The 488,669-nt window shown below is 38.9% G+C and overlaps 116 protein-coding genes across 116 annotated transcripts; 66 read left to right on the top strand and 50 right to left on the bottom strand.

Moving 5' to 3' along the window:
• Window positions 1-1,620: 1,620 nt before the first annotated feature.
• On the top strand, window positions 1,621-2,731 carry GCK72_005005 (uncharacterized protein; the record flags this gene model as incomplete). The annotated part of the gene is made up of 3 exons (XM_003116848.2): window positions 1,621-1,703; window positions 1,787-1,871; window positions 1,982-2,731. 3 exons carry the CDS (start codon window positions 1,621-1,623, stop codon window positions 2,729-2,731), a joined length of 918 nt encoding a protein of 305 aa, XP_003116896.1.
• Window positions 2,732-9,515: 6,784 nt separating this feature from the next.
• Window positions 9,516-11,720, top strand: GCK72_005004 (uncharacterized protein; the record flags this gene model as incomplete). The annotated part of the gene is made up of 10 exons (XM_053724984.1): window positions 9,516-9,660; window positions 9,853-9,988; window positions 10,039-10,109; window positions 10,158-10,244; window positions 10,300-10,568; window positions 10,616-10,969; window positions 11,018-11,264; window positions 11,315-11,403; window positions 11,449-11,560; window positions 11,608-11,720. The coding sequence occupies 10 exons, from the start codon at window positions 9,516-9,518 to the stop codon at window positions 11,718-11,720; spliced, it is 1,623 nt and encodes a 540-aa protein (XP_053589178.1).
• A 132-nt stretch (window positions 11,721-11,852) lies between these two features.
• GCK72_005003 (uncharacterized protein) lies at window positions 11,853-13,097 on the top strand (the record flags this gene model as incomplete). Its single annotated transcript, XM_053724983.1, has 4 exons — window positions 11,853-11,945; window positions 12,397-12,635; window positions 12,744-12,890; window positions 12,965-13,097. The coding sequence occupies 4 exons, from the start codon at window positions 11,853-11,855 to the stop codon at window positions 13,095-13,097; spliced, it is 612 nt and encodes a 203-aa protein (XP_053589177.1).
• Window positions 12,258-14,635, bottom strand: GCK72_005002 (uncharacterized protein; the record flags this gene model as incomplete). The annotated part of the gene is made up of 8 exons (XM_003117200.2): window positions 12,258-12,351; window positions 12,409-13,093; window positions 13,143-13,281; window positions 13,333-13,480; window positions 13,532-13,834; window positions 13,880-14,118; window positions 14,165-14,355; window positions 14,476-14,635. 8 exons carry the CDS (start codon window positions 14,633-14,635, stop codon window positions 12,258-12,260), a joined length of 1,959 nt encoding a protein of 652 aa, XP_003117248.1.
• Window positions 14,636-26,878: 12,243 nt separating this feature from the next.
• GCK72_005001 (uncharacterized protein) lies at window positions 26,879-29,769 on the bottom strand (the record flags this gene model as incomplete). Its single annotated transcript, XM_053724982.1, has 7 exons — window positions 26,879-27,068; window positions 27,113-27,525; window positions 27,570-28,088; window positions 28,135-28,610; window positions 28,662-28,824; window positions 28,871-29,365; window positions 29,725-29,769. 7 exons carry the CDS (start codon window positions 29,767-29,769, stop codon window positions 26,879-26,881), a joined length of 2,301 nt encoding a protein of 766 aa, XP_053589176.1.
• Window positions 29,770-34,616: 4,847 nt separating this feature from the next.
• On the bottom strand, window positions 34,617-35,411 carry GCK72_005000 (uncharacterized protein; the record flags this gene model as incomplete). Its single annotated transcript, XM_053724981.1, has 3 exons — window positions 34,617-34,803; window positions 34,852-34,916; window positions 35,328-35,411. 3 exons carry the CDS (start codon window positions 35,409-35,411, stop codon window positions 34,617-34,619), a joined length of 336 nt encoding a protein of 111 aa, XP_053589175.1.
• GCK72_004999 (uncharacterized protein) lies at window positions 35,312-37,108 on the top strand (the record flags this gene model as incomplete). The annotated part of the gene is made up of 5 exons (XM_003117252.2): window positions 35,312-35,635; window positions 35,683-35,959; window positions 36,008-36,126; window positions 36,497-37,031; window positions 37,089-37,108. The coding sequence occupies 5 exons, from the start codon at window positions 35,312-35,314 to the stop codon at window positions 37,106-37,108; spliced, it is 1,275 nt and encodes a 424-aa protein (XP_003117300.1).
• A 242-nt stretch (window positions 37,109-37,350) lies between these two features.
• Window positions 37,351-38,667, bottom strand: GCK72_004998 (uncharacterized protein; the record flags this gene model as incomplete). The annotated part of the gene is made up of 4 exons (XM_053724980.1): window positions 37,351-37,707; window positions 37,756-37,985; window positions 38,031-38,478; window positions 38,527-38,667. The coding sequence occupies 4 exons, from the start codon at window positions 38,665-38,667 to the stop codon at window positions 37,351-37,353; spliced, it is 1,176 nt and encodes a 391-aa protein (XP_053589174.1).
• A 441-nt stretch (window positions 38,668-39,108) lies between these two features.
• Window positions 39,109-41,051, top strand: GCK72_004997 (uncharacterized protein; the record flags this gene model as incomplete). The annotated part of the gene is made up of 5 exons (XM_003116837.2): window positions 39,109-39,207; window positions 39,260-39,569; window positions 39,637-40,269; window positions 40,316-40,887; window positions 40,944-41,051. The coding sequence occupies 5 exons, from the start codon at window positions 39,109-39,111 to the stop codon at window positions 41,049-41,051; spliced, it is 1,722 nt and encodes a 573-aa protein (XP_003116885.1).
• A 1,256-nt stretch (window positions 41,052-42,307) lies between these two features.
• GCK72_004996 (uncharacterized protein) lies at window positions 42,308-43,005 on the top strand (the record flags this gene model as incomplete). The annotated part of the gene is made up of 2 exons (XM_053724979.1): window positions 42,308-42,460; window positions 42,910-43,005. The coding sequence occupies 2 exons, from the start codon at window positions 42,308-42,310 to the stop codon at window positions 43,003-43,005; spliced, it is 249 nt and encodes an 82-aa protein (XP_053589173.1).
• Window positions 43,006-46,203: 3,198 nt separating this feature from the next.
• GCK72_004995 (uncharacterized protein) lies at window positions 46,204-46,518 on the bottom strand (the record flags this gene model as incomplete). The annotated part of the gene is made up of 1 exon (XM_053724978.1): window positions 46,204-46,518. The coding sequence occupies one exon, from the start codon at window positions 46,516-46,518 to the stop codon at window positions 46,204-46,206; it is 315 nt and encodes a 104-aa protein (XP_053589172.1).
• A 9,452-nt stretch (window positions 46,519-55,970) lies between these two features.
• GCK72_004994 (uncharacterized protein) lies at window positions 55,971-59,212 on the top strand (the record flags this gene model as incomplete). The annotated part of the gene is made up of 11 exons (XM_053724977.1): window positions 55,971-56,169; window positions 56,314-56,393; window positions 56,503-56,610; window positions 57,242-57,361; window positions 57,609-57,702; window positions 57,967-58,109; window positions 58,158-58,284; window positions 58,334-58,437; window positions 58,495-58,634; window positions 58,682-58,886; window positions 59,051-59,212. The coding sequence occupies 11 exons, from the start codon at window positions 55,971-55,973 to the stop codon at window positions 59,210-59,212; spliced, it is 1,482 nt and encodes a 493-aa protein (XP_053589171.1).
• Window positions 59,213-59,826: 614 nt separating this feature from the next.
• Window positions 59,827-61,502, top strand: GCK72_004993 (uncharacterized protein; the record flags this gene model as incomplete). The annotated part of the gene is made up of 4 exons (XM_003117078.2): window positions 59,827-59,927; window positions 60,450-60,918; window positions 60,970-61,097; window positions 61,331-61,502. 4 exons carry the CDS (start codon window positions 59,827-59,829, stop codon window positions 61,500-61,502), a joined length of 870 nt encoding a protein of 289 aa, XP_003117126.2.
• A 12,034-nt stretch (window positions 61,503-73,536) lies between these two features.
• Window positions 73,537-73,842, top strand: GCK72_004992 (uncharacterized protein; the record flags this gene model as incomplete). Its single annotated transcript, XM_003117171.2, has 2 exons — window positions 73,537-73,595; window positions 73,668-73,842. 2 exons carry the CDS (start codon window positions 73,537-73,539, stop codon window positions 73,840-73,842), a joined length of 234 nt encoding a protein of 77 aa, XP_003117219.1.
• A 4,337-nt stretch (window positions 73,843-78,179) lies between these two features.
• GCK72_004991 (uncharacterized protein) lies at window positions 78,180-82,604 on the top strand (the record flags this gene model as incomplete). Its single annotated transcript, XM_003117208.2, has 11 exons — window positions 78,180-78,228; window positions 78,281-78,369; window positions 78,435-78,548; window positions 78,597-78,777; window positions 78,843-79,162; window positions 79,209-79,295; window positions 79,427-80,748; window positions 80,796-80,922; window positions 81,348-81,769; window positions 81,819-82,279; window positions 82,327-82,604. 11 exons carry the CDS (start codon window positions 78,180-78,182, stop codon window positions 82,602-82,604), a joined length of 3,450 nt encoding a protein of 1,149 aa, XP_003117256.2.
• Window positions 82,605-82,986: 382 nt separating this feature from the next.
• Window positions 82,987-87,509, bottom strand: GCK72_004990 (uncharacterized protein; the record flags this gene model as incomplete). The annotated part of the gene is made up of 13 exons (XM_053724976.1): window positions 82,987-83,263; window positions 83,310-83,459; window positions 83,960-84,534; window positions 84,583-84,737; window positions 84,782-84,935; window positions 85,913-86,155; window positions 86,203-86,263; window positions 86,308-86,468; window positions 86,516-86,821; window positions 86,869-86,961; window positions 87,007-87,093; window positions 87,144-87,339; window positions 87,388-87,509. 13 exons carry the CDS (start codon window positions 87,507-87,509, stop codon window positions 82,987-82,989), a joined length of 2,580 nt encoding a protein of 859 aa, XP_053589170.1.
• Window positions 87,510-87,694: 185 nt separating this feature from the next.
• GCK72_004989 (uncharacterized protein) lies at window positions 87,695-88,363 on the bottom strand (the record flags this gene model as incomplete). The annotated part of the gene is made up of 3 exons (XM_003117063.2): window positions 87,695-88,004; window positions 88,052-88,260; window positions 88,310-88,363. The coding sequence occupies 3 exons, from the start codon at window positions 88,361-88,363 to the stop codon at window positions 87,695-87,697; spliced, it is 573 nt and encodes a 190-aa protein (XP_003117111.2).
• Window positions 88,364-91,714: 3,351 nt separating this feature from the next.
• GCK72_004988 (uncharacterized protein) lies at window positions 91,715-94,642 on the top strand (the record flags this gene model as incomplete). The annotated part of the gene is made up of 4 exons (XM_003117081.2): window positions 91,715-91,896; window positions 92,935-93,115; window positions 93,963-94,252; window positions 94,450-94,642. 4 exons carry the CDS (start codon window positions 91,715-91,717, stop codon window positions 94,640-94,642), a joined length of 846 nt encoding a protein of 281 aa, XP_003117129.1.
• Window positions 94,643-95,399: 757 nt separating this feature from the next.
• On the top strand, window positions 95,400-96,583 carry GCK72_004987 (uncharacterized protein; the record flags this gene model as incomplete). Its single annotated transcript, XM_053724975.1, has 5 exons — window positions 95,400-95,416; window positions 95,468-95,520; window positions 95,632-95,711; window positions 95,844-96,223; window positions 96,328-96,583. 5 exons carry the CDS (start codon window positions 95,400-95,402, stop codon window positions 96,581-96,583), a joined length of 786 nt encoding a protein of 261 aa, XP_053589169.1.
• Window positions 96,584-96,931: 348 nt separating this feature from the next.
• Window positions 96,932-97,728, top strand: GCK72_004986 (uncharacterized protein; the record flags this gene model as incomplete). The annotated part of the gene is made up of 3 exons (XM_003116936.2): window positions 96,932-97,220; window positions 97,409-97,539; window positions 97,594-97,728. The coding sequence occupies 3 exons, from the start codon at window positions 96,932-96,934 to the stop codon at window positions 97,726-97,728; spliced, it is 555 nt and encodes a 184-aa protein (XP_003116984.2).
• Window positions 97,729-97,915: 187 nt separating this feature from the next.
• Window positions 97,916-99,271, bottom strand: GCK72_004985 (uncharacterized protein; the record flags this gene model as incomplete). The annotated part of the gene is made up of 4 exons (XM_003117084.2): window positions 97,916-98,128; window positions 98,180-98,792; window positions 98,838-99,063; window positions 99,151-99,271. 4 exons carry the CDS (start codon window positions 99,269-99,271, stop codon window positions 97,916-97,918), a joined length of 1,173 nt encoding a protein of 390 aa, XP_003117132.2.
• A 7,152-nt stretch (window positions 99,272-106,423) lies between these two features.
• On the bottom strand, window positions 106,424-106,636 carry GCK72_004984 (uncharacterized protein; the record flags this gene model as incomplete). Its single annotated transcript, XM_053724974.1, has 1 exon — window positions 106,424-106,636. One exon carries the CDS (start codon window positions 106,634-106,636, stop codon window positions 106,424-106,426), a length of 213 nt encoding a protein of 70 aa, XP_053589168.1.
• On the top strand, window positions 106,458-107,008 carry GCK72_004983 (uncharacterized protein; the record flags this gene model as incomplete). The annotated part of the gene is made up of 2 exons (XM_003116799.2): window positions 106,458-106,660; window positions 106,714-107,008. 2 exons carry the CDS (start codon window positions 106,458-106,460, stop codon window positions 107,006-107,008), a joined length of 498 nt encoding a protein of 165 aa, XP_003116847.2.
• Window positions 107,009-107,542: 534 nt separating this feature from the next.
• GCK72_004982 (uncharacterized protein) lies at window positions 107,543-108,896 on the bottom strand (the record flags this gene model as incomplete). Its single annotated transcript, XM_003117178.2, has 5 exons — window positions 107,543-107,675; window positions 107,726-108,033; window positions 108,079-108,209; window positions 108,269-108,451; window positions 108,671-108,896. The coding sequence occupies 5 exons, from the start codon at window positions 108,894-108,896 to the stop codon at window positions 107,543-107,545; spliced, it is 981 nt and encodes a 326-aa protein (XP_003117226.2).
• Window positions 108,897-109,016: 120 nt separating this feature from the next.
• Window positions 109,017-109,822, bottom strand: GCK72_004981 (uncharacterized protein; the record flags this gene model as incomplete). Its single annotated transcript, XM_003117306.2, has 6 exons — window positions 109,017-109,168; window positions 109,213-109,287; window positions 109,332-109,422; window positions 109,467-109,625; window positions 109,672-109,731; window positions 109,784-109,822. 6 exons carry the CDS (start codon window positions 109,820-109,822, stop codon window positions 109,017-109,019), a joined length of 576 nt encoding a protein of 191 aa, XP_003117354.2.
• Window positions 109,823-111,197: 1,375 nt separating this feature from the next.
• GCK72_004980 (uncharacterized protein) lies at window positions 111,198-115,864 on the top strand (the record flags this gene model as incomplete). Its single annotated transcript, XM_053724973.1, has 8 exons — window positions 111,198-111,389; window positions 111,439-111,777; window positions 111,824-112,918; window positions 113,002-113,094; window positions 113,166-113,327; window positions 113,375-114,691; window positions 114,739-115,667; window positions 115,717-115,864. 8 exons carry the CDS (start codon window positions 111,198-111,200, stop codon window positions 115,862-115,864), a joined length of 4,275 nt encoding a protein of 1,424 aa, XP_053589167.1.
• Window positions 115,865-116,369: 505 nt separating this feature from the next.
• Window positions 116,370-118,541, top strand: GCK72_004979 (uncharacterized protein; the record flags this gene model as incomplete). Its single annotated transcript, XM_053724972.1, has 5 exons — window positions 116,370-116,427; window positions 116,676-116,731; window positions 116,777-117,814; window positions 117,868-118,336; window positions 118,387-118,541. The coding sequence occupies 5 exons, from the start codon at window positions 116,370-116,372 to the stop codon at window positions 118,539-118,541; spliced, it is 1,776 nt and encodes a 591-aa protein (XP_053589166.1).
• Window positions 116,831-120,350, bottom strand: GCK72_004977 (uncharacterized protein; the record flags this gene model as incomplete). Its single annotated transcript, XM_053724971.1, has 4 exons — window positions 116,831-117,114; window positions 117,400-117,758; window positions 118,398-118,614; window positions 120,065-120,350. 4 exons carry the CDS (start codon window positions 120,348-120,350, stop codon window positions 116,831-116,833), a joined length of 1,146 nt encoding a protein of 381 aa, XP_053589165.1.
• On the top strand, window positions 118,769-119,374 carry GCK72_004978 (uncharacterized protein; the record flags this gene model as incomplete). Its single annotated transcript, XM_003117373.2, has 2 exons — window positions 118,769-119,158; window positions 119,204-119,374. The coding sequence occupies 2 exons, from the start codon at window positions 118,769-118,771 to the stop codon at window positions 119,372-119,374; spliced, it is 561 nt and encodes a 186-aa protein (XP_003117421.1).
• On the top strand, window positions 119,861-121,689 carry GCK72_004976 (uncharacterized protein; the record flags this gene model as incomplete). Its single annotated transcript, XM_003116701.2, has 6 exons — window positions 119,861-120,159; window positions 120,209-120,311; window positions 120,363-120,586; window positions 120,634-121,149; window positions 121,198-121,476; window positions 121,521-121,689. The coding sequence occupies 6 exons, from the start codon at window positions 119,861-119,863 to the stop codon at window positions 121,687-121,689; spliced, it is 1,590 nt and encodes a 529-aa protein (XP_003116749.2).
• A 485-nt stretch (window positions 121,690-122,174) lies between these two features.
• On the bottom strand, window positions 122,175-122,660 carry GCK72_004975 (uncharacterized protein; the record flags this gene model as incomplete). The annotated part of the gene is made up of 2 exons (XM_003116712.2): window positions 122,175-122,395; window positions 122,543-122,660. The coding sequence occupies 2 exons, from the start codon at window positions 122,658-122,660 to the stop codon at window positions 122,175-122,177; spliced, it is 339 nt and encodes a 112-aa protein (XP_003116760.2).
• Window positions 122,661-122,907: 247 nt separating this feature from the next.
• Window positions 122,908-125,208, bottom strand: GCK72_004974 (uncharacterized protein; the record flags this gene model as incomplete). Its single annotated transcript, XM_003117196.2, has 5 exons — window positions 122,908-123,087; window positions 123,133-123,369; window positions 123,605-123,804; window positions 124,490-125,010; window positions 125,057-125,208. The coding sequence occupies 5 exons, from the start codon at window positions 125,206-125,208 to the stop codon at window positions 122,908-122,910; spliced, it is 1,290 nt and encodes a 429-aa protein (XP_003117244.2).
• A 1,506-nt stretch (window positions 125,209-126,714) lies between these two features.
• Window positions 126,715-127,336, bottom strand: GCK72_004973 (uncharacterized protein; the record flags this gene model as incomplete). The annotated part of the gene is made up of 3 exons (XM_003117255.2): window positions 126,715-126,856; window positions 126,963-127,111; window positions 127,193-127,336. The coding sequence occupies 3 exons, from the start codon at window positions 127,334-127,336 to the stop codon at window positions 126,715-126,717; spliced, it is 435 nt and encodes a 144-aa protein (XP_003117303.2).
• A 279-nt stretch (window positions 127,337-127,615) lies between these two features.
• Window positions 127,616-128,359, bottom strand: GCK72_004972 (uncharacterized protein; the record flags this gene model as incomplete). Its single annotated transcript, XM_003117162.2, has 3 exons — window positions 127,616-127,772; window positions 127,934-128,145; window positions 128,243-128,359. 3 exons carry the CDS (start codon window positions 128,357-128,359, stop codon window positions 127,616-127,618), a joined length of 486 nt encoding a protein of 161 aa, XP_003117210.1.
• Window positions 128,360-131,533: 3,174 nt separating this feature from the next.
• Window positions 131,534-133,471, top strand: GCK72_004971 (uncharacterized protein; the record flags this gene model as incomplete). Its single annotated transcript, XM_053724970.1, has 6 exons — window positions 131,534-131,642; window positions 131,689-132,007; window positions 132,490-132,661; window positions 132,740-132,955; window positions 133,006-133,115; window positions 133,165-133,471. The coding sequence occupies 6 exons, from the start codon at window positions 131,534-131,536 to the stop codon at window positions 133,469-133,471; spliced, it is 1,233 nt and encodes a 410-aa protein (XP_053589164.1).
• Window positions 133,472-133,547: 76 nt separating this feature from the next.
• GCK72_004970 (uncharacterized protein) lies at window positions 133,548-134,899 on the bottom strand (the record flags this gene model as incomplete). Its single annotated transcript, XM_003117305.2, has 5 exons — window positions 133,548-133,839; window positions 133,886-134,166; window positions 134,216-134,525; window positions 134,574-134,780; window positions 134,826-134,899. The coding sequence occupies 5 exons, from the start codon at window positions 134,897-134,899 to the stop codon at window positions 133,548-133,550; spliced, it is 1,164 nt and encodes a 387-aa protein (XP_003117353.2).
• Window positions 134,900-135,472: 573 nt separating this feature from the next.
• Window positions 135,473-149,357, bottom strand: GCK72_004968 (uncharacterized protein; the record flags this gene model as incomplete). The annotated part of the gene is made up of 19 exons (XM_053724968.1): window positions 135,473-135,553; window positions 135,601-135,759; window positions 135,809-135,944; window positions 135,997-136,130; window positions 136,696-136,779; window positions 138,599-138,925; window positions 139,115-139,234; window positions 139,970-140,107; window positions 140,195-140,268; window positions 140,320-140,419; window positions 140,722-140,838; window positions 141,473-141,644; window positions 144,749-144,939; window positions 145,281-145,370; window positions 145,424-145,561; window positions 146,060-146,149; window positions 146,203-146,280; window positions 147,472-147,587; window positions 148,988-149,357. The coding sequence occupies 19 exons, from the start codon at window positions 149,355-149,357 to the stop codon at window positions 135,473-135,475; spliced, it is 2,715 nt and encodes a 904-aa protein (XP_053589162.1).
• Window positions 143,358-144,672, top strand: GCK72_004969 (uncharacterized protein; the record flags this gene model as incomplete). Its single annotated transcript, XM_053724969.1, has 7 exons — window positions 143,358-143,433; window positions 143,485-143,595; window positions 143,823-143,917; window positions 143,967-144,131; window positions 144,210-144,325; window positions 144,369-144,483; window positions 144,532-144,672. 7 exons carry the CDS (start codon window positions 143,358-143,360, stop codon window positions 144,670-144,672), a joined length of 819 nt encoding a protein of 272 aa, XP_053589163.1.
• A 3,346-nt stretch (window positions 149,358-152,703) lies between the features above and the next one.
• GCK72_004967 (uncharacterized protein) lies at window positions 152,704-153,093 on the bottom strand (the record flags this gene model as incomplete). The annotated part of the gene is made up of 1 exon (XM_053724967.1): window positions 152,704-153,093. The coding sequence occupies one exon, from the start codon at window positions 153,091-153,093 to the stop codon at window positions 152,704-152,706; it is 390 nt and encodes a 129-aa protein (XP_053589161.1).
• A 4,281-nt stretch (window positions 153,094-157,374) lies between these two features.
• Window positions 157,375-158,422, bottom strand: GCK72_004966 (uncharacterized protein; the record flags this gene model as incomplete). The annotated part of the gene is made up of 2 exons (XM_003116699.2): window positions 157,375-157,409; window positions 158,158-158,422. 2 exons carry the CDS (start codon window positions 158,420-158,422, stop codon window positions 157,375-157,377), a joined length of 300 nt encoding a protein of 99 aa, XP_003116747.2.
• Window positions 158,423-158,715: 293 nt separating this feature from the next.
• GCK72_004965 (uncharacterized protein) lies at window positions 158,716-159,611 on the top strand (the record flags this gene model as incomplete). Its single annotated transcript, XM_053724966.1, has 3 exons — window positions 158,716-158,830; window positions 159,318-159,416; window positions 159,472-159,611. The coding sequence occupies 3 exons, from the start codon at window positions 158,716-158,718 to the stop codon at window positions 159,609-159,611; spliced, it is 354 nt and encodes a 117-aa protein (XP_053589160.1).
• GCK72_004964 (uncharacterized protein) lies at window positions 159,374-160,968 on the bottom strand (the record flags this gene model as incomplete). Its single annotated transcript, XM_003117028.2, has 4 exons — window positions 159,374-159,485; window positions 159,534-159,607; window positions 160,665-160,781; window positions 160,882-160,968. 4 exons carry the CDS (start codon window positions 160,966-160,968, stop codon window positions 159,374-159,376), a joined length of 390 nt encoding a protein of 129 aa, XP_003117076.2.
• A 7,139-nt stretch (window positions 160,969-168,107) lies between these two features.
• Window positions 168,108-169,768, top strand: GCK72_004963 (uncharacterized protein; the record flags this gene model as incomplete). Its single annotated transcript, XM_053724965.1, has 7 exons — window positions 168,108-168,126; window positions 168,178-168,278; window positions 168,353-168,470; window positions 168,515-168,620; window positions 168,671-168,762; window positions 168,817-169,531; window positions 169,576-169,768. The coding sequence occupies 7 exons, from the start codon at window positions 168,108-168,110 to the stop codon at window positions 169,766-169,768; spliced, it is 1,344 nt and encodes a 447-aa protein (XP_053589159.1).
• A 3,098-nt stretch (window positions 169,769-172,866) lies between these two features.
• Window positions 172,867-174,452, top strand: GCK72_004962 (uncharacterized protein; the record flags this gene model as incomplete). Its single annotated transcript, XM_003117438.2, has 4 exons — window positions 172,867-173,065; window positions 173,259-173,544; window positions 173,654-173,780; window positions 173,826-174,452. The coding sequence occupies 4 exons, from the start codon at window positions 172,867-172,869 to the stop codon at window positions 174,450-174,452; spliced, it is 1,239 nt and encodes a 412-aa protein (XP_003117486.2).
• A 1,086-nt stretch (window positions 174,453-175,538) lies between these two features.
• On the top strand, window positions 175,539-176,528 carry GCK72_004961 (uncharacterized protein; the record flags this gene model as incomplete). Its single annotated transcript, XM_003117080.2, has 3 exons — window positions 175,539-175,632; window positions 175,684-175,991; window positions 176,037-176,528. 3 exons carry the CDS (start codon window positions 175,539-175,541, stop codon window positions 176,526-176,528), a joined length of 894 nt encoding a protein of 297 aa, XP_003117128.2.
• A 333-nt stretch (window positions 176,529-176,861) lies between these two features.
• GCK72_004960 (uncharacterized protein) lies at window positions 176,862-179,824 on the top strand (the record flags this gene model as incomplete). Its single annotated transcript, XM_003116955.2, has 7 exons — window positions 176,862-176,945; window positions 176,990-177,127; window positions 178,199-178,521; window positions 178,579-178,965; window positions 179,011-179,443; window positions 179,494-179,570; window positions 179,620-179,824. The coding sequence occupies 7 exons, from the start codon at window positions 176,862-176,864 to the stop codon at window positions 179,822-179,824; spliced, it is 1,647 nt and encodes a 548-aa protein (XP_003117003.2).
• Window positions 179,825-180,156: 332 nt separating this feature from the next.
• On the top strand, window positions 180,157-182,931 carry GCK72_004959 (uncharacterized protein; the record flags this gene model as incomplete). Its single annotated transcript, XM_003116977.2, has 9 exons — window positions 180,157-180,208; window positions 180,439-180,530; window positions 180,579-180,686; window positions 180,732-180,829; window positions 180,882-181,256; window positions 181,306-181,375; window positions 181,753-182,301; window positions 182,350-182,710; window positions 182,762-182,931. 9 exons carry the CDS (start codon window positions 180,157-180,159, stop codon window positions 182,929-182,931), a joined length of 1,875 nt encoding a protein of 624 aa, XP_003117025.2.
• Window positions 182,932-183,255: 324 nt separating this feature from the next.
• On the top strand, window positions 183,256-186,011 carry GCK72_004958 (uncharacterized protein; the record flags this gene model as incomplete). Its single annotated transcript, XM_003116998.2, has 4 exons — window positions 183,256-183,262; window positions 183,313-183,408; window positions 183,491-185,687; window positions 185,741-186,011. 4 exons carry the CDS (start codon window positions 183,256-183,258, stop codon window positions 186,009-186,011), a joined length of 2,571 nt encoding a protein of 856 aa, XP_003117046.2.
• Window positions 186,012-186,730: 719 nt separating this feature from the next.
• GCK72_004957 (uncharacterized protein) lies at window positions 186,731-189,530 on the top strand (the record flags this gene model as incomplete). The annotated part of the gene is made up of 4 exons (XM_003116703.2): window positions 186,731-186,737; window positions 186,788-186,901; window positions 186,980-189,197; window positions 189,251-189,530. The coding sequence occupies 4 exons, from the start codon at window positions 186,731-186,733 to the stop codon at window positions 189,528-189,530; spliced, it is 2,619 nt and encodes an 872-aa protein (XP_003116751.2).
• A 138-nt stretch (window positions 189,531-189,668) lies between these two features.
• GCK72_004956 (uncharacterized protein) lies at window positions 189,669-191,314 on the bottom strand (the record flags this gene model as incomplete). The annotated part of the gene is made up of 4 exons (XM_003116927.2): window positions 189,669-189,893; window positions 189,938-190,123; window positions 190,171-191,118; window positions 191,171-191,314. The coding sequence occupies 4 exons, from the start codon at window positions 191,312-191,314 to the stop codon at window positions 189,669-189,671; spliced, it is 1,503 nt and encodes a 500-aa protein (XP_003116975.2).
• Window positions 191,315-191,621: 307 nt separating this feature from the next.
• GCK72_004955 (uncharacterized protein) lies at window positions 191,622-192,516 on the top strand (the record flags this gene model as incomplete). The annotated part of the gene is made up of 3 exons (XM_003117482.2): window positions 191,622-191,720; window positions 191,821-191,914; window positions 191,993-192,516. 3 exons carry the CDS (start codon window positions 191,622-191,624, stop codon window positions 192,514-192,516), a joined length of 717 nt encoding a protein of 238 aa, XP_003117530.1.
• Window positions 192,517-192,748: 232 nt separating this feature from the next.
• On the bottom strand, window positions 192,749-196,997 carry GCK72_004954 (uncharacterized protein; the record flags this gene model as incomplete). Its single annotated transcript, XM_053724964.1, has 5 exons — window positions 192,749-193,213; window positions 193,260-193,397; window positions 193,446-193,920; window positions 194,473-194,705; window positions 196,878-196,997. 5 exons carry the CDS (start codon window positions 196,995-196,997, stop codon window positions 192,749-192,751), a joined length of 1,431 nt encoding a protein of 476 aa, XP_053589158.1.
• Window positions 196,998-199,723: 2,726 nt separating this feature from the next.
• Window positions 199,724-200,917, bottom strand: GCK72_004953 (uncharacterized protein; the record flags this gene model as incomplete). The annotated part of the gene is made up of 4 exons (XM_053724963.1): window positions 199,724-199,927; window positions 200,413-200,541; window positions 200,595-200,705; window positions 200,801-200,917. 4 exons carry the CDS (start codon window positions 200,915-200,917, stop codon window positions 199,724-199,726), a joined length of 561 nt encoding a protein of 186 aa, XP_053589157.1.
• A 1,219-nt stretch (window positions 200,918-202,136) lies between these two features.
• GCK72_004952 (uncharacterized protein) lies at window positions 202,137-204,394 on the top strand (the record flags this gene model as incomplete). The annotated part of the gene is made up of 9 exons (XM_053724962.1): window positions 202,137-202,183; window positions 202,236-202,267; window positions 202,318-202,428; window positions 202,478-202,575; window positions 202,626-202,697; window positions 202,740-202,928; window positions 203,042-203,173; window positions 203,463-204,262; window positions 204,307-204,394. 9 exons carry the CDS (start codon window positions 202,137-202,139, stop codon window positions 204,392-204,394), a joined length of 1,569 nt encoding a protein of 522 aa, XP_053589156.1.
• Window positions 204,395-208,143: 3,749 nt separating this feature from the next.
• Window positions 208,144-212,166, top strand: GCK72_004951 (uncharacterized protein; the record flags this gene model as incomplete). Its single annotated transcript, XM_003117197.2, has 8 exons — window positions 208,144-208,814; window positions 208,869-210,002; window positions 210,081-210,288; window positions 210,342-210,664; window positions 210,714-210,904; window positions 210,952-211,709; window positions 211,760-211,950; window positions 212,004-212,166. 8 exons carry the CDS (start codon window positions 208,144-208,146, stop codon window positions 212,164-212,166), a joined length of 3,639 nt encoding a protein of 1,212 aa, XP_003117245.2.
• Window positions 212,167-212,942: 776 nt separating this feature from the next.
• On the top strand, window positions 212,943-214,119 carry GCK72_004950 (uncharacterized protein; the record flags this gene model as incomplete). The annotated part of the gene is made up of 2 exons (XM_053724961.1): window positions 212,943-213,029; window positions 213,619-214,119. 2 exons carry the CDS (start codon window positions 212,943-212,945, stop codon window positions 214,117-214,119), a joined length of 588 nt encoding a protein of 195 aa, XP_053589155.1.
• On the bottom strand, window positions 213,091-217,456 carry GCK72_004949 (uncharacterized protein; the record flags this gene model as incomplete). The annotated part of the gene is made up of 14 exons (XM_053724960.1): window positions 213,091-213,205; window positions 213,311-213,532; window positions 213,581-214,188; window positions 214,358-214,542; window positions 214,595-215,420; window positions 215,490-215,779; window positions 215,851-215,922; window positions 215,968-216,051; window positions 216,142-216,411; window positions 216,480-216,575; window positions 216,708-216,842; window positions 216,946-217,062; window positions 217,155-217,277; window positions 217,324-217,456. 14 exons carry the CDS (start codon window positions 217,454-217,456, stop codon window positions 213,091-213,093), a joined length of 3,276 nt encoding a protein of 1,091 aa, XP_053589154.1.
• Window positions 217,142-217,463, top strand: GCK72_004948 (uncharacterized protein; the record flags this gene model as incomplete). Its single annotated transcript, XM_053724959.1, has 2 exons — window positions 217,142-217,253; window positions 217,315-217,463. The coding sequence occupies 2 exons, from the start codon at window positions 217,142-217,144 to the stop codon at window positions 217,461-217,463; spliced, it is 261 nt and encodes an 86-aa protein (XP_053589153.1).
• A 7,046-nt stretch (window positions 217,464-224,509) lies between these two features.
• Window positions 224,510-229,629, top strand: GCK72_004947 (uncharacterized protein; the record flags this gene model as incomplete). Its single annotated transcript, XM_053724958.1, has 10 exons — window positions 224,510-224,573; window positions 225,278-225,352; window positions 225,894-225,973; window positions 226,136-226,246; window positions 226,317-226,415; window positions 226,501-226,736; window positions 227,282-227,549; window positions 227,605-227,890; window positions 228,462-229,204; window positions 229,570-229,629. The coding sequence occupies 10 exons, from the start codon at window positions 224,510-224,512 to the stop codon at window positions 229,627-229,629; spliced, it is 2,022 nt and encodes a 673-aa protein (XP_053589152.1).
• Window positions 229,630-235,180: 5,551 nt separating this feature from the next.
• On the bottom strand, window positions 235,181-236,306 carry GCK72_004946 (uncharacterized protein; the record flags this gene model as incomplete). Its single annotated transcript, XM_003116917.2, has 4 exons — window positions 235,181-235,337; window positions 235,386-236,008; window positions 236,064-236,252; window positions 236,301-236,306. 4 exons carry the CDS (start codon window positions 236,304-236,306, stop codon window positions 235,181-235,183), a joined length of 975 nt encoding a protein of 324 aa, XP_003116965.2.
• Window positions 236,307-236,488: 182 nt separating this feature from the next.
• Window positions 236,489-237,568, top strand: GCK72_004945 (uncharacterized protein; the record flags this gene model as incomplete). Its single annotated transcript, XM_003116767.2, has 4 exons — window positions 236,489-236,563; window positions 236,611-236,837; window positions 236,892-237,048; window positions 237,095-237,568. The coding sequence occupies 4 exons, from the start codon at window positions 236,489-236,491 to the stop codon at window positions 237,566-237,568; spliced, it is 933 nt and encodes a 310-aa protein (XP_003116815.2).
• Window positions 237,569-237,962: 394 nt separating this feature from the next.
• On the top strand, window positions 237,963-238,523 carry GCK72_004944 (uncharacterized protein; the record flags this gene model as incomplete). Its single annotated transcript, XM_053724957.1, has 2 exons — window positions 237,963-238,073; window positions 238,209-238,523. The coding sequence occupies 2 exons, from the start codon at window positions 237,963-237,965 to the stop codon at window positions 238,521-238,523; spliced, it is 426 nt and encodes a 141-aa protein (XP_053589151.1).
• On the bottom strand, window positions 238,075-243,900 carry GCK72_004943 (uncharacterized protein; the record flags this gene model as incomplete). The annotated part of the gene is made up of 5 exons (XM_003116776.2): window positions 238,075-238,165; window positions 238,219-238,496; window positions 238,551-238,694; window positions 238,997-239,163; window positions 243,798-243,900. The coding sequence occupies 5 exons, from the start codon at window positions 243,898-243,900 to the stop codon at window positions 238,075-238,077; spliced, it is 783 nt and encodes a 260-aa protein (XP_003116824.2).
• A 9,295-nt stretch (window positions 243,901-253,195) lies between these two features.
• GCK72_004942 (uncharacterized protein) lies at window positions 253,196-253,927 on the top strand (the record flags this gene model as incomplete). Its single annotated transcript, XM_003116861.2, has 3 exons — window positions 253,196-253,324; window positions 253,492-253,644; window positions 253,724-253,927. The coding sequence occupies 3 exons, from the start codon at window positions 253,196-253,198 to the stop codon at window positions 253,925-253,927; spliced, it is 486 nt and encodes a 161-aa protein (XP_003116909.1).
• Window positions 253,928-254,750: 823 nt separating this feature from the next.
• On the top strand, window positions 254,751-255,616 carry GCK72_004941 (uncharacterized protein; the record flags this gene model as incomplete). The annotated part of the gene is made up of 4 exons (XM_053724956.1): window positions 254,751-254,846; window positions 254,895-255,141; window positions 255,290-255,432; window positions 255,479-255,616. 4 exons carry the CDS (start codon window positions 254,751-254,753, stop codon window positions 255,614-255,616), a joined length of 624 nt encoding a protein of 207 aa, XP_053589150.1.
• A 290-nt stretch (window positions 255,617-255,906) lies between these two features.
• On the bottom strand, window positions 255,907-257,635 carry GCK72_004940 (uncharacterized protein; the record flags this gene model as incomplete). The annotated part of the gene is made up of 6 exons (XM_053724955.1): window positions 255,907-256,111; window positions 256,222-256,311; window positions 256,417-256,783; window positions 256,835-257,310; window positions 257,360-257,558; window positions 257,608-257,635. 6 exons carry the CDS (start codon window positions 257,633-257,635, stop codon window positions 255,907-255,909), a joined length of 1,365 nt encoding a protein of 454 aa, XP_053589149.1.
• Window positions 257,636-257,972: 337 nt separating this feature from the next.
• Window positions 257,973-258,218, bottom strand: GCK72_004939 (uncharacterized protein; the record flags this gene model as incomplete). Its single annotated transcript, XM_003117150.2, has 1 exon — window positions 257,973-258,218. The coding sequence occupies one exon, from the start codon at window positions 258,216-258,218 to the stop codon at window positions 257,973-257,975; it is 246 nt and encodes an 81-aa protein (XP_003117198.2).
• Window positions 258,219-258,760: 542 nt separating this feature from the next.
• On the bottom strand, window positions 258,761-259,725 carry GCK72_004938 (uncharacterized protein; the record flags this gene model as incomplete). The annotated part of the gene is made up of 2 exons (XM_003117479.2): window positions 258,761-259,486; window positions 259,588-259,725. 2 exons carry the CDS (start codon window positions 259,723-259,725, stop codon window positions 258,761-258,763), a joined length of 864 nt encoding a protein of 287 aa, XP_003117527.2.
• A 930-nt stretch (window positions 259,726-260,655) lies between these two features.
• Window positions 260,656-263,301, top strand: GCK72_004937 (uncharacterized protein; the record flags this gene model as incomplete). Its single annotated transcript, XM_003117148.2, has 8 exons — window positions 260,656-260,844; window positions 260,892-261,074; window positions 261,124-261,462; window positions 261,510-261,676; window positions 261,826-262,053; window positions 262,103-262,729; window positions 262,783-263,077; window positions 263,122-263,301. 8 exons carry the CDS (start codon window positions 260,656-260,658, stop codon window positions 263,299-263,301), a joined length of 2,208 nt encoding a protein of 735 aa, XP_003117196.2.
• A 1,684-nt stretch (window positions 263,302-264,985) lies between these two features.
• GCK72_004936 (uncharacterized protein) lies at window positions 264,986-268,013 on the top strand (the record flags this gene model as incomplete). Its single annotated transcript, XM_053724954.1, has 7 exons — window positions 264,986-265,174; window positions 265,222-265,404; window positions 265,455-265,583; window positions 266,983-267,177; window positions 267,225-267,447; window positions 267,644-267,818; window positions 267,866-268,013. 7 exons carry the CDS (start codon window positions 264,986-264,988, stop codon window positions 268,011-268,013), a joined length of 1,242 nt encoding a protein of 413 aa, XP_053589148.1.
• Window positions 268,014-268,817: 804 nt separating this feature from the next.
• GCK72_004935 (uncharacterized protein) lies at window positions 268,818-271,176 on the top strand (the record flags this gene model as incomplete). The annotated part of the gene is made up of 8 exons (XM_053724953.1): window positions 268,818-268,847; window positions 268,903-268,954; window positions 269,002-269,275; window positions 269,999-270,085; window positions 270,129-270,395; window positions 270,441-270,555; window positions 270,607-270,948; window positions 270,994-271,176. 8 exons carry the CDS (start codon window positions 268,818-268,820, stop codon window positions 271,174-271,176), a joined length of 1,350 nt encoding a protein of 449 aa, XP_053589147.1.
• Window positions 271,177-279,768: 8,592 nt separating this feature from the next.
• Window positions 279,769-284,522, bottom strand: GCK72_004934 (uncharacterized protein; the record flags this gene model as incomplete). Its single annotated transcript, XM_053724952.1, has 7 exons — window positions 279,769-279,951; window positions 279,997-280,338; window positions 280,390-280,504; window positions 280,562-280,828; window positions 280,872-280,958; window positions 284,019-284,073; window positions 284,393-284,522. The coding sequence occupies 7 exons, from the start codon at window positions 284,520-284,522 to the stop codon at window positions 279,769-279,771; spliced, it is 1,179 nt and encodes a 392-aa protein (XP_053589146.1).
• Window positions 283,554-285,464, top strand: GCK72_004933 (uncharacterized protein; the record flags this gene model as incomplete). Its single annotated transcript, XM_053724951.1, has 6 exons — window positions 283,554-283,776; window positions 284,329-284,555; window positions 284,611-284,780; window positions 284,837-285,060; window positions 285,149-285,267; window positions 285,321-285,464. 6 exons carry the CDS (start codon window positions 283,554-283,556, stop codon window positions 285,462-285,464), a joined length of 1,107 nt encoding a protein of 368 aa, XP_053589145.1.
• Window positions 285,465-286,213: 749 nt separating this feature from the next.
• Window positions 286,214-289,766, top strand: GCK72_004932 (uncharacterized protein; the record flags this gene model as incomplete). The annotated part of the gene is made up of 10 exons (XM_053724950.1): window positions 286,214-286,294; window positions 286,347-286,398; window positions 286,446-286,719; window positions 287,446-287,532; window positions 287,576-287,842; window positions 287,888-288,002; window positions 288,054-288,395; window positions 288,445-288,673; window positions 288,935-289,614; window positions 289,659-289,766. The coding sequence occupies 10 exons, from the start codon at window positions 286,214-286,216 to the stop codon at window positions 289,764-289,766; spliced, it is 2,235 nt and encodes a 744-aa protein (XP_053589144.1).
• Window positions 289,767-290,779: 1,013 nt separating this feature from the next.
• On the top strand, window positions 290,780-291,453 carry GCK72_004931 (uncharacterized protein; the record flags this gene model as incomplete). Its single annotated transcript, XM_003116876.2, has 3 exons — window positions 290,780-290,890; window positions 290,942-291,124; window positions 291,205-291,453. The coding sequence occupies 3 exons, from the start codon at window positions 290,780-290,782 to the stop codon at window positions 291,451-291,453; spliced, it is 543 nt and encodes a 180-aa protein (XP_003116924.1).
• Window positions 291,454-292,364: 911 nt separating this feature from the next.
• Window positions 292,365-293,431, bottom strand: GCK72_004930 (uncharacterized protein; the record flags this gene model as incomplete). The annotated part of the gene is made up of 3 exons (XM_003116785.2): window positions 292,365-292,785; window positions 292,834-293,111; window positions 293,156-293,431. 3 exons carry the CDS (start codon window positions 293,429-293,431, stop codon window positions 292,365-292,367), a joined length of 975 nt encoding a protein of 324 aa, XP_003116833.2.
• A 577-nt stretch (window positions 293,432-294,008) lies between these two features.
• GCK72_004929 (uncharacterized protein) lies at window positions 294,009-294,652 on the top strand (the record flags this gene model as incomplete). Its single annotated transcript, XM_053724949.1, has 2 exons — window positions 294,009-294,085; window positions 294,235-294,652. 2 exons carry the CDS (start codon window positions 294,009-294,011, stop codon window positions 294,650-294,652), a joined length of 495 nt encoding a protein of 164 aa, XP_053589143.1.
• A 925-nt stretch (window positions 294,653-295,577) lies between these two features.
• GCK72_004928 (uncharacterized protein) lies at window positions 295,578-296,747 on the bottom strand (the record flags this gene model as incomplete). Its single annotated transcript, XM_053724948.1, has 3 exons — window positions 295,578-295,998; window positions 296,047-296,324; window positions 296,583-296,747. The coding sequence occupies 3 exons, from the start codon at window positions 296,745-296,747 to the stop codon at window positions 295,578-295,580; spliced, it is 864 nt and encodes a 287-aa protein (XP_053589142.1).
• Window positions 296,748-297,245: 498 nt separating this feature from the next.
• Window positions 297,246-299,183, top strand: GCK72_004927 (uncharacterized protein; the record flags this gene model as incomplete). The annotated part of the gene is made up of 5 exons (XM_003116911.2): window positions 297,246-297,322; window positions 297,370-297,552; window positions 297,600-297,927; window positions 297,980-298,257; window positions 298,766-299,183. The coding sequence occupies 5 exons, from the start codon at window positions 297,246-297,248 to the stop codon at window positions 299,181-299,183; spliced, it is 1,284 nt and encodes a 427-aa protein (XP_003116959.2).
• A 233-nt stretch (window positions 299,184-299,416) lies between these two features.
• GCK72_004926 (uncharacterized protein) lies at window positions 299,417-301,487 on the bottom strand (the record flags this gene model as incomplete). The annotated part of the gene is made up of 4 exons (XM_003117372.2): window positions 299,417-299,584; window positions 300,081-300,746; window positions 301,163-301,367; window positions 301,417-301,487. 4 exons carry the CDS (start codon window positions 301,485-301,487, stop codon window positions 299,417-299,419), a joined length of 1,110 nt encoding a protein of 369 aa, XP_003117420.2.
• An 8,515-nt stretch (window positions 301,488-310,002) lies between these two features.
• On the top strand, window positions 310,003-311,880 carry GCK72_004925 (uncharacterized protein; the record flags this gene model as incomplete). The annotated part of the gene is made up of 8 exons (XM_003116938.2): window positions 310,003-310,073; window positions 310,123-310,458; window positions 310,506-310,637; window positions 310,685-310,883; window positions 310,928-311,092; window positions 311,148-311,283; window positions 311,331-311,593; window positions 311,638-311,880. 8 exons carry the CDS (start codon window positions 310,003-310,005, stop codon window positions 311,878-311,880), a joined length of 1,545 nt encoding a protein of 514 aa, XP_003116986.2.
• A 637-nt stretch (window positions 311,881-312,517) lies between these two features.
• Window positions 312,518-313,954, top strand: GCK72_004924 (uncharacterized protein; the record flags this gene model as incomplete). The annotated part of the gene is made up of 4 exons (XM_053724947.1): window positions 312,518-312,594; window positions 312,639-313,149; window positions 313,195-313,442; window positions 313,522-313,954. 4 exons carry the CDS (start codon window positions 312,518-312,520, stop codon window positions 313,952-313,954), a joined length of 1,269 nt encoding a protein of 422 aa, XP_053589141.1.
• A 4,588-nt stretch (window positions 313,955-318,542) lies between these two features.
• On the top strand, window positions 318,543-319,972 carry GCK72_004923 (uncharacterized protein; the record flags this gene model as incomplete). Its single annotated transcript, XM_003117111.2, has 3 exons — window positions 318,543-318,619; window positions 318,671-319,498; window positions 319,549-319,972. The coding sequence occupies 3 exons, from the start codon at window positions 318,543-318,545 to the stop codon at window positions 319,970-319,972; spliced, it is 1,329 nt and encodes a 442-aa protein (XP_003117159.2).
• Window positions 319,973-322,308: 2,336 nt separating this feature from the next.
• GCK72_004922 (uncharacterized protein) lies at window positions 322,309-324,089 on the top strand (the record flags this gene model as incomplete). The annotated part of the gene is made up of 3 exons (XM_003117402.2): window positions 322,309-322,602; window positions 322,683-323,617; window positions 323,672-324,089. 3 exons carry the CDS (start codon window positions 322,309-322,311, stop codon window positions 324,087-324,089), a joined length of 1,647 nt encoding a protein of 548 aa, XP_003117450.2.
• A 4,853-nt stretch (window positions 324,090-328,942) lies between these two features.
• Window positions 328,943-329,951, top strand: GCK72_004921 (uncharacterized protein; the record flags this gene model as incomplete). The annotated part of the gene is made up of 4 exons (XM_003117400.2): window positions 328,943-329,102; window positions 329,155-329,308; window positions 329,352-329,647; window positions 329,806-329,951. The coding sequence occupies 4 exons, from the start codon at window positions 328,943-328,945 to the stop codon at window positions 329,949-329,951; spliced, it is 756 nt and encodes a 251-aa protein (XP_003117448.1).
• A 114-nt stretch (window positions 329,952-330,065) lies between these two features.
• Window positions 330,066-331,604, bottom strand: GCK72_004920 (uncharacterized protein; the record flags this gene model as incomplete). Its single annotated transcript, XM_003117160.2, has 6 exons — window positions 330,066-330,265; window positions 330,310-330,766; window positions 330,814-330,936; window positions 330,989-331,285; window positions 331,334-331,499; window positions 331,555-331,604. 6 exons carry the CDS (start codon window positions 331,602-331,604, stop codon window positions 330,066-330,068), a joined length of 1,293 nt encoding a protein of 430 aa, XP_003117208.1.
• Window positions 331,605-332,114: 510 nt separating this feature from the next.
• GCK72_004919 (uncharacterized protein) lies at window positions 332,115-332,882 on the top strand (the record flags this gene model as incomplete). The annotated part of the gene is made up of 3 exons (XM_003117292.1): window positions 332,115-332,263; window positions 332,448-332,604; window positions 332,760-332,882. 3 exons carry the CDS (start codon window positions 332,115-332,117, stop codon window positions 332,880-332,882), a joined length of 429 nt encoding a protein of 142 aa, XP_003117340.1.
• A 366-nt stretch (window positions 332,883-333,248) lies between these two features.
• On the top strand, window positions 333,249-335,930 carry GCK72_004918 (uncharacterized protein; the record flags this gene model as incomplete). Its single annotated transcript, XM_003117384.2, has 6 exons — window positions 333,249-333,341; window positions 333,386-333,714; window positions 333,764-334,750; window positions 334,797-335,356; window positions 335,639-335,736; window positions 335,784-335,930. The coding sequence occupies 6 exons, from the start codon at window positions 333,249-333,251 to the stop codon at window positions 335,928-335,930; spliced, it is 2,214 nt and encodes a 737-aa protein (XP_003117432.1).
• A 270-nt stretch (window positions 335,931-336,200) lies between these two features.
• On the top strand, window positions 336,201-337,514 carry GCK72_004917 (uncharacterized protein; the record flags this gene model as incomplete). Its single annotated transcript, XM_003116787.2, has 2 exons — window positions 336,201-336,575; window positions 337,314-337,514. The coding sequence occupies 2 exons, from the start codon at window positions 336,201-336,203 to the stop codon at window positions 337,512-337,514; spliced, it is 576 nt and encodes a 191-aa protein (XP_003116835.2).
• Window positions 337,515-337,903: 389 nt separating this feature from the next.
• On the top strand, window positions 337,904-338,576 carry GCK72_004916 (uncharacterized protein; the record flags this gene model as incomplete). The annotated part of the gene is made up of 3 exons (XM_003117409.2): window positions 337,904-337,963; window positions 338,159-338,389; window positions 338,439-338,576. The coding sequence occupies 3 exons, from the start codon at window positions 337,904-337,906 to the stop codon at window positions 338,574-338,576; spliced, it is 429 nt and encodes a 142-aa protein (XP_003117457.2).
• A 93-nt stretch (window positions 338,577-338,669) lies between these two features.
• GCK72_004915 (uncharacterized protein) lies at window positions 338,670-340,097 on the bottom strand (the record flags this gene model as incomplete). The annotated part of the gene is made up of 7 exons (XM_053724946.1): window positions 338,670-338,711; window positions 338,761-338,847; window positions 338,981-339,218; window positions 339,264-339,527; window positions 339,630-339,771; window positions 339,848-339,936; window positions 339,985-340,097. 7 exons carry the CDS (start codon window positions 340,095-340,097, stop codon window positions 338,670-338,672), a joined length of 975 nt encoding a protein of 324 aa, XP_053589140.1.
• A 3,410-nt stretch (window positions 340,098-343,507) lies between these two features.
• On the top strand, window positions 343,508-346,114 carry GCK72_004914 (uncharacterized protein; the record flags this gene model as incomplete). The annotated part of the gene is made up of 8 exons (XM_053724945.1): window positions 343,508-343,609; window positions 344,405-344,578; window positions 344,629-344,724; window positions 344,772-344,891; window positions 345,474-345,644; window positions 345,694-345,779; window positions 345,828-345,967; window positions 346,014-346,114. 8 exons carry the CDS (start codon window positions 343,508-343,510, stop codon window positions 346,112-346,114), a joined length of 990 nt encoding a protein of 329 aa, XP_053589139.1.
• An 85-nt stretch (window positions 346,115-346,199) lies between these two features.
• On the bottom strand, window positions 346,200-347,315 carry GCK72_004913 (uncharacterized protein; the record flags this gene model as incomplete). Its single annotated transcript, XM_053724944.1, has 3 exons — window positions 346,200-346,412; window positions 347,003-347,182; window positions 347,229-347,315. The coding sequence occupies 3 exons, from the start codon at window positions 347,313-347,315 to the stop codon at window positions 346,200-346,202; spliced, it is 480 nt and encodes a 159-aa protein (XP_053589138.1).
• A 1,283-nt stretch (window positions 347,316-348,598) lies between these two features.
• On the top strand, window positions 348,599-349,808 carry GCK72_004912 (uncharacterized protein; the record flags this gene model as incomplete). The annotated part of the gene is made up of 5 exons (XM_053724943.1): window positions 348,599-348,680; window positions 348,758-348,914; window positions 349,015-349,078; window positions 349,546-349,603; window positions 349,708-349,808. The coding sequence occupies 5 exons, from the start codon at window positions 348,599-348,601 to the stop codon at window positions 349,806-349,808; spliced, it is 462 nt and encodes a 153-aa protein (XP_053589137.1).
• A 2,634-nt stretch (window positions 349,809-352,442) lies between these two features.
• On the top strand, window positions 352,443-353,354 carry GCK72_004911 (uncharacterized protein; the record flags this gene model as incomplete). Its single annotated transcript, XM_003117086.2, has 3 exons — window positions 352,443-352,529; window positions 352,579-352,767; window positions 353,142-353,354. 3 exons carry the CDS (start codon window positions 352,443-352,445, stop codon window positions 353,352-353,354), a joined length of 489 nt encoding a protein of 162 aa, XP_003117134.2.
• A 75-nt stretch (window positions 353,355-353,429) lies between these two features.
• GCK72_004910 (uncharacterized protein) lies at window positions 353,430-356,154 on the bottom strand (the record flags this gene model as incomplete). The annotated part of the gene is made up of 5 exons (XM_053724942.1): window positions 353,430-353,676; window positions 353,723-353,943; window positions 354,151-354,250; window positions 355,084-355,271; window positions 355,726-356,154. The coding sequence occupies 5 exons, from the start codon at window positions 356,152-356,154 to the stop codon at window positions 353,430-353,432; spliced, it is 1,185 nt and encodes a 394-aa protein (XP_053589136.1).
• On the top strand, window positions 354,965-356,502 carry GCK72_004909 (uncharacterized protein; the record flags this gene model as incomplete). The annotated part of the gene is made up of 5 exons (XM_003116737.2): window positions 354,965-355,022; window positions 355,068-355,510; window positions 355,560-355,766; window positions 356,023-356,256; window positions 356,305-356,502. 5 exons carry the CDS (start codon window positions 354,965-354,967, stop codon window positions 356,500-356,502), a joined length of 1,140 nt encoding a protein of 379 aa, XP_003116785.2.
• Window positions 356,503-356,997: 495 nt separating this feature from the next.
• Window positions 356,998-358,314, bottom strand: GCK72_004908 (uncharacterized protein; the record flags this gene model as incomplete). The annotated part of the gene is made up of 4 exons (XM_003116961.2): window positions 356,998-357,252; window positions 357,302-357,442; window positions 358,021-358,136; window positions 358,242-358,314. The coding sequence occupies 4 exons, from the start codon at window positions 358,312-358,314 to the stop codon at window positions 356,998-357,000; spliced, it is 585 nt and encodes a 194-aa protein (XP_003117009.2).
• A 20,578-nt stretch (window positions 358,315-378,892) lies between these two features.
• GCK72_004907 (uncharacterized protein) lies at window positions 378,893-381,499 on the top strand (the record flags this gene model as incomplete). Its single annotated transcript, XM_053724941.1, has 3 exons — window positions 378,893-379,140; window positions 381,192-381,302; window positions 381,406-381,499. The coding sequence occupies 3 exons, from the start codon at window positions 378,893-378,895 to the stop codon at window positions 381,497-381,499; spliced, it is 453 nt and encodes a 150-aa protein (XP_053589135.1).
• Window positions 381,500-383,805: 2,306 nt separating this feature from the next.
• On the bottom strand, window positions 383,806-385,302 carry GCK72_004906 (uncharacterized protein; the record flags this gene model as incomplete). Its single annotated transcript, XM_003116750.2, has 3 exons — window positions 383,806-383,935; window positions 384,021-384,629; window positions 385,013-385,302. 3 exons carry the CDS (start codon window positions 385,300-385,302, stop codon window positions 383,806-383,808), a joined length of 1,029 nt encoding a protein of 342 aa, XP_003116798.2.
• Window positions 385,303-386,648: 1,346 nt separating this feature from the next.
• On the bottom strand, window positions 386,649-387,713 carry GCK72_004905 (uncharacterized protein; the record flags this gene model as incomplete). The annotated part of the gene is made up of 3 exons (XM_003117128.2): window positions 386,649-386,778; window positions 386,900-387,508; window positions 387,595-387,713. The coding sequence occupies 3 exons, from the start codon at window positions 387,711-387,713 to the stop codon at window positions 386,649-386,651; spliced, it is 858 nt and encodes a 285-aa protein (XP_003117176.2).
• Window positions 387,714-388,672: 959 nt separating this feature from the next.
• On the bottom strand, window positions 388,673-391,391 carry GCK72_004904 (uncharacterized protein; the record flags this gene model as incomplete). The annotated part of the gene is made up of 3 exons (XM_053724940.1): window positions 388,673-389,285; window positions 390,444-391,058; window positions 391,183-391,391. 3 exons carry the CDS (start codon window positions 391,389-391,391, stop codon window positions 388,673-388,675), a joined length of 1,437 nt encoding a protein of 478 aa, XP_053589134.1.
• Window positions 391,392-393,432: 2,041 nt separating this feature from the next.
• GCK72_004903 (uncharacterized protein) lies at window positions 393,433-394,924 on the bottom strand (the record flags this gene model as incomplete). The annotated part of the gene is made up of 5 exons (XM_003117231.2): window positions 393,433-393,633; window positions 393,680-394,319; window positions 394,368-394,451; window positions 394,512-394,667; window positions 394,716-394,924. 5 exons carry the CDS (start codon window positions 394,922-394,924, stop codon window positions 393,433-393,435), a joined length of 1,290 nt encoding a protein of 429 aa, XP_003117279.2.
• Window positions 394,925-395,931: 1,007 nt separating this feature from the next.
• On the bottom strand, window positions 395,932-397,842 carry GCK72_004902 (uncharacterized protein; the record flags this gene model as incomplete). The annotated part of the gene is made up of 6 exons (XM_003116951.2): window positions 395,932-396,216; window positions 396,767-396,830; window positions 396,888-397,030; window positions 397,084-397,287; window positions 397,438-397,529; window positions 397,719-397,842. The coding sequence occupies 6 exons, from the start codon at window positions 397,840-397,842 to the stop codon at window positions 395,932-395,934; spliced, it is 912 nt and encodes a 303-aa protein (XP_003116999.2).
• Window positions 397,843-400,239: 2,397 nt separating this feature from the next.
• Window positions 400,240-405,138, bottom strand: GCK72_004901 (uncharacterized protein; the record flags this gene model as incomplete). Its single annotated transcript, XM_003117051.2, has 11 exons — window positions 400,240-400,344; window positions 400,389-400,687; window positions 401,057-401,303; window positions 402,379-402,642; window positions 402,688-402,853; window positions 402,902-402,980; window positions 403,029-403,168; window positions 403,218-403,360; window positions 403,912-404,008; window positions 404,321-404,409; window positions 405,121-405,138. The coding sequence occupies 11 exons, from the start codon at window positions 405,136-405,138 to the stop codon at window positions 400,240-400,242; spliced, it is 1,647 nt and encodes a 548-aa protein (XP_003117099.2).
• Window positions 405,139-407,519: 2,381 nt separating this feature from the next.
• GCK72_004900 (uncharacterized protein) lies at window positions 407,520-408,438 on the bottom strand (the record flags this gene model as incomplete). Its single annotated transcript, XM_053724939.1, has 6 exons — window positions 407,520-407,600; window positions 407,643-407,706; window positions 407,755-407,860; window positions 407,903-407,962; window positions 408,010-408,229; window positions 408,274-408,438. The coding sequence occupies 6 exons, from the start codon at window positions 408,436-408,438 to the stop codon at window positions 407,520-407,522; spliced, it is 696 nt and encodes a 231-aa protein (XP_053589133.1).
• An 880-nt stretch (window positions 408,439-409,318) lies between these two features.
• GCK72_004899 (uncharacterized protein) lies at window positions 409,319-410,234 on the top strand (the record flags this gene model as incomplete). Its single annotated transcript, XM_003117026.2, has 6 exons — window positions 409,319-409,483; window positions 409,528-409,747; window positions 409,792-409,851; window positions 409,894-409,999; window positions 410,048-410,111; window positions 410,154-410,234. 6 exons carry the CDS (start codon window positions 409,319-409,321, stop codon window positions 410,232-410,234), a joined length of 696 nt encoding a protein of 231 aa, XP_003117074.2.
• Window positions 410,235-410,909: 675 nt separating this feature from the next.
• GCK72_004898 (uncharacterized protein) lies at window positions 410,910-412,587 on the bottom strand (the record flags this gene model as incomplete). Its single annotated transcript, XM_003116830.2, has 4 exons — window positions 410,910-411,142; window positions 411,631-411,780; window positions 411,828-412,023; window positions 412,531-412,587. 4 exons carry the CDS (start codon window positions 412,585-412,587, stop codon window positions 410,910-410,912), a joined length of 636 nt encoding a protein of 211 aa, XP_003116878.1.
• Window positions 412,588-430,660: 18,073 nt separating this feature from the next.
• On the top strand, window positions 430,661-433,301 carry GCK72_004897 (uncharacterized protein; the record flags this gene model as incomplete). The annotated part of the gene is made up of 4 exons (XM_003116864.2): window positions 430,661-430,750; window positions 431,436-431,568; window positions 432,077-432,269; window positions 433,187-433,301. The coding sequence occupies 4 exons, from the start codon at window positions 430,661-430,663 to the stop codon at window positions 433,299-433,301; spliced, it is 531 nt and encodes a 176-aa protein (XP_003116912.2).
• A 3,346-nt stretch (window positions 433,302-436,647) lies between these two features.
• GCK72_004896 (uncharacterized protein) lies at window positions 436,648-444,596 on the top strand (the record flags this gene model as incomplete). Its single annotated transcript, XM_053724938.1, has 8 exons — window positions 436,648-436,747; window positions 436,885-437,216; window positions 437,743-439,347; window positions 439,402-440,027; window positions 440,480-441,077; window positions 441,125-443,311; window positions 443,364-444,080; window positions 444,153-444,596. 8 exons carry the CDS (start codon window positions 436,648-436,650, stop codon window positions 444,594-444,596), a joined length of 6,609 nt encoding a protein of 2,202 aa, XP_053589132.1.
• A 451-nt stretch (window positions 444,597-445,047) lies between these two features.
• GCK72_004895 (uncharacterized protein) lies at window positions 445,048-445,688 on the top strand (the record flags this gene model as incomplete). Its single annotated transcript, XM_003117330.2, has 4 exons — window positions 445,048-445,134; window positions 445,182-445,311; window positions 445,379-445,577; window positions 445,625-445,688. 4 exons carry the CDS (start codon window positions 445,048-445,050, stop codon window positions 445,686-445,688), a joined length of 480 nt encoding a protein of 159 aa, XP_003117378.1.
• Window positions 445,689-445,757: 69 nt separating this feature from the next.
• On the bottom strand, window positions 445,758-447,459 carry GCK72_004894 (uncharacterized protein; the record flags this gene model as incomplete). The annotated part of the gene is made up of 4 exons (XM_053724937.1): window positions 445,758-445,893; window positions 445,997-446,862; window positions 447,067-447,346; window positions 447,428-447,459. 4 exons carry the CDS (start codon window positions 447,457-447,459, stop codon window positions 445,758-445,760), a joined length of 1,314 nt encoding a protein of 437 aa, XP_053589131.1.
• Window positions 447,460-448,105: 646 nt separating this feature from the next.
• GCK72_004893 (uncharacterized protein) lies at window positions 448,106-452,762 on the top strand (the record flags this gene model as incomplete). Its single annotated transcript, XM_003116841.2, has 7 exons — window positions 448,106-448,231; window positions 448,576-448,703; window positions 448,749-448,852; window positions 449,288-449,726; window positions 450,369-450,444; window positions 450,492-450,580; window positions 451,700-452,762. The coding sequence occupies 7 exons, from the start codon at window positions 448,106-448,108 to the stop codon at window positions 452,760-452,762; spliced, it is 2,025 nt and encodes a 674-aa protein (XP_003116889.2).
• A 662-nt stretch (window positions 452,763-453,424) lies between these two features.
• GCK72_004892 (uncharacterized protein) lies at window positions 453,425-460,167 on the top strand (the record flags this gene model as incomplete). The annotated part of the gene is made up of 16 exons (XM_003117201.2): window positions 453,425-453,499; window positions 453,772-453,957; window positions 454,362-454,579; window positions 454,628-454,814; window positions 454,861-454,994; window positions 455,054-455,394; window positions 455,974-456,073; window positions 456,120-456,408; window positions 456,457-456,638; window positions 457,164-457,495; window positions 458,268-458,533; window positions 459,139-459,342; window positions 459,395-459,493; window positions 459,541-459,791; window positions 459,902-459,974; window positions 460,027-460,167. The coding sequence occupies 16 exons, from the start codon at window positions 453,425-453,427 to the stop codon at window positions 460,165-460,167; spliced, it is 3,078 nt and encodes a 1,025-aa protein (XP_003117249.2).
• Window positions 460,168-460,543: 376 nt separating this feature from the next.
• Window positions 460,544-471,069, bottom strand: GCK72_004891 (uncharacterized protein; the record flags this gene model as incomplete). Its single annotated transcript, XM_053724936.1, has 17 exons — window positions 460,544-460,652; window positions 460,705-460,821; window positions 461,573-461,744; window positions 462,162-462,593; window positions 463,370-463,617; window positions 463,664-463,933; window positions 464,081-464,171; window positions 464,859-465,029; window positions 465,115-465,210; window positions 466,215-466,370; window positions 467,254-467,515; window positions 467,561-467,683; window positions 468,234-468,337; window positions 469,042-469,440; window positions 469,731-470,207; window positions 470,821-470,952; window positions 471,045-471,069. The coding sequence occupies 17 exons, from the start codon at window positions 471,067-471,069 to the stop codon at window positions 460,544-460,546; spliced, it is 3,384 nt and encodes a 1,127-aa protein (XP_053589130.1).
• A 5,377-nt stretch (window positions 471,070-476,446) lies between these two features.
• Window positions 476,447-487,727, bottom strand: GCK72_004890 (uncharacterized protein; the record flags this gene model as incomplete). The annotated part of the gene is made up of 11 exons (XM_053724935.1): window positions 476,447-476,736; window positions 479,114-479,215; window positions 480,685-480,864; window positions 481,131-481,671; window positions 482,403-482,656; window positions 482,724-482,882; window positions 483,105-483,201; window positions 483,952-484,442; window positions 485,415-485,593; window positions 485,742-485,827; window positions 487,572-487,727. The coding sequence occupies 11 exons, from the start codon at window positions 487,725-487,727 to the stop codon at window positions 476,447-476,449; spliced, it is 2,535 nt and encodes an 844-aa protein (XP_053589129.1).
• Between the last annotated feature and the right edge of the window lie 942 nt (window positions 487,728-488,669).

Genomic DNA, 488,669 nt, shown 5'->3' with positions numbered 1-488,669 from the left:
TTGTTGGCAATCAGGCAAAAAACAATATTGGTTTGTTTTGATTACGGACTAATTGAAAAGGGTTTTGGCAATGGGTTTCGAAAAAAGTTCTGAAATGTCCGGGAGAAACTATTTCAGCGATTGTGTGTGGTGAGGATTTTGCAAAAGTGAAGTGTCTGGCTGTTAAACTAGTATCCAGCTGATAATTTTAAACTCCGCGTAGTCCTTGAGGATAGAGTTTAGTGCAGCAGGTATCTGTAAACGTGAATGATTGAAAAGTTCAGAATTGTGTGAACATTTTTATTAATTTGAGATTCTACAAATATTTTCAGTTCTGGTGTGTAATGGGTCGGGATGGTGGAGTTTCAACTGTACTTCTTCTTCCTTATCATCTTCTTCCATTGAGGGTTCATAATAGAAGGTACGTGTCTTCTCTTGGCTTCTTTTCAAGTTTTTCTGGACTTTTTTTCGGAACTGAAGGAGTTCCAGAAGTTTTATTCTCAACTGGCTCTGGTCTTGGTGTCGATTGCAAATGAGAACTTCCAGTCGATTATGAATTTGGTTGGATCCACATTTAATCCATTTTTCTTCCTGTTCGAAAACGGTTCTGGAAGAACAGGAATCACATACCGTATTTTATTATTAGTGTTCAAATTGAATTGCTTCTTGATGAAATGGAATGTTTGACACCCTTTACAATAATAATACAATTTCTCCGCGTTTTAATTTATTTCTACACGTGCATGTAAGCCGTGTATTCTTTCAACTCCATGATAGCGTTTTACATTTGATAAATACGTGCCAAATTTTTGAATTTTTTAAAATCAGTTTCTGTCTTTCCTGCGGTTCTGATATTCCCAAATAATCAAAAAAAACCGTTCAAACAAAATAAAAACAAGAGAGCTCATTGTTTAACATATTACTCACTGATACCTCTCGTAGGCGGCAGTTCAAATTTGTACAAGTTTCCGTTTACTTTGGCGTGGTTTTCCTTCATTCAACTTTTCCCACCAACATTTACTATTGACCTCGATTGGTGTTTGATCAATCTCATTTCTTTCAGATTTACAGATTACTACACCAAGTACAATGACATGGAAAAGACGATACTGATCTGTACTGAAAGTCACTAAATCTTGTTTTATGACAGGAAATGCTGTAAAGTGTCGAGAATCAATCTGAAAAAAAGAATTCGTGTCGAATCACCTTCAAATTTGCATTTCGAATTCTAATTCTTCACAGCTTAAACATCGTCAAGGCGTCAAAAAGAGGAAAGCCAAAAAAAGAAAGATGGAGATGTCTATCTTATCCACATAGACAGATACCATCGTTGTTTCACAGGTTCATCGAAAATCATCGTCAGCCTTCTGCGTATCGGCACTGCCAACCCACTCAAAAAAACCAAAACGGCGAAAGAGGGCAGGCGGTTGGATAGAGATATTGGGTAAAGCCGAGAGACATTCCATAGACGCAGACCGTGTTTTTGTTACGCTGAACTGCATAACGCACGGCGCCGACGCCGTTTTTTCAGTAGTGACCTGTTGCGAAGAAGCGGCTCGTTAGACAGTTTAAAGTGGGGTATATAAGCGCCGCCTCGCACCTCAAATGGCATCGTTTCATTCAGATTCGAACACAACAATCATGTACCAGCAAAAAGACGAGAAGACGTTGATGATCGAGGCTGAGGGCCTTCGCAAGATTGCCTTCTTCGGTATCTGCATCAGGTAAACTTTTTGAAATATTATATTCTAAAGTTGCATTTATGTTTCTGAAACTTTTTGTGGAATTCTGAAACGTATTGTTTCAGTACCGTCGCCACATTGACTGCCATCGTCGCCATTCCATCGCTGTACAACTACATGCAAACCGTCCAATCCACCCTCCAAACTGAGGTGAGTACCTATTATAGTCACACAATACTTAGTATCACTGTTATCACATTATAATGCTATCCTGTTTTATTACTGTATTCACACAAGTGAATTAACACTTCTATTTCTAGGTCGACTTCTGCGTCCACCGTACCAACGGACTCTTCGAGCAATACGAGCGCATCAAGGGAGTTAAGAAACTCGTGAAACGTCAAGCCGGATACGGAGCCGCACCAGAGTACTCTACCGATGCTGCTGTCTCTGCCCCATCTGCCGAAGCCGGAGGTCAATGCTGCTCATGCGGATCTGGACCAGCTGGACCACCAGGAAGCCCAGGAGAGGACGGACACGACGGAAACGACGGACAACCAGGACCAGACGGACAACCAGGATCTGACGCCCCAGCTGAGGCTATCCCAACTGCTGATGACTTCTGCTTCGACTGCCCAGCCGGACCACCAGGAGCACCAGGAAACGCCGGACCAAAGGGAGCCCCAGGAAACGCTGGAGCCAACGGAAACGACGGACAACCAGGACAACCAGGAGCCCCAGGAAACGACGGACCACAAGGACCACCAGGACAAGACGGAGCTGCTGGACAACCAGGACAAGACGGACAGCCAGGAGTTGTCGAGGAGGTCGCCGTCCCACCAGGCCCACCAGGACCAGCTGGAGCCCCAGGAGCCCCAGGAACCGACGGACAGCCAGGAGCCGCTGGACAACCAGGACAAGACGGACCACAAGGACCAGCTGGAGACGCCGGAACCGATGGAGCTCCAGGACAGCCAGGAGCCGCCGGAGAGCAAGGAGAGGCTGGACAACCAGGAGAGGGAGGCGGTTGCGATCACTGCCCACCACCAAGAACCGCTCCAGGATATTAATTTGTCTAGATATTATCCATCATATATCTTGTTGTTTGTATGTATGCCTTCAAATGAATTTCTTGTCTTTAATCTCAAATTTTTTCATTGCAAAAATTCTAGAATCTAGAATCGTTGTTCGATTTTAAGCGATTTATTTTTTATTTTCGCTGGCTGCGAACGGTGGAAAAAACGTTACGCAATGTTGAAGAACGGGTTCTTGTTCACTTGCAAAACGCTTCCGCAATCATCGTGTTCACACTTTTTTGGAGTCGATTAAACCGAAGGATGTGGGCATCCTGATGGATATATCCATGAGATTTATATGCGCAGAAGCTATATCATCAAACACCGAAATGGATTGAGTGAGACATTGTTATACATATGTTAAGGATCTCATTTATGAAGTGGAGCTTCTGGGAGTTCCCATACTTTAGTTTCATCGGATGGCTCGTAAAAGTTTTAAAAAATTGAAAAGTAAAGAAAAAAGTAAAAACCAACACTTTCCTAAATTATAGGCTTTCAAGACTTCGAACGAAAGTTGATGGGTTTGAGTACTTTTCAAGGAAAGTGACACCTGGATGTATACACTTTTACTTTTTCTTACTTTTCGAAGTTTTATTTTTGGATCTGAAGGATTTCGTAAGGAATCTTGTGGCTTGTGACTTGGACTCCAGACATCCGGTAGTTGAGACAGGAATATCAATGCGAAGTGTTCAGAGACTCGATATGGAAGAAAAAATGATTTGTTGAAAACGTTGATCATACTCTTTCTTGACGAGGATTCTGCAGACAAAGACATCTGGACACACTGACAAGCAGACAGACAGACATATTTTGTGTGACAGGAAGATCATGAGTGACTAGCTAAAGCTCTGACACTCGTCAATCGGAATATCTGGAATAAATCGACTTCAGACTACTACAACTTGTAAAATTTCGAACTTTGATGTTTAATCTCTAACATTTCAAATTCAAAACCAACTACATTCACCCATTCAAAAACACATTCCACTTTTGTTCTTTTACACTTTGAATTACTCAATCATTGATGACTAATTCGGTTTTAGGTTTATGAATTTATTCACTTTCATCACTTTTCCACTTTAAATCTATTCGAAAACGTTCTCATCCCAATGAACTTCTCCTCACCTTTCCCCCATAAATCAACTCGTTTCATTCACTTCACAACCTAGCCAACACTTTCTCCCTACATGAAATCTTGTTCTTCTTTACCTCCAATTCATTTTTCTTCTGTTTGTCTCTCCTCGATTTTTCAAAAGACACATTACACCTGTACTTTCCAAAGACACTTCCTTATTGTCCTTGTGTATTGTATCTTGTCACTTCTAATCTCAAAATGAACAGATATTTTTACAATCATGCGTACCTAGGCTTCAGACAGAATGGCAACAGTTTTTGGGTGATTAGAGGAGAGGGTAATTTGTTGTCTGCAGATTCGACGAGGGGTGATTTGTAAATTGAAACAGGAGAACGGGATGTTCATTTTACAATCAAGATCAATGATGTTCAAGTTGATCTGAATGGATTTTACATGGAGAGAAGGGAAGACATTCGGACAAACAGACAATCGAACAGATCCGCAACATGCACCAGATAAGATGAGAATATTTATAATTTCATCTTTTAACTCTGGGCTTTTCTGTGAGATTTTATTTTCTTTCATCACTTGTCTATACCACCTGAAAGCTCATGAAAATCCATTTGTACTTATTTGATATATTCTGAAATTTTACGACTCTATTCCCTGAAGCCTTATACCAACTTTACCCATATTAAATCGCCAATAAAAAACCACTCTCCATCTTCCTATTATTCCCCTTTTTTATAACTCTCATAACCTCAAAAAAATTGGAGTCTCTGACTGACTCAAGACTTATTTCAATTGACTCTCTATTCCCTCCTTTTTTCATTTTCTCCGAAAGACCACTTGTGTTGAATTATGCACATATCAAATCACAAATGCAAACACATGGAAAAAAGTGAGTAGGTGAGAATGAAGGAGAGGATTTTCTCACTCTTTTAGTTTTTAATAGACAAAAGGGCATCTTTTTCTAATGGTTTTTGATTTTTTATTCAGTGGTTATCTAAAGTTTTGAACGCCGCTAATTATTGTTGTTCATTGTGGAAATTTCAAGAAATTTTTGGTTTGAGCGAAAGAAAATTCTGTGAGTCTGTCGATTTACGCGCTTCCATCTTGTTGAACTACTGATCCATCTGAATCCTTGTTTGCCTGATTTTAGCTCATGTTTAGGTTTTACACAGATTTCCATTCAGTTGTGTGTCTATCGACCCGGACGTCCTACCAGCAATAGTCTCAAGTTTTCTTGACTTTAACACAATACAGGCTGTGTTCTAATTTTCCATCTGTTCTTACGTCTCTCTGTATTCCTGTTTGTCCAGATGTTCACTACCCATTTCTTCAGTTTTAACCTATTTTATGTTTTCTAAATATCTGTTCACTATACTATCGGTCTTTAAACATGGTTAGGGCGGACCCTGACTGAAGTGGGTTAGGTCTGCTCATTAATTGTTTCCGTAGATCCACTCTTTCGGTCACTTTTTTCCAGATATATCCATACTTGAACCCTCTCCTTCCAGAACTATTCTGGGAGCCCACTATTCCACTATTCCGGAAATAAGCCCCGCCCACTTGGGAGTAAAAGAGCCATCCGCCTCTTCTTGTCTCCTCCGCCTTCTCCCAAAAACGGAGGGTGCTCCCAGTCTTCTTTCCCTTTTTCTGCTCTTTTTGTGCTCTTCTCTTTCTCTTTTCTCTCAAAGCATTTGCCGCACTTTTCTCACTTCTTTTTTCGAATGGAACACGAAGGAAACGTGTGACTTTATTTAGAACTCCCTACTTGAAGAAGGGGAAGAATAGATATATTGAGAGGAAGGGAGTGAAGAGCCTATCTTTGTTTTTTGTTTTCATAGTGGAAATGGAGAAGAAAAGGAATGAGAAAATAAAGGGGAAGGATGGGTATAATAGTAGTAATATTCTCTTGGATAGGGTATTCCATCTTTCAGGTTTCGTTAGTATAGGAAGGTTCCAGAAATGAGAAAAATAAGAAATGGGGAGAACTTTTAAGTCTGAAATAACTAAAAAGTAGTGGATTTGAGAAGAGAGTCAGCCAAAAAATCGGAAGGATGGTTTCTTGAAATTCGTCACTTTTTACTGGATACAAAATCTACAGTTTCCAATTTCACACCAGTTTAACATTTCAATTGTTGGTCTCCAAATTTCCATTTTTCATGTTTTTTAATTGAAAATAATACTAGATGAAAATGTTCTTTTTCTTTTTCCAATTTTACACATATTTTAAATTTTGAGTCATCCAGACAAAAATGATGTCACACTATGCATATATTTCGGAGACTTTATGACATTCATCCTTTCTCAGTAATAAAAATTGTTCGTTGTGAAGACAACCATCTCCGAAACAGTATAAAAATGTTTATGAGATGTGCACGGCTTTCATAACTTCGCTCTACAGAATTTTCGAAAAACTTCGTTAGAATTAAAGAGACGCAGTGAAAGAGTTCGGTAGAGCAAAGTTGTGAAAATCTCACAGACTTACTATTAGATTTTTTGCCATGGAACCCTTTTCTCACTTTTTTGAGCAAATTTTAAAGCTTATCATGTTTTCCTCCCTGCTCGCTTCTCGTCTTTACGTCATTCTCCCCATCACTTCTTTCCTGTTGTCCCATCCTTCCAAAAAAAAAAACAACAGACACTTCACCAGAAAAAAAAACTCGAAAAGTCTATCCACGTCACACATTTGTTCCTTTTTTGCAAAGCCTCCCCATCTAACTTCCCGTCCAAAATCTTCTCTCTGCCAGCTCTGCAAAATAGGAATCTAAAATCTCAAAGTCTCGTCGGTTTGGAAATTTCAAACTCATTAAAATCCTTCTTTCTTCTCTTTCTTCTTTCTTTTATTTTCCAAATTTGCCTTTCGGAATTTCTCGAAATATTGGGAGCCATCGTATCTAATTAGGAGCAGCTCTCTCTCTAGTGGGAGGAGAGATCTCAAGTGCCTTTCTTTCGCCACTTTCTTCCCTTTTCCGTTGTCTTTTTTTAGTTTGGAAATCCGCTTTTTTTATGAAACTTCATAGAACTCTGGGAGGTCTAGGTAAAGATTGTGCTCATTACCAAGTTCCAAACCTATTTTGATCCACCTGAAAACAAATTCCAAAATCTCTCTAATTAGTCGTTTCCGTCTCTCTCTTTCTCTTTTCCATTTCTCGGTTTCGTTTTCTTTTTCTCCATCCATCCATCTCGTCTTCTCTTCTTGATTTCAACTGATAACAATTTGATAATCGCCTCCGCTTCCATTTTCGGGGGTGACTTTTATTGATTCAATTGAAATGTATATACTTTTTTCCAATCGCACCCCTCAATTAACTCGTCACTCTTCACACTTTTTCAGGATCGGTTCCACTTTCTTTCTTTCAAATGACATGAGCCACTATGCTCCACCACATCATCATCCTGTCCGTCGTTTTCGTCCTCTCGCAAGGTCAGTTTCTTCTGCAAAAAAACAAGAAAAAGAAATTGGAAGAAAAAATAAAACCAAAAAGGCATATTTATATCTCATCGAAAAATCTCTCTCTCTGGCTTTTTGAGAAAAAAAGAGAGTGAGAAAAAAGGAGAGAGAGAGAGTACATCTAGATGCCTTCAGGGCAATGTTTTAGTCCACGGGCATACACGGGACTACTCACTGATTTGATTGCGTGTGCAGATATATTTGGGGAGGAGGGAGGGATAGAAAATGTGTAGAAGGAGGAGGAGGAAATTCATGTAGTAGTGTGTTTTAGGATGTTCATGGTTATGTATTCTGGAGGGTCTAGATGTTAGCGAATCATAGTTTTTACAACTTCGCTCCACCGAAATGCCCTTTGAAAATGTCTCTTTTTTTCTGAGTCTCTCAATTTCGCACACAATTTTCTTCGGTTTCGGTACAGCGCAGTTGTAAGAAGTGTGTCGTGCTAATAGTTCTGAGAACTCTACGGTGTACTGACGATGCTGTGTCAAAATGAGATCAGGACGTTTCGTAACCACCAAATCTGAATCTTCACCGACACCCCAGACTCCTATTCCTCCTACTCCTTCCCATCCAATTCAAATTGAATTCCTCTGTTCTCTCCTCTTTTCGAGCCAACCATAATAAGCCCAATCACACTGGACTATAAAATGAAATCGTCGCGAGTACACTCCCCCTCCTATAGATCAAAATTAAGTACCATTAATCCTTTGCTCCTTTCTGTGTCTTTCCTAAATACCTCGATAGTACGATAAGAATCTGCTCGAATATAAATGTCAAGGACCATGTTAAGCAAGATTTGTGGCTTTTTGGAGAAGGAGGGACATTTGAAGGGGCTGGGGTGTTGTTGGCGCTTTCTAGATCGCCCTCTAGCTGCTCCCATTCCCGGATATATTCGAACACCTCCTCCCTAATAGTTTCGGACATGCTCCTTCTTTTCTGTTCTTCTTCTTCCGAAAATCCACCCCAACACATCCATGACATTCAAAAATCGCATTATCCGCCTTCTATGTGGTCGACTTTTTCTTTCTCTTTGGCGGCTCTCTTCTCACGGAACAATCGGCTCTCTCTCTCGCCTTCGTCCACCCAATTTTTGTGCCCGTTGCCTCTGTCTTTTCTCTCCTTATTCTTCGTCACGACTCATCAATTTGGCGGTTCGTGGCGGCGTCGATTGGCAACGAATTGGAGGGAAGATGAAGAAGGGGAGAAGAATTCTCTCGAGGGACAAATTAATTGGTGGCTTCTGAGATGGTGATATTTATGGTGGGTGGATAACCGCGAGAAAAGATTTTTCAGCAGCTCAAAACAAAATGAATATCCAATTATAATAGTACGAGGGAGGGAGAAGAAGCATAGAGATTGGGATTTCCGGAAAAAATGGGTTTGAAGATGGGAGATGTCGAAAAGGATTAGAGAAGGTGTCCGGTAGAAAGTGGGGAATGGGGACGGAAGGGAGAAAAAATTCTGGGGAAATTAAAAGGTCAGGAATGTTGGAAAAGTGAAATCTTGGTCTTCAAAAAGGAGCGAATGGAGATGGGAAGGACAAAGCAACATGCGGGCATATGGATAGACAGACATCCAGACCGACCAACAGTCTTTTATCAATAAAAGTAGATGGATATATCCACATACTCAGTTTCCAGTAGTTATGACTGTTTTTAGTTTAATTTTCTGGATTACAAAAAACAAATGTTTCAATTTTTATGAATGTCTATAAGAAAACAAATGTTTTCTGAGCTTTCGAAGTTAAATTTTAGTACAGAATCTTCAAACCTTTTTGACAAGTTTCTATTTCCGATTCCCCGATTTCCCGAATCTGAATTCCAAATATTCCAACTTTCTCTTATTTCCGGACTGTGAATTTTTGAAATCTTCTTCATTCGAAAATCTGAAAATCTTAGTCTACAGACAACTTGATCTTCAAAATTTGGACATCTCGGATTGAAGACATACGGTCAGACAGACTTTTGAACAGACACCACCTGACTACTAAATAATTCTAACCTCCAAAAACCCCCGATAATAACAAAATATACGACTACAATCTATTGTTTACTCTTATCTCTTTTCTTCACTATTTTCTGAACTCAAAAAACACCGAATTTTCATTTCGAATAAGGGATTGCGTGACCACCGTCTTGTTCTCCACTACTAGACCACCCTCCAACATTTTTTCGAAGATATTCAAGAGGGTAACGATGATGTTGTCTCTCTTTCGGGAAAAGAGACTCTCCCAGAGGGATTCAATGTCATTGGAACATTTAGATACATATGCAAAGTTAGTAGAAGACGTTGGGGGAGGAGGCATGTATATGTGTATAGACGGAAGTGGCTCAATTAGAGAATATTTCGGACGAATCGAACTTCTTCTAAGCAACTTGAGGTGGATTTGTACTTTGTTTGGTTCTAATTTTTCATGGTCGAAGTAGAAAAGTGACCAGCCCAAAAAAACGAGAAAGAATAATTGGATCCACTTTAGAAGAGTATCCCAAGAGAGATGACAGCTCGCTTTTTTATGGGAAACAAAAGGGTCTCCAAACAGAAAAAAAGAGGAAAGGAAATGAAAAAACGGCTCATTTTCAGGGTCGAGATGTCGGCTGCCATGGACTGGAGTATGGCTAGAAAATGGGAATGAGTTGAACATCACACACAATTCGATTGGAAATTTGGGAAATTGCGTGCAGAAAAGCAGGGATTTGTATCTTTTGACTAGTGATACGTGAGTTGTCAAACTGGTTTGGTTGAGAAATTATGTACCTTCACTTCCAGATCTCGTGGACCATGCTACCGATGCTTGATCACATTTCCAGTTCATGAGAATGTGCTGCATTATAAGACCAGTAAGAAGCTCATTAAATATCAATCAGACATGAATGATTAATTTTCAGCCCAATGTATATTCGACACTGCAATGAATCTGGAGAGGTGCTCCCAATTAATGAGTGCGGATACTTCTATGCACACACTTTTTAGGAGTAAGAAACTATATTTTATATCTTTTTCAAATCCATTTGAACTCTATTATTTCAGAAGAAGCAATCCCAGTCCCTTGCCCTATCGAAGCCCCGATGAATTTCACCTATCAAACCAACCAAGGAATCTGTAATAGTCGCACATCTCACCTCCACCGATGTGCTCAGTACGACCGACTTGCTCTCCACTACCAAGCTTGTCCAGAGATCCCAAATCGAGAATCTGCAATATGGCAAATGGAATGCATTGGGTCATGGCAGTCGTTTGGTTTGCATTATTTTGCAGCTAGAGTTGGTTACAGTGCCGGCGAGCAGTATAGATGTTTTGTAAGTGAAATAGAGAGAGATATTCGATACTAAAATGATATATTCAGATTCATGACAAATCAGGAAGTAGTGGTCGAATCGGGGAGTCTGCTGACGCAGGCTGTCAGGAACTAACCCATATTGGGGCGGCAGCAACAACTCTTCATTATCGACAGGATTCTCCTGTCCACTCTGCTTGTGAATTCCCTGAAAACATGTATGGTGAAAAGGCCCGTAACTGGGAGTCAATGCTACTTGGAACCTATCACCGTATGTATCACGGAGCATGGATTTCATCAATAAAAGGAAGAAATGACACCGTGTGGACTTGTCTTCAACAATTCCCCACTGACAGCAATGAGCACTTTACCTATAGAACTTATGTGACAAAAGGGTGCAAAGTGGGGTATCAGTGTGTTAGAGTGAGTATTTCAGTTTTTATTTAGATCATCGAAGATTCTATATTTCAGCTACACATGCGGAAGCCCCACATCGTACACGTCGAGTACGGAGAGATCAGCCCATCAGAGTCGTTCGCTGACTGCTCCGAATTTTCAGTCGAAACCCGTGACACCCTCATCTTACATGGTTCGAAAGAAGCGTGTCCGATTGGAGGGAAGCATTATTCCAGCTTGTGTCCTGGGCCGATTCTTCAAGTTGGTTGCTCTTCGAAATACTCTATGAATTTGGTCAGAGACTGCTCGTATCCTGAAGGAGGTAACAGAACTTGTAAAAATACAGTAGTACTATAAAATAAATGGTCTCAGATGAGTTAACATGTGTTGCCAATTTCAAACACGAAGACAATGACTTCATTATTGCCAGAGATAGTTTGTCGAGGCAGTTATTTTGCATGGTAACCTTTCTACTCTATTATGATTCACACTCCGTAAAATTTCAGACATATGTATCGGACCGTATTAATCTTCTCCGTGTTTACGACCGCGTCTCCTGTGAAGAAGTCTCTGTAAACAGTGCTACCCCATACCTTTCTCTCAATTTCTCGTCTTCTGGTAAGTGTGTCTTACTAAAAGTCTTACAAGCCCTCTTTCACTTTCAGATAGTTGCTCCCCGTCGCTTCTCACCGGTTTTCTGTATTCTGCCACCAGTGACGTGGCATCTCCACATCATCTCATGCTTCTCATTCTGACTTTTATCTGGAATTTTCTATGAATCTCTCTCTCTCTCCACCAACCATCTCCGGGTTCAATTCTCGTCATCCGTTTCTGCTTCCTTTCATTTTCATGCTTCTTAATCTATCGGGTCTGCTTGAATTAGTCAATAAGTCAAATAAATTTATTCACAATGAATGACACCCGCACCGCAGGCGATTTTACAGATTTGGTCTCTTGTGACGAGATGAAAGAAGCACCGTTGGAAACTGTTGAAAGGCACAATGTGGGATGGGATAGACGGGAGAATTGGGATAGGAAAGAAAAAGGCAATGAGGGGAAGAAATCACAGAAATTATTATGTTACAGGACTCTCTTTTTTGGGGGAAAACATGAATACCCGTGAGTTAAGGAAACAATTGGGATGGGAAATGATATATTTGGTACAGGGAAAAAGAGAAAGAAAATGAAAAATACGCGTCGTCGAATCAGCACTGTATTGTGTCATTTGGGTTACCCATAACGATGAAATGAGATTATTTGACATGATGAAAATGTGACCAGAATTGAAGGGGTGGGAAAATGAAGAAGTGGAGATTCAGATGTACTCGCTGCTACTGTAATAGCGATCTGAACGGGTGCCATGGTATCTGGCCAACGTGTCATGGGGTTCAGGTGATGGAGCATTGGATCTGAAAAATATATATGTCGATGGTTGATATTGAATTTCAATTCAGAATTTGTCTCACCTTCTGCGTCTCTCCTCCCTCTCTCTTCTCCTCTTCTCACTCTTGCTCTTCGAAGACGATGAAGAAGATCCCGTACAGCACATTGACATCGGACACACCCAGCATCTCACCAACGGAATGATGATCTTGGTGATCAACAAATACAGAATACACAACACTCCGAGGTACACAACGATATCCGTGGCGATCATGACTCCATCCCCAATCGAACTGATCCCTTTGATCCAGTGAGCTGGATTCAAGAATTTCATCATTCCATTGAAGTTGATCTGATTGCAAGTCGGGCATGTTCCAATCATCTCGTGCCATTTTCCCTCGACCAAATCGATTTCCAGAGGACTCTCAAAGTACTCGATGACGTGGCAGATACTGTCGATATCAGCCATTGAATCTGCACGGAGACAGATTGTTCTGGCTCCTTGGCCAACGATAGCTGGCAGTGGAATGATCATGGAACGGTTTGCAGCGTGGAGATCACTGACGTAAGCAGTAAAAGTGTGAATTGTGTCCGAACCAAATCCAGTTGACATCTTCACAGAACCATCGATTTTTCCAGATGCTTCATAGACTGTCAAGTTGAAAAGTCTATTAGATTTCGAATCAACAATGATGGATCCAGAGAAATCGCGGATACGAGAAGCGTTGTGGAAGAATACCAGATTTTGACTCTCCACTTCATCGTCCACTGAAAAATAGAAATTATTAGAGTGAGTCAACATAGTAGTAGAATTTACAATGAATAGATATCTGAAGATTAGTTCCCTCGGCATGAGTTACCACTGCTTGACGAGAGGAGCTGTCGAAAATCCGAGCGGATTGAATCCATGGCTTGCTGACTTCTAGTGGGCGGCTCAAGTTGAAATGGTTTGGCATCTGAAGAAAGTGGTTTCTTAATAAATATTGCGCCTTTTTTAAACAACTCACATAATTATTAGCCGCTAGAATTGATCGATAAGTTTGTTCCTTACAATTCTTCACCTTGGCCTTGTGGATATCATCCATTTTGACGACTCCGTTGTTAACATGGAAGTGACCCGACTCGTCCATACGATACCATCCAAGGCGGTCGAAGCTGAAATTTTAAAGTTTTTCTAATTTTGATTTGAGTTGACTAGGAACTCACTTATTATCAGTAATCTCGTTCAACGGTTGCATTCTCAACTCCTCGGTCTCTCCTCCGTTACTCGTTCTCGAGAAATACATTCCGGTTTCCAGTTGGTGGGATGCTCTTCCTCCAGCAGTCACTGCTAGAGAAATTCTTCTTTTTGAGTCCAAGTGTCTATCTTGAGTTCCTCCATCCAATTGGGATCGAATAGTGGTTTTATCCTTCTCCACCCAGTAACCATTTACAAAATCATAAGCTGCGTAGACAAATGTTGCGTAGGTCGTGGGCTGTTCGAGTTTGACAGCCAGGAATGTCATGTTTCTAAAATGTGTTTTCTCATTATAAATTTCAAAAACTAGAACTTACTTGTATGGCTTGAATCTCACATCACAACAGAGCTTCGGACTATCGTCTTCACTGCACCCAATTGGAGTTTGATTTGGGAAGAAAGTACGGTAACACGACGTGGTTTCATCAGACTTTTCAGATTCTGGACAAGCAGTGAATTGATGAGATTCTGCTGTGCAGGTGGAGGCAGTGGCGTCGCATTCGCAAATGCAGCTGGCATGAACTTCAGGGATTCCGAAAGTGTAGCGTTGGGTGATCTGATATTGGCTTATTGAAAAATTAAGCGATTCTGAAGAGACTTACCGGATGATGGTGTTCCAATTTCTCCAATCGGATGGTATGCAAGAGAGATGTCTGATTTCCAGCATCATCATCTACTCCGTTAATTGAACTTGAAGCGAGCCGTGTATCCTCGTACAATCGGAAACAGACGGCCGTGTGCAATCCGATGGAGAACTGCATCTGCATTCCACGAGCGATCGATGACATGGCATCTGAAAAAAGAGGAAGGAAATGAGGGATGTATGTTTATGGTTGAGTGATAAAATAGATTAGTCATCATGACTTGGTGACAGGCATGACCAATTAAACTTGCCATATATAGAAATACTTACTTTGAGATGTCTGCGCCCGTACTATTGGAGTTTTTGAGCAGTGTGGTGGCTCTGCTCGGAAGAGGCCATCGAATTTCTCTTCCAGTGGGAATCCAGATGATATGACGATTAATAAAGGGAGTAGAATGAAGTGGGGAGACCACTCAAATGGCGGTCTCATCTTTCTGGAAAAAGAGTAAATTGATTGAAAGGAAAGTATGATATGGGGGTCAATAGCGAATTAAAGGTAATCGAAGGAGAACAAAAGTTCCACGAAGCATTTCTGAATTTGATAAGAAAAAGGAATGGATAAGTACGAACACAGTAAGAGAGAGCGTACGGAATGATCGAATTAGCGATGATACATGAGAGGGAATGATTGATTAGACTGTCGAAATAGCCGAGAAAGTAGAAGAGGGAAAGGCGGGTGTCTGGGAACATGAACAATTGTGAAAATGATGATGAGAGGGAGGAGAAATAGGCGGAAATGGGGGTGATAACCGTTACGAAATGATTGTGAAAAGCCCAATTCTAGAAGAGTCATTGTGAGTCATCGGGGGCTAGAATTAGGGGGTTGAGAGGAAAAAAATGGTAGGAATCTGAAATCGATTTGGCACGTTAATGGTGGATTCTTGGAGCTAATTTAGACCAGGAGATTTCAGGTGCCATGGCTCATGCATCTACTAGAAATCTTATCTTTTGCAAACGCGCTTTACTGAAACTATCTTCGTCAATAAAGAATTGATCTACCACCAAAAATCTAGCCACAGGGCGCGTTTGCCAAGATGATAAGAATTTAACAAAATCAACAACTCTCCCAATTTCCTTTACCTTCCAAAATTTCGGAAAGATGAACTCAAGATTAATCGCCCCGCATACCACCCGCTGGGTGTCAGTAGTTCAATCAGATAACGATAAAAATCTGGCGCCAAAAGCAACCACACCCAACACACATCCGGGACCAGATAAGTAATATGAGAAAAAAGGGAATATCACAGAAAGAAGTTAGATGATATGAGGTAATCGGCAGAAGAATAGGTGAGTACTTAGATGATAATACGGCGTGACAAGTAGGAGGAGTCGTCGGGTTGACGAGTGATGGATCAGAGGAATGAGAAAAAAGGAGAGGAATGGAACAAGCTGACCGATATATTCTGGAGACAATTGATCTTCGTCACCTTCGGCTTCTTCTACAAGATGAAGGGAGAAGATTTCTTATTTCAACGGGAACTGGGAGAACCTGTTGAGGTGTCAAGTTTAACATGTGTGCGCTACTCGATTTATCACCTCCTCTCATGGATTGTGACACCTCGGACTGGAGAATAAGTGACCGTAGTTTGTTTCGTTTTAAAACTGGGACAGATGGGAGCGATGATCCCACCTGGAATACTCTTTGCTGAGTCACCAAAACAAAAACAAAACAATGCGCATGGCTGACTGCACCGATAAACACTCCGTACTGATAGGTTCACTGAAGCGGCCACTAAATAGAAGAGCAATTAACACGATAATTATGTCATAAAGATATGGAGAAGGTTCCGAGAACTTCTGCTGATGACCGTCGAAGATTACGAGTGGAATGGGTGGTTGGCACCAGACTGATATGAAGGAGAGGTGAGTGATAAAATGAAACGGATGGTTGGGGGAGTGTGATATGTGAGAGTGGAGAAATTCTGAAAATAAAAAGCGAGGGGCGGAGCAATGAGAATCTTTCTGGAAAAGGGGCGGGGCTTAGGTGGTGTTTGATTGTTGGAAAATTTTGAAATGATCATGATCATGAGCGTGTGAATTATTATTGTTTGGTACAGCTTCTGAGAAAAAGGGGCGGAGCTTCAGGGATGACGTGGAAGGGAGAAATTCATTTTTGGAGTAAAAGGGTGCGTTTCACAGGACACGTAGTGCTGACTCCGAAAATTACTGGGCCACCTTAGGCGCGTGAGATTCAGAACTTCTAGCTGCACGTACCCTAAACTGAAGGGGTCCGATCTTTTTTAACAAGAATAGCTTACTGTTAAAAAACTGAAAATAAAACAAGAAAAGGCGTTCACAGCCTTTGCTACGGTTTATTCAACCAACTGAAATGAATCGAACCGACCGGGAACCATTCTGAAAAATGGGCGGAGCTTAATTGTTTATTATTAGAAAATTTCGATTTGATAAGTCATACAAACCAACTGACCAAACAGCAAAAACATCAAGCTACAAAAATCCACGTGTCAGATTTCATATGTTAATTTCAAAACGTCCAACATATCCTCCACCTTTTTATTCATTTCATCTCCACCCAGTTATCCTTGAACCGCTAAACTTCTTTTTTTCAAATCCAACATTTCTTCATCATCTCTTTACTACCGATACAAAAAAAGCACGAACCAAGTTGTATTTCTTTTTCTCCCACTCTTCTTCCCCCCATTTCATCCGAACCTAATCAGGTCACCATACTATGAGAGGTGTCAATTAGTTGACAGATGGCCGGGAGGATGTTTCGGGAGCCAAGATTGATTGTTTCGTATGCGAGATGAGAGAGACTGGGTTTGGCGCCTAGGAGATGAATAAAAATGAAGGCGTGGGTTGCGGGAGAGAGTAGAAATACAAACATTCCGTGAGAAAAAGAAAACAGTTTGTCTTCGTGGCGACAGGGGACGGGAAATTACACCTAATCGACACCTTTTGTCTTTTGTCTCGACACTTTACCTACACGAACAGCTATTGTCCGTTCGAAGGGACAAGGGAGAAAATTGGAAAGAAAAAATGAATAGAGTGAATAAATGCTATGATAATTTTTGAGTGGCAAGACAGGAAGAAAAAGAAAAATCGGACAGTCTTAGAAGTTAGAAAAGAAATCGTGGTAATGATTAGCTATTGGGAGGTTATATTTAGTTTAAGGACCGGGCTCCATGTAATATCCCACTTCACACTTTCCTCCGATTTTCCTAATTCTGAGTAAGGTTATTGCTCATAAGCGTGCTTATTCTCAAGTGTTTTGTCGAGAATTTCCTGTGGGTTTGCTTGCTATTATGATCGAAACACTAATTGTAACTTCAAACAATGCCGAGTGAAGTGTCAAGTGGTACAGGCTTTTGAGTCATTTCGAAATTCCAATGGAGAGCCCACCTACGTGTTCGGTACCAAGTAGAGGAGGGATTCTATTTTTATAACAGTGGGACCGGAAGCTAGTAAAAACAATTGAAAACCTACGATTAGTCATAATTTGATAAATGTGATATACTGTAAGTTCCACGTCATCCTTTTTCGAAAAGTAGAAATTGAAACATAAACAAATACTACAAATGCATGATTTTGAATTGATCATTTTGTATGATTTGGTTTTGGGATTCAATCAGGAAGAATTTTTAAATTAACGGATAGGGAAGAGGGAACCAAGGAACAGTACCGGTCAAAAGGTTGTAAACTTTGGCCGTTTTCAGTAGAAATTGTGCAGAACAAAGGTAGAGCTTCATTTTTTTAGTTGACGACTTTTTTGTACGGACACTCCCTAGAGAGTTACATATCGCCGAAGTAATTTCTCCCAGAAATCGTCCCATTTCAGTGCAAAATAGGTAATTTTTGAGCTGTCCCCTTAAAATGACCATAACATGATTCCTTAAAAATCTACTTGATGGGACAATCAGTATTACCATGACACACTCTCAAAGTTGGATATTTCCAACTGAAAACGGCCAAAGTTTACAGAAATGATTGAACCATGAGCCAAACTAAGACAGATAGAACAGAGACATGACACAAGAAAATGTCTGCCCAAAGCTTCAGCGCCAGAAAAACGTTATTCCAAAATCTGCATAACGGATACCTATTACTCATGTCTGGAGGCAAATACCAATTTCTCCTTTCTCCAATAAATTTGAATAAGTCAACAAAAGAGCAGAAAGCATTCAAAGGGATTAGCAACGAAGTGTCAAGTATGAAACCACTTTCCGGGAAACTGTAGAGACCCCCGAACCGCGTCTATTTGTCATGCTCACAAGTAAATTAAGTGTACCGCGCATGTAAATACGACGGAAAAGAATAATAGAGGAATTGCGTCAATTTTGAAATGAATTGAGATAGAAGTAGAGATAGATGAAATTGAATGGTAAGCGGATTTGATTTGGGAGGAGAGGTGGAGGGATACACATTTTCGAAACTTTTTGAGAGATGCAAACTGTACATAAAATCTTGAAAAGATCACGGATCACTTAACATTTTCATATCGAATCTTCACAGAATCTTGTTGTTTGATTTAGCTTCCTCCTCACTACCTGCTAACATCATTCAACCCCCATTCTGAATCTCGGATAAAAAACGGAGGTGATGATGATACTGTTGAGAGGAATAGAGGGATTACGCAACAGGATTCATTGGGTATGAAGAGAGAAGCGAGAGGGAGAGATGATGATGATGCGCGAAAAAAGAGAGAAAGATGACATGAGAAGAAGGATGGGACCACAATTACCCGCCCAAGTTTTGTTTCTTTTTCTTCTTTTGTGGCATTGGAAAAGAAGAAGAAGGAAATGAGTTAGAGAGATGGGGCAACGACAAGCTGTTTCTTATGCCAGATGTTTTTTTAGCTAAGAAAAATTTGCAGTTGTGTAATTTCAAGCCTAGATGCGGAAATTCATGTTCCAAAGTTGTATCCTACAGCAAGTCACCAAAAATTTTGAAAATTTTGTATGAAATGAATCGAGTTGACCTGTGATAGTGCACAATTGAGCCAAGTTTTACTTGACCCGACCCCTAAAACAAACTTTTGAAATTCTCATGAACCAAATACAGCTGGAGTGATGTCTAGGCTCGGATCGGTCGAACCTGACTGCATGAACTTTTAAAATTTTTTCGAAAATCTACGTCCAAATCGGAGAAAACCAAAGTATAGATTCAGAGAGATCTTTGTGAATCAAGCCTTCAAAATCTCTTTTTCTTTCAAATTTCAATCTATATCAAAGCTATGACAAACCTCACCACCCACACCTCCCAAAATCCCACACCTCCCAAAACCTCACCACTTACCTCCCAAAATCTAGGTCGAAATTCCATTATCAAAATAGAAAAAAGTTTTATGCCTCTCTTTTCTCGTTCCTCCAAAAAATGAACCTGTGTGGCTTTAACCACTTTACGATCGTTTCATTGTTTTCTTTTCCTCAAAAAAAGAGACGGGCACTGTATCGGAGGACTATTACGAAATGAAGGAAAGAGACCTCCCGAGGAAATGTTTGGAAACATTATGAGAAGAAAAAGTTGGAGAAAAGAGAAAGAGGAGCAGAATCAGATGAATTTGGGATGAATTTCTGTGTGGCAAGCTTTTTGGTCCGGGTCTTGTCAAAATAATAGAAGAGAGATGAGGAGAGAGAAAGGATAGTTAAATTGATTATACTGGAAAAACGAGGAGAAGCAAAAAAAGAAGAGAGAGAGAAAACAAAAACCAGAAGCAATTTGTGAGGATTAGGAGGCGTTAAAAGTGGTTGGGTCAACAGAGGTCGGCTTTATCAATTGGTGTTTTTAAATTTCAAAAGTAAATTACTTTCAAAAAAAAACTTGATTCAGGATTTTGGATTCCAAAAAATGAGGTCTGTCTATCTGTCTGTTTGTTCGGAGTTCCAGAATTCAACATACAGGACTGTGCTAAAAATAAGAACTTTGACCGTTTTCAGTTGAAATTGTTTAACTTTGAGAGTGTGTCGTGGTAATTCTGATTGTCACACCTAGTAGGTTTTTAATGAGTCATACAAATTAAAAGTAGAGCTTCATTTTTGAAGTTGACGATTTTTTGTACGGACACTCCCTAAAGAGTTATGGGTATTTTAAGACGACAGCTCAAAAATCGCACTGTTTTGCACTGAAATTGGTCGATTTAAAGGAGAAATTACTTTGTCGATACGTGATTTGCTAGGGAGTGCTCGTAAAAAAGAATTGTCAATTACAAAAGCCCTGCTTTTGATCTGTAGGACCCATAAAAATCTACTTGATGGGACCATTATTATTACCATGACACACTCTCAAAGTTGGACAATTTCAACTGAAAACGGCCAAAGTTCACAATCTTTTGACCGGTACTGTATGTCTATCTGTCTGTTTATCCGGATTTCCAATAATTTAAGGTACATCAAGATCATTTTTTTTGTTTGTTTGTTTGTCCTGATATCCATATAATTTATAGCTTTTTAAAATGAAAGATTTTGACGAAGGTTCCATACCTCGGATTTCTAGATGTTCATTAGGTAAATACTCAAACTTTTCTCAAAAATCAACGGGCTTGGATTAGTTTTCCGGAAACTGGGATCCTAGACCGCCAAACCAAACACCACTGTTTTGACAATTCTATTGATGTGATGAGTGACAGAAAAAGTGAGTAAAAATAAGGAAAAATGTGAGACGAAAGAGGTGATATGGAAGGGGGAAACAGAACAAGTTTCGAAAACTATTCGGAAGAAAAGGAGACAGGAAGAAGGGAGTGATAGACAAGAGAAAATATTGTTTTGGAATTTTCGGAACGAGATCTCATAGCTCTGAACCAAGTTTCCAAAAAATAACTGTTTGGATAGCGGAACAGAAGCGGAACTACTTTAAAACACGGTTCCATTATTCTCTAGGCGGTAAACTTTTTTGATTAAAAAGTAGAATGACCAAGGTATGAGTAATCTATCTAGGTGTCAAGTTCAGAAGACCCCTTTTTTTCGAAAAGCTACAAAGTAAACCTAGACCCCTGAAGGAAAAATAAGCGAAAAAAATAAAAGAGAAAAGAAAGTGATGAGTAGAAGGAGATGGAGAGAGGGAGGAGAGTGAACAAACAAGAAAAAGAGGTAAACTGTAAGAAAAAAATAAAGAGAAAATGGAGGAGATGGGTAGACATTTGGGAACAAGAGTAGCATCTTTTTTTGAAAAATCAATTGAGGTTAGGGGAGTGACCTCGAGAAATTATTGTGGTGGTGGTCTAATTATTTGTTGAAATTTCTTTCTTTTGCGGTTTGTTGAAGTGATTTTTGTGAATTTTTAAACACTTCTCGAGTGATTTACAGAAAATGTAATTCGGAATGCCGTCCAAATCTAAAAATCTTCTATTTTTCTAGAAATATCTTGGATAGAAGTCTCTGAAACCTAATCCCTTAAATTTACTTTTACTCCTTCTGATTTTCAGACAGACAAACGTGTGTCTTCTTGATAAAAATTTTGCTCACAAAAAACTTCCAAATCAGTGTTGTGATACCTCACAAAAAGCAACAAAAAAAACATTCGAAACGGTTCTTCTTCTCAAAAAGTTTCATAATCACCACTTTTCTTCTCCTCTTTCCATTCAAAAACTGTCAAAACCAGAATAGAAAAGGAACAGTTCAAAAGAGACCGAGAGAATGAGTCAGTCAAAAAAATAGAAGGTGTCCAGTTACATTAGGAAATGTAAATATGATACCGAACGGTCCAGAGAAAAAGGAAAAGTTGGAAATGACTAGAAGCGGAAGCCCAGTGGAGACAACCTCTATAAATGGTGAATTAATTAGAAAAGGGGAAACCGACAGAAAAAGAAGGTCGAGAAAAGAAGAAGAATGCGAGAATAAATAGGATAGGCCTATTGTTGCTTTACGTGTACAACAGGACAACCGAAACAAAATTGAATTGAATGCCCCGGGAAGAGTAGACTGACTGTTTCTGATGACAAAAAGATTGGAAGTTTGGGAATAGTGCTTTGGAAAATCAGATGCTGTTGACCTTTACAGCATAACTTTTTGTTGGTTGGTGGGTTGTTCAGGGGTCATGGTAATAGAATGGGCCACAGGTTTTAGTTCTAGAGATTCTGAGATCGTGGATTCTGAAAATCTCATTCCCGGACGATTTGGAATTGAGAAAATTAGGAAGTTTTTTTCAGAATCGCTGCAAGATAGAACGGTGAGAGGCAAAACTTATATAAATTGAATCAACCCGGAACGTGACCGTCCGTTTTGAACTGGTGCAAATCATAGCCGTACTTAAGTAAATCAAAATACATACTAAACTTTAACGGTTTTGAATTGTGGAGTTTCAAAATGTCTCAGTTTTGAAAGGACCCGATTGAAATTTGTAAAAAATAATAAGTCATCTGAAAAAAACGCTTTCCATCAAGTTCCGGAAATGGTGTTTAGAAATCTCAAAAATAACACAGTAAAAGAAACCGATAAGCAATCGTAATAATTTTTCATAAATGCGGAACACAAGTCTTCCTAAAAAAGAACACATCCGAACAAAAAAACGAAACAATAGTGAAATGGATATCCATATTTTTGGAAACGATCTAATAATAATGTCAAGATCTCAAGAACATGATTCTCTTCTCCCCCAATTGCTTGCTCCACACTATTTGCATAAAAATGTTGTTGAAACAACAGTGCCCTTCTTCTCGCAAAAGACACACTCACACTAAAACAATTGGTGATGATGATGCATATGATCTGGTCTCTTGAGTACTTTTCAAACAAGAGGAGTCATGCCGTTTAGAAACAGGACTGGTGGCTCAGAAGAAGCCATTGCGCAATAGGCAGATGATGATCCTTTAAGAATCGAATTAGTTGGAGAGAATCATTTGAAAAGGAAGGCGCGAAAAGAATTAGAACAAACAATTTGATTGCTAAACTGCCAAAACTGCATAAGCTTCTGGCCGCGGAGAGTATCGGAATCAGTGATTGAGATGACATTAAAATGAAAAATGAAGGAAATCAGGAGAAGATACTTCAATAGGGAAAGATTGAATCGCAAGATAACAGTAAATTGCGGAAGACTTTCGGAGGGGAAGAGAGAGAGAAAAGGACGGATAGCTGATTCAGGAGAATTCGAATAGGCGGGATCACTTTTGTTGATGATGGTAGTGATGATGACGAAGCCGTTTTGAACTAATATGAGGAAGGCGGGAAGAGAGATACTTATGAATGAAATCAAGAAGATGAGGTTATGTAATCTGGAAATGTTTTGAGATTATTAGCTAATAGTTGTCGTGGGAGAATCGGTAGGAGGTTTGGGAGGGAAGAAAGCCTAGACTTCTCGGAGGGACACAGATTAGCGTAGGGATCAGAGAGGTGGACTGTAAGTCATGATAGCTGGCCTACAGTACTACTATACAGCGGTATCGTTGGAATGAAAACAGTTCATTTCAGTTACTGACTTTTTGACTTGTTAAGTCTTATGATCTTGAGTAGCTGGGCTAACTATGGATAAATTTCGAAATATACCCAAACCGTTCATGTTTCTGATACCAAACCATTAATGATAGAAAGCTGGCGTCGTGAGGATTCTGAATCGGTTTTTGACTTCCATCTATGAGCAAGTGGAACGAAGATACAGGGCATTTAGTCTAGCAGTTTCCAAGTTGACTAATCCCGACAGCTCTTTTTCAAAATGTTTCATTCAGAATAGGTATTTCTGAAAATTTAGGTTTTAGCCTTTTTTTTAACAGATTCAGAATCTCTTATAAACTTTTCGTTTTTTGAAAACTTCCTACTGTAGAATCTAACTTCCTAGACTTTTCTGAAACGTTCTTAAACGAGTGGTTCTAATTTGACCATGTTTCTATTTGAAACCATAACCTTGTTTTTCAAATGATGAGTTTTCGAAACAACATTAGAGATGAGCAATGTTTACTTTTCTCGGAAGACAAGACTGTTTTTGTTTATTTTTTCCAGACTTGTCAAAAATCGGGCCGGCCCGGGCCGGGCCTCGGGCCGGGCCGGGCCGGGCCGGCCCGGGCCGGGCCGGGCCGAGATTTTTCTTGAGTTCGGCCCGGGCGGGCCGGGCCGGGCCGGGCCGGGCCGAAATTTTTCTTGATTTCAAAAAATGGGAACCCGTTTTTACCAAATTTTATTTAAAATTTTTCGGAAAATAAGAGTAAAAATGCTTAAATTATCATACATATTCACATTTTTCCTAAAATTTCCAAAAAAAAATCAAAAACTCAAAATGTTTCAAAAGAGCCGGGCCGGGCCGGGCCGAGATTTTTCCTGAGTTTGGCCCGGCGGGCCGGGCCGGGCCGGGCCGGGCCAAAATTTTTCCTGATTTCGGCCCGGCCCGGCCCGGCCCGGCCCGTGACAAGTCTGATTTTTTCTGCTCGGCCGTTCTTATTTACCTAAATCACCTAATTTCTCCAAACCACAATAACCTAAATAATTCCAGCTTTTCCACTTTCTCCGTCTACACATAGTTACCTAGATGCCGCACAGTAGATAACAACGCATCGGAAGTGACACCCAAAGGCGGCAACATTTCAAAAGGAAACTGTCCGAACAATTATGTCGGAAAAGTTTAAAAGTGCGGGATAATTGGAGGAAAAACATATGAAGAAAGAGATAGAAAACTCCCGTCCAGCAAAACATGGAATCGATGTAAATGTCCCCTTGGGAGATGAAGAGATGGCTCTTGTTTTGCAATGAAATTCTTTGGTTACTGATGAGACAAGACACCAAAGAAGGACAATGGACACCACCAAGTGATAAACAGATATGGTGATGCATCATTCATCTACCGGTAGAGGGAAGACAAGCAGGCGTGGTTGGGAAGACTCCCGATGGATACTCCATCATTCATTGTCAATTGATATGATAATTATTTCGAAACATCCTTTCTTCGGCGGCACGGTGCCAGGTACTACGGTAGCCATACTTGTAGAAACTATTAAAATAGAAAAAGAAGAAGAAGACGTCAATCAAAGAGAACACAGTTCTTCTTCTCCTCTCGGTCCTGTCAACGTTTTTTTCTCGAGGAGGCGCGCATCTATCCGTCAAACTGATCGAATCTACTGATAAAGTGTTTAGGCTTGGCGCACACAGCAGGAGGTGAACAGGTGGGGAAACGAATTCAGGAAATGAATTATTGGTTTAGGTTTGGGATGGGTGCGGATGGTTTGGGTTACTGTAGGAGGTTGGATTTTGGGGATCTGTGTATCTGTAGATCCAGATGTCCACATAAGATTTCATGTAAACAATATCGAAAGTGGAAAGTGACTTTCTACCCGAAATTCATTATGGGTTGAAAGTGAATTGATGAGGCTTTACACGGATTAGTCAAGCTGTCGAAGGGGTCGGATGGGGGCATGAAGACGTTGATGACGGTGGAAAAGAAGAGAACGGGTTCTTCAAAACGGCATGACGATGATAAACCACCGAGAAGAAGAAGAAATTGAGAAGATATTCTGAATTTGAGAGATTAGGAGGAGAAGGGGGGGGGGGGTGCTGATTAGCGTTGAATTCTGTGAAGATTTACGAGGACGCTGGCATTTTTGACGATCCGTTGTTATTTGGAAGGTGGTTGGGCAATGAAGAAAGACCAAGGCGGTGATAAAAACAGATTTATCAGTGAATATTCAAACTGACAGATGGAAACAAATGGCCATGGGAAACTGGAATCAAAAAAGAAAATATAGGGAGGGATTACGGTGGTTGAGGGATGGTCCATTGGAAGTATTTGTCAGAAGCAGTCATGACTGGAAAGCTAAAGTCATAGGTTTTGAATACGTTTCCAGATTTTCAGAAAAAATATGGCAATCTCTGGAAAACAGATCTGACGTAGTGGAGTTCTAGCGTGTGGACATCCGGACATACTCAGAGACATACAGAGTTTCCACACTGATAAGATAGTTATAAATGAAGGTATTCTGAAAACCAATTGCAGTTTCAAATTATAACATTCTCCAACAAACATTTCTGATGATCCTTAAATTGAGAGCCTCTCGACAAAATTATTTCCTTTTCTAAGATTATCAGTGCCTCCAATAGTCCACCTCACCTATTTTTAGCTCATCCCCTCTACAGAACTTTCCGTTTCTACTTCAAAACTAGGACGAAGACTTTCTTCGTGCACTTCTCCTCTGGTATCTATGTCAAAACCTTGCCCCGGTCTCAGTTTTGAAAATGAAAATGACAAATTGAAAAAGCATCAATTTTGTCTCTCTTTCCCTTCCGTTCAATCACTCTCCTAGACCACCGGCGAAGAAACAAAACCGGCCCTGACGACCCATAAGTTGGGTAATCGACAAATGAAGGGATAAGAAGGTGTGAGAATTGAGAATCCCCGTTGGCATCATGTCTCCCTCAATTAGCTCGTTATCTTTGATTGGTCTCTCTATCTCATCTGAATTCCCACCACACACGTAGAAGACGTAATTATCAAGATCACGACAAAAAGGGAAAGAATATGTTTTCGACACCGGCGAGATATGATAAACAATATGTACAACAGTTTTGAAATACATAATTTTGACAAGACAACCTTGAAATTATCTTCTTCTTCTTCCCAGGGTCATCCATCTCACACATTTCTCTCCGGTCGTTTGTAAACATTCACGCAGAAATACTGATAAAAACGGATATGATATTCTTCTCCTTCCAAAGAAAACGCACATCGTAAATCTGTAGGTAGGTGTCATATAATAGGCATGTGAGAAAGAAGATACAAATATTTATTACTTTGAAACAGTTCAATTCAGTTGTAAGGTGACAGGGTGTACCAGTGCAATTGTGATTTGGTGACACGTCATTGCAGAAAAACGGGGTGAGGATTCCAGAAACTTCTTGACAGAGGATGCCGGGGTGTTGTCCGTTAGCCAGAGGTATACGAAACCACCGCCACCTGCACCAGCAGCCCAGCCCACTTCAATCAGATTTTGTCTGGAAAAAAGATTTCCGTTCTTCCCATCGACTGTTTCACCTACTCTTTCAACTGTTCCAACATACTCGCCACTATCGGCGGCTCACATCTTGTCATGAAATTCTTTGTTTTATCATATTGCTCCAACAACTCAACTGCAACACCTCCTGTTTCAATCCTACTGGAAAACTCTTCCACTGCTTCCGTCATTTCCCCTAACCTCCGTTTCGTTTCGATACAAGTGAAAAAGTTTCGAATTACTTCTTGCAGGAGATTTTTAGCCAGACGGGTCTTCCCAGTATAGACAAGAAGGAGACGGGTTTCCAGAAGTTCTATGACTCTAGGTGACAGTGGAATCGGCGTGTACCGTATTCCATTTCCTTTCTGATAGTAACACTTTTTGAGTCCACCGTACATTGCTCCAAATTGATCTTGCCACCCTCCACCAGTAGTCATAATCTGCTCGACTCGGAGTACCTGCAAAAAAAAGTGAGAATCCTTCCAGAACTATATTGACCTACCGTATGCACAATTTGATCTTCAATCCCGAAATTCTCCTCGGATACTTTTCCAAGTGCACAAATCGCTTTCAGAATAGTACACGCCATGATGGAAGATGTTCCCAGACCAGAGCCATGAGGTAGATCAGATCTAGTTTCTATCCTCAATCCGATACATTGCAGAGTTTGGAATAGCGAAGAGAGCGAACGGAAACCAAGAGACACGATACAAGCACACACGAGTGCTCCAGTTTCAGATGGTTTGTTGTGCATGTAGAGGAGTTCTTCGTCGGTTTGAATGTAGATTGAAGTTCCGTCTTGACAGAGTTGGATGTTCGGAGAATTGGTTTTGACGACATGGCAACTGATGGGGTTCTTTCCATCCAACTGGATAGCCATATTGACAACTGCAGCATTCTCCATACCAAAGAATATTGGCGGAGTATCAAGCCAGCCACCGAAGAAATCGATTCGCACTGGAGCCGTCACGGTAGCAGAGGATTGACTGGGGTCATCCGATTTTAATAATATTGGAGTTCTCTGTAAATATTGAATCTGTTTTAATTTCTGCTGGTTTTATGATTACCGTATCACACAATTCATCAACCATTTCGTGAATACACTTCTGTGCAGCTGTCTCTAAATGTCTTGCTGCCCGAATCATCCGACTTGGATCATCAATCCAATTGTTCAATATCTCATCGAAGATTTCCAGTAAATAAGTTTTCTTTTCATTCCCTTCCATCAGCTTTTCAAATTTTGGATTCTTGGCTGGACCATTCCTCAAGCCACCTTTACCATCAGAAGCCAGTGAGAGAGCAAGAGAAGCAGTGAAAATCATCTCAAGGAATTTTTCTGACGACTCAGTTTGAATCTGGTCTCGAAGAGAGTATAGAGTTCTTGAAATGAAAGATTCAGAATCCAAACTGAGAATACTTCGAAGAACTCGTTCCACATCGGGGTTTGTGGGCAGAGACTTATAGAGATGGGTTGAAAGTTGATTGTAGTTTCTTTCAGTGACTGGGAAATCTTTGTATTTGAAGTTTGTGATGTCAAGTATTTCTGGAATTAAGTAACTATAAAATATCGTACTAACAACAACGATAAACTAACCAACTCTCCCCTTGTATTCACTCAGTTTTCTATAAATTTGCTTCCTTGCATTTGATCTATCCTTCTCATTTTCAGACACTTTTATATGAAATCCTAGTTTGTTCCTAATGAATTGGTCACGAGATGTACACGTTGCTAACATAAAATCGAAGAAGAGAGACAACTGAAAATAGTGTATGACAAGTATTGGAATAAGATCAAATACTCACTTTCAACGGTGTCACATTAGAATCCACACCGAGATATGTGGAAGCAGCTACCGGATATTCAGAGTAAAGAGAGAGGAATGACGTGGCAACTGTTAGTGGGAGATAGATGAATCCAAGAATCAGAAAGTCATCGTCTTTCTCAGAGATTTCATCTTTCTTTTTGTTATCAGATTCCGCGAGATCTCCATGAAACTCCATTCCAACTAACTGTTTCTTCTCATCTATTTTATACCATCCATGGTCTTTCAGATCCGATTTATTTGCTCGATAAGTGAACCCAGTTATGTCATTCTGTTGAAGATCAAACTCTTCAGGTTGCCTCCGAAGATCCCAAGAAGCGTCCGTTCCAATTATCCATACACCTTTCTGTTTTGCTTTCTCCGCAACTTGCCACGCATTTTTGACAGATTTTGTTAAATATGTGTCAAAAACATATCCATTCCCTCCGTTTATTGTCGCATTGTTTTCAGAGTTCAGAATTGCTCTTGGATCACTCTGAAATTCAGGGAATGTCTTTAAAATTACAGTAATCTAGCGCGATTTTCCGAAATGGAAGAGAAATTGCGCGGCCGTGTAGTCCTCTCGAAGAAGCGGGAAGATTTTTCTACTCTTCATTAGTCACATTTCTTTCTCCATTTTTCTCTATTTTCTTCCGAAATTGTTATGTTTTTTTGTTAAATCTTGTATTCTGGTTACTTTCATTCACTTTTTATCTATGCCTAAACTTCAATTCTCTTTCCTCTACGCTCCAAGAGAATAAGTTTTTCTGTTTCATCACTTCGAAAAAGGGGTTTATATTACAGCTTTTATTCAAAAAATAGCTTTAACGTCGTGTAAGTAGGTCGTTTGTTAACCTGAATTGTACACTCGTACGTAACAAAAAAACTAGAATGTAACATGATATGAGAGAAATTCGGGGAGATCCATAGAGAGAAATGATACAGATGCAGAAAATGATAGAAATGATACAGGTGCGTTAGTCTAACTCAACAAAAACAAACAAGAAAGAATTAAACAATTATTTATTATACTCGAATTCTTCGTCGTCCTCGACTTGATCTTCGAGCATCTCTTGTGGATGTGAACATCCTTGTGCCCGCGGCACATCCTTGATATACCTCTGCAGTCCGACCAGCGACCTCCACCTTCCTCTAGTTTGAATCTCCTCCATTGAGTGTCCGCTCGCCCTCATGTGATTTGCTCCTCCTCTTCTGAAGCAGTGATGCGTCGCTCCTGGTTTCCCTATCGCTTTCAGCATCTTCGTCGATAGAGCAGAAATCGATTGAGCTGACAGTTTGTCCGACCCGTCGAGATTCGAGAACACGTACGGGCACTTTCCCTTCGTCCGGAGTCTCCATCTACACATCAAAATGTCGGTGTCGCTTCCTGGTGCGTAGTTAAAGAAGGAATGTCTTCCTAACCCCATCTGATCGTTTTTAGCCCTTTCAACGAACACTTCCATCATTCCATCCTTCTGCTTTACTCCGCTCCACTTAATTTCAGCCGCTTCCGATGCCCTCAGCATCACGTTGAAGGATAAAACCGCCAAGAGAGCGTCCCGATCTTTCGCCGGACTGTCCTCTTTCATCGCCAACTCTACTATCTTCGAAACGTCTTCAACCGTCACTTCGACCGTCTTCTTTCTTGACTGGATTTCCTCTCTTCTCTTTGACCTGATGAGATCTGACACGAAGGACGATCCAATGGTGGACAAACTCTCGTTTGCTGTCTGATAAGCGGCTGAAATCCTTGTCAATGCACTACTTCCGATTCTCTTCGCTTTATCGACAAGATACAGCAGCAGAGACGACTCGTCCACTGGAAGATTCCTCTGCGCAATCCACAGATTCCTCTTCTCGTTCTCTTCCTTGTAGGCTTTGGCGGTCGACATCGCTTTCGAATCGAATGGCACAGCTTTCAGAGTTTCTATGTGTGGTAAAAACTCGCTCCCCACTTTCATCTGGAGCTCCTCGATGAACGATCTCTTGACTCCTTCTGAAAATACACGTTAGTTATATCATTTCCTCGTTCTTTGTCTCTCTTTCACTGGGTGGGTGGGCTGGGACACTCGTTAAACAACGTAGAATGACTTTCATATTCAAATTTCACGCCCGTCGAACGTGAGCGTTGCGGGACCCTAACGACCGCAAAAGGCGTGCGCCTTTAAACATCGCGCCTCCTTTTTCTCCGTTCTTCAACGAAAAACATAATATTCTCTTTCCTCTACGCTCCAAGAGAATAAGTTTTTCTGTTTCATCACTTCGAAAAAGGGGTTTATATTACAGCTTTTATTCAAAAAATAGCTTTAACGTCGTGTAAGTAGGTAGAAACAATGCAAAGCCTGGGGCCTATTGTGAGAAATCTAAAAATGCCAAAATGAACTCGGATCTACAGAATTTGGAATCTGTAGCCTCGCAGTACTTCGACCCTTCTCCCGGTATAAAGATGTTGTCGTTTTTCTCATAAATTATATAATCCCTTACGTATCTAACAAATCTGCCTGAGCTATCAACGAGGGCTTGGTAAGACGGATGACTTTTCCACAGTGGTGCCACTAAAACGCCTTTCAACCCTCTACTTTTCGCGATTTTCAACAACTGTGGTATCATTACAGGAGGGGGTACCCACCAAGCAAGTCCCATCCTTTCGGCTCTCGGAATGTGCTCGAATACGTTGACGCCGGACGATCCAAACTCAGGATATCTGGAAAAGAAACGTTCCGTTTTCTTGTTCTGTGCATCTGCGAACCAATCCACTTTAATTTCGCCCCACAATCTTTGTGCCTGTTTGAAAACTCTATCCGCTATTCCCCAGTCATCAAAATCAAAGTTTCTACTCGCTTCATCGGCTTCTACATTCTGTTCTCTTGGAATCCACAGAAAAGAACACCCGCCGATGCTTTCAAAATTCTTCCACACTCTCTCCGCTAAAGCATGCAACTCTGGTTTCATCGAGCCTCTTCTCAACACACTGACCGCCGCCTGACTATCTACCAACACTTGTATGCTTCCTCTCACGTGTCCTATCAACCTCGCCGACGCTACATCTACCGCCGTCAACTCTCTCCACGCACTCGAATGTTCCTCGAAGTTACTATCGCCTATTTCTGACATTTTCCACAGCACGCAACCTTTCTTATCCTTAAGTAAGCCTCCAACTCCACGAGCCGACGCATCGGTGAACAGTAAAAAGTCGAAAAAGGGCTCGATTTCCAACAAACTTCTCTTCAGTAACTCTTCACCGTGAACTTTCCAAAACTCGATCTCCCTTATCTCACCTGGAGACTTCTCCTTTCTCGTGTTCTTTGACTCCATCTTCTTTTGACTCTCCCCAACAGTTTGCATCAACCATCTCGCTCGGCCAACTCCGACGTCACCTGCAACGAGTTCAAATGATGCCAGGCATCCCAAAAACTTCATTCGGTCCAGGACCGACGGAGCCACGCTCCTCCTCAGCTCATCAAGAACACTCTGCCACGTGACCATTCTTTTCTCAGTCCCACGGACTTCTCTCGCGACCAGGTCGCATTCATAGCCAAGCCATGTAAACTTCGCGTCTGGCACCCAGAACGACTTCTCCTCGGCAACACACACGCCGGCTTCTGCAAGATCTCCTCTCACTCTTCTCGAGGCTCTCGCGACTTCGTACTCCGTCTCGCCCACAATCAGGCCATCATCCAAATACAAAAACATTTTTATACCCTCCGCTCTCCATTTCCTTACCAGAACTTTGAAAATTTTTGTAAACAGCCATGGGGCTGTTGCTAAACCAAAAGGTAAACCTTTGAAGGAAAAATATGGAGCAGCGGGAGGATTCGAAAGGGAGAAACTCAAGAGATCTCGTGAATCTCTATGAATCTTGATATGATGATAGCCCGATTTGAAGTCGAAAGTCGCCGCGAAATTGGCATTTTCTAAAAACGGCCACGCTGTTTTCATATTTTCTAACTTGAACCGAGGAGGAACGAGACCCTTGTTCAATTCACTAAGATCCAGAATCATTCTCTTTTTCTTACCTTGTTCAACTACGTGCAAGGGTGAGACTACCCTCGGAAGTCCATCCGACCGATCGAGCACACCTTCCTTCTCCAGCCTCTCAATTTCTGCAAACAAAAACTCTTTGTGCCGTAACACGGACGGTCTTAGGCCTTGCGGCTCCGGCAACGTAATTCTGGAATCTAATTGAATTTTATAACCGTCTTCTATGACACTCAGCACCCACTCCGAGGAACATATGTTCTCCCAGAACTCAATCGCTTCTGACAAACGTTCTGGAAAAATCATACCTCCTTTGCTCACAATCTGTGGCATAATGTCCAAACTGTGAGCACTTGAAGCACTTGACGCTTCTCTTGACGTCCCTTGAGTTCCCGTATCCTTGGCCTCCGTTTTGACGAGCACTTCCATGGCCTCTGTAAGCGCTCTCGGATCGAAACCACTGATGTCGTCCTGGATATGGCTCTAGTCTTCTCCTCTTACTTTCCATATGGAGACCACCATCCCTGTTCGAACCTCCTGCCATATTCGACAACAACAGAAGCGACGTCATGTCGGACTGATTTGTCAAGCCCTCCGACGTCCCTCCTGTTATCGCCTTCAACGCATCCAATTTCTCCTTGGTCTGGAGCAGACTTGGATCCGAATCCAATAACAGCAATTCTCCATTTCTCGCCTTCAACAGATCCAGAACCTCCTTAACCGCTTCATCCAACTCTCCGAGCGCCACCGCTTTCGTCAGGATATTTCTCAGCTTGACATTGAAATTGATATTCTTCTGAATCCCTTTCGAGTTGACTTTCGGCGGCTTTTCCTCTTCCACATCCTTCTCCTTCTTTTTCCTGTCGACTCCAACGTCTCGAATCAAATCTGCCACCTTCCCAAGAATGGTCTCTCCAAATTTTTCGAGGACTTCGTTGCTCACACCTCCCAACACTTCCGCCATAATTACGAATTTACGAGTCCTGAACTAACAATTAGAAGAAAAACACGCTCAAAAAGCAATAATTTAATTTACAATCCGTTTTCGACACGAATTTCGAACAAAAAACTCAAAAAATCTTGTAAAACAACAAAAACGACCTCGTTAAACAACGTAGAATGACTTTCATATTCAAATTTCACGCCCGTCGAACGTGAGCGTTGCGGGACCCTAACGACCGCAAAAGGCGTGCGCCTTTAAACATCGCGCCTCCTTTTTCTCCGTTCTTCAACGAAAAACATAATATTCTCACTCACCACCAGTACAATGAGCACATTGACGTTTTGCAACACAGCGTCTGTCAGCACTGTGTAATTCTTTCGATAGCATAGGCATTCCGCAGTTCTAATCAATGCATTCAGAGCACTTCCGCCAGATCCCACGTCTTCTGAAGCATCATTTACTACTAGAATCTCACCGCATCCCGGAAATGAAATGTTTTGAAAGTGATGAATGTCTAAAAATCTGTATGATAACTCATATTTCTCTTGTTAAATCGTTTTAACCTTTCTCAATGGAATTCGCATTAATATCATAGCTCAAAGAAAATGTAACAATATCCCAACGCATCGATATTGCTATAGAGTAATAGTGTAAAGAGCCAGAGAATGTGTTGTCTGGGTGGCACTCGTGTATTCCACGTTTTTGCTGTGAACAGAGACGCAGAGGCTGCATACATTTTCGATGGCAGTACGATAACAACAAACTGGTTTAGTGAAACAAAACAAAAATGATTTTAAATGCACGAATTATTAATAAATGTGTATTTTCAATCGAAGTAGTCATCGAGATCGACTCCGGGCTCCAAGAATGTCTCTGAAATTCCTTCGAGATCTGTCTTGTTCAAGATGAGATTCTCCAGTGTTTCCTCCATTTCCGTTTCACCGATGAGAAGAGCACCGACGATCACATTGTTGACGACGACACATCGAACGAGTTTGTCTTCTTCGGTGTCTCTACAGAAAAGAATAATCAGTAAAATTGTTTCTCTTCTCTTTTTCTACCTCAAAACCACTTTCCAATTGTCTGCCCTTTGTCTTTCCGGTTTGTAATCTCCGAGAAATACAACCTGAAAATTCCTGTATTTTTTCCTTGTTACTCTATTTCTTTCTATCGATTTATGTCCATTCTACCTAATGCAGCAGGTGTCAACCGGCTGCCTTTTTTAAACGACCGCGTTTTTTCCAAAGGCTGTCGTTGCGAGACCCTGCCGCGTAGCGTGTGCGTTGCGTCCCGAAAAAATTCGAATCGTATGCGTTCCACTGCTCCGTTATTCGGGCACACTCAATCTCCGTAGAAGATTCATCAGTTTTCTTCTCATTTCCATACATAAGATTACCGCACTCTATTTTCCTTCTGTTCATTTTAATTTTTTTTGTCCTTTTTCTGAATAGTTTATGAAAATAGGCTGTTTCATCAATTAAATTTTCACTAATCTCATAATAATACTATTAATATTTCAGAATGGAAGAGGAACAACTTCTTGATTACGAAGAGGAGCAGGAGGAGATTCAGGAGAAGCAAGAGGTTGGCGGAGGCGATGCCAAGAAAACCAAGGGAACATATGCCTCAATCCATTCGTCTGGATTCCGTGACTTCCTTCTGAAGCCGGAAATTCTCCGTGCTATCGGAGATTGCGGTTTTGAGCATCCATCGGAAGTGCAACATGAGTGCATTCCTCAAGCCATTCTCGGCATGGACGTCGTTTGTCAAGCGAAGTCCGGAATGGGTAAGACCGCAGTCTTCGTTATCACCACTCTTCAGCAGCTCGAGCCAGTTGACGGCGAGGTAATTATAGCAACGGAGTAAAAAACAATCTAAACGTCTAATTTCAGGTGTCGGTTGTTTGCATGTGCCACACTCGCGAATTGGCCTTCCAAATCTCCAAGGAATACGAGCGGTTCAGCAAGTATCTCCCAGGAGTGAAGGTTGCCGTCTTCTTCGGAGGAATGGCTATCAAGAAAGACGAGGAGCGTCTTGCTAACGACTGTCCACATATCGTCGTTGGAACTCCAGGAAGAATGTTGGCTTTGGCTCGCTCCGGAAAGCTGAAGCTTGACAAAGTCAAGTATTTCGTTCTTGACGAATGCGACAAGATGATCGGAGATGCTGGTAAGAATCAGTGTTCAATGAATTGAAATATTTCTATTTTTGTTTCAGATATGCGCCGTGACGTTCAAGAAATCGTCAAGATGACTCCACAACAAAAGCAAGTGATGATGTTCTCCGCCACACTGCCGAAGGAGCTTCGCGCTGTTTGCAAGCGATTCATGCAAGACGTACGCTTTATCTCTGATCCGGAATCTACGGAATCACCACCCACCCCATCTTTTGAAACCAAAAACCTGTATCAAACCAAAATGCTAGTCATGAGTGTTCCGTGAAGCGGAAGAGATGGCCGGAACTTGGTTGGTCAAGAGTTTCGAAGTCCGCAGCATTATTTTCTCGGATTTCAGATTTCATCTTGTTCGGCCTCTCGCCATGCAGAAGCCGTCGTCCTCTGGGGAGGCTGCTGGCATGTCTCAGCGATGCTGAAGCGAGTAGGGGGAAAGATATGCCGAGAACACACGTGACATGTACTGCAAAACTCGTTTCAGCCCCCGATCTACTCTTCACCACGAGTTCGACATCCTAATAAATTATTTTCAGCCAATGGAAGTCTATGTCGACGATGAAGCTAAGCTCACTCTCCACGGACTTCAACAACACTACGTCAAGCTGAAGGAAGCAGAGAAGAATCGAAAGCTGCTGAATCTTCTCGATGCTCTCGAGTTCAATCAAGTCGTCATCTTCGTCAAGGCCGTGAAGCGTTGTGAGGCCCTTCATCAACTTCTCACAGAACAGAACTTCCCATCGATTGCTATTCATCGTCAAATGGCTCAAGAAGAGCGTCTGTCTCGATACCAATCATTCAAGGACTTCCAAAAGAGAATCCTTGTTGCGACTGACTTATTCGGACGTGGAATGGATATTGAGCGTGTGAACATCGTCTTCAACTACGATATGCCAGAGGATTCTGACTCATACCTTCACAGAGTCGCTCGTGCTGGACGTTTCGGAACCAAGGGTTTGGCCATCACATTCGTCTCGGACGAGAACGACGCCAAGACTCTTAACAGCGTTCAAGATCGCTTCGACATCAGCATCACAGAGCTCCCAGAGAAAATCGATGTATCTACTTACAGTAAGTTAATAATTTTAAAGTTTCTCCATACATGTGCTAATTCTACTTATTTTTCAGTCGAGGGAAGAACCAACTGATTCGTCACTCCATTTCTCCAATCAATGCATTCGAATCAACACGCTCCCCTATTGTTTTATCCGGCATCTATCCGAGCGATGTCGTTAAATGCTTATTGTTCCACTTTATTTATCGACCTCGGTTTCTTGTGGTCTCATTTACCAATTTTCGTTACCGTTAACAGTTTCCACCTACACAATATTTCTCAACTGTATTATTTATTTTTTTCATGTGTTCGGAAATAAAATTTGCCCATCATTTACTAGCTTACCTTCAATCCGAAAAACGTGGTGCAGTGTGAGAAAAGCTCGAAGTACATGTTCTGCATTCGGGCTTCTTCTGCACCTGCAACCATCGCTCGACCACATACTTCTCCTAATTGACGTGCTTGGGTCCAAAGTTGTCTCTGATTCCAAAGAGTAGAAGACACTTCTGATAGAGTTAAAGTAGAGACATCGCCACAAGCATACACGTCAGAAATAGATGTCTCACAAGCATCATTCACAGAAATTCCACCGTTTGCAGTTGTTTTCAAAGATTCGTCTTTTCTCCAAACTTCGGAATTTGGTGTAACTCCTCCAGCCCAGATAACGAGATCCGGCTTCAAAAAGCTTTTTGTCTGAAATATCCGAAATAAGTCTACAGTGTCACATTTCTGACCATTTACCCCATTATTTCTGTCCAGATATTCAATATTTAATTCTCCAGAAGTCTCGATATTCCCTATGGCACAATTCCTCAAAATCTTCACTGTTCGATTGGTGGATTTCTGTGAAATCTGACCGAAATCAATGGTTGAACACCAGTCAGGACCGAGTGCAGGTCCGGAAGGACCAGGATGAGATACAGATGACGTTGAATATCGAAGATGCTTCTGAACTCCGTCATGCTTCTTTCCTGAAATTTCTATTCTAAAAAAGCCCGCTTTTCACTGCAACACACCATCCGATCGTCCATTTAGCAGACGCTTTTCAATGAATTTCTCAACATCTTCCGGAAAGAACGAAGCACAAATCCACGAATCTCTCACTAGCCACGTCAACTCCACATTCTTCAGTTCGTAAATCAGCTCAGTTGCGATTCCACCATTTCCGACAATGAGAACATTTCTAGCGCTTCCCAACTGATGCTTCAATTGCTCTGCACTTTGTGTGTCCCTCAGAAACAGAAATCTGGGATCGGCGCGTAACTCGTTCTGAAGCTTTGGTCTAGAACCGGTCGCAATGCATAGTTTGTCATATTTCAGCTTTTCATGATTCTGAAGTTGAATATCCTTTTTCTGAGCATCCCAATTTATCACTGTGTCATTTATAAATTTGAATCTTTGATCAGGGAAAATCTCGGAGGAATCTGCCTCGCTTACATCGAACTTTTCACCGTATTGTCCTACCTAAACACTCAGTTTCATTACACACACGCAACAATTGACTGAACTCACTTTTCGATAATTCTCAACTGACTTGACAAAACTCGATGACGAAATGAGAACAACTTCGAGTTCAGGAGCTCTTTCGAGTTTTAGCATTTCATTTGCACATGAAACTCCGGCGATTCCGCCGCCAATTACTACGTATTTCATCTAAATAACCTTTTATTGGAATATAGAACCCGATTTGATATTGTTTTCTCCTATTTCGTCACAAATTTCTTGCGAAGTTCTGCGAAACGCTCATACCACTAAAAACCATGAAAAGAGAAATACGCGCGCCACTCTTGCGAAAAGCTCATGCCCACCCTGCAGTTTTTGAATAAGTCCCGCCCACTTCCGAATTTTATTTTTTCGACTTGTTGTTTTGTTGATAAACAATCGATTTTTTGCCGATTTTTGTCAATTTTTCGTAAAGATGGAAGTCGTATTAACAACTTGAGATGATAGTATTGGTTTTCATCGGAATTTAGTCTTTTTTCCTATCTCTCACCTTCGTTTCGTCATTTTAAAAGTGTCTCCTCCTACTTTTGTGCGCATCAATACTACCTTTATCTTATCTCCGTTGTCAATCAACCATTTTTTCTTCAGAATATGAATTCTGCTGATAGAATGGACACCTCAGAGGTTGAAGTACCCAACGATCGTGAAATCGAAAAAATCACCGAACAAGACCTACAAGAAGAAGATGCGGTAAGTTGATTTTTAATATTTTGGCACAACCCTCTTTAATTTGTATTTTCAGGCTCCAAGAGACGACCAACCTGAGACCAGCGCCGCTAGAGCCACAAGACATGTAGAAGACGAGGAAGCCGCCGATCATGTCGAACTTGCCGATTTAGAAGTCGAGGCCACCGACACTGTACCTAGAACTCCACGAAGAACGGGCCGTTCTAAGAAGTTGTCGTCTACCTCAACCGCGGCTGTAGCGGAAGCTTCCGCAACTCCTGGAAAACGAGGAAGAAAACGTAAGGGAAGCGAGTCGGCTAACACCACCGCTAACACTACGGTTAACTCCACTTTTAACGAGCCAAAAACTCCAGGACGTAAGCAAGGTTTGTGGCTTTCTAGATGTTTTGTTTTACTGCTATTAACTTTTTAATTCTCATCACTTTCTTTCAGCTAAACTGACACAACCTCTCCTAACCTGGCAGCAATTTGCGCCTTCCATTATTGGTGATCGTGTGTTATCATGTGGAGAAGGAGAAGCTCTCGGACATCCAGGTCGGACCACAACGAAAAAGCCACGGAAGGTTGACATCTTTGAGGAGAATGGATTAAAACCAATTCAAGTTGTTGCTGGAGGAGTACACTCTTCTGTATTAACATCTGATGGCCAAGTTTTCATGTGTGGAATCAACGAGAAAGGAACCGTTCCTGCAGAAGGTGTTGAACACGAGGGAAGCACTGACGAGTTCGCCAAAGTTCCATTCTCAGAAGAGATTGGTAGAGAGGGAAAAATCATTATGCTTGCTGCCGGTGCCTCGTTCACTGCTGCTCTCACCGACGAAGGATCGGTAATTGCTTGGGGTAATCTCCGTAACTCCAATGGAAATGTAGATGTTCATCCACTTCTTCACAAAATGCAAGAAAAGCCGGTTGTGATTGTCCACCAAGCTAAAAGGAAGATCGTGAAAATCGCTGCTGGTGAGAATCATCTTGTGATGCTCGACGAGAAAGGTTGTCTTCTGACTTTCGGAGACGGAGAAATGGGTCAACTCGGACGTAGTAGCCGTACCAAGACTATCCGATCAAGTGAGTAATTTTCCGGATAAATTATTATTCAGTTAGTTTGTTTCAGAGTACATGTGTGACGAGTCTGGAGATCATCTTGTTGTTCCATTGAGATTTAAGAACAAAGGAAAGTTCTACGACGTTGTCGCCAAGAACGTTTTCGCCAGTGGATTCTGGACAATTATTCATGGAGAGGACGGAAAATACTACTCATTCGGACTCAACAACTACGCTCAACTTGGAATCAAAGTCGACGAGGCTGATGTTGGACAAGATGGTCAAGATAACCGCGAACTTCGTGTGTTCCTTCCAACCGAAGCACCAGCTTTCGGAGCTGAAGAAACTTTCGTGAACATTGAAGGAGTTCAACATGTTGTTCTTCTCGATAGCCAAGGAAACGTTTTTGCGATGGGAAAAAACACCGACAACGCTCTTGGAATCGGAAACTGGACTGGAAAAGACGATCAACAACATTGGCTCTATGACACCTTGCAAAAACTTGATTTCGACTCGAAGATCGTTGGAGTTTCAGCCAAATTGGCTACTTCAATTGCCTGGTCTGAAGACGGAACCGCATATGCATGGGGATTCGATACAACTGGACAGTTGGGTCTCGGATTGAAGGATGATGATGAGAAGGTAATTTTGGAATGAAAGAAAGTTGTGATATTTTGAAAACGTAAATATTATTTCAGATGGTTTCGAAGCCTGAAGAGATAAGCTCTGCACATCTCGACGATCACTCCATCATCGGAGCTTCAATTTCCGATCAGCACACTCTGATTCTCGCCAAGAAGAATTAAAACATTTTCGTTATTTATTCTCATTATTTTATATCACTTTCTTTCTCTCTGTAGCATTACATTTTTGTTTTCTTTTCAACCCCCTCCCGTTTTTACTTCTCCCCCATCCGGTAGGTTTTTGACCAGTTCCATTTTTTCACTGTTTTTATCATTTCGTTTTTTTGTCAAGTAGTATCAATCTTGTCATCTGGGGACACCCCAATTCTGAGCTCTATTTAGAGCTTCTGTGAATTCTGAAGGATCTGTGACGACGGTAACGTCGAAACAGATTCGCCCCGTATCTCTGGATTTAGCCACACTACTCTATGTTTTCTCTGACCACCACCATTATCGAAATTCAACTGTTTATTCAGATTTTCTAGCGAAATTCTTGGTTTTGTAGTCTGAATTATGTTGATCATGTGAACTCACTGTTTTATAATCCGTTTCTCCGCGGTTTCGGCGAAACGTTTCCTAGAAGGATGAATGAATCAATGAGTCTCTGACAAAAATAAAATATTGTGCACTTCAAGAAACAGAAGACGTTTCATTTTTCAATTTTTTTTTGCTCCACACACCCCCTCACTATTTACCCACTTATGTTGTTTCCTTCTCTCATTATAGATACAAGTCGATTTGAATGCAAATAGCTTTTTGTGTAAGCCACCTCCAATTTCCCTTTTTCTATATTTTTTGGTGTTTTGAGCTTCATCCTTCCCATCATTTTCTTTTTTATTCTGAAGATAGATTCAGGACGAGTACAAAGCGAAGACAAGGACGTCGCGCCATTTTGAAAGCGCGTCTAATTGGGTGCCGGAAGAGACCGCCCTTCTAGGATCATGCTCTGTGGCGGAGCAAGCTGATGTGGTCATGAAATCTGCTAGGAGGCCTTCAGTGGGTTCTAGATGCAGATTTCAGTGGACTTTCACGAGAGCAAATCGAAGAAAAATGAGATAATCTGCCGATATAATCCAATTTTCTGAAAAGTTCGACGGTTCTGACATAATTTTATTTCTCTCCAAAATTGTTTTTGCTGAAACTCATTCCCCCCATTTTTCTGCTGATGACGATGTCGTTGACGTCTTCTAGAATTCTCATTAAGTTCTTCTGCTCCGATTTTCAGCGGAAATTGAAATCTGGGTCATTCCTTTTGTTTGCACGTTTGTGTTGTTTGTGTGCGTGATTCCTCTATCCTTTTCCTTAATTCCATCAACTTTTTGTCACAAATTCATTTCGTCGTGCGCGCCAGTTAGATTCATTTCAACCGATTCATTTCAATGTCATCAAAATCACTTCCCAACTACGAGCGAAAGACTTCAGAAGACGTCAGTGGAGAAGGCGACGTGAAGAAAGAAGCCGTCGAGACGCCGATTCAAACTATCAGCTCATCCCACGTATCATTTCAAATCAATACGGATCCGGCGCCATCGGTTTGTTTTTGCATCTCTTGCTTTTACCTGAGACTAGACACCTTCTTCACCTCATAACACTAACACATGTTTCGTCTCTCTGTGTATTGTGGTTTTATACTAAACTTTGTTCCCTTACAACTCCCCGTTATTTCAAGTTCTAAAATGTTTGTAACCCAATATTCTTAGTTTCCGTTTTACGAGATAGTTTTTGGATGTTGAAGTTTGCCCTCTTGATGTGACTACGTACGAGAATTGTTGTTCCAGCTCGAACTATATATAACAAACTCTTCATTTTTTTCACATTATCTCCATCATAAACGTATCAAAAACTCTCATAAAAGTTGCATTTCATGAAAGCTCATTCCCTGACTTTCACTAGATGTTCCTCCTGAATCCTGATCTTTGCTTTCCGATTCCTCCACCCATTTTTCTCTCTGTGTCATGTTATTCTCTCTCTCTTTTTCCAGATGGATTACCTCTCCATCCACGAGGATGACACTTCAATGTCTTCCTCTGAGCGAACCATCGAACGCGGATTTTCGAGATATGGCAGGAAAAGGTGAGAAGGAGATGGGGCGGTGTAGAATGAAGAGTACGGTAGTTAGGAAAGATTCTGAAAGTTGAGGACTGAAGTCGTGGAGATTCTGAATCTATTTCGGGTTTCTTCTGATTCGCATAAGTGAAACAAGTTTCAGAGTAGGAGCATTTTCAATTTTTCTCCAGATTTTTGTGATGACGGAAACTACAGGTACCTCACTGAATAGCTCATAACCCAGATGCGACGTCGAAACTGAAAACAGATTCAGAATCCTCACGTATTCAGCTTTCCAACCGTATAAACTTTGTATGAGTTTTCTTTTTCGTAGCTAGTAAAGATTCCTTGTCATCACGTTTCCGTCATGACTGAAAAATCATGTACTTCACTACAAGCTAGGTTACTCGGTATATATGTACTTGTGTTATTCTGAAACTGAAACGATTTTCGAAATTCTCTTTTTCTCTGCTTCTCACATGTACTAATATCTTCTGATCGTTCTGAAATACCGTAAATACTGTATTATAACGGTACCCCATCTATACTCAGAATTCATGAATATGATTATCCCGCTGTTTTTCTGGGTTCTGAAACACCGTCATTAGTAAAGTCTTGATCAGGAAATAGAACGTCCAAAAAAGTTTTTGCATTTATTTCTAATGAATTTCTGAAACCATAAAACTTCTCTCGGAGGCAGTTGAAAAAATATAACGGCATGCCGTTATAATACAGTATTTTTTACAGTAATTGAACTGTTTATTCTGGATAAAGTTTGGGATTCCTGTCAGCTTCAATCAGTATGATAGAATTTTCATTTTTCATTGTTCAACTTACCATCTTCCACAAACCATATATGGGTCTCGTAGCGACATTTATAGTTGTTTGAAACCTTACACCAGCTGCATTTCTGGTCAATTATACCCGAGACTAACTTCATTAACTTTCCGTTCTCCACTCCGTTTTCTTCACCGGCTCCAACTCGGTATATTCTGAAACTCCTGGCACTTATGGCCCTCTCTCTGATACATTTACTTCCTTTTCTCTCTCATATTTTCTTCTAAATTCTTCCTCCAATAATAAATGTGTTTCTTTGTTTCCTTCCGTTCTCCTTCTTCTCTTTCAACTGATCCATTCTACCCCAAAAAGAATAGAAGAAATAACACACAAACATACTCGAAACACATCTAAAAAAGGAAGAAGAAACGAGAGCAGATAATCTCTTTTTCTCTTTTCATTTTGACACACGAGAACTAGAAGAAGCAGAAGAAGAAGAAGTCTCTGTGACACCCGAGACATTGTCAAAAGTTGGAATTAAAGTGGGACCAGAGAGAGAGAAAAAAGAAGATCGAGCAGCAACCAGTCGACGCCTTTCCGCACCTTTCCTCTTTTGTTTAATTAAACTGAAACACTTTTTCTGCAGAGGATGAGTGAGGAGGGGCATCGAAAAAGGGACACAAGTTGCCACTTTGCATCAACTTCTACTTTTTTCACGTATCACTGAATTGCACTTTTTCTTGAAATTTGTGTGGGGAGAATGTTCTTTAAAAGTTAACATATATTAGTCGATAGGTCTCATTTTGAAAGATTAATTTTTTGGGGGCCCATCAAAGTGTTCAGTCTAAAAGTTATATAGGATTTTAGGATGGTTTTCTATGCTTTCTTTGATTTACAATCGCGGTTTTTTAACTGTTTCCCCATTAGATCTTTCTGAAATTTCAAAATTCACTGCTAGCCAACATACCGAGAACTTATTTTTGATAACCTGTGCCCATGAGGGATTTGAAAATAAGAAAATAAGTTATTACAAACGTGAATTATGTCATACGGTTTCATCTGATTGAAACTTCGAAAAATATCGGTTTTTCGGCTTTTTGATGCAATATTTGCAAAATTTAATATCATAAAACCCGTTCAAACTCTCTTGATTGTTCTTCAGTAATTACAAAATTACTAATTTCTTCCTTCTTGTTGTGTGACCACCCCAAAAACAGATCCATTTATCATCTACCAACTCTCAAATGCTAGATTTTAGTACCGATAGGGTTTTTTGAAATTTGTCATTCAGACACTCTTATTTTTGGGAAAGATTTAGTGGTTACTGGTGACAGATGCTGTCGTCACTGGAGTCGTGGTTATGTTCTTTTGAAAATCAAAACTGGGCGAAATCCTTTATGAATTTAGTTTGAGAATTCAGAGAGTTTTACAGTTTTACAAGTGTTATTCTAGAATACATAATTTCCGGTTTATAATGAATATAAGTACCTTGCTACTGTGATTTAGGCCACCTTGTTTTCAGAAATGCATAAAGTAGAGAGATGCTTTTTATTCTCAATTTCCTGTCCAATTACACTCTTTAACTTTGTCTAGACAACTACGGGGTTATTAAAAATTAAATTTTACATATCGCGTTCACAGTTCCAGGAAAGTTTTAAATCAAAAACAACTTGCATTTTCCAGATCGTCAGTGCGAATGCTGTTGGACGAGGTCAATATGACAGATCGAAAAACTGTGAGTATTTTTGAGTTTTGATTAGGCTATCATTGGAAATGCGCAGTGATTAAATTGTCAATTTAATATTTGTTAATTACTGTACCGTTTTCTCTCAATAAGACAATTGTCTACTTTAAGATATTGCCCGAGTATTATAAAAAGTTCCGTAAACTAAAAATAGATGAAACCATCAGCTTCATTTTTGTAATTTGTTATTATCTTTGGTCAGTTTCTCTCAAGACAATTGATACATGAGAACAGTCCACGGAAATTTAAAACAAATTCCAAAACTAAAAAATTCTGTGACAATATATTCTTCTATACTAAATAAAATCAAACAAATGGTGCAGCTGTCCAGAGCCAATTGAATTGAGAGACAACTGGTTGTTTCCAGAAGTTTCAAAATATTCACCTTGAATAATGAGTCTAGTAGGCGTGGCTTCACGAAATTAACTACAATGACTAAATTTAATTTTTGCAATATCTCATGTTTGATCAATTTCCTCTCAGTTTCTTTTATCTTCCTAGATTGATTGGTGTGATGACAATCAATTGTGTTGCTCCAACACACAAAGAGAGCCAGGAAGTTGTATCATCAAATGATGTGTAACATCACAAAAACACCAATCAACGACAAGTGGTTTCTTTATTTCTTTTCTCTTCCCTATATCATAAAATACTCTTGAATCGTGTCCTATTCTACTGCTAACTTCTGAAAACACGACGAGCAAAACTCTAAGGCGAAAAAGAAGAGAAGAATGGTGAATCTGCAACGGAAGGAGGTAAGACGAGGTGATAAATCAGATCGAAATGGGTCCCGACTTTTGTTTTTCCGGTTGGGAGGAATGGATCTTCAGTGACTTCTTCTTCTTCTTTTTCATATTTCGTCCTAGAGGACGTCTTCTTCTTCTTACTCTGGATTTTGAAAAATGATCCGTAGCATTTCGATTCTGATACATTTCTTCCATGAAAAAGCGACGTCTTCTTCTTCTTCTTCTCCGTCGTTTTATGCGTTTCTTTTGTTAGATGAGAGGCAACCTTTTGACACATTCGAATAGAGAAGATGATGTTGGAAAACGAGGAGACGTCAGTGTGTGTTGTGGAAGTAAAAGTTACGTTTCGTGTGCTTCCATTTTCAAAATTGGTTTCTTCATTTTCTGATTTGTTTCCTTTCTTTTCCTATTTTTATAGATGGGTGGGTGGCTTCTTTGAGTTTTCATTCAGTTTCTTGAATTTAATAATATAAGCCTTCAGTAAAATTCTGCTCGTTTTCTGTCTGATTCCTTTTTCAGTCGTTTTTCTAGTTAATAAAATATCGAGTCTTGATCTACAACTCCTAGAAATACAGTATGGACAACCGGACATGATAGATACACAGACAGACTGTACACAGACTTTTCAGATCTAACATGCAGACGTCTGGACATCCGGATAAAACGTCAGACAGAAAGACAGACAGACAGTCAGAGAGTCAAAAAAGTATACGATGTAGGCACTTGATTATACGGCTGCGTAATCTTGGAAAAATGATTTATCCTTTTCCAAAATACTCCAAAACCAAATCAAGAAATAAACGGAAAACCAATAAGAGTAACGAGCCGAATTCCATCATTACTAAACCAACAATAGTGCCCACAAGTACCCTCTGAACTTTTCCCCTTTCTAGACTATTTCCCAAACTAAGTCCTTTATTTAAATGATGTTTTGCTTTCCTGAGACCATGGGACACCCATTTTCGAAAAGCGCATTTTCATCTTTGATTCCATCTTTTCTATTCCAAAACTACTTCAATTCTCCCTCTCTTTCAATTCCTTTTCTTATTTGGTACCACCTCTTGAAACTCTTCTTTTTCTATTATAATGAAGAATCTGTCCATTTTTTCGAGCCCCCTTCATTTACCAACTCATCGTGATGCTCTGCTTGTGAAATAGAGTCTGAAAAAGTTATGGATCCGGCTCTACTCGCCTTTTTCAAGCCTTGCGAGATGGCAAGTCCGCAGAGGAGAGACGTAAGTTTTCAGATAATTTGGTTGTTTTCATTTGGGAATTTGTGTGAATTTTGGGATTGTGAAGGATTAATAATGTCGTTCTGAATGGGTTACCAGACCAAAGTTTTCATCAGCAAATCGTTTAAAAACTTGTGAATAGATTTGCTTGTTTATTGGGTTGTAACTATCACTGAAATCAAGAAAATGATATTAAATTAATTATTGAAAAACTGAAATGTTCCTAAATTAAGACCTACAGGTTTCATTGATTGATCTTTATTGTTCCGAACTTGTTCAATTTCTATTTTTCAATTCTCAAAACAGAGACATCCATTTCCTCTTGGTTTGCAATACTTCCAACTCCAGAAAAGTCGAGTTAACCTTTATTTTCCAATCCACTTCTCCTCTTCCTCTACCACTCAATTACAACCTTTCGGGAATCCCAATCCAATTGCCTAAAACTTCGGATTGCTTCACTATTATACTTCCTACTTCTGTTACTCCAAAAGTATCCTGAATCGATTTTCAAAATGTTCCAGATATTTCATATTTTCTTCTTCTACTTTTCCTACTTCTGAATCTCAAAATCATCGTATTTCCTTTTCTTTTTCAAACACCTTCTAATCGTTTTCCTTCCCATTCTTTCTTCTTCTTCTGAGCTCATATACCAATCATTTTCTTTTCGTTTCTTTCTCTTTTTTCAACCCAACATCGTTTTTCTTCTTCTTCTTTCTCTCTTTGTTCATTGTCTCATGTAGTTCCTTAAGAGTATTCCGCGAATTCCAAGAGAATTCACTGCATTTCCTTTTTTCCAAACGGTTTTGAGGTTCTTCTTTCATATTTCATCAGAGAAATATTATTTGGACCATCCGAGGTGGCTTTTCAAATCCAAATCATCTAATGAAATCGGTTCTGAATCAAAATACATGGTTCTGGGTAAATTGCATCTCATTGGTTAGTTTCAATACAATAATTCACCAAATTTGCATTGATATATAGTTTCGGTTTGACCAGTTTTATTAGGATTCTAATAGTCAGTCAGAACAAAAATTAATTGAAAATTTATTGTTACAACTTCTTTTTTTATAAACTAGAAACCTTTTGTGGTTGAAAAACTCAAATTAAAAAGTAACTGTTCTGGCAAATTCTATACTAGACGTGAACCAGAATATTTGTTCAGATTCACCGACTTTCCATAATTTCGAAGTGATCCCTTGATAACTTCAAACTTCCCAAAACTTTAGTTTATTTCACATCCAGATTCGATGTGTTTTTTTTCAAAACCTCATCATCCAAAGCTCCTAATCTTCAATTTTCCGAACACTACTCTCCTTTTCCATTATTTCCAGAGCCTAATCACTTCTCTCTGTCTTCCTTCACTCTTCTAATCTTTGCTCAACGCACTTTAGTCCTTTCCTACTCAACTTCCTTTCTAGAAGAGAGAGTACGCTCAATTTCATCTCATAAAAAAGAGATTACTGTAGATTTATGAGCTTCTTCTTCCCGTTTTCCGTTTTCTCATCATGTCACCCAAGGTAACGGGGGGCCTCATGCCACCTCGCTTCCCCATTTTTTCTCATTTTGACCCAATTTTTCATCTAAAAAAGCCACGAAAACATGGAAATAAGAAAATAACTTTTTTCAGGTCATGCCTACGTTTTTTTAGTTTTCTCTTTCCTGGTTACCTTTTTTCTTCTTCCTTGGCCAATTTTCTACTCTCTCCTTCTTCTTGAGATCTTAATATGTTATTTCCTATTGGTTTTTTGTCGTTATATGAATAGTTTTCTGTGCTTTACTCGCTCATTCAGTGTTGCAGTTTTTCTAGAGAAATGGCGGGAGATATTCACCCAAAAAAGGTGCTTCTGAAATCGAAGGTAAGTCAAAATGGGAGGGAATAACAAGGGGCAGGTGCTCTGATTGGGTTTTTTTCTTCTTTGGGAGGCTGAAAATCTGAAATGCAGTAAAATTATTTAGAGTTGTTATTTTTCAGTTATTTAATTAGTCATTTCCTGATTATTTCTGAATTTCAAGAACCGAACTGTCTTAAAAGTTGAAAACCAAATATTCTGTAAATCGTGATTTCAAGTATCAAATGACCTATATTTGGTCGTGAGACATTCTAAGACTAAGCATTTCTAAACTGGGCTGATTTGAAACCAGAATTTTTACAACCGGGTAAAGATTAGTTGTTAGAAACACCTATTCTCATTTTCTCAACTTTTTCTGGTTCCGGAATTCCCGGTTCCAATCTTTTTCAGTTTCGAAATGTCTTGGTTTTGGGATATCCCATCGTCGGATTTCTTGGCTTTATAATTTTCGGAAGACTGAATACTGTGAATCCAGATGTTCCCATTTTAGCAGGATAGTTTTTTTGAATTTGTGTTAATGTCTGTCTCTGTTGATATGCATCTCCAAAATCCTAAAACTTCCTGGCTTCATTCTCAATTCTATTTGTGTTACTCATCTTCATTTCATCTAAATCTGTTTTTCTAAATACCAGATCCCCCTGCACTTTGAACCCTTCCTGCTTTCTCTCTCTCCTCTCTTTCATCTCCAAATCGAGACGAAATGATACCACTCGAAAGTTACCAAAGTTCTTCCTACAACTCCTAGGGGCTATCCGATACATGACATGTTCTTGTGTCACTGAGAGATGCTCCTGAAACATGATCCCTCTCCATCTCCTCTCATTCCTTCCAAACTGCACTTTCTTTATCTGTAACCGAAGACTTCTTTTCCCCCTTCTACTCTAACTGGCCTTCTTCTTATTCCTTCTCCTTCTTCTATTCCTTCTGCATCTGCTCTCCACGAAGAACGATCCCATTAGACGACACCATTCATGTCATAAAACGGATTCGGGACGTCCCTTTTCGTTCGCTCGCTCCTCCTCCTCCTAACACAAAAAGAACCCATTTTTGGGTGGTGTTAATGGGGGGAAGAGAAACGAATTTCTATTCGAATCTCGACTCTCCCGGGGTCCCTCCCCTCCTGGTTCTTTCTTTTTTTGGGAAAGAAGAGGAGCAACACGACCACGGGAATTAGTATTTTTGCTCTTTTGTGCACAATTTTTTTTCGGTGTGTGTGCCCTCTCACGAAGAAGAAGCAGAAAAAAGAAGGAAGCTCCTGAAGTGGTAGTGGTGGTAGGAGAAGGACGCTATCATTTCTAAACTCCGGGGGCACTCTCTTCGAGAAAACATGCGCGCTTCGATTTATCGGAGGGCTCGAGAGAATTCGAATGAGACGTCATTGGTGAGTCTTTATTACTGAACAGGGATTGTCTTTAAATTTTAAAGTTGGAGAGAAAATTTTGGAATTGAGTACGGTATAAGAACGAAATCCTGAGTTTGAGTTCCCATGTTTCCAACTGATTCCCACAAATATCTAATTACAAAATATTATGCTCCAAGGAGTTTAGTCCTTGAGTAAAGTATCGGGAAAGTTGAAACATTATTCGAAATTCGATTTTTGACTAATTGAGTATAGTCTTCTTGAATGTTTCTTCTCAAATTGAGACAGTCTTATACATGGTCCAATTGAACCAGCTTCTCAATGAGCATTGATAAGAGACATCTGAGCAAACAGGCACACATCTGGACCATAGTCGTACGGAATGGCATATTTCGATTTCCGGAATCCGGAATGCCGAAAAAACCCGGAATTCCGGTTAACTATGATCTGGATTGACATACATTCAGACTGATATACGCGGAGAATTGAAGACGCTTGTCAAAGTCTCACACTTTTCGTCTTCTGTCCACCTGTAGCTCTGTCCGTTTCTCTGTTTGTCCGGATATCGGCAACCAAGATATCCCAGGCACCTTGTCATTTTTCACTATTCCCAAGAATTTTTTGGGGCAACTTTTTACTAGACCAATTGAAATTGAAACCACGCAGATATATCAGCCGTAATTTGCCTGGCTCGTTGTTTTTAAAACAATAAATTACGAACACCAACCCATTTCCATCATTTTCTCCTATCTGTTTCACTCTCTTCCTAATTTAAATGTTTTTTCCAATCCATTTTGGAACACATCTGTGAGTCTGTCCCCCTCTCTTTCCTATTCTTACGCATTCCATGGTTTGAAGATGAAATCTGATTCTTTGGGTGTTCCTCTCAGTGAGGGAGCATCATCTCTCTATCTTCTTTTCCCTCAATTCCGAGTATACCTGAGACTAAACACCATTTCACTTTTTAATTGCCATCATTTTATTTCATTCTTCGAATTCAGAAGAAAAAGAGGAAAAATCAAAATGCGACTCCACACCACTTTCTACTATTTCCTCTCATTCTTAACTGAAACTTGATATTTCTTCGCTTCCCAGAAGCCTGTGTGACCCTTTGTCTTTATTCCTTTTTTCGAAGTCTTTCAACTTTTCCCTAATTTGTTCAGAGGAATGAGATCAGCCACGCCCCTAACTAGTACTAGTAAACTTTCGTAAACGGATTGATTCCAGAGATAAAATTTTAATTTTCTTAATTAGTTGCAACCAGTCTTGAACAAGAAGACATCCGGACATCCAGATCGACAGGCAGACAAAACTGTGTGGAATGTGATCAATTGGAAGTGGTCTCCTGTCAATCATTCTTCACTTCTATTTTCCTGTCTGACTGTTTGTCTGCTTGAATGTCCAAATGTCCGGATGTCCGGTCCTCTTTCACTGATATCATTCCAAGTTTGACTTACGACTGCCAAAAAATCAGGGCTCCAGATTGCTCCTTCGGTCGGTCACCATTCTTTTTGTTTAGTTTTTTTTAATGTCCGTTCGTCCGGATATCCAACCCAAGACACCCGAACCAGTTAACTTTTTCTCACTGATACCATCCCAACTTGACTCATGATTTCATTCCACTCCTGTCTGTCACTCAATCCATGTGTCTGTCAATCTGTTTGTCCGGATATCCGCACCCCATCACTCCAACTGGTCACTACTGCTCTTCCTATCACTCCCTTTATCTTTTTCTGCGGCTGAGCCAGTCCGTTTTGTAAATTTCTTCCACACACCAAGTGTAATGCTGTCAAAATACCTTTCATCTATCTCTTCTCTTTCTCACCTTCATCATCCACTTTTCTCATCTCGAATGATTGGACCAAAGTGGTGTCGACCCCCCTCATCCCATTTGCATTTTCATGTACACACTTCATGTGATGATGAACTTGTCATCGTTTAGAGAAGAGGACATGATTTATGGATTTATAAGAAAGCAGGATCTTTTTCTTTTTTTGGTATTCAAGTATGTAGATTTCGAGAAACGTGGGGGGGATTGTCACTGAAGCTGGCGTGCCTCCGATGTCTTCTGAAGTTGATCACTCATTCCAATCATCTGATTTCTTGAATTTCCTTCCGGTTATCAATGTTTACTTGACCTAATAACAGCTGCTCCCGCAACTGAGCAACTGACTGATTTAATTTTCGATTTTTTGGGTTTTCGATTGGCTCACGGATAATTTGATTCGGTTGTACTTGAATAATGAGATCTGGTTTGGTTTAGTGACCTTTTGGAGATTGAGTCGGCAAGTGAATTGGTTACGAAGGGAGGGATTAGATTGATTCTGGAAGTTTCTGAGGTTGTATGGGCAAAGAGAATCGTTAGATAAACTGAAAATGTGTCTTTGCTGAAAATTGTATATTTTGAAGATATGTAAATTTGGTGTTTTTGAGTGTCACAGCTTAATTAATGAAGTGAATCGCGTCAGAGGCGCGCCAGGATTAAACACTGTTATGATAAAAACCATCAGGTTTTAAAAAAATCAGACAGTATGCAACCCAGTTTCAATTATATTTTTGACCGCCCCCGTTCCAGTTTATGCCGTCACCAATCCCACATCCAAAATTACAAAAAATCGGCACAAAACCAGATTTTGTCTTTTCTCAAACAATCATCCGTCCCAAAACCCCATTCCAACAGCACAAAGCGTTTTTGTCCCCTTTGTCCTTCTTCTCCTGCTCTTCCATCCATTTTCTTTCGTTTTGTTTTATGATAGCTTTACGATGTGCTTCCTCCTCATCTCATCTCGGGTCCGGAGCATTTTTTGAAAAAGTATTTATTTATTGTGAAGAGAGAGAGAAAGGAAAATAGGCGTCAAGTAGAAACTCTGACACATAAATATCTATTCGATATCCTACTTGAGGCGTTCTTTTTTCTCTTTCGAGTAGTGGATGAGCCTTCATCTCAAAACATGTCAAATAGGCCTGCATCTTTTACTCTCCTGGACGAGAGGTCCCCCCTCTTTTAAACAAATTGAATCAGGATGGAGAAAAAAGGCAAAGCTTTTTTCATATCGGATCCCTGAATCGCTCCTTTCTTTTTACTCCGTTTTCCGATTACCCGATCTACAATCTTTCGCTTTTTCTCTTTCCCCAAGCTCCGCCCACTTTTGGAGGCTTTCAGCTACCAACTAGACGAAAAAAGCTTAATCAAAAACGTATTGGAGAACAAAGAAAGCTTGAAATAGAAAATGAAATAAAATAAAATAAACGACTTGAAAAAATAGGAGAAGAGGGGGGTCGGACGAGAAGAAGGAAAGTTTAGCTCATTTTGTGCATTTTTTTGTGTTTCTTGTTCTTCTTTTTCTCTTGAAAAAAGAGGAGAAGAAGAAGAAGACGTAGTAGCTCATCAACTAAATAACACGGGCAAACTTCTTCGAGGAAAAGAGTACGAAGCTGAGAAACGACGTCGTCTTCTTTAAAGTCATTCGTTTTACCTAATAGAAATGAGTGGAGAAACCAGAAGAAGACGTGACGTCTTCTCTAACTAACTCTTCATGTTTTCAACTATAACTACCCACGGGAAGAAGAAAAAGAAGAAGAAGCAATTCATTCTTCGTCCTGACTAAACCCGGATTACTTTATGCAACATCATTACTCGGTAGCCCCCGTTTTTCTCTGTGTCCGATAGAGAATGCTCTCGTTCTTCTCCTCCGATGTTTTCCTTTTTTCTTCTTCCTTTTTCTTTTTTAAAGTTTAACCGAACAAATCCACCATTTGTCTTTTTTTGGGCGGTTTAGTCCTTCGGTGGATGACCAGTAGTTTTTGAGGAGAAGTGCACGGGAAGGAGGGATGCTCTAACCTAGTGAATAGTAAATTACCCGGAAATGTTCCGGTTGAATTGCATCTCTTTACTACACATAGTTTGATCGTTTTCTCTGGAAAAGAAGACGTGAAAATATGGATTTATGTTTTTGTTGAGTCATAATTAGAGAGTGATTTGGGAGGACGAAACACGGTTTTTGTTTTAAAATTGATTCCTTCCATGAATCATGGAGAAGTTAGAGCTATTAAAAGCATAATTCTGAATCTACCCTCTGATTTTGCTCCGAATCAAAATGATCCGAAGGCAAATTTTAATAATTTCTTAACTCAAATTTCTAGCGGAATCTCCATAACAAGATTCTGTTTTAACTAGCCATTTTCGATGTGTTTTTCATGATAGAGAAAATCCGAAATCAGATTCTGAATCCTCATGTTTCTAGATTTCAGATAGAGCAGAGGTGTCAGATTTTTCCAAGACGTCAGTTTAAATGTGAGCTTTTCAATAGTATGTTTTGAATTCGTCATCAATTTTTTAAACAATTTATTTCTCAGCAGAGCACATTTGAATCTGATGATCTTATTTTTCTTCTTCGCGCCGCGAACTTTAAAATTCTGAATCCTGAATGCCGGACTCAATCTTTTGAACTTTTGATTCCAATCTCGGGAATCTAAAACTTATTGATTTTGAGGTTGTATTACAGATTTCACTCTGACTCTCTAATACACTTCTAGAGTTGTCACAAGTTCCAGAATTCCAGACATTTTCTTCCGACCGACAGAAAAAAACACAGAAACAATGCCCTTTTGTTTTTTTTCTGTATTTTTTCTTTAAAGTTTTCCCAATGGACTCTTAAATTTCTTCTCTCTTTTTTCCTCTCCAAGGGGATAATCTCTATTGCGAACGGATACAGAGAGAAGAGGTCCCTCCCATCACGTCTTTCTCGACCCCATCCATCTCAAAATGTATGCTTATTGGCGACTTCCTGCATACATATATCAAAAAATGTCCTCTCCTCACTTCTCTACTTTTTCCTTTTTTCTCTTTTTTCTGTGCAAGTTTTGTTTTCCAAGTTTTTCCAATGGAAGGTGATGGTGTCCTGTCATTTTCAGACGGATTTTTGAATTTATTCTGCAGTTTTTTGTTAGATTGGTCAAAGATGGGTTTTCTGAGCCGATAGGAATCTAAAATTGTGTCAGTTGTCCCCTGAACCCGGAATCTATGATTCCTTCTTTTCGTTTCACTGGAGTCAGAGTCGGGGTTCATTTCCGTTTCACACCTAAAAAATGTGAAAACATTTTGAGAAACTTTTTTGAATCTCAGAAATCTCCAAAGTTATGTAGAAGGGTTTTTATGTTGTTGCAAGCTGGTAAAGTAATTGAGAAAATCTTTTTTTTAATAGTGGTGGGCGATCTCTCAAGTGTTGATTTTCTAGGTTATCAATTTCCAATTCATATAATATAATTAATTATCTTTCAGTCCTGGATGGACACAGAACATCGGGTGATATTAAACGTTGGTGGCATCCGACACGAAACCTACAGTCACGTCCTCAAGAAGATCCCAGCCACAAGATTATCGAGGCTGACTCCGAATTTGGCGAATTATGACCCCGTACTCAACGAATACTTCTTCGACAGACATCCAGGAGTCTTCTCGATGATTTTGAATTATTATCGAACTGGTGAGTGATTTGATTATTTGAAATTCTTCGAGAACATCTGTGAAAGAAGTCAGAACTTTGTTGAAAAAGTTGAGTGGTATAACTTTCTCTGGCCTAGAAAACCAACTTCATATTTTTGAAAACATCTCCATTTTCTTCTTCCAGGTAAACTCCATTATCCAACCAACGTATGTGGTCCTCTATTCGAAGAAGAACTCGAGTTTTGGGGTCTCGACGCTAATCAAGTGAGTCGTCGTATTCTTTGTTTTCTGTTTTCTGAAAAACAGAAATGCTGTTATTATTTTTCGAAAAAGATGATGACTTACTTTCTGAAAAACAATGACATAATTGCAGGTGGAACCATGTTGTTGGATGACGTATACACAGCACAGGGATACACAAGATACGCTAGCAGTTATAGAGTCATTGGATTTAGATGGGGATCCTCCGACACAGGAAGAGGTGAGAGTTTTTTTTTGTAAGATGTTGGGCGAGACTCGAAAAATGGTGTTTTATATTACTTTTAGAGCAAAAATTGGATTTCTAGGTCATCACAAAAAATATTGGAACATATTTAGAGGTGGCCTAAAAAGTCTTTTCGAATAGTTGGACCCCAAAAAAGACCACTCGCGAAAAGTTACCAAAACAGTTTTCATTATGACCTAGAAATCGTACAGGTGCGAATGTTAGGTCAGCATAAAACCAATAATTTTGGTGGCCTAACTTTTTCGTCCTGGTTTTTTTAGCCATCACGAAACGTCAAAGCTTTTCCAGACAGGATCGTATGGCTAGTCGTTAATGTACCGCGAGCCGGTCTGGAATGGCTTTTTTGGCGATTTTGGCGTTTTTCCGTACTTTTCCCGGCCTGCGGTACATTAACGTCTAGCCACTCTGCCCGTAGTAGGTCACGGACAAAGAACTCGCCGAGATCTACATTTTGGTATATTTTTCAGCTCATAATATTGAGTTTGAAGCGAATTACGAGCCGGCCCGTGTCAGCCCGTCTCGGACCGTTTTGGTCCGCTTTTCAAATATGAAGAAAAGTGGAAAATCTCTATAACGTTCCAAGACCTTACACTCTAAACCTTTTCAGATAGCAAAAAAGTTCGGATGGGAAGATGACTATTTCACAGGCAACATGTCACAATGGCAACGATTGAAACCCCGAGTGTGGGCACTTTTCGATGAGCCATGGAGTTCGAAATACGCAAGGGTTAGTCTCATTTCTATGTGTTCTTTCACCTAAGCCCCGCCCCCTCCCAAATGTTGCACGTCAAATTCAAACGAAATCTAAACTGCATGTGTGTACCTGAATACCTAACCATTGTCTTTAGTTTTGCCTCCCCTTTAGTTTTTGTTTCAAACAAAAAAAGATTCTTCCAAAAAACTTCTCCTTCTATTCTTTTTTCGGTTCATTGTTTGATATGAACCTGAATCGACGGTGTCTCTAATTCATTCAGGTGATTTCATTCCTCTCCGTAGCTTTCATTCTTGCCTCCACTTGCTCATTCATTCTCAAGACGGATCCATCGTTTCAAATACCCGATATTGATGGTGAGTGTTTATTTTTGAGTTTGGAAAATACGAGTTTTTTTTAACTTGGAGATCCGGATTCACAGAAAACTGATTAGACAGATCCACTGAATCAGACACTGTTAAAATGATTGAATTGTGAAAAAAGCGTTCTGTTAATAACTTTTTAGCATTAGAGAAAAGTTTCCTGCCACAGAATTCAGACGTGAATAATTTTCAGCGAAACTAGCTCTTCAATTTCTGACCAACTTGAAATGACCAACTTACCAAATATCCCATTTTCAGTATTCTATTCTCTACGAGTCGTCGATGAAGGTGGTTTCAAAAACTATCACAAAACAATAGGAACCGATAAGCCAGTGACATCTCCACACCCGAATTTCTTCTATGTGGACCTCATCTGCAATATCTGGTTCACCATTGAATTGGTGAGTTTTCAAGTTTCCAAAAGTCAAAAACATTCGATTTGTTTCCAGTTGATCAGAAGTCTGTTCTGTCCATCATTCCATAAATTCGTGAGATCTCCACTCACTATCATTGATGTGATCTCAACGGGAGCATTCTTCTTCGAATCTCTCCTCCATGCCATTCTTATTCAGACTGGTAAGTTGATTCTCTGAGTTTTCAAAAAACTTTTTTTTCTTTTTTTCAGGCTCCTTGGTCACATTGGATTTCCTTTCCATGATCTGCGTGCTCAGGTTATTCAAACTGACACAACATTTCTCTGGACTGAAAATTCTGATCCAGACTTTCAAGGTACGTTCTACCCTGAATTTAATATAAAAAATAAATATTTCAAACAATGTTTTCCAGGCGTCTGCACAAGAATTGTTCTTGCTTGTGTTTTTCGTCGTCCTGGCAATTGTTATTTTCGCTGCATTAGTATATTATGCAGAGAGAAGTCAATTGAACAAGGATAACCAGTTCACAAGTATACCTTTGGGACTTTGGTGGTATGATTTTATTTCCGGATTCTAAAACACTTTTCCCTGTATTCCAGGAGTCTCGTCACAATTTCTACTGTAGGTTTCGGCGACATGGTGCCCAAAACCTACCTGGGAATGCTCGTCGGATCCCTTTGTGCTCTGATGGGTGTGCTCACTATTGCTCTCCCAGTTCCAGTTATTGTATCCAACTTTTCCAATTTATACTCACATTCACAGGCCAGAGCTAAGCTGCCGAAGAAGAGAAGGAGAGTGTTACAGGTGAGTTTTTCGAAAAGAAGCTTGTTTTGATGTGCGGAGAATTTGGATGCAAATGATGAACAGGTACAGGGTGAACGAACCGAACAACAAAAGCATCGGGTCCAATAGAGCGCATTTACTCTATCACCTACAGTAACCTACAGTAACCTATTAAAATTTTAAAGGCGCACGAAGTGAAACCAGCCCTTCTGGGAGTAAAACAACATCATGGAAAACATCGAAAGAAGAGCTCCTCGGCGACGTTCAATCAACCACCTGCAAATTTCAAAAATGCAAACGGTGGACCACCAATGCACGACAATTCTGCATCCAAGTTGATGGCATAAAACTGAAATTTTCTCTCTTTCTCTCTTTTCTACCCTTATCTTGTCATAATTTTCCGGGTCTTCATCCATTTGTTTCTACTCATTTTCATTCTTTCTCTTCTCCATCTCCCTCCTCATTTTATTTGTTTTTTCGCATCGATAAAGAAAAACATTCAAAAATAATATTATCAAGCTTTCAAACATTTTCGTTTTTTAAATGTGTGTCATTTAGTTTACCGAGTTGGAAAAACTGAAAATAGTTGTCCACGTTTTCTCCTGTAGGGTGTCTTTGCATGCTTCATCGGGCTGAAATTCTCTAAAATTTTGTATTTTCTTTTTTTAATATCACTAACATTTTTTGAGAGAAGAGAATTATTTTCGTATTTGCTTTTTATATGGGAGTCCTTTTGTCTAAAATATCGTTTGTTGGAAGAGATTCTCTCTTTTCCTCGAACTGTCCAAGTGGGAAAGCCCGTCCGGTTGTTCAAGTGTGCTCTAATGACAAGTTAGAGACTTTTCCATTTTTCCAGGTGATATCAGTCGTCAACATCATCTTCGTCATCATTTCGATTGTCTGTTTCTGTCTGAAAACTCATCCATCGTTTCGGATTCCTGACATTGATATTTCAACGAATATGGGAAATTACACAGGATTCGTTGGAGGAGGTGGAGGACATGGAAGTATGAAAGGAGGCATTCAGATGAATCCGATTTATGTGGGAAAGATGGCAACAAGGTTAGTTGGATTAGTTTCCGAAAGAAAGAACACTAGAAAAGCATATCTCTAGAAATAATTACAGTATCGTGCAGTAAGATATGCATTTTTTCTTTTTTCAGTTGGAAATGACCAATTTTGAGAGGGCCTTACGGTATCACTGGTTGTCCCACAAAGTAAATTATGTATAAACCATACAAAATAAAGGAAGACCTTCATTTTTGTTGTTGATAACTTTTTAAAAAAAAGCAAAATAGAGTGATTTTTGAGCTGTCCCCTTAAAATGACCATAACTCTCTAGGGAGTGCTCGTACAAAAAAGTTGTCAACTACACAAATGAAGCTCTACCTTTGTTCTGCATGTTTTATACATAATTTACTTTGTGGGGCAATCAGTGATACCGTAAGATCCTCTCAGTCATTCTCAATTGAAACAGGGCAAGTTAAAAATACATAATTCTGGAAATACACGATTCTGAGAAACACATGTTTTCAAAAACAAGAGACGTACTCTCAAATCCAACAAAAATTTCCCGAATTCCAGAGCCCATCCCTCGTTTTTCTACGTGGAACTTCTCTCCAACATCTGGTTCTCTGGAGAGTTCCTAACCCGAATGATTTTCTGTCCCAACGTGGCAATATTCCTGAAGACTCCAGTCAACATCATCGACTTCATAGCTACAGTATCCTTCTATATCGATTGGGCGCTCGATAAAGCCCTCTCTGGATCTAATAGAGATTCAGTTGAATTTTTCTCAATTATTCGAATTCTTCGTCTATTCAAATTAACTCAACATTCCACTGGACTCAAAATTCTGATTCAAACATTCAAAGCGTCTGCTCAGGAACTATTCCTTCTTGTATTCTTTGTAGTTCTCGGTATTGTGATATTCGCTGCACTGGTTTATTATGCTGAAAGAGTTGAGCACAACGAGGGAAATCAATTCTCGTCGATACCCGTCGGGTTGTGGTGGGCTGTGATTACGATTTGTACGATTGGGTTTGGGGATTTGGTGAGTCAAGTCAAGTGAAGACATTAATGTGGTTTAAAATATATTTTTCAGGTCCCCCAAACATCCCTTGGCCGTCTTGTCGGTTCAGTCTGTGCTCTGATGGGTGTGCTCACTATTGCTCTACCCGTTCCAGTTATTGTATCCAACTTTGCAATGTTTTATTCTCATGCGCAGGCGAGGTGAGCTATTTTTCTTCGAAATTCCTTCTTCTTATTCCAGATCACTTATATTTTTGTTCAATATTTTTGATTTGTTGACAAAAAAAAACACTATAAATATCTAATTGAATATATTGTTCCTTGGTCTAACTGGAATTCAATTCAATTATATATCAGTCGGGTATCAATAATATTTTCTTTTTTCTGCGATCATTTTGTATTGTGACTCCACTCCAATTAATCGAAAAATTCAGATCAAAACTACCGAAAAAACGACGACGAGTACTACAACCTCATGAAATCAAGCCAGTTGTTGGGAGGAGTACAACTGCAGTTATGATAAGTGCATTGACTCAAAGAGGACCTGTTGGAGGAGGACATGGTGGAGGATCGAATCCGTCGGATGGTGAGCATGGTGATCTCTGAACAATAAAATTGTTCTTTATTCTTGAGAAAGCAAAATACTGAAAAATACAAAAAAAATAAGACTAAAAGACGATTTGGAAATAATAGATACATTTTTCAAGTTTTGAATTTGCTTCTCGCTTTTGTCAACGGATGTTTAGACTTTTTTCGGTTTTGGATGCTTTTGTGCAAAAGGGACTAGACTTTTTTCTACTTTGCAGGTCGAAAAATTTCTTTCTGTTTCTTGTAACAAGTACAGTAACGTGCAGAAAGATATACAATTTGGCATTTTTTTAGTTGAAAATTACCAACTTTGAGAGAGTGTTACGATATAAGACAGGCCGAATTTGAAAATTTCAACTTTTGAAGGAGAAGTAGCGGTTATCTCCATAAAGATGTGAAATTATCACAGATTTTCTTAGCATATCAGAATTTATAGGAAAAATGGAGATAATCGCTAAATTTCCACATGTATTTGCTAAATTTCCACATTTTCGAGAAACCCTGAGTTTCGCGGGAATCAGATAATAAAATCAGGTTAATGCTGAAACTCTAAAACCAGTCATCCTCAAAATAAAAAACAATGTTTACAAAATCAGTTTATTCACGTGAAAAAAATTCAATCACAAAATCACAGATTGGATGCGGGGAGGAAATCTGGGGAAATATAAAAAACACAAAAATTGAAACGTGAACAAAACAAAACCGTGTTGGCTAGACGGAAGTATATTCAGAGGTCGACAAGAGTATTTCTGTGAAAAGCTCTCTGATTCCCAGCGTCTTTCTACTTGGTCTTCTCTAAATTTCCCCACATCCATTTCGTGAAACCAGAATGTGGATCCACATTTTATAGTTCACGCCTATAACTTTTCTAGTTTTTCTCAATTTCCCCATTCTGGATGCGAGCATCCAGAATGGGAATCCACGATTAGTTCACGGTTTTGTTTTGTACACGTTTCAATTTTTGTTTTTTTTAAATTTCCCCAGATTTCCTCCTCGCATCCTATCTGTGATTTTGTGATTGAATTTTTTTCACGTGAATAAACTGATTTTGTAAACATTGTTTTTTATTTTGAGGATGACTGGTTTTAGAGTTTCAGCAATAACCTGATTTTATTGTCTGATTCCCGCAAAACTCTTGGTCTCTTTAAAATCTTCAAAGCATGTGGAAATTCAGCAATAATTCTCATATTTATTGAATTTCAGTCACCACCTTGAAATGGTTGGGAATCCACAGATTAATTGAAAAAAATGGGAGTTCTTGTTTAAAAGATAAAATTTTCAAATTCGCCTTGTCTTATATCACTAATTGTCTCACAAAGTAAATTATGTATAAACCATACAGAACAAATGTAAAGCTTCATTTTTGTAGTTAACAACTTTTTTGTACGGACACCCCTTAGAGAGTTATTATCATTTTAAGGGGACAGCTCAAAAATCACATTATTTTGCACTGAAATGGGTCTATTTGAGAGAGAAATTACTTTGTCGATGTGTTACTCTCTAGGGAGTGTTCTTACAAAAAAGTTGTCAACTACAAAAATAAAGCTCAACCTTCGTTCTGTATGGTTTATACATAATTTATTTTCAAGGAACAATCAGTGATACCGTGATTTTCAGTCAGGATATTTCAAAATTGATTAGGAAATTCTAGAAGTGACATGGTACAAAAATAAAGTCTAAAAATAGCCAGTTCATTTGAAAATATGTTTTTTTTTAATTTTCAACTTCTCGCATTTCAGGAAATCCCCTCTCAGCCTTCTCCACCACTCCTCATCTTGTCTGTCCCTCGGATGGAACTGACAAACCCCGTAAAATCAGTCAAAATAAAAATGGAGGAACCGCCCCACCAGTACCACAAAATAACATTTCCAAAGCCAGCAAACTGATCTGAATCTTTTCTTTTTTTCCCGATTTTCACTGCTTTCCCGGTTTTCTGAAAACCCTTCTGTCCCTGCCATCCATCCTTTTCCTGTATATCGTTCCTTTTCTGTCATATCCGATTATTTTTGGATTTCTTTGCTTTTTCATATATATGAATTTTAATTTATTTTCAATGGTATTTTGGATTCAGAGAAGAGAAAGTTAGTACCATTATTTTGGCAGCCTAACTTTATTTGTAAGTTAAATTATTTTTTATTTTCCGAGAACAGATATTGTAAAGCCTTTCACGAAAAACAAAAAGTTATTATTTGCGGTTTTAGCTTTCAAATGGGTACGAGTTGGACACATTTTCAGATGGTGCATTTTCTGCCCTCCAAGCGGAAGTGCAATTAAACTTTTTACTTTACTCATCGTCATTAAAATGAGGAAATTGTAGGAGAGTTAAAAATTTAATTTGATCTTCCAAGAATTTAATTTCAAAGTTTAATGGAAAATGGAAATGCCCTTTTTCCGGGTTAGAAATTTTCCAGGTTTCCAAAATTTCCAAAATTTAAACGACAAGGTCCGTCTATTTTCCGCATTTCCAGATGTCCGCGGATCCGTTTTCTCGACCTCCAACATTCTTTAAACTCTTGAGCTCTTCTCCAAACCTTCCAGAATAATTTGTAACTTTTGTTCTAATTTAATCCTATTTGTGCCATTTGTTCAACGTCAGACATCTGCAAACTCTTTCAAAAAAAGAAGTTGTTTATTGAAAACGGAAGTAATGTTTATAAGAAGTAGCGAGCATTCGTAGCCGTCTGCAATTTCATTAATTAGCTGACACACAACCTATTCATCGAAATTCTTCGTTCATCTCACTTTTGTGTTTCAATGTAGCAGAAGAAGATTCTGAAGAAGACGTCGGCGTGGGCGAGAATTCACAACATGTGTGGGAACATTTTCAGAACAGAGAGGAAAAAACAGTTGATTGGTTTCGTAAATTTGTGAATCTCAAGTAGCCGGGATGGTTCGAGAGACGACTCCTAGAGTGTTATGAGCACTGGACATCTTTCGTAGTTTTACTATATACTTTTGAAGATATTTTTGGTTTTCAAGAACCATCTCGGGTGCCTTAGCCGCGAAAGTGTTCGTGATTTTGACAGCGTTTCACGAGATAACTACTTTGTCCCATCTTGCACGCCGTTCATCTAGTTTATAGAGTCCCGAACGGCTGAGACCGAAATTGAGAGAAGCTCATTTGGTATAAAATGAGATTCTCTAACGTCGGATTGTTAGGATTGACCGTAAATAATTATATCGGTCTCTGACGAAGTTTTTCCGTCACATTAAAGAGTCATAAAGAAAATATTTGGACTGCCACTGTCCAGATGTCTGCAATTTTAATCAGAGTTTCTGTTCTTTGTCTTTGATGTATCTATCCGAATGTCCATTTTTAACGGAATCTTTTTTTCAATCCAAATCAGATGCACGTTAGACCGTTCCATTATTGGTTTTACAGAATTTTGGTTAGCTGATGTTCGATTGGTGTTGAACCGGCTCAGTTATGTATACCTATATCCATAACTTTTTGGCAGTCTACTCTGGGGAATACTGTAACAAAAATCGGCTCTATTCCAGTTTAGATGTCCTTTAAAAACTTGAACGTCACTAAAAACACTAAAACGTCCTTTAAAACTCTTAGGCGTCCCTCAAAACATTTAAACGTCCTTTGTGGTCCCAACAGTTCTCAGAAATGTTTAAACGTCCCATAATATGTTTAGACGTCCCTTGAAATTGCAAAATATGGTTGTAAATATATAGACGTCCCAAAAAATATTTAGGCGTCTCTTGAAAACTTTCAGTGACTTTTAGTTTTAGAGGGACGTCAATATATTTTATGGGTCGCTAAAACGGTTTTTGTCCCAAAACAGGCAAATTCCATCTAACGGTTTCTAATCATGTTAGTATGATTGTTGTCGGTCAGTCCTGCTCCCGTCTTCTCTCCATCTAGAAATATATGTGTCCGAATGTCCGTAATCTAGATTTCAAAACTCACGTGTTCCACTTCACCCCCGCAATGTTACCCGAAAATCTACGTCATCTGATTCTGCAATTCTTTCGAGTGTATATCGTGCCACGATATTCTCGTGAAAGGTGTCTCATGTTGTTTTCTATTTCCACGATTTCCCGAAAATCTCGTGTATCCTGACGTCTTCTGAATACTTGAAACCCCCTTGATTCTGAAGTGGAATCTCAAAGTTTATATATAAAACTTCAAGAATCAGAGACTTCTTATTCTGATTAAACTTTTCCATGACACAGATGACACCATCCGTTTTCCCCTTGTCATTTCTTTTCTTTCTTCTCATTTTTTTTCTTTTTTTCCGGGGCCGCCCGGAGCCGGAAACGTCATCTGACCTCATGGAGACCACGCCCCTTTTTTTCGCTTCTCATCACATTTTAACGCCTTCTGCAAATGTTTTTTTTATTCTTGTTTCTGTGTTTTTTTTTGAATTTCGGAGAGTAGTCATTCCCCTTCTGCAAAAAGAGTTTTGAAGAGAAAAGAAGATAAACTCGATTTAATTATCTGTTTTTCAACGGTGAAGAAGCCACACTCCGATTTTCTGAAAGGTTTCATGAACGTGTTTCTCACCAGATGAGCTGGAAAAACCGAATAATAGATAACAGAAATGAGTGTAAGTTTTGGAAGAGCTAGTTTTCTGGAAATGTGGTGTTCGGTTTTTTGGTTTTTGCAAATTTTTGTGATTGATTATCGCTGACGTGAAGGACTGAAAGGATTCGAAATTGTACAATTTTGTGCATTTTTATTTTTGTTTGGTGTTTAGTGCTGGGGCTGTGTGAATAGGAAATTTTGGGCACTTTGGGAAAGCGATTTGAGAAACCTGATGATTTTAGCCGAGAAAAACACAGTTTCAAGAAAAAGCACACGATTTCAGAAAAACATACAATCCCAAACTCACTAGGGAAGGCCATGGAGTCAGTTCGGAGTTATGGGACGTGACATATTTCATTGGAAAACTGAGAAAACGCTGATTTCAAATATATATCCAGTTTTGGCCCTCAAGGCCTGGTTTTCGAGAAAAATAAGGTCAAAATTTAAAAAAAAATTAATTTTTTCTCTTTTTTTGCAATTTTCGGGTGTTTAAAAAGTAATAATTCTTTATTTTTGTAAAGTTGAACCTTGCTTTTCTCATATCAGGTTTCGAGGGCGAAAATTGAATATATGTTTGGAATAAGTGTTTTCTCAACTTTCCATTGATACGTCCCATATCTCCAAACTGGCTCCATAGCCTTCCCTAGTCAATCCGGTTACAAAGAACATAGTCTAATTGTGAACAACACTTCCCATTTTAATCAGATTTCAATTCACCTTCTGAAACTATCACCGTGTGTGTTCATTACTCCTCCACTACACACTTCTGTATCTGTAATTTCAGATTCCTCTCCTCTCCTCTCTCATTCTTTCCTGTTTCGTCCCAGAATTAGAATTTCAAATGTCATTTGCTCTCCCAGTCATTACGTGTCAATGATCCCGTCTACGTGTGTGATGCTTCATTCCTTGTTTCCAGATTCCTTTTGTTTCTTTTCTCTCCGCCCCAATTCATTTTCTTCGTTTTCCCCGCCTTGTTCTTTTTCTGCTTTCTCCGATTAACCCTCCGGGTTGACACTCTTCGATTCCAATTAGCATCCTCTTTTTCTGCTTTTTCTGTGCTCTTCTGACTCCATTAATCTGTCCATTTACCCCCTTTTCTGCTTTCTGCTCCTTTTCACACCACACTCTCAAAATGTTTTATCGAATTATCGAGAGTAGTGGGTAGTACGAATTCTGATTGATCAGATTATCTAATGAATGAAATCAATGCCTCGTGTCTGTTTGTCCAGATGTCCTACCAGCCCAGAATGTGTTTCCCTCACTATACTTTCTACTACAAGTTCTATAAGTCAGTCGCCCCCCCCCCCCACAATAATTCTTCTTTATACTTTCAAAGATCTAAAATTTATAAATAACTTTTTCTTTATTTTTCTTCATCCGCTTCCGGTCTATTGCAATTGTTGCGTTTTTTAAAAAGGATGTTGTCATGTCTCGAAAGTAGTAAAAAGTCAACTTTGAGTAGGTGTTAAAGTAGGTGTTCCTACTAAACGATCTGGCGAATGGATGACGAGTTTTCGATATTGGAAATACATTTTTGAGGCAGTTGGTGAGAAGCATCTGGCTACCAATTGAACTGAATCGCCGAGCGAGTTTCAGCGTAGTTTTTATGGATAACTAAAAGTATTTTCTTTCAGCTCGAGCATTTCTAGACACTTCTGAGCAATGGCTCTAGAACGTATCATTTTTAACTCGGACGGTTTTTGTCCGATCCAGAAGTAATTCTGAACTGTCTGGTCTCATTTTCGAAACTCCCGGTTTCAGATGTTCTGACAAGAGAAATCTTTGAAGACGCTGATTTCAAACTATCTATAAAATTGGACGTAGGTACTTTCGACCACGGAAAGTCCATTTCTGCAGTCAAAACCTGCTATATGTCTCTGCGAGCCAAGTTATGAGCTCTCAAACTTTTCAAATGGTCAAGTTTTTTCGTATGAAATTCCGGATAGTATACGCAAGATATTCTTGCTCCGTTGTGAGCCTGATTCAGGTTACCGCCGGTTCATAAAATTTTAAATCCGTGTTACTGTAACCAATCCTTAGCAAAAACTAGGAAATTTCACTGTCCTGTCTACACTGGCTCTTTTAATTGTTTTGCACCTCTGCACTTCACTACTCCAGTCAGAATTCAAATTCCATTCACGACAGAAAGACTTCAGACAAAACATACCATTTTCAATTTTCCTCTGCAGTCTATCCGTTCCTTTCTCTACAAAATGAATTAGAATTTTAAAGGATCTAGTGCTCCTTAAAATTCCAAGGGATCCCCTATTTTTAGACCTCGGTCTCTTGCTCTGTCCATTCAATTCCATAAATAATCAAAGAAATATGTATTCAGAATCTGGTGGGCGACCGATATGACTACTTTTATTGGTGTTTGACACATTTATTCATATTGAATCTCCAGGATAATCGTCATCATATTTATTTTGGGGAACCAGTCGGAGCCAGTCAATCGGCAGAGGGAGAGACAGAGGTTTATGCTCGAAATCTGGTTCTGATCAGGATGGAAATGATTTTGATCCTTCTTTGAGGAAACATCTGACATTTTGTGGTTTCTGATTTACTGGAGTGAGTTTAGTCATGGATTATCCAGTGCGATATATTTGAAAGCTCATGGGAAAAGTGATTTTGACTAGACATGTGGACATCTGGACAGACAGTACTTCTAACTGTTTGACCAACTTTTTAGTTAACATTAGTCAGCATAATCGACCAATAAAAACGTAATTGAATCTGGATAAACTCAATTTTTATCTGAAAGTTCATCTCAGAAATCACAGTTAATCGAGTTCCCGGGGGAAGAAGAAAACCAAGAAGTCCCTCTCCGTTCAAAAACCAAAATCACGACGCCTCTTAGAATCCTTGAAGGTTTAAACGAGGGGTTAAAGACTAAACGTTAATTGCCCTCATCCAATAATTGGCTCACTTTCAAGTACAGATGACGTCTTCAGAGTGCTGCTTCTCGTGCCTTCTCTTTTCGTACTTCCTCCCTTTTTGTTTTGTTTACACTCTATTATTTTTTGTTAATTTTTTTGTCTGAAGCAGCATGAAGTAATGGAATTGTACTCACAACAATCCCGAATTTTCGTGCTGAATGTACTCGAAAATTTGGAAATTAGAATAGACGTTTTTGTTGTTCAGCAAGGGATTTTACGTAAGTGGAGTTCTAAGATTCAGGTGTATTGGGAGGTATTTTTTAAAGTGAAAAATATTTAAAGAAAAATATATAAATTTTTTAATTAGCTGAACTTTTTGAGAAGGCTTCGTAAAATTTGAAGAAAAATCTGAAAATCAGTAACTTCTTGATACTTCTGAGCTCCATGTTTCCAGATTTCCATGACTGTTTTAAGATTCAACGCCTAAATTTTTGTTAGACCTAACTCTGGTCGACCCCTGGGACACCCGCAAACCTTGAGCTGTGGATTTTAGATCATTATGACGGAGAGGATTCTGAACCGAACCCACATTTTGTACTCATCTGGCAACTATTCACATCCGCCTTTTAAATTCAATTTAGTGCGTTTTTCATCCTCACAATGTTTATGTTTTTATTATATTTAGTGATGTTTCAAAACGTTCGAAATGTGTCATCGAGAGTTTCTGGCTTCCTAGATTTTTTTTTGAAAAATTTTGGTAGTTTTATTTTAAATCGTCGAGTCCAGTCATCATCTAGATACTGAAACTTTTCGATGTAAAACCGTGAAAATCTAGCTCCAATGGGTCACATCATAACTGTCTTCGGAGGGATTATACTGACAACTGTCAACTTCAAAAACCGAGATCTCACTAAATACTAGAGTTGATCATTTTTGACTTTTTGATCCCGATCCCCTGTCCCTCTTTTCTTATTTTTACCCTTTGTGTCTTGTTGCACAAGAACCCAATGAAAAACCGACGGAAGACATTTCCAATTGACTGATTTTTATTAAAAATGCACCCCTCTTTATTTGATTATTGGTTCCTTATGTGTCTCTTTTCAGTTTTCTTCCTTCCTTTCGTTTCGTTTTTTTTTCAGTAGACAAGAGGGTAATGATGATTGAAAGCAATAAATGAGGTGTCTTCATGAAGGAAATAATGAAAACTTTTAGATATAATGAAAGCTCATTTCTAGCCTTTTCTCCTTCTTTGCTTTTGCTCTTATTGTTTTTCTTGAATCCAGGCGACGGATAGAGCACATAATGGAAATGAAAAAACGTCACACATTTGGGAAAACACACACACAGACACATTCAAACACTTTCTTGGAGCACATGGAGCACCCCCGGGAGAGAAAAATGAGCAGAAGAAGGGAAAAAGTGTATTTGTAGTTTGTTTTGAATTAATGGAAACGATATGGAGACGTCTAGAGATTCTGGATTCACGTTTTGTTAGAGAACTCTATGGAAATCTGTACAGAGAGACACACAGACAGAACTGAGACTGTGTCATTTGGTTTCGAGACAGTCCGGTCAAGGTTTCGAGTTCTCCTAGTTTTCAAATGTCTGGATTCTGGATGTCCCCAATATTAAAATTCTGACTTTCTTCATACATCGTTTCACACTTTCATCTATTTCTGATTCTTGACCAATTGCACTCCCTCCGTCCACCGGAACCACACTTCATTTGAAATAAGGTCAAAAAGTTCGTCAACTCCCAAAAACTGCTCTAGTTTGTTCTGTAGATCAAAATGTAGATACCGGAAATTCTGCTGCAAAAAAAGGGGTCCAAACAGCGGATTAGATAGGGTTGGATGGGTTATGAAATCATTCAAGGTATTTTGCATAAACGATCGGATATATTTATGCAGTTTTCTGTGTGATATCCTCGTTTTTTCTTTAACTCCAGAAATATTTTTAAATCTCAGCCTCAAAATTTATTGTGGAACGTGTCATTTTGATGTTGTTAGATCACTCCACATGACAATATAATCCTGTTCTTCCGGGTATCCATTCTTCTTTAAAACTCTGAAAATATTCTTTGCTCTCTTTTTGTCTTTTCTCCGAAAAAAATCATGCTTGAAGCTTAACTCATCATTTGAAGGATTAGACTATATTCGATTTTCGATGAGATTACTCATGTTTCTTCTTTTCTTCCATATGTAGAACGTCAGTGTCTTTCTTATCTTTAATATGTTGTTATGCAAAAATGAGTGAATAAGAGAAAAAGATTTAATGGCATTATGATTAATATAGAGAAAAAGAAAACAAAAGATGGGGGAATAAGGGGAAACAGAGGAATGATGATGAAGAGATGAATGTACTTACTTAGGGTGTCTAGATGTGTCATATTGGGACAATATGCATGCAGAGGGGAGAGGTACTGGAAATCCTCGACCGTCTTCTGAAAGATTCTGAAAGTTATCACACCTTCCCTTGAAAATAGACCAGAACACAGTTTGAATTTCAGCTTTTCGCTTATCCAACCCATTTAACTATTGGCCTGCAAGAAATTTGAGATTTTCAAAAGCTGATCCGAGACATTTTGGAGCTGACAATCTTGTGATCTTGTGATGTCTTCGTATCTAGATGAGCATTGGAACTTGAAATTTTATTGGTTTTTCAGTTCCGAAATGTCCCGGTTACGAATCGTCCTTTAAATCTCTGTCTTTACTTTTTTTTCAAACCGTCACATTTGAATATTTTGAGCCAACAAGCCATTTTACATTCACTATTTTAAGAAATTGTAATCCTCTTAACCCTCAAAAATCCTCTACACTTATCTACGTTTCCAATCTGCTCTAATCCAGGATCCAAGACTCAATCGTTTCAAATCCAGAAATCCAAAAAAGGGAAGTAGTCGTCACCCGAATAATCAAATCTCGAAGAATAAGGAAATTGACCAATTGGTCTGTGCTGTGCCCAGAAATAAATTTCTAACTTTTCTCATTGACAACACCTGCAAAAGTTGTGTTTCGTTGTCGCAATTCGTTCTCTCGAAATGTCGAAGGCGGGCGGGCGGGTGGAATTGAGACGTCATCACAAAAAGAAATGAACAGTTAACATTTAACATCAATTGCTTGCTTCTGGGTATAAATAAAAATAGAAAAGAAGGAATTGGATTATTAGAGATTAGTGTCGGGAACATTTGTTTTTTTTTTTTGAGTTTTGCTTGCTATCAGTGTTCTTGTTTTAAGAACTCATTGGGATTTTGTGTAGTTTGGCTTTAAATTGGGTTTAAAATTAAATTGACAATGGTGTACCTAGAAAATTGAGTTTAAGAAAAACGGCGAGACGAACAAAGTCTTGTCGCAAGCCGAACGAGTTTTCGATTGGACCAGCTTGACCGGCTCAATCTTCTTCGAGCGCAAAATCAAAATTCACATTTTCAGCCAATCCTTTTTTGCTTGAGCTTTCAGCCAGTTTCCAGTTTTTTTTTTCATTTCCCCCAAGCCATCAGTTTCTTTATGTATTCTCGACATCCAGAACCATCCCCAATGATCTATTTTTTCCTCTGTTTCAATTCTTCCAGGCCATTTTTAAAGTTTGATCCAACTCCAATCGTCTCGTCTGAAATATAATAGATGAACACTATCCTTCTCTCCTCACAAAGCAATTATCTCTCCACCATACTCTTCTGGGAGCATCGAGTCATCAGTCGCAACGTCATCTAACGAAAAAGTAGTTGTTATCTATGTCAAAGATCGAGTATACTCTTCTCTTGCTCTGCCGCCTCTCCATTATGTCAAAAATGGGCGGAGCTTGATATTGGAGAAAAAGACTCTCGAAGGCGTGGCGTTAAGGAGACGCCCACCTGGGTGGAATGGGAATTCGGATGAAGAAAGAGAGAGCTCATTCGAGAAATGCTGCTATAGCAATTTTTGAAGAATTTTTCCTTTTGATAAATATTTTTGGCCATGTTCCAGGTACTTGACCTGAGCTTAAGGACATGTAGTATTTATTGGTAGCAATGTGCACTTGCGCTCCATTGTGTACCACAGTAACCCATGGCTTTCCCACAAACGTGGCAAAACCAACCTATCCTATTCTATATCCCATGTTGATTATAATTACAATGTTGCCCTTGAGCCCAATGTTTCCCTATTTTTATTATGTGCATGCGAAACGAAGCCCCTCATTTTTCCTTTGACGACGTCTTCTACTTCTGAATCCACAACGACGATTTTTTCGCTTCTATTCGATACTGGAATCTCCTAGGGGATACATGTCTCATGTCTCATGTCTTATATGATTTTTGAGTTTGGAAAAAAGAAGAGAAAGAAAAAATTATCATCAATGCTTAATCAGTTGGAAATTCTTGTGATATCTACCCCTTGGGGCGTAAGGACACGGCTCTTCAAGTTCATAGTTTGTGACTTCTGAAAGTCTTTCTCCCCCTCACTATAATCTCCGTTCCCCCCTCTCCTCTGAAAAATGGGCGGAGCCTCCTCCATTTCCCGTCGACTGCTTATGACAGTTTAGTCATCTCTTTTCTTTGGCCTGCTTCCTTTTTCTATTCTCCGATTCTTTTATTATTTTAATTTAGCCAATCATTTCAGGTAATCCCACACAACTTGTGTCCCCGCCAGCCAGATCCAAAATGAGCTGCATCTCGATGCTCTTCGTTATGGTCGTCGCTTGTCTTGCTCTTTCAAATGCGTAAGTTTTTTTTTCTGAAGTGTGCCCTATTGAGACTCTAGTTTTCCCGTTCCAACTCTATTTTCTTTCCAGAATGTATGTCAATCCTGACTACTATTATGTCGAGCAACTACCAACAATGAAGAAATCGGGACAGCTGAGAGCCTTGGCCGGCTCCCGAAACTGTTTCTTCTCGCCAGTCAACTGTATCATCACACATGACATTAACTCGTACCGTCGACTTGCTAAAGGATCCAGTTATGCGTAATTTGGTTATTGAACAATCACTTTGACTCGTGTACCTTCATTCCATCCCTTTTCATTCATTCCTTTTTGCCCTGAGACATCTTAACCACAATTTCTAAAAGAAACATCAACTTCTCTTCCCTCTCCCCAAACCACCACGTTCATTGCCAATTTTCCGTTTATTCATTGTTTCTAATTTAACTTTTTTCCCTCTTCCCAATTCTTCTTCGCCTCTCCTTTTTTGTGTGTCGCATAGCCAATTCGATGATGATGACAATAAATGATACGACTTGTTTTTATAATATACAATCTAGAAAAGCTGGAATGAAATCGGAGGGATTCAGAAGTTAACGAAGTGACGGAACAGTTGTACAAGGGGTTCTGAAAATACTCGAGTTCTTTGTTCGTTTCCATTTTTTTCATGGATGGCAGAAATGTTCGCGGGAAAAACTTGGATATGTTTTAAATATAGAACAAAATATCTATATATAACTCATAAAAATTCTAGAAAACAGTGTAAGTTTCTAGAATAAACACCTCATATCGTTCGAAATTTGATGACGTGGTGATTCCAAGCATGTTTGAAAATTTTGCTTTGTACCGAAATGAATCAAGTTACCGTAAATACTGTATTATAACGGCACCTGTAATAGAATGAAAACTGTATTATAACGGCACCCCATCTATACTCAGAATTCATGAATATGATCATCCCGGTGTCTTTTTTTGGTTCTGATTAGAAGCAGCGTGATTAGTAACTTCTTGATCAGCCGATAGAACTCCCAAAAAAAGTTTTTCCGGTAAATTTTAATAAGTTTCTGAAACCACAAAATTTCTCTGGGAGCCGTTTGAAAAATATAACGGCATGCCGTTATAATACAGTATTTACGGTATATGGTAGTGAGTTCCCTTTATTGGTATGGTCATACCTTCTCACAATCAGTCGAGAATTGTAATTGAGTCCATTGTGATATAGAGAAAGTTCTGAACGGTATCATCAGTGTATGTTTTGTCTGGGATCTCAAACTTTGGTTATTGATTCAGAGAGATCTACATTGCACACTCCTTTGATTTAATACCTTAAAAACCACTAGGATCGTTTTATAATCGAGTGCGTTTGGATATATGAAAAACTCTTAAACTCTATTTTCTCTAGTTTTTTAGAAACTCCGTTGATCTAGCCACTTTACTATGCTCTACGAAGCGACAAAATCTGAAAATCTTCTTAACCCTGAAAATCGTTTATATATATATATATATACGTTTATCTACGTTCCGTCTTCTATCCGTTTGATTCTCAGATCCTGAGAAGCAGAGTTGCGCGGAAGTGATTTTTTCTATAACGGAAGTCGGAAGTAAAATTTCTAATCCGGAAGTCGGAAGTCGGAAGTCGGAAGCAAAATTTTGAAAACGGAAGTCGGAAGCCGGAAGTCGGAAGTGAAAAAACGCCCGGAAGTCGGAAGTTGGAAGTCGGAAGTCGGAAGTCGGAAGTCGGAAGTCGGAAGTAGATTATTTCGCAAGGATTCAAAAACTCCTAGAAAAAGTTCATAAAATTCGCCAAAATCAGTGAAAAATTAGTTTTTGGCTGAAGAAAAGCTCATTTTCTGTCTTTTTAGACCATTTTTCCTTCTATTTCTGCGAAATATACTTTTCCGAAATCCCACAATTATGGAATGACGGAAGTCGGAAGTAAACATCCGAAAACGGAAGTCGGAAGTCGGAAGTAAAATTTTCAAAACGGAAGTAGGAAGCCGGAAGTCGGTAGTGAAAAACAGCCCGGAAGTCGGAAGTCGGAAGTCGGAATTCCGCGCAACTCTGCTGAGAAGTTTTAAATCTCAACTTCTTACTTTCAGACGCGCAGAAGGTTTAACCGAAGCCTATGCATTGAGGCTATTCTAACACAAATTTATCATTTGCCATCTGCATAATGATTGCGGGGGAAGTTGTATCTCCATTTTCTTGTCACTATAACTTTTCATCAACCTTTACGCATGATGATACCACGAAGGGAAGTGATTACCAGACGGAGGAAAAAACAACGCACAAAAAGAGCCATCATGAGTCAATGTCTATCTACCCACACAGAAACACGAAACAAAAAAAAACAACAAAAAAAGAGAGAAAATAAGTTTTTTCAGATATCGGGGGATTCTAGCATATGACTTTCCGACTGAAACTATTCTCTGTTCATGCATCACTAAAATGTGTTTGGTGTGTGCTTCCATTTGAACTCTTGAATGTCTAAAGAGGGGGAGGTTGTGCAGGACGCTCCTCTCCCGGAAATTCAGAAATTTCTAGTACTTCCGATTCTGGTGGCAATTAGAATGATGTGAAAGAATCTATAAAGATTCACTTTATGACGTAGTGTTCCAAGGGAAACATCACACAAATCTAAATATCAAAGTAGGTTTCGAGGCTCCTGAGAATTCAAGGGAATCACATATTTACGCTTGAAGAGATTTCACTTCTTCGGATAGTTCAACTATGTATAGATTCATGGAAATAAAGGGGAAAAGAAGGAAATGGCGAATAGAAATATCACATGAATTTTTAATATTGAAGAGAAGCAAATAGAAGAAAGAGGGTCCGAAAAAAGAAGAGTCAGATTCGAATTGAATGGTAATGAGAAAGGAAATGTTGTGTTGTTTCAAAGTGGCGGGGGTCAAATAAAACATGGAAAGGTAAATGGAATTGTGTATTTTGGTCAGGAGATACATTTATTAGATCAAGTCTCACTGTACGGTCAGAACTGAAAGTTTCCGAACCCAAGAGTTCGCTATGCAATCAAAGTGATATTGGTATCCAATTGTAATGTTGGTTCATGAACAGCTGGTCAGGTTTGAAGGTGTAACTAATCTTTCGAAACGACCTGACAGCAGAAAACAGTTTACTGTAGCTTACAGTTATATATTGTGAATCGGTAAAGCTCAAAACTTCGGTGTTGATGATTTGATTTTCAACTGTGAGGATCGATTAGATGCGACTTTAAATCAAACCTGTAGCGCTTCCCGATAATATAAAACGGTTGAAACATGCAAGCCAAAGAATACAGTATTTAGTTGATCCTGACAGTAACTGCAGACGCAATCAGGCGAGCTGAAAAAGCTAAATTAACAAAACATGAATTTTAAAGAATGAACAAATCACTCAAAAAAAGAAGAAAAACTTCTAGAGATCAACAATACTGGGAATTACGATAATAAACTGCTGATTTAGATTCCATCTCAAGGACATGACTTTGATGTTTTCATTCTCCGAAATAAGCCCCAGCTTCGAAAAAAAACTCCGAAAAAAGCGGAACTTTTTTTCGGAAAAAAAAGAAAAATTCACATCTCCTCCTCACCTCGGCGACGAAACCTAACAACCAAAAAGTTCTCCTCCGGTCCACTTCTATTTTTCCACATTTCACCCTTCCGATTAATTCGTCATCCGTCTTTTTTGTCTCTTTTCCTCCCACTTAACCGACTATACGACGAATAGGCATTGCCGATTCGTCGAGATCTTCTTCCACTCATTTTTCATTCTCTCTTCATTTCTTCGTTCTCCCATCTTCTTCTTATTCTGGAGAAGAAACAAGTCTCTTTTCTTGACCAACACCTTTTTTTCTCTTTCCCCTCTCCATGTATTGACCGTTTATGCCCAGTTTTCTCCCCGATCGTCTTGTTCTCTCTTTCGATAACATATTATCTCAAATAATATTGTTTCGGACGACAATTCGGCATCGAGGTCGTTTGTTTTCAACAGTCGAACAACTTCCACGTGGCTCGTTTTTTAGCGTTAATGATCAACAATTATTTCGCCGAAAAAACTTTGTTTTCCTATCTTTACTGTATTAACAATTTTGAAAACGTTTTGTTTGTAACTGCTAGAATTAACTTTTTCACGAAATGTTTTGATCGAGTGATAGCATTTTCACAGTTTCAATAGATTTCAAGATTTAAATCACCTGAATATCACAATAGAACCATTTTTGTCCACTTAAGAAGGTGACGTGGCAAAGTTCTTGCAAATTTCTTGCGCGTCACTTCTCGCGCATTGTGTGCAAACACTCCGAAGGGTCCTCTGTCTGCAAGTTTGCGTGCCTAGGTTCCAACAGATTTTCTATTTGTTTTCCAGGATCCGTTTTCCATTTTTTTTCTATCTTCACAGAAAATTTTTCCATTTTTCTCTTTGCACCCGACAAAAATCGGTTCTTTTGTGTACATTCGGTAGCTTTTCACCTTTTCCAAACCCCTCGTTTAATTGATTTTCCTCTGGATTACCCATAAAAGTCCGTTGAGTGACGTCACTCTTTTCAAGGACTGGTACACGTGTAGCTCTTGGGTAATTCGTTGTTTTTCAGGGTCCTCTGAACCTAAAATGTGGAGGTATCCACTGTTATTTGTGTCTTTATGTTGGCTGGCGACAGGTATAATTAGTCAATTTTTGTTTGTCTGAAGTTTAATTTATTCTAATTTTAGCACAACAACAAAACGGAGTGGACGATCAGGAGAAGAAGCTTTCGAGTTTTGATGCTTGTAAAGCTGATATTCACAAACATTGTAGTAGAGTAAGTTTTTTTATTTAGAAAATTCCGCATTAAAATAAGAAAAACTGAATTTTACTTATTTTCAGCCCGATGTAGACCTAACGAGCGACATGTCAATTTTGGAATGTCTTCAAGACGCCGGACTATCTGAAACTGCTACTCTTTCCGAACAGTGTGAACAACTTGTGTGGGATTTTAAAGTAAGATAATTCTTTAATTCTCCGTTTTACACCTTCCAACTTTTCTAGATCAAAATCACTCAAGACGAACGATTTGTGAAGGCTGCCAAACAATATTGCGAGGAAGAACTCAAGGGCAACGCAGCTATGCAAACGTGTACAACACTGACACAACCTGGATTCGCATTGAGTTGTTTAATCGAGTTCACAAAGAATGTGACGGAATCTAGCAAGTGTCACGCTTTCTTGGGTAAGATTTTCATTTTTGAAAAGTTTCTTTTATCTTGAAAATTGTTATATTGGTCTATTTTTCAGCCCGTACCGAACGACTAGCCTTCTCCGACTTCCGTCTCGTTGGTCCATTCGTTACTAAATGTCGTGCAGTACTCGACCAATTCAAGTGTAACGTTCTCACCCCTGACCCAGCTCATAAAGGAGTTCGAGTGGCTCACACCCAGGGAATGGCCTTGGAATGTATTCTGGATAAAGTGGTGAAAAATGCGAAGACTCAAGCAGATGCGTTGGCTATACTTGGAGACGAATGTAAACATGAAGTGTTGAGGCTTGCTGAGATGCAGGCTGACGATTTCCATTTGGATCGACCACTTTTCTTCGCTTGTAGACAGGACAGAGAGGTGTGTTTTGAGAATTTATCTTGAATCTGAACGTCTGAATTTTCAGAGATACTGTAAAGATGTTCCATCTGGTCAAGGAAAAGTGTTCGAGTGTCTCATGCAAAACAGAAATGACAAGTTCATGGATACAGAGGTAAATTTTTATTAGATGTTACATCAGTTTCAGTGCTATTAAACAATACAAACAACTTTTTTTCAACACACACCACTGTTTGCATAGCTGCTACATTGCATTCCTAAATATGGTAATTCTCTTTTTTTCAGTGTGGAAATCTGCTTGCCGAGAGAGCGTATCTCATGGGAAGAGACTACCGAATGGCTCATCCACTTACCAAAGCTTGTCAACCGGAATTGACAAGATACAAGTGTGAACCACAAAATCAAATTGAAGCGGCCGCCCATTTCCATCTTGCTTGGATTCTTCTCTGTCTGGAAAATGGAGCAAATCAACCGGAGCACAAAGAACTCCAGCCATCGAAAGAGTGTGCTCATGAAATGATTACTCATCGTCAAATGATGATGCAGCACTTCCGAATGGCACCCGAACTTGTTCTCAATTGTGCACAGGAAATTGATAAATGGTGTAGTCCACGTGGAGATATTGAGGCCGAGGGAAGAACTCTTCATTGTTTGATGGAGCATGCTGAATCTAGAAATGAAACATTGAAACTTGGAGCACAATGTCTTCAAGCTGTTCAACAAGTTGTAAAAGTTGCGGATATTGGAAGAAACTACAAGGTTGACAAAGTTCTCTATGGGTCCTGCAGAGCTCTTATTGATGGACCATGTGCTCAAGACGCCGTTTCTGAAACTGCCACACTGACCTGTCTTATGAAAAATGTGGATAGTCCGGATATGATTCCAGAATGCGAAAAACGTCTTCTTGAAGTTCAATACTTCATGGCTAGAGATTGGACTCTAGACCCACAACTTTATGAGGCTTGTCATCAAGAAGCAGTCAGTAGATGCTCTGCTGTTGACAACTGGCACCAACAACATAACACTGACAACACTGTTGACCCTGGACCGCAAGTTCTTGCTTGTCTTTACAGAAGTGCCTATGATGAACAGAATCCACTCTCCCAAAAGTGCGGAACTCAAGTTCGTCAACTTCTTCATGTCCGTGCAATTCGTGTCAACTTGATCCCTGAAATCGAGGATGCTTGTCGTGATGCTCTTTCGGAGTTCTGTTCCCACAATGTGAAGCCATCTGAGGAGATGATGTGTCTTCAACAGAACTTCGAGACTGACAGCTTCAAGAGAAAGTACGGACAATGCTTCACTCAGCTCACCAAATTCACAGAAATGGAGGCTAAAGACACGAAATTGAATAGAGCATTGAGTAAGGCTTGTAAACCAGTTATCTCTACTCACTGCGCTCAATTCGCTTTGGAGGATATTGATCATGGAGATGTTTTGGAGTGTCTTGTGAATAACAAAGATGCTAAGGAGATGACTACCAAATGTAGATCATATGTCAACCATTTCGAGCTCATCTCTTTGAGAGACTATCACTTCAGTTACAAATTCCAAAAGGCATGCGCCGCTGATATTGAACAGAATTGCAGAGATCATAACAACGATAAGTGAGTTCCCTAAGCGGAGAAATTATTTCCAACACTAAAGTTTTCAGGGGAGAAATCATTCGATGTCTCTCGGAAGTTCGATTCGAGCACAAGGTACTTGGATCACCAAAAGATTTGACCGACGACTGCAAGAAACAACTCAAAGTGGCTTATCTTCAACAAGAACAGGTAGAAGTAAGTTTTGTTCGGTGTTGTTCCTGTCTTTTGCATGAGAAGTCGGTTATTTTTCTGGAATGATTAGAAAGAAGAGAGTTGGTGTTTTTAAAGTTTAAAGTTTTGACGGGAAAAGTGCACGAAAGTTTTCACTGGGTTTATTCAAAATACTTCAATCCAACTCTCTTCTTGAAAAGAACCACTTCGAAAATCACACTAGCAATTTGTCCCACGTTTGGTTGTGTTGTTGTCTATCCCATCACTGTGTCTTGTCTATCAACCCATCTGTTTTAGAATGCTTCGCTTGTTTTATGAATGTTTCAGAGTTTATTTATTTTACTGGCTAAAAAGGTGTTTCACTCAAAGTGAGATAGCTTTTTAGCCAGTACTATTGACTACCCCAACTGCCCTCATCCCTTACCCTTACTAACCTCTCCTATTTTCAGTTCGACGATAAGGAACATATGGCTGATGCTGATCCAAAACTCTCTCAAAAATGCTCTCGTGAAATCCAAATCTTCAAATGTAACACCGCTGAAACCTTCGAAGACACTGTCGAATGTCTCCGTTTGAACTTTGAACAGCTTGGACCTGACTGCAAATCGATGATCTTCTACAGAGAGAAAATTGAGGCTGTTGATAACTCGATGGATGATGAATTGCAGAAGAAGTGTAGATATGATATTGGAAAGTTCTGTGGAAATAGTGACTCTGAGAATGTTTTGGAATGTTTGACCAACACAAAGATTGTGAGACTTCTCCAAAGAGAATGTAAGGCTGTTGTCAAGGAGAGAATGCAAGAATCTGCGAGAGATGTTAGACTGAGACCACAACTTTTGACATCTTGCAGAAAGGAAGCCGAGCAATAGTGAGTATTCCGATCATCAAAGAAAAAATAAATAACTATTTGTTTTCAGCTGCCCAGAAGACATGAAGAAGATCAACATGCCTCAATACTCTCAAACTGTTCTTGATGGAGTCGTGGTTTCATGTCTTCGTGAGAAGTTCCGTCAATCTATCTCCGACCAAAATCACATTGAATTCTCTCCACGATGTTCCGCTGAAGTCTCCAGAGCTATCGTTGAGGCTGAATTTGATCCACAACTTGATCCACCACTCTACAATGCTTGCAAGTCAACCATCAATTCGCATTGTTCTGCCACAATTTTAGAATCTGGAGGACATTTCGATAATGTTATGGAGTGTTTGAAGGCTGACTTCAACAAGGGACTCATCAAGGATAACGCATGCTCTGGACAAGTTGCTCGACGACTTCAAGAATCACTTGTTGATATTCATTTGGATCCTGTTTTACACGAAGCATGTGCCATGGATATTCAGAGAAATTGCAGAGATGTGCCACCAGGTCATAGTAGAAGTGAGTTTTCATTTGACTGGTTTTGAATAAATATTGAAATCTTTTAGTCGTAATGTGCTTGATGGACTTCGCCGACAAACAACAACTATCCAAGGAGTGCAACACAAAACTCAACGATAGAAACAAGTTGTGGATGAAGGCTCACTCAGAGTTCCAGATGGCTCTACCTGACTCGTGGCATGCCTTTGCCACGTTGGTCATGGAGCATCCGGAGAGAAATTCCATTTTGGGATACTTTGCTGGAATTGTTGTATTTATTCTTTTACTTGGTTGCTGTTGCGGAAGAGTATCGAAGAAACAGTATATTGAAATGAAGAATCGTTAAGTTTTTAAATCAGTTTTTTTGTAGATTTTTCTAAATATTTATGTATTGCGAAACTGTGAGTCATGTATCATAATTAATTATCTCTACGTGCATACTTTTTGGTTGTGTTAATTCAGCTATTTCTCTTCTTGTCACATTTAATGGTATAACTTATTCCCTGTCTCTCTCCCTCAATCCAGTCGTATTTTGATCCATAATTTGGTTGTGTTTCTATATTCTTCAAATGTTTTTATTGAAACTTCGGGTGTTTTTGTTTCTCTTGTTCCTTCCCGTTCATTTTTCGCTTTGTTCTTTTCCTTTTTTCTCACTTTCCTCATAGAAATCTCTAACCGACTATATATCGGATAGAAGGTTTCAATAAAGATTTCATTGTTTTTACAATTTATTTTCTCTTCAACTCATTTACAATTTCATGAATCTCCCGCCCCTTAGTCTCTGGTAGATAACGGAATAGGATGAGCATACTGATGAAAGATGGAATAGAATATAGAATGACAAAAGCATAACTTCCAATCAAAGAATACAATGGGAGTACTGTAAACGTAGTGATCACAACCATTATAGTATTGATAGCATAAGCAACTGATTGAGCAACACTTCGATGCTTTTGGGGCACTAACTCTGAGGAAATGAACCAAGAAATTGGGCCGACACCGGTTCTGAAACTCGTTTTTGAAGAAATCAAGATAAGAGAAATCAACTAACCCATAAGTGTATCCATAGACGATGAGAGCTCCAAGACATCCATATTTCATTGGATCTATCAGAATACGAATTTTTGCGAAAAATACAAAGGCGAGAAGAGCCAAGTTGTTCAGAAAAGTGAAGAGAAGAAGCAGTTTTCGACGACCAACTCTGGAATAGAATAGATAATAGACTTACAGTACCGCTCAAAAGTATATTATGTTTTGCATTTTTCAGTGAAAAAAATCCCAACTTTTAGAGCGTGTCATAGTAAAACTAACTGTCTCACAAAACAACTTTTTATAGGGTCGAACAGACCAAGAATAGAACTCCATTTTCGTAGTTGACAACTTTTCTGTACGGACACTTCCTAGAGAGTTATGGTCATTTTAAGACGACAGGTCCAAAATGGCACTATTTTATACTGAAATTGATCGATTTGAGGGAGAAATTATTTTGTTATAACTTACTAGGAAGTGCCAATACAAAAACGTTGTCAACTACAAAAATGGATTTCTAGTCTTGGTCTGTTCCAAGCCATAAAAAGTTATTTTGTGGGACAGTTAGTTTTACTATGACACACTCTTAAAGTTAGGCATTTTCAACTGAAAAAGGCAAAACATAATACACTTTTGAGCGGTACTGTACAACAATTTCAAGTTTAAAATTACCTTTCAATAATAATTCCGCCGGTAATGGTACCTGATACATATGCCAGACTCATTGCAGTTGTACTCCACTCAGCGATTTCTGATTCTACGTTTGCATTCTCAAGGAAAAATGTGGAAGACAGTAGTAATGCCCATAGTCCAACAGTGTTTGTTAGTGCAGAAACGCTGAGAATTAGAGCCATTCGAAGATGTGATTCCGTGAATAGTTCTTTCATTTTTTGAAGTCCTGTAGTAGTTGAATTATCTGAATCTGAGTCCATTTCACATTCTGCCTCTTTTCGAATATCTTCTAAAACTTGTTTCGCATCTGAATCCATTCCATGATAATATTTCACTGAATCGATTGCCTTTGATTCGTTTTCCTTCGATATCAATAAGAATTTTGGTGTTTCCGGAAGGATGAATAGTGCTAAAGTGAACAGAAAACAAAATGGAACGACGAAGAAACAGAGCCAGAAAATATGAGATCCCAGGATATAATCTTGACCAAGAAAACTTCCGACCATTGTCATTGAGGAGTACGAGACTTCACTCAAGAATGAGAAACTCCCTCGGAGATGGGTGGGAGAGCATTCCTAGAAAAATATAAGTTCTAGATATTTGAATTCTGAATACCTAGATACCTGTAGGAGCAGAATACAAGATTGATAAGTTACAGCCATGCATATCGAAGTGATGAATCTAGAAGCAATCAGAAGCTCAGGGCAGTACCAAATAATAGAGAGACATTGTAAAATGGAAGCGATAAATGCGGTAGAGTTTCCGATTAAGAAACCAACTGAAATTATTTTTTTTAGAAATTTAAAGCTTTTCACCACTCACCTTTTCTTCCGAAACGATCATTGAAAATCGGGCTGAACCAAACTCCAATGAAGTATCCGACAAACCAGCAATTCAGGAAAATGTTCCATATGAGGTCATATTTATGTTCACTCATGAATACATGACGACGAGATAGGGAAGTGTTTAGAAAGGTCTGAAAACTTATAAATATAAAAACGAAAAAATAGAAACTACTGTACCTTGAACTCATCCACTGAAGTGTTAATATAAGTAGTTGAAAATCCATAATTGAAGTTTGCAGCGAAAGAAATCAACACAAATATTCCTAGCTGCCTGAGAGTTGTCATTTTAAAAAATCAAGTGCACACTGCACATGTGAAACTTTGCCCCTTTCGTCAGTAGCATCCACTTCTTATCACTTTGTAGGCAATAAGTCAGATGGCTACAAATTAAAGTGTATGTTTGTTTATCAATTCCATTAAAATCAAAAAGCAAAGTTGTCAAAAAGACGTATTTATTTTTGAAAGAGTTTTTGAAAATAGTTCTCCTACAAGTCTAGATATGTTGCATCCTTCTCAGCACTATCCTTTGAATGATTCTCTTTAGGACGGCACTTTTGCAAATAAGTGTAAAAATCGAGTCGATGTGAATCACAGCATTTATTGAAAACCTGAATTCGAAAGAGTCACCGACGTACTGTACCGTGCAAAAAGATACGAACTTTGACCGTTTTCAGTTGAAATTGTTCAACTTTGAGAGTGTGTCATGAAAATTCTGGTTGTCACACCTAGTAGGTTTTTAATGAATCTTAGAAATCAAAAGTAGAGCTTCATTTTTGAAGTTGACAACATTTTTGTACGGTCACTCCATAGAGAGTTATGGTCATTTTAAGGGGACAACTCAAAATTCGCACTATTTTGCCTTGAAATTGGCGATTTGAGGGAGAAATTACTTTGTTGATATGTAACTTGCTAGGGAGTGTCCATACAAAAAAGTCGTACAAAAATTAAGCTCTACTTTCAATCCTTATGATTCATGAAAACCTACTACGTGCCACAATCAGAATTACCATGACACACTCTCAAAGTTAGAAGATTTCAACTGAAAACTGGCAAAGTTCGTATATATTTTTTATTTTTCGGTACTGTATATCTCCCTGTTTGTCCTCACCTCCAATGGACAATCCTCTAGTCCTTGACAACCGGGAACCTTAGTTGTCAAATCCAACAGTTGATGATTCTCCTCAGTGATCTCTTCCGGTTTGTACAAAAACTTCACAAACGGTTTCCCATTTATCTCCCAAAGTTCAATTACTATCATTACACTGTAGTTTGGTTCCTCTTTCGGTAAAATCGACTGAAGGTACTTGAGGACACTGAACGCATCCAAGACACCACCTATTAGCCAGTCTTGCTGAAAATAAATGGGCACGGGTTAGTTGAATTTTTTCAAATAATTACAGTAGAGTATGCGTTGAATTTTCTTGTCGTGGTGTTGCTCAAATGAGATTCCCAGGCTTTTCTGAAATACGAGAACTCTTTGATTACTAAATGATCCAGACGAACGTCAAATCATTTAACAACTTGTTGATAATAAGTCCGAAACGAATTTGTATCAATTCAGAATCACCGACACCATTATTGAAGTCTCGTACTTCAAGATATCCTGCTGCTATCTCCTTATAGTGTTGCAAAACGTTATCCGGCAAAGGCACATTATTTCTGTACTGAAAATATCGAGTCTTGAAAATCGGAAACTCTGGAAGTTTCCTACCATGTTAATGTACATATCAGAATCTGTGACATTGAATGTTTCAAAGATTTTCGGTTTTTGATCGAGACACTTCAATGCTTCTATTTCACTATTTAAATGTTTGTTAAGTAGACCGGGACATCTTTTCTTGATGATCTTCCTCTTTGCTTTACATTTGGAAATACCTCCCGTCAGAAGGAAATCATTATCCTTTCTGCTCACAACCCCCACTGTTTTGTATTTTTGCTCAGGGGTTTGGAACATTGCAGAGCCAATAGTCGAGGCGGTACTCAAAACACGACTCATTTGACGAGAAAACCATCTCATCTGCAACTTTTTTATCAGAATTTCAATCTTTCGAATACAAAATATACCTCGTGATTGACCAATGACTTGTTCAAAAACCCACTATCCACATATCTCTTTTTCAAGAATAGACCGACCAGATGACTGTGATTGAAGCCACGCTGGAAACAAAGATTATCAAAAGAACTCTCCGTAGAACCCCTTACATCTGTCAATTCCCCTCCACCCCTCGGGAAATACATTTTATATTCCTTCGGAAGTCTCCCTGGAGCTCGTGCACCGTGTCGGAAAAGCTGAAAATCAGTGAAATTAAAATAAGGATCAAAGAAATCTGGAGACTCACGACTTGTACGAAAATTAGTTGTTTCTTTTGTTGTGAGCCTTCTGTAGAACTTGTTGATGGAGCAACGGTAGTCTTGGTGACGCCAATCAGCGCCTGAGCAGTTGGTTTTTGGTATTCCTCCGAAGACGAGGGAAGTGTCAAGTATAGAATAAGAGCAATAGTGGCAATGGAGACAATGGAAGCCACACCGATGATTCTAAAGATTTTCAGATTTTAGTACCTTTGCATAGTTCCTCAAACTCACATCACTTTCTTCATACTGAACCATCCATCATCTTTTCCAGCCATGCTGTTCACCTGTGATTCCGTCTCGACATCCGTATCCACTTTCTGAGTTGTTGTGATATCAGTTTTGATGGAACTCATAATTTTCAAGTTATGAAATTGTTAGAGTTATCAATAATAGAAGTTTATCTAACAGGGAATATGAGGGAATGAAATAAGTTTCCAGGCGAACAATTCTGAAAAAATGGAACACGTGGAAGAAAAAGGATTGATCTGTCTGTGTGTCCGTTTATCCGAAAACATTTAAAATCCATATACATAAAAATTTATTCTGGAATCTCATTTGATTGTTGAATAGGAACATGGACAATTGTGAAGTGTCCTGCCAAAAGTGCAGTCTTCAGTTGATCATGCTCACACTCTTCGTCATCAATAACAAAAGTCGGGTCGTTTCGTTCTTGCTCGTCAAGTATTGATTTATTCCACCAATTTGCCTCATTGACACCTTCAAACACAATATAGACATTCTTTTTGTGCCTCGATCCAATTCGAAGATCGTCCAGAATTTCACGGGTTCTCCAGATAGCTTTTGGCTTGTGATTGGTTGGTTTGATTGCGTAGATCACAGCGGAGAATCTGGAAAAATTCGAATTATAGTCACTTATTTATTGCCTTTCACATACCGATCAGCTGGAACGTTGTATTCTTTCACAATATTTTTACAAGACAGTTGAAATGTGAACTTGGTTTTGGATTTGACGATTGTGTAGTTTGGCTCCACGTTATACTTCGGTGGTCGTGTGGATTTCCATTTCACAAGGATATCGACGTCTTCCTGATTATCAAATTCGTATTGAACAAACTGTTTTTCGGGAGTCATTTTAAGTGAAACCTGAAAGAGAATTCATTGGAAATGAGTTACTTTCAGAAATATCACTTACAAAATCATAAGGCTTGAAGTCCAGCTTCGTCAATTCAACTTTTCGTGCGGACATCTTACTCCAACTTACAATAAAATAATCGCCTCTCCAAAATAACAATAAAAATTCATCTACCTTCCACGTGTCATTATTCGTACGTGTCACTATGTTTGCTCTATTTCTTTCTAGTTTTTTCACCCACAGTGACCTTTCCACAGGTTTCTACGTACGTTATTTAAATTTTAAAAAATAATAAAAGATGATAATTCGATGATAGGCGGAAAACTAACGAAAAAACCTGTTGGAATTCTTATGAAAATGTGTTGAAATACAATCGGACACAATTATTAATCATTTATTGAGAGCTTCTCATTTTCAGCGAAATACACGTTTCGAATAAGACAGTTTCTGTTGCTCGAGATGACTTTTGACCTTCAGATGTCGTTCCACTCATCAGATCCTTCTCTTCAACGATTACAAGTAATTAGCTTTATAAACTTTATGATAACAATTTTAACGAATCAATACTTACAGTAACTGGACCAAGAACCGATTTCTTCCACCAATCGGCGTGATTTATTCCTTTCCAAATTACAAAAACTGTCTTCTTATGGGTCTTTCTTAACAAAAGATTCTTCTGAATCTCTTTGTTATCCCACACTCTCGTTGCATCCACTCCTGTTGATTTTATGGCAGATATAGTTGCGGATAACCTGAAAATATTCTATTTCGTTTTTGAAAACCACAGTGAAGTTCAGACAAACTTGTCTGCTGGAGCATTTTTCTCTTTTTCGATTCCATTGCATATTATTTGAAAAGCCGTTTTGGTTCTGGATTTTAGAGAAAGAAACCTGGAAAAGTTCAAGCAAATTTCAGCGACACAGCTCCCGACAACTTAACGCATCATAAGGGTTGAAATTCAGTTTTGTTAATTCAATCGTTTCTTTTGCCATTATTCAAATCGCCAATTCCAGAATAACTTTGAAATCGAATCGTGGAGCAACTTCGAAAACCTACAAATCCGTTTCCAAAATCTGTTTACGAGACATCTGACCAACTGCATTTTTACGTTAGTGGTCAAAATTCAAGCCTGGTTTTACCATTTTGTAGTATTTAGTATTTTCTTCAAGATTGGGCTTGAAAATCTGCAAAGTTTGACCTCTGACGTGAAGTTTCAGTAAGTCAGATGTCTCGTAAGCAGGTTTCGAAAATGGATTTACAGGTTTTCGAAAATGCTCTTTCGATCTCTATGGTTCGATTTTTGACGGTTCGCTTGTGAGATAGTGAGAGGGTGCAGAGAACCGGGTGTTTGACTTCTTTGCTACTTCTCTACTAGATGAACTATAATGGCAATACCGACGTATCTCGGAGATCATGTGAAATATCAAATATTTTTAAAGTAAGAAAATGCTAATTTTGATTTCAACTTTGATTCCGATGTAATCTCACAATGACCGACATCATTTTGAACTTTCCAGGATCCCCCAGTTCAACTGAAAATGAACTATGACCAGTTCTGCGAAACTCGATAACGGTACGCCATGTGCTTTGGTCAGCCACATAAAACACCTGAAACTGAATACCTGGAAACCTCATTTCCCATAAAACCATCCATTCCATAACCTCGTTAAATTTGGTCATTTCTCTCTTTTCCATTATTACAGTCCTACTTTGACCTCCAATTAGTTCGCCTTTTCTTCCTCTTTCGAACTTTTTTCTTTTTTTTTCTTTGTGAAAAAATGTCACATTTCAAAAACCTTACCCTACACTGGTGCTAATAACTTATTATTATTCCGGTACTGGAAAAAAAACTGACCATGATGAGATGTGTGTGTGTGTGTGTGTGTGGGAGGAGGGTGTCTTTTGTGTGAAGAAGAGAAAAGTGAAAACTGTCATTTATACTCTTTTGACTATTCGATTGCATTGATGCGTGGACTAGACACCTCAAACCATTTCATGAAATATAAAAATTGCAAAGAAGGAGAGAAAAGTTCGATGTAGAACTTATGAGAGTAGGTCAAACATCAGACCTTCCCTGTTCGGATATCCTAGATGTCAATAGATCTGTCAGTCCAGATGTCCCATGGACGAAGATGAAGAGATCAATTCTTCTCTCAGAAGTTTTCTGCCATTCCCCGTCTGACCTGATACCTGATTTATCAAAATATCAGTGAAACGAGAAAATTCCTCCAACGTAAACAAAAAGTTACGAAACAAAATTGAACATTTTTTGTTACCTTGCTGTTTGATTTTTTACAAAAAATTGGGGAGAGACAATTCTAAAATAATTGGAGGTCACAGTGTACGGAAATGATGGGATAGAAAATAAGAAAAAAAAAAGAAGAGAGATGATGTAAAGAGGAACACTTTGTGTCGATGGTCAGATGAATAGAGAAAAGAGAGAGACATCTGGATGAACAGATTTACAGACAGAGAGACAGAGATACCTATTATAAATTCACGACACTGCGCCGCATGGCTTTAAAGGCGCATCTAATTTGTTCAAAATGGTCTCGAAGCGAAAAACATTATTTGCATTTATTTTTAGACCTGCAAAGCTCGAAAATACGGTATTTGATCTATTTCAACTACGAGACCGTTCCGCGAAATTTCTGAAAAATTAGATGCGCCTTTAAACCCATGCGGCGTAGTGTTGTGAATTTATAATACATCATAGATATAGATCTGGTCTGACATGTACCTACACGGCTACGTTTTACCTAGAGTGTACCTTGAGTTGGCCTTGGGTGTATCTTGAGTATCAATTAGCGCTCCAGAGAACCATGATAAAATAATGGCATGATAGGACAAACCAACACACAGATAGACATAGTCTTCTTTGAAGTCTAATCACATTAGTCAAGGGGATGCCAAACCGATTGGTCAAGAAGAAGCAGTAACCTTCATCGAAACGAAAAATTCCTCTGACCTACCCGTATCTTTTGTTTCAGCCACCTCCCTCCCTTCTAGACAATGGTCATCTTTTTCCGTCGGACACACCAAAATTAGAGGGGGTATCATTTCGTGTCCTTCTGGGCACCCCGCACGAGAAACACAAACTTTCACTTTGCTTGTTTTAACACAACAATAGAGAGAAACAGTATCTCCGGTAATATGTCGAAGCAATACTCAATTTCAGTGATGAAAAAATTTCGAGGTAACTTCATGTCATTCATACCCCCCCCCCCCCCGTCCCACAACAATATCTATTGTCCTTTCGGACCCCGCCCACTCCTTCTCGAGTCCATCGAGGCCTCGTGTAGGCTACGCAATGGGCGGAGTCTCTTTAAAGAGACTGGGAGGAAGGACACCACTACATAACGCCCGAAACCGTCTCTTGTCTCTGTCTATCAGTTGGGAAGAGACAAAAACTCTTCGTCGCCTATATCTTCTAGAATTATCTCAATTCGCTGCTTCAGAGGAACAATGCATCTGGTCAAGGCTTCTCTTCTCCTAATTGTACTCATTTTCGAGTCGACAAATGCCAAATTCCACCCTCATTTCTATAATTTCTTACTTGGAAAGTTCGGAAAACCAATTGCTGAAGATTTGCTGCGGCCTGATCTTGGAACTAAAGGATCCTTCGGTGGCGGTAATCCAAACGCAACGTGAGTATTTTTGTTAAATCCCATGAATCTAAAAATATTTCTGAGAAGAGTTTCCCAGGTAAACTTGACTCTAACTTCCTTCAATAGCAAGTGATATAGTTCAAACTTCGTGACAATAATTCTCAATGCTTTACAACATTCTCAGAAAATTTCATGACCATCAGCTCAAATGAGAGAAAGTTATAGCGTAGGAAACTCTTCGAAGTCTAATAGTCTGGTCGATGCATGGTCGGAGAGATTTCTGAAATTCACACCAAGACGTTTAGAAATTTTCATTGAAACATCCAAAGTTCAACTTACTCAACTTACTCAACTTCCGATATACCACCTCATTTTCTTAACCTTCTACTCTACAGAATAATCATGTTCCTCCCCTCCAAATCAAGGCTACAGAACGCCACATTCACTTCCTTCTAGCCTCTCCTCCAAATCGGTACTAAACTTCATAGACCCCCCAAATCTATGAGATCTAGAAACTTGTAGCACTCCCGAATCGTCCAGCTTTGTTTTGATCAGAGATCTAGACATGTTAGCTAAGAACTAGTGACTGACCGAATGATCAGAACAAAACATGACCTGGATGTTCTAATCACCAATGATTATGATCTACAACTGACATCATCTGCATGCTAATATTTTCAATTTAATTGAAAACAAAAGAACAAAAAAGGAATGGGTGATCTTTTTAGGGGATGACGTTTCCTTTTTTAGAATTTTGAGAGTAGACGGTTGTCACTTGACCTCTACAAGTGTAGCCTCCACTTGTACATTTTGTTCTGTATGGATGACTATACCCCCGGGGGAAGTCTTCAATTAGTTGTGGTCAGTCGTTTTCACTTAAATGTGGTTTGTGTCTGTTCCCTCCGAATCCCCATCACAGTATCCTTCAAATCCATTGACTTGACTTCTCAGATGACGTCACAAATCCCGATTTCTGATCGGATCGTTCCTAACCTGATCTTCAACAAACACCCCCCTATATCCTCCCATTCAATGAAAAGATTCGACAAGTTCTATTTCAATAGAAAGATGTTTCAGGGGTCTTCCGATTGTGGTGATCCACGGGTTGGCTGGTTACGCTGGATTATCGAAGAAGAGTTTGCTGAATAAGTACTACTCTTATGGGCAACCAAAGGGAACGGTATTCGCGACGACTTATGCTAGAGGAAAGCTTATGGACTCGTTGCAACATGGCATGCAATGTGATTATGTGTTGAAGGTAGGTAGGCATCAGGGATTGGAAAGCTCAACACCAAGCAGCTTATATACGGTCGTCATTAGATTTTTGACAAAAGAACACGGTAGTCATAAGGTTTACGCTTTTGCCCGCCGTTCAAAAGGTTGCGAGTTCAAACCCCACTCCACCCAAAAATCTTTTGCCTTTCTGATTTCTTCGATTTCTTCGTCTACGAATTAGGGTTTGAACTTAAGGAGACTCCATGAAGGTAAATGACGACAATACCTATTAAAAACGTCATTGAATCCTAACACAAACACGGCACTAAACTAAACTGACCATTAGTCTTTGCAATGATTTCACAGCACCTTCGGGGATGTATATCCTATCAGACCAATAGACTGATTCTCTTTGCAAGACATGGATCATTGTGTAGTGAAACTATTATCATCGTCGACGTCTTCGTTATCATTAAAGTCTCCAAAACCGTTATCATCTCAACATACTTCTTCTTCTTCTTCTCCCTTTCTTACCGCCCCGCGCCGTTCTGACGCCGTTTCTGTGCGCCTACACCCATGTAGTGAATGTGTAGTTTGTGATGGTCACACACAGAATACTGGTGGAGTAGCCATAACTTGGTAGAAATAGAGAACAAAAGGGAAAAATGATGGTCGGTGATCTTTCAAGACGGATTGATAAGAAGGATGTCAAGAGGGAGGTGATGACGTCGAGACACGGGCGCATGGAGAGGAGAAGGACGTGACCCGAAAAATGAATAAAGAAGGAGAAGTTGTTTACATAACACACCCATCGAAATCCGGGAGAATTGGGGGATTCCCAAATGTTCAAGGGATTCAAGTCCGACTTATTAAACTCAAAATTATTCCAGGTCCGAACTTTGATCCTCGCTGTTCATGAGTACACTCAGAAGCCAGTCAACATCATCGCGTGCTCCATGGGATCCCCAATTACCAGAAAAGCAATCCTTGGAGGACACTGTGTTGATAGTGGAGTCAACCTTGGACGCCCAATTAATCATCTCATTCATAACTATGTCTCGGTTGCTGGGGCCAATCACGGAGCTATCATGTGTGCCCGTCAACCATTTGTCAATGGAATTTGCAGTTTGACTCATGGTCTCGATTGCCGATCGAAGTTCTTGCAAGAAATTAACTCACAGTAAGTTCAATAAAAAAGGTTTAAAAAAGGAAAACGCAGGGTGGAATTGAACCAACAACCTTTTGCACGAGAGACAAAAACTTTAACCATGAGACCACCGTGTTCTTTTTATGAACTTGTCTTCGTGGCAATATATATAAGCTCAACGTTTTCAGAACCTTAAAAATATATCTCAAGAACAATTGTCTTTATTTTAGACCATTCCAATACGGAAAAAACATGTTCGCCATCTATTCCGTAGCTGATGAAGTCGTTGGACTCCGAAACACTTGCGGAGAAATGTCTTCGCCATTGGAAGGAGCCACTCCAATCGTCAAAACACGTCTTCTCCACGGTGCAGTCATCGGCGGAACCACTGAGGATCAATGGAGATCCCTCCAAACTCCATAAATCACATTTGTATCATTTTGTACCTTTCATTCTCAATTGTACCCATCGCTCTTTTATTCTTCTCTTTGACATCAATTTTCCTGTTCTGATCTCGGTTATTTTCCAATTCCCAAAACTCTGTCCCTCCCTGTTGATTCGAATTCGTTGCTTTCATGTGAAACTATGTGTGTATATTGTTAAAACAAGTTAATAAAATAAGTACAATTTCTGTTTTTTGATTTCTAGAAACACGGAAAAATAGTTTGTTCTGATTTCTTGATAATTACCAAAACACATGAAACGACGGCATTGTTCAATTGACCAATTTGGCCTTACGACCAGTCATATTGAGATCGGAGACAATTACTCGACGCGGAGATCAATCTAGACACATATCGCGACGAAATCACATCTTTTGACATTTTTCCACTAGGAAATCGCTTCAGAATCAGTTTAGAAAACCCCAGAAGACGTCAAGGATTTTCTGAGAGATACGGTAAGCGACATTCTGCAGGCATCAGACCTCACGCGCAAACACATACACTTTCACAACGCGTTGGTCCGTCCCAAATTTCCGGTTTTCGAGGGTCTCTTGCGTTTTTTCCGGGTAAACACTCTCACCAATTGTATAATTGTAAAATTTCCCTATTGAAGTATGCAGAAATATTGATTTACTCATAATCTCACAATTCCTACTCTCCAAACCGATATCCTCTTTCTCTTCCCGCTTTAATTTATTTCCAATCATTTCGTTTGCAGGTAATCGAAAAACACAATCATGACTGGATTAAACTCGTAAGTTACCATAGTTTTTGTTTCAAGTAATCAACATTAATTTGTTTTCAGAATCACTTCAGCACCGGAAGTCGTCAGTTGGGCCGAGGCGGTCGAGCAAGATAGTGAGTTCACTTTTTCCTTTATTGAAACAGAATAAAACGTGATATTTTCGTTTTCTTTCTGCTGAATGCTATTACTCGTTTAATATTTAAATTTCAAAATGCCATTTACAGACGCTCCACACATACAAGAGGATGCCGATGGAACTCGTACCGAAACTGCCATCACCGAGGTCGATGGAGTGAGATACAAGGTTTGTTATTCTGATAGCATAAACGAATCGTTCAATGTTTCACTATTCTCCACATCAAAAACACTAATTTCATTCTAAAAGATAGCAATAATACGAAATTCTATTCAAATCATTTCAAACTAATATTTTCAGATTGTAACAAAGTTCAAGGTGATCAACAAACGTGTACCACACGTTGTTGCCGCTCGCAAACAATGGGTGAAGTTCGGAAGTTGCAAAGGAGAGCCACCAGGTCCACAAGTCGCCACGACCTACGTCGCTGAAGAAGTTGAAATGCAATTCACTAGAAACCGTGCCGGAGAACAAATTCTTGATGTCCAAGAAGACAAGCAGACTGCAAAGACTACCAGCCGTGAGCATTGTCGTCATTGCAAAGGAAATGACCATTGGAGTACACATTGCCCATATAAGGTCATGTATCAATTGGATGAAGAGAACGATGCCAACCAAGATGCTGATAGCAGTCGGAACCCATTGGGACGTCAAGATGGACGCCAAATCGACAGAAATCGGTATGCTACCACAGAAACATTTTCTAGACGTCTTCTAGACTGTTTCATGTTTTTGAATGCAAAACTCTAGTTTTAAATTTCTCTTAATGTTTCACTCTTTTCAGCAGTGATGAGAATACATGCCGTGTCACAAACCTTCCGCAAGAGATGAACGAAGACGAGCTCCGCGACGTCTTCGGAAGAATTGGACGTGTCATACGAATCTTCATCGCCCGCGACAAGATCACCGGTCTCCCCAAAGGATTTGCTTTCGTCACCTTCGAATCTAGAGACGACGCCGCTCGTGCCATCGCTGAGCTCAACGACATCCGAATGTATCACATGGTCCTCAAGGTCGAATGGACTCGTCCAAGCACCTAATCATTTTATTCTCTGGAAGTTTATTTGTTTTCTTGACTTATTTATGTTCTTCGTACTTGGGCCTCTCTCCTATTGTTCCTTTCCCGCTGTTTTTTCCTCTTTCTAATGGTGTAGAATGAGTTTTGCAAATTTTAAAGCATCTGGTTCTGTAATGCAATTCTCGAGCTGACTGGAGTTTGATATTCACAAAAAGTTGTTGGTGTTTCTCTTTTCTTTTCCCCTTTCAGTCTAAATAATGAATCTATCCGTTTTTCGCATTTCAAACGAGAATGATACATGTTCGAAACGGTTCTGTCCAATTAGTATTCATGTTTAATCTCACGAGCACTTTCATATGAGAAAGTTCAGATGGGTTTTCTGAAAATCCTTCGGAAGCAGCGAGCGAGAGAACGCGAAATGCGTATTCTGATTCTCGGATTAGATAATGCCGGCAAGACGACTTTGATGAAGAAGTTTCTCGATGAACCGACAGATACAATTGAGCCAACACTTGGATTTGATATTAAAACAGTGCAATTCAAAGGATTTCAATTGAATTTATGGGATGTCGGCGGACAGAAAAGTCTTCGATCGTATTGGAAAAATTATTTCGAGTCGACGGACGCGCTGATTTGGGTTGTTGATTCATCGGATAGAGGTAAGAGAGGAGAAGATCACGCGGGATAAATGATAAGTACAATTTATTCGAATCGCCTCACATGAAAAAAAAGAAAAGAATAATAAGCCTATTTTAAAAATTGCTGACTCGACTACAGAAGCATTTTTCTAAACATTCCAAAGAAACAAATACGGAATTTCCCTCAATATAATTTAAATTTTCTCCAGAACGACTAAACCAATGCTCCGAAGAGCTCAAAAAACTACTCCAAGAGGAACGACTATCCGGTGCATCTCTTCTCGTTCTCGCTAATAAAAGTGACCTGCATGGAGCGATTGATGTGAATTCGATTGCTCAGGTAAATATTTCAATAATCACCTTTTGCCTTGAAAACTGAAATTCCTAATTCCAGGTGCTCGATCTCCACTCAATCAAATCACATCACTGGAAAATTTTCAGTTGTTGTGCACTTTCCGGCGAACGATTGATTCAAGCGATGACGTGGCTTTGTGATGATGTTGGAAGTCGGATATTCATTCTTGATTGATATTTTTATAGCTTTTACTATTGCTTGCTTCAGATCTCTTTCTAACTTCCCGGCTTATTTAAAATGTACATAAAAATTGGAAAAAAGCTTCATTTTTCATCGAAAAACAAACTTAAAAATAAATAAATTAAAAAATTGATTTCGAGAATTGCACTCGGAGATTCCGGTTGACATGGTAAGTGTTTTTCTAGCAAACTGATTGTTCTTTCTTCGATGGGATCATCAATCGGACCACAATCATGTAAGTCATGAAAATGGCGACGAAAATGGTGGAAGCAGCGATGACAGTGGCGATAGAGACAGCGAAGTAGCTGATACAGAAGCCTTGTCCGAAGGAGTCGTATCCGATTTCGCTGGAAGCGACGAGAGCTTGAGCAGAGGAACGGAGAGAGGCTGGGAGCTGAAAGAAAAGAGATGACTAAAGAGTGAAAAGAATAATGAGATAACTTACATCTCCTTCCAAAACTTCCAAAGTGGTCAACTCGGCGCGAACATCCAAAACATTCTCCATAGCCTCAGCGGATCTCTTCTTCAAAACTCTGAAGAACTGGGCGGTCTGGTTGGCTTGCTTGACGGCTCCGAATCCTTGAGGCTCAGAACAAGTTGGACGAGCACACTCCTCATTTGGCTCCTTGACAGTGATGGAGATTTGACATTGGTAGAAGAGCTGAGAGCGATCAGCATATTTGTAGACGTGAGCCTCTTGTCCGGCCATCAAATCAGTTGGATACTCCAAGTTATTCAACAAGAATTTGTCGAGAGCACAACCGTTCTCGTCAAGAATTTGGACGGTATCACCGTTTCCATCATCGACTGTGCAAGAGTGAACAACAGCGCAGAAGGTGTCAACAGTCTCGGAATCACAGGTCCATTTGTGATAGACTTGTTGTCCGATGGTGGCGAATTGAACTGGTTCTCCGGTTGGTCCTCCGTTGAGAATCTCGTATTTGCAGATTGGCATTGGGACAACTTGAGTTTGGAAGGCGGTGGTGAGGTCGGAAACTTCGATTTGAGTGGAGACGGTCTTGTCGGCTTCCATGTAGAAGCATTGGATACGGTAGGCGCTGAAAGATATTTGGTGGGAAAACTGGACGAACAAACAGACTTACCGATCGACTTTGGTGACGAATTGTGGATGGAAGGAGACGACGACAGTGGTGGTGACAAAGACTCCTTTTGGATTCAATGATCTGGTACGTGCCACGTTGCAAGTGTCGAATGGAAGCTCGATTCCGGCAACTTGCCGTCCTCCCTCGTCATTTCTGCACTCTTGTTGATCGAAGAGTCCCTTCACGTAGACGTGTCCTTCGAATGCGTTACGGGTGTTGAAGTTTACTGAAGAAGTTTAAGTTATCGATGTTCTGGTCGTATATCAGAAGTATAGTGGACATCTGGACAAACATGTATTGAGATAGACTATACCTGTGATAGATGTTGGTCCACATTCGATCTCTGGCTCTCCTTCTACATTATTATCGACTGGAATTGCAGACACCGAAGCTGCCAGTAAACACAGTCCGAGACCCAATGTAAACCTTTGCATTCTGGAAACGATATGAATAAAATGCCTTGAATTTATCGAGAAAAAAATTGAGAAGCTGAAGGAATATTGTGGTGTCTCTTTTTTGAAAAACGCTCTTTTATATGACGGAAGGCGGTTATCGGTGGCTGATCATCTGTAGGCATCATTGAAAAAGGAGGCGGCAAGTCGAAACGATATGCCGAACTTTTGAGAGGGAGAGAGAGAGATGGCACCGCCCACTTTTCAGTTGGGAAGGTGAGTTTGATGGAAGAGGTGGATTCGTTAGGTGGGTTTGAGGTGAGCAGTGAAGCAAGGTAACAAGGGATTGAATAAGTCCTTGAAGTTACTTTTTAGAAGGTTCCAGACATGAATCTCCTGTAAACCTGATATGTCTAGAAAGCTGAAGACGTGAGGATTCTGAATCGGTTTACAAAATTTTTCTAGCTTCAAAATGAACCGAGATACTAGGTTTCTCAGTTTCAACGGCCGAATGAATAGTTCTTAGAAGGCAAACCCTGTATCTCGGTTTATTTTGATCATGGCGTAAATTTAAAAACAGATTCAGAATCCTCACGTCTTCAGCTACCAATCCATATGGATGATCTTTCAGGAAATTTGTGGCTATGCTTTGAACAAGCTGGCAATCATGTCTTGTTGCTAATGAAAATCAATTTCAGAGGAAGTCTAGCGATGCGAAAGTTCTGAAATTTAGCAAAAAAAAACCTAAAACCGTTTTGTTCAGAACTCTTAAAAGAATCTCAAACCTTAGAAACTTTGGGACTAACAGAAAGCACTCTCGATGCTCTATAAAGTTTTTCAAGTTAAACTTGAACCCATTCGAAAAGAAAAAACTACTAAAGTAGTATCACCAGACGAGATCAAAAGCATTCCACGGACCTCCTAAATACAACGAATCGAAACCAGAAAAAGTGTAAGAATGCCACCCGAAACCACGTCTCCAAGCACACAACAACCTTATTCTTCCATTACACATACTTGTCCTAATCAATCCGTCATTTTATTGGGACAACATTGGACGCCCAGCGACTCAATTTGCCTTTGTATCACCCACACTGATATACAGATATAGACTTGTCCCGAGAAGAAGTGAAAACGGATGGATTTCGGCATAATTAGGCTATTATCAAAACGACAAGACATGAAGGAGAAGATAGAAGGGTTTATTAGCTTTGTGATGATAATGATGATGTTGATGAAAGGGGCTAGGTAGCCACTTTTATTTTTCAGTGATTTATTTATGGATTCATCAAAGGGTTAGTCAGAAATATAAATTATGAATCTTTGAAGTTAAAAAATAGACTGAAAACAAACCACCAACTAAACTTCTCCTAGCAATTTCCGAACTTTCTTCGTGTTACTCGTCAAAAGAAACAGTAATTAGGACATAACTGTCTGGGAACAGTGGCTAGGTGACAAAGTGGACAACTTCTGGTAGTTTTGGTTGATGGATTTCCCAGACTGTGAGTATGATTCATGTTTGTCTATAATGATTCTGTTATTCATTTACAGTTGTCCATATACAGTACCACTCAATAGGATATGAACTTTAGTCGTTTCAGTTGAAAATGCAAAACTTTGAGAGTGTGTCATGGTAAAACTAACTGTTCCACAAAATAAGTTTTTATGGGATCAAATAGAACAAGAGTAGAGCTTCATTTTTGTAGTTCACAACTTTTTTGTACGGACACTCCCGAGCAAGTAACATATCGATAAAGTTATTTATCCCTCAAATCGTTCCATATATCTCAACTGTCGTATTTTATAACTGGAATACTCAATGGATGTCCACTTTTAACTCGTGAATCCAAATTTCCATTGCTAAATTTCTAGCTTGACTGATGCCCTTCAAAAGCGCCCAAGGGGCACCAGACTATCTACCCAACAGATACATTCCAAGATTCGAAACTTCTGACTCATCTTCACTATTTCATTTAAAAAAATGTTAAAAATGTCATAATTCTCTCTCTCACACAGAAAAACTGTCTGAAATCTAAAGGTCGGATCTCTTTACGTCATCACACCTCCTTCTCCTCCATCATCTTCTCCGGTAATCGTCCTTGGACAAAAATTAAAAATGCATAATATTTTGATAAAAATTTTGAAGAACCGGATTTCGGACCGCTCGGAAAAAGAGGAATAGAAACGTGTAATGGTCAGTCAACATATGCAAATGAAGAGAAAGGCGGGAGAAGGAATAAACGAGTCTTTTTTAAGAAAATAAAAAATGAATGTGAAAAAAGAGAGAGGGAATGGTCACTAAATTAGAATATGAAAAGGGGGATAGTCCTTATGACATATAATGAGAGAAGTTACTAGTTATTATATGAAGAAATGGAGGAAGGCCCACTCGAAAGTTTTGTTAAGTGTTGTGAAAAGAGAGAGAGGATAGTTGTTAGTTAATAAGATGAATATTCAGAAGAAGTAGAAGATGTTAGTCATCAGTTTCTGCTGTTTTGAGACTAAGAAATGGTAGAAGTTGATCTGTGATCCGATAGAAAAACGGGAATCAGATATTAATTATTGTTGGATTGGTTATCTTTCGAAATGGATGGAGAGGAGAAAGGGGGACAGGGTGAAAGATGGATTTGTGAAGGGGTTTCCTGGGGATTCCGGAGTATGAATAGATAAAAACGGAGTTTTGGAAAAAGAAGTTACAGTACCGGTCAAAACTATACGGACTTTGTCCGTTTTCAGTTGAAATTGTTCATCTTTGAGAGTGTGTCATGGTAATACTGATTGTCACAGTCACTAGGTTTTTAATGAATCATACAGATTAAAAGTAGAGCTCCATTTTTTTAGTTGACAACTTTTTGTACGAGCACTTCTTATTAAATTACATATCGACAAAGTAATTTCTCCCTCAAATCGATCTGTCGTCTCAAATTGACCACAACTCTCTAGGGAGAGCTTGTTCAAAACGTTTGACAATTACAAAAATGGAGCTCTACTTTTCATCTGTATGATTCATTAAAAACCTAGTGACTGTGACAATCAGTATTACCATGACACACTCTCAAAGATGAACAATTTCAACTGAAAACGGACAAAGTCCATATCTTTTTAACTGCTATTTACTGTAGATGATAAAAGCTGAAATTTTGTGATTTTGTGTTTAGTGGTACTGTAACTGGGATATTTCAAAGATGGTCTTGCAGAGAAGTATATTCATTCTTTTACAGTTCGTCCACAATTTAACGCTTCTGAGGGTTTCTGGTTTGTGTCTTTCCAGATTTTCAGAACATCTGATTCATTTATTCGTTTTTTTTTGTTTTCCAAATGTCATAATGGGCATTTCACACCTGTCTGGAATTGTATTTTGAAGCAATGAAAACTTGGTAAACGTAATGATTGGAAATGGAAGACAGAAGACGTTTCAAGGATACAAAGATTCTGAAGACAAATAGAACATTTTTCAAAAATGGGTGAAAGTTGCATTTTAAAATTTGAGAAAAGTGCTGATTCACTAGAAAGCAGATGTCGCGAAGATTCTGAACTTTTAATTTAATTCCGCTCAACATAAATGAATCAACTCACCCGTCGTTTTATCTGAAACTGTTCAGTCCTGGATGAAGTCTTAATAGAGATTCATGACATGCTTACAGTAAAATTCAACTTATTTTCCGATTTCAGTGTGTATCGAATTCTGATTTTTTTCTATTTTTCACAGTCTCGTTCCAATATTTAATTCAGTTTATCAAAAATTAGCTTTTTTTAATACTGGCATATGTTTTTCGAAAATTATTTACCTAATTCCAAAATGTTCCTGATATTGCTTCTGATCCTTAAATAGAAGTTTTTCGAAAAAAAAAAACCCGTGAAATATCCTGCTACCCTCTCCTCCAAAATTCTGGTTACCTGGTGTACGTGACCTCTCCTCCTAATAAACGGCCCATCTCATACCTCATATCCAATTCGATTGAATTGCCAACTCCTCGCCAATTACCGTGAGTCTTTTTTCAACTCTTATCACGCCCTCTCCTACTACTAACCCAATTTTCTACAAATAATTCTACTTCCAATTGGCTATTGTACGTGCAAAACAATAGAGCACAACTCTCTTTCTTTCCGCATCAGTTTGCTCTCAAATAGCCTGTACGTGAGGTCGTGCAATAGTTGAACCGTCTCTTTTTCTGTGATGTGTACTCACAAACACGTACTCGCAAATAAATGTTGCAGTTTTCTCCAGTGATAATAGTCATTCTTTGGCGTCCTTTTATCAGCTGGGCGGGTTGGAATACTCACTTTTGATGTCATTTGGGAAGGGGAGAAGCGGAACAGAATTGTGATTCAGGTGTTGGCTGGGTTAATTTGAGAAGAGAAAAGCACGTAGGGCTGGAATTGACTTTTTGACTTTTCTGTCGAAGAAAAAGTTGGAATTTCAGAAGAGTTTGACTGCGCTTTAAGCTCTCATTAGCAGTGTTGTTTAATTGGAAAATTGAAGACGTGGTTCTGAATCTATTTTTTATTGTTGATTATTTTCAAAAATAAACGATCTCATGAGTTTTTGTCTGCAGAGGAGAGAACGAAAACAGATTCAGAATCCTCACGTCTTCAGCTTTATAGTGGTAAAGTCTCTATATGGAAGCTTCATTAGTCAATTTACATGTTGGCTATTTCCTCATTACTACCTGCCAGGTCTACTCCATTCAAATTCGCACACGTACAAAGATTGCCATAGCGAAAAACTTTAATTTCATACATGGTATGTCAGGTGGTCCAGATGCCCAGAATTCCACCTGAGTCATCTGAAAATGTTCACCTGAATCCAAACGTAGTTCTGAAGTCTGTGTGCCCGGATTCTCCCTTCATGTCTGCCATCAATCTCGACACCCCACTCTTGTCTTCCCAAAAACGTTCTCCCTCCTTTTTCCCAGTATCCGAAAAAGTATAATTCACTTCACTGCTCTTTGGCTCCCTCCCCCTTCATCAGATTTCATATGGCTCTCGGTACATCACGCGCCCCCTCCAAACACGCCAATTATAATATCCTTCTTTTCTATTCTAAAATCTGACAACGCACGAATTCTCTTTAGAGATCAAGTTCAGTCAAACCGAATCTTAATCTTTTTTAATGTCCTCATTTCGTTTCCCTCTTTTTTCCAACCACATGTCCTCGTGTCGTCATTGTGTACGTGGATAAAATTGAGATATCCGTGTTTCTTCCTTCCGGAAAACGTGTGGTTCACGGGAGCACAAGAGCACAAAGAGTGCAGTTGTTCCCCCACATTTAACAACAGATGAAAAAACACACAGAAACAATGATGATACGGGAGAGAGGAGGAGGAAGGGTGCCAAAAATAAAAGAGATTCGAATTTCACAAGTGCATAGTACACACGGTGTATGTTTTATTAGCTTCCGCCCTCTCAGTCTCACCTCCGAACCGATCTGCTATTGTCACGTATTCTCGATCCACGCGTCTTCTTGATTTCAAAAATGACGATCAGGGAGGTCAAGTTTACGTAAGGAGGTGTAAGATGAACAAGATAGAAGACGAGAGGAGGAGGAAGTTGTAGTTCTTTGAGGCGAAATGGGCGAAAAGAAGGCATGTTTTTCATTTTCCGAAAATGTATGCATTTGAATCAGAAAGGCTATAATCTATAATTGTGTGGTTGGAGCCATTCTATTCTGGGAGCGAGAGCAGATGGTGGAGAAGTGAATTATGGCTTTTTTGAGAGTGGTAGCTTAGGAACAGGTGGGCATGAATCTAGGTTTCGGGCAGAGGGCCTCGGTGCTAGATTCAATCTTAACTCCATTTGCCCAGTATCCAAAAAACAATAATTCACTTCACTGCTCTTTGGCTCCCTCCTCCTTCATCAGATTTCATATGGCTCTCGGCACGCGCCCTCCTCCAAACACCCCAATTATAATCTCCTTCTCTTTTATTCTGAAATCTCAAAATGCACGATTTCTCTTTAGATCAAGTGAACAAAAAGTTTTCCAAGTTTTTAATCTCATTAGTCTTCCAAATGGAATTAGAAAACAACTTGAATAGGAATTTACCTGGAAGTAACCAGAATAGTTTGAAAGCTGAAGTCATGAGAGTTCTGAATCTGTTTTCAAATTTTCGGCCAGACCAAAATGGACCGAAACACGGGAATTTTTCGTTGGTATATCACAGAAACTCGTAAATGTTAAGTAAAACTCAATTTTTAAAATTTTTGTGTTTTGTTGTTTTGTATTTGAAAGTTATGTTTACCGGCTTATTCAGTTCTCTAGGAGATTCAGGCACATGGTTACATCCTAAACTAGCTCCTAGTGAAGTCTCCAAATAAAAACTAGTTAAAGATCTACATAGTTTTCAAAAGGAACAAATTTCAATAGAAAGTTGGAAACGTTTGAATACAGAATCTGTTTCAAAATTTTGCCTGCAAGCCAAGCTACACGGCTTCTAACATGACATGTTAAAATGGATTTATAGCAGAAATGCGATTTACGTTGATTCCATTTCAAGAATGCACAAAACTTCGAAAGAATTCCTTCGGCGCTACCTAGAGACCGTACACCTTAGCATACCATCCCAAAAAGTGCTCGATGACTCAAATCTGACCATACCATGGTATCTATCTCACTCTCTATCTCTCCTCTATTCCCAAATGCATTGTATTCAATTCAAAAACCTTGCTTCTTCCTCTCTATTTCTCTCTATGTACATAGTCAAAACTACCGCGGGGGCTTCTCCTCTTCTCGCACCCGCGCGCGCGAGGCCAGCAGTTAGTGCACATGCATGCATCGTCTCGTTCGGCACGTAGTCGCCATTTCTTGCCTCTTTAAGCCACGCCCACCCAAAAGAGAAAGCCATCCGCCTCCCTTCTAACAATAGTTCACCCCATATATTTTTTGGAGGTTGAGATGGAGAGGTCTCCTATTTCCTTCTTTTCATTTCTTACCCGAGGCGTATTCCTTAATGAAAAAGGGAAGGGGGCTCCGAGGACCAATTGGTTTTCCGTTAGAAATACAACTAGGCTTTGCATTTCCTTCTAGCTCTGTGTCTCACACTTGTTATCCTTATGCTACAAAATAAGTACATATGCAAATCCCTTCTCATCCTCACGCCTTTTTCTTCTTCTTCTCAGCTCTCCCCAAATTTCCGTTTTGTCTTCTTGACTGCACTCCTCTCCCTTCCACCCAATTGCCCTTTTTCTTACAACCCATTACTTCTTCTTCTCAATCCCACTTTTTTCCAGAATGTCGTTGAGCAAAACGCCCTGCCAATCCATGTTCCGTTTCGTGTTCTCTCGAAACGCCAGCACTTCGAGTGTCCCCACACCGGCAAGAATCCAATTGAAGAAGCCAACAGCTGAGGCTGGACACTTCCAATACTCGCGTAACTGGTCCCGTGATCCACGATTTGTGAAGGTTGCCATTCAGAAGGGAGACACTCCTTATCAGTAAGTTCACTGAGAATCAAGTCATATCCATTTCACTATAAAACTTCTTCCAGATTCCTCGTTCGCCGTCTTGGCCACGCCTACGAAGTGTACCCACTCTTCGTTCTCACCGGTGCTTGGTTCGTCCTCTTCTGCGCCGCCTCATATTGGAGTTTCGGAAAAGCTGAAATCTGGCTTGACAGAAGTCACTCGACAGCTCCATGGGATTGGGAGAGACTTCGTGACAACTACTGGAAGATGCCAACTGTAGCATTCGATCTCGATGGACGTACCCGCAAACGTTGTGAAATTATGGAACAACTTCAGGATGAGATGTTGGAGGCTGCCAAGAAGAGAGGAACAAGATAAGAAAAGGACATAGCGTCTAGATATTTGGGTACTTCGAATGATTGTGTGTGTATAATAAAATATTGATGGATTTGAATGCTTGTTTTGATTTATTCGAAGATTTCCGGAGCCTCTTGCGAGACTCCTTCTCAAAAAATTAGTCCAGACGGGGAGTTCTGAATAACCGATTGTTATTCTTTCTACCGGTTGGCTGGGGTCAGCCTTCCAGCGAGTAACCGAATGTTACCATTCTTCCTACTCTTTCAGGTAACCTCCGTGTGTGTCGAGATAGGCCTCCGTCCGCCGGTGAGGTTACGAAGCTGATAAGCCTAATCCGACTTTATCAAAAGGAAGCGGCCGACATCTCACGGGTTCCGCGCGCGGCTATACTTTGTTCGCGACGAGTGGGCGGAGCATAGGAAATCAGGAATAATTAGGAAAGTTAGAACTTTTTTCGTGATAAAATTGGTTAAATTTTAAAAAATTTGCGAAAGTAAACGACAAATTATTCACAGAAACTTCTTTTATCCATGAAAAAATTCAGAAAATATCTCTTCAGCATGGTGCACTCGATGGATTTGAGTTGACCAAAACCTTGGAAAGGTTGAGATCCGGAATGACACGATTGAATTTGACATGAGCGAATGGAGTCATTTCGTGACGACAACGAAGGAATGGGCGGATCCATCTGAAGTTTAACAACTATGTAAATCTGCTCTATTGATAATTTCGACTCACGTGGCACTATCCTCAAACTTGTCACTGCAACGAACACGAATCTCATTGAAACCTTTCATCTCTTGCAGAATACTCTGGAAAATCGCCTGTGCTGCATTCTTGGTGTCACAATAAATTGGACCAATTTCACAGTTTCCTGAAGATTCTTCGAAGGAAACTAGACCGATTCCGATGACTTTTCCGGATTTATCATAGGCGACTCTTCCGATTCCATTCTTGAATTTGGCAAGAAGAAGCTGTTGGCGTTGGTATGGAAAGATGGAATTATCATACTTGACGACATCTTCAGATGGGACATCGTTGAACTTCTGGAATCAGAAGGATCTGAAAATAGAGTAGATCAAAACCTATACCTTCACGACAACATCATCAAATTCCAGCTCCGGAATAAAGACCTCATCGGCCTTGTAGTTCGAGACGTAATAGGTCGAACCGCGCACTTTTGTGTGCAAAACTTTACGCCAGACGGCCGCATTTTTCGAGTCTTCAAATCTAAAATTAGTAACGGAAAAAGGGAGAGCTTGGGGGTAAGGGAAATCCTACCGACACATCCACCAGAATTCATATTGACAGCGTCGAGATCTGAAGCCATTTCAGACATTAAATGGGGAAGAAGATGGTAGGTGTTGTCGGGTTGATATGAGAGACCGAACGAAAGGAAATCTGGAGTTGAGGAGTTGAGAGACTTGTAGAGAATCGATTGGGTGCCAGAGAGGACTGTGGAGTCTGGAAACAAGAATGATTGTAAGGGTGGGGATCAGAAAATAGTAATGAAAAATAAATCTTTTCCCCGAAAAGATTAATTTCGAAGTGAAAAATATAATTTTCCGGCAAAAAGCAGCTATGACTTTTTAAAATGCACACAGGCAATTCTAGAGGATATTTTATGATTTCGGAGTACTGTAAGATTACGGTAGCCACGTTTCAAATGGATTTCACGTTTACCTTTGTGACACAACAAATACAAATGATAATCTTCCTTCATCGTCTCCTTGAGCAACTTGATCTCATTGAATCCACCAACCAACTTTTGATATTTCTCGATTTGTTCATTCGATGGATTTTTAATGATTTTGACATCTTTTGGCAAGATTTTCTCAATGGAATAACGACGGATGGATACTCCAAAAAGTTGGGAGACGGATATACGGGCGTTGTGGATTGTGTTCATTTTTGGGGGTCTCCTAGGAGTAAGATCAAATGAAGTAATGAATTCAAAGTTTCAATTTTTATTCAAATCAAGAATTCCAACAAAGAACACGTGGCTCTACGTGTCATATCACCACGTCACTTATTCAGATTCACGTATTCTTTTCCTGAATAATCCGGCAAAGGTGAAGGAGAAAGCGGTGGCGAAAATATGAAGAGGAAGGAAAACGATATGGATAAGAAGATCAATTGAGATATTGTGGAAGTCCAGTTGCACCGCTTCGTCACATTTTTCTGAAAGCGGGTTATGAGATTCTTATTCAGATAAGAACTCTCACCATTGATATAAGTTTCTAAATCTTCTCCAGATGTCATGGTGTCAGTTACATTCGTGCCAATTCCTAGTTGGCGACCTAGAAAGTAGGATATCTGTCTGTATATCTGTATATCCACTTACAGGCAAACACTGTCATTTTTGCAAACCATATCTCTACAATATGACCAAACATGTAACCAACTATGAAGAAAGCACAGGCCACCACAGATATCTGAATTAAAAAAAAACGTGTTTCGTTTGTCAGCTCATACCTACATTCACCCCAATCACATATCTAAATGTGGTATGTGTCTGATAAATAATATCCACTATGATCAGAGAAACTTCAAAGCAAAGAAATGTTGCCAGGACACATGTCAAAGCGAAATGTGTGTTCGTTTCGTTTTCATTTACATGCTGCAGTTGATGTTTTAGCTGAAATAGTTTTAAGAACTAGGAAAATCTAGGACACCATACTCACCATACACGTTTTTGCAAACAAGTGTACAGCACAGATTAACAGGAGAATGATGGGAAGGTTCTAAACTTCATAATTGAGAAAATTACTTTTTTTTAAAGTATAAAATACTTACTCTAACATGGAACGGAACATTATTTTGTATCACCTGCATGGAGAAAAACTGTGTATGCGATGATGTGCTGACTCAACAAGACTCTTACATAGAATTTTTCCTTCTTTTGTTGTACTATATGATGTTTTTGTATATTCTTTTCTCTGTTGTTGCGACATATGAGAATGATAACTATAGGAGAATTTGATTACTGAAGGAACTAAAGAAGTTTAAGGAGGGAAACGTGGAATTTTTAGGTCAGGAAACTGTATTTCTGTAATAAAGTGTATCAGACGAAGTTTTATAAATAATTTTTCCATTTTTCAGAGGAAAATTATTCATTTTTCTTGTCTTTTTAATTTTTTGCAATAAAATTCATTTTATTCACTGTCTTTGTAGCTCGTAAATACTTTCAAGGTACTGTAAGCGTGGCGAGACCCACATCAACCGGAGTGCCGCGAAATAAATGTTTTCCATGTTTTAAAGTGGGTTTTCCAAAAAAGTAATTCATTGTTTGCCCAATTTTTTAAAAGAATTTTCTGATTTCGTCCTATTCAAACACATTTTTCAACACTTTGAAGCATTTTCAATCGAGTTTCGAGTTGTGAACTTTTTTTCTGACGTAATCGCATGTTTTTCCGCTAATTTTTCCTTAAAATGCACTGTTTCTCATCACTTCTGGCCCGAAAGTTGACTTTTCTCTTCACACCTCTGTGTCCGCAACTCGCCGTGCAGTGTACACAGCGCATTGCGGACAAATTTTGGCGACATTTGGAATTTGAGCGCGCATTCGAAAGAGGTTGTGTTAAATAAGGTTTTTATCAGAGAACTGTCAATTCATGATTTTTGCCATGAAATGAATATCATTATTTTGATTTTTCCGATCAAAACAACATCTTTAGAACTTGATGTTGGTAATAGTTGTTTCATCGCAAAGAAACATGATATACACGCCTGTTCTGTCGCGGTACCAATAATTTCTGGCGACACAACTTTGAAACGCTGGTTTTTATCAATTTAGATGTTAAATAGTCTTCTTCGGTTGATCTGCTACACCAGTATATAAAAAGAATAAAATATTCATCGGTTTCTTTCTTGCCCTTCCTCCCTTTGTTCTTTTTTCTTCCTTTTTCTTTATCTTTTTCCTGCTTTTCCCGAGTTAGTGCAACTGAGCCGCCGTCCCCGTCTCTTTTCTCTGTTTGCGCTTCTTTTTTGACGCATTGCGAAATCGTGTCGAAAAATGGACAAAAGTTCCATGTGACCCCAATTACTAAGGGAAAATCGATTTGTTCTCGCGAAACATTTCCCGACGGAAGTTGTTGAAATCTCTTGTTCAGATCTTTCATCGTTGTCGCTCCACTAATCCTCGCAAACTTCTCGCTTTTCGCCGTTGTGTGTAACCTGCGAATATAAAATTGTTTCAATTTTCAGAAAAATGTCGAATTGGGACTACATCGACGAAGTCGACATTATTCCGAAGCTCCCCCCCAATTTCGACGAACTACGCGAATCCAAAAAATGGCAAGAACGAAAAGAGGCGTTGGAGGCACTGCTCAAAGTGCTCACCGATAACGAGCGTCTTTCCACAAAAGTCTCATATGCAGAATTGATCGGAAATGTGCAGACGGTTGGTATCAAATTTACACATATATATGAAACCATTTCCTTTATTTCAGGTCCTCGCCAAAGATGCGAACATCAACTGTCAAGCACTCGCTGCAAGGTGCATTGGAAAGTTCGCTACCGGCCTTCGCAGCAAGTTCTCCGCATTCGCCACCCCGCTATTGCCAGTGATTTTCGATAAGATGAAGGAAAAGAAGCCGATACTTCGGGAGCCACTTGTCGACTGCGCAATGGAGGTGGGAAGAACGATGGTATCGTTGGAAGCAGGACAGGAAGACATCCTGGCGGCTTTGGCAAAACCGAACCCACAAATCAAGCAACAGACAGCGCTTTTCGTGGCGAAGCAGTTGGATTTGTTGGTTCCGGCAAAGCAACCGAAAGGATTCATCAAGGTATTCTATAAACTTGTGTGAAACATAGTAAAACAAAACAATTCAGGCCGTCGTTCCGATTCTTGGCAAACTCACCGGAGACGCCGATCAAGATGTGAGAGAAGCATCATTGCAAGGACTCGGAGCCATACAGCGAATTATTGGAGACAAGAACATCAAGTCACTGCTCGGCGATTTGTCATCAGATGAAGGAAAAATGAAGAAAATTGGAGAGTACGCTGAAAAATCCGCCGCTGCCTTCGCCGAGGAACAGGCTAAGAATGCGCCAGCTCCTAGCAGCTCCGCTCCTGCTGCATCTGCACCAGCAGCGTCTTCCGGATCATCAGGTTCCCCTTCATCAGCCCCCCCATCAGCCGAACCAGCTGTCGAAGCGGATCCATGGGATTTTCTAGACGCATTCGACGTTCTTTCAAAAATGCCGGATGGTTTTGATACCAATCTCGAGAGCAAAAAGTGGCAGGAGAGAAAGGAAGCTCTCGAAGGACTCCTCCAACTACTCACAGCAAACCCGAAGTTGGATCCCAAAGCCAATTATGGCGCATTGATTGAGCGACTCCAAAAGGTGCTGGAAAAGGATGCCAACATCAATGTCGCAGCTCTAGCATCCAACTGCATTACTGGAATAGCAAACGGGCTCCGAACGAAATTCCAAGCATTCGCTATTTCAGTGGCTCCAATCATTTTTGAAAAGTTCAAAGAGAAGAAACCAATACTTCGTGATCCACTCGTCGCTTGTATTGATGCTGTCGTTGCCACCTCGAATCTCGAAGCACTCGGAGAAATCGTGCTGGCGGCACTCGGAAAGCCAAATCCTAGCATCAAAACGCAAACGGATCTCTTCTTGCAACGAACCTTCATGAAACTGAACTCCCAGACGATGCCAAAGAAGACTCTTAAAACACTGGTACCACTTCTCATAAAGCATTCGGGAGACTCCGATTCAGAAGTGAGAGATGCATCATATGCAGCTATGGGAGCGATGATGAGAGCTATCGGAGAGAAGCCGTCGCTTCAACTGCTGGCAGATATTGTCACCGACAATTTGAAAATGGGAAAAATCAAGGAGTACCATCAGAAGGCGTTGGCTGAAGCCGGACCAGCCGAGATTGCAGCAATGGTTCAGTCAATTCATAAAGCAGATGTAAGGCATTGTTAAAGTGATTTTTGCGTGTTGTATCTCAAGCTTTCTGTTGTGTACTGTTTGTGTAGTGTCGTCATTTTCAGGCTCCACCAACTACTTCTGCTCCACCGAAAAAAGCTGCTCCACCAAAACGGCAAGTTTCGGAAGAAGAGACGACCGAGCAAGAGGAGGAAGAGGTACATTTGATGTTGTAATACTATTCTGAATAAATCCACAGTTTTGCTAATGTAATCTCGGTAATTTTCAGCCGCTTAAGCTTCCTACGGGCGAGAAGAAAAAGGAAGAGAAAAAGAAAGCTCCAACAAAGGAGAATGCCGAAAACGAACCACCAGTAGCTCCGAAATCCGAACTGCTTCTTAACGACAATGGCGAGAAAGCACAGAGGATAAAGGAGGAGAAACAGTTGAAGGTAGATTAGCTTGTGACAGAACCAGCAACTTATTTTTTCGCTTTCAGTTGGTCAAATGGAATTTCCAAGCTCCAACAGAAGAGCACATCACTCAGCTTCAAACTCTCCTCGGCAATCAAGCAAAAGTCTCGCTCATGAGTCAGCTATTCCACAAGGACTTCAAACAACATCTTGCCGCTTTGGATACTTTGGTGCGCCTCGTTGATACCTCCCCTCGGTCACTTCTCGCGAACAGTGACCTTCTGTTCAAATGGTGCACTCTTCGATTCTTTGAAACGAATCCTGCTGCTCTGATCAAAGTGCTGGAATTATGCAAGGTTCTGGTGGAGCTGATTCGTGACACGGAGACACCAATGTCACAGGAGGAACTGACGTCGTTCGTTCCATATTTGTTACTGAAAACTGGTGAACCAAAGGAGAATATGCGAACAGCAGTCAGAGATATCATCAATGTTCTCTCGGATATTGTTGGTCCACTCAAGATGACTCCGATGCTTCTAGATGCTCTGAAATCAAAGAATGCTCGTCAACGCTCAGAATGTCTCCTCGTAATCGAGTCGTACATTGCAAGCACTGGAATCAGCCCGCTCAAAGCTCTCACTGTGGAAAAGATTGTCGCACCGTTTGTTGGAGACAAGGATGTCAATGTTCGAAATGCAGCGATCAACGTGCTAGTGGCATGTTTCAGATTCGAAGGAGATCAAATGTGGAAGGCTGCCGGTAGAATGGCAGATAAGGACAGGTCGTTGGTAGAAGAGAGAATTAAACGATCTGGAGCAAAACCTGGATCGGGTGTCGCCACATCACCACCGAATGGAGGACCGAAAATTGTTGTTCCACAGCAACAAGGATCCGTTGTCCGAAGACCTGCTTCTCGCTCGAGAACGCGGGAACCTGAGCCAGAAAATGACTACAACGAGACCATCCAAAGCACGACGTTCTCTGCCGGAATGAAGTCCGGTTCGCGATATGCTCTCCGTGATGACGTTGTCTCTACGGCATTCAACCGTTTGGCAGAAAATACGAATGTTGTCACACCACCACAACCACCGAGTGTATGGCCGGGAAATTCTTTCCAGATGAAAAGAACGAATTCGTCTTCGTCTATCTCTTCAATCGACACTTCTGATCAAATCCAACGAAGCATCAACAATATTTCGAGCAGTTTGGCTGATGTTGCCCAAGATGCCATGTATCAGGTCACATACGTTCTCAATCAGCCCGAACAACGGCATTTGGTGGATCGAAAAGCAGATTTGGTGTTCCGTGCTTCTGCAGCCCAGCTCGATATGATCATTGAAGACTTCAGTGCCGGAAAGGATGTCACAGGGACGATGGAAGCTTGCTCCCAAATGCTTTTCATTGTAAGTTGTCAACCCTTGAAATTTGTTCATTCAATTTTGTTTTTCAGCTTATGGGCGGAGTCGAAGCAGAACATGGATTGGAGCCTTTGAGTGCGTCCCCTGAAACAGTGAAGGCTATCATCTCATCGGTTCTTCGTTGCATCATCCAAATCGGAAGTACGGATGTTGGATACGCGATGGCTCGCTCATTAAATCGTCTGGCGATGCGTCTTGTGTATCGAGTCGAACTATCCAATCTGCTGTGTGGACTGATTCTGGCAACCATTGAATCTATTCAACAGGACAACGGCATCACAGAGCTCATTTCAAAGTTGTCGTCAAAGTGGTGTGAAGAGCTGGAGAAAAGGAGAGCCCAGTTGAGGGCCTCGGACATCGTGGACGCCTTCAATAAATTCTATGTTTGTGCTCTTGCTGAGAAGAATATGGATATCAATGATGTGAATGTACTAGTGATGGACAACTACTTGGAGCGTGTCATTCTTCAACAAGGAGACGTCGTTCTCGACGCGGCACGTCGCCTCTCTACGCCTCATAATCACCTGACTCGAATGATCAATAAGATACTGCAGACGATGAAAGAGAGAAATATTGCTCCGATTATGCCGGGCACTCTTGAAACTCGTGCACCAGAAGAAGACGATTCAGTTGTTGTGAGAACTGGAGTCCAAGTATGTGTCAACAACATTCTCCGAGACTTGAAGAATACGTCCTCTTACATCGAACAGCTCAACAAGCACGTGCAATCAAGTGATAAATGCAGGAACGAGTATTCAGTGCTGGTTAACACGCACACAATGGGAGAAGCTATTGAGGAGCTCGTTTCCGAGCAGACTATCTACGGAGCGCCCATCTTCAACAATCCCAATGTTGTCAACTCAATGACAGTGTCGTGGAAAGTCAATGATCTTCTTGGAAAGAAGGTCGAAGAAACGCCGACAACGCCACCAAATGCCAGCAGAATGGATACAACTTTTGTGTTAGTTTTGATTAAACTCGTTTTTAGTTCTCATCGATATACTTTTCAGCGGAACCCCACTCTCTCGTGGAGAAGGAAGCAACACCATCACTCGTACCCGTGGAAACATGATTCGTCCGAAGCAACGCCCGACGATGAGTCGCGAGCAGCATGATGAGCTGAGAAGTCGCTTACAACAAGCCAAGTTCGGAAAATAATTCCGTTTCCTTTTCGTTTTAAAAAGTATTGCATAATTCGAAAATAACGAGTCAAATTCCCCCAGTCCCACACACACCCACTATTACTGGTAATCCTAGTTTTTCGTCACTGTCCCATGCTTTTGATTCCTTTTCCTATTTGCCTTCCTGTGAATATACTTCACCATTTCAAGTGTACTTCACTCAACCATCCGCCTTATTTATGTTTCCATTCCCCTTATTCTTTTTATAGCACTTGTTTTAAATATCACCGGTTTCGTGATAAAATGAAACTTTTAATCTGTTTAGACTGTGTTCTTTTGTTTTACTTGTTAGTTTCACTGGCCATTTTTTTGGCCACATGGTGTAATCTGGCGTGAATGTGTATTTTCGAAGATGATGTGTACACTGCGTACAAAACACGCAAACTGACGACAAGTGACTGGCACTTCTCGCTTTACTTTTTCAGAACTCTTTTCTCAAATGTTTTCCAAATTCATTTAAATTATTGTGTATTTTCAGCAAAATGCCAACTGTGGGAATCAAGAAGGTCATCCTTGACAAGCACTTCAATCGGGTTTACAGTGAGTTAACGAAAATAGTCCCGAAAATATAATTCCGGAGAACATCAATTCTCCATGAGAAAATACGTGTCCAAGGGCGATGAATAGTTGCCAAAGGGTGTTATTAGCTCTCTAATATAATCATTCGTTCTAAAGATTGTTTGTTTTCCAATAACAGCCACTTTTAGGAATATTCAATTGGCATGGCGTGAAAAAATAATTCACAGATCAATTTCTATGATTTCTGATTCTAAACGTGTAATTTTCAGCCGAGAAGGAGTTCGACGAACTTTGCTTCGAGTACGGACTCGAGTTGGATGAAATCGTAAGTTGATCCAATAATAATCTTCCCTAGTTTTCTTATTTTCAGACTTCTGAGAAAGCCGCTGTTGAAAAGGAGCGTGGAACCGGCGCGGCGACGGATTTAAACGACCAGGAAGTCTACAAGATTGATATTCCAGCGAATCGTTATGATTTGTTGAGTGTGGAGGGACTGGCTCGTGCCATTCGCATTTTCAAGCAAGAAATCCCATCTCCCCACTACAAGTTTGCCGAGACGCCAAAGTCCGGTCTTCAGAAGATCATCGTAAAGAAAGAGACCGCGCAAGTCCGACCATTTGTCGTGGGAGCCGTGCTTCGCGATATCTCGTTCGACGCCGACAGTTACGCATCGTTCATCGATCTTCAAGACAAACTCCACCAGAACATCTGCAGAAAGCGTACTCTCGTCGCTATCGGAACCCACGATTTGGACACTGTCCAAGGACCCTTCGAATATCGTGCCGAAGCACCAAAAGACATCAAATTCAAGCCATTAAACCAAACAAAGGAGTACACGGCTGAAGAATTGATGACTTTGTATTCAAGTGATAGTCATTTGAAAGCATATCTTCCGATTATTCAAAATCATCCGGTCTATCCCGTGATTTATGATAAGAATGGAGTCGTTTGTTCGATGCCACCAATCATCAACGGAGAGCATTCGAAAATCACTTTGAAGACGAAGAACGTCTTCATTGAGGCAACAGCAACAGACAAGCAAAAGGCTTTTGTTGTCCTCGACACAATTGTTACTCTTTTCTCGCAGTATTGTTCCAAGCCATTCACGGTTGAACAAGTCGAGGTTGTTTATGAAGAGACTGGAGTCAAGGAGCTCTACCCACTGCTCTCCTATCGTGAGATGACTGTGACCACTCCGGAAATCAATACGAAGATTGGAATCAACTTGAAGGACGAAGAAATGGCAACTCTTCTCAACAAGATGTCGTTGAAAGCGGAGGTTGTGGCGAAAGAGACCTTGAAAGTAGTTGTTCCACCGACTCGCCATGATATTCTTCATGCTTGTGATGTTGCTGAAGATGTCGGAGTTGCCTATGGATATAATAACTTGATCACAAGACTACCAGAGGTTTGTTGTTTGATTTTAATGTGCTTTACTGTTTTTAAACATTAAATTTTCAGTCCAACACCGTCGCTGTCGCCTTCCCAATCAACAAGCTTTGTGATAATCTTCGTATTGAAATCGCCGCCGCCGGATGGACAGAAGCATTGAATTTTGCCCTCTGCAGTCGTGATGACATCTCTGTGAAACTTCGTCAGCCGGATGCTCTCGCCCAAGCTGTTCATATCGGAAACCCCAAAACCCTCGAGTTCCAAGTTGCTCGCACATCTCTTCTCCCTGGTCTTCTGAAGACGTTGGCATCGAACCGCGATATGCCACTCCCATTGAAACTTTTCGAGCTTCAAGACATCATCGTGAAGGATTCAAGCACAGATGTCGGAGCACGTAATGAAAGAAGATTGGCTGCGGTTTACTACAATAAAGCAGCTGGATTTGAGATTATTCAAGGATTCCTGGATCGAATGATGCGGATGTTGAATGTTAATCCAGCTAAAGATGGAACTGGATATTATATTGAGGCGGATGAAAGTAAGATTCTGAATAATCAGGTTATTTAGATTAATCTCTTCTAATTTCAGACCCAACTTACTTCCCGGGACGTTGTGCGAAGATCATCGGACCGAAAGGAGTTCTTCTCGGACATATCGGTGCTCTCCACCCAGAAGTCATCACCTCGTTTGGACTCACTTTGCCTTGCGGAGCTGTCGAATTCAATGTTGAGCCATTCCTCTGATTTTGCCCCGCTTTTCTCTCATATATCAGCTTTTTGTTACAGCTTTTTCCGGTTTTGTTATCAGTCAGATTTTCTGAATATTTATAAAATGTTACCCATTTTCTAATAAAACCTATTTTGTCGTTTTTCTTTCAATATTTGTTCTAAGCTTCTCGGTTTTTATCCGTATCTTTTCCTGTCTCCCTTTGTTAATTTCTTACTTTTTAATTAGTTCCTCTAACTTTTAGATGTTGAGTGATTGCCTGTTGATCATCGCAATCGCCTTTGGTACCGCCCTTGCTGGAGAAGGAATCACATGGCTCCTCGTATACAGATCGGATCAATACAAACGACTCAAGGCTGATATGGACAAAAAGACAAAGAAATTGGAGAAAAAGAAGCAAGAAGTCGGAGATACAAACGACAAAAGTATCAAGAAGAAATTGGAGAGAGAAGAGGAAAAGTTGAAGGCAACGAACCGGGATATGAGCATGTTCAAGATGAAATCAATGTTCGCTATCGGTCTCGCCTTCACTGCTCTCCTCTCAACATTCAACTCGATTTTCGAGGGACGGGTTGTCGCCAAACTTCCATTCTACCCAATCGGATTCATCCAAGGATTGTCTCATAGAAACTTGGTAAGAATGGAGATCTTTAATCTTTATCGATAATTTAAATTTCAGATTGGTGATGACATGACCGACTGCTCATTCATCTTCCTCTACATCTTGTGCACCATGACAGTTCGTCAGAATCTTCAGAAGATTCTTGGATTCGCCCCTTCTCGTGCAATGGCTCGTCAACAATCGTCACCATGGGCTCCACCAACTTCTCAAATGAATTATCTTCGTTAATTAGATCATATAGTTCCCACTGTTTCCCTACTTCTGTTGTATAGTAATAATAGAGAATCTACATTGAAAATCACATCCTTTCTATCATTTTGTGCTTTCTTCTTATCATTTTCAACGATTTCTTCTTAATTCAAATTCCCAAAAACCTCAAATTCAAATATGTGTGCTCCAATTTTCCCCAAATCCAACCAAAATTTCCTTCTAAAAGTTAAGTCTATTCAGCTTTTTGTGATAATGAAATTCTATTTATTTTATTACTATCATCTCTTTTTCCGAATCCGAGTTTTATTCTCGTGCTTTATTCTGAAAATTTTCATTTTAAAATTGTTCTCACAAAAGAAACTTTGCTTTTCTGGAATTTCTAAAATTTCGAAAGTGTTAACATGGTTTATCTTCCTCACATAGCATATTGAGCTCATCTTTCGCATTACTTTTTAATCATTCATATATGGTATAATTGTTCTCAAATTCTAGACCGATTTCAGAATGAGCGACGAGGAAAAGCGCCCAGACAGCCCGAGTACATCTTCGGATGACAAAAAGAGCCGCAAACGACCAGCGACACCACCACAAGCTATCCCCATCCCAGGAGTTCAAATACCTGGCTCCGCCCCAACTCTTCCTCCATGGGTCGCCGGTGGCTCACCAGCCAAGTTTGTGACTCATGATGAGTTGATGAAGATGACTAACGAGTTGGAGAATATGGAGTTGGTTCACGAGATTGCCATCGATCCGAATTTCCAGATACCTGATAAGCCGACAAATGCGATTCAACAATGCATGCGGTATGCTGTTCTAATCGGAATTCATATAATAATTGCTCTAATTTTCCAGAGAAACGATGCATAGAGCTTACTACAACCAACTGAGACGTGATCTTGCAAAAGATCCACCAGAGCTCGAGTATTGCTTCGGATTTCTGATGGAACTCAAAAATGTTGGTTTGAATTGAATGGAATATTTCGAAATCCGGCATTCCCATTTCCAGATGATTCTCGAAGACATTCTAACTGCTCAACACACTCGTCTCAAAGCTGAAATCAACTCAATGCTCGATGAGCCCACACTTCGTGGGAAACTTGATCAAGGACAGTTAGATGTGAAGAAAGTGATGAACTATATCATTGAGTTGTGTTCGAGACTTTGTTCTCCAGTCAGAGATGTGAAGGTTGCCGAGTTGAGAACAAGAACAGAGATTATTGATATATTTCAGTAAGCATCTGAAAATGGTTGGCATATATTCATTTCATCCTTTTCAGAGGTACAATGGATCTGCTCGAGCTCATGAAAAACGATCTGACAAATTATCAAATCTCACAAAATCGTGCGGCAATTGAGGAGTATTCGGCGAAACATGAATATGAGATGTTCCAAAAATCTCTTGTTGAAAATCCAAATGGTTGTTATTTCACTAGAGAGTGGCTGAAAGCTGCGTATGATGAGTTGTTTGGAAAAGAGGAAGATGAGGAGAGCAGCTCGACGAAAAGAGAAAAAAGAGCCGATGAGCCAGTAGATGAAAAATGTTTGGTGGATACTACGAGCAGAGGATATGTGAAGTTAGTGGAGGTAGACGAGTATGCCGGATTCCCAGAAACGCTGAAAATTGATCGTCTAAAAATCGAGTTGCTCGCCGAGAAGTTCCTCCAGATTGTTGTATGCGCATCGGCAGTGTTCGTCACTTGCAACATGGCGGGTCGACAGATTTCGGAAAGTGCAGAGTTCAAGAAGACACTCAAAGATCATCTGGTGGCGATCACCAATAATACAGACGAAGAGTAAGCATGAATTTTCACTGTAATGACTTACAAATCTCGTTCTTTCAGAAGAATAAAATCGGATCTCGAGAAAATGGGCGAGCAATGTGTGAAGGAGGCGACCGAGACTTCAGAGAAGTTGGGTTTGGAGTGGAATGCAGATAACTCAGCGTCCATTCGCTCTCAAATCAATTCTCTCATCAATCTCGACAACCCTATTCGCAAGTTGGTTCATTCAAGAGTTGCCACGTTCGTCGAGGAGATGCTCAGAAGCCCGACATCAGTCCCACATCGTCTCCTACCCGGACTCTCCGTAATTCAGTCAGAGCTTTGTGCTTTCACGTCGAAGTGAGTCAACGTAAAAGAATCATTTTGAACATTTAAATTTTCAGATTTCTTCGGCTCTGCGTTCATAACCGCAAAACGTTCTACGCAATGTACTCAAGTCTCATTTTGGAGTTCCAAGGACATGCCCCGTCGACACACGCCATCTACCGCCCAGATAGTCCCTCCTCGATGCCAGGAACTTCTGCACAACCTGGACCAAGCAGCTCATCATGATTTTTTAAATTCAGAATGCTTTTATTTTTGTCTGTAAATTACACATTTCTTTCGTTCTCTTGCTTTTCGCACCTGTGACATAATTTGCTTATTTCTTGTTTAACTTTCTTTCATTCCTTTCATTATGTACAATTTTATTTTAACTTATTTCAGTCATATATTTACATGAATCGGTGTGCAGCTTCATTCTTTTCAGCAGACTTGACAACTCTTCTGGCAGAAATCTGTTCGCTCTTCCAATGTATAATACGTGGAATGGCAGAAACCGTTTCGAGCCCATATTGGACAGCTTCAATTCAAATAATTTATTTAAAACTAATTTCAGAAACACTTTCTAATTAATTTCCTATTCTGATTGTACCTGTGAAACGAGTCACGACAACGGGCGGTCTGTGGAAGCCGTACGAATTGAGGGCAAAAATTGCAAGTTCTCGCACATTGCCTCATCATTATCTGAAATTAATTGAGATACGATAATTTTGGACCTAAAATCTCACAGTTTTGTATTCTTCTCGTGTGCACAATGGCACCAGTTTGGAGCATCTTTTCGAAATATCGTAGCAGTTTATGGGTTTAGCGGGTGTAGTGAGGGAATGGGTAGAAGTTGAAGAGGTGAGAATAGAAGGCGTTGAGGTAGAAGACGTTGAGGTAGAAGACGAACGAGAAGAAGACGTCGTCGTAGAGTTTTCGGAAACCAACACATCCTCTGAAAGAGTGGAGAAACTTTGGGGGAACCGGATGAATCTTTTCACATTCAGCCGGTAAATGCCCCTAGCTGCCACGAAATTTTTTTAAACAACCCGAGTTCAGTTCCTTACTGTCTCAATTCTTTTTTGTTTTTCTTCAAACTAACCCGTATTCTCTCCGGATCCTTCTTCAACCTGTTCGAACTGTTGGGGGTCTTTCAGGAATTGCTCCTCTTGAAAGTTTGGATCAAGAGCAGAATGCACCAGAATCGGTAACAAAAGCATCAGAGAAACCAGAAAATTCATTATTAGAGAAAAAGCAAGGAATCCAATATAACAACATGGATTGGAGAGACAAAATAGCTTATATAGGGGGCATTTAGTCTTGTTTGTTTGATTTTTGGAGACGAAAAAACTGTACAAAAAAGAGGTGACCGACTAAAAAATGGATAGGATAAACAATGCTTGTTTTCGAATTGAAATGGGATGGTGATGGTACGAATTATACTAGGTCAGGTGGATTTTAGAAAACTCAATTCAATTCGAAATATGTATCATAAACAGCTTTTAAAAGTCTCTTATAAGTCCTCGCCGTGTCTCCGAATCCAACTTTCAATCCGTTACTCAAATAGGAAATTGTGATCTCGTTATGGAAATCTGTTCGAATATTCTGACCTCCGTAACCACTGTGACCGTACATTTTCACTGTTTTCTGAAATATTCTAATGGTTTTTTTCATAGTCAGTTCTTTTTTTACCCCGTTATGCTCAAACTCTTTCAGCATGAATCCTTGTCCTCTTGGTACTTTTGCTCCACTGATATAGTCTTCACTAATTTCATAATTTTCAGAGAACATTTGTCTCATTGTTTCCTTCGAAACAATCTTTCCTAATCTCAGCAATTCGAAAATTTGAGCCAGTGAACGGGCGGTTCCAATTCCAAGAACAGCTGTCTGTTCGATTCGATGAAGATCTGGATTGTTGAGTGTCATGGCCTAGAAACACGAGATATATGGAAGAGAAGTTCCTAGTCCGTGACCACGTTGAGTCCCAGGCTACCTATGCGAACACGCTCTAACGAGAAACTACGTGGAAAATGAAATATTTTCACGTATCCTAAAATTTTCTGTAAGAAAATAGATTCTAATGTTCACCGCCACGTATTGCGGACCATGTCTTTTTCAGAGCGCGTTTGCATAGGTAGCCTGGGACTCAACGTGCGTGACCTACCCCCACAAACTGAACAAATGGAGTAGAGGCTGCAGATTTTGATAGAGTTCCGTTGAAAATTCTATCCTTCATAAAACGGATAACATCATAATCACTTGGCGAGTAGGCGATTTCTTCTAGAACATTCCAGAAACTTGGGTTTTCGATTCTGGAGACTCGATGTTGTTCACTTAAAGGGAGACCAAGGTAGAACTCGATTTCTGGAAAACAATGTTGATTGCTGCGATTAAAAATGAGTATATCTTGAAAGCTAGAGTAGTTGTGAAAAATTAGTCAATTAGTGAAATGATCTGAGTGAGATTTTGAGTATTTTGTTAGTTAGGATTTTTTAAATAGCTGTGTCGGGTGATGAGTTATAAAAAACTCAGTTAACCATTTCTTATTACATCTTGCCATAACTTTCTAAGATACAACCACCAACATACAGTACCGGCCAAAAATTTATCATATTTTGCATTTTTCAGTTGAAAATGCCCAACTTTGAGAGTGTGTCATAGCAAAACTAACTGTTCCACAAAATATCTTTTTCTGGGATCAAACAGACCAAGAGTAGAACTCCGTTTTTGTAGTTGACAACTTTTTTGTACGGACACTCCCTAGTAAGTTATAACATATCGACAAAGTAATTTCCCCTCAAATCGACCCATTTCAGTGCAAAGTGTGATTTTTGAGCTATCCACTTAAAATGACTATAACTCTCTAGGGAGTGTCCGTACTGAAAAGTTGTCAACTACAAAAATTAAGTTCTATTCTTGGTCTGCTTGATCCCATAAAAAGTTGTTTTGTGGGACAGTTAGTTTTACAATGATACACTCTCAAAGTTGGGCATTTTCAACTGAAAAAGGCAAACTATGATATCTTTTTGGTCGGTACTGTAATACTCACCATGTTTCTGTGAAATCTCTTCTCTAAAATATTGACCAACAGTCCTTTTTTTAACATCCACCCTTCTCACAATCGCATCAACCAACCATCCATGAGTGACTGCATGATATCCAATTTCAGTTCCAGGCGGCCAATTTGGTTTTTGTTCCGCCAGAATCCGATCAATTTCTTCTGGATTTTTCGCTGATTGTAATGAAACCGGATGATCGAGATAAGCTAAACCAGCCTTATGAGTTATCAACCATCGAATCGTTACATTTTGTTTTCCATGCTTTCCAAACTCAGGCCAGTATTTCGTAACTAAATCATCATACTGTAGTCTGTTCTCATCGACAAGTTTTGCAATCACAATTGCTCCAATCGCCTTTGTGCACGAGAATGCAATCGAAAGTGTATTTTTCGTCCATTTTCTTTGTGATTCTCTATCTGAATATCCTCCCCAAATATCCACAACTTTCTGGCCTTTGTGGTAGACAACGAACCCTGCTCCAGATCTTTCCCAGTTTTGTTCCAGGTTCTTCCTGAAAAATCTGTCAGTCCGGACGTCCAATCAGACCTGTTACTCACCGAAAAACATCTTCCACGTTTCTCCACTTCTCTGCAACTTCTCCATCCACGTGCACTTTTTCTGCTCCATTTTTTCCGGTAAACTTATAGAAAACCACTATAAATCCAGCCAGAAATGCGACATAATGTGAGAGTGACAGGCCTCCGAGCATTCTGAAAATTTTGAATTATGAGAAACCTCAATTCAGAACAATGAGAAAACAAACTCGAGACAAAAGTAAACATCAGAAATCGAATAATTCAAATGAACAGACTACACTCTACCCAACAATTACTGATAAAGAAAAAGAAGTAGGACAGTGGAATATTCTATACGAATTCTCTCTTATACATAAATTTGTCTCTTCTCGAATCTCCGAGTATACTCCAGACACGAGGCTCCGCCCCTCTAATGACTCTCTCTCTCGAAAAGAGGGTGGTTATCTATTTTATAATCTGTTCATTGGTTTCTCATTGGGCTCAAAAGATTGAAAGAACAAGAATAGAGAAAAGGGCAGGTGGAGTACATGTGAGTGGTGGACTTGGGTTGTGAGGTGAGTGCTCTTTCTTATTAGAACTGTCTGTTTTAAAACTGATACAAGAACGAAAAAGGTTAACAATTAGTTCATTTTTTCGAAAGAAACGAAAACATCAAAACACACAAACAAGGTTACTCATTGGTTGTCACAATTAGATCAATTTTCGTGTCAGTGTTGGTGGAAATCGGTAGCAAATCAGAGTAGAAATCCAACAAGAATTTGTCTATCAATTAAACTTTTTGATTCCACAACTATATTCAATCCTTTCCAATTTTGTCTTCTCAATATCACTTTTCTCTTTTTCAAAGATCTTCTATTTCGATTCCAAGTGCTCAACTTCCATTTTAACTTTGCCCAACTTTTGAACACTTGTGAACTCGGTGTGGTCCCTGCCTGGAATCAGGTGAAAATATCCAATTTTAATCTTTCGTTTCCCACTGGTATTCGCTTTTCCGAAAGTGAACTCAATTAAACAGAACCTCATCAAACTCACATGAACCAATATGATTCTAATAACAATTTCGTTGGTTTTTCTTTTTCAGATAAGATTGTGACTGAAACTTAGAGAAATTTTTGTGACTTTCGGCTTTGTCCGTTTCACCAATTGTTGCGCTTAATCAGATGATTTATAGCTTTACGAAGATTTTCACAATTCTCGAAATTCCATCATTTTAACATATCAACTGATGAGTCTGGCAGCTTTTATAAGGGAATCGAATTTATTTTCTTCACAGAACGAATATACTTTGTAATAACGATCTGTATTCGTTACTGTGTCCTCAAACCAATCTGATTACTGTAACTTTCCCAGAATGAACGCCGACTAGGGATATAAAAATTAATTCGATTAAAACGACTAATTTTTAGTGTTCATTTTGGATAAAATTCAAATAAGGAGGCTAATCGAGGGGCAAAAAGAGAAAATCTTACAAGAAACGGGAGTAAGAATCGGGAAAATCATAGGGGATGGATGGTGAGAAAGGAGAGATGACAAAACCCGGGAATTCAAAAAGAAACATTCTTTGAAACACAATAATTTCAAAGAAAAGGAATAGAAGGGTCTAGAAAGGTACATAGAAGAGAAAAAACAACTAATCGGTTTCAAAACACATTCTTTTTAACAATTTCTTTGTAATTTATTTATTTTGCGTGCTCATCGTCCTCATACGTGGCTCCGAAGATGGTGACTCCGGCGACGAGTGCAGTGACTGTGAAGAATTGAGCCATGATACGGTATTGCATCATCTTTTGAGCTCCAACTTTGTCTCCAAGGAATGATGATCTGGAATTAAAAGATTTTCAGCATATTTCACACCGGTATGGAACCTAATTCAGACGAAAATATGAATTTTCTTAATTTTCTGATTATTTTTCTAAAAATCACTCACTTGAACATTCCCAAAAGAGCTGCCGTCGTGAGACCCATTCCAATGATGACTCCTGGATTACTGGAAGCATTCGACATGACTCCTGTCTTCTTTGCACCGCCCACATTCATTCCACTGTTATATCCGATGTCGACTGGAATTGCTGGGATCTGAAAATTATTGAGAAATTAATTAAAATGCGATAATATTGATTTTTGCACTAAGAATTCAAAGAATTCATAAAAACTCACTCCACTATATTTCTCCTTATTGTCCGATGTTCTTGCGAGTTGTTCTGGTGTCAAATGCTCCTTTTTCCATTCGTATGATCCCTTCTTCGGCTCTTCGTGATGAGCTCCGGCGGCATTCATGAGAACGGTACGGAAAATGCCCATTTTTTGAATGGAATTCGAGTTTTCTAGAAAAATTGATTGGTAAAGAGACAATAGAGAAAAGAACTGTAGAAAAAAGGGAAAATAGAGCAATGAAAATACAAGAAAAGTCATGAATGTTCGGACCGATTGAACGGATACGTGAAAAAAGTATTCAATAATGAATTAAAAGCAATATTTTTATACAAAAACCTGAAAATTTACAAAAAAAGAGTTTAGAGAACCGTAAAAAGCGAGTTGTTATAAGAGAAATAGGGAAAACTTTCCCTTTCAATCGAAAAATTACATTTTATGAACAACGACTCCAGCATCACGATCACGAGCGATTTTGTGAGCCATCGCTCTTTCGGCAATGTAAAATGTGGAGAAAGCGAAGAGTGAAGCGGTGACGATGAAGACGACACGCATTCTGTCATGCATTCGGTTCATTGTGCCGTGACTGAAAACAGAAAGGTTTTGACAATGTTTTGAACAAGAAATTAACTTCAAACAGCATAAATTCTCAGAAATACCTATTAAAAACTTGCAAGAATTACTTATTCGGAACTTTTTCATGTTAAACGCGTTATTTTGAATTTTTCAGATTTATGAATAACTCACTGAACATATGGTGGAATATCGTCGGCCGATGGGTACAATTTGGTGATAACCAAAAATTTCTTCTGCCATTTTGTCGGCACTTGTCCGGTTTCCGAATCGGCGGCTCCGGTGAATCGAGAGTCTTGAACGTTTTGCTTGAAATCGTCTTTCGTTGCGTATGTGACACGATTCTGATCCACCTCCGTGTTTTGTTGTTGTTGAATTATTTCGGCCTGGAAAATTGAAAAACATTATTTGAAGCAAAAGAAGATTTCCTGAAACCTTTTGCTTTTTGAAATGAAACAAAAATCTTTTGAAATGAAAACTCACTTTCTTCTGTGCCATTTTAGCCTCCAATGGATCGAATCGACGAATAGCCATAGAAACTGCCGGAGTCATTCGCGACGTCGCTTGCTGTCCACCACATCGAATCACTGATGAAAGCATTCTGAAATTAAACTATTGGATACTTGAACTGATGCAAAAGAAACCAAAATAACCGAAAATGTGAAAGAGAAAAAGGAGGACCGCCCGTTTTTGAGGCGCAGAAAAGTAGAGAAATTCGATGAAAAAGTGTAGAGGCGCAGCGGAAGACTATAGAAGAGACGGAGATAGAGAAGCAAAGTGCACTTTATTTTATTTTTTTCACTAATTTTCGTGTAAGTATACATAGAAAAGTTATAGAAAGGCTGAAAATATAGCCAAAAAAATTAAATTGAAAATATCTGAGAAAAACAATCGTGCTCTATTGACAAACTTTTTCGGAGGAAGTTTAAAATTTGGTTGTAACACGTTTCAAATAAGTTTTTCAGAATTTTTCTGATTGGAAAATGGTGAGAAGTAATTCACAGACGTTTGAATTATTTTTACCAACCTAATATGCAAACCAAAAGACAATGAAATAAAAACTCACCAAAGAATCAAAACTGATTGAAAATACCGATATAACTAGAATCGGGACCATGATAATGAAGACAGTTCATCTGAATTATCATCATTTTTTGTATGCTTTAAAGATACGTTTAGGCGGGATTTAACATGACAAAATTCACGTCTTTTCGGCCTAAAAATGTCTGCCAAAAGTCACGTAGACCCCCGTCTGGCGGTTTCTAGTGCACTAAAATGATGACAAATATACGTACACCGACCATTCTTTGAACTCGATCCGTTCTCAAGATCAAAATCTTTCTCTTCTCATCTGTTGGAGGAGAAGGAAGTTATTAGAACAAGGGGTCTGAATTTTTCAAAAGAGGAAAAGTGGGCTCGAATTGTAGAAAGTTAGGGAAAAGTGGAGAAGAGTAAATAGGAAATATATGAAATTTTAATATAAAAAAACAGGAAATTCGAATTTTCATAAAATCTGAATAGCGACGGGACAAAGCAAATAAGAGCATAGAAAAACGTATTGTTTGAATAAAATATATCGAAGTTTTCAAGAGAAATGAATAAAAAGCAGAAGACGTGGGGATTCTGATTCCACTTAAATGTATTTTGAATTAGAAAAAATTACAAATTTATAGCTTTAAATTAGCTTAAATTATCCTGTTACTCATCAAATTAATTTTCGTAAGTAAAAGCACTTGCAGAAGCACTTGCAAAAACACAACTTTAAAAAAATTCATCATGGATCTCGGCTTATTTTATGTGTTCTGCAGAGAATTCTGCAAATGTTAAACACAGATTCTAAATCTTCATGTTTTTTCCTTTCCAAACGTATAACTGATCCTTTCGAACCAGTTCAATAAGATATTTTATTTTCGGTACAAAACTTGAATCGCTTTTTAGTTTTCTTTCGCACAGTACCGTGAAGTTTGTGAGCTTTTTTCACTAAAATTGACGTCACTTGTAAAAATTTATTGTTTGCTGCCCAGTTATGGATCTTCATTTCTGCATTTAAAATTGTTTTGTACAATACCGTACAAAAAAGATGTGAGGATGTAAAGTTCCCGAAAAGAAAATAGACTGGTTGCATAAAGCCTACAAAAAAGTAATCAACTGCAAATGTGATTTGCTTGGAGTTTTCAATATTATCCACAAAAATTAAAACAATGGGATAACTTTTGGAGTCGATACACAAATGATCATTTTCAATCGAAAAACATGCGTAGAACATACATCGAACATTGATTCTCCAGCACACAAAATAAAAAACCAAACAAGTTTTCTCGATTTCTCTCTTCTATCTTCTCCATCCCCTTTCTTTCTTTCTTATCATCCGAAACTTTCACTAGTATCCATTCTCTTCTTTTTCTTTTTCTTTTTCTCTCTATTCCTCCAACTACACTACAACTTGACTCTAATACAATTATAGTCTTATGTTGACACTTGTTGAGTGTACTTTAGCTCCTTCTCTGAGTTGTACTCTTCTCTTTTCATGTTGCAACTTTGTTGTCTATTACTGGTGGGTGGACTAAGAAACTAACAAGTCGGAAGTTAGGCCAAGAGTCTTTTTGATAAAAATAAAGGGGAATCGGCTTTTGTAGGGATATAATTTGATGGTAATATTATGTTATGCATTGTTGGCCTAAATGCTAATTAGCGAGTACAAAACCAACGGTGTATCTGTTCTTTTTGTTCATTAGGTCAATTCTTCTCATTGTTCACTTTATCATATCTATATGCCTTCTAATATATTTGGTTTATATTCATTTATATTCTCAAAGTTGTTAGTATCGACTTCTTTGGTGTATGGTGACACAGGTATTGGTCGAATCAGTTATCTTCTGACGTTAAAATTTTTTTAAACGGAAAGGGTGAACTTCAAAATTGTTGAATTGCGTCTCGGAACGCATATTTTGTTCCAGAACTGTATGTGTTGTATAAAACAAAATGAAATCTCCATTTCTGAAATAGACAACTTTTTAGCACGATCTCACCCGAGCCAGTTATTGTCATGATCTTAGGTAAAATCATGAATCAATTTTAACAAAAGTCAAATTTTTGGCTCTTTTGTTATCATTTTCAATATGCCTTTCTTGTATATTTATTGTTATGCTAATACTAGCCAGTATATGTAGTCACCAGGGTTATTCTTATTCTTATTCAATAAACTGCATAGGGGTCTTCTTCGTCTTCGTATTCGCTATTCGTAAGGAAAATTCAACAGTTATTTTCTAATGAATAGGGCTTGGCAGTATTCTATAATATAGTCCCTATATACTTTTCCTGAAAGTTTGTACTAATAGAGATCTAGATTTGAATCCCGTTAAAATGTTTTTCTGAACTCGCTGAATGGTAATATATTTCAGATCTTCGCTGTCTTTCTGAAAATATTTTCTTTGCAATTAATCTCCGATGGTATATTTTATTGTCGCTTATTTTCCCTCTCGAATTTTATGATTTTTCTTGCAAAACTGTATAAAACGTTCTCCAGAAACACCACCATCTCCTCTCCTTCGATTCGTTTACTTTCCCACGTTCTCACCTCGTCTTATGACCTACTAAGAATGTTGTCCTTTACCCTCTTATCGTGACGTTTTCCACGACGTAGCCCATCTATAAAATGTCTGTCTGTGTCCAAAGTCCAAACTATTGTTCATTTCCTTCTCACTTTCTTTCGTTTTTGTGACTTGTTTCAGTCTTTTACCATTTTTTAAAGTTAAAATTATTTTCAGAAAAAAAATGTGTGTACGAAAGGAAATGTTGGCGTTTATAACACGGGTTGCTAGCTGGAATTTAAAGACTATCAGATCGAAAAATGACGCTTTGGAAGTGATTTACTTTGAAGCCGGTGAGTTTTCACTAGAAATTGTGCAGTTTTGTAATGAGATTTTCAGGAAAACAATCAAAGTTGATAATGCCTCTGGTATGGCTTCGTGATCACTGCTCCTCAACAAAGTACTATCATTTTCAAACAAATCAACGGAAATCGAATTGCACTGATCTAACAAGTCTCGCTAAAATTAAAAATGAGAATGATGTAAGAGTGAATCGGGACGATAGCTCGATGGTTATTGATTGGATTGATGGACATCGCTCGTTTTACGAAATTGGAGATATTATTGGAAAAGGGAAAAAGAAAAAGGAGGTGGCGATTGAAAAGGTTATAGATCTATGGGATTCGAAAACGTTAAAGGAGGTTCCAAGGATTTCGAAGTGAGTTCTTTTTTTGAGATTAAGAAATCTTATCAAATTTTGGACTGAAGAGCAGAAGATCATATTAAGAGCAATTTTTGGAATCTTTTCTTATTCAAGATGAAAATCGTCAAAAATTGAAATAAGAATTGAATCATTAGAAAAAGATTCATGTCATCCTGACAACTCAAAATAAGACGTTTCTTCTGGTCTATCAAAAAGGGACTGCGCTATTCGAATTCAATGTTTTTTACTTGAATGCACGTGAAAGTGTAATGAAAATTTAATAAACATTTAATGAAAAAGTGTACTATGAGGTGCGATTTGACAACTTTGACAGCTCATAACTTTCTTGAATCAAATGAATTTTATTGTCAACCCGTAAATCTGCGTCGATTTATGTAAACAATTTGAATTCGAATAGAGCAGTTCCCCCTTCAACATAAAACTGAAATTCTGAATTTCGAGAACCTCGAGCACCTTATAACATGAAACACTTTCAGATCCAATCTATCACTCCCAGAATTCTCTGTAAAACTCTTCAAATACGGCGTGGTGATTATTGATGACGTGGAAGGTACCGCTGAAGCAACTGAACAATTATGCAAGAGTCTTGTTCCCGTCCATGACACGTTTTTTGGACAATTTTGGGTTTTTAGTAATTCGGCGTCAGAGGTTAGTTAATTTTACTACAGTAAATAACAGTTTACTAATTGCCTATCTGAGATTTACATAAAAATTCGTCGAATTCAGGACGAACCAGCCTACGAAGACACTGCCTATGGAAATGAAGAAATCGGTCCACACACAGACGGAACATATTTCAATCAGACACCCGGAATTCAAGTTTTTCATTGTTTGACTCCTGCGAAAACGGGTGGGGATACTGTAGTCGTGGACTCATTTCATTGCGCGAAGTTGTTGAAAAACGAGTTTCCAGAGGATTATGAAACACTTTGTAATACAAAGGTATGCCTTTTTTCTTGTCTTTCAGAACAAATTAAAAAAAAGATTTTCAGATCCCTCATCACTACCTTGAAGGGGAAGTTCCAGGTAGCTCCATTCACAGTCTGAGTCTTGAGAAGCCGGTTATTGAAACTGATTCATTTGGAAATATCACACAGATACGGTAAGTGGTTTTCCCCCTGCAACTTGTCTTTAAGGTTAGAAATTTCCAGATTCAATCCGTACGACCGTGCTCCATTCGCCTGTCTCTCCTCATCTGAATCCTCCGCTTCTGACACCATCAAATTCTACGAAGCCTATGAAAAATTCGCCAAGATTTGTCATGATCCGGAAAACGCTTTGACTATTTCTCTGAAACCTGGATCAGTGATTTTCATCGACAATTTCAGAGTGTTACACTCCAGGACAGCATTTCAAGGGTATCGACAAATGTGTGGATGTTATTTGTCAAGAGATAATTTTATGGCAAAAGCAAGACCTTTTTTGAGACAAATTACATCGACTTTTTATGAATGGTAATAATGTGGGTATCTCAATAAATAATTTATTTTTTGAATAAAAGTTAATTTGAAAAAGAAAACAATAGAAGTTAAGTCTATATTTCAAAAACAAATCCTCGTTCATTCTTCACAACCAATTCATCTTTTACTTTCTCCAACTCCATAATAATTTCTCGTACTCTTCTGTTTTCCTCCACCGTGTTCATTCCTTCCTCTTGTATTCTCTTCATCTCTTTCTCCAATTCTTTCTTATTTTCCAAAAGTACAAGAAGCTCGTGTACACCTTCACACTCATCCGGTTCCCAAGTTGAGAACTCAAGGAGATTGTTCCCTCGCAATAACACAAGACCAATCACTTCCTTCCTAGTATTGTTGTTTCTTCCTTTCCTGAAATAATTTTCCGAGTATTTTCAAAAAACCCGTCTGGTCTTACATGAAAATATTCGGATACCTGCCTCCATCATCTTCATGCAATGTAACCAGTCCATCAGTCAGAATATCTACATTTGGAACTGTCCCTTCCTTGAGAGTTATTGCCAGTAGATCAATCATAGTCTCTCCACAATCAATCCAATATTTTAAAAACTTATTGATATCGGTACAGTCAAAATTTGAGAAAAAGATTTCAAAAAATCCAACGTTTCGAAATGATTTGAGGTGGTCCAGAGTCACCCAAAGACCATTCTTGTACTTCATAACAAAGTATTTCAAAAGCTAAAAGAAAGACGATTTTACAAAGTTCAAAATATTTCATCCAACTTACATTTGGATGCGTGAAGTCCATTGGAGTATCTGCCTCAATTTCTATCCGCTTCGTCACCGGAATCTTATCCATTATCTCTTTCAGTACTTCACTACTCAAACTATCATTTATGAAAGTGAACCATGTGCCATTTTCAGACAACGCGCGATCTAGATAAGTCACGAAAGTCCGATTATTGATTGTGTCGGCATAGAATACCCATCCAACCAAAAAAGAAGAAAATAATGAAGTAACACGATGATAAAGATCAAAAATAGTTTCCATAGAGAATGAGTTAATGAATAACCTGTTATCTACTTCTTTGCCATATCTGAAATGTAAAAATATAGAATTTTTAAATTTGATATTTACTATTTACCTTTTACAGAATTGCTCCAACTTCGTCACATTTTTAATTTGATTTTGCGATTTTCTCATACGAAAACAAGTAATCCATGCATTTTTCGAATCAATCAGGTCGAATTGAAGAGATTCTTTACTCAAATGGACATGAATCTCTCTGATTCTGAATTTAGCTCCTCTCAGAAACAATTCCAATCGATACGAACACATTGCGAGTTTGATTCTGTAACATTGTCTAGATATTTATTTATTTATTCAAGTAACTTACATTTCATTTGCATTCATCATTTTAGTGATCAAGTTCAATGGAACATAAGGCAGTTTCAGCAATGGGAGAGTCATAATTTGAAGATTTGCTTCAAAATTTAGTGGAAAAAGAAAAAATGGCTATTGATTTTCTCTTTAGGTCACTTGCTCGTTGTGTCTCAATGTGTACAGACCTAGTGTATCCCCTACAAAACCTCATGTAAATGTATATAGTGAATTCTGTATTTCCAGATGTTTCTCTGTCTGGATGCCCACCGATAATTAAAAATAAAATAAGTTTATGAATCAATTGAGAAACGAATTATTCACATAGAAATAAAACAATCAAAATCACAGATGAATTTGAAGCTGCATCAAGAAGAAAAAGAGATTTTAATAATTACAAGAAGAATTTCAAAATCTGAAAGCCAACGACGAAAAGACGATCATGACAAAGAGAGAGAGACAAAAATATTTATGGATACTTATGGAGGTTTGATATGTTTTCTGAAGAGTTTGTGAAAAGTGGAACCAATCTGTACTGAAAGGATAAGAGGGAGGGACTAGAATGAGAAATAACCTAGAACAATGAAGAAAAAGACTAGAAAATAGTGAAATGGAACGGACCCGGTTTAATTTTGAAAAAATTGAATAAAACATTTCAATCTATCACTTGTTATTAACATGCTCTACCACCGCGTTGTTCTCGTTTTGACGAGTGGTGTTGCGGCGACGGAATGAGAATTTACTCTGAAAATATCTTTATAATTTCAGGGATTTTTTGACTAGAGACTCACCCTAAACGAGCTCTTCTCCTTTATCGAATGACGGTTCGATGGTGGACGTGACGTCTTCTGGCTATCTGTATCCTCACTATCCTCCTTATCATAGATACGGTAGTCTGGATTGCTGAGATACCAATGGAGCATCACGTCGTAAAGATATTTGTATTCATCCTAAAAATAGTTCTATAGAGCACATTTGCATACTCACAACTATTCAAACCTTCATATCAATCAACTGCGGCCTATTGATCCTCATCATTTTGACAGCATGAAACACGTCAACTTCGTGATCAATATCCATTTGATCGATGCAGATATTTGCGCCAATGTACACACCAACTCGAGATACTCCGTTGCTGAAAATGTGTCATTAGAGCGTGTTTTCGTTTCCAGCCTTAATTGGCTTACTGTGACATGACGATGGTTGGTTTGGTTTCCGGACGATCTGGTGCCCGCTTCCTCCAACTTCTGGCCATCTTGATGACGTCGATGAGGCCTGTGGTGGAGAGCGGGACTTTGTTTTCAATGGGCCACATGCGGACCTGGAAGATATCGGTTTGTAGGGGATAGTACAGTAATCAGTGAACACTACAGTAAACTGCCGCATTCTCGTTGCTACAGTAACTCTCAAAAAGGTTATCAACTTTGCATGTTTTCAGTGGAAAAGGTCCAACTTTGAGAGTGTGTCATAGTAATACTGATTGTCCCACAAAATAACTTTTTATGGGATCAAACAGACCAAGAGTAGAGCTCCATTTTTGTAGTTGACAACTTTTTTGTACGGTCATTCTCTAGGGAGTTATAGTCATTCTAAAACGACTTCTCAAAAATCACTCTATTTTGCACTGAAATGAGTTGATTTTTCGATATGTAACTTGCGAGGGAATGCTCGTACAAAAAAGTTGTCAACAGCAAACATGAAGCTCTACTCTTGCTCTGTTTGATCCGTAAAAAGTTACTTTGTGGGACTGTAAATTTCACCATGACGCACTCTCAAAGTTGGGCATTTTCATCTGAAAAAGGCGAAATATCTTTTTGGCTGTTACTGTAGACTAAAATCGCTGATATTTGGCGTGACTGTACTTGTTTGGAGATCCCTTCTCTCACCTGAATAACACAACAAATGCGAACTTCCGCATCAATTTGCTGATTCTGTGCACCAGTGGCCATGATGTCGCTGATCATGAATGTCTGAAAATATTCCGAATTATTTAGGAAATCCACAATTTCATTGGGAAAGGGAAAAGCCATCACTCTGGTTAGTTTTTCGGAAATTGGTGAGGTTGTGTTGTTTTTTGGTTGTGGTTTTATGGTGTTGGTGTTGTGTAAAATTTGTTGGATCTGTGAAGAGTCTAGTAAGAAAACCAGCGTGAGGTGGCTGATTTGTTCCAATTGAAAACTTTGGAACAAAGCGGAAGGGGGTATTTGGAATTGGATAGATTCAAACAGTGGGTCATCTTCAGTATCAATTCGGATATCCAGAAATGACCCACGTTGGAAAAAGAAAAGAAAAAAACGAAATTAGCAGAGTGACTGAGAGAGAGTTAGACAACGAGAGACATTTTGTTTTGTTTTGTTAGCATGATAAGCTTGTGGTTAAGGCGAGCACATAACATATAACATAAAGAGACCAGCTTCTGAATTTGTTTAGTTGTCTCTTTCTGAAGATCAGCCTTCTCTCTGCGTATATTTAGAAGACGTTTGATATCGGCGGCTCCTTTCTGTAAAAACACAAAGGACAAGTAATGGGACAAGAACTTTGGACATTGGACATGTTGGACACAGAGACCAGAAATAAGAAAAAGGAAAATCCCAAAAATCAGAAAAAAGAAAAAGAAAAAGGAAAGAGTGGACACAGTTCCCCACCAGGTTCAAAAAGGCGAATTGTTTGTTTCACTGCACTAAATTCAACACGACGAGACGACACGTGGCAACGGGGGACCACCGCTTTATACGTTTTGGTTTACGTGGCGTTACTATTACGGATAGATATCAACTCACTAGTTTTGACACCCCCTTACCCTCAGGGTCGACCTTCATTGGCGGAACCTGGTGGGGCTGCAAAAGAGGATTAAAATAGTTGAGTGTGTGTGCGTGAGATTAATTGCTTCAGAAATTCAGAAAATATTAGAGTAATGAGAAAACAGGAGATATTAGGAATGGAAACTAGGTTCTGGCCTAGAATATAAAAATCTAGAAACCGGGGGAAGACCTTAAAAACCAGAATCAGAGGGTGAAAAAGAGACTTATGTGTCTGTCTGTATGTTTGTCCGGATGTCCGAACATTCAGGTTTCAAAAAAGGCAATAGTGACTATACGGTACAAGATGGCCCAGCTTCCAAAAAAACCTTTTTTTGGAAATTTTTCCAAGTTTTCATCGAAAATGTCACCATTTCTGATGATTTTTCAGAATTTCTTCTAATTCTGAATGATAGTCGAAAATTTTACTTTTTCGCGAAAAAAATTTAAAATTTAAAATTTGAACTTTGGCGCCAAAACACCCGGGCCGAGCCTTGACAAGTATGAGCTTTTCTGTATGTCCTAATATCCGGATGTCTTTCTGCCTGTCTGTCCGGATTTCCGGATTTCCAAATGTCCGTGAGTCTGCCTGACTATTGTTGTCCCGTCCTGAAGAAATTCTACTTGTCTGTCTTTGTGTCCGGATGTCCGGATGTCTACACTTCTCGATTCTGAACTCTGGTTTCTTTCGGTTTCCATCACCATGATGACTGAAACTGTAAGCGCCTAGTCTCAAAATTTGAATGAACGACACACGCACAGAAAAGTTGTAAGTAGAACGAAAATTCCAAAAAAGGATTCGGGAAGGAATGAGAAAAAAAAGAAAAAAGGAAAATACTAAATATTGAATCCATGGGGAAACGGGCGGTATCAAATGGGTTTGAAAAAAGAAGACCGGAATTGACAGAGGGTTTGGTTTAATGCGGGCGGGGGGAAGAGAAAATGAAGCAGTGATTAGAAGAAAACGGAGTTCGTTTTCCATATTAAACACCTCTCGAAACGGATCCTCGGCCGATCGGCTACGTCGTTTCAGTCCTCCTCCTCCTCCGGAGCCAGATGAAGGACTGCCACGTGGCAAATTCAAGAATTGACTGCTTGATGTTTTCCTAGCAGGTCTTGGAGGTAACAAGAAATTAGTGACGTCTTCATCGACGTCTTCTTCAGAAGACGTTGAATCATGAGGCTCACGAAAGCGTCCACGATACATTGGCTTGAATCGAAATGATTGTCCGGGAATGATATCCGGACGAGACTGGTAACCGGGTACCCCTTCCAGTGTCGGAATTTTTGCAGCAGGTTTTGCGTTTGGTGGATCAATCTGTTTGGTTTCAATGGTAAGTAACTTATTGGATTCTTTTGATTTCAAAAATTTCAAAAATTAGAAAATAAAAATGAAAAAAAAGAAGACAAAGAACACTCAGAATAACCAAGAAATAGAAGTGTAGAAGCAGAGAGAAAATGTGATGAGAATGTATAAAAATGGAAATAAAACTAAGGAAATGCTTACCCTTTTCATGACTTTGACCATATGACTTGTCATTGCTGGATATTGATGATAATTCATAATTTCCACTATGAAAGGACCGTAGTTGGCTTTTCCCTTATTGTGGATGAATGAGGGATAGTGCTGAAATATTAACTTTTTGTTATCGTATGGAGTGGAATCTTCAGAATTTCTTGAAGGCTTTGAAGCTAGGGGAAATTCAGCAGCCGTTTGTGTATCTCTCGGATCATTAAGTTCGGTGATGACTCATATGAAACAGGAACGGGAGACTAGAAACGCCTTTTTGGAACGTAGGTACGCTTTGGGTGCTTTTTAATCTAGCCTAGCTTTAACTTTATCAGATTTTACGGATGGTTGAGATATTCGAGAGCTTCAATATAATAACTCCATCGTCCCCCTTTTTTGTTATGTATTCAAGGGATTTAGATCTATATTTTCAGAGTTACCAACTTTTTCGTACGATTCCTTTCAAGAGGCAATCTGTAATTTCAATGAGCAACAGCTACCGTAAAAACTGTATTAAAACGGCATGCAGTAATATTTTTCATCTGCCTTTCAGAGAAGTTTTGGTGGTTTTTGAGACTTCTGAAAGTTCACTGAAAAACTTTTCTAGATGTTCCTTTTGCTATTGTACCTATTCTAATCATGCTGATTTGGAAAAATACCCAGGAAAATGCTAGTGGTAAATTTTGAGCATGGAGGGGTGCCGTTATAATACAGTTTTTGGTATTTTATAAGAGCTCTTACGGAAAAACTGACCGATGGGACAATCCATAAAACGCTAATACAATTCCACAGTTTGCATACTTTTTTCTCGAAATTTTCCCTTTCCTATATTTTCTTTTTCCAATAACTCACCCTCTGAGATCCTTGATTACTCAAATTGACTACAGTATGACATGCATGATCATAAATCAATGTCCAAAACGAGTCGACAGTGCTCTGCTTCGGCCATTCGGTCACAATGAATTCGGCTTTTCTAGTGAAACCATCGACCTTAAACATTATACACGATTAGCATACCAGTTTCTCTAGATGTCTATGATCAACTAATTAGTTGATATCATTTATCTTTTCTCTCACCTCAACTGCATTGATATATGTATAATCTTTGCTTTCTCCATGCAATGTTTGGAGGTATGGCCTTGCGTGGTCCGCTGGAAATTTCTCGTTTACAAAAAACGTTTCTCAATAGTAATAAAACTTACGCGGCACTACCATAACATCTCGATTTTTGCCTCGATTCTCGAGACGATGTCCTCCGGCGCAATCACCGATTCTCAGTGTTGGCGTTAGATGCATCAGAAGCTGAATAAGACGGTGATAAAAACACTTTTAGTAGCCTTTATTCAGTACATCATAAACCCGGCCGTTTTGATACTCTTTTAAATGACCATGCGTTGTCATAAAAGGCATGGAGAAAAAAAGAAGAAAAAAAAACAGCCTGGCCTAGAATCCCAAGTTAGTCCCTCCCTAGCATGCCATCATCATGATTGGATCCTCTTTTCCGAACTAAAAAAGGCGCGCAAATCGTGTGTTAGGATCTCTCGATCCGTCCGATAGTTGTTTTCTTTCTCTTGTTCTTCATCTTTCGGAGAGAAAACACTAACCTTATTCTCATGTGTCTCCTGGGTTTCCAACAGCTCTCGATTTTTCTTTGCTTTGTACATACTGGAGCGCTCTTTCAGAAGGTGCATCTCAATTGGTTGGACGTTGCACATTACTGCCTGAAAGTTCAGAATGTTAATAGGTTTCTGTATGGTTATGTTCCTGGATATCCGGATATTTGCTGGTTCAGACCCTTAGTTGATTGTCGAAATCTAGGTATCAAGGAAACTGATTAACTAGTTTTCTGAACTTTTTCAGTTTCTGAAATTCCTGTTTTCTAGTTTTCCTATACTTACTCTTTATGTTCTGACCGAATGTCTGTCTGTCTAAATGTTTGTATTTCCAGGTGGTCTGGTTTTTGCATTTTCAAAAATATTAATCTAACTTTTTGGTTTCCAGACTAGTGAGTTTTTTTGTTGGAATTCTTAACTGTTGTATTTCCAGACAACCTAACTCTTTATGCAATTCTCACACAAGTATTTCTATGTCTATCTCTCCGTCTGTATGTCCGGATGTCTCTTGTTTTAAGATCCAACAGTTAGATAACCTTGATTTAGACTATTAGCCATCCTTTTTTCTCAACTTTTTCCTCTTCTTTCTCCTAATCCGTAATACTTCATCTCATGCCATTCTCCGTGTTTCTCAAGGCCTTCATCCTCTTTTCCTCATAACAGACTCCATCATAACTTTCTAATCCATCCGTTTCCCTCACTTCTTATCCTCACTCACTTCAATGCCTCTCCCTAAACGTACCTCTGACAATACTTCATAAATGAACATGTACTGTTCAACACTGTCGATCAGATGAGGCCTCGAGTTGACCAACGTCTTGGCGTACTCGAAAAAATCCAGTTGTCCTGTCTTTTTCATCAGCTCCAAGTTGGCGTCCAAGGCGAGAAATGCTCCGCTTCGACCGGCGCCGTTGCTGAAAATAGGAGTTGCTTGAGGGGTATGTTCTTTTCAACTAGTAAAATTATCTACTTAAGATTTCACACATTTTTGTAGTTGAAAACTTTTTAAAGGCATTTCAGGTAACGAGATAGAAGCGCTTGAAGTCCGTTCCATTTTTCCTCTTATTTCGATCAAGATACCCTCATTTTCAACCTCATTAATGAGAGAATTCAATACATCCTATTTATCATTTCTACTCATTTTTCACATTTTCCGAACCAATAAATCCTTGTAATAAGGAAAAAGGGCGAATGGCTAATAAGGAAAGAGAGAAAGTTGAAACTTTGTGACTGCTAATCGTCCTCTTTTCCCACCAATTGACTCCGACTAAATGACGGAAGATGCCGCTTTTCGATACCATCCCGAGGATCGGTTAGACTCCGCCCTTCACTCCTTTTTCTGGAGTGTCACCTCCTTTTTGTTTCATTCGTCGATTATCATACCCTCAGATTTTTCTATTCTGGGAGGTCTGCGAGGTCAGTTGTGACTTTGGTGTTAGGAACATCTTTAACTGCGAACCTTGAGTTGCTAGTAAAAAATTGTCAACTGACAAAACAATCACAATAAAAATTCAAACATTTTTTTAGTTGGCAACTTTTATCTAGCTCTCCACATTAAAGAGATACAAGCAGCTGAAGTTACCCTACTGATCCAGGAGGAAGAGACGCAGAGAAACGAGAGTGTCTAGCATCTCTGTAATCTCTCTTGCTCACACCCTTTTCATCCTCAGTTCTGTAGTTGTCATTCTTTACAAAAGAAGTCGTCAGTTATGCATATAACTTTCTTTTCGAGAGAGAGGGGATGCTTGTACATAATCTGATTTACTACTACTGACCAGTTGTGGAATTCGGATAGCATCTTCTTCTTCTTCTCCTTCGTCCTCTCCGTCGTCATCAAAACCATAAGTTTTTTCCTCTTTTTTCGCTGTTTCTATAGCTCGTTTTTATTTTCTTCCTCTCTTCTTCTCTTCATTTTCTACTCTCGACCTGTCTTCAGATGACATGTAATTACGGTCGAAAAATGGATGGAGAGGACTGAGAAAAGTGACAGTAAGGAGGTTGAAGACCACCCCCATTTTTTGAAATATTTGGCATACTTTTTGTTGTGTTTTTTTGGGTTGAAGGACTTTTTGAAAATTTCAGAAATTTTTTTGGAGGTACTTTGTTATTTTTGGAGAAAGGAAAACTGGATGAAGGTGTTTTTTAAAATTTAAAGTTTTTTTGAAGGGAAAAATTACTGTAACTGCTAAAAATAGGTGTAATGCTGAAATTCATAGAGAGTGTGTGAGTAGGAAAGATATCAGAGAAGCTAGACACTCTCATTTCTCTGCGCTCTCTTGTCCCTCCTACTGTAAACTTTGAATGCTTCTAACTTTGTAGGGTTGACAGCTAGAAAAAAGTTGTCAACTTGTAAAATGTGTAAAATTTTATACTCAGTGTTTCATCAGTTTTCACTTTTTTGATAACTCTCTCACAATTTTTAAAAATTACTTCCAATTCTCTATTATTTCCTCCAAAAGTCAAAAAAATTTCGTATGAAATGCATTCACGTCCTTCAGACGGTTTTTCAAGTTCAAGTGTCCCCCCATCACACACATTTTTCCCGCCAATTTTCTCATTTTTTCTTGCTGAATGTGTGTCCTCTAGACTTTTCGTAATGACCGTTTCTCTTATTTCCTTCATTTCAGATGCAGTTATGTCTTCTCATCTTAGCAATTATATTCATATCTTTCATTGATTCAGTGGATTGTAGACTACCTAGAGGTGAGATTCTTTATTTGGGTCTTAACACGAACTGTATTTTATGTATTACAGCTAGATTTCGAAAGCGGGGACCATCTGGCTTCTCGTTGGCCAGGATTCAGAAGCAGTATGACGATGATTATGACTCAACGGAAGACTCGAGTTCCAGCAGAAAAAGTACACGTAGGTCAAAAGATACAGTAATCCTCCTAACCCGATGAAAAGAGGTAAAAGTGAAGATGAAAGACAGACAATCCGTTGTCTAGATACCCATCTAAATGGTCACTTTCACTTGCACTTTCTTTTCGGATCCTTCTCTTTTTTCTGTTTTTTGTTGTCTTATACCGTGTCGAAAAAAGTGCGAATTCTTGAGGAGGCAAATAAGATCTTTAGGAATTCCTTCTTTTCAGTGGACGGTTCTCGACGGAGAGATGAAGTGGTGAACGATGCAAAGTGTTTGCAGAGATGTAATAATCAGTTGAACATCGGAATGGATATGGTCAATGTGAGTGATGAGGATGGAATCATCTTCTATACCAAAATACCTTTTCCAGGCTCACATGGCATTCGGAAGTATCGACGTGCCTAGTGTAGTGGAGAAACGAGATTTGGAAATGTTTTGTATGCTTGACTACCAACACAGTCAATGCATCGACGAGTGCGGCTATTCAGTTCAATTTAATCTTCGAGAATATGTCTGTAGAAATCGGTTCCCTGAGGTTCGTTTCTATTTTTGTTTTGACAAGAGATGATGACTACTGACGACTATAAAACTTTTGTGTCTTTCCCCTCTCCAGATGTTGCAACATCTTCCATGCTACGCCCGTGCTGCCCCCGCCCTCATTCGTCATTGTCGTCCGAGATGTGGTGGCTATAAAGCTCTGGTACACACACAGGATGGCTATTCGCAGAGGTTTGTTTCGCGTCAAAGGCACGCCAGACTCTCTTTCTTCTAGATGCCGCCAACTTCTATGTGATCACACATGCTCGACATACATTCTGAAGAGGTTGTGTCCGAATGAAACGGGTGTTTCGGCTTCTAATTACCTTCTGGAGTTCACCAGACTCCAGGTATTCAGGAAGTACAGCGGAGCGTATTAGCAATATTGAGAATTTCAGGTTGACTATTGGATGAAGGACTTCACAAAACAATCCAAGTCTAGAATCCCCCTAACTTGCAGAAAAGTGCAATGTAAAGATTTCAAACTGGCCAATTGTCGTCCGCAGAGACGATACAGAAAACGAGTTGTTGATAATTAAACTTTTTTCCATAAAACCAATTATCTACGGGTTGTTTTTCATATTTTTGTAATAAAGACGTTATTGAATAACCAACCTGCAATGCACAACCATCGGAGCATCCACTGGATTCTTCTCCATAAACTGACGAACACGTCGTCGGAGTTCAATGAATGCAGAGATATAGGGGAACGAGTCGAGTTCCCATTCGGTGAAATGGAAGTGTTTGACTATTCGGGTCTCAATGGATTCCTCGGTTTTTCGTGTCAGTTTGAATGTTCGGATCACCTGGAAAATAGGGATTGTTTTGAAGAGATAGTATTCGGGGTGAGACCCAAAAATGAAATCATATTACCACTTTAATGGATAACTATACTATTCAAAAACTGAGAAAAGTCACATTCTATCAATGCTCATAACGGTTTTTAAACGGGCGGTTCTTGTTAAGGCATGATCTTGTTCTGGTGGTACGCCTATTCAAAACTGTCCCATTTTAAAACCAGATAATTTTTCGTTTACAGAATAGACCAGCTTACCGCCCCAAATCTAGCTATTTTCTAAAATCAAAATTGTGACAAGAGTCTCACCTCGATCCTATCTACAGTAATCCTTTTCAAAAAAAAACTCACGAAATGCGAATAAGTCTTGACATCAGTAGTCTCCACTTCGATCTCTCGAAATTGAAACTTTGTCTGTGGCCAGTACTGCAGACACATTACCTATAATAAATCGATCTCAATGCGTCAATCAATTTTCCAGAATCCTATCTTACCCTCATAAAATCAAAAACCTTGGTTAACATAACAATACAATTGGATCCTAATTCCCAAACCATTCGCCAGAACTCGGCGTTCATCGGTTTCGTTCGAACCGCCTGTGTTACGACGTATGCTTTGTCTCGTAGCCAACTCTGAAATAGTCCCTTTAGTTATCTTTGACCTCTTTCATTCTATCACACGCGAACTCTCATAAATTGTTCCAAGAAATCTCTCTTTCTCTCATCGAAACGGGTGTAATAAAGCCCCAATAATCGCGTGTTCTTTTCATCAAAAAGACACCTGACAACACACAAAAAATGCATCAATGAAGGCGAGGGGCCACCGAATTATTTGATCGCATGTGTCGTCTTTCGCAGAAGAAGACAAAAGAGAAAAAGTCATTTATCAATTGAGGACGAGATATTTCACACGTATTGAAGGTGAAATGAGATGAGCAGCGCCCACACATAATAGAACAACAAATTAATTATAAGTCAGGTGTGGTGGTTTTGACCTCAAAACAGTGACGTAGCAATCTTGCTCTATTGATAATCAGTCATACAGTGAAAAGGTAAACTCGCTCAACTGATAACTTTTAGTCTAACTGTCTGTGTCTTTCCATTCATGCTAAAACTTGTCTGAAAACTCACATTAACATAACTCGCATTGATATAATGTGAATTCTCATCGTTGTCTATCCTGGGAAGTATCACTCTATTGTGATCGTACGGCAGGGTGTCCTGGAACAACAGAAAGTTAGAATCTCCTGAATTCTGATATTCTGAATTCCTACCGGATACGGATTCCTGTCCATCATCGTACTTCCAACATCACATCTGCACTTGTTATTGTCTATAGAACGGTTCACCATCTGAAATTCAAATTTCGCGTTACTGTTTTCGTATCAAGACCCAAACCGGATGTACCTATATAATTGCGTGTCCCTCATTATATTTTTTGTGGGAAAAAAGGTTCACCCGTTATTTTTTATGTGTCCTCTCCTCCTGCTCTCATCTATTCTCTTCTTTTTTGTGTGCGTGACGACAGGGCTTTGGCACTTAATCATAGAGGAAGAGAGGGCAGAAGAAGAAGAAAATAAATGAACGGGTGGAGATTTTTGGAGCAAGAGATGGGAGGATTCCATGAGTTAGAAGAAGGTTTGAAAATATTTGTCATAAAGAGGTTGAATAGATTTGGAAAAGATAATGGGAAGTACTCTAGCTTAGGGTTAATATTAAATGGATTTTAGGAGAAACTGCAGTAATGGGGATTCGGAATATACCCTAAAACCTGTGATAGAGGCGCACCTAGCGGTGTCTGTTCGCCGCGGTATATCTCGGTTTCCAAAGGAAATATCAAAAGGCTGCTAACTGACAAAATATAGCTTAATGTTCATAAAATTACTTTTTAGTTAACAAAATTTTCATATCTTCTAAGACAGCCGAGATAGGATGCTTCAAACTCTTGCTAGCGGATGGGCCTCTATTAGAGGTTTTACAGTAGACCTGAAGTTTTTATACCAAAAGTTTAGAGTATTTTGCAAGTTGCGTTTTAATGGAATTTACTTGTACTATCGCTTCTTTTGGTGCTAGGATAATTTTGAAAGCTTTCTAATAAAATAGGTAGTTTGCCACAATTTTGTTCCATTGGTTCCTAGCAGGGTGTTCTCAGAAGTTTACAGTTTCAGGAATCGGATGTTTTTATCTAAAGCTTTCAGAAGCCAAATTATGAGTTTGAGAGCAATTTTCAAAATACCAATTGATCTACACCTCGAAAAAAGAGTGTTTTGATGAAAACCGTTTTCAACCTTGATGTTAGAGTCAAGCTCTTCTAATTTTTAGTCAGTATCTTGCTTCAATTTAGATATCTCAATAACTACGGTTGCTAGCAAAATTTGATCAACTAACAAAATGATCTTCTTGAAAATTTACTCATTCTTAAAAGTAATTTGAACTTTTGAGTAGACTGTATGAGACTGGAAGAGTCTCCCAATCAACTCATTGTATTCCTTCACATTTTTGAACTTTAAAAACCAGAACTCTACAAAAAGAAGAAAACTCACCAAATACTCTCCTTTGAAAAGTATTCGTTTCTTCCTCCTCTCCTGTACATACGCCACAAATTTGCTCGCGTCAATCGGAGCCGTCGGAACTGCTTGCATTGCCTTCTCCTCTTGTACTGAAAAAAGGAAACTACTAGAAGATGACACAGAAAACTGAGGGGAGGACAGACACCTCTTAAAATTCAATTTATCACTTTTGTGTTTTTCTTTTTGCTCCAGAAGTGTTCCCCATTCCAATTGAAATTCAAATTTATTTTAAACAGATATTTTTCTTACCCTCATGGTACCGATCAACCGTTCGCTGGAAGTGATAAACACAGAATTCATATGGGGACCTCATGATTTTTGTTTTGCACAAAAAACAAATTGGTCCGACCGAAAAGAATAAACCCGACTGGTTTTATTTATGAATCTTGTCTCTTTTTTCTCTTTTTTTTTTCGTATAAAATCTTGAAGGGTGGAGTCGAGAATAAACATTTTTGGTTAGGCGGTGGCCCATCTGTCGCCTCTTCTCCCTCGCTTTTCTCTTTTTTTTTTTGAATTTTAATCGGCCATTTGAACAAACAGGAAATTTGATTTATTCCTTCTTGTCTATTTCAGTGTTCATCTTCAAACGCGTCCAAGGCACGCCAGACTCTTTGAGCATACGTCACTTTTACTTGTTCTTCTTGCCTATCAATGAAGAGTTTCGGAAAATAGTTTAGGTTACAACATTTCTGCGGTGTGAGTTTGAGTGCGGAAGGGTAAAAAGAAAGCATTAGAGTGCGCAGCTGTCTCCAGGAAGATGATAGTTGCAGATGGAAGGGGACAGAGGTTATCTCAGAAAGTTTATCTATGAACGGGTAATGAAATGGTTTTTAATTAAGAGGCTAATGGAATCAGAGATCAGAACTGAGAAGTTTATCCTTAAAATTACGGGGAATTGGTTGAAATGGAATGATGATAGACTTTTTGAATTTCAAAAAGTTTTGGATTGACTTATAATAAAATTTGAATTTCCTATGTTTAAAAAATAATTTTTGCAGGCAATATATTTAGACGATTGAGGAACGAGAAAACTGATCTACATGGAGATTCAGTTAACTGGAAAAAAACTAGCCAGGGTCTGATTATTTCTTGAATTTTTTTTTTGGCAAAACATCAAGAATCTTAATTTTAAAAGAAACATTCAGATTATTAGACAGTTTTTGACCTCATGACGAATTTCTGAGGAACTCAATTTTTGTCCGGAAGTTACAAAAAACCGGTCTGATAAGAACTTTTTTTGAATTAGACTCAAAAACTCAAAACGCGTTTAAAAGAATGTTAACGCCTGAAAATCTGGTTTCTTCCAGATTAAAGTACGAAAAAATGACAACCAGGTATTTGAAGCCAGTCCCATTTTTCAAAAAAGTCATGAAAATTTGAAAGAAATTTTCAGACATCCCGATATACAGTACCCCACAAAACCCAAGTACAGAGTTAGCAGCTCAAGTGATGAAAACTTCGGAAACAATGTCTTTTCCAGATTCCTTACCCAATTGCAACTGCCTAGAAAAGTTGCCAGGCGACATAGCCTGCCACGTCTTCTGAACTTTCCGCCTCCGTCGACCCTTCTTTGATTGTGGTGGATTAAGATTTCCGGTTGATTGAGACGCCCGTTCCGGATGAATATATTGAGAAGATCCAGGTGATGGTGACCCCCTCAACGCATCCATTACAAGTGATAACTCAGATATACTTTTCCGTCGGAAATCCTCAAAAACCTCCGATAATTCTCGGCGTCGAGCCATCGGACTCTCGGGAACTGTGAGCAGATTTCTCGATGATCCTTCATGATCGACGTTCGATGGACCCGGTTGTTGGTGCGCATTGCGCTGCGCTCCAGATGAGAATAGTGACTTCATAGACGCGTCATTGAGGATGAATTCAGAATATGATGAATGAATCAAGGTGATTCCAAAAAAAATATCAAATCAATCGATAAGGACGGGAAGGGAATGAGTAAAGAGAGAAAGCACAATAAGAAGAAAGATGAGGAGAAGAGTATGTGAGTATGTGGTGGTGGCTTCTTCTTCTTCTTCTCCAATCCTTCTCCTCAGTTTCTTTACCTTGGTTTGCGGCATCCGCAGGGGGCGAGATAGATGAGTGTACCTTCTGAAAAAGAGACGCAGTCTACTGACGACAGCTGCGCCATGTGCCGTAGGAAGATGGCTTCGGGGGACTGCTCTCGCCCGCGGGAAACAACTCTCCCAAGAAGAAGAAGAGTGGGTTGGAATCATAGAGAGACGGATGCGAGAGACAAAGAAAATGGAACCTTTCGGGCGGCCCGGTGTTGGGAGCAGTAGAGAGAGAAAGAGAGATTCAAGGGGACCACACCGCCTATCACTCGCACTCATTATCTCTGTTCCCAAGGGGTCAAAAATAGATTTTGATCGGGATTCTGATCGATTGATATCCGATTTTCAAGTGGCTACTGTAGATGTGGATTCACGAAGTTATCTTGAGAATCTAGAAACTCTTCCAGTTCCTCATTCAGAGTTCCAGAGTACTTTCAAAATTTTTCGTTCGGGCGGAAAGCCAATCTGTAACCTACTTAAAGCGGTAGACGTGGATGGTCTGAGTCCGGGTATCAACTCACTGATCGGTGACTTCGATCGTAGTGAGTGATAGGAAGCGGTGAGTAGCGATGTCATACTGTAATTGGGCTGAAATGGAGTGGTGGGTGAAGGAAAGAGAGAAAATGAGAGGATTGAAAATGGTATAAGTTGTTAACAAGTTGGGAGATGTCAGGTAAAAAGAAATAGAAGAGGTAATACATTTGAAAGACTATTAGAATGTACAGGTTCAGAAATCTTATAAATCCGAGACTCTGTTTCAAAACTGTAATAGAAAGTGTGTTGATTGTAACTTGCTTCTCGAAGACGGTCTCAAAAATAGAAAAATACAAAACTATGATTGAATTTTCAGGACCTTAATGATGACACTTGAAACTTAAAACATCGTCTGGAAGAAGACGATTCCAATCAGATTCTAAGACAATTTCAATACTTGCATAGGTTATAAACTGAAAAAGTTTATTTTTCTATGCTTTAACTCACCAGAACGTCGTTTTGGTTTACGCTGCTTAACCATTTTGGGTAGAAGAATAAGAGAGAACCTAGTACCTCACTCTATACAGATGAATCTTCTAAATACTAAAACTCTGAACAAAAAAAAGTGAGAAAGGCGACGATTGGATAAATGACGGATGCGTCACCATTTTTCACTTCTTCTGTTTGTCTTCAGAAGATGACTCTTCGTCTTTTTCTTATTCTTCTTCTTCCGCTTCGTCTTCGGCTTCACCGAAGAAATATGATACGATTCAAAATGGGGCCATGTGGTGGTGACGATGACCAAACACAGGAAATGAGCCAATTCAAAATCGAAAAGGAGAGAAACGATGACACAAAAAATACGAAATTACATGTCAAAATCGGGAAAGGAAAGGAGGATGACGAAGAAGAAACATTCGTCTTCTCGAACGGAAAAATAAGAAATATTGGTGAAAAATCGAGAAGATGTCGCTTCGAGAATATGTCACTTTTCGAGACGAAGATGAATAGTTTCGTACGTTTGTACGTGTTTTGATTCGCTAGTTTTAAATGAAAATATTATGATTTTTTGGTCGTCAAATGACTCTACGGTACCGGCAAAATGAAATTGTGTTTCATGGTTAAAAAAAAGAATGAAACGAATTATACAGTAACTATTTGAACATATCTTGATACAATTTTGACACTACCCAGTCAAATCTAAGAATGAACTGACTCGAGATATCAGGTTACTGTACTTGTATCTTCAGGTATGTACTTCAACTAGTCATAACACTTGTCGGATTAGTGTGAACCTATTGAGGAAAACAAAGAGAATCAAAAGAACAGGAAAGTGGAGAGATGAGATTGTATGGATGTTATAACTAGAGTGTCGGGAAACTCTAAAATACTGGTTTCCTAGTAGTTACAGGACCGCTCAAAAGTATATTAAGTTTTGCCTTTTTCAGTTGAAAACACCCAACTTTGAGAGGGTGTTACGGTTTCACTGATTGTCCCACAAAATAACTTTTTTTGGATCGTTGAGATCAAGAGTAGAGCTTCATTATTGTAGTTGGCAACTTTTTTGTACGGACGCTCCCTAACAAGTAACATATCGATAAAGTAATTTCTCCCTCAAGTCGACCCATTTCAGTGCATAATAGTGCGATTTAGGAGCTTTTCACTTTGACAACCTGTAACTTTCACGGTAGTGTCTCTACAAAAAAGTCTTCGACTACAAAAATGATGTGCTATTTTTGCTCTGTCTAACCCATACAAAATAAATTTGTCGGACAATCAGGTTACACCGAAATACACTCTCGAAGTTTGTCAATTTTCACTGAAAACATCCAAAGTTGATAACCTTTGGAGCGGTACTGTAAATGATCAAAAGAAGGTTCACACTCATTTATCATCAAAATTCAGAATTCAGAATTCGAACAAAAAACATTGAAAAAACGTGCTCCAACGGGAGCAAAAAGCTCTCCCGTGAGTGGGGGACAACCGACACAAAAGTGCCTCTTCGAAGAAGAATCTGTGGCGGGTTGCGGCGGTGTAGATAGATAGATTTGAAATTCGATACGTACGATATGACATACATTTTTTTGTTCTTTTCACTTTTTGCTCGAGTAAATCTTCCTCTTTCAATATCCATTTTCTTCTCTCTTCTCACTGATTTCCTCCGTTTTTTCGTTTCCTCTGTCTTCTGATCTTTCCGGAAAAAGATAGACTCCTAGAGTGTTTTAGGTAGCGAAAAGTCAAAAAAGAAAAACTAATTAGTAAAGAGAAAATTGCAAGAAAAGGGGAATTAGTGGTAGAAAAGTTTTTTTTTGCTCGTTTTCTCTTTTTGGGAGTTTTGAAAATGAAATATGAACGTTTAAAGGAAGAGGTGGATTAGGACGAAAAAAGTTCAAAGCGAGAGTTCAAAGGGGCCGAAATGAGTACATGGAAGCAATTCTATTTGTGTATCCAAGTGTACGGATGTCCAGATATCCAGGTGTCGCCTACACTGCTAGGGATACGTACGTAAAATCTGTCTGTATTTCCAGATATTTAAATGTTTGTGTTTTTTACTGTCTATCTCAATACATTGTGGTGACAAATATTCAATTTAATCAACTATAGATTTTCCAGAGAATAGTTTTATGAAATCCAGATTACACAGAATCCAATACAACACTTACAAAAAGCAAGAAGACTTACATCCGATGACAAACTCGCTGATACTCTTCTTCAACATTCCTGGCTCTGCTACAGTAGCTACAGTAATACTATGCAGATTATGAAGACTTTGCATCGTTTCACTTCGAATTTTACTCGGTGAAACCGTGACACTCCTCAAATGTTTTGGAAGGAAGTTTCGCAAATTGTCGAGCCGACTCCTCGGGCGGAGTCGTTTCGGCGAGGCAGGTTCTTGTTGGAGAGGTTCGACAGAAGCACACTGACGAATTAGTGCACGACGATGAATTGGAGGAGTGCTGCTGTTGGAAGACGTCGACGGAGCGACCTCTTCGGATTTTGCTTTTTGAAGACATGATGGGTTAGTGTTGTGGGAAGTGGGGGTTAGCATCTGGAAGTATTTCGAGGAGTGGATGGATTGGATGAAATGAAAATTGAAGAGAGAAGGGGAATTGAAAAATAAGAATAGAGTAGGTAATTGTAAGGTACGATTTTGATGGACGGGCGCTGGAATAGATAAATCAGAGTTGCAAATTTGCAAGTTACAGTACACCAGATCACCTATATCTTTCAGTTTTGAATCTCTTGAGACTTATTGTTAAGAACTCGCAAATTAGAGTTTTAAAATTTGGAAGCCACCGAATTAGGTCTAGGGACAAAAAGGCACAAAGACAGACAAGGGGATCTTTTTAAAGGAGGAATGAAGTAAGATTTTTTATTTCAGATTATGATACTTCAGAAAATTCTGAACAACTTTCATTTAAAAAAAGAAGAAAAACTATGGAAATTTGTTGAAAAAAGCGAGGAAACGAGGAATTGAGAAAAAATTTTGTCCGAGAGAAAATCTCTTTCACGAAGGCTACTTTTCAGCCGTGAAAACGGGAAATGTAGCGTTCAGGACGATTTTTAGCATATGCTCCAACGATGAAAGTTTCTTGGAATTTTCTGAAGTATCAGAATCTGAAAAAAAGACAATCAGTAAACACATTACTAGAAGTTATGTGTACAGTCAGTGAATTCAACAGGTCCGAAGAGAAAGCCAAAATTTACAATTGTATCGTTTTCAGCAAATTTTGGGAACTCGAAAATTCCCAAAAATTCAGCTGTTTTAGAAACACAGGTAACAAAACATAATAATTTCAGAAACTTGTAAAACGGTCAAATTTTCGGCAACCTCTAAACTCACAGACTCTCACTGATAGCCTCCGAACTTTGACCCTTGAAAATCCCCCGGAGTACCCGGAAAAAAGGAAAAAAGAGGTCTATGAAAAGATAAAAAAGAGATGAATTTGAAGGGACCACCCACTTGGGCATGTCAAAGAATAAACTAAAAAAGACACAAAAGTGGGCGGTGCCTTCTGGTAGCCACGAGTGAAAAAAGGCGGCTGTCAAAACACATTTTTGTGTTGAAACAGAGAGACAGAGAGCAACAAAAAAACATTTCTTTATGTGGAATTTCAAATTTACGATTATGTCAAAACGTGTAGCTCACTCACTATTTTGTCAGCTAAAAAAGTGTTTCATTTTTGGAAATTTATAATTTAGAGACAGAGACAAAAAGGGAGAAGAATGGAAAGAATCATAACCAGAAATATATGATATTTCGATATTAAAATGGTCGTGTGCATGAGTGTATGAATGACTCAAATATGAAAAAAAGAGAAAAATGGGAGGAGGAGGAGCCATTCAAAACCCATTCGAAATGCATTCGTTTCTACTCCCATTTTAGTCAATGATTTCTCTTTTTTCTCGGGATTTCCTTATTTATTTCAAAACAAAATTTTAAAATATTATGATGCTGCAAATGCGCTCCGATGAAAATTCCCATTTTGAGTTTTCTGAAAAGTAGGGTCAGAGGAGTGCTTGTTTCCCACTTTTTCGCATCGTTTTTCTGTTTCACGGCTCATTTCACATATTTCATAAATATACAACAAGATAGACGCACACTCAGAAATGTTTTGTTTTATTTTTGGATTTTTTGTTTTGAAAAATAAAACAAAGCGAAGAGAAAAGAAGAGAGAAATCGAGGAACTGGATTGGGTTTTTATATTGATACTTGTGGTTTCAATGTTAGGCAAGTGTGCTCTACTGATAGTTATTATCAGCGGTAGTGAGAGAGAGAGAGAAGAGGCGCAAACAGTGAGACTGTCTAGCTTCTTTGCGCTTATCGTCTTTAAACCGCGGTCATTAAAACACTCGTAACTCTAAATCCAAGATAGCTAAAAAAAAAGTTGTAAACTACAATAATAATCTGTATGAAATTCTGAACAACTTTTTAGTTGATAACTATTTACTATCTTCTCAACTTTCAAAGATACAGCCTTTCCAAATTATATAATTCATATCGAGGAAGAGAGTCTGCAGAGTCCTAGTAACATCCCAACGTTTCATAAAAAAACGAGTTGAGTTTCCAATTTATTGTCTTATTTATTTTCCCTCTTTCTCAAATAAAAAACATCAACCTAATCTATTATGCATCGTTTTAAAACATGAGTGTTGTCAAGTCAGATGGATTATGTGCGTCCCGTTAACTGGCAATAATGAAAAATTGTTGCGTAACGAGAATCGAAATTCGGTTGTATTGGTGGACTAGTTTTCAGGAACATGAGTTTTCTAGGCCATCTAAAGAATGGTAACATCCGGAGACACAGAAGAAGAAGTTGTGAGTCGTCGTCCTCTCACAACTTTCAGTTTTTTGATATATGTATTTCTCGAAAGAAACCGCGCCTGTGGAAGAGTTGTCTGTTGGTTTTTTGGGGGAACTGGAGGAGTATATAGATATGTGCAGAAGAATGTGTGTAAAACGTTTCCCCCGTTGGGAAATTGACGTCTTCTTCGTCTATATATTCCTTTTAGTTTTCTGAGGACAAACGAATCAAAGAGTTAAGAATCTCTTTTGACGACAATCGAGAAGACAACGACAACATCGTTCTATTTTAATCTAGGTACCTCTCCGATGATGATCAGCAAGATGGCTTACTGCGTCTTCTCTTCTCTATTCTAATTCCCATGTGTTCTTTCTTTTTGTTCATCGTGAGAGAGAGAGAGAGCTGAAGTTTTGAGTTTTGTGGTGTGCTTCGGACATGGAAACTTCGTGTTTTATAGAGGTGATACAGTAGAAAAAGTTATCAACTTAGAAAATGATGATCTACACGAAATTTCATACATTTTGTCAGTTGACAACGTTTCGCTATCTTTAAGAATACAGATATGAATGTCTAAAAACCAATAGCTGAAAAGTGGCGACCAGGAAAAAGTGAGACGGTGAGAAACTAAAAATTCTTACTGTCTGTGAGTTTCTTTCAGTGAATAACTTGAAAATAGTTATGTAACGTTGAGCTGGTTCAGTTTTTTAAGCATTACTAATTTGATATCATCCCAAAATAGTAGTTGCTCAAACAGGTATAACTCAAAACTCTGCAGTTTTTCACGAAAACTGTGAACTCAGAAAATGATTTGCTCAAAATTCTACACATTTTGTTAGTTGACAACTAATCCATATCGCCCTGTCGAGACTATCGAGACTAGATATAAATGTTCTAAACTAAAGCAAGTTTAGGCCCAAGTTGCAAAGAGAGTGGAGAGAGCTAGAGTGTCTAACTGTCTGTTCTCTCTCCTACCTTCTAACACTCTCTAGAATCCGCATGCCCTTATATTTCAGTCCTCTCTTCAATCCATATGTTGCAAATGTGTGACACCAACAAAAGAAATCGCGTCGGCAACTATTATTGAAGTATTTCGTGTCTTTCTCCTTCCTCCTTAATAGTCCCTCGAGACCATTCAGGAAGAGTCGGTGTGACTTTTGACAAAAAAACCGAAAAGCAGAATAAAAATACGTCGTCTCTATTCCGTGACGTCACTCACTATCACTTATATATCTTTCGAGGAGGTCGTTTCGAATTGTTGCAATTTTTCTTCTTGGTGAGAGGAGTCTGGGGAGAAGATTGGGTGCAAAAAGTGGGTCAAAAGAGCAACTTTTCGAGGGGGAGAGTAGTAGTAAAAGAACTGATTCTTTGCACTCTCTCATGTTTAGGCCACTTGAAACAATAAATGATGATGAGGGATAGTTGGGTTCACAGAGAGGGATGGTTTTAAACTGGGACGTTTGGCAATCAGGTCAAAAGTTATTCCCGAATTTCATTGACAGAGTCAGAGTACCATCTGAAACATGGGCGGCACAGAATCATACAAAAATATATTCAAGCAGATGTTAACTATAGATCCATTCTACAAAAAGAATTTCAGAACTCTGAATCATCCGGAGCCGATAAAAGTTAGAACGAGAAAAGTACATGAATGATGATGAGGTGTTGTCTATGAAAAGTCACCGAAAAAACTGAAAGAAAGATGCGGAGAGAAAAGTGGAAACACAAAACAACTAATTAGGTTAAAATGGCAAGAAGAGAGAGAGTAGAAGGAGAAGAACAAAACGAATATCTAATTTCAAATGGAAGACAACGCCTTCTTCTCGCGCTCCCTCCGGAATAGGCCGAAAAAAGTCACGTTGGTTTCCGTTTAATGATTGAGATGTTTATGATAGAACACAGTGGACAAAATGAGTGTTTACTACCTTTTTGATTTATGGATGGAGTTGAGGTATGGCAAGTTTCAGATGGATGAGATTTTTCTCTGCTGGGAGTTTTGGAACAAAGGTTACGATTAGTAACATGATTCATTCATTAATAATTAGCTGAGTTTCAGATCTATCTGGAAATTGATCAGCTGAAAAGAGTACTTTAACAGAAACCAGATTATTCGGAAACTTAGTGGGACGAAGTTCGAGGTGGGTGGACAGAAGCTCTCGGAAAGATAACTCAAATGATAACACGTCCTAAATTCAAGAATTGTCTGGATTCTGAAAGCTTGGTATCAGAAATGATGCACAATACCTAGTTATGGTTATTTTAAGACGACAGCTCAAAAATAGCACTTTTTTACACTGAAATTGGTCGATTTGAGGGAAAAATTACTTTGTCGATACGTAACTCTCTAGGGAGTGTCCGTGCAAAAAAGTTATCAACTGCAAAAATGAAGCTCTACTTTTGTTCTGTGTAATTCATTAAAAACCTACTTAATGGTACAATCATTATTACCATGCCACACACTCAAAGTTGGCCAATTTCGACTGAAAACGGCTAAAGTTTACAACCTTTTGTACGATACTGTAGCCACCTTTCCACGTTGCGTTATTTTTGTAAGGTTTGCGACTTCAATTTAAAAAAATCTTGATCTCCATTTTTGTAGTTAACAGCTTTTCAATAGCTTCCTTAGTTTTGCAGATATGATCCTCCGCAGATAGGAAAATAACTTGATATGAGAGAGTATGAGAGTGTAGAGAAGCTAGAGTGTCTGGCTTCTCTGTGCTCTCTCTCTCTCTTGGATCTTTTGAAAAGAAGGCTCCCAACAAAAAACAAAAAAGAGAAATTCAGAACCAAAACCGTTTCAAAAAACTCACAGCACTCGACAGTATTCACAAAATTCTGTGTGTTCCTCGACGCCCGTCTCTCATCAATATTCCTGTCAATCCATTTCTGCAACGAATTCAAAAGTGAAATATGAAGACGTAAAAGACATCGTGACGACTTCTTTGGTTTCTTCTGAATCTTCTTTTCCTTCTCTGTCTCGACGTCTTCATCGTCTTCATCCACATCTCTATCACACGTCTTCTGTTGTTTCTTCTTAAATTTCAACAGATTCCATCCAAAACAAGGAAAATCCATGAGATAGACAAGTAATAAGTGCCTGTTGGGGTAGAAAATGACAGGATGACAATCTCTATTGGTGCTCCGTTGTTCCATCTGTCTCTCCCATCCCACGTGCCATACTATTTCCTTCATAGATTACTGTAGACATATGCGCGTCAAGTGCTCAACTGCTCGCTTACAATTTCGAATACAAACATGAACAAAAGTGTGGATCAATTAGAGATAATGAGAGGATGAGAGACGCAGAGAAGCAGAGAGAAACGTTTAAAAAGTTTCTCTAAGAAAAAATGGGAAGAACAACAAGAGAAATGGAAGAAGACATGGATACTTATCACCGTTTCACACGTAATGTTCGACTGACAAATATTGAGTTTTGTGGAGGCACAGAGTGCTCACCAAGTGCGAAGATCAGATATCATATGGGTCAGTTAGGGAATGGATCAGTGATTTTCAAAGGATCATTGGCATATTGAACTGTTAAATAGCATCTGGAGCAACTTGAACTGTGTGATCTACCGTAAGTCAATCAGATTATCATCAATCCAGCGACTCTCTTTGTGATAAATTTTATGAAGAAAAAAGTACAGATATTTGATGTATGTGATGATTCAGTTGCAAATAAAGTAAAACCATAGTCACACAGATTGATACCATTATCCTGAAAGCTTGTTTCCTTGAAACGTTGAAAACGGAAAAAATTAAAACATTGCTTGGCAAGCTTCCAATTCAAGTCTTCACATCTGACTGAAGTGCTAATAGTAAGTTTTTTTAAAGTTTAATCAGCTGTTTTGTATTTGACCAGCAACCACTTGTTATATAAAAACTTTTCTTGATTTTGATCCTTGCATTAAATTTTACAAGTTCTTTTTTCAGATTTCACAACTTTTATATCGTTCCAATTTTGTTGCAGAACATGCTGCTGCCCTAATGATCTATTTGAACTTGAGACCAATCTTCTTGATCTCTTTATTTGCCCAACATGTGTTCCAAGTGTTCCCTCCGACTACAAGTACGTGTGCTCCCTAACTCACTTATCATCTTCTTCGCCAACTTTTTCGCTTCAGCTTCTTCTTTTTCTCTGGAAAAGGGAGAAAATTGGGAAGTTATAGAAATGGAAAGAACTCACTGTCTCTGTGACAATCCGTACAACATTGATCGTAATCCTGGTTCCGCATCCCGCACACTCTTCGACTTCCTCGCCTGAAAATGTTTTAGTTCCGTGTTGTCAGATGGTTCAGCATCACATTAGTGAACACTTTAAGCAAAGACAAAGAAGCGTGGGTGAGTAAATATGTAAAGCATCTTTGGAATTATTTTTGTAGGCTGAACTTTGATGTTTTTTAAACGTTTTCTATATAATTTTTGGTTTTATTTCGTTTGAATGATAAAAATAACCAACTTTAAGAGGGTGTTACGGTATCACTGATTGTCCCACAAAGTAAATTATGTATAGACAATACAGAACAAAGGTAGAGATACATTCGTGTAGTTGGCAACTTTTTAGTACAAGCACTCCCTCCCAAGTTACACACGGACAAAGTATCTCTCCCTTAAAGAGTGATTTTTGAGCAGTATCCTTTAAATGACCATAACTCGCTGGGAGTGTCCGTACAACTACAAAAATAAAACTCTACCTTTGTTCTGTATGGTCTATACATAATTTACTTTGTGGGACAATCAGTGATACCGTAACACCCTCTTAAAGTTGGCCATTTTCAACTAAAAAAAGCTCAACTGTATATGTACCTTACTGGACGGTACTGTATATTCTTTTTAAACAATGTTGAAAATAAAATCTAAAAGATTCCAAAAAAGCCTCGTACCCACACCAGTATGTAAATACAAACGACTTCAAGTCGCTAGTTTCCGGTTCCACCCCAAAACAGTTACCAATCCTTTTACCAGACAAAACCAGAGACATAAAGTTTGATAAGAGACATAGACACACGTCACCAATCACTCACTTCAGTGTCAATCTAAGTGAGTAAAATATGAGAAAAGCTGAAGGACGAAGAGAGACAAAAAGAGACAATAATAAATACAAACAAAATAACAATGATTGATTATCTCTTTGGATAACACTCAACACCTACACATACCTTTGATGGCTTGAACAGTCTCATCATGATGTGATCCATACTTTTTATTTTTCGAGGTGGCTAAACTAATTAGATTATGAGAGAATGGGCATGGTTACATTTATTTGTTTCAGACTTTCAGAATTCAGGAGAATTCAGAAATCCTGGAGAAAACATACCCTTGTAATTCCCTCGATTGGTTCACCATTCTCATTAAAATACGCAGAAGACGGGCGACTTCTTCGGATTGATGACGCTGGAGTGGAATCTCGACGACTGTTACGTCGAGATTCTATCTGAAATTGAAGACCGTCTTTATGGAGTCCACTGCTTCGAAGTTTATTCATAAAGTTACAAAACTAATTCTAACTATTCTACGTTTAAATCAAAACTCACCTCATTGATATTATCAACGACATCTCTCGGAGAGACGACGAAGTCATCTCCATCCTCGTTTCGCACTCGAATCGAGACAGATGCCATTGGATCCTCGGGGATTTCGATAGGTACGGAAACTGAAAATAGGGAGTGTACATACACTTAGTACATGCAATTAGAAGAATAGAAACTAGGAACTCTTTGGAAGAAAAAAACTGATTATAGAGTTCATAGGATCAGAAGGAATGGGAGATGCACTGCTGCCAGAAACTAATCAAATTAAGAAAACTAGGGGAGAAAAGTTTTGAAAGTTTTGAAGCTCTGATTGTAAGGAGAACGGATTTTGAACTGACTTGTCGAAGGGCCAAAAGTTGTAAGACCAACTTGTGAAATAGAAGATGAGTCACAGTTGAGTAGATGCGGAGAACACGGGTTTTAAAACAGACTTCAAGGTTTTTAAGTGATGAGTAATGCTACTCATATATATATATTTTCATTTTGGGTAACGGTAGCTATGTAGAGGAAGTGAAGACATTAAGAAGCTGGTGATTTGTTCCGATGAGTTGGAGGTTTTGGGGATCATGTAAATAAAAGTAGTAGAACATCACAGTTATGAAACGTCGCAGTTCCGAAATGGCCCTGCTAGATTGTGAAGAGATTTTTGGAGTTTGATTTGTCTAGTTTTAATTAAAGTTAACCGAGCTTGAGTCAAACTACTTTGAATATCGTTAGCATAACAATCTCAGTGGTTTCAATGGAGCAAGTTTGCTACGTTTTTATCTTATTCTTTATCTTTAGTAGGCTTTCAGCAAATGCGCTTCACCAAAACACAGTTAGATAGGTTATAAGATTTTACAGAACTAAAAAAAAACATTTTAAACTTTAGATTTTTGAATTTTCGAATTCATTACGCTTTCAATTTTCCAACATTTTTGAAAAAAGATGATCAAAAGAAATAGACCAAAACCCACTGCACAACTACACTGAAAGTGCCAAAAACTGCGCAATATTTGACGAAAAAACTTGTGAAATCAGTTGAACAAGTTAGGGTGTGGCTCCCAGGACATTCCACACCAACATTGAATTTTGAATTTTAAAGAATGGATGAGAACGGGAATCCAACAGACTGTGAAATGGGAGAAAAGGGGTGTTTCAATGATGGAACACCCGTTCTTCGACGCCGCGGAACTATCAAAAAACACGGTCTTTTGCAGGAGAAAAGAAGAATCTATTTTGAAGAAAAAAAGAAGTTTTTTTGTGTTTCTCTTGTGTTTGGGATATACAGAGACAGTGCTCCGGGAGCCCAGAGAAGCCGACGGAAAAGAGAGAAGAGCAACACAAATATTATGGGAAGGGACGATGGATTTGCCGACTTTTTGGGGGTACTTGAAATCTTCAGGGATGCAAAAATAGTATGGCGATTGAAGAGAGTGAAGAGAGAAAAAGAAATGACGGAGGATGGCTTATGATCAGAGAAGGGGTGAGAATCATCGGAGTAAGTATTTGGAAAATATATTTTTGGATATCAGTTATGTGATCTTAGAGAAAGTATTTAGATCAATCAATCTAAGTACAAAGTATACCGATTTTGCAAACCTTGCTCCAACGAAATCATAGTAAGTCCATTGGAGCACGATTGCAGTGGCAGAATAAACCGAATTCTAAAAAGTTAGGCCAGAAGTCAGTACTATGACGTAGACACTAGAAAAAAGAATATATTTAGAAACAAAGGAACTAAAAAATGAAATTTTAACAAAAGGACCATCAGAATATGAAGTGTCCTTAATATCTCAAGAAGACTTGAGAGCATGAAAAGAGCAATGGAAATGCTTTTGGGAAAACAAAAAGGTGAGGGAAATATGAGACAGAATTGGGGGAAAATAGAAAGTACTGGAAACAGATAAAGTACAGCTCAGAGTCGCTCTGTTTGGAGCAGTGCTAGATTTTGATCAATTCCGAAATATTATAGAGCAAGAATCATATAATTTACAACAAGCTGAACAAACACTCACCTTCCACCTCATGATGTCCAATGAATCCATTCCCATTCATGTCCAATTTTTCTTCTTTCGTTTTTCGCCGGAAGAAGGCAGCTAGTTTACTTTTGCTGTTCGATTCTGAAAGTTTCAGTGTTTGAGAGTAAAAGTAAAATTACTAGGAAACATTTTAGATCTAGAATTGTTCGAAAAAAGTGAGAAAATGGTTTCTTCCAAATATCAAAAAGTTTCAACGAGATTACTTCTTCTATCAGTCATCCACAACGAGTTTCCAAATGTCCGATTTTCAAATTTCTATTAGCACGGCATGCTTCATACAACTGCGCTCTACCGAAACCGAAGAAAATTGTGTGCGAAATTGAGAAACTCAGAGAAAAAGATACATTTTTCAAGGGAATTTCGGTGGAGCGCAGTTGTAAGAATGGTGCCGAACTAATATGCTATGAAACGACTGGTGTCTTAGGTACTTGATTATCTCAGTTTCTACAGTACTCTATACTTTGGCACGGTATTAAAACTCCCTCTCTGAGCAATCATTTTTACAGATTGACAGCAGAATAGTAATTCAAAACCTTTTTCAAGACTTCTGGATTTAGAAGTCAAGAACCGTAAAATCAGGATTCAAAACTATCAGATGGACATTTCGATTCAAAGAATTAACCAAGTATTTGTTCTAAATGGATCATGGAATATTTCCATTTTCAACCTACCAATCATCTTGATCCAAAACCGTCAGTTGATTGAATTTCAGCAATCTCTTCCCCTCCTTCTTCCCTCAAAACCATTCGTTTTTTCCCTCCGATTGTTCGAAAATCAAGCTTGAAGAACAATGAAAAATTATCTGCAAACAGCGATCAGTGATTGTGTGTGGTTTTCGTTTTGACTTGTCAATCCAACCAAAGCATCATTTTTCCCCTCTAGTTTTTTTGTGAAAAGAGACGGGAACCCGAATAGATTCGGAGGGTCTGACGGAGACGGAGAGACGCAGATTGAACCATGATAATTTATGAGATGATATTGGAAGAAGAGATGAGGAGCAGAGGTAAAGAAAGAACACATCAATGGGATGGAGAGGGGGACGTCACTGATAAAATGTATCAGCTGTGAAAAAATAGTTGAGAAAAGGGAGAAAGAGATAAATAGAGATCAATGAGGAAGAAGAAGAGTTGTGGGAGTTGAAAAATAATAACATAGGAAAATACAGGGAGTTAGGGGAATAGGTAATTATTGTTATTTAGAATCGTGAATTTGAGTAAAGTATTCGAGTTTAAGATTCATCAAACAGGAGTTCTAAAATCATGACCTAGAATCTGGAATCTGGAAATGAGAAACTAGAAATCAGAAGTATCGTATTAGATTCAGAACCAAACAGTCAACATCGAGACTTCAGTTCAGAATTCGATGTGTGGTATCCAAGAATCAGGAATAGTATTCCAAAACAAAACATTAAAATCTTAGGAACACAAGAACTGTTAGGAACACAAGAACTGGAAATTGGATTCTGAAATTAGAACTCGAAAATTGATATTATTCAGAACCTACTCATCAGATTTTTACGTGAGATTTATGTAAAAGTCCATTATTATTTGAAGAATTAACATTTCCAGTGTTTAATTGTATTTCAAAGATTCAGAATTCAAATTTGAAACATTGAAGTTCAGAATATAAGGTTCCGAACACCTATGCGCTTATTCCTACAAGGGAAGTCTTTGGAGACGCCGCATTCAAACGACCTATAAATTTGGTTATAGGTACTTTCGACTACAGGGAGTCCATTTCTGCAGTCAAAACCTACTAAATGTTTCAGTGAGCCGAGTTATGAGCTCTCAAACTTTTCATATGGTTGCGGTGTTGTTTATGCGGCCGATGTGGAATTCCATGTGAAAAAGATTACCCATATGAAAAGTTTGAGATAACTCGGCTCACTGAAACATTTAGCAGGTTTTGACTGCAGAAATGGACTCCCTGTAGTCGAAAGTGCCTATTATTAAGTTTATAGATCGTTTAAAAGCGGCGTCTCCAAAGACTTCCCTTGTTAGATTAAAAGTACCTGTGAGTTAAATAATTGAAACCCAAATCCTAGATTCTGATTCTGAAACTCGGACACATAGATTTTAAACTTCCGAAAACGAGAGAGACCTACAAACAAATAAGACCAAAGAATAGAACATTGCAGCATCCAATGTTGCATAGTACATTGATGACACTCTCCTCCCACCAAAAAGTTTAAACATTAATGGACTTTTTATCCTTCTCCTTCTCAACAAGCTATACACAAAAAAGGAACCGAGAGCAACTGAAAAGAATTTTTTTCGTGGTCGATGAATATTCAGAAACTAACTGGAAAATACGGGGAATGGGGCTCGAGGGAACTGAAATGGGGATGGGAAAACAAAGAAATAATTGATGGATTTATGAGGAAGGTAGGAGAGTATGAGTGTATGAATTGGTTGACGGGAGAATGGAAGGATCGGCTGGCTGACTGTTGACTTATGATATAGATATGAAGCCTAAATTCTATATAGCCTATTTTATGCGAAGTACTTAACACACACACATCTTCAGACACATTGAAGAAATGAATCACTTTAACAATATGTGACATGAGAGGTGTCTGTCTGAAGGAATGAGATGATAAAAAAGAGCAGAGACTGCTCACTTCGCTTCGTTTTCCTTGAGTCGTCCCCCCAGGTAACTCGAGATATCGTTTAGTTTTATGCCGGTCTGCGGTTGAAAAGAGAGTGAAGAAATAGAGAACAGGAAGGATCCTCCAATCCCGTTTTCTTTCTTTTCTTGTTCTGTTTTTGTGTATGTTTTTCTTTTTTCCAATGTTAACGACATGATGAGTCCTCGGGCCAGCGGTGAGGGATCACAATGAATCGAGAGAGGGATAGGTGTTCCCGGAGACGAGAGCTCGTTCCCATCGAAAATTCTGACATGATTTTTTGAGATGAGCGACGAGGAAATTCGGGGAGGGAACGTTTAGAAGGGGGAATTAGGGACTTCAAAGTATGAATTGAGGTCATTTTCTCATTTTTCCTGTTGGGATTTCGAAAGATTGATGTCTTGCCTAGCTCGAATACGAGCTGATGTTTCTATCGGAGAGATAAGAGAGTGCAGACAGTTAGACACTCTCGTTTCTCTGTGCCATCTTTCCTTCTGGACACTCTGGTAAGATCGGTTGTAACTCACTCAGAACTGCAAATGGCAAAAAACTACCAACTGGTGTACTGTGTAAAATTTCAGATAGAATGATCTTGAGATATCACAACTACCAAAACCATATAATAAGCGGGCACAGACAGTCAGACTGTCTCGTTTCTCTGCGCTCTCTCACTCTCGTAAACTTCGTTTTAAAGACTTAACTAGACTTTCTCTTAACTATATTCCGGTTTCAGTCTTACGAACTGAAAACTTCCTAAACCGTGATCAACCTAGAAACATATCTCTTGTAATCAGGACATCCCATCAAAACACACGGAACCAAAAAATGACAGAAAGATAAGGGAAGGAAAGAAAAGGTAAGCAAAAGTTGGGTGGGATCATGCAAAAGGTTGTAAAGTGGAACAAGGGAATAGAAAAAAGAAGAGAAGAGAGAAAGTGTGACGAATGAGGGGTTATCCGGAAGAGAAAGGGGATGTCCCCCTCTCTCTAAGAAACTCAAACATCAATTTATCAATTTCTGGGAGCCAACTTACTCTCGGTTTGGTATTTTTGGGTTACTTGAACCATTTAGAAATGTCATGGACTTCGAGTTCTAAATTTAGGGTCTCTAAGATTGAGTGGGCCTTTGAAAGAATCAGATACTGTAGTTTTAAAAAATCTTAATTCAGCATATCTATTAACGCAAAGAATCTAGAATAGAGAGCCTTGAATACTGCAAAAACTGAAACTTGAGTGATCTCGAGTGCAACCGGAAACCAAAAGGTGTGAACTGAAGATATAGAAGATATTGAGAAAAGAAGAAAAGAAGAAAGATGAACAGAGAAGTTTTTTCTCATTTTCTCCTCTTCTCTATCACATCTCATTTATCTTTTGAAGAGCATCATCGATTTTCACTGATCAGAAAAAGAAGTGACGAAATGGTGGGAAGAGGAAGAGAAGGTTGGGACGGTTCTTTGTGAAGTGTCTGTTCTCATAGAGTACAGTGCAAAAAGATACGAACGTTGGCCGTTTTCAGTTGATATTGTCCAATTTTAAGAGTGTGTCATGTTAATTATGATTATCACGCCCAGAAAGTTTCTAGTGAATCATTCAGATTAAAAGTAGAGTTTCATTTTTGTTGTGGACCTTTTTTCTGTAGTGACACTATCTTGAAAGTTACAGGTTGTCAGAGTGAAAAGCTCCAAATTTTTGCTAATATCCACTGAAAATAGTCGGTTTCAGGGAGGAATTACTTTAATGACCTGTAACTTTTATGGTAGTGTCCCTACAAGAAAATAGTCAACAACAAAAATGATGTGATATTTTAGATCTGTTCAGTTCATACAAAATAAAATTAGTCGAGCAATCAGGTGACACCGAAATACACTATCAAACTTAGTCATTTCATTTTCCACTGAAAACAGCCAAACTTGAAAACCTTTTGAGCGGTACTGTAGATAGAGAAAAACTGTAAATTAGTAAAATCTTCTGTTAATTTATTTTTATTAGTTGACTTCAATATTTCTAGAGATATAACGACTGGAAAGTGACTCAATTATAGCTCCCGATGAAATACGAATCTGATTTAGTATTCCGACCATCTTGTCCTTTCTCTCAACCCCTCCAAAATTAAAAAAGAACAGAAACATGGACAAAAAGAATAAAAGATAAAAGGAAGTAGAGGAACATGCTCGTTCATCAAAATGCGAGATCTTTCTGCGCCTTTGCACACAAAGAGTCCGTTTTTAGGTTGTTGGGTTTTTTATTTGGAGTTCCCTCCTCTCCTACTACTACTTTGTGACGTTGTCTTCGACTGGGGAATGATTTTTTATTTGAGAAATATTCAGTTGGGTGAAGGGATCAAGATTGACTATGAGTGACGTGGCAGAAGATATGATATCCAAAATTGAGTCAGTAATATCTGGAATTCAAAACACGCCGTCTCCTTTTTTTGTTTTAAAAACATAATTTTTCTATTTCCCGTGACCCCGCCCCTTTTCCCTGAATTTCAGAATGAACACGTGGTCACCATCAGAAAACAGTCCGCAAATCTCACCCTCCATTCGTTTCGGATTTCGATTTCACTTGAGTTGTGTATGAAAGATGAGCGATAAATATTCGGGTAAGAACTATTTCTTTTTCAGAATTTCAGAATTTTTCCGTTTTGTTCCAGGTAAAACATTCTTCTTCGCCGACTATGGATGTTGTATTCCGACGGAATCGTATGCCTGGATACTCGTTGCTCTTTTCATCACAACTATTCTAGTTCTTCTCGTCTGTATGCTCGCCACGGCGACAATTCGATGGGTACGGTGGAGCGTGTTTACTGATCCAGCTTGTTTTTTCAGATGTATAAACGACGAATGCGTAAGAGAATTCACGACTTGAAGCGGAAGTTCTTGATGGACACTATCAAAGCGCAGGAGTTCGAAACGAAGCTCAACTTTGTAGCACATAAAAATAAAGGTAGCAATTGCGCTCCATTGATAAAATTTCAAATTGTCATTAAGGTAGAAACGAGGAAATGTCTAATGAAGTTGGTAATGATAAGATCTCGATTTATGTGAATCCGAATGAGCAGAAACAGAATTCTCAGAAGAATAAGAAGAAGGGAAGGTAGGTGGTCAATCTCCGCCCACTTTTTCCATCACATCTAATTTTTTTAGTCTCCACAAAGCGGTTGTCAATCAACCCGGAAATCCAATGAACAACGATGAGACACCGGTTGCGCAGAGCTCATTGGCCAGCAAATCTAAAAGTGAGTTTTCTGAAAATCTGGAGTGTCTGACACACATTTTTTCTTTTTTTCCAGCCAATGCCAAAATCAAGAATGAGAACCATTGGTTGCACCTTCCAAAGAACCAGAAGCCGAAACAGGTGCCCGAAGAAGCTCCGCCCACTCCATCCCCGGCTTACATTCCTCCTGTGGCTCCGGTTGTTACTCAAGTTAAAGCACCACCACCACCACCGCCACCAGCACAATATCCACCGATGGGAACTCGCCCTCCTTTAATGGTTGCTCAACCTAAGAAAGGGCCTTCGAATTTTGATTTCGACTTTGACACTTCTCCGGTCATATCATTGGATCAAAGTGGTACGCCTCCATCGAAGAAGATTCCATTGGCACCTCCCACAACTACAACCTTGACGTCGACCACTGCGTTGACTTCTGCATCTAATTTCACTACAACGCCATCTACTGATAAGACCACAACTCCAGAATCCACGACACCACTGACTATTGGAACCACCACTCCCATTACTACTGGATCTACTGTGACCTCTTCGACTATTCCGACGTCGTCGATTCCTCCGAAACCATCTCCACCGAAGAATAAGAATGCGTCGCCTGGTGATAATGTGAAACAGAATTTGAAGTTTGGACAAGAGGATATTGTTAGTCCAATTGTTGGTGCGGAACCTGTTGGAAGGAAAGATGGAGCCGGTGGAAGCACAGAATGGATTGGTTTTTATGAAAACAAGAAATCAAGAAACCCTACTCTGAGTACAATAACCAAGTCGTCAACGTGAGTTCCACAAGAGATTCTAAATTTTCTGATCACATTTTCAGAAACAACCGTCGCTCTACTACAGGATCCTGGCTCTTTGATTCAACTGGCTCCAGCCGTAGTGGAATAGCTTCTGGATCGGTTGGAAAAACGACCTCTACAGTCTCGAGTTCTATTATTAAAACTGACACTTCTTCATACAAAACTGCGTCATCTGTGGAGAAATTCCCGCATGGTGCTTATAGTTTTCAGTAGAACATTTCTCTCCGTTTGCTCATTCTATTTTCGATTTATTTGGAATTTTTATAGTTAATAAATAGTTTTTATTTGTAGCAGATGCCTTCCATAATACCCTTCCATCATAATTTTTCACATTGGATTATAGTATTTCGTAACCAGTTTTCCATTGTTTCCAATGAATCATAATCCCTGTGCAACATCTGAGTCAACACATCAACAACACTGTGTTGTACTTCAGTTGCTCTTCTTTTGTTAATCCAGTTACTCGTTTTCCTACACAGATTCCAAGTTACTCAAAGAAAAGTGACGCTAATTTAATATCTCTCTTCAGTGGGAATACAAAAGATGACCTTCAGAATAAAACAGTCATCTTTCGAAGAGAGATGGAAGTCAACTGTGGAGACGAGAGAGAGTATGGAATTGTTTTGTTGGTTCATCGATGTGTTTTATTGGAAAATTTTATTTCATTTTTCAATTTGACTTGAACTTTCAGAAGATTGAAGCGTTCTGGGTTATCAAATTTAGTTTATTTTTGCCCGGCACCTTAAAGGTTCAACCAATTGACCAATTGACCCGATTCATAATATTTCTTGACAATTTTCTTTGTGAGACGTTTCTTCTTTTTTAAACAATTAGCAAATATTTTTAAAGAATTTCAAAGAAAATACTTTGAGTATGTGGTGCCTGGATCTAGGTTGATCTCAATGTTCAGATTTAAAAAAAAAACTACCAAGCATTTCAATATTTTAGTTTACAACTTTTAAAATCCCCCAAAATATGTGAAGGGTCCGAACTCTTCCTGAGCCCAAAAGAGTTTTTTTTTTTCTGAAGATTCATCTGTGAAATGCCTCAACGCATAACTTTTCGAAAAGAGTTCCGGCGATATAACTGTCAATTGCAAAATCAAAGATCTTAATTTGAGCAACATTTCTATTTAAAAAGTTCTGAAATCCGAAATCTTCCGAGATTATTATATTCCCTTGAACTTCTCAGTTTCGGCCTGGATATTTCATTTCTGTATTTCCTGATTGTCCAGATGTCTTTACACCTTCATCTTCAACCTCTGACTCCGCCCCCTCCTCCACTTCACACACTTCACAAAAAACACAAAAAGAGAGATAATCTAATTCTTGTGACTGGTCTCTAGCAATAAGTGAGTGACCAGAACAAAAATCGGAAAGAGAAAAATGAAACAAAGTGTATTTGTTTGTGTTCAACCTCCCGAAAAATGTGGAATAGAAAGAGCGAGAAGACAGGGGAGAGAGTGTTTGTGTTTGCTCCTTCTCTCTCTGACTACAGTTCCATCGGCTTCCAGAACAATCGATATTATTACGGAAAGACCGATTTTTCCGGAATTTCTTCTCTTTTTTAAATTCTTGTAACTGGTTTTAAGATGTATTTCCCCATAGAGTTCTATTTCTGGATTCTCATAGAATTCTCTGATTTTTTGTTTTACGTGCTCTACTGATAAAGAATCTAGTTTCTTGGAGATTGTTCCGTATCCCATAAAATTGGCAACATTTCTTCCGTTTCGTCTGAAAAAGATCACTCCGATGACCTCTATGTTATCAGTAGTGCACGATAGAATGACGTTTTGTGTTGACCCGATTCTTTTTGTTGCGGAAATAATTTTCAGATTGGTGTCTAATTATTTGATTTTTGAAACTATTTAAGTGATTGATCTATATTTCCGAAATTTTCAGTTAAATTGGAATTTTGAACGCTCCGGTTTGGACAGTTGAGGTTTGGGTTTCTAGGCTATCTTGGGATTTTTCAGTGTTTTCAAATTTTTGACCACTTTTTGAATAAAAAAATCTGTAAAATTAGAATCTATAAAACTAAAACTAAATTTTGATTTTGAGACAATTCTGGATTTTCTGATCAATCTTGCATGTCAAAAAGCGTCATAGGCGCGCCAGTAAGAGTTTCCGAGATCTCACTTTTTCAGAAAACTTCCAAAAACCCTTGTTGAAAAGTTTTTTTTCTACAAAGAAATGAACTTTCTATAACTCGACAATGTATATTTCTCACTGGTGCGCATTTTCATCACCTCTCGAAACTCAATACAGAATCTTCTCTGAATCATATTTCCAAAATGAAAACCGTGATTTATTCCGCCTACAAAACCACCCCAGAACATGGTATGATGTATATATGAATATTCCCAGAAAAATCATTTCGAAACACCTCTTATCTTTACTATAATATTATTCCTTTCTCTCCCTTCATTTTCCTCGTTTTCCTCCTCTTGAAACACTCCTTTCTGGATGGAAAACTGACCGCCCGTTTGCTTTCTTCTAAAGGGCTTCTTTTCTCTGAGTATCACACTTTCTCTGTACTATTTCTCGGTTGTCAGGGCTTTGGGATTTTATATATACATATGTTTTTAAAAGGGAAATAAGCAGCATTTTGGCTCTACTAAACTACGTTTTTCGGGATGCGCACATCTCCCTTTTTTTTGGTTTTCGTAGCCTAGACTCTTGTGAAAAAACTAGATTTTGAAGAGGACAAGTCAATTCATTTTTCATTTTAAAGAATTCTCTAAAAACAATAATAATTGGAGAAAAGAATGAGAAAATTCTGGCAAAAACAACAAATTAAAGGTTGGTGTTCTCGAAATAAGATTAATTAGTTTTCAATTATCGGCTGGTATACTGTAGGTTACTGTAGATTTTGAAAAATTCGAAAGCTAGAGGTCTTTAGAAATTTCTGGAACTACAACTCACGTTTCAAAATTTTGACCGAAGAAAAGCACATTTCAGAACTCAAAAAAGTGTGTAGCTCCGGGAGAATTCTAGTAGTTTTTCAATGAATTTGTGTTATCAGACTGCCCGAATTCTGTGCTCATTGAGTTATCACACACGTTGACACTTTTTTGGAAAATGTGCATTATGCTCACTTTCAGAGTAGTGAATGAAATCAAAGTGTTAAGAAATTTGTGTAGTGTCATGTGTTATTCTTTTGTTTCTTTCCCCCCTTCTCACACTTTTTTGATAAAGTTCGGGACGCCCTGGGCACCACTCCTCTCTGAATGAAAGCGATAAAAACTCATCTTGATAAGAGAGCACTTATTCACTCGATCGTATTCCTAATTACTCTCAACCTCTCCAATTATGAAACTGACAAAGAAACGATTATCAGGAGAGAAAATGGCTACTCCAGCTGCTGCTGCAAATGGAGAAATCACTGAGGCGGATAGAAAACTTCTGGAAGAATTGAGATCCAAAATTCAAGGAGAATTGGAATTGGTCAAAGCCTACGATGATGATTTTTCGCTGATGAGATGGTTGATTGGGTGGGATCGCAAGATTGGTGAGTTGTGTTTACTGGGGAAAAATTCGAAAAAATTATATATTTGGAGACCTGCAGATATGAGAATTCTAAACTTAAATTTTTGTCATGAATAGAGATACAAGAAGTTTAGTTTGGATTTAATAGCCACTATATACAATAATCGTGTATCTCGATTCCTTATTTCTCCTATACCTAATTATCCTATTTCCAGACGTCGTCGTCCCCAAAATCAAGTTCTCCCTTCGTGCTATCCATGCCCTTGGCCTTGACAAAGAAGACCTCTCAACCCTGGAAAAAGTCACCGAAAAATGCGACGAATGCAGTGTTCCACTTCGATATCTTCCTGGTTCCCTAATCGGATTGGATAAGGAGAACAACGTGGTTTCCCTTCAAATGATCGGTCATCTCGATGCGGCTGGACTCATGCCAGCTACCAGAAACTCGGATTTATATAGAATGAGAATTGCAGAGAGTGAAGGAGTCATGCAGATTATCAGGTAAGAGAAATGAGAAACGTCACTCTAGTCTACGTGTGGTCGAAGTGACCGAATCGGTGTTTGCATTGTGACTGATGAAATAAGTAAACTGGAGTATGATTAATTATAGAAAGATGGAGAAGGAACAAGGAAAACCATTCGGAACTTCGGTCATCTTCGATCTCGATGGTTTATCGATGGCTCAAATCGACATGGCTGCTTTGAAATGTGTCACCACGATGTTGTCGCAGTTGCAGGTATTCATAAGCTGGTTCTGAATCAAAAATATGTTTTTTCTTCAGGAAATGTTCCCTGATGTCATTCGAAAGATCTTCGTCATCAACACCCCGACTTTCATTCAAGTTCTCTGGGGAATGATTTCTCCGTGTCTCGCCAAGCAGACTCAGCAGAAAGTGAAGATTCTTGGAAACGACTGGAAGCAGCATTTGAAGGAAACTATTGGAGAAGAGGTGCTATTTGAGAGATGGGGAGGAACTCGTCAGGCAGAGACTGAATATGGAAATGTCAGAATGGGAGGGAAGATTCCTGCCGAGTTGAGATATGATCCAGCCAATGATCTCCCCGCCGAGAAACTCACAAAACTCATTATCTCATCACGTTCAACCTCTTTCGTTCCAATCACACTCGAAGGAAATGTGCCTGGAAGGAAGTTGTATTGGTGGTGGAGACTTGAGAACAATGATGTCAATTTCTCGATTCTTCGTGCTGCAGAAGGACAGGAGAAGGTTGCAGAACATGACGATGACTATATGGTTCATCCGAAATTCAAACTCCAAACTGAATTCGTGCCGGAAGACGGAGAAGTTTCGGCTGAGGAGCCAGGAGTGTATAAATTTGTGTTTGATAATACGCATAGTACATTTAGATCAAAGACTGTCAAATATTTCATCGAGGTGCGAAACCCATAAGAAAATTGTCTTTCTTTTTCCCTTTTATGACCAAAAACTTGTGTTTGTATTTATTAATGTGGCTCCGCGACAATTCGCAACTGCGACATTTCGCAACTGCGACATTCCGCAACTCACGTAGGTTTCGCAACTGCGACACTTCGCAACTGCGACATTTCGCAACTAGTCATTTCGCAACTGCGACGTTTCGCAACTAGGACATTTCGCAACCACGACGTTTCGCAACCATTAAACTAGCAATAGTTTAACCTAGTTTTGTCTAAAAGTGGGTCAGATAACTTTTTCTTGTATTTAATTATTTTCAAATATGTTCCCAAGCACTTTGGTACACTCTACATTTTAGCTGACCCAAATATGCAAATGCCCAGTGGTTGCGAAACGTCGTGGTTGCGAAATGTCGTAGTTGCGAAACGTCGCAGTTGCGAAATGACTAGTTGCGAAATGTCGCAGTTGCGAAGTGTCGCAGTTGCGAAACCTACGTGAGTTGCGGAATGTCGCAGTTGCGAAATGTCGCAGTTGCGAACTGTCGCGGAGCCATTAATGTCGATTTCTCCCTTGATAATAATTTATACCAAATGTTTTCTCTACTAGATTCATTATTTTTGATGTATTTATTGATCTGAATTGATCTGATTGATTAATAAATGTTTTAATGTACTTTTTAAACAAAAATGAGACAAAATATAGTGAAAGAATATTTTAAAGAACGCCTCAACTAGAGAAGTGAAATATGACGGATTCAACGGAGGTCTGTGATGCAAGAATAGATTTTTATGATTTCAGAATTTATAGCCACATTTATTGCAAAAAATCTTTTGAAAAATCAACTAACAATAAAGTTTTGAGCTCCCTCTGAAAATAGTTCTAACCACTTTTTCCGAGAGGAGTACACGGCCGAACTTGAACGTAGAGCGCACTTACATTATATGCGAAACTTCGTCCGCGTGGAATTTTTGATTAATTTTTGAATTAATTTCCACGATTACAACATGATTTTTACTGATTTTGATGCATTCCACTAATTTTTCTATTTTTTATGTTCACTGTTATTTTGCCAATATATTTCTCAAGCAATCAAATTGCAGAATGTCGCTAAAATGTGAGACTGAACGGAGCAAAACGTGGCAAGACTTTGCAGATGGTGTGCCTTGTGTTTTAGGTATTGATGAGGCTGGACGAGGTTTGTAAAAAAGTTCTATCAACTAAATTAATAAGATCAGAAAATTTTGAGGTCCTGTTCTCGGTCCGATGGTTTACGCAGCAGCCATTTCCCCACTTGATCAGAATACCGAACTGAAAAATCTGGGAGTAGACGATTCAAAAGCGTTGAATGAAGCGAAACGAGAGGAAATTTTCGACAAAATGAATAATGACGAAGAGATTCAACAAGTTGTTGCCTACGCGATTCGGTCGTTGTCTCCAGAACTTATCAGCGCTTCGATGTTAAAAAGACACAAATATTCATTAAATGAAGTTTCCCATGATGCCGCAATCGCATTGATTAAAGATGCGTTCGCATGCAATGTTAATGTTGTGGAGGTACTTTATAAAATTGATTTCTAATTCAAAATATTCTTTTTGCAGATCAAAGTGGACACTGTCGGACCGAAAGCCACATATCAAGCGAAACTCGAAAAGTTGTTCCCTGGAATTTCGATTTGTGTCACTGAGAAAGCCGATTCATTGTTCCCAATCGTCAGTGCCGCCTCAATCGCTGCGAAAGTCACAAGAGATACTCGTTTGAGAAACTGGCAATTTAAAGAGAAGGGCATCAGAATTCCGGAGAATGGTTATGGAAGTGGATATCCAGGAGATCCAAACACCAAGAAATTCCTCCAACTCAGTGTCGACCCAATTTTTGGATTCTGTTCCCTGGTACGTGCATCATGGAAAACTGCTAGTGCGATTGTCGAGAAACGTTCCGTACCAGGATATTGGGAGGATGATGAAGATGAAGGAAAGCCACAGAGTAAGAAAATGAGCGGGTGGTTGCAACCGAAGGATGCGACAGAAGTTCCACCAAAGAAACATGTTTATTTCAAAGAAAGGCATATGAAGAATATTACCACTTTCTAGGTTTAATTGTTCTGCATTTCTCACTTTTAGCACATTTTAATTTTTTTCTGTGTTCTCAATCGATTACTCACTTGTATAACATGAAACATTTCACTTTTACTGTAAAGAAACTGGTATAACCTTGTATTCTGATACTCTCACAATAAAATGTTCTCAGCGCAGCGATTAAATATGTGAAATGTTAGAAATAGATCCGTCCAGCTCGGTTTACAAAAATTTCTGCTCGTAAATATCATTAAACTTTCTAATTTCTCTAACAAAAGTGTATCTAAAATCAATTTGCAGATGGAGATAAACCTAACGAAGATCGTGTCAACACTCTTTCTAAGTTTCATGTTCTATAATTTCTTCCAATTGTATAAACTGTTTACACCAGAGTTATGCGCCGATCATGACTCCGATTCGTTGTGTTATTCAGTAAGAAAAACATTCATTTTATAATTAAAATTAGTTATTTTTAGCCAATTATCCGACCGAACGGTGAAGGATTATTCGATTTACTTCAGCTACGCGTCTACTTTTCGACAAAGAAAGATGCGTTGGAGACGTTGGTGACGACTGTGGAGAATGTTCAAATTGCTGACGCTTTTCAGAAAGATGTACGGCTTTTGAAAACTAAAAATATTGTATTTGATTGGAAATAGTGCCCGAATGAGAATGAATACTTCGAGCGAAGAACAAGTGTTCGTACGTCGTATCGGCACTTCCAAATGCCCGCTGTTTCTCAGATTTCGGGAGAATGATAAATTTTTCGTAAACGTTTCTTAAAACCAGTGTGTCTTCTCGAGAGAAAATTCTCGAGAAAAGGAATTCTCGAGAAATTCTCGAGAGATCTCTCGAGAGATTTCTCGAGAAATTCTCGAGACATTCTCGAGAATTCTCGAGAGTTCTCGAGAATTCTCGAGAAAATTCTCGAGAAATCTCTCGAGAATTTCTCGAGAATTCTCGAGAATCTCGAGAATAGGTTTTTGAAAATTTTGTTTACTATTTATGGCGCGGTGCGGAATTTTGGAGTGTCGTTGTTTTTTTTGTCAAATATTTGTATTATTAAAGCTTTATTGACAAAAATATAGTTTATCCATTAGTTATTATTGAAATTTTTCTCGATTTAATGAACTCGGTTCTCTTGTTAAAAATGAATCTCTTTCAATTTAATCTCAATCTCTATTACACTTCTTCACATACTTATTTTAGTAAAATTGGTTTTTTGTGAGTATTTCGTGAAATCACTCCTCGAGACCTGAATTTCTCGAGAATTCTCGAGAAATCTCTCGAGAATTTTCGAGAAAAATTTCTCGAGAATTCTCGAGAAATTCTCGAGAGATCTCTCGAGAGATTTCTCGAGAAATTCTCGAGACATTCTCGAGAAAAATTTCTCGAGAATTCTCGAGAAATTCTCGAGAGATCTCTCGAGAATTTTCTCGAGAATTTTCTCGAGACCGTCTCGAGAAGACACACTGCTTAAAACTGCGATTTTTGTTCGTAACCTGTCGCCTTTTTACTTTTTATTCATAAAACGAACGTTGGTTTTGAACAGAGAGCATTTCTGAAACTTTGCATCTAACCCATTTAAATTTACAAGCTCAGTGTCTTTTGATACATAATTATACAGGTTTACAGTCAAATAAATGAAAATTCCTCTCCTATAACTATTTACTTATATTTTTCAGCTCCAAGTAAAAATCCCGTCGTCAGTCGCTAAGGATGGCTACCTCTACGCCCATACAATTCTCCTTCCTCACAAATTCGAAGGTCACAATCCGATGTCAGCGCCTTGGAAAGTTCACGTAGCTGCTCCAATGATTGTTTTCCAAGAGCCAGTTGCGAAAACCTTCCAATTGTTAGGGGATTCGGAAGATGAACAAGTGAAGAAAGTCGAGAAGAAACCGAAGAAAGTTGTCGAGTTGGCTGCTCACTTCCGATCAATTCTTCCCGTGAGAATAGTTTCCGAGCCGAATCGTTATGTGAAAACGAAGATTAGTGGAGAATTGGCGTATGTGGCATGAAGAGCATGAAACAAATGAGAAAATAATTAATTTTATTTTTTCAGTGATTTCCTGACAATCCAGCGACACAATCAAGCAGAAGGATATCTCCCAATTATGTTTGTCGATGAGATGAGTATGCGAAGCAAACATTTATACGAGTTGTCTGACTTCCAAAAGGCTGTAAACTTGACGATTAGTTACGAGCCAACGAGTGTTGCCAAACTACTTCTTCTCACTTCGACCGCCCGTTCGACACATCAATTAATGAGGCATGGATTCAAAGACAAGGATATCGATGAGTTGAGAGGTCTTTTCACAGAGACATCGATTATTCTTTTGATGGTTACTTTCTTCGTTTCCACACTTCATTTGTTGTTCGACGCGTTGGCATTCAAGAATGATATATCTTTCTGGAAGGGGAGAAAGTCGATGGTTGGATTGTCTACAAAGTAAACATTTGAATAAAAAAATTATTTTATTTACAACAATTTCAGAACTCTTCTCTGGCGATGCTTCTCTCAAACCATCATCTTTTTCTACCTTTTCGACCAAGAAACGTCTCTTCTTGTTCTAATCCCCGCTGGAATCGCCACTGTTATAGAATACTGGAAAGTGACTATAGCTTACAAAGTCTCGGTTTCCTGGCGAGGAATCAAATTCGGAAAGCACTCTGCCGAGGAAAATGAGACTGATTCAATCGATTCACAGGCCATGAAATATCTATCGATACTTCTGATTCCTCTTGTCATTGGTGGTGCTATCTACAGTCTACTGTATGTTCCACACAAATCATGGAGATCTTGGCTTCTGGAGACGTCGGCCAATGGAGTGTATGCATTTGGATTCTTGTTCATGTTACCTCAATTGTTCGTGAATTATAAATTGAAGAGTGTCGCTCATCTTCCATGGAGAGCGTTTATGTACAAGGTATCGATCAGAAAATTTTCAGAAATTCTGAAAAATTCATATAATTTCAGGCCTTCAACACTTTCATTGATGATCTCTTCGCATTCGTGATAACCATGCCGACCGCCCATCGTATGGCTTGTTTCCGGTATTGACTCAAAAGTTGTTATACTCAAATACATGTTTGTTGTTTTCAGAGACGATATCGTGTTCTTGGTGTATCTCTACCAGAGATGGTTGTACCCAGTCGATTACACTCGGATTAATGAGTTCGGAGAGGGTGGAGACGATAAGAAGAAGAAGGATAAAGTTGAGCCGGAAATCGAAGAAAAATCAGAAGAAGTGGATAAAGAAGAGACTGGATCTGGAGCCGTCAAACGGCGAACTGCGATGAAAACCTAATTTATTTAATAATAATAATTCATATTTATTGCGTTGATGTTCTTCTTATTTTTACTGGTTTCAATTGTTCATGAATTGTGATTCCTTTCTCCCCAAAGAGTGACTCAATAAATCGGAGTAACTCATGATCTTTCTCGTTTCTCGGAGGGAAACAAGAAAAAGCTCCTTCTCTAAATGGACACGAAATGGACTTGTTTGGGGGGCTTTTTGCTTTTCACACCTTATTTGTGATCGTGCAAACAATCTGGGAATAGTATGGGGGATTGAGGAGAACGCAGGGGAGGCAAGGTTTTCGGAAGAAATGAGTTTATTCGAAAGAGCTTAGTTTAGAAATGAAGAACATCGTGACGTGGTTGCTCGGGATTACTGTATTACTTTTTGGAGGTGAGCATGAGAAAACTTGTGAAATATTTCGAGATTTAGAGCAGGTGTAGAAAAGTTTTTAACTTGAGAAATCTTCAGAATAAAATTTTTAATATTTGGTTAGTTGATGGCTTTTTTGAAGCATGTTCAGTTGAAGAGGTTCATCGGTTTTTGTGGTGAGACCCATTTGAATAATCTATTTTCAATGTGATCAATGTCTGTATTTTCATAAATTCCCTCATATTTTCCAGCCAGTCACGCTGGAATCGCTGATCGATCTTGTAGCAGGCGACGAGTTGGATACATCACCTCTTGGGGAAAACATCCTTTCAGAGATGATCAAGTAAGAAACAAAGTCACTAGAATATACCCGAAATCATCTTCTTTCCAGGCTGAAAAACTAACTCATTTGGTGTTCGCCTTCTTTGTTGTGGGTTCAGATGGAAGTATCAAATTGGAAGGAGATGCTGCGAAGGAGAGATTGAAACATGTCAAAGAGGTTGGCTTCTAATTTCTCGTTAAACTACAGTAACCCATTTTTCAGGTAGCTTCTCGTCACCCAAATCTAAAGTTATTGTATGCTGTTGGTGGATGGGAGAATTCTCAGTATTTCTCAGTGCTCACTGCGGATCACTCAAGGAGGTACGGTAGCTTTCAAGGCATTGAAGGGGGCATTGAAATCCAAAAATTCCAGATCAATTCTAATCTCGAATCTTATCAAAGCCATCAAAGAATACGGATTCGACGGTGTTGACATTGATTGGGAGTATCCTGTGACGGGCGGTGCAGTTGAAGGAACTCCAGCTGACCGTCGAAACTACGTGAATTTGATGAGAGAACTCCGGAATGAACTGAGAGAATTGGAAGAAGAAACTGGAAAAAGTTATCTGATTTCATTCGCTGGAGCAGCTGGACACTGGGTACTGAAACCAGGATATGATCTACAACAGTTGATGAAATATTGTGATTTTGTGAATGTGATGAGTTATGATTACTTCGGAGCATGGGCTTCCAAGTGGGGAGCTTATACAGGACCACCTGCTCCACTTAATTTTGCGATGCCGAAGAAGTGAGTGAGGTTATTGAATACTGACGAATTTTCCGGTGTTTTTTTTTAGATTTTCTGGAAGAATGAATGTGCACGCGACGATGAAGGATTACAGTTGTCAGATCAAGACTACTAATAAGGTGAGAATGCTACAGTTGAATTATATCATCTGAACTGAAAGTAAATAGAAAACGTTTTCAGCTAAATAATGAAATGATCAGCTGAAAATATTATATATTTTGTTAAATAGTCATTCTTTCGTAGCTTCAGATGAAGAGGCTTGAATTTGGTTAGGTGATATTACAGGACATTTCCTCAAACCTGAAATAAAGATTTAGTTTCGATTCAGACTGTTCAGGTACTGTAGGGTTACGGTAGTTTTCGGCTAAAACTGAACCATCACTGGCTGTAACTCGACTACCTTAAAATCGAGAAAAGGCATTTTCTATTTTTTTCTCCATGTGCTGTCTATTTTCTCAACTTTTCGAGATATGTACAGTAGTCTGAAAGTTTTCAGATCAACATGGGCGTCCCATTCTACGGTCGTTTCTGGAAGAACGTTGGTGACGCTGTCGACTCATCGGATGACATGTGGAGAACAGCCACTGCAACCAACACAGAAGGCACGAAATTCGAAGGAGGAGACGTTCAATGGAGGGATCTTCATGAGAAGTTCGATGCCACCAGAACGAAATTCCATTCTGGTGCAAAAGCTCCATTCATCTGGATTCCAGAGAACAAAACTTTCGTTGGATACGAGAATTCAGAGAGTTTGAAACATAAAGTTGGCTATATCGTTGAGAATAATATCGGAGGAGTTATGATATGGGCTATTGACTTTGATGATGACCAGGGTACACTTCTGAATTCTGCAGCTTCTGATTCTCTGTGTGCCACGTCATCTAAATCTTTCAATTACAAATGTTCACCAGTGGATGATAAGAGATGGTGGACATACGATGATAATGAAGAGTTGGCAGGAATGTGTGGAAAGTCTGCTCCATTGATAGAGGGATATTATCCAGTTTGTGATCCAGATGATCCAGGTCACGCGTGTTGTGGAAAGGTTTGTTCATCTCCTTTTTTTTCGCATTCAAAACTGTAAGAATTTCAGTACGGTTACTGTGGCTCTGGGGCCGAGTTCTGCTCTTGTCCTGAATGCATCGACTACGGTACTGACCCCAATTTGATACTCAAAGAACCAGTGAAACCATCTCAAAAAATCACTTGGTACACATCTGATGCAGGAGAAGGAAAACGTGGAAGATGTGGACGAGATGTTCCACCAATGGAAGGAGAGGCTCCGACGTGTAATCCAGATGATGCGAATGCTCACTGTTGTAGTAACGGAGGATACTGTGGAAACTCGAAAGAGCACTGTGAATGTGTTGGTTGTATCGACTTTTCGAAGCAGAGAGATTTCAAGTACAAACCATTGGAGTGGTGGACATTCTCAGAGAATCCGGCAAACGTTGGTAAGAGAACACAGTTGATTGGGACAAAATTGACAAGCATTTTTGTTTCAGGTCGATGCGGGTACGATGCTCCACGTTTATCCACTGGAAAAATTCCGAAATGCGATCCGGATTCTGAATCATTCTGCTGTAGTAATAGTGGTTACTGTGGAAAAGGAGAACAGTACTGTTCATGTTTGGGATGTGTTGATTTCAAGGCTAATCCTGCTTATGAATATTGATGGAAACTTCTGTTTTTGTAATAAATTATTCTTTTCTAAATAGTTTCGTTTCAGAATACAAATCAAACACGCGTCGAAGGTGCACCAGTGCACTGTGGTTAATCTTTGCTCGCCACGTGGCGTTTTAAAACTTCCCCGAAAATCCACGTGAAATTATTTTTCACGTGACCTCTCTCTCTCGGATTTTCAACAACTTTATTGATTACGTGGATTTTTTTCTTTTTTAAAATAATTTATTTTCTCGTTATTACTGTCAAAAGTATTCGCTATTAAACCGTCTGAAATTATTCTGAAATCCAACTTTCGATATTCCAATCAAGTTCAATGAAAGGTGAGTAGTTTCCGAAGCATCTTAAAATCTGAAACCATCTGAAATTTTAGTTTGGAAGCTCCTATTCATCGGAATTCTCGCCGTTCCTTGTTATCTGAATGCTCTCTCTACTACTGACAATCCTCCAGTATCCATTATCGGAAAAGGTGAGTCTTGCCATATTATCTAGCGAATTTCATAAAATTCGCGAATAAAACTAGTTTATCTATTTCAATTTTTAATTTCCAGAAGGGAGTTTTTCCCGAATCTCCGAAATGATTGGTGCTTATGCCCGTGTCAGTATTGGACTCTATATCCTTGGAGAGTTAATCGAACCATCCTCTCCTAACCTTGCTATAGCTGGATACATGAATATAAATGAGACAATCGTTGATGCCTGGCTGAGAGTTGATGGAAAAGAAGCTGTAACTGTGGTAAACGGTATAACACGTGCAGCAGGAAATGGAACGAAGGGAATACAAGTTGATGACTACTTGGATAGAATCACTGCATTCGAGAAAATCTTCACAGAAATTGTAAATGGACCACCAATCCCTTCGAACTCGGAGCTGGAGAGAATGGGACAGATTATTGATGGATTTAAACAAGCTAGCGATGTTTCAATTGCACGGTTAACATCACTCGAAAAAGAGATCAAAGCAGCTATGGAAATGTCTTATGTAAATTTCTCGGTCTCGACGGAAATCGACGAATTCAGAAGAGTGAATAAAATAGCGATATATGCGATGGAACAGTACCCTGGTGAGGTGAAATCGGTGACCGAAAAGCTGAAAAAATTCGATGGGATTCTGAACTTCACTGATATCTATGGACCAATTCAAAAAAGAATAACAAAATACGATGAATACTTGACTCAAAGCAATACAAATCTGAACATTTCCAACCTAGCGACAGTTCAGAAAATCTTTTCGAAGTCATCAGACTATCAAGTAGCATCAAAAATAGCTGAATCGCTCAAAACATTGACGCTTCTGGATGAGACTTCATCACTCGGTCGAATCTGGGCGGAAGTTTTCAAAAATGATTTCACGGAACTGGAGGTACTAAAACAAGATCTCGATAGTCCATTGTTGAAGAACACATTGAATAAAGGAGAGGATCTGGAAGTGCTCAAAAAAGTGATGAATCCTATTTTCGACATCGGAAAAATCGTATCAGGATTTTGGACTGATTCTGATGCTATCTTCAGAGATATAGACTTCAAAGAGCAAGCAAACATCATTCAGCAACTTTTGACTAATATGGCGGAGGTATCTAATCTCGAGAAGTCAGTTGCTGCTGTATCTTCGATGTTGAAATTGAAAAACATTTCGAAAGAATTGGATGATTTTAAGACAAATTATGACAAGATCAATTTGGATGGATTTCTTAAACAGTCACAAATTGTTGACAAACTAAACGAAACACACAAATATGCATATGAAGTTAATATCCACATTCCTCATTGGATAAGTGTCGTCGAAGAGGCTGAACGGACCAAAAGTTTAAACAACTATAAAGAAGCGTCGAATTCGGATAAGTACGAAAAGTTCAAAAATGATCATCCATTGAGTACTATACTTGCCAACTATGGTGAAGCAGTAAAAGATATTCGAATAACCTTCTCCTCTAATATCAACTTCCCGAATAGTCAAGTGAATGCGATGTTCGCAATGGCCACATCTCTCAATAAGACGATGGAAGAGAACGAAAAGTCACTTGCAGAAGTTAAAGCGGCTCTGAACTTTATCAAGATTAGTCAGAAAGGAGAAAATTGCGCTCATTTTGTTTCCAAAATCGGTACACTTGAGAAAATTATGGATGAAAAAAGGAAGCAGTTGGATACTGAAAGAGAGAAACTCAAGGATTCGCCAGATGCCGAGTTCTACAAAGAAGTTGTGAAACTGAATCGGGGTTTCAATGTGAAAGCGAAGCTAGTTGCTGGTTCGAATCTATTCAAAATATTCGATAAAATAGTGAGAGACACTAAGTTCGATAACTTCTTCGAAGCAGGAGATGTCCTCTACAAAAAGATTCAAGAGGTGCCTTTCAGTAACAAGAACCGATTCAAATTGATCCTGAAGATGAAGAAACTCCAAACTATCAAAAGTCGTTATGAAGAGTTGAAGCAGGAGATTTTGTTGCGAAAACACCGCTATAATAATGTGCCGATGGAAAATTTGATTCAACTGAGATGGCTCATCGAAAATCTCTACGAACTTCCGAATCCAGAATTGAAAGTGGAAGAATGGAAACAGTTCGCCGGCCTCGAGTCGCTCAAAAATAATACATCGGGAGGAAACGAACTCGCCAATTTCGAAAAAGCGATCGAGGGAATTTCCGATTTGGACTTTGCTGAGTATCAGAAAAATGTTCCAAATACTTATGCAAACTTGAGAGCACTGATACGATTCCACAATGCAATTCTAGCTACTGAGAAAGTTTCGTAAGTTAAACGCATTTCCTTCCGTTTCTGTTCGATTCTATTCAAAATTACAGGTCAAAAACCTTCTGGGATTGGAATCATCAGTGGATCGAAATCGTGGGATTCGTCGCTATCACACTGATTCTAAATGCTCTTGCATACGGCGGGGCTGCTTTGTATATCAGAAAGAAGAATGTGACTCCGGAAGAGCTGGCGAAAAGAAAGGAAAGAAAGAAGTTAGAGGAGAAGGAGGAATCAGAAGAGAAGGCAAAGAATAAAACAGATCCTAACAGTAAAGCTAAAGAAAAGAAGGGAACTACTACTAATGTTAAAGCCAGACGCTAAATAATTTCTTTTTCTTTTTGTTTTTATATTTATAAATAAATAAATTTACTTTTACCATTTTACCAAAATCATATCATCCATTCAACATCTACGCAGGCTTCATCAGGATCAGTAGTCTATTTGGCGACTTTCTCTTCTGATTTAACCAAACTTGAATGACAGATGCCAACAAGAATCTTCAGATTGACTGGAGCGGTCTCATCAATCTCCTCCTTTTCTTCGATCTGAAATTAATTCAAAAATGATAAACGAAATCAATACCATTCACTTACAATTGGTTTTTCTTCCTTGACTTCTTCAGCTGACTTTCGTTGTGCTCTCTCGACAAAACAAACATTTTCCGGTTAAACACTTCATGGGGAATCTGGAGGTATACGGGAAGATGCGCCAAAGACACACCAGATGATTTCAAGGCTAATCCAGCTTAATAAATTATTCTTTTCTAGTTTCGTTTCTGAACACGAATCTAAAACGCGTTGAAGGAGCACCAGCCTTTTCTAGCCACGTGGTAGGAATTATTGTTTTGAAATTCCAAGGAAATCCACGCGAAATGATTTTTCACGTGACCTCTCTCGGATTTTGAGCATCTCTAGCGATGACGTGGATTTTTCTTTTTTTTTAAATAATTGATTTTTCTCATTATTACTGTCAAAAGTTTTCGCTATCAAACCGTCTGAAATTATTCTGAAATCCAACTTTCGATATTCCAATCAAGTTCAATGAAAGGTGAGTAGTTTTGTAAGAATCTGAAACTAGAAAAACGTCTGAAATCTCAGTTTGGTACCTCCTGCTCGTCGGAATTTTCTCCGTTCACTGTCAGAATGCTCCGTCTTCTACCTACGATCCGCCAGTTTCACGTGTTGCCAAAGAGCCGAACCGGAATGGAAAAGGTGAGTCTTGTAATATTATCTGGCAATTTTCTCAAAAATAGCCAAATAGCTTCTTTATTTGAATTTTATGTTTTGCAGAAGGGTTATTTTCCCGAATCTCCGAGATGATTGGTGCTTATGCCCGTGTCACCATTGGTCTTCACATCCTTGGAGAGCTAATCGAACCAACATCTGAGAACCTTGCAATAGCTGGATACATGAATATAAATGAGTCAATCGTTGATGCCTGGATGAAAGTGAATGGAAAAGACTCGAAAATTATTATAAAGGAGATAACGAGCATCAAAACGAGTGGATTTCAAGTCAATGGTTTTCTGAGCGAAATTGCTGCGTTCGAGGACATCTTCACACAATTCGAAAAGCTCCCACCTATTCATACAGAGCAACAGTTTACGGAAATGGGCGAAATTGTAAAGAATTGGCAAAGTGTAACGGATTTTCCACTGACACGGTTGCAAGCACTGGAAGGAGAAGTCAATGTAGTTGTGGAGCAGTCAGAAACTACTGATTACAATAAGCTGGAGTCAGAGAAGAAAGACGACTTGGAGAAATTGAATAAAAAAGCGATGCGTGCAATGAAATTATATCCTCAGGAACTGCGAACTATGGCCAACCACTTGAAGATGTTCAACGGCGTCCTTGATTTTACTGATCTCTATGGACCGATTAAGGAAAGAATCGAAATCATCAAATCGTACCAAACTCGAAAAGTTTCATCTCTGAAAATTGGAACTTCAGCTGAACTTCAGAAAATGTTTTCGGAGTCTACTAAGTTTAATATTGGATCACGAATAGCCCAAATGATCCAGCTATTGACGCGCATGGATGATACTTCATCACTCGGTCGAATCTGGCCGGAAGTCTTCAGAAACGAATTCACGGAATTGGCGGTGTTGAAGGAAGATCTTGATAGTAAATTGTTGAAAGACACTTTAAATAAAGGAGAGGACCTTGAAGTGCTCAAAAAAGTTTTGGACCCTATTTTCGACATTGGAAAAATCGTATCACTATTTTGGACTGATTCTGATGCTATCTTCAAAGATAACGACTTTCGCACTCACATCGACGCAATCGAACCACTTTTGACTAATATGGCTGGCGTGGAATCATTTGGTCTCGATAAGTCAGTTGCTGCTGTTACAAATATGTTCAACTTGACTGCCATTCCCGATGAATTGAATAGCTTCGTGGATCATTATGATGGCATTATGACGAAACTTGAAGAATACCAAGAAATCCTGCGGAACATAGAGGAGTACCAAAAGGAGGCGGACTACCAGAGAGGATTAAAGATGATCGAAAATGTTGATGAATGGAGTGCTGCTTTCGGTGATTTTACTGGAGGAAACAATGATGCACTCCGAAAAAAGATTAACGAAGAAAAATATTCTCCGTTTCAACACAAAATCACAAACAAGTTCCAAGAATTCAACGACAAACTCCAAACACTCCGTGATAGTTTATCTAAAGTCAACTTTACTTTGTTCCCGAGTACCGGAGTGAAATTGCTCACCGATGTGACCAATACTCTCAACAAAACCTTAATCAATAACAAGTTGCATCTTTCACAAGTCAAAGCAGCTCTAAATTTCATTAAAGCTGGTCAGGGAATAGGTGGAAACAAGTTCGATGAGCTCGTAACCAAACTTTCTAAGCTTGAAACTATCATAACTGAAAAAAAGAAGCAGTTGAATACAGAAAGAGAGAAACTCAAGGAGTCACCAGATGCTGAATTCTACAAAGAAGTTGTGAAACTGAACAAGGGGTTTGAACTGAAAGAGAAGCTAGTTGCTGGTTCGAATCTATTCAAAATATTCGATAAAATAGTGAGAGACACTAAGTTCGATAACTTCTTCGAAGCAGGAGATGTCCTCTACAAAAAGATTCAAGAGGTGCCTTTCAGTAACAAGAACCGATTCAAATTGATCCTGAAGATGAAGAAACTCCAAACTATCAAAAGTCGTTATGAAGAGTTGAAGCAGGAGATTTTGTTGCGAAAACACCGCTATAATAATGTGCCGATGGAAAATTTGATTCAACTGAGATGGCTCATCGAAAATCTCTACGAACTTCCGAATCCAGAATTGAAAGTGGAAGAATGGAAACAGTTCGCTGGCCTCGAGTCGCTCAAAAATAATTCATCGGGAGGAAACGAACTCGCCAATTTCGAAAAAGCAATCGAGGGAATTTCCGATTTGGACTTTGCTGAGTATCAGAAAAATGTTCCAAATACTTATGCAAACTTGAGAGCACTGATACGATTCCACAATGCAATTCTAGCTACTGAGAAAGTTTCGTAAGTTAAACGCATTTCCTTCCGTTTCTGTTCGATTCTATTCAAAATTACAGGTCAAAAACCTTCTGGGATTGGAATCATCAGTGGATCGAAATCGTGGGATTCGTCGCTATCACACTGATTCTAAATGCTCTTGCATACGGCGGGGCTGCTTTGTATATCAGAAAGAAGAATGTGACTCCGGAAGAACTGGCGGAAAGAAAGGAAAGAAAAGAAAGAAAGAAGTTAGAAGAGAAGGAGGAATCGGAGGAGAAGGCAAAGAATAAAACAGATCCTAACAGTAAAGCTAAAGAAAAGAAGGGAACTACTACTAATGTTAAAGCCAGACGCTAAATAATGTATTTTTCTTTTTGTTTTTTATACTTAAAAATAAATTAATTTACTTTTACCAAAGTGAGACCATTAGTTAAAGACGGAGAAAACGGTTTCGGTCTTTAAATATAAAATCAATAAGATTGCCGACTAAATGATTTACAGAAGACCTTGTCGCTTCAAATCTTCGTACATCTTTCGTGTGACCACATTTCCACTGGAATCTTCGTATTCCTCATCGATATCGGGATTCCACTTGGCCATCTCCTTTTCGGTTTTCAGTTTGTTCCACAAATCAAGTGCATCCTTGATTTTGGTGATATTCGCAAAATGAGATGTATTAGGAATTCCAAGACAACGCATTCCATGGGAGTGACGCCATTCCTTAAAATGAAGTTTTATATCAGCTATAGATAATAAGAAATTACATTGAAATGCTTCTGGAAGGCTTTCGGTCCCTTGTATGTTTGATTTCCGCATATTTCACACGAGTACGACAAATTCAAACCGTGAAGTTTGTACAACCAATATGGAATCGGTTTTCCGTCCCAACCGAGTGGAAGATTCTTCGGATTATATGGAGCGCTCTCGTCAATCTCCTCTTCTTCTTCGATCTAGAATTAATTCAAAAATGATCCAAAATCAAATATATTTTACTTACAATTGGTTCTTCTTCTTCTTCTTCCTCAACTTCTCCAGCTGATCTCGCTTGCTTTCGCTCCACGTTTTCACGAGTTCCTGTCCGTTCCTCCGATAGAATTTCAGCGAGAGCCATAATGTGCCCTTCTGCTTGTGCGAGTGCGAGATTCTTAGCCTTTTGTTTATCGGCATCCGAATTGTTCGAAGCCATCGCCGCCTTCTCGAGATCCGATAGTTTGTGACCTTTTGTAGCGAAGAGACGATCTGCTCTCTCTTTCAAAGTTCCACCACACTTCAGACCGAGAGCCATCAGAGCGCCCTTCAATCTTTCCAACCCCAATCCTTCTAATTCTTCAGCACTGTTATACGGTGACAAGTCGACTGCAGCAGCTTGTGGGCCACTTTTGCTCTTATCAGCTTCCCATCCAGGTAAATTTCCGCTTTCGAATGCTCTCTGAATCGTCTGATCAACTTCAGCGAACACTGCATCCAAATCATGTAGTGGGCGAGTTCGTTGCATGAATGACACAAGATAATCTTTAAGAACGTTGACATATTCCTTGTAAGCACCGGTTTTCTTTGTGGTGTTCTTTGGAATCTCGGTAAACTTTTCGAAATTGAGCAAATAAGTCATATAATCAACTCGTTTGACATTCTTCAAATTAATGAACTTGTCATACTGAGCATGAAGGTCAAGGAAACGTCCGTACGCCTCTTCATCACTAAATTCAACCATATCTGGTTCCGCACGCTCTGGATTTATAATTTCTTCATTGATTTTCTGGAATTCCACAGTTAGTGGTTCCGCGAGCTCATCTGGATTCCTTCTGTGTGCATCTTTGATGACTTTCAGTCTAGAATAGAACTCGGCGAACTCGTTTGGTCCGGAGACAGCATCCATTTCCATATTTTTAGAGCCATCCTCGTCTTTGTAGAATTTAGCGAGCTCTGCGGAGACTTCATAGTATCTCTGAAGATAAAATAATATGAAAGCTTGAAACAATTATATTTCATCAACTTACATCCACGAACTTCTTCACTCTCTGCTCGCTATTCACTTTCGCTTTGTGTGTCAACTTCTCAGCGATCTTCTCTTTAACCGTTGAATCAATTAACCGTTCTCGCTCTTCGTGCAGGTTTCGGATGGTTTCTAGACACGAATCCATGATTCTGGAACAAGAAACATTTAATACTATTTTAATTCAATAACTTTATACTGAGGATCGAACAAGATTTTGATAAAAACTTGAAAATTTAGTTCAAAAATTCAAGAAGACGATTTTTCGAATGTGTGCAGTTGTGCGTGACGGTGTTCCCAACAGCTCTCTACGTCCAATGCATTTAAGATGACGCGCAGGGTGTCTAAATAATTTCTCTATTTTTAAAACACTTTTTTAAATATAAATACAAAGTTTCTTCAGCTTCTTTGTAGTTGAAAATTTGAAAACAGCTCACAAATCACATTTTACAGGTATGCTGGCCACGGGAGGATCAATCGCCAGACGGTTAATCCACTCTTCGTGTCGATTGGCTTGCGAAGGAAAAACCAAAGAAGTTCCGAGCCCAGAAGAGGTAAAAATTTGTGTGGTTTGTAGTTTTCGTGTTTATAGAAAAGCTGCTAAAAACTTTTTATTTCTGAAACGTTTCTGGAACTTTTAAAACTCTCTTTCAGGCCGGCTACGCCTACAATCATGTTGAACGAAAAAAGGGAATGTACAAGCCACAACACAGTATTGCCGAGCAAATTTCGTACATGAAAAGTCGAGGTTCGTCTTCTTCTTTATTTAAAAACCAATTTTCGCTACTCAAACTTCAACTCACTCATCAAAAACTTAATTTTTCAGCCTACGCGGAGGCTTACAAAGGACTTCCAATCTATAGATGGTACAAGAGAAATATCAAAGGACAATCAAAGCTTCAACCACCACCGAGACTCTTCTGTATCGACAAACACGGGCGGTTCAATCTGAATCACGCCTGTCCAGTATGTCGTGACGAATACCTTTACTTTGACTACCGCAACCCATCTCTCATCGAGCAATTCCTGGCTGACGGCACAGATCAACCAATCGACATTCTGAAAAGCGGTCTATGTCGTGAGCAGTACACACTTCTCCGTGCGCAACTTCTGAAGGCTCGAGAACACGGAACGATCACTTTTGGAGTGGAATTCCGAAATTTCGACTATCGTCAATGGTACAAAAGTTGGACAGAGGAACCAGGGAAGCCGGTGGAGAGAGCCGGTGTACGTCTTCAAGATATCCATCCGGACCCACTTGTACACTTTCCAACGTTCAAAAATGACAAGAACAACGATTGGGATCAGTGGTGGATTCGACACGACAAATTTGCGAAGAAGGCTAAATAATTATTGTTTTGTAGTTTTTTCTCGTTTAGTATTTAGGTCTTCATCGTTGTTCTTGTTGATTTTATTGAAAAAAATAATACTTTCAAAGATTTATTATTTAAAAAAAAAGAAAAGAGATTGGTCGGTAAGAAAAATAGGAAAAAGTAAGAATAACCCGTAAAGTGTAGCCCTAAAAATAGGAAATAGGACGGCAAGACATGAGATTTGTGTCAAAAATAATGAAAAAAACCATTCAAACAAGAAGACCGCCACTCGTCATCACTGGATAGTTTCCAGTCTCCACAACCGACGGATCACTGGACAATGGAATTTCGTTCGGAGCATGATAATGACTTATTACCCGTGCATTTTCAGTCTTTTGGACTCGGAATGCACTTTTATATGGTTGTTTTTTGGCTCCCAGCTGTTCAGATAACCGAATTCCAGGTGACAAAATCGGCGAAGGATCCACCGAAAGCGAAATTCCAGCCTTCCCAAAAGGTCTGAGGCCACTAGAAGCACCAGAAGATCTTGATGACGTGGAGGAAGGTGCGGGTGAATCAAGCATCGGTGCGAACATCGACGGAACTGAATCTTGCGACGCATTCCTTGATTTATAGTCCGAACTTAATGGAATAGTTGAAGCAGGAACGATGTCTGATTGACCACCGCCAGAAGATCGAGAACGAAGACGTTCGTACATGTCATAGTCCGGAGTCTGGAAATAGAAAATTGGAAAATAAAAAACAGTACAAAAAACTTACATCTCTATCAGAAGGCTCCGCCTCCAAATGTTGTCGTATTCGGAGTAGCGTGGCACTTTTCGGATCGAAACTCACTAATGACGTGACATTAGTTGGAGTGATGTGGGGGGAATTGACGTCTTCTTCCAGGTCTGGTCGCTGAAAAAATGTTAAATGAAAACTAGATCGAGAAACAAAACCACTCACTCTCAACACCAGTGACTTCTTTTTTATTGGTTTTGTATAGACGTCTTCAGGATTATTCTCCTCTTCAGATGATCGATTTGAGGAGCATGGAGCACAGTCTGGAGCCGGCATTGCTGGACGAGGCGTCTTCTTTTTCTTCTTTGAATTCCTCTCGAATTGCCCTTTTACCTCTTTTTTGACCTCTGCCGATGACTTCTCTCGAGATGAACTCAAGTCGTCATACTGAGAATTCAAATATCCACTACTCGAATTATTAGTTGTCCCCGTGCTCGGTGCCTTTGCAACTTTCGATGCACTAATCTGAGCATAGTGATTGATGGATTGGGAGCACGATCTGATGGGCTTCTTTTTGATTTCAATGAGAACTAGAATTGAGAAAATGGAGGTGACGATGGCGAAGATGATGTGAAGAATTGATTGGGAGGCTTCGATTGAGTAGAATGGGATTAGACAGGTTTTTTGGACCCATTTTTTTCTGTAAAATTTTTTTTGTGAAAGAGAGATGATGAGTTTTGAAACGAGTTAGAAAAGTATGGGATTGATAGCTGACGACGAGGAGATTCTGATCTGACTTTTCCGATTTTTGCTATGATCAAGTAGATTTTTATTGAATTATACAGAACAAAGGTAGAGCTTCATTTTTGTAGTGGACAACTTTTTTGTACGGACACTTCCTAGAGCGGTATAGTAGTTTTAAGTGGACAGCTGAAGAATCGCACTATTTTGCACTGAAATTGGTCGATTTGAGAGAGAAATTACTTTGTCGATACGTAACTTGCTAGAGAGTGCTCGCACCAAAAAGTTGTCAACTACAAAAATGAACCTCTACCTTTGTTTTGTAGGATCCATTAAAAATCTACTTGATGGGAGAATCAGTATTACCATGAAACACTTTCAAAAATGAGCAATTTGAACTGAAAACGACCAAAGTTTACAACCTTTCACCCAGTACTGTTAAAAAAAACTTGGAATCTTTCTTATCTTTCCAGTTTCCTGTTTCATTCCAAACCTCATTTCAACAACTCACCTGATCACATCAAACTCCGCATCACACCCGGGCGTGAATCTCAAAAAGAACGACGACGAATATGGTAGTCCCGCTGACAGATAAGGCCTTGAAATCTCTCCGAAAACTCCAATGTACCATAGGAAAATGAGCACATTGACAATGACGGAGAGAGCATTCGAAGTGAGGAGAGTGTAGAGAAGTGGCCGACGTTTTTGAGTGGCACCGAAGAGACCGGATATCAGAAACACTATCTGAAAGTATTGAGACTTGCTTTATCTATATGTGTCCCTTTTCTTTGTATTTCAAATGTAAACTTGGAAAACTAAACCCTCTCTTCTATACCCATAATTAGACCTGCAGCGAGGTCAACCCCCTTCATGTTTCGGGAGAAAGATGACAATTATATATGTAGTTGGAGTAAGCAAGCGTGTCTCTTTTACCGACAAAATAATCATGATGATCATGTCAACTGTATAACTGTTCAGTTAATTACAGGGGATCTGTCTGCTAGGATCTGTGGCGCCTGGACTAGGAATCCAATTGTCTGAAATCTAGTCCCCAAACGTCATCCCTATAAAGTTTCCCTCTGAAGAAGAGGACAATCAAATGGGAATTAACATTTTCTCTCCCCCGAAAACACAGCAGGTGAGGAGCTTAGCGTCCCGCCCGTTTCAGGGTCATTTCGTGTCTTCTAATCCTTCTTTTTCTTCTTGAAAAGTACCGTATAAGGAGACAGAAATTATTTGATATATGCCAATTTCTCTTTTGAATAGGCGTTGAATTGTATAGTAGTAGGTTATCGGGAGAGATCCCCTCTCTCTTCAATCGAGATAACGGGAACGGTTTTTGGTATATAGTTATGTGAAAAGAGGATAGAGAAAGAGAGAGAATTATGCGCCGCCTGTTCACGGAGACGAATATGACACGCAATTTAGAATGGAAAGCCTCTTTCTCTCTCCCGATGCTTGAATAATCATCTATTGATGGGAGAGATGAGGAGATCAATGACGATAATCCGATAATTTTTGATTGGAAAACTGGGATTCAGAAATGAAGAAGATTTGGGGATGGAGGAAATAGATAACGAGGATTTTCAGAACTACTATAATTGCGGGTTTTCAGAACCGTGCTTTTTCAAAACGTTTTTTAAAGAAGATATTTAAAAAAAAAAACTAAACCAACAGTAGTCTTCTTAAAAATGAGAGACTGTAACTTATCCCCGTGTTGTCCCGAATAAGAACTGCCTGAAATAGAACTGATACGACTCCGGGCGGTTCTATTGTGGGCGGTTCTGATTAGGGGCACCTCTTTAATCCCGACCACTGAATCTCTGGAACTAAACTATCGTCTCTTAGCCCATCCGCATCTCAACTTTCAAAAACTTTTCCTCTGAGAAATTTCCAGATTATTTTCCCATTCTTCCCATCCAATCACCACCTCATTAATTTCCCTCCATTTCTTCCCAAAACATATGACACAAACCCAATTTGTTCTGTGTTGTATCCGCTAGTCATTTTCATCTCTCTTTCTCCGTTTATCCCAGCCAATCAAGTTGGAAGCCTATCTGCGCTGAGCGGCATGATCTCTCAATGTTCTCTTTTATTTTCTGCCTGACACTTGAAACAAAAAGCCTCTCTCTTGTACCGCCCGTTTTATCAGGAATTAGAAAAAAGTGGGAAAACGAGAAGAAAGGGTGGGGGGATGCCGGTGTCTTCTTCAATATCTATCTGAGCCTTCGGACTATTTGCTCATGGGGGGACAAACATAAGGGAAATGGGAAATGATGTTTATTCGTATTCATCCAAAACGAGGAGCATTGAAAGCGGCAAACAGGTTGAGAGAAGAGACAGACAAGGTAATGCTTAATGCCATTCGGATGATTCGGTCAGTGAGATGAGCTGTTTGAGAGAGGGGAAGAGAAAGAATAACTGGATTAACCGGTACGCTGGTGAAATATGAAATATGAAACCAGGTGCGGTGGTTGACCAGTTTTCAGAATTCTAAGGGGAGAATGGGGTAGTTTGTCTGTGAGTCCGGATCTCCAAGATACTCAGGAAAAGTCTCGTAAGACTTTTGTAAACCGGTTCAATGAATGAGAACAGGGTTGAATAACAGGAAAAGTTTTTTCACGGTTTTGAAACGTCTCGGTTACAAAACGTCCGAAGGAACGTATTCCTTGTGAGTTCTTACTTGTACCAGTTACAATCGCTTATCGCTTACGAAGTCTGTCTATATGTCTGCCTATCCGGATTTCCTAACTATCTTTATCCCCTTGTTCTTTCCCTCCCTGATCATTGACACGTTATTTCCGGTTCACTCAAAATTTGCTCAACCTTATGTCTAGCTTATCCACTTGATCAACTAAAGATTTTCACGCATTTCCCCCATCCCCTGAAATCAAAAAACCACTTGTCAAAACTAACCTGCACAAAATCAAAAACGACAACGACCCAAAGATTTCCAATCAAATCGAACACGAGCCGCGCGATCGAGAGAAGCGTCCACGTGGCAAGTAGAAGTGAGAGCAGCCACCGGATAGACATCGGCTCTCATGCCTTCATTCGATGGACGGAAAGTTATCTGGAAATTGGAAACTCCGTGAACGAACAAAAACTTTGAAAACGAGTGTGTACTTTTCGAATGTGTTAAATGTTTGATTAGACCGACTCCATGTAATGTTAATAGGATGATAAACGATAGGAATTCCCCTCTTATCAAAAAGGGAACAGACATAAATGACGAGAGAGAAATGCGTTGGCGGGGAGGAGACGGGGACAGAAGTAGTTTTGAAAGGAAAGGCGAGAAAAACAGTGAAGAATGGCTTGAAGAGGCAAATATCATCTTCATAAATAAATAAACAAATTGAGTTGGAGTTCGCGAAAGCACTTTTTACGATTGGCAATGAAAGAGGAGGGGATTAGAGAAGGGTCATGATGGAGTTTCACATTTTTATAATCACATTATACGATTCTCGAAATTTGAATTGACAGAAAATTAAATTGACAAAATTTTTGAGGAAAATTAGAAAAGACATTTCTGAGAATAACAGTAAATTTTCAAAATTTTGGTAACTGTAACTAGAAAATTACAGATCTTTAGACGGATTGGAGGATTTTCAAATACTTTGAAACATTTTTAGAACTATAAGAATTGGAGGTAACCTAAACAGACAGATCTGGAAGATATTTTCTGTACATTCCAAGATTTTCGCTTAATAGAACCGAATTATCTCAAATTTATGTGATTTCTGTAAAACAAGCTTAGATCTCCGATTTTCAAAGTTCGCCTATCTACAAAACTAAAAAAAGTTAGAAAAAGTATTTATCTACAAAAATAGAAAACATGGATTATGGTTCGTTGACTTGAAAATACCAAAATTTGAAAAGGTTAATTTTTTTTTACATCAGAATTAATATCGAAAAAGTTGGAACAAGGGTTACTGTAAAATCAGTTTCAGTCTAGGTCAAATGGAAGTTTTCAAATCTGAAACAGCTGGAAACAATGATACGGAGGTTTGAACAATCAGAAAATTCAAAATGAACGAGATGGGCGGTCCCAAAAATTTCCAGCCAAGAACTGTACTTCTACCTGCGTGTCTTCACTCTCTCTCACTCCCAATAGCTTACACGGGACGGAAAATATACACACATAGAGACAGAGACAAATACCCGAATGGACCTCCTTCTCCTCTTCTCCGAATGCGCGGGAATCGAAAAAGTGAGATAGTGGAACTGTTTGAAGAGAACCCAGGCAGATGAGAAGGTAACTGACACGCCCAGTTTCGATGTGGGAGAGAATAGAGAGAAGGTATTAGGTTGACTTGTCGAAGAGAAGAGAGTCGAATAGTTGGAGAAAGGGGGCAACAGAAAGAGAGTTTTCCGCGCGGAAAACTCCTTCCGAGTGAAAACGATATTCTCGTGCTATTTGGATTTCGACATGAAATGAATTGGGGAAAAAAGTGAATGGAGACGGGAAGCTTAAAGTAACAATGTGGAGTTTTGAGTAGGTCAAGAACAAGCTGAACTTTGATCTGGATGACGGTATTCACGTAAAGAGAAGTTAGGTATAGTGACTTGAGATGTTGAGGTGTAGGTCTGAAACAGCGCTTTCTTGAAGTTCAGAGATGGGCTCAAGATTCCACGCTCCAGCTAAAGATCCAAAAATCAACGGGTTTGCCAAGATCTGTTAGTATATTGCGAACAAAACCTAATAAGTTAGTATGGGCAACACGACTTGGTGGAAGAACTGGAGCTATAAATTTATTTGAAAGTACCTGAAGCATTACAGTTTCTTGAAAATTTAAGCAAAGGCTATTACCTAGATTGAACTCAGGTTACTGTTATCGAGGTACCTGAGCATTATTACTGAAAAAAACTATCTTTACGGAGTAAAGTTTCTAAAAAGCCTCATTCTCCTGAGAGCTGAAGTCGTGAGAATTCAGATTCGGATTTCAGGATTTTCCCAATGTCAAAGCGAGCAGAGACACAAGAGTTTCCGAGAATAGAAGATTTCAGTTAAAGTATCAAATTCTGTTAAATACTACAATTAAATCTCAATAACTTGACTCTGTTTTTTCTAACATTAGACAAAATCCACAAAACATATCAGGAACCTTTTTTCAAATTGGAAAACTTCAAAACTCTGGGCAACTGTGTACCAGATAAAAAATTAACTAAACCAGTGTTGGAAAACAAAAAAGCAACACAATTTTTTATTTCCTTTCGAAATCCGAAAATTCCATCGAAAGAGAAAAGTGTGTGTGCCGCCGAACACTATCTGATCTCCGTACATTCTCGTTTCCTCTCACTTTTTTCTTTCTCTTTTTGAGATAAACAAAACCAGCTAACAACTCTTTTCATTAGCCACCCCTCCCACCCATTCATCTAAACAAGGACTCTTCACTTTATACTGCTCCTCCTCTGAACGGAAACGACCGGCAGTCAGACACAGAAAAACAAATAAATAGATGACAACTGGTAACTGGAGATTCTTTATGTGCGGTAGGCTGGGGGGTTCGGGGACCAGTTTCTTGTCCGGTTGATGTTTAAACATAACCGAATAATCTGTTTGTCGATGTGGATGTACTTTTGGGAGGAGTGATGCTCTCGGATTAAAAATACATTACACGTGTTTTTGTTACTATGCAAATGTGCATAATTGAACTTTACAGAAATTTATATGGATCAACAAAGAAAACAAGTATAAATTAAATATTTATTAGCACCATTCAAACTATAAAATTTTCCACATTACAGTAATAAATCTGAGATTATACAGTAAGCTTCTCTGTAAACAGAATGGCTCTCAACATCTGTCTCATCACCAAATCCAGAATATTACTCATCTCATCGCTGACGGCAGACACAACGAAATCACTGAACTCTGAGAACATCATCTCAGTTCTCGCTTTTCGTTCGTTTGTTCCCATTTTTGTATTCTTCATCGCTTGGAGATGGACTATTGTGTAGTGGGTCTGGGATCGGAGTGGAATTACTTTAAGTCGTGGGATTGTGACAGTTTGTGACAATTTTTAGGTAAAAAAGAGATAAGTGAGAAGAAAAATAGCTAAAAGCTGAATTCCGTTGACATGAATTGAACGTGGTCACCTTGGTATGGTTTTCATTGTTTCAGGTGTTCAAGTTAAAAAGCTTTTTTTCTAGAAATTGGCAAGGTTTGATTGCTGAAATTGAGAGGTATCTAAAACTGGTTTCAGAACTTTCCTTACTGGAACAAAGAATGAAGATAGAAGAATTCTAATTTAGAATTTCAGAGAACCAGTATTTTGAAGTCTTACACATTATTTCGAATGGACTTTATGCAGAATAGAAACGCAGATTCTGAAATCCAACAGTTTCAGTTCTCAATTTTGATACATTTCTTCATGAAATTCTCAAAAGTGGTTATAATCAAACTCGATTTACAAAATTTACGGATAAATCTCCAAAAAAGTCTACTCACCTTCTCTGCAATCTCCTGTAACCTCTCATCTTGTGCCAATTTCAGAAGAATTGACTCTGCCTTGTATGCATTATAAGATTGTTGGACTTCTGTACGAAGGGTTCCCACCAGAACATCCAATTCTGTCATCTGGAATTTCATATTCTTTTGTAATTTCTAAGAAATCTTTTAACTAATCTCACCTTCCTAACTTGTGCAATCCCTGGAGTCCTATAAATTGCCATGAACTGTTCGATAGCTTCTGATGTGGCATTGATAAGGAATGGAGGTTTTGGAGCGGGTTCAAGAGTGACCTGCAATGAGAAAAAGGATAAGTAAGGTCTTCAAATTAACTTCAAATCTAGGGAATATTTAAAACATAGAAAATAAGCTTGGATTGATAGCGAACCTGATCAGTTCGATATCCACCGACCTCGTCCAAATTGAATTGTCGTACATCGACAGTCGTCGTCTTCTTCGCAGTCTCCACAAAACCTACGAAGAAAGGGAGAAGAAGGAGAAGCATAATTATAATAATGAATAAAACTAATATCTGGATATATAATCTCAAGTATAAAAGGTGCAATACAGAGCACACAACAATACGTCAAAATGGTTTAGGCGTCAAGGTCTCGACGCGGAAATGTTTGTGTGTTGACACTCTGTATATTCGATATCCGAACCGTTCCGTAGTGAGAAAGAGATACTCTTTCACTCTTGTTACTGTTTTCAAATGAAACTACAAGGATGGAAAGTTAGAGGAAATGTGCTTTGTACATTTTAGCAAGGTTCCTGTATAACAAAAGAGCAATAAAAATTTTTACAGGAGTCTTAACAACATGTTTTAAAATCTATAATAATTGTATTCGATAAAACCAGGAAAATTATTCTAGAACGATGGTGCCTTTACCAGAACTTGATTTGAACACGTTTGAGTCCAGATTTCTGTGAAAGAAGACCCGATCATCTTGTCGATGGCCGTTTTCAGTGCAAAATAACAAATTTTGATTACGTTGTGCGATACTAAGAACTTGTTTGTGAACTCTTTTTTTTTTAGAATAGATTGTTCACTTCTAGAATTTCATTTTTGTAGTTGACAATTTTGTTGTAGAATGCCTTCCAACCTAGATATATCTAGTGTAAGAAGTTTCCAATTTTCTTATAAGGTGTGATATTAGCACGACATGCTTCTTACAACCGCTACCGTAACAATAGAAAATTGAGTGCGAAATTAAGTGACTCAGAGAAAAAGAGACATTTCTCAAGAGGATTTCAGTGGAACGCAGTTGTAAGAACTGTGTGGGGTTAATTCAAAAAGTTGCCAAATACCAAAATACAGTTAGAGAATTGAAAAACACATTTCAAAAACAGTTTGAGTTCCTGTACATGTTTTAAAACCATAGCCAAATTTAGGCATTTCGCTCTGAAAACAACAATTCTCGATTGTTCTCCATTGAATTGAGACATCCGGACACACAGACCCACCGACCATCTCATCAGCAGCTATCCAAAAAGATTAAGCCAATTCATTATCCTTCTCCAACTTCCAATTCCCGAATACTTATGTCATCGCTTAACGCATTATTCTCGTCGTCCACTCATCTGTCTCCCCTTTGATATCTTTTCTCCAAATAAAAATACAAGTTGGATGGCATAACTTGTTACTGAATACACAGATACTTCTTCTTCTCTTTTCTTAGAGATATCAGTCTTTCATTCTGCCATTATTCCAATTCTGTTACATAATGCGATGGACATTGATTTTGGTGTTTTGTATTTTGCATGTTCACAGGTAAGATTAATTGGGTTGACTGGAGGAAACAATGAGTTTGGTAAATTTTCAGTTTTCCCAAAAAGAAGACGCAGGTTTATATGGGTGAGTCGAGTTTTTCTGTCTGTGTACATGTGTGTCCATAACCTTTCCAGCCACCATCGATCTGGATACTGATCGGAAACGTCACGTAGATCCAGAAGTTGTACTGGATATCGGGTCCCAGCTGCCACCAGTGAAAACGGTGAAGCGGAATGTAACACAAGGTTTGAAGTTTGTCTTTTGGGTTCTTATTCTTCAAGTTGCTTATTCCAGCACCAGATTACGGAGACTATGAAGATTATGAGTTGACAGCCAAGCCTGATGAAGTTCCTACGACTATTGGACCCTTGAGAAGGATCAATGAGAAGGAGGTAATTTTTTATATCGGTATGTTTTCAGTTTCTCCAGTTTTGAATTTCAGCCGGCACTTCTTGATTCTCAATTCAAACCACATATCAAAATATCTATGGAAAATAAGAAAAATAGTGCTGAGGTTAGTAAAAGTATAGACATTTGAGCATTCTCTGGATTCCAGATCCGAGACGAGGTTGCTCGTCTAATGGGTGACCTTCATCGAGAAGAACTCACACTCCGAACTACAGTAACCAAAGAGGACATGACACCGTCAACTACTCCAGTTGACATGATGTTATTGGGTAATGAGACAATGTTCTTCAGTGATGAAGAGGGATCTGGGGAAATGGTTGAAGACGAACTTCTGAATGTAACGGCGTCAACTCAGAAGACAATCACAACTACTAGAAGACCATTGTTGTTCACCACATTGATTCAGGAGGTGTCACCAGAATAAAGATCTAAATTAATTATGAGTTATAGGTAAAAGCAGTGGGAGTGACCGCCCGTCCGGATCCGTTTGAGCACTTGGATTATGATTTGTCGGATCATAGCAATCTAAAGAAACCAAAGACTAATGTGAAAAAGACAGTGGAGAAGCAGAAAAAGTTTAAGGTTAGTTTTCAAATTGTTCAGGTTTTTAGCTTGTCACGTCCAAGTGAGAGAGGCAGAGTAGTCAGACACTCTAGCTTCTCTGCGCTTTCTCTTACTCCACTTAAAGTGGCTTCCGTTTGAAGAGTCAGATCTCAAAAGCTAGAAAAAATTATGAAAAGTTGTGAACTGAAAACATTTGAAGCGATACTTGTTAAAAAACAAACGGTTTTTGAGAAAATCGTACAGTTGTTTAAACATTATGGACACTCAACGTTTTCGTTTACCTCGATTCCCACATTATTTATTCCAGCTCCACGGTGGTTTTGTTGGAGCTACTCAAACTGCAAACCTCGTCAGACCTACCCGACCTCTCCAAAAGTCCATAAATCGCCGTCCTCTTTTAGTCCGCCCCAATGGAAATAACCCGGATCGGAGAAAAAATCTTAGAAAAATGAAGAAAATCGAGAGAATGCGTCGTGTCAAATACCTGAACCATCGAGTCCGCGCTCAGAATCGAATGCGTCTCCGAAAAGTTCTCTCGAAAATGTTATTCGGTCCACGGGATTCTGATGTGACATCTTCAAAGCAGAAGTCCACAAAACTGAAATTCGTCGGATCCAATGGAGTTGTAACTCCACATCCGTTCTCAAGAAAGAATAACAGGAAACCACAGATTGAATTCCACAAACGAGACAAACGAGCGGTTCCAGAGTTACAGGAGATTGATGATTCTGGAACAGGTGCAGGGGGAGCATGGGGAAAAGATTCGAGTGAAGATACAGTACCAATCAAGAAGAGCATCATTGAGTCAATTCATTTCGAGCCCCATCCCTATTATCATTTGAGAGCACAACCTATCGGAACTGAAGGGAGGACTCAAGTGGAGCCGAGTCGGTTGATAAATGAGGATCCAATTGAAGAAGAAGATGACGTGGCACCGGAAATCAATCTTCGTGATGCATTACCTATGAAAAGTGGACTCGTCCAAGTCACTCTAAAACAGCCGAGACGTCTCAAAATGGTCACATTGAAATCAGTGAAAAAAGTGAGTAAGAAAGAGAAGAATGCGAATGGAGTGGCTCTGGTGGTACCTTCCGCTAAAAAGCCAACGTGAGTGTCCTAGAGTAGACTATGAATGATTTTGGGAATTTCAGAATGTTGGAATTGCTGATCGGTGATTTTCTGCAAAGAATACCGCCAACTGCTCGGAATCCGTATTTGAATGAGGAGCAGTGGTCGTAGTTTTTTTTTTTTTTCTGAACATTTGTTATCAGTTTTAAAGTGCAATAAATTATTTGTTTATTTTTAATTCATAGAAAAGAGAGGGGCCGACAAATTTTGTAGTGTTTCAAGAGTGTTCACATTGAGAAAAGATGATAAAGACAATTCTGCAATTGTTCTCTACGGTGTGCGAAAACCGATTGAAAACCATTAAAAAACGAATCAATAAAAAAGAACCGAAAAATCGACATAAACTTTTCTGATTCGAATGCTTTCTTCTAGAAATGCCCGTATTTCCTAATCTTAAACTACCGTACCTCTGTCTTGAATGCCTACCGTAACCTCAGCGCGTCAGTTTACGTGGAGACGTGTATTCCACGTGGTAAAAAGTAGTTTTTCTGGAGCCGGTTGGCCTTTCAGAGTTAGTTCTGGTTTTAACGCTTTGGCTACTGACGAGGTTTGTGTTTTCATCGTTATTTTATTCTTATTTCTTGCAATAAAGCATATTTATTGTAAGAAACTGTGTTGTTGTCGTATGTTTCTATCAGAACCCGAACACCCCCGTATTTATACGTAGGCAACTATTGAGTCACAAACGCCTTATGTATATGTAAACTGATAAATGATGAAAAAAATCATTGAATTCAAATCCCTCTATTCCCATTAACTCGAGTGCCCTTATTTGTTCATTTTACCCTTTAAGAAGTCATTAATGTTGAGAAAGTAGGAAAAGGGCAACCAATTTTAATTTTAGGCAAACAATGATACAGTACCGTTCAAAAGGTTGTAACCTTTTGGTTTTTTGGTCATAACTTTTTTCAAATTGGTCGGTTCGGTCGAAACTATGGGAAAACATTTATTGTAGAGATTTGGTTATGCAAACATAAAATCGGAACGAAAATTCATGTTCCACAATACCTTTGCACATTTTTGGAAAACTTTAGAAGACACTTCAAAGATAGAAAGTATAAACAGTGTTTTCGCTAGTTTTTTGATAAAACGAGACTTGTTCTCTCACAATTCAATGTGCCAACTTTATACTCTGTTTGTACTTTGAGCATTGAAAACATGTTTGTTTTGAATAGTGTCCGGCACCATGATGCACTTTTAAAATGCGGCTGACGGTGGCCTAGAGATCTGGGAAATCTGGATAATGAGAGATTCCTTTTTAAGATAGTGGAAGAGGTGGCGAGATCTTCGAGGAAACATGTCCTCCATGGCACTCTGGATCCGTGTTGCAGCGTAATAACCTCAGTAGCTAACCGCCGTCGTCCTTCATTTTGATTATTCCATTACAACGTATCATAACCATTCTTTCAATGTCAAAAACGCCAGACAGAGAAAGGTCGTGTGATTTCTGCTCTCTTCTAAGAAGCAATCAGAATCTAAATTTCATATTTCCGTAGACCTCACTCCTTGATTGACATACTATTACCTACCCTCATGTATCATTTTTTTTCTTTTTTTTGCTGCCTCCCTCTGTTTTATATCTTATCAGCAACATCATTGAGATCATTAACAACTAATTCATTCTTGCCTATCAAAGCGTATTATTCACCAGTTTCGACTCTAAAACCAACTAATTCTAATCTCCCAAGTAATTCCCAATCTCATGTATGTTTCTTTCCCTCCTATGTGCCAATCGATAGATGCCATGAAACAAAAAGAGACCACCCAGAAGATTCTCTGCGTCTCTCTCTCCCTCTCTTTTCTGCAGAAGAATTCGGTTCCTTCTGCATATCATCGTGTTGAGACCTACGTCTCCCTTTTGAAAAAAGAGTCGGGCGGTCTGCGTGCGCACTCTCTCTTTCCTTTCATTGTCTCAACTCTCTTTCCGCTTTTACTTTCCTTCGTACTCTATTGTCCCTAGCGTTCTCCGCACTTTCTCTGTTTTTCTTTTTTTTTTGTTTCTTCGGCATCAGAGAACTGGAGGACATTTCAGAACTGATATATCTGGAAAACTAGAAATTTGGACTAGAAGGGCTATCAAAAAGTTTTCAGCTACAAAAAAAGAAGGTATACTATTTGAATCATACAAATAACGGCACTGATGCCAAAGCACTGATTGACCTATAATTAAAAGTAAACAATTTGTTGGCATGTAGATCAAACTCAAAAAACATGCAGAAAGTTTTGATCGAATTTGATCTATTAGTTTTTTGGAAGGATCCTGAACTCCTGAACTCTTCATTTATCACCGTTTTTTCCTTTTTATTTCCTTTATTTTTAAGATTTTTCCCCCAAAGTTGAGAACTCATTCTGAATCCATGCTGTAAGTGCCTTACTTTTTTGTTTTGCGACCACCGTTTTCTTGTGTTTTGCGACCACAGTTTTCTTCTCAATCCGTTCCGTTCTCGGATATCTCAAGTTCAAAATTCAAACGAGAAAAACGTTCGAGTACATACATACTCACCGACCTTGTCGAGGGACCTTTTTATTCAAATTTTTCGTACCCAACCAACGGCGCCTTTCTCTCTACATATTACGCCACCCCACCACGGCATGAGTCGCCAACTGACAAATGACCCATTGGAAAAATCAATGACTCAACAACAAAAGGCACTCGCAGATTCCCTCGCTGCCAACTCGCTAGGCGGCGAGTCCGTTTTCGTTCTAAACTAGAAAATGCACTATTTCGAACATAGGGGTTTTAATCTTGAAATAGAAATGTACTAGTGAGCCATTCTTATCATCTATTCAGTGGCTCCGGGACATGTCTCGACGATTCCCTTGGCGCCCTTTCGTTAGGCGGCAACAGAAGTCGTTTTTCTTTTTTGGTCGTTGGGATTCCATTTTTCTCGGTTTCCGAATCTCTACCCCCAATTCCATTATAAAATTCTCACACCCACCTTCTCCATCATTCACATCTGCTACTCATATCGAGTTATCAAAAAAGAAGGTCACATTTGAAAATTCAAAGTGTAATAATAATAGTCCAACTCTACTCGCTCTAAGCTCCACCCACTAGCCTCGTGTTTACTCTACACCTTTTTCGTTTTGAGTTTGTTCTCTTCCCTTGGCTCTAGGTCCATTTCTAATCAGAAAACTTCAAAATAACTCTGATCCGTTGCTGCCCTACTCTGATGTTTGAGTTTTGTCGGAATCACCAAAGGATGATAAAACGAATTATTGTGTTAATGTATCCAATAATTATTTATGATGTCTAGTAAGCAAACATTTTTTGAATTCCATTCTGTCCTCAAGTTTCTTATTCTTCTGCTCCCCCGAATCGATTCTCATTCTCTCTCATCCCAGCTATCTAATCTAAACATAAGGATTACACCTCATCTGTTATGATGATCCCTTCATTGCACCTCGTCGGGTCATTAGGCGGTGAGAACAGATATAGTCTCCTCTAATACGCTACATTATGTAAGTAAACATAGGTTCAAATCTGTTGCGTCTCTCTCTCAATCTCATACGCAGATGAATGCCGTCTGCTGGAGAATTGCTCTGTACCATCCACCTGCCTTCACGACTGTTATTCACAAAGAGCAAACCCCGCCCCTTTATTGCCATTTTATTCTGTGACCGTGTCATTCATTACTCTCATTAGCTCTCTCGGTGATCACCGTGGACGGTCGCTTAATCGTTCTCCTCTAAATAATCGCATGACTGTTTTCCGGGTAGTCTTCGGCATATTTCCTTGCTCAGGTTATCCATAATCCCCCACTAATTGGTCTTCCATTCCAAGCTCTCTTACCTGCTTAATCTATTTACCACTCCCTTATATGACCTGTCAACAACATTTTCAAATTTCAGACCCGACAATGGATCTTCTCGATAAATACATGGGAGTCAGCGCCCCGAAGCCCCCAGGGCAGTCTTCTGGAGCATCGTCGTCAGGTCGAGGAGGTCCTCCGTCATCAGTATATCGTACAAATGTTTGGGGAGATCAGAGACGAGGTGCACCGCCATCATCATCAGGATCCCGTCCACCTCCATCTTCCCACTCATCAGAGTCACGTCCCCCATCATCTTACTCATCTGCATCACGACCACCACACTCTTCATCAGATTCACGTTCACACCAATCATCCTACTCATCTTCTTCAGGATCCCGTCCACCGCAATCCTCATCAGGATCACGTCCATCACCTGGAATCTCATTTTCAACTCCAGAAAGCCGAATGAAGAAGAGAGAGTACGATGATTGTGGAAGCGAATACGATTCCAAAGTGAAGAGGGAGAGAAAATATGAATCTCAACACAGTTCATCCAGCGAGAGAAAGTATGACACTCAACACATTCCATCTGGATCTGATCGTCACAAGGATTCGTTCTCTCCAATTACCAACATTCCAGTACGCATGAACTCCTGGAGACTCGACATCACAGAAATGGACGAAGTCATACAGAAAGTCATGTTCAAGACATTGATGATCATGTCGAATGGAAAGAGTTTCGACTTGGCCGATGGAATTGTCGCCGTGTCTGGAGAGTGAGTATTATCTTTTCTTGTCATGAGCAACTTTCTATTTTTCTATTCTTTCAGCGTCAATCGCCAAGTCAGACGTCGAGCGTTGTGCCTCATCTTCGAGTATTGGTTCAGACAAAATCCGCACCTGTTCAATGGAAACAAAAATCCCTCAGTGGCTGCATACGATGCGGCAGAGACATTCTATGTCGGATTGAGCAACATGCCAAATGAAATTACTGAGCAGAAAAGCATTTTGTCGGAGAGTGACTTCAGCATGGAAGATTGGGAGGTTGTGAGCCGCATCTTCAGACGACCTGACACAAAGTTCGAAATCACTGTCAAGTCTACCGGACGACTCTACACACGTGGACCAAATGCTCTCTCAATTGACAACCGATCGGAGCTGACTCGTTGTCTGGAGTGTGTGACCGATCAGATCGTGCACACCAACGACTACCTACTCTACAACACTGGAATTTACTCTTTGAAAGGAGGAGCTCTGTCGGAACCAGATGGTGTCACCGAGATCAAATCTGGATTCTCGAAGGTTACCAAAGTGATCACGGGAGATGACGACACGAAGCCACAAGCCGTGATGACTGTCGACACTGCACAATCCGCGTTCTTCAAGTCTACATCAATGCTCAAATTCTTCCACGCTAAGATTGAAGAGGCTAACGGAAGAGGTGGAGGTGGCCGAGGTGGTCGTGGTGGTCGCGGAGGACGTGGAAACTTTGGAGGAGGTGGACGTGGTGGATACGGTGGATACGGTGGAGATCGTGGTGGAGGATACGGTGGCGGTCGTGGTGGAGGATACGGTGGCGGTCGTGACAGCTATGGAGGAGGCCGTGAAAATTATGGAGGCAACCGAGATGGCCACCGAGGGGATCGTGATAGATATCGTGATGATCGTCGTGATGATCGTCGCGATGACAGACGTGATGACAGACGTGATGACAGACGTGATGATCGACGTGACGATCGTCGTCAGAACGACGACAGAATTCGTCATCGCCACGAAATTGACTACGATGATGAAGCTATCAAAAAGTTGGAGGAAGACTTCAAGAATGGACGAATCACTAACAAAATGTTGGACAATATCAGTCGTGCTCTCAAAGGACTCGAGTGTATTCCAACACACTTGAAGAACGTCAAAGCAAACCGAGGACTCATTATTGATTCTGTCGCTGACGAATCTGCAATTTCGTAAGTTTCAGGGTTCTGGGTCATCTCCTCGTCCACTACCGTTTTGAGACCTGTAGATCAACAATTTTTATATTTCAGTGCACGATTCGACAAAGAGGTTAAGGGGAAAATGACTTCAGTCACAGTTCATAGCCACTTCTTGGATACGCACGGCTTGACCATCAAATACCCGAACCTTCCACTCATCGTCTCAAAAAGGAGAAAGGAAGTGAACTTTTTCCCAATGGAATACCTCTTCATTGTTCCGGGACAACGTATCAAGCAGCAAAAGATGACACCAGATATCGTGAGTGTCTATCGAAGAAAGTGATATCATCTAAAACTTTCAATCATTTTCAGCAGCAACACATGACTGGTCAGAACAGCTCCCTCCCACTACAACACATTCGACAGAGTGAGACAATTCTTCGGGATTATCTCAAAATGAATGGAGGAAACCGATATTTGGACTCATTCAAAATCAAGCTTCAGAGCAAAGAGCCAATCAAAATGTCTGCTCAACTCCTCGCTCCTCCGTATATCAAGTTCAATCAATCACAAGCGATACGTTTGGAAGGAAAGGGAGTTCGATTCCCAACAAATGACAGAACGACTTTTGTGAAGCCGGCCGAGCTGAAAAGGTTGCTCATTGTCAGCTTTGACTACAATTTCAGAGGAATGGAGTAAGCTTTCGCTATAAACAAGACCTAATTATAAATTATGTTTTTTCAGTATGTTCGAAGAATGCCTGAACAGACAATTCCAATTGCAAGGAATACGTAAAGATCGGGATTACAAGTGTATCAAACAGCAACAGGATGTAAATGACGGTGAAGGCATATATAGACTGATGAAGAATGCGAAGAAAGATAAAGTCACGTTGGTCATCGCAATATGTGCAGAGAAGAAGCCAGAGGTTCACGGTATGTCTAGTGGAATATAGAACAAATAGAAACTATTGAAATTTCAGATACCCTCAAGTATTACGAAGAGAAACTCGGTCAAGTAACTCTTCAACTCTCCACGGAGACCTGTGACAAGATGTCACGAGGTGGTGGAAATAAGCAGACAGTCGATAATGTGCTCCGCAAGCTCAACAACAAGTGTGGAGGCACCAACTTCTTTGTCGAAGTTCCAGAACAGTACCAGGGGAAGTCTGTGTGCAGAAATGCAGCAGAGATGACTGGAAAGCTGTTCGAAGACACACAGTTTATCGGATTCGAGTTGTCACACACCGGAGCTCGAACCAAGTTCGAACAACAAAGAGCGATTCTCGATGGAGATCCGACGTGTGTTGGAGTGTGCTATACTCTCAAACGGTCGACTGAAATCGGAGGATTCTCGTATTACCAAGATACGCGAGTCCATAAATTACTGCATCTCAAAGAGCACTTCAAAACATGCATCAGCGAATACAAACACGCTGCTGGCAAACTTCCAAAGACGATTGTCATCTATCGTGTCGGATCAGGAGAAGGAGATTATGAGAAGATTCGCCTGGAAGTCGAAGAGATGAGAGAGGCTGCCGGAAGGTACGAGAAGGGATACAATCCAAAGTTCCTCGTCGTTCTCTCACAAAAAAATTCCCATGTTCGCATCTTTCCGGATCAAATCAGAGAAGGAGGAAAGGCGATCGAACAGAATGTTCAGTCGGGAACATGTGTCGACTCATTCGGATCTGCTCACGGGCTCATGGAGTTTATTTTGTGTTGCCAGACTCCAATGATCGTAAGTTCTTTCCGAATTCTTAGAGCTTTAAACTAAAATGTGTCTTCCAGGGAACCGTCCGTCCGACCCGCTACACTGTCATCGTCAACGATACAGACTGGACCAAGAATGAGTTGATGAACGCCACCTACTATTTGTCGTTCGGACACCAAGTCTCATACGCACCACCTGCCGTTCCGAACGTTCTCTATGGAGCTACAAATATGGCGAAACGTGGCCACAACAACTACAAAACTTTCACGTAAGTCTAGACATGTTCTAGTTTCAGTTCTCTAACTGTCTTCCTTTTTTCAGCCGAATCGGTGAGATGAAGGATGTCGTCCAAAGAGTCATGGACTCTCACAGGGACGTCATCGACCCATCGGAGATGAACGACCTCGTCACAACTGATTGTATTGATGACATCTCGAAGATGGTCAACCAGATGACCATTCCAGGTCGCAACTTCTGGGCCTAATCTCCTTCGGAAGCCCCCTCATTTTTCCATTTCCCCAAACACTATCCAGTCTATCTTTCTCCCTGTTTTCCTATGCATTTGGATGTCTTTTAACTGAGATTCTCACCAGATCTAATTGATCTTTTTCTGTATTATTTGATTTATTTATCTGTCTGTTATTATGCTTCTTTTCTTGTAATCATTTTTTAACTCAAAAGTATCTGAAAGTAACTAAGTAAACTGATTGTTACTAAATTTTGTTGAATTCTGGGTTTCTGGAATGTGGAAGAAAGGAATCATTTAATCCAAAATCACAGTTTTCAGAGTAATTTACAAGAAATTCTAGAATGGTTTTGCCAGTATGTTTGGGAAGAGATCGAAAGCGTGGAGAGGATTGGACGTGGTTTTCGGTTCGGGAGATCACGTTTTTGTTTCAAAGGGAGAAGGGAGGCTGATGCTATCCAAATCGTGGTGTACAACCACGCTGACTTCATTGATCTTGGAAAGAACAGTTCAGTCTCGCATCCTAAATGAGATTCTCTTCAGATCCAACTTGCTGAAAATCATTTGAAATTTTCTTCACTGCATATGTACTGTTGATCTGTTGGTTTATCCAGATGTCTCAATTTCGTTTTTTGATAAATGGAAGAACGCAAAAACTTCGATCCAAAACGTTTTTATTAAAAATTTCTTAAGAAAACATAAAAATTAAGAATAGTTTCGGCAGTAAGTTTTGGGGAGAAAGATCGATGGAAATGAAATTGAAAATTAATAAAAGGATATGAGATTGATGGGGGATGGGAAATGGTTCGGTGGTCTATTCAGGAGATCATCATACTTTGGATTTTGGATTCAATGGGATGAAGAGATTCAGTGAAGATTTGGTGGGTGGGATGGAAAAAAAGAACAATTAAAAATGAGATGGCAGATGGATTCAAATATTCTTCACTGCATGGTTTCTTCAGCTTTGATTTCCCGAAGAACTCTATCGTGAAGCTCTTTCAGCTCTTCCATTGAAGAATGTTGGTAGAAGGTGAAGTACTGCAGCTTGAATCGTGAACTGAAAATCGAAATGTGAATATTTGAGAAAAAAAAGAAAAAAAAATTAGTCTAACTCTCAACCCATAATTCATCACTTTTTATTTGAAAAACGTTGGAAACTCACTTTGGAAGACACTGGAAGCAATGTGGATGATTGATAATTTCGAACGTATTTGTATCTGGGGTTGGGACCTTCGCATCTCCGAAACCAACGAAGTTGTTGAGGCACTCTCTGCACTTCCAGCATCTTTCAACTGTATGCACATATGGATTGGTGGCCGCATCTTCCACTTGCAGGCCATGTGCATCAAGGAAGTCTAGCTCCATTTGAGCTTTGGTGAGGCTTCTGAAAAATGATTGGGATAGGTATTGAAATATTTCAAATAAAACTCACCTCATGAGCATCGCCTTCACCAACTTTTTCATCTTTAGATCCATCGGCGCTTTCTCCCGAATCATTTCCCAGAGGATCGTCTCGATTGGCATGATAGACGTGTCCTTGTTGGCCACATAGTTATCATGCATGATGCCTGCGACGGCCAATTGGATGAACGTTGGTTGCCCAACATTCCAGGAGATATTGTGGGCAAATCCATTGGCTTGAACCCAGTGGAATGTTCCAGGCCCGACAAAGACCATGTCTCCTTTCCTTTGAAGGAACTTTTGGACTGGAATTTTCGCTTGAAGGAGATCGCCTTCAAATGGCCAAAACTCTTGCTTGTAGATTTGGCCTCGTTCCAAGTTCATCCCAAGCTTGCATTTGGCCATCTTTTGGAGTTGTCCAACGAACTCCAAAGGTACCCCATACCAACAAGAGGTGGATGGCCCAAGGCTATGATTGACGGAGCCGAGACCACTGTTCTCCAAGTGAGCACCAGTTCTGACTCCTGGTACCTTCAGATAGAGTTGTGGCTTGTTCAGTCCTGGAATTGACTCTTTGGTGTAACCGAGAAGAGTCCGGGTTCCATCTGGTGCCAGGAAGTGCGGGAACTTGGCTACGTTCTGAAATACAAATTGCTTGAGTAATATGATTTTTTGGAGAATCCAGGGAATCGAAATAGAAACTTTCAGAACTCGGATTCTCAAGAATCCTATAGTCCATGACTTAAAATCCGGAAAGTGAGAACCCCGAATTTCCGAAATTTTCAAACTGAAAATTCTCCAAACCAACCTCTGCTTGGACCGGGAATTTTTTATAGTCATCAAGGTCCATATTAGTTCCGAAGGCGATCAGGGTAGCTTGGGAATGGGTTATGCATCCGTGATTTTCCATCGTCAACTCCGTCTGTATGAATGTTGCAAATTGTTTCATGATGTCATCTGTGTGTTCGGGATGCTCGATGATCGCGAGATAAACTGAAAACAAGAAACAATTATATTCAATGTGACTCTACCGTAAACAACTCACCATTAGTCGACTGTTTGCGAAGATTAGTGATATATTTGGCAAACTCCTTGAAAGCTACTTTATGCTTGTAGTGGTTACTTCTCCATTTTGATGACAGTTGCTCTTTCTTAATGCTTTTTCCATGTGTAGGGAAATTTGATGAAGTTGGTTGCGGAATCATCCGGAGCACTGTCAAATCGTAATCCTTGGCAATCTCCTTGAACTTCTCCACCGAGAACTGATCGGCATCGAGACCAATGACGTTGCCGATGTTCTTGATCAAGCACATGCTAGTGCCATTGATGATCTTTTCAACCTTCGCCATTTCCTCATCTGATCCTGTTTCGACAGTATACGTGGCCACTGGCAAGTATCCTCTTGACTCGAGATTGTCTTCATGTCCGTATTTTGCGAAGACCTTCAGTTCCTTATCCACCAAGTCACTTTTTTCATCGAATAGGAACATATTTTTTTCATTGTCAATATCAGCATACACATGATTGATACCAGTTTTCTGATATAGTTTTGCTTTCTCGATGATCTCATCACTGGTCGAATTCAATGAATCGAGATATGGGGAACCAGTGAAGTGGATGGACTTTGGGATGTGAATTTCCTTTTTGCGTGGATTGGAGGCTGATTTTTTAGTAGCCGGAGTACCAGATTTTCTGGTTGGTGTCGAGTCAGATGGAGCAGGTTGGTCGTTTGGTCTTGTGGTGGCTGAATTGGGCATTGGAATCGCGTCAGCCTGAACCATCTCAGCCATTTTCTTTTCCAATCCACGAAACTCATCAGGCATTGGCAGCATCTCGTCAAGTGGAAATTCGTAGGAGTAGCAATGTCTCTCCTGGAACATAAAGAAACAATAAGAAGAGTCTTTGATAGTTTTTCAAGGTGTCTTGTATGTATAACTCACCTTCACTGGTCCTGTCCATTTCTCAATCTTCTTCGCGGCTTCTTCAGACATTGGTAACTGAAGCTCCTCATGAGCGGAGAGCAGACAAGATGCTGCCATCCATTCACGGGAATACGGATGGACATCCCATGGTTTCATTTTAAGGATTGGAACACGATTATCGGGAGCCTTCTTTCTGTTATGTGACCGCATATCTTCTGTGCCGTCCAATTTCAACTTTTTCGGCTTCGGAGATTTTCCTTCATCAAAAGATTCGTCGGAAGTGGACGAAACAGAGTTCGATGATTCATCTGGAAAATAACAGGTTTTAAAAGTGATTTTGAATGATTTTGAAAGTCTTTTAAAAGACAAAGATGCTCACCAGATCCTGTAGACATCGAGGGACGTCCTCTCTTATTCCGCAGGTTTTGAACAGGTCCTCCAGACAATTCAGCTGAAAACTGTTGATTTGAGTCTATCCAGAGAGTTGAAAACTCACCAGAAACTTCACAAGGCGGAGCATGAACTTTCCTCGGTCTTCCTGGTTTTCCTCTACGAGCCAGTTGTCGATCCAGTTCTTCTCCTGAAATTTCGTTGATTGATAAGGAAACTTTTTTATTTTTCCAGGAGTGTTGAATATCTGTTTCGAGTCTACCGATATTAAAAATCTCACCACGATTCAAGATTCTAGACGACGTTGGCGGCTCTTCTTCTTTTTTCTCTCCAGTAGAAGCCACGTGTTCAGATTCATTTGTCATCGATACTTCTGGAATTTGTTTCTCACTAGAAGACGTCGCCGACTCCATCTTCTTTTCATCGGTCTCCATCACTTTATCTCCATTGGAAGATTCACGAGACTCTTCGACAGATGTAGCTGGTTCCTCCTCCTTTTTCTCTTCTACGTTGGAAACCAAAGCCCTCAAATATTCATTAGGCGACAATTCTGAAATATTTTATAATTCAAGTTTGCTCATTTTCCGTGAATTTCTGCTTTCAGCCAATAATACTCACGAGAACTTGCTGATGATGTCGTCGTCGGCTGCTCCTTCTTCTGTTCATTCTTCTCTTCGCAGACAATAAATAGATCTGAGTCGTCGGAAGATTGCTCTAAAAAGTTTTGAATTGTCTACAGATAATTTTAGAAGTTATGTGAAAAACTGAGACTATTCTGACAGAAATAGTATCAATTTCTTCAATTTTCAGAACTTAATCTTGATTGAAAGTGGAAAAGAAACTCACCAGAAGTTTCAGAATGCGTCTCTTGATCAACTGAAACACGCTCAGAACTAGTCGCCGAATGTCCATTAGACTTGGTCTGTTCATCCGTCTTCTCTCCATTAGATACCATCACATCAGATCCACCAGTAGACTCTTCTGAAATATTTAGGTGTATTTTCTTAATTTCTTTGCGAGAAAACATAAAAATCTTTGGAATTTTTCGAAATTATTATCCGTAGGAAGTGCATTTCAAACTCACCAACAGATACACGATCAGATCCATTCGTCATCGCATTTTCAGAAGGCATTGGGCTCTCATCCTTCTTCAAATCATCGATAGCCACAACTCCGGATCCATTTGACTTCTTCGAATCTTCTGAAAATGCTTTCATATTTTTGAGAAAATAATAATTCTGCGATTTTCATTCTTCCAGTAGTTATCTTTGAATACAGGTATGAAAAGCTCACCAGAACTTTCAGATGACGTGGCACCATCAACAACAACGATCTCAGAGTCATTGGTCGTCACATCTTCAGAAGACGTGACCGCTTCCTTAGTGGCCACTGGTACAGATCCATTCGGGAGATCTTCTGAAATTTGATGAATTCAAGACTGTTTATTTTTCAGAAAACTCACCAGATCCTTCAGAAGATGATACTAGTTGTCCATTAGACGGTGCGTCGATTTCCATTGGCTGGACAGAACCAGTTGCCATTTCTCCTGGTGGTTCAGCTGTCTCGCCTCCGGTTAACGGGGGACTTGGATTCATCGCTTGAGAATTCAGAAATCTGTAATCAGTGATTTACAGACGGATCTTTCCCATTTTTTTCGCGAAAAAGTATATCAATAAGAAAAAGGATTTGAGATGTTCATCAAAGGAACTTATTGAAGAAGACCGATGTACAATTCAAATACGTTCCAAAATAAAGAATACGTGTAGTTCTCAATAGAGCGCCAGGGGTATTAGTTATAGTAGTGGTCAGCAATGGACCTCCACTATCGCCGAGGAAGCGTATCGAGAAGGAGAAAACACGCGACTCTCTTCGTTCGCTACACTATTTCTTTTATTTTTTTCTCACTCTCTCTCTCTCTTCCTATTTTCTTTCTCTCTCTTTATCTCTTTTTCTCTCTGTCTCTCTTAGTCCCTCGCTGGAAAATACGGCCTGGCACGGTGCCACGCTTTCATTATAGAAAAAAGATGGTCTTGTCGAATGAAAACAGTGTATAAATGGGTAAATGAAAGCGAATTATAATCAAGGAAATAAAAAAGGAAAAAAGAAGGAGACGAGCGATTGATTTCGATGAGTCTACGTGTGCCTCTCGAATGTTTGCTCAAGACGTTTACGAATCTAGAGTAAAACGTCTTCAGGAGTATCGAGTGACTCAGGTCAAAAAGTCCAAAAGATTGTCTCATATATGAAAACTACAAAGTGTAATCTTTTGGCTGCTAAGGAAATTAGAAAAATTGGAGTGGGAAGCAAGGAGAGAGAGAGAGAGAGAGAGAGAGAGAGAGAGAGAGAGAAAAGAAAAATGGGTAAAGAGAGTGTTGCTAGGTTCGAATGCATTGGAAGAAGAAGAGAAAATGGTTATCAAGGGGACGAACTAAAGAGAAGGGGTACCCTAGGTGTACGTGACATAAGGTGTTCTTCGAAAGGGCGGTATTTGCATATAACAGGAGATAGATAGATAATGTGGTCAGTGAGAGGAAAGCGTTAAATTGGTTAGATGTGTAAGAAAAGTAGTTATTGGTTGCAAAAGTAGTAATTGGTTGCTTGATTGGATGGCTAGAAGTGGGTTCTGATTACTTTTTGAGAACTTTCCACCTTATCATGAACTTGCTCACACTTGATTGGTTTCTCATGTTAAATTAACAAGTTGTTAGATTCAATACGACTTTCCGAGGATGGTGTATTTCAGGTTTTACTGGATATACATGTTGAGTCGTTAGACAGGAAAATAAGACAAAAAGAGAACAAAGAGACTGTTACGTAAAGGAAGTACCCTTTATTACATGCACAAAGGAATGGTCCTCAGTACTCGTAGATTTTATCGATCTTCGGCAGAGAGAGAGAGAGAGAGAGAGAAGAAGAGGATTACGTGATGGACCACTCTATTCTATTGTATAAAGATGCCGTGCATACGTGCCGAATTTGTATTTCTATACAACAATACGTGACTTTCAAAAGATAAGAGAGCACAAGAGAAAGGAAGGAAACGAGAAGATGGTGGTGCTTGCCGCGATTGCAATAAATATATAGAGGAAGAATGATTTTCATGAATCGTACTGGAAAAGTAGGGAAAGTTTCTCACGATTTACGGGGGAAGATACAAACGAAAAGAAAGGAGAATAATAGTATCTATAGAAAATAACAGGTACATATTACTGTAAAACCTGTAATAGAGGCACGCCCGCTAGCAATAGTTTAGAGCATCCTATCTCGGCGACAGCCGTAGTAACAGTAAGCTAGCGAATCAAAGATATGAAAATTCTTTCAACTGAAGAAATATTCTATGAAGATTAGGCTATATTTTATCAGTTTGTAGCTTTTTGATAATTCCATTGGGATCCGAGATATATCGCTGCGAACGGACATCGCTAAGTGCGTCTCTATTACAGGGTTTACGGTATTTGTAGAAAATAACCGGTATCTTTTCCTAGACTTGAATGAGAAATAGAGATTAGTGCTCTAGGCAACCAGGAACAGATGGATGACCTGGCCAATATACGTACCTCTATCTAACTGAGAGGAAACGGATTTAGTGACTCAATCCTCTAATTAGGATAGGATGCCGTACTGGAACCACCTGGCACCATGCAAAATTAGAAAAGGTTTTTGGGTCATAACAACATTTGTGAGAGACTGGTGTTTTCAGGGGGGAAACGCTTCGGGGTTCAAGTGATCAAAAAAGAACCAAAACGGGTTACCTACTTCTGGAAACTGCCAAGTATTTCCATATACTTTTGGAATGGATGGGGGAAATGGATCGCAAATTGTTTTGAAAAAAATTAATTTAAAGCTGCTCAAAATGTCATATTGACAAAATAAATAAGAAGCATAACGGTCAGAATAATATAATTGTTAAAAGATTTGGTTAAAAGAATATTTCAGAGTACTGTCGAAAAAATAAAGTTTCGACAAAGATTTTCAAAAAAAAAATTTGCGGGCTGGAACACGCAAGCGCATGAAGTTGTGGGCGGAGCTTAAACTGCAAGCTTAATTTAGCGGCGCGGTTCTAATTCCAGTTGTTTTTTTCCAAATTAAGCGAATCTTTTTTTTGAAAATCCTTGTCGAAACTTTATTTTTTCGACAGTAAGAACGAAGATATTTGCAAACGAGGGGTTCGTGCCAATGGTTATTATCTATGAGACAAGAAGAGAATCCACCAGATTTAGAAAAGTATCAATCAACAATAATATAGTAACAGTAAGCTAGCGAATCAATTCCAGTTCAGAAGACTGATATAAAAGTTATGATATCAGTAAATACAATGATCTCCACGATTTGGAAGCCAATTCATATGCCGACTCACGATCAGCTTGCAACGTACTGTCCAAGTCAGTGGTTGTACCTATGGGTTTTGATAAAAAGATAAAGAGGAATAGAAGAAGCTCTGAACATGAAAATATGTATATCTGTACACGGTCTCCTAGACTCCGAGAAAGAACTGCAAGGAAATTTTTGATCTACCTTCATGAAACGAAAAATTTGAGAAATTAGAAGGTCTACTAATTTATTTCTTTGATTTTTAGCTAAAAGCTCCAAAAAATCCTGGTTTCTTATATTTTTTCAGGTCGAAAAGGCAATTTTTCATTTTGATTTCGGAAAAATCTATGGGATTTGTTCATTTCTCAACATTATCCAACGAATGATAACTCAAAACGTGCTCCGGAGATTTGTTCACATTTCTGTAGGACGGTTTTTAAATTTGCTCATTAGTTTTCGAGAAATCGATCAAATGCCGATTTTTTTCTTTTTTTTGTTATTTTCTCGAAAACTAATGAGCAAATTTAAAAACCGTCCTACAGAAATGTGAACAAATCTCCGGAGCACATTTTGAGTTATCATTCGTTGGATAGTGTTGAGAAATTAACAAATCCCATAGATTTTTCCGAAATCAAAATGAAAAATTGCCATGTCGACCTGAAAAAATATAAGAAACCAGGATTTTTTGGATTGAATGGGTGGATAATCCTCTCAGAATAATTCTAAAACTGAAATTTTCTTATTTCTGACCTTAAGCTTCACGCTAAAAAATAATGAAATATTGTTCTAGACCTGCTAATTTCTCAAATTTTTCGTTTCCGGGGGTAGATCAAAAGTTTCCTTGCAGTTACTCGGAGTCTGGGAGACCGTGCTGTACCAAAAGCTATTGTAATAATTACAAACGAGAGGAGAACACAAAACGCGTAAGTTTTTTTGCGAAAGAGGCCTAGTTACTCATAATTTATAGTGTAATAAGAAAAGAGAGGGTTACGGTAGGAAAAGGTTGAATGATTCAGGTAATTTATAGTAGCTTCGAAACATTCAAAGTTTCCTCATCTCAAGAATCGGAATAATGTTAATAGCACTCCCGCCTTGAGAAGCTTTGAGTTCTATGAATTCAAACTTCTTTTCTCCCTACAAACTTGGTTTGAATATCAATAATTCAGCTCTCAGAAAATATAAAATTTGAGACATCTAAACATCCGTACACAGAGACAGACATCTTCAAACTACATGCAAATCGAATCCGCAGTACGTTTCAGTGTCAGTCTGTGTGTCTGGCTTTGTATCCAGATGTCCAAATTTTATATCATTACAAAGCTGAAGGCATGGGGATTCTGAATCAAGTTTCAGATTTTGGATAGGTTAGAAATAAAGCAAGTTATGAAACTTTTAGTGAGGGTGACTCGAAAATTCGGCAATCCCACTATTAAAAAGACTGCAAATCCAGTTATTTTACACCTGCAACTGTAGCATCCTCAGAACCGCTCGTACAAAAAAGTTTAAATTCTAAAGACGACGTCTAGGACAGTTCTGGTAGGTTTTTAGGATACCTTTACATGTTTTCAAAGTTAGACAAGCTCATCCGATATCGGTAAAATTGACAAGGTTGGTGATTTCCAGAACCAGTTCCAAACAGAACTGCCGGATCAGAACCAACTGGATGATTGGGAAGCTTTCCATCATTTGACGGTTATAGTTTGAAGGAGATTCTGAAAATATTGAACCCAATCTGATCCCATTTCTAGACTCGGAAATATTTTCGTCTCCAACGAATTCCTCTTCCGTTTTGCCATATTTTTGTCCTTTTCCTGCTCCCCAATGTATGTTTGTTTGTATACCCACCAAGGTGTTCCCGTGTTCTAGTAGTACAGCTCCCTTCTCTTTCGAGCCAACAACATATGCCTCTCTCTCTCTGGACACCAAATATTTGTCTTTGACCTTCTCTCTTTCTGACTGACCACCCACCACCCGACGACCTTCTCCGATTTTCCCGGCTACCTCTTCAACCTTCCTGCTCCGTCCGTATATTTATACATGCATATATAAAATTTCGATGAAATTTATTTTGACTCTTCCTCCTTTTATAACTTCGTTTTTCATCGTGTTTTTTGTCAATCGTTTTCCGGAGTTTCCGACTTCCTTCATACTTGAGTCTACCGTAATCCGTTAAGTGGTCAGTCTCTTCTTTGTGCCGCTGGTCATTGTGTTCGACCGGGAGAGCACAATGTTTTTGTGCATGATTGACACATCGATTACATATTTTTCTTGTTTTCTCTGAAAAAAGTTTCCATGGTCCAAATAATGCTGAAAAAGTCTTAGACCATAACTCTTAATGCCTCCAGTAAAAAATTTTTTCGAAAATTTAAAATTTTTGGTAGAATTTCTTACATAACGAATAACGATTTGGAATTTGATTTATCTTATTATGTAGTTTTTGGGTTACGGTAACTCTGCGCTTCTTTGAAGGCTCGATTGAGTTGTAACATCGTGCCGGTTTCATGAGTCGAAGAGCTTGTCTCCGCGTGACGTATTGTTTATCCGTTCCAAATTCATATTGATTGAATAAAACAAATCAAGATCTTCAATTTTGTAGTTGACAACTTTTTGATAGCTCTTCTAGTTTTTGAGATATTTGTCTTTGAAGACAAGTAGCTGAAACGTTCTCCTCTTTTCCCCCATTGCGGCTTGAGTCTTCAATTTTTATATTTCTGAAACTGAGAAAGATATCAAAATGCTGTCAACCAAGGTCAAAGAAAATGAAAATCTGTGCTTGAATGAGCCAACATACAGTTTCATGTCCAGTACGGAACGTTCAATTATCAGAAATGTTTTCTTCTCTGTAATTTTTTAAAACTCTATTCCTTATAAATGTTTCTATCAAACTTCCCAATCCCTTATCTCTTCCTAACATTTCATTCTGATCTCTGCTCCTCCAAAAATTCCAAAATTCCTCCCCCCTAAATCCACCGAAGCATAATTATATTGACCAAGGCCTAAAACAAAGTTCAGTTGTAAACCACTGTATGCAACTGATGTGTACGGCATTTCCCTTTTCCATCGACCTCTTTTTCCCGCACAAACTTGCGGCTCAAGATTACGCAGAGAGGTTCTATTTGTTTTGATATACGCCAAGCTTCTGCATTTGCAAATGTATACAGTTCCTTCTTCTTCTTCTTCCGCGCACCGCCCTGTTACTGACCAGCTGACTGACCGTCCCGAGAAGACTCAAGTCATTTATTTATGCGAAACAAACTTTTTCTTCTTCATCTTCTTCTTGCTTCGTGTGCTCTTTTGTTCTATTGCTTCCTCACTCTTCTTGTACAGTTTCAACTCATGCAATGTCTTGTTTATTTATGGAATCCAATTATGAACCGGTACAGAAACCGTGACGGATTTCGCTCTGGCTTGAAGAGTATGCCAGAAAAAGTTCTGAAAATTTTTAACTTTTTTCCTGAGTTCTGAGTTTTTTTGCTGTCCTGATAGTTCCTGAACAATGCTGATTCGGGAAGGTCATGGAGTCAGTTTGGAGTTATGAGACGTGACCTATATCATTGAAAAGCTGAGAAAACAGTGGTTTCAAATATATTTTTAGTTTTTGCCCTCGAGGCGTAGTATTCGAGAAAAACAAGATCAAAGTTCTGAAAACTGACTAATCATTACCTTTCTGACAGGCTAATTCTCTACATTCCCAAACTTTAAACTTGTTTTTCTCGAATACCAGGCCTCTAGAACAAAAATTTAGCATGTACTGGAACCAGCGTTTTATCAGCTTTTCAACGATATATGTCACGTCCCATAACTCTCTCTCTCCTTTAGAAACGCAGAGAAGTCAGACACTCTAGCTTCTCTGCACTCTCGCCCCTTATCAGTTCTAGTAACATGTCTTTGAAGATTCATATTTCAAAAACTAGAAGAGCTAGAAAAAAGTTGTTAACTACAAAAATATAGATCTAGTTGAACTGCAACATGCTAAAATATTGAAGTAATTGGATAACAAATAAGAACATGAGACACCCTTACAGTGACTAATTCTTCGAATTTGAAATTGTTCTTGTTGTCACAAATTTCTGAAGCATCGGTGTTCTTATTTAGCAATTGTTCATAATTTTTTTTTTAATTTTGAAACTTTTCTCTTTTGAAATTTCAAAATCTTCCATCAAAATGTACTCTATTTCTGTAAATCTTGCTGCAACTCCAATAAAACTAGAACCGATTTATCTAAACTCCCATCCAACTTTTTCGAATCTCTCATTTCTCTGTTTTCAATCTCCACGTTGCATATCACCTTCCTAATCTTAAATCCTCCCTATTTGCAGCCAAAAGACCGGTGGGTCATGTCAAGATCCAATCAGGTAGTCACCCAGTTTCCGGCATTGGATCATGAGCCACGTGGTCAAGGTAAGGGTTATCCGAAATAGTTTTAAAAAATAGTGTTACAAGTTTCAATTACAAAACCGAAACTGAACTAGGAGCCACTTGAATTAATAGATTATGCTAATAGAGTACATTGGTTTCACTATTGAACATCATTTCGAACAGAATTCGTTCAAATTTCCCCATTTTTCAAAGACTCTTCGGTTTTCTATCTCACAGTACTGCCCCCTAATCCCTTAATTTCCTGTCACCATAAGTACCGACACCCTCCTTTTCCATTACCTTAATAGATTCATTTCCTTGAGAAGTCGCCTTTTGGAAGAGTAATATGAACCTGAACACCTGTCATAGAAGATAGTCTCACCGCAGAAATAGGCTCATTTCTATTAGATTGCCTAGATTTTTTGCTATTTTTGCTGCTAAAATGATGATTTATTGGGAAGGTATGTAGAATTTGTGTGTCTCACTTTATGCAGAAGCGAGATTTCTGTAACAATGTCTGTTTGTCCGAATGTCCGCCAAAACATAAAAACGCAATAATTATCTCCTCTGTCTCACCAAAAAGTGCAAACAAATACTCGTTTTCTCATTCCCACCCTCTCATAGTCATAGACAACAGTTATTGTCTCCTTGTATCTCATCCAAATCGGAATAGGGAACTTACGGAGAAAAAGAAGAGCAATGAGTTACGAGTATTGACTCTCTCAGTATCGAATGTCACATTTCAGGACCACCACCATCCTATCGAAACTCCGCGGCAACCGAGGACTCATGGAGTACAATGTCCGGAAGTGGGCCTAATCGTGAGTTGATTTTTTCATTGAATTCCAGAGAGTCAGTTGGGACAGAGCCGATAAAATATTATGGTAGGAAAATAAATCATTTGTCTTGATGTTTCTATGTTCGGACTGAAAATGAGATCGCCTGACTTACCATCTCTACAGTTTCTTTTTTTCTGGTCCAGTCCTGACCTAGAACTGGATGTTCAATTTTTCTGATTGTAAAACTTCAAAATCTTTTGGATCCCGAAGTTTTAGTCATGTGGAGTCAAAACTGATACACAGCATAGCTCATAAACAAAAACAACATCCGATGTTACAGAGGATTCAATCTTAAATTCACTAGGAACTGATCGAAATTGAAAAGAACATGGTCTAGCACTTGATCAAAAATTTCATCAAAGTGGGGCAGACCCTACCTGACTTGTCAGTTTTCGAACTTCCAGACTATCAAATATATCTTGTCAAATCATGAATAGAGAAAGTGACCTCTGATAGACCACTCAAGAATTTGTCTGCCTTTCAACATGACTTTCAAATCAAAACATACATTTCTTGCTTACAGAAGCCATGTCAGGACAGCGAAGAAACAGTTGGACCAACCTAGTTCAAGTTGGCGGTGATCCAATGGTGCCAAAGCAAGCGGTGAGTTGTTTTGTTACGGTAGGAAAACTGAGTTTTCTTCAATTTTCATCTGACACAACAATGAGCAGAGATGTGCATCTTTCTGGGCTCAACTCAATTTCAAACAAGATTTGAAAAGCAATTAGAACTTCCAAGACTTTCCAGTTCTCATCTAAATTTCAGCCACCCCGTCCAGCTGCTCCAATGTCGACCACATTCTCCGCTACCTCCAGATCCTCATCTGTATTGGCTATGCAACAACACCAACCCACAGTTTTTACGACACAATTTTCGGTGAGTTCTTATTGAATCATCTTTCGAAAAACTATGTTTTATGTTGTCTGTACCATTTTCTGTTGTCTAGGAGGTTGAGACAGTGCATGCGCGAATTCAGTCGGTCCGCTACATTGATGAGAATGGTGATGATAGTGGTAGAAGCACCAGCCGAGATACGGTGACCGAGGTGCGCGATTCGATTTTTTAGTTTTCTCTTTTTTCTGTTGATATCCTAATAAAAACAGTTTGACTCAAATTCCTCTAACTTCCAGACCCAAGGACAACCTCTCCAGCCACAAAAAGTGTTCTCGACTGATCCAAGACTCGTGTCGATTCCAAGACCAGCTGGAACGATTCACAGTTCTGGAAGTATGCCAGCGTCGAGATCTGGTTCTATAATTATTGGTCCAAACCCATCACCACCAAGACAGAAAAAGAAGGGGAAGGATGCGAAGAGGAAAGATGATAACAAGCCAAAGAGGAATAGGATGCAAGAGTTGAAAAATTTGTGAGTCATCTTTGAATAGTGATGAAAAACTTCGAGAAAAATCAAAATTTCAAAAGGTGACCTAGAGAGATAAAGAAATTATACACTCTGACTTCCCTGCGCTCTCTCACTATCTAATTGTAAGTCTATTACAGAACCGGCCAAAAATATATCATATTTCGCCTTTTTTCAGTTGAAAATGCCCAACTTTGAGAGTGTGTCATAGTAAAACTAACTGTCCCACAAAATAATTTTTATGGGATCGAATAGACCAAGAGTAGAACTGCATTTTTGTAGTTGGCAACTTTTTTTAGCTCTACTTTTGATCTGTTTGATCATAAAATTATGTACTTGGGAGAAGTAGTTTTATTATGACACTCTCAAAGTTGTTGGACATTTTCAACTGAAAAGGACAAAATACATATGATATCATTTTTGCCGGTGCTGTATCATTGAAGATTCACATCTGGAAAACTTGCAAACTACAAATATGTAGCACAATGTTTCCTTTACATAATTTTATTAACAGTGAAAGTAAAACTCCACCAATCGTTCTCATATTCCAGCTGCCAAGGCAAAAAAGTGGCGGGATGTGGCCTCTGTCTCCTCGTCGTCCTTATCGTTGCCATCGTCATTATTATCATCCTCTCCCAAGTTCTTCCTACTCCAAAAACCGCGAACTTCACCTGGATTGCCCCTCCTGCTCTCACCAACGGACAGAACTCATCGTCTCGAATTGACATGAAGACTGAAAAAGGGGGCAGAATCCGGTTCCAAATTACTGGTTCCCCGCCGATCAAGGGAAATTATATCAACTACTATGATTTCGATAAGGTATGTTTTTTTTTTTGAACTAGAGCGAATTTTTTTACTACTCCAAAGTTTCCAGAACCAAGTAGTAGTCATCGATCAATCCCTGAATGCCAACGGAAAGAATCTCTATTGTTTCATCGTTCCTCTCGATAGATCCTCCATGCCAAATGCAGGAGATGTCCGAAAAGCAGCAAAGAGTTCAGTGTTGAGACATCAACAAGAAGATGGATGGCAACAAGTTTGGTCGTGGATTCCGAGTCCACTTCAACAGACAAATGCAGCTCAGAGCATGTTCAGCCCACCAATTCCTGAGTGCAATGGGTCGAGAATTGTTCAGTTGCAGCCGACATCTGATCAGAGAAGTGAGTAGTTATTAGAAATCTTTTTGTTTTGGAAATACAGTAGCGGCCAAAAATGTATCATATTTTGCCTTTATCTGTTGAAAATGCCCGTCTTTGAGAGTGTGTCATGGTAAAACTAGCTGTCCCACAAAATAACTTTTTACGGATCAAACAGACCTAGAATAGAACTTCATTTTTGTAGTTGACAACTTCTTTGTACGGACTCTCTCTAGCAAGTCACATCTCGAAAAAGTGGTTTCTCAATCGTCCCATTTCAGTTCAAAATAGTATGATTTTTGAGCTGTCCACTTAACATTGCTATAACTCTCTAGGAAGTGTCTGTACATAAAAGTTACCAACTACAAAAATGAAGCTCTTGATTTGTTCCATATGATCCATTAAAAATTTTACTTGGTGGGACAATCAGTGATATCGTATCACCCTCTCAAAGTTACTAGTTAGACTATTCCAACTGTGAGACGGCCAAAGTTCGTATATTTTTGCACGGTGCTATATCTTACTTCTCTCTGCGATCTCTCTTGAAGAGTTGGAACACTGAATCCTCTATCTCTCTAAACTTTTATATTTTCAGACCGCCGCTGTACCGACTGCTACGACTTCTGTCTCCCCCAATACGGAATAATGCGAAACGCCTCTGACAACGACAAGGAATACCTGAACATCAAACAACAAGACTGCTTCTATCTCTTCGTTCCAGAGTGGAGAACTTATGCTCAAGCGAACACAATGGAACAGAACCAACAGGATTACGAGAACTACTACCGTAACCGTCAACACCTGCAGGTCTCCTATGGAAGCAACGGACCAAATGACAGTCGATGGATTCCATTGAGTGGAATGCCACGTCAAATGATGAATGCGACTGGAGCATTTGTTGGACAAGTTGGAAATGCCATTGGAAATTTGGGAAGTAATGTGTATGGAATTGTAACTGGACAAGGGCAACAGCAAGGACAGCAAGTCCCTCAGAACATGCAAAACTCAGTGAACCCCCAAGCAGTTCAACAGCAACAAAACTATGGAGTTCCAGTGAATGGTTCACCAGGACCCATGAACACTGTCAGTGGTGCGTTCGGAGCAAATGGACAGTATCAAAATGCCCAAGTTGCTCAAATGCAACAACAGAGAATTCAAAATCAACAGCAACAAATGCAACAGAATCTTCAACCATCTGGATATCACCCTGCTGTGAATGGAGTTGTAAATTTGAATGGAGTGAATGGAGTCAATGGGAATACTGAATACAATGTACAGCCATATCAGGGAACTGGAAGTAATGGACAGAATATTGGACCGGAGATGAGAAGACAAGTGGTAAGGGGCGTTGGGGGTTTTTAGGGAAATGGGTAGACTTTTTGATAACTTTGCTAATCTTTGAGATTTTACGATTTCAAGATAGACTAGTCAGTTAAGGAGACGCAGAGAAATCAGACACTCTAGCATCTCTGCCCTCTCTCACTCTCTCAATTCAGCTTGCATTTGAGATGCATATCTCAAAAGCTAGGCTAGCTAGAAAAAAGTGATCAATTACAAAAATGAAGACTACGCACTGAAAAATGCAAGAATTTAAACTACAAACAAACGGGAGTTTTATAACAAAAGTTACCATTCTTCAAAGTTTGTGGTCAGATTCAGTAATCAACCGAAGTCAAGATTTAAAATAAAAGTATATTATGCAGGGTGCAGAGGTGCTTATGAAACTACGGACTTGTAGACTGGAGATGGGGGTAGTGACGTAGATTGTCACTGATTGTCCGAATTGCAGAGATTGTCTGAATCCGGAGTAAACGAGGGTGAATAGGATGTAGTGGTACCAAGCCAAGAATCAATACGACGATGTTTATCTCAAACTTGGGTAATTAAACCAGAATTAATAGTAACAAGGAAGTCTAAAGAGAAAAGAAAAGAAACTTGTAACAGAAAAAGAGAGCGACCGTCCGGTCGCTCTTAGAAGCTAGGGAATGAGGGAAGAAGGGGGACGGGACGGTCCCTGGTGAGAGAGAAGAGGGATTAGACATTCCAAGTGAGAAATATTATTGGGGAGACATAAATATGATGGGACAGTCATGAGTTGTGTGGGAGGAAATATATTGAAAGAATTATATTGAGAGAATGGAAGAAATATATTGAAAGAATTCAATTAAAAGAATTGATAAGGATTGAGATGAAAGGAAGGTGCTCATCGAGCACACTCCCGCCTTAGATAATGAGTGGGGGGGGGGGGGGGGGGGGGGATTTTGTATGGGGAACACATGTAGAAGGATGAGGGTGGTCTACACATCAAAATCTCACGAGATTCAGTGACGACGGTGATTGCGACGATCACCCGCCTTGTCCTCCTCCTGTCGGCGGTGTTTGCGGTGATCACCCGTCTTGTCCTCCTCCTGTCGACGGTGTTTTCGGTGATCACCCTTGTCCACCCATTTGGTGATTGCCCTCAGACATAACGCACTGTGGTGTCCCGTTTGGTTGCAATAGTGGCATGGCTTTGCTTTGCACTTTTGCTTGCATTTCTGGTCGTCGAGCAAGCATTGGAAGCATCGCCCCTTGTCCATGGCGATGGTTCGTCTCTCGTCCGCCTCTGGGACTGCTGGACAGAGATCGGAGTAGTGATACTCTTTGCAGAATAGGCACTTGGTCGTGCCCTTCTTTGGGTTCTTCTCCAGCTTGCGCATTTTGTATGCGGTATTGTCCACTACGACTTCCACTTTCGATTGAAGACGAGGTTGTGCATCTTGAGGCGATGGAGCTCGCGTTGCTGGAGCCAGTGGCGATGAAGCCCGTGTCGATGGAGCCTGGTGTTCTTCGTGATGCGCGTCGTTGTCCGGTTCGAGGTGGGGAGTGTTGTCCGCATCCTGATGGTGATCGTTGTCGGATCCGTGGACGAGGGGTTCCTCGACGATTTCCACATAGTTGTCCGGGGAAGGGACGTTGCTGACGATCAGTGGTGAATCGGTGTCCGGTCTTGGTGAATGAGAGTCATGTCCGATAGGAGATGAGGCTCCCCCTCTCTCGGGTTGGACGAGCATGTCCAGGATGAGATCCAACTTTGCTTTCACTGCAGCAAGACGGCCGTTCATCGCTCGGAGAGTTGTGTCTCGGAGTGTGTCCATGTCTGTAAGAATCATTGTTATCCGACGGGACGGAGGTGAATGAGACGATGAACGATTAGGAGATGGTGAGTGTGGATTTGAGGAATTGAGATGTGAGAGAGTGAGGAGAGAGTAATTGGGTATGTCAGATGATTGTGAACGAAAATTGGTGAGGTTTGGGATGATGAGGTGTCCCAGAGTGTCTGGAACGTGAGCAAGATGAGGGGCGGTGGTGATTTTGGTGGGTGTGATGTTGTGATCCCTCTTTTCGACTGTGTCTTCGAAGAATTGGATTGTTTTCTTGTCCCTCTCGGATTGTTCTTCTTTGAGTGATCCTGAGAACTCGTTAGGTTTCTTCATCAGTGTGTCTCTCATCTGCTCGTCCTCTGCTTTCCTTCCTGGATCGTGAGGATCTGAATTGAGAGCCATGACGATGACTTTGTCCTCTTCGAACCTTGGTTGGTATGAGTTGTCTTTGGTGGATCCCATTGTTGCGAATCCATCTTTGGTTTCGATCAGGCCGACTCCTGATGGCATCTGGATGAGTTGTCCGGTGACGATTTCCATCCAGTAGTCGGTTCCGAGGATCATGTCTGGTTCTGAGGTTGTCCTGAGGGAGTCCTCATTGATTTCCAGCTTTTCCTTTAGAAGGAATTGCATGTCTTGATGTGTGAGTGGAGCTTTGGAGATGCGTCCAACTAGTGAATCTGCTACGTAGACGTCCATCTGGATTCGTGTGTCCTTTAGGCGTAGCTGGATTTGGGAACGTCCGAACTGTTTCTTCTGGCACGCAGAGTCGAACGCGTTTGCGTCAACCTTGACTTCTCCAAGATTTGGAAGGTTCCATCGGTTGAGTAGGCTGCGAGTGATGAATGTCTGGTCCGAGCCTGAGTCTAGCATCACTGTGATCCCTTCCCATTGTCCTGTGGAGTGATTGTATGCTTTGGTGACAATTGTTGGAATAAACCCTCGGTTTGTCCCTCTTGTTTTGGCTGACGCTATGGTGTGGATTTCGTCTGGCTTGTTGTCGGAGTTGTCCATTTCACAGACTGTGTTGTCCCCTTGTAGGGCCATAGCTGCTGTAGTTGTTGACGATGAGGAGCTCTTCTTTTGATCTTGTTTCTTGAATGTCTTTGGAGGCAGCGCTTCCTTGTGTTTCTCGAAACAACATGAAGAGTGGTGATCCTTGTTGCACACGGGACACATCTTCGATTTGCAATCTTTTGGAGTGTGTCCAGTCTTGGTGCAGCGTGTGCATCTTGCTTCGGTTTTCAGGATCTGTAGTCGATCCATTGGATTGGGTTTGGTTGGGCAGTGTCCAAAGAAGTGGCCTTTTTCTTTGCAGAAAATGCATGGGTCATCATTCTTCCTGAATGGTGTCTTGTTGTCCCGTTTGTTGTCCTTGGACTTTTGCTGCTTCTGTGTCGAGTTGTCCATGTTCTTGGTTTTCTCTTCTTTCTTCAAGAGCATGTTCAGAGATTCTTCTCTGATAATGACATTCTCCAGGTCCTCGAGTATTTTGTCAAGTGTCCAGTCTCCTGGTGAGTCGAGTTTTTTCTTGTAGACATCCTCCTGGATTCGATGGGCGAATTTGCTGACGATTTCGTCCTTCATCATTCGAGTGTCTACATTCTCCTGGTAGTCCTTGAGTTGGTTGGTGGTGATCAAGATCTTCTCGAAGAGTTTCCTCTGATCTGTGGTATGTCCTGAAGTTGCGGTTTCTTTCTTCAGTTGTGCGGTGAGCTGGGAGACAATTTGCTCTTGGTCGTTGTATCTCTTTTTCAGCAAAGCGACCGCCTTATTGTAGTTGTCTCCTGTGATCTTGAAGCGAGCAATGAGTTCTCGAGGTTCGCCTTCAAGTAAGTTCAAGAGTTTGTTGAACTTGAATAGATCTGGTTGTTCAGATTTGTGGATCAGTTCTTCGAATTGTGTCCAGAATGCTTCGAATTCCCAAACATTTCCTTTGAATTTGCTGATCCTGGTGTTCTCGATGAGGTATTCCCTGAATCCAAACTGTTGTGGTGGATTTGGAGCTGGAATATTGTTCGGTTGTATTGGCAGTGTCCGACTGTCCTCTCTCGAAGCTTGTTGAGTAGTGAGTGATGAGATTCGGTTGAGTTGATGTCTCAACCGGATCAGACTGTCGATGGCGTCTTCGCGTACATCCAGTGCTTCTGCGATTCTGGTCTCTGCATCTTTTGTTGCTTCCTCATTGGCTGGTGGGATCTTGTCCACTTCCACTTCGAAGTTGTTCAGGGCCTTGTCCAGGTTGTCTGATTTGGTTTCGATAGTGGTGAGCAGTAGCTGAAGGTCTTCTTTATAGGGTAAAGTTTCTTCAGTTGTTTTGTCCTCGATGAAGTCCAGTTGTGTTGTTGTTGCTGTCAACTTTTCTTCAAGTCCCTTAACTGCCTTCGTGAGTGCAGCTTTTTTCCCTGCTAGAGACATGGTTGTTGAATGTTTGTCCGAAAGTCACGTGTCCAACTGTGAGACAGAAGCAAGGTCTTGCGGCTTGTGTGACTTTTTGTTCGATCGAAGCAGTGGGTGACTCAGATGTATGAAGGTCGTCCGAGGCGTAGTGTCCCTCTCCTCTTTGTATGACGGAGAGTGTTGGTGCTTGTCTTAGTGTAAAAATTTTGAATTTTCCACTGTTGACTTAGCGCGTTAGTGTCCAATAGATTGTCCACTGGAGAAGTTGAATTGTTAGTGTCCAATTTTCGAATTGTCCACTGGAGAAGTTGGAATGTTAGTGTCCAATTGTTGAATTGTCCACTGGAGAAGTTGGATTGTTAGTGTCCAATTGTAGAATTGTCCACTGGAGATGTCCGTCCGGTAGTTTGAAGTCGATGCTCGCCTTTATCAGAAGAGTTCTGATGCCACGCGGGAAGTCTTTCAATTGGTCTGATGCACCATATGCAGGGTGCAGAGGTGCTTATGAAACTACGGACTTGTAGACATATATTATGTTGGTAACTTTGTAATATCTCTTTATTTTATTTTATAAAAAGCAATTTCCAGCCCTACACGTTCAACTCCAACATCAACAGCGGCTACACCAATCAACAGTGAGTTCCCCAGTATGCAACTTTGCTCTGTTGAGAATATTCTCTATGCTATGCACGATAAATCGTCTCCCTAAATTAATTTCTTTAACTTCTAGACCCCAAGTCTCATCTGGAAATACTAACACGAATATGAACGGGTTCGGAGCTTCTCCGAGCTACGAAACACCTCAATATGGATTCAATAAGTCAGTTTATTTCTTTTGAATCCTGAAATTAACTATTCAGTTCCAGCAATGATCCCAGAAACCAAGTTGGTGGATTGAATGGAAATGGACTAGGGAATAGTGTGAATAGCCAGCACCAAATCTCAGTGAGCGCTCATACAAATGCTCCAAGAATCGGGAGGTAAAAATTGATTATCATAAGAAATTGATGTCATATTTTGCTGTTTTTCAGTGTCCTGAACGAGTTCGGTAACCCAGTGAACATTCATCCATCTCAACAATCCGTGCAGTCTCAACCAATTGTGTCTGGACAAGTGAATCAGGTGGTACCTCAAGGATACGGTGGACAAATAACAAATCCAAATTATATCTCTACTTCTGGAGGAGTCGCTCCAGATGATCGGGATGTTTTCTCACAACGTCTTCAGCAATTGATGGTAAGACTTAGGCTTGAAAAACTCAATACTCTAAAATTCACTTATTTTCAGGGCAACCCATCACAATACCGTCCAGACGTGGAACCAGTCAACTACAATGTTCCCCAGTACAGTCAACCGAACCGCCCGGATGCTCTCTCCCGACAAGGCCGTATCTTTAAGTAAATCTCTTTCCTTCTTTTCCCCTTTAGTTTGTACCTCCCACCTCAAACTCATTCCAAAATGCTCAATTCTTTTTGTTTTTCTTTCTAGAAGAGTCCTCCTAGACACCGTGTAGTTGGTGCTGAAATCCGTATAGCTGAATCCAAATGCTAGTCAAAAAAACAGTGTTTGTATAAACTAAAAGAAGACCAAATACCTCTGATAATCTATTGTTTTTACTTAATTTTTAAATTATTTTTACGCAATGTCTTTCTTCATTCTGTGATATGATCTAATATATCCTATTTATAGCTAATTTATTTGATTTTCCTACCTAAAGATATTCTGAAATTGACAACATTCTAAATACCAATAAATCTCTTTATTTATACAATCAGAGTCCCAATACATCCCATTCGAATTCAGCATTGTCATCCACAAATTTCACACAACTCGCCAGAATATTCTGGAATTTCGAGTAGTCAGGAGTGGAAGTTTGACGGAGACGACGGAGATTTCGGTCGAAACTCGCGTATTTTGAGGGCATCGATCTGAAAAGGTGAAATTTGGAAAAGTCACTGCTCTTACGGATAACTTACGGATAAATCACTTCATGCTTCAAAATCTTCTTCATCTGCGCCATCTCATCCACCGATTCCACATCACGCCACGGCAAGTAACCCTCAATTAATTCGGCCATCGTATAATACAAACACCACAAATCGTCAACTGGTCCCTGCTCCCGACGATCATGCATTCGATACGAGCAGTATCTTGTCGTGCCACGGAATCCACAATAGTGACGACTGTCTCGATGACTTCCGTCGTCGTTTCGAAACTTTCTCGACATGCCGAAATCCACGAGATAGACGGTTTTCCGTTTCTCATCGAGACCCAGACAACAATTAGTTGGTTTCAGATCTCGATGGAGCCATCCTTTTCCATGAAGAAGTGATAATGCCTCAATGATTTGGATACCGATTCGAATTGCCGATGTGATGGAAATCTTTCTAGTTGGAAGAAGTTTCCGGATGTCTCCAAGATTCTTCCCGAGCATTTGCATTACAATAAAGTTGTATAAGGAGTGGGGACCAATATAATAGACGATTGGAAAGTGTTTGATTCCAAACATATCATCGAGAACCTTCGACTCGAGAATCATTCTTTGTGAGTCATTTGTTGTGGCACGCTCCACTTTTACTGCAACTTCCTCTTGGGTTTCCTGAAAAATAATAGTCTTGAATTGAAAATACAACTTTTTCAAAAAAAAAACTTACCAAATTTCTTGCCCGATAAACCTGTCCAAATCCTCCGCCAGCTATCATTTTTTCCACCAGAAAGCTCTCATTCCTCCCGAGCAACGTGTCTTTTTCGAGGTAAGCAGGCGCGTTTTTTCCACGGAGATCCGGCTGCTTCTGACCGAATTGTTTCAGATGACCGTGGTTTTTGTTGACATTTCGGTTACGCTGAAATGGGTCTCACCACGAAAATATTGGGAAGAAGAGGTGACTCACGATCATCGAGTGTTCTTGTTTCCAATCAATCTATCAAGAAATGAAAATTAAAATTTTTTCAGATGTAGTCACGTGTACTAATTAGAAACAAGACAACGCGGCATCCTAGAAACATAATTAGAAAATGACACGTGTCGCTTTTTTTCAAAAGTCTCGTAACAAGAATTCTAAAACAGTTTATTCAAAAAATGGCTTTCTGTAAAAATCCGGAAAAATTCTTTCCAGTTTTGACATCACCGGTTCTTCGTGATGGAGCATTCAAGGTAATTCATAGCATGTGTGATCTACCAATCTGAAATTCCAACTTTAGGGAAAACTAGCACTTGTTACCGGTGGAGGAACTGGAATCGGGAAGGCAATCGCCTCAACTTTCGCTCAACTTGGCGCCACTGTGGCAATCGCGTCAAGAAATATGGAAAAGTTGACACTAACTGCCACTGATATTACAAAGAATACGGGCGGTATCTGTGAACCGTTTCAAATGGATATTCGTAATCCCGAAATGGTTACCAACGCGTTTGATGAGATTCATAAGAAGTGAGTTTAGTTGGTTGGTGGTGAGACAATTCGAGTCTAGCCTCCCGGTTTCAGATTCGGCAAAAATCCAGAAATTCTAGTCAATAATGCTGCTGGAAACTTCATTATGGCTACCGAGCGTCTCTCGGCTAATGCTTACGGAACTATCATTGATATAGTGCTGAAAGGGACAATGAATGTGACGACAGAACTTGGAAGACGTTGTATTCAGGTGGGAAGATTGAAATGTCCAATTTTTCAACAATGAAAAATTCCAGAACAACACTGGCGCCTCAATAACGTCAATCACTGCAAACTATGCAAGATCAGGCGGCCCATTCGTCGTTCCATCAGCCGTATCAAAAGCTGGAATTGAGACAATGACCAAGTCTCTCTCAACTGAATGGTCAAAATATGGGCTCCGTTTCAATGCAGTATCTCCTGGACCGATCCCAACAAAAGGCGCGTGGGGAAGACTATTCGCTGGAGAAATGGCCGATTGTGAGGAAAATATGAAGGAACGTAATCCGGAAGGACGAGTTGGAACTGTTGAAGAGGTTGCTAACCTAGTTGCATTTGTTTCATCCGATCACATGTCATTCTTGAATGGAACAATTATCGATTTGGACGGTGCACAACAACACATGCATCATGGTTCACATATGGGAGAATTCTTGCACGAATGGGATAAGAATACATGGGATGAGACGGAGAATGTGATTCGTGGAAGAACTGGAAAAGAAAAGGCTTGAAATTACATTTTGTTTAATTATTGGGGAAAAAATGAAATGTAACACCCAGTATAACGCGAACCATTTAGAATCTGTGGTCCACAACGCCAAGGCGATTTCTATTGCAGAGCACTTTAGCCACGTAGTCATTGCAATACTGGCGGCGCGAAATAAAGCCTGCGTTGAGGGAGAGAATCGAACTCGCGAGTGTTCGACCAAAGGACGAAAACACTAACAAGTCGACCACTCGGGTAGGTGGCAAAAGACGTGAAAGCGAGTGTATAAGAGACTGCGGTGTGTGGAGAGAGAGACAAGGTTTATTCATTCGAAGTACAGCTGATATTTCTTACATTTTCAATAAAAGAAAGGTAGTAGCAAAATAAATAGGAGATGATGTAATAGAGGAGAAAAATAAATGAAATCGAGACAAAATATATATGGAAAAGCGGAGAGAAGAAAGGAGCCAGAAAACGAGATCACAGTTGGTTGGGAATGGAAAGAAGGGTGTGACGAGAGGTTGAAGAGAGTTAGTATTGTGAATACTTTCTGACTCCATTTGGTGGAGTACGTGGATCCACGTTGAGCGAGATTTTTCGGTTTGGGCACACGCCGACACGTCTGGAAATGGGAACAGTTTGAATTATTGATTCACAAGTTTAAGCAAAACTCACTTATCGATATTCTCAAAGTACTGAACGTGTGCATTGAACGAGTGTTTTCTTCTGAATTGACGGACTTGGGCGTCGAATCCGTCACGGATGAGTTCGATGAACGAACAGATGAGAAGTCTCCATGCCCGACTGGTCTCTTTACTCTGTTTCACTCCATCTTGTTTCAGAATCACTTCGACCATTATCTCCTGGAAACGGTCCCATTCTTGAGTGCTGAAACCGTTTTCGTGTTTCAAGTTGACGTGGTTTGCACCGATCTCGCGGAGGAACTCGGAGTCCTGAAAAAAATCAAAAAGTTAGATTAGAGCGTACTTGCGAGTTATAATACTTACAACATCTCCTTCGATAATCTTATCGAGAAGTTGAAGAAGATACTTGGCGTGATCGGCTACAGTACGAACTCCGTTTGGATTGGTGGACAATGAGTAGGTGGCAGATTGGAAGCATTGAGAGACGATTGGACAGTTGGATTCGAGCTGGAAATCGGGAGATTTAGTTTGGAAAATAACGTCATTTCCGATATAACAACACCCACAAAGCTCTAATCTGTTTTTTTGACATTTGGAGATCAGAAGAGATGAGGAACGGTTTAGTCATGAATGTTCTGGTTGGTCGAGTCTCCAGAGACACCGTGTTTATCACCGGCCGAGGACTTTTATAAACTAGTCTCGTTTGATTTAGTCGGTTACACTTTTGCCCGCCGTCCCAGAGATCGTTGGTTCCGATCCCCCGGCTCGACCTAATATTTTTTTCTTTTTTCCAACTATATAAAACTCACTCTAGAGAAGCAACGAGTCAAGACAATGATGAGTCCTTTCGTGTTGATATGTCTCCATGATCTACGGACAACGGACACTTGGGATGGTGTCAATTGAGAGCAAACCGGAATAATGTTCCGTGGGGAGAGGGAGATACTTCCCGAACGGTCACGAGCTGACATTGATTCTGGAATAAATATAATTTAGAAGTTTGTAAATACAAAATGAAAATGAAATCTCTAGATTTTACGAAAGACTAGACAAGAAGTCGAGACTAATTATGTTATTTTGTCAAAGTCTTTGTATAATTATATAGAATTTTGGCTCCGAAAAAAGGAAAAGTCTGATGTCCCGGACACCACATGACTATACGAAGAGAAGGGGACACCAGAAATCACGTTTCTCTTCTTATGGAAAGGAAAAAGTGATGCCAATGTTTATTCTGGCTTCCGGTTGAGAAGGTAAGGGTCTGGAGGGTTTAAGGTTATGGGCGTGGCTTGGGAAGGTCATTTCTCAACTTGTTGCAAAAAAAGTTTGGCAGGTGGAGGAATTGAACTCTCGAACTTTTGATAGTAAGGATGCCACTACTGCACACAGACGAGGAAAAGAAGCGCTGAGAACTCCCGAACTGCGAAGAATAGAAACTAAAATAGAACCGAATGCATGAAATATTCAATTTTCTCTAGTTAGCGCCTCGATCTTTGACTAAAAAACTATACAAGATGGGCGGTCCCATCCGTTAAATCTGCTTAGGCACCAGATTTCACCAGATTGGAACGTCATTTTTTGGAAAAAAAAAGAAGAAAAAGATGAATTTGCGAATTAGTGAGAAAAGTTGTCAGTAGTCAGCAGTTTCTACTCGATTTCCTTCCTTCCGTTTACAAGTATTCGCCCTCGGGCGGCTGAAATTTTTGGTTTTAGAGTATTTTTAGAAGGGAGGAGTACGTTGAAGGTTTAAACAAATATAGGCAACGATTTTAGAGGGGGGAAGTGGAAGAAAATTATTTTAGTACAGGAAGTGTCTGGAGTAGGTCATATGGCTCATGTAGGTACTCAAGGTTTTCTAGAAATCGGCAAAATAAGTTTCCTACTACAGAGGTTTCTAGGTTACCAAATCCAAAGATCTCAAAATTTTCTCATTCGAGAAAATATTTGAATTCAGAAGAAAAAGGTCATTCACTGAAAAATAAAAATTTCGTGTTCGAGATTTCGAAAAACAGAAATCTCGAATTAGAACATGTGATGACGTCAAGAGTAGGTCAATTATTGAAAAAAACGCGTAAAAGGCGCACCAGACTCTGTCTTGAGATGATGCACTTCTAATGAGTAATCCACTTGAGTCAAATTTCCTTGCGTCATAGAAATAATAAGAAAATGAGTGAAAAGTGAAAATGATTTGTAACCGGAGACACCTTCGAGAGGGCGTTAGTAGGAGGGACTGGATAAGGACATTGAACAAGAGAGACAACAAACTAATTGCAGCTCTCCAGAGAGGAGGGATTCGTGACTTCATAATGAGGATTCTTGATTTTTGTGTGATGAGTGTTGGACTAGGAAGAATGGAATTAAAGAAAACGAGAGAATTGGTAGTTTTTAGAACTATTTGAGTAAGAAATTCGGATTCTGAACACATTTTTACCCCTACTTGAGTTTTTGATGGGGAAAAGTGATGGATTTTGGAAAAAGTCTGCAAGTTCTTGGATTCAGGTGCATCGGGGGCTCAGAAAGAAAGGTATAGTAACCCATGAAGTAATACAGTAATAGAAAAGTTGATTACTAACAATTACTTGATTGAGAAAGTTAATATTTTTGTGTGCATTTTTGGATTCAGGCTACTTTTTTTACCCTACTCAGAATGTGTGTTTTTGAAAAAGAACCAGATTCAGTGCGAGTTTTCGTAAAATATGGTAACGGTGGGTGTGTGCAGATTTGGAAGTACAGTAACTCAGAATTTAAAAAGTTATGCTTCAAATTTGAATACTGTACAAATTGATGTGAGATGTGGTGTCTCTCATGAAATAAAGCAATCTTAAAACTCCGGGTTTTCTGAAAACCGAAGTGAACCTCTAAGCTAAAGTGAGATTCCTAAAATCGGTCTGATCTTGGGTCCGCCTCCCAATTCTACAAACACCGACCAGACCGCCCAGAAAAACGGAATTTCTATTCATCCTTTGTTTCAAACAGACACACATCCCCTACCCCTATTCATCAACTAATTATACATTTCTTTATTCTATTCATTTTCCGAAAAAAAAAACAGAAATTTAAAGAAATAAAGAAAGAACGGATCTTCGGAATTACTTGTGCTCAATGCAACTGAGTCAGTTTATTCTCGATGAGTAAATAATTTCAGAAATCTCTTATCGCTTAAATAATTTTGAATGATAAGGGATTAGAATAGAGGCTAGAGTGAGTGAGTGAGAGAGAGCCACCTGATCAAGAACATGTTTAGAGAAAACAAAAAAAGAAATTACTTCCGGGCGTCTCTCTGACATCACACACACAGAGGGTCTGAAAATAGAATGTTCTGAACTTGCTAAAGGGCTTGTCTGTCTAAAAAAGAAGTGGCAGTAGATCAAAAATAGATGAAAGTTTACATAAAGGGTGTTAACAAGAAATGGGATGAATAAGGATTAGTGAAGTACGTAGATAAGGAGAAGAGGATGCATCATGTTTAGGATTTATCAATAGACTCATTTTGGGAGAGGATCCGAGAATAGTTTGCAAGGGGAGACACGTTTTCAGATTTATCACGAATTCCTTAATTCAGAATTTGAAATCTTGAAATGGGGAATTCTGAACTACGGGTACTAAATTTTGGGATTTGAAAGAAGAATTTTGAAAATAAAGGTTTCTGGACGGAATAGTTTTTTTAAACAAATTGGAAGTTCAATTGTTTTGTTTTGAACTTTTGGAATGTGAGATTCAAAAGATCAGTTCTAGATTTGGGATTTTGAAGTTTAGATTCTGAATCCTGAATCCGGGACACAGAATTTGCATTGGAAACTCAGAAATAGAATTTTGGTATCTCATATCTGAATTCTGAGTTTTGCAATCGGAATTGAAGATCCTCAATTCTGGACTACTCACTTTTGATTCTGAATTCTGGTGTTCATCCTGAATCTGGAGTTAAGATTCAGTTTACTGAATCCAGATTTCTGACGTATGTCGTCCGAAGTTCAGATTCATAATTTCAAGTTCAAAGTTATGAGTTTTTGATTCTGAAATCCGGATTCTGATTCAAATTCCGGAATTTCAATTACCAAAACTGAATATTGGATTTTCGTTTTCCCCGCCAGTGGCCACCACCCTAGACTCTTGTAATTTGAATAAACTCTAATATTTCAAAGATGAAAATCTCCTTCTGAAGATCGTTCAAAACACACCGGAAACCTAACCGAACAAACACCTATTCTCCAAAAAATGTTTTTCATTTCTCTTTTTTCTCTCCAACGAAAAAAAAATCAGAATTTAATGTTTCACACAAAAACGAGCGAGAGCGTATACGCATTTTCCGGTGTCAAGAAGTCATGGAGACCTCCGTAAAAGATTCAAAAACCAGGAGGATTCTGCTCGAAAATAAAAAATTCGTAACCAAATCAGACGGAGCAAAAGGGAGCAGATTGTTTGCAAAAAGGACAAGAAAACGGACAGGAAGGGGGATCGGGCACTTCCGTCTAGAAGTTTCTTTTGACTTTTCACGAAACAGCTAACAAGTTGACGAGAAGGAAGAAGATTTCGAAATTTGTTAGGTTGCAAATTGCAATCATGCTCCAACGGAACGGACTGTCCGCAATCATAACCATCTTGCATTAGTGATTACCACGAGATGATCATGGCTGACTGGCTAACGCTTTCCTTTTCGTTCCAAAGATGGTCGGTTTGACCCCACCTCACCTGATTTTCTTTTTCGTTCTTTTTCTTTTAATTTAAAATCAAAAGCTAAACCATAGACACGCAATATATTTTTGGTTAAGTATCGAATGACGTATTGAAGTCGAAAAAAGACAAAAAGCGTTCGTCTGTGACTTTTGCAAAAAAAAAGAAAAAGCGTTTTATTTTTTCTACACGGCGAGGCGAGCAAGAAGACAAAGATGCGTTGGTTTATGTTCTGCAGCTTCTTCTTTTTTCGTTTGTCTACAAATATAAATGTGACGTGTTTTTATGTGAAGACTAGCATGAGACAAGAGGGGTTCAAAACGATAAATATACCCCTTCTGGTCGAGTGTATATACATTTTTTATAGAAGAAGAAAGGGTGGTTTTTGGTTTTCTTTTTTTTAGGTTACTGTAGTTTTATTTCTGTGTGATCACCGAGATAGCTCTACGATAACTTGCTGAATTTTTGAAACTCCAACTTATTTCAAATTCACAAAAACCGAGATAATCTTTCTTGTGACCTAATGTAAGGATAAAGTCGAAAAAAAAAACAGATGAGGAATAAACTCAAATGAAAGTTTTCAAGAAAATAAAGGAGATGAACTCGATGACATGTGCAGAAGAAGAGATAAGCTAGCCTCACTCTTATTTGTGAGCTCTGACGTTTTCTATCCTTTTTCTTTTTTCAGAAAATTTCGAATTTTTCTCTCTGTGTGTGTGACAACTCATCCGAGGAAACTTTTTTCATTCGAGAAGTTGACGTAATTTGGAACTCTTGATATTCACGAATTTTGAGGAAAACTCGAGAAAAACAGTTGTTTTTGAGAAATATCAATATAAAATGTGGCAGTGGTTGAATTCAAAAAGTTGTGAATTTTGTCGTGAGGTGTCTGCACAGAATCAAAACTACAGTACCCAAGCATCTGAATAGTATCTCACTCACCCATTCCACCTGGTCCATATCTTGTCATTGGCGAACTTGGAGCACTTCTTGCCATCGCTGGACTCAACGAGCGAGAAGTACGCGGGACGGACAACGAGATCATTTCTGAAAAAAAGAGAATTTAAGTGTCGACTGGAAAACAAAAAGTCATATATTTGGTATGAATCGAAAATAAAAACAAAAAAAGTTAATCGAAATTCGAAATCTTTTTTTCTGAAGAGAGGGAGTCTTTTTGGAGGTGGAGACATATCTGATTTCATGATGAAAGAGCGGAAGATCGCTTCTTTATTTTTTGGTTTTGGAGATTTTTTCGGAAAAGGAAATACGTGTGTTTTTCGAAATCTGTATAGTCAAACTTAAAAATTCAAAAAATGTGAATCTCGTCAGAATATCAGATACCTCAGAAACTAGTTGCTCAGGAATCGTCAACAACCTGGAAAACGTTTTGAACATGAAAAACGAAGGAGAGCCCACCAATTTTGAGAGCAGAGTGCAAATGATTTATGGAACAGGAGAGGAAGAAAAGGAACGGGCGGAACAATGTTACTAGTGGTAAACAAGAAAAAGAATTTGGAAGTTTTTCTGAAATTTTATTGCTTTTCCAGTTTGTAGACTTGTGCTCCATTGTGATCGAATTAAAATGGGAACACTGGTGTTCCGATTCATTGGTGTTCGGCTTTACTAGAAAACTAAAAAATATGACGATTTTCAAAAAATAAGGAATTTAACCGGGGTGGTGTGGAGCGATAGGCGGAAATAGTAGCCATTAAACCGGTTGGATTCCTGCCGGTACTGCCTCCGAGGTTAACTAGCGAATGCCCCCCAGGTAACCCTGGAGTCATGGGGCGTGACTTATATCATTGGAAAGCTAAGAAAACGCTGATTCTAAATATTTTTTGCCCTCGAGGTCTGGTATTCCAAAAAGCAAGGCCAAAGATATGAAAAATGACAAATTATTGCATTTCTGACACGCGATAATTTTTTGACATTTTTTGCAGTTTTCGCGTGTTAAAAAGGTAATAATTCTCTATTTTTCCTAACTTTGACCTTGTTTTTCTCGAATACCATACCTCGAGGGCAAAAAACAGAACATATGTTTGGAATCAGCGTTTTCTCAGCTTTCCAATGGTATAGGTCACATTCCATAACTCCACAGTCACCTGGAGGGAGGCCTTCCCTAGTAAAGATCCTCCATTTTCGACTCGACTCAATATGATATGACGTAAGGAAACTCAAGTACAAGGATCAGCTCGAAAATTGAAAAACAAGAAGAAAAACGAACTCATTTAACCGAAATAGAGAGAGAACACATGAAAAATAATTGGAAGACAAAAAAGGGAAGACGATGGATGATATCCATTGAGATCCCACCCCCAACAGACACCCGGATTAGTGTAAAAGGGAGGATTTGAGGGAAAGAAGTTATTAGATATTACGTAAATAAAGAATTACGAAAATCGGATGAGTGTTAGGGCAGGGATTTCAGAGTTCTTAAGACACTCCTTTTTTCCAAGTGCCGTAACACTGGAGCAGCTAATGAAACAACCAAAATGGGCGTGGCTTAATATGGCTGTTTTCTGGATGTCAGGAACGCGCCAAAGGCGCGCCAGAGAATTGACATTCTAGAAATCGGGAACTTAATAAATGAAGAATGTTTCCGAAAGTTATCCCTAAACATGGCGGCAAATATCTTGCTATTCTCATCAAAAGTTATGATATCAAATTCTTAGAAGACTCAACAAAATCTGATACAAATCTTAAAAACACATAAGAAAATATAATCACCAAGTTAATATTTCTATGGAAAAATGGAGCATTTGCACGCTTTAAGTACCAAATTCTAGAAATCACCTGCTCATTTTTCATTAAATAATTCATCATAGTTATTCAGAGAAAACAGATGAAAATAGTCAAAAAAATGTATTTTTGGAATAGAAAGTTTGTTTCTAAATTTGATTTAATTCAAGTTTGATCTGGAAATGAAAGAGGAAGTGGAATGAGTTCATGGAGCTATTTTTGGAACTCTAAGTAGATAGATGGTCGAATAGGAATGGAGGTACAGTAACCTAAGAGGAAAAAACCCGCGTGAGGAAAATGAAAAAAAGAAAACTGAAATTTCAGAACTCAAAATGATACATATCTCTTGAAGCTCTTGGAGCACGAAATCAGGTAGGCGTACATCTAGGTTTGATACAAAGGGAAACTATCCACGTGGAAATAATTTTCATTAGGAAACTACCTGATAAACAAGATAATCAGAATGTGAAGCGTGAAAAGTGATGAATTTCAGTACTAATATGAAATCATAGTTATCAGAGTGAAGAGACTTATGGAAAGGACGGGGTGTATGGGCTTTGGGGCCAGACGTATGGAAACCAAGACATTTGGCAACCAGACATTTCGAAACCGGGAGTTTTGAAACGTCTGCTTTCGAAAATATTGGCGAAATGTATTGGTTTCGAAACGTCCCACATTCATAGTTGTACGGAATGAAATTTTTCAATTTCCAGAATACGGAATGAATATTTAAACTTTCCGGAGTCCGCAATCCGGAACCGAAAGGAAATGTTCAAAATCTGGAATTTGGAGTCAGGAACCGGAATGAAAAAACCCGGAATTTCAAATGATTTGCCAAACTTGCAAAATCAAGTCATTTAGTCGAGTGTTTTTAATGATCAATAATGTTTGAAACTACTTTTAAGGATCAAGCCCGAAAAATCAGTATTCTATTCGTCTTAAAAAACTGAAAATTAAAAATTTTAACTTCCGGATTCCGGAAATCGGAAACTCAAAAGCCGGGATCAGGCATCCGGAACCGGAATAAAAAAACCCGGAATTCCAGAATTCCGGTATCCGGTTTCCGGACAACTGTGCACAGCCTGAACGGGAGAGGGATGTGAGAGGGATGACCTAGAAAACCAAAAAATCAAAAAGCTTGGCCATCCTGTAATCTGGCAAGACCAATCCGACCAAACTGACTAACAAGCAGACACCTGAACTCTCTTTTATATGGAACCCAACCGGATACGAAACCGCATTAAAACAACGGTATATGGGGGTGAGAGATGATTATTATGACACATGTCACACCACTTGTTTTTATGCAAAAAAATAAGAGCATCAGTCTTCTTTTCTTCTTCTTCTTCTCATCAAAAATAAAGGACCACCACCGACACAAATTAATTGGAAAGAGACCAGAGAGAGAAGTGATGAAAAAAGGAAACAACTCGTCATCTGATATGTATGAATTTTGTCACGTTTCTCTACTTCTGATGGGAAAGAAAAGAAGGGAGAAAAAACAATTATTTTTAGGGGGTCCTCTCCTCAAGAGGACATTGATATTGTGTTGACTCATTTCTGGAAGAAGAAGAAGATGTCATATTATGTCAGAATACAAGAGGTGGTACTTGAAGAGAGAAGGGTTTCGGGTCGTCAGGAGACCCGGAATCTTGAGAATTTTAATTTTAGGCACAATAGAAGTTTTGGGGTCTCGAAACGAAACCGTAATTCATCGTGATGGGACCCAAAGTTTGGAAAATTTCAAAAAAGGGCATGATTATACTTTTCTGAAAGCTCAATAAGAGCTCTACAAAGCTCGGATACTTGTTCAAATAGAATTTCGGTTAGCATCGAGATTCAAGGGAAAACCGAGTCATACTGTACTTTCGTAGTGAAACTCAACTTTCTCAAAGAGTGACAAAGTCTGGAAATTTGAGATGATACGGTTTTGGCTTAAACTGTTGATATCAGTACTAAACTTGAGGAAGGACCATCAGGATGTACGCGAATACAGTATTTTCGTGGTGAGACCCAAATTAGAAACTGAAAAATGTTACGATAGTTGAAGTGATAGCAAGATTTACAGATCCTTTCCCACCGAAAAATATTTATCACGTTCTGTAAAGGTTTCAGGTCTCAGTCTTGATACAGTATACCACAATTCTTACGTGATGTTTCACCTCGCTTACCACAGTTTTGTGAGTATTTTCATTCGAAACTCGAAAATATTTCATAATACCGTACTAGACGACTCACCTTTCCTTGGCCGCGAATTCCTTGGATACTTGACAGATTGAGCCTTTTGTTTCAACATCTTTGAGCTTGTTCCCTGAAATTCAAAATTCAGTTCAATCAACTTCGGAATCAATTTTCAAGAAGACAAAAAAGAAAAGAAAATGACGAGAAACACTGCTTTAAATAGTGTCCTTTAAGAGCTTTGACCTTCTTTTCACATGACGTTTCGAAGGAAAAAAAGATAATAAATAATTGAAAAAGTTTCAAAAAATCTGTGGAGAAATAAAACTAAAAACCTGGAGGTTCTAGAGAAAATACTTATTTTCACAAAAAATTTTGGTCATGCAAAACGAAAAAAATCGCGTGTGTGTGTATCAATATCGTCAAGAGTTGTATTCCGGGACTGAGAAAGAAAGTATATCAGAATAAGTTAGATGAACTCTTTTTGCCCAAAAAAAGGAGAAGACGTCAGTTGAGTCGATATATAATGGGAGGGATACGGAAGAAAAAGACAGAAAAACGGGCGGTGTGTGTGTTAGAGTATGTGTGAATATTTGATTAAAATGTGCAAGTTTTTACTATTAGAAGGGGTAATATTGGTTTGATTCATAGAGATTTTTGACAATTTCAAATTCTGAAAATCGGATCAAACGACTCGAGGTGTCACAAGGAAATCCAGGAAGAATGGATCTCTAGGACTCCATAGAGATTAGTCTGGTTGTTTGAGTAATATGGTGTGTATTACTATGATAATACGTCACAAAACAAAACAAAAGCATGGAGGACTTCCCGTTTAGAATTGAGATAAAAGGATTAAACTGATTGAGGAAAAATGACTGGATTAGGAGTTGGTTTATGGAGAAAATGGTGAGAAATGGGAGATCACTGGGAATAGGTTGGTGAGAAATGAGACGTACCGGTACCCAATATTTTTGAGGATTTTGAGATAGATCCTTTATAATGGGCCACGCGGTTTTAAACCTAAATGGATGGTTTTTAGAGTGTTTGCTGTAATTAAAACAGCTTTGATTGTTTTCAGTGGAAAATGCCCAACTTTGCGAGTTGGTGGCGGTGACACTGATTGTCCCAAAGAGTAAATGTTAGGTGGATTTACCGTAAAACCCTTAATAGAGATTTCCCAAGTAGCAAGATTTTGGTGCACAATATCTCAAATGCCTTAAGAGTTATCACATTTTTTCCAACTCAAGAAACATTTTATAAGCATTCAGCTATATTTTTGTCTGTTGGCACTTTTTGATATCTCCATTGGGAAAAAAGATGTACCGCGTTAAATAGACTTTGCTGGAGGCAAAGAATTTCAAAAATCTCATTATACCTTGTACAAACATATGAAGTACTACTTTTGATCTTTATAATTCATACAAAATTAACAATTCAATTAGCACCACCGTCACAAACTCTAAAAGTCTGAAACTGTGAACTGAAAATAGCTAAAGTTGTTAGAGACCAGCACTGTAGCTATGTAGCCAGCGATAACTACCGTATCCCGTGGTACAATCAGAGATAACTTATAGTATTCGATCCGAACCGGAACTAACTCCTCCATTTTTGTTTTCAGACTAACTATATACCCCCCTAGTACACTTCCGCTATCTATCCTAAATTCCATGTCAATATGTTTTCCTCTCTACCCCAAACCACCCCCTTAGGAACTGTCTAGACTGTACATACATACCAAATCATCTAGTATACACTCTCGGGACCATACCAATTTCAGACAACACTCCGCCCACTTCAGAAAGTCTGTCAAGCGAGAAAACGAGAATTTTTCTTCTCTCATGAAAAAAAAATTGGAATTCAAGTTCAGGTAGACCGGAAATTGAATGTTATGCGAGAGGGAAGTGATGCAGTTTTGAACTTTTCGACTTTTTGGTTTTTTGAATGAATTTCCGTTGGTGGGTAGGTCAAAGAATAGGTGAGGAATGATTGAAACGGAAATCATGAGAAACTGAGAAAATTGGGAGATCGGGGGACATCTGGAGGGACGGACACACGGACAGATAAAGCGGACGGATAGGAGATCTCACCAATCTAGAGCTCCATAAAAATTAGACATCGGGACATCCGGACAGACAGAAAATAAAGCAAAAACTTAAGGAGAGGGCTTTCGGATCTGTGGACATCGGTAAAGAACGACAGAATGATGTGAGTTTGGAAAATTTTATGATTAATTCTTTAATATGAATATTCGGATCTACAGACACATACCAACACATTTCTAGATTCGTCTCCATCACTTGGAAATGAAACCGACTTCATACAGAAAAAGCTCTGTAATGCTGCAGAAAAATCAGAATAAGAGTGAGGTACACACATTTTCAAAAGACCAAAGAAGAACAAGAAAAAAACAAGAATATTTTTTCCTTCACAATGTTTTTTTCCTACCACATCCTTCATTAGTTTTCTTTCTTTTTTTCAATTCTTGCTTGCCACGTCATCATGTTTTATTCTGGAATGAGGTGGAGAGGTCGGGAATCAGGATCTGGGGTGTCGGTGACGCGTTGGCAGAGTATAGAAAAGAAATTTGGAGAAACTAAAATCTAAATCGGTGACTAAACCTTTTTTCAACAAAACCACATCCCAAAGTGAGATTGAAACAAAAACTTTCTTCTCTGCTCCCATCAAAAAAAGTGAATTCGAGCGAAAATTCAACAATTTGTCATCGAAACGAAAGTGGAAAAACATAACGACACGTCTCATGTCAAAAAGTTATTTTTTACGAAAACGACTAAAAATTGGACGAAATGAGGAAAGAGAGAAGGAGAAAAGTGGTTGTTATTCTATTTTTGACGTGGAAGGGAAAAAGAGAACACCAAATAGAAAAGAAAAAAAAGTGGACAATTTCTATGGTCCGTCGGGAGATGAGTGAATATGAGATGGGGGATATCTGAATTGTTTTTGAGATGGGAAGGATTGGATTCAGAGTTCGGAGGATTGGTGATCAAGTTCAGGAGCTGAGAGATATGAATGACAACGAATTCAATTTCTCAAAATCGTGAGAGAACAATTATCAGACAGAGCACACTGTAAAGAGGGATGACGGACATCTGGAAATTCAGGCGAAGAGCCAGAAGTCCTTGAATATCTGAGCATCCTTCAAACGAACATCAGGTAAGACAGACACACAGACAGACAGAATAAATAGAGTGAGATATTTGTTGGGTCCCGAAACTTCGATTTCCCAAGTCACTCAATTTAGGACAACTCTTATAGATCGGGACTTGAAGTAACTAGGATCAACAGCTTAATATAAATTAGTATACATAAGCAGTTCACTGATCAAAATCTCAAGTAATGCACTGAGTGTTTCATCCATCTGGAACAAAATTAATGAAGTAACCTTCTTTGAAAATTCTTTCAGACACGACCTTCTTGCAAACGAATTGCAGAAACAGACCGATTGTCTCATAAAAGAAAATGACTAACCTTGGTTAAAGACCAGTAAGAACACCTGCACATTAAAGAAAAATGCACACAAATGAAATTGAATACACAATGAGATATGATCATTTATTATGGAAAGTTAGGTGATCAGAATTGAAGTGAAAAGTGGAAAACAATCAGAGAGGATTGTTTTGACGTTTTAGAGTACAACATTATGAATTTCAGGTTAGGGATTCTCGAAATCTTGAATTCTTGTATCTCAAGAATCAAAAAGATCTCGTCTACTCGAGAAGTGCCTTCTAACTGAAAACAAAACAAATGTAGTTTCTGACGAAGAAGATTCTCTCGTCATCAGATGCTCATTCCGGAAATGAAATCCTTTCTCTCTCCACTTGCCGATTGAATTTTCGTTACATGGATAGCGATGGAATAGGGGGAATAGACAATTAGAAATCAAGTTTTAGTACGTACTTTGTTTGAGGAACCTATTTTTTGAAAGGGCTTTTGTAAGGACTTCAGGAAGATGTGAACTTGATGGATAGGAGACTGAAAAGTGGAAATCCGAGTTTAATCTGAAAAAATGAGAAGACTACCAAGGGTTGTTGCATTTGGGAATCTGAAAATCTGGAGATCTAAAAATAGAAAAATAAGAAAAAAAGGCAATTTTCAGAAAATATAGCATCAGAAATTTCCCTATAAATATGTTTCGAGAATATTCAAATATTGTAGACCCCTAGAAGAACCAAAATTATTATTCCAATGAATCCGACGTCTGCACAAACATACGCACAGACAGACATCCAAACAACGCTTTCCAAATTTCCAACCATTTTCAAAAATACTGTAGATGAGTTTTAATTTTCTGAATCTTCTAAAACTACCGTAGCCTGGTTAGTTTCGTGGTAAGACCTTTGAAACATTATTTTTCGAATTCAGCTTGCCAAGACGCTTCGAATGAGTATAATCATGCCTGTATTCTGATAGTTTTTTTGTTGGACCATTTTTGGTGACAAGACCCAAAATTTTCAAAATTTTCAGAACATTGGCATGATTATACTCATTCGAAGAGTTTTGGCGAGCTAAATACAATTATGCCAACAAAAAATTTGAAAAATGGGTCCCACCACGAAATTTGGATCCAACATTTGACAAAATTTTTCTGCGCATTATACTTTTCTGAACCCTCTCATCGAGACAAATCTCGATTTAATTAATATTCCTCCAGTTTTTTTCCCATATTTAAATTGCTGGATCCACTGGTACTGTCGTGTCCCCTTGAAACTTCTGTTCCAGAATTCCTTTTTCTAGTTTTTCGGTTCGTTATCAATTATATAAACACCAACAACCAAAATTTTCCCAATTTGTTTATTATTTTCCTCTCCATACATTCCATACCTATCATCTTATCTCCTCTTCTCCTTCCCAATCAACAACCTACTCCAACCATGTTTGTCCTTCTTCTCCTCTTTTTTCCGCATCCCCCCTCTTCTTGTCCATTCTCTCCGTCTCTCCGTCTCTTCTCCTCATAAAAACTGCAAACCCCAACGTTTCTCTTTGCGTCTCCACGAGCCCCTCTGTACTCTCACTGACCCACTGTAGGCAAACATGCTCTACCGAAGGCCACGCGGTTGGCGAATTGCCTACGCAGCGACTCACCTATTCAAAAGGGATACGGAGAGAAGCGGTATTTACGCAAGCACTACGCAACTGTTTAGGCAACTTTTGAAAGTCTTTTTTTCACCTTTTTAGATGTTGTTTTAACGGATTTTGATATGGAAGAAGATTCCAGATGATTAGAGCAAGATTTACAGTTGAGGGGTACTGTAGTACTGTAACTAGGTTGTCACGTGGTTTTGTAGGTGTTAGGGATTATTGATTGATTGGAAAATTTGCATTTTTAATTGTCATCATTTTTCTTTTATTTTTCCTTTTTCTTCTTTCCAAATTTTCAAGTTTTCCCAGTTTGCAGGGTACCAACTATGTCTGACGATCATCACGACGACGAGCACTTCCACACCGGAGACTCGGGAGCCGCCGCCACCTTCCCAAAGCAATGCTCGGCTCTTCGTAAGAACGAGCACGTCATGATCAAGGGACGTCCATGCAAGGTAAGAAGACACTCATTTTGAAGAAAGATGAAAAAGTGCGATGACTGATTTGGATAAGTTTCGGCTGATAATTATTGATGCCAACTTTAGAATATTGCTGAGCACAATAATTAAATGTCTAGAACCTTCCAGTGGTATGGAATAACACTAAAAGAAAATAATTACAGATCGTCGAAATGTCGACCTCGAAGACCGGAAAGCACGGTCACGCTAAGGTTCACATGGTCGCCATCGACATCTTCACCGGAAAGAAGCTTGAAGATATCTGCCCATCCACTCACAACATGGATGTTCCAGTCGTCAAGCGTCGTGAGTACTTGGTGAGTTTTTCAGAAACTTTTCAAATAGTTAAAAGTATCAAAAACCTTTTTGTCATCACCCTCCATTCCATTGTTTCAGTTGATGGCCATCGACGACGGATTCTTCTCCCTTATGGACCCAGAAACCTGTGACCAAAAGGACGATCTCCGAGTTCCAGACAACGAAATCGGACAACAAATCCGTGACGCTTTCGAGAAGGAGGAGGGATCCGTCCTCGTCCAAGTCGTCTCCGCCATCGGTGAGGAGGCCGCTCTCGGATGGAAGGTCAGCACCAAGGAATAAATTATTTATTTATTTTATTCTTTGTCTTCTGATCCACCCTTCAACTACACCCCTGAATTCTGAATTCAAGTCCATCAGCTCATCCAATCCACTCAACCAACCCATCCACTTCCCCAACCATCCCCCCAAAACTTTCACTATGTGCGGCCCCAAAAGGAGATTTTTTGGTTTTTATCATTTTTACAAAAAACCAGAATTCTCTTATAAAGAGCTTATCATCAAGTGTTCGTGTTATTCCTTTCCTTGTTTCAACTTTTTTTTCTTTTTTTCAGAATCATTCGCTATTTTTTATTCTCTCTCATCTCGAGAGATCAAATAAATTATCAGAAAGTTTTGAGTTATTCGTCACCCAAACCTCCATGAAATTCACTGACTATTTCTCCCTTTTCTTCTTTTTTGCCTTTTTGTTTTTTTTTCTTCTTTCTTATCGATTTTTTATCTGAAAACCATCCCGTAGGTAACTTGTTTACTTTTTATCTGGAGTTATATGAGACGCCCGTTTTGATTTATGAATGAAGTTGCACGGAGATAATTCTAATTAATTTTTTATTGATTCGAGATAATGGAGATAATGAGATGGGGGTTACGGTAGTCAGAAAGATTCTGAAATTGAGGAAACTCAAACGTAGATTATCATGCCTAAGTCCCAACGCGCTCTAATGAAATATCGAATAATCAAAAACTGAATCTCAACAGAGCACACTTGCATACGAACCACGTTTCAAAAATCTTTCACGTGCCGCCCGTTTTCCAGTTCTCTCAAAATACTTCAATAAAAAAATGAAGTAAAAATCATTTCTACGAAAAATACACTTTTCAAAAAATGACAGCATGTGTGAAGGCGAATTCTCAAAGAGTGATTTACACCAAATCCGGTGTAGTCACCACCCGACGAATCGATGATCACTCGCCGTTTGCTGTGAGTTATGAATGTTCTGAATCCCTGAATCCACCCATCATTCTTCAGATGGCTTACAACTGTGTGAATCGTTATCTCGGTGACAAGACAAAAATTCCGCAAAGAATGACAATAACTTCAAGTCAAACTGAGAATGGAAAGAGATTTGTGTCGATTAGTATGAATGAAATTACACGAAAAATAGCCACCGAGTTGGCTGAATCCAAGAATTTCGAAGCGGCATTCGATTTGGCTGATAACCGAAAATCACTTCATAAGGCTTGCGAGAATGCGAAGAGATTTTATAATGAGGCGTGTATAAGGCATCCAGAGGACACACCTTATTTCCTATTTTCAGCACATCCTCTACCATAATCCTTTCCCACCAAAACAAAAATTCTCCGTTTCTATTGCGAAGACTAAACCGAAAAAAGAGGACATCCAGAAATCTCAAAAATCTGAAGATCCATCGTTGAACACTGCCGCCAAACCCACATCCTCTTCTATATCTCTTCTTGAAGGAACTATGTCGTTGACTTCGATGTCATCTCATAGTCAACTTTCAGCCACAACTCCATCGCATCCGATTAATTTGAAGACTCCAAAGGTGGGCTTGGAGAGGATTCAATTATGAAAAAACTGTCAATTTTCAGAAGAAACGCTCGAATCGTTTCCGTTCAAACCCACCCGATTCGCAAATGGTCCATAAAAAGCAAAAAACTCCGCCGATTTCGCCGAAGGGAGCGAGCGATGAGAATCGGCTGATGAACACATTTAACACTTCAGAATAAAATGAAAGTATTAGTTAGAGAAACCAGAAAATGACTGAAGAATTATGAACGGAATGGGACAGAAATTGCACAGGAAAAGATAAAAGAAAAATCACAGATAAAGATGGCCTATAAAATCTTTGGGAAATGAAAGAATTTCAGCTAGAAAACAGGAAAAGAAACGCTAAACAACGAGCTAGAAATGCAGAGAAAAATTACAAATTACACTATGAGTATCCCCGTACATTTGAAAAAGTCAAGAGGTTTGAAGATAGAACAGAAATAATAAATTAATTTTCAAACAAAATAAATTATAATTCTTTCGTCGTCGTCGTCGTCGCTCGATCTTGCTCATTCTCTTTCTGTTGTTCTGTGAAAAAATGTCGCTTTCGTCGTTTCGCAGGTAACTCCATTGCAGCCACTTGAAGAGGCCATCCACCACCGATGACACCAGCTTGCACGGAGGCTCCTGTCACAACGGCAAGCTCCGGATCGACACCGTAGTTGGCGGATTTTCTTTAAAAATAATGGGTTTTACTGTACAAAAATAAGAAAAAAAATCGAACTTTCTCCTAATTTGCTGTCGATTTTGAGGAAAAAAAAAGAAGCTATTTTGTAAAACTTACTTGAAAAACCGCCCGACGATTTTTCGCACTGCTGGAACTTGAGTCGACCCACCAACCAACACAATTTCGTCCACATCTGCCGTATCAAGACTGAAATTTTTTGTTTTAAATACAAAATGGTAGAAAAACAATGAGAAAATTGACCGATTCTTACTGGCAATTTTCAAATAAATATATTAAAAATGAAATTATTACTTTGCATCTTCCAACGCGGCTGCTATTGGAAGTTCAATAGATTTCAGCAAGTCCTCATTCAACTTTTCAAATTCATCTCTCGTCAAATCGTATTTCCACTTTCCAACTGTCTTCAAATTCAATGAAATTGTAGTCGATGGAACACTTGTCAATCGAATTTTCCCTTTTTCAACTTCCAATCGAATCTGTTGAATATCCTCCTTGTCATTGATAGTTTTTCCGAACTTTTCAGCTATTTTCTCGATAAGATGCTTTTGAACTCGCTCATTGAAGTCTTGACCACCGAGTCTATTGTTTCCAGCCATTGCTTGAGTGACGAAGACGCCACCTTGAAGCCAGAGAACCGACACGTCGAGAGTTCCGCCTCCTGCAATAAATTAAGAGATTTGTGCCGATTTTCAGAAATGAAAAAACTCACCCAAATCAACAACAACCACATTTTCCACTCCTTGCTTCTTGTGTAATCCGTATGCCAACGCTGCAGCCGTTGGCTCTGAAATCACGCGCCGAACTTCCATTTCAGCGATTTCTGCTGCTTTTGCTGTGAAATTCCGTTGCTTTTCATTGAATTCGGCTGGACATGAAATGACTACTTGTCCCAGAGTAACACCCAAATGTTTTGCTGCTGCTGATTTCAGATATTCAATGATAAGCGCTCCGATTTCTTCAGGATACACATTTTTGACACCGGCGTCGAGGGGAATCTCGAAAAATGCTTTGCCATCGGAATCGAGTTTGATTGTGAACGGATACCGTTTCTGATCTGCCAAGAAGTCCTGGTTATCCTTCTCGAAATTTCGGCCAATAAACCGTTTTGCATCATAAATTGTCTGTTTTGGATTGTGCTCTTGTTGTTCCACAGCTCTTGTTCCAATAATAACAGTGCCATTCGGTCTGAATTGTTTTGTTTAAAACTTCAAAAACAGTTTAGTTTAAAACTCACAGAAAAGCAACTACACTTGGCACCGACTTCTTGCCCAAATCATCGGCTAAAATGATAGTATCACCGGTCACAGCATGATAAATGCCTATTGACGAATAAGTTGTTCCTAAATCGATACCGGCTATCTTTGGTGGTGGTGGAGGCAGACCATACTTTTGTCCGAGCCATCCAGCTAGTAATAATACAAAAATACCGAATGCTGAAAAGAGAAAACTTGTTTTTAAAAACACAAATTATCAAAAATTTACCTAATAAAGAGCCAGTGGAGCCTGCCATCGTTCTATACTTTCCATATACTCTGAAGACTGATTTTTTGTTGAAATTTTATGAAAAATTTTGGAAACAAGCTATGAATTGACAATTTTAAGACGGTGACGTGTGCTAAAAATTTCAATTGTTCAGAACGTAACGCAACCTCGCCCCGCCGCACATGCCAAAAAGTGGAGGGTGTTTGAATTAGAGTTTCTTTGTTTATTTTCTACAGTAGTTTAGAAGATTCTGATGACGATAACTTGATTCTCAATGCAAAGAAATATCTTGAAAAAAACTATTTATTGAAAATTTATTTAAAAAAAATTATATACAAACAGAATCCCGCGGAAAACCCAAACAACTATTGCAACGACAAATCATTTTTTCGGAACTTGTAGGAATTATCGAGACTTTGCACTTGAACAACCTTGAACTTGTCCCTCTTGCTCTCAGCCGAATATTCGTTTCTCTTCAAAAACTCATCCAAAGTTTCGTATTCCTTTCGGGAAGCTGTCGACGTGGCAGTGGCACTTCTAGCTCTTCCGACGTTTACGTATTCACCTTCGACGACCTCATCTGGAGTCATTTCTTGCTTGGTGGTAGACATTTCTGTAAAAAAAAAGAGAGAAAATGAGCCAGAAAGCGGAAAAGGAGGCAAAAATGAAAATGAAAAATGAAAAAATAGGTGATCACAAACTGAAAAAACCTGAAAACTGTCACCTGATACATGTAGCTGCCCATTTTATACACAACAAACTTCTCTATTGATAACTATTTCATCAAATTGATAAATGACTGTACTTATTTCAAAAAACACTGCATAATTCAAAGAGATTCAGACACGCTAATCACTATATGTGGGTGTTTTCTTTGTTACCAATAGCACCAACAGCACAAAATCGACAAATTTTTGATAAGAATATGATGATGAGTGTCATTTTCGGACAGTTTCTAGCTTATTAATTGTTGAAACGTTGAAATAAAGAAAACAAAAAAGGTTTGAAGCTGGGAGGAATTGAACTCTCGACAACTTTTTCATAGGCACGAGCACTACCGACTGCGCCAAAGTGTGCAAATCTTGTTAGACCGCGGAAGGGCAATATGAAAAGATTTGAATTGAAAAATGATTTATTCGGTGAAAGATAAAATTTAGTGCTTCTTGGCTCTGGCTGGGCATGGACAGTAGTTGGCGTCTGGTCCAATGGATCCGTCCTTTCCTGGCAATCCTGGTTGTCCATCATCGGCATCACGTCCTGGCTGTCCAGCTGGTCCTTGTGGTCCCTGTGGTCCTTGCTCTCCATCAGTTCCAGAGTCTCCATTCTTTCCTGGTTCTCCTTGAGATCCTGGCCATCCTGGTGTTCCTGGTTGTCCTGGAAGAGCTGGTCCTCCGATAGTTCCGTCCTGTCCAGTTGGTCCTTGAGCTCCCTCGATTCCTGGCTCTCCTGGTGGTCCTTGTTCTCCGGTGATTCCAGCCTCTCCTGGTGCTCCGTCCTCTCCACATTGTCCAGCTGATCCAGAGGATCCTGGGAATCCTGGCTCTCCGACATCTCCATCTGGTCCTGGCTCTCCGGCTGGTCCTTGTGGGCATTGAATGCATCCTCCTGGAAGATGATGGGTGACGGCCAAAGAGACTCCAGAAGCTCCGTCACGTCCCTTGTCTCCAGATGGTCCTTGGTCTCCACGTCCTCCTGGAAGTCCTGGTGGTCCTGGTGGTCCTGGTGGGCATCCGAGTGAGTTGGCATCGCAGTTACATTGGGATGGATAGGCGGAACGTTTGTTACGGAAGATGCTGGCGAAGGCAGCAGAACGGGAATCGGCATCAAGGTTTGGCTTGGTCATTCCGATCATACGGTTCCAAGCATCATCAGACATCACCTGAAAAGAAAAAAACTGAATTTTATGTTAAGAAAATGGCAATTACTATTAGGTTCCTCAGAATTTCAGCTGGATTGTAATAAAATATAAAAAAGACAAACCTTCATCTCATGAACTCCAGTGACAATTTCCTCTCTCATCGTGTCAATATCCACGACGATCGAATGCATGGCAACCAAGGCGCCAAAAACGGCAACCAATGAAATTGAAGCACACACGGGAACTAGATACTTTGACATTTTTAGAGGATGTCTGACTGTTCCAATGAGAATTCGTTTCCTTTTAATAGTGAAACTGCTGGTGATGAGATATAATGGGAATTTGAGAGATCCATGTGACGGTACTGGAAGCGCATCCACTTTTTTTGACGACGGCGCGAAGAATCGAATAAAAAGTTAGGGCCGTATGAGAAAGCGTTTCGAAGAAGTTTTTGTGCAAAAAACCATTAGTGATAAGAGAACCTGTTTATTATTTGATGATTCCGTACGGATTTGATGGAAGATTTGATTTTTAAGTGTTTTAAAACAAGTATCCAGAATTTTTATTCTTTGAACTAGATTAACTGTTAATTTATATCATGTGTTAGAGAAAATTCCACTGAAATATCTCACTTTCCCTTCGCTTACTCTCAATTTCTTACATTTTTCTCTATTGCCTACAGTAGTTTCCACGTTTGAACTGCCGCGCCTGCGTATCTAACTTTGTCTGCAGTCGCCGTGTGTACACGCTCACCCAACTTTGCAGACACATGGAAAAATTCTGTTGTCCTAAATTTTTTTCAACTTCTTTTGAACGTTTTTGACCGGTTTTGGTGAAATTTTTGTAAATTTTGCTATGAAAAGTAGTAGTAATTCGTAATTATGTTTTCTTATCAGTGAGGTAATCCATTTTTCTAAAATTCACGGAGTTTTGACAAATTTTATAGCCTCGAAATATGTAGGATTTCTTAAAATAATTTTTTGTCAGCTTCCTTAGCTTTTTATATTTTTTCTATCGTCTTTTTTCGATATCCAAACACCAAAAAATCCATACATGATGCGTTATTTGTCGCCAAATTTTATGTTCTAGTTTAACCTGTCTGAAATAGGTTTTTTGTTCTTCGCTTCTCCGTTTGTTTCCTTTTCTCTTATTTGTGAGTATTATTATTATTATTTAAATTTCAGGTAAACATGGGTCTCGTCAAGGTCATTAAAAACAAGGCCTACTTCAAGCGCTACCAGGTTAAGCTGAGGCGTAGACGTGAGGGAAAGACTGACTACTACGCCAGAAAGCGACTCACTGTCCAGGACAAGAACAAGTACAACACACCAAAGTACCGTTTGATCGTCCGTCTTACCAACAAGGACGTCGTCGCTCAGGTTATTTGATTTCAACTTAATTCAAAAATAAATGTATTGTTTTGCAGCTCGCCTATTCCAAGATTGAAGGAGACGTTGTCGTCGCTTCGGCTTATTCTCATGAGCTCCCACGTTACGGACTCAAGGCTGGACTCACCAACTACGCCGCTGCCTACGCTACCGGACTTCTTCTTGCCCGCCGTCACTTGAAGGCTATTGGACTCGACTCCACCTACAAGGGACACGAGGAGGTATTGCTTAACTTGATTTTTGGAACATTTTTTATATCTAAAATTTTAGCTCACCGGAGAGGACTACAACGTCGAGGAGGAAGGAGACCGCGCTCCATTCAAGGCTGTTCTTGATATCGGACTTGCTCGCACCACTACCGGATCCAAGATCTTCGCCGTCATGAAGGGAGTTGCTGATGGAGGTATCAACGTTCCTCACTCCGAGAACAGATTCTTTGGATTCGACCAAGAAGCCAAGGAATACAATGCTGAGGCTCACCGTGACCGTATCCTCGGTAAGCACGTCGCCGACTACATGAGCCTCTTGAAGGAGGAGGATGAGGACCGTTACAAGCGTCAATTCTCCAAGTTCCTCACCAACGGAATGAACGCTGAGAATCTTGTCTCGGTAAGCTAATGATTATCCTGTATTGGATAAGGATTTCAAATTTTCAGACCTACCAAAAGGCCCACGCTAGCATCCGTGCCGATCCATCTCCAGCTGCCAAGAAGGCCGCCAAGCCAGGAAAGAGACACACCGCCAAGAGATTGACCTATGATGAGAGAAAGCAGCGCGTCGCCGACAAGAAGGCTCTTCTTCTTCAACTCAAGGAACAACAAGAGTAAATCTCTATTTGTTACCTCGTTTTCAAATGAATATATTTGTTGACTTTTTCGACTGTTGTTACAATTTGTTCGGAAGCGATAAAATTAATACATTGTTTGTGAGAAGCTGGTTTCTTGCAATAAGGGAATGTCGTTAAGAATTTAGGATGACGGAACTTCCAAAAGTTCTCGACGAAGCGCCTGGCTCATCTAAGGAGCCTTCTTTCTTTTCAAATCTTTATGAGAATCTAAATCAGAACCCGTATTTCAATGCGGGAGCAGGGTTGGCTGGAATCGGAATAGCAATGAGCTTCTTGAGAAGAACCGCTCAAATCAGTAACACATATTTCCGTAGGCGTTTCATGATCACACTTCAAGTTAATAACGAAGACGCGTAAGCTTCAGAGAGAAACGAAAGAGATGTGAAGTTTTGTTTGTTTCAGCGCCTACCCTTGGCTTCTGGACTTTATAAACAAACGAAGTGCAACGCAGACTCGGAATTTATCAGCCAACACTGTTGTTCACCAGGCTGAAAGTGGAAAGACAGAGCTGTCCATATCTTTCTTGCCAGGTCATGGCACCCATTTTTTCGTGCATGACTATCGATGGATTAAAGTGGAAAGACAGCGAGAGAAGCAAGTAATTCAACGAGACGGTGTTCGTACACCATTTGAAACGGTCACTCTAACAACGCTGGGCTCTGATGTTAAATTTTTCAAGCGAATGCTGGAACATTCCGCCAAAGAAGCTATCGATAATGCTGAAACCGGATTAGTGATATATCAAGCCGTCGGCCCACAATGGGTCCGTTTCGGTGTGCCACGCAAGAAGAGAGACATTGAATCGGTAGTTCTGGATGGAAAAATTTGCGAACAGTTGCTGCAAGATTTTCAAGAATTTATTGGTTCAGCCGAGTGGTATGCTGATCGTGGAGTGCCGTATCGACGTGGATATCTATTTTATGGACCTCCCGGAACCGGAAAAAGCAGTTTTATTTCAGCGTTGGCTAGTCATTTCGGTTATAGTGTGTGTCTGTTGTCACTGAGTGAGCGGACGCTGGATGATGATAGGTGAGGAAAATAGTGTGCTGTATAAGTTCTCAAAAATGTCAGATTGTTTTCAGATTGAATCATCTCCTGAACACCGCGCCACCAAATAGTGTGGTCATTCTGGAAGATATCGATGCTGCATTCGTCAGTCGAGAGGATCCAATGTCGAATCATCCAGCCTATCAAGGTCTCTCAAGAGTCACATTTTCGGGTCTGCTGAATGCATTGGATGGTGTTGCGTGTGCGGAGGAGCGAATTACCTTCATGACGACGAATTATGTAGAGAGATTAGACCCTGCACTGATTCGACCGGGAAGAGTGGATAGAAAGCAGTATTTTGGAAATGCCACAGATGGAATGTTGAGAAAGGTTTTCTTCAATGAAGTTGTCGTATTGTTAGCTCAATATTTCAGATGTTCGCTCGCTTCTACCGCCAACCTTCCGATTCGGAACTCGCTGAGCAATTCGTGCAACTGGTATCCGAGCACAAGAAGGAACTGTCGCCGGCATCAATTCAAGGACACTTTTTGATGCATAAACAAGATCCACGTGGCGCATTGGATAATATTAAAAATATGTTTAGATCTGTTTAGTTTTTATTTGTTGTTTTCTTTTTTTAGAACAAGCTTTTCACTTTTTTTAAAGGAAAATTTCTAATAAATTCTTCGAAATTGATGAACAAAATAAGATTAGAAAAAACATTTCAAGAAAAGAGTTTGGCGTCAAAACACATCACCACACGTTTCGATGTAGTTCAGGACGTCGGAGACTCCAATTGTGTTCAACAAAATAATTTAAACGTGACCTATACCAGAATTGCTTTTGAAGTCGTTAACTCCACGTGGATTCTTCGAATACGCGGAATCAGTGAACTTTTCTCCATATGTGACAGAGATTACCTAAAACCTGAATGAAACCTCTTCTTTGCTCGTCTGCGCTGTATATATATGACTTCTTCGAAAGATGAACCAAAAGCAAACGAACTTGAGGTACGAAGTTGAGAATGTAAGTGCTTTTTAAGAAGAACTGCAATTGAGAATTTTGATTAGCCAGAATGCTGATTTATTGAATATTATATTTTTGATACAATTTACATTTAAAAGAAACAACTGTTCAATGTATTTTTTCTAAATTTTATAATTTTGTTTCGTCTGTATCCGGACTCCAGAGTGCTCTCTGGAATTGATACCTTTCGTGTCTCATTTCTTCATCTCAAACATTAAAGAAACATATATTCTGATAGGGGTAAATAAAAAGAGAAACATAACCTTGGTAAATTGAGATAGAATGCCAGACCTGACTAGGTTTAAGTAACTTTCCTGAATGATTCAGTCTGAAGAGTTTCCAAATAATGAAAGGACAAGATTAAATGTTCTGAAACAGCAGTAGCACTATTCAATATGTTATTGAAAACCGCAAAACCATAATTTTCAGATTGCACTATTCTTAATAAACAGAATAGAGATGATGCCAATGCATAGGTTGACTTTCGGACAATATTCCAATAACCGGTGCACGAAAATACTCTAGCTGTCAAACAAATTGCGTTTTGGAAATTATTACGGATCCCTCTGTTACTTCCTAATGTTTATTTGTCATTTCTATAGACTTATCAAGCTTCTGATAATCGAAAATCCCGCCAAGGCATTTTGAGAAGTTCAATGCGCCTTTAAAGATACTGTATATTGGCGGCGGCAAAATTCACTTCTCTCTCATTTTTGTCTCACTGGAGTAATCTGGCAGCAGATTCCGCTATTTTCTGTAGTTTTTTATGCATGTTGCCTGTTACCTTTCACGTAAGGCATTGTAAACACAATTAGATATTTTTCTTTGAAAATTTTAATGAGAAAACTGTTTCCAACGTTCAACTTTGCCATAAAGCTGGATTTAAAATATCTCGCTAAAATGTTTGTAAATTTTGTTATGAAAAGTGGTAGTAATTCGTAATTACGTGTTCTTACCAGGGAAATAATCCATTTTTATAGAATTCGCGGAGTTTTGTGTAATTTTGCAATCTCGACAGAAGTAGGATTTCTTGAAATGTTTTTTCAGCTTCCCGGGATTCGTATATGTTTTCTTTTGTTTTTCGGTATCCAAACGCCAAAAATTCTTACATTATGCGTTATTTATCGCCAAAATAACTTTTTTAGGTATCAAAAGTTTATTTAACCTCTCTCAAATCGGTCAAATCAAATCGGAAAAATTGTTCTTCGCCTCTTCATTTGCTTCCTTTTCTCTTATTTGTGAGTATTATTATTATTTAAATTTCAGGTAAACATGGGTCTCGTCAAGGTCATTAAAAACAAGGCCTACTTCAAGCGCTACCAGGTTAAGCTGAGGCGTAGACGTGAGGGAAAGACTGACTACTACGCCAGAAAGCGACTCACTGTCCAGGACAAGAACAAGTACAACACACCAAAGTACCGTTTGATCGTCCGTCTTACCAACAAGGACGTCGTCGCTCAGGTTATTTGATTTCAACTTAATTCAAAAATAAATGTATTGTTTTGCAGCTCGCCTATTCCAAGATTGAAGGAGTCTCTGTCGTCGCTTCAGCTTATTCTCATGAGCTCCCACGTTACGGACTCAAGGCTGGACTCACCAACTACGCCGCTGCCTACGCTACCGGACTTCTTCTTGCCCGCCGTCACTTGAAGGCTATTGGACTCGACTCCACCTACAAGGGACACGAAGAGGTATTATATAACTTGAATTTTAGAACATTTTCTTATATCTAAAATTTTAGCTCACCGGAGAGGACTACAACGTCGAGGAGGAAGGAGACAGTGCTCCATTCAAGGCTGTTCTTGATCTCGGACTTGCTCGCACAACATCTGTATCCGAGATCTTCGCCGCGTTGAAGAAATTAGCTAAGGTTACTCGATTTCTAACTTACTAGGGAATCTAGCTTATTAGGAAGGCCTCTAGAATGCAGATAATCTGGTCTGAAAATCCAAATTTAATACATGTATTTTCCTCGATTTTTCACCCGAATTCTACTCGGTTTCGCCCCAAATATCATGGCACCTGAAGATGCCTCTCGATCAGCGGACCGTGGTCGAGAGGTGAGTGTATCTGTCTGTGAAGCACGCTATGCAGGTTCGACCCCAGCTGTCCCAATTTTTTTTTGTTTTTTTTTTATCTCGGCTTTTTTTGCTTTTCGAGCTATTAACTCAGCACAGTTCTTACAACTGCGCTTCATCGAAATCTCCTTGAAAAATGTCTCTTTATCTCTGAGTCTCTCAATTTCGCACACTATTTTCTTCGGTTTCGGTAGAGCGCGGTTGTAAGAAGCGTGCCGTGCTTCTATTTTCAATTTAAACCAGAAGCTGCGAACGATTCTGAATAACATGAACTCACTTTGAAAGTTAAGCTAACAGAAGTGACGGCTGGTGATCAGTGCTGTCGGGAATTCCGACTTCCGGATAAGGAATTTCTCTTCCGACTTCCTACTTCCGACTTCCTGATAAGGAAAGTTAATTCCGACTTACGTCATTTCATAACTGTGGAATTTACGAAGAGTACATATGACAGAAATACTTGGAAAAATGATCTGAAAGGACAGAAAATAGGATTTCCTTCTGCCAAAAACAATTTTTTCACCAATTTTCCGAATTTTATGATCTTTTCTCTTGGAGTTTTTGAACTTTTGCAAAAAAATCTATTTCCGACTTCCGACTTCCAGATAAGAAATTTTACTTCCGACTTCCGGATAAGAAATTTTACTTCCGACTTCCGGATAAAATAATTTTCACTTCCCGACATCTCTGCTGGTGATATCAACTTTCAGGATATTGTCTAGGAAGGCGGCTTTAAAATATGGCCGATTTACAGTTTCTAGTTCGACTTAATTTAAAATGGTTCAAAAAGCAAAAAAAAAGCCGAAATAAAAAAAAATTGCCAATTTTCGAGAGAAAAGTATGCAAAGATAGATCAAAAATGGTGAAATTATGTTTCGCGCCAGAAAAAACTCTGCGCCTCTCGCCGATTTGTCTTGTTTGCGGTGGGGCGCAGTTGTAAGAAGGCGTGGGCTGCTAAAATCGTGCTTCACAGACAGACGCGCTCACCTCTCGACCTCTGGTCGAAAGGCTTCTTCAGGTGCCATGATATTTGGAGCGAAACTGAGCAGAATTTGGGTGAAAAATCGAAGAAAACACATATATCCAATTTAGATTTTCAGACCAGAATATCTGGATTCTGCGGGCCGTTCAGCAATTTTTGATTAATTGTTTTAAAATTTTTGATCGATTGTTTTATTATTGTTCAAATTTCAGGCAAGCGTCGTTCTCGTCAAGGTCATTAAAAACAAGGCCTACTTCAAGCGCTACCAGGTTAAGCTGAGGCGTAGACGTGAGGGCAAGACTGACTACTACGCCAGAAAGCGACTCACTGTCCAGGACAAGAACAAGTACAACACACCAAAGTACCGTTTGATCATCCGTCTTAAAAACAGAGACGTCGTCTCTCAGGTTATTTGATTTCAACTTAATTCAACAATAAATGTATTGTTTTGCAGCTTGCCAATTCCAAAATTGAAGGAGACGTTGTCGTCGCTTCGGCTTATTCTCATGAGCTCCCACGTCGCGAACTCAAAGCTGGACTCATCAACTACGCCGCTGCCTACGCTACCGGACTTCTTTTTGCCCGCCGTCACTTGGAGGCTATTGGACTCGACTCCACCTACAAGGGACGCGAGTTCACTCACGAAACTCCATATAACCGAGAAGCAAAGATCTGGGGTTAGTTTATTTCTTACAAAATCAGCTCGCGAAACTTCTGAAAAGCTCAGATTGGAGCTCGAAGTATGAATACGTTTTTTCGTAGTAGTTTTTCTGAATTACGACTTGTTCGCAGACACTCTTGCCAGAGCGAGCAAAATTATATTCCCAAACTAGTATTTCTTGAATCTCGAAGATGAATTGTTCCTCATTTCAGAAAACATCCATGCTTCCGAGCGCAATTTACCCGTTGTTGTTGGATTCATTTTCGTGGAGCCCGCGCAACTCCAAGTGACAATCAAGTACTACATCAATGGATCACTAACTCGTAGATCTTTCGAGTTTATTGTTTTCAGAGAAGAAACTTCTCTTGGCCTCATGGGACGATTGAAGTATGACTGCATTGATCTTTGCTTAACTAAACAAATCAATTTTGCAGATTAGTGGGTTTCAATTTATACCCGAATCAAGAGACTGCTCTTTTCCTCCTCCCAGGAGAGCATCTCATTCCGGAAGATTCGCACGTGATGCCGTACATCTCCACTGGAGGAAGTCTGTTGTTCGACGTCGCGCCGACCATCTACTAATGCAATAATCATGATATTGTTGTTTTCGTTTTTTTTCCTCTCCCAATTCACTCTCTTTCTGTTCCCTTTGTACTTTCCTCTCATTTTCTCCCATAGGCTTTTTATTTGATCACCATCCTTTTCTTCTAATTTTCTCCCACATTTTCTCTCCCCCCCATTCATTTGTCGGCGATTTCTTTTTCTTTTCCAAACCCACCATTTTTCTTATCCGATTACATTTGGAACCGCACCTGACGGGATAATATGTAACTTATTCATTGTCCTTCCTCTCACTATTTCTGTCTCGCTCCACCCTGCGTTTCCTCTCAATACTTCTTGAAACAGTGTTGTGCCACGAGATGAAGTGTGGACATGTGAAGGTAGCGGTAATATTTTTGCCCGTGCACAAGTTTGTCTTTTACTCATTTCTAATCTATCCTTGAACATCTTGTTGTGTAAATATTTAATTCCAATAAAGTTCGTGATGCTCTGAAAATGTGCCGAATTGTTCCAACAATTTTTCGACGAAATTTCAAAATAATTCGCGATTTTTCTTTCTTTCTAACATGAAACAAATGTCAGTTTCAGTTTTTTAAGTTCCGCGGCGAAATTTCGCAAGTGCGCTCCACTGTACTCCTGTCGTCACTGCCAAATTTTTCTTCGATTTTCGTGGAATTTGATTAATTTTTGTTAGATTTCACTAACTTTCGATAATTTATCTCGTTGCTTTTATCGCGTAAATCGTTAAAAAGAATGTTATTCTGACATAAATATTGATTATTTTACAGAGAATGAACAAAAAGAAGAAGATCTCACTCTTCGGCGATGAAGAAGCCGGTGAACAAGAAGGAAATGGTTGGGAAATTAATAAAGTGAGTTTTTAATTTAATTTACATTTTATTGTTTATAGGGATACGCCCAGAACTATGACAACTGGAGAAGGCTTGAGGAAATGCAGAAAAGTGAGTATTTTTCTTCTATTTCAATTCTAAATTTCTGAATTTTCCAGTCAAAGATAAATACGGTGACGATGATGACGATTCGTCGAGTGAATCAGAGCCAGAATGGACTGATGGACACGAAGAAGCATTCCTTCGGACCCTCGGAGCTCTAAAATCCGGAGATAGATCTGTTTTCGAAAACGGAAAGAGCTTCTTCAATGATATTCAAGAATCCTCTTCTAGCACGAAAAATTCCAAGGAAAAACCGAAAAAGTCGAAGAAAAATGATGAAAAGATGACTATCAAGGATTATGAGCGAAAATTGGTTCTGGAGAAAGGAGGGTAAGTCAAAAGAGCGATAAATATCTGAAGTAGTTACTGGGGAATCATTAAACTGGTGTTTCATAATATATCGGATCATTCGAATTGCGAAATTCGAGTCATCTTGGAGTCGACGTCACGAAAATTATTTCTTTCACAGTTTTGGCTCTTAATTGCAGTGAAATTCTAGTTTTCAGTCGTTTTTACAAGAAAAATGATCACACTCTGATACTTTTCGCTTCGAAATTTATAGTTCTTACAATTTCAGATAACTGAAACTGGTTTTGAAGTAAAAATAGTTTTGGTAACGATAATGAAGCTAGAATCTACCTTGATATTCTGAAAACCGTTTATATTTCTATCTAAAACTTCCATCCTGATCAAACATGCCTTCCTATCTTTTCGTTTTGGAAACCGATTTTTTCCTTCAAAATCCACCGATGATATCTCAATTAAAGTGCATACATCTTGTTGACCCTATCTCATGCTTATACACACAAAATTTCCCTTCCATTGAATAATCCACGCAGCAAAGACAAGAGAAGCATCTTTTCCCTCCGTCTGCCACCCTCCTCGAAATACGTTATCTCTCATTTTTGGGGTGTCCAGTCCATTTGCATGTCCATCGGGACAACGGGAATCCGATAACATCTCCTTTTAGTTTTAGGGAGGAAAAGCTCACTCTTTTCTCATTTTATTCCAATATAGTTTTTTGATTGTTCAAACAACCACGTTTTGTTTCAGACAAATCGACGAAAGTGACGAGGAAGCCGAGTACAAAAAGACGCAGCAGAAAGGATACTATGAGGAGCAGGAGGAGATTCGAAAAAGGTTAGTTTTCATATCGATTACAATAAAAACTATTATTTTTCAGTCTGGCCGCTGCAATCAATCTGGGCGATGATGAAGACGATGAGGATATTCTGAAAGAGAGAAAGAAGACGTCGAAAGAACTGGAAGATGAGGATAATGATTTCTATGAATGGATGAAGTCGGAGGATGGAAAGGCTGATAAGAAGAAGGCCAAGGAGTTGAAACATCTGAAAAAGTTCTGGAAGGACGATCAAAAGCTAGATGACTCTGAGAAATTCCTTCGTGATTACTTGCTCAACAAAGATTATGAACCGGGAGAGAACGAAGAGTAAGAGGAAAAGAAAAGGGAGAACTTAATATTTTCTATGTTTAGAAATCCAACATACGATGAAATTGTGGCGTTAGAGGAGGATGAGAAGGAGCTCGACAAGAATCGGCAGTACGAGCAGAAGTATAATTTTAGATTCGAGGATCCTGATCAAGAATTCGTAAGTTTACATAGTTTTTGAGCCAAAATCCATCATCATCACCTGTTTCAGATCAAACAATATCCACGTACCGTCGCTGAATCAATGAGAACCGACGATTCGTCTCGAAAAGTGAAGCGACATGAAAGAGAAGAACGAAAGAAGAAAGAGAAAGAGGAGAAGAAACGAGAATTGGCTGAACTCAAAAAGATGAAACGATCTGAAATTGAGCAGAAACTCGGAAAGCTTCGAAAAGCGGCTGGTGTGGATATTCCATTGACACTCGATGAGTTGAATGCTGACTTTGATCCAAAAGAATTCGATAAGAAAATGAAGTCGATCTTCAATGATGAGTATTATGGAGTGGAGGAGAATATTCAAGAGGATGAGGATGAAAAACCCGTATTTAGTGATGTAAGTGAAGTGAAAACTTTTGAGATAAACTATTTTGAATTTCAGATAGATGACACAGACTTCGAGGACTATGACAATTTGGATGTGGAAGAACTCAAAAAGAAGGGCGTTCATGAGGATGAAGGGGACGATGAGGAGGAGGAAGAAGAAGAAGATGTTGATGAGGAGGACGAGGAGGAGGAAGAAGAGAAGCCGAAAACTAAAAAGTCAGCAATGAAAAACGGATAGTTTGATATGGTTGCAGCTGCGCAGAAGGCGATGAGCAAGGATAAAAATGGTAAGGAAAAAAGGGTTTTCAATAAAAAGCTGAAATGAAAATCACTGTGCTTCTCTCAAAAAACCGAATTTCTAATAATTTTCATAGCCATCAATTGATTTTCAGTCCCTATTAGCAAAGAAACAAAACAAAACCAAACATTTTGAAAATCATCCAAAACCGGTTTTTCTTCTCGTGATATCAATTTTTCCTTTCATTTCAAAAACTATTCAAAAGAAAATATAAATCAATTCCTTTTCTTCGAATTCTTAATATAAGAATCTTATACTTTCCATTTACAGACAGTCGCCGAAAATCGAAACGAAACGCACTCAAAGATGCTCTTGCCAAGAAGAAGCCACTCTTCAATCCAAAAGAAAAGACGTTCGAAGAGTATTTCAATGAATATTATGCTCTCGATTACGAAGATATCATTGGAGATACCCCGACAAGATTCAAGTATCGAGAAGTGGAACCGAATACTTTCGGATTGAGTACTGATGAGATTCTGGAGGCTGATGAACGTCAGTTGAATGCGTGGGCTTCATTGAAGAAAGTCACCGCTTATCGTACTTCTCAGGAAGAGTTCTTCGATCGGAAAGCTTATCAGAGAAAGGCGGAAGATGTGGACAAGAAGAAGAGGATTCTTTCGATTGATTTCGGAGGAAAGAAGTCATTGAAACGAAAGGCTGAAGAAGAGGAAATGGAGAAGGAGATGGCTGAGATGGGAGAATCAGAAGAGCACGGAGATGAGTCGGAGAAGAAGAAAAAGAAAAAGAAGAGAGGAAAGAAGAAGGCGCCGGTGAAGAAGGTGGATTGGGCGGTGGCGCCTGCTAAGGATATTGAAGAGGTGGAAGAAGAAAAGGAGGTGGAGCAAGATGAGCCAGAGGAACCTGAGGAACCAGTTGTCCAAGAGAAACCAGAACCGGAGCAAAATGGACATGCGGGACCACCAAAAAAGAAGGCTAGAAAGAGGACCAAGAATAAGGTAAGGCTTTGGAGCACCTACAGTACCGGACAAAACGCTATGAACTTTTTGTTTTTCGACCATAACTTTTTTCAAATTGGTCGGACTGATCTGAAACTTTGGGAAAACATTTATTGTAGAGTTTTTGTTATATTAAATTGACATTCTGGGTGAAAAGTCATGTTTCACAAGTTTTTTCTAAAAATTTTCGAAAATCACGAAAATTCAAGAAATCGCATATTTTTATTTCCATGACCGGTGTATCAAAAATAGAGTGTATAATAAGTGTCTATGGTGGTTTTCTGATAGAAGAAGTCCTGATGTTTATTTTTTGACCACCGGACCTCTACTTTTGACTTGTTACCCATATCTCCCGGGCTGTCAAAGATTGGTAGTTCTAGTATATGGAGTTTTGAACTTCAAACATCTGTAAAACTTGTATATTTTGCAGAAAACAGTGTCGAAGTTTGCTAAGCTATTGAGAAAAATGTGGAAAACATTTAATTAACAATCGGATCTTGATATAGCCCTTCAATTAATTTTTGGAGATCTCCAATTGTCAAATGGTGGATATCTGGTATCGATGTCAGACCCGTTCCGGAGCGAAGTTATACACTTATCCGGTACCTTTGGTTTTGAAACTTATGGAACTTGTTATTTCAACAATATTGAATAATCTGAACCATATCCCGATACGCAAGTTTGTATTAATAATATTGAGTCACTCCCTGCAATCTTACTCTCACCTGTGCAAAAGTTTCAAAGTTGTCCATGTTTGTTTTTACTCAAAAAGCATAGTGTATTGATGCTATTTTTGATCATTCACGTTAGAAAAGGACCTGGATGAGTTTAAAAATACTAGAAATGTGCTCTCTCACATTTTCTCGTGTTTTCGGAAGTGAGCCAAAAGATGCTATCAGAACATGATCACGACGAAGTTCCTTTTCAACGTAGCAATATCTTAACCATACTTGTCAAATGACGGGCCGGGCCCGGCCCGCCAGGTCCGTCTTGTCAGGGATATGGGATTTTTGAGAAAAATTGTCACTTTTTTTTTCAATTTTCAATTTTTCATGCGGAAAAATTGACAAAAAGACACTCTTTTTATTCTATGAGAAAAGTCTGAGTTCATCTTAGTACACCTTAATCAAATTTGAAAAAAAAAATTGAAATTCGATTTTCTGTTTTAAGAAAACAGATTTTCAGGTTGGCGAAGTGGTGACCACAATTCCAACAATCGGATTCAATGTGGAACAAGTGGAATATAAGAATTTGAAGTTTCAAGTATGGGATCTCGGAGGACAGACATCGATTCGACCGTATTGGAGGTGTTACTATGCGAATACGGATGCAATCATTTATGTCGTTGATTCGGCGGATAGGGATCGAGTGAGTATAAACAATTTTTTGAGTAAAACTCAATCTATTAGAAACGCTTCTCATTTGACTAATTTGATGACTTGTTTCAGGTTGGAATCTCTCGTCAAGAGCTCGCCACAATGCTCCAAGAGGACGAACTTCAAGGAGCCGTTCTGGCAGTTCTAGCCAATAAACAAGACATTTCTGGCTGTCTGACAGAGACAGAAGTATACAAAGCACTTGGATTAGATGCTCTCCGTAATCGAACTATTCAAATATTCAAGACTTCCGCATCGAAAGGAGAGGGAACCGTTTTTTTCCAAGTTTTCTATCGCTTTTCCCTTTCCATGTAACTCCAAAAGATATAACTTTTTTCACCGGAATTTATTCGTTTATTGGACCCGTTTCCCCCCTAAAATCGGGTGTTTCAATTGCCTTGATTCCCTTTTTTCTATCATCATCTCATTATTTTAAATGTAAAAATATTATTTATTCAAATATCATTATCATAATCATTCGAAAAAAAACGTATATTTTAATTGTATAAAAAGAGTAAAAGACCAGTAATTTGAGAAAACAAAAGGAGTCGAAAATTATTGTGAATTTATTATTTCAAATCAAGAGCAAGGTGAAACAAAAGGAAGAAGAACATGAAAATGGAAGCGATAAAATTACAAATGATAAAATTAGGTCAGTCAAATACTCAATTTACGCTGAAGAAATACAGTACCGTGCAATAAGAAATTCAATTTTGGCATTTTCAGTTGAAAATGTACAACCTCGAGAATGTGTTATAGTATCACTGCTTTCTCAACGTAAACTTTTTATGGATCGTACAGATCAAAAATAGATCTCCATTTTTGCAGTTGACAAATTTTTTCTACGGACACTCCCTAGAGAGTTATGGTGATTTTAAGAGGACAGCTCAGAAACCACTCAAAAATCACTTTTGCATTGAAATGGGAAGATTTGAGGGAGAAATTACTTTGTCGATATGTAGCTTGCTAGGGAGTGTCCGTACAAAAAAGTTGTCAACAACGAAAAGGAAATTCATTTTGTGGGACAATCACTGGTTCCAAGAGACACTCTCAAAGTTGGACATTTTTAACTGAAAATACCGAAATTGTATATCTTATTGCACGGTACTGTACACATGGAAACCAATATTAATATTCTTCACTTAACTTGGACTTGTCACAGTGACCCGCAGAGTAGTATCGGTGATCCCTGCCACTCGCAACAAGCCGGAATATATATTTTTCAAGAAGTCTTTCCATTGACTCCGTATTCCATCAAGTCGTGTTTCAATCAAATGTCTCGTTTTCACAACGATCTCCATTTCGTTCCGAATTCGTGCCTTCTCAGTATTACATTTCTCTTCTTTCAACACTTCCACACATTTCATCTCCAACTCTTCGATCTTTTCCATCACTGCACTCAACTTCTGAATTTCTTCAATATCTTCAAGATGCTTGAAAATGACAGCAGCCAATCCGACATCTGGTTCGCCCGTTTGAATATTAACCTTACTGAGAGAACTGCAGCATGACACTAGAGCAAAAGTGAATTTTCTGTTTTCATAACTTTTTGCTTTGCTGGAAAATAAAAAAATAAAGGTCACAGTGGTTCAAGTTCTGAACTCACATGAAATAATATTTCCAATATCGACGTTGACACGTCGCAAATGCCAACTTATCCAATAACTCTTGCTCATTAAAGTCCAAGCCTCTGTTGAGGCCAATACCAAGGTTTCGGATCAGATCTTCTCTAGAATTGACCCAATAGCGAATGTACTCATTGATATCCTTATAGCTAAAATTGGTTTCACCCAATTCCACATTTCCAGAATGTTTGATCGATTTCAGAACATCTATAGTCACCCATCGAGCATCCGAATAACGCACTGACTTGAAGTTGAAGGGCTGCAAGTTTAAAACTAAATTCATTCAAAACTCATGAGACTTACATCATCATGTTTGAAATCTAGAGCAATATTACATCCGATACTAAGACGGGCCTCCGGTTTGACAGTTTCCAATATAAACGAGAGATCCTCGGTGTTCAGAAAATCGTTATTTACTTCCCGATCTGGTGTATACTCAAAGGTGATATCACTGTAGTTCTCCGGAATAACTCGCTTTATATATTCCTTCAGGTTTTCCGACTTCTTATCCTTCACACAAATAAAATAATAACATTTGTCCACCACAAAAGTTTTAAAGATTCGTCTAGTAACATTCATGTTTTCTTGAATGGGATTCAAAACCTCGCGAAACAGATCATTATCACGGGACTCTATAATACTTGGTATATTATTGGAAAACCTCACAGTAAATTCGCTCCCATTTATCGATATAATACAAAAAGTCTCCCTCATACGAATAATGAGTACATTAATCTTTTGTTTTTCTCGTTCTACTATTTTTGCACTTCGTTTTGAACAAATGCATAGTTTTATTCTGAAAACAATGAAGAAGCATTAAACAAAAAAGGAAATTTAATTCAACTTACTTTTCAGAAAAGTTCAATAACTTCACAACAAGATCAGCCGCTGAATAAGGAAGCTTCAATATTGGAAGAGAGCTCATTGCAATAAGAAGATTGAAGAATCGATTGGAATACGCTGCTGTGGGTGTAAAAGAGGGACCTGCTGTTCCTCCCAATGTGTGGTCTCCTTGTGAATGCGTATGTGTCTGGGCATCTTGAGTCCTGTGGACTGTCGTTTTTATTGATTTACGGGCTCACAGTGCATTCGAATACTCCTTGTTCCCTCTGGTCGATACTTTTCCTCGTGCCAAATTGGTCGATTTGCTGGAGAAATGACTTTTTCGATATGTAACTTACTAGGGGGTGACCGTACAAGGAGCTTCAATAGTGGAAATATGCTCATTCTGGGCACGAGGAAAAGTATCGACCAGAGGGAACAAGGAGTATTCGAATGCACTGTGAGCCCGTAAATCAATAAAAACGACAGTCCACAGGACTCAAGATGCCTAGACACATAAGCATTCACAAAGAGACCACACATTGGGAGGAACAGCAGGTCCCTCTTTTACACCCACAGCAGCGTATTCCAATCGATTCTTCAATCTTCTTATTGAAATGAGCTCTCTTCCAATATTGAAGCTTCCTTATTCAGCGGCTGATCTTGTTGTGAAGTTATTGAACTTTTCTGAAAAGTAAGTTGAATTAAATTTCCTTTTTTGTTTAATGCTTCTTCATTGTTTTCAGAATAAAACTATGCATTTGTTCAAAACGAAGTGCAAAAATAGTAGAACGAGAAAAACAAAAGATTAAAGTACTCATTATTCGTATGAGGGAGACTTGTTGTATTATATCGATAAATGGGAGCGAATTTACTGTGAGGTTTTCCAATAATATACCAAGTATTATAGAGTCCCGTGATAATGATCTGTTTCGCGAGGTTTTGAATCCCATTCAAGAAAACATGAATGTTACTGGACGACTCTTTAAAACTTTTGTGGTGGACAAATGTTATTATTTTATTTGTGTGAAGGATAAGAAGTCGGAAAACCTGAAGGAATATATAAAGCGAGTTATTCCGGAGAACTACAGTGATATCACCTTTGAGTATACACCCGATCGGGAAGTAAATAACGATTTTCTGAACACCGAGGATCTCTCGTTTATATTGGAAACTGTCAAACCGGAGGCCCGTCTTAGTATCGGATGTAATATTGCTCTAGATTTCAAACATGATGATGTAAGTCTCATGAGTTTTGAATGAATTTAGTTTTAAACTTGCAGCCCTTCAACTTCAAGTCAGTGCGTTATTCGGATGCTCGATGGGTGACTATAGATGTTCTGAAATCGATCAAACATTCTGGAAATGTGGAATTGGGTGAAACCAATTTTAGCTATAAGGATATCAATGAGTACATTCACTATTGGGTCAATTCTAGAGAAGATCTGATCCGAAACCTTGGTATTGGCCTCAACAGAGGCTTGGACTTTAATGAGCAAGAGTTATTGGATAAGTTGGCATTTGCGACGTGTCAACGTCGATATTGGAAATATTATTTCATGTGAGTTCAGAACTTGAACCACTGTGACCTTTATTTTTTTATTTTCCAGCAAAGCAAAAAGTTATGAAAACAGAAAATTCACTTTTGCTCTAGTGTCATGCTGCAGTTCTCTCAGTAAGGTTAATATTCAAACGGGCGAACCAGATGTCGGATTGGCTGCTGTCATTTTCAAGCATCTTGAAGATATTGAAGAAATTCAGAAGTTGAGTGCAGTGATGGAAAAGATCGAAGAGTTGGAGATGAAATGTGTGGAAGTGTTGAAAGAAGAGAAATGTAATACTGAGAAGGCACGAATTCGGAACGAAATGGAGATCGTTGTGAAAACGAGACATTTGATTGAAACACGACTTGATGGAATACGGAGTCAATGGAAAGACTTCTTGAAAAATATATATTCCGGCTTGTTGCGAGTGGCAGGGATCACTGATACTACTCTGCGGGTCACTGTGACAAGTCCAAGTTAAGTGAAGAATATTAATATTGGTTTCCATGTGTACAGTACCGTGCAATAAGATATACAATTTCGGTATTTTCAGTTAAAAATGTCCAACTTTGAGAGTGTCTCTTGGAACCAGTGATTGTCCCACAAAATGAATTTCCTTTTCGTTGTTGACAACTTTTTTGTACGGACACTCCCTAGCAAGCTACATATCGACAAAGTAATTTCTCCCTCAAATCTTCCCATTTCAATGCAAAAGTGATTTTTGAGTGGTTTCTGAGCTGTCCTCTTAAAATCACCATAACTCTCTAGGGAGTGTCCGTAGAAAAAATTTGTCAACTGCAAAAATGGAGATCTATTTTTGATCTGTACGATCCATAAAAAGTTTACGTTGAGAAAGCAGTGATACTATAACACATTCTCGAGGTTGTACATTTTCAACTGAAAATGCCAAAATTGAATTTCTTATTGCACGGTATTGTATTTCTTCAGCGTAAATTGAGTATTTGACTGACCTAATTTTATCATTTGTAATTTTATCGCTTCCATTTTCATGTTCTTCTTCCTTTTGTTTCACCTTGCTCTTGATTTGAAATAATAAATTCACAATAATTTTCGACTCCTTTTGTTTTCTCAAATTACTGGTCTTTTACTCTTTTTATACAATTAAAATATACGTTTTTTTTCGAATGATTATGATAATGATATTTGAATAAATAATATTTTTACATTTAAAATAATGAGATGATGATAAAAAAAAGGGAATCAAGGCAATTGAAACACCCGATTTTAGGGGGGAAACGGGTCCAATAAACGAATAAATTCCGGTGAAAAAAGTTATATCTTTTGGAGTTACATGGAAAGGGAAAAGCGATAGAAAACTTGGAAAAAAACGGTTCCCTCTCCTATCGATGCGGAAGTCTTGAATATTTGAATAGTTCGATTACGGAGTTCTTGACCAACCGTACTTTAAACTGTTGGAATTCTCTACCCGTTTCTTCTTTCCCGGTTAAATCCTCCTCCCGTTCGTTTAAAACTAACTTGAAACATGTTGATTTGTCTAAGTATCTAACTCTTTCTCCCCTCAACTATTAATGTTTCTACTTGTCCTTCCCCCTCCCTATCTCGTTTTTGACCTATTCACGAGGTAGCAAAAAAAGGGCAAAACTATTTTTCTCCTTTTTACTACTTCCAAAAGGAAAAATAGTTTTTTACCTTCCTAATTTTGCGTCCTCCAGAATCGGCCCATCAAATATTTCTTTATCTTTTTGTAATCCACTTCGGTTGTATCAGTGGCTCCTTGCCCTTCATATCGAATTAAAATAAATAAATGAAATAACCGTCTTTTCTTTTGGATTGAAGAGTGGCTTCTTCTTGGCAAGAGCATCTTTGAGTGCGTTTCGTTTCGATTTTCGGCGACTGTCTGTAAATGGAAAGTATAAGATTCTTATATTAAGAATTCGAAGAAAAGGAATTGATTTATATTTTCTTTTGAATAGTTTTTGAAATGAAAGGAAAAATTGATATCACGAGAAGAAAAACCGGTTTTGGATGATTTTCAAAATGTTTGGTTTTGTTTTGTTTCTTTGCTAATAGGGACTGAAAATCAATTGATGGCTATGAAAATTATTAGAAATTCGGTTTTTTGAGAGAAGCACAGTGATTTTCATTTCAGCTTTTTATTGAAAACCCTTTTTTCCTTACCATTTTTATCCTTGCTCATCGCCTTCTGCGCAGCTGCAACCATATCAAACTATCCGTTTTTCATTGCTGACTTTTTAGTTTTCGGCTTCTCTTCTTCCTCCTCCTCGTCCTCCTCATCAACATCTTCTTCTTCTTCCTCCTCCTCATCGTCCCCTTCATCCTCATGAACGCCCTTCTTTTTGAGTTCTTCCACATCCAAATTGTCATAGTCCTCGAAGTCTGTGTCATCTATCTGAAATTCAAAATAGTTTATCTCAAAAGTTTTCACTTCACTTACATCACTAAACACCGGCTTTTCATCCTCATCCTCTTGAATATTCTCCTCTACTCCATAATACTCATCATTGAAAATCGACTTCATTTTCTTATCGAATTCTTTTGGATCAAAGTCAGCATTCAACTCATCAAGTGTCAATGGAATATCCACACCAGCCGCTTTTCGAAGCTTTCCGAGTTTCTGCTCAATTTCAGATCGTTTCATCTTTTTGAGTTCAGCCAATTCTCGTTTCTTCTCCTCTTTCTCTTTCTTCTTTCGTTCTTCTCTTTCATGTCGCTTCACTTTTCGAGACGAATCGTCGGTTCTCATTGATTCAGCGACGGTACGTGGATATTGTTTGATCTGAAACAGGTGATGATGATGGATTTTGGCTCAAAAAATGAGTAAACTTACGAATTCTTGATCAGGATCCTCGAATCTGAAATTATACTTCTGCTCGTACTGCCGATTCTTGTCGAGCTCCTTCTCATCCTCCTCTAACGCCACAATTTCATCGTATGTTGGATTTCTAAACATAGAAAATATAATATAAGTTTTCCTTTTTTCCTTTTTCTTTTCCACTTACTCTTCGTTCTCTCCCGGTTCATAATCTTTGTTGAGCAAGTAATCACGAAGGAATTTCTCAGATTCATCCAGCTTTTGATCGTCCTTCCAGAACTTTTTCAGATGTTTCAACTCCTTGGCCTTCTTCTTATCAGCCTTTCCATCCTCCGACTTCATCCATTCATAGAAATCATTATCCTCATCTTCCAGTTCTTTCGACGTCTTCTTTCTCTCTTTCAGAATATCCTCATCGTCTTCATCATCGCCCAGATTGATTGCAGCGGCCAGACTGAAAAATGATAGTTTTTATTGTAATCGATGTGAAAACTAACCTTTTTCGAATCTCCTCCTGCTCCTCATAGTATCCTTTCTGCTGGGTCTTCTTGTACTCGGCTTCCTCGTCGCTTTCGTCGATTTGTCTGAAACAAAACGTGGTTGTTTGAACAATCAAAAAACTATATTGGAATAAAATGAGAAAAGAGTGAGCTTTTCCTCCCTAAAACTAAAAGGAGATGTTATCGGATTCCCGTTGTCCCGATGGACATGCAAATGGACTGGACACCCCAAAAATGAGAGATAACGTATTTCGAAGAGGGTGGCAAACGGAGGGAAAAGATGCTTCTCTGGTATTTGATTATTCAATGGAAGGGAAATTTTGTGTGTATAAGCATGAGATAGGGTCAACAAGATGTGTAACAAAGGGTGTTCTGCTCGCACTCCTGGATCGCGTTTGTCGTGAAATCAATTAAATGTGATACCTCAAACTTGGGTAATTAAACCATTTATTATGATTGTAAAAAGATAAAGAGATTTGAGTTAATCAATAAAGATAAAACAATAGAATGTGAGTTTCTTGAGAAACTCACCAGATTGGTGATGAGGTATGAGAATTGTGAGGACTTCTTGTGAAGTCTCAAACAGAGAGATTGGATGTGAGGTCAAGAGGAAGCTTCTTGATGAAACTTCCTAGAGATTGGAAAAATGGGGGGGGGGGCAGTCTGGCCTCACCCCCAAGGGGCGTGGCTAGACCGTCTCATGACAGAGATTGATGGGAAAAGACGAGAGAGAAATAAGCAGACTTGTCACGGGCCGGGCCGGGCCGGGCCGGGCCGGGCCGGGCCGGGCCAAAATCAGGAAAAATCTCGGCCCGGCCCGTTTTGAAACAGTTTTTGAAACATTTTTGAAAATTTGATGTTTTTTTTTAAATTTTGGAAATTTTTTGAAATTTTTTGAAAAAAGTATAGTTTTCGAGTAAACATTTAAAATTGAATCAAAATGTGAATATGTATGATAATTTAAGCATTTTTACTCTTTTTTTTTCGAAAAATTTCAAAAAAAAAATTGGTAAAAATAGGTACCCATTTTTGAATCCGGGCCGACCGGGCCGGGCCGGGCCAAGAGGAATTTCGGCCCGGCCCGGCCCGGTCAAGGAAAATCTCGGCCCGGCCCGGCCCGGCCCGATTTTTGACAAGTCTGGAAATAAGAGATGGGGTGAAATAGTGTTGAGGAGAAAGGTACTCAGAGGTCTGAGTACAAGATGTATTCACTCTAATTGAGATATCATCGGCGGATTTTGAAGGAAAAAATGGGTTTCCATGGCGAAAAGATAGGGAGAATAAGCATGTTTGATCATAATTGTTGCTTTAGAGAGAAATATAAACGGTTTTCAGAATATCAAGGTAGATTCCCTAATTTTTTACTTCAAAACTGGTTTCAGTTTTATCTGAAATTGCAAGAACTATTCATTTCTAGGTATTTCATGAAAAATATCAGAGTATGATCATTTTTCTTGTAAAAACGACTGAAAACTAGTTGTACAGGCACTCCCTAGAAAGTTACATATCGACAAAGTAATCTCTCCCTAAAATCGTCCAATTTTAGTGCAAAAAAGTGCGATTTTTGAGCTATCGTCTTAAAATCACCATAACTCTCTAGGGAGTGTCCGTACAAAAAAGTTGTCAACTACAAAAATTAAGCTCAACTTTTGATCTGTAGGATTCATTAAAACCTACTAGGTGTGAAAATCAGTATTACCATGACACACTCTCGAAGTTGTTCATAAGGTATTGACCGGTACTCTATGACTGAAAGTTGACATTGCTTGCGTTTCTGAACATAAATCTGAAGAAAAGAATCGAAGTAGATTGAGATAATTTCAAAAAAAAATCTAAGTATTTCAGATCATTCGAATTCTGAGGAACACCCGAGAACGGCATCAGAACCCTTACCTTCAACTACTACAGAACATTTGCTTCTTCCTCGAATGCCTTCAGTTCGTTTGAAAAAATTTTCCAGGTCCAGTTCTTATTGCTGACACATTCCCCATTAATCATGACAGTTATACAGCCAACACTATCAGATATCGGATTCCGATCTTGTCGAGTAACTGGCCGCCCCTCCGGAGAAGCATTCATTTTCCCTTGCGACAAACCACATTTTTGAAAAGTATTTCTAGCTTCTTCTTTCTAATTACCTCCATTTTTGTTTACTCGTCAATGTACTTCATTAGCTTTGTCATTACTTCAAGAACCTTCAACATCAACAACAAATCCTTTTTCTTATTTCGCCTCGGCGCCATCGATTTAGAGGCGCGCGGCGCCCCCCGTCTCTTTCAAATTAGGATAACGAGGCGTGCGCGTGCACTGGAGCTCCAAATAGTGTGAGTTGAGTGGAGAAGAAGAGAGAGAAAGAGGGGACGACGACGGCTTCTTCTTCTTCCTTTTTTCTTCTTTTTTCATGAAGAGACGTTGGCGCCGCCCGTGACTGGCAAAGCTTTTTCATTCACCTTTTTTGCTTTGCTTTGCTCTTTTTTCTTGGGTTTTCAGAGTTTACATTTCTAGATTTCTAGAAGTAAAAAGTTACAGGAGTACTGTAGTCTCGAATAGGTTCAAAACACTGCATCTTACTGCATTACGTACATTTAAAACTACCGTATCCCCAGATCTCCCTTCACTTTTATCTCGAACTTCCTCGTGTTTCTGAAAACTCGAAGTGGAAATGCTTTTTTTCAGGAAATGCCAAAATTCTTCATTCTTGGGTGCCTTCTGATTCATTTCTCTCCCGGAACCACTTCGATTCTAAAACATTCAATCCGTGACTCGAATGGAGTGATTGTGGAGAATGACAATGATGTTTGTGATGCAATGTGCTATTCCAATTATTCGGATATTGTCGTGAGTTTCGGATTGAGAATAGAAAAAAGGGGTATATGGGGACTTGGAAACGGAACAGATTATGGTAAGATGCAGGAAGTTCAAAGGAAATGTGTTCCGTGTTTTTTTGGAAGTTGTGCATTTTTACAATCTTTTGATCTAGTCACATAAGGTTTCGAAATAATTAGGCTTGCCAAATCACATAAAATGCTGTGTTCCGAAAATTCAGCTTCCTTCGACCTGACATCAGAAGTGACATTACTTATTTCTTCTCTAGAAACTCTGACCTCGTGGCTCAGAAACCCAAAACTAGTTCATTAAACTTACGTTTTTAGAATCAGCTCGTTCAGACCTTTCAAATGAGTATAATCATGATTACATTCTGAAAATTTTGAATTTTTGGGTCAAAACACTCTCATTAAAACTACTGTAACTTTGTCAGTTCTCATCCAAATCAAATGAAAATAACATTTTTGAACTCAGCTTGACGAAAGCTTCCAGAAAAGTATAATCATGACGCTACTTGAAGCAAGTTGGGTCCCGCCACGACAACTACTGTATGCGCCTTCAAATTGGAATACTGTAGTTATCGTGGTAGGACCCAACTTGCATCGAATATGGGCGTGATTATACTCAGGACTCATACCGTATCAGAAAACGTGTTTCAAGGAAGAATGCAAATACGGTTGTCACCATCGTACCGGAATCCGTGAACGTCTCAACCCATTTCAATCGTGTCTCGGTGCCTGTGAAGCTCGTTTCCGTGTGAATTTCGCAGAGAACGAAAACAATACAGACTTCATAAATCGAGCCTGGGAAGCGTGTCTTCATGCATGTCGACTTCCGTATAAGACCAAGATTAGAGTGAGTTTAACACAACTTTTTTGTAAACTTTCAAACCCAAAATCTAATTTTTCAGTGGAATGTGTACATTGATCTACGTTCTGGAGAACCCATCTGGAATTTCGAAAGAATAATTTCAGATGGTCATCGTATTTCGAGTGAGGCATTGGAATACGATGATCTTATAAGTACGGTGGTTTTGCGGAAGAATCATTTCTTCATGGATCCAAGCAGCAAATTGAGATTGTAAGTTGGGAAATAGGTCTGTCTGGTTTCTGTCTATCCTGATGTCCCACTTTCAGTCCAAATCTGAATGTTTACGATGCTGACAGTCGTGCAATGCAGACTATCATGATGGAAATGTTGGAAAAAGTACGTCAAGAGATCTCAAGTATGTCTCCACGTCGTTTTGATGGAATTTCGAGTATCGATTATGTGGGTCCACGTCTTGTGGAACACGGACCGAATGGGCCGATTGTGAAAGACATCACTGAACTACAGTACCGTCCGAAGGAAGTGATTATCTGTAAGTTCCGTATGATATGTGTGTTTTCCACGTGGTTTGTCTATTCTTGAAGATAAGGGAATGGTATTCAATATGGATGATCTTCTAGACCAGTCTGGCGAGTTTCGAGAGCAACATTTCACTTTGATGTCATTTATGTTCGTGATGATGTCAAGTGTCATGCTGTGTGCTTGTATGAAGTTGAGGAGTCAGTACTTGGCATTCAAGGTGAGATTTATTCTGAGGCAGATTCGTGAATCCAATAATCCAACTATTTCTAGACGACCCGTCTCCGCCGTTCCTCTTCCACCACTCAAAGTGATGATTGGACGAAACAAATCCCGACTACTGGAGAAGCACCGCCATGCTATTCCCCACCAGATCGCAACAGTTCCATTCAATTGATGAAGAATAATTCTAGATGATTACGCGCAATTACTTAACGCCACGCCCCTTTTGTAACTACTGATGATGCTGTAAATAAATGTATAATTTGGGATATGAGATTTCAAATACAGTAACGAGCAGTCTCGTGTCAAACGCCGAGAGTGGTTCCTTCGGGAAAATCAGAATTACTCATTGAAAAAATGATCCAATTAGGCGCAAAATATGACAAAAACGTGTTTTGAGTTTTTCTATTTACAAACTTATATTTTCTAATATGAAAACTTTTTATTGTCTCTCTGGTAAATCTCGTGATATTACCACCTGTCACACCTTACTAGTCGGACAAAAGAGATATAAGATATTCATCTACGCTCTGCTGTATTTTAATGTTGGAAAAGATAATTTGGATTACTGTCTACTTACATTTCATCTTCTGCTTTCTCTATCAACGTAGAAATCGAGCCAGCATGAGTTAATATGTTCATATTTATGAGACTTTTTTTCTAATCACCTTTTTAAAATTATTTTCAATACGTTCCACTATTTTCCCCTTCTTTCTAACATGAAACAGCTGTCATTTTGCGTTTCTTAAATTCCACGACGAAATTTCGCAAGTGCGCCCCACCGCACTCTTGTCGTCACTGCCAAATTTTTCTTCGATTTTCGTGGAATTTGATTAATTTTTGTTAGATTTCACTAACTTTCGATAATTTATCTCGTTGCTTTTATCGTGAAAATCGTTAAAAAGAATGTTGTTCTGACATAAATATTGATTATTCTACAGAGAATGAACAAAAAGAAGAAGATCTCACTCTTCGGCGATGAAGAAGCCGGCGAGCAAGAAGGAAATGGCTGGGAAATTAATAAAGTGAGTTTTTTAAAATTAAATTTTTACATTATTTATATTTTATTGTTTATAGGGATACGCCCAGAACTATGACAACTGGAGAAGGCTTGAGGAAATGCAGAAAAGTGAGTTTTTTTCTTCTATTTCAATTCTAAATTTCTGAATTTTCCAGTCAAAGATAAATACGGTGACGATGATGACGATTCGTCGAGTGAATCAGAGCCAGAATGGACTGATGGACACGAAGAAGCATTCCTTCGGACCCTCGGAGCTCTAAAATCCGGAGATCGATCTGTTTTCGAAAACGGAAAGAGTTTCTTTAATGATATTCAAGAATCCTCTTCTAGCACGAAAAATTCCAAAGAAAAACCGAAAAAGTCGAAGAAAAGGGATGAAAAGATGACTATTAAGGATTATGAGCGAAAATTGGTGCTGGAGAAAGGAGGGTAAGTGAGAAGAGCGATAAATATCTGAAGTTGTTACTGGGGAAACATTAAACTGGTGTTTCATAATATATCGGATCATTCGAATTGCGAAATTCGAGTCATCTTGGAGTCGACGTCGCGAAAATTATTTCTTTCGCAGGTTTTGACTTTAATTGCAGTAAAATACTAGTTTTCAGGCATTTCCACAAGAAAAATGATCACACTTTACATTAAACTCTTCGAAAAATATAGTTCTTGCAATTTCAGATGGCTGAAACTTGTTTTGAAGTGAACACTTAGTTTTGTAAAGATTATGAAGCTAGAATCTACCTTGATATTCTGAAAACCGTTTATATTTCTCTCTAAAGATACAATCCTGATCAAACATGCCTATTATCCCTATTTTTTCCTCATATAAACTCATTTTTTCTTCCAAAATCCGCCGATGATATCTCAATTAAAGTGCATACATCTTGTTGACCCTATCTCATGCTTATACACACAAAATTTCCCTTCCATTGAATAATCCACGCAGCAAGACAAGAGAAGCATCTTTTCCGCCGTCTGCCACCCTCCCCGAAATGCGTTATCTCTCATTTTTGGGATGTCCAGTCCATTTGCATGTCCATCGGGACAACGGGAATCCGATAACATCTCCTTTTAGTTTTAGGGAGGAAAAGCTCACTCTTTTCTCATTTTATTCCAATATAGTTTTTTGATTGTTCAAACAACCACGTTCTGTTTCAGACAAATCGACGAAAGCGACGAGGAAGCCGAGTACAAGAAGACGCAGCAGAAAGGATACTATGAGGAGCAGGAGGAGATTCGAAAAAGGTTAGTTTTCACATCGATTACAATAAAAACTATTATTTTTCAGTCTGGCTGCTGCAATCCATCTGGGCGACGATGAAGACGATGAGGATATTCTGAAAGAGAGAAAGAAGACGTCGAAAGAACTAGAAGATGAGGATAATGATTTCTATGAATGGATGAAGTCGGAGGATGGAAAGGCTGATAAGAAGAAGGCCAAGGAGTTGAAACATCTGAAAAAGTTCTGGAAGGACGATCAAAAGCTAGATGAATCTGAGAAATTCCTTCGTGATTACTTGCTCAACAAAGATTATGAACCGGGAGAGAACGAAGAGTAAGTGGAAAAGAAAAGGGAAAACTTAATATTTTCTATGTTTAGAAATCCAACTTACGATGAAATTGTGGCGTTAGAGGAGGATGAGAAGGAGCTCGACAAGAATCGGCAGTACGAGCAGAAGTATAATTTCAGATTCGAGGATCCTGATCAAGAATTTGTAAGTTTACTATGTTTTTGAGCCCAAATTCATCATCGTCGCCTGTTTCAGATCAAACAATATCCACGTACTGTCGCTGAATCAATGAGAACTGACGATTCGTCTCGAAAAGATAAGCGACATGAAAGAGAAGAACGAAAGAAGAAAGAGAAAGAGGAGAAGAAACGAGAATTGGCTGAACTCAAGAAGATGAAACGATCTGAAATTGAGCAGAAACTCGGAAAGCTTCGAAAAGCGGCTGGTGTGGATATTCCATTGACACTTGATGAGTTGAATGCTGACTTTGATCCAAAAGAATTCGATAAGAAAATGAAGTCGATTTTCAATGATGAGTATTATGGAGTAGAGGAGAATATTCAAGAGGATGAGGATGAAAAGCCGGTGTTTAGTGATGTAAGTGAAGTGAAAACTTTTATTTTAGATGAACTATTTTGAAATTCAGATGGATGACAGTGACTTCGAGGACTATGACAATTTGGATGTGGAAGAACTGAAAAAGAAGGATGTTGATGAGGATGAAGGGGACGATGAGGAGGAAGAGGAGGAAGACGTTGATGATGAGGACGAGGAGGAGGCTGAGGAGAAGCCGAAAACTAAAAAGTCTGCAATGAAAAACGGAAAGTTTGATATGGTTGCAGCTGCGCAGAAGGCGATGAGCAAGGATAAAAATGGTAAGGAAAAAAGGGTTTTCAATAAAAAGCTGAAATGAAAATCGCTGTGTTTCTCTCAAAAAATCGAATTTCTAATAATGTTCAGTCCTAGTCAGCAAAGAAACAAAACAAAACGAAACATTTTGAAAATCATCCGAAACCGGTTTTTCTTCTCCTGATATCAATTTTTCCTTTCATTTCAAAAACTATTCAGAAGAAAATATAATTCAGTTCCTTTTCTTCGAATTCTTAATATAAGAATCTTATAGTTTCCATTTCCAGACAGTCGCCGAAAATCGAAACGAAACGCCCTCAAAGATGCTCTTGCCAAGAAGAAGCCACTCTTCAATCCTAAAGAAAAGACGTTCGAAGAGTATTTCAATGAATATTATGCTCTCGATTACGAAGATATCATTGGAGATACCCCGACAAGATTCAAGTATCGAGAAGTGGAACCGAATACTTTCGGATTGAGTACTGATGAGATTCTGGAGGCTGATGAACGTCAGTTGAATGCGTGGGCTTCATTGAAGAAAGTCACCGCTTATCGTACTTCTCAGGAAGAGTTTTTCGATCGGAAAGCTTATCAGAGAAAGGCGGAAGATGTGGACAAGAAGAAGAGGATTCTGTCGATTGATTTCGGAGGAAAGAAGTCATTGAAACGAAAGGCTGAAGAAGAGGAAATGGAGAAGGAGATGGCTGAGATGGGAGAATCAGAAGAGCACGGAGATGAGTCGGAGAAGAAGAAAAAGAAGAAGAAGAGAGGAAAGAAGAAGGCGCCGGTGAAGAAGGTCGATTGGGCAGTGGCACCTGCTAAGGATATTGAAGAGGTGGAAGAAGAAAAGGAGGTGGAGCAGCAAGAGGAGCCAGAGGAACCAGTTGTCCAAGAGAAACCAGAACCGGAGCAAAATGGACATGCGGGACCACCGAAGAAGAAGGCCAGAAAGAGGACAAAGAATAAGGTAAGGCATTGGAACCCCTATAGCTTCATTATCCCTTTTTTCAGAGCAACGTGATCGCTGAGAAGTTCGGAGAAGGCATGACGGATTCTCGTGTCAAGGCCTACGGTCTAAACCCGAGTCGTCTCAAGAAGGGATTGGTCTACGGACAATAATCCCGAGATTCTACCGCTCTCTTGTTGTTTTTGTTAATTTTATTAATTTTTTTCCCAGTTATTTGTTGATTTTTGCAAATTTTTGTTGCCCCGTTTTTGAGAAATGAAGAGTTTTGATTTTATTTTCAGATAAATTCTCCTCCGAAGAAGGGTCTTGACACCTCTTGATATATTTGTTCTAATTTGTCTTGTTTCCTCTCTTCTTTTTTTCACTCGTTCTTCCACTTTTCTCCTAAATTTTTTCCCACCACTGACTCTTCGTGCATTCTACACATATTTAGTAAGAGATGGAGTCAGTTTTGGCTGAGAGAAAGAAGGCCACTTCCAATGACACCCAGACGAAACAAAACGGGAGTCTTCTTCTTTCTTTCCGCATCTTGCACTCCTTTTTTTCCTGCATAAAGCAAAACTTACGTTTTTGTTGTGTTTGGTTTTGAAATTGATATTCAAAGAAAAATATTTGTATTTGATATCATAATTTATATTATTTTCAGTCAATATATTTAAAAACTTTTTGATATTTCTCTGTGTTTTCTCGAGTTCGAATATTTTATTCGAGTATTTCTGATTGTGCCATGCTTCTTGGTGCAATTACAAAAGTTTCACGAAAATCAAAACTCAGCAGAGAAATTTAACAGTTCACCAGAAAAGATAGTTTAAATATATTTAAACTAAATTTTTTGATTAAATCTAAATTATATAGAAGGTTTCAATGATTCTCCCTGCCAGAGGTACTCTGCAAAGAAATTTCAAAAAAAACCTCTGAAAAGCGAGATTCTTCTATACATTCATGTTGAAAAACCATATTTATCGGAACACAAATTTTACAGAAACGTTTGGTCACTTTTCAGTTAATTTTTGAACGTGACCTTCTCCTTTTTCACATTCCACATTTCCATATTCTCACTTTCTCGTTGTTTTTTCCACGTGTTATTTCTTTTCTGATTCTCTTCCAACAATCATCTATCCCATATTAATCAATTCTATCATTATTCCAGCCAACACAAAAAACAATGGGAGGAGTCATGTCATATTTCCGCGGCCTTTTCGGCGCTCGCGAAATGAGAATTCTGATTCTCGGACTCGACGGAGCTGGAAAAACGACAATTTTGTACAGGCTGCAGGTAAAATTCATCCAATTCGATTGCCTGTTTCAATAAAAAAGAGATTTTCAGGTTGGCGAAGTGGTGACCACAATTCCAACAATCGGATTCAATGTGGAACAAGTGGAGTATAAGAATTTGAAGTTTCAAGTATGGGATCTCGGAGGACAGACATCGATTCGACCATATTGGAGGTGTTACTATGCGAATACGGATGCAATCATTTATGTCGTTGATTCGGCGGATAGGGATCGAGTGAGTATAAACAATTTTTTGAGTAAAACTCAATCTATTAGAAACGCTTCTCTTTTGACTAATTTGATGACTTGTTTCAGGTTGGAATCTCTCGTCAAGAGCTCGCCACAATGCTCCAAGAGGACGAACTTCAAGGAGCCGTTCTGGCAGTTCTAGCCAATAAACAAGACATTTCTGGTTGTCTGACAGAGACAGAAGTATACAAAGCACTTGGATTAGATGCTCTCCGTAATCGAACTATTCAAATATTCAAGACTTCAGCATCGAAAGGAGAGGGACTTGATGCAGCAATGGATTGGTTGGCCAATCAATTACAGCAGAAGAAGTAGAGACGATTGGAGTGTATTGTTAATTCATAATATTTCCCCCCTTGTTTTCATTTCTTGTAATGTAGAGATATGTCTAGTGAAAATCTGTATCTGGTTTTCTCTAAAATTCCATTTTTCTTTTGATTTTTTCGCTGCAAAAAAACACGAGGTGTGTCTTTCTCTCCCTTTCTCTCCTATGAATTCTGTGATTTTTCCGTTTTTTTTTCTAGTTTTCTATCGCTTTTCCCTTTCCATGTAACTCCAAAAGATATAACTTTTTCACCGGAATTTATTCGTTTATTGGACCCGTTTCCCCTCTAAAATTGGTTGTTTTAATTGCCTTGATTCCCCTTTTTTCTATTATCATCCCATTATTTTAAATGTAAAAATGTTATTTATTCAAATATCATTATCATAATCATTCGAAAAAAACGTATATTTTAATTGTATAAAAAGTGTAAAAGACCAGTAATATGAGAAAACAAAAGGAGTCGAAGATTCATTGATGGCGAAAAACAGTGAACTTCCAATCAAGAGCAAGGTGAAACAAAAGGAACAAGAAAATGAAAATGGTAGCGATAAAATTACAAATGATAAAATTAGGTCAGTGAAATACTCAACTTACGCTGAAGAAATACAGTACCGTGCAATAAGAAATTCAATTTTGGCATTTTCAGTTGAAAATTTACAACAGCTCAGAAATCACTCAAAATCATTTTTGCACTGAAATGGGACGATTTTAGGGTAAATTTGTCGATATGTAACTTTCTAGGGAGTGTCCATACAAAAACGTTGTCAACTACAAAAATGAAATTCATTTTGTGGGACAATCACTGGTACCAAGAGACACTCTCAAAGTTGAACTTTTTCAACTGAAAATACCGAAATTGTATATCTTATTACACGGTACTGTACACATGGAAACCAAAAATCTACACGTAACTTGGACTAGTCACAGTGACCCGCAGAGTAGTATCAGTGATCCCTGCCACTCGCAACAAGCCGGAATATATATTTTTCAAGAAGTCTTTCCATTGACTCCGTATTGCATTCAATCGTATCTCAATCAAATTTCTCGTTTTCACAACAATCTCCAATTCCTTCCGAATTCGTTCCTTCTCAGTATCAGATGTCTCTTCTTCCAACACTTCCACACATTTAATCTCCAACTCTTCGATCTTTTCCCTCACTTCACTCAACTTCTGAATTTCTTCAATATCTTCAAGATGCTTGAAAATGACTGCAGCCAATCCAACATCTGGTTCGCCCATTTGAATATTAACCTTACTGAGAGAACTGCAGCATGACACTAGAGCAAAAGTGAATTTTCTGTTTTCATAACTTTTTGCTTTGCTGGAAAATGAAAAATAAAGGTCACAGTAGTTCAAGTTCTGAACTCACATGAAATAATATTTCCAATATTGGCGTTGACACGTCGCAAATGCCAACTTATTCAATAACTCTTGCTCATTAAAGTCCAAGCCTCTGTTGAGTCCAATACTAAGGTTTCGGATCAGATCTTCTTCACTATTAACCCAATAGTGAATGTACTCATTGATATCCTTATAGCTAAAATTGGTTTCACCCAATTCCACATTTCCAGAATGTTTGATTGATTTCAGAACATCCATAGTCACCCAACGAGCATCCGAATAACGAACTGACTTGAAGTTGAAGGGCTGCAAGTTTAAAACTAGATGCATTCAAAACTCATGAGACTTACATTATCATGTTTGAAATCTAGATCAATGTTACATCCGATACTAAGACGGGCCTCCGGTTTGACAGTTTTCAGAATAAACGAGACTTCATCGGTATCCAAAAAGTCGTTATTTACTTCCCGATCGGGTGTATACTCAAATGTGATATCACTGTAGTTTTCCGGAATAACTCGCTTTATATATTCCTTCAGGTTCTCCGATTTCTTATCCTTCACACAAATAGTACAATAACATTCGTCCACCACAAAAGTTTTAAAGAGTCGTCCAGTAACATTCATGTTTTCTTGAATGGGATTCAAAACCTCGCGAAACAGCTCATTATCACGGGACTCTATAATACTTGGTATATTATTGGAAAACCTCACAGTAAATTCGCTCCCATTTATCGATATAATACAACAAGTCTCCCTCATACGAATAATGAGTACTTTAATCTTTTGTTTTTCTCGTTCTACTATTTTTGCACTCCGTTTTGAACACATGCATAGTTTTATTCTGAAAACAATGAAGGAGTATTAAAAACTAAAAAAAAGGAAATTTAGTTCAACTTACTTTTCAGAAAAATCCAATAACTTCACAACTAGATCAGCCGCTGAATAAGGAAGCTTAAATATTGGAAGAGAGCTCATTTCAATAAGAAGATTGAAGAATCGATTGGAATACGTTGCTGTGGATGTAAAAGAGGGACCTGCTGTTCCTCCCAATGTGTGGTCTCCTTGTGAATGCGTATGTGTCTGGGCATCTTGAGTCCTGCGGACAGTCGTTTTTTATTGATTTACGGACTCACAGTGCATTTGAATACTCCTTGTTCCCTCTGGTCGACACTACATACGTCTCCTTTTCCTCGTGCCCAGAATGAGCATATTTCCACTATTGAAGCTCCCCGAATCTTCAGTGGACACTATTGTCAAGCAAATGGAGTTTCACGAAATGTGTGTATTTTAAATAATTATTTGACTATGAAATGCTGTTCAATTACAGAGTATAACTTTGCATTTGTTCGAACCAATCAGCAAAAGCTGTGAAACGACTCAGCGTTACTTTTCATAAAAGTTCTGAAGAAGTTCCAATTAAGTTTCAGAAAAGCACGGAATAATGGTAACGGGACATATACGGTGGGACAGCTACACTTTGACTACCTATCACTATGTCTCCGATTCAAGGCAATTGAACCAGAAAGTCTCCCAGATGATATTTACAAACACCTCGAAGATGTTGAGAAGATTCAGAAGTTGAGCAGAGTGAAGGTAGACATTGAGAATTTGGGATTCGAGTATCAGAAGATGTTGGAAAACGAAAAATGTGATATTGAGAAGGAACGAATTCAAAGAGAGTTGGAGATAGTGGAGAGAACGAAGCATGGTATCAATGGACAGTTGGGATTGGTTCAGCACCAATGGAAACCATTTTTATTGAGTTTTCTCATGGGGGCCTTACGAGTGCTCTATCCTATTGGAATGAATGTTGAAGTCAATCTCTCATTTGATGAATCTGATTGAGTAATTTTCTTTTCTGTTTCTCAATCCTATATCAATACCATCGTTATTCCAGTCATTCCAAAAAAAAAGTTGCCTTGATTCCCTTTTTTGAAGAAGTAGAGACGATTGGAGTGTATTGTTAATTCATAATATTTTTCCCCTTGTTTTCATTTCTTGTAATGTAGAGATATGTCTAGTGAAAATCTGGAAATCTGTGCCTGATTTTCTCTAAAATTCGTTTTTTCTTTTGATTTTTCGCTGCAAAAAACACGAGGTGTGTCTTTCTCTCCCTTTCTCTCCTATGAATTCTGTGATTTTTCCGTTTTTTTACCAAGTTTTCTATCGCTTTTCCCTTTCCATGTAACGTCAAAAGATATAACTTTTTTCACCGGAATTTATTCGTTTATTGGACCCGTTTCCTCTCTAAAATTGGTTGTTTTAATTGCCTTGATTCCCCCTTTTTTCTATCATCATCCCATTATTTTAAATGTAAAAACGTTATTTATTCAAATATCATTATCATAATCATTCGAAAAAAATCGTATATTTTAATTGTATAAAAAGTGTAAAAGACCAGTAATTTTAGAAAACAAACGGAGTCGAAGATTTCGGTGAATTTATTATTTCAAATCAAGAACAAGATGAAACAAAAGGAACAAGAACATAAAAATGGAAGCGATAAAATTACAAATGATAAATTTGGAATTTTTTGAAGTTTTTTGAATTTTTTTCAGGAAAAAGTCGAACATCCGACTCTCATTCGGAATTATAAAAAATAGCATAAAAGTTTCACATTTTCGATGAAAAATTTCAAAATTTTCATTAAAATTGTTGGAAAAAAATGGTTAGTTTTTTGAAGACGGGCCTTGACAAATATGATAACCCTTGGATGTCATCAGTCAAATACTCAAATTTCGTTGAGGAAATACACATGGAAACTAAAAATCTACACGTGACTTGGACTAGTCACAGTGACCCGCAGAGTAGTATCAGTGATCCCTGCCACTCGCAACAAGCCGGAATACATATTTTTCAAGAAGTCTTTCCATTGACTCCGTATTGCATCCAATCGTGTCTCAATCAAATGTCTCGTTTTCACAACAATCTCCATTTCGTTCCGAATTCGTTCCTTCTCAGTATCACATTTCTCTTCTTCCAACACTTCCACACATTTAATCTCCAACTCTTCGATCTTTTCCCTCACTTCACTCAACTTCTGAATTTCTTCAATATCTTCAAGATGCTTGAAAATGACTGCAGCCAATCCAACATCTGGTTCGCCCATTTGAATATTAACCTTACGGAGATTGCTGTTATATGAAATTAGAGCAAAAGTGAATTTTCTGTTTTCAACACTTTTTGCTTTGCTGGAAAATGAAAAATAAAGGTCACAGTGGTTCAAGTTCTGAACTCACATGAAATAATATTTTATATCTCGACATTGACACGTCGCAAACGCCAAGTTATCCAATAACTCTTGCTCATTGAATTCCAAATCTCCTTTGATTCCAATACCAAGGTTTCGGATTAGATCTTCTCTAGAATTGACCCAATGGTGAATGTACTCATTAATATCTTTACAGCTGAAATTAGTATGTTCCAAACATATAGTCTCAGAATGTTTGATTGATTTCAGAACATCCATAGTCACCCAACGTCCATCTGAATAACACACTGACTTAAAATTGAAGGGCTGAAAAAGTTAGGAATATAAATGTTATCAATATTCATATGAGACTTGCATTATCATGCTTGAAATCCAAAGAGATAGTACTATCGATAGTAAGACGGGCCTCCGGTTTGACAGTTTAAAAAACGAGACTTCATCGGTATCGAGAAAGTCGGTATTTCCTTCCCAATGTTGTTTCCCCTCAAAGAATATATCGCTGTAGTTCTCCGGAACAACACGTTTTATATATTTTTTCAGATTCTCCGATTTCTTATCTCTCACACAAATAGTATATCGGCATTCGTCCACCACAAAAGTTGCAAGGATTCGTTTAGCCAGGTTCATATTTTCTTGAATAGGATTCAAAACTTCGCAATAGAGCTCATTATCACTGAACTTTAGAAGTCTTGGTATATTATTGGAAAACCTCACTTTGAATTCGTTCATGTCTATAGAGAATAGAGTTTCCACTACCCATATAGTACACCAAGTCTCATTCATATGAATGTTAATTTTTTGAATCTTTTGTTGTCCTCGTTCTACTATTTTTGCACTCCGTTTTGAACAAATGCATAGTTTTATTCTGAAAACAATGAAGAAGCATTAAACAAAAAAGGAAATTTAATTCAACTTACTTTACAGAAAACTTACAGAAAAGTTCAATAACTTTACAACAAGATCTGCCGCTGAATCAGGAAGCTTCAATATTGGAAGAGAGCTCATTTCAATAAGAAGGTTGAAGAATCGATTGGAATACGCTGGGTGCAAAAGAGGGACCTGTTGTTCCTCCCAATGTGTGGTCTCCTTGTGAATGCTAATGTGTCTGGGCATCTTGAGAACACAGGGGAAACTGTCCTGTGGACTGTCGTTTTATTGATTCAAGCGCACACAGTGCATTTGAATACTCCTTGTTCCCTCTGGTCGATACTTTTCCTCGTGCCCAGAATGAGCATATTTCCACTATTGAAGCTCCCCGAATCTTCAGTGGACACTATTGTCAAGCAAATGGAGTTTCACGAAATGTGCGTTTTTTTAAATGATTTGACTATGAAATACTGTTTAATTACAGAGTAAAATTTTGCATTTGTTCGAACCAATCGGCCGAAGCTGTGAAACGGCTCAACCCAACGTTTCATCGTCTCTTAATCAACTTTTCTCATGACAAGTGCAATATTTGGCTAGCGGAAGAAGAATATAGACCAAAACAACTCAAAGTCACTTTTCATAAAAGTTCTGCAGAAGTTCCAAATAGGTAGATAGGGGTTCCCATTTTGTTACTAATTTTTCCGATTCATTCAGATCTAAGATGGATGGAATAGAAGAATACAGATATGAAGTCATTGATCCCGCGCAGAAAAATGCGAATGTGGCTAGACTAATCATGGATTCTATTAATGTAAAAGAATGTTGGTATGGTATTAGTCCTGATAACATTGAAAATCTGAAAGAATACGTAACCAATGTTCTTGTTGAAGACTATAACTATTTTGAAGTTTGTGGGAGAAAAACGGCTGCTGACGACAATTTTCTAGACTCAGAAGATTTAACATTTCTTATGAATACTGTCAAGAAAAACGTTATGTTCCAAGTTATGTCTAATATTCCGACGGATTTTAAGCATGAAAAAGTGAGTTATATGAACAAAAATAGTCTGATTCCTAGACTTTTGTAATATTCAGGCTTTGCAATTCAAATCTTTTCATTATATTGACGATCGTTGGTTGACACTTGATAATTTGAAGTCAATGAGAAATGTTGAAGAAGCAGTTCTCAGCTGGACCCATTTCAATTGGAATGATATCAACCAGTTTCTTCATTATTGGATGACTTGTGATGATGATATGATGAGAGAGTTGTTCATTTACTTTAAATGTGGGACAGTTTTCAACGAGAACGAGCTGCTGCGTAATCTGACTGCAATATCTTGTCAGGTTGATCGACATTCATTTCACTATATGTGGGTTTGGTTGGAATTTTGTGTTTTTACATTCTTTCAAAAATATGTTAAATATGAAAACTTCCATGAGAACTTTTCTAAAAATTACGTGAAATCCACTTGCAGTAAGATATACAATTTGGCTATTTTTCAGTTGCAACTGACCAACTTGGAGAGGTTGTTACGGTATCACTGAAATGTTTCTCGAAGTCAATTTTTTTATGAATTATACAGAACAAAAGTAGAGCCCCATTTTTTTTTAGATTTGAGGGAGAAATTACTTTGTCGATATGTAACTTCCTAGGGGTGTTCGTACAAAAAATTTGTCAACTACAAAAATGAAGCTCTACCTTTGTTTACTTTGTGGGACTATCAGTGGTGCCGTAACACCCTATCAAAGTTGGTCATTTTCAGCTGAAAAAGGCCAAACTGTATATCTTACTGCACGGTACTGCACGTGAATTTTCCCTCTGATTTCAATGACTGATCGAAAACTTAGAACGTGTCAGTAATCCTAATTGAGTTTCAGAAAAGCACGGAATAATGGGAACAGGAAATATACGGTGGGACAATTACACTTTGACTACCTATCACTATGTCTCCGATTCAAAGCGATTGAATCCAAAAGTCTCCCAGATGATGTTTACAAACACCTCGAAGATGTTGAGAAGATTCAGAAGTTGAGCAGAGTGAAGGTAGACATTGAGAATTTGGGTTTCGAGTATCAGAAGATGTTGGAAAACGAAAAATGTGATATTGAGAAGGGACGAATTCAAAGAGAGTTGGAGATAGTCGAGAGGACGAAGCATGGTATCAATGGACAGTTGGAATTGGTTCAGAACCAATGGAAACCATTTTTATTGAGTTTTCTCACGGGGGCCTTACGAGTGCTCTATCCTATTGGAATGAATATTGAAGTCAATCTCTCATTTGATGAATCTGATTGACTGTGTTATAATTTTATCTTCTGTTTCTCTTCCAACCGTCACTTCTATCATTATTCCAGCCACCCCAAAAAATTGTCTTGATTCCCTTTTTTCTATTATCATCTCATTACTTTAAATGTAAAATTGTTATTTATTCAAATATCATTATCATTATAATTCGAAAACAATGTCTATTTTATTTGTATAAAATAGTAAAAGACCAGTAATTCAATAAAACAAAAAGATTCGAAGATTCATTGATGGCGAATGTTGGACCGAGGAACGAAGCCCAATCCCAATTTGGCAAGTGACATGTTTTTTCGAAGATTTACCACGTGAAAGTAGGAATCTCGTGGACCGGGTTTGATGAGTCCTTGCGAGAGATATCGGATACAAGTGAAGAAGTCACACACGGCGGCGATCTGAAAATCGAGAAGATTTGTTGAAGGATTTTGGAGGCGGGACGTCGTGATAGAAGTGAGCAAGTTGCTGTTAAAATTTTGGAAATATCTGTCTGTGCGTCTGTTTGTCTGGATGTCCACTTTAAGAAATTTTCATATCGGGAGACAAGTTTTCTACAGTTTTTGTCCGTCTGTGTTTACGGATGTCTGGATGTCCACAAAACAAGTATGGAATTTCACAATTTCTTTTTCTAGGCCATCAAATCTTTGAGATTATGTGGTTTTCTTCAAGAAAGCGAAACGTTTATTGTTGGACGAATGTCTGTTTGTGTGTCTGTCTGTCCGAATATCCGAACCGAAAAATCAAATTTCACGTTTTTTTGGTTTCAGGGACTAGCTTTATATTGTGTTTTCTAGGCCACCAAGATTGTAACTTTTCTGGCGGTTTGGCAATTAAATTGTATGTCTGTGTCTGAATTTCAAACAATTTTCATGAAAAATCGATTCGAAATCTTACCCGATTCCTTGCAATCAGCGAAACGATATGCCACTGTGACCCGTCGTCTCCAATTCGTACTCGATACGGACAGAATCTCGATGCATTCGTCAGTGAACATATTCTCAATGAAGGTTTCGACTCATTCAACGGTTCCAGTTGTACTCGATTCTCTCGAATCGCCGTCATCAATTCAGAAGATAATTCCGAATTCTCGAATAACATACACGGTTCGACTTCTTCAATTAGCACTCGATCAATGAATGGATGAGATTCGTCCGGATGTCCGCAGTTCCTCCAAGAATCGAATTCAGCGAAAAGAATCGGATCGATCTCCTCAACTGCATCTGCCTCTTTTTGCTCTTTTTCTTCTGTTGAATTCTTCGAATTACTCGTGGAATACGATGATGTTGAAGGCAGTGACGACGTCTTCTTCTTCTCAGAAATCTCTTTTTGTTGCTGTTTTTTCGATGAGGAAGATCCATTAAACAGTTTGGACAACGTTGATTTATGCTCGGGTGAGGTTGTCTGTTTGAAGTGATTCTGTCCCATTCCTGGAGCAGATATCAATTCTTTCAAAGCACGGACTTCTGCTTGGAGTACTTCTACTTCCAGACGGGATTCGTTCAGCAGTTTTTCGGCTTTTTCACGACGTTCCTCGGCGGTGTTCACCATTTTATAGGCTTCCTGGAAAAAAGTGGTAAATTGGGTTTCCGGTTTTGTAAAAAAGAATTGAACTAGGTAATATATGTCGGTGTTTAAGGACATCCGGATGTCCAAGTATAATGTTTTCATAGCCCCCTCTGTTCTCGTCTATCTATGTATGTATCTTTCTGTTCGGATATCCGAATGTCCGTGTGTGAAAAATGACGTCTGGTAATAGTAATGTTTGTCCGAATGTCCATTTTCAAAGTTTTTTTTTGAAAAACAAAGAGTCAAGATGTCACTTTACTGTTTGGAAACGTTTGGAAAGTTATTTCTGTCTGTCAGTCCTAATTTCCAAATGTCCGAATGCCCACTTTTCAATGATTTTACTAGAATAACATGTGTTTTGCTATGTGCATATCTGTGCGTCTGTCTATCCAGATTTCCACCCTACTTACCTGAAATAACTTTTCCGTCAACTCCTGAACCTCTTCATCCACCGTCGTCTGAATCTGTGTCATTTTCTTATCCTTCTCAGCCAACGCCGTTCTTGTCGCACGCAGCTCTGCTTGCATTCTGAGCAATTCTTCGGCTCGAGGACTCATCAATTCTGAATCAGATGACGTCGAAGCAGATGATGATGTGGTACTTCGGGCGGAGGTTCTGAAAGTTTTAGAAGTCTGTGTGTCCAGGTGTCGGGATGTCAACTCACCTCAAATTATCCTGTGGATCCAGTGACATTTCCAAATGAATTGGGTTCAGTACGGCGATGGTGTCCACCATTTTTGCATAGTTTTACAGGGATTTTGGATTCTGGAAAAGATAGTTTTTTTGCAAAAAAAGTTAAATGTATGTCAAAAATGATAAGAGAAACAAGGAAAGATGACAGATTGGAGAAGAAGACAAGAAGACAGATGTATGTTTTTTCAATGATATCGTCGTATCGTAATAGAAGAAGAAAAGGGAGAAAAACGGGTTTCTGATGTCTGTGGTGATGTAAGAGAAGAAAAAGAAGACAAGGGGAGAAGGGAGGAGTTCCAATAATCCCGAATGGATTATGAGAAGAAGAAGCAGTGGAAAAAAGATGGGAGAGGAATTGCGAATTGATAAAGAATGGAACAGAAAAAAGTATATATGTGGGGAAGGGACAATATTGGAATGGGGATGAGGTAGAAGACAATGGGCGGAGTCAGATGACCAGGAGAGAAAATGTACGGAATTGAGATCGCAAGAGTTACAACTTTTTTAAAAGATGAACCTCAAAAATGCTGGATAAAACATGATTACTTTTAGAGAATGGGAGATAAAAACTAGAACAAACGAAACTGGTAGAAATCTATATCTCTCAAGTTTTAGAGTTTCAGAAACCATCTTATCAAGATCGGGCTGAATTTGTACTTGACCTTATACGGACGGTTCTAATTCAGAATTTCACAATCTTATATGGTACTAACATGAGCTTAAACACGTTTGAGCTTGGACTAATCCTAATATCAGGATGAATCGAAAGATTCAAAATCGTGGAATACTTGAAAACCCTACTGGGAGTTCTGGTCCCAATCTGATTAGCGGTGAGACTACACCGCTTTCTAAATTGTGGTTACCTATTCTAAACGAACTTCTTTAAGTCTTTGAAGCTCATTATTAAACGTCGTGTTTTTCGGTTCATTTTGGTTAAGTTGAAGCAAAAATAACTCTAAACTCAAGTTTCATCTGAGACACTATCAACACGGGACCATCTAAACCAAGTCATCATCACGACCTCACAAGACTTTGCTGAGCAATTCAAATCACCCAACGAAAAAAAACACATCACATCATGAAGAAAACAGAAAAAAGATAGAGAGAGAGAAAGTCAGATGATAGATCGAAGAAAAGTTGAACTTTTGTTAAGAAATAGAAGATGGAATGGGATAGAATGACACATGGTGCACAGAGGGCTTCAGAAGAGTTGAGAGAGAAGGGGAGGAGAATAACAACAATAATAAACACAAAGATTGATTGAATAAGAGTTTATATGAAGGGAGAGAGAAAGAAAAGTTGTGTTATGAAGCTTGAAGAGAGAGAGAGGTCTGGAGAGGAGTTATGATGACGGGGGATACTGTAGCTTGGGAAACTGAAAGCGTGTCAAAACATTCTTAGAAAGATCGCAGAGTCCATTTGTAGTTATGGGACGTGACCTATACCATTGGAAAGCTGAGAAAACGCTGATTTTATATATATTCAGTTTTTGCCCTCGAGGCCTGGTATTCGAGAAAAACGAGGCAAAAATTTGGACCATTGAGAAGTCATTACCTTTCCGACGTATAAACGTCGCGTCGTTTCTCGACTATCTGATCTTGAATAGATATTTAGAATCAGCGTTTTCTCAGCTTCCCAATGGTATAGGTCACGTCCTATAACTCCAGACCATGATCTTTCCTAGTTAGTGTGATGAGTCACTAGTCGGGAGAAATCAAGACTTTTTCTAGCATAAAAATAATCAAATTCTTCTGTTATTGAAAATAGAAATTTGGCGGTTAGCACAATTGCAACAGATGATTTCTGGCATCGCCAAAAAATATTTTAAAAGTTATTGCAACAAAAAAAACAAGCCGAAAATATGGCAAATGTTTGTTCACCTACCGGTCAACGGGTGAGGTGAACATGGGAACACGGGGGACGAGAAGGCAGCTGACAGACAAAAAATAAAACATGGGAGGTGGTTGACAGGGACGATTGTTACAACATGAGAATGGAAATATGATGGGATGTGTGTTTTCAGGAAATTGAGTTTTTCTGAAATTAGAAAAAAAAGGAGTGGTTATCGATGACACGTATGTTGAAGCCTGAGCTCGAAGACTGAAATTTAGGGGATAAACCCAAACTCCTTGAACTTAAAATCCTGAATCTTAACGAACAAGCCTAAATCTCAACTAGACTTTTCAGGCCAGAACTTTTTAGCCTAAGCCTAACTTCGAAAGAAGATAAACCTGAAATCTGAAGCCTAAGTTTGAAATTCGAAGCATGAAATCTTAAGCCTATGACAAAATTTGTGAGCTTGAGCCTAAACAATATAACATAAAAATGAGGAATCAAAATTTTGATCAAATCTCGAACATCAAATTCATTCAAAAGGCCATGAAGTTTCCGAAAAAGGCCTTGAAATGCTTCTCAAGTAAAAAAAAGTCCGTCCTTGCTTGCCGATGTCCTTTTTTATGCGACTACTACTATCCCCCCAAACCAACTAATTTCGAACGAATAACCATGAAAAAGAAGTGAAAAAAAAGAAGTAAAAGGAAAGGAAAAGAAGTTAGCTATTCATGAATAAGAAGGTCTTCTGACGGAGAGCAAAAAAGAAGAAGAAAAAAGGAAAAAGAAGAAGAGAATTTCGTGCGAAAAGTGTAATCAAAGAAGTAGAAGGAGGAGAAGAAAAAGATGTCAGGATGAGGAGACAAAAAAGAAGAAGAAAACTTCGAAAAACAAGAGAAACCGGGGAAATTATGTACAGTAACCGGGGGTACTGTAGTTTGGAAAAGTTGAGAATCAGTTCAAAAGGAAAAATATAACCACGGGTTACTGTAGAGGTACTGGACTACTGTAAAACCAATTTCTTGGAAATCTTACTTTTCAAATAACATTTTTCTTGGAGAACCTGGTCAAAAACACTTTTTTAACGGTTTTCCGAAAGCTAACTTCAAACTCAATCCGAATATTTCTATGCTACAGTAATTCGAGATTACTGTACTCCAGTATTTTTGACCAACTCCCAAAAGTAAAAACTCAAAACCAAAACTTTTTTCGTGCCTGTTCCATTGTATGCGGTCAGTTTGGAAGTGAGAATTGAATGGAAAAAACACAAAGACTGTTTACTTTCGATGGTTCTCTCTCCCACTCTTTTGCTCTGTCTGCATCTCTTAAAATACCATAATCTCTAGTTATATATAGAAAATGATGGGGAAGAGAAGTCGGATCAAAAAGGGAACGGCGGTAGGTTTGGGGGAGACTGGACGGTTGGAAAAAAACGGGAAGGAAACGGAGAATGGTACTTGAATGGGTTTATGGATGGGAAGAAGGATTTGGGGATCGTGCCCAGTAGCAGAATAAATAGGCTCCAGAAGTTTCAGAAGGCCCTGTCATTTCGAAACTGTTTCCTTTCGGTTCGTATAGTACAAAACTTCAGAGGAATGGTTCTAATTGCTAGGTGGGTAGTAGGTTTTGCAAGGAATCCAGCTTCAAATAGTTGCGAAGTGTCCCTTGTTTCAAAATGACCCTTTTGAAAACAAAGGTAACTGTCAATGACAATGGCCAGAAACCATTGTCAGTTTGTATACAAGAAATGAGGTAAATTGAAAACGAGAGAATACAAGAACATGTTTAGATTAGGTTGGTTATGGATGGGTTAGCAATAAGGTCACCCCTCTTTTCTTATTCGAAAAGGGAGAGTGGGTTTACAATTAACACCGGAACTTGTAAATTGACTGCGATCTTGGGGAACATGTTAGACGAATGATTTGACCATAATTTTTCACTGCAAAGGTTTAGAATTTGAAGATGACAGTAGTTTTGAAGTCACATCGATAAATGAAACTTCCATAATCTGGATTACTGTAGCTTTCTGGTTACTGTACTTATTGAACGTTATGTCTTGATATAGTTTGGAGCTGGTCTCCAAAAAATTCTTGGTTTTCGTGGTGAGACCCGAATTTCAGAGTGATGGGTAAAACTACAGTAATCTACAGCAACTTGGGTGTCGTCACAAATAACTGAGAGACTATAAAATGAATGCTTCTCAGGAAATTCTATATCTAGGCATTGGGCAAACTGGACATCCGGACACACAGACACATAGATTCAAATTTATTTTAATTTATTAGCTCGTCACAGTTCTTACAATTGCTCTCCACCAAAATGTCCTTGAAAAACGACAACTTTTCTCTAAGTCTTTCAATTTCGCACACAATTTTATTTGGTTTCAGTAGAGCGCGGTTGTGAGAAGCGTTCCGTGCCGATAGAAAAACTTCTAAATATCTCAATATTTTCTGAGAAAATTCGAAATCAAGTCAAGTAAATACGGCCTACTGATAATCTCCAAACTGATGCTTTCTTCAGTTCAAAAAAGTTTATACTTGGAGCACACTTTCTTACTACTAAAAATGGCAGCATGTTTTCAACACTTTTAGCAACAACAGCAAAGAAAAACATGAAATTGAAGCCAATTTCTCTTCTCCTCTCTGCCACGTCATCTGACCAAAAAAGGGGGCGTGGCCTAATCATTGGGACTCGGTCGGACTTTTTTGAAAGTAAACAGAAAAGAAGAAGAAGAAGAAGAAGAAGCTTCGAGAAAACAGAAGAAATCGAATTCAGAAAAGTTTTTGGAAGAAAACGAAAAAGAAGAAGAAGACTAAGGAAATGGAAAGAAGGGAACCAAAAATGGGGCAAGAAGAAGAGCAAATGTGTCTGCGTCTCTCGATTCCACACACTATTTCAGCTATTTTGAAGTGAACAGATGGGTCCGGCTGGAAAGCAGAAGAATCTAAACAAAAAGAAGACAAGGAGATGAAACATCATTTGGGAATGGAAAAGAGGGAAAGATGAGACGACGGAGATTATCTGAAATGCATTGAATGGAGTGAGATGAGGAGAAGACAAAGAGATGGAAAGTTCGTCCCCCCTTGGGAGATATTAGAACGATTGTGGAGGCGGAAACGGATATATTTAGACAATGTTGGAGTGAAATGTTGCACTTTTAGAAAAGTCGGTCTACGGGTCAGTTTGTCCGGATTTCCAGCTCATCTGAGCACCGAGATGTTGATGCCAAGTTGCCTCAGCACATAGGTTGAGATTCTGTTTGTCTATCGGTGTGCCCGGATGCCCGGATATCGGACAGATTGCTAGGTTATCATCACTTTTTGGGTCTTGCTAAGGTTCTGATAAAATATGTCTGTCTGTGCGTCCAGATGTCCGGAAAGCGAAAGTTTTGGCATTCAGATAGAAAAGAGGCGGTTTCTCATGTCTGTCTGTGTATCGGTTTGTCCAGGAAACGTTCTGGATTTATTGATTTTTTTCAATCTGATAACATGTCTGTCTGTGTGTCTGTTTGTCTGCCCCGAGGTCCGGATACCCGGATCATGTGTTTTATTTGACGTTGTCTGTCTGTCTGCCTGTCAGTCTGTCTTTCCGGATTTCCCATATTTCTGTACCAGTGCTGGATCTGTATGTCAAAACAAGAACAGAGAATCATGATGACGCCAATTAGGAGCCGTGACGGAAAGAAAACGGAAAATGTGTGCAAGAAGGAAAACATTACAAAATCGTACACTTATCGGAATGAAAATGAGTCACATTTGTTAATTTCATTTGGAGATTTTTGATGGGAATTGGAGAAGAGTGAAAAGAAGAGAGAAAAAGAGAAAGGGAGAGAACATTTGCATTACCATCTGTCTTCCGGTTACGAGCCCCTGTAGAGTGGGTTGACAGTTGGATGGCCGTTTGGTAACGGGATGGGAATTGGGGGTAATGAATGGAGGAGTAATGTCAAGCACGTTCTGAAGGAGGAGAGAGTACGGATGGTTTCATGGGGGTTTTAGAAAGAACCCTCGTTTGGGTATATTAGTTTCAGAAAACGGTCTGAACGAGAAACATCAGCATCGAATTGATAGCTGCTGGGATGGCTCAGAATCATTGTGTCCTCCAGAATTATTCAGTCCTATTTCTACTAACTGCAAATTTTTAGATTTAGCTGTAAATACGGGTTTTATTGTAAATGAAAAATGTACAATGGAAATCCATACTTGTAAACCGGGCCGGCGTGTAACTCGCTTCAAACTCAATATTATGAGCTGAAAAATATACCAAAATGTAGCTCTCAGCGAGTTCTATATCCCTGAGCTACCACATGTTCTTGACCTACCACGGGCCGGGCTAGAATACCTTTTTTGGCTATTTTCAAGTTTTTATGGCACTTTTTCCCGGCCCGGTTTACAAGTATTTGGAAATCAAGATTTCCATGTTTGTAACTATTCTTGAATACACTGACTATTCTTAGAAAGACATTAATTGTTGGAAAATTATCTAACTTGACTTATTGACACAGACAATCAGACAATCAGCATCCGATGTCCTCTCATCTGAAACCATGTCGCAACCTCGAAAAACTAGAAAGAGAAAACCGCACTTTTCGATTCTTTGGCTAATTTTTGTGGATTTCGGTAAAAGTTTTCAAACCTGTACAACTCGCAAAAAACCAAAAAAACTGCCACATTCCAATTCCTGAACACCAGCAGTAAACCAGAATAGACATGTGACTTGCTCCGATAAAAACTGAACATGACAAATGACTGGGAACCTTTTTTAGAGAAAGGGAGAGCCCCCCTTCCCTCCCAAACAACCTTAAAAATTCCCAAGAGAAGTGAAAACTGGTCGGCGGAAACAATTTTACGAGGGGAGGGAAGGGTATAAAATATTCACGAGTTTCGGGTTTTTCTAGGTTTTTGTGACTTTTTCAAGTCCATTTTTCAGTTAACTTCTCGGAACAAGAGAGGAAAATCAATGACGTGGACGTCATCTGAAGTTGTTTAAAAGACGTGGCGGCTAATGATGTGAAAATAGAAGAGAAGAGGGAAAGAAGGGACCATTGGAAAAGAAGAAGAGGAGATGGAGGGGTAAATTGAATTAGTGATGGGAAAGAAGAGAGGCTCTTCACTTGGAGAATGAAGGGAAAATGTATTAGTAGTTATACTAGAAAATGGGAAGAAAGAAACCAAAACAATTCTTGTAGATTTTTCAGAAAAAAAGTGGAGGAAAAGTAGGGGCGAATTTTAGGAACAGGATGAATTTAGGATGGATTTCTTTTTTATTAGCTCGACACAGTTCTTACATTTGCGCTCCACCAAAATGCCCTTGAAAAATGTCTCTATTTCTCTGAGTCTCTCAATTTCGCACACATTTTGATTTCGGTAGAGCGCGGTTGTAAAAAGCGTGCCGTGCTAATATAATTTCAATAAATTTTCTAAAAATCGTGTCAACAAGGAAAATAATGGCCGAGCTTTGGAAGTTTAATTTCCTCGGTCACGGGCCTAGCTGTCCAAACACAATGAGAAGTCAACTCTACAGTACTCATCAGAGTTCTCAAATCTGCCATTCGATCATGAATTGCCAAATCATTTCCACATTATTGTGGTATGTAGAACAAACCAAGAGCTTCATTTTTTCATTTGACAACTTTTTTTGTACGGACACTTCCTAGAGAGTTACCTGTAATTGAAATCCAGCACCTCTGGATCAGGACTGTGCGAAAAAACTTATCCAAAAAATGTTCGAAAATGTTTTTTTTTCGAAAATTTCTGAACTAAAAAACCGAAAAATTCGAAAAAAAAACATGCAAGAAAAAACATGTCAGAAAAAATGAGTTTTTCGGAGGCAAAAATTTTGAATTTGTATGAAAACTGTAAGTATTTTGAGGACAAATCCCTAGAAACTTGTTTTCGAGTACAAAATTAGAAAAAAAAACGTTTATGGAAAGTCGAAAAATCACTTTTTCTTATTTTGATTTTTGAAAATTTCAGCAGTAATTACCTAATTTTCGTCCAAAAATGTTTCGCACAACCCTGATATGGATATGCAATTTTGTTAATTGATAGATAACACAACGTTGGCGAGCTATAACTGTCTAAGCTTGTTCAAAAAAGTTGTCAACTACAAAATTAGAGATTTAGATTTGATCTACATACCATATGAAGTTAAGAACAATCTGACAATCTGAAAGACCGCGATACCCTGCCAGAGCTATAAATATTTAAACTAAACTGGAAATAGAAAAAATTCACAGAACCAGAAGACCCAACTGGCCACGAGCCACATAACCGATAATGAATGATACGAATAAGAAAGAAGAACACCTCTCTCTTTTCCATCCAACTGATAACCGAGTCTCCCATTTGTTTGCTCTGTTCGCCGCTCTCTTTTCTTCCCCGATGGCATAGTCTTTTGACACTTCATTACTGGCTTTTTGGCATTTCTGGTAGAGATGGGGTGACCGGAAACTCTTTGGAAACTATAATATTTGATCATGGATTATGCGGTGGATGACCGGAGTCCGAGAGGATTACGGTAGACAGCTAGAGACATCAAGACAATCGGATTCACAGACAGACGGCGAAACGTGAACAAGTTTACAGTAACCTTTTCGTTTTCAGGCTTTCAGCGTGACAAACTGATTCCCTGTTTTTGTTTTTTTTGCCACGTCACTTCCAGGACAATTTAAGAAGCGTCTTTTCGCTAAAAAAAACCAGTTATTCCCACAGTTTGTACCCCTCCAATGGCTCTTTTGAAGGAAAACGCGAATGGAGAGAATAATGCTGCAGAGTTGAACTTCAGTATTGGCGAGATGTGAGTTTAAGGAGAATATGTTTATTCCCTATACAATCTTATATTTCAGAGTGAGCGGATTCAAATTAGTCAAAAAAATAGACGAAGGTGGTTTTGGACAAGTCTACAAAGTGACGAAAGATGATAAAACATTCTATGCAATGAAGTTGGAATCGAATTTTCTAGAAGGCGGATCGGCGATCAAACTGGAAATCAATGTGTTGAATCAACTGCCCAGAGAATCAGTGTTCCCTGCGTTCATTTCCGGTGGAAAGAAGACAAAATTCCAGTTTCTCGTACTTGAACTTCTGGGGGATAATCTGAAAGTTTTGAAGTCGAAGAGCCCGAATCCAGACGTTTTTTCGGATGGAACATGGTCAAGAGTCGGGATTCAGTGTCTGTATGCGTAAGTTTATATTAGATGAGTTGTCAAAATTATGAAGATGATTTCAGAATCAAGAAGATGCATGACGCTGGATTTGTCCATAGAGACATCAAGCCCAATAACTTTGCCATTGGAATCAGTACAGCCACAGAAACCAGAAGTCGACGAATTCTTCTCTTTGATTTTGGATTGGCGAGGAAGTCAGTGCACATTTGATCTCTACCAGATTCACCAATTTTTGTTTCAGATTCATTCAGACCACGGGTAAAAAAGTGTCTAATGCGGGTGTATCGAAGAAGGTGGATAAAGGAGGCTCGAAACGAAAAACTCACCACTCAAAAGTAAAGACGGCCAAGTCGAAAATGACCGCTGGAGCATCGAAACTCTCGAAGACGAAGAGCAAACATGTTCCGGCTGGGGCGAAATTGGAGCAGAATAAGAAGAAGGTAAGATTTGATTTCAAGAAGGGAATCTGAACAACATTTTTCAGAATACAATTCAAAACCGATTTCTGGTTGGTCCACAAGAGAATCAGGGGAGCATAGAGGAGGTGGCAAAGGAGGAGGAGTACATGTTTCGGGTGCCTCGCCCACATACTGATTTCCGTGGAACACATCAATACGCATCTCCGAATGCTCACTTGCAGAAGGAATTGGTGAGTGGACATCAGGACAGACAGGCAGACAAACAGACTTATCTTTCCATTTCAGGGTCGCCATGACGACATTTGGTCTCTGATGTACATGATTGCTGAGTTCTTCATCGAGTTGCCTTGGAGCAATAACGAAGAAATTCCAGTTGAATCTTTGAAAGATCAAGCCAGTCTTCTTCGACTCTTCTTCGATGGTTTGTTCTTTTTAAAACATTAATTTCAGTATTCTCTAATTTTCCAGAGAAGTATCCGACTCGTCTGACCCCGAAAATGCAAGGACAACTGAATGAAATCGATCAAATGCTCAAGGATACCAACTATTATACCCATCCAAATTATGATGTTGTCTATCAGTTTTTGTCTGATGTAATGAAACAATCGGGCACTCTTTGGGAGACTCCGTATGATTGGGAGATGGGAAAACAGTCGGAAATGGATAAATCGAGAACGGTGAAGATCATCAAGAAGGATTTTGCGTGGGAGAGGGGCGATAAGTTCTTCAAGGTTTGTATTTTATAATCTGCAAGTTCTCATCTAAAGTATTTCAGTTCAATCGCTGGATTCAACTCAAACTGCCATCCCAATCCCCTCCAGTTTCCACGAAACAATTTGGTGCCCCGCAACCAACTTCTGTAATTGGATTCACTAAAAAAGATTTTCGAAAGTTCAATCGACAAGCGAGTAAGGAGGAAGTTGATGATGGGGAGGTTCTGGTTGAAGTGGGTGGAGGCGGACAGAAGTCGATGAAGAAGGAGATGGAAGTGGTGGAGTCGAAAAAGGAGATGAAGTGAAACTGATTGCTGATAATGGGGTTAGATAAATGGATTTGAAGTATTTGTGATTCCGGACTTTTTAGAATTAAACACATCTTTTTTATACGGAATGCCACATGTAATTTTCCATCGGAGCCCCCACTTTTCCGTATAGTTGTCGATTCTTGTTTCTGAAATGACTCGTCTTCTTTGGGGGATATTGTGTTGGTCATTTTGTTGGATAATTGATGGTTTCCTATCTATATAAAGTATATTTATGTTAATAAACCCACTTTGTCTATTGAGCTAGAACCTGAGTACTTTTACAATTAGAACTCTTCTTAACGATTATTGACCAGAAAACTACTTGATTTTTTTCTTCTGATGTCTGTCAAAAATCTCTGAAACTTTATTGAAAATACTGTTTTGATTCTACAGGTTTCAAGTGATGCGTACGTATTATCCCAAATGGCTTCAATTTCCTTTTGTAATATTCCTCCGGCTTCCACTTAATAGCCCGTTCCTCCATATTCCCTTCTCTGAACAGATACACTGACCCCGAGAGCAGAGATACCCAGACATAAAGAGGAGACCCCGCATTGTGAGGAATGGTACATAGACCCTTCTTTTACACACCAACGTATTTCAATCGATACTGGGGTTGCTCCTTATTAAAATGAGCCCTCTACCAATATTGAATCTTCCTGATTCAGCAGCAGATCTTGTTGTGAAGTTATTAAATTTTCGTGAAAAGTAAGTATACAGATGTTCCACCCACATTCTAAGTCTACTTCCAGAGTGCAACTATGCATGACTTCGAAGCGTAGTGCCACAATAGTAGAACGAGCAAAAGTAAAAGTTAAATATATCAATACTCATATGGAAGATAGACGTAGTATAACAAAGATATTTGAAACTGAATTGCCGGGAGGAAACTATCATATTACAATGTTCTACAGTAATATGTCGAAGTTTTTGAAGTCAAGTGAAAGAGAGCAACATCGTAAAGTCATTAATCCGATTCAAGAAAACATTAACCATGCGAGACGACTACTTGAAACTTTTGAAGTGAAAGAATTCAATTACAGTGTTTGCGTTAAGAATAAGACATCGGGGACTCTCGAAGAATACCTAAAACGTGTTGTTGCGATGGATTATGATTTTATAGAATTTACTGGGTTCACGTTCTGGGAAGCAAGTGGCGACTTTCTGGACACCAAGGATCTCTCGCTTATATTGAAAACAGTCAAACCTGAGGCCCGTCTTAGTATCGAAAGTACCATCTCTTTGGATTTCAAACATGATAATGTGAGTTCCATTTGTATTTATTCCATTAGTTTATTTGATTTTCAGCCCTTCAATTTCAAGTCAGTGCATTATATGGATGGTGGATGGGTGACTATGGATGTTCTGAAATCGATCCGACATTCTGGAAGTGTTGAATTGGATCGTACCAATTTTAGCTGTAAAGATATCAATGAGTACATTCACTATTGGGTCAATAGTGAAGAAGATATCATACGAGATCTGAGTATTGGAGTCAATAGAAAATTGAAATTCAATGAGCAGGAGTTATTGAATAAGTTGGCGTTTGCGACGTGGTAATGCCAAAATAAGACATATCACTTCATGTGAGTTTCGAATTCAAAGCGGCGTAATATTTACTTGTTCCTCTTTCAGTAAAGCGAAAAATAATGAAAACAGAAATTTCACCTTTGCTCAAGTGTCATACGATATTTTTTGTCCTTATAAGATTAAAATTGTAACAGATGAACCAGAAATTCGATTATCTGCGTACATTTTCAAGCATCTTGAAGATATCGAAGAAATTCAGAAGTTGAATGAAGTGAGGGAAAAGATCGAAGAGTTGGAGATGAAATGCATGGAAGTGTTGGAAGAAGAGACATCTGATACTGAGAAGGAACGAATTCGGAAGGAACTGGAGATCGTTGTGAAAACGAGAAATTTGATTGAGACACGATTGGATGCAATACGGAGCCAATGGAAAAACTTCTTGACTCATTTTTATGCCGTCTTGTTGCGATTGGCAGGAGTCACTAATACTACTCTTCCTTGTCAACTTCTCCTACATTGCGTAACGAACATCGCCTGAATTACAAGAAGTGTGATTTCAAATCCCTCAACGCTGATATCGCTAACGTAGACTGGGATTTAGTCCTCAGTTCTATTTCTTCCCCCACTGACAAGTTTGCACTCTTTTCTAAAATGTTGTCTGATTTTATCATCTCCCATTTATCCGCGCCTCCTAAACCTCATCGGACTTCCTTCTCTATCCGTCAACTCAAGCGTGCTCGTCAAAGATACTCAAAACTTTTAAAACTTCCCAATCCTCCGGCGGACCTAATCTTCCGACTTCGTACCCTCATTGCTTCTACTTCCAAAAGAATCAAGTCCAACATGGTTAGTGAGGAGCGAAAAATTTTATCGGCACCCAACTCCCGCTCCGCCCGACTACTTATCAAGAAGCGTACTAGAACCTCCCCCAAAATACCTCCTCTTTACGTCAATAATCAACTGATATCCTCCAACTCAGCTAAATCATCCATATTCTTGTCTGTATTTTTTAGCAACTACAACTGTTTCCCTTCCAGCTCGCTTATCCCAGTATCGAACAATTCTAGTAATAATATCTCAACTTCTGAGCTTTTTCTTCCCTGGATCATCGAGAACACGCTTCGTAAAGTCCCTCCCCGTTGCGGTTTCACAACTCATCATGCCAACTTCTATATCATTCGTAACTGCGCTACCACCCTTGCTATCCCGTTGTCAATAATCTACTCTGACTCTTTTCTTAGGTCACACGTCCCTGCCTCTTGGAAACACGCTATCATCACCCCAATTCCCAAAAAGGATCCTTGACCTCTCCTGAAAACTACCGCCCGATATCGCTCACAGACCCTTTTTCTGGTGTCTGTGAGCGTATCTTGTGCAATTATATTAAGATTAATCTTTTCCGCAATATAAGCAGATTTCAACACGGGTTTCTGTCTAAACGATCTTGCTCTAGCTCACTTGTCCACTCTATCTCTGAATACAGATTATTACTCTCCAGTCACAAGTCTCTTGACGTTGTCTATTTCGACTTCCGCAAGGCATTCGATCAAGTGGACCACCAATTTCTTATTTCGAAACTTGTCAGCTTCGGAATCCCTAGTAATATCATTTCCTGGCTTACTGATTTTCTGTCTGATCGAACATTCTCTGTCAAGATTGATGACTTCGTTGGCACTCCCTCTGCTTCTATCCCCTCCGGTGTCCCCCAGGGCTCCGTCTCTGGCCCTCTCCTGTTTTTAGTCTTTATTAATGATCTCCTGCTCAAACTTGCTGACATTTCATCGCTACGTATCGCAGCTTTCGCTGACGATATTAAGCTGTACTCTCATGATCCTCTAGCACTTCAAATGGGAATAGACTTGGTAGAGTCTTGGGCTTTTGATAACTCCTTACCTCTGGCCCACTCTAAGACTGCCCTTCTTCGTCTCGGACCTCGAAACTCTTCTCACCCGTACACTATTGGAGGTTCCCTCATTGATTCCGTTGATTCTGTTAGGGATTTAGGTTTATTAATAGAACCTAATCTCAAGTTCACTATACACATTAATCGGGCTGTTGCTCTCGCCTTACTCCGTTCAAAACAACTACTGAAATCTTTCAAATCCAACTCTCCCCAATTTTATATCTTCCTATTCAAAACTTACGTACTCCCTCTAGTTGAATACTGCTCCGTCGTTTATTCACCTCCCCCATCATCTAAACTAGCGCACAAGCTCGAAACTCCTCTCAGATTCTTTTCGCGGAAAATTCTTCAACGCTGTAACACACCTTATTGTTCCTACTCGGATCGCCTCTCCCAACTTGACCTCTTTTCTATGCGCCACCGTAGGCTCAAAGCGCAACTACTTCTCTTATACAATCTTATAATCGGCGCCTCATATTTTCCTAGTCTTGAGACCCATGTCAGGTTAAGTTCCTCCTCCCGTCGCCCAATGTCTCTTATCTGTATAAATCCTAATTGCTCTAATTTTTTCTCAACTGTAATACCTATTTGGAATGCCCTAACTATTAGGTTGTCCCAAAAGTTTTCGAACATAGTTTTGTTAATTTGCTATAGGACAGAGAGCAAGAATCAAACCAAACAGTGCATGTTTTTCATTATATTAGACGTCGGGTGTATTGACTATAACATTCGTTTCTTCTAGCTGCGTTCTCTCAATGAACGCGGCACCAATCTTTGTCCCCGACCGACTTCATATTCGTCATGTCATTTTATTTTTGTTTCTATCTAACTTCAAGATCACTGAGATTGAAGAACATATGGTTGAAGTTTGAAAGGATAATGCCTCTCAACGGCAGACAATTAGCCGTTGGGTCCATCGTGTCAAAATTAATGATTTTTCTTTGACCGAAGAAGCAAGTTCTGGAAGACCAGTGGAGTTCGATTTTGACAAGTTACGGGAGGTAGTGGAAAGTGACCCGCATCAATCCATTCGTGAACTGGCAACAGTAATGGGCTCTACTCACTCTGCGGTAGAAAGAGGACTGGGAGCTCTTGGCAAGTTAAAAAAAAAAGGGAAGATGGATACCACACAAATTGTCTAACTTTGACCTTGAGCGCCGAGTGGACATGTCACTGCAAATTCTAACCCACCATCCTAATTTCAACTGGCTGGATCATTTGGTTACGTCGGACGAGAAGTGGGTCTTCTACGAAAACCACCACAGGAGAGCCCAGTGGGCTGATGCTGATAAACAGCCAGAGGATGTCGTCAAACAGGAGTATACACACCCTAAGAAAATATTGCTCTCCGTCTGGTGGTCCGTTCATGGAGTGCTTTATTGGGAACTGCTTCCGGAGGGAAAAACTATCACCGCCGACTACTATTCTTCTCAATTACAAAAGGTGAAGTCCAAACTGAAAACCTCCCCTCTACATGGTCACAGAGTCCACTACCTCCATGACAACGCAAGACCACACACCGCAAAGAAGACCAAGTCTCTCCTGGCTACATTCCACTGGACAGTCCTTGCTTACCCTCCGTACAGCCCTGATCTCGCTCCTTCGGATTACCATCTGTTCAGCGACATGCATCGATCCTTTGAAGGCCAGGACTTCAAAACAAAGTCAGAGGCCGAGAAAGGGTTGAAGAAGTATTTTGAGTCGAAGCAGTCTGAGTTTTGGCGGAAAGGTATTGAATCTCTACCTACTAAATGGCGAACAGTAGTGGATAAAGGTGGTCACTATGTTTGATTTTTGTAATATTCTGGCTTTGAATAAATTTGATTTCAATAATGTTCGAAAACTTATGTGACAACCTAATATTAATGTCCCTCATTTCCTTTGCCCATCGGAATTCAAGTCTCTTCTTGTGAATAATATTGCACGATTCTGATTTTTTTTCTTTCTTTATTCTCCCTCCCCCTTGCCCAACACCTATTTTTTAATTCCTTATTTCCCGGTTTCCTTTTCTCAGGTTTAGTCTCGTGAGGGACTTTACCTGACCTCCACTGGCATTTTCTGTATATTTAAATAGTTAAATAAATATCAAATACTCTTCGTGTAACTGTGACTAGTCCAAGTAATGTGTAGACCAGCCTTTGATAAGATAATTAGAAAAAAAAACTTTTACCTCTCCGCATAGCTTTAATTATGGAATAACTGTCCCTGATTCATTCCTGCGAGTTTATGTATCTTCAGATGACACGTCGTGGATTCATACATATTTCTGGAAATTATGAAAAGTTTTAAATAAATAATCTATTCTTGGTGTTCAATTCATTTGAAAATAGCCTTTTGTGTTCCTTGACATGAGTTCCACCATAACTTGGATGTTTATATTCAGAAGGATTGGAGAGCCTTTTTAGGAAAGTTTTAAAGATTAGGACTCAGAAACTTTGGAAAATGTTTTGCAGATGATTATAAAATATTTCAATTTCCTTTTGAAAAATTCCTCCGGCATCTTGACATACTCCACAGATTGTTACTCCATAGCAGAGCTGTGCGGAATTCCTTCCTTCTTCCTTCCTTCTTCCTTCTTCCGGGCTTTTTTCACTTTGTTCTTCCTTCTTCCCTCTTCCTTTTTAAAAATTTCACTTCCTTCTTCCTTCTTCCTTCTTCCCTTTTCAAAAATTTTATTTCCTTTTTCCTTGTACCTTCTTCCGTTGAAAAGTTTACTAAAATTTTGTAATTTTCGACGGAATTTTGGCGGAATTTTGGTGGTTTTTGACGGAATTTTGTATGAAACAACGCCAAAATTGGTTTTCAGGGATGGCTAGAAAATAGTATCCTCAAATTTGTCATTCTCAAAATTAACTTCCTATTTCCCGGTTTGGAACCCAACTTCCTTCTTCCTTCCTTCTTCCTTCCTTCTTCCTTCTTCCGGGCTTTTTTCACTTTTTTCTTCCTTCTTCCTTCTTCCCTTTTGAAAAATTTACTTCCTTCTTCCTTCTTCCTTCTTCCCTTTTGAAAAAGTTATTTCCTTCTTCCTTTTTCCTTCTTCCCTTTTCAAAAATTTTACTTCCGCACAGCTCTGCTCCATAGTCTCTTTTCCGAACAGATGTAATGAAGTCTCCGAGAGAAAAGATACCCAGACATGAAGAGGAGACCCCGCATTGTGGGGGATAGTAGGGCCCTCTTTTACACAGCTACGTATTCGAATCGATTCTTGACGCTTCTTATTAAAATGAGCCCTCTACCAATATTGAATCTTCCTGATTCAGCAGCAGATCTTGTTGTGAAGTTACTAGATTTTCGTGAAAAGTAAGTGACCGGTTTAAAAAAAACCAAAATTACAACCAAGTATACTTCCAGAGTGAAACTATGTATGTCTTCGAAGCGGAGTGCAAAAGTAGTGAAACGAGCAAAAGTAAAAGTTAATTATATCAATACTCATATGGAAGAGACATCTAGTCACACATTTATATACGAAACTGAATTACCGGGAGGAAACGATCTTGGTGCATTTTTTTACAGTAAAAAGTCAGAGTTTTTGAAGTCAAGTGAAAGACATTATAATCGTGAAGTCGTGAATCCGATTCAAGAAAACATTAGCCACGCGAGACGACTACTTGAAACTTTTGAAGTGAAACAACTAAGATATAGTGTTTGCGTTAAGAATAAGAAATCTGAGATTCTCAAAGAATACTTAACACGTGTTGTTGCGATGGATTATGATTCTATAGACTTTTCTGGGATGATGTTTTATGAAGAAGGTAACGTCCCTCTGGACACTGAAGATCTCTCGCTTATTTTGGAAACTGTCAAACCGGATGCTGGTCTTCGTATCCACGGTACCATCTCTTCGGATTTCAAGCATGATAATGCAAGTTCCATTTGTATTTATTCCATTAGTTTATTTGATTTTCAGCCCTTCAATTTCAAGTCAGTGCATTATATGGATGGTGGATGGGTGACTATGGATGTTCTGAAATCGATCCGACATTCCGGGCGTGTGGAATTTATGCTTACTAATTTTAGCTGTAAAGATTTCAATGAATACATCCACTATTGGGTCAATAGTAAAGAAGATATCATACGAGATTTGAGTATTGGACTCGAAAGAGATTTCAATGAGCGGGTGTTATTGGATAACTTGGCATTTGCAACGTGTCAATGCCGATATAAGACATATCACTTCATGTAAGTTTCGAATTCAAAGCGCCCCCAATATTTACTTGTTTTTCTTTCAGTAAAGCAAAAAATAATGAAAATAGAAAGTTCACCTTCGCTAAAGTGTCATACGACAATTCTCGTCCGTATAAGGTTGACTTTGAAACAGACGAACCAGATGTCGGATTGGCTGCAGTCATTTTCAAGCATCTTGAAGATATTGAAGAAATTCAGAAATTGAGTGAAGTGGTGGAAAAGATCGAAGAGTTAGAGATGAAATGCATGGAAGTGTTGGAAGGAGAGACATCTGATACTGAGAAGGAACGAATTCGGAACGAAATGGAGATCGTTGTGAAAACGAGAAATTTGATTGAGACACGATTGGATGCGATACGGAGTCAATGGAAAAACTTCTTGAAGAATATTTATTCCGGCTTGTTGCGAGTGGCAGGGATCACTGATACTACTCTGCGGGTCACTGTGACTAGTCCAAGTTACGTGTAGATAATTAATTTATAAGATGCCTGAGAAAAGATTATTTTGATCATTCGCGTAGCTGAAAATATTTATCCTGAATCATTATTACTATACAGAATAAACCTATTTGATAATGTATCTTTCCTCCCCTAACAAAGAGTTTTGTTTTATATTTTCAGAGCATTCATTCAAAATTTGTTCAAAGTTGAAATAAATATGGTCATAAAATCTAGATTCAAAGAAACAAAAACAACAATAGCCTATTGTATCCTCATAAACACTGTAAATTAATTATACGATGTGGAGAAGAGTCTGATGTGAAGAGACGGAAGTCATAAACTAATCGAGATTTATTGGAATAGATTAACAAAATCTATTCGGATGGTTTTCAAATAGTTGCAAGTAGTGGAAATCGGCGAAGGAATATTCAGATGTGACATCGAGAGACAATGAAAAGGAAAGCTGGAATTCAAAATCTTGTAGTAATTGAATCATTTGACGGAAACGGGAAATTTTAAAAATTCGGAAAAATACAATCAAGTGTTATTCCGAATTTATGCTGCAAATTTGATCTATTGAACACTTTTTGCTAACGTCCCAAAGAAAAGCTACTCCGCCAATTTAAGGATTTACTCCGCCAACTCTTCCGCTCATCTCTGATGCCATTCATGTCCGGAAACTATGGATGTAGCACCATTAGAAACAGAGGTTGTATCGAAAACACAAAAAGTTGTATTTTTTCCATTCGATCCCTATTTTCAAAAATGCTCTGTTTTCCGGTCTTCTCCTTCCTTTCTCATCCATCATAATTTACCTCAGCCCTTTTACCATCTTCATGTTAAGACCGACCGACAGACGTCACAAAGTGTGACTGTGTCATTCGAGGGCAACCTCAAAATGTGATGATAGAAAACAACGGTAACTATGCAGAAAATTGGGAATACAACGAAAATATACAGAAACGAAGAGAAACCATCTCCACATTGTCCATTTACAGCCATCTGTTTTATTATATTGTCGGTTATTATGTTGATTAACAATGAGTGTACGTGAAAAAGTGAAAATCGAAGGTTCTGGAGGGATTAGTGCAATTCTGAGGGAGCAATTAGTTGCAAATCATGTGAAAATTGGAATTTTCGAATTGATTTTGGAGGAATTATATTTTTTAGAGTGAAAGAAAGCAGGAATTTCCCTGAGAAAACTATTTAGGCGTCTCACAAGCACAAGCACACAGCTATTCTCAAACAGTCTGAAACACTGAAAACTGTATACGTATCGAAACTAATAGTAATGTTTTAAGGAAAAAATGACATCGTTTTGAATAGAAAGACGAGAAATCAAAGTTAAATACGGAAAGAGAGGACATGAGCTCTTGAAGATTTGTACATACTAGTAAGAATCTAAAAACACTGATTAAAGTTTAAAATTTTAATTTTTTAAATAGCTTTACAGAATCTTTTTTTATTCAGCTGAAAACGATTTTTTAAAAAACTCAAAGGCTTGAAAATCCACGAAACTGATTATGGGTCTCGAGAAGACTTCTCGATTAATGTCATGCGCCTTTAAAGTCCACCGTAAACCTCAGCGGCGCCGGTTCACTTTTCTTCACTTCAAGTTACCTTTTTGTCATTTTTCCCGACTTTTTCGGTTTTTTCCTTAATTTTTCTGAAGAAAGATCCGTTTTGAATCTTTCCCTGGCAAAATAAGATATTCTCTTCGTGAAAACTCTTCTGAAATGCTTATTTTCTTTCCTGAGAGCACAGTTTAACTCTTTCCCGCGAGTTTTGTCATTTTGTCTCGATTTTTTTAGATATATTTCGTCACGAAATTAACACCTCTACGATTTTCTTGCCAAAAAATGTCTAATATAATTCTTGTTCAGTTTCTTTGAGAATCTCATTTTCTCCGAATACCCTCTTCATTCTCTTCCAATTTTTCTGGTTTTCTTGGCGTAATTTAGTTTTAAGGATATTCTATCCGATTACTTTTGAAATGCTGATAAAATCTTCAAAAATTCTCCTCGAATTTCATATTTTTGTCCTTCAAGTTCCCGACTTAGCTTCACCAAAGTTTCAGTTGAAGCTCTCAACCTTCGGCTAGATTCCGCCCCTTTTTTCTCTCCATCTCCACATTTTCCATACTCTCTCTCCTCATTCCCACCCCTCTTCCCTAAAAAATGTCTGATTCTCTCAAAACCATCTTCTCTCTCATTTTACGGTCCCTAATAGAGAAGACTCGTAGCCACGCCCCCTCTTATATAACGTCCGCCCACCCACCGTTCACATAGCTGCTCACCAAAAATTATTCTCATTCATCTCTCATCATCCCCACCATCAGTCGTCCTATCCTATTCGCTCTCTCTAATGGCTTACCTGAATTCTCATCCATATTCACCTGAATATGAATATCCTGTATTCAGCGACCTCACCAATCAAGGGATGACTGGAGAAACCAGTGAAGACACCAACAAGTTCGAGTTCTCTCAGAATGCGTCAGCGGAGAGTTCTGGTGTCAATAGAAAGCGGAAGACATCGAATTCGGAGAGTCATCTTAACCCAGCGAAGTTCACATTGCTTGAAAGTTCTCCGAGCCAAAACCTTGGTGACACGACGCATGGAGTACGGTACCAAGCACCGCCATTGGATTCAATGTATCAGGTATGTTCTATAATCGATTGTTTGGTGTTAAGTGCATGTAAAACAAGTTGGTTTCTAATAGTTACAAAATCTGGTTTCAGGTCCCTACTCTTGGCTTCTATGCTGATACGTGGAATCAGCCACCGCCGCCGCAGTTCCACCAACAACATCCACAGATGCCACTTCCCCAGATGCATCACGAGCAACCACTCCAGCTGTATCCCCTCGATGGCTATTATCAACAGCCGGAATCAGCTCGAACCCCTCCGATGACCGAACAGCAGGAATACACCTTGTTGTCGCTGCAGACACCGGTAGATATTCGGCAACCGCCGGGAGGATCGTTGATGTATACTCCACTATCCGATGTGTCGTCGACGACGATGTTCCAAGCATCACATCAAGGCGGGTCACCAGGGAACAATGGCTTTGCGCCTACTTCGTCAGATAGGCCGACGGTGACGAATGATGTGTTCAATTCGACAGAGCAACGAGCGGTAGTCCCAGCACAGCAGAAACAGAAAAAAGGGATGAAAGTTATCGATGGCTCGGACATTCTAACAGTTTCGGAATTCTACTCTCATGGAAATGCTGCTACGATTTTGAAAACATTTGCCACGCATTATCCGGATGGAAATAACCCAGTCATGGAGGTCGATGGACGTCTCCCAGCAGTTGGATGCCGATCCAAGTATACCGTCACTGTGGACGAGATCAGAAGACGTGTCGGCGCGCCAGAGTTTTTGAATATCAGCGGCTTGTACACGTTCTTAAGAAAATCGAAAAAGAAGGCCAACAATGTCAACGTGAAAAAGATGCTGGACGACCACGATATAAAGGTGCTCAAGATGCAGCGTCAGAAAGTGGCGACACGTTTTTCGCCAATGTTGGAAGAGGAGTGTCTTCATATGGCGAAGGATCTCGAGAAGCTCACTGAGCGATTCTTCCCAATTATGACGGTTTCTCACCAGTTGGTCCACGACCTGTTGAACAAGAACACTTTGGAGAAGACGGTTGGATACTTGAAGAGTACTTTGTAAGTTTGGAATTTAACTTTGCTTCTTCTTCATTCCATTCTCTTATTTTTCAGGGCCATAATCGATTTCATCATCAATTCTCTTCAAGCTCGCCAGCCAAAGGTCCATGGAATGCAGGAGAAGCTGAAGGGAAACAAGGTGGACGTCAGCTATCATCTCTTCTCGGTTCTCACACATGGCTTTGGTCACGCGAACTCTCTCAATCACTACAAGCTCTATCGTGGAATCTTCGAACGAGCACTTCTCATGTGCACACAAATCCAGCACGGAAAGAAGATCGAGCCGATAAAGGAGCTTCGTCCTGGAGAGAAGCCGTTCGCATTGATGAGACCGGATGCCTACGCTAGATGGCAAAAAGATGTGTACATCGAGAAGGAGAAAAATCGCATGATGGCGACGTACCATGATTATCAAAATCATCAGAAAACGATGCAGCATCAGAATCAGATGCCGACGACTTCAAGCGGATAAGCTCAAATGCGTCAGAAATACGAGTAATAATTGATGGATTTCTTTTTAAACTTCGTGTAATATATTCAAATTCAAATTAGTTTCGTTGTTTGACAAAAAATATCAACATTTCATAACCTTTCACTCATCCAATTTCAATCCCCCTTTGTCATTTGTCTAGTCCCGCTGATTATTCTCATCCCCTTTCCATCTAAACCATCGATTATAATCTATTTATCTTCCTTTCATTAATCAATCACTCATAATTCATTTGTTCATTTTTCATTTCATTGTAATAAAACAGAGGACATTAAAACAAGAAGAGATCTAAAACGCGCTAATTACACCGAAAACAATGACATGAGCCATATCATACACAACTTTTGGGGAGTACACAGACCACACGAAGAGATGATTCTGGAAAATATAAAGACAGATAAGTGACGTGGCAAGAGCAGAGATTCTGAAGGAGAAGTGAAATTGAAGCCAGTGAGACGTGGCAGGAGATTTTGTGGAGACGAAGGAAGTTCTGAAATGAAAATTGAAGTTTTTCTCAATTATTTGGTTTCATCATTTGTTTCAGCTACCAAAACATCAAAATTTTGAGTTACCAACCTTCCAGCCATATATAATACTGGCCCAGCAAATGTGTACACAATCAACTGGGCGCCGACAAGAATCGGGTAGTAATCGAGAAGTCCCACGTAGGCAGAAGTCAGAGACAAAGTGGACAGACTGTTCGAGTTTCCCTGAAATTGGAAATTGTGATTACAAAACTAAAGAGTGCGAAAACTTACAAGATAGAAGAAGGATGCCATACAGAATATCAAATTCTCCACATCACCGAATTGCAGTTTCGCCGATAAATGGCCGATTCTATAGGTGAAAAGAGCCAGTAACACTTGGGATACTGGAACTATCGCGAGGATTAGAGGAAGGAATCCGAAGAGCATTGTGCCGGTGATGATGCCGATGGGAACGACACAGAGTTGGACGAGAATGTGGATTTGGGCGGAAATGTTGAATATACCGATTCTGAAATTAATGAATTTCTCATTTTCAGCTGAGCTAATTAAGCTTACGGCGCAAATTCCATGTATCGAAGGTATTGGGAAAGCATTGGAAGGAATATCAAAGAATGATTCTTCTTGATGTATATCCACCAGTAGATGAATGAGCCAATCATGACGAGAATCGCGTCGAATCTGAAATCAGAGAATGAAAATTTTGAAACTCAGATGGATCTTCTTACTTCAAAAAAGTGTTAAAATCAGTGACATTTCTATCGAAAACTTCTGAAAACAGTGATTCTGGAAGTAAATTCTGATCCATTGACCATCTTCGACGAGTACTCTGCATGTATCCGTAAGCGATTCGATGGAGAACAGCCAGAGCGATGATTGGTTTCAGCTGAAAGAAAAAGTATGTTTTTCCGAATATCTAGATGTCCTCAAACCTCTTTCTGCTCTCTATTTCTCAACCAACGAATCGCTCGAATCGCAACTACCGTACTCCCCAAATAGAACCAAATTTCATGTTCTTCCTCTATCAAACTGCTCGCAAAACACATTAAATTCACAAGAAATATCGACAAATTCAGCTGGGGAGTTCGGAAAAACCAAGCATTGGCGGAGAGCACTGTGGCCTGAAAAACTTTTCAAATTTGATAGAGAAACTTATTAACACGGCACGATTGTTACAACTGCGCTCTACCGAAACCAAAGAAAATTGGGTGCGAAATTGAGAGGCTCAGAGAAAAAGAGACATTTTAAAGGGATTTTCGGTGGAGTGCAGTTGTAAGAACTGTGCCGAGCTTATACGCACACCTGTAACAACAAGGCAAAACTGATAAAAATTGAGATGTTTGGCATTTCTGAGGAAGTTCCGATGAGCTCTTCCTGGACTGTTTTGAACCATTTTTTGAGAGATTTCTGGAGAAATTTGTCACTGTAATCGCAGTTTTCCTCACAAATATCGGAGATTGAGAGATGCTTTTCTGAAAAACTTTTGGGGAGAATTAGAAGAATCTAAAAATGGCTCAATTACCTTCGATAATATTCTTGAAATGCTCGTGCTGCTTTTTCAGATTCTCCACTTCGAAATTCTCGTCACGAAACCACGAAGCCAAGGAAATTCCATATGATTCTGAAGGCATTTTCAGTCCGAATAAATCAAAAATCGTGGCGGAAACATCTATTTGTTCAATTTTCGGTGGTTTTTCTGGATTTCTAACCATTTTTTCGTTTGGTTGGTTACCAATTTTCCACATCACAACCGGTACACGTGTCTCTTCAGGACTGGCTCCGCCATGAGAGCCGGCAGCAGTCATTCCGTGATCTCCACATACAATTAGATAGTTTTCTCGAGAATCTGACGAAGAATTCCTCAAAAACTCATGAATTCTTACAATGACTTCATCCATTTCTTTCAATTTTTCTGGAATTTTTGGGGAATTTCCGCCGAGAGAATGTCCGATATGATCGAGTCCCAAATAGTGTAAAATGAGAACATCCCATTTTCGAAATCCGGAAAATTCTTTCCTCAGATGACGTGTCACATTCTGATCGACTTCTGTATAGTCATTGACATAAAATGAAGTGACGCCATCGTATTTCTTGAATTTTCCAGGTAACAGACGAATCCACGTGTCATCGCCGAAGAAATGAATCCGTTTTTTCAATGCATGGATTCTAGAAATCCAGTTGTCAATTTTAATTTCATCAGTCGCCAAATTCGTCAAAATCGTTCCAAATGAGGGAAGAGTTCCAGTGATATATGCAGTGATACGTGGAAGGGTTACTGTAGGCATTCTGGCGTACGCATCGAAGAGGAGAGCTGAGTTGTTGGCAATTGAGGATTTGGTGAACGTCATCGGAGATTCTGGAGAAGTTAGGAACGAGAGACGGAAGGCATCGATGACCATGAAGACGAGACGAGGGGTTTCTGGAAATTGGAAATTGAGATCTTGTAATGGAATTCTGTCTTTTTTTTCTAACTATGGAGTGTTCCAGACGTAACTTGTCATTTCAAATTGACTCATATCGTATAAGGTACTTCTTAACACGCTGATTCCGAATATGTGATCCAATTTTGCAGAACGCTTCACTGAACTGAGATATATTCATTTCCAGTCAATTCCAGTGCAAAAATTGCATTTTTCAAGAGACGCAAAATCACTTTTTGGCCTAATTCTTCTAATTTTCTCTGTCTGATACGTGTAAATAAAGGTTGAAAACACATTAGGAACGTTTTCTATTAAAAATGATTTTTAGAAAAATAATTGTATCACTGTCATTTTAGATTTTAGAGTTATGATTAAACTTATTCTGAAAATTTCCTAATGTGTTTTTTCAGCCTTTTTTTACCCGCATTACACAGAAAAATTAGAACAATGAGGCCAAAAAGTGATTTGAGTCTCTTGAAAAATGCAATTTTCGCACTGGAATTGACTTGAAATGCATATATCTCAGTTCAGTGAAGCGTACGGCAAAATTGGATCACATATTCGGAAACAGCGTGTTAAGAAGTACCTTATACGATATGAGTTAATTTAAATAGCCAAGTTGGGTCTGGAGCACTCTCTAGTAAGATTTTTCTGGAGAATCTAGGGTACTGTGGCTACAGAGAACGTCAGAATGTATGTTTACATCCTTTCCTGAATACTGTAACATTGAGTTTGCGAAATTTGAGATCTTGTCTGTCTGTCTGTACAGATGTCCGAATATCTTATTGAGTTTTACTATGGTCGAGGGATCTCTTTCTTTTATGAAAATCTGTTTTGTTTTGTTTTTTGTTTTTTCAAATTTCACTGATTTCCAGATGTTTCCCATCGCTGACTCATGAGAATAAGCTATTTTCGAATATTCCAGAACACATTCGAACCTTTTTCATTCTCCGTCGTTCTTCTATTTGTTTTTCGATCGTCTCCATCTGTTTCTCCATCTTCTTTTCCTCGTCCTTCTAGTGCAACAAAGCTATAAACCAAAAGGATGCACGCAACAACAACCAATAATCTTGATGTCTGAAAGAGAAATTTTATGAGGTTCTTCATCTTCGTGGTCCCCTCTCTTCCACTCATTTGCTCACCCAAAATGATCCACGACGGCTCATAAACATCACGGGAGCAGTGGCAGGCACCCGGGAAATCCGATCTCTCTTTTCTTCTTCTTCTTCGTTTTTTTCTAAAAAAAAAGAAGATTTTCCATGTGTTTTGTCTTTTTTCTTCTTCTTCTTGAAAGCTGCATCTTCTTTTCTCTTACTCCCACCCTTCCATTATCCACTATCTTCTCTTTTTCCCGCGCAAGAATCTGGTTTTATCTTTTTTTCCGAACATATTAGCATCGTTTTCCTCGAAAAGGAGATAGAGAAAGAGAAGCCTTCTCACGTTTTGTCACAAATGTTTTCTTTTCACTTTTATGGATTTTTGGTGGTTGAATTTCAATGAAAGTTTACGGTCGGGTTTAGTACCGTATTGATAGCTAACTCTATTTTTTATCCTATTTATCCTATTTTCTATTTCTAAAATGTGCCAAAAAACCAATCAAATCTATCGAATCCACCATATTTGAAAGTTCTAACACCGGAGTAAAGGAGAATATCAGAATTCTAAATATTAGATCGAGATTTCCAGATTTCTGATAATCTAGATTATTCTGATCAGACACATTAAGATTCATATTTCGTCTTTTCTGGGTTGTCTGAATTTAGGTGACGCCTTCCGGTTTTTCAGAAATATATGTATCTGGATGTCCAAATGGATATAGTTAAGAACAAATAGCCGAAAAAATTAAGAAAATACTGATAAACTTTTCTCTTTTTCTCTGCAATTTCTAACTCTCATCACTATTTACTACTACTACACTTCCAGATTCCACATGATACCTCACACGATTCTATTTGTTTTTGTGTTATTCTCTCCGTCAGAACAGGCGCCAGCTCTTCCGTCTCTTGGACTACTCGAAGGATCTGATGGAGTACTCGTGAAAGAGTACATCAATGCAATCACAGCTTACGGACCCGGATTAGGAGTTTATAGTGAGAGAGAGACTATTCGAGTTTCAATGAATTCTAAAATCTCAGTTTTCAGCGCCCTACAGCTACGTGGATGTTTCCTATGATAATATTCCATTTGTTGGAAAAATCCCGATCATTGGAAAGGATGGAACGTCGTCTAGACTCGGAGTATCTCCATTCTATCCACCAGGCGGAAATCCATCGAATCCGTTCCCTCCAATTTACAAGTGAGATCCACTGAAATGATGTCTCAGTTCTTCATAATTCCAGAGCTCGTCCACTCCCCCTCCACGTTCCAGAACCACAAGACGTTGTTGCCGTTCCACTCGACGAGGAAGCCCTCCACGGAGAGCCTCTCTTCCCGCCAGAGATGATTCTTCCGAGTGAAAAAGCTGCAGAAGAAGCGGCAGCGAAGAAGGCTTTGGAGACGGCGAAACCGGAGAATCCGTTCGCTGACGTCGTGGATACAGATGTGCAGAAATTGGTGGACACAGTTCAGTGGCCATCAGCAATGAGCACTTCGGAAGTGGAAGGAGAGGACTCGCAGGGGAAGAATATGGTTCAAGGTTTGTAGGATTTTTTGTAGAAAAGTTGCAAAATTTGTGTTTTTGTATTAGAATTTTTTGAATTCTAGAAAAGAAAAGCAATTTAAAAGGTCAAAACTCGTAATAACAACTCAGCAGAATCAAAACTTTGACTTTTAAAATCCTCTTACATTTTTCAGAAGACGAAACCCAGCGCACGATGATAGTGGATGAGGCGAGAGAGAAGCCGATGCAGCCATTCGAAGCAGCAAAAATATCGATTGGAGCGAACGACCGACCGAAGAGTCCGTTCCGGTCACGACGCATTCTTATGGAGCGGTTTTGAAGTTTTTGAAGCGCGATTGATCGCTTCAATGGTCAATGAAAAGAATAATTTATTATTAACACTTTTTTTAATATGAGAATAAAGAATGTAAATATGTATCAAGAAGAGAAGAGATCAATTGTCAGTGGTAGCCGGTTTTCGGTACCAAAATCTGGCACGATGATCATCACTTCCTGTCATGAATGCAGGCATTGATGGGGAATGAACGAATGTACGGCAAGCGGAGGTGTGGCCGAGAGCCAGCAATCGCTTACGATCGGAATTACGAGCATCCCAGGAGCACATGCTTCCACTCTTCTCGTCGGGGAACAGTACTGAAAAAACATGAATTTTTGGAATCTAAAACAGAAAAACTCACCATAATCTTCGTTATGATTGAATGATGCACTGGTTGCATAATCCTGTGCTCCAGTGGCTCCTGCTCCAGTGTAAACTATCAAACATCGATTGGTGCTCAATTCCCACAACTTTACAATACTATCCATTCCACTAGTCAACAAATATTTTCCATTCTTGGTGAACTTTGCTGAGCAAATCGCAGAACCATCATGCGCTCGTTTGAATGTCTCCACACATCGATTCGATACACCATCCCAGATTTTGACGTCTCCGTCCTTTGAAGCCGTCACGTAAAGACGCGCATTTTCAGAATAATGTACATCTGTTACAGATTCACGATGTTGGTCATCTGGATTAGCCGACGCGTATGCTTGGGCAGTCTCAATGTTGTAGAGACGAACGGTTGGATGATCAGTGGCAACCAGAAGGAATTCACCGCCCGGATGACAGGAAAGAGCACGAACTGGATAGACTTCCTGAATGTTTTAGTGATAAAAGAAACCTTGTTTAAAATGTTTCTTACTGATAATGTCTTCATTGCTCTCTTAACAGCAGTTTTCGAGAAATCGAACAGTTTCACTGTCTTGTCATTGGAACCAGAGATGAGAATAGCATCTCTTGGATGGAATAACACTGTGTTCACGTCCTGAAAAATCACTTGTTGATGAAAATTGTTTTTTTTTTATAAATAAACTTACATCAACATGGTCATAGAGTGTTCTGATAACTGGATGATGTGCATCTGGTCCATTCTCATTCATTTCTCTGTGCTCTTTCTCTCTAGCCAGAATCCTTTCCACATCCATAATTTTGATAGAACAATCTGCAGATCCTGTAGCCACTAAAGATCCATCTGAATTGAATGCAGCTGCTCTACATGGAGCTTTGTGGACGGTTAGATAGATGGTTTCGTATTGAGATGGTTCTGGAGAGACTGGTTGCACATCTGCATCATATTCGAGATCTAATCCAGTGGAGACTGTTTCGAATTGCATCTGAAATTTTTTAAACTATTTTTATTTCTTGTTCTATGAAGTGCTTACTGGTAATGACTTCTCCTCTGCTTTGTAATCGGGATCCTCTACAAACTGCTTGGCAATGGTGACTAGCCGATAGAGCTTGTCAGATGGTGGAGGAGCTGGAGCTGAGCATCCAAGAGTGTTGGCCAGTGTAACAGCAATTTGTTGATGTCCATCGTAGAATAGTTGTCTAAAATTAATGTCGTTTAAAAAAGATTTTCACATTATTTTGAGAGAAATCTTACCCGATAATTAATCGATACATGTATTCACGATCCTTTATATCCGGCTTCATCGTGGAAAGTTGAAGTTTTCCTGATAAAGTTCGAAAAACAACAAAAAATAAACAAATTCTGTTCAGAATTCGAATTTTCTTCAAAGGCGCACACAATTACACAGCCACCGGGTCTCGCCGCGATTTCCCTCACCGTAGCCGGCCGCATAAAATGGGGAGTTTTTCTGTCTTTTTTCCTCATGGCCTAAACTTTTCCGGCTAATTTTTGAGTAATTTTTATAGTTTTCCTTTCTTTTTAGAATTTTAAAGAGAATTCGTTACATGCGAACATGATTTTAATACATTTTTAGATGAGTTACAGCTAGAATTCGCTATATTTAGTAAGAATAGATTTTCATTTATCTCTCCAGCTGTGGTAGAAAGTTGGGAAGTTAATAATTAAACTTGTGAAACTTAACTAATGAGAACATTATTTTTCGAAACAGGTGACCAATTTTTCACTCGCTTTTCGCTTGATTTCTCCGTTTATGGCTGAAACATTATAATTTTTCCGGTTTTGCAGGTAATATAATGAAGGTCAACCCATTCGTCTCCTCCGATTCCGGAAAGAGCCGTAAGGCCCACTTCAATGCTCCATCCCACGAGCGTAGACGCATCATGTCGTCTCCACTCACCAAGGAGCTCCGCACCAAGCACGGAATCCGCGCCATCCCAATCAGGTGAGTATTTTTCATGATAGCCACATTAGCATTTTCCATTCAGTAGTCCCGGACGAATTTAAAACATAACGTACGGTTTGGACATAATGGAGAAATAGAACATTACTCTTTTTGCAGCGAAGCTGAAAACTATTTTCGTTTTGCTAGCCATAAGTGTAAAACAATTTCATTATTTTATTTTCAGAGTCGATGATGAGGTCGTCGTCATGCGCGGACGTCATAAGGGAAACACCGGACGTGTCCTCAGATGCTACCGTAAGAAGTTCGTCGTCCACATTGACAAGATCACCCGTGAGAAGGCTAACGGATCTACTGTGCACATCGGAATCCACCCTTCGAAGGTGAGGTTTGTATAAACTAGTTCCGGTGCACATCGACTCCACACAACTGTCAGGTTGGTGAGTTCCATTATTGCATTTTGTGCTATCGGACTAGGCAAAGTTTTTCATACCTTTTGAACTTAAGATGTTTCCTATTTAACCCCTTTATTGTTCAGGTCGCTATCACCAAGCTGAAGCTTGACAAGGATCGCCGTGCCCTCGTTGAGCGCAAGGCCGCTGGACGCGCCCGCGTTACCGGAATCCTCAAGGGAAAGCACACCGACGAGTCCGTCAACTAAATTGTTATTAATTACAAATAAATTGTTGATTCTTATTTTGTTTTTTGTTTCATCCTCATGAATTACTTGGCGTTTATCTGGAAAGGAGTACAGTTACAGACAGGGATTTCCAGTTAAAGCAAGAAGACGTGATTGTTGCATGTCTTCGTATGAATGTTCGTCTCGTGATATTCTAGAAATAAATTATGCTCTTTTTCCACAATACCCGAGGCCCCTCTCTTTGCCCCGTCTTTCATTGCGCGTCGTTTTCGTTGTCTGGTGTTTGCACACCCTCAATATCGTTGATTTTTCCGTACATTTTCGCAATTTTCCTTTCCAAAATCTTTGTTTAAAACACGCAATTTGCAATTAATTTATTTACAGGAGATGTCTGGGGTGAACATGCGCAACCCAGAGCGCCGAATTGAGAACAATCCATTCGACGTGGACGCATGGAACCTATTGCTCCGAGAGCATCAGGTAAAACGACCTTTAAAAGTTTGATATGCAAGATATAATTTCAGTCTCGGCCGATCGATCAAGAACGTGAATTCTACGAGAGTCTCGTGAATCAGTTTCCAAATTCTGGAAGATATTGGAGAGCGTACATCGAGCACGAACTCCGATCGAAAAACTTTGAAAACGCGGAGAATCTATTCACAAGATGTTTGGTCAATGTGCTGAATATCGATTTGTGGAAATGCTATATAATTTATGTATCGGAGACAAAAGGACAGTTAGAGCAGTATAGAGAGACAATGGCAAAAACTTTTGATTTTGCTCTAGAAAAAATAGGAATGGATGTTCAGGCTCACTCGATTTATACAGATTATATAGCTTTTTTAAAGAAAGTGTACGTTTCTATAATAAATACATCAGTTTTTCTACTCTCCGATTTTCAGCCCTGCAATTGGTCAATATGCTGAAAATCAGCGAATCACTGCTGTTCGTAGAATCTATCAAAAAGCTCTAGCCACCCCAATGCATAATCTTGACTCCATTTGGGCGGATTATTGTGCCTACGAAAAGAATATTAACATGACTCTCGCTGAGAAATTGATAGCTGAACGGGGAAAAGACTATCAAAATGCTCGTCGAGTCGAGAAAGAACTACAACAAGTGACACGTGGATTGAAACGAGCTACAGTTTCAGTACCACCGAAAGGAACTCAATCTGAGACGAAACAGGTAGAATTATGGAAGAAATTGATAGCTTGGGAGAAGACGAATCCGTTGCAAACGGAAGAATACGGGCAACATGCTAGACGAGTTGTGTACACTTACGAACAATCACTGCTCAGTCTTGGATATTATCCGGATATTTGGTATGAAGCGGCGATGTTCCTTCAGGAAGCAAGTCAGACTCTAGATGAGAAAGGAGATGTTAAATTGGCACAAGCATTGAAGCAAGAGACTTGCAATCTCTACGAACGCGCGATTACTGGTCTGATGAAAGAATCAAAACTAATTTATTTTGCCTATGCTGACTTCCAAGAAGAGCAGAAGAAATTCGAAGCAGTCAAAGATATCTACAATCGATTACTGGCCATCGAACATATCAATCCAACTCTCACCTATGTTCAATTAATGAGATTTATTCGACGAACTGAGGGACCAAACAATGCTCGATTAGTATTCAAAAGAGCACGAGAAGATAAACGAACTGGTTATCAGGTGTTCGTGGCTTCTGCTCTGATGGAATATAATTGTATGAAGGATAAGGAAGTGGCGATAAAAGTTTTCAAGTTGGGATTAAAGAAATACGAAAATGAACCGGGATTCGGGTTGGCTTACGCGGATTTTTTGTCGAATTTGAATGAGGATAACAATACGAGAGTCGTCTTCGAGAGGATTTTAACGTCGTCGAAGTTGCCATCTGACAAGTCAATGTAAGTGAAATTAACACAAAGAAATCAAAATTCTTAATTTTTTCAGACGGATTTGGGATCGATTCCTCGACTTTGAGAGCTGTGTTGGTGACCTCGCAAGTATTCTAAAAGTAGAAAAACGACGAAAGACTGCATACGAAGACGCTCAAAAAGATCTCGGAATGAACCACTCGATGCTTGTTATAGATCGATACAAGTTCATGGATTTGATGCCTTGCAGTGGTGAACAACTCAAGTTAATCGGCTACAATGCACTGAAAGGAACTGAGAGCACTGCAACCCAAGGCTCCTCAAACTCCGGACCGAAACCACTGCCGACTCGTGGACCACAAGCAGCCAGTGCAATTATGGGCGGAGCTGGAGGGCATGCAGAGATGGCGAGATACGGATTCCCACGACCGGATATAACTCAAATGATACCATTCAAACCACGTGTCAATTGTAATGCATCTTTCCATCCGGTACCTGGAGGAGTGTATCCACCACCACCAGCAGCAGCTCATCTGTTGTCTCTCCTCCCACCACCGACTTGTTTCATTGGACCATTTGTAAATGTTGAAGCGTTGTGTAATTTGTTGAGTCAAGTACAACTTCCGAATATGTCATGTAAGAGGGAGGAAAATGAGATTATGCATAGTTGTCAGGTTCGGGCCGGGCCTTGTCAGCGAAATCAGGGCCCGGTCCGGGTAAATTGGCGCCAAAGTTAAAAATTCAAATTGTTTCGCGAAAAAGTAAAATTTTCGACTATCATTCAGAATTAGAAAAAATCATGAGAAATGGTCATATTTTAGATGAAAAATTGAAAAAATTGGATCATTTTTAAGCCGGGCCTGGCCTTGACAACTATGGGGAAAAATAAGTTTATGATGAATATAATTGAATTTTCAGACTCGAAATCAGAGGACAATATGATTGGACCGATGATGGAGCAAGATGTGAAGAAGGATTTGTATCAGCTGTTAGCCACAACTTCTGATCCATCAGCGGTATGTTGAAGATTTCGAAAACATTATTCTAATTTCACCATTTCCAGGTTGTCCGCTCTTCGGCGCTCGCCGATCTCAAACGAAAACGTGGCGACTCAGACGACGAAGAGGACTACACTCATATCGGTGCCACAATAGGATCTCTCGGAACACGAGACGCCTATAAACGGCGGATGAACAAGAAAAATGAATAAATTTACTCTAATTTCCAATATTTGTATCTCCTCATTTTCTCCTCTCCTCCTCAATTCAATTGATCTGCTCTCAAAGAATATCATTCTCATTTTTTAACCATTTCTCATATTATTTATTGTGTTGTTCTTTTCGGATAAAACTTATATTAATCTTATGGGATGTTTCTGAGAATGTTGAGGATATATATTCCGATTCAATTACTTTCTTTCTTTCTTTGTTTCTTTTTGCAAAATAAATGAATAATCTTCATATTTTCTCTCACTTTTCAGATGCTCACAAGCCTTGTTTTCTACCCATCACTCGGTTATAATCTCATCAGAAACTACGTCCAACCAAACCGTTGGTCATGGTATAACCGTGTCGATGACACTCTCATCCTCGGTGCAATGCCATTTCAATCGATGAAAACTGAGCTTGTCCAAAAAGAGAATGTGGGCGGAGTCGTGTGTTGTACTGAGGAATTCGAGTTGAAAGCGGCGATGAATGCGATGAGAGAAGAGGACTGGAAGAAAGAAGGTGTCGAGTTCTTCGCCGTTCCGATGAAAGATTTCACGGGAACAGCGCCACGTGCTGAGATTAATGAAGCTGTCGAGTTCATTGAAAATGTGGCGGCGAAGGGAAAAACTGTTTATGTTCATTGTAAAGTTAGTAATTTCAAGATTTCTGAAATTTAAACATGAAAGGCTGGTGCGACTTAGCGCGTTTAGAAAATGCATATTTTCGAGCACCTGATGAAGACAGACACAGACAACTTTGCAGAGCTTATAACCTCATTGATTCAATGCCTTTTCTTTCTAAAAATTGAAGAAATTTTAAAGTTTTCTCTGTACTTTTAATAATTATTAGTAATTTTCTCATTGATTGAATGCTTTTTATTTCAAAAAATTGAAAATAAGTTTTCTAAAATTGAAGAAAGATTTCTCATATTCCTATATTTATTGAAAATGATAACTTTTTGACACTGATTCCCATGAAATTAGAGCTGATATCTTCCAGAAATAATCAAGAATCGAAGTTATCCAGTTGTTTTTAGTTTCTAACCAAAATCTGGTGTTTTTTTTAACCAAAAATTGACAAAACTACAGTATCTATTTCAGTTTCGCAATTCTATTCCTTCTTTTTTTCGAAAATTTCCCATCGTAAAAATCAAAGATCTTACTTTTTCTGATATTTCTCATGATCAAAAAACATTTTTATTGTGAAAAACAAAGAAAAGAACAATGATTTACAAAGATGAGGGTTTTCAGAACAAATTGGTTTGAAAATAAGTGAATATGATATCAAACAATGCAGAAATAGATAGAAACAGATAATAAGAACTGGTTGTTCAATAAAAAAACCAAGAATTTTAGTCCTAATTTACAAAATCCTTTTAATTGCAGGCTGGCAGAACCCGAAGCGCCACAGTTGCCACGTGTTACCTCATGAAATCCCGTAATTGGATGTCAAACGTGGCATGGGAATTCCTGAAAGACAAACGTCATCAAGTGCTTCTTCGTAATGCTCACTGGAGAACTGTCAACGAATATCGCCGATTTTTGGATTCCTCGACGTCGACTGCCACGTCATCATCATCTAAATAGGAGATTATCTGAAAATCCACGTGTCATTTTATCTCTTTGACTCTTTTTTTGTCTCTTCCATTGTTATATTTTCACGAAATGCTACAGTAGGCGAATAAAACCATGCAGAAAACAATCATTTCTCTCGTCACACTCGCCCCGAATCAAAATTTTATGAGGAACGCGTTGGCGGTAGCGATGCGGGAATCCCAGAACTCGAACTCCTTCCAGAACACACTATCTCGTTTTTCAAAAAGAAGGAGGCGGTTAGCGATTGGGAACCCGAAAAGAAGAAGAGAGAGAGAAGAAACCATTTTTCTTCACCTTTTCGCATATTTTTCGGAGGCATTTTCCCTCTTTTCTTTCCTTTCTTTTCCGTTTTTATTTTTCCTCGTTTTGCTTCCAGAATTATGATGGTTGGACGACGTGGATTCACGATGATGTTCGTCGTGTTGGCATTGGTGAATACGGTAAGTTATGTGGGATTCTGGGATTCAGAAGACGTGCGAGAATTCTGACGTCTTCTGAATTTCAAAAAAAACTCGAAATTCAGAAAAAAAAGTATATCCAGAGACACCTACAGACCGCCCATTATTTCTTTCAAATTTTTAATTTTTACGGACATGTGGATATCCGGACACACAGACAGACACGCCCATTTTCAGATTTCCTGCGCCGAGTCCGCCGAGGCTAAGGCTGAGAATGATGCCTCTGGTGAAAAGTCACTTGAAACCAAATCTACCGTACCACCACCAGCTACCGTAACCGTCGCTACCGTAGTCAACGTTACTGTAGCTAGTTCTGTATCGACGGAAAAACCGGAAGACGACGAGAAACCGATTACCGAAACCATCCGAACCTACATTGAGGACTCGGTGAAATCTGTGAAACACGCGGTGAGTTGAATGAAGTCAGATTCCTTTTTTTTCGAAATTGATTTTTTAGATCTCGAAAATCGGAAAATTCGTCGGAGAACTGTTCGAAGACGCGCCGAAATCCAACTCGACAGCTCCCGTCAACGCTACCGTAGTCCCCGCCGTGATTCTCTCGAGTACTGTCGCTCCAACTACCGATAAGCATTAAACATTGGTCCCATTCTCCACAATATATTTATTGATTCGACTACTTTTTTTCAAAAACAGAAATCCGAACAACTCCCAAGAATCAATAAATTTGTTATCTATCCGCCCATTCCGATTGGACGCCGATGGCGCGGAGCTGAAACTTTTATAAAGAGAAATTTCCAGTAAAAAAAGAAAAAAGGTACCTCATCTCTATCGAGTAGTAAGTCCACATGAACCGCCCGGAATACTGTATCACGGCAGTCGATCATTGCAAGGCGGTGACGTTCGGCCTGGAATTAGGAGCGAGGACATCGGGATAAACAGATGTACGGACGAATAGACAGACTTAGATTTCGACCATGGCGGCCTAAGATTCTAACATCCGTGGACTAGAATTCGACACGACCTGTCCGGATTACCTACCATATTCAAGTCTCCAACTTCCAACGCCTTGCTTCTCCTCGTCGCCAAATCCTCAATCCTCGCCTCATACTCGTCGATTCTCTGTATCGCCCGTAGACATACTGTAGCCTGAATTGTCTTTCCGTCGAAGTTTGCCTTCTCCATTTTCTGCTCGAGAACTTTCCGAATCGTTCGGATTGATGTCAACGGGTCACCACTGAGATTCGTCTCCGATTTCATTGACATTCCGTCGCCTTCGCTGGAATTCAGTAACTTTCAGATAAATAACTGAATATTGACTTACTAGCTATGTCTCTCCACTTTCTGCTCTTTTCTCGGAACTCCACGTGGCTCTATTTCCAACTTCTCCATTTTCAGACTTGCCACGTCATCTTCTATCGATTTCTGCTCTTCGATGGGGGCTCCCCGGAGCATTTCTTCAGGTAGAGGGTACCCGAGGACTGTTAGTTTTCGGATTTCAATTTGACCGTGAGGATTTTGAGATAGTGGAATGGGTTTCTCGATGGTGATCCAGACATATTGACCGACGGCGTCGGTGAAGGCGTTTCTGGAGAAATTAGTTGGACACTAACAGGACAAAAGCACTCCACTGATAAGGAAACCATTAATCTATAGAGCGCACTTTCCATGCTGAAACTAACAAACTAACTTGCTCTCCAATCGACTCGCAGATCGTTCTCTTCGGAAGAATTCCAAGGTCACAGGCTTCTGATACTTTGCGATTCTCGCGTTTTTGTAGTTCACTTCGCTACCCAAATCCCCTTTTCCAACTCGAATTGTAACGCGAGAAGCTGCAATTTTTTTTGAGTCCCCACTCCAAAACACGATTCTCCCTAAAAGTTGCTCCCAAAAAGTGCAAAAACATACGCGTAAAAGACTCGTCAGCATCAATGACAACCTTATAGACATTGGCTATTTTGTCTAGTCCAATCACAACGTCCATTGGGAATGAATCTCTGAAAATATGAAATTTTAGAGAGAGTTCCATACATTTCTAAACTCACCCCGGCGTGCTTCTAAACCGTCCTCCATCGAATTCTGCTGGATAGTGGCTTCCTAGAACTAGAGTTTTCCAGTAGAGCTCTCGGAGAGCAACTCCTTTTCGGGATTCTGTCATGGGTAGGACAAATGGACACACAGAAAGAGAAAATGAAAAAGAAAATGAATTTCTGGTTTGTATAGTGAATTTCCTGCTCTTTTTGCTCCCTTTCCCGGTGTCCATCTCCCCTAGCTACCAGCGGTCTCCTGGATACATCTTCCCTCGTCTTCTTCCAATTTTCCCCCTCATAGTTCGAAAAGAAAAACGATTTTTGAATTTTAAGAGACCAGGAAGCAAACACGTGCAACAATCTGAAGTATAATTGAATTTAACAAATGGAAAAACAACAGCCACCTCTTCAGACAGAAGAGACAGAAGCGATAGGAAATGCGTCAAGTTTTCGGTTTTGAGAGCAAAATTATAGAGAGATTTAAGCGGAGATCACCTGGCGAGAATAGAAGATAATCTAGTTTAGGAGGTGAGACATGCAATTATGGACTCCTGGGTGGGAATTTGGATAAACAGACAAACAAATGGACAAATTGAGTTACAAAAAACAAACAATAAGACTAGGCTCTAGATAATCTTGGATTCGATTTTCGTGGTCTAGGATTTAGCATGGTTAGACCAGGTTCCAAGATGAGAAGCTGGTCTAAAGTTGGACTGACACTCAAGGAATTTAGAGACATCAAACTTCATCTCTATCGAGTAGTAAGTCCACATGAACCACCAGGAATACTGTATCACGGCAGTCGATCATTGCGAGACGGTGACGCTCGGCCTGGAAGTAGAAATAGGAGAGAGGACATCGGGATAGACAGATGCACGGACAAACAGGCAGACAGTAAAATCAATTATAGACTATCAACTTATTTGGTCTGTAGAAAGTCCGTCGGCATAGGTTATGATCATGGTGGCCTAAGATTCTAGCATTTGCGGACTAGAACCCGACACCATTTTTCCGCATTACGATTTGACCTACCATATTCAAGTCTCCAACTTCCTCAATCCTCGCCTAATACTCGTCGATTCTCTGTATCGCCCGTAGACATACTGTAGCCTGAATTGTCTTTCCATCGAAGTTCGCCTTCTCCATCTTTTGCTATTGTCTGAATTGAGGGTCATCATCACTTTAAATTTTCTTCTACGCTTTAGGGCATCTGGACTCTACTCGATCTTAACAACTTAATCACTTTCAGTCTAGCCATCTTCTCATCTATCGGTTTTAGCACAAGTCTTTAATTTCAAAGTTTCTCGGTTCACGCGCACTTTTGAATAACAACTTCTAGAAACTTTTCACGGATCCCCCTAGAGAATTCTGACGAAGGAATAATCGGAAGTATTTCATTTGTTTTTCAGGAATTCGAATGTTTTCTCGGACAAATGCACGAGGAGATGACAGGTGGAATACTTTACATAATCTTACAAAAAAAAGTTTTCGAGTACATGTTCTTCAGACTTTTGTTTGTTGGGAAGTAGTCGCAGATATCCAGGTCTGGGGGCTCTAGGTCATATTCGGTTGATTTTTACATTGACGAACTTTAGTAGACATGAAACGATCCAATGCGATACCAAAATCCAAAAGTCCAAAAACATTTCGCCTTGAATTATTTTAATCTCTCGGTATGCCCAAAACCACGTCTTCTGCAAAACCATAATTTAAAAAACTCTACGCATGTTTTTTGGTCTTTTAATTCTCTCATCTGAAATTGCAAAGAATGAGCCAAGTACACACATAAATCTATGTAGACGTACACAGATCACTTTTGTTTATTGACCTAATACTACTCGTAGTGATATAAATTATATGAGTAAACTTCCTGTTCTTCGATTTCTTATCCTAGTTGTTTATTACACGTAATCATAAATCATTCACACGACGACAGCTACTCCCTCTCCTTTTTCTTTCGGAAGTAATTGAATAATCCTAATTTGGTGGGAGGGAAGTTATGACTTTATGGGAACACATATATTCCAGAATTTCTTTCTTTGAGGTCATTATTTTTCTTTGATTTCCATAGGCAATGAAGGTAATTTTCAAGCTGTTAATGTTAAAAGCGGATTACTGTAACAATCGAATAAATATTTTTTGCATGTCTGAATAGACTGTCTGGAATAGACTCGTAAAGCTGAGTGCTCTATTCCAGGTGGTAATTTTGAGAATTAGATTGAACTTGTTGGTTTTCGGAAAAACAATAAAAATGGAAAACAAATTATAGCGTCGAAAAAAGCATTCTGCGTGAAAAAAGTAACTCTGTGACGGTGTCTTTGCTGAAATTTGATCAAATTTAAATTTTTCTGGTAGATCAAACCTAGATCTTCATTTTTGTAGTTGACACCTTTTTTGTGTGGGCTCTTCATAGAGCTGTGAGGGCAGAATAAAACATACACCTTTACCAATAGCTCGGCACAGCGGACCTTCTCTCTTTAACGTGCTGTAACTTTTTAGGGAGAGGTTGTACAAAAAAGTAGTCAACTGCAATAATGAAGATCTTGATTCGGTGTCTCTTTTGATATTAGAAGTGTTAGAATATGAGCAATTCTTGACACCGTAACAAGTTCTCAAAACTCTGCTTCAATTTTCTAGAAATTCTGATAGGCCAGTGTGACTAGACAGAATTCCAGAAGTTTTTAGAATGATTTGTTTTCTTTGATTTTATTGTAAAAACCATAATTAAATAGAAATTTCCTATTTTCTTCTTTTTGTGAGCTGTAACTGGAACTGCTATTTGTTTAAATTTGAATTCTTTAATGATTAGTGTGAAAAGTGAAATTATTGAGAAGGAAAGACCTGGTCTTTTTTTTTTTTAAAAACTGAATTGAGTGACTAGATTTTGACATAAGTTGTGAATTTTCATTTTCAGATCTTGAATTTTTTCAGTGTCTGTCTGTTTGTCTGTCATTCCAGATGTCTCTCTCATTTAGCAGTTTATAACTCTCATTTCCCGAAAGTCTAGTCTGAAAGATTCCTGCAAAATTTCTAAAATTTCTGTAAATTTCAGCCTGAAAATGTCGAATTTCAGTATTTCAAAGTTCAAATCACAGCTCTCCAACAACAGTCTACCCAAACCTTTTAAATTCAACGACTCTGAAATTTATCCTTGATTTTAAAACGTCTTCCAACCGCAATTTTGATCTCTAAATAACAAACAAGTTTCTAATCCCCCCGTACCAGGAGGACTCCCCCTCCATCTCTCTCTCCATTACTCATTGTCAAGTGATTCGAATCTAATCAAATCCCGTCGGAACTTGTCTCTACCCTCTTTCCATCTCGTCTGCTCCTTGATGCTGTCAATCGTCTAGAGCTCATGAAGCAGTCAGATGCCAATCTTTTCTTCATCTTATTTAAGAGAAAGATCATGTTTCTTGCAGAGTTTGATTTATCTGAGCTGGAATTCAGAAGTTGTATACTACTTGTTTACTCATTTTTTGATTTTTTGATACCCCGTCTTTACTATTTTTGATCCAAATATTTTCAGAAGAAAAGAATGGAGACTACAGATATCACCACAGATAATTTGATAGAGACTTCGTCAGAATTTCCAGTAGAAGCTACTACAATTAATATCACATTGGTCACGGATGACCCGGTAAGTGGGGAAAAATGTCTGTAGGAAGGTTTGGGTGTCCCGATGTTCGCAAGACTCGTAGGCGACTAGTTTTTGCCGGTTTTTGATTACAGAAATCTTGTACACAACCAGTGTGATTCAAAGACGCAGCCTAGTCGGATCCTAGGTCACCATGGTATTCTAGGCCATGAGGTTTTAGGTAACTGATGGATTCGAAGCCAACGTATTACAGAAAATCATGAAATGCTAGCTCTTTGACAACCGTCTTCGAAGTCTGGGTCATAATTTTTCAAAAAAGCGAGTGCTCAGATCTGAAAAATCCAAGATTCTATCGAATTCCACATCACTAGATTCTAGATTGTCTAATTTCAGAGTCGTTTAATTTGAAAATGTTGGGTAGGCTATTGTTGTAGAGCTGTGAGTATCAAGATATTTTGCTTAGTAAATACTAAAATTCGAAATTTTAGGGCTGAAATTTTAGAAATTTTGAATATTTTTGCAGGAAACAGACTAGGCTTTTGGGAAATGAGAGTTATATATTTTTTCACGAGGGAGTGACATCTGGAATGACAGACAGACAGACAGACAGACACTGAAAAAATATCTGAAAATGAAAATTCACAATTCTTTTCTTTATTACAATTTCTTCCAAGGTTTTTAGTTCTCGATTCTAAATATTTTCAAAAATTTAGGCTTCTAGTTTTGAAAAAGATTTTGGTAGACTTTTGGTAGAGATTCATGACTTTTCTAACAAGTGTGTGTCTGTACTCATGTCTGTTTGTCCAGACACCACTATAATCTCATATTGTTTTGCAGGGAAAAGGTGCCCTAATCCTGAACGAAACCATCACTGACCTTAACGTCACCACAACTGAATACATCCCAATCGTAGCTGCAGCCACTGCGTTCGCCTCTCTTATCATCATCGGACTATTCGCTGTTTCCGTATTCATTGTTGTTCTAATCAGAGGAAGAAAACGGTTTCAAGAGGTATGACTCATTTCTTCTTTATAAATCTCAAATGTTGTTTTCTGTTGCAGTTCCCATTTTTCGCCATCGTATATCACTTAACAGCGGCTAATGCAATTCACATCTTTCTGCAACTCACTACTGTTTTGCCCATAATGTTATTTGATGTGAGTTATTTGATTGTGTCTGTCAGTCATCTCACACATGTTTTCAGAGTGACGAAGAGTCGGCCAATCGATTCTGGTATAAAATCGGATCGTACGGAATCATGATCACAGAGCAAGCCTCCTTATATTTCACTCTTCTCATGACAATCAATCGATTTGCTGTCTTTGTTTGTCCCAGTATTTTATCTGTGTTCTCGACAAAAGGAATTCATATTATATCGAGTTTCATCTGGGTTTATATCAATTTTATAGTTTTTTGGAATTATAATTATGGTACTACGAAGACTTTCTCGAAAAAGACAATCTCAATGAAGGAGGTTTTGTTAGGAACGAATTTATTGACGAAGGTGAGGAGAGGATATTTGAATATTGGGATATTGTAGCTGGTCTAGAATCTGGCGACCTAGAAAGAGCACACATGACGGCCTAAAAACCGTCCAAGGTTATAATTTCCAAACACTGTATCCACTGGGGGCCTAAAATTCCATGTACCGGTGGCCTAGAATCTGACAGCCCAGGATCTGACGAATATGCAGTCGTGGAATCTTAAAATTTGGATCTAGAATCACATAACGGCCTAGAAACCGTCCATTGCCCTAGAATTTACCATTGACTCAAAATCTGACAGCCAAGGATTTAAATTTGCTCACTTAGGATCCGACAGAAACCTGTTATTTTGAATGCTTAGCATTCAACAGACTGGACATCTGGACTCCACCGACAAACAGACAGACAAAGTTCTTTTTCAGTTTTTCACCCTTTCCTCTACATGCCTCCCAATCATAATGCTCGGAATGTATTTCCTGATTTTCATTTTTATAATGAAAAAACGACAAGTTGCTGACAATCAAAACCAAAAGAAAACTGATCGAGATACTTCTTTGGTTATTCAAGCATTAATCATAACAGTTGCTTTGGAGGTAAGCAAGACATCCGGATGTGCGAACACACAGACAGATTTCTTTTCAGATGGTAAATGTAACTGATATGCTGACTCCGTTCTTCAAGAATGCTCAACTTTCACTTCAATGGATATGGACGATATTCTCATATTGGTAAGGTTTTGGACTTATGGACACACAGACAGACAAGTTATTTTTCAGCGTAACAATATTCAATCAACTAGTCAACCCATTGTTCTTTTTGATGGTCAACAAAATGGTCAGAAGTGTTGCCAAACATATTTTCGATAAGAATATCAGTTCGTTTCTATCGGATACAAGTTCGACAAATAAACTGCCAGGTATATCGGAAATTATGTAGATCTAACTGTAAAGTTGTAATTCCAGAAAGTCGTCGAATCCCTCGGACGACTAAGAAGCTGTGCTACGGATGTTGTGCATGGTTCTTTGATGATGAAACAAAGGAAAGGGCCGTCGTCACATTCTGAATTACTTGATATGTGTAATAAAGCTTTTTAAATTTTATAATGATTTGTGATATTTATTGGTTTCGTGTCAACAAGCATAGAAAAATCAAACAAAAGTCCATTGGATAATCTCGTCCTCTTCCCAAAAGTGTTTTGAAGTGATAATGACATTTGAATAGATATCTCCCTTTGGTTCGAACTGCCATTTGTAATGATAATGTCTTCGGAGAGTATACGAGTTCATAGTTGAAATCCAGTAGAGATCAATGGAGAAGAAAAACGATGCGAAGAGAATTATGAGACAGTCAAGCCAATAAACCTGAAAATTAATTGGTTTTTTCTAGAAATCTCGTTTGAATGAATATGAAAAGCTAATAAGGGAAGTCGTTGGAGACGCGGCTTTCAAAGATCTATAAATTTGGTCCTAGGTACTTTCGACTACGGAGAGTTCATTTCTGCAGTCAAAACCTGCTAAATGTCTCTGCGAGCCAAGTTACGAGCTCTCAAACTTTTTATATAGTTAAGTTTTTCACATGGAATTTCAAATCAGCCGCAAATGTGTTCCCCAACCGAGTTATGAGCTCTGGAAAAAGAAAAACCGTTTGCGTACACATATGCAGTCAATTTAGAATTCCGTGTGAAAAAACTTAACGGTATGAAAAGTTTGAGAGCTCATAATTCGGCTCGCAGAGAGATTTAGCAGGTTTTGACTGCAGAAATGGACTCCTCGTAGTCGAAAGTACGTATAACCAAATTTACAGGTCGTTTGAAAACAGCTTCTCCAAAGACTCATTTTGTAAGTATGAATGTCTCAAAAACTGTAAAAGCTATCTGAATACTGTCAACAACAAAAACGATAATCTTGGTTTGATCTAGAAAATTCATTAAAACTCTTCAAATTTCGCTTACCTGTGACATAAAAATGCATCCAGCTATAACAAGATGAGCGATTGCAATTAGCACTACGCACAAATCAACTGGAACCTTTTCATTATTTGGTCTCACATAAAAAGTAGTGTCAGTACTGGTATAAATCCGATAGAATCCGGGAAGCATGTAAATTGCGGTGGGATAGGTTACGTAGGCGACCTGAAATGATCAGAGATGAGTTTCATTAAGGGAATGAAAAATAAACCTTCCAATAATCCAAACTATCTTTTGTTATGATTGCCAATATTAAACACCAACTCATTAAAATCATTCCAAAAAGTCCAATCTGCATGTCTTTGGTTTTTTGAATTCTTCTTGACATTTCTGACATCATTGTGAAGAAAGTAATGCACAAGAGAAAATTACCCGAGATAATCATTACAACTGTTCTATGTTGTTTATAAAACAAGAAAGGTGTCAAAGAAGAGATGAGAGGATAGGTGTGCCAAAAAATAATATTGGATGAAAAGGTGAAAATTGCAGAATGACTGAAAAGGTGTTTCAAAATGAAATATATCGGATTGAGGGGAAGTATCCAGATATCTTTTAGTAGATATATAAGTTTTCTTCTGTCGAAAACCAAATTTTTTGGTGAACGACGAGAATCGATTTTCTTCTGCATCAAGAGTAGACGTCACCAATAATGTGACAGCTACACGTACAATAACCGTTCTACTCGACTGTACAAATGTTCGGAGAGTAATTCACCTTCTGGGAAATGACGCCGCAGAGAATGTACAAGAATTAAGAGAAGACATTACAATTGTTCTGTGAGTTTAAAAGAATTAGGCAGACTAACTATAACACATTCTTCGAACTTAGAAAGAGGAAATCAGTCAACTTTGAGACATGTCTCCGGAAAAATGGCTTGACAAAAAGTGTAGATTTCTTCATTTGAAATGATAGTTTTTGATACCTGAGACATGTTTATCACCAAGTTTTAACATTTTCTCATCCTTGGACTCGAGAACCACGCAACCAAACTTGAAAACTTCAATTTTTGTGAGCTGTAGTTCTTTGCCGACAAAAAGTTGTCCTAAAAGCAAAAAGTGGAAATCTCGCTTTTTGCATGGCCTCATAGATCTTGAACGGTCAAAAAACTGGCAATTGAGTGGTTTAAGAAAAGTAGTAGAATCATAAGAATAATCACTTGGGGATTATTTTGTACGATGAATCGAAGGCCAGTAACCGATTTTTCTGTATTCCTTCTTGTTTTTCCCGAAGGTGCGAAGTCTAGGATAGATATTTTACGGAGTGTAATACCCATAGATATTTTACGGAGTGTAATACTAAAGATCTGGCTCGATGATGTGTCAAAGGGGGCGGAGCCTAATCTGGTATGGTCTAAAATTCTTAGAATTCCTTGGGTACTAACATATTGAAAAATCAGCCGAAGCGGATCAACTTTGTCCATGTGTAACATGGCCTGTGGGCTTATGCTTGAGGCAGTCAGAGATTGTCTCTTAAAGTTTATCATTTTCTATTGAAAAATACGACTATCATTGCACTGTAGTTCACGTCATAAGATTTGAAAGATTTCAATGGGTTTTGTAAATGAATAAAGATCATTTCAAAATGATAGCCCTAGACATAAACCAAATTTACTTCCAAGTGACAGATCAAAGTAATGTAGATTTATTACAATTGAACGATAGATGTAAGTGCGAACATCTTTGAACTGACTCAGCTTATGCGATCTCACCGAGACTGCTAAACAAACAAATCATTTTTCAGCTAAACCGAAAACGTGTTTCAACAGAATGACTGAATTTGTCAATCTGATTGCTAGTTTAATATTAATATGTGGATATGGACAATACCTTATCAACGAAGTGAATCAAGGCGAGAAAGACATCCGTATGTCAGAAGAAAAAGTGTACAGTGCTTTACTGTGAGTGAAAAACTGAAAAGAAAAGAGACGTTCTTCTACTTCCACCGTTTACTTATTTTCAAAACAATCTTCCACTCTTGGTTCCAATAACTAATTTCAGCTATCTCTTGCTGTACCAAGTTTTATCGAAGTCTTTAGCCGCCATGTTCTCGATGAAGATCTCGGTATGTAACATGATGTATTGAGTATATGTTTTGTTTTCCTGACAATGAAAATTTCAAATGCATTTCAGGTCTGGTTGTTAACTATCCTAGAAGCAGGAGTCGGATCACTCTGTGTTATTTTTCATTTCTTCGGATACGGAGTTTTCGAAAGAGTTATATTTTCAGCTCTTTACAGTGGGAAAAATCAAAATAAGAATGGTTGAAATGTTTTTCTTTTCCAGTAATTGCTGACACATCGTTGTTACAACAACTGAAGATTATAACGAAAAAACAGAAATTAAGCATTATTGGGACATCTATAACAACTATCATCTCCATAATTTTTGCTTTAAGTTTTTTCGAATATAATGCATTAATTCTGAAGTATTCGACGTATTCTTTTTTCATCAAACTGCCCACATGTTTACTCATTATAGTGAGTTTTAAGCAGAATGTTTGAATGTACACAAATAGATTGCAACTTCCAGGCTTCCGCATTTCACCCCAAAAATCAACTGCGTGACATTCAACAAAAGCAACGTGAAGGTTTGCTGAATATCGTGAAACACGTTAATAAGTTTGTTAAATACTTGGAAAAGGAAAAAGGCAGGCGACAACTTCAAGTGATCCATAGGTTTAATATTTTTCAGAACACCTCCGGAACTACCCACCAGTAGAGAATCGCGACGAAGTGATCGATCAAAGAGTTGACATTGAGATGAATCCGATGAATAATGGAACTCTAGTCTGATTTATCTCTCTCTCTCTCTCTCTCTCTCTCTCTCTCTCTCTCTCTCTCTCTCTCTCTCTCTCTCTCTCTCTCTCTCTCTCTCTCTCTCATTAAATTATTCCGAACATTAGTTCTCGCATAATACTAATTCGGAGCATTGTATCGATTGATTCCAGAGGAAGAAGTAGAAGCAGACTGATACAGACGTTCGCAGCGACAGGCGAAGCTGTAGAGGGCGGGGTTTCTGGAAAGTTTTTTTTGCTTTGTCCGGATGTCCACTCACAGTTTCGGTTTTGGCAAATAGCATTCTCCCCTTCCTTCACATCTCTCTTGGCGACACTTATCCATGCTTCGATCCGTTAATTGCAGATATGGACCCAATGTATTATCCAAATAGTTTTGAATCAGACTTGCAAAATATCGGCCCGGCCCGGCTCGGCCCGTCGGCCCGGCCGGGCCGGTAGAGAAAGTTGCCGGCCCGGCCCGGCCCGGTCGGCCCGGAGTCAAAAAATGAGCACAACTTTTTCACAAAATTTTTCGAAATTTTTTGAAATTTTCGTCAAAAATAGTCAAAAATCCTATGTAAACTTGAGTTTTATCGATATGTAAAAACATAGTCGAAAATTCGACTTTTTTGCGAAAAAAACAAAAAATTTTCAAAAAAATTCAAATTTTCAAATTTTTGTACTGTGACCCGGGCCGACCGGGCCGGGCCGGGCCGGGCCGGTGAAAATTCTCAAATCGGCCCGGCCCGGCCCGTTGCAAGTATGTTTTGAATCAATCCACAACGGGATCGAATTGATTGAGATGTACTCCAGATGACCACACTGTTATTACTTCAGCACTTAGTTATTAGTTATTACTTCAGCACACATCTTACAACTGCGCTGCGCCTTGAGATATGTCTCCTTTTCTCTGATAGTGAGTCTCTCAATTTCGCACACAATTTTCTTAGGTTTCGGTAGAGCGCGGTTGTAAGAAGCGTGCCGTGCTAATAGGTAGACTAACTATTATACCATCTCGGCTACTTTTCGCTACAGTTGCGCAGCACTAACGCAGCAGTCATTCGTGGACCGCTCGCCTGCTGCGTCAGAGGCGCACAAGTGTTGCATGAAAGCTGCATAGTTGCTGCATCAGTGCTGCCGGCGTGCTGCATGCGCTCATTGCTTCTCGTTTCTCATCAGTATAATTAATTTGTAAACAGAATAATAGAAATAACTAATAATATTTATTTTAAAAAAACAAAACGTTTTTAAATGTAAAAGCAAAAAGACTTAAAACATAATTTAAATTCCATGACGGCCAACAATCGGTGAAAGTCTCCAACTTCCTATTGCCTGTAGCTTCAAAAAATTCCAATTTATTATCGAATAGTCGAATTTTTGTTGATCAGCTTCATTGTTGTCCTTTTTCCGGTGGTCTGAAAGTTGAGAAAAAAGTTAAGATAAAGGGTTTCCTTCAAAACTGCCAACCTTTCGTATTAATTCCGATTTGCTTTCCCGTGACTCGTTTTTGGCGTCCAAACACATAGCCTTCTTCTGAAAAATAATATTTTTTAAAAATAGAGTAAAAATAAGTCGAAAAAATCATAAAACTTGTCAAATAGACGAGAAATAGTTATTGGAAAACATGAGAAATGCAGCCAAAGTCCAATTGACATTGGAGCGAATATACAGTTGTTGCGCGACTGTTGTGAGATTGCTGCACAACTGGTGCATGCCCCAAAAACAAGGGAACCATCAGTCGCGATACCGTGAATGCTGCATAACTGTTGCATATGCTCTGATTTGTCGTAAGTGCGGTGGAACTGTAGCAATCTTGTCGCGTAACTGTTGCAAAAGCTGTGAATGCTGCGCAACTGTAGCAGCAAGTAGCCGAGATGCCGGCCAGAATGTTATGCTATCTGGATCAAACAATGGAAAGCAGTCAACTTTGAGACCGGTGTCAGGAAAAAGGCTTTCTTGTAAACCTTTTAGTTCACCGAGTTGAAACACAGATAGTTACTGCTCTTTGAGTAAAAATACGTCTGAAATGGAACGTTCTGATGCAGAAAATACTTTCATAAACCGTAATTTTTTGAGAAAACTCTCGCCTCGTACGAAAATGGTCAACTTCTGAAATGAATCTCAATTTCTGATCTACAAATCTAATCAACAATTGAGATTATATAGCACCCAGTGATATTATGATACACTCTTCATAACTTTATGGCCTGCACTGTAGTTTTATGCCAAAAATTGATGTTTCTTCATTGTCTAAATATTGTCCATATGCCCTAATGACACCTGTCTAATGTGTACTGTCATTTCCCCAATATTCCCTCTCCAAATGTCGAAAATAATCGATCGCCCCTCTCCTAAAAATTTAGTTTTTGACAAAAGAAAACTGAAATATCTGCTAAATGATCTTTGGAAATTCCCCTTCAGTCCACTTTATTTTTGTCTTAAACACTTCGCCAACTATTCTACTATCTTCACATTCACTTCTAATATCGTTTTCTGGCACACTTTTCCATTGATTTGTTTTTTGACATCATTCCTTTATTCTGCGGAGAAAAGAGATGCTTTTTTGGTCATTATATTTCACGCATTCTCATTAGTCATGAATATGTTAGCCTCTTGGCACAACGTGAGAACAATTCAAAAGATAAAACACATGCAATTCGGACTTTTTGGAATGGTTTTGATGAGTTGGTGCCTGATTTTGGCAATTATAACGAAGGATATCGAGAAGTATTGGAAGGTTTGGTTTTTCTGAAATATGTTAGATGTTCAATTAACGTTTTTCTCAGGTCTCTCAGGTTGTATATTATATCTCTAGTTATTTAATGATTGTGTTCTTGCTTATTTTCGCAAGCTATCATACGGAGTATCATGTGAAACTTGATGACGAAAAATCACCATTTGTAGAGAGAAACTTGTTCATTTTGGGAGTTGGAATTGCTCATATTATTGTAGCTTTTGCGATATTCATGACGCAGGTAAGAATTTTTCCTACGGACCGTCCCTAGCAAGTTAATTATCGGCAAAATAATTTTTACTTCAAATAGACCTGTGCAAATAGTTCGGTTTTTGAGGAACCGAATAATGACGAACAAATCTAATTTACTTTTGTATTCATCAAATTTCCTATATCTTCTCAAGTTTTTGGGATAAGCATCGTCAATTATAAATTACCCAAGTAAAGGGAGTCTTGCCTTCAAACACTATATCGCTAGATCCAGAGAAGAATTCAAAAAACGGTCAGTTACAAAGTTTTGTTTCTTTAGATTGGAAAAAAAGTTGACATGCAAAACCACTGAGTCAATTTGTGACACCAGGATACACTTTTGAACACAGCATAGCATATTTTCAGGTCTACTGGCTTGAATGTCTCATAATTCTCTTCGCGTCATTCATCTACTCCATTGATCTTTACTGGGTTTCCACGATTGACGCATATACTATTCAAAAACATTATCATTACGAATGGCAGTTTGATCCGCGAGAAGATATTTATTACAACGCCATTATCACTTGTAAACGACTTTGGAAAGATTATGAAACTATTGAATGGTCTTTAGTTTGATTTTTGTACTGTAACGACACAAAATGAATAAATATTTTATTAAAAAATCGCTGTCTCTCTCTCTTCTCTAAGTCTCTAAATCTTCAATTCCCTTTTCTCCAAATTATTATTCTTAACATTTGTTCTTGCATAATACTGATTTGGAGCATTGTATCGATTGATTCCAGAGGAAGAAGTAGATGCAGACTGGAAATAAGCAGAGACATCCGGAATGACAGATGGGCGGGCCTTTGAGTATCCAATTCGGCGGCCACGGTATTCACAGCTCTTTCCGAAATATGGACGTTCACAGCGACAGGCGAAGTTATAGAGGGCGGGGTTTCTGGAAACAAGAACATTTTCAAAGGTTTGTCCGGATGTCCACTTACAATTTTGGTCTTGGCAAATAGCATTCTCCCCTTCCTTCACATCTCTCTTGGCGACACTTATCCATGCTTCGATCCGTTAATTGCAGATATGGACCCAATGTATTATCCAAATAGTTTTGAATCAATCCACAACGGGATCGAATTGATTGAGATGTACTCCAGATGACCACACTGTTCATGTTCATTTTTATGGCAAGATCAATCGTGCTGGCAAGGTTTTGCTGGAAAGGAATTTTTGAAATTGAAAACTCAAATTACAAACCTTTGAATAGAATTCATCGGGTGTATTGTATGGATTATACTCGATTTTTGTGAAAATATGAATCTCGCAACCCGGGCAATAGTTACGTTTTATCCGTTTTGTTTCGGTGATTAGTGCCTGAAATTGATCAACTTTTAGATATAAATAAAACAGCGTTGAATCTTACTCCAGAATTGACAAAATTGAAATCCGGTGCTGATTTGTGTTGAGGATACAGATAGATTGATGGGAAGAGGGCGGTGCTTTCAGCCCATAACCAATTGAGGCTGAAAAATTAGTGGTTTAGCATTGATGACTACAAACTACAAACTACAAACTACAAACTACAAAACTGTAAAGTTTAATCTGCAAATCGAGGATCGTAACCCAATATTAAATCAATTTTTAAAACTAGAAGCGTAAGAACTGTATTCAAACTACCAACTACAAAGCACTAACTGCAAACTATAAATTATATACTACAAACTACATACTACAAACTACAAACTACAAACTACAAATTTCTGACTGTGATTCGAAAATTTGAACCTAACAACCTGATGATTAAAAACTGTAAAAAGCCTAAAATCTACAAAAGACTGCAAATGGACAATAAAACGAACAACTGAAAACTGCAATTTTGAAACTACAAACTACAAACTACAAACTACATTATATGACTTTAAAATTTCTGGAATCTAACAAAACAAAAAACAATTTCGACGCGACCTTTCACTTTTCTTCAGAATTTTTTCCAGACGAAATATTCCAGAACACCTCGAATTCCCCAAACGTGACCCGCCCTCTAGCCCCGCCCTACTCCAAATCTTGTCACGTGTCGCCCCGCCCCCTTCCCCTCGATAACAATCACCATCAAATTCACAATCAATATCTCGAAATCACTTCGAAAGAGCTGAAATTGTGATTCTTCGTCTCCTCTCGGACACCACAACTCCAGCGAAAACCCCTTCCAACTCATTCTTCACCAACAACAACACGAAATGTCGTTTGCCAAGAGCTTCTACGCTGACCAAAAGAAGGTGGAGCAGCCACAACAAGGTAGGAATTCAGAGCATCTCCCATATTCAGAAATATGTATTTCAGCTGCCTCCCCAATCACCGCTTCCGCCATCCCAGCGACCACTCCGATCGCAGAGGATCCGTTGACTCCTGCTCAAATCCAGGAGGCCATTCGCATCTACCGTTCGGTGCTCTCCAACTCTGCTCCATCTTCTCCGGTTCGTGCTCCGGCTCCACCGGTTCAAGAGAGACCACAAGTTCACTCGAACTACTATGGAGGTGGACCAACTGACATTCCTCAATCGTACTTGCTCAACTACTCGACTGCTAGAGGACAACAGACTCCTGTCTCGGCTCCAGTCACCCAAGTTCCGGAGCAACATTTCACGGAGCAACAATTGATTGCTCAACTTCAAGCTCTTCAACTCCAGCAACAGCAACAACAGGAGCCAACGTACGCGGCACCACCACCACCGGTCCAACAACAAAAAGTTACTCCGAAAAGAGCTCCTGTTCTTCAGAAAATGGTAGATGGCATAAGTTACAGTAACCCGACTGCTAACAGTATGTTTTCAGTACGACGACGAGGAGTCAGGCTACTGCTTTGCTCGTGTCAAGCAAGAAGACAATGAGGTTGCCGATGAGGTTCCGGAGGCGCATGTTGCCACACCAACGTCTGCTCCGCAAGCCAATTACTCGGCTCCACAGGCTAATTACTCGGCTCCGCAAGTCAACTACTCACCGGCTCCGGTTTCCAACAACTACTCGAGAGGCGTTTCTGGGGTGAGCGAGTGTAGGAATAGTGTTGATGCCCGCAGTGAGTTGTTCTCGAAGTAGTGACATGCTGATGGTGAACTCGCAGCGGAGTTCGCTGCGTGAGTTGGCCGTCAGCAAGTGGATAGTACGCAGCATAATCGCAGTGAGCAGGTAGCAAACTCTCAGTAATCACGTGGTGACGACGTAGTGAACTCGCAACGAACGTTTCTGGAACTCGAAGCGAGCAACCCTCCAACTTCAATTCCAATTTCCCTATTTCCAGCCATCGGAATACATTGGAATGTCGAACGACAGCAAGTTCATCTACGATGCCCAAAAAGCTCTCCCGGCCTACAACCAGAACAACACGTACACCCTCGTCAACGCAACTCCAGTCGCTCCGGTAATGATTCATCGTCAAGAAGAATCTGATGATCAAGGAATGACTACAACTGAAGACGTCACTCAAGTCCCAGCGTCGCCAGCTGTCTTGTCGAGATTCAGAGGATTGATCAGAGTGAGTACACCACTTCTTTCAAACTAATCCACTCATTTATATTTTCAGAATGCTCAAACTCCAACCAAGTCGGTTGCTCCAATTGTCGTTGAACGTATCGCTGAGCCACCAGTCCATCAACAAGTCACTCCATCTCACAACTACAATAACTATGGAGCATTCCAGCCGATTAATCAAATGTCGATGGAGTCGGAGTACCAGTTGCCAGTTCTCAATGATTTGGCTTCGTGTATCGAGCATTATTGAGTTGGGAAACATGGAAAAGAAGACGAAATGAGTAGCACAGCCTGTTTGTAATATTAGTTTGATTGCCTCTATCTCGGAAAAATGAGATTTTTTGTAGTAATAAAGAGGAATTATTTGGGTTTTTATGTGGGAAATTACTGGCGTGCCTTTGACGCGGTTTCCACGGTTTTCACTATGTCAGGGACTCAAAACGTGCACACATTTGACGTCCTTCTCCCCTAAAAACTTCCACTTCTATTCCAGAACCTCTTTTTTCATTTCAAAGTTGGGTTGGTCTGAAAAGGTCAGAAGGGCACAAAGCAGCGGAAGCAATTCCATAAATCATGCCAACCAGCCACCGCCCGTCCGTTTCACAAAAAGAAAGAACAGACCAAAACAGGACAGAAAAAGAGGAGAGAGAGAGACAATGGCTAATAGACATATAATATATAACTGTCTGGATTTTTTTGTATCAAAACGACGAATTTCCGATTCGAAAATTATTGTACTGGTGACTCACTTATCATTGAACTTTTGGAAAAGAGTTGAACAATCCGTCTCGAATTTTTGTCCGACGTCTCCGTTACACTTTGGGAAGAGATAATAGCCCCATTTGGCATTTGGTCTCAGCCGTCTTCCGAGGCGAATCGTTTCGATGAAAAACTTTTGACACGCTTTCTCGTAGTCTTTTTCGGCTTGCCATTCGATTTGTTTTTGAGACCAATAGGGATATTGTTGGCGGGTTAGACGGATTGATTCAGTTTTGTAGACCTGGAATGGGGAGACGATGAGAAACGCGTCAAAGGCACGCCAAACTAACCGCAAAAACACCCCAACTAAGTTCCCACATTGGTCTGAATTCCTCGATATCAAGTACGGCGATTCCAGAGAAATTCTCATCGGGGATGGTTTCATTTATGTTTTTTTCAGCTTCAACTAGATGGGCTTCCAGGTCACCGAGCTGGAAAAAGTAACGATTTTATTTTCAGATGACCCTACTGTAGTTCTGAAAATAAAAATTTGCAGTTAAAAACCTGGAACTTTGAGGATACGTCACTGTACCAAATATCAATGAAATGTTTTGACTTTTGTAGATCTAGTATAGTTCTTTAATTTTAGATTTGACAGCTTTATTCTATCTCTTTTAGTTTCAGAGATTGAAATCTTCGAAGACAAGTAACATTTAGGGGGAGAGCGAGAGAGTGCAGAGAAGCTAGAGTGTCTCACTTCTCTGCGTCTCACTCTCTAGTGACTAGCCTGATTGAACACAGTCATATCTCTAAAACCATCAGAGCTATAGAAAAGTTTTCAACTACAAAAATGGAAATCTAGATTTGATCTACCCAAACCAAAATGAGTTGGATAACCCGAGATCCCATGACACTTTTTCCTAGCTCTCCCATCTTCCCCGATACAGTAGTCTCCTCACCAAACCACACATTTCTTTATGTTTTCTCACGTATTTTCAGATATCCGGATGTTCCCAAAATCAACATATCCCTCCCCTCGTGACCAAACTGGTCTACGTCACACACGAACCTGCGGAAGTCCTCCATTCTGTGGATCACTGACATTCTGTCCCTTGAAATATGGAATCTTGCCAAAGCTGTGCTCATAGAAAATTGCAAACTCTCGACCGCCAACGAACTTTTGGTCTGAAAACATAAATCTTATATAAGGAATATAAAATTGTTAACCGCGCTCTATCAATAATTCCGAATTTACTCACGCCACAGTAGTCTAACCTTTCGACAGCTTACCTTGATTCTGCAGAATTCCGAATTTCTCAACATCAATGGAGTCGTTGTTAACACACGGCCAGGAGGGGATCATCCAAACAACGTCAGTTCGGTTGGGTTGGGAGGCAGTGGTGCCGACGTATTGACTGGAAAAAATGGAATGGTGTGTCTGGGTGTCCGGATGTCTAGTTTTCAGTAAAACAGAGAGTGTGGATGATAGAGGAGTGACGAATATGATTTTAAATTCCTATATCTCTCTGAACGCAGATTTGTCCAAATGTCCCCAAGTAAGCCATCCGCTGTATACCGTTCTCCACATATCCAAAGTTCAGCCTACAAGCCTGGTAAGGATTACGGTAGTTATATACTATAACTCAATCTTTTGCCGCGAGCGCGCGAGTTATAAAGGCCAGGTTACGGTAGTAAACACATTGAAGAAATGACACAGAAACAAGAATTGGGTAGTTTTGATGAGTTGGACCAGCAGACACAGAGATAGACATTTCAGACTATTTTCGAAAATCTGGTTACTCTGGAACTCTAGACAAGCTGACATAAGGACATATCTTTCAATATTAAATTGATTTCGGACAAACGGATACACAGACAGGCAGAAATTTGGAATTTGAATGTAGAGTTAGTACCCTATTCTTATGACTTAAGGATTTCGACTGTTAGGACAAACAAACACACAGATAGACAAGAGATCAGCCAGTAATAGCTATCGGCGATTCGATAAGAAAATTCCATGATTTACGTACAAACAGACACACTGACAGACAATTGTAACTTACGCTCCATTAATTCCTCCAATCAAGACAACGAGAACCGGAATCAGAAGGTTCACTACCATCATCCGTCGATTTCAGCAATGTGTTTCTGAAAAGAGAATTTTCAAGAGTGGTTGTAGTTCTCAGGAAGGCCTTTCTGAGAAAGTGAGATAGGAATGGGAATGGGGACGAAAAAAAAACTAATATTTTATTATGTTGTGGTTTTGGTTTTTGGGAAAATGAAAAATAATAAAAAAGTATATCGAAGGAGGGGGGAGGGGGGCATATAATGTTTTGATTTTATGATGTTAACGCCCCTTCTTTCAGGCCGTTTTTCCAGAGAAGGACACTCACCTCTCTCACCTCTCTTCTCTCACTTTCGTTTCACTTCCAACCCCAATTTCACCCCATTTCAGTTGATTGCCATAGTCCGGTGGAGATGATGATGTACTAGTTGCGTCTGACGGTTTCTGAAGGCGTCGCTGAAAAGGGGCGGGGCTTGTTTCGAATTGAAAGATGGATGGCTGAAAAGTTGCAAAATTGGAGAGCATGAAAAGTTGAATAGGAGACAATATACAAATAGAAAAATGAAAAAAGTGAGACCGATAAAAAAGCAATATGCAAACATGACGACACCCGGCCTCCGGCTGAAGAGAAGCCACCGGAAAACAAATGATACCATTGAGAAAGGAGGAGGAGGGGGGAGCACGTTTGAAATGTTTGTATGTGCATGAGCATAGATACAAGTGGAATGAAGACGGGGAGGAGCAGAGAGCAGAGATCAGAGAGCTGTGGAGGAGTTAGTCATGATGGTTAAGGTTAATTCGGATTAGAGAGAGCATGGATGGATATCCGGACAAACAGATGAACAGACAGACCGGACATCCGGAGGAACAGGTAATGACTAATAGTCGGATGAGACTTGCTTACTACTAGGTTTCAGATTGAAAGAGGTTTCTGGGGATGAGAAAAATTGCGAAAGATCGGGACGCAATTTTCAGAATTTTCAGTAACGTTCAAATTTCAATTTTTTCGAATTAAAAAAATTTGAACTTATTCCCCAAAAAAGTAAAATTTTCGACTATCATTCAAAATGAGAAGAAATTCTGAAAAGAAATAAGAAATGTTCACATTGAAAAATTTTTCAAAAATTCAAAAAAGTTCATTTTTTGAAACCGGCCTTGACAAGTATGCTCTTTTTCATATTACAAGTCGGAAAGGACTACTGAATCTTGGAAATCCAGACAAACAAAATTATTTCATACCGATACATAGCAAAAACTTTGTTTTAAAAACATTTGATGTAAAAAGCTCAAGGATTACTATGACTATGTTCAAACTTTTTGGTGCCTGGGTTACAAGTCTAATTTCTAGAATTACGGTAGCTACTATGAGTTGTCTTCCAAAACGCGCCGAAGGAACGCCAAAGGAATTAGAATCTCGCATACTGAATTTCAAAAAATGTTGAAAGTCTCGAAATAATAATTTATATAAACTTGGACATCTGGAAAAACTCATTTACAGACAGATAGCTACAAAAAAGAACACTTCTGGGGCCACAATGATCACAAACTAAAACAAACGTCTTTCAATGATCAAGAGAAAATGTTGACCAGATGGATGGATCAGTTTCAAGATCAAAAGTTTCTAACCTTATGACCCTTTCTCAATGGAACATGCTCAGTGTCTCAGAACTTGATCTTGCTCGATTTGTATCAAATATCCAAGAGGAAGAAGAAAAGAATGAAGAAAAGAGGGAGAAAGTGATCACTCATTGTCCATTGTTTGAGAACACTAAATCCACATGTTTTCTGTTTGAAACATGGAGGAAAAGGAGCATCAAGAGAAGGGAGAGCAACGTATTTATGTACAGAATAGTTCATACAAACAGTTTCGTGTAAATAGGTGTCAGACGGGAAAAAAACAAATAAACAAGTGATGTCAGTGAGTGACTTTAAAAAATGGATTGGAGTAGTTGGTTTTGAAACTGATTTATGGAAGCGATCACTTTTTGTAGTGTGAGATGGAAAAGTTAGGGAGGGATAGAGGGAGTGGCAGTGTGCAGGGTGGGGGAAGACAGTAGAGACAAAGCAGGGAAGTACTTGAGGGATGATCGTGAAATGGAACTTTTGTTCTAGACACTTGGGAGCTTTTGGAAATCAGATTTTATAATGAAACTTGGGAAATTTTCAAGGGGATTTTGGAAGAAAGTCAGGAATAAGAAGGAATTAATTATATAGAATAATTACAGTACCGGCCAAAAATATGTAATATTTAGTTTTTCTCAAATCGACCCATTTCAGTGCAAAATAGAGTGATTTTAGAGCTGTCCACTTCAAATTATAACTCTCTAGGTAGTGTCCGTACAAAAAGTTGTAAACTCCAAAAATCGAGTTCTAGCCTTGATCTGTTTGATCCCATAAAAAGTTATTTTGTGGGACAGTTCGTTCTATTATATCACACTCTCAAAGTTGGGAGTTTTCAACTGAAAAAATATTCAAAATATGATATATTTTTGGGCGGTACTGTATATGATTACAAGAATTGTACTGGTGAAACTATAGTGAAAATATCAATTTCTTTTTCTCTTTTTTTTCGATTCATAGCCGCTCAAATGTTTTTACTTGAATGAACCAGACTTCGCAACTACAGTGCTCCACATAATGATACGATCAGCACTCAAAAGTTCGAGAACATCAAGTTTTTCGAAATTTTCAAAAATCGTGATATGTACAAATACCATATCCAGTAAGTCCATAAAAGTGAGGGGTATCAAAATTTTGAGAAGTTGGAGCCATTCGAGAAAAATCGAATTTTGTGAAAATCGCTGTTTTTCAATTCCACATAATGATACGATCAGCTGACAGAAGTTGACTGAAACCGTCCAAACTTATGTAAAAGAAATCTTTCAGTCGATTTTCAGATCAAACAAGCATTCTAAAACTCAAATTCTGTGAAAATATCAAGCTCGTCCATTTTTTATTGGGCAGGTGTCAAACTCAGATTTGTGATGCATTAAATGACAGAATTGACAGTTTTGAGCTCATGAAAATTATTTTTTTCCTAAAATACTTAGAAATTCAGATAGACAGTGAATTTTTACACATCTGACATCAAGTTTCTACTTCTCTCGCGTTTTTAAAGAAAGTGAGAACTGATTTCAGGATGACAAGTTAACACCAGTGAGGGGAAAAAGGTGATGTTTGTGTTCGTGTGGGATTTTAACTCGAATTTTATGTTTGACCTCTCAATGAAACTGACCAAGAATGAAACTTTAATCATTTATTTACAAGCAATTCAATTCGGGAAGACTACAGAGTTCACCCAAACGATTAGGACAAATTTGAAATTTATCCGCACACTACGAGATTTTGTTTCGAGTGATTTTTGAAGTTTCAAAAGAAAACTAGGCGTTTCTAAAAGTTTTTTGACTGTTAAAAGTTTGTTTTAAAAAATGGAAAGTTGCCCTCTAACTGTCCTGCCTCATAAACAGTCAATCATCCAGGGATTCTTCGGACGTTATTTTAATTAAGTGTGTGAATGAATGAATGTTTAATTACTTGCTCCCCAAACATTCCACTCACCTTTTTTGCCTAAATAAATGATTAAAGTTTCATTCTTGGTCAGTTTCATTGAGAGGTCAAACATAAAATTCGAGTTAAAATCCCACACGAACACAAACATCACCTTTTTCCCCTCACTGGTGTTAACTTGTCATCCTGAAATCAGTTCTCACTTTCTTTAAAAACGCGAGAGAAGTAGAAACTTGATGTCAGATGTGTAAAAATTCACTGTCTATCTGAATTTCTAAGTATTTTAGGAAAAAAATAATTTTCATGAGCTCAAAACTGTCAATTCTGTCATTTAATGCATCACAAATCTGAGTTTGACACCTGCCCAATAAAAAATGGACGAGCTTGAAATTTTCACAGAATTTGAGTTTTAGAATGCTTGTTTGATCTGAAAATCGACTGAAAGATTACTTTTACATAAGTTTGGACGGTTTCAGTCAACTTCTGTCAGCTGATCGTATCATTATGTGGAATTGAAAAACAGCGATTTTCACAAAATTCGATTTTTCTCGAATGGCTCCAACTTCTCAAAATTTTGATACTTCTTACTTTTATGGACTTACTAGATATGGTATTTGTACATTTCACGATTTTTGAAAATTTCGAAAAATTTGATGTTCTCGAACTTTTGAGTGCTGATCGTATCATTATGTGGAGCAGTGTATATACATGAATCTCCCGTTTGTCAGATTAAATATTTTATAAAGCCATTTAATGTCTTCCAAGAAGTCATTCTGTTAGATTTTCTTTCTGCCAGATTTTATATGAATGGAGATATTCGAAAAATTAGTTTGTTTTCTTCTAACCGTCTCTTGCTCCAATTACATTAACTTTATTCTCTACGGTGCTGTTAACTAATTTTTAACTTAATGCCTCTAGAAAATTTCTGAATGAAAAATTCGTTGACGATTTTTCTCTTACCCATCGAACTATTGTCGAAATAAAAAAGTTCCGACTTTTTTTATTTCAACAAAATGCAGACTCAGTGCAAGGTTACTACTGAGTCTGCATTCTGACGTGAGAAAAAATGTCGGAATTTTTTTTATTTTGACAATACTTGAGGATAGAAAAGCAATCTTTTACTGCGTCTCCCTCATTAGTTTTTTCTCGGTAATTTTATCAATTTAAGAGACTCCCCTAATGAGTTAATAAAATTAATTTCAACTAACAAAGTAAAATTTTTTAAAGCAAATTGTTTGATAATTTATTGTTGGCTCTCCCACACACATCCAGTAAACCAGAAAACCCTTTTTTGAAAACCCAAAAGTCTACAACATTCGATGTCAGAAATCACTGATTATCTGGTTGATACCGAAATTTAGAAACTCTTTGGATCATATTCTTCTAAAAATTACTCCCCACAAAACTTCATTCAACATCTGAAAATCTGAAAATTCCTGCAAGCTCACCAACAAAAAAACCACACGTTCTTCAAAAAATAAGTAGCAAAAAAATAAAATAAATAGAATGAGAGTGGGGGTAAGTGATCAATGATAAACAGAAAAGAGATATATATACAAATAGATTTATTTTACAGAAAAAAGAGAAAAAAATGTTTGTACAGAAGAAAGGGAAATCATTGAGCCTAGCAGAAGGTATTTCTTCTTCATCATTTTAGTTCTTCTTTTGATTTTTCAATACTCTTTTAAATTCATAATTCGAATAAGAGAACGGAATATGATCATCTGATCCAACAATGAATCCCATATCATCAAACTTGAAATCCGCGGGCAAGTCAGGTAGATCAGAAAGATTATCTGCTCTGAACTGATTAAACTGTTCAATAAAACGAGGATAGTACTCTTGGAGCTCCTGAAAATAAATAAAAAAAGACACTTATTTTTCTTTTTGTATCAACTCACCTTCTCGTCGCAAGGAATAGTCAACTTCTGAGCACACTTCTTCAGATGTTGAACCAGATTGTAAGAGAACTTCATCGGCGCACCACAGATATCACAATTTGCGTCGATTTGATCGGTATGGGTCTTCATGTGTCGTTCCCTTTTGTTTTTATTGACGAAGACTCCGAAGCATAGCTCGCATTGTCGTTCAGCAATTTTGGGATCTTTGCTAACTGAAAATAGAGAGAATTTGATTGGCAGACAAGAAGAAGTACAGTACCGCTCAAAAGTATATTAAGTTTTTCCGTTTCAGTTAAAAATGACCGACTTTGAGAATGTGTCATAGTGAAACTAACTGTCCCACAAAATACATTTTTATGAAATCCAACAAATCAAGAATAGAACTTCATTTTTGTAGTTACCGTAAAAACTGTATTTGAGGTGCATGCAACCAAGGCTGTCGCACGGCCGGCCGCGGCCGGCCGCGGCCCTCGGCCTTTAGGGCCGCCGAGGCCGCGGATTAACCAAATGGGCTGAATTTTTGTATATCGACTAATCTTTTGGTCCTCTACAAGTCCGCCTGAAGAAGCGAAAAGTTTCCATGGCTGGGAACTGAGATATAGAATCGGCCCACGGCCTTTTTGACAGCCTTGCATGCAACTCTATTGTTCAAAGGGTCCGTCGGAGTGCAACTCTATTAGAGGGGCAATTCAAATAGAGGGTGCACCTCTATTTTTCGTCAACGAATTCGCCCGACCTCGATACCCAACTATCTTTTGAATTTGTTTGACTTCATTAGTTTTTTATGCCCAATTCATCGAACTTTTACGTAAAAAAACGGAGAAAATCCTGAATTTCAATAACAAACTACGTTTTTGACAACAAAACTGCTGAAATAGTAATGTGAGAGAACAGTTCGGAGTCAGTTAATGATGATATTAGAGAAAAGTGTAAATCGCTGGAGGGCAACTGTATTAGAGGGGCACCTCAATTAGAGGGTGCACCTCTATTGTTCAAAGGGTCCGTCGGAGGGCACCACAATTAGAGGGGCACTTCAAATAAAGGGGCACCTCAAATACAGTTTTTACGGTAACAACTTTTTGTACAGACACTCCCTACGTACCGTCAAAGTAATTTCTCCCTCAAATCGATCCATTTCAGTGCAAAATAGTGAGCTGTTGTCTAAAAATGACCGTATCTCTCTAGGGAGCGCCTGCACAAAAAAGTTGTCAACTACAAAAATGAGGTGGGGCAATCAGTATTACCATGACACACTCTGAAAGTTGAACAATTTTAACTGAAAACGGCCAAAGTTTACAACCTTTTGAGCGGTACTGTAGAAAAGTCCGTTTTTATTCTCACAATCAAATAACTCTCTAAGTTTTAAAGGTAGCAAACAGTTGTCAACAGACAAAATATTCAATTTAAAACATCCTATATTTCGTTAGTTTAAAGTTTTTGATAGAGTTTTAAAGAAGAAAGTTATAGCCCTAGGAAGTTACGTTCAAGGAACAATGAGACGCAGAGAAGCAGACACTCTCGTTTCTCTGCGTTTTTTTCCTCGCACCCATCTCTAACTCACTTTCAGTAAGAACCATTTTAACACCTTTCTTCATCTCTGCCTCTTGTTTCTGAGCTCTTTCGATATCTTTCTCGAGTTCATCTCTCGAATCCGGCTCATTTAGTTTCCTCCGTTGTTGCTTAACTTTTGATTCTTCATCCTTCTTCCCTCGAGGCGCCCTCTTCTTCTTTTCCATTTCCTTTTTTCCTTCTAACATCTCAGCAAGTTTCTCTTCATTCTTATCCACTTTTTTATATTCTAACGCAAGTTTTCGTGCACGCTGATATCTTTCCACGCATCGATCTCCAAATTCCATTAGTTTTTCACGCGGTGGTTTCGATGAATTGATTTCTCTTTTCTCTTTTTCTCTCTCATACATAGCTTTGACTTGCTCGAAATCTGAAAAGAAAGGGAAATTGAAAGAATGAAGTTGAAGTTTCAAAAACAGGCTAATAAAGTAACCGAGCTAAAATTTAACGTACCTGCGTTAAAAGACGAATCAGACAATTCACCAAAATCCGAACCATCCGAATCATATCGTCGTCGTCTGCGATCCTCCTGGATCTGAGAACATTGAGTCACGAGTTTCTCCAATTCCTCGAAGCTGTCACGGGGCTCTGAAATCATTTTGGGATTAGAATTAAAGTAATCTAAATCCCTCTCACTTGTCTCATTTGATTTTTTGTCTTCTTCTACTTCGGCTGCTTTCTTTTCTTCCCAAATACCGATTGCCTTTGCAAGTTTTTCATCAATATCGGATTCTACAATACTTGCTCTCTCAAATTCATCGTCTGAATCAGAATCCTCAAAAGGCTCCTCATCAGAATCTTCATCAGAATAACCAAACGCCTTTGTGGTGAGTTTTTCTGAAAATTAGAAACATGGTTTTTAGAGAATTCATTGGGGGAACTCACTCATATACTCAGTCTCTCGTCTACTCGTTTGTGGTAGATCTCGTTGTCTTTGTGCATTTCTTTGTTTAATCCATTTGGTTTCATATGATTCCTCCGTTTCCAGTGTAACTTCTTCGGCAACGTAGGGAACTTCTGAAAAATAGAAATGTTCGACGGTTTTCAGATAGAAACATTGTTGAACCCATCACTCAGAATAACACATTTTGGTTATATCGAAGTGATTTTTGGATTCAAGTCCGCTGAGTGTTGGCTGACTAGAAAAACGCAGTAATTTGAAATTTTCCACTTGTGGTACCAAGATGAGTTCCTGCACTCCGAGGAAGAGAAGTGAAATTTAAATTGAGTCATACCTGATTCTAAAAGCGGCGAAAAATGATCAGGCTCTGGTGAAATTCTTTCTTCCATTTGTGGACTTTCAGCAAGTCCAATCAATTCGGGCTCTTCCAAATCCACCATTTCTCTTTCTTCTTCTTGTTCTTTTTGTTCTTCTTCTTCTTCTTCTTCTTCTTCATGATGATCAGAAAGCAATATGTCATCACGGACTTCTTGGTCATTATCCTCATTGAAAATCCAATCTCTAGTATCTCGACTCTCTGCGCGTGTCATAATTGTTTCATCATCACTATCATCTTCTTCATCACCACTAGAATATAATTCTTCGTATTCTTTTAATTCGGGATCTTCTCGATCCGAAACTGGATCAGATTCAACATCCTCTTCTGCGAATTTATCGCGTTCTTGAATTTCTTCCCAAGTTGGGTCCTTGATATTCTCCATTATTTCTCTGGCCGTTTCTGAAAAAAATAGGACTATACTATACTAAGCTGCAAGAAAAAAACGTCAAGACTATCATTTTCTAGTAATTTTCATCTTTTTTCGCATGCTATGCTAAAATTCTATTGAGCTAATGCGCTTAGTTGGTGAGCGCGATCACGTCGGGTACGGTATTCATTGGTACAGTGTTAAGTTTTGCGCATCATGTAGGTCCCGCGAGAAACGGTTCTAAGAACATTAGAAACTAGAAACGGTACCAGGAGACACAAAAATCGATTCAGCTAAAAGCTAAAAGAAGCTAATAGAAACCGCAGACTAATAAACGTTGTTTGTTATTGGTTATGCTCACCACATAACCGGAAATTCTCAGGTGGCAAGAACCGCAAAAACAATAATACTAATCACTTACTCTTAGTAGACACCGAATCTGCTTTCTTCGGAGACGAAACATCTCCTTGTTTCTCTTCATTATCAGCCAGAAGCTGTTGGAAATCCTCAGGACCATCTTCATGATTCTTGTCTTCTCCATCTTTCTGTTCCTCCTCTGCGATACGTTCCGGTGTTTTCTCCTTTTCGGGGGTGGGAGATTCTGAAAATGCATGTTATCAATTTGGGAAAAAACTGTTAACTAAGAATGTGAGTGTGTATCACGGAGGGTCCGGACAAAAATTTTGAAGTGAATGAGTTAGTAATCAATACATACCACACAATTTTGGATAGAGAGGACACAGTCCGTGACACATGCTCATAGGGAAGCAGGTTCCACTGAAAAGGAAAGAAAACGAACTGCATGGGATAAGAATCTCAAGTACCAACAAGTCTCACATTCATTTAAAAAAACACTTACTCTGCTCGGTTAGTTCCATTGGTTCTGGAGAGTGACGGTCTTCAATTTGTGGGTGTTCGACTTCAATCACTGACTCTGCTGGCAGAGCTTCTTGAGTTTCCTCTTGTTTCTGCACGGGGAGATCTGAAAAAGTTGCGAATGGGATACGGTAGGTTTTGGGAAGGACTGCCCAAGGGTTCGACAGATGTTTTCAGTTTGGAAAAACCAAGGGTCTTCAGCTTTTTGGTATTAGAAATGCATAGTCTTAAAAATAATTTTTGCTATGAACTCACGTCTTAGTTTTGGCGGCACATACGGTACGTATCCTGGATTTTTCGGTTGCGTCGTCTCTTTAGGTTTCGAAATTTCTGAAAAATATCAGTTTTAATGAGTTTATAATTATATTTCTATGTTTTTAAACTTACTAACAACCTTTCCGCCTACATATCTATACTGAGGATACTTTCCTCCCAACGATACCGGTTCTGGAGGACGAGATGCTGGTGGGGATGGACGATTTATTCTTTCTATTGCACCCATTCCTGGTCTTCCAGAGTATGGAACGTTTTGATTCTCTTCTCTTGCTGACTCTGTTTCCTCGTCTATAAGTTTAGCGAGAATTGAAGAGGATGGGACTCCTGAGGAGGTTGGCTCTTCTGTGGGCGGAGCTTCCGTAGTCGTCGAAGGATTTTCTGTGAGCGGAGCTTCAACTGATGTCGATGGAATTTCTGTTGGTTCATCTGCTTCTGGAAGAAAAGTTTTTCTCAGAATTAGAACTTTTGACACTTTTTTTAGATGAAATATATAATTTCAGAAATTATTTATCTGAGTTTGAGCTGTTCAAGGAACACAAAATGAGTTGATATCCATTTTCTTCGAGATATATATTTTTGAACAATCAGTTTTTGACCCAAAACTCACTCTCCGATCTGTTCCGTTTCTGTGCAGAGTTCTCTTGTCTGAGTGTCTTATCCTGTTCCCTGACCACAGCATCTTTAATCTTCTTCGCAACATCAGCTTTAAGAACGGCACCCACAGTAGGTTTGCCATTCTCATGTAACTTTTTCAATTGAACCATTGATTCCAACATTGGATTCGTATCTTTAGGCGGAATGCAAGATCTTCGCCTCATTAATGAAGCAGGAATCAGATCCTCGCCTGCCGTATCGTCTTTGTTAAATGATTCCATCACACTTTTGTAGATATCTTCGAATTTTTCGTCAGTCATTTCGACAACTTCTGCAAAACAATGTTATCAACTTTTCAGGAAGAAAAGAAGATGATCTCCTTGATTTCATTTCTCAAAAACTAGTTGAGCTAACCAAGGATTTTTTTTGGTTGACACAAAAAACCTAAAATCATGAAGAAAATATTGTGAAAGTAAAAAAGAATAAACACCGAAAAACTTACTGGATTCCGCTTCCGCAAGCCGTTGTGCCCTTGATTTTCTTATCCTTTTCCGCTTTTCTGATTGATCTTCCTCCAGAACAGTGGAATTCCCCTCAACTGTTGAGCCACTATCAGCCTGATCAAGTTCATCTAACCTATCGAGCACCACCTGTATATCTATTTTTTCCAAATCGGTTAGGTCCTTCATTAATCGATCTCGAACATTAGTCAATGCGTATCGAAAATCGCCACGTTGTTTTCTACTCGTAACATGCAACACATCAATCGCCATCTGTTTGAAATCAAGTTCTCCCAAGCTTCTTCGAGTGGCCATTGCGAATTTCGACAGGTTCTGCTGTTGAGTCGGCGGAGCAACTTTCGATGATGCAACCACTGTGGGAACTTTTGCTTTCTGCACGGTAGGTGGAGCTGATTGAGCCATATGCTGAACGGTTGGAGCAGCTTTGGGCTCAACTGATGGTGCGACAGGTTTTGGATCTTGTTTGGGAGCAGTTAATCCTTTCTTTACTGTTGGTTGTGGTGTTGGAACAGGTCGAATCGACGGAGCAGTGTCTGATCTGGAATCCTTTTGAGGAGCTGATGGAATAGTGGTTGGAACAAGTTTCGGGTTTTGAGTCGGTGGCTGCTTCACTTCCGAGACTGGGGTTTTCGGTACGATACTACTTGAAGGAGCTTCCGGCTTTGTTGCTGCTTGGACGGGCGCTTGGGAGTCAGACTTCTTCTTGTCCGGTTGAGCAGTCTTCACAATTTGTTTTGGTTCAGGATTTGACGCAACTGTAGTTGGAACTTTTGCTTTCTTTACTGCAGTTGAAGCAGGTTGAGCCACATGCTGAACGGTTGGAGCAGCTTTGGGCTTAACAACTGTTGATGTGACAGGTTTTCCATCTTGTTCGGGGACACTTGATGCTTTATTAACTGTTGGTTGTGGTGTTAGAGCAGTTTGACCCGACGGAGAAGTATCTGATCTGGAAACCTTCTCAGGAACTGCTGGAATAGTGGTTGGAACAAGTTTCGGGTTTTGAGTCGGTGGTTGCTTCACTACAGGTCCCCATACTGGGGCTTTTGATACGATAAAACTTGAAGGACCTGCCGGCTTTGTTGGTTTTGAGACTGGTGTCGTCTGGATCGTTGAAGGTGTCTTTGGAGCACTCGATACGGGAGTTGATGTCTTTTTCAGCACTGCTTTCTGCGCTTGAACTGGTTGGGCTTGAGGCACATTTTCAGGTTTTGAGCCTCCTGTATCCAGCTTCTGAGTACTCAAGCTTGACGATGCTGCCTCCGACCCAACATGTCTCATCTGTGAACTTGTTGGTGCAATTTTTGGTTGAGGACCTTTCGAAAAATCTGATGGGACAGGACGCTTTTTCAGCTCTCGTGGATTGAAAGGACCAGATGACTTTCTTCTAGGAGCAGCCGATGAATCTTCTTTGGTCTCCGATTCATCCTCAGATAACTCTGTGAATCTGCTTCTAAATTGTTGTTCTTTGTTTCTTCTTCTTGAGTTGGGAATTGGGGGAGTTGGAAGTGAGTCTGTTGGTGGAGATGCTTTTGCAGGTGGGGCTCCGACTGCTGGTGGGATTGCAGGCCCTGAAAATATGGAGGTTTATCCGAGAGACGTTAGGATATAGAATTGAATCATACAAGCATTATTTGAAACACGGACTCAGAATCTCCACGGTTTCAGTTTTCAAATCCTACCCCATATTCTTTTTCAAATCACTCACTTTCGGTATCTCTAATCGTCACAAATCTAGATGGAGTAGACGTCTTCGGCGGTTGCGGAAGTCGGAGACCGCTTTTCTCCGCTTGTTCCGTTCTATTCTGCTTTATACTTTTTCCCGCTTGATCGAGTTCTAGAAAACACTTTTTAGCTCAACTGAAACAAATCTAGATATCTTTTCTAGTTTTTCGGATATTCAATCTCAATGATTAGAGATTGGATCTGAAGGAGAGAGCGCAGAGAATTGAGAATGTCTGACTTCTCTGCGCTTTCCTATCCCGGGTTTCAGTTAAAGTTGCTCAAAATCTAGCGAAGCTACTAAAAAGTTGTCAACTGGAAAAATGAAGATGACGGTTTAGAGAACACAAAATCAGATAATTTGGCGTTTTTTAGCGTACAGCACTAGTAGAAAGTTTCAAAAATGACTAATTTGAAACACATAATTCCTTGTTATACCGGAAAGCTCATTACTTTCTTCCCCATACAAGACGTGCTCTACCAGAACTAATATTTTAAATAAATTAATACCGTAATACCAGTAATGTAGGCGCACCTAGCGGGGTCTATTCGCAGCGGTTTATCTCGGTTCTGAAAGGAAATATCAAAAACCCGCTAACAGACAAAAAAAACGCTAAATATTCATAGAATATTTCCTCAGTTGAAAACATTTATCTTCAAAGACAACCGAGACCGGATGCTCCAAACTCTTGCTAGCGGGTGCGCCTCTATAACAGGTTTTACGGTAAACATAATTTATACATATAAAACCAGCTGAGGCTGTCGCGCCTCCGCCGTTTTTTATGTTCTATATAAAACTCCAGTTACCACTACCGCTTGACAAGCTCCGCAGACCCTTCTCCATCTCACTTTCAGTTTTCCTGCCCCATGAACTCACTTCTTTCAGTTTCAGCCTTGGCAGCAGCTACTCTCACAAGACCTCCTTTTACTCGAAGTTCCTGAGCCTCTCGGAAAATTCTTTCTTGTATCTTCTTCATTAATGGATCCGGAGATGGAGGCCTGATCTGAGTTACGACCTCAATACTGGAAGAGGTGCTACCTGAATCAGCGTCTGGCTCTTGATTTGCAGCTTCCGGTTGGCCTGCAGAAGACGAAGCGGCATCTTTCTTCTGTTTTTCCATTTCTTTCTGCTTCTGATAGTGAGCAATTCTTCTCTCCTCCGATGACTCTTGTCGAGATTCATCTGGAGCAGCGACACGAGTCTTCTTCTCATCTGCAGGCTTTCTCTCCCTTGCTTTCATTTCAACTTTCGATTCTCTTGGCTGAGAAGTAGATGGTTCCTTCGTCTGATTAAACAATTTTAGAGACTCTTCTGATTCCTTCTTTTCCATTCTCGGTTGTTCTCTCTTCTTCTGCTCTGCCCTCGCCTCCTGATCTTTGATCGCCTGTTGTCTTTTCGCTTCTATTATTTCAGCCATTCTCTTTTCTCTTCTTGCCAGTCTTCTACGAGCCTGTTCCCCTGCATCAAGCTCCGGTTCCGCTGGTTTCAAGTTCGGATCGCCGGAGGGAGGCGGATCTTGGCTCATTTTCAAAAAACTTGGATGTTTTAGTTATGGGGATCTGGAAAAAAACAGGAAATTGAGAAATCGAAAAGATAAAAAGACAGGTATTTACGAAAAGGAGAACAAAAACTGACAAAAAAGCTTTTTTTTTAATGTTGTTACCTAACTCAGTGTATGTATTCTTAAATTAAAACTAAAAATTATATGTTGACTTAAAGTATCTATAAAAGCTGGAAGCTCATTTGAACTTTATAAATGCGTAGTAAATCGAATAAATCGATTTGTGAGTTTTCAGATTCCATTATCAAAATTAAACATGCATCTTGGCCCCGCCCATAAAAAAGGAGCCGAAAGAACTTTTACTAACTTTTCTCTCTCCCCTGATAGGGCCTAGAACTCAAGCCCATAAACATCAATCTTCATTTCTGAATTATAATTATAATTCTCTCAAGATCAAAAGATCACGCAGACTTTCTACTTTGAGTTATTCAAATTCTTGGCCGAAGTGGATTTTCTCTTCCAACGAGTCGTCTAGCACGGAACGACTGTTTAAAAAATGAGTGTTTGAAAAAGTATTGCAGATATTGTAATACAACAAAAACTGGACCGAAATTATTAGGAAAATATAACAAAATCGGTGAGGAATGTGTCAGATCAATGTGATTACGTACATTTAAAAACATTTCAACAGGGTAAAAATTTGATGGGAATAAATTGAAAACCAATAATTGGGATTTCGGTACAGTGAGAGTTTCAGAAAGATTGACAAATTCTATTGAAACCAAATAATTTTAGAGAAAATGTGTTACATTTTCAGATTTTTCTACTTTACATTGGAAAATAAAAGAAAGCTTAAGATTCAAATATATCCTCCAAATAGATTTTTAAATGATTTAACAAGATTCTCGAAAAAAACTGAAATTGAATAACAGCAAAAAACTTCTGAAACAATTAAAAGTAACTATTCAAAGGCAAATGATCATCGTTCAAAGTGTCTATTAGCCTCGCGAGAGAACGACATAAGATGGCAGACGATGGACACTAGGGACGCTAGAGACGCAGATACGAGGACTGATGCCTTTGCGGTTATTGTTTCTCTCATTAGAGCGCGTTCGCAGAATTTGGAGGAATTGGGAGAAAGGAAGGGAGAGAGTGAAGGCGTAGTGGTCAAGTGATATCCATAAGCAGGTGAAGCCGAATCGATAAGAGGAAAAGGTGAAGAGAGAGAGAGGAGAGAAGAGAAGCAGGACTGAAAGGACAAATGGAAACGAGAGAATTTAGAAAAGAGGCATGGAAAGGGGGAGAAGAAAAATAGATCTCTTAAAAGAAATGAAATTTGAATGCAAATCAGAAATAATCACTATTTGGAGCTCTAATGAGCCAGAAAAACGAGCTACCCGTCCATCATTTTGCAACTTTTGTCTGGATTTAAGGTCTATTTGGGTTCAGATCAAAACTTTATCATCTTCAGATCAGAAATTCAAAAAAGTCGGAAGTTCTAACCATCAAACTGAGGCACGCCCGAGTTGGCCATTCGAAAATCCTCAACACCGATTATCGACGTTTTACGCAATGCACACCGGACACACACCGTTCCATACGACAGAATCGATGACGATGACGTCATTTTTCTTCCGAGAAGACACTGACGGGAAGAGGACGGAAACAGGCACACAGGCACACACTGCTCTCGACAAGGTATGGATATTCCTAATCTGACCGATTTGAAGCAATTCGATAAAAGTAATTAGAGGGTACTGGTCAGATTATGACCGTTGGGAGAAGCTTCATTTCCAGGTGGAAAATTTAACTTTTTTTCATTGTTGACAAATGTTCTTCGGGGATTTGAGTGTACTATACCGTTCAAAAGGTTGTGAGCTTGCCTAGTTTTTGTTTTAAAACTGCGAATTTTGATATACAAGGTTATTTTGGTATACAAGGTTGTCACACGGAGAGACACACACACCGTTCCATACGACATAGATATAATCGACGACGTCCAAGAAGACACTGACACATCGAGGGTGTAGGGTGGCAGGGATACACACTCTGCTCTCACTGCTCTCAACAAAGAGCTCATGGTCAAGTAGGTTAGTCAGGGTAATTAGAAATATGGATATACCTAATCTGAACGCTTTGAAACAAAGCGGTAAAGGTGGTGGGTAAATAGAAGGTACTGGTTGATGAGAATAGAGAAAACATCCTTTTGGAATATAATTATGAACATTGGGAGAAGCGTTATGTCCAGATGGGAGAGACGTGTTGTGGGGTTTTAGGAATACGGTACCGTTTAAAATGTTGTGAGTTTGCGTGGTTGTTGGTCTAAATCTACGAATTTTGATATACAATCGTTTGTGTGTGTTCTGTAGATAAAATCTAGAGTTTTAGTTTTGAGATTGAGAATATTTTGGTATCAGCACTCTCTAAAGACTTATTGTTCGGTGAAGTAATACACACACATTTCAACTAGTTTCACATCGATCATCTATAACTTAGGCTAGATTGGACACCGACAGATTTCAATCGAAATTTAGGTGACGAGAATGTTCAAAAACTAATATATTTTGATAGTCGCATTTGTGACATGTCATCGTTTCAATTATTTATCGGTTGTATGCTAAAAAGTCTATCCAGACTTTTCTGTTTTTTCCCAATTTACCGATTCAATTGATCAGTCTTGAATTTTCAGATTACTAACATTTATCTCAATTGTGTATTTTATTTTATCTCTCTGTTTGTTTTTTTGACCAGATACCTACAGCTGAAGGCTTCGAAATCTGATATCTGTCTTCATCTCCAAAGTCCAGATGTCCATTTCTTCAATAATTTTCAAAAAAATGAAGAAGTCCATATTTTGTGTTTTCCGACATCTTATGATATGATCCATCAAGGCCCGAAAATTTCTAAATTATGTATGTCTGTACAAATAATCACAACTCTAAAATGTGCATTTCTGTCTGAAAATTTGAATGTTCAGAAGTTCGATGCTCTGAAATAAACGGCCTCTAATCTTCTATAGTCACAGCACTAACTAGGAAAGGTCACCGAGCCAATTTGTAGATATGAGACGTGACTTATATCATTGGAAAGCTGAGAAAACGCTGATTCCAAATATATTTTCAGTTTTTACCCCGAGCCCTGGAATTCGAGAAAAACCATTGTCAAAGTTGAATAAACAAAATAATACCTTTCTGACACGCGATTTATTTTGGAGAAATTTTTGAGTACTAAAAAGATGATAATTTTCTATTTTTCCGAACTTTGAACTCGTTTTTTTTTAATACTAGTCCTCGAGGGCAGAAACTGAATATATTTTTGGAATCAGCGTTATCTCAGCTTTCCAATGATATAGATCACGTCCCATATCTCCACACTGACTCGACGACCGTCCTTAGTAAGCAATCTACAGTAATCCGAAACTTTCTATTTTCGTCTGTAATGATTCCTCCAGGTGACCCCTCTCACCACTCCACAACTATCAACCAAAGACCTCCACGCTTTTTCTTCCTCTCCAAAAAGTGCATCTTTTCATCTATCCGTTTTCCATCAAATTGGATCCGAACGAAACGAGAAAAAAAGAACGAGAAGAAAACATTTGTCACTTCTCTTTCTCTCGAGGTCGCCTTCGTGGTGCCCTCCTCCAAAAAGTGTACAACTTTTTCTCTCAATCACATCCCTCTCCAATCGTTAAGCTCATTAAAAGAACATGTGTCCACTACACTTCTCCAGCGTCTATTTTCTATTTTTTCTCGTTGATTCAAAGGCGAATCATCGAGAGAATCTTCTTTTTGGAAAGGTGCACGTCGTTAATCGCCGAGAGGTTATCACCAGCGAGCACTGCGGGTTTTTGTTCGATCCGAGTGGGTTTCTTTAGCAAGTCATTAAAAGTGTTTGATGAGATTGTTTTATGAGAAGATGAAGAGAATGTTGGAGTGAGAAGAGGAGAACAGGCAAAAGTTATGAGATTTTAAAGGAGATATGAAATTGGAATGAATGAAGCCATGTTTAGGTATTCTAGAGGTTAGTTGAAAAAAACCGTTAAAAATCCTGTCATGGAAAGCTGTAGGTCCTTTTCAATTTTTGGTTAATATCAAAATGAGCCATTGTAATGCCTGTAATATAGGCGCGCCTAGCGGTGCTTCTTCGCAGCGTTATGTCTCGGATCCCAATGAAAATATCAAAAACCTGCAAACAGAAAAAATATAGCTAAATATTCATAGAATATTTCCTCAATTGAAAAAAATTTATCTTCAAAGACAGCCGAGATATGATGCTCCAAACTATTGCTAGCGGGTGCGCCTCTATTACAGGTTTTACGGCCTGACTTTTTGCATGCATCTTTTCATAGAGAAAATGTATGAAAGCGTTGAAGCCTGACATCAGCCGGTACATAGAATCAAATTCAAAATCTTTACCCAGAAAAGCTTTTGTTTTTCTGGACTTCTGAAATAATTTTTGAAGCAACGGAATGCATTTTGTCATAAGGCTCAATTTTAACGGAAAGCCGCGGCCCTGTTCTTCACAGCCTTGTCTGTAACCACCTGAAGGGGAAGCGACTTCGCTTTGGCTACTTTTCCGAAATATTATTGGAAAAAACCCAATATTTATAATGCAGAAATAGGCCTGTTTTCAAATTACAGTACACTTGGCACTGGTCGAGAAACTGTCCAAAAATTGAACCATTCAATATTTCACAATCCCATTAGTTTTCTTGCCAATTCTTTACTCTGACCGCTCAATCTTTTGTTAATTTCACAACATCTTATCACTGCTCAAAACAAACTTCCGTTTCCTTCAAAATCCTATTCTATTTGCTTATCTATGTTCATCAGATCCATATTTGAGTTCTTTCAACCTGTCCTCCCCTAATTCAATCCGCAGCCATTTCAAAACATCAACTAATTTCAAAACCAGTCATTCTCTCACATTCAATTTCCCTCCTCGTGATGATTTACTCATAGTGAGTGTGTGTACCGTATACATTCTGTCCTTTCCCAGGTTCATTATCTTTTAACGACTGGTCTTCATTACTTCTTCGGGTTACTGTAGGTTAGTTGATCAAAATGAAAAGGGCATGGGGATCAAGTACCGTATCGAATTCAATAAGTAGATATTAGTGTCTGTCTGTATAACCGTTTGTCTTGATGTCCTCGATTTCAGAGTCTTCGCACCGCCAGTCCTCAAAAATGACGTTTCCCCAAGTTGTCCTCCAACAAGTGCTCCACCTTTCTTCTTCCTCTCTATTTCCGTAATAACTCACTCCTTAAACAGGTTACATCGGTACTTAGTTGGGCATACAGTCTCTCTCTTTCTCTCTTATCAAAAAATGACTGATTAATAGCCGTCAAAAAGAAGAATAATAGGGGGTGAGAGATGCTTAAGTGAGGGGTGATTACGGAGAGGTCTCCTTCTTTTATGATGCCGCCATCATTGGGAAAATAGAAGAGAATAGGAGAGAAGGGAGGGACTGATAACAAGCGGAGAAATTGAAAAAAAGAGAGAAAGGGAACATCAAAAGACGCCGTCGGTCTCTCTGCCGCCACCGGGAGAAAACGAGGAGCAGAGAGAGAAAAGAGCCCATGGAGAGAGCACACAAAGGCCCCTGGCGCCAGCCCCGAAACACCGCCACCGCTAATTCCCACCGTAACGAGTGGAGGAAAGCTCCGCCCACCGGGGAAGCAGGAATCCACAGGAATTTTTTCTTCGCTGCTCTCATTCTGGAGCAGCAGAGCATCGGAGTGTCGAGAGAGAAGGACCTCCCAGAATGACCTCTATCACAAAATTCTTTCGGCCATGGGAGACCCGACATCCCTCGATTTCTTCTGGTGGCTATCCCTCATCAATCTCCCCACCGGATTCACCAGCGTCCACGTCGGCTAGCTCAAGTTCAAGTCATGGTCACCCATTTGAAATGTTTCTGATGATCCCTACTACAACCACTTCGATCCCTTTGGAAATGAGCACGAATCGACGAAAATGCGAGAGATGCACATGCCCGAACTGCAAAGCCATGTGAGTCGGGGACCCCGCTTTTATGGGACGTTTTTTGAGAGGAGGAGGATTTAGATGGGCGGTTGGAATGAGTTCTTGAATGAAGGAAGAAGGAGGAGAAGACGAAAACGGGAATGGGTGGCCTAGTTGAATGGGGCTATTAAAAAACAGAAGGGAAAAAATGAAAAGACGAGAGAGAGTGAAGGAAGATTACTGTAGTGCACTTTCTTCGGATTTTCGTCAAAAGTAGAGATTCTAGGTACCCAAAAACCCATAGTTGTCAAGGCCCGGCCCGGGCCGGGCCGGGCCGGGCCTTGTTGGCAAAATCAGGGCCCGGCCCGGGCCGGGCTTAAGGCCCGGGCAAATTGGCGCGAAAGTCAAATTTTCAAATTTTTTCAAATTTTTTGAATTTTTTCGAATTTTTTCGCGAAAAAGTCAAATTTTCGACTATCAGTCAGAATTAGAAGAAATTCTGAAAAATAGTCAAAAATGGTCACATTTTCGATGAAAAATTGAAAAAATTTCGAAAAAAAATTGGGAAAAAAAGGGTCATTTTTTGAAGCCGGGCCTTCGGGCCGGGCCGGGCCTTGACAACTATGCAAAAACCTGTTCTCAATAAGACTGGCGTGCCATTGGCGCGTTTGGACTGAAGATCGAATTCGAAGAACTCTGACAACTCGAATCAATGGCCTTTGACAAGTTTAATTGATAGTTTCTGGATGATTCTATTCAGAATAAGTGAAAGCGTCGCTAGATTAATGTAGGTAAGATAAAACAGAGCAAAAGACCAAAACTCAACTCTAAGTTCACGATTTTACCCATTTTTGTGCTGAAAATCGTGTTTTCGAAGTCTCAGGACCCGAAAAATTGTATTTCCCGAAGTTTTTAGGTCTAGAAATCCAGTTTTGACCTAAAATAGCCCAAAAGGCCTATTTTCCCCTTTTTTGGACCATTTCAACTCAAAAATCGCGGTTTTCAAAACCTTTTTCATCTGGAAATCGCGGTTTTTGACACTTTTTGTACGAAAAATCTTTCTAAACTCAGAAAATGACCCAAAAACACGATTTTCAGCTTAGATTACATAAATTGAATTCAAGTTCAACATTTGAAAAGAAATATGAAATAAATAGCTGAAGTTCAAAAAATTATATTATTTAAGAAACATAGATAACCATTAAATTATTCTAAAATTTGTCCTTTTTTTCTTATCATAACTTTGTGTCCTAAAGTTTCATAAAACTACAGTAACCCAATTTCTCGATCTAACCTTTCCACACGCTTTCACTCCAAGTTCTCCTCCTTTCCGGTCGCTTTCTCCTTCCCAACTATTACACATTCCTTCTTTTGTACCATTTCTTTTTTCTGCTCCCCCTACGGCGCCTCTCCTTTTAACAGTGACTCATTAGGCACTCTCTTTTCATAACCTTTCTCTTTCTCTAAAATGTTATAGGCCCCTTTGAAGAGAGAGAGAAAGACAAATTAGTGTGTATCAATATTTACTCTCTCTTTCTCCTTATGATAATCCGACACTTTCTTTCAGAAAACATGGCGATCGTGGTGCCCAACACTCACATTTATGTAGTGTTCCCGGGTGTGGAAAGACATATAAAAAGACGAGTCATTTGAGAGCACATATGAGGTAAATTCGGGTGCTTGTGTGTCTGTATGTCCAGATTTTTACGGTTTCTAGAATGCATGGCGAAACAATGATTATCATGAAATGAACGTCCGATTGGATGTTGAATTTTCAAGCGCTGTGTGTCTGTATGTCCCAATGTCCCGATGTCCCAGACACATTAATTATTGATGGATGAGATGTCCGTCTTTGTGCTTGCATGCACCTGGTTCAAGAAATTCGTTTCACGAATTTCTGTGATTTTGGAAATCCGGATGTTCAGATTCTCCAGTTCTCGGAACTCAAGATGCAGGGATATCTGCTTTCTGGATGATTTAATTTATATACATTTCTGTGTGTCTGTCTGTTTGTCCTTCTGAATGTCCAGATTGTCTATACTTGTCTGTTTGTCCATGTGTCCCACTTTCAATCTACATAAATCTCTGAAAATTTCCAGAAAACACACTGGGGACCGCCCGTTCGTTTGTGATTGGATCGATTGTGAGAAGCGATTCGACAGGAGTGACCAGTTGATCAGACACAAGAGAACGCATACCAAAGAGTATAGGTTAGTGGAGAAAGTGGTCATCTGGATACACAGACAAACAGACAAATTTCCAAAAAATACAAAAAGAAAGCACACTCTTCCCATCCATACACAAGTTTTCCAGATTCGCGTGCAGCATGTGTGCCCGTCAGTTCTCCCGTTCGGACCATCTCCAACAACATCTTACTTCTGTTCATAATATTATTGTTGTCGATTAAATACCGTGTCATTTCTGTTTTTTCCTATTTCGTGTACCCTCCTCTTCTTGTCTTTTTTACTTGCTCAGAACAGAACCGTTGATTTTTTAAATTTCTATTTTTGTTGTTATCTATTTTTGGTAGTTATTAGCTATTGAAATGAAAATTGTATTATTACAAAGAGGGAACTTGGGAACGTTTCTCAAAATCCAAAAATTTCGAGAAGTTTTAGAAAGGTTTGAAAAAAGTAATAGTTCGAATCTAGTTCATTAATGAATTCGATGATTTCGATATCTGAATCTAACACAGTCGACAAAGAGTTATCCGTCGATTCGCCATTATTTTGATTCTTGCGATTTTAAGAGATCAATCCTAAAAGGTTGAGGAGAGGTTAGATGTTTCTATTGAAATCTACTCAAACATGTTTGTTCAGAAGTATAATCAAGTCCAGTTTCAGCTCAAAAATTAATGGATTCGAATTCTAATAAATCATATATACCAGTCGGTTGACGGAACCTTACGTCTGTTGTTTTTCACGCTTTTAAGTTTTTGGATTCATCAGCATCTTTTATTGAAGGCAAGTTATTGGGTTATAGTTAGATAAAAAGTTATGGAAACAGTGAAAAACTAAATAATGGGAAATTATCGAAGATTTTTCTCTCTGTGTCATAAACTGTGAAACTTCAGTCAACTAAAGTGTCGAGTGTCCTTCAGAAAAAGAGATCCAGGTGGACATTAGAGGACACTTGTTCAAATGCCACTCTTTTTTCAATAAAAACATTTTGTATAGTAAAGAATGACGCTTTAATTGAAAATTTATTACTTTTCGCACGCACCATAAAAAATTTCAATAAAAAATACAATGCAAGTGCATAAAGAGGGACGATTTTTGGGGCATTGAGGGCTCATAACATCCTAAAATCAAACTTCTGGGTATACCCCAGGATTCGATTCATGTAAAAAATTAATTACAGTAGCGGTCACAGGTGAGTACACCTCTATACTTTCATGCATATGTATCTCAGTTGTTGAGCTACGTTCATAAAAACAAAATATAATGTTAGAATGCTTCTGCGCATCCTTATCACAGTGCCACAGCCTCAGAAGTTCAAAATGATATGTTGGGCGAAACTGTTATAACTCATCGTAAAAAGCTCCGAATCAGCCAAAAAATGCGGAAAAGATGCGTGTTATACACATTTATCAACATTATCACAATTGAAAATCAGAATTCTGAGAAAAATGATTTTTTGAACTTTTTTCATTCAAACAACTTTAGTTTCCAACCAATTTTTCATGTTTTTATTGATTATAAAACAAATGTAACTAAAATAAAATCTAAATATTGTTTTTCTGGTGAAATTCAACTCTTTCTAGGGAGTTGCCACTATTTTATAAAGCCAATACTGAATGGGTACCGATATTTTTGGGTACCTACTCTTTGGGTACCAGGTGATCTTTGGGTACCGATTTGAGATGATTTTTCTTAGGGTACCAAGTGATCATTGGGTACTATTGTTCTTTGGGTACCGATTTCTGGCACCAACTCTTTGGGTACCGGTGATCTTTGAGTTCGAATTTTAGGCAACTTTTTGGCTGAATGTGTGGGGCTGAATGGGTGTGAGAGGCACTTTTTTGTTACCTAAGCTCTCTCTTAAGCTTAGGTTTCTTAGAAATTCGGGAAAAAAATGCACAAAAACGATTAATAACCGTTCTTGTAAGAGAGTGGTAGAAAGTGGACCCCCATAAGAATCAGACATAAAAAAACTTGTGTAAACTTTCTCTCTCTTCCAGCACACTGTTTCTAAATCATCAAAAATAATTTTTGAGTGCCAAGGGACCCCAAAGATCAGGGTAACAGTTGGAAACCAAAGTTGTTTGAATGAAAAAATTCAAAAAAAGTTTCTCAGAGTCATGATTTTCAATTATAGCAATGTTGATAAATATAATACCCATTTTTTCACGCATTTTTGGCTGATTCGGAGCTTTTTATGGTGAGATTAACAATTTAGCCCAACATATCATTTTGAACTTCTGGAGCTGTATCACGGTGATCCGGATGGGCAGAAGTATTATAAATTTATAGGGTCAAGTTCAAAAATCAAAAGTTTTGATTTTCATATCAAAATCACAAAAAATCGATGATCAGAAAAATCAGCGGATCACTTTGAACATAACACTATGTCATTTTTAATGAAAATTTCAGCTTCCTTTGAAAAAAAGTTTGTGCAAAACGGTCCGGTTTCAGCTGAGATAGACATGAAAGTATGGAGGTGTACTCATCTATGGCCGCTACTGTATATGTTTTGGAATGTCGCTGTCCCCTTTCAATTCCAAATCACCATCCGGAAAAAACGGAAATCAGCACGAATTGAAGCTTTCTTCCCATCACTTTTTCTTATGACATCGTAACAGTTGTCACCATGGAAACCGATATCTAAAGTAAAGCGGAAAACTCTGAAAAAAGGAACAGTTTTTTTAAAGGTGACAACTTTTAAATATGACAAACAGCATAATGGAAGTGGCTCTTGAATCGACTTACCTCGTGGTATATCGAACATGTTCTGGACGTTCTGTTGGATTAAACCGTTCGATGGGCAACTGGTTGAACACTTGATCTGTTTGAATGCGTCTTCTAGAGGGATAATCCATTGTAGCATGAACCGAGACCAAGTTTTGATATCCTTCACTGTTTATCCACTTTCTGATAATTTCATTAAGATCCGCTTCAACCAAATCCACTTTATTTAAATAGATATTTTGACCAGTGAATTTCGTGAGAAGATTCATTCCAAACGGCCCGGCATTTGATAAACAAACATTTTTGACAACTAGTATTCTTGATGTTTCGTTCAATTCTCCATCAATTGATTGTTTAATCTTCAAAACGTCCAAGTTTGGATAAAGAGTTAAAAACGAATCCAAATCATCCATCGTCAGTGTTTCCCCGGACAACGAAACCTCATTCACATTCTCAAACATTGGAGTTCTAACAGCCGATTTAATAAACTCCAATTTCAGTTTAGTTGACTCTTTCAAACGAAATAACGTGTTGAAATAGAGACTGAATCCTACCAAAAAGGTTTCGTCGATTTGTGTCACTTTTAGCAAGCAGTATTCCGCGTTAGATGAATTACCTTGTACACTGATTCTGAAAAAAAAAAGATTTTTTGTGTTTAGTATCTTTACATTTCAGCTAGTATGAAAATTTTGGACAGTACTCGTTTAATGATATTATGTTTTAAGGATTTAAAAGTGCATAAAATGTATTTCAACTTTATATTTTATTGGATATACATGCAAAGCAAGTGAAAAATCGTGAGGATGCAACACAATTTTTAAGTTTGGCCAGAAGTGGGGAGTACTTAAAGGAAGGCTGAAGTGTTATTTATGTTGCAGATTCCAATAATTCAGAAAATTCTAAGAGACTTTCGTCATTGACGCATAAGCTAAAGTTCACTCTTCCCTATTTTTCCGGTAATAGAAAACGAAGAAATGGACTGGATCCACTTAAACGGTATTTATGTAACTCACTCTGTCGGAAATTCGGAATTCCCAACACTCATTTTCCACATTCTGCTTAGTCTCAGTCTTGGAGCTTCCAATATTTTGATTATCGTTTTTGATTTCTCTCCCCTAATCATAATCGATTGCTCATTTTCTTTCACAACATGTCGCAGTTTTGGAACTTCTTTTCTTGCAAGAATTGCTGATTGTTTTGTTCTTTTAGAGCATGTAGACATTATGAAGAACTCGACAAGTTCCATGTTTTTCAGAATATTTTCTTGGACGAGAAATGGAAAACTCAGGAACTTGAGAGGCATTCTGAAAATGAAAGAAGTTGAAAAACGGGTGAAATGAAAGAGAGGAAAAAGACGAAAAAGAAATGGTACAATCGATTCTAAGAGGTACAAGTAATAGTAATTACGTAACATCTGCGTTGCGGGTCCGCGTTGCGTATTGTTATCGGGCGAGAAGGGATAAATGGGTTTGGGAAGAGAAATGCATTACGAAACAATAGCGGAAAAAAATAGTTCAAATTTCTGGGCTGAATGAATAGGTTCAAGTTTTCTGAAATTCAGCATATTTTTCTGTAGAGGGTCGAAGTTCAAGCCGATTATGAAGTAGTATTATTTTCTACTCTAAAATGTGATTACCCTGTCACCAACGATCTCTCCCTCTACCAAGTCTCCCAAGAAAAATCAAATTCGAAACAAGCTACTCTAACAGCTGTTAGAGAGGCTTGTTTTTCTGTTAACAGGGGAACATTATTTGCCTTAATATTCCTATTAGATATAGAAAACATCGTAACTTGGAAAGATGCATCCAATGCACAAGAGGACGCTCAACTCCTTTGATATCTGAGCTGCTCAAATGCCTCCGGAAAGATGCCAGCAAGTTGAAATTTAATAAAGAAGCCATGTCCATCGATCCAACGTACCAAGTTTGTACTTTGAGGGATGTATTTTTAATGAAAACATTATTTACAGATTTCTAGTCAAAGAAAATTGAAAGATGAATTGAAAGACTCTCGCATCATAGCCGTGTTGACAAACACAAGAGGACTGAAAGGAATCATTTATCTCAAGGCGATGTGGGCGGCTAGGAAATATATCTAATGTTTTTATAGCAATGTTTTTCTGTTTTTAAAATGTTGTATTTTGTTGTTGAAAAAAATGAAAAAAAAACCAAAAAAAAGTTTTGCCATCAGTGGGGGTCGAACCTTGGTACTCAAATTGATACCAAAAAGCCGAAAACAAAAAACAAAAAAAGTTTTGCCACCAGTGGGGGTCAAACCTTGGTACTCAGATTGATACCAAAAAGCCAAAATACTAAAAAATACCAGTACCCGGAGTCGAACCCCGGACCTTCTGAACCATAATACAGCCTACTTTTCTAAATAAATTTTACACGTGTTTCACCGGTGTCGAAATCCCTGGTGTCGAAATGACCCGGAGCCAAATTATTTTGTATAGTAAAGAAAGACGCTTTTATCAAAAATGTATTATTTTTCACATAGACCATGAATAAAATTTTAAAGAAAAATACAATGAAAAGGTGTGCCAAGAGCGACGATTTTTGGACTTTAAGGGGATTTTAGGTTTCCCCCAGGATTCTCTGTCGATTTATTTCGAAAATCATATGTATTTGAATAGCACAGTCCCTCAGTTCAATTCCAAACCACCATCCGGAAATAAAAGAAATCAGCACGAATTGAAGCTTTCTTCCCATCATTTTTTCTTACGACATCATAACAGTTGTCACCATAGAAACCGATATCTAGAGTACCGCCGAAAACTCTGAAAAAGGAAAAGTTTTTTTAAAAGTTGATGACTTCGAAACAGTATCAGAAAGTTTTTGTCGCAAATTCCGAATGTCGGAAAGTCAATAATTATAGAAGTCCGTTTTGAATAGATTTACCTCGTGGTATATTTTGGTCGATGCGTTGTATCAAACCATTCGACAGGCAATTGGTTGAACACTTGATCGGTTTGAATGAATCTTCCAGAAAGAAAATTCATTTCAACAAAAATCGAGACTAAGTTTTGATATCCTTCACCGTTCATCCATTTTCTGATAAGTTCGTTGAGATCCGATTCCACCGATTCCACCAAATCCACTTTACATAAACAGATATTTTGACCAGTGAATTTCGTGAGAAGATTCATTCCAAACGGTCCGGGATCTGATAACAAAACATTTTTGACAGCTAGTATTCTTGATCTTTCGTTCAATTCTCCATTAACTGATTGTTGAATCTTCAAAACGTCCAAATTTGAATAGAGAGTTAGAAACGAATCCAAATCATCCATCGTCAATGATTCCCCGGACAACGAAACCTCATTCACATTTCCAAACATTGGAGTTCTCACAGAGGATTTAATAAATTCCATTCTCAGTTTAGTTGACTCTTTCAAACGAAATAGCGTTTTTAAATAGAGATTGAATGCTGCCAAGAACCTTTCGTCGATTTGTGTCACTTTTACCAAGCAGTATTCCCTGTTAGATGAATTACCTTTTACACGAATTCTGAAAAATAAGATTGTTTTGTCTCTACAGTTTGGTATCATTACATTTCAAAATGAATCCACTCAAGAAATATTTATGTAACTCACTTCATCCAAATATAGGAATCCCCAGTATTCTTGTTCGATGTTCTTCTAAATCTCAGTGTCGGAATTTCCAATATTTTGATTATCGTTTTAAATTTCTCTCCCTCCTCTCGTCTAATCATAATCGAGTGTTCGTTTTCTTTCACAACATGCAGTAGTTTTGGAACTTCTATTCTTGCATGAATCGCTAATTGTTTTGTTCTTTCCGAGAGGATCGACATTATGAAAACTTCGAAAAATTCCATGTTTTTCAGAATGTTTTCTTGGACGAGAAATGGAAAACTCAGGAACTTGAGAGGCATTTTGGAAATGATAGAAGTTGAAAAACGGGTGAAATGAAAGAGAGGAAAAAGACGAAGGAGAAATGGTACAATCGATTCTAATAGGTCTAATAGGTAATAGGATAGTAATTATGTAACATCTGCGTTGCGTATTGTTGTCAGTTGAACAGGGGTGAACTCATAAGAATTTATTTTGAAGACAATTTATCTATCAAACTGTGAAACTTCAGTCAACTAAACTGTCGAGTGTTTTTCAGAAAAAGAGATTCAGGTAGACATTGGAGAACACATGTTCAAAGCTCCTCTTTTTTTATTCAAAACATTTTTTATAGTAATGAATGACGCTTTTATTAGAAATTTATTATTTTTTCAATACACCATGAAATGTTTCAATAAAAATACAATGAAAAAGTGAGCCAAGAGGGGGGATTTTGGGACTTTGACAGCTCATAACATTCTAGAATCAAATTTCAATTTTTTTTTAAATGCAAGAGGATTTATGTTTCCTCCTCTCTGTTGATTCATGTAAAAATGATAATAGCGCAGTCCCCCGTCAGTTCCATACCCCCATTCGGAAATAAAAGAATTCAGCACGAATTGAAGCTTTCTTCCCATCATTTTTTCTTACGACATCATAACAGTTGTCACCATAGAAACCGATATCTAGAGTACCGCCGAAAACTCTGAAAAAGGAAAAGTTTTTTTAAAAGTTGATGACTTCGAAACAGTATCAGAAAGTTTTTGTCGCAAATTCCGAATGTCGGAAAGTCAATAATTATAGAAGTCCGTTTTGAATAGATTTACCTCGTGGTATATTTTGGTCGATGCGTTGTATCAAACCATTCGACAGGCAATTGGTTGAACACTTGATCGGTTTGAATGAATCTTCCAGAAAGAAAATTCATTTCAACAAAAATCGAGACTAAGTTTTGATATCCTTCACCGTTCATCCATTTTCTGATAAGTTCGTTGAGATCCGATTCCACCGATTCCACCAAATCCACTTTACATAAACAGATATTTTGACCAGTGAATTTCGTGAGAAGATTCATTCCAAACGGTCCGGGATCTGATAACAAAACATTTTTGACAGCTAGTATTCTTGATCTTTCGTTCAATTCTCCATTAACTGATTGTTGAATCTTCAAAACGTCCAAATTTGAATAGAGAGTTAGAAACGAATCCAAATCATCCATCGTCAATGATTCCCCGGACAACGAAACCTCATTCACATTTCCAAACATTGGAGTTCTCACAGAGGATTTAATAAATTCCATTCTCAGTTTAGTTGACTCTTTCAAACGAAATAGCGTTTTTAAATAGAGATTGAATGCTGCCAAGAACCTTTCGTCGATTTGTGTCACTTTTACCAAGCAGTATTCCCTGTTAGATGAATTACCTTTTACACGAATTCTGAAAAATAAGATTGTTTTGTCTCTACAGTTTGGTATCATTACATTTCAAAATGAATCCACTCAAGAAATATTTATGTAACTCACTTCATCCAAATATAGGAATCCCCAGTATTCTTGTTCGATGTTCTTCTAAATCTCAGTGTCGGAATTTCCAATATTTTGATTATCGTTTTAAATTTCTCTCCCTCCTCTCGTCTAATCATAATCGAGTGTTCGTTTTCTTTCACAACATGCAGTAGTTTTGGAACTTCTATTCTTGCATGAATCGCTAATTGTTTTGTTCTTTCCGAGAGGATCGACATTATGAAAACTTCGAAAAATTCCATGTTTTTCAGAATGTTTTCTTGGACGAGAAATGGAAAACTCAGGAACTTGAGAGGCATTTTGGAAATGATAGAAGTTGAAAAACGGGTGAAATGAAAGAGAGGAAAAAGACGAAGGAGAAATGGTACAATCGATTCTAATAGGTCTAATAGGTAATAGGATAGTAATTATGTAACATCTGCGTTGCGTATTGTTGTCAGTTGAACAGGGGTGAACTCATAAGAATTTATTTTGAAGACAATTTATCTATCAAACTGTGAAACTTCAGTCAACTAAACTGTCGAGTGTTTTTCAGAAAAAGAGATTCAGGTAGACATTGGAGAACACATGTTCAAAGCTCCTCTTTTTTTATTCAAAACATTTTTTATAGTAATGAATGACGCTTTTATTAGAAATTTATTATTTTTTCAATACACCATGAAATGTTTCAATAAAAATACAATGAAAAAGTGAGCCAAGAGGGGGGATTTTGGGACTTTGACAGCTCATAACATTCTAGAATCAAATTTCAATTTTTTTTTAAATGCAAGAGGATTTATGTTTCCTCCTCTCTGTTGATTCATGTAAAAATGATAATAGCGCAGTCCCCCGTCAGTTCCATACCCCCATTCGGAAATAAAAGAATTCAGCACGAATTGAAGCTTTCTTCCCATCATTTTTTCTTACGACATCATAACAGTTGTCACCATAGAAACCGATATCTAGAGTACCGCCGAAAACTCTGAAAATACAGTTTTTTAAAGTTCTGAATTCGAAACATCATAAGTTTTTGCTGCAGATTCCGAATATCGGAAAATCGATGATTACAGAAATCGCTTTTAAATCCACTTACTTCGTAGTGTATTCAACATGTTCTTGTCGTTCTCTTGGATTAAACCATTCGACAGGCAATTTGTTGAATACTTGATCTGTTTGAATGAATCTTTCAGAGGAAAAATCCATTGTAGCATGAACCGAGACCAAGTTTTGATATCCTTCATTGTTTATCCATTTTCTGATAATTTTATTAATACCCGATTCCACCAAATCCACTTTATTTAAATAGATATTTTGACCAGTGAATTTTGTAAGAAGATTCATTCCAAATTGTCCGGCATTTGATAACCAAACATTTTTGACCTCTAGTATTTTTGATTTTTTGTTCAATTTTCCATCAACTGATTGTTTAATCTTCAAAACGTCCAAATTTGGATAAAGAGTTAGAAACGAATTCAAATCCTCCATCGTCAGTGTTTCCCCGGACAACGAAACCTCATTCACATTCCCAAACATTGGAGTTGTAACAGCGGATTTAATAAATTCCATTCTCAGTTTAGTTGACTCTTTCAAACGAAATAGCGTTTTTAAATAGAGATTGAATCCTACCAAAAAGTTTTCGTCGATTTGTGTCACTTTTAGCAAGCAGTATTCCGGGTCAGATGGTTTTTTACCTTCTTTTACACTGATTCTGAATAAATATTGTTTTGTGAAGTTATATTTTTATTGTTGTCGCTTCGCTCTTCTCTATTTTTTCAATTATAGAATATGAAGAGACTTGCTGGATCCACTCAAGAAATATTTATGTAACTCACTTTGTCGGAATTTCGAAATTCCCAATATTCATTTTCCACATTCTTCTAAATCTCAGTCTCGGAATTTCCAATATTTTGATTATCGTTTTTGATTTCTCTCCCCTAATCATAATCGATTGCTCTTTGTCTTTCACAACATGTCGCAGTTTTGGAACGTCTATTCTTGCAAGAATCGCTGAACGTTTGGTTCTTTCCGAAAGTGTGGACATTATAAAAATTTCGAAAAATTCCATGTTTTTCAGAATGTTTTCTTGGACAAGAAATGGAAAACTCAGGAATTTGAGAGGCATTCTGAAGAAGAAGTTGAATGTCGAGTGAAATGAAAGAGAGGAAAAAAACGAAGGAGAAATGGTAAAATCGATTCTAATAGTTAGTAATAGTAATTACGCAACGTATGCGTTGCGGCTCCGCGTTGCGTATTGTTATGGGGTGAATAGGGATGCGCACAGGGTATATTTGGTCCAAATAAATTCAAATTAGTTTCCCGCGAAACCTGAAGTCTGATGAAGCGCGTTTGCATGATACCATTTTAGCAACATTTTAAACATAATCTCGTTTTTATAACTGAAAGGAGACACACTTTCAACTAAAAACTGCCAAAAACGATGTGATATAGTTTCTTTTCTGGTAAAAAGATACTGTTCTGAAGAGTCAGAGACAAATTACATTTTATCCATTCATTTAGAACCAATACTGATAAGGAACAGGCTCATATTCAGATGATTAGCGTACAGTATGTCTTAATTTTCAAGCATATTCAGAAGTTTCCGATTTCAGAAAAACTTTTTTTTAATTGAAATCATAGAATTGTAGAACGGTAAAAATGGATCAATTTGAGCTATAGAACGTCAAAATAAGTGTAAAACTGAGAGTGCCCAAAAAGTTTTCAGTTTCCTACAGTAAAATCGAATTTTTTGAGGGTTACCAGGGATTATCTTCGAATACAACAAGATTTTCGAAATTCGGCTTCCATAGGCTTGTAGAAAAAGTCTTTGCGGATCTTTTCCAAAAAAAATAGTTTGCTAGCATCAAAACTGACAGCACCCAAACATTTTCTAGCTTCGAAAACAGCAGAGCCGTTTCTCACACCTCAACCACTTGCCACAGGCTCAATAATGGACCGATAAACATGAAATTTTGTGAGTAAATTGTTCACACCTAGCATATCATTTTCTTAGTTGATCACTTTTTTGTAGGGCACCTCCCTGGCTTACTGTAGCTCATAGAGACTCAGTCATGTTCAGTTAAGTACAACAGTCCAGGGAAGACCCCCATCAAAAAACGACCAACTACAAGATTAAAGTACAAGGCTAGATCTGATCATGCACAAAGTTTCAACAATTTTGCTCAGTTCCGCAGCCTGTATCATCGACTCAAACTTTTTTCTTTCTCTTCCTCTCGACACCTGGCTAGTGCCTCCTCATTGAGATACTTGTTTGATTAACAGAATACATTTATTCATTCTTAAGAGGCTATTTCATTTTATTTTCTAATATTCTTCCGTGGTTTCGAACAAAATATTTATACTTTGATGAAATCATAGATCGAAAATGATCTTCAATGGACCAACGTAAAAATTTCATGCTTTCGTCTGAAAATTTTTTTTTTTAAAGTCTGTTGGAAACTATTAAAAATGTATTCCTTCAACCATTTTTCAACTTTTTCGCCATAAAATCCTGAAAGACAGTGAGAAAAACGAGCTCAGAAAACTCTAATTCCATTTTACTGTAGTTGTGGCGAGAGTATGCGCAGGAGGCGAGAGAGGGAAAAGAAACGCGTGATTTCTCCGACTTTTTTCCGTCGCAGGTGGGGTGAACAGGAGTGAAAAAACATTTAAATGGTACAGGTTCATCGATATATTATCGCAATGCAGTGATGATAATAGCAATAAGAAAAACAAAACAACATGAGCAAGGTGTAAAAATTGAAAAAATGCTTAGAATGGTACATCGATAAATTTGTGCAATACAGTGCTGATAACAGCAATAAGAAAACAAAACAAACATGAACAGGGTGAAAAATTGAAAAGAAAACTTATGGGCCTATTCTAGATGTAGCCAAAAAAAGAAAATTTTTTTTTTTACTACTAGCAAAGAATAGTTGTTTGCCTTTTTGCTACCTCCAAAATAGGCCCATTAGATTTAAATGATACATCGATAAATTAGTGCAATACAGTGCTGATAATAGCAAAAAGAAAACAAAAAACATGGACAGGGTGAGAAATTAACAGAAAAATTCAACATGGGAAACTTATTTTTTGATTATATGAATCATATTGCGGCTCAGATAGAAATTTAAAACACTTTTGGTTTCAGGGATCTCATAGAAATGAGAGTTGTCACAATTCCAAGGAGCGGGTTGCAGTTTGAGCCCGGCCGCAATGAATCCAACATCTAGGTATTCGTCGGTATATATTCTACATGACTCAAAGTTGGTCGAGTGAGATGCAGCCTGGAAATGAATATTCAACTATTGATAAGTGAAATCGGTTTCTTACATTTATCAGTCTTCGCAAATTCTCCATTGGGATCGATTCGACTTCGATTTCGAATCTTTTCAGATGAAAAAACTTTTCAATCGATAAAACCTTTGCTTTCTCTACTTCGACATGCTCAACTTGTTTCCATTGATCCATTCTTGACACATAGTCGAAACTTATATAATGAATCTCATTGTCCTCGGCGGATCGATCAGGGGAGACACGACGAAGAGTCAATTTATTGAGAACTTTTGGTTTCATGCGTTGTAGAATGGTCTTGACATCTTTTTCATTCCCGAAATCGATTGAACAGTGTTTCACGTGGATTTGGTATTTTAATGAGTAGAGAAATCGTGACAATCGATATTCAAATTTCAAAGCCGTATATCGAATATGGAGAGTATCCAGTCGAATTTCGGGATTTCTGAATGCAAAACGCAAATCTTTGAATGCAATATTCTTGAAATCACTGCGCACAATCTTTTTCGTTAGAGGAATCCGTGGTAGGTGTACATCAGCCGTATACAAGACATATTGTTCATTGAACTCAACGATAATATATGAGCTAGTGAAATACTCAATACGAATATTTTTGTACGACGGTTTCTGTTCATCGACAATCATTCGAAGGTCTCGGGACACGTTTCGAAGATTCAATCTGAAATAAATCAATTGTTTCGATTATTTTAGGATTCATAGAACTCACATTGATTTTAAATCCAGCTTTTTCACAACTACTCGAAGAGTATCAAACGGCAAATCACTGAATTGGAGATGCTTTGCGGCGGCTCTAAAAAATTTTAGAATAAAATTAGTTATTTATAAATATTTTCTCATTTTCTTTAATTACCTGCTTTGGAATCCATCATAGAAGTACTCGACTGTCTCCTTTCCAACAGCGCCTTCTTTGAATGCCTCTCTAATTTTTTCATATGATCTTTTTTGTGAAATTCCCTCTACAAAATCGGAATGAACACAGATTTGGGAACAATAGTGTGGGAGATGGCTGAAACAAAATGTGGATTGTAAAAATTAAGAAAAAAGTTCAACTCACAATCCATTTTCGCTCATAAAGAGGTATTCTTTCGAATATTGATTGAATAGGCGTTTGAAATTTGCTGCTGATAGTTTTTCAATCTTCGATGGACAACTGCACACTTTTTTGTAGTTTTCGTATGTTTTCTCTGCAGTTTTCCATTGATGAATGTTATACAGACAGAGTGTTTTCAGCTCGATTTCCGACAGTGGAGGGCGATCGTCCATTATTCGAAGGTTACTGAAAAACAGAATTTGGAGGGGAAAAATATGGAAAATATTGGGAATAAATGTGAAAATTCTTCGAGAAAAATTGAAATTTTCAAGTTTTAATTACAAAATTCAAAATATCTTGCAAAAAATCAAATTAATTTATGGGCCTATTCTTGGGCAGCGAAAAACGTTTTTCGCTGGTTTTTTTCCGATTCACGGAACCAGAAAATCAGCGAAAAACTCTTCGCGCGCAGGCATTTTTTGCTGGAGTTTTCTCTTCCATATTTGGTATGTTAGGCCATTCACTTCGGGACCATTTTGTTTAAATCAGTGATCCTTTAATTGTCGATTTACGCTTCACTGAAAGTTAAAGGATCACTGATTTAAACAAAATGGTCCCGAAGTGAATGGCCTAACATACCAAATATGGAAGAGAAAACTCCAGCAAAAAATGCCTGCGCGCGAAGAGTTTTTCGCTGATTTTCTGGTTCCGTGAATCGGAAAAAAACCAGCGAAAAACGTTTTTCGCTGCCCAAGAATAGGCCCATTAGAAAAACCTCAGTTTAGAAAATAATTTAGGCAAAAAAAAATTTCAAAAGACGATTGCTCGTAAAGTATAGTGTTTTGTCCGCAACGAATCACGTACTTTCTCAACTACCGTACTCGGCAAGAAAAAGAAATACACGGAGTACACTAAAGATAACTGATTCAACAAGATTAATTATTGCAGTAAAATTAGAATTTTTGATCAATAATTACAAAAAATGTCATCTGAACTGTATAGAGTATTCAACGTCTTCAGGTGTTTTTCCATATCAATTTCTTTATTTATCTCGTGTCAATTCAATCAGTATATACAAAAAAAGTAGTATTTTTATAATAAAAAACATTCATTAACGCATTTGTTTTGACAATTTGTCCTGAATAGTTTTAGAGATTGTACAGTGAGTTTTTGAGTTCATTGAACCCAAAAAAATGATAGAAAATTACAAGAAAACAACTAAAAACATCTAACAACTTCATCAACCCAACGCCCGTTCCCACACATCCAATCCGGGGAACGCAACGGCTTGTCCCGTTTGGAAACCAGCTCCAACGAATGGAGAACTGACACCGAATGTGTGTTTGACATCTCCAGATTTATAGTTCACTCCAACATGATCATTCTGTTGATAGTATCCACCGACTCCGTATCCATTGTCTACTTTCAGATTTCCCGCGTCTTTTCCATGAAGTGGGAAGGATACGGTATTGTGTTGACCACCTTCAACACCGAGTGATTGGACGAGGGGAATGTTCCAGTGGTTCTGGAAATACATAGTTGAAATATGAGGTTGAGAGAGGAAAACACTTTTTACTTTATAAACAGTACAGTACCATGCAAAAATATACGCACTTTGGCCGTTCTCAGTTGAAATTGTCCAACTTTGAGAGAGTGTTACGGTATCACTGATTGTCCCATTGAGTAGGTTTTTAAAGGTTAATACAGAACAAAGGTAGAGCTTCATTTTTGTAGTTGGCAACTTTTTTGTACGGACACTCCCAAGAGAGTTATGGTCATTTTAAAGGAACAACTCAAAAATTACGCTATTTTGCACTGAAATGGGCCGATTTGAGGGGGAAATTACTTTGTCGATACGTAACTTGATAGGGAGTGTCCGTACAAAAAATTGTCGACTACAAAAATGAAGCTCTGCCTTTGTTCTGTATGGTTTATACATAATTTACCTGATGGGACAAACAGTGATACCGTAATACCCTCTCAAAGTTGGTTTTCAACTGAAAAAGGCTAAATTGTATATCTTATTGCATGGTACCGTATACGTTCTTTAAAAACTCGAACCCCTATTCCCTCACCTTATATCCGTACATTCCATCGTACCAGTTGGCTCCGACTTCCTGGTCTCCGTGGAAATAGTCTCTGAAAACCAAAAAATACATGTTTTTAATGTCCACAATTCATAACCAATCTTCTTACCTCACACCAACAGAATTCGAGAATCCTCCTCCATACGACCCGAATGGAATACCCAAACCAACTCCAACTCCGACAGCTCCTTCCTCATTCACTGGGTAATATGGGATACCTTTGACGTCTACGTTGGCAAGGTTTATGTTGACCTGGAAAAGGGAAATATCCATTAAATTCCGTCCAAAAACTCTCTTTCACTTACTCCTGAATTGAACGAATTGGCAATCGACGCCAACGGATCACTCTTCTCAATGAACGGTGCACAATCTCTGAAATAGGCGGCGCATCTTCCTGCATTCCGAGCTGATGTCTTCTTCGGCTGACAATGTTTTTGGACGAGTGGTCCAACTCTAGCACATTTCGTCTGGAGAATTCGGGCCTCTTCAGAGCTCAGTGCACGGTATCGCTGGAAGAGAAAGTGGTTGGGTTTTGATGCTTTTACGGTTCAAATAATACGGACGGAGTTTTCAGTTTCTGTTTTCTGGGACAAGATTTCTGTACAGTCTTTAGATTCCCCCACTTATCCCTCTTCCTTCACAATTCCTTCATCACTCACCACTGGGGGCTTCTGTTCTGAATTCTCATCATCATGTGCTGGTCGGATCTCTCTTCTTTTCATCTTTGGAGGTAACGGAGGTGGTTCGACCACTGAAACATCAATTGTAAGCAATAATCACGTAGGTACGAGGAAAAAAGTGTAAATTTTGATCTCTAATGACGTCAATCAATGTTTGTTGCGCTTCTGAATCTTTTTACGCAACATTTTTATATGTATTTTCTGGCTTTCCCTTTTATAGTAGAAAATATAATAGATGTATGTACTTTGTTCCAACTCACTATCAACTGTGTCTTTTTTCGAACTGCTACTTGAGTCTCTTGCATTTCTTGCTTTCAATTCTTCACACATTTCGAGGTCTGGATTTCTGGCACACGCAAGTTTTATGAGATGTTCTCGATCCATGGAGGCACAAACTGAACAAATATTTATAGATTAGGAGAACCATTCGATTGGAGTTGAAAGTCAATTAGATATCTTATACTAGAAATTGAGAAGGAACCTATTCAATTTCTTCAAACTTTTTGGTATTTATAGACTTAATCAAATTTTGAAGTTGACAGTTTTTTCATGGTGAAAAGTTGGTACACTAGCTAGAACTGAGTCTGCAAAGGTCACAATATGGAGCGTGTATGCTACGACAGTGTACGAAAAATTTCTCAATTATAAAAGTAAATTACTTTATTAGCTTGACACAAAAGCTTGACACAAATCATAGTAATCAAAGTTGATTCAACATTTTCTGATACCTTGGAACACTTCCACTTTACTGAATTTGTGACAAAAGTCAATAGACGAATAATTAAATGTTTGAAGCTGCAACTTTCTCATGAGGTTGTTAACAGAAATGTTGTTAATTACAAAAATCGACACGATAGGAATTTAGATCAATGGGATACGATATGATTTCAAATTGAGACTATTCCCAGAAAAAAACGAAAAATGGAGAATTAACACATAATCATTATTGCATATTGTTATTATTTACACGAGATAAAGATTTTCAGACATCTTTTCAATACAATCCATATAATTAAAAATTCGTGTAAACTAATCACCTGACTCCCCAAAATCCTTACAAGAACTTTCAGAACTTTTTCTTACCTGAACAAAACGAGACGACGAAAAACAAAAATATAGAATAGTTAAAGGTAAAACAGTTCCTCATGATGGGCGATAATAAAATAATAGTGTCAGCGTCAAATCAAGAAGAAGGTGAAGACGTTGGTAGAAGAGGAGAAGGAGGAGGAGATTTTTTACAACAAAGTAGTATTCGAAAAACGAGAAAAAAATAAGGGAAGTGCGGGAGTTGTCTTCTTGCGCATTGAAGAGACACATTCAGACTGTTTATAAGAGGAAGACGGAGACCATGATCACGTTCGATTTTAATCAACACAGAGAGAGTAGGAGGGTGAAGGTCATGAAGACATATATACAGACAACAAAATAATAGATGATGTCTTTTAGAAGAAGAAGTTGAAATGATGAAGAAAAGTCAGCGGGAGATGTCTTGAAACACGTGGAGGAACAAAAGCATGTAAAGAGTTAATCTATTTTCGAATGTTTTTTGTTTTATTTTGGAAAACATTTTTGTATTTTTCAGAGAAATTTGTCATGGGTCAAAACAGAACAACTAGATCGTGGAAAACATTGTGTCAGGTCCGACGTGTTAAAAATAGGATTTCTGAGTGTTTTGTGAACGGTTTAGGATGTTTTCAGGTAGTTGATCTCATAATTTTCATGAAAACCTTGAAAACCTATCCAGTTGATATTACCCATTCGCCGGTGGCTGACCACTCGCTCAGGGCTCGGCCCGGGGCCGCCGAGTCGGTATCGACGGGTAACAACTGGTTTCAGCAATTTTATGGTTCCTTATGGTCGCTAGGTAGTTCGAATGCTCAACTAAGTTAAATTTTTTGATTGCACTGTTTGTCCGGATGTCCGCATTTTTTGAATTACCAGTCGTTGAGAAGTTTTTTAAGCAAACTGATCACCCGTTTTCGCTAAAGAATCTTCCAGTAGGTTTCTTTGACCTAATTCTCGGAGATCAGTCAATCTTCAATCTGTAGCTGTAGGTGTATTTGTCCCGATGTCCGCTTGTGTAATAGTAACTTTCTGATTTAAATCTTGTGAGGGTGTCATGGTAATTCTGATTGTCGCACCTAGTAGTTTTCTAATGAATCCTACAGATCAAAAGTAAAGCTTCATTTTTGTAGATAACGACTTTTTTGTACGAGTTCACCATAGCAAGTTACGTATCGACAAAGTAATTTTTCCCTCAAACCGACCAATTGCAAAATAGTGCGATTTTTGAGTTGTCGTCTTAAAATGACTACAACTCTCTAGGGAGTGTCCGTACAAAAACGTTGTCAACTACAAAAATGAAGCTCTACTTTTGATCTGTAAAATCCATAAAAAATATAATTTGTGGAAAAAATTGTATTACTATGACACGCTCTCAAAGTTGAACATTTTCAATTGAAAAAACCGAAACTGTATGTATCAGATTTTGAAAAGTTTAGCGCGATCCAGATACAGTTTTTTGTTCCACCTCTCGTTTTCTCTGTGTCTTCATCCGGTCATCTGTCTTCCCAGACATTACCCTAGTTCGGTTTCCATTCTCTTTTGCCCTTTTCAATATGAAAAACTTTCATTTCACAATAGATAATTACTTTTTAAATCACATCAAATAATATAAATTCTTCATAAAAAATGTCATCCTGAGTATCAGTTATCAATGGGGTCGGGGAGCGAACCAGGTCTCTAAATGTCTATTTTTCCGCCAATTTCAACAAAAAACCATTAAATTTTCCGTGAACCAGGTCGATCATCAGCAGCGAAGACTAGCTTATCAATTGACTTCTTGTAGTAGAATCTTTGAGTGATCAGTGCGAGGATTGAGATTATCTGAAAATTTCGGAAGTGGCACATGAAAAACCTTCCCAACTCACCTGTAACACGGCCAACGTCGTCAACAATAACGTGTTGCTCACAAAATTCTCATCAATTTTCTCACATTTCACCGACTCCGCCCCTTCTCTCTTCTCCATTTTCAGCTTCTCCTCAGTTGGCTCATTCTCCAAAATCAACATTTTCGTTGTTTCAACTTCCAAAGTTATATTGAATTCATCTGATTTTCCCTTGTGACTCCGAGGACTTCTATGTTGATAAACTGATGCTTTCGTCGGATAGGGAAGGGGTTCCACATCTGAATCCATTGTTTTTGAAATGGTTTCCACGTGGAAGATTTCTGGAAAAGGAAAATTTTTTTTTGGAGTTTGGCGCCAGTAAGACTCCGCCCATTTCTGCAATATTGCCGCAAGAAAGGTTCCAGGAAAGAACGATATTGGTATACTTTTTGAAGCTGGCTTGCTGGCCTAACTTTCTCTAATTTGGAGTTCTAGGCCATATCAACAAAATATTATCTGCCATTTCCATTCGGCCTAATACCCAATTTTGTCAGTTTTCTTTTCAAAATTTTTAGACAAATGAGTTATTAATGGATTTTACAAAATACTGTCTTCTGGTGGCCTAGAAAACAAAACTAGAGAAAGTTAGGCCAACAAATAATCATGCGGTAATATTGCAAAAGGGGCGGAGCATCAGCCCCCTAACAAACCTCTTTTTGGGAGCTTCTCCGGTTCAGCCAACACTGGAATTTTTCCCGTTTTCTTCTTTTTCAACTTTTCAGGAGCGATCTCCAATCCATATTCATTTACACCAGAATCAGAATTCCTGATCACTCCAAACTCTGCCACGTTATCCTGCCCGATGCCTTCTCCAGATTCCACATTTGGAAAATCGTAGCCATTTCCGTTTTGATTTTGATTGTGAAACTTTGAACTCAACGTCGGGTATGAGTTGTTCTGAAAAAACAAAACAAAAATTTGATCTACAAAAAATTAAAAGTTCGCTAGCACGAGTGGGGTTCGAACCCACGCGGTGTTATCCACCATTGGAACTTAAGTCCAACGCCTTAACCACTCGGCCATCGTGCTACATTGAAAGGGTCTACGAACATTACTAGAGAAGAAAATGGGAACAAGGGAGTGATGAGAGAGTCAGAGAGTCAGAGAGCAGCATTGCAGGAAGGACCGAGACATACAGATAGTTGGGAAGAAGAAGAGGAAGCGAGGAGTGGGATGGTTAGCCAGAAAACAACACAGAAAATGAAATTTGTTTTCTGTTTACTCTTTTTTTCCATGCTGGTGTGCACAATTTGAAACTGGAAAAGAGAGGTTTCTACTGATAAGACTTGTCTCTTCATTGAATGGCGTGAGAAAAATTATGACGTGGATTAATCAAAATTTTGAGATATGACAATGAATAGAAAATGCTCTACGTGAAATCCAAAAAATCTTTTTTTTTAATGGAAAACATCTAGTTTTTTTTACTGAAATTACATATTAGCACGACATGCGTCTTACAACCGCGCTCTACCGACACCGAAGAAAATGGCGTGCGAAATTGAGAAACTCAGAGAAAAAGAGACTTTTTTCAAGGGCGTTTCTGTAGAGCGCAATTGTTTATCACTAGAAATACGTCGGAAATTTCGAAAAAGAATTGACATAGCACCGTTTCTACAACTGTGCTCCACCGAAATCTCTTGAAAAATTATTTTTTTCCCTCCGCGCCTCTCAATTTTCAATGCAATTTCTTTCAGTTTCGGTAGAGCGTAAGGACCGATGTTAGAAAAAATTCAAAAAAATCTGAAAACTGAAAAATCCTATTTTTTCGAAAAAAATTTTTTGAAAAAAAAATTCTCAAAATTTCCTATTTCTATCTTGTGGAGGCCACGGCCGGCGTTTTTCTCTTCCATCAATTGTTGATTGGTCAAAAATGAAAAATCCATCAAATTTAAGGATGCAGAAAAACTGACAAATTTTTGAGAAACACCAGATCTTTTCTTATTTCTCAGCCATCCTGTTCATTTTTCCATACCTCGTCTCTCTGTGGTGAATTCGGTGTCCTCAATCTCTGCCTATCCACAGTAGTCGTCTTGAATGTTGTACTCGAAAACAGTTGAGCTCTTGTAGTCGTTGATCTTACTGTAGTCGTCGTCGTCGGGATATCTTCCGAAGTATTTTCAGTCCGTGGGGGCAAGGTTTCGACGCCATTCTCGTTTTTCTCTCCAATCTCCTTATTCTTGTGTTTTACATAGTGAACTTTAATTGGTCCCAAATCGAGTGGTCGACATATTGGAGGCTGAAAGTTAGAGTAGAGGGGGGACATCCGGATAATCAGACTCACCGATATTCCTTCACACCCATTTTCTTGTTTCTGACATGTTGTGATTTGACAGGAAAAATGAACCATCACTTGATCCGCGTATCGAAAAGCACGGACAGCGGTGAACGCGGATTTCAAGTCGGAGGAATAGGTGACTTCGGGGAAAAGAGTGAAGTCGGTGACACATCTGAAATTTCTAGACGACTTTCGTAACTATAATTAGAGTATACTGTACCCTCTCTCATCGATAAACTGGAAGTCCTTGCCCGACTCGTCACGAACAACGCAGGAATGAACGACAAAGCCGAAGCGATCTGAAAACTCAAATACAAGAAAAATTGAAAATTTTACCAGCTACTTACCACTATCACATGTCCATTTGTGAACCACCACATCTCCTACATTTGCAAATTTCACAATTGGACCGTTTAGTGACCCAGATAACACATCATACCTACACTTTGGTGCATTCCGACTTTGCAAAGCAGTCGATGGAATGTCACTGTAAATTTTCAGAGATGAAACCGCGCTCCATTGCACACTTAACTCACGACACGTTAATTCTCTGTTGGAGAACTGAATCTTGTTGTCTGTAGATGCAGTTGAGACGGTATGCTTTGTCAAAAGAAGTGATGAATAGAGAATGGTGTTGAATGATAACAGTAACATCGTAGGAGATTGAGGGCGGAGTTACCTGAAAGAGAGGTGAGAGGGGGGGGGGAAGGACGTGAGGACACACAGATGGACAATATTATGGTTCAGGAAGCTTGAGATGCTTGAGAACAGGGGCATCTGGACAAGGGAACACAAAGATAGATCAAAAAGAGCTTTGGAAAAACTGAGATTGTGCTCGGCCCGGACGGCGCAGCTTCATGAAAAGGTACCTTTTTACCAATTTTTTGTAATTTTTTTTGATTAAATTCTGAAGTATAATCAAAATTTCGACATTTTCGGAAAAAAATTCGAAAAAAATTTCAAAAATCTAGTTCAATAATTTTCTTGAATTTTGAACCCCGGGCAAGTTGCTTATTGGGATAAACGAATGTACAAGTCCGGACATCAGGAGAAACAGAAACACAGATGGACATACGGACAAATAGATACCCGGGGAAATATTGACATCCGAAAATGTGGACATCCAGACGCACGTAACTACAGACAGACAATGGAATAAAAATGATTTCTAGACATTCGGACATCGGCCCCTACAGACACACAGACAGACATTAATAAATTCAAACTCACATTCCTCCGCCTTCTCACATTACAAGGTCCTCTGAACGGTAGATCCATGACAATTGGTTGATTTGTCAGACGAGTACAATAGTTCAGATGGCAGACTCTGAAAATTCTTTTTTCTGTCTCTTACCCTGTTTGTCCCGATGTCTTTCCTAATTTCTCCCCATTCCATTCCATCTGTCCGTTCTTGTTCCCATCATCATCATCATCATCCTAGCATCTACTGTCTCCATGAAATAGTTACAAAAACTGTCCTTGGACAGTTATACTTCCTCACTCACTCACTCTCCCACAACTAAACAAATAAACATTTTTCTTCTTCTTCTTTTTTTCACTCAACTACCACAAAAAAAAAGAGTTTCATTTTGATACTTGAGTTGACCAGAGAATATGGGTCAACGAGTTCATTACTCACGTTTGTGGAAAGAATCCGCGTACGTAGACGTGGCCACCGAATGTTCCAGTTGGACTGATATGGAGACGGATTCCTTCAGAGCCGCATTCCTGGAAAATGAAAGAGAAATTGCGAAGGGTTTGGAAAAATCTCAAATCACTTCTCGTTTCAGTTTTACCTTGTGCAAAGTTATTCTAGGTCACGAAGAATTTTAAGTAGTAGAGTTTTAGCATAATTAAGTTTCTAGGCTTTATTCTTACGTATGTATTTTCTGAAAACCCGGGTTTCAAAGAAGAATACTATTAAAACACATCAGAAATGCCCCAGAATCGAGATTTTCAAATTCTAATCTACATAGACTTCCTATGGTAGTTCAGGTTACTGTAAGAAAATGGAGCATACAGTTCCAAAAATGAGTGAAGGAAAACGCGCCAAAGGTTCACCAGAAAAAATCTATCAGATCTGTGAATTTAGTTAATTAGGTTACTGTAGTCAGGTCTACTGTAGCTATAGTGATTTGACAATCTGAGATGTTCAAATATCAAGTTCTATCCCATTTGAGCATTTTTACACAAACGCGTCCTCAGCGCGCCAGATCACAAAGAAAACTGCGACTGTAATCCAGTCTACTGAAGCGAATTTGACAATCTGAGCTGTTGAAATATTACGCTCTTCCCAATTTGAGCATTTTTAATTAAACGCGTCCTCGGCGCGCCAGTCCCCAGATGAAAATCAACAAAGAGGCACGTACTAATGTGATCACCGTAATTTCACGATTCAAGGGAAAAACGGACAAACCGACGGACAGACCGATCACTTACCAGCCTTGGCGGTGACATCTGCGTATAATAATAGTTGTAGTCAATATTATTTCCAGCCAACACAATCCTCTTCCAAATCAGAAATATAAAAATCCACGAGTACTTGACAATCATCACGAATCCGTAGTCTTCTTCATGTGTGGCACCAAATAGAATAACCAATTCAGGGGAGAATTATTACGAGATCTCTCTCCCTCCGAATGACCACGCAATCGCTTAATAGCACGCTTTCGAAAAGTATTCCCTCTAGTGGCTAAGGAAGGAAAACGGTCGGCCGTCCGATCGGATCGAATACAAATACACAAAACAACACACAAAAGGACGGAAAAAGTAGAGAGAGAGAGGGGGCGGAGTCTTAATTGATGATGGCATTGGTATGGTGTTGATGATGATGGCGCCATGTGAAGAGACAAAAAGTTAGAGGATATTTGTGCCAAGGACTCGATGATATGTAATTAGAGGGACATGTAACAAGTGTTGTACACGAGAACTGGGAATTTTCTTTTTTCTGGAGATAATGGGAGGTCTATGGGGGATGTCTGAAGGAGGAGAGAGCCTTGAACTCAGAACTTTGAAGTGTTAGCTCATTATGACATAACAATGAGGTCAGGCTAAATTATAGTGCTAATCAAGTTCAGGAGCGTGCTATCATGTCATGTTATGACCTACTTTTATGATTTTGTTAGTAGTTTTTTGTAGGTGAATTTTTTGATAGCTCTTATAATCTATGAGATATGAGTTTCAGAAGAAAGACAACCGTAGCTCAGATGGCCAAGGTAACTGAGAAAGTGTGTTCAAGCTATCTCGAACCTTACCTTTTAAGTGGATTTTAAAAAATGCATGCCATCTGTTTTGCTAGTATTTCAACATAATTTCATGCATGCAACTCTAGTTTGACGTCTGAAATTACAATACTCAACATGTGTATTGACTCAATCGCTCTTGAAACAAGGAGCTCTTGACAACTGTACTGCATACGGATTAACCGGCAAGGGTTTGAGTTACTGTAAACAGAAACGAACTAGGTTTTGAAAAACGTGAAAAAATCTTTGGATAGAGACAATCCTCTGAACGTTATTTAGAATACACATAAGCATAATTGAGCTACAGGTCCGATCAAATTTTATCGTTTCATAGTCAGCCAAGATCCTGAATTTTCTACCGATGCCAAAGCAAATGACCTTCTAGAATTTGTGATGCTCCAATCGAGATCTCTATTTTCGTGGTTAACAGATTTTCCATGCTCTCATCAGATTTGATGTAGGCTTTTCTGGCTCCGCGACATGTGGCGTTTCGCAACCACGATGTCTCGCAACCACACCGTATTCACATATTTGGGTCATTTAAAAACTTTGAGTATACCAAAGGGCCTGGCAGCATATTTGAAAACAATGAAATTGAAGATAAAGTTGTCTGACCCTTTTTTGACAAAACTAGGTTAAAATATTGCTAGTTGTATAGTTGCGAAACGTCTTAGTTGCGAAATGTCACAGTTGCAAAACGGCGCAGTTGGACACCCTCAGATCTCTTCGCTTTTTGTTGTAAATTTCCATCGAATGTATTTATTAGCGCCTACTAACACAACTATTCCAGACTTCTGATAATTTCCTGAATTAAAAACACCGAAATTTATGCAGACAGCTAAAATCCTGAAAACTGAAAAATCCAGCGGTTTCTGACACCTAAGAAACCCATTCCATCTATCCAATCATTCCTCATCACACCGTAACTGTTTTCCTTTCATTCATTCTCTCCATCAAACAATTGTAACATTTCCCAGTTTTCCAACCATTTACAGCCCCTCCAATCATCAATTCATCTCTACCTAAACACCCTCTTTTTTATCTGAAAATGAGAAAGGAAAACGATCAGTCTCTCCTTGTAAAAATTCTTGTTTGGAAAGTATAATGAGATGCCATTGTGGTGACTTCTCTCCGATGAAAAGTTTCATTTCTCTTCGCCTTTAAGCCTAATCTGTTCCACCAGTGAATGAGAGAGAATCGAAAAGCTATTCTGAACTGACCGCCGATCTGACGAGTTATTGCGTCAGGTGATCATAAAGATGTGAAGGGAAAAAATGGATTAGGTTAGGAGGGAAAGTCAAAATAAAAACGGATTAGATTTGAAGAGGAAGGACAGGAAATGAAGAAGTTCTGCTAGAAAAAAACAAAATAGTTGAAAGGAGCGAATGGTAAAGTGAAAGGGATTAAGATAGGCTAGCAACTTGTCTAGATTTGGGAGAGGGGATACCTGGAACAAAGGGAAACATTTTGAGTTCTAGAATAAATTTGGGATATCTTACTAGCAGGTCTTATTATTTCAGTTTGTCAGTGGATGATTTGTGTGTCGAAAATCAGAATTGCAATAAATGTTCATTTAAAAGAAAGAAAACACGAGAATTATTTTCCAATGGTACACTTGAGTCCTGGGCAAGCATTGGCGAAAGTGTAACGGAAGTTCTTGCATCCATAGTGTCCGGCCTGAAAGTTAGAAATAAGATTTGAAATGATAAGTAAACTAACCGATGCATCTCCAGTTGAGTTACTGTAGACAGTGTTCAAGCAGTTTCCAGTTTGTTGGACAGATCTGAAGAATAGATAATGGGGGAGGAGACACATTTGGATATGTTCTTACGAGCAGAAGTGGACGGTGGAAACGGTTTGATTGAAGGTGTTGACGCAGTTTCTGTAGGGAGTGGAGGCGGGAATGTCATCGAAGTTGTTCCATTGATTGATTGTTTCTGAAGTTAAAAATAATCATGGAAAATGGAATGAACTCTCACCTTGATATCCTCCTCCACAAATCCATTCGAGTCCACGGAAAGTTCTGACGTAGTCGAATCCTGGGAATGATCGTATGATTGTATGAAGAAGATGAAAGGAGACTTACCATTTGAAGAATCAGTGTTGTTACTCTCAAGACGAGTATGAAGATTCATGCAAGTGTAGTAGGTGTGTCCCAAGCAGTGATAGAAATTGGTACGGGCTCTGCAGATCTTGCTCAGTTGTGTCACATTTGAATTCAAATAATTCTGAACAGTTTCGAAGATTCGAGATCCATTACTGTAGCTGACTGAAGAGTTCAATCCGAAGTTTTGATTGAACGAGTACTGTAATGAGTATTGAGAACTAGAAGGAATGAAATCTGAAATACCTGACAGTAGTTCAATTGAGCCAGATTACAACTCGTATCATTGTTTGTTGGTTTCTCCAGTTGAGCAGTGAAATTGATGAATTTCTCAGTCAGAGGGAATGGAAGAAGGAAGTCGGAACGAGAGAAAGCAACAAACACAAGAAGAGCAATGACGGCCGAACGCATTCTGAAATCCGTTGTTTTCTTGGTCAGACTCCAATAATTTTTCTGATAAAAACGAGTGTGATAAGGAAAGAAAGTTTTGAAAGATAAGAAATCAAATCATTATGAATACTCCCTTCAACTTCTCTTTTATACAAATAGAATTCGTGATAATTATGATGTTTTCTCGGGTGCAAATAAATGGAAAAAAGATAAGTAAATGATGTAAGAGACAGTTTAAGAAAGTGTGACTGTAATTCTATCTGATAAGATCGAGAAGTACCGAAATGTTATCTGTTTGTGGTTTGTAAAGGCTCGAAAGACTGATTTCCTTCTGGTTAACGCCCTAAAAAGAATCATTTTGGGTGGAGTTGGAATCAATTAGTCACAGTATCATGATGATTTATTTCAAGATTTTGCAAATTCAGATGTAGAACTGTAAGATCCACACCCCTTTGAACACAATGTAGCATTTGTGGAAATACTGTTATAAAAGGGAAAGATTTGGAGACATAATCAGTAGCCTCTTCTTCTTTTCTAGATGGTGAAGGTTGAGGCATACTGTAGTTACATCTTCTTACTTCTTCCTGAGTTTCAGCAAACTTGCAAAGAATCTAATCAAGTCTTTCTCTAATTTGTCACAATTCAAACCTAGATTTTATGCTTGCTGGAAGATTTGCATCTTTTCTGAAACTCTTGAGCTCTTGTAACCATTCATAATTAACAATAATGCAAGGCTATGAAAAAGGCCGTGAAGCAATTTTATATCGGTGTTCCCAGACATGGAAAATGTTCGCTTCTTCAGGCCTTGTATAGAACCAAAAGTTTAGTTTACCGTACGACAGCCTTGTAATAATGTGATCTGGAAGAGTTTCTGAAATCTATCAATATGTCCACTTTCAGAATGCGTTCGGCCGTCATTGCTCTACTTGTGTTCGTTGCTTTCTCTCGTTCCGACTTCCTTCTTCCATTCCCTCTGTCTGAGAAATTCATCAATTTCACTGCTCAACTGGAGAAACCAACAAACAATGATACGAGTTGTAATCTGGCTCAATTGAACTACTGTCAGGTATTTCTGATTTCATCCCTTCCAGTTCTCAATGCTCATTATAGTACTCGTTCAATCAAAACTTCGGATTGAACTCTTCAGTCAGCTACAGTAATGGATCTCGAATCTTCGAAACTGTTCAGAATTATTTGAATTCAAATGTGACTCAACTGAGCAAGATCTGCAGAGCCCGTACCAATTTCTATCACTGCTTGGGACACACCTACTACACTTGCATGAATCTTCATACTCGTCTTGAGAGTAACAACACTGATTCTTCCAATGGTAAGTCTCTTTTCATCTTCATACAATCATACAATCATTCCCAGGATTCGACTACGTCAGAACTTTCCGTGGACTCGAATGGATTTGTGGAGGAGGATATCAAGGTGAGAGCTCATTCCATTTTCCATCATTTTAAACATTTTCAGAAACAATCAACCAATGGAACAACTTCGATGACATTCCCACCTCCACTCCCTACAGAAACTGCGTCAACACCTTCAATCAAACCATCTCCACCGTCCACTTCTGCTCGTAAGAACGTATCCAAATGTGTCTCCTCCCCCATTATCTATTCTTCAGATCTGTCCAACAAACTGGAAACTGCTTGAACACTGTCTACAGTAACTCAACTGGAGATGCATCTGTTAGTTTACTTATCATTTCAAATCATATTTCTAACTTTCAGGCCGGACACTATGGATGCGAGAACTTCCGTTACACTTTCGCCAATGCTTGTCCAGGACTCAAGTGTACCATCGGAAAATAATTCTCGTTTTTTCTTTCTTTTTAATGAACATTTATTGCAATTTTGTTTTTCGACACACAAACAAATCGTCATCGAATATAAATCTCTAGGTTTTCTTTTATTGTTTTTCGATGACTCCAAGAACTGTTAGTTTTCCAATCGTTTGATTCAACTCCCTTTCGATTGATTTCTCCCGATTACGATGTCTTCGAAGTTCTTCAGCAAATCCACAGCTTTGCTCTAACTCTTCGATAAACCATTCTACAAACTGAAATTTCTCCAGCACATTTTGATTTATCAGGAGAATACGATGAAAATTCAATATCACCTTCCACTATTTTTATACAAGCGAATGTCCATTTGAAATTGGGGTTTTTTTTGGATATTCTGAAACCAGAAAACAACTATTTGAGTTCTAGAAAACAAAATTATTCTTGAAAAATGACTATTAATTAATCAATTCATTAAAATTTGCAAAATTCGTAAATAAAAACAAGGGAAAAAGAGAGTCACCGATAAAAAATGCACGGCATCGTAACAAGATAAGAGGAAATTATGTACAGAAAATAATAGAGCTGGATCGGATTGAAAAAAGGAGAAATACACGTTTCGAAGGATTGAGGTGTGACTTTTTTGAAAGGTTAGGTGTGGAAAGTCAGTTTTTTTGTTTCTAATTTTCTCAAAACATTGAGAAAATTATCGATCAGAGAGCTCTGGCGGTGGGTTGTAGATCGTCTTCTCCTTATAATAGACCTCTTCGTGTTCCTTATCACAAATCAACATAATCGATGCACCAAGTGTGAAAAGAGTGGCTCCCCAGGCCAATCCGTATGACCAATCGACTTCCCAATTCCTGCGGCTACCGTATTCGTTCATGTTCACGTAGAAGACGGCGGGGAACATGATGAGAGCGACGAGCTCAGTGAGCACTGGAAAAGTGGGTGATTAAGGAGGGAGGTTTCACGATGTTTTTGTTATTTTAGGGCGCAGTGACTGCGAAAACTTGGAAAATTTGCAACAAAAGTGTGAGTGTAATAAGAAGTTTGTCAGAAATCCAGATGCTAGACTCCGCCCACTTTTTGTTTGACAGGAAGCTGTGAGACCAGATTATGTTTGTAAATCTGTCAGTAAAGTAATGTGTCTGGATTTCAAAACTGAAATCGTAAGTACAACTAGTCTCGAGTCATGTTTTCATAATTTGATCTCATATAAGTTAGGCTCCGCCTACATTCTTGGACTGTCCGTTAGACGTATATAAGCTTAGACTTCATCAACTTCTGTTGACCTTTTGTAATTTTGCGTCAAAATAAGCAACAAAAATGACTTTCAAACTAAAAAATTGGTAGTTTTATATTCAATGTTTCTAATGTTTACGTTTTTTCTATTTTTTTTTTTGGTTGAAGAATTAAGAACTCACCAGCGATACCAGAACAGATAGTTGCAAATCGATACCATCTATACTTTCCACGAACATCTGATTTACTGAGTCCAACAATATTGAGGAGAGCCGACAGAGTTGTGCAGAATAGGGAGACGAAAAGAAGAGCGGCGGCGGCAATCAGGAATCCTGGAATAAGATTCATATAATTACACAAAATAATCATTTTTACTTACCATGATTTCTAGATGGTCCATGACAGTGTCCTGGTGCAGGGGCACCTGGGAATGGAGCCGCATGAGTTGGTTCGTTGGATGAAGTGCATTCTTTGAAGAGTCCAGTTCGGAATGATCCAGTTTTGAGCCAAGATGTTGAGCAGAGGGCGACGATGAGGAGACCGATGGCGATGACGAGACATATTAGGGAGATTATCTGGAATTATTAGAGTTGGGCGGTTTAATTCTTGTATGAGAAGGAAAAAAAGTTTGACTTATGGAATGGTCTAGGAAACTAGGCTATTCAAAAAAATTAAAACCTTCAGTTTATGACTTTAAAATTCGTTTTTCCATGATTTCTCCGCTGGGCCAACCCTTTTTTAAAGATTGAGAATGACAGTTTCGCCTCTTTTGAAAAATGACCTAGAAAACCAAACTCTGATTAAAATGAGACATTAAAATCCCCACTAATCCTACTGTTTTTGAAATAGCCCATGGCCTAAGTTTTCATACTTCGGTTTTCTAGGTCATCAGCCTAGCCTAGGAGCCTAAAGCTTAGTAGTTAGAGAGTTTTCTGTTCTTTTCCATGAAAACGGAGAAACTGAAAAGTTTGGAGTCCTAGGCCACCAAAGCTAGAAACATAGGCCATGACTCAAAGACCATTACTTTTTGGATTTCAATATTTTTTTTCGTTTTTCCCAAAAATCTAGCAAAAAATACTCACTTTGAGAGGCCGAACCGCCGAAACGGCCTCAATGGTAGTTCGCTGAACGGCTACCATCCTATCGCGTGACGAGGTTCTCTCGATATCCGGAATTCTGGAAAAAATGAAGAATTTATTTTTTGAATTCAGATATAAAGTTGAAGGAAAAAAGAAGCAAACACTGAAAAGATGTAATAAAAATAGTAGTACTACTACTACCAAACATTTTTAAAAGTTAGTTGAGTAATAGTTGTTGTAAAAAGAGCAAGAAAAAGAGGGCGAAAGAAGAAGAAGAGCAAAAGAAGGCTCAGTAAGGGGGAGTGAGAGAGTGTTAGACGGAGAGAGACGCAGAGAAAGAGAGAAAGAGAAGAAGCTCTGGTATAATCGGTCTAACTAGTTTCTTCCCACCAACACATAAACTAACCTCCGATTAATATTTATTTTTATCCGCATGTATTTCTGGTTTACTTGTGGTGAATGTTCTAGAAATAGGTTTAGAAAAAATGGTTTTTTTTCGGTTTGGTAACCGAAGTTTTGGTTTTCTAGGTCACTGAGAAATACAACCAGAGATGACTAGGAAGTTTAGAAAGTTGAGAAATTTAGGTCTTTAGGCCACCAAAGCTGAATATTGAAGATTACAGTAATCTTAGGATCATGTCACCAATTTTCGGATTTCTAAACCATCTGATTATAGGATTTCTAGGCAATGGGAATCTTGAGTTTCTAGCTCTCGGTAGTTTTGGGGATCTAAACCATTTTTGTGGTTTCTAGGCCACCTATTTTTTTCGGTTTCCAGGCCATCATGAATTCGGAATTCTAGCCCACCTAACTTTTGGTTTCAAGGTGATAAAATCTCCCCAAGATCTCAAAAATTCTGAATTTCAGAGAAAAAAAGCATCAATGATACATATAAATGTGAGAAAAAATAAACCAAGTAGTCTCTTCTTCTCCTTCTCATGACTTCGTCTTCACGAGACTCTAAATTGAATAAATGAGTGAGTGTGTGAGAAGATGGAGAGAGCTCTTTTTTGCTCCTTTCTTGGTTTTTTCTGGTCGATAAACATTTCGAAATAGTTATCGGTTTGTCCGGATGTCCACAGAATTTCCAAAACAGGAAAAGGTAGGTGAGAGCACTTGAAAATAAGAAAAGATGGGAATGGAAGAAGGAAGAAGATGCTGGAGGAGAGAAGGGAGGAGAGTGGGTGTATTGAATTTCAGTGCGCATTCCTATACACCACGTTTTGTTATGGGAAAAGGGGCAGAGTGGAGATGAGTTTGTTGTATAGTTGGTAGAGGTGGTGGTGACCTAACTTCTGGAAATGGGAAATGATGGACAAGGAAACTAAGAATTGTGAGGACTAGGAATTCAGGAATCGGGGGGCTAAAATTCCACGAGACGGTAGCCTAGAAAATAAAAACGTGGTGGCCCAAAAAGACTGAACTGCGGGGGACTAGGAAACCAAAAGTTGTGAGGACTAGGAATTCGGGAATCGGTGGCCTAGAAACCAAACTGAGGTAACCTAGGAACTCAGAACTTTACAGTCAAGAAATACAAATCACGGAGACCTAGAAACTCCAAACTTTATGGCTTAGGAATTCAAAAATAAAGTTGGCCTAGAAAGTAAAAACGTGGTGGCCTAAAAACCTGAATTTCGGGGGACCAGAAAATCAAACCGGGGTGACCTAGGATATCAAAAAATTCGAGACCTGAAACTCCAGACTTGGTAGATGAAGAATATGAAAACCCGATGACATAAGCTAGTTTTTTTGGCCACAATTCAAAAAACGAGCTCCCTTCACCCCAGTCTGACCCTAGAAGTTATAACTCAAAATTTCAAAACCAACACGAAAGTGATATGATCTATCAATGTAATTTGGCGGGAACGACTTTAGAGATATAGGGAACTCACTCTCCCATCATTATAAGAGACATAATGATGACAAATGAGCAGAAGGTGAGATGGAGAAGGGAACAGAAAGATAGAAAGAAAAGAGAATGAGTTATTATTACAAGTTGCGAAAAGCTTGGTGGAGAGAAGGAACAGATGGGGAAGGTGATGGGATATAGGCGAGCACAAAGAGCAAAAGTCAAAAGTATACAAAGAAGAAAAGAAGGAGAAGAACAAGAAAATGGGGATAATTAGAAAGTAAAAGAGCAAGACAAGATGAGAGAAATTGTGGTTAGAAATGGGATATCTTGAAGTTTTGAGACAGTTTTTTTTTGGATTTTTGGAAATTTTTGTATGTCCGGATGTCTCGATGTCTGTCTGTGTTTCCGGATGTCCCTAGCCAGTCCACTTAAAAAAATTTCAGTTTGAAAGTCTGTCAGTGTGTCTATACCTAGTTTTTTCCCGGATATTCGAACTACTTTTGTCAGAATTTGTCAATTTTTAAAAACTGATTTTATGTCGATCTGTGTGTCTGATACATCCAGATGCCCAATTTTTTCATTCGGTTGTCTGAAGTGTGCGTCTGTCTGTCCAAATGTCCAAACTTGTGTCAGGGTGTTCTGCTGTTATCTGGATGTCCCAGCGAAATGTTTTTTTTTTGAATTTGGGCTTTGAAGTGTGTAAGAGTAAGACAAGAAGAGAGAAATTCTGGCTAGAAATGGGGTATTTGGACGTTTTGGAACCGTTTTTTCAATCTGAAAATCTGTCGGTATGTCTGTGTGTCTAGATGTCCAAAGGTTAGTTTTTGAACTTTTTCTGATTTTTGGCAACTTTTTTCTCTGTCTGTATGTTGGTGTGTCTGGATGCCTGGGTTGGAACAAAGAAAAAACTCTCTAAAAACCACAAAAACTTCTTTTCTCAAATCAAAAATAGGTTTCTGATCCCCGATCAAAAACACACGACTCGTTCAGTTCGAAGAAAACAAATGTATTTTGTTACATTTCTCTCGTCCAGTGACGCAAAAAAACAGCTGGACATGACGGAACAGGTTGAAAAGGGAGAAGAGACGCAAAGAGAATTCTAGAGAAAACCAAAAGTAGAGGAGAATTGTTCGTCTTCTTCTAGTCGAATAACACTCCTTTTCCCTCCTACATATTGTTTGTGCATGTGTGCTCTGTGTGTGTGCTCTTCAAATTTTTGAATAGAGGGCGGCTCGAACAATCATCAAACACACGCCGAGAAGGGGGCACCGTGCCGAAACCGACAAAAACGAAAAGAAGAAAAAAGAAGAAGAAGAAGAAGAGATAGATGGAAGAGTGCGAATGATCGAATTGAAAATGACAAAAAGTGTTCGTGGGAGGAGAGGGGTCCCAGTGGGAAATCAGAAGAAGGGGATTAGTGTTAAATGAAAAAAGAGATATTTTTAGAGGGGAGAAGAACAGGAGAAGCATCTATACTAATAGTGTGATGTGATATTTGTGAGGGTCAGAGGGAGAGTGAGTTGTCGAGAAGAATATTTTGTGGGAGAATTGGAAAAGAAAAACGATTAGAGAAGTAAAGGGAGATGTGCCAATTGAATGATTCATTAGATTGGATTTTGGGGTTTTGGAGGAGGAGTTCTGGGGGTTCGGATGTCTGGAAAAACCGAAATAGGTGTGAAATACTCGAAATTTGGAGACAGAATTCAAGATTTCATCTTTGGAATTTGTTTTTTTTTTAAATTTAGTACCTTCTAACTGTTCAAAATTGTAATTTTTTGGCATTTTTGGCATTTCGAAAATGTACCAAGCTTGTGAACGGCTTACTCACTTTGAGAGCCCACCTGTATTATCTAGAAAGGTGTTCCAGCTTGACTTTACACTTGTTTTGTAGATTAAAACAATGACTTTTTGAACAACCCTTCGCAAATGAGTTACAGAAGTTCTAAAACAAAATCTAGCTTTTCCAACTTCTAGGAGCTACAATAACTCATGGAGGGATTGTACCAAAAAGGTTCAATTGTGAGAATGAAGATCTAGATTTGATCTTCCAAATAATTCAAAAATCTTAGCAATAAAAGCATCTGGGATGCCGTGATACACTTAGACAGTTTTCAGTGAAATTTAGAGAAATTTTGTTTTTGAGATATTGGGGTCTGTCTGTATTTTCAGACTTTTCAGATTCCGAGATCTCTAGATGTCTATCTGTTTGTGTGTTTGTGTAACCAGATGACCACACTCCAAAGTTCAAGATATTTGTATTTGTCACACTCCTACTACTATTTTTTTGGGATTTAGACCTATTAGCACGGCACCCTTCTTACAACCGCGCTCTACCAAACCCGAAAAAAATATTGTGCGAAATTGAGAGATTCAGAGAAAAATAAACATTTTTAGGGGATTTCGGTGGAGCGCAGTTGTGAGAGCTGTGCCGAGCTAATACGTAACCTTGTTAGAAACTACAAAAAAGTAACACTTACATTCAAAAAACCATTACGCAACTCCCGAAAAAACCTTCGCCTGGGACCCAGACACCCCTCTTCTGTCGATGTGTCATAAAGCAATGAGTGAGATTCAAAAAAAGAGAGAGAGAAAGAACGAGGAAAAAAGTGTGAACAATGGAGGGAATAGTGACACATTGCACTCTCTCATACAGGTTGCATTTCAAAACCTTCCTCCTCTATTCCCTCCTACTGTCTCCTTTCCCGTATAAATGCGCAATTCGAAATTGTGGGTGTGTTTGGGATATATGGGGGGATATGTATTTATTTGTGGATTCAGAGGATTTCAGGCGCCTAAAATGGGGGGAAGTACTGTTTACGGTGGGGTTACTGTAGGCTACCAAAAATGACAGCTACAGTACTCCTACAGTTATCGAGAGAGCGTGGGGGAAGTCCAAAGAGAAAACCGAGCCGCAGGTGTTTTTTGAGAAAAGTGTGTCAAAAATGGCATTTTTGAGCTCGAAAACACGATTTTTGGTTTGAAAAATCGCAATTTCCATCGTTTTTAAGAGAAGACTGGCGTGCCTTTGACGCGCTTTCTAGATTTTTATGAGGAAAATTGGTTGAAAGAACTCAAAACCCACAGTAAAAATCCGAGACCTCAGCAGCGGAGCCAATGCCAAAAAATATTTCTATTCATCAAACGCGTCAACGGTACACCAGCTGCGTTTTCTAAAAAGCTAGCATTTTTGAAAACGCGCCAAAGGTGGGTCAGCCGCTTTTCAGAGACATAGAACGTGCATTAGTGATGAGCAAAAGTTCTTTCACGATTCCTAGCGCGCAAAAGGCGCCCCAGTCCCGATTTTGATTCTAAAATTGCCTAAAATTTGAATAAAGATAGGTAATATGTACCACTTGTGTGGCTGAAGTGAAGAACGAGATACACACATATTTGCATTAAAATGAAAGAGTGTGAAATGATGCATACCAATGAGAGAAAACGAGAGGAGAGAGAGAGAGGGAAAGAGAGAATGAATCATAAATGGTTCTGTATTATGCGGGGGTGAGTAGAAGATAGAGAGGAAGAGACAGGTACTATCACAGCAGGTGATGGAAATGAAAAGGGAATAGTGATGATGCAAATATTGATGAGAGAAAGAGAAGGAGAGAGGAGGAAAGTTTCAAAAATTAATGGAATAGAAAAGCGGTCAAGGCGCGCCAGATAGTTTTTGAATTCTTCTTGGGAGAAAAGTGAGAAACCACAACAAGGAAATAGAGTATTGTTTTAATTTGAAAAACGCGTCGTAGGAACCCCAACCTCTTGAGAAAATGCGCCGAAGTTGCGCCAGATAACCATAGGGATTTACTGGTCCAGCTAATCCATTTAAAGCTAAAAATTTTGATGGCCAAAATTTTGGATTTTTGTTTGATATTCACGGATTCTAGCTCATTTGACCAATTTATAGAAAACGTGGCCTAGAAAATGCAAAAAATAGGTCATTACTGAAAAATTTGAAAAGTGTCCATATTTTTTGACAAAGCTCAGTTTTTTTGAGAATCAACGCTTTTCAGGGGATATCGGGCGCCAGGTTCCTACTGCTGTCAAAAAATTGGTGGCTTAGAAAATCGAAACGATAGAAGTTAGGCAATTGGAGCATTTTTTGAGTTTTTGGGCTTGCCGCAAACTAAAACTGGTATAAACTTAAATCCAGTTCAAATTTTGGAGAAACGGGGAAAAATTGATGGAAAAAAACCAAGCTGGGAAAACTTAGGCCACCGAGAAAGAAGTTTGAAAACTGCCTGAAGAAGTAAGAACATGTCTATTAGCTCGGCACAGTTCTTGGACCTGCGCTCCACCGAAATTCCCTTGAAAAATGTCTCTTTTTCTCTGAATCTCTCAATTTCGCACACAATTTACTTCGGTTTCGGTAGAGCGCGGTTGTAAGACGCGTGCTGTGCTAATAATCAAGTGTCAAAACAATAAATAAACAAAGTGAATCGATTTGATATTCTCTGTCTGTCTTAAAGATGATGACTCGATAAAATGTATTCGAGAACAAGAGAGAGAGGTAGAGAGAGAGAGACAGAGAGACGGGTTCGATTCGGAAAGGAATCGAAGGAGGGGCAAAGCAGGTCACTCAACTCCCTCTTTCTTCACTATATATTCCTTTTTGGAAGAAGACGAAACGAACAAAAGTTTCCCCTCTCTGAACTGTCTGCGTCTCTTCCGATCAAGTGATCTCTCTCGCGCCTTGTTTGGCGCTCTCTTTCTCTGCGTCTCTCAATCTCTCTCCATCTGAGAAGCCTTTGCGATGGAATGACAGGAGACAGCGGCGTTATTCTCTTTTGTTTATTTATTGTTCGAGCACTTTCTTTTCTCTCCGATCGAACCAAAACGGGCGGAGAGAAGCGATGTATTGGATGGTGGTTGTTCATTATGTAACTACAGCTAATAGGGGAAGCTCCGCCCACTTATGAGGTAGAGGAGATTGAGAAGGGGGAGACAAGACGCAACATATTGGAACAAATGGAGGAGTAACTGAAAAAGGCTGAAAATCTTACAAGAAGCATTTAGGTGAACATAAAGGGATCGAAATTTTTTAAAATCAATTTCAGTTTGAAGGGGACTCATATTAAATGCCAACTGTTTCTGAAGCGTGTTTTTTTTCAATTTCAGGGGTCTCTTCAAGAAACAAACAAGAAACATTTTGGAATCAGCTCATTTCAGCAGACTTGCGAAATTCCGGCACGGCCCGGATTTGATTTTTTAACTCTTTTCATTCCCCTAGGAACCTAATCGAAAGCCGATTCATTCCAAATAACACAGACATTTTCTAAAAAGCCTAGTACAGTTTTTGCTGCAAATGTTAGTTTTTAAGGACACATAGTCATAAAGAGGGAGATGACTCACTTGCTTAAACAAAAATGTCTACACATATCTATACTTGTAGCATTGGTTAAAACATTCAAAAATAGTGACTCTACGTAAAAGATATTGTTGTGGTTGTGTTCTGGGTTAAAGAACTATTAGAGGTACAGTATCGTAAATTATGTATACACCATACAGAACAAAAGTAGTGCTTCATTTTTGTAGTTGACCACCTTTTGTACGGACACTTCCTAGAGAGTTACACATCGACAAAGTAATTTCTCCCTCAAATCGTCCCATTTCAGTGCAAAATAGCGCGATTTTTGAGGTGTCCCTTTAAAATGACCATAACTCTCTAGGGAGTGTCCGTACAAATAAGTTGTCAACTACAAAAATAGAGATCTAGATTTGATATACCAAACGCACTGAGACGTCATCACGCTATCTGAAAGTCTACCTCATCATCATCATCCAGTCTCTTCATCTCTCTCTCTCTCCCCTTCTCACAAAAAACGCCTCACCACCAATTGTCAGGAAAACGATTGAGGAATGAAAAAAGGAAACAGGTTTTCTTTGGATTAGTAATCGAACGAAACAACGAGAAGAATAAAAAACTAAGAAGGAAACTAAGAAACAGTAACCAATTTTCGGATTAGAATCGACTGAATGCAGAAAAGAAACGGATTATGGAACGAGTTTTTTATGGAAAAGAGGCGAAAGGTAAGAGATTTGAATTTGAAGAAGAAGTATGACAAATTCGAAGAAAGGAGTTATTGGAATGAGGAGGTAGATAACTTTACTAGGGAAGGCCGAGCGATTTGTCATCGGTCCAAACTTTGACCTCGTTGTTCTTGAGTATCAGGTCTCAAGGGCAAAAACTGAATATATATTTGAAATCAGCGTGAAATCAGCTTTCCAATAATGTATGTAGGTCAGGTCTCATAATTCCACGGTCACTCGGTGACCTTCCCTAGTTAGTGGAGAAATATGGGAAAGAATGGGATCAGGAGTTGATTCTGTCTGTCCGTCTGTCCAAAATCCAAATGTCCAGATATCCGATAACAGTAAGCCGATCGCAAGTTTCTGTGGCAGTTTTTGAGCAGAACGAAATAGATGAAAGGTGGCGAAGGCACGCCAGTCAACAAGTAATTTCATTCAACTATAAGCTGATTGTCTGTCTGTCTGTCTGTCGGTATGTTTATCCAGATTTCTGGATGTCTAGATGTCCGATTATAGGCCTAAGCATAGCTAATGAATTGCGCTTTGAGCAGAATGGGATGAGATGAAAAGCGCCGAAGGCACCCAAGTCAACAAAATTTCTTGAGTGATAACATGCGACTTCGAGCTGAAATTCTATACTAGATTCTATCTTTCGAGAAAACCATCCGAAGCGCCGGCGACGCGCCAGACTTCAAAATCTCAAAAATCTTGGAAATAACGGAAAATTTTATAGAACGGGAATGGCAAAACGAGAAAAGTGAAATTGTCACATAGCTAAATTAATTGGAATAATCTTTTCTTCTTTCCCCCTTTTTCCTTTCGAAACATGAAACAAGAAATATCCGAAATTTCTAAAGGAGAACATGAGTCAAAAGGAATAAAAGGAGGATGCGTAATTTCGGGTAAATCGCCGCCTTTTACCTCTCTTTTCGTTCTTTTCTTTCCCAAAAAGAACAAGGTCAATTCATTTGCCTTCATAGGTATGTGAGGAGGAGAAGGAAAGTCTTCTTGTAATACCATTGACCGGTAATGGCGCATTTTCGGAGAAAGAGGTGAACACAACCTTTTAATGTGAATAAAGACAGAAAGATTAGATCTTCTTAATAAATATAAGTCATAGTTTATCATGGTTAATGACAAAAGAGGGAAGAAAAGGTTAAGATGATAATTGGATTAAAGGATAAAGTGGGTGCGTAGAGAGGCGTGAAGAGAAGGTGAGTGGAACTGGAGAACTTAGAGAATGTGTTGGCGTTTTAGAAGCTTCTATTTTTGAGAGTTGTATGGATCAGTTTTGGATTTTCATTTTATTGGTTGACAACTTTTAAGTGCAGATAGTTTCTTGACACGTACGGTGCGGAGAGCAATAACGTAGGAATATAGGCTTCGTCAGGCAACAACTTTCTAGGAAGGATTTTATTCTGGAATGCGAGAAGGAACTTCAGATATGACAGCAAAATAAAATAAAAAAATTTTAGGAGTTTGGTTTGCCCGAAGCTATCAATAGAACTAGTAATCGCTCAGCCCTTCCGGTTAATTCCACATCCCAATAATCTGGCGTTCCTTAGGCGCGTTTGTAGTCGGGATCGAAATCATTTACAGTATAACACCATTACACAACAAAAACTCTTAATGAAACTATCCAGAAATTTCATACTATTATGATTCTTACCTCTGGTTTTGAAAACACAGTCAGCTAGAAATTCTAGCACTTCTGAAACCATTCGCAGTTCTTAAAAACTTACCACCTTACAGACCACTGAAATGTTTCAACTTTTGAAAATTTAAATCCCACAAAATTCCGATAAAAAGTGCACAAGAAGCAATGGAAAAGTAGGTTAGGTAGGTGCAAGAAGACGACTTCCTGAGGTCATTGCCGACAGAAAAAGAACAGGAAGTTCCCAATTTTCTTGTCATCCCTCCTTCTTCAGTAGGAGACTTCTCAACTTTTTTGAGGTAGCGAACGCGTCAAAGGTGCCCCAGTTTCAGCATCTAATAATCTAACTCCATATCTATAAGCAAAACCTTTCAATTGCGCCAACGGCACGCCAGACGAGTGGACTTAACTACCAAATAACCCTTATTCAATTAAGTTGTGAGAATAGCCACACCTATGTCAACAAATTCCAATTGACCTACAAAATAACTATATATCCATTCGGACAGAAACGATTTTCCATAAAACTTGACACTTTTCTTCTTCTCAACCTAGGACCCCACCCATCCCTCATCTAACCCCCAAAACAACTTTGTATCTCTCAAGTTTCGAAGAGAAATATGACACGTTTTGAAAAAAGACTTGGCACAAAAAGTTTGACACAAGAAGACAGCTGGTTGTAGAGAGTACACACGGATAAGCATCTAAATCGGTGTCGAGGGAGGGGAGGGAGATGAAGAAGGAGTGAAGGGAAAGAAGGGAGGGTAATTTGTCATTTTGAAAGAGTAACACTGTTTTATGGAAGAATGAGATTTTGAAGGGAGAGTGGACATCCGGACGAGGGGATACAGAGAGACTGTAAGAGTTACATATATCGGAAAAAAAAGAAAATTGTTGATATCTGAACAACGCGAAATCTGGAAATTCAGATGGTCGGATACTGGAAAACTGGGAAAATTGGGAAAGGTGAAAACCGAAAAACGAAGTGTTTTGAAATATTTGGAATCTGGACAATTTAGACGCATGCTGAAATTCGAATCTCCATTTCTTTCAGTCTGGAGGTCTGGATCTTTAAGATTAGGGCATTCGGATAAAGGGAAATATGAACAGACAGACGGATATCACTTGAAATTATTTCTGCTCCTAATCAGACAACATAAACAAAACAGAACTGGTGCGATTCTCTAGGTCTATTCTCTTTAATATTAGCTCGGTACAGGTCTTAGAACTACGCTCCAGCGAAATGTCCTTGAAAATGTATATTTTCCTTTGAGTCACTATATTTCGCGCTTAATTTTTTTCGTTTTCGGTAGAGCGTGGTTGTAAGATGCGTTCCGTGTTAATATAAAGTTAAACCATTTTTCAGTCGGTTCTGATTCTTACCAGTTTTATATCGACTAGCTCTGATTAGGGCACCACTGTACAATTTGATTTTTTAAAGTTTACAAGTTTGGGAATCTGGACATCTGGACTTCTAGAAACCTGAACAGACTGGTATCATAGGATTTCTGTTAACTAGTCATTTCAGATCAGCAGTCCGGACAAAATAAAAAATCTCACTTGAAAAGTTAACAAAACACTTAAATAAAACACTTATTTTGCTTCTCAATTGACAATACTCTAATTTTCCCGACATTCGAATAGAAAATTGGTTGAAAAAAATTATTTTTGAAAACTAACAAATTCTCGGAAAATATTTCGTAGAAAGGCATATAACTCAGAAAAAGGAGATTTCTTATCCGGATCTCTCAATATTTTTACATTCAGAAAAGAATACCGTAAGAAAGCGAAAAAAACAGTTTATGAGTATCGGTTAGCTCAAACTTCCAGTCAATCATTCAATCGAGCATTCAAAAAATACTTACCTTCCAGCAACCAATCTCATGTTCCGTTCTTAAATTTCGAGATTTCGAGAATTTCGAATTCTTCTTGAATCTGGCATTCAAGAAGAAATAAAATATTCTCTTCCGAAAACTCTCCTCCTCCCTCTCTCTATGTTACTCATTTTCTATACACACACATCTACTTGATTAGTGCTTTGTGTTGTTTCTCTCTATTATATGTGAATGGATTTAATTTTGTTTCTCCGCTATTGACTGGCACCAGATGTGGTTGGTTTGGAGGGAAAAGAAGGGGATGGAATTAAAAGATTTTAGGGGTTCTTGATTGGAAAAGTATAATGAAAAGTTATGATATTGAAGCTGAAGTCATAGGGGTTCTGAATCTGATTTCAGATTTTGAGCGTCCTAGAAATACATAGGCTTCAGTCTCCTTGAGACTAAACAACTTGTATCTCGGCCCAATCTATTTTTTTCCAAGTTCTGACGTTGGATTCAGAATCCTCACGTCTTCAGCTTTCTGTTCAACTACAACTATTGCCTGTGAAAATCTCAAAAAGCAAGAGTAAAATAGCCAAAGTGTTTCATCTCCTCAATGTCCTTCTGTTTTTGTTACAACTGGACTCGACAACTCACAAAGATTGATGCGTTTCTTCAATGGCATCTCGGTTTTATGAGTTTTCATTTCACTGAGAAAAAGACGAGAAGAAGGAGAAACACGTTGTTTCTTATTGTTTCAAATGAATTGAAACGGGGGGAGCAAAGTGAGAAAATGAGCGTTTGATGTGTGAAATGGGGAGAGGTGTTGGAGGGGAATGATGGGGAATAACTAGTGAAGAATTGGATGGAAATAGAAAATTGAAGTTTCAGAAAGATAGTGATAGTACTGGAAAGCTGGAGTTGTGTGGATTCTGAAAAGGTTTTCATGGTGTGTTTTGCACTGAAAATGCAGTATTTTCAGGTTTCCAGACATGGTCCCATCCATCAGCATTATGGAAAATTAAACTCTTATGGACCTGAAAACGTGAATTTTGGTCAGAAAATATATTTTTGATTAAAAAAAAACCGATTTTCAGCTATTTCAGCCAACAATTATTTTCCAAAAAATGTAACAGTTTCAAAGCATCCTTGAGAATAAAGCTAAGGTTTTCTACCAAAAAATGTATACACACTTTTCTAAAAATCGGTTTTTCTGGTTCAAGATAGAAAATTTAAAGGGTGGAGGGGGGGGGTCTGATGGATGGGACCTTTTTTCATCCATTGCGACGTCTGAAAACGTAAAAAATACTGCATTTTCAGGTGTGAGATCGTGCACCATGAGACAATTTTACTCTGATTATGAATGAAATATCTGATAAATCATAATTTCACTGTTAAAAATGACAGTCAAAGCTGAAAACAGAAATTTCTATTTAAGAAATACTTCACCTCCATTGAAAGACCTCCAGATATTTTGTTGTCATCAGAAACCCCTTACATCGGTTTTCCTTTATGGCTGTTTTTCTTTTTTTCCAGAACTTCCTATTTTCAACAATCAAAACACAAAACATCCATATACCTATCTATATACACCTCCTCTCCTCCTTTCCAAAAAACCCCCCAAATAGGAAATAAGAGCTTCCTTTTCTATCTCTTCTCACCCTGAAAAAGCTTATTGAATAAAAAGCCTCCTCTTCCGACAGAACAAGGTGAGAAGGAGGGTCCTCCTCTCCTTTTTTTCATCACAAAAACGTTGTCGTCGTCCCTTATTCTGTTCGTGCCGAAAGCTGCCATTTTCTCGCTCATCAACTCACTTTTTTGTGGTTGTCTTCGAGCAGTTCTCTTTGTAGTTTTTTCTTTTTTTCGGGGATGACGTAGGAAAGGAGGAAGCAATCAGAAGTACGCAGGAATGTGTGGGGGTTTTTCTGTTTGTAGTCGGTTGAAGAACATCATGTGGATATAATTTTGTGGTTTTAGAGGACTGGGACTATCAGTTTGTCTGATGCTCCTTCCTTTCAGAAACATACATTATTTTACCATGGGCAATCTTTGACCTAAATAAACTCTCAGTGTGCTTCAAATCCCATGCCCCAGAGTTGTTGAAACTTTGAATGAGGAGTTCAACTTTTTCAACAAAAAATACAAACTCGTGACCCCAGTCAGTTTTGATTATGAACTTGTGAATGAGTCTCCAAAGACTTGAACTCACAAGGGAAATCTGCCAGACTTTTTTCATTTCCTCATGATGCTGAGTTTGGACTGCAGTTTCATATACATATATAGTGACTGTAACCCTCAAACCGTTTAGAAAATTTCTACAGAAAATAATATAGCTTGAGTGTCCAAGGAGCGCTTTATTGTGAATGAATTTGATTTTTGAGTTATTCAGAACTACTGATTTTTTTTCCTAACAATTTTACATGGGAAAAGTACATCCACCTAAATTCTTATTACCAGTACTATAGGCCTAGTTTTTGAAATATTCTTTTGTACTGGAAAATGTTGGAGAGTGTAAACTGTGTACTCTGGTTGTACCCAAAACATTTTTTGTATCTAACCTTTATGTTTCAAGTTGCTTTTTGAAACTGAGCCTTCGGAAGCATTTTCAGCTGATGGAAGTGGTAAGATTTTTCTAGTTTAATTGTGAGAGAAACGCTCGTTTTCAGGGCTGTATCCTTATAGGAAGTGCGCGGATGAAAAAGTTGTTAACTACAAAAATAAAGATCTGAGTTTCATCAACAACTTCTAGAAAAATCAGAACTTTATGAATGTCTGTAACGCTGTAGTCCATTTCCAAAGTTAGCGATTCACTATGAATAGCTTCAGAAATTATAAAAAAAGCACATCGAAAAGAAATATGACTCAAATGTCCTTTTTTCACTTTCTGCGCTCACGATTCTCAATATTTCAGCATTTTTCAGTAGTCTCTGGAGATCTAACAACATCGTAAACTACCCTTCATACTTAGACAGATTTCAAAAGGACATTTTCAGAGATCCTCGAATTGCAGACAATGCCCTTTTCAGCCACATTGTTAAATCCCCTGCTCCACCTTCTCCCAAATCATACATACTCAATTCGTGTCGGCTGTCAACTCGAATTGATCTCTGCTCCAAATAAAAGCTACACTAAAAGAGAGAAAGCTGTCTAATATGTACTTTTGAATCTTGCTCATGTCCCGTCGTAACAAGTAGTGAAGTCTCTCTCTCAAGAGTATTTCTCTCTTTCTCTACGTCTCTTCTACTTTCTCTACTATCTCTCTTTCTTCTTCTTCATATCTGCTTGAACTCTGTGCACTGATAGATCTCTCAGTGTAATTTTCTCGATTCCCACCATTCCCTTTTGTTTCGAAATTCATGAATTAGAAATTCTGAATTCTGAATGGAGAATTCAGAATGCAGAATTCCGCGTCGTCGGAATTCTGAATTCCCAATGAGGGTTTAGCGAGAGTCCTCGTTTCCCACCCGAATTTTTTCACCGTCATCATTGTTTGGTTTTGATGAGGAAAAGGCTGTGGGAGTGCAATTTCATTTGAACATTTTTCTTTTTCTATCATTTTTTTAATCATTCAATCACTTGGTGAGTGGCCGTTGGTGTTTTTCTATTACAAAACCAGAATTCGACCTTGGCGTGCCCTCGGCGCGTTTATTGTCTTTACATGTTTTCCGAACATTTCATCTGTCGCACCTTTGGCGCGTTTGAAACTTAAAATAATCACATTTAGGTTGTTTTTGAGATGTAGTCACGACGTCTGGCGCACCTTAGGCGCGCTTATCAACAAAAAACCTTCGCAAAACTCATAGAATCTGACCAGTTTCATATCTTGTAGCTCCACCCACTTTCTGGGCACGCCCACTTCTTGAAAAGTTAGCTGTAAATTTACGGGACTTTCATTTAGGTCTTCCAAGGATTCTGTAGTTTTGAGGCAAGTTTCAAACTCCGCCCAGTTTTTTGTCACGCCCACTTTTGCAATTATGCCGCACGCTTTTTCCATTGTCCTGCTCCCAAACAACTCCACCCTCTCAAATTTCGAAAAACATCCGATAATTTCCTTTTCTCCTTCATCACCATGACAATTTGGAAGACCTTTCCCCTCCTCCTCCTCCCATTTTCTTTTCCCTTATTCTCTTCTTTTTTTCCCCTAAAATTCCTTTCATGTGAACTATGAACACCTCGGGAAGGGTACAACATTTGTTGGATGGAAACCTGAGATTATCGCGTTGGCGTTTTTTTTCCTGCGTGTGTGCCAAACTTTTTCGGTTGTTTCCTTCCGGATGTGTTGAGAAGAAGTTGCCGTTTTTTGGAGGAAACGAGAATTACTTTCGCATCATTTCACAATAAATTTTGTTGTGCCTTTCCTTTTTTTTAGTAGTTTTTTGAGAACAGAGAAGTTTTTTTTTCCTTTGAGATGAGCTTTTGAGCTTTTGATTCTTTTCCACGTCGATTAGGTGGAAAACTAAGCTAATTTCAAACACAAGATTTCGCTTGAAAATTGTTGAAAATTGTTGTAGAAAAACAATTTTAGAGCAGTTGTTTTCCCAAGACTAACAGGAAGCTTTATTGAAAAACTATGTTCTTCAGTCTTCAGTCGGAAGACTTCGTGGCAAATTTCTGAAATTCTGGAATTCTGTATTTGGTATAAACTCGGCTCCGGCACAATTCGCAACAAGACGTTTCGCAGCCGAGACATTCCGCAACAAGACGTTTCGCAGCCAGTCATTTCGCAGCGAGACTTTCGCACCAGACTCATGTATTTGTTCACTCAGAGTCACTAAAGTGATAATAATCTAAACACTGACTTTGAGTTTTTATATCTACTTTCGAAAATCGTCGTCAAAATAACTGACCTAAGTGAGTAGACTGAGTTAAAGAAATCAAAATCTATACTTTTTAGTTTTAAAATTTTGCGCTCTCCCAAGACAGCTAAAGCTCTCGGAACCAAGAGCAGCAAAGACCCGCTTCAAAAGACCACAACTTTTTTGATTGAAACCGTACCGAACAGTTGTAAACTACAAAAATGGAGATCTAGGTTTGTACAATACTTTTAATGTATAATTGAACAAATTTAGCATATTTGTGGGGTCGTAACGGAGACTTAAAGTCTGTCATTTCGCTTGCTAAGTTTCCATGCCAATCCGTGGACATCCCAGTTTCTCTCCAATAATTATAGGCAATTAGACAACTAGTGACCTACTTTCAAAGTTTGCTTGTTTCCCGATTCCCCCACTCAAAAAATACGCAGTTCTTGAGACATATTTTTTAAGACAAATTGTAAGTCTACTCATCCATTTATTCGAAAATTATTGTGTCCATAAGTCAGAAAATCAAGATTTCCGGTATTATCATGTTCCTCCTAGACTATATTATTTTCCACTTTTTTCCTTCTTTTTTTTCCATTTTCCCATGCTCCATTCCTCTCAATCAAAACGAAATCAAAACAATTTCTTCTTGCTTCTTTTATGAATCACAATCATATTTCTTCCTCTTCTCCCCACGCCATGTGTCGAAATTCCCACCACCGTTTGGTTTCTGAATGGTCGGAAAACCAGTAATTTCCATTCAGAAAAAAACGTATTGAAAAATGCAAATGAATAGTGGAGAGAGGGTGTCAATACGACGTTTTCTCATGGCTTCCTATTCGAATTTGGGCAAGAGGATTTTAATGGAATTAGGTGGGCTCTGAGAGCTCAGAATATTTAAGGAGGTAGGTTGTGTTATATAAATAGTCTCGAAAATCAGATATCGGTTTAAAAATTGAAGGTGTAATCCTGATTTTTGCCAATTTTCCGGAAAAAAATGGAAAAATCTGAAGCTCTAGTGATAGTCAGACAAAATTTTGAGCATTTATGAAAGTACCCGACAATCGAGCTGTAAATCTAAAAGAGCAAACTTTGAGAATGTTTCACGATCCCACACATTTTTTGAGTAGAAAATCGGAAAACAAGCGAATTTTGAAAGTAGGTTACCCGTTGTCTAATTGTTCAAGTGTCCGTGACGACCCCACAAATGTAAAAAATTGTTTCAATTTTACATTAAAAGTATTGTACAAACCTAGATCTCCATTTCTGTAGTTGACAAATTTTTGGTACGGTTTCAATCAAAAAAGTTGTAATCCTTTGAAGCGGGATGTCCACTGTAGTGCACCGGCTTCTGGTGCTCTATGTTCCGAGGGCTATAACTGTCTTGAGAGAACTCGCGCAAATAAGTTGTCAACTATAAAATTGTAGATCTAGACTTGCTTTACCCGATCTATTTTAAATTGAAAACCTTGGATACTTTTTTTTAATCGTGACAAGTCAGAAATTCTAAATCTTCTCCCTATTCAGAAAGGTCACCGTGAAGCCTGTCAGAACTCCAGAATAGTTTCAAGTTTCTCATCCGATTTAGCCGCTCATCATCATCAAGTAACCGGATGCCATCCCCTATCTCTTCATGTTTCTTAAACTCTTGTCTTTTCTTTCGGAGGCAAGAAGTGTGTGAAATGAGTTTCTTCTCCATTTTCTTCTCCATCCCTTCTTCTTCTTTTTTTCTCCTTCTGCGTCATTTGCTCCTTCATTCCATTTGATGTGCTTGTGTGTGCTCTCCCTCTTGCTTCCTTCTCCCATCTTGTTTTTTTTCCACACACTTTTACATTCATTCATTCGCCACATTTACATTCTAAACAACAACCACAGCCACAGCCACATCAAATCCCTTTTGTCACTCTTGTAATTTCTCGTTAATTGTGATGGACAGCCCCTCCTCGCTCTTCTGATTCGATTCGTTTTTCAGAGTTCCGGAGAGATGTCAGAAGTGTTCACGGAAGAACGGTATATCCGGGATATCGCCACGTTTGCGAATAGTTCGAAAGGAGATGTGTGGACATTGAACAAAGTGAGTTTTTACTCGAAATTTATTTGAATTTTATAGTGGATCTACTAGAATGGGGGTCAGGGTAAGAAAGTCTTCATAGGGAAGGTCATGGAGTCGGTTTGGAGTTATGAGACGTGACCTATATCATTGGAAAGCTGAGAAAACGCTGAGTACAAATATATATTCAGTTTTTGCCCTCGAAGCCTGGTATTCGAGAAAAACAAGGTGAAAGTTCTGAAAATTGAAAATTTATTATCTTTCTGACAGGCCTATTCTTTAAATTTCCAAACTTTGACCTTGCTTTTCTCGAAAACCAGGCCTCGAGGGCAAAAACTAAATATATATTTGAAATCAGCGTTTCCGCAGCTTTTCGCTGATATAGGCCAGGTTTTATTACTCCAAATTGACTCCATGGCCTTCCCTAGTTAGTACAATATAGGCATTTCTTTGGCTAGTTATGCGTAACTCACTCAGTTTTTCTAAAAAGTTGAAACCGGGGATTGTCTAGTATAGTACATCAGATTCAAAAAGCTAGGGTCTGATATACTGTGTTATGATGTTACGATCGTTAGAACAATCGAATGTTTATCTAGACCCAAAATAGCAGAAAATATGTCTGCATAGAAGATAAAAAGCTGAAATCATGCTGATACGAAACCCTTCTAACCGAGATACACGACTTTCAAACCCTCTTTCATTTTTCCAGACTCCCTTCGGAATCACGGCGAAACAGTCTGCAATATGTCGTTTCGACGATCAAATCATCAATCGACAAGCTCAATTTCAGTACAATCGGAAGTTGGCCAGATTGGAATTGTGGTTCATGTTCTATTGTAGGAGTGAGTTTTGTTTCTTTTTTGAAACATGGGAATCTGAAATTCTTTGAAAATCTTTGAGATTGTGTTTTTTGAGATTGAATCTGAGGAGTCTAGTGCGGAAACTTTTGAGAAAATGACTTATTTCAGAATTTTATTTTTCAAGTTGAATATTTTCGTTTTAGAAATTTCTGGTTGGAAGACTGCTGTAATTTCCAGACTCTGCATGTCTGAAAGTGTACATAGACAGTTCCAGGGCTTCCTATATGAGTTAATTACCCTAATTAGTACAGAAAAATTAATAAATCTCTGACAGGAGAAAGATCGAGATATTATTGAGCCACAGTTTTAAAAAAGTGTGAAAAATTCCAGTTTTCGGCTTCTAAGACCTCCCTGACCTACCCATCAACTCTTCTCATCCTTTCAAAACCAATTGATCATTCTCTGAACTCTTTCATAAACTTTTCATCTTTAACCATCTATCTCTCTCTCCATCCCTTTCATTCTCTTCTCATTCTCTTCTTTCTTTCAGACAGCGGCCGTCCTCTCCGAATTCGCGAGATTGCCGAAATACTAGGCACGAAGCCAGAGGAAAACGACGCTATTGTGATCGAGTTGTCCACACATCCGACACTACGAATTCCCTACTACAAGTTGTACAAGAATCCGGATGATTCTGGAGATGCGATTGGAATCGTGCCGCCGGGAGAGAATTATGTGGAGAGGTGAGGAGACATCCGGATTGATAGATGTACAGACAGAGAAGGGAAGGCATCTGGACATCAGGAGGTACAGACAGACTAGCATACATTTGAAATCTGTAACCTGGACATCCGGATTGACAGACAAACAGTCAGGCAGAAAGCAGACAAAAGAAAAAAGATAACTTTCAAACTCAGAAAAATATAAGCTAACATCTGGACAGACAGACAGAATATTATTTAAAATCAAGAATTACTAGTGGACATCCGGACATCCGGACACATAAACAGACAGTCTTACTGATTGAGAAAACATTCGGACAATCAGAAACCGAATCCAGTCTGAAAGGTTTTCTGAAAGCTTGAAATTTGACAGGCATCCGGACTTCCGGAGAAACAGACAGACAGACAGGTGGATACAGTTTTGAATCATTGATAGCCAAAGTTCATTTCGAAGACACACGGATTTGCAGAGGAAAGACAAGAAAACGCCGATTTTTATAGTTTTCAAGTGTGAAAACCAAGAACGTTGGAGGACATCTGGACAAATAGACAGACAAACAGATGCACACCAACTGAGTGGAACGCTTGGAACCCAAGTATTCCTATACCCTATCTACAGCTTTAGACAGAAATCTTACAGTTTTGAGCGTTCCCACAATCAGAAAATTAACTTAATTATCTTTTTTGGGTTTTGAGCTGTCTTAAAGTATAACTGAAAACTTGAAAATTTAACGGAGAAGGGACATGCGGATATTCGGAATTACAGACAAGCTGACAAAGACATCTGGAAAAGCTGTACAAGCTACTTCAGTCACTATAACTCATAGCCTATATAAGCTTCAAAAAAAGACATTTGGACAAAGAGACACACTGAAAGGCATTCCCAATTCCTTCTGCTCCACATTCCATCATCTCCGAAAACCATTTCTTTATTCCAGATGGATCTCCGCATTTGGTGCCGAAGCAGGTCTGGCACCCAACCTTCCCAAAGGATCGTACTCCGAATGCAACTCTTCTTGCAATCAATCCACCACAAGCACCGAGGATTCTTAGTTCCCGTTTTCAGAAAATAGCCATAATAACAGCCATCACCCTCCTGATTGTAATAACGGGTAACGATAATAAATTGTTTTCTGGTCTTCATTCTGGTCGAACATCAAATTGTGTCCTTTTGTTTTTAAATTTCTCCCTTTCAGACAGAAAGAAAGAAAATGATACTTTGCTCCTATTAAAGCAAACATCACAGTGATAACAGGCGTTGTTAATACTATTAAACTTTTGAAATCATTTCGAAATCTTCTGGAAGAATGGTCAGTTTTCTTATCACTGGAGAGAGAAGCTAAGCGGGGTCTTATCAGAAATGACCCGTGGAAAATGAAAGAGTGACCAGTGTGACAGTTGTCGGTGATAAGCTTATGAATTTGATTGGGTTTTCAGGCAGTTTTAGTTCACTGGTATGCATTAAATTTAAGTGAGTTTAGATAATTACATTTTGCGAAAATTTGGTTCAGTTTAGTATTCAACACAACGAAACTTTTTGTATTCTGATTATGTTCATGTTTTGCAAGATTTTATTCATGTATTCCGGATGTCCTGATTTTCGAAACTTGAATAACTGAAATTTCGAGAATTCAATAGGCTGTTCAGACAAGATCCTGAAACTTCTGGAACACCTTTATGATTCTATTCGTGTGTCTGCATGTCCGGATTCCTCATTTTCAAACTCTAAATAACAAAAACCTTGAAAAACCAATAATTTTGTTTATTTACTATTCTAACAGTTTAGATTTCCGGTTGTTTAAAGTTTTAGAATTTCGGAATATCGTATTCTGAAGATCCAAGAAAATTCAGAATGTGATGATATTCCCATTTCAAGATTTTCAAAGAGCTGTAAAACGTCCGAAGCTCCTAGAATTTCTTAAAATTAACTGAAACCGAGTATCTAGCTCGCCTAACCTCCTGAAAACTCTAGAAACATTCCAGCCCTCTCTCCCAGACTATCTCAGAAATCATCCCTCTGACACCTATTCGGTTTTCATTGAAAAAACGCGTTTTCTTCGAGAAAAGACAAGGGAGAGAAGTGATAACAAATATTTGTACTCTGTGTCTCGATTGTTTCTATCTGTTCAGTTTTTTAGGGAAAAATGGGATTTTGGGGAAAACACGTGAAGAATAGACATCATCTGAAAGAATGATTATCAAAGAGACCGCCTTGTTGTTTTTTGGGAAAACTTCAAAAAGCGACTTTTGGAAATCCAATTTTCTTTTGAATGCTCTTCCAAATCGAAGAGCTCTCTATCATTATTTGAGCTCCGCCCACCGTATGTACTGTATAAAAGGGATATTTTGAGCTGTGAAACTGATTTTTAGTCTAGAGATTTAAGCCACCTGAGACTAAAAACCTTGTATCTCATGAGACTGAGCTCAGTTCATTCTGGTACTACGGAAAATCCAAAACCAGATCCAGAATGCCCAGAATTTCAGCTTTTCATTCGTATTGATGATTTCTTTAAATAATCATAGTTCCTCTGATTTTAATCCTATAAGCACGGCAGGGCTCTCACAACCGCGCTCTACCGAAACCGAAGAAAGTTGTGTGCAAAATTGAGAGATTCAGAGAAAATGCGATATTATTCAAGGAGATTTCGGTGTAGCGCAGTTGTAAGAACTGTGCCGAGCTAATAATTATAAGCTGACTTTTCAACTCTTTTCCTATCTCAGCTCGACCATCCCAATGTTTTTAAAGGTGCCTCTTTCCTTTTCACCGTCTCTTCTCTCTCTCTCTTCTCCCAAACAGACCACCAACCCGACCCCACAGAACAACACATGTTCTATCTGTCTCAATTGCACTTTTGCCCTTTCCCTGGCGCCCGTCTCCCCCCTCCCCATCGCCTCCAAAAACCTCTCCGCTCCCACCTATCGGTCACTCTACTCCCTCCATCTTATCATCTTCGAAAACGAAAAACGGAGAGAAAAAACTTGATCGTTTAGTATCACAATTTTTGCAACGAGGGGTGAAGCACTGGTCACTCTCATTTTTTGGTAGAAATGGCACTTTTGATGTTTGTGCAAAACTTAGGCCCCGCCCACTTTTGACTCTGCAGCTGAGATGATAGACGTTTCGAAAATTGGCGAAACTCTGACCGCTTTTTCATTGAATTATGTGGTTGTCCTTGTGTTAGCTCGGCACAGTTCTTACAATTGCGCTCTACCGAAATCAGAGAAAATTGTGTGCGAAATTGATAGACTCAGAGAAAAAAGACATATTTCATGCGGGTTTCGGTGTAGCGCAGTTGTAAGAACTGTGTCGAGCTAATAGTTTATTTAGCAGTAATTACAGAAGATTTTTTTAACTGTTTAAAGTGGGCGGAGTCTATTTTTAGATTCTAGCCTTTTAGATTATAACCTCACTATCTCTCTCCCCTAATTTTTAATTACTAGCACACAACCGATACCTTTCTGTGTAGACACATTAACAAAGTAAACATTTTTCTTTATTCTCTTTTTTTTACTCCCAGCATCACATGTTTTTCTGTTTTTCCCACTTTTTCCGTTCTTTTTGTCCCTGAGTCTCTCTGCGCGGAATGCACGTTTTGATCCTTTTGGCATGGAGATGTGAATTTATTTTTATTTTCCGAACAGGGTGTTCCTCTTTTTTCTTTCAAGGTTTTCTTTTTTTCTGATGATTTTCGGAATTCTAGGCCTGTAAACTTGTTATGCGAAGTTTTTGGCGCGTTGAGTTCGATTTTATTTACTTCGGCGGTGTTTATCTTTGAAAATTTTTCAATTTCTGAAAATTTGTTGTATTTGTTCCGTTTTTTTCAGCAGATCTCATATACAGATGAAGAAAAACGTCGCCGACGGTAGTTCGCAGACAAGTAATAGGTATTCTGATGATTTTTTGCATGGTTTGACGCTTTTTCAGTTAATTTTTCCGTATATTAACCTAATTAGCATTTTCTAGAACTTTGTACCGCTCATCAATTGCTAAGATAAGATAATTACGCTGAAGAACAGCTCGTGCGAGCCGAGAATATACCAGAGAAATGAGATAAGATAGAAAAAAGTAGATATGATAGCATTTTTCTTATAAATACTTGCAGAATGAGACTTCTCTGTGCTGTTTTTTACATAATTACTCTCTACTTGTTAGTTTTTGCCTGAAAAATAAAAGAAAACGTTGTTTGTAATTCTGAAAATGTGATTTTCGAAGAATTTTCAGACTATTTGTCGGCAAATTAAATGCCGAAACTGCAAACACCGTCACGTTAGAATGCACACTAACTGGAAAAATATTTTTTTAATGTCAGAAATTTTGAGCTTTTTCTCATTTTCTATCTCTTTTTTGTTGAAATTTCTGTAAAATGGACAATTTTGAATGTTTTTCAGGTCGGGACGAATGCATTGGGAAAGCATGAAGGCGACGTTGCATCTTGAAGACGGGTCTGCGTTCGTAGGTTCTATCTATGGAGCAACGAAGAGCGTAGTTGGAGAAATCGGTGAGTAATCGGGGTTTTAGCGCGATAAATCAGCATAAAGTCTGAATACAGAAGTCGAGAACTGGTTTTGAAGCGTTTTTTTTTGCCGAAAAATCTCAAATTTTGATGCAAAAGCCACGACAAACTTTATTTTTCAGTATTCCAAACCGGAATGGTTGGATACGTGGAATCGCTCACCGACCCCTCCTATGCCAAACAACTCCTCACTCTCACCTATCCACTCATCGGTAATTACGGAGTACCATCGACGGAAATCCTCGACAAATTCGGTCTTCCCGCCGAATTCGAGTCGGATCGAGTTTGGCCGGCAGCGCTGATCGTCGAGAAGTTGTGTGTCGATGGGGAGCATAGCCACTGGCAAGCTGTACAATCGCTCTCGGAATGGTTGAGAAAAGCCGATGTTCCATGTCTCTCGGGTATTGATGTTAGACAATTGGTGAAGAAAATTCGAGAGACCGGAAGTATGAAGGTGAGAGAGACACGAAAATAAAATAAAAAACAGATTTGTGGAATAACAGCGCTTTTGACACAATTTAGATCGTTATTTACAAAATATATATTTTTAAACTACTTTCAAAGAAGTTTGTCTAAAAAATCATACTTGTAAACCGGGCCGGCGCGTAACTCTCTTCAAACTCAATATAATGAGCTGAAAAATATACCAAAATGTAGATCTCGGCGAGTTCTATATCCGCGACCTACGGGCCGGATGGTTATTTGTTAATGTGCCGCGGGCCGGACTAGAATGGCTTTTTTTTGGCCATTTTCGCGCACATTAACAAATAACCACCCAGCCCGTAGTAGGTCGCGGACATAGAACTCGCCGAGATCTACATTTTGGTATATTTTTCAGCTCATAACATTGAGTTTGAAGCGAGTTACGCGCCGGCCCGTGTCGGCTCGGTTTCCAAGTGTAAAAAATAAGAAAATTTAGGTTTTAAAACTTAGAAAGTTAAAAAATACCAACAAAATGCAATAATTTATTCAATTTTCAGGCCAAACTAGTCATCGAATCTGACAATTCTCAAAATTTTGATTTCGTCGATGTCAATGCAGAGAATTTGGTGGATTTCGTGTCGAGAAAGGAGCCAGTGACCTATGGATCTGGAGATCAAACGATTCTCGCTGTAGACTGTGGCCTGAAGAACAATCAAATTCGATGTCTGGCTAAGCGAGGATTCAAAGTGAAAGTGGTGCCGTGGAATCATCCAATCGATACTGAAAGAGACTATGATGGGCTCTTCTTGTCAAACGGTCCAGGAGATCCAGAAGTTTGTGAGCAACTTGTTGATAGACTCGCCAAAGTGATTGCTCGTGGAGACAAACCAATCTTCGGTATCTGTCTTGGACATCAAATTATTTCAAGAGCCATCGGAGCGAAGACGTACAAACTGAAATACGGAAATCGTGGTCACAATCAGCCATGCACTCACTATGCCACCGGTCGCTGTTATATCACTTCTCAAAATCATGGATATGCAGTGGACACGACAACTCTCCCAGCTGATTGGAAATCCCTGTTCACAAATGAGAACGATAAGACTAACGAGGGAATCGTGCATGCCTCCAAACCATTCTTCAGTGTGCAATTCCATCCAGAACACACCGCTGGACCGACGGATTGCGAGTTTCTCTTCGATGTTTTTGCCGATTCGGTGAGACAAGCGAAGAATGGAATCTTCATGAATGTCGATCAAGAGCTCACCCGTCTCATGACATTCAATCCAGCCTATCACGCGAAGGAGCAAAGGAAAGTTCTCGTGTTGGGATCCGGAGGTCTCACTATCGGACAAGCCGGAGAATTCGATTATTCTGGAGCCCAGGCATTGAAGGCGTTGAGAGAGGAAGGAATTCGGACTGTTCTCATCAATCCAAATATCGCCACTGTTCAAACTTCCAAAGGATTCGCTGACTTCACATATTTCCTTCCGATCACGAAGGAATATGTCACTGATGTAATTAAAAAGGAGCGGCCGACTGGAATTTTGTGTGGATTCGGAGGGCAAACTGCATTGAATTGTGCCATTGATTTGTACAAAGATGGAATCTTCGAGCAGTATGATGTGCAAGTTCTTGGAACTCAAATCACGACAATCATGAAGACGGAAGATCGTGACTTGTTCAATCAGGAAATTTCAGCTGTCGGAGAGAAAGTTGCACCAAGTAAAGCGGCTACAACAATGGAAGGAGCTATCGAGGCAGCTGAGGAGCTCGGATACCCAGTTCTTGTACGAGCTGCTTATGCGTTGGGAGGACTTGGCTCCGGATTCGCCGACAATCGTGAAGAACTCGTGGCGATTGCTCAACAGGCGTTGGCTCATTCGAATCAAGTTCTCGTTGACAAGAGTTTGAAAGGATGGAAAGAAGTGGAGTATGAAGTTGTTCGAGATGCTTATGACAACTGTATTACTGTGTGTAATATGGAAAATGTCGATCCATTGGGAATTCATACTGGAGAGAGTGTCGTCGTTGCCCCCTCACAAACACTGTCGGATAAAGAGTACAATGCGTTGAGAACGTGTGCGATTAAAGTGATTCGACACTTGGGAATTATTGGAGAATGTAATATTCAATATGCATTGGATCCCAATTCGCTTACGGTAAGAGACATTTTTAACGAAAAAAATTATCAATTTTATCACTCCTATTTTCAGTACTACATCATTGAAGTCAATGCTCGTCTCTCTCGTTCCTCAGCTCTTGCCTCAAAAGCAACTGGATATCCATTGGCTTACGTCGCTGCAAAACTCGCTCTTGGACAACATCTTCCAGTCATTCGTAACAGTGTCACTGGTACCACAACTGCCTGTTTTGAGCCAAGTCTCGACTATTGTGTCGTGAAGATTCCACGTTGGGATCTCGGAAAGTTCGCTCGAGTCAGCACTCAAATCGGAAGTTCGATGAAATCTGTCGGAGAGGTGATGGGAATCGGACGATGTTTTGAGGAAGCACTTCAGAAGGCGTTAAGAATGGTCTCGGATCATGCGGATGGATTCTCTCCGTACACTTTCAGTCGTCCACCGACTTCTGATGACTTGGAGAAGCCGACTGATAAGAGAATGTTCGCTTTGGCACGTGGAATGTATTATGGAGATTTTGATGTGGAGAAGGCTCATGCGTTGACTGCAATTGACAAATGGTTCTTATTTAGAATGCAGAATATTGTAGATATCTATCATAAGTTGGAGAAGAATGATGTGAATACAGTGTCTGCTGAGTTGTTGTTGGAAGCAAAGCAAGCAGGATTCTCTGATAGACAGATTGCGAAGAAGATTGGAAGGTGAGAACATGACATTTTGGGCCAGGGATGTGCCTATGGAGGCGCTTTGGGCGCTGAAAGATTTGAAAGTGGGCGAAAATGCGAGGAGAGAGAGTGTGTAAAATCGAGAGAGAGTGTGTGTCTGCGTCTCTCCATTTCGCACACTCTTTCTCGTCGCATTTTCAAATTTCGGCTGAAAATGCGAGGCGCTCAACGCCACCCGGGCCCATACCTGTTTTGGGTATACAGACAGACAGATAGAATAGAAGTCTTGATGTTTGGGAATACTGACCAGAGTTGAGCGGCATTCTGCCTTCCGCTTTCCGCCGAAATTTAAAAAGTTCCTCTTTCTGCTTTCCGCCCAAAAATGTTTCATTCCGCTTTCCGCCTTCCGCCATTTCAAAAAAAAACGTATTCCGCTCAACTCTGATACTGAAAGGTCATTAACAGTGAAACTTATTCTCTCATTTCAGCAACGAATACACTGTCCGCGAGGCTCGTTTCGCCAAGGGAATCAAACCATGTGTGAAACAAATCGACACAGTCGCTGGAGAATGGCCTGCTCAAACCAACTATCTCTACACCACATTCAATGGAGTCGAGAACGACGTTCCGTTCAATATGAAGAATGCAGTGATGGTCCTCGGATCAGGAGTCTACCGTATCGGATCTTCAGTTGAATTTGACTCATCTTGTGTCGGATGTATTCGTGAATTGAAAGCACTCGGATATTCTACAATTACAGTCAATTGTAATCCAGAAACTGTCTCCACTGATTATGATATCTGCGATCGATTGTATTTCGAGGAGATCTCATTTGAAACTGTACTTGATGTGTATCATCTCGAACAACCAAAAGGAGTGATTCTGGCATTCGGAGGGCAGGCGCCGAACAATATTGCGATGAGTTTGAGTAGAGCTCAAGTGAAGATCTTCGGAACATCACCGAATGATATCGATAACGCCGAGGATCGATTCAAGTTCTCGAGAAAGTTGGAGTCGTTGAAGATCAGTCAGCCACAGTGGAAGAAGAGTGAGAATATGGAGGATGCGAAGAAGTTTGCTGATCAGGTGAGAATAGGGAAATACTGAAAATTTGTCATTTTTGCTATTTCCAGGTCGGCTACCCATGCCTTATTCGTCCATCCTACGTTCTCTCTGGAGCCGCAATGAACGTCGCTCACAACGCAGAAGACCTCGAAGTATTCCTGAAACAAGCTGCCGTCGTCGCCAAGGAGCATCCAGTTGTTGTCAGTAAATTCATCAATGAAGCCAAGGAATTGGATGTGGACGCAGTTGCAATGGATGGAAAATTGGTTGTGATGGCTATCAGTGAGCACATTGAAAATGCGGGTGTCCACTCGGGAGACGCCACTTTGGTCACTCCAGCACAGGATATGAACAAGTTGACATTGGATAGAATCAAGGATATCACTTATAGAATTGCTGAGGCATTCAATGTGAATGGTCCATTCAATATGCAATTAATTGCCAAGAATAACGAGTTGAAAGTGATTGAATGCAACTTGAGAGTCTCTAGATCCTTCCCATTCGTCTCGAAAACTCTCGATTATGATTTCGTGGCTCTTGCGACGAGAGCAATGATGGCTGAGGACTCCCCGGCAATCCGAGCAACTATCAAACCAACTGCCACACTACTCAAAGGAAAAGGACGTGTTGGAGTGAAAGTTCCCCAATTTTCGTTCTCTCGTTTGGCTGGTGCTGATGTGATGCTTGGTGTCGAAATGGCGTCGACTGGAGAAGTCGCTTGCTTTGGAACGTCGAGATGTGATGCTTATCTGAAATCTCTGCTGTCGACTGGATTCGTGGTTCCGAAACGCAATATTTTCATCTCGATTGGTGGATATCATGCGAAGGCGGAGATGTTAAAATCGGTGGAGACGTTGCAGAAGTTGGGATTCGATTTGTACGGATCGAAAGGAACCGCCGACTACTTCCAATCCAATAAGATCAATGTGAAACCAGTGGATTGGCCATTTGAAGAAGGATCATCCGATGAGAAAACCGCCAGTGGCACTCGTTCCGTCGTTGAATTCCTCGAGAACAAAGAATTCCACCTTGTCATCAATCTTCCAATCCGTGGATCTGGTGCTTATCGTGTGTCTGCATTCCGTACTCATGGATACAAAACTCGTCGAATGGCAATTGATAATGGAATTCCATTGATTACTGATATCAAATGTGCGAAGACTTTTGTCCAAGCACTGAATATGGTCGGACGTCGTCCAACAATGAATTCACTCGTCGATTGTGTCTCATCGAAGAGTTTGAAGAGACTCCCTGGAATGGTTGATATCCATGTTCATGTCAGAGAACCTGGAGCAACTCACAAGGAAGACTGGGCCACCTGCTCTCGTGCTGCACTTGCTGGAGGTGTCACCACTATCCTTGCCATGCCGAACACCGCTCCACCACTCGTTGACTCTGATTCTTACCATCAAACCGAGCTATTGGCTAGTGCTAAATCTGTTGTGGACTACGCCTTGTATATCGGAGCGACCCCAACCAATTCCAAGTTCGCTGCAGAGTTTTCTGATAAGGCTGCAGGTCTGAAAATGTATCTGAATGAGACGTTCAGCACTCTGAAAATGGATAATATCTCGGATTGGGCGAAGCACTTTGCAGCGTTTCCTGCCAATCGACCAATCGTTTGTCATGCTGAAAAACAGACACTTGCTGCTGTTCTCTGTGTTGCTCAAATGGCAAATCGAGCTGTTCATATTGCTCACGTCGCGACGGCGGACGAGATTCAATTGATCAAGGAGGCGAAACAAAAAGGATGGAAGGTGACTTGTGAAGTGTGTCCCCATCATTTGCTTCTCACTGAACAAGATCTTCCGGATGGAATCAGAGAGGTTCGACCACGTCTCGTGAAGCCAGAAGATCGACAGGCTCTCTGGGATAACATGGAGTATATCGACTGCTTCGCCACAGATCACGCTCCGCACACATGGGCTGAAAAGACTGGAAATGGAAAGGATGGAAAGATTCCACCTGGATTCCCTGGTGTTGAGTATATGCTTCCACTGCTTCTGACTGCTGTCCACGAGGGAAAACTGACGATGAAGGATTTGATTGATAGAATGTCGGTGAATCCACGCAAAATCTTCAATTTGCCAGCACAAGATGACACGTATATCGAGGTGGATTTGAATGAGGAGTGGACGATTCCAGAGAATGGAGGACAGAGTCGTGCTGGATGGACACCGTTTGCTGGGCGTAAGGTTCACGGACGAGTGCATAATGTGGTGATTCGTGGAGAAGAAGTCTTCGTTGATGGAAGAGTAAGTTATTTATGGTGTCCTAGAACTCCTTGTATATAATATATATTTTCAGATCGTTGCTACACCTGGATTCGGAAAGAACCTCCGTCTCTACCCCCACTCCACAAGTGCTGCCCATCTCGAAGATCAAGATGACATTACTCTCGAGCCAGTCTCGGAGAACTCATCAGATGAGCAAAGCCCACTTCCAACACCACCAAGAGCTCACTCGCCGATCGCGTTCCCTGGAGAACTTCTCGCAAAAAACTGTATTAGTGTGAAGAATTTGGATAAGGGACAAATCAATCGAATCTTCGAATTGGCTGACAGATATAAGCACGACGTTGAGAAGAGCCACCCGTTGACACACATTCTGAATGGAAAAGTGTTGGTCAACTTGTTCTACGAGGTCTCGACCCGAACTTCATGCTCATTCCAAGCAGCAATGCAACGTCTCGGTGGATCTGTGATCTCTGTCGATTCACAATCATCATCTGTTCAGAAAGGAGAGACTCTTGAGGATACTGTACACGTTTTGGGAAGTTATGGAGATATTCTTGTGTTGAGATCGAAAGAAAACGGAGCTGCCGAGCGAGCTGCCCGTGTTTGTGATCAACCGGTGATTAATGGAGGTGATGGTACTGGTGAGCATCCGACACAGGCGCTTCTCGATGTTTATACAATTCGTCAAGAGATGGGAACAGTCAATGGATTGACGATTGCTTTGGTTGGAGACTTGAAGAATGGACGGACTGTGCATTCGTTGGCCAAGTTGTTGTGTTTGTATAAGGTAATTATAGGGACTTTTCAAATGAGGCGGAGCCTATTACCCTTTTTATGAATAACTCATCCTTATTTTCAGGACATCACCCTCCACTACATTGCTCCATGCTCCGATTTGGAAATGCCACAAGACGTCATTGACTACGTCTCATCGAAAGCCAACTTCACGCAAAAGAAGTTCTCATCGCTGTCCGAAGGAATAAGCCACGTGGATGTTGTCTATGTGACACGTATTCAAAAAGAGAGATTCACATCTGAAAGTGAATATCAGAAAGTGAAGGGAAGCTATGTGATCAATGCGAAATTGTTGAACGAAGCAGCCAGAGACGTCGACGAACAACAATCGAATCTTCTCGTTCCAACACGTTCTCTCCCAATTGTGATGCATCCGATGCCACGTGTCGATGAGATTGCTGTCGAGTTGGATCATGATGAGCGTGCCGCCTATTTCAGACAAGCGAAGAATGGAATGTTCGTCCGGATGTCCATTTTGTCACTTCTTCTCGGAAAGGGACATCTTTAAATTTGTGCAATTTACAATTTATCCATTTTATCTAACTTGTTTCTCTTTTTTCACATTGCTCGTGTTTTTTCACTTTGTTTGTTTATATAGTACTTCTTTTCACCTAATTTTATTTTCCATTTCATTTTTTTCCTCAAGAATTTGTCTCAAAATTTCACTTTTGTTCTTTTTTCGTTGAATTTTGCTTCATGTTTTCAGTTATTTACAATTCATTGTTTGATAAAGTATGAGAGTCGAGTTCTTCTGCTTTTTCGCGAACAGATTCGTGATTTCATTCCTTCAATACAATTGACAAACTCTCAAGTTATCATGAAAAGTTTTTAAAGAAAAAGAAGTTTCCAAGAGATACGCATTTGTTCGTAAAATCCTAGGCACAGTGATTGCGAACAATGCGTCTGATTTGACGACACATTTCAACACATTTTTTCAACTAGGTCCAGTGCTTGAAACCATGCTCACCGAACAACAATTTCGCGAAGAAATAAAGGTTTTCGTGGAAAAAATGAGGGAAAATAAGTTGAATTGGCAATTGAAAGAGGTTTTTCTCTTTAAAACTTGAGAAAAGTTATCGATTTTTGTCTTCAGAATGGAAAATACGCTCGTGAAAGTCATCTGGAGACGTTGTCGGATGGAAGAAACGTTTCGGCAGATGTACATATTCTATACAATTCCACGTATCAAGTGCCGACGTTGTGGTTCAATTATTTCGAGAACAGTGAGTGATTTTCTGTTTGAAAATTGAGAAAAATTAACAGAATTTTTGAAAAAATATTATTTTTCAGACGGAACACCGATTCCATTCGACACCGTCGTCCGTGATATTCTGAAAATCTCAGAATCGGAAGAATCGGATTCGTCGATCCGACAGAGAATCTCTCATTATGAACACCCGATTCTAGGTGTTCTCTATTATAATATTCATCCGTGCAACACTTCGAATGTGATGAAAGAATTGAAAACTGAAAAGGGTTATTTGATCTCGTAAGTAGAGAAAATCTGAAAGTTTAAAATAAATAGAAAAATTTCAGATGGCTCAGCATCTACGGACAACAAATCAATCTCAAGATGCCGGATTTTTCGAAATTGCAATAATAAATTAATTTATATTATGTAAATATCTGATAAAACTGTAACATTAAATTCCCGTTTCTCTATAGTCAATCACTGGTTTTTATCACTCTGTTTGGCTCGATTTTTGGCGGGAGAATCGAACATGTCGAGGATTGTCAGCCAGAAGATGATGATAATGGCGACGATGATGTAGAGGATTCCGAATCCGATTCCTTGGTCGTAGTAACTGGAAACAGGGATTATGATATAGTGTTTTCAATTTCTCGACTGATTTTAGTCAAAATATCGGAATTTTAGGGGTTTCTAGTAAATTTTCGTCAGCAACGTACCCTTTCAGCCTATCCAACCTCCCAGGAGACTCTGATTCTATCGCTTTCTTATAAATAACTTGAGTTCTCTCCGCAACATCCGGCCAATTATACATTTTCGAAACAGCTTCATGCTTTATATTAGGATCCATCAGAAGCCCCTTCTCTCGTCTCTCCACTGATTTCAGAAGTGCTTCTACAAGATCATCTGGGACTGGTTCTTCTAAAGAAATGAATTCATCGACAGGAAGAACTTCTGGCACTCCTCCGACTCTCGTCGATACAACATGCAATCCACAACTCGCCGCTTCGACAATACTCATACAAAACGCCTCGGTTAGGGAGGTATTTATGAAGACTTGGCCTTGATTTAACACTCGTTTCACTTGATTGTGTGGCAGCATTCCCAGAATTACAACTCTCTCGTGGAGATTGTATTTCTCTAACATTTCTTCAAGTTCTATCCGTTTTGGACCGTCTCCGCCGACAATGAAACGAACTGTGGGGTGACGGGAGCACACTTTCGGAATAATATCACACAACAAATCGGCTCCTTTCCTATAAACTAATCTCCCGAGAAAAATTATTGTCGTTGGGTTATTAAAGAATTGATTGCAGTCCGGAGTGAATAAGCAAGTCTCGATTGCATTTGGAATCGTCGAAACTTTGTTTGGATCCAATTTCCCCCGTAATACTGTATTCTCTTTACTCGTGTAAGAAACACAAATAATTTGATCCACGTTGATCAGGGAGTACTGTAGAACTAAAGTGTTGGTGAGAATGGCGGATGCATCAGCGAATCCGAAGAGAGAGTGATCAGTGAACACGGTTCGGAGACCCATGAGACCGCCGATCATAAGAGATTCGTGGGCGAGAGCGGAGAACGTCTGGAAATAAAATTGGAGGTTTTGGCAGAAAATTTCGGTTTTTGACGCGGAATAACTGTTCAGTAGAATTTAAAACTTTCAAGGGGTTTATTTTTTACGAAAATGTTGAAAATAATGTTGTTTTTTGAAATTTCTATGAGCTGAAATGACGAGACCACAAAATTTCAGCTCTGCAACTTCAAACTCTCGTGAATAAAAACTCACCGAATGACCATGAATAATCTGCACATTCTCCCTCAAAAACACCTTTCGAAGCCACGGCATACTTCCAATAATTGATGATAACGTGGCTCCATTATAAGCAACAATAAACGGAAGATAGTAGACTTTCAGACCATTCGAAAGGTATCGAACACCTTTTCTGTCTCCATAACTGTGTGTTATCACTACAACTCGATGTCCCAACTCGATTAGACATTGTGCTAAGAAGTAGATATGTGTCTCAACACCACCCGCATTTGGACAGAAGAAATCGGAGACTAGCCTGCAAAATTACGAATTTTAGAAAGGTTTTTTGAAAGATTAAAATTAAAGTTTCTGCTTCTTTGGGGTCTAAAAAACTTACGCAATGCTATACGGTCCAATTGTGTTGCTCATATGATTAGTTCTTTGCTTTTCTTAATTCTGCTAAAGGGATAACCCGTGATAAGTAGTTTATTAGTAGTTTTGAGCTCGAAAATGTGCAAATTTATGCAAAAACGTGTTGAAATGCAAACGCGCTCCATTGAAATGTGGAAAAAAGCGAGGGAATATTTATTTTTTGAATGTTGAGCATTGAGTTGTTGATTTTTCTCTGTTATAATCTGAGTTTTTAATCTTGTAAAAACAATGTATGCTGTATTCCATTGCTCAAACCTGTAAATGTTTAACATTTGAAAAAGAGAACGACGTTTATCACGACTTCTCTGCATAACCGACTTTGCTTATGCATCTAGAAAGTTCTCTACACGAAAACCTGTTATTTTTTGTATTGTCTACACATTTTTTTTCTTTGTTTTTACGCTCAAAAATGTTTGTTTTCAAAGCACTTTGTCCAGTTTTCTTCTATTTTTTATTTTTATTTGAAATATGCAAACACGCCCCACCGTACCCTCGAGACATCACGTCATTCGATATTTTCCCACTCATTTCATAACACTTTTTCGCTTCCTTATTATTGATTTTTCTATCTTTTTCTGATCTTAACATGTAAAATAACTCTTTTTCTTTCAGAAATCATCAAAAACAACAATAAATTATCGCTATGACGCCCCCTTCATCCGCCTTTAAAAAGGCAACAAAAAAAGAGGAACCGCCGTTGACGGCCGTCGTTATCCTGGATGTTTTCGATCAAAGATTCGCACCAATTCAAGAATCTTATCCGTGTATCGTAAGTTTTTGAGTGTACAATGAGGTTGTATTGAAAAAATCGATATTTATTGAAAAATGGCAGCTTCATTAGAAGTTCCAGCTGGAAGTCGTCTAATTGTATCGATTCTCTTTCTTTTTTCTCTGAAAAAGATGCTATCTTCAAATCGATTTTACTTTCGTTTCGAAACATCACGATTACAGAGAAATAACGTTGTAACTATAAAGATTGGTAGATTTTATGGCTTCTTTAAGATTTGAAATGTATATTTCTTTGTTTTATAACTTCCAAAATGCTAAATTGTGGCCTGCCTTCCCGAGAGCCCTTAATTTTCATTTCACAACCAAAAAAAAAGTGAATTTCAGGGCACATTTCCAATTTGTAATGTCCCATCCATCAATCTCGTCTTGTCATGGCTCATGCGAACTGAAGTGAAAAATGTACTATTGGTGGTTAGTGGATTGAATGCGCAACACGCTGAAAAAGTTTTGAAGTAAGAGATTTTACCGTGGTGGAGCTCATGATAAAATGGTTTCAGCGAATGGAAATTGGCGTTCGCAGAGCTCACTTTGGTGGTGTGCGATGGAGTCACCAGTGTTGGTGATTGTATGAGAGAAATGGTTAATCGAGAGCTTATTACAGGTAAGTATTGGGACTTTATTAATTAATCCATAACAAAGTTCACCTGTACCAATGTGTGTCTTCGGAAGATTTTTCGAAGAATTTTCAAAAAATGTGAGATTTTTGAAAATTTTTGGAAGTTTCTAGAAGATTCTGGATATTTCGGAAAATCTGGAAACAAAAACCAAAAAATGTTCGAAAGCACACACTGATCTGCACTAACAGATTTGACAGAATGCGGAAATCCGGATATACAGACACAATGACAAAATAAATCTCAGCCAGAAATCTTGAAAACTTATTAGCTCAGCACAGTTCTTACAACTGCGCTCTACCGAACTCCTCTTGAAAAATGCCTCTTTTTCTCTGTGTCTCTCAATTTCAAACAAAATTTTCTTCGGGTTCGGTAGAGCGCGGTTGTAATTTATCGTTTTCCCCCCAAAATCTCATTTCCAGGCGACTTCATGCTCATTTCCAACCCAACGGCCGTTGTCAGCTCCGACCTCTCCACTCAAATCGCTGAATTCCGAAAACGAAGAAGAGAAAATGCGGACAATGTGATGACACTTCTCTACAGTAATCGAGAGAATCCAGAAGGATTTGTACTCGGAATTAGTTCGGAAACCCAGAAATTGATGCTCTATCCCCATGCGAACTCTCTGAATCAAGTGAAAGCGGAGAAATTTCATTTCTATGAAGGAGTCGAGATTCGAAGAGACATCACAACCACAGGAATTGCATTGTGTAGTCGATTGATCGCAACGCAATTCAGTGATAATTTCGATTTCACTGGAATCGATGATGTTGTGAGAGAGATTCTCTCAAAGGATGATATCCTGGGAATGAGTGTTCATGTTGATGTATTGTCATCCAAGGATAGAGCGTTTTGTGCTTAGTAAGTGAAGAAAAAACTGAAACATACTTGTCAAGGCCCGGCTTCAAAAAATGACATTTTTTTCCAAATTTTTTGAAATTTTTTCAATTTTCTATGAACTTTCAGAATTCCTTCTAATTCTGAACGATAGTCAAAAATTTGACATTTTCGCGGGAAAATGTTAAATTTGAACTTTGGCGAAATTTACCCGTGCCTTGACAACTATGAAAAAAGAAAAGTTTACATCCACTTTCCCACGTACTTTGATCAGAAATCACGAGTTTCTGACATAAAATTGTTGAATGCATATCAGTCCCTGAAGAATTTTCCGGGGCACTTTTGGTTGGACAGGTGGTTTTAAAAGTTTTGGACAGGTGGTGGTCCCCAAAAATGCGGAAAATTTTTTTGGCGAGCTTGGCTCGCCAGTTCTGTAATTATAAACATTATTCGAATAAAAAATTTTCCAAATGTTGGGCACCTGGTCACCCCCGTTTTTTCAAAAAATTCGAGTAGGACAGTTGCTTTGTCCGGAGCTCCGGACTAGTTTCGGGGACTGAATGCATATACATAAAAATAGAGCGAAGCCATACACGACGAAAAGCCAGTTTATGTTTTATTTTCGAAAAAAAAATCAAATTTTCAGCACGAAACACATATTTTCAGTGACTACGAATCGCTGATCATCCTCAACACGCTAATGCTCGAGAGATGGTTCTACCCACTCGTTCCTGAAAGATCTGTAAGAAAAATATCACCTTTTCTCTGCAAGACGTAATAAAGTTCCAGGATCCAACACGCTTTTTCTCGGCGAATCCACGAAATTTGTATCTGGAAGAAGAGGGGAATGAGATTTGTATCAAGGCGAATACGTGGATGTGAGTGTTTAGAGTTTTTGGGTTCTTGAAAAAAAACTGCTTGTAGAACTGGGAGATCTTATTGATTATTTTTTAGTTGTTAAATCAGTGTTTTTCTAATTCAAAAGTATCAAGATCAAGTAAAGATAAACTAGTTTAGTAGCCCATAATTAGAGAAAAATGCCTCAAAAATACCAAATTTTCATTTATTCAATTCACTAGATATTGAAAAATTCTGTAAATTGTATAATAAGTCAACTTGAATAGTTTTAAATTACGAAAGTCGGAAATTTCGTCTGAAAAAGCATCTGAAATTAGAGAAAATGTATGAAAAAAATTCTAATCTTCAAAAACTCGAGGAGAAACTTTTTTAAATCACTAAAAAGAGGCACAAAAAGCTATTTTCCCGTCTTTAGAGACTATTTTTATGCTGAAAAACACTGTAAATTACTATTAAAAACATCAAATCAAAAAGCAAAAAACACCTAGCTCACGGGCGGGATTCGAACCCGCGTAGGGGTGAACCCCGTTGGGTGTCATAGACCCATACCTTAACCACTCGGTCACCGTGATGGTGAGTCTGAAAAGAGGGAAACCTGTATTTCCCATTGGTTCCGTCAGACAGACACGTACGTGGGAAAATGGGAATGATGGATTGGGTCATTCCTGTCATTAGATGGTCCAATTGGGGGTTTTGGGAAGATTTTTGATAGAAAATCGGGTCATTATTGCAAATAAGTATTGATTTTTCACTTGTTACAATTACTACTTGGTTTTGATTTCGACTTCTGCTTCGAACTCGAGAGAAAACTATTTTGATCATAAAAAGTTCATTTCTGCTATCAGATTTAGTGATATTCAAGATTTTTCTATAGTTTTCGTGCGATTTCCGACCTAAAAATCGATTTCTCCCTTAAAACTGTTCATTTTTTAGAGGTTTCCTCGTCTAGTCATGTGATGGGAGTACTTAAAAACTTGCTGATTCAACACATGTTGTTAGTTTATTTGATGAGAACTTTTGTGTATTGAGAAATGAGTTTTTGAAGTTCAGAAATGTACAAGTTGATAACTGAAAATAATGTTTATTTTTCACTTTTTCATCCCTTCACCTCTTTTTTTCATTCAATTTTTTATTTCCAGACTAAACGATTCGTGCTCTACCGTCGCTCTCGGAGTAAAAACCAAGATCTCTTATGACACAACAATCCGGAATTCTTGTATCGGAGCTCATACTGAAATCTCGTCGAAAACGAGAATCTTCGGATCGATAATCGGAAAGAACTGCAAAATCGGAGAGAATTGTCAAATTGAATATGCATTCATTGGGGATAATGTGACGATTCCGAGTGGTACTCATATTCCGAAAGAGACGATTATTGGAAATGGAGTTGTCTATCCGAAAGATTTACCGACTATTCAGCACTCTGCAATCTTCAAAAAGGCGATTGACGAGGATAAATATGAGAAGTTGAGTTCCCAGGCGGTTGGGAGTGTTCACGTGGTAAAGTATAGACACGGAGGACCGTTCTGGAGACGGGCGGTCGATGGAAGAACGAATTTCGCTGTTGATGGAGAGGACAGTAGTAGTGAAGGAACAACTTCTGAAGAGGAAGATGAGGGACTTGATGATAACGTTCGACAGTTTTATGATGAAGTTTTCGAGTCGATGGAGAAGATTCTGGAGTCGGAGAATCAAGTGATGAGGAATCTGATTCTGGAGATTAACTCGTCGAAACTAGCGTGCAATGTCTCTCCGGAAGAAGTCGCCAAGAATGTTTTCGCTGCTTTCCTAGAATTACCTCATAATCAAGAGCTTCGGCCAACTCAAGCACTGATCGAACGGTGGAATGAATTGTTCACAAATTACTATCAATCGTCTTCTGAAGGTCAGAAAGTTGACGAGCGGAAACAGAAGTCACAAATCAATTTACTTCTGGCAGTTGAGGAGAAATTCGTAAGAGAAGAAGGATTCCGTGCACGTACTCCGAACTTGGTGCATTTCTTGTATCAACAGGATATTCTGGATGATAATGCTATCATTGAGTGGTTTGACTCGATTGATATCAGTGCGGCGACGGATGGGATGGAAGCTGGAGTGAAGACGGATTTGAAAGAGAGAATGAGCCGAATTGTGGATTGGTTGAAGGAGGATGAAGAGGAAGAATCATCTGATGAAGAGGAAGAATCATCTGATGAGGAATAGAATAGCTCTTTTTTGCGATTAGGATTTATTTTTTCTGCTGGAATTTTTAATTTTCTATTTATTAGTCTGTTTTCTTTTGGAGATTTGAAGCGGAACTGTCTATAAGCACGATACGCTTCTTACAATCGCGCTCTACTGAGCCCGAAGAAAAGTGTGTGGGAAATTGAGAGACTCAGAGAAAAAGAGACATTTTTCAAGGACATTTCGGTGGAGCGCAGTAGTAAAAACTGTGCCGAGCTAACAGTTTTCGATTAATAAAGCTTCAAAACTCCCAAAAATCTCTGTTTTTCTTTTCTCGCGTTTTCTTGTTTTCTAATTTTACTAATTTTATGCGTTCCTGTTTCTTTTCTATGCATCTGTTCGTTTCTATCCACTTTTGAGACCCAAAAATCGTTTTTCCTTTCCCTGAAGTATCACAAAAATAGTCAATTTCTCTATCATTGCCTCCCCAACTTTACATCATATCTACACTTTTCAAGGTATCTTTCCCTTTTTCTTTCTTTATTATTATCACGAAATCAGAAATTTCTTCAAGAACATCACCATTTTTCTAGTTTTTTCATTGCTTTTTTAAAATGATTTTTACATCGAATATTGGCTTAAACCCCATGAAATACCTATTTATTTATGTCATCCATAATTTCTACTATCTTTTCTTCCAGATGTCATTCAATTTTGTGTTTTTCAACGGTGATGTGCGGAGGGACAAGAAGCAAGAAGCAATGTTCAGGAGCTTGGTAATACCTGTAATATTTTAGAAAACTTCTTTCATGCACGCTTTATTCACTTGCACTAAAATTGTTAACTGTTAAAAAAAAACTTTTTAAAAAACTAACTTTTCATACGGAGAACTGTAAATTTTGGTTGAAAATAATCCTTAAAAACACTCAAACTTATCCATTTCTAAGTAGAAATTCTAACCTAAAACTCCACTTTCGCTTATAAAATATTGCATTCGACCTCTAGAAGAGGCTCTCGCACTCAGAAAACTCACTCACTCGATTTCCAGAATGAACGAGACAACTTCCTGAACAAATTGAAAGATATGGAACAGAAGAGAGAAAGAGAAGTGAAACAGACGGATGCGGCGAAGAAAATTCAGAGAATTTGGAGGGGACACAGGGCGAGAAACGCATTGAGACTACAATTTCGAGCAGAGTTTGATGCGATTTCAGAGGCACAGAGAGGCACAGAGGTAGGGGATTTTCCTCCTGAAAATCAACAATCTCCGGACTTGCAAACCCTGCCAAAACGGGTCGGGCGCGTAGCTCCCTTATAACACAATTTTATAGGCTGAAAAATATACCAAAATGTAGATCTCGGGGAGTTCTGTATCGGTAACCTACTACGGGCCGGATGGCGGATCCCTGATGTGCCGCGGGCCGGGAAAAAGTGCCAAAAAACGCGAAAATGACCAAAAAGTCATTCTAGCCCGGCCTGCGACACATTAACGAATAGCCATCCGGCCCGTAGTAGGTCACAGATATAGAACTCGTCGAGATCTTCATTTTGGTAAATTTTTCAGATCATCATTTTGTGTTTTAAGCGAGCTACGCGCCGGTTTGCAAGTATGACAATGTGAATATTTCATTTTTCCAGCAAATCATCCAAATGTCTCAACTGCTCGTCAACTTCTATGAAACTAAGAAAGACGAGGAACGACTGGTTATGTTGCTCGCTGAGCTCGTGAAATCACGAACCGCAGATAAGGCATTCGAGCAAAGGATTCGTGATACTCAACGACTTCTTTTGGCTCGTTGTTGCGTCAAATTTGTACAGCAAGCGACAGAGAACACAATATTCTTCCATGTGTTCAGGTAGGAGCTGGAGGGATTAAAAAAAGTTTTCTCAAACATAATTTTCAGATATCTCGAAGACTACGTCACTTGCCATGCTCATCTCTACGAAGCGATCTCTCAACTCGGTCTATTCGAAGCGGAATTCCATCTTCTGGAGGCTCTCATCGGAAAACCAGAGAATAATAATATCCAGAAAATGTCACTTACTCCACGTCATCTTCAATTACTTACTAGAATTTTTGAGGTTTTTGTGGTAAGAATCAGTATATTTAGAAGTGTATCTCATTTTTTGACTTCAGAATCCATCCCGTGCCACTCCAATCTCTGTGAAAGTGGCCGATCGGCTACTCAAAACACTATGTGTCAATATTACAGATCTCAATTTTGTCAACTATATACTGTATTATATCAAAGATCATATCAGGCTGAGTTGGTGAGTTTCGAATGGACATCTGGATATACAGACAGACATTATATTCATTTAATTTTCAGTCCAAACTTCCCCGTTCTCTTCGAAGCAATCCGATCAGCTGATATTCCAAATGGATGGAAAGCTCGTCCGGAGCAAATCGAGACGGCTTCAATCCGACTCCGTTCGATTCTCATATCATTCGTTGAGCATATCGATAAGACAAATGCAGACGATTTAGTGCAGTATTTCAATTCTCTTGGTCCATTCTTGGTGACTCATTCGGCGGTTACACGAGATCTGAATGTGAAAGAGGACTTGTCAGAGTTCGGACGGTTGCGAACGGCTATAAACAAACATTTGATGGAGAGCTGTGAGAGCACGTTGACTTCCATTCAATTCAGAAGAGCCGCGTGTGCTTATGGTAAGTATTGAGGGAGTACTGGGCTGAAAATCTTGAAATGGAAGTGAACTGACTAAAAAAAGGTGAAAAACTACGAAAATAACGACGATTTTTCATGAAAATCGTCAAAAATAGGCAAAAATCTATCAAAAATCCTTTTTTCTTCTCGAGTTCAGTTGGTTTCAGGCTTGCAACGGGCCGGATCTCAGTACAAAAACTTGGAAATTTGAATATTTTAGAAATATTTTAAGTTTTTTTTTCAAAAAAGTCGAATGTTTTCAACTATCGATTACAACTAAAGCGTATATAGTTTTTTCCACTATTTTTGATAAAATTTTCAAAAACTTTCGTAAATTTTGAGAAAAATTGTGCACATTTTTGACTCCGGTCCGAAATATTGAAAGTCTGGTTGGTTTAAAAGCTTTTTTCGCTAATCTTTTGACATTTTCAAGCGAAGTTATCTTTGTTCTCAGTTTTTCTTATACTTTTTAGACTTGGTTGAAACCAATTCTCATGCAAGTTCATTTGTATTCTTCGGGATGTTCTAGTCTTATTTAATTCAATGGTTTTCCCCCACATTCTAATCTCCACCAGCTTTAGCAAACACATCGAAAGTCAGTGTGTCGACACTTATCTCACTCAAAAAGTACTTTTCTCAATACTTGGATCTCTTGGCGTCATCTAACACTTTCGTCGAATCGTGAGTTATTCCCAACGACTCTTCAACCTCACTCTTCTATTTTCAGACTCTATGGCTTCATTTCCTCATCGTGTCGTGATGGTCACTTCGATACGGGTAATCAGGTCTCTCCGAAAATCAATGCACTCGAACTGTTCTGTAATTGTTTGACGAAACGTGTCTCGTCGGTCGCTGATTCTGACTTCGATCCGGTTGCAATCTTTGTGGATTTCGATAATACTGTAGAGTTCTTGAGAGATACTGCTATCAAATTGATTCATGTCATGTATCCACAACTTGAGAATTCTGCAATTTATACTGGGAATTCGAAGCAGAAAATGGAGAAGGCTGAGGCGGTAAGCCCTATAAATACAGAGTGTAAATCTATAATTTTATGAGTTTAGGAGTGGAAAAGTGTGACGGAATCGGTGTTCTCAATTCTCGGTGCAATCTATCAAAAGGATATTCGTATCAAATATTTCCCAGAAGGATTCTGGACGAATCACGGAAGAGAAGTATTGAGTGGATTGGGAGATCAACGGAGACTTCCGAGACGGCGTCTGCCGAATGGACGGGTTCTTCAGGAGTAAGTAATCTGAAAAGTAGCGGAGCTTGGCTGGAAATTTCAGAAAAACTCTGAGAGTTGATATCTATTATAATTTTGCGTTTAAAAGAGCAAAGATGAATGAAAATAAGAAATTGTGTCTCATTTTTGTTGAAAAAATAACTTGCAAACCCTTTTTTCTAGATTTTTCACTACCGGGCCGGTCCGAAATCAAAAATCGGAGATTATCGGACCAGGCCGTATTCAAAAATCACCAAAATTTGAATTTTTTTCTTTAAAAGTCTAGTTTTTGAATAAAAAATTTAAAATTCAATTAAAAAGCGAATATGTATGATAATCTAAGCACTTCAACTCTGAATTTACGAAAAATTTCAAAAAATAGGTACCGATTTTTGAATCCGGCTGGGCCCGATTTTTGAAAAGTCCGCTTTTTTATTTATTTTAGCAGAAATTTCGCTCTGAAAAACCAAAAATGAGACCGCAATCACCGCTAAATGTTCCAAAAACTAGTCAAAACTTGCTTCTTTCCATAAAATTCATTTCCAGACGAACAATGGATTCAGAATTCGTGGAACGTCTCTCCGCAATCTACGAGCACGACAGTGATTCAGAGAATGAGGACGAGAACGAGAGAGAAGAAAACGGGATGCTTCCATCGGCACTACGACGAGCGATATGCGTAATGAAACATATTCCGTTCATTGTTCCATTCATGGATCGAGTCAAACTTTTCCAACGATTATTGAATCAAGAACACGATAAACACTTCTCGGAGAATCAGCCACGACGGAATAGTGGATTCAATTTGACAGTGAGAAGAGATCAAGTCTATATGGATGCTTATGAAGCATTCAAACCAAAAATGGTTCAGGATAAAGGTGAGATATCTGGGGAAATTAATGAAATGGGAAGAGAAATATTCTAAAAAGCAACAGAAAACTGAACAGGCGAGCTTTGAAAAAGTTTTTTCTATAAAATATTGTATTTATAAACATTTAAAGGTGACAAAATCATTCAAATTTTTATAAAACCTGGACAAGCAATGAAAAGATTCGAAAATTCACCAAAATTAAGAAATTTTCAGTGTATTTTTGTGGAAAAAAACACTGTAAATTGTGTAGTTAAGCAACTTTTTAAATTACGAAAATCGGAAATTTTGTCTGAAAAAGCATCTGACATTACAAAAAATGTATATTCAAAACGTTACAAAATATTCTAAATTTCTAGGAAAAACATTAAAAAATCGCTAAAAAATGCCATAAATAGTTATTTTCCCGTCTTTTAAAACTATTTTTATGTTGTGAAACACTCTAAATTACTATTAAAAACATTAAATCAAAAAGAAAAAAAGCAAAAAACACCTAGCTCACGGGCGGGATTCGAACCCGCGTAGGGTGAACCCCGTTGGGTGTCATAGACCCACACCTTAACCACTCGGTCACCGTGATGGTGAGTCTGAAAAGAGGGAAACCTGTATTTCCCATTGGTTCCGTGAGAAGACACGTACGTGGGAAAGTGTGAATGATGGATGCTAGGTCATTCCTGTCATTAGATGGTCCAATTGGGGGTTTTGGGAAGATTTTTTTAAAGGAACATATAGCGAAAACTAGTTAAAAATTAGTTGAAAAATAGAAATTTGCTTATTTTCAGTGAGAGATCTCAAATCGCACGTCATTGTAAAAATGGTGAATTGGGCTGGAATGAACGAGTCGGGTGTCGATGGCGGTGGAATTTTCCGTGAATTCTTATCGGAACTTCTGAAGGATGCATTCAACGTGGATCGTGGGTTCTTCACAGAAACCGAGGGAAAACTTCTGTATCCGAATCCAACGGCTCCGTATCTTCTTGGAGCGGATTGTCTGTCACACTTCCAGTTTATTGGCAGAATGATTGGAAAATTGATTTATGAGAGACAGGTGAGTTTTGTGAAAATGAATTGTTAATTTCTGGACGACTGGAATTCCGGACATCCGGATGTATGGAAATACGAACAGACAGGCATTCAGACCAGGGCTGTGCGAATAAAATTTTCGAAAACTTCTTACCGAAAAAATCGAAAAAAAATTCAAACATTTTTTGACCGAAAATACCGAAAAATTCGAAAAAAAAATTTGAAGAATACTGTCTGAAAAAATTCGTTTTTCAGAAGCAAAAATGTCGAATTTGTATGGAAACTTGAGTATTTTAAGGAAAGACTCCCAGAAACCTGTTTTCGAATACAAAATTCGAAAACATTTCTGGAAAACATCAAAAATCACTATTTTTGTAACAAAAATTTTGTAACTTATTTTCGAACGGTTTTTTTCGAAAACTAACCGAAAAGTTTTTCACCATAGAATTTTTCGAAAATCACTGAAAAACTTTTTAAAAATTTCGCACAGACCTGCTCCACACAGATTTACCATAGATCTAGAACTGATATTCTTGAAAAAGCGCTGAAATTTCGAAATATCTGTAAATCGCTGAAAATGAGAAATCGGAAATTCGGATAAATATATCACCCTCTAATCCATATTTTCAGCTCCAAGAAGTTCGATTCGCGGAATTTTTCATGGCTCAATTATTCGAAACTGACAAGGACAAGGACATGGACTTGCAGCATATGAAGAGTTTCGATCCACTGATTTTCAAGAATCTCAAAGTTTTACAAAAGATGAGTGAGAACGAATTGGACGAATTGCAGTTGGATTTCAGTGTGGTCACGAGTGATGTTGGGTTGGTTAGAGTGAGTTTTTGAATATATATGGAAATACAGAGATATATTCAAATGATTTCAGAATGTGAATCTCAAGCCAAACGGTTCGAAACAACGGGTTACTGTAGATAATGTCAATGAGTACGTTCGACTCTATGTGAATTATCATCTCAAGCAAAGAGTGAGTCGTTTTCAGACTGTAATTTCCAGATAATTTTTCAATTTCAGATCGCCACAATGGTCGCCGCAATCCGTCGTGGAATCAGTGAAGTGATTTCAATCGAGTGGATGAGCATGTTCGCATCTCACGAACTTCAAATTCTGATAGCCGGATACGAAGAAATTTTCACGGCGAAAGATTTGAAGAAACACTGTGAAATGCGATTCGCCGCTGAGACGCTGGGCGACAGACAGTACGAAGAAATGTTCTGGGAGGTTGTGGACGCGCTGTCGAAGGAGGACAAAATGGCGTTTTTGAAGTGAGATTTGTTAAAATTTTTGGAAAAATTGAGTTTTTAGCTCAATTTTTGCTGTAAAACTTGGATTTTTCCTAAAAATCCTTAAAAAAATTCTCAAAAAAGATTTCCAGATTCGTCACCGGATGCTCTCGCGCTCCAGTCGACGGATTCAAGAGCCTCAATCCACGTATGGGAATTCTTGTGGTGAGTTTAACAGAAAGCGCTGAAGGCACGCCAGTCTATGATATTTTTCCAGGTTCATCCATCAGAAGACGAGCTCCCGACGAGTGCCACGTGCATGAACATGCTAAGAATCCCGAGATACTCAAACCGTACAAAACTCGAGGAGAAGCTCCGCTACGCCATCAATTCTGGAGCCGGATTCGAGTTGGCTTAACTCGTTTTAATTGTCTCTTTCGGCGTGTTTTGTGTGCTCTATTTGATTTATTATTGTTCCTCAAATTCAATCAATAGATCGCATTTGTACTTATGTAATATGTTTTGTTGTGAGAATCCCCAATGAATTATTTGTTTCGACTTAAAGATAATTATTGACTAATTTATTACAATGCAATATTAAACAACAAAAAATGGGATAAACAAATTGATAAAGTCAAAAAAACCCAAGCAGTAGGGAGGAGAAAACAAAAAAGAATTGCATCAGAAGCGTATTTTGAAAAAAAAAAGATATGTACAGTGCTGAGAAATAAAAGAAATTATCACAGGGAAGAAGAAGAAAAAATTGGAAAATTACATAAAAAATAATCTCGTGTTTAATTTTGTATCACATTCACTAAAAACTCCTCGTAACTCGTTTTTCCCGCGTATTTTTTGGCGAACTCGACGATCGCCTGTTTCCGACGAGTGTGTGGGAATGTGTAGCTGCAATAAATCATTTTTATAATCTGTCTGTGTGTCTGTGTGTCCTCCTTACTTTTCAATTTCCGCCACATCTCGTCGTGATGTGTTCAGAATCGTATTCCTGATGAATGATGGGAGATTTGCCAACGAGACGACGACTCCGTCGACAAGTGGTCCCGCCTCTCCGAATCTGAAACTTTTTTGGGATTGTTCGAGTACTGTCACGGAGTTTTTGGAGGTCTGTTAGTGTGAAGTCCATATCAGAGTTGGACGGAATTCCGACTACCGAGTTTTTCACTTCCGACTTCCGACTTCAGTTTTGAAAATTTTACTACCGAGTTCCGGAAAAGGAAGTTAACTTCCGACTTCCGTCATTCCATCACTATGGAATTTTCGAAAATTACATTTCGCAGAAATACGTGGAAAAAAGGGCTAAAATGACAAAAATAGGTTTTTTTCTCAGTTGAAATCTTATTTTCCACTGATTTTCGCGAATTTCATGAATGTTCTCTAGGAGTTTTGAGTATTTGCGAAAAAAGCTACTTCCGACTTCCGACTTCCGGATAAGAAAACTCACTTCCGACTTCCGTTTTAATAAAAATCACTTCCGCACAACTCTATTCCGGAAGTCTTCACATTTTTGAAAAACTCAAATTTGCAAAAATAGTCATTTTGGTATTTTTTGAACTCGGTAAATTATAGTTTTTTCGAATAAATTTGGTAGAATTTTTGGATTTTCAGATTTCCAAAACTTCAGTTTTTTTCCGGTTTTAAGACGTCTTCCTATCTGTCTGTCTGTTGGTTCATCGGTTTCTCCGGATGTCCGAACACATAAATTTATTTCAATTTGTGTGTATGTCTGTTCGGATTTTTAGAAAACTATTTTTGAGTTTTTTTGCGGTCTGTCTGTCTGTCTGTCTATCCCGATGTCCCTCTCTTACCTATTAACAGTGCCACGTGTCCGAATCTGGACAATTCCCGGTTCGACTAAATGAATGAAGATGATGTGATGAGCGACTTGAGTGTTGATTGCTCCGCCCACTTCTGGTTTCGGCGTGATTCCTCCGTTATTCAGAAGATCGGTTCCGTCGTCACACGAGCCGATTAGTTCGTCTGGAAAAGGGGGAAAATTATGTTGTGGGAATGGAAATTTTCAGAGAAAATGCGGGATGACCAGAAAGCAGAAGACGTGGGGATTCTGAATCTGTTTTCATATTTTGAAAATTGCGAAAATCGACCGAGATACAACACTTTTTAAATAGAAATCTTAAAATTCATGTTTTAGCTCGGCACGTTTCTTACAACCGCGCTCTACCGAAACCAAAGAAAATTGTGTGCAAAATTGAGAGACTCAGAGAAAAAGAGACATTTCTCAAATGGATTTCGGTGGAGCGCAGTTGTAAGAACTGTGCCGAGCTGATATATCAGTCCATTAAAAAAACAAGTGAAATTTTGGAAAAAGATTCAGAATCCTCACGTCTTCACCTTCCCACAAATACCAAATTGTTCCTGAATCCAAAATAAACTCACAAACTGGAAAATTGGTCATATCCTCCGGCCGTTCCAACCAAACCAACATAATTCTCAATGCTCCAGTCCGTCTCCCAACTGATCCATGTCCCATACTCGATCCTCCTCCAGCATACGGCCGGAAGTCTCGATCACTCAGATTCGAAGGACTTTTCTCGCCCGCCGTCCGTCTCGCATTCAACATCATATCGTTATGATTAGAAGAACTGTCGAATGATTTATCATCTGATATTATCGATCGATTGTTGTTTGATCCACGTCGAGAACTCGAAGCAGGTGACGTGATATTCTGTTTAAACATTCGAACACTTCTCTCCGTTGGCATCAGAAATGCCAACTCAGAATTGCTTCCCTGCTCGTCACACCACCACAGAGCATGTTGGATTCCGTCTACGATGTAGTGATCGACGCCTTCTGATTCTGTTTGCAGTTCTGGAAAATGAGAAATGAAGTGGGTTACTGTAGGCGAAGAATACTATCTGATTGCTTGTCTGTTTATCCGGATGTCCTGATTTCTAAACCTTGAATTTTCAGTGAACGATAGTTTGTCTGTCTGTTTCTCAAGCTATCCGGATGTTCCAAGTTTTCATTTTATGCAATTTTCAAGATTTAATTCAAAATTCCGGGTGTCTGTTTGTCCGGATGTCCTATTTATACACATTTTCGTGAGCTATACTAGCAGAACTTTCAGATTTTTTTGTCATTTTAGATGTTTTGATCTTTGCCTGTCAGCATGCGTTTTTGGTGGTTTTCGAAAAAATTTCGGATAGTTTTCGGAAAAAAACCATTAGAAAAAATTTGTAAATTTCTCCTGAAATTTTCAAAAATAGTGATATTTCGATTTTTCCTGAAATTTTTTCTAATTTTGTAATCAAAAACATGTTTTCGGAATCTTTCCTCAATAAACTTACAGTTTTCACACATATCCAAGACTTTTGTATCCGAATAATTCATAATTGTAGACAGTTTTCTTGATTTTTTTTTGAATTTTTTGGTTTTTTGGTCAAAAATTTTCGATAAAATATAGTTTCGATTTTTTCGGTACAAAGTTTTCAACAATTTTGATGTTCTGTCTGTGAGTCTGCAGCTCTCCTATGTCTTCCTTATGTCCGGATTCTTTTTTCTATTTGTCAAAGTCTGTCAGCGTCTCCAGAAGTCCAGTTGTCTGTCTGCCTGTCCCCCCGTTCATCCAGATGTCCCCCACTTACTTCTCTCCGTCGAATACGCCGTCGACCAGTGTCCAGTCCACGTGTCATGCAGTCCAATCTCGATTCCTTCTCCCAAATTCGACAAGAACATACAGAAATCGGAGCACGAATTCTGAACGTTCAACGCGTTTTCGAGAATGTCCACCGCATTTCGTTGTCCCTCTTTCACGTAGAATATATGGGCGGTGAGTTGGGTTCGAGCGGGTGCACAGTCGACTGATTCATGGAGATCACGATAGAATTTGTCACTGGAAAAGAAGAATGTGTCAGGCGCACCGTTCGCGCGTCTCTTACCTCATCGAACTATCCAAAACTACAATTTCAGATCCATAAATTCGGTCATTAATCAATCCGAAATCATATAACATCATTCGAATCGATGAGCACTTATCCACTGGTTTCAATGGAGCAACTATTCTCTCGTCTGGACGCATTCTCTCGAATACATTATTCCGACGAGATTCATCGAAAAACGATCGACCGTTTTGAGAGTTTTGTTGCTTCATTTCCTCGGCGATCGCCTCCGTTTCGGCGGTCGACTCGAGATTTCGAAACGCGTTGTCACTGAAAATTATTGCATGAATCTATTTGAAACTCGGGATTGATGGGGCACATATGACTCAAAAGTCTGGAAATTAGTTTTATGAAACATTTCGAGCTAAATTTTCTGAATTTCCAGACTAAAAATCGCCTATTATGAATGAGACTTACAGTTTACAAGAATTCTTGTAGAATTCCGGAGGTATCACGAATTGCTCCCCAATTGATTTCTGTTGTTGTGGGCGGGTAGGAGTGTTGGGACCTGGAAAGAGGGTTTTTGTAATAGAAAAATTGGTATATTTTCTTGTTTAGCCTTGTTCGAACTAGTATGTTTCAGTCTTACACAGTAAGAATTCTGAATCTTTCTAATTCTGATTTTATCAGACTTACGGATAATTATATGGCCCGATTCTCAGAAATATGAAAACACAAATATCTTTTTTCCAACATTTTAGAAATAAATTATTTTCTGGATTTCTTAAATTTCAGATTTTCAGTTTTCTAAATTTCAAAGTTTCTAGGTTCTCGGATTTTTGATTTTGCTGAATTTTTGATTCTCAATTGTGCGAGAATTCAGCGAATTCAAAAATCCGAGAACCTAGAAACATTTAAAATTAGAATACTGAAAATATGATATTTAAGAAATCCGAAAACTAAATAATTTCTGAAATACTGTTAAAAGCTATATGTAAAATTCATATAAAACCAAAAATTTCAGGAATTTTTGTTCATAAAGGTCATTTTCTAGGATTTCAGAATTTCAGACTTTTCGGTGTCAATTTTTTCCGAAAATTCTCATTTGAAGATTTTTCGGGTTTCAGAATTCAAACTTTACCAATCTCATAATTTATGGATAATCTGATTTCTAATTTTTTTTTCAAATTTTAAAACTTTAAATTCACCAAAATCAACACCACACCAACACCAAACACACAAAAACACAAATTACCATTATTATCTGAGTCGTAAGCCGCAGCTCGATCCTCATCAGATTCATCATAAAACAAAGGTTGAGAAGCGGAAGAAGAGGAACCAATGAACGGAATAGAACCAACACCAGTTAGAATTGAACCAGTTGTCACGGGAATGCCAAGGGAGGCGGGGGCGGTGCGAGTGGTTACTGTAGAAGAGAGGGAGAATAGAAGAGGAAGGGGAAAAAAGGTTTTCCAGAAAACTGGGCTGAAAATCTCAATAGGAATATGTACCTTTCGAAGCGATTGACAGCTTCTCTTGTAGAATTCCAGAGCCATGAGGTGCTGACGTGGCAGATGTCAAAGAGAGTTTAGAAGAAGAATCGGAGGCTAGAAAGGGGGAGGGACAAGATATTAGCACGGCACGCTTCTTACAACCGCGCACTACCGAAACCAAAGAAAATTGTGTGCGAAATTGAGAGACTCAGAGAAAAAGAGACATTTATCAAGGGGGTTTCGGGGGAGCGCAGTTGTAAGAACTATGCCAAGCTAATAAAATAGATAATAGAATAGGAAACGAGAAAGATCGGGCAGGGTTAGAGTAGTACAGGGTGCAGGATGGTAAGAATGGAAATTAATAGAATTCGTTAGTGAATTGAGAAAAATTAGGACTGAATGAGAAGTTGCAGAATTAGATTTTGACGAAATTTGGGTTTTCAGATTGCAAAATTAAAAAAAAAAACTTTTTATGGCGAAGTCTGAAAATTTAGATTTTCAGCCAGAAGCTTCTATGGGATGCCGTTATATTAGAGATACCATCGTAGTCCGGACTAGCGCTGTTCGAAATAGTTTTCAAAAATAGTAAGTTTTCGAAGAAACCGTTTGAATCTCAGATCATTTTCTTGAATTCTTTTTTCGAACTTTTCGGTTTTTTCGGTCAAAAATGTTCGGAAAAATAATTTTTTCGATTTTTCCGGTACGAAGGTTAAAAAAACCGTTTTTTCGCACATTTTTAACCAAGGAAAATCATTTCTTTTACAATTTTTGTATGGATAAGATTCGACTTGATTTCAGTTTCAGAGGTGCCCTACTATTAGAGGTTTGGACATCTGGACACAAATTTACAAACACACAGACAGACACATCCACATGCAATTATATTCACCTTGCAACTTTCAGCGGAAAAACTTAAAATTTTCAATGATTTTCCGTTTCGAAGATAGATTCGGACATCCGGACAAACCGACATCTATTATTAGCCCTTTTCTAATTTTAGTGAGCTTTTCATGCTTTCATTCTGCCATTATCAGCAATTTTTAGATATATTTTCTACATTTTTTCACTAAAAAGCCACATCTCTATAATTATTTTCAGCCCTCTAGCATCTAACCAACCTTCAAACCCATCAGTCGTCGATATCGCTGACATTGGTGTCATCGGCGGTGCTCCGACATCCGGTTGATAGTTCTCTGGTTTGGGTCGAAGTTTCGCCACTCCCGTATTCGCTCCTTGCATCGGAGACCGGCGGACGTAGACGATCGAGGCACTGTCTGAAAACATTGAAAAATACATTTAAAAAATTTTGGAAAAGTTTTGTCTCACAGATTTAGGATATCTGGAACAGGATTGTGCAAAAAACACAGAAATTTCTAACCGAAAATTTGAAAAAAAAATCTCTTAAAACCATCTGGAAATTATATGAAAATGATATTACAGTCACAGACCGTGAAAAAATGTTTTTAAATGAAAAAATGCTCAAAAATCTCAGAAATAGTTTATTCATGACCGAATTCATTTTGTTTAGAAAAATTTCAAAATTCATCGACTGTGTGTCCGAGAGTCCAATAATAATTACGCGAAAAATTTTACGTCGATGATTATCGGAAATTTTATAAACAAAAAGAATTCGGTCATGAATAAACTATTTCTGAGATTTTTGAGCACTTTTTTCATCCAAAAACATTTTATGCGGTCTATGACGGTTACTGTAGTACCATTTTCCTATAACATTCAGATGGTTTTTAGAGATTTTTTCTCAAATTTTTCGGTTAGAAAAATTTGAAAAGTGTGTCTTTCGCAAGTTTTTTGCACAATCCTGTTCCAGATATCCCAAAGCTGTGCGAAAAAACATTTCCTACAAATTTTCTATGTTTTTTTCGAAAACGTTTTACGGAAAAAATATATAAAAAATTTCAAGAAAACTGTCTGAAAAATTGAGTTTTTCGGAGGCAAAAATCTTGAATTTGTATGAATACTGTAATTATTTCAAGCAAAAACCCCGGACACTTGTACAAAATTTGAAAAAAAATTCAAGAAAAATCGTAAAATTCTATTTTTGTTACTTAATTTTTGAAAATTTCAGGAGAAATTTGCAAAATTTTTCGAAAACTATGCGAAAAAATTGTTTCGCACATCCCTGATCCCAATACTTACCGGATGGAATATCCTCAATATGCGATGCTTCATGTAACGACAAAAGTGTGTCTCCATTGACCAAAACATGCAAAAACTTTGAAATATTGATTCGATCCGATCCATATTTATGCAACAATCGTTTTTCATCCCTCAGTGGTCCTGGTTTCCGTCCGACGACACAGAACAGAGTATACATCAATGCTTCAGCTGCTTCTAGAACTCTCTGACTGGCGGCTTTCGGTTTGACAGCGTCGGCACGTGACTTTTGGAGATCCGGACTCTGAAAATCATGGATTCCGGTGAGTACGAAGAATGATTAACTTACAGATTTACTTCCAGTCACACCCAATTGAATCACATCACAAACTGTTCCAAGTACTCCAACACATTCGGCGAGCAACGGGGAGGCAGTGAGCCAGACGGCAACTGCGTTATAAGCGGCTACTACCTGCAATAACAAAACAATTTTCGGTCCAAAATTTCCGAAAAATTTTACGGCAAAAATTGTTTTTTATTTATTTTGGAAATTACTGCTGAAATTGTCAAAATTTAAGTAACAAATTTTAATTTTTCCTGAAATGTTTTCTAATTTTGTACTCAAAAAGAGGCTTCTGAGGATCTGTCCTCAAAATACTTACAGTTTTCATACAAATTAAAGATTTTTGGCTCCGAGAAACTCATTTTTTCAGAAGGTTTACTTGAATTCCTGTTTTCGGCTTTTTGCTCAAAATTTTTCGAAAAAAAAAAGTTTTTTTTTTCGATTTTCCGGAAAAGTTTTTCCCTGCTCCAGGGATGTGCCTATGGAGGCGCTTTGGGCGCTGAAAGAATTCAAAGTGTGCGAAAATGCGACGAGAGAGAGTGTGTAAAATCGAGAGTGTATGTCTGCGTCTGTCCAATTCGCACACTCTCTATCGCCGCATTTTCGAATTTCTTCAAAAAATGCGAGGCGCTCAACGCCACCCGGGCCCATACCTGCCCTGCTCCGGACGTCCACTTACCGTCGAATGAAGATCTTTTGAATGCATCGGAGGCGGTTTGTTGAGTTGTTGTTCAATGAATCTGCATAGGGAGGCGATGACGAGTGTACCAGTTGAAACATCCACTGAAACATCGGAAACGGGGGTTAGAAGGGGGTTCAGAAGGAATAGAAGTGAGAAATCAGGAGACAAAAATGTCAGTTATGATTCAGATCACTTGGATTCAGAGTTAGAAGACGTGAATTCGAGAACACATTTTGTGAATTCAGAATTAGAATCAGATGACATAGACTTGGATCGAAATACCGGATTCAGAATCAGAAGACGTGGGCAGGACGCCCAAATTTTGAACTTTCAGATTACTGAAATTCTAAGTTTTCACTTTTTTTTTAAATCTAGGAATATAGAACTTCGAAAATTTAGAATTCCGGAAATCAAAACTTTTCAGACTTTGAAAATAGAGGAAATTGGAAATCTGGAAATCCAAGAAACCGGAAGATCAAATACCTGAATTTTCAGTCTTTTGATCTTCGGGATTCTTGGATTACCAGATTTCCAATTTCCTCAATTTTCAAACTCCTAAACGTTTTTAACTTCCAGAATTCCAAATTTCGGAATTCTAGATAAGTAAATTTTCAGATATCCAGAAGACGTGGGCAGGAGGCCCGAATTTAAAACTTTCAGATTACAAAATTCCGAAATTTTGAAAACGACCTGAATCCTTAGTTTTTGGATCTTCGGGATACTTGGATTCCCGGATTTCCAACTTTCAAAAATTTAATACCATTTTTAGCTGTTCTAGCAGCTAAACAGCTAAACAAAAACTTACTGTTATTAAAAAGAACAGTGTGATGCACGTGTGAAATACAATTCAACACATCAATAATCGCCAATGCAGTCGAATGATCAATCGTTTCAATCCGCCCGAATTTATCACAAATCGCCGATAGAACTCCCCTCACAATCGATGCACACAATCCTTTCTCAGGTTGTCCGGAACTCGACGCCGTCGTTGAAATTCGAATCATTTCTTTCGTTTGTTCCTCATTTAATCCCAAATCGAATTGACAACTCTCCTCGACAAGCACTGCACAGAGAGACAGTGCAATATGAAGATTCGTTGGATCAGTCTCATTTCGAACACTGAACATGAGTGTTTTGAATATTCGAGAACGGAGATGGAGGTACGTGGTGGCATTCGATTTGAGACCAGTTGCTTCGGCGATTTCTGGAAAAGATTTGAAATGAGTATGGTGTCTTGGGCGCTGTTTTTCAGATAGCGCTGCTAAGAAGCCTTGAATTTTCATTTTTTTCATTTTAAGAAGTGGGTCTTGTTTATATTATCACGACACGGCCTTACAACCGCGCTCCACCGAAATTCCCTTGATAATTGTATCTTTTTCTCTGAGTCTCTCAATTTCGCACATAATTTTCTTCGCTTTCGGTAGAGCGCAGTTGTATGAAGCGTGCCGTGCTGATAGTAGCGCTACAGATTTTGGCTAGCAAATAAAAACTCACGAGGAATCTTGCTCATTCCAAAAGTTGTCGGCCAACAGATAACAGATGACAGTGCTCTCAAACAAGCTCTTCTAATCTCAACTTCCGAAATCGATGGATGTAATCTCAACTTGGAACTCTCAATCATCACAATATCCAATGCAAACAAAAAATGTGGAAGGAGGCTTTCAATTCCCGGCAGTCCCAATCGAAATAGATTCCTTCCGTAATAGAATAAAGTACACAACATGACACGTTCCTTCTCCACAAGACACTGGAATACTGTAGCGTAGAAATTAGCGAGTTGAGAGTTTGGAATCTTTTCATTCGACGATTTCGAAGTGATGATTCTAATGAGAGAGGCGAGAGCGGCGGCTCTTCCAGCAATCACTCCATCGACTAGGTGATAATCATCCGGATGTTTTTGAGAGTGACCACCAGCTGTTGACGCAGAACTCATCACATCGGATTCACCGGCGACCGAAGAGCATGAGCTTCCTGGAAAATTAAAGAAATTTAGGGAAGGGTTTTTTTTTTGTAGTTTGTAGTAAGATCCGTTAGTAGGGAGAGTCTGTATGTCTGTATGTCCGGACGTCGCAATGTTTAAAGCAATCTATGTCTGTCTGTCTCTCTGTCATGACGAAAAATTTTGGAAATTTCTCCTGAAATTTCAAAAACTAAGTAACAAAAATAGTGATTTTTCGATTTTCCTGAAATTTTTTCTAATTTTGTACTCAAAAACAAGTTTCTGTGTGTCTCTTCTTGAAATACTTACAGTTTTCATACAAATTTAAGACTTTTGTCTCCGAAAAACTCATTTTTTCAGACAGTTGTCTTGACATTTTTTTCGAAATTTTTCGGTTTTTTCGGTTAAAAAATTTCGAATTTTTTTCGATTTTTTCGGTAGCTATCGCTGTCTGTCTACCCTCTGTGTGTGCCTCTGTATGTCCGGATGTCCGAGTTTCTTTCTGTGTGTCCGTGATTCCGGATGGTGTCTTTATTCTCTTTCTTTTTTTCAAAAACTGTGTCTATCTATGTTTTGGTATGCCCAGATTTCCCGAATCCCAAACTATATTACTGTAGCCCCGTCCACTTTCTAGAAGTCACTCACCAACACTTTTCCTCCTTCCAACTGCTTGATGACTTAACACGGCACTACTATCCGATCGTCCCATCATTGGACTCATCGCGTCCGGAATATCGTCCAAATCAACCGAGTGTAAAGAGAGACCGGATATCACATCTGAAAATTGAAATTTAAAAAAAAATCGAAGAAAAAAGTTAATTTTTGTAGTTCGAATCTTGATTTTCAGTTTCTCTAGCCCAAAAACCTACACAAATCCGCATTTTGAAGTGCCATAAAAGGCTGTGATCCCCACAACGGATTACATGAATTCGATAAGGCGAGCTCTTGGATTAACGAGCGTTTCTTATGTTTCGGAGAGGGAAGTAGACGTTGCTGATCACGACGACGTCGACCGGGGCACGAATGGCCCCGGTGACGACGATGGGTGATGGTGGTAGTGGTCAAGGTAGTACTGAAGATTCAGTGGGTCATCAAATTGGAGACGAAGAAGCGGATTCAGAAGACGCGAGGAATCGGAATACGTGGATTCAAAAATCTAACTAAGAAAAGTAACCAGAATTAGAATCAGAATCAGATTGAAAATCAGAATCCAAAAATGATACTTCTGATTCAGAGTTAGACGATGTGAATTCGAAAACACACTTTGTGAATTCACAATCAGAAAGACTGGATTCAGAATCAGAAGGCGTGGTCAGGATGTCCCGATTTCCAAACTTTCAGATTACTAAATTCCAAAGTTTTCAAAAATGGTTCAATCCACAGTTTTTTTTATCTTCGATTTCCAGATTTCCAATATTCAAATTCTGAAACGTTTCGATTTCCAGAATTCCAAATTTCCGAATCAGAATCAGACTGAAAATCAGAATCCAAAAATGACACTTCTGATTCAGATTACGTGGATTCGGAGTTAGAAAACGTGAATTGGGAAGCACACTTTGTGAATTCAGAATTAGATGATTCCGAAAGACTGGATTCGGAATCAGAAGACGTGGTCAGGACGTCCCGATTTACAAACTTTCGATTAGTAAATTTCAATTTTTTCAAATTTTTAAAAAATTTAGGAATATAGAAATTCGAAAATTCGGAATTCTGGAAATCAAAACTTTTCAGATTTTTAAAATTGAGGAAATCTGGATATCTCAGAAACCCGAAGATCAAAAGACTGAATTTTCAGTCTTTTGATCTTCGGGTTTCTTGGATTCCCAGATTTCCAATTTCCTCAATTTTCAAACTCTAAAACCTTTTGATTTCCAGAAATCCAAATTTCAGGATTTCTAGATTCCTAGACTTTCAGATATCCAGATTTTCACAAACCCTAATAGTAGCACTCCTATATTTCCAGATTCTCTAGATTCCAGATTCTACAGTAGGACTGCCAAAAAACCACACACAAAAAGACCAAAAAAAGTGTCGAAATCTCTCGAAAATTTCGCAAGTTCTGCACCTGGGAGATGTGCTTAGCAACTACTCCCATTTCGCAATTCTCCAAAAATCATGGATGGGCGAAGTAAGGGGAAAACGAGTGAACTAATCTCTTTTCTCTGTCTCTCTTTCCTTCGGAAAACTCGTTTTTCGCCCGTTCTGTATGTCAATCTAAACCTCTTTGACTACCAGTGGTTTCTATTTGATGTCTCCTCTCGAAATGAGAAGAAAGAGAACTGACAGTGTATAATATATAATAAGCGAGAAACCAGAGAGAAGGGCGCAAATACAACAAATATCAGGAAGAAGAAGAAGAAAGAGAACGGTTTATATGTGTTTGTGTGGAATGGAAATCGAGTGAAAGAGATAGGTTGGAAGGTAAGAAGAAAGGTTTTGAACTAGTTACTTGGAACTTTTATAAAAAATGTGTGAAGACTTTGGATTTCAAGATACCGTGGTCTCAAAGGCTTCTCAAAAGTATGAATTTTGCTACTTCCAAGAATCCAAAACTCCGAAAATTTGGATGACCAGGTATGATACTTCGGAATTTTCTGAAGTCTAGTAATCTATGTCTTCGAGTTTTCGGGTGATCTGATTTTCAGGTTTCTAGATAGTTAGGCTTCCAAAATTCCACATTTTTAGATAAATAGGGGTTTTTTAAGTTTCAACTTCCAGGTCATCAATATTCTAGAAACTCAGATGTTCCGATTTCCAGAATTACGAGAATTCTGGATTACAAGACTATGAAGACTTCCTAAATTTGTCAATTTCAAAAAATCACAATGTTCCAACTTTCGAAATTATAATGTTTAAAATTATCCGGATTTTCAGATTTCAAGATTTTCAGGCACCCGAATGTTAGAGTTTTCAGATTTGAGGATTCCTGATAATTCAGATGTGTGATATTTCAATTATCCAAACATTTAGTTTTCTAGATATCCCAGTTACTTGGTTTTGAACTGTGCGCGATTTTTTTGTTTTTCAGGACATCTGGACAACCGGACACACAGATGGAATATGCTTAATTATCGAAAAATTGTCCGAAACAAAGTAAAATGACTACTTTTTTAAATAAGAAATTCGAATATTTATTGCTTTTCATCTAAAATCTAACTTAAAATACCAAGAAACCAACAGAAAAGACGAAATTCTGAACCCATCCTTCCATCTTCCAGATTTATATGAATAAATCAAATTAAATTAAAACTCCCTCCCCTAAAAAGAGCAATTTCTCAAAAAACTCAATTCCGAAAAAAGCATTCTGCCATGACGAAAGGAACGATGTATAACTAAAGAAAGGGAGGCAGAAAGAGAAAGCGTCATTCAAAAAAGGCAATGTTTTGAATGGAACGAATGGATGACACAGTCGAAATGGGAATGGTTTATTCTCTTTTTTGGAATGAAATGACGACTAGTTGGGAGAGGTAATGGGAGTGAGTAACTTCCACGGGATGTTGGGGGAGGGAAGTCAATATTGTGACTGATAACTTCTGAGCAATCAGTCTGGAGCACAAAAACGAGGTAAATAGATTAGTTAATGATGATGTCACTTCCTGGAAGCGACCTGGATTCATGTGGATTCTGAATCTGTTTTCAGATTTTGTACAGTATCAGAATAAAGTGAGATGCATTTTTTCAAATATTCTTGGCTGAATATTTTCCACTCGACTCATTTTCTCAAGAATTAGGCTTTCAGATCATATAAGTTGACTCTGGAAACTAGATTTTGAGTCACGATTTCTCAGAGATTTCAGAGATTTAACGCAAAGAGCTGGCGATATATCCACATGTCAGAATGACCGGATTTTAGAATTCTACTAGTTTCAACTGATCTAAGCAGGATTCTACAGGTTTTTGGTAGTACCGTGCTCAAGAAGAACTTAAAGTACTTCAGAATCCACAACGTCTTCTGATCGCAATAACTGCTTAATCCTAGATGGTCTAGGATCAGGCTTATGGCTAAACCGGGACTTTTGACGGGTCAAATTCTGAAATTTCTATACTTCTAGAGAATTCAAAACTTTTGAATTCCCAACGTCTTCAAGAGAAAACGAAGAATTTCCAGAATTCTAGACAATAAAACTTCAGTCTAGTGTTCGAATCGGTCAGACTGGTAAAGCCCGTCTTCAAGATGGATTACCGTACCTACTAGGTATAGTTTCAGAAATAGGTCAATCTAGAATCGGTTATTAACAGCATTTGACTGAAACTCACCAATTTCATCATCAGCTAACTTCAGAATAAACTATCACAGCCAAAACGACCAGTACTGGTACAATATTTCCGAATTCCAGGAAAGTAACTGGTTTTCTCTTCTCCTCTCAATGAATAACCGTAAATGTTCGATGAGCGGAAACACGGTACGATTATAGTCAATCGACGATATATGCGTGAAGGAGAAGAAGAAGAGATGGGTTGGGTTGAGACTGACCGAAGGGAAAATAGGTACTTTGGGTATTATGCAAATTGAAATGCCTATTCACTTTGAAACTTTTATAGGCAAAATGGATGAGATGGAGAAGATGATGGGAATATGGAGAAGCGTCTGGCATGAGGTGGCTGGAAAGCTGGCATTTCGAAAGTTGAAAAATCAGGAAAAAAACTGAAGATAGATTCGTAATCCTCACGTTTTCAACTTCTCAGCAATATCAGCTTTATTTGGAAGCTTGGCGGCCGAAAAAAAACTTTTGCATATGTTCGGCCATCTGGTCGCGAAAGGATCGCCCATAATGCGATAACAGTCTAATCTTTCAGATATGCTTCACTGCATTAGGTCTAGCTGAGTCTCTCGATAACCGAGTTTTTGCTAAAACTCGGCGACGAAGCTCTAAGCTTTTTCATTCAAAAATCTCACCTGGTCCTTCTTCGTTGCTGTTTTTTGATGCACCGCTGACAACAAGTGAGTAAGTAAAAAGTTTAGTTAGCCGCCACCTTTGACTTAGGCTTCTCCCTATTTCTCTATGTCTTTTCTCTTCATCTTTTCAATTTCTCGGCCTGCTGCTGCCACAAATCGAACAAATGAACAAACAATACGGTATTTCCGATGACATGTTTGTGTGGAGCACCAACAGCAGGTGCCTCTGTTTCGGCGAGTTCTGCACCGAGGCGGCGGTGATTTACCGCAGAGACACGTGCACATATAAAGAGAGAAAGAGAGACATGTCAAGCTGTGATCTTTCGAGCCTTTCGACTTATATGGAATAATCTAGTCAAGTGATCGGAGATCAGCTAGATTTGAATTGTGCTGTGGGTACGGTAGCCACAGAGTCGTACAGCTTGCTGTCAGAATCATTCGAGGGGTACTGTAGATTATAGTAACGTCTTGATGGACATATCTGGGGATCTATTAGATCTACATTTTGAGCTCATTAACAAGATCGGTTTACGGATCGTGACGGAACCGCAAAGCTACAGTAACCTACCATATGGACAAACTGACATACAGACAGACGCGTCTAAATATCTAGGAAGAAATCTTCCAGAAACTTTTCAGATTCCAGAGATCACTAGGTTCTACAGTACCCTAAAACCTAAGTTTTCGGGTGAACCTATTTACAGATCTCTATCTGGATAAACAGACATACAGATAGATATGTCTATGAGTCTTGGCTCAAAGATGTAACTCTAGATCCTACAGTAACCCCTTAGATCATACAGTAACCCATTAGAGCCTACAGTAACCCATTAGATCCTACAGTAACCCGTTATATCTTAAAGACTTCCAAAACGGACAAACCCACCTACAGACAGACGACAAAAACTCAAAAGAACCCACTCGAGTCAGTCCGTGACATTCGAAACAGCCATCGCTTCCACGTTGAGCTATTCGGATCGCCACCTTCCATTTCTCATTTAAAATTCAAATCAATACAGATAGAAATTCGTGGAAATTCGTGGTGTCTATCTATGACAGATGGAAAAGCAGTAGGCAGCAGACCAATAGGAAAGCACAATAGTCCTCGCCCTTAACCACTGCCATCTTTGTTTGCTATTCAACAATTTCATATATTTCTGTTCATTTTGATTGTGCTTGCATTCAACCCGATTCAACCATTTTATTATATATCATAATAGTTTCCTTCTATGGGTCGGGTCAAATGGAATTGATATTTTACTGTTTTCTTTCGGAGAGGGAGCTTATCATTGTTTGGGAAACAGCTTAGCGGTTTATACGGAATGTATATACTGCTGGGGCGTCGTTGACGCGTTTTCGGATAGATCAAAAGATCTAGTTCTCCTTACTATGGTTCAGATCTTCTTGTAGACCAGATGAAAGTCCAGAAGGCGAATAAACTGAAGAAGTGGTGGGCTCTCTAAGAGATAATAATTTCGAAGTGAACCTGGCGACCACTTCATTGAGTTGAACTGAAAATGGTTGTTGTTGGGATGGTGTGGATGAAGGCGTCACTGGACGAGGAGGGTAGTGATGATGATGTTGCATTGTTGGGTTATGACATCTGGAGTTGAATTGGGATGTTGAAGTGTAGGAATTGGAGAAGAAACGGGAAAAGGAGAATACTGGAGGATACAGATTTCTAGGGATGTTCAAGAAACATAGATAGGGTATTAGAAAAGGCATGGAATGCCTGAATTGCCTGAAATTAATTCTACAACTCAAGAAGAAGGCATATGGCTGGAAAATGTGTCTAAAATAGTACTGGGTGCCTAGCCATAAAAGGCCTCGAGGTGACCGTGGAGTTATGGGACGTGACCTATATTATTGGAAAGCTGAGAAAACGCTGATTCCAAATATATATTTAGTTTTTGCCCTCGAGGCCTGGTTTTCGAGAAAAACAAGGCAAAAGTTCGGAAAAATAGAAAACTATTACTTTTTCAACACGCGAAAATTGCAAACATTTCTTCGCCGCGTGTCAAAAAGGCAATAATTCTCTATTTTTCCGAACTTTGACCTTATTTTTCTCGAATACCAGACCTCGAGGGCAAAAACAGAATATATATTTGGAATCAGCGTTTTCTCAGCTTTCCAGTGATATAGGTCACGTCCAATAACTCCACGGTCACCTCGAGGTCTTCCCTAGTAAAACTGACTGGAAAGCCTCACAGACCTAAAATTTCCAAATAGTCTGAAAATACTCATAATATCTAACAGGCCTTAAAAAGCTTGACTTAAAGGACTGAAATGCGCTCAGAATGGTTTAAAAGACCTGAATTTGCTTAGAACGAGCATGTCTTAAACAGTCAGTCTACACGAGTCTAGATGCTCCATCGGCCAAAAATTCCAAAAATGAACCTACAAGCCTAAACTAGCCTAAACTATTTTAGAAAGATAACTTCCTAAAGGTGTTCCAAAAACTGCACAAAATAAAATGAAAGTGAGATAAAATATCAAAAAATGAGATCTATTATCTCATTCTTCTACTCAGAAAACCGCGAGACCAAAAGCGTCGTCCGATAAATGAAGTGCTTTTCTCCATCTCCTTCATTCCATCACCACCACAGGAGCAGCGCCCAGCGCGCGGCGTCGGGCGAAAGAAAAGCGTCTCAGTTTGTTTTGTGTCCGTCTTCTCTTTTCCCTTTTTTTCATCCTCCATCAAAGGTCAATAACCGGTTGAAAAAGGAGGGCGAAACGGACGGAGAGGAAGAGGGATGATGATGAGGGATGAAGACTACGACGTCTTCTGGATAATTGGAGAGAGAGAATCTCGAATGTGGATTCTCGGAAGTTGAGGTATACCAATAAGGGATTCACTTCCCCCGAAATTGGTTTAGTACCGATTCTCTAATTGGAGACAGGTAGAAGAATACAGATCATTAGGCTTCTCTTCCCACTCAAAACCTATACTATCCGGTTGAAGGGAGGGAAAAGGACGTGGGTTTTCATTTCGGAATTTCCAAAAGAAAAAAAACGAAACCGAGACATAAAACCGATTATAAAATGGCCTTGATGATGGTTTTGTGTTATTATAGTAGAGGGAGAGAACAATATGGATGAACTCTTGGGAAGGGAGAGATTCAAAACACACATTGAAGGGATGAAATCATCTTGACCCAACTTTTTTTGTGGAGGGAAGGATTAGCAGGAATCTGTGATTTAGAGACACTTGAGACAGTATACAGATCAATTGGTTCAATCATTTCAAATTGTCTGGGGTGTCTTTGACGCGTTTCGATGTAGTGAGATCTCTGGACATAATGATACCGTATCGTAACTCGATAGTGGGGAGCTTGAGGAAAAATACGATTTCCGCACGGGAATAGTTTCATTATATACATATATATTCATATTTCAAGAAGACTGACAGGTCTATTGAACCAAACGGACATCCAGACAGTCGGAAATACAGACAGATTTTTATATTTTCAATACTGAAGACGACAGTATGTACACTATCAGACCGGTATTTCAGCCAATTTTCAGAGTCTGCACAGTTTCGACATCGATCACTCAGAATTTTACAAATCCGAGTTGGTTTTGACAAATTTATATTCTATAATACATTAGTTATTTTCATGCTTAAGTCCAAAAAACGTATGAATATGTACTGTTTTCGAAGTGGAATGTCTGCTTGATGCCAACTGATGTATGATGCTACCGTAATCCTACAGTATCAGTTGACTCTTAAAATAATGTTTCAAATGCTTCAAATGTTTGAATTTTTTTTGCGAAAAAGTAACATTTTCGACTATCATTCAGAATTAGAAGAAATTCTGAAGAATCATCAGAAATGTTCACATTTTCGGTGAAATTGTCTTTTATTGGGTCATTTTTTGAAGCCGGGCCTTCCCGGGCCAGGCTGGGCCTTAACCAGAATGGTTCGACCAAAAGAGACATCTGGACACACAGACTAACAGACGGGCAAACTTTTGAAAATTATCAAATCCGAGATTCATAACTTTTCAAGTCTCAAAATATCACAAAACTCGAAAGACTCACCCTTAAAATCATAGCTGAGCCGGTGGTGTTGCTCACTGAGCGACAACGCCTGCTGGCGTCGTCGCCTCGGTGGAGCAATCGGAGTAATCGTGACGTCGAGCTCTTGAATTCAGAAGAGGGTATGGTCATCGACAGTCTTGAGATTCCAAATATTGTTTTTTGTTCGAAAAATTCAGAAGACACGTCGTCTTGTGATGTTTCAAATTTCTATTTCTCGACGACGATAGAAACAGAGAGAAATCGAAAATGGTAGAGGTATAGAGAGATGGCTAGTGGTGTCCGATACGCATCTCTCTTCTCGTGTTTCTCTATCTATATATGGTCTCTACTATCCGTGTTCATTCGCTTACTTCTTCTCTTTACTTGTGATGAAAAGAGAGAGAGAATTCGAATCGAAATGAGAGATGATGTCGAATCGAAATCGAAACTATCGAAACCAGTTGGGATTACCACCAAGTAAGGCGTATTTCTTTGATTGAGAAAACGGCGGTCTGAATTGGAAAATTTCAGACAACACTTGGGAAGCTTTCCGCGAAAAAAAAAGAGTTACGAATGTGGAAAAAGTTGTCAGAAAAGGTGAGAATTCGGATACTCAGACGTGCAAACAGTTTGCCTGTTTGTTCTTCAAACGTCTCTCACACAAAACTAGTCAAGCTTATCACTATTTCGTACTCACTCACTCCTTTCCAACACTCTTTTGAACTTATCATCTTTTCGTTATTTTCTCGGTTTGATATGGAGAGGATACATAGAGGAAAATAAATAAGTTTGAAGAGGGAAGGGAAAAAAAGTGTCAAAGTGGATATGATTTTTTGGCAGTTCTGGTGGCAGGCTCTGGATTGGAGCCAAAGATCGAAATACAGATTGTGTGAGTTCTGATGATAACTGAATATTGTAACCTATCGAAATCGATCGAATTTCTCAAATCAAACTAGAACAGACCAATTCAAGATTTCAGGCACACAGACTGTCGGAGCAACTAAGTTTTCCAGAAAATCTGACATCCGGACTCGAAGACACACAGACCGACAAAAGGAAAGGATCCGACAAAAGAATAAGGAGACATCTGGATTCATCACAGAAAGAAAGACAGAATGTCCCTCATAATTAAATCATGTAGAATAGTCAGGATAGCTCAAATATATACGGAGCAGACATCCGGATTCGGGGACACACAGACAGATGATCACTCTGTGATGTAAGGCTAGAATATCGTTTCTATCGATTTCAGGAGGGGTTTCAAATGACCTTTTTTCCAACTTTTTTTTCGAAATGTCTTCAATTTTTCATTGAAAATGTGACCATTTCTGACGATTTTTCAGAATATCTTCTGAATCTTAATGAAGTCGAAAATTTGACTTTTTTGCGATAAAATTCAAAAAATTTGAAATTTTAACTTTGGCGCCGATTTGCCAGGGCATTGACAACTATGTATTTCAGAAGGAGGTTCCAGGACCCAACAACACACAGACCGACTATTTTCTTTCAGTTTTGGATTAGTAATTTCAGTTTTTTTATATCTGAAAACCCAAGATTCCACTACAAAATATCTGAAATATTCTGAAACTAACCATCCGACACTCCATCATTATTCTTCTTATGATGTCCTCCTCCTCCTCCGAAATGATCATTTCCACGTGGACTACTCGCCGGCGAATTCACGATCGAGAACAGCCAGTCACCGACCAAATCCAACATTCGATCGGTTTTCGGTCGTTTTGCACCAACGTATGGCATTGTTGCTTGATTGGCTGAAAATGATATTTTTCTCTTTTTATCCGGATATTCTGCATACTTGTCAAGGCCCGGCTTCAAAAAGTGACTTTTTTTGAATTTTTTTCAATTTTTCATCGAAAATGGGACTACTTTTGATGATTTTTCAGAATTTTTTCTAGTTCTGAATGATAGGCAAAAATTTGACTTTTTTCGCGAAAAATTTCAAAAATTCGAAAAAAATTGAATTTTGAACTTTGGCGCCAACTTCCCGGGTTTTGACAAGTATGCTATTCTGACGAACCCATCAAAAAATTGGTAACAAATCGTTGAGCATTTCGATACGGTGAGTTTGCATCATGATTTCCGTTTACCATTCCCCTCTTCATTTCATTCGGATGGACTCCAGCTTTCAACGTCGAATCATTTCCAACCATCACTGGTGCGGATACTGTAGAATTTGCCACCAACTGACTGATACTCTCTCCTTGATGCTCATTTTCAGGTATATGTGGAGGTGGAGCTGATTTATAGGTCAACGTGGAGGAAGTCTGCTCTGAGAATCGACTCTGACTTGAAATATTTCCAGATTCCGTCACAGATACAGTACGATTCGATGCTTGATGACTTGTGCTCATTAGCCTCTGATTCCTTTGAACATCACTTGAAATCGTGTGAGTTGAAGAGCCACCCGTAGTGGCTGTTGATGCTTTTCCAGACGCCGTTGATCCAGATGACATTGATACCGTATTGGGTCCTTGTGGGGCATCATCGACAAGGATTTGTCCAACTGCACCGCCCAGAGAGACATATCGAGATGAGTCGCCGGCTGTCGAGGTGGTACGCTGGAATTAAAGAGTTGGGGTAGATTTTGGAGTGAAGGGATTAAAGGGGCGGGACTCAATCAAACTTAGTCTTCTTTTAACAAATCTGATAGTTGAAATATTAATTCAAACATGGGCGGAGTCAGTTGTTCCTAAGGAAAGTGGGCGGAGTCTGACACAATAATTGTTTCAAAAAACAATGGTTATAATACTCCGAAAATGGGCGGAGCTACCCTAAATTATGAGAAAGTGGGCGGGGTCTTCCTAAATTATGAATGGGGGATCCTAGTTGAGTTTCAAAGAAAAATCGGACGGAATCTTATTGTGCTTCGAAGCAGCAAAGTGGGCGGAGCCTATTTTCCGAAATTTGATTGAAAATGGGCGGAGCTAATAATTTTTGGAGAATTGTGGGCGGAGATTAGCTCTTTAAATTAATTTTAAAGTGGGCGGAGCTTCAAGAATCTGTGTTTTCGAAAGTGTGCGGAGTCTCCTAAATAGCGTAATTTTGGTCAGAATTTTTCATTTTTCAATTGCAAAAGTTTCTTGTAAATGTTTTTTTTTCGAAATGAGGGCGGAGCCTATTTTCAGAAATTTGAGAGGAAAAATCAGCTTCCGAAATCAGTGTTCTCTAAAGTGGGCGGAGCCTCACTTAGCCTAATTTTGGTCAGAATTTTGCATTTTTCAATTTCTTGAAATGTTGCTATTTTTTTCGAAATGAGGGCGGAGTCTGAGTACAATCTCTATAAACTCACATTAGTATGATGACTATGTGAATCAGTGAGAATCGACGCTGTCCTCGTACTTCCAGCAGTCATCTTCCCGTCAGCCGTTATTTGATAATTTCGTAGATCAATTCGAGTTCTCGAGTCTCCATAAAACAAATCGATCATTCTCTGTAAAGTGACAGCAGCCAAGAAGAATGAGACACCTTGAGCAGCTGATGACGTGGCAATCTCGAAGTTTGACATAGATATGCTGGAAGTTGTACGGCGGGGCGCGTTGCCATCTGGAAATTTCTTTTTGTTTGAATTCTGGCGCGTCGTTGGCGCGTTTTTAACAGTAGAAACGCTTACTCAAACACAAATTTCTCGTCGCATCATGATTCAATATTTTGGCGGGTGAATCGAAGAGACATAGCATATTAAACCATGTCCGATAGAGCAGATGCACTTCATTCTCATCTTCATCGGCTGTGATTGGCACGTTTTCGAAGGGAATCACACTCTCGTCGGCTGAAAATATTAAAATTGGGATGTATTAGCACGGCACACTTCTTACAACCGCGCTCTACCGAAACCGAAGAAAATAGTGTGCGAAATTGAGAGACTCAGAGAAAAATAGACATTTCTCAAAGGGGATTTCGGTGGAGCCCAGTTGTACGAACTGTGCTATTATCTGTTTGTATGAAAAGATATCCGGATGTCCCTTTCTTCAAAAACCCTAAAAAAACTCACTAATTTCAATCTTCAAATAGTCGTCTCCATACATTTTTCGACACACCAACACTGACAATCCCAGGATTTTTTTCGCCCAACATTCGATTATGGGAACCTGAAAATCTCGGGATTTTTGTTTTTTTTTTTTCGAATTTTTTCGATAAATAGGCTCCGCCCATTTCGAGACCACGCCTCTTTTTGCAATTTTTGCAGCAGGATTTGGCTTTTCCTTCTCGATATTTGAAAAATAAACTATGAGAAATTGTCAAAAAACATTCAATTTTCTGTAAAAGTGGGCGGAGTCTATTTTGTCAAGTTTTTCAGATTTTGATTAAAAAAGAAATGCCTAGTCTTTTGTTGATTTTAAACCTATATTTCCCAGATTGAACTTTTTTCAAGGAGATAGGCTCCGCCCACTTCCAAGCCATGCCCATTTTTGCAGAAATTGTTCTATTTCACGCAAGAATTTATTTCAGAGAAAAATATTTCAATTGAATTCTTACGGTAAATAGAAAAGTGGGCGGAGCCTAAAGAGCACAACTTCTCTAAAATTTAGAATTTCTGAAAAATAAACGTTTCTTCTTCAAAGAACTTAAATTTTTAAATCTTTTTTCTGTATATTTTGAACTTTTTGCCTGAATTTCAGGTGAAAAGTGACTTTTTCAGATTTTAGTGAATTTTTGTTTTTTTTTTCTCAATATTAGCTTACCACAGTTCTTACAACTGCGCTCCACCGAAATCCCCTTGAAAAATGTCTATTTTTATCTGCGTCTCTCAATTTCGCACGCAATTTTCTTTGATTTCGGTAGAGCGCAGTTGTAAGAAACGCTAATTTTTTAAAAAATTCTATCTCCAAAACCCTTACATTATGCCTCCACCGCCTAGCCAACGTAGCCAGTGAACTCCAATAAGTGAGTGATGGGATATGTTCATTAATAACTGCATTCAACCACATATCAAATAGAGTATCAGCCACTCGAACACATGTCCGTGTGCCCATTTCTTCAGTTGCATTCGGTTCGGATAACAGAATATCAGAACTATTCAATAGGAAACTAATCGTTCTCGCCCACACTTCATCTTGATATTTTCTACTGGAATTCCTTGTCAGATACTTCAATGAATCCAATATCATTTCTATTTCAATCGATTGTCTCTCTATTGCCAATCCACGTGGCACCTGTGCACCTGTCAGAGTGTAATCCAAATCATCGTCACGTCTACAGTATACCCATCGGAGGGCGTCGATTATGTTACGGAAATATTTCTCTGGAGTGGCGAGGAGTGGAGTGGGAATGTTGTTGTCAGGGGTGTCACAGAGAGCACGCAACCAGTGGAGATAGATACGGACGGCGCCTGGAAATCAAGGGGAATTAGGAGTGGAGTGATGTTAAAAGTCGTATTTTTCATCGTTTTTCAGACCAAAAAACATGCGAAAATCGATGTATTCAAGTTGCATTTTGCAAGGATAGGAATTTTAAAACTCAATTTTTCTTAATTTTAAAGGCCAAGAAACTGATTGTTTTTGACCGTATTTTTTAACGTTTTAAAAAACGCGTTTTTTTGCGCAAAAATTGCTAATTTTCAGTCAGGATCGCTCTTTCTCGGCAGTGAAATTTAACGAATTTTGGTCAAAAAGTGGAAAATTTTGGGTTTCTGCTCCTACAAATAGAACTTTTTTTCAGCGTAAAAACATACAGAAATCGACGTAATTTTTACATAACTTTCAGCATTTTTCGAATTGAGAAGTTCTTGAATTAATTTTTCAGCAGAAAACTTGAAAAAAATTGAGACTTTTGTATCAAAAATTCAAAATATTTGAATTTCAGTGTCTTTTTTGGCACTGAAAACTGAAAATTCTGCTCTTTGTCAACTATTTCAATTGTCTTTCCCTATTTTTAAACTCTAATAAAACATGCCACAACACAATATTCATTATCTATCTATTCATCAATACCTTCCATTCGTTCCAATCATTTTTTTTCCAGTAATTATAAATATAGATAATTGGAAACAATAAATTATACCAGATGATAATTATATATTATAGAAATGAATGAAGACAATGATAATCTGAAATGCGATGTATTAATATTTTGATAGTTATGTCCTTTTTTCGTGTTTTAATTCAAAAATGAATGAAAATTGAGATTTTAAGGTCAATCAATATGTCTATCTGTCTGTCCTGATGTCTAGATGTCCAGAATTTTGTCTGGGCGTCCGGAAAATTTAAATGATTTCTAGCGGATTTTAAATATTTTTCGGTCGTTCCCATAGTTTTTTTCAATAAATTTTTCCCCTTTTTCCCTTAATTTTCCATTTCAGTACCTTTAAGTGTCTCATATTCTCGACTCGTAGAGAATGAGAGTGTCAATGAGTGATTGAGTACTTGCATACACCATTTCAGATGTTCCTCGTTATTTAATCGAATCGATCCGCCATTCTCATCTGCATCTGATCTCGTTAATTCGTACAATAATGAAGAGGCGACGGATTGAGAGGTGGCTCTGGAATCAGAGGGACTTCTGAGTTTTATAGAGAAAATTTCCAGCTCAATACTGAATTTTTCTTTATAAAAACACTATATTCCGCCTCGGGTATTCAATAAAAAGAGTGTTGATCTTCTTCTGAATGATTGATTCGAAGACGACTCACTTGGTAAACAAGTCAAGAATACTCGAGTTGAGGTCCGAAAACTCGAGTGTCGGCCATTGCTCGTACATATCGCCGCATAAACGGACCTGGAATGAATGAGAGATGGGAAAATGGTTTATTGAAGACAAATATTATGAAAGAGAATTTCAGATTTTTAGAGAATTAGGCTCCTCTTTTAAAATAATGGTTCGAAAAACATGTGAAACTTTTGAAAACTTCGATTTTTGAACTGTTCCTATTAGCTCGGCACTGTTACTACAACTGCGCTCCACCGAAATGCCGTTGAGAAATTTATTTTTTTCTCTGAGTCTCTCAATTTCGCACACAATTTTCTTAGGTTTCGGTGGAGCGTAGTTGTAAGAGGCGTGCCGTACTAAAATGTTAAAAAAAAACACTTTTTTCGGGTTTTTCAGGTTTGTCACTTTTGATTTTTGAACAAAACATTGGGAAATTTCCTTCATTTCAGGCAGTTGTAAGATAATCTCAAGATGAAATTTATTTGGAATACTTCGATTTTCGAACATTTTCAGTTCTGGAAATGGTTTTTGGAGGAAAAAAGCACAAAAAAGGCTGAAAATTATCTAATTTATTTTTTCAACGTTTTTTCTTGAACATCAGAAAATTAAGAATTTTCTGAAAAAATGATCTCTAATTTCCTGTAATAATAGAAAAAACTCTCATTTTCATTTCAAGAATACTGTAAAAACAATTATTTGTTAAAATCATGAGGTAACTATGCGAAAATGAAACGGTTTACCAAAATCAAGGTTATTTCTCCGTGTTTTTCAACAACTAGATGTTCCATCAGATAAGCCGGAAAAGAGAAGAAGAGTCAAATGACACGATTAATTAGAGGAAGAAATGTGGAAAATTAGAGGAAGGAATTGGACAACAAAGTCAGCTGGGAATAGTCTGAAAATCTAGATTTTTATAGAAATTTTCAGATAAAAATAGTTATTTTTGGAAGTTATATAAAATAAGATTACTAATTAACAAGTATCCCACCAACTAGGTCACAACTATTCAACGAGAATAAGACAACTTTTTCAACAAAAGGGGATGAATATATCGGGGCAAAGGAGACAGAAAAGAGAAGAGATGTACTTCTTCTTTCCTCCGATTAGACACTGTTTAAAACAGAGAGACACTAGAGATACACACGGTACGTTTTGCGCATTGTCTCCATCTCGATTGGCCTTTTATCAATGGGGAAAGAGAGGAGACGGCGGTCATTTTCTGAGACCAATTTGTAAAGGAGACATGCTAATTAGTTGAGGTATGCAGTTTTATTTCTTTTGGATAGAGAATTTTTCGCAGATTTTTTAATTTTTTAATTGCTTCCGACGATTCTTGCTAATTGGATAATTAATGAGTATTTTATAAAATAAATAAAAGATTTATTTAATCCGCTTGTCCTAGAGGAGTACACGGAGCCGTGGTCCGCAAGTTTACGTGGCGGTGTTTGCACACAAAAGGGAAATTAATTTTTCGGGATTTTTGGATTTTCAAGGTTTTTGATCCGAATTTTCAGTGATTTTAAAGGTTTTCCGCTAAAAATTTCAACTAAAAATGTAGAAAAATAGTCTAAAATTCATAATAATCATCTATAAACATCTATAAACATGTCAAAATGCCTAAAAATTTGGAGAAAATCGACTGAAGCCAAAAAGGAGTTTGAGAATTCATTTCGATTCAGTCGAGAGGTGTTTATTTCTGATTTCTTGTTGAGAAAAGTTTGAATTCGGCTTATTCTACCAACTTTTGAATTGATATTCAATAATTTTTCATCAAAATTTTATTTTTGAGGAATTTTTCTGAACAAAAACCAACCTCTCCTTGTTGTTTTCTTCTCCTTTTCTTCCCACTTCCGTCCGAATTCGATCCGCCTTCTGAATCCTCGCCAGCCGTCGTAGTCGCAGTAGTGGAAGAGATGACTCCTTCGGTCAGTGTAGGCAACTCCTTCAAAATGTTCACAATCTGCTCCATTCTTTTTTCTCACTTGCTCTTGCTCTGTGTGCTATGTTTACTTTTTGGTTGGTTTTGGGAAAACGGGAAAACGATGGAAAGGACTCGTGCGAAACGATTCGAGCAGACAAAAAGAAGGAAGCGAAGGAAAAACATCATTTTTGGGGAGAAAGTTCAAAAAACAAGACGTGATGAAAATTTCTTCAAATTTTACTAGAAAATTCCTCGAAAAATACAAATGAATTAGTTCCTCGTGTCACAGCTGGAAATGTAATTTAGACACTCCCCTCAGAAAATTGGTCGATGAAAACAAAATAATTTATCTTGATCATCAGAAACTTTCCCTCATATGACCTTTTCGAGGTGAGATTCTTTGAAAGTTTGGTGTCTGTATGTGTGCCAAAATAAATAAAAAGTGGTAACTAACCTTATTATATCCCGAAAATATCGACAGCTTTCGCATCGTTGTTCTCAGCATTTCTGCTCCAATACATTCGGAGAGGAAACGGTGACCTGGAAATGGGAAAAGAAATCGAAAGAAATAATATAAAAAAGGGAAGAAATAGAAATAAAACAATGGAAATATACGGGTATAAACATTGTGATTCATGGGACAGAAGGGGAGAAAGAGTTTTTGGAAAAAAATAGATTGGAAAAATTTCGGAGAAAATGATATCAAAGCTTCAAAAAAACTGGGTATTTCGGACACCAAAACAGACGAAAGGATAGTTCAAACCGCGAGAAGACATCTGGACTTCCGGACTAACATGAATTGGGACAGACATCAATCTCTGAAAATGTGGAGATTTGAACACCTGGACTGAAGCATACTGTATTTATTTAAACTTGATAAGACATCTGGACTCGCGGATTCACAGACAGACATCAGGATATCAGGAGAACCGGACAGATATACATTTGGAAGTGCTGTAAAATAGATTTCCAGAAAATCTGGACAGGACA

This window comes from Caenorhabditis remanei, chromosome II (genome assembly GCF_010183535.1).
Source record: "Caenorhabditis remanei strain PX506 chromosome II, whole genome shotgun sequence".
Classification (NCBI taxonomy): domain Eukaryota; kingdom Metazoa; phylum Nematoda; class Chromadorea; order Rhabditida; family Rhabditidae; genus Caenorhabditis; species Caenorhabditis remanei.
This window is presented reverse-complemented; position numbering and strand designations above follow the sequence as displayed.